The sequence below is a fragment of the Schistocerca gregaria genome, chromosome X (assembly GCF_023897955.1).
Source record: "Schistocerca gregaria isolate iqSchGreg1 chromosome X, iqSchGreg1.2, whole genome shotgun sequence".
NCBI lineage: Eukaryota > Metazoa > Arthropoda > Insecta > Orthoptera > Acrididae > Schistocerca > Schistocerca gregaria.
The window spans coordinates 843448355-844025070 of NC_064931.1; the positions used below are offsets into that span (position 1 = coordinate 843448355).

Sequence of the window (576716 nt, forward strand, 5' to 3'; positions counted from 1 at the left end):
TCTACATTTTATATCCTCTCTACTTCGACCATCATCAGTTATTTTACTTCCTAAATAGCAAAACTCCTTTACTACTTTAAGTGTCTCATTTCCTAATCTAATTCCCTCAGCATCACCCGATTTAATTTGACTACATTCCATTATCCTCGTTTTGCTTTTGTTAATGTTCATCTTATATCCTCCTTTCAAGACACTGTCCATTCCGTTCAACTGCTCTTCCAAGTCCTTTGCCGTCTCTGACAGAATTACAATGTCATCGGCGAACCTCAAAGTTTTTACTTCGTCTCCATGAATTTTAATACCTACTCCAAATTTTTCTTTTGTTTCCTTTACTGCTTGCTCAATATACAGATTGAATAACATTGGCGAGAGGCTACAACCCTGTCTCACTTCTTTCCCAACCACTGCTTCCCTTTCATGCCCCTCGACTCTTATGACTGCCATCTGGTTTCTGTACAAATTATAAATAGCCTTTCGCTCCCTGTATTTTACCCCTGCCACCTTTAGAATTTGAAAAAGAGTATTCCAGTCAACATTGTCAAAAGCTTTCTCTAAGTCTACAAATGCTAGAAACGTAGGTTTGCCTTTTCTTAATCTTTCTTCTAAGATAAGTCGTAAGGTCAGTATTGCCTCACGTGTTCCAACATTTCGACGGAATCCAAACTGATCCTCCCCGAGGTCTGCATCTACCAGTTTTTCCATTCGTCTGTAAAGAATTCGCGTTAGTATTTTGCAGCCGTGGCTTATTAAACTTATAGTTCGGTAATTTTCACATCTGTCAGCACCTGCTTTCTTTGGGATTGGAATTATTATATTCTTCTTGAAGTCTGAGGGTATTTCACCTGTCTCATACATCTTGCTCACCAGCTGGTAGAGTTTTCTTAGGACTGGTTGTCCCAAGGCCGTCAGTAGTTCTAATGGAATGTTGTCTACTCCGGGGGCCTTGTCTCGACTCAGGTCTTTCAGTGCTCTGTCAAACTCTTCACGCAGTATCGTATCTCCCATTTCGTCTTCATCTACATCCTCTTCCATTTCCATAATATTGTCCTCAAGTACATCGCCCTTGTATAAACCTTCTATATACTCCTTCCACCTTTCTGCCTTCCCTTCTTTGCTTAGAACTGGGCTGCCATCTGAGCTCTTGATATTCATACACTTGGTTCTCTTCTCTCCAAAGGTCTCTTTAATTTTCCTGTAGGCAGTATCTATCTTACCCCTAGTGAGATAAGCCTCTACATCCTTACATTTGTCCTCTAGCCATCCCTGTTTAGCCATTTTGCACTTCCTGTCGATCTCATTTTTGAGACGTTTGTATTCCTTTTTGCCTGCTTCATTTACTACATTTTTATATTTTCTCCTTTCATCAATTAAATTCAATATTTCTTCTGTTACCCAAGGATTTCTAGCAGCCCTCGTCTTTGTACCTACTTTATCCTCTGCTGCCTTCACTACTACATCACTCAGAGCTACCCATTCTTCTTCTACTGTATTTCTTTCGCCTATTCCTGTCAATTGTTCCCTTATGCTCTCCCTGAAACTCTGTACAACCTCTGGTTCTTTCAGTTTATCCAGGTCCCATCTCCTTAATTTCCCACATTTTTGCAGTTTCTTCAGTTTTAATCTACAGGTCATAACCAATAGATTGTGGTCAGAATCCACATCTGCCCCTGGAAATGTCTTACAACTTAAAACCTGGTTCCTAAATCTCTGTCTTACCATTACATAATCTATCTGATACCTTTTAGTATCTCCAGGGTTCTTCCACGTATACAACCTTCTTTCATGATTCTTAAACCAAGTGTTAGCTGTGATTAAGTTGTGCTCTGTGCAAAATTCTACTAGGCGGCTTCCTCTTTCATTTCTTAGCCCCAATCCATATTCACCTACTATGTTTCCTTCTCTCCCTTTTCCTACACTCGAATTCCAGTCACCCATTACTATTAAATTTTCGTCTCCCTTCACTATCTGAATAATTTCTTTTATTTCATCATACATTTCTTCAATTTCTTCATCATCTGCAGAGCTAGTTGGCATATAAACTTGTACTACTGTAGTAGGTGTGGGCTTCGTATCTATCTTGGCCACAATAATGCGTTCACTATGCTGTTGGTAGTAGCTTACCCGCATTCCTATTTTCCTATTCATTATTAAACCTACTCCTGCATTACCCATATTTGATTTTGTGTTTATAACCCTGTAGTCACCTGACCAGAAGTCTTGTTCCTCCTGCCACCGAACTTCACTAATTCCCACTATATCTAACTTTAACCTATCCATTTCCCTTTTTAAATTTTCTAACCTACCTGCCCGATTAAGGGATCTGACATTCCACGCTCCGATCCGTAGAACGCCAGTTTTCTTTCTCCTGATAACGACATCCTCCTGAGTAGTCCCCGCCCGGAGATCCGAATGGGGGACTATTTTACCTCCGGAATATTTTACCCAAGAGGATGGCATCATCATTTAATCATACAGTAAAGCTGCATGTCCTCGGGAAAAATTACGGCTGTAGTTTCCCCTTGCTTTCAGCCGTTCGCAGTACCAGCACAGCAAGGCCGTTTTGGTTAATGTTGCAAGGCCAGATCAGTCAATCATCCAGACTGTTGCCCCTGCAACTACTGAAAAGGCTGCTGCCCCTCTTCAGGAACCACACGTTTGTCTGGCCTCTCAACAGATACCCCTCCGTTGTGGTTGCACCTACGGTACGGCCATCTGTATCGCTGAGGCACGCAAGCCTCCCCACCAACGGCAAGGTCCATGGTTCATGGGGGGGTACACCAAGTTAGACAGTTTTATTAACAGATTCTCTTTAATATCAGAATACCAATATGGATTTAGAAAAGCTAAAACAATAAACACAGCAGTGTATGAATATCTCAACACAACCTTAAAATCTTTAGATAAAAAAGAAATTACTAGTGGTATTTTTTTTACATGTGTCTATAGTTTTTCATGTTACTGACCACACCATACTCCTTAGAACTTTAGCTAACAAAGATGTGAGAGGAATTACAAACCAATGGTTAGAATCATATATAAGAAACAGTGTACAAATAGTTGAAATGAAATTTGAAAAAAAAAATACTAATGTTCATCAGTGTACTGTGCACTCCTCTGAGAAAATGCCAGTTAAATATGGTGTTCCACCAGGCTCAATCCTGGGACCCATACTGTTCCTGTTACATATTGACGACATTAACACAAAGCATACTTCAGGGCATGCTACACTATTTGCAGATGACACAAGTATTCTGGTAACAGGTGCAGACAAAGCTAACCAAGGTCAAAACATTAAACCACTTATGTCATTACTGAGTGAATGGTTCAATGAGAACAATCGCATTACAATTGTGCAAAAAAACAATCTTTAGCTAACAGTGTAAATGAATCAGGTCTTGTGTAGTACTGTCATGCTGCTAGTAAAAATGTGCCTGTTGACACACACACACACACACACACACACACACACACACACACACACACACACACACACACACACACACACGACAGCTACACTGCACATCAAAATGACCACTAAATGTGCAGTCAGCTATTGGGAGAACAGAAATCAGACAAACCACCTACGTTCAATTGCCGCTGGCATGTCGGAACACACACAGTTTCATGCAACGTTGTGCACGTTCCCGAAAATGCCGGTAGTAACAGCACATGACCTACTGTACATCAGGTGATTGTACAGGTGAGTGGGACAGAGCCCTGCTGCTGGAGTGTCTCGTGTATTTTGGCCAGCTGTGATCTCCACGGATGCTGCAACATGCTACGAGCCAGCTAATCTGTTGCATCAGTTGATCAACCTTTGCCGTTAATGCATTGTACTCAGGTTGCGCTACTGTGGTGGCTGTACTTGTGCACTGCCTAGCTGCTAGCATAATAGGCACTGGTGAGACGACATCCAACACCTTGTTCATCAATTCTAACACAGCGACTAACAACATCTCCAACTGTTTCACAGTAATCACCTTGATAGATGGAGATAAGCGACTGCTCAAGATGGTATGCAGCAGATGACTGGGTATGATAACAGTGTCAATTTTACTTCTAACATGTGACGGTCTTCAGTCTCCAATATCTTCTTCATTAATGCCTGAGAGATGGGATCTTCTTGCGATGCAGATACATGGCAGATCAGTTCTATCTTCAGCTGCTCATATGCATTCCCTTCAGGTGGTGTGATGATGATATCTTGCATATCTGCTGCATATTGCTGCTCCAATTGGCTCACCACCAATACAAATTTAGATGCATCTGCAGTAACACCTGAGTAAAAGTAATTTGCCTCTACATCTGAAAACGATAGTGCTGGATTTTGTGGCAAGAATGGTGACATCTGCCAGGTGATTACCGACACTGACGATGAGTACACCGCACTATTGAAGGACTTTCCAGCATTAACAAATCTACCGGGCTTACTGGAGGATGTCAGGCACAACACTGTGCACTATATTAAGACAACTGAGGGATGCCAAACTCCTGCCGACCACAACGACTGGCGGAAGAGTCCTCGATACCTCTGCTCCGTGACTTCAACAACGCATTGAGCGCCACTTGCATGGATAGTGTACTAGATTGCACCAAGGCCTACACACAGATCTGGTGGCAGATGAAGATATACTGAATACTGCAATTATTCTGCTGTTTGGCTTATTTGAAAGCAAATTTGAGACTCTGAGTCTCCAAAATGCAGCTCAAACATGGCAAAAGTTCGTCGATTCAGTGTTGCGAGGCCGTAATTCTGTTTCACTTACCTCAACGACATTTTGCTTTTCTCAGCCTCACCAGAAGAACGTCACTTGCATCTCGTTGAGATTTTTCATTGACTAATTGAGTACGGAATTGTGTCGAATGTGGTGATGTGTATCTTTGGACGGTCACAAGTTGATTTCCTAGGCCACCCCATTACTCTTTCAGGCTCGCTACCACTGCTAGACAAAATAGAGGCTATCCGCCAGCTGCCCTGGCCGGACACACGTAAGGAGTTAAAACGCTACTTAGGCATGCTGAACTTTTATTGGCGGCATCTGCCGCGTGCAGCTGAAGTTAGAGAGCCACTGACAACCACGCTGGTGGACCTGAAGGCTAAAGGCAATATGACAATTACCTGGATGGATGACATGGTTGAGGATTTTGGAAAAACAAAACAAGTGGTAGTGGATGCACATCCTGAGCCGAATTCACTGTTGGCTGTGGTTGTAGATGAAAGGCAGACAGCAATAGGCGACATGCTTCAACAAACACATTCATGAGGCCTGGCAGCTGCTAACTTTCTTCTCAAAAAAGCTGACCACCTCACAAAAGAAATGGAGTGTGTACGACCACAAACTGCTGGCAATTTATGAGGCTGTCCAAATACTTTTATCCTCATGTCAAGGCCCCACAATATTTACAAACAACAAGCCACCAACGTTTGCCTTCCAGCAAAATAATCTGAACTGCTTGTCGAGGCAACACATTCAACTTCTATAAGTTGCCCAATTCACCAAAGACATTCAACACATTTCTGGGATCGAAAACATCATTATGGATTGTCTCTCTTGCATCGACAGTGTCTCTACACTGGACTGGATGATACTCACAGAAGCACAGAGGTCAGACCAAGAGCTTCAAGACCACAGGCTTCATTACGACTACAACCTGTAGACATTCCTGGTGCTGGCGTGCAACTCTATTGCGAGGTGTCTATACCTGCCTGTGAACTTCCAATAGCAAGCGTACGAATCCCTACACAGTGTGAGCAATCTAGATACATGATCTACACTCCGTCTGGTTCTAGATTGCTCCGTGTGATCAGGAGCAAAGAAGGATTGTAGAGAGAGGATGAAGTGTTGTCTCCAGTGCCAATGCAGTAAAGTCAGCAGACACGTACATGCACTAGTAGGTAATTTCCACGATGTCAGAGAGTGATTCACACATGTTCACATTGACATCATCAGACCACAGCCACCTTCAAATGCTGAATGCTACCTGCTCAGCATCATTAACAGATTCACTCGTTGGCTGGAAGCAGTACCAATTTGTCACATTGGATATCACAGTTTGGATGCCCACTCCATGTTACAACTGACAGAGGCAGACAATTCAAGTCAGAATTGTTCACATAACTGTCAATACTTTGCAGCGTGAACCATCTCTGGACAGCCAGCTACTACCTGGGAAACAGTGGAATGGTGAAACAATGGTAATGCACCCTAAAAGCAGCCTTGATGTGCTATGCGACTGGGTGGACTGAGGCTTTCTAATCGTCCTACTCAGACTCCAAAAACGCATACAGACCCAACCTGGGCGGTTCCTCAGCTGATCTAGTATATGGGGAAGCGCTGAGACTACCTTGTGATTTCATAGAAGCAGCACCAAGATGAGAAGAGGACCCTTCTATGTTTGTTAGGTGTGTCAGAGAGCTCATCCAGTAGATATGCACCCCAAAGCCATTCAGGCATGGCACTGGACAGTCTCCTGAATGGAAAACGTACCACTGTCACTTTTGACAGAGTCAAACCGGCCTATATTTTCCACGAGCTACTCCCAGCAAACAGACAACTGCTGCCTCACCCACTGAATGTTCCATCGCCAACCCAAGCAACAGAACAACAGAAATGACCCAGAGGCCCACACCAACTATGCCAGCATCTCCCACCTACATATTGTGTGTGTGTGTGTGTGTGTGTGTGTGTGTGAGTGTGTGTCCAACTGTGTCGCGATAATCAACTTGATAGATGGAGGTAAGTGACTGCTCCAATTTGTACGTAGCAGTTGATCAGGTACTGTACCAGAGTCAATTTTACTTCTAAGATGTGACAGATACTGTGACGGACTTTGGTCTATAATTTCTTCTTGAGTTAATAACCGATGGATGCACTCTTCTTGTGATGCAGATAGGTGGTGGATCAATTTTGTCTTCAACTATCCATATGCGTTACCTTCAGGCCCTGCAACCTCTCACACAAAATGCCCATCGGCTAGCAGGAGAATGGCAATCACATAAAGCGCCTATGTTCAATTGCCACTGGCATTTGGAAACATACATGGTTTGGTGCAGGATTGCGCACATCCCTCAAAATGCTGGGCTGCTGGTCGCTACAAACCTACATAGGTTTCAGCCTTTCATGTCAGAAATGAGAAGTCTCCAACTCGCTCCTGAACAAGGCAGAGCTCTCCAGTGCGAGCTCCATTACACTTCTTGGTATATAGCTTGAAGAAAATCTTAAATGGAACACACATGTCAACTACATCTCAAAGAAGCTGTCAGCTGTGTGTTATATTCTAAGAGTACTCAGCAAATCAGTCACCAAATTAGTCCTCACACAGGTATATTATTCTTACTTTCACTCCATACTACAGTATGGGATCATGTTCTGGAGGGAACTCACCTTGCAGCAGAGAAATCTTTAAAATTAAGAAAAAGGCGATATGTATAATATGCAATCTGAGATATAATAAGTCATGTTGACAACTTTACAAGAAACTTGCTATTTGACACTGCCATCTATTTACATTCACAGTATTATATCATCTGTTACAATCTACGTATTAACACTGACAGCCCATTACTATTAAATGAACACATTCATCGCTACAAAACAAGACAGCAGTCTGACCTACATATGTTTCAGTGCAGAACAACTTGATACCAAAAGTGTTTCCTATTTGTTGGGATATGGATGTATAATAATCAATCAGCTGAAATAAATAAATAAATAAATAAATAATAATAATAATAATAATAATAATAAAAACCAGAAATATCAAGAGTTTTCACATGTAAATTAAAAAAAATTCTTTTGGAGAAAAACTTTCCCACAGTAAATGATTTTTTAAAAAAAGGTGATAAATGTTAATAAATTCCTTAATAACTGATCACTTAGCTCATGTTTCCTTCCAGTATGAACAAGTAAAAGTACAATGTAATGTCTATTATTTTCTTGTAACATTAAAAAACTTTCATGAAACAATTAAAATTGCAAAAATATAATTGTAAAAACTACTTTTAAAAATGTAGGCTGACTTTTCCAAAATTATATGTGCAAATTGCACAATATTATGATTACTTGGATTAGTAAAATAAAATCAATACTGAAATCATTCTATAGGAAATATGCACTACTGATGATTTGCTACATATTGGGAAGAGAGAACTGATATTTTACTTGAAGTGCCCTGCCATAGAAAGGAAGAGCACTTATACTGACATGCTGTCTGTGGAAAGAAAATATGTATTTGGCTGCAAATGACCGGCATTTGGAAATACTGATAGCTTATGTCTGTGCTTTTAGGAAATGGGGACATACTTATGGTTGATCATCTGAGATTAGAGTACGCAGGGGGAAATGATAGCTGACTATGAAAACTTGTACAGAGAGATCTATAGTACTATCACTGTGTGTCATGTTTGAAGTGAAAGACTGAAATGTCAGTTGTGCTTGCCTGCTTCAAAAGGAAAGTTAGGATAAATGTTAGATTTATCTGCCTCATTCCAACACTACTGAAAATGAGTTATGTTGAAGAAAAAGACTGATTCTGTATTATATGAGGAAAAGTTGAAAAAGTTTCATTCTATACATAATATTACTGTTTCACATGACCAATATCTTCTGGAGGGTGTGTTGTGTGTGTAGTAATTAATGTCATATGTATGAATTCATAAGTTCTTGTGCTCTGTTAGCTGTTTTGTGGCTTGCCTGGAAAAGTTTTGTCCAAGCAGTGGTTGTAAAATATTTCTGGAGGGGGTTGGGGGAAGTGTTATCAAAATGTAACAGCTCATTTTTCATAGGATTTCAAAGATAATTTAGATTGCTTGTTTAACTGTTACATGGGCATGTAATGGATTTTGATCCAAAATATCGATTTTTCAAAACTATCATTTTTGTGATCTACACAGATATCTCCTCATTCCAACACTGCTGTAAATGAGTTATGTTAAAGAATAAGACAGATGAGGAGAAGTTGAAAAAGTTTCATTCTATACCTAACATTACTGTGTCACATGACCAATCACTTCCAGAGGAAGTGTTGTGTGTGTAGTAATTTTATCATGATAGCAGTTTTAGAAATACCTTTAAATTGTTGAACTGATTAACTCTGCACTGACAGCCTTTCCCACCTTTTCCGACATTTGGGAAACTGCTTGCTTCAGTGGAATTCTTTTCAGTGTGAAGGCCATTTTTTTTGTTGATACCTTTTGCTGACATCTATATCTGTGGCTGGCATCTATATCTTTGCCTGAAAACTTTCTTCCACATTGTTTATTTACGTTTTGGGAATACTAAATAATGTTAGTCAGTGGAAGGTTGGATTCACAAACCTTTATGTGGAAAAACTGTGTTTAGGAAACAGAAGTCTCATGGAAATTGGTTTACCAACAAAAAAGAGGAAGCAGCTCAAAACGAATGACATAAGCTCTCAGCTTCAGCATTGAATCTCAGGACAGGAGAATTGTACAGGTTCTTGAATAATGTTGATATGGATTCCACTGGATTCAGACTTATTGATTTAGAGCTTCTCTGCCAAGCTATAAATTTTCCATGTTCATGTGTTAGCTGTAAAAATTTATTTATTTATTTATTTAGCCATCGGTGGACATTTAAAAATGTATGGATGTTGTCAGTTGCATACATTCATATATTTATACAGTTTGTTGTTACATGTTGTTAAACATTGTGACATATAAGTTATTTACAGTCATTTTTGCTGCTTATCAAAATATTGTGAAACAAAAGCTATTTACAATCTTTTGTACTAAGGAATTCACTTATAGTGTAAAAGCAGTGTTCCTGTAAAAACAATTTAAGATTTTTCCTAAAGTGGTTCATGTTATCTGCTTCTTTTATTTTCTGTGGCAGTTTATTATACAGACTTACACTTTCATACAAGAAGCTATTTTGACTCTTAAGTTTATTCTTCCTGTCTGGGTGAAGAGAGTGACTTGTTCTTATACTATAGTTATGAAAACTGCAATTTGTGCTATATTTTTCTATATTATTTTTGATGTACACTATGGTTTGGAATATAAAGGGACAGATAGAATTTATAAAATTTTGAAAAGTTCTCTGCAGTGGGCCCGCTTACTGCTTTTTGTTATAATACTTACTGCTCTGTTTTGCATTTTAAATACTGTTTGTAAATTCTGAGCACTGTTTCCCCAGAAAATAATACCATAACTGATAACTGAATGAACATAACTAAAGTATACAGTTCTCAAACATTCACTACTGCATGCAGATACAAGTACTCTTAGTGCATAACATGTTGTGGATATCTTTTTCGAGAGTTTCATAGCATGTTCATTCCATTTCATTTGGCTGTCAATGTGCAACCCTAAGAATTTTGTTGTAGGTACATCATCTATGGATGTGTTATCTAGTTTTAAATGTAAGAGACTCTGTTTTCTGTTCATTTTAAAGCATATTGCATTTGTTTTCTTCATGTTGAGAGTTACTTTGTTTTCCTGAGACCATTTGTGGACATCCCTCAGCACTTCAGTAGAATTTTCCAAAATTTGTGCTGGTGTCTTACTGGTGATTACTATGTAGCTGTCATCCGCAAACAATATCTTCTCTCCATGGCTGATATGTTGCAGGAAATCATTTATATATGCCAGAAATAATACAGGGCCTAGTACACTTCCTTGAGAAACCCCAATATTGATATATTGTGGATCACATATATGTTTCTCAATGTACTTTGATCCACTGGAGACATGCGTGATCTCTACTAACTGTACTCTGTTTTCTAGATATGAACGAAACCATTTGAGAACCTCTCCTCTTACTCATAGTGCCTCTAATTTATGCAACAGCTTATGGTGGTCAACGGTATCAAATGCCTTAGACAGGTCTAGGAAAAAGCCAGTTACATAGCTGTTCTCATCTAGTGCTTCTAAAACTGTTTTTGTAAATTGTGCTATTGCAGATTCTGTACCTCTACCAGGCCTGAAACCATGCTGGTCATTGCAGAGGAGATTGAATGTACTTAGATAGCTCAAAAGCCTGTTTTTCATTATTGTTTCTATCACTTTGGAAAAGGATGAGAATAGGGCTATACAGAATGCATGATTGTTGTTGAAGAAAGAAAGAAGAGTGGGAATATCTTGCGATTCTAAATTAATTTGTAATTCGTGTGGCTATAAATTTTCATTTTCCTCCTCCAAAAAAATGTATTTTTTAAAGCAATTTTAGGTTAGCATATTCTCTGAGATGCCTTGGACAGGGCAGGGAAGAAGGTAATTTATTGTGTGGTTTTCTAAACATGCCTCCACTTTCTGCAAGGTTTGAAAAAATAAATAAAGAAATGTCTGATGCTGTATGCAATACTGCCAAAATTTCTCTAAAGAAAGCAATGGAGGAATTGTGGAAATAAACCAAAAAGAAACAGATCATGAGGCAGATATTCATGACAGCAAATCTCCTAAAATGTTACTGACCTGTGTGTGTCTGTAGATGGGACCTGGATGAAAAGGGGTCACACATCTCCATATGGAGTTGCATCTGTTATTGATATTGACTTAGGTAAAGTTTTAGATGTAGAAATTATGTCTAAATACTGCCACCAGTGTGCAACAAGGAAAATGTCCAACAATGAAGACAGTGAGAAGCAGTGACAAGAAAAGCATGCAGTAGCATAATCTAAAAATTGCAGTGGCTCAAATGGTGGCATGGGGGCTGCTGCAGTTATGATGATGTTCTCCAGATCTGAGGACCAGAATGGTGTTAGATATACTAAATACCTTGGTGATGGCAACTCCTCTTCATTCAAAGGTGTAACAAATAAAAATCCATACAATACAACAATAGAAAAGTTGGGATGTGCTGGCCACATCCAAAAGAGGCTTGTGGTAGGCTTTGTCACTTGCTGAAAGAGAACAAAGGTGAAGTACTTGAGGATGGAAAACCACTAGAAGGAAAAAGCTAGCTTACTCTGAAAGAGATTGATTCTCTTCAGTTATTGTAGGGGAGAGGTATCAGGAAAAACACACATAATTTCGAGGCAATGAGGCATGCTGTGTGGACAATTTTTTTTCCACAAACTATCCACTGACCAAACACTAATGCACAATCTGTGTCCAAAAGATTACCAGTGTAAATTCAACAACAGAAATGTGACGTATTCACACAAACACTCATTACCAGAAACTGTTATGAATGCAATTAAGCCCACATTCAGGTTTCTTGCCAACCCTGATTTACTGAGGAAGTGCCTTCACAGAAAGACACAAAATGCAAAAGAGAGCCTCAGTAATTTAATTGGGATTAGATGCTCAAAAAGGACATTCTGTGGACTTGAAGTACTCATAATAGGTGTCTATGATACAGTTTTATGTTACAATAACGGAAATAATAGCAAAATTGGAGTGCTGAAGAGAGTTGGTATAAATCATGATGGGTTTACAACAAAAGCATTTTACACCATCAATGAGAGCAGGATCAAGGAAGCTAACAAATCAGTTTCTTACTTGTAAATACAGGCCAGACAGATTCAAAGAGGAGAGAAGAGAAACTCTGTTAATGATACAATTTGTACCATAAATTAATAACTGTAGTTGAGTGATCTTATAACCTTCTCAGGACATTACAATAAAATTTTCAGGGTAATTGCATCATTATAATTTGAGTTATGGCTTTTTATAAAAAAAGTCAATTAAAAAATTGAAAATTAAATTTTCTTTGCAAAATGTTAATCCTGCATACTTTATTATATTTTTCTATTAAAACACAGCTCTTTTGCTTTACACATGCAAAATTTTAGATTTTTACATTAATAAAGATGGCTGTAATGATTTTTTAAATAAATGTTTATTTTTCCATTACATTCCCCCTTAAGTCGTTAGGCTGGACCTATATATGTGCACTGAGGTGCCAAAAGCCATGCGATACCTCCTAATATCATGTTGGACATCTTTTTGCATAGCACAGCGCAGCAACTTCGTATTGTATTGACTCAGCAAGTCACTGGAAGTCCCCTTCAGAAATACAGAGCTGTGCTGCCTCTATAGCCATCCATAATTGCAAACATTTTGCTGATGCATGGCCTCTTGACTATGTTCCATAAATGTTTGATGGGTTTCATATCGGGTGATGTGAGTGCCCAAATCATTCATTCAAATTATCCAGAATATTTTTCAAACCAGTCGCAAACAATTGTAGCCCAATGATATGGCATATTGTCGTCCCCAAAAATTACATCATTGAATGGCTGCAAATGGTCTCCAAGTAGCCAAACAAAGCCATTTCCAGTTAATTATCATCTCAGTAAGACGATAGAGCAACTCAGTTCCATCTACACACAGCCTACACCATTAAGGAGCCACCACCAGCTTTCGCAAGAGAAGTGTTGCAGACAGTGTCGTGCCATTAGCAAAGGTACACTTGTCGGTCATCTGCTGCCAGAACCCATTAATGCCAGATTTTGCTGCACTGTCATAATGGATACAGTCATCATACAGCCCACACTGATTTGTGCAATTATTTCACGTGGTGTTGCTTGTCTGTTAGCACTGGCAACTCTACGCAAATGCCACTGCTCTGTTATTAAGTGAAAGCCATTGGTCACTGCATTGTCCATGGTGAGAGGTAAAGAAATGTGGTACATTCAGCACACTCTTCACTTGGTAGATCTCAGAATATTGGTGATAATATAACCATCTCTATATGTGCACTCACTTCTGTGAAATTCCCCCTTTTGAACCCTGCAGTGTGATTTTCAATAACTTCATGAAAAAGTATTGGTTAATACTATGTCCATCCATTTGTAGGAACATGTATAGTCAATTTTTTGATTGCAATTTGGACCTTTCACCTACAAACAATTTGATAACAGAAGAAGCAACAAATGTGCTGTACTTTATAATTTTAGAAACCTGTAACAACACTGTTTGTCATACTGTCAACATTCTATACTGTTGTTTGCCATAACAGCACTCAATTATTTCATAATTACTGTAATTCACAATATGAAACTAACTGATAATGCAAAAAGTGTTATTTCGGCTACTGGATTCTGTATTGAAATTCTGTCTACACTAAAAAATAGTGCACTCATATTTGAAGCAGGAAACAAGGGAAGAATGCTTGGGCTAGTTCCGATTCAGCATTATTTATTTGAATCATTTCACTTATTTTTCCATGAAAATGACAAATATGTATTTGACTTTGTGTCCTATTTCATGTATTTCACTTGTAATCTTGGAACGATAGCCTTTTCTGTAATTTTGAACAACTTCTATGATTGTAATTAATAAAATTACTGTGTGAAATGATTTTCAAATAGTTTGTGAGAGCATATAAGACCCTTGAGAGATCACGTGGGAGAGTAAGTACAGTGTGAGATTTTGAGATGCACTGTGTGATGTGACGTCACATAAATCTGTGTACACCTGAATCTTCTGTTGACTTTTTACATTACTAGAAAACTGTGGTGTTGTCTGGACCATTATCATTTAAGAAATTTACATGAAGAGTCAACTGCAGCTGAGCAACAAAAAGGAGCTAAGTTTTCACCTACAATTTTTTTTAAACAATCCAAGTTTTCTGCGATTTTCAAGATTAACATACATAAAGAATTTTATTTTGATTTACTTTTATTTGACAGTTGTTATCACACTGCATTATAGTAAGCTCTTTAACCAACTGGGCATACTGACAACAATCTTTTAGTAGAGTTACTCCATATGATGCTTATTTTCAACAGCCAACCACAAGTTGGAAATAAAAGTTTCATTTGTAAATCTGGTACTAGGAGGAAAAAAGACATACGCTGTCTTTCACTCAGCCATAGCATGTAACAGGAACGAGTGATGTATTTAACAATAAGTCTCTTTGAACACTTCTAAGGGAAGTAAAAAAGTGTAATGGACAATAAAATTAAAAATTAGCTCCAAAAACAGACAGAAGTTATATCTGCTTTATCTTATACTTCATAGAAGAATTTTTGAATGTGCAGTGAAAATATTCTCTCTCTCTCTCTCTCTCTCTCTCTCTCTCTCTCTCTCTCTCTCTCTCTCTCTCTCTCTCTCTCTGTGTGTGTGTGTGTGTGTGTGTGTGTGTGTGTGTGTGTGTGTGTGTGTGTGTGTGCGCAAGAGAGAGAGAGAGAGAGAGAGAGAGAGAGAGAGATTGAACATAGCTAAGTATAAATGTAGCTCAAGAAATAGGTAGGATGTTTCAGAATTTCTCATTGAAAAAGTGGACTGTAGCTGTAAAGCTGAAAAATTACATATCCTAGCAATAGGTTGCAATTATGATCCAAGAAATAATTATGTAAACAGAAGATGAAGGGGAGAGGAGGGGTAGGGAAGAAAGGACAGGAAAGGGAAGGAACTACTGATGTCAGTTGCATCAGGACTTCTTGCAGAACTAGCAGTGACGAGTGAAATTGTGTGTTGGACCGGGATTCGAACCCAGGATCTCCTGCTTACTAGACAGTTGCATTAACCACTGCACCATTCTGCCACAGTATTTATTGCAATTGTGTGGACTATCTTGCTACTTCTCTTGGCAAACCCACATTCCCTCCTAGTGCCACCCATTCACAGTCCCCCTCCGTGTCTTCTACATTCAGTGCTTTGAGATTTTCGTGGGATTTCAAATGTAATTGTGCATCTGCACTGAAGATGGTGTATTCATTGTCCATCAAGGCGAATCAGTTGTATGAAAGCGTGGTGTCTGTTCTTCCTAGCATGTCTGAAAGAACAGACACCATATATTCATACAAGAATTAATTGCTAACTGAATTTAGTTATTAGTAAGAGCTGTTATAACATGTTTAATCTTTCTCTGTTTCATTTCCTTTACTGATATTTTCATCTCTCTGGATAACTATAAATCTTGTGTAAAATGTTTTTTGTGGGCACTGTCACTCCTTTCTCAGTCAGAAGTTATATTGCAATTCTTTCCAATGGACTGGTAACTTTCAGGGTTAATAAAATTAATATGCTTTAGTGATTAATCTGTAAAATCTCTGTTGAATGTTCCATTTGGAGTCTCCTTAATGAAGGATGTTGACTTTGAGATTTGACTCCATTGTCTTCATGAAGAGCAACAAGCAGTTCTGTGGTTAATGGCATTGCAAGGTTTTCTACAGAGTTACCATATTTACTTTTAAATAATTTATTCCTTAAATACAGTAAGGAAAGTTCTGGCAGAATTAAAATAATTAAGGATAAAGTCTCCCCCCACCTCCCCCCATGAACCACGGACCTTGCCATTGGTGAGGAGACTTGTGTGCCTCTGTGATACAGATGGCCGTACCGTAGGTGCAACGACAATGGAGGTGTATCTGTTGAGAGGCCAGACGAACATGTGGTTCCTGAAGAGGGGCAGCAGTCTTTTCAGTAGTTGCAGGGCCAACAGTCTGAATGATTGACTGATCTGTCCTTGTAACACTAACCAAAATGGTCTTGCTGTGCTGCTACTGCAAACGGCTGAAACCAAGCGGAAACTACAGCTGTAATTTTTCCCGAGGGCATGCAGCTTTACTGTATGATTAAATGATGATGGCGTCCTCTTGGGTAAAATATTCTGAAGGTAAAATAGTCCCCCATTTGTATCTCCGGGCAGGGACTACGCAAGAGGATGTCGTTATCAGGAGAAAGAAAACTGGCGTTCTACAGATCGGAGCGTGGAATGTCAGATCACTTAATCGGGCAGGTAGGTTAGAAAATTTAAAAAGGGAAATGGATAGGTTAAAGTTAGATATAGTGGGAATTAGTGAATCTCAGTGGCAGGAGGAACTACACTTCTGGTCAGGTCACTACAGGTTTATAAACACAAAATCAAAGAGGGGTAATGCAGGAGTAGGTTTAATAATGAATAGGAAAATAGGAATGTGGGTAAGCTAATACAAACAGCATAGTGAACGCATTATTGTGGCCAAGATAGATATGAAGCCCACACCTACTACAGTAGTACAAGTTTATATGACAACTAGCTCTGCAGATGACGAAGAAATTGAAGAAATGTATGATGAAACAAAAGAAATTATTCAGATAGTGAAGGGTGGCGAAAATAGGAATGTGGGTAAGCTAATACAAACAGCATAGTGAACGCATTATTGTGGCCAAGATAGATATGAAGCCCACACCTACTACAGTAGTACAAGTTTATATGACAACTAGCTCTGCAGATGACGAAGAAATTGAAGAAATGTATGATGAAACAAAAGAAATTATTCAGATAGTGAAGGGTGGCGAAAATTTAATAGTCATGGGTGACTGGAATTTGGTTGTAGGGAAAGGGAAAGAAGGAAACGTAGTAGGTGAATATGGACTGAGGCTGAGAAATGAAAGAGGAAGCCGCCTGGTAGAATTTTGCACAGAGCACAACTTAATCATAGCTAACACTTGGTTTAAGAATCATGAAAGAAGATTGTATACATGGAAGAACCCTGGAGATACTAAAAGGTATCAGATAGATTATATAATGAAAAGACAGAGATTTAGGAACCAGGTTTTAAATTGTAAGACATTTACAGGGGCAGATGTGGATTCTGACCACAATCTATTGGTTATGACCTGTAGATTAAAACTGAAGAAATGGCAAAAAGGTGGGAATTTAAGTAGATGGGACCTGGATAAATTGACTAAACCAGAGGTTGTACAGAGTTTCAGGGAGAGCAAAAGGGAACAATTGTCAGGAATGGGGGAAAGAAATACAGTAGAAGAAGAATGGGTAGCTTTGAGGGATGAAATAGTGAAGGCAGCAGAGGATCAAGTAGGTAAAAAGACGAGGGCTAGTAGAAATCCTTGGATAACAGAAGAAATATTGAATTTAATTGATGAAAGGAGAAAATATAAAAATGCAGTAAATGAAGCAGGCAAAAAGGAATACAAACGTCTCAAAAATGAGATCGACAGGAAGTGCAAAATGGCTAAGCAGGGATGGCTAGAGGACAAATGTAAGGATGTCGAGGCTTATCTCACGAGGGGTAAGATAGATACTGCCTACAGGAAAGTTAAAGAGACCTTTGGAGAAAAGAGAGCCACTTGTATGAATATCAATAACTCAGATGGAAACCCAGTTCTAAGCAAAGAAGGGAAAGCATAAAGGTGGAAGGAGTATATAGAGGGTCTATACAAGGGAGATGTACTTGAGGACAATATTATGGAAATGGAAGAGGATGTAGATGAAGATGAAATGGGAGATACAATAATGTGTGATGAGTTTGACAGAGCACTGAAAGACCTGAGTCGAAACAAGGCCCCAGGAGTAGACAACATACCAATTGGAACTACTGACAGCCTTGGGAGAGCCAGTCCTGACAGAACTCTACCATCTGGTGAGCAAGAAGAATATAATAATTCCAATCCCAAAGAAAGCTCATGTTGACAGACGTGAAAATTACCGAAATATCAGTTTAATAAGTCATGGATGCAAAATAATAATGCAACTTCTGTACAGACGAATGGAAAAACTAGTAGAAGCTGACCTCGGGGAAGATCAGTTTGGATTCCGTAGAAATATTGGAACACATTAGGCAATACTGACTTACAACTTATCTTAGAAGAAAGAGTAAGAAAGGTATACCTATGTTCCTAGCACTTGTAGACTTAGAGAAAGCTTTTGACAATGTTGACTGGAATACGCTCTTTCAAATTCTGAAGGTGGCAGGGGTAAAATACAGGGAGCAAAAGTCTATTTACAATTTTTACAAAAACCAGATGGCAGTTATTAGAGTTGAGGGACATGAAAGGGAAGCAGTGGTTGGGAAGGGAGTGAGACAGGGTTGTAGCCTCTCCTCAATGTTATTCAATATGTATATTGAGCAAGCAGTAAAGGAAACAAAAGAAAAATTTGGAGTAGGTATTAAAATCCATGGAGAACAAATAAAAACTTTGAGGTTCGCCGATGACATTGTAATTCTGTCAGAGACAGCAAAGGACTTGCAAGAGCAGTTGTTCAGAATGGACAGTGTCTTGAAAGGTGGATATAAGATGAACATCAACAAAAGCAAAACAAGGGTAATGGAATGTAGTCAAATTAAGTCGGGTGATACTGAGTGAATTAGATTAGGAAATGAGACACTTAAAGTAGTAAAGGAGTTTTGCTATTTGAGGACCAAATAACTGATGATGGTTGAAGTAGAGAGGATATAAAATGTAGACTGGCAATGGCAAGAAAAACGTTTCTGAAGAAGAGAAATTTGTTAACATTGAGTATAGATTTAAGTGTCAGGAAGTCATTTCTGAAAGTATTTGTATGGAGTGTAGCCATGTATGGAAGTGAAACGTGGACAATAAACAGTTTGGACAAGAAGAGAATACAAGCTTTCAAAACGTGGTGCTACAGAGGAATGCTGAACATTAGATGGGTAGATCACATAACTAATGAGGAAGTATTGAATAGAATTGAGGAGAAGAGGAGTTTGTGGCACAACTTGTCAAGAAGAATAGATCATTTGGTAGGACATGTTCTGAGGCATCAGGGGATCACAAATTTAGCATTGGAGGGCAGCGTGGAGGGTAAAAATCCTAGAGGGAGACCAAGAGATGAATACACTAAGCAGATTCAGAAGGATGTGTGTTGCAGTAAGTACTGGGAGATGAAGAAGCTTGCACAGGATAGAGTAGCATGGAGAGCTGGATCAAACCAGTCTCAGGACTGAAGACCACAACAACAACAACAACAACAACAACAAGGATAAAGGAGACAACTCACCAGATGCCAGAAGTGTTGAGTTGTTGACAGGTACATGAAAAAGAATAAATGCTTTGCTAGCTTTCAGATGAAATCCTTTGATGATGTAGAATACAAATATATTTCAACTAGCAAGTGTAAATGTATTCTGAATCTTGGACAAGGAGGCAAATTCTGTATGAAAATCATTTTATGTCTTCTATTACATTGAGCAAACTGCAGGTCATCTGAAACTGATTTTTATAATACAAAATCATGAAGACCCATATTCAAAAAACTGTCAGTTCTTCCTCTTCCTTGCATTTTTATCTACGAAACATCAGTTTTCATCAAACAATATATCGATAGACACCCAGATATTTTATTAAAAAATGAAGATATACATGCACACAACACAAGGTAAAAATCTGACCTTCATATGAAACAGGTGAGAACATCATTGTGACAAAAAGGCACACTACATACTGGGATAAAGATTTTCAATAATCTACCTAAACATATTAAATCAATAGGTAAACTCTGTAGTTTTAAGGCTGAAGTAAAGGCATATTTAATTGATCATTGCTTTTACAGTCTGACAGAATATATTAAAGCCAAACAACAAAAATAAAGATGCAGTATTAATATTCTACTTCGTATGTTGCCTGTAATGTTTGTTGTGTTTATGAATCTTTGCTAAATTACTTCAATATCTAGTCCATAGGATTGCAATACAAACTGTATTTTATCTTGTAAATACCTAACCATGTCCAATATCCTTGTACATATTCTATACATATAGGATTTGAAGGACTAAATAAATAAATATTACCAGACATAGGTACCATTAAGAATTGTAAGTGTTGGAAAGTCAGCGTTAGTATTCCAGTATCCTTTAAAAGACACCAATAAGTTTTGCAGTTGTCTACATTACACAATGTTCTTTCTGTCCACTCTTAATAAAAAAAAGAATTGACTTTCTTAGCTACAGTGCCTCAGAAGAAAATTTTATAAACACCAGGGAGTGAAAATATGCTAAATAAGACAGCTCCTTTGTCTTCAAATAAATGCAGAATAAGATAATTTCAAGTGTAAATGAGACTGGACCTAAATTATTTATGTGCTGAATTGGAGCTTCTTATCGAACTGCACAATAAGGAATTTTATGCAAAGTATTTTATTTAATATTCAGTATAGAGATTAAAATCTATTTCTGGTACCAGCAGTTTATGTTTCTTTGATTTCACTGCATGATATGATGCTTTGTGAGGTTAACATTTAAGTGGTGTGTAATAAATCAGTTTAAATTTGTTCAGTAATCATCTCAGCTGTGTGAGGTATGGTTGACCTCAGACCCCCACATTATTGTGTTCTGTTATCAGCAAATAATTACTTACCCTCCTTGCAAGGTCATTTATGTAGACTAAGAGCAGTAGTGGATGTGGTAACAAGTTTGTGGGACTTCGTGTATATCCATTTCCATTATGTGGTTAGATTTATGCATGTCATACAATCTGCCAATGTGTCTCTCTACTTTTTGTCACCATTATTTATCTTAAAACCAGATTGTTACTTTAGTATTGTGTTCATTATGTAAAGTACTGTTTTGTAACAGGGCATCATAACCAGCAAAATAAAGAGTTATTCTCTTTTTTCTAGTTCTCAGACTTTCTTTAATGCTTACTTTGTGTATTGAGAGAAAAACATGAGAGTCTTTGCAGCATCATTGACAGAAAATATATTTCCAACTATGAAGACAGATTCATAACTCCAGTTGATCTCTTCAGCATTTAAGTGCCTAGCGTAGCAGGCAATAAACATGACTGAAAGCATTGCTTACATTACCTGATGCAAATGACTAGGTAGAGAGTTCACATTACTCTCCTGAATATGACCACTTTAAGACTGCATTCCATTTGACGTTCTCAAAGGCTATTTAATGCAAAGAAGGTTCTTCGTAATAGATTTATTCATCCACAAATATACTGTTATAATCATTTATACAATCAGTATTGCTTATTTTATACTACAATGCCTGTGTTATAAGGTTCCCACAATTTTTTAAAAGTGATTCAAGTAATTAATTAGGAAACACATTTTTGAGGCTCTGTATTCTGCAATCATCACATTAGAAAGTTATTCTTGGTTTGGGGATGTGTAACATAAGTGTCAAACCGATATATTTAAATATATTGCATTTATTGTACTGTGTACATTATTGCAAGAATTTTTTCAAAATGACTTTAATATTTTAAATTGGATATTGCCTCCAACTAGTGTTCTTTAGCCCTTTTGGCTGTCTTTCGAATTCTGTTACTCAGCATCTATCATCTTCCTGAACATCATTACAATATTGCACAAGTCTGTTAATTGAATTATTTTCCACTGTAGATATGTATATACATTTTGTCTTATTTTCATAATTCTACTCCCATTTACTAAATTTTCCAATGTTCTCCTTGTATAATTTCTAATTTCTTTAAAATTTTATTGGTACTTTTCATGTGTCTCAAAAGTTTCTTTTCCTAAATGATTCATTTCTCCTTTTTTCCATGTTAATTTTTTCCCATGTTCTCCTTACTGAAACAAAACTGGTATTTTCTTTATTTAAATTATGTACTTTCAATAGGCCTTAAGGTGTTGAAAACTACTTGGTATACTGTACTGATATGTCCCCCACAACATGTGTTTAGTTCTTGTTTCCTTATCTGTTTGTTCTTCCAGCACCTTTCTTTTCATTTACTAGATTTTCTTTTTTGTGGCTTATGTCTTTGGTGATACTTCATAACATATGCTTCTTCTTTCCTGGATATTATGTCACATCATGAATTCTATTTTCTGTCCCCCTTCACCTTTCTCTGGCCTGTCAAAATCCTTCTCTCTTTTTCTAACTTTTCGGATCTGTTGCTTGCTACTTTCCACCCTTTGACATCATGGCACATTTACCTCCAACTAGATTCCTAGGTGATTAACCAAATCAGTCACTGATTTGTCTCTCTGTTTATTAGTGCTGACATCCGAAAAATGTCTGTTGTATTGCCTCAAATTAAGAATTGCTTTTGCATCCACAGATTTTATAGTATTTCCTAACACATTTTTAAAAAAACATGGTTTTGATGCTTTTATTGTTTTTCAGTGAATTTCTTACATTTCTCATGAATGGAAGTTTTATTCTCAATAAATTTTGGCTCCATGAACATACTTTTAAAGAGCCGTTACCTTTCTTATACTTCATGTCTTTTTTGTTCTTTACAGTCAGCTCTTGAACACATTTTGCTTGTGATATGAGTTTACTTTGGATCTTGAATGAGTTCAAACTGCTTGTCTTTGATTCCTGAAGATAAAACACACTGATATATACATTAACAGTTGCCATCACCTGGGATTTTGTGTTCTATCTCCTTCTGCTTCACTTGGATTGACAGGAATGAAATCACACATCTGTAAGAATTCTTGAAGTCAAGACCTTAATTCATTTTCCATTTCAACATCACATTATCTACTTTATTCTCTATCTTTGCCCTCACCAAATATTGCATTCTAATCTCCTAAGTTTACAATACTTTTCCTGTATACCATCTTTTGACATAAGGATAGAATCAACTGGTAAGCATATGTCATCCATCTGTTTTGTTCCATAATTGCGTAAACCTTGATAAAACAGTATGTCTTAGATCTGACGTAATTTTCAGGTGCTCTGTGGTACTTTTGAATCTTGAAACCCTTTGTAGCTTAGAAGAAACTTTTTCCAGTGTACATTCAAGTGTTCCTTTTGTCATGCCATACTTTGCCCTGACATACATAACTATTACAGAACAATTTTCCTTGTCTTTCAGTTTTCTCTGGATGTGAGTAATGAATGTATGCATGGAGAAGAAAAAAAGATTGTAATATTATTTTTCTGTTTTTATTTTTACTTACAATAAAGAAAATGCAAGGTAGAGCAAGATCTGTATATTTTGATATGAAACAGAGCAAAAGTCACCCTACTTGTTGACAGTAAGCAGCTTTGATGCACAGGCAATAAATGGTTCATGCAGTGATGGAATCTGAAACACTAAAAGCTAATGGTGAAATTTTTGAAATACTCACACAAATTAAAAGAATACCAAGAATTTAAATAAGTGACAACGTGTTATATGCTGATGTGCAATAGCTTTTGTCAGTTATTAAAAGAAGAGAATTGTAAAAAATATAAAACAAGTGACTCTGATGAGCTTGTTATGAAAAGTAATATTTAAAAGAAAAACATTGTAGATGAAGTAAAGGTATCATTGTACAGAAAAAAGAAAATAATGCATCTTAGCTATGTACAGAAAATCATATCATAACATAATTTAGCCATTTAATACTGGAGAATTTTAATAACAGTGTCAATTTCCATTTGATTATTGGTTTAAATACAAGTATTTATTCTCACCATAGTGGTAAGCAAACTGAAATCTAATCTTTTCTTCCCATTTATAGAATATCTAGCTTAGTGCACTAGTATAAAAATAAATGTTTGTTTCAGCACTCATTTATGGTGAGTTTATGTGGTTGTAGATGAATGTACAATATAAGTATGAGTGTTGCTGAACTGTGAACTTTGCATTGGTGTGGTGGCTTACGTGCCTCAGTGATACAGATAGCAATACCATTGGTACAACTACAATGGAGGGGTATCTGTTGAGAGGCCAGACAAACGTATGGTTGCTGAAGAAGGTTGGTAGCGTTTTCTGTAGTTGCAGGGGCAAAAATCTGGATAGCTGACTGATCTGCCCTTCTAACATCAGTCAACATGTCCTTGCTATGCTGGTACTGTACATAACTGAATTAAAGGGAAACTACAACCATAACATATCTTGAAGAGGTGCAGCTCTGTTGTATGGTTAAATGATGGTGGCATCATCTTGGACAAAATATTCAGGAGGTAAAATAGACCCCCATTTTGATCTCTGTGTGTGGACTAGTCAGGAGGATGTCGTCATCAGGAGCAACAAAACTGCATTCTACAGGTCAGAGCATGGAATGCTAGAGCCCTTAATCAGGCAGGTAGTTCAGGAAATATGAAAAGTGCAAACTGTTAGGCTGAAGTGAGATATAGTGGGTATTAGTGAAGTTTGGTGACAAGAGGAAGGGAACTTCTTGTCAAACGAGTACAGGATTATAAATGCAAAATCAAATACAGATAATGCAGGAGCATTTCTAATAATGAATAAGAAAATAGGAATGGAGATAAGCTACTATGAACAGCATAGTGAAAACAGTATTGTATCCAAGACAGACACAAAGCACACACACACCACAATAATGTAATTCAATGTGACAACTAGCTCAGCATTAGCTGAAGAAACTGACGAAACGTATGACAAGATAAAAGAAATTATTTAGATAGTTAAGGGTGATGAAAATTTAATTTTGTTGGTTAATGGAATTCAATAGTAGGAAAAGGTGGAGAACAAAAATAGTAAGTGGATACAGACTGGAGGAAGGGTATGAAAGAGGAAGCTGCCTGGTAGAATTTTACATGGAGCATAATTCAGTCATTGCTAACACTTTGTTTGAAAATCATGACAGAATTTTGTATACACAGAAGAGTCCTGGAGGCACTAGAAGGTTTCATATTGATTATATAGTTGTAATACTGAGATTCTGGAACCAGATTTTAAACTGTAGACATTTCCAGAGGTGAATGTGGATTCTGACCACAATTTATTGCTTATGAAACATAGATTAAAACTGAAGAAGTTGCAAAAATGTAGGAAATGAAGAAGATGGGACCTGGATAAATTGAAACAACAAGAGGTTGCTAAGAGTTTCAGAGGGCAAGTTAGGCAACAACTGACTAGAAGAGGGGAAAAGGATACAGTAAAAAATGAATGCGTAGCTTCAAGAGAAAAAATAGGGAAGGCAGCAGAGGATCAAATAGGTAAAAAGACAGGGCTTAGTAAAAATCTTTGGATAGCATTGGAGATATTTAACTTACCTGATGGAAGGAGAAAATATTAAAAGGCAGCAAATGAAACTGACAAAAGGGAATAAAAATGTCAAAAAAAGTGAGATTCACAGTAACCACAGAATAGCTAGAGGACAAATATAAAGATGTAGAAGCATATATCACTAGGGGGAAAGATAGATACTGCATACAAGAAAATTAAAAATTAAAGAGGCCTTTGGGAAAAAGAGAAGCTGCTGTTGAAATCAAGAGCTTGAATGGATAACCAGTACTAAGCAAAGAATGGAGATGTGAGAGGTGGAGGGAGTATGTAGAGGGGCTATAAAAAAACTTTGTGTTCTGCTTTACAGCAGATCTTGTCATGGGGGAAGCCTCATCAGAGAGGTCCACTGCCTGAGTGTCTAGGGAAGTGATTCCAGTGGTTGTTTCCCGTTGCCTTGCACTGATGATGATGAAATGACAATGAGGACAACACAACACCCAGTACCTGAGCAAAGAAAAGCTCCAATCCAACCGGGCATCGAACCCGGGCCCCTTGGCATGACAGAGCACTGCACTGACCTCTAAGCTATTGAGGCAGACAGAGGGGCTGTACAGGTGAGATGAATTTGATGGCAAAATTATAGTAAGGGAAGATTATATATAGAGAGATAAGATGGAAGATATGATGCTGTAAGAGGGATTTCACAGAGCACTGTAAAACATAAGTCAAAACCCGGCCCCCTGTGTAGACAACATTCTGTCAGAACTACTAACAGCCTTTGGAGAGTCATCCACGATAAAGCTATTCCATCTTGTGTGCAAAATGTACAAGAAAGGCAAAATACTCTTTGATTTCAAGAAGAATGTAATAATTTCAATTCCAAAGGATGTAGGTAGTGACAGATGTGAATATTAGTGATGTACCACAAGGACTTAAAAGCACTTACTTTAGTTCAAAAAGGGGTCCACTACTCAGGAACACTCATCTTCAATAATTTGCAAGCAAACATAAAAAAATTAGTTACAAATAAAGATGAGTTTAAAAGGAGCCTGAAAGACTTACTAGTGGCCAACTCCTTTTACTCCTTTGAGGAATTTTTTAATAGAAAAAAATGATGTATTGTATATATTCATATTAATAGTATTGTTGTGGTGTCACCACCAGACACCACACTTGCTAGGTGGTAGCCTTTAAATCGGCCGCAGTCCAGTAGTATACGTCGGACCCACGTGTCGCCACTATCAGTGATTGCAGACTGAGCGCCGCCACACGGCAGGTCTAGAGAGAGACTTCCTAGCACTCGCCCCAGTTGTACAGCCGACTTTGCTAGCGATGGTTCACTGACTTCTAAGCTCTCATTTGCCGAGACGACAGTTAGCATAGCCTTCAGCTACGTTATTTGCTACGACCTAACAAGGCGCCATTATCAGTTACGATTGATACTGTGAATCATGTAATGTCAAGAGCAACGTTCGTCATTAATGGATTAAAGTAAAGTATTCCACCAGCTACATCCGTTTTTCTCAATTGTAATTCCCTTGTCATGTTCCAGACCTCACGCCAGCCTGTGTGAGCCGAGACGCGTGCATTTCGGCCTCCTTTAGTAATACGGTGTTGGCTCTCCTGTCAACCATAACAATTGTTATTTCATCTTAAAAAAAAAAAAATTGACACGTTCTACATCCACGAGGATCTCCACAGCACAGATCTATGGAACGAAAAACTAATCTAATCTAAAGAGCATTTGAATTGAATGGACAGAGTGTTGAAAGGAGGACATAAGATTAGCATCAACAAAAGCAGAACAAGGACAATGGACTGTAGTTAAATTGAATCATGTGATGGCGAGGGATTTAGATTATGATATGACACACCAAAAATAGTAGATGAGTTTTGCTATTTCGTTGGCAAAAACACTGATGATAGCCAAAGTAGAGAGGATATAAAATGTAGACTGGCAAAGGCAAGAAAAAGGTTTCTCAAGAGGAGAAATTTGTTAACATCAAAAATGGATTTAAGTGTTAGGAAGCCTTATCTGAAGGTGTTTGTGTGGAGTGCAGCAATGTATGGAAGTGAAATGTGGAGGATAAACAGTTTAGGCAAGAAGAGAACAGAATTTTTTGTAATATGGTGCTACAGAAGATTGCTGAAGACACGATGGGGAGGTTGTATAACTAATGAGGAGGTACTGGATACAATTGGGGAAAAAAGAAATTTGAGTAAAAGAAGGAATTGGTTCATCATTCATTCATTTCCTTGTCTGGTCAGCATTTCCAGAAGATAGCAACTCCAATGGCCATGTTGTTTCCCTCGATCATGTCCCGTGTTGTGCAGGGTTGTTCAAGTAGAGGACAAATTAGCAGCTGGGCCGTGTCTTGTGTTGTTCCACACTCACTGGACGTATCTCCATCAGCTGGAAGAATGCCCTGTTTTCACATGTTGGTCTTGCAAAGAGGAACACCCACCCTAAGACGATTGAGCGAACTTCAAATAGGGTAGGGGAAGTCATTTCCTGGAGCTAGCTCTTCCTTTACAGGGATATCAGGTGGTAGCTTGCTCTTCCACCTGGTGATGTGGTTAGACTCTGGTGTTCCCTCTAGTGGTTGAGTTCTGGCAATGAAGCTCTTCCTCAATTTCAGTCAACAGACTACAGACTGATGATCATGTAGTGGATGTTGGGGATCATGAGTTTGCTTAGCCATCTCTACATCAGCAGCGACAGCCCTTCTAATAATGGGGGGAATTATTCCAACAATCGGGTAAATTTTATCTACTGGAATGACTTCATACATCCCGACAAGATTCAGATAGTCTCACTGATTGCAATACCAGCCTGTTTGGTGTGAGTGGATGCCCTCCTCACAGGTGAAGCATACTCTGCAGCAGACACACACAAAGCAAGAGCCAAAATTCTCAGGACGTGAGGACTTGCTCCCCAAACGGTGGATGTGAGCTTCCTCAAGATGTTAATCCGTGAACTAACTTTCAGCCTGGTGTTATGGCAATGTTTGTTGAAGGACAGAGTTCAGTCAAGGGTAACACCCAGATATACTGGTGTTGAACAATGCTCCAGTTGTTTGCCTTCTCATGGAACATCCAGTTCCCACTGAGATTCTCCATTCTTCAAACGAAATGTGCACACCTGGTTGATAGGACACATTCTTAAATACAAAGGGATCATCAATTTAGTATTGGATGGAACTGTTAGGGATAAAAGTTTTAGAAGGAGACTGATGGATGAGTACAGTAAACAGATTCAGAAGGCTGTAGGTTGCAGTAGTTACTCAAATTAGAAGAGGCTTCCACAGGATAGAGTAGCATGAAGAGCTGCATCAAACCATTCTTTGAACTGAAGATCACAACAACAATTTCTTTACAGAATCAGTACTGTCGGGCACAGTGTTGCATCACCGAATGGTATGTAGCTGTGAGAGGCAGACTGCTAAAAGTAGTTCAAGATAGTATGTAACCAAATTATATGTATCTGCTGGTCGGAGTGGCCGAGTGGTTCTAGGCGCTACAGTCTGGAACTGCGTGACCGTTATGGTCACAGGTTTGAATTCTGCCTTGGGCATGGATGTGTGTGATGTCCTTAGGTTAGTTAGGTTTAAGTAGTTCTAAGTTCTAGGGGACTGATGACCACAGCACAGTCCCATAGTGCTCAGAGCCATTTTTTGATATGTATCTGTGAGAGGCAGACTGCTAAAAGCAGTGGCAGGTGGTATGGACACTGTTTTTACCTTGTGATGAAGGTATGCCCCTCCCCCCATGAACCATGGACCTTGCCATTGGTGGGGAGGCTTGCGTGCCTCAGCGATACAGATAGCCGTACCATAGGTGCAACCATAACGGAGAGGTATCTGTTGAGAGGCCAGACAAACGTGTGGTTCCTCAAGAGGGGCAGCAGCCTTTTCAGTAGTTGCAAGGGCAACAGTCTGGATGATTGACTGATCTGGCCTTGTAACAATAACCAAAATGGCCTTGCTGTGCTGGTACTGCGAATGGCTGAAAGCAAGGGGAAACTACGGCTGTAATTTTTCCCGATGGCATGCAGCTTTACTGATGGCGTCCTCTTGGGTAAAATATTCCGAAGGTAAAATAGTCCCCCATTTGTATCTCCGGGCAGGGACTACTCAAGAGGATGGCCTTATTAGGAGAAAGAAAACTGGCGTTCTACGGATCGGAGCGTGGAATGTCAGATCACTTAATCGAGCAGGTAGGTTAGAAAATTTAAAAAGGGAAATGGATAGGTTAAAGTTAGATATAGAGGGAATTAGTGAATTTCAGTGGCAGGAGGAACTAGACTTCTGGTCAGGTCACTACAGGGTTATAAACACAAAATCAAATAGGGGTAATGCAGGAGTAGGTTTAATAATGAATAGGAAAATAGGAATGTGGGTAAGCTACTACAAACAGCATAGTAAACGCATTATTGTGGCCAAGATAGATACGAAGCCCACACCTACTGCAGTAGTAAAAGTTTATATGACAACTAGCTCTGCAGATGACGCAGAAATTGAAGAAATGTATGATGAAATAAAAGAAATTATTCAGATAGTGAAGGGTGGCGAAAATTTAATAGTCATGGGTGACTGGAATTTGGTAGTAGGAAAAGGGAAAGAAGGAAACATAGTAGGTGAATATGGATTGGGGCTAAGAAATGAAAGAGGAAGCCACCTGGTAGAATTTTCCCAGGGGCAGATGTGGACTCCGACCACAATCTATTGGTTATCAACTGTAGATTAAAACTGAAGAAACGACAAAAAGGTGGGAATTTAAGGAGATGGGACCTGGATAAACTGAAAGAACCAGAGGTTGTACAAAGTTTCAGGGAGAGCATAAGGGAACAATTCACAGGAATGGGGGAAAGAAATACAGTAGAAGAAGAATGGGCAGCTTTGAGGGATGAAATAGTGAAGGCAGCAGAGGATCAAGTAGGTAAAAAGATGAGGGCTAGTAGAAATCCTTGGGTAACAGAAGAAATATTGAATTTAATTGATGAAAGGAGAAAATATAAAAATGCAGCAAATGAAGCAGGCAAAAAGGAATACAAACGTCTCAAAAATGAGAACAACAGGAAGTGCAAAATGGCTAAGCAGGGATGGCTAGAGGACAAATGTAAGGATGTAGAGGCTTATCTCACGAGGGGTAAGATAGATACTGCCTATAGGAAAATTAAAGAGACCTTTGGAGATAAGAGAACCACTTGTATGAATATCAAGTGCTCAGATGGAAACCCAGTTCTAAGCAAAGAAGGGAAAGCATAAAGGTGGAAGGAGTATATAGAGGGTCTATACAAGGGTGATGTACATGAGGACAATATTATGGAAATGGAAGAGGATGTAGATGAAGATGAAATGGGAGATACAATAATGTGTGATGAGTTTGACAGAGCACTGAAAGACCTGAGTCGAAACAAGGCCCCAGGAGTAGACAGCATTCCATTGGAACTACAGACGGCCTTGGGAGAACCAGTCCTGACAAAACTCTACCATCTGGTGAGCAAGATATATGAAACAGGCGAAATACCCTCAGACTTCAAGAAGAATATAATAATTCCAATCCCAAAGAATGCAGGTGTTGACAGATGTGAAAATTACCAAACAATCAGTTTAATAAGACAACGCTGCAAAATACTAACACAAATTCTTTACAGACGAATGGAAAAACTAGTAGAAGCCAACCTCGGGGGAAGATCAGTTTGGATTCCGTAGAAATACTGGAACGCGTGAGGCAATACTGACCTTACGACTTATCTTAGATGAAAGAATAAGGAAAGAGAAATCTACGTTTATAGCATTTGTAGACTTAGAGAAAGCTTTTGACAATGTTGACTGGAATACGCTCTTTCAAATTCTAAAGGTGGCAGGGGTAAGAGACAGGGAGCGAAAGACTATTTACAATTTGTACAGAAACCAGATGGCAGTTATAAAGAGTCGAGGGACATGAAAGGGAAGCAGTGGATGGGAAGGGAGTAAGACAGGGTTGTAGCCTCTCCCCGATGTTATTCAATCTGTATATTGAGCAAGCACTAAAGGAAACAATAGAAAAATTCGGAGTAGGTATTAATATTCATGGAGAACAAATAAAAACTTTGAGGTTCGCCGATGACATTGTAATTCTGTCAGAGACAGCAAAGGACTTGGAAGAGCAGATGTTCGGAATGTACAGTGTCTTGAAAGGAGGATATAAGATGAACATCAACAAAAGCAAAACGAGGATAATGGAATGTAGTCGAATTAAGTCGGATGTTGCTGAGGGAATTAGATTAGGAAATGAGACACTTAAAGTAGTAAAGGAGTTTTGCTATTTGAGGACCAAATAACTGCTGATGGTTGAAGTAGAGAGGATATAAAATGTAGACTGGCAATGGCAAGAAAAACGTTTCTGAAGAAGAGAAATTTGTTAACATTGAGTATAGATTTAAGTGTCAGGAAGTCATTTCTGAAAGTATTTGTATGGAGTGTAGCCATGTATGGAAGTGAAACATGGACGATAAATAGTTTGGACAAGAAGAAAATAGAAGCTTTCAAAATGTGGTGTTACAGAAGAATGCTGAAGATTAGATGGGTAGATCACATAACTAATGAGGAAGTATTGATTAGGATTGGGGAGAAGAGAAGTTTGTGGCACAACTTGACCAGAAGAAGGGATCGGTTGGTAGGACATGTTCTGAGGCATCAAGGGATCACCAGTTTAGTATTGGAGGGCAGCGTGGAGGGTAAAAATCGTAGAGGGAGACCAAGAGATGAATACACTAAACAGATTCAGAAGGATGTAGGTTGCAGTAGGTACTGGGAGATGAAGAAGCTTGCTCAGGATAGAGTAGCATGGAGAGCTGGATCAAACCAGTCTCATGACTGAAGACCACAACAACAACAAAGGTATGCCAATTAATTAATTATGTTTTAATTAATTTAAAGTTTTTAATTATTTACCACATGAGTTGTGATACATACCATTTTCCTCTGGATGTAACATTCCCTGACCTATGGAAAATCAATGAAATTCTGCCAGTGTACAAAAATGGAATAAAAACTGACACAAAAAATTACAAGCCAATATCAGTAAAGCCACAACTCTGCAGATTTCCAGGTTAAGTAATCTTCATTTCATGAGCAGAAAATCCTGGACCCTAGTCTCCAAAACTCCCAGCTCGTAATCCATGCACCTTTCTTTATTTAGTTTAGAAAGTTTCTCCTGATGATCTGTCCATGTTTAGTTTTTATTTTACATATCATTTTTGTACTCTGCTTTCATAACTATTACATTTTCTGCATTGAGCTGACTACTAATGTAATCCGAATGTTCATTAAATACTCATATCACTGACCTCAATTTGCAGTAGGATTTTGGAGCATATACTGTATTTGAACATTATGAATCACCTTGAAGAATATGACTTATTGATACATAACCAACATGGATTCAGAAAATATCATTCTTATGCAATGCAGCTAGCTCTTTATTCCCATGAAGTAATGAGTGCTGTAGACAAGGTATCTCAGATCAGTTTCATATTCCATTTTGATACCATTCTTCACAAGTGACTATTAATCAAATTGCATGCATATTTAGTATCATCTCAGTTGTGTGGCTGGATTCATGATTTCCTCTCAGAGAGGCCACAGTTCGTAGCGATAGAAGGTAAATCATCGAGTAGAACAAAAGTGATATCTGGTGTTCTGCAAGGTAGTGTCATAGGTCTTCTGCTGTTCCTGATTTACATAAATGATCTAGGTGATAATCTGAGCAGCCCCCTCAGATTGTTTGCAGATGACGCTGTAATTTACTGTCTAGTAAAGTCATCAGATGATCATTTCCAATTACAAAATGATCTAGAGGGAATTTCTGTACAGTGCAAAAAGTGGCATTTGCACTAAACAAAGAAATGTGCAAGGTCATCCACATGGGTACTACAAGAAATCCGATAAATTTTGGGTATACAATAAATTGCAGAAATCTAAGGGCTGTCACTTTGACTAAATACCTAGGAATTACAATTACAAGGAACTTAAATTGGAAAGACCACATAGATAATATTGTGGGGACGGCGAAACAAAGACTGTGCTTTGTTGGTAGAACACTTAGAAGATGTGACAAACCCTCTAAAGACACAGCCTACATTACACTTGTCTGACCTCTGCTGGAATATTGCTCCATGGTGTGGGATCCTTACCAGGTAGGATTGACATAGGACATCGAAGAAGGGCAAAGAAGGGCAGCTTGTTTCCTTTTATTGCCAATATGGATTAGAGTGTCACTGATATGATACGCGAGTTGGGGTGGCAGTCATTGAAACAAAGGCGGTTTTCTTTGTGGTGAGATCTATTTACGAAATTTCAATCACCAACTTTCTCTTCCAAATACAAAAATATTTTTTTGACACCCACCTACTTAGGGGGAAATGATCATCATAATAAAATAAGAGATATCAGAGCTCAAACGGAAAGATTTAGGTGTGCCTTTTTCACACGTGCCATTCGATAGTGGAATGGTAGTGAAGTAGTATGAAAATGGTTTGATGAACCCCCTTCCAGGCGCTTAAGTGTGAATTGCAGAGTAATCATGTAGATGTAGATGTAAATTTATAGCTGGCCGGGGTGGCCAAGTGGTTCTAGGCACATCAGTCCAGAACAGTGCTGCTGCTACGGTCGCGGGTTTGAATCCTACCTCGGGCATGGCTGTGTGTGATGTCCTTAGGTTAGTTAGGTTTAAGTAATTCTAAGTCTAGGGGACTGATGACCTTAGATGTTAAATCCCATAGTGCTTAGAGCCATTTGAACCATTTTTTGTAAATTTATACATAATCTTTAACTGTTCATAACATCATATCACTTTGAGTGATGGAATATCCCATGTTTATTACAATGGTTTCTCATTGCCTTATGAATACTATGCCAGTGGGTCAGCTCATGGACCATCTACCTTCAGAAGTGACTTATCAATTCAATAGCAATCCCTTTCCCATTTGATGTGGACATAGGTCATTGGCACTTGGTATCCATAAATATTCTAATTAACATGAGTGTGTTAATTCACACGCGTGCGCGCACACACACACACACAAGAGGGAGAGAGAGAGAGAGAGAGAGAGAGAGAGAGAGAGAGAGAGAGAGAGAGAGAGAGAGAGAGAGAGAGAGAGAGTTGCCAGAAGAATTTCTGTGAGTTTTGCAAGGTCAGTGCAAAAATATTAATAAAACTGAGTTTGTAAAAAATGTTTATTACCCAGTTGTGGTGATGTGCAGGTGATAAATTATAGCCAAATACATTTTCTCTAAATATTGACAAAGTAAATGCTGTACAGTTACATTATGTACACAGAGCACCAATAAATACAAAAATTACATAATTAACAACTCATTTCATCTCTGTACAAGCTTTCAATATTAAAAAGAATCCAGCAGCAATATATTATTGTCAAAGTAGTACATTTTATACACAGTTCAATATCTATATGGCACATATGAAACAGTTTCCATTTAGTACGAAGTACTTTGAAACATCAATATTTGTTGTACTTGATATTCCTCTTAAACTTGAATATTTTACAGTTCATACAGTGAGTCCACAACAAAACTCAATGAAATTTTCTGTTTTGACAGAAAAGTCTTCTGTATGTATTTACAGTCACTCACATACAACATCTGAGTATCAAATAATTATTGAGTATCATGCTATATATCATGTCATATAACACAGTTTGTTTTCTCCCCTTTTCTCTTTTGCCTTGATTTTTCCCAAGCATTGACCTTGCCCAGAGGGTAAAGGATGATTGCTGAAGCCAGTATGAGTCCACCAGAGAGGTAAAATGAAGCATCATAGCTGCCTGTTGCTTCCATGAATGCACCTGTAGTGAATAAATTATGCATAAATCTAAATAGATGAAAAATTTCAATGTCCTTATTGTAGATAGGATGTATAACTAATTGCAGTTGTATCAGTGACTTATAACGCACCATACATGTGATACAGTTTCAACTAATATTTATTTGCTGTGCATAATGAATTCAAGGTCACTTACTCCATTATGTTTGAGAGAAATTATGTAAAGGAACTATTAATTGAGGTCATTGTATGCATTATTAGTTTGTGACAGAAATCGGAGAGATAATCTTATATTTGGCACAAAGAAGTGTTTCTACTCATGAGACTGTGTGTCAAATGATCACCAAAAAGTCATTAATATTTTCATTGTAATACAATAATTTTAAATCATGGTTAGAATAAAATATTTTATGTAAAGACAACTGTTTACCACACAGAGAAAGCACTAAGCAGTCACTAGAAAGACAAACGATAAATTGATATTTGTAGTTTATCTTTTGAATGGCGTTCTTTTCTGTGCGTACTACACATTACTCCAACTCCCCCTTTCCATGGATACAAATGGTTAAACTTACTGGTATTGTGACCTGGAATAAGTAGTTGGAAACTATCAAGTAATTTGAGTGAGCTTTATAGGGACAAGAGGTAGGGAGAGATGAAAGCTTAGGAGGTAATTCCCAGAAAATATTTCTGTCAGAAATAGTGACACTTTAAAGCATTGGCCTCCAAATTTATTGATTACTTAGTGACACTTTAAATCATTGGCCTCCAAAGTTATTGACTACTTCATCATAGTGGCTGCAAATACTGTAGCCAGTAATAAACATCCAAACGCATATGCATCAGATTTATATGTGCAGACACGGCAGGAACACTGATAGACATTAGTTTCAAAAATACAACCCATACGGATATTATGGAATTTGCCATGTGTCTAAAAAGTAATAATTCTGCTAGTTATGGTGGTGTTTATAACAGAATACTAAAATCTTGTGCTGACTTGCTACAATTACTCTTAAGACACCTGTGTAACCAGTGAATGACTCAGGGCCCATCTCCTGAAAGACTTAAATTTGCTGTAGTAACACCTGTCTACAGTACTGGAGATACGCAAACCACCTCTAATCACAGACCTACATCAGTCATTTCACTATTTTCAAAAGGGTTTGACAATGTGGACATTAACAGAATACTGACTCATTTAACCGAGCAAAGCTTGTTAACTGCTCCTCAGTTCAGTTTTTGTTAAGGATTCTTCAGACTGAAACCAACATGAGATCTCATAAATGAGGTGCTAGCAAAGCTGACCAAAAGTAATGGTCCTGTTGGTATTTCTGTGACATTACCAAAGTCTCTGAGATGAAAATAACCTCAGATTTGAGTAATACAACATGTGAACTGCCACAGAGTTTTGGTACTTGGCCCCTTTGTGTTTCTAATCTACATAAATGGTCTTCTGATTACTTTAAAGGGCACTTCACAAACTGTAGCTGTAATGTTTGCTAGAAACACAACTATGTTAATCAAGGGTCAAAGTGGTCCAGAGCTATAAGCTTAAGTGATAACCTCATGAAGACTCTTCTTATGCAGTTTCAAACAAGCAATAATGACTTTTTAGTGCTAGAAGTAGACATTAATGGTCATTAACTGAATAGAGCACAATGTGTACAATTCCATGGATTCAAGTTGGATAATAATTTGAAATGGAGTAGACATTTTGATAAGCAAGTCAAGATGGTCAGTTCAATATTTTATAATTTTAGAGGCATCTCTTAGTGTGTTAATGGAAAGACAAGAGGGCTGCCTTTTTTTTGTATATTTTCACTTCCCATTATCTTATGGAACTATCTTCTGAAATAATGCACATAGAGTAAATAAACTGTTTATTTGGTGAAAGTGAGCAGAAAGAATATTATGTAAAATAGGTAATCATACATCTTGCAGAAGGATCATGGAATCCTTATGCTCAGTTCCTCCTTAATGATTTTTCTTGTTGATGATAAAAATCAGTTTAAACTGAAATGTGATATACACACTGACAATTAAAGATGTAAAAATAATGTTCATGTACACTTTAACGTCTTGTCCAGGGGTCATAAAGGGGTTATACACTCAGGTGGTAAGATATTGCTACAATCTAACATAAAGCAAGACATAGAGAATCCCTTTCAATCCAAAAAGAAAATTAAAAACACACCTCCTAAACACCTCTTTCTAAAAATTATCAGGATATCTAGACTGAGGAATGCAAAATTTCTGTTAGTTACATGGTCAGTACCAGTATTTGTTATAAATCTACTAATTGACTGAAAATAGGACTCAGTACTTACAGATGTAAAAATATTTTGTTTGAAAAAAGCACTAACTTGAATTGTATCAAGCAGTATACTCATAGGTTACTGCTAAAACAGCACACACATTGAATTTCAGTGATATCCTTGTCTCATGTTCATGTATACTTTGACTTGTTCCATATCCCTTAAGGCTCTTCTTCTTGATGGGATCCAAAGATGAATGGATGAATGAATGAATGAATGTAGTAAGGGGACATGAATGCAGGCTCATATGGTGTTTGTCTAATGGAAGCAGACATAGTTACATGTAGTGTGTATAGATCCAAGGGGAGGTAACTGGAGACAGGGGCAGGATAGAGGGAGGTCACTATAGAAACTTCAAAAAAAGACCTATCAATATTATTACTAAAGTGAGGATCAAAAAGAAGTATGAGGCTGGTGGGATTCCTTGAGGAGGGGAGGGGGGGCATTGTAGTTAGGCTGATAATGGAATGAGAAGGCCACGGAGTAGTGAATACTGGGTTATGACTGCAGGAAGATTAAAGTCAAGAATGAGGTCATCATAGATGGAGCATTAGCTCAGTTTATGAAAGGATGCAGAAAGAAATCAGCCATATCCCTTACAAAGGAACCATCCTGACATTTGTCTGGAGTGATTTAGGAATGGATGATTTCAACCACTGTCTTTTGAAATGTGGGTCCATTGTGCTAACAACTGTGCCACCTTGAGTTCAGCATGCAGGAGAAATGTTAGTCCAAATTACTTAGCGGAGGAAATATTCACATATGTGCAATTCACAAAAACTGATTTTTGCGCACAGTATCTTGACTAGCTAATTGTGGGCATGATGTTTAGACAAATACAGTCAATTTGGTATCTTCTTCACAACCTGTTCAATTTGGATTTTTCTGTACCAACATCATATTCTCTAAATTGCAGAGACTGGACGAATCCTTTTTTGTGATTCTTTTGGGCTCAAGTTCTTCTATTCTCTGTTTTCCAGGGTATGTACTCCTCTTCTCACCCCATTTCCCACCCTCTGATCGTGGAGATGATATTTATCTACTTGCTCCTCACATTAGACATGTTTACACACTTACACACCTTTCTCTACGCTGTTTTCTCAACAGCCTATAACCCCCTGCCCCAAGCTCCTTCAATATTTCTCTATTAACAACCTACAGCTGCTGATGTCTCTCTGCACCAGGACATGCTTTTGCTGCTCTAATCCTTGCGCGTCCTTATCCTCCTCCTCTTCTGAATCAATGTCATCCTCAACAGCTAATAGTAGTGAACTAAATGCTGGGAAAATGTGGTTGAGCATGTGTATGTCAGTGGGGGTAAAGGTCTGAAGAGGAATAAAATTTTAAACATGGAATAAAATGATCAGTAGCTTTTTTATGTGCTTATTGACTACTTGACATTTCCTCTCCATAGTAAGTAGTTACCTCTACTCATCCACAGTTAGAATTTTCAACAAATTTAGACTACTACTTAAAAAATAATTGGACAGAAATATCAAAATGTTCCTCTTTCCATCTAATTTGAAACTTGTAGGTGGAAGTAGCAGAGTACGTAAAACTTTATGGACTGAGATGATACTACATAGGCAGGAACTTTGACTAGAAGCCACCATGTTCTGGAAATTTCAAAATATGGAATGCTTCCATCAATAAGAGTCATTACTTAACGGGAATAAAGAGCCAGTTGTGTTTCAGAAAAACAATCTTTTCTGAATCTGTGTTGATTGTGTGTTAATAGAGTGTGTCCTTTGAGGTAATTCATAATGTCTGAACACATCCTACCATATCTTACCACTAATAAATGTCAGCCATATAGGTCTATCATTCAATGGATTACTTAGGGCTCCTTTCTTGCATATTGGAGTGATCTGTGCAAGTATCTAGTCTTTAGGTATGGATCTTTCATCAACCAAGTGGTTTTACATGAGTGCTAAAAATAGAACTACTTCACCATTATACTCCAAAAGGGACCTAATTGGTACACAGCCTGGATTAGAAGACCAACCTCTAAGAGATTTAAGTTTCTTTAATTCACCTAGGCCATTTACTTCCAAATTATTCATGTTGGTAGCTGTTCTTAGTTCAAAGTTTGAAATATTTAGTCTATCTTACTTTATGTATTTAGTACAACTACTTTGGTATTGCATTATGGAAAGTATTAAAAGCATCTCACACTAAAGTGCATGCCAAGTTTTGAGGATCTTTAAGTCTTGTCCATCTTGTATATTTTATATTCTTTCAAAACTGGTGTGCATTTTTTCCTTTCTCTTTTCCCTTCAACAGTGTCCTGACCTGGTTTGTGTACCCTGAGGAAACTGTTTCATCTCTTGTTGATTTACTTGGTACAAAACTCGCAGTTTCCATCAACACTATTTCTTTGAATTTAAGCCACATTTTATCAATACTTACAGAGTTATATGGAATGAATAGAGACAGTCTTTTAAGAAGATGTCAAGCAAAATTTGTTATTACTATTTAAGGACAGCATTCAGTATACAGTGTTTTATGAAGGTTTATTTAGAGTCACCATTGTTTTATCGATAACATTGAGTGTTTTAAAAATCCTAGCGAGTGCTACATTTCTGAGTCCAAATGCTCTGTATACTGTAATTTCTGATCTAAGCAAGATAGATACATGTAAGTTGTTTGGGCAATTTTTTGGACCCAGTACACAATTAAGATGATAAAAAAGAAACTGATTCCAATATACATGAATTATGTTGTGGCCCAAAGTCCTTTTCATGCCATTTAATTCAGTTTCTATTCACATGTGAAGTTCTGTAGAAACAAATGAAGGAGCAAATTTCCAAGGTCATGGAAAGTGTCAGTATGTGAAATTACAACATAAAAGTAATAACAAGTAAAAATAAAATGTATATAAACCCAAAAAAGTCAAGCCATAAGTTTAAGTAAACACAATCAATGATACAACAAGAATCAGCTTAATTTTTCAAGGAACTCCTCGACAGAAAGAAGGTGTGACCCATGAGGAAACTCTTCAGTTTTGATTTGAAAGCAGGTGGAGTACTGCTAAGATTTTTGAATTCTAGTGGTAGCTTATTGCAAATGGATGCAGCAATATATTGCACACCTTTCTGCACAAGAGTTAAGGAAGTCTGATCCAGCTGCAGGTTTGATTTCTGCTGAGTATTAACTGAGTTAAAGCTGCTTAGTCTTAGGAATAAGTTAATACTGTTTTAACAAGAAATGACAGTAAGGAATATATACATTGAGAGGCCAATGTCAAAATACCCAGACTCGTGAACAGAGGTTGACAAGAAGTTTGTGAACTTACACCACTTATTGCCCAAAACACCCATTTATGAGCCAAAAATATCCTTTTAGAATGGGAAGAGTTACCTCAAAATATAACACCATATGACATAAGAGAATGGAAATAGGCAAAGTAGAGAAATTGTCATGTCGAATGATCACTCACTTCAGACACCATTCAAAAAGTAAAAATGGCAGCATTAAGTCTTTCATGTGGGCTTTCCACGACAGTTTACTATCAATCTGAACACCTAGAAATTTGAAGTATTCAGTTTTACTTATCATATGCCCATTCTGTGAAATTAAAATGTCAGGTTTTGTTGAATTGGGTGGTTTCTAACACCTGAGTCTTACTGTGATTTAGTGTTAGTTTATTTTCTACAAGCCATGAACTTATGTCATGAACTGCACTATTTGAACCCAAGACAATGTTGCACACAACATCCTTTACTACCAAGCTAGTGTCATCAGCAAACAGAAATATTTTAGAGTTACCCATAATACAAGAGAGGATATCATTATCATCATGGATAGTTACCAGCCTCTCGCCAGGTCTGTATGGAACATAGGCCTCTCCATCGCCTTCTCTCTTGCCACTATCTCTCTGTCTTCACCTTGGCCTAGTCTTCTCCTTTCTCCTGGATGCATTCCTCTACTCCTTTCAGCCATCTGTCTCTCGGTCTTCCTCTTGATCTCTTTCCTTCCAGTTTCATCTTGTGTATCCTCCTGGATATCCTCTTCTCCTCCATTCTCTTAGCATCTCCATACCATCTCAGCCTTGATTTCTCTATCTCTTCTGTAATGGTTTCACCTTCATTAACTCTATGATCCTGTCATTTCTTAACCTGTCTATATTTGTCAATCCAATACTGTTTCTCAAGAATTTCATCCCATTAGCTTCTACTTTTGTTTTCTCTCTTCCTTTCATAACACAGGTTTCTGATGCATATGTCAGGATTGGGACATAGTATGACTGGTATATAACCTTTTTACTGATTTGGGGGTACATCCTTGCTCCATATCAGGCTTCTGACACTCTTCCGAAATGCTTCTGCTATTCTCCCCTGCTCGTTTATTTCTCTGTCTTTTTTCCATCTTCCTGTATCAGGTTTCCTAGTTACTTTAAACTCTCCATTCTCCTCAATTGCTCCTCACCGGTTGTTATTCCAGTTGTTCCTCTCTCCTTCTTTCTTGTTGTGATAATCATCTCAATCTTACTTATACTAAATATCATCCCATATTCTTGTACTGTTTGTTCCCATATGTCCAACTGCTCTTGTACTTCCTCCTCCTTATTCCCCCAAATCATCAGATCATCTGCAAACACCATAGCTTTCATCTTCCTTTCACCAATTACTTGTGCTACTGTACTTACTGTATCATACATCACTAAAATGAAGAGTAATTGTGAAAGTGCACTTCCCTGCCTCAAGCCATTCTTCTGTTCAATCCAAGCTGATCTCTCTCCTCCTGCTTTCACACAGCTCACACTTCCATGGTACATTTCCCTTATCCTTCAAATAATCTGTTTTGCTACTCCTCTGTTCTACAGGGCTTTCCACACTTTGCCTCTATGTACACTATAATATGCTTTTTCAATGTCCAGGAAGGTCAATAGTAGATCTATTCCATATTCATAGTGCTGTTCCTGCAGTTGTCTTGCAGCAAAAATTAGATCCGCCATGGACCTTCCTGTTCTGAAGCCATGTTGCTCTTCTCTAATTCTTCCTTCTAATTTGTGCTTCCAAAATTTTCTCAAAAATCTTTGCACAATGACTCATCAATGTTATACCCCAATAGTTCTTGCACTCTCTCCTATTTCCCTTCTTAAAGATCAGGACAATTATTCTCTTCTTCCAGTCTCCTGGGATCATCTTATGTCTCCTCACAATTTTCATTACTTGATATAGCCATTGTATCCCCACCTCTCCTGCTGCTCCCACCATCTCTACACTTAGCTCATCCAGACCTTGTGACGTCCCTCCCTTCATCTTGCCCAGTGCCTCTTCCACTTCTCCCCATACCCATATCCTTATAAGTCTTTCCTGGGTTTCTGTCCCTTTAGTATCCTTAGTCCATCTCAGGTTCATTACCAGTAAATGGTGGTTACTATCCAAGGCCTCTGATGGTAATACCTTAATGTCAAGGATGTTCCTATTCATCTCGCTATTGTACAGGAAGTAGTCAACTATCAACTTCCTCTTTAAATCTTGACTGTACCAGATACTCTTGTGGCTCTCCTTTTTCTTGAACCAAGAGTTCCCAACCAGCACATCATTCCTTTGACAGAACTCCAATAGTCTTTCACCTTCCTCATTTCGGCAGCCCCAAACCTCTGCTCCAAGCACACTTTCGCAGCCTTGTCTTTCTCTTCCAACGTGTGTGTTTAAATCCCCCATTACTATCATATTCTTCCTTCCCATCTGCTTCTGCATTTCCTCTTCAAACTCTTGCTTCTCCTCAGAAGTGCAACCCACCTGCAGGGCATACACTTGTGTTACCTCTATGGTCATCCCCTTGAGTGATATTTTGGTGTGCACCATCCTATCACTTATTCTCTTCACTTCCTCTTTTAATCCCTATCTTACTACCATTCTGTCTTCAATTCTCCTTCTGTCCTCATTTCCACTCCAGTACAGTTAAAAAGTTTATATAAATAAGGAACAGGAGTGGCCTCAACACTGATCCTTGGGGGCACCCACTACTTGACCATACCCCACTCAGACCCCACATCACAGCCATTCTCAGCACTGTGAATAATGACCTTTTGCTGTCTGTTGCTAAAGTAAGAGGTGAACCAATTGTGGGCTACTCCCCGTATTCCGTAATGGTCCAACTTCTGGAGCAATATTTTGCGATCACCACAATCAAATGTTTTAGTTAAATAAAAAAATATGCCTATTGTTGGAAACATTTTGTTTAATCCTTCCACTACCTCACAGAGAAAAGATAATATAGCATTTTCAGTTGTTAAATGAGTTCTAAAGCTGAACTGTACATTTGATAGCAAATCGTGTGATATAAAATGATTAATTATCCTTACATACACAGCGTTTTCAGAAATAAGTCTACAACTGTCTACATTATGCCTTTCTCCCTTTTTATAAAGTGGCTTTACTACTGAGTACTTTAATCATTCAGAAAACTGACCATTCCTAAAGGAAAAATTACTTATATGTGTAAATACAGGGCTAACATATGCAGCACAGTACTTTAATATTCTGCTAGGCACTCCATCATATCTATGAGAGTCCTTAGTCTTCAGTGACTTAATTGTTGACACTGTCTCCCTCTTGTCTGTATCACAGAGGAGTATTACAGATATCAATCTTGGAAAGGCATTTGCCAAGAGAGCTGTATGATTCCTTGTAGAAACTAAATTTTTATTTAATTCACCAGCTATGCTCAGAAAATGATTGTTGAACACTGTACATATATCTGATTTATCAGTAAGAGAAATATTTTTACTACAAACTGCCTTTATATCGTTGACCTTGTGCTGCTGACCAGACACTTCCTTCACAACTGACGATATGGTTTTAATTTTATTCTGTGAATTAGCTATTCTATTTGCATACCACATATTCTTTGCCTTCCTAATAACATTTTAAGCACCTTACAGTACTGTTTGTAATGTGCTACTGTAGCTTGATTGTGACTACTTCTAACATTTTGATATAATTCCTGCTTTGTTCTACATGATATTTTTATCTCACTAGTCAGGCACCTGGGGTGCCTTTCACTGCTAGTACCCCATTTAGAATGTTCTGATGGAAAACAACTCTAAAAGAGCATGAGAAATGTGTTAAGGAAATCATTATATTTGTCATCTACGTTATCGGTACTATAAACATCTTGTCACTCTTGTTCCTTGATGAGGTTTAAAAAACTCTCTATTCTTGTTGGACTAACTTTCCTACATAGTTTGTAATTAAATGTGACATCTGTTTGAGTAAAAAAGCCTTTTAGTGTTAAAATTTGCACATCATGGTCTGGAAGGTCATTCACCCTTTTACTAACAGAATGCCCATCTAGTAACGAAGAATGAATAAAGATATTGTCTATGGCTCTGCTACTGTTCCCCTGCACCTTAGATGAAAAAAAAATACAGTCTGCATCAGATCATACAAATTTAGTTGATCTACCAACATCTTTTTTCTTGCTCCATCATATACAAAATTTATATTGAAGTCACCACATATAACTAATGTCTGGTACTTCCTACAAAATGAATCAAGAACCCTTTATAGCTTGAGCAGAAATGCTCTGAAGCCAGAGTTAGGGGACCTATAAATAACAATTAGAAGTTTAGTTTCACTAAATGCAACTGCCCTAGCACAACATTCAAATATCTGTTTAATGCAGTGCCGTGATATGTCTATGGACTCAAATGGAATACTGTTTTTTACGTACATGACCACTCCCCCACCCCACAAGGAACTCCTTGAAAAAGAGCCAGCTAATCTGTATCCTGGTAAAGGAAGCCTCTGAACTGTCAAATTATTTATGTGGTGCTCCAATACCAATAATTACAGATTCAACTTCTAAAAAGCAGTTCACTAACTTTATCTCTAATACTTCTTATATTCTGTTGAAATATGCTAATTCCTTCTCTTCTTGGAAACATGATGTCCTCTGAAGGTGAGCCCTTAGAGTGACTTCCTTTAAGTAGGTATGATTATCACATCTATCAAAAGGTGCAGCTCTAATACCAACTACTACAGGAATTTTTTATGAGTGATCCCACCACCACCCTCTACACTGTCACCTATAAGGTTTGCCAGGCACCCCTTCCCATACCTATTGAGGTGCAGGCCATGCCTAGTGAAACCCGATCTACTGATAGACTCAACTGGCAACACTGAAATGTGACTCATACTCTGTGCCATCAGATCCCTCTCCAGCCCCTTGTTAATGTGCTTAACAGCCGCATTAAGATGAGACCAATCATGATGCAGAAACAGTTGCATGAAATGCACATTAGTGCCACCAATTTGAGTAGCAATCTTTACCAGGTCACCACCTACATCATATTCCCCATTCTTATCAAGACTGTTCCCTGCTCCACCCACTATCACTACCTGATCCTCCTTCATAAAATTCCTCCATAACTCCCCTATGCTGTCAGTCACCTGAGCCAACCCTGCACTAGGCTTCACAATGCTGGTGACCTGGTACTCACTCCCCAACAGTTCCTGCAACTACTGGCCCACACCTCTTTATGTTTCTGTAAGACTTTTCAACTGACCTATGCCTCCTACCTGCTGAGGACTGTTGTATGTTCCCTTCACCTGCAGCTACAAGGGGCTTCTCTCCACTCAGCGCTGACCGTTGTTCAAATCTGTTGCATATACACGAAGTATAACTTCCTGAATATCTCCTCCTCCTAACTGCCTTCTTGCTAACTGCCAGTTCCCATTCCCAGCACACTTCACCCTCCTCAACCTATCTAGTTCCTCCTTTGTGTGTTGTAACTGCACATGAAGGGCACAGATCTTACGTTCCTGGTCCTCTGTCAACTTATTTCTACTACAGATTCTGCATTCCCAGGAGAGGATCTTGCTAGAATGCCCAATGGCTTGCCCACTGCATTCGCCCCTGATGAAAATACTTTGAACAAATTCCACACCGTAACCCACTACTCACAAACCTATGACAGAGACCACACTTCTCACCCATGGTGAAACTTTACAGTTACTGAAATTGACTATACGTCTATGTTCCTTAAGTTCAGTTACACTTGTAGAACTATTTATAGAACTAACAATAGCTGTCTCGAAATTCTCTCTCTACTAAGAAAGCAACTACTTGTATTAATACTACTAAACCACAACCAACACCAATACCAACAAAACTTCACAAAATTATTAGCTAAAACCAAAAATTCAAGTGGTCACTTCAACACTCAACAAAGTTAAAAGACTCAATGAAAATTTTACTGAAATATTTCACTAGAAACAGTAAGAAACATCAGCTGAAAACTAAAGCATGAAATTTACAAAATGACTTCAACACACAGCAAGTGAATGTTTCCAAAAGTTTATTAAATTGTTATAGTGCCACAAAGAGCATGAAACACCACTGAAAACTATTAAATTTAATAACTGTATAACAGTTCACAAATGACTTTGTCAGTACTTAGCTTTATAACCACTACAGTTGCAACTGCATGATGCAAAAAGTAAACACACTAGTTTGTTAATCTACCTATCTAATGTTCAGCATTTTTTTTGTAGCATTACGTTTCAAAATCTTCTGTTCCTTATTGTCTTCAATGTTATCATTCACATTCCACCACTGTACAAAGCTATACTTCCATTTAGTAAATAAATAAAATAAAATAAGTAGTAAAAAAGACTAGACAAACACTTTCAGAAGAGACTTCCTAACATTTGAATTTTTATTCAATATAACAGGTTTCTCTTTGTCAGAAATCCTTTTCATGGTACTACCAGTCTATAATTTATGTTGTCTCTACTTTACTTTAGTATCTTCAGTTACTTTGTTGCCCAAGTATCAAAATTCGCCAACTACTTCTGTTGCCCCATTTGTTAATATAATTCTCTCAGTGTCATCTGATTTAATTTGAATACATTCCATTGTCCTTGGTTCTCTTTTGTTCATATTCATCTTATAAATTCTTTTAAAGACACTATCTATTCTGTTCATCTTATCTTTCAGGTCCTTTGCCATTTCTGGCAGAATTACAATGACATCCGAAAATCAAAGTTTATTTCTTCTGCCTGATTTATAATTCATTTTCCTATTTTCTCCTTGGTATCCTTTACTGATTATTCAATATGTAACTTGAACAACATAGGGGATATGCTGCAGCATCATATCTCCCATTGCATCTTCATCTACTTGCTCTTCTCTTTTCATAACGTTACCTTTAATTTCATTTCCTTTGTATAGCCTTTGTATATACCTCTTTCACCTTTCACCTTTCACCTTTCCCTTCTTAGCTTAGTAATGTCTTCCCATTGAGCTTTTTGCTGTTCACTTCCTCTTTGCTCCAAACATTTCTGTTACTTTCATATAGGTGGCCTTTATCATTCCCCTGATCATGTGTGCTTTTAGTTTTCCATTCTTTCTTTGGCTTATCCTGTTTTAAAGTTTTTCAGAAATTATTATTATTATCTTTTACTGTCATAAAACATCTGTGCATATGACAGTCATGTTTGCATTTATTTTTTGGAGCACACAGACACAGATATAGTTAATATTAATGCATTTTGATTTTGGCATCAGAAAACAGTTTTTTACTCAGGACCTTACTCTCCATCATCAAACTATCTATAATTTTACATTTCTTATTTTGTTGGTGGACTTCTTCAGCACCTCCAAATACAACTTAAGCAGTGCATAACATGATGCAAAAATCAAAAGAAAATCAACATACCAGCAAGAGGCGATCCAATGGCAGCAGCAACACCTTGAAACATCAATGTTAATCCAAAAGCATTTGTCAAGCGTTCAAGTCCTAGTAGATCCACTATAATTAGGGAACGGAGTGAGGCAAAACATGCTGAAATAAAATATTTAAAGTAGTTAATACCCTGCTAATAGCTTATTGCAACACAGTAGAAGCTTAATAACACTTAAAATAAAAACACTTAAAATTAATTTCGTAAAAAAAATCATAAATTGCTTAATTTATGTATTTTTGCATCTTCTTTAATGAGATATTATTTACTAGTATATAAAATGTATTTATCTTGTTCAAATTTCATGAAAGTGTTTCATAGCTGAATTTAATATGTAGGTAATTTCATTAAATTTGTTGAGTATTGAACAGTTGATTAAAACTTCTTGTAAATTACTTAATTCTAATTAATCATGTATGAGGGACATTCAATAAGAAACACAACACTTTTTTAAAATAGTAGTTTCTTTTGTTCAGCATTCCAGTACACCATATTATTCCCCACCCTTTTGGGTAAATCACATTATTTTTCAACATAATCTCCATTCAGTGAGATGGCCCTACACCACATTACTGGGATGGCCTGTACACCCACATGGTACCCTCTTACTGGTTGACATCAGAGCATACAACTTGCTGCATCAATAACCTCTTCAGCATCCATGTACTGCTTACCACAAAGTGTACCTTTCATTGGACCAAACAGGACATCTGAATGTGCAAGATCCAGGCTGTAGGGTGGATGAGGGGGAACACTCCAGTGAAGTTTTGTGAGTACCTCTCAGATGTGCAGACTTATATGAGGGTTTGCATTGTCGTGGAGAAGGAGAAGTTCATTTGCATCCATTGATAAGCTTGAGTGAGACTGTCCACATGCTCCAATATTGCAGGAGGCACAGCTGTGTGCAGCCGGCCAGCACCCTGGAGATCGGACAAGGCTGCGCAACCATGTTGCAATGGTGATAGATGCCTTTCTAAACAACTCACCACGCTTTTGTTCATTGCATGGTATTTGCAGATATTGTGCAAATGTCTATGAATATCTGTCGTGCTCTGGTTTTCCACCAAAAGAAACCCCAATAACAGCACTCTACAGGTAACACACTTCTGTTGCAGATGCAATATTGAAGAAAATTAGAAGGAAGCTCAGCATTGGCTGTAATTTTGATAATTTATTAACAGCAAACATGATGATCATCTCCAATGCTGTAAGTTAAACATTTCACATAGCAATCAGTGAATAAGAAACAAAAGACCACAAATACACCTGAGTATAAACCAACTGTTGGCAAGGTCATACCTTTAGTGTACAAATTTAAGCTCGTAGCCACTGGTGTCTAGTTATTAGCAGTAATTGAAGCTATGAAATGATCACAATAACTGAAGCTGCTGTTTACATTCACCTATTCAGCAGACCTTGGTGTGACAGGGGCTTGGAACACCCTCTATGTGATGTGTCACTTAAAGACTTATTAATTTATTTGGCAAGAGATTACCACAAAATACCAAATGTGCACCTGCAAATCATTAATTGAATATTTCAAATTTCAAATTGTACATTAAAAATGCATGGCAAAAAGGAAAGGGGAAATGCACATCTTGACAACATACACTGGCATGTTATTTTCAAAACAAAAAAAAACTTAAAAAAAGAAGCATTCAAGAATAAAAATCAACATGTAAATTATAAGGTGTCAGGTTACAGGAGTAGTAGAAAAGAAAAATATGCAAACGTATTTCATAACTGCATCACAATATGTTTATTAAGTTAATATTGTTCTCACCTACTAGGTAATACGTGTGAATCAGATGGCTGAACTGGAGTTACCCACACTTTTCACTAGCCAACGTATTTTATTGTACAGCATTTTTTCAAGGTTCTTTATAGAGATTGGTAATTGGCTTGTACTTTTAGCATCGGTTTTGTAATAACATTTGTCAACTGGTGGTCAGGCTACATAACTCACAGTCATAATAGGCCTTTAACAAAATCAATGCACACTACACATTAAGTGTTTGGTTATGAAAATTTATATTTTTCCCAATAGATAAGAAATTTAAATCCTCACCACTTTCAAGTGATTATTTCATGTTGCTGTTTTGTCACTACATTTTAATTGCTTTACTAAGTAATTGCAGAAAAAAGTGCATAATCTGGTTCTAATTTGTCTACAGTACGATGTATATTTTGGGAATAATTTGTACTGTTAACTTTCCTAAGTTATGACTTTTCTAAATGTATGATGTATATTACTACTTATCCACACCTTGCATTTTAGATTAATTTTTATGGCCTACTTTGGATATGTGGGTATTTTCAAAATGAGCTTTTATGTTATAAGGGGTCCCACTGCTGCTATTAAGACATGTAATAAAATTATCTCCTTCATATGAGTATTCAAAACCGTTTGCTTGACAGTTTCGTGTATGTTGTATCAACTGTAAATGTATGTATGATGGGTTCTGACCCATTGCTTGTGCAAAAGTGTATAACCAGTGTGCACCGAGCGAGGTGGCGCAGTGGTTAGCACACTGGACTCGCATTCAGGAGGACGGCAGTTCAATCCCGCCTCCGGCCATCCTGATTTAGGTTTTCCGTGATTTCCCTAAATCGTTTCAGGCAAATGCCGGGATGGTTCCTTTGAAAGGGCACGGCTGATTTCCTTCCCAATCCTTCCCTAACCCGAGCTTACGCTCCGTCTCTAATGACCTCGTTGTCGACGGGACGTTAAACACTAACCAACACCACCTATAACCAGTGTGCGATGTATTTTTTGGGACAAAGTTTTTATACTCTAAAGAGAACACTGTTTCCTTATACCCAAGTTCTGTTTTGTATCATATAATAAAATGTTATAAGGGGTCCCACTGCTGCTATTAAGACATGTAATAAAGGGAAATAATAGGTGTGGTAGTGGAGGTTTCTACTAGGCTAGCATATTTTATACACTTGTGTCTCTAGCCAATGTATCACTAATTCTTTACAATCTGTAATAGTAGTTCTTACTGATGAGTGTACTAAACAGTCTCTGAAGCCACAATGTGCTTTTATGTCATTTTGCTTTTCATAATTATGATGATTTTTTGTAATTAAGCCTCAGAAACAGCTATAATGTGTTAACATGTCCAAATGGGAATAATCATAATTATGATGATTTTTTGTAATTAAGCCTCAGAAACAGCTATAATGTGTTAACATGTCCAAATGGGAATAATCAGATGTGTGAATCATCACATCGTTAAATACGATAAAAAATTGTTAGTCTGCACCCTAAAAAAATTATAAAGAACATTGTGTTTCATGACATTTTGACCTGTTAAATTGTGGCAGATATTGTACAATCACCACTATTTATGTATTTGACTTCTTGGCTTAATGTAATATTTTACATAAATTAAGAACTTTGCACCTCTGACTTCGCATGCCAGATAGCGGTAACTGTTGTATTTGATGTCATGTTGTTTGTATATTTTTCTTTTTTACTAGTCCTGTAATCTGACACCTTATAATTTACCTGTTGATTTTTATTCTTGTATGTTTCTTTTTTAAGTTGTTTCGTAACACACCAGTGTATGTTGGCAGGGTGTGCATTTCCCCCTTCCTTTTTGTTATGTGTTTTTAATATACAATTTCAAATGTGAAATATTCAATTGATGATTTGCAAGTGCACATTTGGTATTTTGTGGTAATCTCTTGCCAAATAAAGTCATGTTAAGTCTTCAGGTGACACATCACATAGAGGGTGTTGCAAGCTCCTGTCACAATGAGGTCTGCTGTATAGGTGAAAGTAAACAGTGGCTTCAGTTATTGTGATCATTTCATAGCTTCTGCTACTGCTAATAACTAGACACCAGTGCCTATGAGCTTTAATTTGTACTCTAAAGGTATGTCCTTACCAACAGTTGGTTTATACTCAGGTGTATTTGTGGTCTTTTCTTATTCACTGATCACCATGTGAAATGTTTAATTTCCAGCACTGAAGATGATCATTATGTGATCGAAAATCGATTTTGCTGTTAATAAATCATCTAACTTATGGCCAATGCTGACCTTCCTTCTAATTTTATCATATGGGCATTGTGCAACAGCACTCTATGGAGTCGCCAATCAATCAATATTGAAGGGTATGTATAGCACCACCACCTATCTGAACCCCATGAAACTATAACAGCTGAAGTGGGAATACTCCACAATGTCACACAACAAAATTTGCTTTTTTTCCACTGAAATTGGCCAAGAAAAAAGTGTTTAATTACTTACGGAGCAGCCCTCATATTTATTACTGAATATATTTCTGAAATACATGTCATCTGGGTCTCAATCTATAACTTTCTTGTGCTGAATGTAACAAGACAAATTTCCACATATTTTAGTGTCTTAATTTGAGTTGCGTTGCATTCTTACAGGTGCAAACGTAAAGGAACAAATCTTGAAAGAGGGCTGCAATCACAGAACACTTTCATGACAGAAGAACTGCCTATATCACATTTAAATTTTGACTTGGACAGTTCTCCCTTTGCATTCTGGCACATGTGTGACAAACTGCTAAGTTTATTAAAAACAAAGATTCCAAGACTTACCAAGCGGGAAAGCGCTGGCAGACAGGCACAATGAACAAAACACACAAACACACACACAGAATTACTAGCTTTTGCAACCGATGGTTGCTTCTTCAGGAAGGAGAGGGAAAGACGAAAGGATGTGGGTTTTAAGGGAGAGGGTAAGGAGTCATTCCAATCCCGGGAGCAGAAAGACTTCCCTTAGGGGGAAAAAAAGGACAGGTGTACACTCGCACACACACACACACACACACATATCCATCCGCACATACACAGACACAAGCAGACATATGTCTTTCCCTCTCCTTCCTGAAGAAGCAACCATCGGTTGCAAAAGCTAGTAATTCTGTGTGTGTGTTTGTGTGTTTTGTTCATTGTGCCTGTCTGCCGGCACTTTCCCGCTTGGTAAGTCTTGGAATCTTTGTTTTTAATATATTTTTCCCATGTGGAAGTTTCTTTCTATTTTATAAACTGCTAAGTTTCCTTCATATCTCTTTGTTAGCAATTCACTTTACAATATCAAAAGAGGGAAAGCAAATTGTCACATCTGTTTCTTATTTATTTTCATTGAAAATGTTCAAAAACTGAAAGATACATTTTTCAAGTTTATCACAACTCAAGATTTCAGTCTTGACAGCAAGTTCTGCTACTGATCCTCCAAGATGAATAAACATTGAGCTTAAACAGATAGATTAGAAAATGGTAAGTAAAAAGTTATCAATTTTAAAATTTTCTTGAAGAGAAGTTGTAGACTTCATAAGTCAATGAATTCAGAAAGAAAAATACAAAAACATCATATTTTACCTTAATAAGCAAATTTGTAACTACTTTTTCCCATGGACACCAACAATTTGTCCATGTTCAGAAGGTATTTCATACTGACCTGTTGCTAAACCAAATACAGCAGAATAGAAGAAAAGATATCCATCAGCTGTTGATATTCCACTTAGCAGTGTAGCAATTCCTCCAATTGATAGTGCTACATTGTTTATAAACAGCGGTTTTGAGCCAGGAAAGCTGCCAAGGACTCCACAACCTATCCTTCCAATTGTGTTTGCAATGCCAATTGTTGAAACCAACCACATTGCAAGAGACTGGTCCATACCATTTATTGTCGCCCTGTCTGCCATAAATTTAATGATTTTATATTACTTTCACAGGTATATATCTTAAGTATATTATTGTGTTACAAAAGTGTGCAGTCAGAACAGAATAGCTTATTCATGAGGTATGTAATACTGGCAGATGCTAAATGGAAGATAAATAATTGTATGAGGCTTTGGGGCAAATTGACTAGTAATTGATGTCTCTTATTAACCAAATCTCTTCTTTTAGTCAAATTGTGTCATAAATGTCTTATTCCCCCCAATTTGATTCCATATCTCATCACAAGTTAGTTGATCTCTCTATTTAATTTTCTGTATCATACTATAGCACAGCACTTTGAAAGTTCCTATTCCTTTTAGTATGAATTGCTTATTGTCCATTTTTCACTTCTGCACATTCCAGATAAATACCTTCAGAAAAATTCTAATTTTAACAACTTTCTTGTTTTCAGAAATGCTTTTCTTGCTTTTATCAGTGTGAATTTTATACCCCCCCCCCCCCCCCCCCAAACTTTGACTATCATTAGTTATTTTGCTGTTCAAATAGGGACATTCAACTGCTACTTTTAGTGTCTCATTTCCTAATCTAACTCTCTCAGCATTACCTGATGTAATTTGGCTACACTCCATTACCTTTGTTTTAGTTTTGTTTGTGTTCATCTCGTAATTTCTTTTCAAGGCATTATACACTCTCTTCAACTGCTCATCCATGACTTTTGCTGTCTCTGACAGAATTATGTCATCAGCAAAGCTCAAAACTTTTATGTCTTCTTCCTGAACATTAATTCTCTTTTCAAATTTATCCTTTATTTCCTTTACTGCAAACCCAATGTTCAAATTGAAAAACTAGAAGTGTAGACTACATCATCATTTCTCTCAGTTCTCAACCAGTTTCCCTCTCATGTCTTTGAACTTTTATAAGTGTAACTGCAGTCTGGATTCTATACATGTTGCAAATAACCTTCTCCTCCCTATATTTTATTTCTGCTAACTTCAAAGTTTCATAGTGCGTAGCCCATCCAACATCTTTCCTATGTTATAAACACAAGTTTGCCTTTCTTCAACCAATCTTTTAACAAGTAACCCATAGAGTGTGAGGTCGCAAGTTCAGTCGGTAGTAAGGCCCATTTGAAAGTATTGTGTCAATAATTATGACATGAAAAATATTAGGTGCTAATGACTCATCATGTGCACCATGAAGGTGACAGAGAATGAGTGTCCCATAGGTGCAAAGATGAACATTCTATAGGATGTATGTATAGCACTTCACAAAATAGACATTGTCGACATTGGCGCACCATGAACACCAAATGAAAAATGGCACACCAATGTCATCACAAAGGTTCACACCATCAAGATCAAAAGTGAACTCCTTGGGAGTTACAAACTGTGCAGAATGTTCAGCTAGGTACCCACTATTAAAGAATTCATATAGAGTTATATTGGTGTAACGGGGTGATGAGAACTGATGGTACGTGATGGCATGCAACTGAATGTGAAATAGTATGTCATGGAGCTTATCATGTAACTGGTTATCACTTAAGGCATAACTGCAGATAGTGCTATAATATGTCTTATAAGCACAAGAAAAGCAAACATCCAAAGGCTAAATTTATCCAGTGGTTCCAGGTGGTATGAACTGCAATATCACAAACATTTCAGGAGGGACAGGTTGCCCTAAATGAGTATGATTTTTTATATACAGACCAGGAAGCAATCAAAAGCAAGTTATTTTGGGCAGTCATTGGCTAAAAGCACCACTCATACAACATTTGTAGTTCTCTTATACCATTTTCCCACTTGAGTTTATTGTGACTTAAGCATTCCATACTGCCCTTGTAAGGTCATGCATTCAAGAAAGAATCATAGGGGCAGAGCAACTCCAACTTCTTGCAGTAAATTAGATAACTTTTCTGCTAATTTTCCATTGAGATTAACAGTTCGTATAATTATATACATCCGCATTAAGGCACTGACATTATTTGATCTTGATACAACTCTCTTGGCACGTCTACTCTCCTGGGTTCCTTTCATATGCATTTCCTATTCAAATCTGTCTGTTCATAGGATGGTGTTGCTGTTGGGAGCCCCTTATGTCCAGTTATAGCAAATTTCTCTGTGGAAAAATTTTAGAAGCAGGCATTGGAAACTGCAAGTAAGAAACTGAATATTTGGTTGTGGTATGTTTTGTGGCAGAATGGCAGGGAGGACCTGGGTAGTCTTCACAAACAGCTGAGTGGGATCAATCCAAAGATTCAGTTTACCATGGAGGAGGAGGCAGATGGGAGATGAAATTTTTTTTGTTTGTTGTTGTGGTATTCAGTCCAGAGACTGGTTTGATGCAGCTCTCCATGCTACACTATCCTATGCAAGCTTCCTCATCTCCCAGTACCTACTGCAACCTACATCCTTCTGAATCTGTTTAGTGTATTCATCTCTTGGCCTCCCTCTATGATTTTTACCCTCCACACTGCCCTCCAATACTAAATTGGTGATCCCTTTATACCTCAGAGTATGCCCTACCAACCAATCCCTTCTTCTAGTCAAGCTGTGCCACAAATTTCCCTTCTCTCCAATTCTGTTCAATACCTAATCATTAGTTATGTGACCTACCCATTTAATCTTCAGCATTCTTCTGTAGCACCACATTTTGAAAGCTTCTATTCTCTTCTTGTCTAAACTATTTATCGTCCATGTTTCACTTCCATACATGGCTACACCCCATACAAATACTTTTATAAATGCCTTCCTGACACTTAAATCTATACTCGATGTTAACAAATTTCTCTTCATCAGAAACGCTTTCCTTTCCATTGGCAGTCTACATTTTATATCCTCTCTACTTTGACCATCATCAGTTATTTTGCTCCCGAAGTAGCAAAACGCTTTTACTACTTTAAGCGTCTCATTTCTTAATCTAATTCCCGCAGCATCACTCGATTTAATTAGACTACATTCCATTATTATCATTTTGCTTTTATTGATGTTCATCTTATATCCTCCTTTCAAGACACTGTCCATTCTGTCCAGTTGCTCTTCCAGGTTCTTTGCTGTCTCTGAGAGAATTACAACGTCATCGCTGAACCTCAAAGTTTTAATTTCTTCTCCATGGATTTTAATTCCTACTCCAAATTTTTCTTTTGTTTCCTTTAATGCTTGCTCATTATATTTATGTGCTAGTTTTCTAAAAGGAAAATAGTAGCTTTAGCCACACAGTTGACCATAAATCAATGCACACACACCATCTCCTATACTGGAATTTGAACCATCACCCATAACAAAAGCAAGACATCAATAAAACACAGGCAGACAGAGCAAGGAAAATCTGCAAACTAGAGCTGCTTGACACAGAATTAAAACATCTCACAATACATTGCTCAAGAATGGTTATCCATTTGCTGAGATAAAAGGGCATTAAGACCACTGTGCAGAAATTATAGCAATATTTAAGCACTGGTGAAATAAAAAGTTTTCCTGCTTTTCATTAAGTATGTTACTGACCATGTAGGAAAAATCTTGAAAAAGCAGACCATTGCGGTACTCCACAAACCCACCCAGAAGATATAAGCTCACCTAAAATTGGCCAAGGGTGCTCACCAACCACTGCAAAAGAAGGAATTTAGAGGATTTCATGCAGTTGTGGGGAGGTGTATGTGGGCACTGCAAAAATAACATAAAAATGACTATAAGAGCACAAGGACAGTTTCAGAAGAGGGGAAACTGACAGAACAGCTTTTGCAGAACATGCTTTGCAGCCAGGAGACCACTGCATTCATTTTGATAGGACTCAAGTACTGGCAGCCACAAACAGTTACCATGAAAAACTATACAGAGAGGCCATAGAGATAGTAAAACTACCCAGCAATTCAGTAGGAATGAGAAGCGTGTGAAATTGAATGACATGTAGATTTCAGTGCTTATACCAAGAGTTGACAGCAACAGTGGACAACGGCAGTTGACAACTGGCAGTTGCACTCAGGTATTCAAAACACGTGATGCCATGCCACTGTGTGAAAGTACGTGGAAGCAGTATTTTGATGCAGTCATTAGTGAGCCAAGGTGTGAATCAGACTTTCAAAGAAGCTACGATCCCCCTTGAAAATGTCCTCCACAGATGGGGATGAAATGTTGGGTTTTAAGGAGAAATCCATTCAACCACAATATAATAGCCCAGAAAATTTTATTAATAGTAGACAGTATACGACACCACACATTCCACTGACTTCTCTTGCAGAAATGCTAATATTTCATCTACCACTTCTTTCTCATTCTGTGAAATTCCTTGGGTTGCTTTCTGATGAAATGTCAACTTCAGGTGGTTTGGTGTCATTCAAGCTGTTCAGCCCCTGCCTTCCTTTGGTACATTCTTCTTGATGTCTGAGGGTATTTTGCCCTACTCATAAATGTTGCACACAATGTGGAATAATGTAGCCATGGTTGGCTTTCTCAAGGTTCTCAATACTAAAGAAATGTCTACTCCAGGGGTCTTGTTTCAACTTACAGATTTAAGAACTCTATCAAAATCTTCTGACAGTATCATACCTTCCATTTCTTCTTCATTGATTTCCTCTCCTATTTTAATAATACTGTCTTCAAGTTCGTTTCCTTTCTGTGTATTCCTTCCATCTTTCAGCTTTCAGTTTTCCCTTCCTTGCCTAGAACTGGATTGCCATCTCTTGATATTCACACAGTTGTTTCTCCTTTCTCCAAAGATCATAGAAGTTCTCTCTTTTTCTTAGTTATGTATGCTTGTATATTCTTGCAATTTTTTATCTAGTTAATCCTGCTTTGTCACACTGCACTTCCACTCTGTCTCATTTCTTACATGTTTTCATTCCCCTTCACTTGCTTCCTTTGATGCAGTTTTATATTTTATCCTTTTTTCAGTCAAATCCAGTATCTCCTGTGTTATCCAAGGATTTTTTCTAGGCCTTATCTTTTTACAGATTTGATCATCTGCTGCCATCACTATTTCATTTCTCAAAGCTACCCATTCATCTTTCATTGTATTTCTTTTTCCCGTTTCAGTCAAACTTTGACTAATGCTCTCTCTGAATCTCTCAACCCCCTCTTGTTCCTTCAATTTATTCATGTCTCATCTCCTTAATTTGTAATGTTTTTGCAGTTTCTTCAGTTTTATTCTTCAGTTCACAACTGATAACTTATGGCAGTGTCTTACAGTTTAAAATTTGATTTTGAAATCTTTGTCTTAGCATTACATAATCAGTGTGAAACCTTCCAGTATCTCCAGGTCTCTTCAACATACAGACCACAGTTCACAGTCTAGTGGTTAACACTGCTATCTCTAGACCCTGGGGTCCTAGGTTTCATTCCCAGGTGAGTCTGAGATGTTCTTCACTCAGGACTGGGTGTCTGCGTTGTCCTCATCATTTCAACTCGTCTTCATTTACGTGCAAGTTGCCAAAGTAGTGTAAAATTGAAGGACTTGCACTATGCACCCAAACTACCTCTGCTAATAACATTATATGATCATTTCATTCCACATATACAGCCATCTTACATTATTCTTAAACCATGTGTTAGTGATGAACAAATTATGCAAATAACGCAAAATTCAACCAGGTGGTTTTATCTTTCATTATTTCACCCAGTTCATGTTCTCCTGCTATTTTTCCTTCTCTTCCTTTATCTGTTGTTGAGTTCCAATCCCCCATCACAGTTTTCATCTCCCTCAACTATTTGAAAAATTTGTTTTATCTCATCACATATTTTTTCAATCTGTATCTTATCTACATCCATACTCTGCAAGCCACCTGACAGTGTGTGGCAGAGGGTACCTTGAGTACCTCTATCGGTTCTCCCTTCTATTCCAGTCTCGTATTTTTTGTGGAAAGAAAGATTGTCGGTATGCCTCTGTGAGGGCTCTATAATCTCTCTGATTTTATCCTCATGGTCTCTTCATGAGATATGCGTAGGAAGGAGCAATATGCTGCTTGACTGCTTGGTGAAGTTATGTTCTCGAAACTTCAACAAAAGCCTGTACTGAGATACTGAGCATCTCTCTTACAGAGTCTTCCACTGGAGTTTATCTATCATCTCCGTAACGCTTTCGCGATAACTAAATGATTCTGTAACTAAGTGCGCTGCTCTCCATTGGATCTTCTCTATCTCTTCTATCAACCCTATCTGGTACAGATCCCATACTGGTGAGCAGTATTCAAGCAGTGGGCGAAAAAGTGTACTGTAACTTACTTCCTTTGTTTTCGAATTGCATTTCCTAAGGATTCTTCCGATGAATCTCAGTCTGGCATCTGCTTTACCAACAATTAATTTTATATGGTCATTTCATTTTAAATCACTCCTAATGCCTACTCCCAGATAATTTATGGAATTAATTGCTTCAGTTGCTGACCTGCTATTTGTAGCTAAATGATAATGGATCTTTCTTTTTAGGTATTCACAGCACATTACACTTGTCTACATTGAGATTCAATTGCCATTCCCTGCACCATGTGTCAATTCGTTGCAGATCCTCCTGCATTTCAGTGAAATTTGCCATTGTTACAACCTCTCGATATACTACAGTATCATCAGCAAAAAGCGTCAGTGAACTTCCGATGTTATCCACAAGGTCATTTATATACACTGTGAATAGCAACGGTCCTGCAACACTCCCCTGAGGCACATGTGAAATCACTCTTACTTCGGAAGACTTCTCTCCATTGAGAATGAGATGCTGCATTCTGTTATCTAGGAACTCTTCAATCCAATCACACAATTGGTCTGATAGTCCATATGCTCTTACTTTGTTCATTAAACAACTGTGGGGAACTGTATCAAACTCCTTGCAGAAGTCAATAAACATGGCATCTACCTGGGAACCCATGCATATGGTCCTCTGAGTCTCCTGGACGAATAGCTTGAGCTGGGTTTCACACGATCGTCTTTTTCGAAAACCGTGTCGGATCCTACAGAGTAGTCTCCAGAAAAGTCATTATACTTGAACATAATATGTGTTCCAAAATTCTACAACTGATCAACATTAGAGATATAGGTCTATAGTTCCACACATCTGTTTGATGTCCCTTCTTAAAAACGGGGATGACCTGTGCCCTTTTCCAATCTTTTGGAATGCTATGCTCTTCTAGAGACCTACGGTACACTGCTGCAAGAAGGGGGGCAAGTTCCTTCGCGTACTCTGTGTAAAATCAAATTGGCATCCCATCAGGTCCATTAGCCTTTACTCTTTTGAGTGATTTTAATTGTTTTTCTATCCCTCTGTCATCTATTTGGATATCTACCATTTTGTCACCTAGAAAAGGAACTATAGTGCAGTCTTCCTCTCTGATACAGCTTTGGAAAAAACATTTTGTATTTAGGCCTTTAGTCTGTCATCCTCTCTTTCAGTACCATTTTGATCACAGAGGGCCTGGACATTTTGTTTTGATCCACCTACCACTTTGACATAAGACCAAAATTTCTTAGGATCTTCTGCCAAGTCACTACATAGAACTTTACTTTCGAATTCATTGAACACCTCTAGCCTAGCCCTCCTCACACTACATTTAAGTTTGTGTAATTTTTGTTTGTCTGCAAGGCTTTGGCTATGTTTATGTTTGCTGTGAAGTTCCCTTTGCTTCTGTAGCAGTTTTCTAACTTGGTTGTTGTACCACGGTGGCTCTTTTCCATCTCTTATGATCTTGCTTCACACAAACTCATGTAATGCATATTGTATGATGGTTTTGAACTTTGTCCACTGATCCTCAACACTATCTGTAATTGAGATAAAACTTTTGTGTTGAACTGCCAAGTACTCTGAAATCTGCTTTTTGTCACTTTTGTCAAACAGAAAAATCTTCCTCCCTTTTTAAATATTTCTATTTATGGCTCAAATCATTGAGGCTGTAAATGCTTTACGATCGCTGATTCTCTGATCTGCGTAAAGTGTTTCAAATATTTCAAGTTTGTTTGTCACCAGAAGGTCTAATATGTTATCACCACGAGTCGGTTCTCTGTTCAACTGCTCAAGGTAGTTTTCAGATAATGCACTTATAAATATTTCACTGGATTCTTTGTCCCTGGCACCCGTTATAAATGTTTGAGTCTCCCAGTCTATATCTGATAAATTAAAATCTCCACCCAGAACTATAACATCGTCGGGAAATCTACTCAAAATATTTTCAAAATTCTCCTTCAGGTGTTCTGCCACAACAGCTGCTGAGCCAGGGGGCCTATAGAGATATCCAATTACCATGTGTGAGTCTGCTTTAACAATGATCTTCACCCAAATTATTTCACATATCGGATCTCCGTAAATTTCCTTCGATACTATTGCAGTTTTTATCACTATAAACATGTCTCCCACTTCACTGTCCAGCTTTTCTCTGTGGTATACATTCCAATCTGAGTTTAGAATTTCATTACTGTTTACATCTGGTTTAAGCCAGTGTACTATGTGGGAATTGTGACCGTTTATTAATGAGAGCAGTTCTGGGACCTTTCTATAGATGCTCCTGCAGTTTACTATTACCACACTAATGTTGTCATTCCATGTTGCGTCATCTGCTGAGCTAGTTGGCCTGTTATCTTGTACTACTGAGGTCAGTGTTGGCTTTGTGTCTACCCTGGCTAATCTAATGTGATAACTATGCTGTTCATAGTATCTTACCTGCACTCTTATTTTCTTATTCATGATTGGACCTACTTCTGTGTTACTCCTATTCAATTTCTTATATATAAACCTGTACTTACCTGACCAGAAATCCTTTTTCTTTCTGCCATTACACTTCTGTAATTCCCACTACATCTAACTTCAACTTATCCATTTTTGTTTTTAAATTTTCTAACCTACCTATTCAATTAAGGGTTCTAAAGTCCATGCTCTACCCTTTAGAATGTTACTTCAATTTTTCTGGCGGTGACATACTCCTGATTACTGTCTGCGCAGAGATCTAAATGGGGTGCTATTTTACTTCTAGATCTGAAAGGGATGCCATCATCATTAAGCCGTACAGTACAGTGCATGTCCTTTGGAGAAATAATGACTGTAGTTTCCTGTTACTTTCAGCTGTTTGCAGTACCAGCACAGCAAAGCCATATTGGCTAGTGTTAACAAGGCAGTTTAGTCAGTCATATAGACTGTTGCTCCTGCAACAACAGACAAGCCTGCTTCCTTCTTGAGAAACCACAAATTAGTTTGGCCTCTCAACAGATACTCCTCCATTGTGGTTGCACATACCACACAGTTGTCTGAAATGCTGAGGCTCACAAGCCACCCAATCTTGGCAAAGTCTATAGTTCATGTGCAGAATAATTTATAATTAGAATTTTACTTAAAACCGTTCACATAAATTTTCAGAATGAATCCATAATTCCACTGCCAAAATTTAACTAACTCAGTAACTTAACATACAAAGGATAATTCATTTCCAGACATTATACCCAAACCATCAATGTAAAGACACAGTGTTTCTGTCTATTTATTTATTTTTTTAATTCATTTATTCATTTCTTTATTGTTTTCCTACCATCCACTGCTCCATATACATAGTGAGTGACACTCAGCGTTCACCTAATTAATTATCGATATTCTAACCTAAAGCATGCTACTGCTTAAAACTCAGCCATATGGCACTATTAAAAGTATAATTGTGAACATTAGAAACCATTGTATCTGATAATAGTACTAATAAATATTATCCATAAGCATTTTAGGAAAATTTACAATGGAGATAAAATGGAAGGGTCATTTCATTACCACACACACACACACACACACACACACACACACAACAATATAGCACACTATTACTACATGAAATATTAACTGACAGCAAGAAAATATTAACAGCAGGTAGACTCAAATGCAGACAATTTCTTTTCCAGGGCAATTTTTTTTTTCTATTTGTTTCTCAGCCAACATCATTGAACAATTCACAGCTCCCATTCTAAATTATATTAGCATTCTCCTTCCGTTTTGCTACAATCGGCACCTCTTAAACTTGGAATATTTCAGAGAAACTGGTTTTTCCATACCTTCATGCAGGTACATAAATGGATTTAATTTATTTACTGTGGAGATGAGGATGGAAAGAAAGAGGAGAAGTTGGTCAGTCAATAAAGTATACTCATATGACTCAATTGAAAGAGCTCTGGCATCAAAAGGTACTAGTCTCAGTTACAACCTACATCAAGTTATAATATTAACTTGTCATCAATGTCCAAAAGAGTGAAAAGATATAATATTTCCATCCAAGAGTATATATTTTTCAAAGATTTAATATAAACCTACAGGTTATTCATAAGCAACATTCAAATTAGCTATGGTGGCATTTAAGACAGATATGAATAACCATGAATAAATCATGCAATATCTACAGGTTTATAAAATTATTTCTGAGCAATAAGAAAATTAATTTTAGGAAAGGAAAAAATTGAAGAGTATGGTTTAAAGTCTCACTGATAGTGAGGTTATTCCATATGAATCAAACAGAGTGAACATTACACTGGCCACGGTACAGAAGTTGAACAAAAATATGGAATCACTGCAATAAATGCATCCCTGAACATAAATTCATATGCTAGACAGGCCTGCAGGTTGTGCTTCTGTATTTTACTATTAATGGCATCTGTGCAACGTCCACATACAGGGAAAGGAGAAAAACATGTATGAAAGTGTGTGTTGAGTGTTGATGATGGGCAGTTGTTGAAGAGGACTGTGTCAAAAAATAAGGGGGCAATTGCTACAAAATTCACTGCAGAACTGAATGTCACTTGTGAACCCTGTCATCACCAAAATAACATAAAGTGAATTCCATAAGAAAGGAATTATAGGGTGAGCCAGAATTCTGAAACCATTCATCAGTGATGCAAATGCCCATATCAGGAAAACATAGTGCTGAAGCCATAAAATCTGGACTGTGTCCCCTGTGGAAGAATGTAATTTGATAACTCTTGTTTTTCACTGTTTCCCATTTCTGTCTGAGATTACATCTCAAGAGTGGAACACAGTGGGGGTCTGGTGGTGATTCGGACAGCTATATCGAGGTATTCCATGGAGCCCATGGTTACTTTGCGAGGTGACATTACTGTTGAGGATTGTATGGCCATTTTAGCTGATGAGATCCATCCTATGGTACATTGTTTGTTCCCTAATGGTGATGCTGTGTTCCAAGAGGACAGAAATCATGGTCATACACCTCGTATTGTACAGAACCATTTTGTGAGCAGGAAGATGAATTGTTGCAACTCCTCGGTCACTGGTCACCAGATCTCAGTATTATTGAGCTTTTGTGGTCTACTTTGTAAAGAAGTGTGTACAATTGCTATCCACCTCCATCATCATGCCACTATTTTGCTGGATGAACTGATGTTACTAAGTGTGCTTCTTTTGATCAATAAATAACAACAGGCATAGGAAGATTCCTAAACGTTTGTCATATCTACCAACATGCAGAAGAACTACTCAGTTGCTAGTGAAGCATCAGTTATTCTTGTAGTACTACCTATTCTTTGTGGTTTTGCACTGTTATTACATCTTTTACAGCAGAAAAAATCTAGCGACTGATTTTGCATGAGACAACATACCAAGGTGGTATAACAAGCCACAGTACAGGAACCATTTAGGTGTTTCTGCACAAGATGCTATATGTGGATTATGCTGACACTATGAAAGGCATTCTTGAAATGCTAAATTACTACATAGTCATGACTGTGAAATTATTGGCCCATTGGGAAACCAGGAGCAACAATGTAATGGTTGCCTAATGGTCATGCCTTGTGCCTCAGTCCTGTTGTGGCTTGAGGAAAGGAGCACTATCATTTCAGAAACAACAGCAGGCCAGGCATGCCTCTATACAGCCATTTTTAGCAAACTTCATGAGTCTTCACCAGTCTAAAAGTTGAAACTGTTCAACAACCTGTTGCCGGCAGACTCTGTCTACAACAAGCTTGCTGTCCTCGCTAAGCCTGAATGTTATTGATTTGGAGCCTTCCAATATGTGGTAAACCTGCTGGTTGACTTCTGGCTGCCAGTTCTGGTGATCTGCCTTGTGGCCAGCTCTTCCAGCTGCCCAAACATTGATGCCTGTGCAGGTAAATGCTGTCACTGATATCTGATCTGTGTGGCCAGATGCTGTCACTGTCTGCCATTGCCTGTGGAGGCACATGTAACTACTGTCCACACTGGGTTCCACAGTTTGATTTTGCATACCCAAGTATGTCTGCACAGAGTTACAAATTTCAACCAGTCACCAGGGCAGCCTAGCTGCATGTGCCTCCACCCTTCTATGGATCCTAAGCTAGCTCAACCACTGGACCATTGATCACACTACATTGCCAAGCTACCCTCCACTGCCCAGGGGGACATCACACAAGGTCATACCAAAAGGCCATTGCTGAGCTAAAAATACTTCAGTGACCAAGTACAACCTGCATGAGGGCAATGGCTGCAGTGTAGTACTTCCACAACTATTGTATTTTGGCAGGGAATAAAAAGAATATTTAATATTGCTGCTTTTATGATAGGATATCAGACAACAACCTGGTATCTACCCACCATACTATTGTAACCACACCTAGGCTGGTGAACTACAAGCCTTCCTGACCACTAGCAACCCAGCTCCACTGCCCATAGTTGAGGTCATCCACCTCAGCCTCTACAGTGTTTTTCGATTCCTGGTAACATGTACTGTTAAACCAAATATAGCGCTAGACTCTCCTCTGTTGACTGGCCACATAAAGGCCCTGTTTAAAAATTATGTTTTTGAGAAAGAGCAGAAACTTTCCATCAATCGTGGGTGTTGTATGAAACACATGATGAGTAGTGCTTGTTCAGGCAGATTCAGTTCATCCACTGCATAAATCAAATAACAAATATCTACTAAAGCACAAGAGAAGATGTATCTGAAAACGCTAAGGAGGGACATCCAGTATATAATTCCGAAAAGTTTACTGTAACATAAAAGCAAAATTTTATGAAATAGCCAATATTACAAGATAAACTTCAAATAAATCCCAGAATGACATTTAAAAGAATGCTTATTAACAACTATAGGTACATTAACATACACAGGGTAATTTTTTCCACTACATACAAACTCTATGGGTTGATTGATGAGATAATATGGAACAAAGAAGGTCTAATGAACTTAGGTCTGCAAATGCATTGTTTCCATTCTAGAGACCATTTATTCAATCATACATTGTCACAGAGACTGCAGTCTAATACACACTGTACCATGAAGCCACAGTTACAGTACGTGTTGAAAATGGTTTCCATGTGCCTCAATGCATGCATGTGCATCTCATAGCATGTTCTGTCTTGCACATTCACACAGCCATGCAGCATCTGAACAGTGTCAAAAGCAGCATAAATATCCTTCTGCAATGTCTCCACTTCTGGAATAGGCTCTGCATACACAATAGCCCCATAACCAGAAATGGCACAGGTTGAGATCCGGTAAATTAGCAGACCATGCAACTGGACCCCTCATCTGATCCATCAACCAGAGAATACATCACTGACATGTGTCCGGATGTTAACAGGAAAGTGGGCTGGAGTACTGTCATGTAGCATCCACATAATCCTATGAATCATCAATGGTACTTCTTCCAGCATGGGAGGCAAAGTCACCTGCATGAAATGTTGATAGTTCTTGTTAGGTGACGTGGAAGGAAGACTGGTCCCAAAATATGGTCAGCAATTATCCCAGCCCACACATTCTGGCTGCACCGATGTTGATGATTTGCTGTCACCATACCATGGGGGTTCTGCATGCTATGACTGTTATAAAAGTTGGTGGTCTCATGTGGGTAGGATGGATGACACAAATCCCAGAATCGTGGTTGACTGGTGAAGAAACAAATTGCAAAACTGCTCCTGATGTGTAAATTCTGCCCCTAGTAAGCCCTGCACACACTGTAAGTGAAAATGGTAACAACAGTAGTCATAGGGAATGTTCCACATAGTCATCTGGCTTACGCTGTACTGGCGGGCCATCTGCCTGGTACTGTCATGGCAGTTGCCTTCCATAGTGTTAATCACATTTTCCTCCAAGTCTGGTGTCCAAACATTTTGGGTATGTCCTTCACAATTTCCTGCTTCCTGAAATGACCATGCCTCAGACAAATGGCAAAACACTGTTGCAAACACTGAATGCTGTGGCTGCTGTTGGTGGGGACAAGTCTCCTGATACAACCTTGCTGCGTGCCGCCTGTTGCCATTTGCCTTTCCACATGTAAACTCCATGTCAGCAAGCTATCAATTCGAATACAGAACCATTGTGTACAATGCTGTATCACATCCACTACAAAGTGAGTCAGCAATAGAAGTGAATTGGACACTATATTATCAATTACTATGGCAGGAGATGGTATTGGGTCATGACATATGAGGAACAGTACCACCCTCTAGGAGGAAACCATGCATACTGTAAAAATGGCTGCATAGTACAGTGCATGTTGGACAGCAGTCTCCATAACAAAGTATGATTGAATAAATGGTCTCCAGCATGGAAACCATGCATTTCTGGACATAAGTTCATTAGAATTTTTTTCCATATCCTCTCACCGATCAATCCCTAGAGTGTGTACACAGTGGAAAAAATCACCCTGTATAATACATATGACAGAGGCCATTGGCTGATTTTATCCATTCATTGAACGCCATTATATATCTCATGTGATGGTAAGCCCTTGACATAAAAATGTTCATTGTATGTGAGTGAATATTGCACTATGTTGAGAATTTGAGTTGGAGACAGAAGGCAAGCTAGGGTAGCCTAACCTACATCTACATCTACAACTTGATAGTGTAGAAATACAGGCTTGAGACTGGGTTCTTGAAAAAATGCTTGGTTTTCCTTTTTCATATATAATTATGTATAACATTGTGACTGAAAAATTTGGAAAATGATATGCAAAAGGAAAGTGAATGGGAAAAAGAGTAGAGCCAAATAATAACATCAGTTAATGGGATGTAATGATGATATATAAGTGGAGGTAACTGTTTCTTATTTACCATACCTGGAGACAATTTCAGGATTACATTACAGAATGAAAATCATTCTATGTAAGCTCCACTTGAAAATTAATGAAAACGACCTACCCACACATGATTATTTATACATGAGTCCTGATTAATTAAAAATTTAAAAAATTGAATGCAAGTATATTTAGAGAAAAGTTTTACCTGTAATGTATATGAAGGGCACATAAAAACCCATCATTGTAAGGAAACCAGACACTGAAAGCAACATAAATGATGGGCTCTGAAGCAATGAAAGATCCAGCATAGAACCCAATGCTCTCTGCACAGCCTCTGGGCAAAGTTGACATTCTCTCTCTTCTTCAATATCTTGCTTTGTGGGTAAATGACTTACAGATACATGATAATCTATAGAATGGGCCTGAAATAAAATAAAGCAAGTATGAGAACACTGTAGCCATTGTTTTAAAACAGTCAAAGGTTAAACTGGATTCCTAATTATAGTTTCTGTTGAAAGAGAGGTTATAACTAAAAAGAAATTTTTGTAAATACTGTTAACAGTTCAGATAATACACTGGCTACAATATAATAACCACCATCTAATCACAGAAGTAAACCAGAAGTATAAACTGAATCCACAGTGAACAGACTCTATTAACTATCTTTTAATTGCAAAATACAGTAATTAATGCTCAAATAAGTATAAAAATCTGAACAATACCATACTGTAGTTTTGTTACAGTTTTAACAAAGTAACTGAAAAATGTAGAATAGTCCTTCCAAGGCAGTCTGAGGAAACCTAGGTTTTTGTCTACCAAAGAAGAAGGAATTTACATAACATTGATTTAATTTACTTTTGATTATTGTTCAATACTGTGTATGGTAATTCCTTCAGATATTTGATGAGAAACATTTTTATGAAGTTCCAGATTTTCTATTTTGAGTAATAATTATATTATAATCATAAATGTGTCACTGCCAAACAAATACATGAACTAACAGAAATAAATAATTAATAATTTCCCTATTCACTCTGCTGTTTCAGTGTTAGCTTCCTACATTCTCTTAGCTTTCTTTAGTCACATTTATTTCAGTGTGTAGTCATAAATTATGACTTCTGCAAATGTCACAAGATTAGTACATAACATATACATCTTACAATTCCTTCAGTGAATACAGACATTAATTTACAAGAAATCTTAATTTTGTTTTAAATGTCATCCCAGTAAGTCCTTATGGATTCTAGCAATTTGTTGTAACACATTGAGCCACTGATGTATGAACTGTTATCTGTTAGTTTTAATTTTGTTCTTTCTTCTTCTTTCGAATAACGCATTTGGAGGGTATGATGAATCAACTCTGGCAACTCTTCATTGTATTACATTTCCATAGTTTCCTAATTCCCTTCATCCTTTTAGAGTGTTGTTTCCTTTCTTCTTGAGTCCACTTTTATCTAGTTGTTTTTCTTTCTCTCCTGAAATTCTGCCTTTTGAACTGCCTTTCTGAAATGTGTTCTGTTTTCTATTGTGTCTATAATTTTTGTTCTTTATGTGTAACAACTGTGCTTATTTCTTGTATTGTGTGAAACTGATTCATTTATATACATACAAAGAGTATACAGTTAAATATTTATTTTGTTTAATAACACAATGGCAAGTCTCCCTGTATCGCAGATAGTGTATCAGCCTAATAGCTCTTTTGTAGCATCAGCACTCTGTTCAACGTTAACATGGTGGTATCACATTCAAGTTCAAACAAAAGACTTTACAGTCTCCATTGCCAGTACACAAAATTTTACAAATATTTCCTATATATTTGTGGTATAAGTTATCTGCTTTGAAGGTCAGTAATCATGATTTTGTAGTACTGAATTTTAGGCCTTGGTTACCAAAATATGTAGTCATTTCTAATGTCTCCTGTGTTGAAAAAGGAGTTATCTTCTTCTCATCATCATCACAAAACAGTAGAGGAGTGCTATCAGCATAAGTCATTAAATGGGAATTAGAAGGTTTTACACTGTTATTTATGTATATGAGAAATAGATATGGTCTCAGTGTTGACACCTATGGCACACTCACCACTGACCTCTGCTGCATGCCCAGCATTATTGTTACAGTCATAGACTGAATGCTGAGGTTTCTTACTTCATTTTGGCAGTTTATATTTGTGCATTACTTATGGTTTTCAGGTACAAACTTGGAGTTAAAAATCTGTGTGTATGATACTGCACACTCCCAGTTTTTGTAAGAACAATGCAAGGCTGGTCAGATCAAATGTCTTTGAGAAATCCAAAAATATGCTGACAGTATTATTTTCTTCATTTAGATAGCTACAGACTTTGTGAAAAAAGTCCGTGACAGTTGTTGTGGTGTTGTAATCTTCTTAAAATCCATTTTGGATTTCTCTTGGGAGAATTTTTTTTTAAGTGAAAAAGGAAATAAGCTGCACCAGCATCAATGTATGAAAAAGATCAATAAATTTGGGAATCAGTGATACTGGTCTGTAGTTTGATGCTTCCTCCTTTGTGCCTTTTTATATTTGTTGGTCTCACTGTGTTTCTTTTCAGTGCACTGTGAAACATGCCTTCTTTGATGCTACAGTTGATGAGAAATGTAACTGATAGAACTAAAATGTTTCAACATTTTTTTTAAAAATTACTGTGCTAGAAACACCATTCCAACCACTTGAGTGATTGTTTTTTTTTTTTTTTTTTTGGTCATAGAATTGTTATGATCTCTTGTTCTCATACTTCCTCTCATTCAAAACCATTATCCATTGTGTAGCAGTGTATTGAGTTGCTAAGTGTGTTTGTGTCCCAACTTATAGTGCCAGCTGTAGAGAGGAAATGCTTGTTAAGAAGTTTACAGACTTTTTTGGTTTTATATCTATTGACCTTCATGTCTAATATTTATTGCTTCCATTTTGTGTTAGTATGTGTTTTACATTATTCCTTAATGAGGTTCCATGTGACACCACTTGCTTTTGCTAAGCATGCTACTAACTGACTGTGGACTTGTTTCCTATGATTTTGGAGTTCTGGTCTGAAACTTTGTTTGGCACTGCTATATTCTTTTTTGAAAATGTACAGCCCAGATGACTTTTACAGTACTTAGAGGTCATGGATATTCAGCGTGAGCTTGACTAATCTTGCTGGTAGTTTTAACCTGATTCTTCTCCAACTGACTAGAAGTCAAGTACTGGTATGTTCTTATTGATTCGACAGCACATCAGAATGCCTCAACAGAATTGAATAGAATTCATCTAATTTATTAATCAATCCTTTTATCTGGTGGACACTGCCCCACTTCTCTTCAACTGGTCTATTTTTTAATATGATTGAGTAAGCAGTAGTTAGACTTTGTTTCTGCTGAATTATTGTTGCAATTTCTGGAGGAAGAACAGTGTAAGGTTGATCAGTTCAGATGCCTTTGTGGAATCCAAAAATATTCTAACAGTATTCTCTTCTTCATCTTGATGGCTACAGACTTGCAATCTTTTTGAAATCCATTTTGGGTTTCTGTTAGGAGTTTTATTTTATTTATTTATTTATTTTTTTTTAACATGAAAGAGGAACTATGGTGCTCCAGCATCACAGACTCACAAACAGAATATGTGTTGGAATCAGTGATATTGGTCCATAGTTTGATGCTTCCTCCTTTGTTCCTAATTCACTAGCAATAATGACTAGAGTAGTGGAATTCCAGGTTACTTAACTCATTACTATCTTTATCATATTTCCTAATTACTGTGTAGTCTATCCTATTGGAGGTTAACAATGTTATTCTGGTGTCTGAAGTTACTGTTTCCCAGATTATATGAATTCAACATATCAGATTAATGTTAAATTACCAGTAGTACATGAATATGCATCAATATTTAAATCACCCAGTACTGTGTGGTCATTGGGTCCAACTCAGCCTACTCTCCTATTGAGGCTGTTAACAGATTTATCCAACTCTTCATTTCATGGGTAATAGATATCCACCAATTTGTGCTTCTCATGTCGTTCATGACACTTTCATAATGTATCACAATGCTAGCTAATTCAAGTAACAGTACTCTGCAGTGTTGTTCAAGAAACAGAGCTTTCACACAATACTCAACTATGTGTCAGCTGTTGTGTGTCTACAAAACTGTCATTAACATAAATGCTTCATAATAGTGCATTTATTATGCAACTTACGAATACATTTGAAATGACAATAGTAAAGAGAGTTGCAGTTATTTTTCTTGCATAGAGACAATCCAAAACTAGTCTCTGCTTTGGTTTTTCATTGTTTGCTCCTATAAATTATTTCAGTAAGAACATCTATATCTACACTGACACAGTATTTTCAGTAATTTTCCACAGATTAAATAAAACTGTGTGAATATAAGGTACAATGTTAATTCATGTATATGCTTTTAACTTACTTCCAAAAACTTTTCATTTTATATAATAAAACATGTGCTGACTACAAATACAATAATTTTAAACAGATTTGTAAACATTTCAAGAATGCTATTTTAACCCAGCTAAGTTGCTGACTGAACAGAAAAATAAATTGACCCCTTTCCATTCTTGTACATCTGCTCTATGAACGTTTAAATAAAGGTGTGTTTCCATCTAAATTGAAATCCACAATACTAAAGCCATTTCTCAAAAATGGTAATATAAAAAAGTTTGAAAACTACTGACCAGTCAGTTTAATTCAAATTTTAAGTAAAGTATAAGAAAAAATTACTGCAGTGAGGTTAGAAAACTTTCTTATCAAAGAAAGAGTGTTAAGAGAAAACAGCATGTTTTTAGATAAATTTACTCAACTTCATCCTCCATATGAGGTTTAACACATACAGGATTACTGAAATTACATTCGTAAAGACTTGTTTGTTCCTACATAGACCATGTGCATTTGATACAGTTTCCCATGAGCAGCTGTTTAATAAATTGAAAAATAACGGTATCAGAGCAACAGCTGAAAGTCTCCTACAGTCATTGTTAAAGGGCAGATACCAGGTTACATAAACTGAACACACAAAAGCTACCATTATTAAGAAATAATGTGTGGTTTCCCCAAGAGTCATTTCTGGGACCCTCATTGTTCATACTATTTGTTAATGATCTACCTGCAGAGCATAGTAGCAAGATAATACCTATGCAGTTGACACACAACAGGTGATAGCTGGGGACAAAATGAAAATGATCTGGTGCTGAATTATTCTAGTGCCTTAGATGAGTTGAGGAATTATTTCAAAAGTAATCACTTAAGCACAAATCTCAGCAAAACAACTTTCAACTAAACCACCAGCTTGATGGCGTTTTATAGGATAGTGTCTCTGATGATGGTACAGACACAACTACCTCCCTTGATTTGGGAACATCACATTGATTGTTTGTGCCAAAATCTGAGAAAATTGATTTATTCAACAAGAACATTGTCACAGATTCTGAATTATGATCAGTTCTCATATTAGGGCATTCTTGTGTGATCATTACTTCTACTCAGTAGCAGAATTTTTAGAACATCTGAGATACAACAGACTTGAAACAAGACAGTGCAGTTACTGCAACTGGTGCAAGCTCTTTTGCATGTAAAGCTAAATTTTATGTAGCTACTGAAAAAATACTGTATTTTTACTGTTGTGTTGTGTTTGTTCTGTGTCTCACAAGCTAGAAAGTCTTTCTGGATGAATAAATAAATGAAATAGTGTATCCCTATTTCCTAACACATGGAAAAATATATCGAGTGGTGTGTCAGTCAAGCGCTGAAATTGATTATTCGTCCTTCAGAATTCTCAGTTGTAACATGTCATGTAAAAGTATGTTCAAAAATAAGAAATTACTTACACTGCCATCACTATAACTTCCTAAAATTGTGTAAACTATTGTACTGCCCTCGCTTCTGCTGACTGAAACACTATAGGACATTAAAATATATAATGGAATATGGCTTTTATAACTGCCTTAGCAAGCTGACACAATACATAGTCAAGTATGCACATGAGGTAGAGGAGGAATGAATCAGAACAATCTTTAGTTGAACATCAAGAACATGCTGTTCACTTTTGTAGACCTTTATCTAAATAAAGTAAAATAAATATTAGCACTACAAGGTACACTAGTAACATTACATTCAGCCTGAGGAAACACTGAACACAGATTCCATCAGGATTCATGCTGATATCATTTCTTTCTTAAGTTACATAAATTATAAGAATGAAGTAAGAACACCAATACCAGCATATAGTACAAGAAATGTCATAAAGGAACTTCATTCAACAGAATTAATCACAACTGAAACTTTTACAAAACAGATGTGCAAGGCATGCAAAATCAGCAAAATCAAAACTCTCCCAGTGCATATCATAAATATACCTGACACACAAGCAACTGAAATGAAAATGAATGAAACTCTTTGTATAAAAATCATTAGCACTAGATTATAAAACCAAGTTCTATGGAATATGTATAACGCATAACAAACAGGTGTTTCAAAAACTGAACTCTTTCAATTGTGATGTAAAACTGCAGGTCTACAAGCCATGTTTTGACTTGCTGTTGTCCCACACAAAATTTTTCTTGGAAAATAAAATAATAATAAAACAACAGAATAGTAACAACACTTGTGGAAGAAAGGGTATGTGGAGATATAGCTGAGCCAAAGCCTGCTGACTATTTCCTAAAAATTTTTCACTCTCCAGCAGATTAAAACTGCGAGCCGAACTGGGACTCTCACCCACGACGTTTGCCTTTCACAGGAAACTGCTTTACTGACTGTGCTACCTAAGCACAATTCATGACCCACTCTCACAGCATTACTTCCACCAGTACCTCATCTCCAATATTCCAAACTTCACTGAAGTTCTCCTGTGTAACTTTCAGGCCTTGATAGAGCACTTGGCTACAAAAAGCAAAGGCCCTGCATTCAAGTCCCAGTGTGACACACTGTTTTAACCTGCCAGGAAGTTTCATATCAGAGCATACTTCGCTGCAGAGTGAAAAATTCATTCTGGAGAATAGCAGTTGTCTACCTTAGTAATCAGCTCATGCAAATCAGAATGCTACATTTTTGTATATTTGGATATGAACTGTTGCACAGCAAGACAGGTTTTTACATTTTTTCTGTGTCTTATTTCATGCATAAATGTGGGATATTGAAAATAATGATAGTACAACACCCTCTCACTCTTGGCCAGAATTAAAAAGTTGAAAAGAAGTGGAAACTACCTATGCCCATCACCACCACTTTCCTCCAACATTTTTTATTTCATTTTAAAAATTAAAAACTTAATGTTGAAGAGACTGGTGCTAGATAGTCTCTTTCCCTCCCAGTGTGTAATTCTTGCTCAGAGGTGTAGTGCTTTACTGTCCACATTGTCAATTGTTTCTTGCATTTTTACATCTGAACCTCCATCTAGTTTGGCTCCCAGTAATCAGTCATATCCTGATAAAAAAGATGGTGCTACTCTTTTAAAGTTCACATTTACATTCAAATGTTTCATAGCTTGAATACCAGGTAAATTTCATTCAAAGATGTCACAACAGAAAACTCTGAGGTAACTGGACAAGAAAAATCTGTGATTTACTTCAAAATATCCCTTTATTTTACTCTGAATGCCTTATACTATACTGTAGATGTTAAGTTCCATAGTACTCAGAGCCTTATACTATAAGTAGAAACTTTCATACATGAGCATTCTTGTGTCCAGGGCTAAATATCAAACATGATTCTTTTCACATAACTACCTTGCTAATATTTTGATTTAGTAATATGCCATACAACTTGTTAAATATACATAGATATATGTGAACTGGAAGATGAAAATTCTACTTCTGATGATGTTAGCCACTTACTTGCCATCTTCCAAAGTATTCCAGTAAGCAAAGCAGAAGAAAGAGACTTTTTTCATTAAAATTTGTTGTAGATATAATTTAAAGTTAATTATTACTTACAAAATCAAACTTATTTGTGTAGCTTCATGCATGAAAGTAAAGTGCAATAATGATCAAGTCACATAAAGAAAGATGAACTGTACAGTATTTACATTTAGAATAAAGAATTTTGTGGTTTGGCCAATAGAAATAGAGAAACAATATATTAAGCTTAGATTTTGGGACTGCTGATTCATTCTTCAGAAGGAGAAGAAGTTGGTGATGGTAGGGAGAAAAGATGGATGAATACTCAGTATAAAGTAGCTCTTTATTCTCAGAAAATAATGAATGCTATGGGCAGGGGGATCTCTATTTGGTTCCACATTTATCGATTTCCTAAAGGATTGAGATAGCGTTTCACACAAGTGACTTCTAATGAAATTGCATGCCTATGGTGTATCATCCCACTTGTGTGACTGAATTCATGATTTAATGCTGGAAAGGTCACAGTTCATAGTAACTGATAGAAAGGAATCTAGTGAAACAGAAGTGACATCTAGCATCCCCCAAGGAAGTGTTACAGACCCTCCGATGGTCCTAGTCTAATGATTTAGGAGATAAGCTGAGCAGCCCTTTTAGCCAGATGATGCTGTCATTTACCAGATAGTAAAGGCATCAGAACCAATTTCAAAATGAATTAGACAAGATATCTGTAGGTGCAAAAAGTGACAAGTGACCCTAAATAGTGAAAACTGTCAGGTCATCCACATGAGTACTAAAAGGAATCCATTAAACTTCATTTACTTGATAAATCACATAAATATAAGGGTTGAAAATCTATCTAAATATCTAGAAATTACAATTATGAATAATGTAAAGTGGAATGAACACACAGAGTAATGTTGCGGGGAAGAAAAAGCAAAGAGTGCATTTTATTGGCAGAACACTTCGAAGACACAACAGGACTACTAAAGAGACTGGCCACACAATGCTCCTCTGTCCTCTGCTAGAATTGCTGTGTGATATGGGATCCTTATCAGATAGGACTGCCAGAGGACATCAAAAAAGTTTCACGTAGGGCAACTCATTTTGTATTGTTGCAAAATAGTGGAGATAGTGACCTGAGTATGATATCAAGTTTGGGTGGAAATCATTAAAATAAAGGCATTTTTCATTGCAGTGAAATCTTTTCATGAAATTCAGTGTCCAACATCCTCCTCTGAATCCAAAAATATTTTGTTGATTGCCACATACATATACAGAAATTATCATTGAAATAAAATAAGAGAAATCAGAACTCACACAGAAAGATTTAAGAGTTTGTTTTTTCCACATGCTTTTTGAGAATTTCATAGTAATAAAATAGAGTGAAAGTGATCCAGCAAATCCTCTGCTAGGCACTTAAGTGTGAATTGCAGAGTGTAAATTTAGGGAAGAGGAAGTTCATGGAGGAATGAAGATGAGCATGAAGGAAATGCTAGCCATTAACAAAATAATAAACACAAAATTATATTTTAACACACTTGGCATGACATTCACACGCAAAATGTTATCAGTTATTATTATTATTCTAATATTATAACAGCTTCCATATTAATGCAGTTTTGAAAGTTTTAAGCATGCTGGCTAATTAACATGCTATAGACCCATCAAGCAGAGTTCAGTGGCACCATAACAACTTGCAGAATCAGGTTTACATTCCAAAAAGATGCCAATGAATGAAGAAAATAAAATAATCATTTAGCACACAAAAGGCAACAGGTTCTGAAGGATGAAATTTTCATAGTAATGTTGATAATATGTGTGAAACATGTGTAAACATATGAATTAATAAGCATACAAAGGAGAAGATTTTTTTGGTCATATATGTTCTAAGATTTTGTTGAAATTCACAAATGGAGAAAGAAAAGATAAAATGAATATCAGCTTTGTGGCTAACATATAGTTTACTTTGATACTGTATTATTAACAGTTCCTCCAAAAGATTTGCTACTAAATGCCACATGTGTCATAAAAAGCACTTACAAGTTATTTTTTTATGATACTTTTGTCGCCAGTATTTGGTTTGCTGTGAGGTGGACCAAGCACCATTAATTAGTTCTGAATGATGAATCAAACCATTTTATAATTTTATCTGATGAACTGAATTCCTGTTTTAACTTGAGACTCAATTCTAAAATATCTCATCTGTGCATAGCATTTTATTTTAGTTACTGTCTAGTATAATAACATTGTCCATTTTCCGTAAAGTATAGTCTGCATAAAAAACTAGTATAGGCATGCATTTTTAAATACAGAGATATGTAAAGAGGTAAAATATGGCACTGTAGTCAGCAACACCTATATAAGACAACAAGTGTCTGGCGCAGTTGTTAGATCATTTATTTATGCTACAATGGCAGGTTATCAAGATTTAAGTGAGTGAACATGGTGTTACAGTCGGTGCATGAGCAATGGGACACAGCATCTCCAAGGTAATGATGAAATGGGGAATTTCCCATATGATCAGTTCACAAGTGTACCGTGAATATCAGGAATCTGGTAAAACAGCAGATCTCTGACATCTCTGTGGCTGGAAAGAGATCTTGCAAGAACGGGACCAACAATGGCTGAAGAGAATCATGCAATGTGACACAAGTGCAACAACCCTTCCACAAACTGCTGCAGATTTCAATGCTGGACCATCAACAAGTGTTAGCATGCGAACCATTCAATGAAACATCATCGATATGGGCTTTCAGAGCCCTTGATGACTGCTCAACAGAAGCTTTACATCTTGCCTAGGCCCATCAACACCAACATTGGGCTGTTGATGACTGGAAAAATGTTGCCTGGTAGGACTAGCCTCTGTAATGGTGTGGGGCATGTACAGTAGGAGTGATATGGGACCCCTGATACGTCTAGATAAGAGGTGACACATACATAAGCATCTTGTCTGATCACCTGCATCTCTTCATGTTCATTCTACATTCCAATGAACATGGGCAATACTAGCAGGACAATGTGACACCCCACACATCCAGAATTGCTACAGAGTTGCTCCAGGGACACTCTTCTGAGTTTAAACACTTCTGCTGGCCACCAAGCTTCTCAGACGTGAACATTATAGAGCATATGTGGGATGCCTTGCAACAAGCTGTTGAGAAGAGATCTCCACTCCCTCATACTCTTACACACTTATGGACAGGTCTGCAGGGTTCATGGTGTCAGTTCCCTCCAGCACTACTTCAGACATTACTCAAGTCTATGCCACATCGTGTTCTGCACTTCTGTGTGCTCATGGGTGCCCAAAGCGATATAAGGCAGGTGTACCATTTTCTTTGGCTCTTCAGTGTATTACACACTTAAGGAAAAAATTCTTAGGGGGCCTAATTACTGTCACATTTAGATTTCCTTCTAACATTATAAATTAGTCAACAAGTTGGTAGAAGGCCTTTGGAGAATTATCAAAGATTGCTCAAATTGTGAATTAAAAGAAATATTTTTCAGGCTGAAGACCTGCAGCGATTTTTAGACTTACATCTATACTGCCTACCAAGCACTTAAGTGTGAACTGTAAATTAATCATCTAGATGTACACTCCATAAACCTATGTGTTACGAATGGCAGAATTTCTATATCAAGCAATATTTCTGCAGTATCGTTCTTTCTTTTTATTTAATTGAGAATGGCATATGCTGCTGCTATCCATAAAAAAAGTACCAAAGTGCCTAATTTGCTCTTGCCATAAAATCTAAGTCTGCTGAGTTCTAACATGAAATTAAACTACCCAACTGTAAAGTGAATATGTAGGCACTGAATGAAGGAAGTTGTGGAGAAGTTTCATAATCATGGAATATACTAATTAAGCTGAAGATATTTTGAGCACACAATACAACAAAAATTCTAGAAGTGAATGGTTAAATGGTAGGTGTAAATAAATGCATCAAATTAATTACTACAAGAGTGGACCCTTCATTTAGGGTCTTTTGTTAGAGACTGTGATGTCATTGGGATAAGTAGTGATTTTTTAGGCAATACTGATCAGTGATTGGCTGTCTCCTTAGTTGGGCACTCAAGATCAGAGAACCACAGCCAGGAACAAATGTAGAGAAGGATAATGTCAACTCAGACCAACAGTATACAAACAAAACTAAAGGTTTTATGCTGTATATAACTTCCAAAAAAATTATTTCAGGATGCAGATGTGTATCTATCACATCTGGATTCAAACATGGATCACCACTTTTTGGCAGTATGCTACCAATTATACCATACAACCCCACCTCACAGACCAATTAAGAGTTTTAAATTGATATAGGTTCCTCCTTTCATCACATGTAAACAATGAAGCATATATTTTGTTAACGTAAGAGTAGTAACTGTCAGCAGTAAACCTGATATTACTGATAAAATATGCCAGAGCCCATATTGTCCCTGGCCTTGGAGTCCACATCCACACCTGGGCAGCCGGCTCACACAGCTTCAGTTATCTGGCCTCCAGTCATTGACCTTTTTCTGAATGTAGAGGGTCCTCTACTATACCCTGGCAGAAGCAGAAGAGCACATCCAGTGAGAAGGAGTCCTGGAATACTATTCATGAAGCTTCCTGAGGCAGATGAATCTTGCTTTCACATTCAAGCATGCTGGTAAAAAGATGCTGTTTGCTTTTCATCGCAGCTGCAGCTGCAAGTCAAGTCCCAACAGATGGCACTGTTTCTACCAGCACTGCCACCTGTTGACATGCCTAGGGAATCTCTTCCCACATACCTGGTCAACTCTGAGAGCCACAAATGAGAAGAGGTATGTCAGCCATGCCACTGCTGGTGCAGATGATGCACCACAATCTGGACTACATTTTCTTGCAGGCACGCACCCTGTTCGCAGCACTGTCATGCCTCATGCAGAACCTATGCTTGCTGGTGGCATGCGGCCTGCCAGACACCAGGAGAATTCTTTGTGGGGCTGTGGTGTACATAATATTTGATGTGAAAGTCCTGCAAAGGTTAATGTTACATCTGAAATCAGAGACTAAAGAACAAAAGTTGTATTTTTATGTCTTTGTTTTAAGCTGTTTGTTCCATCTTGTTCACGGCATCTGGCTTAAGCTCACAGGCATTGTTTGGTGTCTGGTACTGATGCTAATATAATGGTTTAATTTTGCTACAAAAGTATGTGAGTATTATTTGACCTACTTATCTGCACAGACTTTTTCACACCTGGGACTTGCACAAGCATATTAAATTATCGCTGTGTTGGTAATCCACAGTACTAACCTAAAAATGGACCATGTAACTGGACAAAGGTTTCTAGGACCTTTTGCCCAACCAAATATTGTTTTTAGTGGATTACAAGGTGTGATGAATGATACGGAGCAGATTATTTGCAGATTATTTTGCACATCTGGGTTAATGCCATTATTATATATGAGCCAAGAGTGACCCACAGCAGCGGTGGCCAAGAGGCACCTTGTAAAATGATCAGCAGTAGAAGTGAAATGAATGCATTTGGAGGAATGTGGCGTGGCCATTGGATGTGAAAAAAGAGCCATCTTCTAGGATTCCTTATGATCAGCTGTGTGCGGTGGACTGCCTCCTGCCAGGTATCAGTTAGGGTTCACACCATAGTCGGCAGACTGCTTGTTGGAGTTCATTCCATTCGTATGTAGGAGCAGGTGCTTGAAAGTGAATTACACATTTCTTGCACTGAAACACTGATCATGACCTCCAGTAAGCAATATGGTTCACCATAAGACAGCTGTTCTGATTCATATTTTGGGTTCCCTTCTACAACTCTGGGTAGCTAATGACACACCTATTAGGCTATATGGTACAACCAATTGTACAGTCTATTTAGGCCTGAACACCCCATTTATATGAACATTCACTGTGGCAGAGGTCAATGAACCACTGTTGGGCACTGATTTTCTATGTTACTGGCAGGTCATCTCTTCCTACACCTCAGAAATAAACAGATTCCTACGCCTCATCAACAATAGAGCTTCAGGTCTTGTATTGATTGCTCGAGAAACAGTTGGTTATGGCGGAACAGATGTACACAGATAACAAGATTGAACATTCAAAATTAGTTAATGAAAGCTTGTTTTTATGCAAAACTTTGAGGAACAAACACAGTGAGCTAGCTACGGTTAAGTACCAGCTGTCACAGCTAATGATTAGCTCGATTGCCAACACTAAATGGCCTCCATCTCCAAACTCTCCACTTAACATGATTTTACAAGATGTGAAGAAACTAAAGAGTATGACAACAAACTTAGTGGCTTTTCCAGGGAAAATAGATAATTTATTTACCTAGAAGAGAAACTAACTGAGATCTTGTTGGAATTGGATTCTGTGGACAAAGGGGTTACTGAGGATGTACAACAGTTATGTAAAGATGTGGTTCAACACATTCACAAACCTATTGGAATCGTTAGTAACTGTCCCTACTCACCACAACCAAGGACTTTGAGACATAACTATGTAGCAATTACATGGCAGTGACAGTGAAATTAGAGAATCACCTTTAACTCCCAGTGTTAAAAGCACTTTGCCCCATGTTTCCCATTTTCCTATGCAACATGTCACCAGGTGCAGTGCTGTCCACAGAATAAAAACTTCATCAAGACCCCTCATCTTTCGTAAAGCCCAACATCTAGCGCCAGCATATTTATATGTAACTACAGCAGCTATTGAAGGACCATTAAATTCTGGTACTGTGCACCCACCAGACAGTGCATGAACTTCCCCCATCCACTGGGTGCCTATCAGACAGCACATACAGAATGTGCAGTGACTACCTGGCACTGAACGTCGAACAGTGCCCGACAGATATCTGATCCCTCGTACTCAACAATTTCCCCACTTTTTGGTTGGTGTTTCCATATTTAATGTTGTTGAATGTGAAAAGGCATACGTACATACTCCAATAGCACAAGATGACATCCCCAAAACAGCAATCAGTACTCCTTTGAGACTGTATGAATTCCTGTAAATGTCATTTGCATTAAAAATGCTGCCGAAACTTGTCACTGTTCCATCGATAGAGCCCTCAGTCGTCTCCTGTTCTGCTTCAAATAATTAGACAATATAGTAATTTTTTCTCTTTGCCAGAACAGCATGAAGAGCACTTGTGCCAGATCTTCAATGGACTGGAGAAATTAGGAACATCAGTATACAAAGACAAATGCCAGTTACACAAGTAGGCAATTACATTCTTGGGCCACTAAGTGATGCGGGATGGAGTCAGACCAAGTCAAGAACATACCGAACTCATCAGACAGATACTCAGCCAACAATGTTCATCTAAATCTACATAAATTCTTTGCTAGCCACCATACGGTGCATGGCAGAGGGTACCACATACCACTACTAGTCATAACCTCCCTCATTCCATTGGCAAATATGACGAGGGTAAAACGATTGTCTAAAGCAGCCATAACAGACCAGATTTCTGTCATCTTGTCTTCACATTTCTAATCCGGGGTGTGTGTTGGTTGCAAAAGGATCAGTCTGCAGTCAGTCGTAAAAGCCAGTCCTCTAAACTTTCTTAACTGTGTTTCACAAAACGAATATCTTCTTCCTTCCAGGGATCCCTTTTGCCTTTGAGTCCATGGAGCATTTTTGTAATAACTGTTTGTTGACCATACCTACCGGTACGAAATTTAGCAGCATGTCTCTGAATTGCTTCGATATCTTTCTTTAATAGAATCTGGTGGGCATCATACTACAGTTTACTTTCATAATACTTGCGCAAAATGTTTGTTAGCGGCAGTAGAATTGATGTGCACTCAGACTCAAATGCTGGCTCGCTAAATTATTGCGATATTGCCTCAGAAAAAGTGTGTTGTCTTGTTTCGTGGGATTCCCTTTTCAGTTCACAAAGCATTTCCTCAATACTTGCATGCTGATCGAACCAACCGGTAACAAATATAGTAGTATGGCTCTGAAATCAGAGACTAAGGAAAAAGTGTCTTTTAACAGCATTGTTTTAATTTGTTTATTCAGTTCAGTTCATGGCTTACGTCCATGTGTATTTTTCATTGTCTGATATTTGTGCCAATAAAGTAATTTTATTACAAAAGCAGGTCTTAATCTCTGTGCCCCTCTCCTGTTTCATCGTTATCCCATTCTGAAGATAACCACTATGTTTATACTCATAGACAATACCGTATTTATCCTGTTTTATTGCAGTACATTATATATTTCTCATGAATTCTCTGTGTAGAGTCCACCGATTTCACTGATTTTATTTCATCGTTATCCAGTTCCGAAGATAACCACTATGTTTATACTCATAGACAATACCGTATTTATCCTGTTTTATTGCAGTACATTATATATTTCTCATGAATTCTCTGTGTAGAGTCCACCGATTTCACTGATTTTATTTTGAAAAAATGTGTACCTATCACAGTTATTGGAAAAATGACAGCCGCAACCGAAATAATCAGCCTGCTGTCTATTCAGGTTAAAAAACGTCACACTGAGCATAAAATTCTCAAAGCTAGTCAGCACATTTTCTTCAACAAACAGTGTCTTTCACAAAATCTCATTCCTAAATATGTGTTAACTTATATGAAAATTAAAAAAAAAAAGCACTCCTTCCGCCATTATGAGGAAATGTGTGTCTTAATGAATGATGAGATACGTGAAATATGAAGCAAAAAGAAATTCATAGCTTTAGAAAGTATCTTTTACATTTAGAAATTAGTAATTGGCTATTACTTACCACACAATTTTGACATTTTAAAATCAATTGATTAATTGTCGAACAGTAAATGATCATTCAGCAACACCCCAAAAAACTTTCAGTTCTCAAATGTGCTTAAATAACGTGTTGTTGTAAAAATAATCCTATTAATAATATCCCTTCTTTTTCTTTCTATAAGAAGGTCACGAACAACACTAATATATTGATATTCTTCACAGGTTTGCAGCCGGATCATCCTGACACAATATTTCGGTGGACCAGCTGGCCGCCATCTTCAGGAGAGTTAATGCTAGTGCACTGTCTCGCCGGAACTGAATTCCAGCCACAACGACAGAAACATTTATACATCATGAAAAGAGCACCGCACGTGCGTGAGATAATGGGCAGCACCTCCAGGATATATGGAACAACAAATATGCCGTGCTCTTTAGTTTGGTCCGTCACGCGAGCCAATAGAGGATACTTTTGAATCTGTTGCTTATTTACCCTTTGCAGGAAGTATATCATCCAAAATTTCAAGAATTTTAAGAAAACATAATATTAAAAGTGTTTTTACGCCGGTTGCCAAGACTGGAGCCCTTCTTGGCTCAGTTAAAGATAATTTGGGCTTGAGGAGGCCCGGGGTTTATGAAGTTCCGTCTCACTGTGGAAAGAAGTATATTGGTCAAACTATTCAAACTATTCAGGACCGGTGCGTGGAACATCATCGGCACACTCGGTTGTTCCAGCATGAGAAGTCGGCAGTGGCGGAACATTGCCTTAACGAAGCGCCGGCCACGGTGGCTGAGCGGTTCTAGGTGCTTCAGTCCGGAACCACGTGGCTGCTACGGTCGCAGGTTCGAATCCTGCCTGACGCATGAGTGTGTGATGTCTTTATGTCAGTTAGGTTTACGTAGTTCTACGTCTATGGGACTGATGACCTCTGATGTTAAGTCCCATAGTGCTGAGAGCCATTTGAACCATTTTGAACCTTAGCGAAGGATACAGGATGATGTATGACAAGACGCAATTGATCTCTCCTGCTTCTCGCTATTGCGAATGTATTCTTAAAGAATCCATTTAAATTAGATTATACAGTAATAATATTAACAGGGATAAAGGTTCTCCTCTAAGTAAGATATGGAATCTGATTCTGTCCGACATTAAACAACAACGGTCTTCTTTTCGATCATTGGATTCTTCCAACTAGTGCTGTTGCAATTTATTGTTTCTGCCGTCTTCTCCCACCGGCGCGCTGCTTGTCTACTTGCCGCCAGGAGATGCTGCCCATCATCTCACGCATGCGCGGTCTTCTGTTCATGGTGTATAAAGGCTTCCATTGTTGTGGCTGCAATTCCCACCATCTATGTCCACCCTAACGCCCCTCTTCCCTTCGACTTCCTCTCCCACATTGACCGTACCTCAACATCCATAGTTGTTCCACGGCCCAGTTATGGTGGTGGCAGCAGTTCCTCTCCTCCCTTCAAGGCGACCTCATCCCCATTCCCCAGTACACCCATCCCGAATCCAACTCCACTCCCAATGGTATCCTCTCCTCCCCTAACCTCCTTGGCTGCATAACGGTGGATGTCCCGGAGCCTATTGGTAGCGACCATCTCCCTGTCCTCCTCACTGTTTCAGACGGTCGTCGCCCCCGGCCCGACCCTCATAATGACCCTCCCCCAAAGTATGTCCATGACTATTCCCATGCCAACTGGAATGCCTACAGGGATACCCTCTCCACCCAGGTCGATAGCCACCCCTTCACCTACCACCACCCTGATGATGTAACCCATGCCACCTCCTTTCTCCAGCAGACCTTGTCTGAGGTCGTGGAGGCCCACGTCCCTACTGTCGCCATCCACCCCCACCGTCCTACCTTATCCCCACAGGCCGTCCTCCTCCTCCGTGAATCCCGCCGTCTCTACAGTGCCTTCCTCCACATGCGTGACCCGGACACACTACGATGCCACCGGCAACTCCAGCGACACATTCGAAATTTGCTTGTGGCTAATAAACACCAGAACTGGCGACAGACATGCACTCATTTAAATGCTGCCCTACCTATCAACTTGTCCAAGTTCTGGTCAGCCCTCCGTCGCCTTACCGGAACTAAACCCTCCCCCTACTATACTCTTCTCCATGATGATCACCCCTTTTCTGACACCCTTAGTAAGGCCAATCACTTTGCCTCCTACCTCTCCGATGTCTTTTCCCTCCCCAATGATCCCAAGTTCGATTACTCCCTCTTCCCGGATGTCCGCGATCGAACTGATACCTCTGTCCCTCCCCTCGCACCTGGTTTCCAGTACTTGGACAACATTGCACACACGGAACTCAATGCCCCTATCACTACACAGGATCTCATTGCTACACTCCGCACAAAACACAACACCACTCCTGGTCACGATTGTGTCACCTACCGGCACCTTCGTGAAGCTCCTCTTTCCTCTCCACCCTGGCCAGGATCTACAATGTATTCCTGTCCACCGGTTACTACCCCGACCTGTGGAGAACCTCCCATATCCTGATGTTCCTTAAACCTGGTAAACCGCCATCCGCCGTCTCCTCCTACTGTCCCATCAGCCTTACCTCGGTCTTCAGCAAGGTCCTGGAATCTATCCTCACCCGACGCATCCACCCGCATCTCTGCCAGCACCGCCTCCTTCCCGTTACCCAGTGTGGCTTTCGGCCGTCCTTCTCTTCCAACGACCTTCTCTTTCACCTCACACTTCTCCTTTCTGAACAGCTTAATTCCCGTCGCTCCACAATCTTCCTCTCCCTAGACCTCGAACGTGCTTATGACCGCGTATGGCATTCCGGTCTCCTCTTCAAGCTTCAAACCTTCACCCTTCCCATTAACTACGTCCGTCTGATTGGCTCCTTTCTCTCCCACCGTCCTTCCTACATCACCATCCATAACACGGATTCCTACACCTTCTTTCCCTACGCTGGTGTGCCCCAAGGCTCCGTCCTCTCCCCCCTCCTGTACCTTTTGCATACAGCAGACATGCCGCCGCCATCACCCCCCATCCACCTTCTCCAGTTTGCCGATGACACCGCCTTCCTTGCCCTTGCCCCCACCGTGCAGCGCTCCCAACACCTTCTCCATTCCCATCTTGACCGGTTCACCGCTTGGTGCAACCAGTGGTTGCTCAAGGTCAATCCCTCCAAAACCCAGGCGATCATTGTAGACAAAACCACCACTTCCTTCCGCCTCCTTAATTTCTATCTCACCATCTATGGCTGTCCTATCACCCTCACCCCCACCCTTAAGTACCTAGGCGTCACCCTCGACCGTCGCCTCTCCTGGACCCCCCATCTCCAGACAATCCAAGCCAAGGCACGCTCCTAACTCTGTCTCCTCAAGCTCCTTTCCGGCCGAACGTGGGGTCTGGACCCCTGCATCATCCTCCACACCTATAAATCCCTCATCCGCCCTATCCTTTGTTATGCCCATCCAGCCTGGATCTCCGCCCCCCCCCTGCTTTTATAAATCCCTTCAAATCCTTGAACGCAATGCTCTCCGCCTCGCCTATCGCATCCGTATCTCCTCCCCCACGCAGATCCTATACGATCTCACTCCGTTGCCTCACCTCCTCCTTTTCCTTGGAGGGATACGAATCCTGTACACCTCCCGCAAACTCGATCCTCCTCACCCGCTTGTGTCGCCCATCCTCTCCCACCCCCGCCCGCTGCCGCGCCTGTATTCCCATGTCCCACCCGGTCTCCATCTCTCCACCCTCCTTGCCCTCTCCCAAGGTGGCTTCCGCCAGCTCCCCCTCCCTGATGATGTCCTCCTCCCCTTCAGCTACCCCTCCTATCAACTTTGATCCTCCCCACCCCCCACTTCCTGTGTCCTTTCCTTTAGGCACCCTCCCTCCCTTCTCTTTCCTTTTCCCCCATCCCCCTTCCTCCACCCCTCTTCCCCGGGGCTTCCCCTCCCCCGTCCTCCCTTCCCCATATCTCCCCTGCCCATGGCATCTCTGCTCTCCCCTCTCCCTCTCCCACCCCCCTCCTCCTCTCTTGGCCGGTCCCCAGACTCGTACACGCACAGTGGACTTTCGCGCGCTGGATATCATCGCCATCAGTGTTTCGCGTGTGTGCCTTCGTTTTGTGTTTAGTGTTCTGTGAACGGCTTCATGTTTATTGTTTTTTCTATCTACATTTTTTGCCCGCCGTTTTTATTGTATTGTCTGTGCACCTATATGTCACATTATTGTACCACTCAAGGCTGAAGAGAAGCGTAATATGCTGCTGACAGCCCGCCTTGTATGAGGTAATTAAAATTACAATAAAGAAAAAAAATGGCTGGAATTCAGTTCCGGGGAGGCAGTGCACTAGCATTAACTCACCTGAAGATGGCGGCCAGTTGGTCCGCCGAAATATTGTGTCAGGACGACGACATGATCCGGCTGCAAACCCGTGAAGAATATCAGAAGTTATTACGCCGGGAAAGTCTACGAAATCAACACCAATATATTTTTTGATACAGTGGAACTTAAGATTTTAAATAAAGGTCTTCAGTACAACTTTGAAACTCCTCTAGACCAGATTATTGCTACTAAACTACAATCTGGTTCACAAAAAGTTGACGACTGTACTGGTGCTTTCAGAAGCAGACAAAATCGGCTCTAACTGAAAGATATTGATTTGTCTTCGAGTGCTGACAACTTTAACCTGTCACTAGGTGCTCAGTATCACTACGCACATTTGAAAGGATAATGGTGGCAGCACTGTGTGAAGCAGCTGGTTCTGCCTCCGCCCACTGCTCCTCTCTCCTCGGCAGGCCCACATCTCCTGCCCTTACAGACAACTACTGAGGGAATCGCCAACTTACCGTGGATAAGCTTTTTTTCAGTTGTTGATGTGAAACCTGCCATTAATACTACCAGGCTCAACAGATGTGATTTTTTTTATGTAAATAGACTGAAGCGGCGAGTGAAAATTTGTAGCAAGGCCAGGAATTGAACCCGAGTCTCCTGGAGGTTCAATTTCCAGTCTTTGTACACACTTTGATTCGCCGCTTCAATCTACATACGTAAAAATCATATCTGCATGAGACCAGTGACGACTCTGAAACTGTGTCATTTCATGTTTTTAAGATGTGAGAAAGCTGAGATATGTTGCAAAGTTAGTGAGCGCGTTACGAAATAAATTAATAACAGTAGTCATAGAAGGAAAATTCATTCTCTCAGTACAGTTGAGGGCATTGATAAGATTTTCAAAGAAGAAAACAGTCTAATTGTTAAAGCAGATAAAGGAAATTCTGCTGTCATCTCACACAAAGATGATTGTGCTAACAAACGATAAAATTAGTTTTTCATAACTGTCATACCTTAAGCAAGCACACCTTAGACACTACATTACAAAGCTTGGTGAAGCTCTGGATTCCTGCACATCTCTGTTTCGCACCCAACGGCCATGGTAGACCGTTAAGTATGAATCGCAGTATACCAACTTTGTGATAGAAAATAGATCCGTAAATACTGTTTGCCCATGCATCCAATCGTATAATGGTACTGGTAGGCCTTAGTATTTATTGTCCAAGAAGTTACTGTTAGTTCTCGTATGTCTGGATAAAATCTCCTCGGTTTTCAAGCAGAGATCGGCAGATGCAAACGTGGCGCCTACCCCTCACGCCACTTGTGTCTGTGTCCCGCGGCGGGCAGGAGCTGCTACGAGCTGCCCCATCTCACCTTCCGTGCAAGCATCGTTTCGGTTTTTTATGAATGGTGACAGAGACTGCAGTCGTGCCAATGTAAGCGGAAAACCGTGCCAGCCCCGGCAGTCAGGATTTTACTCCCGACGACGATGTTGGAGCTAACGATCGAAAACTCGAGAATTTTACTTGAATTAACATATTGTATCAATCGCACATTTTAACTTGCCCCTATGAGGTGAATGCAATGAGAGCTCGTGATCTGTTGGCTGCTGAGCCGAGCCACGCCTGTTCCTCGCAGAGCAGTCAGCGTATAGCTCATTAAACAAAATGGTTCAAATGGCTCTGAGCACCATGGGACTTAACATCTGTGGTCATCAGTCCCCTAGAACTTAGAACTACTTAAACCTAACTAACCTAAAGACATCACACACATCCATGTCCGAGGCAAGATCCGAACCTGCGACCGTAGTGGTCACGCGGTTCCAGACTGAAGCGCCTAGAACTGCGCGGCCACATCGGCCGGCGCTCATTAAACAAACGTACATGTATTGGACTACGGCGTCGTAGAAGTTGATGGCGAGTCATTATAAGAACCAGGTACAGCCTTTCCGCTCATTCTTGTAAATATTAATAACAATCATTGTGCACAACATCGCACATGAATCGACAGTATGTCCACAAATGGTTACTTATTGCTACGGCGCTACGTAGGCAAGGTTAGGAACGAGTGTAAACTTTCCAAAGCGGCACGAGGGCAGCCGACTTGCACCGATCAGAGAGGGGCCAAGTTAAAGTGTGTACATGTGTAGCATCTTTCTCTATGAAAATAGGGAAAAGTTTGTTAACCCTTTAAAAATAGTATCTTTCCTCCTAGCTGGATACTTGCATAGCTTGATATTACTAGACTTGACACTAACATTCCAATGATTCATGTCAGTGAAGCCGATCTCACTAAGCACATGACATTTATTTCAGATGAAGTTAAAGAAATTATAACACTCTTGCGAATTGTTACGAATTATTCTCTTAATGCGAATTTCATGATACCAGCTGCAATATATTAATCATTTATGACATGAAAATTTGTGTCACGATTGGGTAACACATCTGTACCCACTGCTGCTGATATAATGAAATTAGCACTCAGTGATTAATTTGGAGTAATATTTCATACACATGTCGATCGTCAGATCATACAAAAGTATTATCAGTCGAGCCAGGGCATTTTGTTGTTGTGCTCTTCAGTCCTGAGACTGGTTTGATGCAGCTCTCCATGCTACTCTATCCTGTACAAGCTTCTTCATCTCCCAGTATCTACTGCAGCCTTCATCCTTCTAAATCTGATTAGTGTATTCATCTCTTGGTCTCCCTCTACGATTTTTACCCTCCACGCTGCCCTCCAATACTAAATTGGTGATCCCTCGATGTCTCAGAACATGTCCTACCAACCGATCCCTTCTTCTAGTCAAGTTGTACCACAAGCTCCTCTTCTCCCCAGTTCTATTGAATACCTCCTCATTAGTTATGTGATCTACCCATCTAATCTTTAGCATTCTTTTGTAGCACCACATTTCGAAAGCTTCTATTCTCTTCTTGTCTAAACTATTTATCGTCCATATTTCACTTCCATACATGACTACACTCCATATAAGTACTTCCATAAACGACTTCCTGACATATAAATCTATACTCGATGTTAACAATTTTTTCTTCTTCAGAAACGCTTTCCTTGCCATTGCCAGCCTACATTTTATATCCTCTCTACTTCGACCATCAGCAGTTATTTTGCTCCCCAAACAGCAAAACTCCTTTGCTACTGTAACTGTCTCATTTCCGAATCTGATTCCCTCAGCATCACCCGACTTAATTCGACTACATTCCGTTATCCTCGTTTTGCTTTTGTTGATGTTCATCTTATACCCTCCTTTCAAGACACTGTCCATTCTATTCAACTGCTCTACCAAGTCCTTTGCTGTCTCTAACAGAATTACAATGTCATCGGCGAACCTCAAAGTTTTTATTTCTTCTCCATGGATTTTAATACCTACTCCGAACTTTTCTTTTGTTTCCTTTACTGCTTGCTCAATATACAGATTGAATAGCATCGAGGAGAGGCTACAACCCTGTCTCACTCCCTTCCCAACCACTGCTTCCCTTTCATGTCCCTCGACTCTTATAACTGCCACCTCATTTCTGTACAAATTGTAAATAGCCTTTCGCCCCCTGTATTTTACCCCTGCCACCTTCAGAATATGAAAAGGAGTATTCCAATCAACATTGTCAAAAGCTTTCTCTAAGTCTACAAATGCTAGAAACATAGGTTTGCCTTTCCTTAATCTTTCTTCTAAGATAAGTCGTAGGGCCAGTATTGCCTCCCGTGTTCCAACGTTTCTACGGAATCCACACTGATCTCTCCCGAGGTCGGCATACGAAGACAAAAAGGGTCTCGATTCCTTGTGGCAGTGTCATTCTCCCTGAGCGGGAATCAAGTAATGTTACGAGCTTAAAGGGAGGGGTTCATGATTACTACATAAAGAAATGGACAGTGAAACATGGAGGTTTGATTTCCGCCGGGGAGCGTGCACCGATAGCCGAATTGATAAGACGACTTCCCACGATATGGGGAAAGGTGAGGTTCGAGTCCCGGTACGGCACAAATTTTCATATGTCGCAGTTGGGTAACACACCTATACCTATTGAACTGATTTCATGAAATTAGCATTCAGCTAATAATTTGGAATTATATTTCATACAGCTACTGATCTTCAAATCATATGTACGAGGCTGTCAATTATTATCCGCAATTTCGTTATATTTTTGTTTAGTTTGGGAGTACTGTCGTTCTACGTCGGTGACGTATGTTTTTTTTCCTTGTTGTTATATCTTTACAATTTTCAAACTGCTAGATTAGTTTCGTTATCTCTGTCGCGCTGTTAATCATGGCTGCTCCGCTGTCTATTTGCACCAAAGGAGAGCAACATTCAGTGATCCATTTTTTGTGGTCGGAAGGCGTATCAGGGGCCTAAATCCATCAAAGACTTTCGGTATAGTACGGGAACAGTGTTCTGCCACAACGGTGTGTCTACAAATGAATTGAAAAATTCCGAAATGGTCGCACGAGGGTACGCACGATGAGGGAGCCGGACGACCGTTTACCGCCACAAATGAAGAAACCATTGAGCGCTCACGTGAAATGATTCTCTTAGGCAGACGATTAACTATTGACGAAGTGGCACATCGCCTGCAAATTAGTCACGGTTCTGCCTAAGAAATCATCCACAAAAGACTTGGTTTTCCTAAAGTTCGTGCAAGACGTGTCCTAAAACAACTCACACAGTTGCATAAATAAACGCGTCCGCTCCGATAGCTGAGTGGTCAGCGTGACGGATTGCCGTCCTATGGGACCGGGTTCGATTCCCGGCTGGGTGGCGGATGTTCTCCGCTCAGGGACTGGGTGTTGTGTTGTCTCTATCATCATTTCATCCCCATTCGGCGCGCAGGTCGCCCAATGTGGCGTCGAATGTAATAAGACCTGCACTAAGGCGGCCGGACCTGCCAAGCAAGGGGCCTTCTGGCCAATGACGCCAAACGCTCATTCCCATTACTATAAACAAACGCGCTTGGACATCTGCAAAAAAACATTTGGATCGCTATGGTAACGAAGGAGACAATTTCTTAGACAAGATCCTTACTGGTGACGAAACATGGATCCATCATTACGAGCTGGAGAGTAAACGGTTGAGTATGGAATGGAAACATCCAAATTCGCCGTGCAAGAAAAAGTTCAAGACCCAACCGTCCACAGAAAAACTGATGCTTACGGTGTTTTGGGGCGCACAAGGTCCAGTATGGAACATTATGGGGAGAGGGGCACAACAGTAAACAGTGTACGTAACAGTGAGATGCTTACTGTCAGGATAAAACCTGCAATTCGAAGCAAACGCCAAGGATTGCTGTCAAAAGGTGTTGTGTTGTTGCATGACAATGCCCGTCCGCATACTGCTGCCCACACTGCTGACACCCTACAGAAACTCAAATTTGAAGTACTGGATCATCCTCCATATAGTCCTGATCCTGCTCCTTCTCACTATCACTTGCTTGGTCCACTCAAACAGCCATTAAGGGGCCGTCGATTTGCCTCGGACGAAGCAGTGAAAGAAGCGGTGCACTCCTGCCTCGCAGCTCAAGCGAGGACCTTCTTTTATGAGGGCATCAGGAAGCTTGTACAACGATGGACCAAGTGAGTTGAAACGCAAGGAGACTCTGTCGAAAAATGATGTTCTTTGCTTTGCCGATAATAATTGACTTATCCTCGGACGTTCCATAAAGCGGGATAGGGCAAACGACGACAAAAATGGTCTAAATTGTAAACATGGGTGAAGCAGCAACTGTTAAAAATCTGCCAAACAGTTGCAGGATAATGATTTATTGAAATTCTTGACCACGGTTGCACAAAAACTTTTAGTCACTTACTAAAATCACATCCTGCAATGGAGATGCATAAAACAATCGTGCCAAAGGCGGCACCAGTAATTAAAATTAAAATATCACCTCATTCTCTGCAGAATAATTATGAAAAGATGGTCGATGCGAACGCAGCATCCTGTCAGTACTTAGCCTGTGAACTAGCGTGGAAGCACTAGAACAGACATTTTCACCGTGAGAGGGCAGTTGCGGTATGCGCGAGACACTCGCGCACATTAAAACCTGGGATACATACTCATGCGCATCAAAATTTTAAAGGTTGTGCTAATTCAAACCCTCTGTCTTAATAAATAAAACTTACCAGAACCATTTAAAACATCTGCATACAATAGAAAATACGAACACCAATTTGCCTGTGTCCTAGTGTCAAGCAGGTGAGGCTTGCGCTGAGGAACAAATCCAACGAGAGAGGGCACTAGAGTTATGCGCGAGAATCTCACGCAAAATTAAAGGCTAGGATACGAGCTAACGAAAACGAACAAAATGTAGAAAATCTAAACATGTCATCATAAATAAAAAATATAAAAAACATTTAAACCACACATACACATCGAAAACCGCGAACAACAATCATCAAAAGTACGTAATATCCCAACAAGACAGGAAAGAAGCATCTCACCAGCATCAACAGACAAGAAAACTAGCTTCTAGTCAGCCAAACTATATTACGTTAGAGCAAGAAGGGGTTTGAAACTATCCAAGAAATTTTTGTTTCTAAGCTGCACCTGTTCATTAAGAATAAAATCATCTTTTTGAGACAGATGTTTAAAAATTTCTAATTCCTCGAACAGGTCCAGTCTGTAACCCTCACTCTCTTCGTGTAGCAATTCTACATCATCCAGTTTACGTGTCGTATGTTGTAAGAGCAATAGATGTTCAGAAAACGTGGAATTATACACGTTTTCCCCACTTTTACCTAGCATGTGTTCTTTATATCTTACTTGAATGGGTCTACCTGTCTGTCCAAAGTAATAGTTGGGGCAGTCGTTACAAGTAATTTTGTACACTCCGGATTTAATGCCAGGTTCTTTCCGTGCCCCAGTAGTATGAATCACTCTTTGTTTTAAGCTATTGTTTGCGGAAAAGGCAACTCTGTAACCGTATTGCTTCAGTAGAAGTCTCCTTGTCTTGTATGATACGTTCCCCAAAAATGGAATAGAAATAAAGTTATTACCCTCACGCTTTATGGCCCTGTTATCTCATAAGGTTGAACATTTTACAGCAGCTTTTTTCCTAACAATATGGTCAATTAACGTTGGGTCGTATCCATTGTAAATAGCTATGGATTTTACTAAAGATATATTTTTTTTTTCTAAACAATCCTGTTCTAAAGGTGTGTCCACGGCCCGATGAACTGCCGTAAACACACCTTTAGAACAGGATTGTTTAGAAAAAGAAATATCTGCCATGTAAGCAGAAGATCCCCGTTGACGTATGCCAACGCCTGTAAGCAGCTAACGGTGTTCATTTCATTGTAATTTCATTCTAACGACCTGCATGGTCACCGATGGTATCTGTTCTTTCGGACATGTCCAAAAGAACAGATACCATCTTAGTATATATATATAGTCAAGGATCACCGGTCACTTGGCCATCTTCTTCTTCTGTGCGAATGCACAAAAGTGCCCGGACTCTTACGGGAATCGGCAACGCGCCGCGAGTAATGAGTAGAATGGGCGGGGGCACTACGAATGTAGTGCGGGACAATACGTTGAGAATGTGGGTTTCGCGGGAGGCGTGACGGGGATAAATCCCTGCAGTCGCGCTGTCATCCGTGTCCTCAGATGAAGCCAGCACGGTAGCTCAGCGTGTTCGGTCAGAGGGTTAGCTGCCTTCTATAATAAAGAAACTGAGTTACTCGATCAACAACGAACTTAAACGGATGTCATACGACGTCCGCCCCGAGCAGATCCAACGAACAAAACCGAACAAAATGAGATTAAAAAAAAAATGGATAGAGCGTCTGCCATGTAAGCCGGAGATCCCGGGTTCGAGTCCCGGTCGGAGCACACATTTTCATCTGTCCCCGTTGACGTATGTCAACGCCTGCAAGCAGCTACGGGTGTTCATTTCATTCAAATTTTTTAGTGTCATTCTCCCTGACCGCAAATCAGGTAAAGTTACGATCTTAATGGGAGACATATGGAGATATGGATAGGGGCGTGGAGCACCGTGCACGGATAGGCTTGTTAAGACGAGCTCTAGCGATAGGCAGAAGTCTGGGTGCGAGTCGCTGTCTGGGACAAATTTTCACATATCACAGATGAGTAGCATATCTATACCCTTTGCAGCTGACATAGTGAAATTCGCATTCGGCGAATAATTTGTTATAAAATTTTATACAGCTGCTGATCGTAAAATCATTTGTAACAATAATAAACCGCGACGGCGCATACGACGATAAAAATGATCTCGTTTCCTTGTGGTAGTGTCACTCTCTCTGAAAAAGAATCAAGTAATTTTCCGAGCTTAAAGCGAGACGTTCGTGACTGTGATATAAGGAAGTGAACAATGAAATATGGACGTTTGGATCGGGCCTGGGAGTGCGCTGGTCCGGCACAAATTTTCTTGTGTCACGATAGGGTAACACAATATACCCATTGCATCTAATGTCATGATATGTGTGAATAATTTGCAACTATATTTCACACAGCTGTTGATCATCACATCATATGTAAAAGAAACTTTTGAGACTCATTCTAATGTGCAATTATTTCAGTTTCAGTGGTCACCTCTATATCAATAAGATGAAGGCCTTGCTATGGGGAACTACTTCCCTGAATGTCTTAGACCTGCATTGATCAATTTGAGGTTAATTCTTTCGTATCTTCCTCACTCTGACTAATGGCAATTTCTTGCTATAGACTGCAGTTGGCGATACTATCATTGTGCTAACATATCTTAATGATCTCATAATTTTAATATTTTGCTCTCTCTCTCTCTCTCTCTCTCTCTATATATATATATATATATATATATATATATATATATATATATTACTTAGCGGCTCCCTGAATTGCTACCACCCTAAAATAAAATTTAAACTTGTAACAGAAAATCAGTGTAATGAACTTTCTTTCCTCGACCTGAAACTGCGTTTAATATACGTTAAAATTAACATTGACATTTACAGGAAGCCCACCACCACAAATAGCATCGTTCATGCTTCTTTTCACGCCTTTAACCACAAATCGGCGTTCTTTCATGCTGTGATCGACCATATTCTTGGGTTCCCTCTAACCCCCTGCATTATTGTTCAAATGGTTCAAATGGCTCTGAGCACTATGGGACTCAACTGCTGTGGTTATCAGTCCCCTAGAACTTAGAACTACTTAAACCTAACTAACCTAAGGATAACACACACATCCATGCCCGAGGCAGGATTCGAACCTGCGACCGTAGCAGTATTGTTACTGTACTCAATAATTTACGATAGGCCTATATGCAATGGGTACCAAGTGAGTTACAAATATTTTGTAAGGCTAAAACCAATAGAAACACTAATTTCTTCACTCTCAACATTAAGGCCTTCCTGTATAGATATACATTATAGTCCGTTATGCTTATGACTGAAAAATTTCTCAGATATGTGTTACATAAAATCCAATGTCACGGGGGTCCTAGGTTTTATGATAGGACAGACGGGGAGGTCATTTTATACCCCAGCCGGATGGCCAAGCGCATTAACGCGCCGATTCTGGAATTTGTGGAGGCGGGCCTACCACAAATGGAATACGCAACGCGGATTATTGGTTCAAATGGCTCTGACAAGGGAACCTCCCCATCGCACCTCCCTCAGATTTAGTAATAAGTTGGCACAGTGGATAGGCCTTGAAACTAAACACAGATCATTCGAGAAAACAGGAAGAAGTTGTGTGGAACTATGAAAAAAATAAGCAAAATATACAGACTGAGTAGTCCATGCGCAAGATAGGCAACATCAAGGATATTGTAAACTCAGGAGCGCCAGGGTCCCGTGGTTAGCGTGAGCAGCTGCTAAACGAGAGGTTCTTGGTTCAAGTCTTCCCTCTAGTGAAAAGTTTACTTTCTTCATTTTCAGATAATTATTATCTGTCCGTCCTGGACATATGCAGGATTTGACAGTCTACACACGGAAAAATTTGAAAACGTCAAAAACATATGTTTTGACAGAGCACAGGGAAAACTGTGCGACTGTGAAACTGTTGCATTCATTTGTTGCAGTTTATGTGACAAACTCTTATGTTTTCATCACTTTTTTGGGAGTGATTATCACATCCACAAAAAAACCTAAATCGGGCAAGGTAGAAGAATCTTTTTACCCATTCGCCAAGTGTACAAGTTAGGTGAGTCGACAACATTCCTGTCATGTGACGCACATGTTGTGTCGTATATAATACATCAGACGTGTTTTCCTGTGGAGGAATCGGTTGACCTATGACCTTGCGATCAAAAGTTTTCGGTTCTCATTGGAGAGGTACGTCCTTTCGTCTACTAATTGCACGGTTTTACGGTGCGGTCGCAAAACAGACACTAAACTTATTACAGTGAACAGAGCCATCAATGAACGAACGGACAGATCATAACTTTGCGAAAATAACGAAAGTAAACATTTTACTCGAGGGAAGACTTGAACCGAAGACCTCTCGTTCCTCAGCTGCTCAGGCTAACCACGCGACCACGGCGCTTTTTTTTTTTTCGTTATTGGTCGATGGTTTTGGTCGTTGCGGACGTCATACGACATCCGCTAAAGTTCGTTTGTTGATCCTTCTACTCAGTTTTTTATGACAGAGGCCAACCTGCTCTCTGACCGAACATGATGAGCTACCGTGCCGGCTCGCTTCTGAGCTCATACTATCCTTGATACTGCCTATCCTACGCATGGACTACTCAGTTTGTATATTTTGCTTATTTTTCTTTGTTTTCGTGGTTCCACACAACTTCTTCGTGTTTTCTCGATTGATCTGTGTTCAGTTTTTCAAAGCCTATCCACTGTGCCAACTTATAACTAAATCTGAGGGGGGTGCGATGGGGAGGTTCCCTTGTCAGAGCCATTTCAACCTAACTAACCTAAGGACATCACACACATCCATGCTCGAGGCAGGATTCGAACCTGCGCCCGTAGCGGTGGCGCGGTTCTAGACTGAAGCGCCTACAGCCGCTCGGCCACAGCTGCCGGCAGCGGATTAATGACGCCGGCAGTTCCGCTCCGGCCGCCGTAGCGGTCGGTGACGCGGTGTTTACTTGGGTGCCCTGCAGCCAGTGTTTACAAGCCACGTGCTATTGGTGCCGTCTCGCGCAGCGTCTATTACTCGACTGCGTTACGCGGAAAATGGTAGTCTTCACACTGTCCTAAGTGTGCCAAAAGTGTAAAATACAAACAGCAATGGAAACCTAGCCCCAGAAAGAATACCCTGAAACTGGAATTCGGGAAGGACAGCGAGCGGCCAACTGCTCTCAGAATAAGACATGGCTAACTACTTCCATGAAACTAACAAGCGCCGGTCGTTGTGGCCGATCGGTTCTAGGCGCTTCAGTCTGGAACCGCACGACCGCTACGGTCGCAGGTTCGAATCCTGCCTCGGGCATGGATATGTGTGATGTCCTTAGGTTAGTCAGGTTTGACTAGTTTTAAGTTCTAGGGGACTGATGACCTCAGATGTTAAGTCCCATAGTGCTCAGAACCATTTGAACCATTTTTTTAAAAATTAACAAGAGATCAAGTAGGCACCGCACAACTTATCAGTAACGAGTCAACCTAGTATTTAAAAATTGGTTCTAACGTAGTGTGCGAGCGCGTAACCCGTGTGTAGTGCTCAGTTTGAGTTAAGAAGCTAAGTTTATCGTTAGTCCAGCCGAAGGTAAACTGAAAAATGTGCGTGTCTTTAACAACCAAACGAAGTAATAAAACTCAAATTGCAGCCTTATGGAAACGTTCTTGCAGTTCGGAACGAGGCCTGGGCAGATTTTTATCTGTTCCCCGTCCCGGATTGAACAAGATCTATCAAAATGGAAGTTAAAAACCCCTATTCCGTGTGTACTGAGTCTCTGGGGCTATTAACCCATTACTGGCCATTGTCCCTTTTTTGGGACGCGTATATTTTACTTATTTCTACATAAGCAATGGAGCTTTTAGCCTTTATTGTTGCACCTGTAGGTTCAGTTAAATGCTATAATGCATGTAAATCTAAAATAAATAACTTTTTTCTAAGTACTTCACGTCAGGAAAATTATAAACTTGCCGATTTTTTGTTCTCGCACTTGGCAGCACTGTATGTCTGTTGGTAGTTCCTGGACGACAATGAGCTGTGATTTAGTTGTCTATGCGTGTTTGTTATGAACGTACGGATGTCCGTGTAAGATTAAGTATACTTCAGTTTTTTTCAAGTAAGTGCAATATCGATATATATTGTGTGTCCCAACAATGGGACAATGGCATGTTACACTATCATTTATTGTTGATGTGCCCTATTCTTGTATACACGTATTATACAGAGAAGAATTGCGTTTTACGTTCTTTGTATTTGCTTTTTTTCATATTCTATTCGAATTTTACGATTCCAATAGGATAAAAAAGTTCCGCGTGGACTTACACTTGAAGAAATACTAGCAGAACTAGAGAACCATCAAGAGAGTGACCATGGAGATGATGACGTAGAACTGGCGATTATTCCACCCGATGCAGATGTAATAACAGATGAAGAAGACATTGACGAAAATGTACCGAACAATGAGTTTGTTGTACAAGATGTAGCCAGTACTTTAGAGCTCATAAGCATCCGAGATGAAGCTAATGCTACAGTTGTACCTCCAGAAGCCAAAAAAGGAAAGCGTTAGGAGATGGAGCAGAAAGTGGTACGTTTGTTGGTGTACACGACAAGTGTTTTGCTTTATTTCATACTGCATAGACATTCAATAATATTAAAACATTCTTTATTTACTGTTTGTGTTGTTTCTTACAATATTATGCATGGAGAATAAGGTTGTGAATTTGGACAGTGCATTTGGCCAAAGTCCCAAAAGTGGGACGGTCTGTAAATTTTATTCTAATAAACTGAAAATTTTCAAAACAACGTTTTATTCAATTAATCACGCAATGTAACGTATTTATGTATAAAAGTTTGCAAAAAATGATCCGATAGAGTTTTGGCCAGTAATGGCTTAAGTACGCATTGCGTATATGGGGCAACTACCAGCATGCTTCAAATGTAATGAAAAAGATCACGTTAAACTGTCCTAGACGAAAATTCCATCTTGAACTCAACTTAACTAAGAGTAAACCTTTATTTTCTGACCTCTTAGCAGCAATAAGTAGTGAAATGGTTGCAATCAGAACGACATCAGCTGAAAGTAATTCAGTTGTTGTTAATTACCCCGAGACTGTAAACAATAAGCCTGAACATGGTAGCGATGTTCCAAATGAAAGTGTATCTCCGCCTTTTGTCTCACGTGGAAAGAGTCAGACCGATTTAGGAACCGTTAATACTGACCCATTACCTGACAGTCAGGCCCATGACGGTAGTCTAGCTGAAGATGATAGCATGGGTGATACTTTAGCAATGTCGAGGCAACATATGGTAAAAAATCAAACCCACCAAGAGACACTGCAATCGCGGTCGGACAGTTTACAACACCAACACAGAAATGTCAACGGTGATGGTTGTTCATCGTGATGCGATGGACAGTGCTCCGGAGCCAAGTCTTCACACTAAATAAATAAGGGTGCCGACTTATAAAAAAATACTTGGGGGAGGGGTCATACTGGGGGTTTGCCCCGGGAAGTTTTTTAAATTTTAGAAACGAAATGATCGTATGGCATTTATTGAGCGGGATATCCCCTTCGGGGTTCGACCGCCGTATTACAAGTCTTTTTAATTGACGCCACTTCGGGGTCTTGCATGTCAATGATAATGAAGGACACGCAACACCCAGTCCCCTGACGGGAATCGAACGCGGGCTCCCTCGCGTGGTAGTCGGTATCGCTACCGCTGCGCTACGGAGGCGGACTAAATTTTAGATGAAAAATAGTGAGTTTTAAAGATTTTTAAGCATTTTAGAGTCATTTCATCAACATTAGAACCCCGAAAACTGGACTCTCGATGACTCGACACTCCGGGAAACTCGACAAGCCTGACACATGTTTTGGCTTTGAAAAAAGAAACAAAACATAAACAGGCACGGTATTTTTGTAAAAAGCTAATTTAATTTACAGTAATAATTTTGCTTATAGACTATTACAGAGCAGTGAATACATAGCTCTGAAAAGACTGAAATTATATTTAAATAAATCCTAAACTATCACTAAAAAAATAAAACATAAAATATTGCTGTCGCACAGTAATAGCACGTTGATTAATAAGTGAAAGAGCTAATTTGCTCAGCGTTCATTAAATAAAAGCAATATCTCAAAGTCAATGCTTTAATACAGTTAATAAAGTTAATATAGTATATCTAATACTTTCAGTCAAAAAGTATGTAAATAGCGGGTGTTAATTGGGTCTTACACCCTAAAAATGTTTAAGTATTTGAAAATAACTAATAGAGTGCTATAGTAATACAGTACTAAACTAGTACTAATATTTCGAAACTGAAAATTTAACATTATGTATGTATTCACTTCTCTGTTTTATAAAGATTTTTCATATTGCTCCAAAAGTTATTATTAGGGGTAGAGTGTCTTTAGAAAGGTGCAAATGTCGACCGCCTGACTGGATTACTACATATGAAGTCGTTGATGACTGGTCGGATAGCCAATTCATCCAAAACATTTCGTTGGGCATGAAGAGCAGCCAATTTGTTCAGTCGCTTCTGTACCATTGTTGATCGGAGACATAGCTTCAGACATCTAAGGGCGCTAAATGACCGTTCTGCTGTTGCTGTCGTGATTGGAACTACTTGGAGAAGCTTAATGCCCTTCACTACTTCACATAACATTTCTCCAACTGCAGGCTCTTGTGTAATGTACTTTCTTACAGCTCGCATGTTTTTTTAAGACCAGTTGTTTTTAATTAGCGATATCAGCTAACATATTCAAGTTTAAGCGCAGTCTCTCAATACCTAGGACATTTTGCAAGATTGCGCCGTTTCACAAACTTCACTGTAAATAGCTTTGTAGTATTCCTTTGGGGTTTTGAAAGTGTGCGGTGACCTGGATTCGTTTTTTGCATACTTCTTTGGTATATTTCGATTCTGAGGAAGCGAAGGATCATCAAATTGTGAAGGTTTTTCCTTTAAACACAATTCCCAAAAGTGTTCAAAACTATCACGCCTTTCATTCAATATACGAATCAAGCCCCCATGTACGTTTTCCAGATCAGCAACACGTAGATGAGGGCATTGAATTTTTTCATTGACTTCTCTGCTGTGTTCACGGCATGGCAATAAAGACGTAAAATAAAGAAGTCTTGAAATGTAACATTAACTCAAGGTAGCCTGCACATTTGTAACCTGCCTGTTTTGTTTTCTACAGAAAATGTTTCATAAAAACTCTAGAAGTTCTTCAAAGTTTTTCAAGATTCTCAAGATACTAGAAGCTCGCATAGTCCATCGAGTTGAGCAAAGGGGTCGTAGACCAGCTTGGTCCTTGATGCTCTCAATGCGTATGCTTCTGAAAAGTCCCATTCTTTTGATGGATTCCCTTACGGTGTTTATTAAGTCCGTCATAGACGTAATATGGCGGAGACTGTCTAAAACTGCCAAGTCTAAACTGTGAGCAGTGCAGTGCACATAACGTGTTTTTGGTTGTACATCCAAAACTAACTTTTTTTAGTCCTTTGAACCTACTTCTCATATTCGAGACACCATCATAGCACTGTCCTCTTAAGTTATCCATTGACACATCAAGACGAGCAAAAACGTCTTTTAAAATACTAAACAGAGTTTGTGATTCAGTCTTGGGGTCTCGTATAAGCCAATAAAGTCTTCGTTGATGATTAAGGAATCATCAACAGTATGAATACAAAATGACACTTTTTCATGAATCAAAGAATTACTTATTTCGTCAACCATAACAGAAAAATGTTCAGTCTTCTTAATTGAAACCAATACCTTTCTCAACACAGACTTTCCTTGTAGGTCAATGATCTCGTTTTGAATATCGTGGGACATCCACTTAACCCCGAAAGCCCTAACCAATCTTTAACCTCAGGTCTACATCTGCATCTCCATTTATACTCCGCAAGCCACCCAACGGTGTGTGGCAGAGGGCACTTTACGTGCCACTGTCATTACCTCCCTTTCCTGTTCCATTCGCGTATGGTTCGTGGGAAGAACGATTGCGGGAAGAACTTCGTTAGAAGTTCCAACAACTGAAAAAAAATTGAGTTTACATCTTCGTGCCCTCTAATTGGTAGTCCTTGTTGGCAGGGAAATTGCACGGTAGTAAAAATTGTCTCAAGAGCTGTGTGGCAGAGGGCACTTTACGTGCCACTGTCATTACCTCCCTTTCCTGTTCCATTCGCGTATGGTTCGTGGGAAGAACGACTGCGGGAAGAACTTCGTTAGAAGTTCCAACAACTGAAAAAAATTGAGTTTACATCTTCGTACCCTCTAATTGGTAGTCCTTGTTGGCAGGGAAATTGCACGGTAGTAAAAATTGTCTCAAGAGCTAAACGGCCTTTCTTCATATCACTATCTAACTGCTCATTCCATTGGGAGGCCACACGTCGGTTAGTGCTATAATTTAGTTTCAGAACACGTTCTTTGTGCATAAATGTATTTTCAAGAAGACAGAATTTTTCCAAAGCCCTTTTCCAGTTAGAAAACCCTACGGAAGTAAATGCATCTTCTTTTTTTTGAAGAAATTTGTAATAGATTTTTAGCATCTGCCTCTTTGCAGGTTTTGCAGTAACCTTTTCCGGTAGATGCTTCATATTCTAGCCATGTAAATTTGATCAACCAAGTCTTCTGACATGATGTTCCCCTACCGGATTGTATAGATTTCAGCTGTGAACAGTTCTCGCCTGAAGACGACGAAGCAATTGACGACACAATAATTGTTGGAGGTTAACTTACAGTATCCTCAACTTCCAAGCGCGCCTTTTTGGTAACAGATTTATCGATTGCAAACTTAATTCACAATACACTAAGAGACTAAAGTAAACGAATAAAATAATAGTCATATAAAATAGGCCACTAGAGACTAAGTCGGGACACTAAACACGTCTTCAGCATGCACTGAATGAAACTATCCACGCTGAATGAGTGCGACAGCCGCGGCGTTGTAATGTCTCGAAGCGTCAAGGGGACGCGAGGCGGAGGGTTGCAGGTGCTTCTGTTCCAGTCCTTTGATGTCACCGCGGCCGCAGTGCTGGCCCGCCGGCGCCAGTCTTCACCCGAAGGTTCGCGCGCTGACACCAACTCTAAGTGTGCCCCCAGCACCGTAACAATATCATGATTTACACCACTCGTTTTCAGTTAACCTGCATACTACCGTATTAATTATTTGTTTTCACTCATTACTGAATGTATTTTAAAAGGTAACTATAGTCAAACAATAAAAATAAAAAAATTTCGACATAATTTTGTGATTTTACAAAATATAATATAACTAATAATTTTCTTAATTATTGGGGGATCTCCGCACTCACCTCCCTCCCCCTCCCCAAAAGAATTTTTGAGGGGGCTCGGGCCCCCTCAGGCCCCATGGAGTCGGCGCCTGTGTAAACAGATGATATAGCCAGCGGAAGCATCTAGGGATTTACCATCAGAAACAATAAATTTCTGCGATTAGTAACGAAGCAGGGCGAATCAATGTAAACAAAAAGTCCGCAAAAATTTCAGTTAGTGACCCGGGGGAAAGCGAGATTGAATCTATAACAATGTCTGACTCAGAAGAGACCCCCCATTCTGAACGTCAATAACTGTCTGCAGACAATCGTAATGGAGGAATTGTGGGGTAAAGTAGAACAAAGCGGAAATGTGGAAAAGAGAGGCAAAGCCTAGCCTCTCTTTCAGTCCAAACCAATTACAATACCAGGAACAACAGATATAAACACCGGAAACATTAATTCACATCCACAAAAGACATTTATGACCTCTCAGAATTATAAAAAGTGTACTTCAAATATCAACAGAATATCAAATAATTTCTAGCTGACCTGTACAACTGCTCTTATAGTCAGCTGAAATCGATATAGCATTGCTGCAGGAAGTCGAAACCAACAGTCTAGATGAAACTGCAGAATGAAGCGCAATTTTCAACAGATCCGAAAATGAGCGTGCTGAGATATTAACAAAAGGAGGCATTCAAGTAGCAGAAACTGGGAAGCTATTAAGCAGTAGAGGAATATCAGCACAAGTAGAAGACACCATCTTTCTAATTGTGTATGCTCCGCCTAGTCGTAGAGAGGCGAGGGCCGACTTTTTCAAACAGGATATTATGTTTGTTTTACCAGCGACCTGGAGTAGAGCAGAATTTCGTGGTGATTTTAATTGTTTTACTAGCAAAGAAGACCTAAAGTCAAATTTAAACAGATCCCTAGAACTCGAATACATGGTTAGAAACTGAAATATGATTGAATCGTGGGAGGTAACAAAAGCAGACTCAGTAATTCACACCTAAGTCACTATTCATTCGGCGAGCAGAACAGAACGGATTTACGTCGCACAAGTCTTAGTATATAACGTCACTACGTCAGAAATCTAGCATGTAAAATTTTCCGATCATTGTGCGTATATTACCAGAATCAATTTACGGAAACAAACAACTTCCTTTGAAAAATGACACTGAAAATGAAACGCTACGTTACTCAGAGACGAGGAATTAAGAATTGTGGTGCTAGAAAATACAGATACAGCACAATGACATTATGAGTTTTTCGTATCTGGTTGTCTACCTTCGTTATATAGTTTGAGAAAAGCATATTTTATGCCATCAGCTGTACAACTGTATGTTTATTCTCTACCTGTTTCGATTATAACGATCATCTTCCTGTGGAGATGATTGTAATAATCGAAACTGGTAGAGAATAAATATACAACTGTGCAGCTGATGGCACAAATATGCTTTTTTCCAAACAGTAACCGTACCTCTTTAAGAAGGTGGAATCGGATTAGCAGATGTGCAGCTGGCACAAATATGATTTTTTCAAACAGTAACCGTACCTCTTTAAGAAGATGGGATCGGATTAATAGACGTTGACGCGAAATGCAAAGCATTTTATTACACACCGCCCTTAAAATATCAAAATTCAGCCCTACCAGTGTGATAAGTATATTTCTAAAAGCAGGTCTGCCAGAAACCCAAGCAACACCCATCACTATTGTCAAACTACATTGAAAGCTCAACTTTCTGAGCATTGCCACAGCCAAGATCAGCTAGGTAATCCAGTAAGAAGAAATGTGCAACGCACAGAAATACTACTAACATACACTCCAGTCCCATTAATGTTATCACCGCCTATGTTGACGTCAACGTTCAATAATCACTTACAGATCGCAGGTAGGTCCAAAGAACCAAAAATATTACTCATCATTTAATTCACAATTAGGAAGAAACTTAATTTAAGTAAATAATACAAAAAGAAGAAGTTGCCACATGAAATGAAATAGGTAACCCATGATTACAAAACCCTCATAAAATTTACGATTACAGTTAGTAGCAATTCGCGGTTCCCGCCAATCTGGTATTGTTAGTATAGGTTTTAAAACAGGACATCTTGTACTTATTTTGTATGTGAGATACCTTGTAATTTACTAGTGCATAAACTTTAAATTATGGCTTCTTTTGAATAAAACACGAAGCAGTAAGATTTACGATGGTTTAGTAACAATGTAACATTTTCCCCCTTTACTGTTCTACCGCTAACTGCTTGCATTTTCTAGGAAAACTGTTACGTTTTCACAAACAATATAAAAGACACAGAAGCCAGGCGGAGGAGGTAACTAAAGGTAAGCAAATGCAAGGGTTATACAGAGAGCGAAGAAGGCAAAAAAGGGTTGGTGAACTGTCCAGTCTGGATGTGGTTTTCAGGTGGTCTTCCAAATCCAACTAGCGGGTTGATACACGTTAATTCTTACAAAGAAGAAGACATCAACCAGCCGCTATTAATACTGCTATTTATTTAGGTAAATAGCGCCGTTACCTTCATCATCAGAAGGCTGTTTACATGATTTTCAAGATACACTTTACATTATCGTCCGTGAACATCCTTCTGATGATAAACTTACCAATCCGAAACCGGTAACGGCGCTATTTACCTAAACAAATAGCAGTATTAATAGTGGCTGGTTGCTGTTTTCTTCTTTGTAAGAATTAACTTACATTAATTGTACACAGCCACGGTCTCACCATGTCAGTTTTGGACAAAATAGCATAGCAACGGGTTGATATCTACCGTCTGCTTCAGATATACTCTACTCAAATATTATGAAACGTCCTCACACTTGAACATGATAATTTTCTTTAGATGCTGACACGTGGGGGTAAACAGATTGGTGGCCGCTGTGGCCGATAGGTTCTAGGCGCTTCAGTCCTTAACCGCGCTGTTGCTACGGTCGCAGGTTCGAATCCTGCCTCGGGCATGGGTGTGTGTGATGTCCTTGTGTTAGTTAGGTTTAAGTAGTTCTAAGTCTAGGGGACTGATGACCTCAGATGTTAATTCCCATAGTGCTTAGAGCCATTTGAACTATTTTGTATACAGATTCTGTCCAAAGGAGAGTAGTGGCGTTAGGAAGTGCATCCGCTCACCAACTGTCGCTAACATTGTCAAAACCCGCTTAACAATGCCGGCCACATAGAGAAAAGGGAAAAGGTAACGAAGAAGGTGAAGACAGGGAGGGCATTTACAACCCTCTATCGTGAAAACTCGCTCAACAAAGACGGTGAAAATTAATGCAAGTTCACTTTCGCAGAGCGTCCCGAAGCCGAAAAAAACACAATTCCTCTGCCATCTTTGCTCAATATGGAAATTTTGCATGTTGTCGACAATGGCTGCGAAATAAGCCTCCAGGAAGAGCTTGCAGCGTAGGGAAGAGTTGCCTATGTTGAATCAGCTGCTAATTTAAATCACTACCGTAGAAGTCGTACATCTTGTACTGTTCAACATTTAGTGAGGCCAGGGTGAACTACGTGCTTTTTGGTGCCATATTCTCAGCTATGAGATCTGTGTGTTAAGTAAAACATCTCTTACAGACAGTGTTGATTTTCTTCTGATTTTCATCTAACATTTTGTATACGTGGCGGAAACAAGTACTGTTATAAAGTGAGCGGCATCATGATGTTTTATTTTTGGATGGATATCCGTGAAATAACCTTAGTTTTCATGCATTCATGAGTCTGCCCGCGCGGGATTAGCCGAGCGGTCTTAGGCGCTGCAGTCATGGACTGTGCGGCTGGTCCCGGCGGACGTTCGAGTCGTCCCTCGGGCATGGCTGTGTGTGTTTGTCCTTAGGATAACTTAGATAAGTAGTGTGTAAGTTTAGTGACTGATGATCTTAGCAGTTAAGTCCCATAAGATTTCACACACATTTATTTTTATTTATGAATTCGTACCCATTGTGGTTCGTTTGTAGGAAATTCACAAATTCGTCAGTACAGTTTAAGAAACTTGCTCATATAGGCTTGAAAAAATGTGTTAAGCGTTATTAGTGCAACAGAACGTTTCGAAATGATGTGGTGAATTTTCAAATGCGTTCTTTATCCAAAGTTTAATTGGTTCAAATGGTTCTGAGCACTATGGGACTCAACTGCTGTGGTCATTAGTCCCCTAGAACTTAGAACTACTTAAACCTAACTAACCTAAGGACATCACACACATCCATGCCCGAGGCAGGATTCGAACCTGCGACCGTAGCAGTCGCACGGTAAAGTTTAATTCAATAATTATTTTGTATTACGACATGGCAGCAAAAATGTGTAATGGAAAGTGGGGCACAGATGATTAGCATAAGCTGTAACAGTGTATCTAAATGGATATCATGAATAAAATGGATGTGAACGAGTATGCAATGTACATAAGCGCAAAACCAAGAGACATGCTGAAAATGAAAATATGCAAACGGGAATATGAAAATTTATGGCAGCATTAAGGAATTGAAAGTGCACATTCTTACATTTGAAGAGATGATGTTCGGTTTAAGCATGTCGATTTGAAGAGATAATGTCCACTTTCAGCATGTATGCAAGAACGCTTACGTTCGACACTGAAGGTCTAGCCAAGGAGCCTGTGAGCTGGAGCACCCACGGAAAAAAAAGCTAACAGAAGCAAAGGAGAGTAAGTCTAGATCAACAGCTCCACCTGTGAATAGAAAGTGTTTTGGAGACTCTACAGGGAGACCGCAAAAGAAACTCATTTGTAAAAGGGTGAATAGGGATTTCCAGCATGTTACGTTAATAACAGGACAGCAACTTGTGTTAACATGTTTAATGTAGAAAACAGCCAAACAACAGCTGTAGGTCTGTCCTGCCATTTGTCAATGAAAATCTTCACTTAGACACAAAGCAATCAAACACTCTGTCTTCAGGCCACAGGTGGCCCAGCGGGACCAACCGACCGCCGAGTCATCCTCAGCTGAGGATGTGGATAGGACCGTGGTGTGTTCAGCATACCGCTCTCCCGCTCGTTAGGATAGTTTTCTTTGACTGGGGCCGCTACTATTCCGTCGAGTAGCTCCTCAATTGGCATCACGAGGCTGAGTGCACCTAAAAAAAGGGCAACAGCGCATGGCGGTCCGGATGGTCACCTATCCAAGTGCCGGCCACGCCTGACAGCGCTTAACTTTGGTGATATGACGGCAAGGCCGTTGCTATACTTAGACACAAGGATGTAAAATATTAACATGGTTTGTGTGCTACCAAAGAATACACCACTTTTTCTGTTTGGATGATTTGAGACTGTGTTCTGATACCTGAACCCCATCATCAGTTAAAGAAAATGAACTGAATTTCGCCAACTTTCACTGTTTTCTGCATCAAACGCGGGAAAGGTATTGTCAGTTGTGCGGGAAAGGTCGAATAGATGAAATGTCGAGCAGCATCAAAGGCTGTTTAGGCTACAATGAGTGAAATCTCAAAAGGAGTACAATTTAGTCAGCCCCCCTCTATATTTTCATGTCTTATACAGTCATGAAAATTAGCCCATTTTAATATAGATACTGGTTTTAGCAACGGGTAATGCGGAACTGTGTGACACACTTTCCATATTCCACACATCAAAAAAGTTTTGCATCACCCCAGTTCCCAGAACTCCTGAAGACAGACATTGACTGTAGATATTGTATCACAGACACAGTCTCTTTGACTGTTCAGAGATGTCACTAAACCCGCACAAAGATGTAAAAACCCATGCAGGAGCAGGGCCTATTAGACGGAGGGCGTCCGACAACCGATCAGTTCCAGTCATTCCACCAGGAAGGAGGTACACGGCTCGTGTAGTTCAACCGTGCTTAGACGGTCATTACCGCAGTTCGATCGCGTCCACGCTGTCACTTTGTACCAGGAAGGGTTATCAACAAGGGAAGTGTCCGAACATCTAGGAGTGAAGCAAATCGATGATGTTCGGACATGGAGGAGATACAGAGAGACAGGAACTGTCGACGACATTCCTCGCTCAGGCAGCCCAAGGGCTACTACTGCACTGGATGACAGTTACCTACGGATTATGGCTCGGAGGAACCCTGACAATAACGCCACCATGTTGAATAATGCTTTTCGTGCAGCCACAGGACGTCGTGTTACGACTCAAACTGTGCGCAATAGGCTGCACGATGCGCAACTTCACTCCCGGCGTCCACGGCGAGGTCCATCTTTGTAACAATGACATCATGCAGCGCGGTACAGATGGGCCCAACAACTTGTCGAATAGACCGCTCAGGATTCGCATCATGTTCTCTTTGCCGATGAGTAGCGCATATGTCTTCAACCAGACAATGGAGACGTGTTTGGAGGCAACTCGGTGAGGCTGAACGCCTTAGACGCACATCTTGTGAACGACTTCCTTCAGGATAAGAACATTGCTCGACTAGAGGGGCCAGCATATTCTCCAGATATGAACCCTATCGAACATGCCTGGGATAAATTGAAAAGGGCTGTTTATGGACGACATGACCCACCAACCACTCTAAGGGATCTACGATGACTCGCCGTTGAGGAGTGGGACAATCTGGACTAACAGTGCCTTGATGAACTTGTGGATAGTATGCCACGACTAATACAGGCATGCATCAATGCAAGAGGACGTTCTACTGGGTATTAGAGGTACTGGTGCGTACAGCAATCTGGCCCACAACCTCTGAAGGTCTCGCTGTGTGATGGTACAACGTGCAATGTGTGGTTTTCATGAGCAATAAAAAGGGCGGAAATATGATGTTTATGTTGATCTCTATTGCAGTTTTCTGTACGGGTTCCGGAACTCTCTGAATCGAGGTGATGGAAAACTTTTTTTGATGTGTGTACATAAAAACTGGCCTGTGTCCCCATTTGTAAGTGGTTCCTTCCGAGTATACTTTAAATGCATCAATTCAATATGCACTAGTGTCTTTTACTGTATTAACGTATTTTACTCATACTCTACTTTGGTGTCAATTTATAGCCTTGTTCTAGAATAAACACGTTAGTTATAACGCCTTACCAGCTTACATGTATTTTTAAGTTAGGTTTTAATTATCGTTTTTATAAGCGGTGGTTCATGGTGTGGGTTTCTGTAGTAATGTCCTAGTTCATGAACCACGGGCAACGTGTGAGTGGCCAAGTAAGTGGTCCCGACAGTCGGGATACCAGTTACTTTGGAATAAGGCAGGGCATCTCGGACATATTCTGAGTCGTGGTCACCTTTGTGCTCATACGGCAAAGACTACCAAATCCACCAGTTAGTCCCTCAACCGTTAGGGGCAATACCCAATGGGACTCAGGGCAAGTAAGGCTAGCAACCTGCTTCCCTGGTACTTTAAATATGATGCTGGCAACAATCAGAGCAAAATGCCTCGGACCTTTGGAGGTGACGGAGTCCCACCTCTAACTGACAAACCAGGGACTACTAAGGTACGACTTGGCAAACAAATGGTAATGAGATGGGGAGCTATTAATATCAATGGGGGCTATTCTGGAAAGAAGGTAGAGCTGGCAGAGGCTGCAAGTAAGATGGGGCTGGACGTTTTAGCTGTTAGTGACACTCGGGTAAGGGGTGAGAAAGAAGAGGAAGTGGGAGAATACAAGGTCTATCTGTCAGGAGTCAAAGCAGGAATAGCACAATGGGGTGTAGGGCTTTACATCAGGAAAGACATGGAACCCAGCGTAGTTGCAATAAGGTATGTAAACGAACGACTGATGTGGATAGATTTGACAGTGTCTAGCAAGAAAATTAGGATTGTGTCAGTATATTCGCATTGTGAAAGGACAGATCAAGATAAGATGGATAGTTTTTATGAGGCACTCAGTGATGTAGTTGTTAGAGTAAAGGACAAGGACAGTGTTCTGCTCATGGGTGATTTTAACGCCAGGATTGGAAATCGAACAGAAGGGTATGAAAAAGTTATGGGTAAATTTGGAGAGGATATGAAGGCCAACAGGAACGGGAAACAACTCTTGGATTTCTGTGCCAGTATGGGCTTAGTAATCACAAACTCCTTTTTTAAACATAAGAACATTCACCGGTATGCTTGGGAAGGCAGGGGAACCAGATCTGTCATTGACTATATAATAACAGATCAGGAATTCAGGAAGGCTGTGAGGGACACACGGGTATTCAGGAGATTCTTTGATGACACTGATCATTATTTAATCTGCAGTGAAATTGGGATTGTGAGGCCGAAAGTGCAGGTGGTCAGGTCCATATGTAGGAGGATAAGAGTGGAGAAACTTCAGGATAAGGAAATCAGGCACGAGTACATAACAGCGATCTCAGAAAGGTACCAGGTAGTTGAATGTAGTCAATTACAGTCATTCGAAAAGGAATGGACAACGTACAGGGACACAGTACTAGACGTGGCTAAAGCATGTCTTGGAACAGTAGTGTGTAAAAGCAGGAAGAAGCAAACAGCTTGGTGGAATGGCACAGTCAAGGCAGCTTGTAAAAGGAAAAAGAAGGCGTATCAAAAATGGCTACATACTAGAACTCAGGTAGACAGAGAAAGTTATGTTGAAGAAAGAAACAAAGCCAAACAGATAATTGCAGCATCCAAGAAGAAATCTTGGGAAGACTTTGGAAACAGGTTGGAGATTATGGGTCAAGCTGCTGGTAAACCATTCTGGAGTGTAATTAGCAGTCTTCGAAAGGGAGGTAAGAAGGAAATGACAAGTATTTTGTACAGGTCAGGAAAACTGCTGGTGAATCCTGTGGATGCCTTGGGCAGATGGAGGGAATATTTTGAAGAGTTGCTCAATGTAGGTGAAAATACAATCAGTAATGTTGCAGATTTCGAGATAGAATGGGATAGGTATGATGACGGAAATAGGATCACATTTGAGGAAGAGGAGAAAATGATCAATAGATTGCAGTGCAATAAAGCAGCTGGGGTGGATGAAATTAAGTCGGAACTCATCAAATACGGTGGAATGTCAGGTCTTAAATGGCTACACAGGATAGTTGAAATGGCCTGGGAGTCGGGACAGGTTCCATCAGACTGGACAAAAGCAGTAATCACACCAATCTTTAAACATGGAAACAGAAGAGAGTGTAACACCTACAGAGGTATCTCTTTAATCAGCGTTGTGGGTAGAATCTTCTCAGGTATTGTTGAAAGGAAAGTGCGAGTATTAGTTGAGTACCAATTGGATGAAAATCAGTGCGGGTTTAGGCCTCTTAGAGGTTGTCAGGACCAGATATTTAGCTTACGGCAAATAATGGAGAAGTGTTATGAGTGGAACAGGGAATTGTATCTATGCTTTATAGATCTAGAAAAGGCATGTGACCGGTTTCCTAGGAGGAAGTTATTGTCTGTTCTACGAGATTATGGAATAGGAGGCACACTTTTGCAAGCAATTAAAGGTCTTTACATGGATAGTCAGGCAGTAGTTAGAGTTGACGGTAAATTGAGTTCATGGTTCAGATTAGTTTAAGGGGTAAGACAAGGCTGCAACTTGTCGCCACTGTTGTTCATATTATTTATGGATCATATGTTGAAAACGATAGACTGGCTGGGTGAGATTAAGATACGTGAACACAAAATAAGCAGTCTTGCATATGCGGATGACTTAGTTATGATGGCAGATTCGATTGAAAGTTTGCAAAGTAATATTTCAGAGCTAGATCAGAAATGTAAGGACTATGGTATGAAGATTAGCATCTCCAAAACGAAAGTAATGTCAGTGGGAAAGAAATATAAACGGATTGAGTGCCAAATAGGAGGAACAAAGTTAGAACAGGTGGGCGGTTTCAAGTACTTAGGATGCATATTCTCACAGGATGGCAACATAGTGAAAGAACTGGAAGCGAGGTGTAGCAAAGCTAATGCAGTGAGCGCTCAGCTACGATCTACTCTCTTCTGCAAGAAGGAAGTCAGTACCAAGACTAAGTTATCTGTGCACCGTTCAATCTTTCGACCAATTTTGTTGTATGGGAGCGAATGCTGGGTGAAATCAGGTTACCTTATCAACAAGGTTGAGGTTACGGATATGAAAGTAGCTAGGATGATTGCAGGTACTAGTAGATGGGAAAAATGGCAGGAGGGTGTCCACAATTAGAAAATCAAAGAAAAACTGGGAATGAACTCTATAGATGTAGCAGTCAGGGCGAACAGGCTTAGATGGTGGGGTCATGTTACACGCATGGGAGAAGCAAGGTTACCCAAGAGACTCATGGATTCAGCAGTAGAGGGTAGGAGGAGTCGGGGCAGACCAAGGAGAAGGTACCTGGATTCCGTTAAGAATGATTTTGAAGTAATAGGTTTAACATCAGAGGAGGCACCAATGTTAGCACTGAATAGGGCATCGTAGAGGAATTTTATAAGGGGGCTATGCTCCAGACTGAACGCTGAAAGGCATAATCAGTCTTAAATGATGATGATGATTTTATAAGCAATAGACATGTTCTCCATGTACGAAAACAACTCCTAAACCTGCACTGCGGCCCGTCATACACCTGCAAACTCGCTTCCAGCTGCCAGCCCCGTCTCCAGGATGCTGGAAAGTACAATGAACTGCCGCCACACCTGCGGCCATTGGACCACCACCAACTTTTAATAATTAAAGTTCTGTACCAGCCTTTTGTTAGCCCCCTTCGCTTAAAATTTATATTGACACTTGGTTTAGCGGTTTTGTATAACATACAACTTCCTTTTTACATGCATTAGCCATACTTTTTATATGCAAAATAATGTTCCTTGTTGATAGCGCACCTACTTGTCTCTCTATATAAATGAGATTCACTGTAGGTCGGTGGTTACACTTATCGCAAAAACTATGTAAGGTAAACTTGCATAATTCTGTAACTTGTTTAATTTCGTGATGGTCCTTCGTTTGACCAATATGGAGCTATGCGAGCTGCGAACGTGATTCTTTTTCTCCGTCATAGATGGCAGGAACTGTATTTTCTTATAGTGTAGTTATGATTACGATAACAGTGCCTCTTCCGTGACGTTTAGGAACTTTTAACAAGAACAGGTCCCAATCGGTTGCATCGACTTTTTGAAACCAAATACACGGTGATGTAGGTTAAGATCCCAGGTATCACACCCTGCACCCAGTCATTCTGGTGGGTTTTCGTTTGCGACTAATCGACGAAAAAACAATTCTGAATTTTGCGCGATTGAAAAAAATATGCTACATAGACTCGCTTCGTGATATAATGGATAGGGTAAGGGTGTCACATGTAAGAGAGTGTGGGTTCAAGTCTCCTTTGGTACATTAAATATACCTATTTTTAAATATTTGTCTAAATGATGTCGATCATTATTTTTCTGTTAATTGGCTTAAATGTAATTTTTTATTTCTTTTCTTCGGTCACATCATTTTAATCACCATATGAACTACTTCATTTTTTCATTATTTCTTTATATCACTCCTTTTCCACTTGGAATTCTTATGAATGTGAATTTAATTACACAAATCTATTTTAATAATCAGCTACTTGAAAATTAAGAAGACGAAATAATATATTTATATTGACTGTGCAGTGGCGTGAAAAATGTTTATTTCGTTACAAGACGTGCAGTTTTTTTGCACACTAATAGTCATAGAAACATTTAAAACGTAAATTCCTATTGCACTATGGAAAAAAATGAAGATTTAAACAAAAGAAGGGTTTATAAGTGAAATGAAATTCAAGGAAAATGAGGAATAGATTTACGACTGCAATAACCTGGACGAAAAAATAGGATTATAAAAAATAAAAGAAGTTACATCGAAATTAATACATAAAATTAATTAAAAACACATGAACGAAGATTTCAAGGGGAGAAAGAATGCTAGGAAGAAAAATAAGAGCAAACGATGTTCTGGTTAAAATGATGTGACAAACTATGGAAATCAAAAATTGCGTTTCGGCCAATTAATTGCATAAAAATGACGATCAAAGACAGTTGTATAAGGATTTCAAAATAAAAAAGTAATGCACTTCACAGGAATTGAACCTGTAGTCCCATGCATGTATAGCACCTATCTACGAAGTTTGTCTGAAATATTTTACAAATGGTTTGATTCTGATGAGAGTAACGTTTTGCCCTTAATGGACTGTATATCATTTAAAAAAATTGAATTTCAAAATATTTTGAAATGAATCGACTCACTTTGTGTTGTTGATTTCCTTAGTGTAGATATTGTGTATTATGAGGTTGCTACAGTTTCTGATTTGTTTTGGGGGAAAAGGGATGAGCATTTAAAAGCAAAATTAGCTACTATGACACTGTTATGTTTCTTTGTTTGTTTTTCATCTAGGATCAGGTCCTCCAATTTATCTAGCAACTATTGCACCTTATAACCAAAAAACAGATTATTTATCCAATGTTCTAACTCCATTTTTATTTTCTCCATCATAAGGTACACTTCAGAAATCGTCAGTTCATTATTTTCTAGGTTGAGTACATGTATATGGTATGGAGAAAGTTCAGTTTAACACTGCGTACACGAAATTTTGTATTAAATTTGTGCATTTTCCATCAGTTATTTAAATTAGAAACATCAGTCCTTACCACATTTCCGCGCTTTCAACATGGATAACTCCATTCACCCTAAAGCCGCCTGTTTCATGCCATCTATTGGCAAAAAAAAATACACATTAGAATGTAGTTCCATGTATAATACCACATGGTGACAAAATCTGAAAGTAGATCAGTGTCTTGTCCGTAGTTACCAGTAAGCTGGGTTGCATACTTAGAGGGGATTGTTTCCATTTTATATGCCTGGCGGATCTAAAGGTAACTACAGGACAAAATTTATTTTTTATTTATTTATTTATTGTTCTGTGGGACCAAATTAAGGAGAAATCTTCATGGTCATGGAACGAGTCAATACATGAAATTATAACATGATAGTAGAAACAGATAAAATGAAATATAAAAAAAATTCAGGCGACAAGTCCTAAGTTTAAATGAAGAAAATCAACAAAGTAACACTGGAATTTGTTTAATTTTTTAGCTCTTCCAGGAGCTCCTCGACAGAATAAGAGGAGTGAGCCATGAGGAAACTCTTCAGTTTAGACTTAAAAGACTTTGGGCTACTGCTAAGATTTTTGAGTTATTGTGGTAGCTTATTGAAAATGGATGCAGCAGAATACTGCACACCTTTGTGCACAAGAGTCAAGGAAGTGCATTCCACATACAGATTTGATTTCTACCTAGTATTAACTGAGTGAAAGCTGCAAACTCTTGGGAATAGGCTAATATTGCTAACAACAAACGACATTAAAGAAAATATAAACTGTGAGGGAAATGTCAGAATATTCCCCCATGGACATGAAAAATGCTATTTCTTGTGTTTTGGAGAAAGGATAGTCTGCATACAAGCCATCTAAAACTTACAGGACACTTCAAGATGGACTGAAGGTTACACTTTCTGTAGCAGAAATGCCACAAACAAAAAGGGAAGACCATTTATTCTTTTGGTGGAACAAGAGACTAAACTAGCAAGTTACACCATAAGAATGCAAGAGCCTGGTTTTGGGTTGACTGCCACAGACTTGCGAATTGTCATCCCAAATGTCAACCCTAAATGCTGATAAGCAGAGTTCTTTCAACTCAGGCAAGGGTATTACAGGAGGGATTGGTAGGTTGGCTACAAGGGAAGATACGGGCTTGTAATGCGGCAAACTAAAAACATGTCTATGAGTAGGGCTATTGCGTCCACAAGAGAAAATATGAATGGTTTTAACAACAATATTGAGCAAGGACTAGAGGAGACTGGATTACGAAACAACCCAGAAAGAATCTAAAATCTCGATGAAACTGGGTTCAGTTTTGTTCCAAAAGCCTCAAAAACGGTGAGTCCCAGAGGTGCAAGCAGGGTAATGCAACAGACGACTGCTGAAAGAAGCGAGACGACAACAGTTCTTCTCACTATAAATGCTGCTGAAGAAAGTGAAGAAAATCTGGTTTGTTTTTAAGGGGATGCGTTTTGCAGCTGATATCAGAAAATTCTCAACCTAAATGCATTGAAACACGAACATCTGCTAGCATGAGTTTCTTAGAAGTAGATACCTTAGGGGTTGCGAAGCAACTCAAATCGCTTGATACGGGTAAGTCTTCAGGTCCAGATTGTATACCGATTAGGTTCCTTTCAGATTACGCTGATACTATAGCTCCCTACTTAGCACTCATATACAACCGCTCGCTCACCGATAGATCTGTACCTACAGATTGGAAAATTGCGCAGGTCGCACCAGTGTTGAAGAAGGGTAGTAGGAGTAATCCATTTAACTACAGACCTATATCACTGACGTCGGTTTGCAGTAGGGTTTTGGAGCATATACTGTTTTCAAACATTATGAATCACCTCGAAGGGAACGATCTATTGACACGTAATCAGCATGGCTTCAGAAAACATCGCTCTTGTGCAACGCAGCTAGCTCTATATTCGCACGAAGTAATGGCCGCTATCGACAGGGGATCTCAAGTTGATTCCGTATTTCTAGATTTCCGGAAAGCTTTTGACACCGTTCCTCACAAGCGACTTCTAATCAAGCTGCGGAGCTATGGGGTATCGTCTCAGTTGTGCGACTGGATTCGTGATTTCCTGTCAGGAAGGTCGCAGTTCGTAGTAATAGACGGCAAATCATCGAGTAAAACTGAAGTGATATCAGGTGTTCCCCAGGGAAGCGTCCTGGGACCTCTACTGTTCCTGATCTATATAAATGACCTGGGTGACAATCTGAGCAGTTCTCTTAGACTGTTCGCAGATGATGCTGTAATTTACCGTCTAGTAAGGTCATCCGAAGACCAGTATCAGCTGCAAAGCGATTTAGAAAAGATTGCTGTATGGTGTGTCAGGTGGCAGTTGACGCTAAATAACGAAAAGTGTGAGATGATCCACATGAGTTCCAAAAGAAATCCGTTGGAATTCGATTACTCGATAAATAGTACAATTCTCAAAGCTGTCAATTCAACTAAGTACCTGGGTGTTAAAATTACGAACAACTTCAGTTGGAAGGACCACATAGATAATATTGTCGGGAAGGCGAGCCAAAGGTTGCGTTTCATTGGCAGGACACTTAGAAGATGCAACAAGCCCACTAAAGAGACAGCTTACACTACACTCGTTCGTCCTCTGTTAGAATATTGCTGCGCGGTGTGGGATCCTTACCAGGTGGGATTGACGGAGGACATCGAGAGGGTGCAAAAGAGGGCAGCTCGTTTTGTATTATCGCGTTATAGGGCAGAGAGTGTGGCAGATATGATACACGAGTTGGGATGGAAGTCATTACAGCATAGACGTTTTTCGTCGCGGCGAGACCTTTTTACGAAATTTCAGTCACCAACTTTCTCTTCCGAATGCGAAAATATTTTGTTGAGCCCAACCTACATAGGTAGGAATGATCATCAAAATAAAATAAGAGAAATCAGAGCTCGAACAGAAAGGTTTAGGTGTTCGTTTTTCCCGCTCGCTGTTCGGGAGTGGAATAGTAGAGAGATAGTATGATTGTGGTTCGATGAACCCTCTGCCAAGCACTTAAATGTGAATTGCAGAGTAGTCATGTAGATGTAGATGTAGAGTACTTCTGAGACCTTCATGAAGTTCCTTCAACATTTCCCGTCACTTGTTCCTTCCGCGAGACCCATGTTGTTGTTTATGGATTCTCACCATAGTCATCCGTGTGCTGAAGCACTTCAATTCAACGAGGAAAATGGAATTTGTTTTGTTATTTTCCCCACTCACACTACTCACTTGTTGTAACTTTGGACCACTGAAGTAATCATGGAGGTCAAAAGTTCAATGTCACCTCAAGACGAAGGGCTTTAAACCAATGCGAGAGGACTTTTTTTCTTTCCTCAAGGAAGTTCTAAACGAAACATTGTTTCCCTTGAAGATCACCTTCGCTTTCGCCAAGGCAGGTATTCATCCTTTGAACAGAAAGGCAATTCCAGACATTGCTTTCAAACTTAGGGACGTCCATGATGTAGCAGAAAGAGAACTTCCAGCCGTAGCTGCCAATGCAAGACTTCCCCCAACAGTGTCTGCTCCAGCGCCAGTTGCCAATTCTGAAATTCCTGCAAGATATTCAGCTACAAGTCCAGACGTAAACGCAAGAATTCTTACTCTATTTCACCCTTTCTGTCGCGTGAGGGAAAGAAGAATTGATGCACATACAACACGGCTGTTCTACAAAGAGAACCCCAGAGCTGCTCTTACTACTTTGCACCAGCTACAGAGGAACTCCCAAAGGAGACGACTGGAAAAAAAGTGACTACACACAGGCGTCCATTTCAGGGGCCGAACCAAAGCCCCAGAAGAGGAGACTAACGACTCATTTGCGCGTTTCTTGCTCTGAACAGTTTAAGGACGACGTTCGGGGAGAACACTGGATAAAATGCCTACAGTGTCACCAGTGGTTTCATTTCAAATGCCAGAACTTGGCAGAATATGAATGGGACCTCAAATGCTTAGGGTGTACCGCAGAGAGTGACTCAAACATCCATCCCTACTGTTTTCTGGTGCATCACGAAATTATACGAGTGGCATCACGAAACTATCCGAGTTCACACAGCATTCTAGGGAAAAAACATATTTTTATTCTCATCTTACTAGTTCTAAAATAATAATGTGTTTGAAACTCTTTATTTATTTCACGCCTTCCGTAGCTTTGATAGTGTACCTTACTTCTTTGGTATCGTTAAAGTCATCAGACCTAATTATCACGAAATTAGCCAAGCTTGCCTTACATTTAGGATATGTCATGATATTATGTTCCATTAACGAGGGTATGCTGTTTTTACGACTCTTAACTATGCACATCATAATTTTAAATAAATATTTTAATAATTTTAAATTTACCGTAGTAATATGTTTCGGACTTCTTAATTACCCGATCCTAATTTTACGTCTGTTTATCCATGGTGTAAGCCAATACTGAAAGAGTTTTCGATAACATTCATCTTATACCTTACCTAAATTTATATTCATGTTCCAATTATTTTTATTATTCTAAATTATATAGACTTCCGAAAATGACAGATGAATTTGCCAAAACCGATTAAGTGGAATAAAATATTTGAATTGTGCATCTGACAGTTGATTTTATTTTGGGAAAAATTCTTACTATACTCATTTCTTCGAAGTTGTTAGTCTCATAACACTGTGAAAGAGCATCCTCACAGCTTGGAAGTATGGGAGACATCTCAGATATCGTAGTGGTACTGCACATGTTGTACAAAGGCATGTTCCAGGTTAGAATCCCAACCTGACATACAATTTTAACTTATGACCTTCAGTCAATGCAGTACAGAAGCTACACAAACCCAAACAATTAATTTTCAGCCTTACAAATAAAGTCAAATGTTGCGTGCATTACTGGTGGGTGACCCTACGAGTTCAGCTGCGTAAATGAGAAATATTTCCTTCATTCCCATCCACTGAATACCCTTCCACTAAAAAAATTTTGAAAGTTTTGTCTTATGTCTATGATCTGTATTCATTCATGTAGATTGTAATGTTGTTGTTGTTGTTGTCTTGTATATCAAGTGAAAGAGAAAAAGTAATGTAAAACTCAGTGAAAATACGTGTCCTTCCCCTTACCAATAACGTCTAAGTGGCTACCAAGACTAATGTTATCATCTGGCTAATGAATTTTCCATCAACATCATTCTTATCACCTACCTCTTGATTGATCACATTGGTCCTAGCATTGATTAAAATCTATCCTACAGATACGAGAATCTGATATATTACGTGACTTAATTACTTCGTTAATTTGTTGAAACAGTTGTGGACTTTGAGTTTAGCACGCAGTTTACACAAGAAACATAAGGCAACTGAATGATACTGATCACATTAAGTTTGATTTTGCGCGCAATTAACCAATAATTGTATATATAGCTGTATAAATTAGTTGAGGGCAATATTAAAAATGTACTGATGCTCGTAAACTCAATTTGCTACATTCTTTCCTCACCTGGGATGTGTATTGAGAGAGACGTGCCAAACTTCCACCAAAAAAGGCATCTTCTTTGTAAAGTGGACGAAATGCTGTAGGAGTATGACTGCTACGAGCACTGCTTTCTGATGTTGTACGAACACGGTGAGGTTTTTCATCATCATGTGCCACTGAACTTGGTCGCTTGTGGGCTAAAGACCCAACAGACGCTCGCATGTTATTGTTACCTCCTATGCTGTTTGCCGATGTTGTCATGTCTCTAACCATCTTCATGCGAAGCAGAAGTGGCAGTTCTGCTGGTTCTTTTGTTGCTTCTGGCTCCACCTTTACTCTCACGGGTTTCAACGGTCTAAAAAGTGCTCCAAATATTGCACAGTTTAGCACAAGACCTGTTACAAGAGACAATACAATTCATTTATCTGTAGATATAGTAAGAAGCAGAGAAAACTGTTTGAATTTTAGTCACATATTTTATTGCAAATTTTAATAATTTGACCTCCATATTTATCACACATAATATCATTGCCACTCTACATAAATTAAATCCTAGGAAATTTTCTATTCTAACTCTTACAGTCCTTTCTGTTAGTTAATTGAAATACAGTGTTTTATTAATATATAAATAAAACCTCCTCACCCGCTTGTATAAGAAAGGTTCCTCTCCACCCAAAGGTATTTATGAGGGTCGACGATAATGGTGCGATCAGCATTGTTCCAATACCAGATCCACACACAGCTATTCCAGTAGCTAACGCTCGCCACCTTTCAAAATAAAAGCCAACAGCTATCACTGCAGGAACATAAACGAGTCCAAATCCAACACCTGTAACAGTAATAGTTGGGTTATTGAAAAGTGTAAACCACCTGTGAATACCAAAGAGTTACAAGCCTAAATAAAGAACGATATACTTAAACTGGAAAACTAGTCACAATTAAACTAGGAATAAGCATGCTCTTCATATTCAAATAATAATTCACACTTTAAAACAAACAAAAAAAATTTGGTATGTAGTGGTGTATATAATAGCAACCTTCTAGTGAAAGAAACAATATTTATGTTATAAATTAATAATCAGAAAAAATGTTATGACCACTGATACAGAATTAATTAAACAAGTTCGTACTATTCAATATAAAATCCAGTGGAAATGCATAAATCAGACTTTCAAAATGATGGAGCACCGCAATCAGTCGTCCTAAGCAAATTTAGATTCCTGCTTTGGCCTAGCCATTATCTATGGTAAAAAACACGAGAAACACATAGTCTATGCACTTATTATATTTTTTAGCATTGATAATGGCTAGGTACTAGCCGAAATCTGGATTTGCTTTAATAAAACCCGAAAGGGAAGGACAACTGATTGCTGTGCTCCATCATTATGAAAGTCATATCAAAGTCGTTGATGACATTCCACTTTCCTAATGGAAGGTAACTTGCATAAATCATATTAAATTACGCACAGAAAACACAGAAATTGTCACCCAATGATCTTGCCTGAGGAACAACTTGGTTTCACTATTCTGGCCACTCTGAGGACCTAACCTGTATAAACCTAGAAGCGATGTCATTGAATTAGTGAAATTATATTCAACATCCTCTCTAGTGTATGTATACTGGACCAGTAAACATTCTTGAAAATGTACAAGGAGCTTCTGATTGTTTCTTTCCACCACTATGATAAGTATTACATGTATATTGAAAAGAAGAAACACATTTGAAACAACAGGGCTAGTCAGCATTATCACCACATTTATGTATAAAAAATGTATCGCTGATAGAGCATACTGTCGAAAAAAATTGTCGAAAAACTATTACTCTGATGCGGTGACATGAGTCAGTTCTTAATAAATGAAAAAGAGGTGATGGTTTGGAGACGACGTGACAGAGTTTTTGTGTTAAACTTCTTGCTGACATTTACAAGGGATCATTTGTGAGGTAACGTAATTGTCTATTAGCACAATATAGACTTAATTTCTTGAAATCTGTTCAGAAGGTAGAGATTGAGAAATAAACGGATGATGGTATCTACAAAACGTATTCCACGATCATCATCGTCAACAGTAGGAGTACTGCACAGTTGCTGTATTGGTCACTAAATAAGGAGCCATTAGCTGGTTAACCAGTGACTTTATTTGGCGCATTCCGCGTAGAACCCATCACCAGATGAACTTCTTGGCAATCAAGTATATGACGACAGTATGCAACAAACAAGGCAGCTGCTTTTCGACATCACTGTTAACTTTTACTATTTTGTTTTGCGTTTGTTCTTGCACAATATATTAGTCTTAGGATAGATGACTTTCAGGCAAACTTTCATACTTGTCTATTACGTTACTCCATTTTTCGTTGAAATTCATCTCCACTAGGTACAATCAGTAAAATGTCATAAAGGTGGTTCATATATGTTCTGTTAACCCGCACTCCTACTTTGTTTCCCTAGCATAAGATCTGAAAACTCACTCTAGAACTTCTGAATATAGTTTTATGGTATGGAATCCCTTTCCTGTTTTTTCCTTCAATTCTGAATTCAATCATCCTCACGGTGTCTATGGGAGTTCTATGATTGACATACGTATTTTTTAAACGTGTGCTTGTCTCAGTGGCCCAGTGGTATGAATGGAAAGTTTTTGGGTTCGATACCTGGGCAGTCATAAAGTTGTTACCTGCCACTTATCATTTTTCGCCTTTGGAAATGACCGTAAGTGTGAAAAATGGCGAGGCGCACTGCTTGAAACTTTAGGCCCCTGGTAGGATAAGTCAGCTCAGAGGTAGGTGGAGAGCCACTGACTACAGTGTTATGAGTTTCGTGACAAAAGACAGCAATTTGCGTAACAATATGGCTTCTAGTTGTATTCGTGCTTCCCACTGGAGGGGAACACGAATGTAGCGCATTTGTAAAATCGTAGGCGTTTCCCACAAATAGATTGTTTACAAAACGTGTTTAATTGTACGAATTTTAAAGTGTTCGTAACTTAGAACAGTTTTCTTTCCAAGTGTATTCCATAAAGATGAGCAAGTAAGTGAAAAAAAAGAAAAAAAGGTTCTACAACGGATAGATTGTGAAATGATTTGTATGGACACTGTGCTGCATCATTGCCGCCGACACAGCCACAGGCGAGCGATTCTGCCTTCCAAGCGGAATCTGCTAAACAAGCTGACACAACGTATTATCTCCACAATTTGATTACAAAATAAGGATGTAAAGGACGATTGCCATTACGAACTGTTTGAGGAAGATTTAATATGACCACACCGTAATCGTCTGATGTTGTCGCATCCGTCTCGATGACCGTCAGGTACTGTGATGTAGGTGATGCTATGGGACACATCATAAAAACAGGTAGATCAGTGGGACTTTATACATCATGTACAGAATGCAAAAGAGTCTTTTGTACATTTACATTTTTCTGCCGTAAAATGTTTAAGAGAAGAGACGTTTTTAACGTTGCGGGAGGCTTTTTTCCGTAACCCGTAAGCCTCGAAGCAAACCATGCATATTTTATCATGTCAATGAATGCATATATCTTATTTTTGGGCAGACAACTCGCTTGTAACTTGCAATCACTTCACTGAATTTTTCATTTGCCGGAAGAAATGTGCGTGTTACGGTTGATGTAAATACAACGGCATGCATTCTGGTGCTGTGGTGATCTTACTTTATTAAATAACTACTTTACCAAACAAAATATTTACTTTATTAAATAAACTATACGTTTTTATGAAGTCTACTTGGAAAGAAGAAAGTTTCGAGCACTTTTAAACTTAACCAATCCAATTCATTTTGTAAACCGACCGTTGCCTACAGTTTTGCAAACACGTTACCTACATGGTCTCCTATGGGTACTTAGTTTACACTCTTGGAAAGCCGAGACATCAGTCTGAGACATGACCACTGCAGCTTTCCGGTGAATTCTCTAACAAGCATAGGTCCCAGGGACGCTCGTCTGAATGCTCCACACATCGTATTGCCACGTGTATGACCTGCATTCTGCGGCCATTCTCCTGGAAGGCAGCGTATGCTTCATATGGTGTCACATCAAGCGTGAGTCATCTGATTAGTCAACATGTTTCCATTGTTCCCCGATTTGAACGCGACATTCCCATGCTCTCTGCAGTAGTAACTGACGACGCTATTGCGTCAACAATGGCATATGTATGAGTGCTCAGCTGCGAGGACCAACTACATATTATAGTATGAGAACGTAATGGAATAAGGAATAAAAATACACTTAGGAGCAACTGAATTACGGACAGCTACTGTACAGATCCTCGGGCATGGGGCGGTGCCGAAACAAGGTGATCCTGCCCCCTTAGCAGAACTGCCCAAGCTGCCACAACTATCCTCACCCCTGCCTTGTAAAATTAGCTTTCTGCAAATTTTTTCTACATAGATTTAGGAAATTTTGGTATTTTGTAAGCAGGTTTAATAAGAATGAATAATTATTGAAAAATATTACTTAAACGAACTGGATTGATTAAACATATTGCATACAACAAATAATATATGTCATTATAGTTAATAAATTACAAATTATATTAACTGTGCAGTTGCGTAGACGCAAAACTAAGTCTATGCCTTATTGTTTATGGCAGATACTGTACATTTGTTTTGGTATAATTTATGATAAAGAGCAGAATTTGTATGCTCTTTATAAATTCTTAATACTGCATAAGTTATTAATTAGAAATAAAAGTAATAGGTCTATAACTGCGCAATGAGAAAATATAACTTTTCAGGAATTGTGTGTTTCTTAAAATTTTTTGCCATTTCCTTATTTTGAGCGAAATAAACTCATCAATTGTGTCATTGAAGTCATGTTTACCAGCTGTGTCGCAATCTATCGACTAGATAGCCAAGTTAGACAATTTGCTTTCAGCTGTACTCGAACTTAGGTAGTCTTTTGTCACTCTTAATTTTGTGAAACGGCGTTCACAAGATGTCGCAGTTACTGGCATTGGCGGTAATATCCTCTAAGTTATTTCGATGTTTGGATAAACATCTCTTAATCCGTTCTCCGGAAAAACTTCAAAATTTCGAAATGGGAAGCCATGTCAATAACTTCATTACCCCACTCACCTGGAACTTGAAAACAATTATTTAATTAACCAGCCCCAAAATGTATCAATAACTTTGCTATAATTGACACCAAAATTGCTGTACTTTTTTCAGTCAGTCCCCAGGGCTGGCAATTCCTTCGCCAGATCGTCCATCCAGCGCTACCTTGGTCGTCCTACGGAGCGTCGATAGGGAATTATAGTCAGATCAAACTGTGTGCTTTTCGCTCGCTTATTATTCCTCCTCAGTGCAGATGAAGTGTGCCTCGCATTCATCCATATATCCAGCCAACCTCTTCACCCCTGTCAACTTTGTAACAGCAAAACTGCTTTATTTCTGCTCCCCTTTTTCACGTGGTTGCTCAATAATGTTCTCCAAATTAGATAACAAGATCGATGGTAAATCAGGGGTACTTTTTCCCTCCCCCTGAGTCGCATCTCGCTACACTTCTCAGTAACCAGAACTTGGAAAAAATCAGAAGGCTTCGGTTAAATAGGATAATTGAGTCAGCACCCGCTCGCCGACCATTGAAAACCCAAAATAACGTAGCAAAGTAGCTCGAACCCCGTTGCTGAACTTAGCGAGCTGTATAGTGTATAGGCGGTAGCCGTAGGCCTATATGTTATTTATTTTTTTATACGTTATATGTTTTTTTATTAGCCGTTAAGGTTGTTTACCATTCAACTGGCTTCGCCAAAATACATTTTACATATACATGAAAGTATAGTTGTTACTAGCTTGTACATTATGCGCATATATATATATATATATATATATATATATATATATATATATATATATATATATATGCATATCTTGTCTACTGCACTACTGATCTGTTTGTGATCGTGTTTCCAAGTGACTGCTATGTTAGTGACACAGTCGTTTGACTCTAGCCCCAGCAATAGCTTGGAAATAAGTAAAATAAATACACTCCTGGAAATTGAAATAAGAACACCGTGAATTCATTGTCCCAGGAAGGGGAAACTTTATTGACACATTCCTGGGGTCAGATACATCACATGATCACACTGACAGAACCACAGGCACATAGACACAGGCAACAGAGCATGCACAATGTCGGCACTAGTACAGTGTATATCCACCTTTCGCAGCAATGCAGGCTGCTATTCTCCCATGGAGACGATCGTACTTGCCATGCCATTTCCATCTGGCGCCTCAGTTGGACCAGCGTTCGTGCTGGACGTGCACACCGCGTGAGACGACGCTTCATCCAGTCCCAAACATGCTCAATGGGGGACAGATCCGGAGATCTTGCTGGCCAGGGTAGTTGACTTACACCTTCTAGAGCACGTTGGGTGGCACGGGATACATGCGGACGTGCATTGTCCTGTTGGAACAGCAAGTTCCCTTGCCGGTCTAGGAATGGTAGAACGATGGGTTCGATGACGGTTTGGATGTACCGTGCACTATTCAGTGTCCCCTCGACGATCACCAGAGGTGTACGGCCAGTGTAGGAGATCGCTCTCCACACCATGATGCCGGGTTGTTGGCCCTGTGTGCCTCGGTCGTATGCAGTCCTGGTTGTGGCGCTCACCTGCACGGCGCCAAACACGCATACGACCATCATTGGCATCAAGGCAGAAGCGACTCTCATCGCTGAAGACGACACGTCTCCATGCGTCCCTCCATTCACGCCTGTCCTGACACCACTGGAGGCGGGCTGCACGATGTTGGGGCGTGAGCGGAAGACGGCCTAACGGTGTGCGGGACCGTAGCCCAGCTTCATGGAGACGGTTGCGAATGGTCCTCGCCGATACCCCAGGAGCAACAGTGTCCCTAATTTGCTGGGAAGTGGCGGTGCGGTCCCCTACGGCACTGCGTAGGATCCTACGGTCTTGGCGTGCATCCGTGCGTCGCTGCGGTCCGGTCTCAGGTCGACGGGCACGTGCACCTTCCGCCGACCACTGGCGACAACATCGATGTACTGTGGAGACCTCACGCCCCCCGTGTTGAGCAATTCGGCGGTGCTTCCACCCGGCCTCCCGCATGCCCACTATACGCCCTCGCTCAAAGTCCGTCAACTGCACATACGGTTCACGTCCACGCTGTCGCGGCATGCTACCAGTGTTAAAGACTGCGATGGAGCTCCGTATGCCACGGCAAACTGGCTGACACTGACGGCGGCGGTGCACAAATGCTGCGCAGCTAGCGCCATTCGACGGCCAACACCGCGGTTCCTGGTGTGTCCGCTGTGCCGTGCGTGTGATCATTGCTTGTACAGCCCTCTGGCAGTGTCCGGAGTAAGTATGGTGGGTCTGACACACCGGTGTCAATGTGTTCTTTTTTCCATTTCCAGGAGTGTAGTTTATATCATGATGTGTTCAATAATATTGTAACAGGTGTCAGTTTGTAATGTATTTCGTCAACCTTCATCTGTAATACGATAACAAGACGTGCAGAAGACAGGTATCTGACACCACATAGATCGACAAATCGATAGTCAAATTGAAACCAGCTGTATTTTGACCGCCATCTTGTCCACTGCACTACAGAACTGTTTGTGACCGTGTTTCCAAGTTACTGTTATGTTAGTGACAATTTGTGAACAATGACCAGGAAAGACACGGAAATTGAGACACTCCAGCGCATCACTACGAGACTGGCACACCAGAAGAAAAAAGTGTGACCGTTACAAAACATTTTCGTGCAAACATCAGTCCAGCATCCAAAGTGACATCACCCCTTACTAAGTTTTCTCTTCGTACACAGGATGACCACAGCATTCACGAAAAGACTATGTAACATCTGTATGGCCTTATTTTAAAGTTGTTTTTGTAATGCCATTTAGCCTGAAGATGAGGTTCACCTCGAAACATGTCGCAAAATAAGTTTGTGACTTTGGTAGCGGTAACATAAAAAAAAAAACCCTTACATATTTCTTGAGACAGTCACGGTCGACAAATAATCAAAATGGCTTAAAATTCATGAAATAAGATGATATTACACTCGTATATGTTGTACTATTATATACAGATTCTGGGAGTTTCTTGTTAATGTAATACAATTATATTTTGCATTATTTGAAGTTCTTTACATATAAGTGTTCTCTTTCAGGAATGAGTTTCTCCGATTTTATGACGTATGTATGATTAAAAAATGGATTATGAAGTTGCTATGGGTATAGCTTGGTTGTATGTTAGCGGAATTAGCAAATGTGGATACGATATCTTATTTGTGGTCTCATACTGATCTGTAGCGTACCCCGAAGCCTATGTTAAGCTGAAAGGTGATGGTTTGGCTGTGAGTTGGCAAAGTAGTATCGAAGACCTCAGTTAATTCGTTTATATTTTTAATGATGGGAAATAATAAATATGTGCCAAATATTTAAGTGTGCAATTAAAGTGTAATAGCATAAAGATAATTTTTATTATTATATGATCATGTATTGACCATATTTCATTCAGTCAGTTGTCAGATACTAAAATACGTTTGCCTAAACAAATACATCGTGATCATAATTATGCATTTTCCAAAAATGTATCCATAATCGGCTCTGAGCTCCAAGAAATCAGAGATAATGACAGTACATTCATCAATTTTCTGATTAAACTGATAACCTAGACAACAGTGTGTACTACAAACCGCTTGTCATTGGACTGATAATTAATAGTTATACTCATTGGCTTCAGACTATTACCTTCAAGTCAAATCTGTAACTATATTACAGATCGGCCTGTGACCACACTCGAGATTAATTACACTCGAACCACGTTTCTTAACAAATTTCAGTTACACATAGCCGAAGCTCCATGCAGCACAAGGTTGAATGAAAAGTAATGCCTCCACCTTCGTTAATTGCGTTTGGATGGGAATATTTTAATAAATCAAATGCAGAAATAATCCTTAGAATGTGATCTTTAATTACCAATATTCACTTTTCCTCATAACTACCAGCCAATTGGATACATTTCTGCGAACGATGAACAAGTTTTCTTGAAGCCGTCACGGAAGAATTCGACACTCTGTTTCCGCAACCACAGTCTCACGGTTCTCTTAACGTCTTCATCAGGAGCATAATGATGTCCCCGCAGATCATCTTTCATCATCTGGAACAGATGGAAGTCAGACGGTGCGAAATCTGGGCTGTATGGAGGGTGCCGTACGGTTGTGAGATTCAGTCTGTGAAGTTCTGCTGTGGTGGCATGTGAAGTGTGTGATCTGGCATTGTCATGCTGCAGGAAAACATTTCCCTTTTCCTTTCGGACACTTGTTAGCAGTCGTTTCAAAGTTCACATCGTTGTGATGTAACGCTCTGAATTTATTGTTGTTCCACGATCAAGGGAATCAACATGGATAACACCATCTGGATCCCAGAACCTTGTGCCCACGATTTTTCCATCTGAGGGCTGCGTCTTGAACTTCTTTTTTGGGACGAGTCTTTGTGTCGATGTTCCATACGTTTCGTCTCCGGGTCGTAATGGTGTACCCACGTTTCGTCTTCTGTCACAACTGAATGGAGGAAGGTATCACCTTCATTCTCGTAACGCGAGAGGAGTTCCGGGAAAATTTCAAGTCTGTGCGCTTTCGTTTCAAGATTCAGCATTCGGGATGCCCATCGTGCACAGATCTTCGAATGTCAAAGCAAACCAATAATGTGACCCATACGTTCTTGTGAAATGTCGATTGTGCTTGCAGTTTCTCTCTGAGTGATACGTCGATCGTCCTGAATCAATCTGTCAACATTTGGCTTGTGAAACTCGGTGGTTGCTGTCACAGGACGCCCAACTGTTTGTTCGTCACGCAGATCAGATGTTCCCGCCTCAACATCTTTAAACTTACTCGCTCAAGGACGCACAGTTCTCACATCAACACAATCACCATAAAATGCTTTCATTCTCTGATGAATCTCCTGTGGGGTGACACCTTCTGCTGTCAAGAATTCAATGACTGCACGTTCCTTAAATTGCATTGGCTGACCGTCTGCGCAGGGTACCATACCTTACACTGTAACAACACAACCGTTCAATGCTAGGGCTTCCCGCCAACAGGAGATGTAGAGAAGAGACTACGGAACAAGCCAGTACCTGCCATATACCAACGCTGCCAACTGTTGAAGAGTTACGAAGGTGGAGGCATTACTTTTCAGTCAACCCTCGTACAAAGCTTTCTCCAACAGGTGAGTGATATCACTTGCGTCAACAAACAAGTTATGGACGAATGTCATCAGATGGCGTTAGTTACAGACATGAACGTAGCCCAAACAGCGTCACATTTGGATGCACATCCTCGCAACGGCGAGACACAACTGTTGGCGGGGCCTGTGTCGTCACTTTGGCAGTATGGCCCTCGTCTGGGACAATGTCAGACACTGTACATGCGACAGTGGAGTGGACGAACAGGCATGTGCACCACATGAACACAATTGATCGCTGTCATATAGTGGATGCCCTAGGTGCGACAGACCTAATGCCTGAGGTATTTGTAAGCATTAGTATTATCACATGCCAACGTAATAGGGAGGAGAGATTAGGACTTTTACGGCATTTGCCTTAAACTGTTTTGGGGAATCCCGAAACACCTAAAAGTGGATGGCTGAATGGGGATTTGAACCGTATCAAGGGTGTACTGTGAGGGACTCGGTTCGGAGACAATAACTGCCAACAGAGTCAACTGAGATGCTGATGGCAGGTGTGGTCGACGACTATTTCGGGCAGTAAAGCAGATAGACGGTCACAGTACAGCAAATCACTCATTAGTTGACTATTAGACAATCGTAGGGTACAGCATGCACCAGCCTACATGTGCTCCTCTGCTCACAACACAAACCAGGGCACAAATGCAGGAACAGAGCCACTATATTCTAGGTCACCTGGATGATGTGTCGCGTTGTACTCCGATGTCACCGAAGGAATACGTCAATAGCCATACGCTATGCACTCCAGGGCAGAGGTTAAGTGTGTGCTAGAACTATTCTTGAAATGATGTATCTACATCCTGTCGAATCAAATGCATTGTTTGCTGGTGTCCTGCAACTGCAGCAAGACAATTCACGGCCTCACTTCTCTCAAAATGAAGGCGACTTTGTGGCTGCCCAGGTCAGATTAGTGTAAGATGTGAGCAACACCGTAAGTGGTGGACGGTAATTGGTTTAGGACGTGTGAAGTGCATGCCACGACGTATGGTGACAGATGTTGCTATAGGCTACTTGATTGATCTTTCCATTTCTGTTACATTTTGTTCTGTACCTAAGAAACTCCAGAAATTGCTATAAAGGAAGGCTTTCTAAACCAAATATCACAGTGGCCATACCAATGGTACTCAAAGCTGCAAAATGAACATAGGCATAGTCTTTAAAATATTGCTTCTCGTTACTTTGAACAATCAGAAAAAAGTGTACTGAAACACAAACACAAAATAACGTTTGGCAGAACGCCGAAAACAGGCACTTTCTGTCTTCGACTTTTTCACCTACCATTTAGAGTATAATTCCATTGTGATTCATTATCTGTTTCCTACTGCCACAAAAAAGTTCAGTAAATCTCACTTAATAATTAGTTACGTAAATGGTATGGTTAAAAAAATAAGCATCATCTTAAAAGCGTTTATATCACTAAAATCTGCTTAAGTAACATGCTACCGTAGTAGTATTGCTTACGCTATTATGAGTAGCGATTTTAAAATTCATACATTAACTAACGTTAATTCATTATTTCGGGGACATCGATCTTACCTCCGAGAAATCCATATCCTATACACAGGTAAATAACACTATTTGCGAAATAACACAAAGCGAATGAAATACATCCCAGAACACTTCCTAGTATTGCAACTACTCGGAAACCATATCGGTTGGCAAGAGCGGACACAAAAGGACCTGTAACAGAAATAATCAAATATGTACACCAGTCAATTTTAATAAATGAAATCTGAAATAAAAAATTATTAGTTTTCTTACAAACGCTATGCATCGAGCTCAACAAAAGTCAGAAATAAAAGCAATTTGTTGATAAAATAAATTTAACGTGCATAAGAAAGTACATGGTCTATTGTTTATGATCGTTTTATTTAAACTTCAGTCATAAAACACGCATTACATTCTGTACGTCTCTTAAAATAATAGAGAGTGTGAGACGAAATGTTCCATTACTGATCAAAGGAAGTTCAAAGTTGACAAATCTACACTTAATTATATACGACACCTTGGCTATGTTTGCAAGGGTTTGTGGATTAATTGCATTTATTTCACACTGTTATGCACATCATAGTTGAAACCTGCAGTATTTAACGTAGATGAAAAATAAAAGCGTTTGATTGGGGTTGTTACAAAATTAATTTAGAGACGATTTTTGAATTTCAAATGGAAAGTAGAAAAGGGAAGGAGATTAGCATTCAACGTCCTGTCGAACTGAAGTCATTAGAGATGGACCTTAGATCTGACTGGGGAAAGTCACGGACATGTTCTCTCCACAGGAACCATCCCGGCATTCACCTTCATAGATTTAGGGCAATCTAAATAAGGATGGCTGTACTGGACTTTGGATCCAGTTACTCCTAAATGCGAACTGAGGGCAATGAAGGAGAGAAAGCAGTCATTAAAGGCCCGAGCTCGGACTGAGTTTGAAAGAGTTAAAATATCAGAGTATTTAAGACATTAGACTCAGGATCGGTGTAGCGATCTACGTTCAGCCATCCGTGGTTTCCCTAAAACACTTCAAATGATTGTACGCCCGCATTCCTGTCCCATCTGTTTACATTCGAGCCAGCACTCCGACATCGACGGGAGATAGAACCGCGGTCTTTCCCGCTAAGACGTGGAGCGGTTTAGGCGCCTGACTCACCCGCCATGAGGTAGAAACCGGAGAGCAGAGAGCCCACGATGGCGACGCGCGGCTTGGACTCGCCGAGGTCCCGCGAGATGTCGGCGAGGAACATGCCGAACGACGAGATGATGCCGTCGACGATGAGGTTGCAGCAGAAGCCGGCGAGCATGACGACCCAGCCCCAGCCGCCGTCGGGCGGCACCACGGCGTACGCCGCCTCCGCCTCGTCGTCCGCCTCCTCCACTTCCTGCGCTGCCTTCTCGTCCTTCAGCAGCGGCTTCTCGTTGTTCGCCGTCCTGCACACCCAAAACACGTGCTCTGCCATCTCCTACCTGCAACCTTACAGCAGATCCTTAATCGCTAATAGTTTCTGGGAAACATTCTTTCGAAACTACGCAATTTCTTTATACATTTGGTCATTAGTTGTTTCGAGGTTGAGGCTTCATTGCGAAGCGTTAATGCTCGTTGAAGCCAGCCTCCTTTGTCGTCGTACTGTTTGGCATCCTCACGAAAAACGTTTTTTTAGCACTAAAATCCGAATAAAGCTACATTTTTGAAAGCGATTCTCAATTTTGTCGTAAGAATGAAAATGCTTACTGTCGCTACTGTATGTACTCATGGATTTATATATATATATATATATATATATATATATATATATATATATATATATATATATATATATAAGATTTTCCGTAGTAAATTTTCTATTCATATTTTATCTCTGGTCAGAGAATGCTCAACAATTACGTTGATATACACACAATTTAGACTCGTTGCCAAGTCTGTGATCCGGCTCTGAGCCTGTCATGACACTACAAGAAACTCTGACATTAGAACGTGTATTCTGTAACTGATGGTGAATTATTAAAATACAGTTACAGCGTTCTTCGAATAAGTTACCGAAATGTATGATTAGCTACGCAGCTCACTATTAGCCCGTAAACGCAATTGGCGATGACCAAAAAATCACAGACGAAGCTCGTTTTGGTCGCAGGGACGTTGCTCTGTACCTTGTCTTCGTTTGACGGAGCAGAAATGTTTTCTCGTGATGGAGGTGGAATAAAGAAGAATACAACTGTTTTGTTTGCGTTGGACAAACTTCTTATGTTTTTCGTCTGAAATGTGAACTATAGCACTGAACTTTTTTCCAAGCACCATTTTTCCTCTTATGAAGCACATTTGCAACTGCAAACCCTGCGTCACTTAATTTTTACCTTTCACCTCGCAAGTCTCACAAAACACAGCTTCAGTAGAGGCCATCTGAGACTGACAATCGGTCATCAACACCCTGTCAGTGTTGTTTTATAACAGCAAGATCGCACACTCAACGTCCGTACTAATCCACGAGTAGTCTTACACTCCTGCATGCTTCAGTATGAGGGAACGAGTCGTCGTGTCGGAAACAACTGCAGCGCCACCGTTCTCAGACTACTGTCTACCCGCACTCGCTTTCTGACACCAACGCAGAATCAAAACAAGTCCACGTATTGGCACCACTAAATTTCGCCAAAACCGGTAAAACTGCTTACTTTAATCGAAAACAGATGACCACTGTTTTCTCGGAAGTAAAGAACATTCTTTTGTTTGCTTTCACAGAACGTGGGTCAACAAGTACAGCTGACGTTTGCTGTGAAAAGCACACAAACTGAAATTTGCTTTTCAAAATGGACGGCGGGAGAAGCTGTCATCCTCCACGCTCCGCTGCCTGTCAGCGCGGCGGATTGCCAAGTGAAGGGGCCCGGGTTCGATTTCCGGCCGAGTCGGAAATTTCTCCGGTGTTGTCCTTACGTTCGTGTCGTCATAATTGCAATTCCACAGCTGAGCAGGCTGAATGGGTGCCAACCGAAAGCCAATAAACTGAAAAAGAAATACTTTTCGAGCAGAAGCACCGTGACAAAGATACATGAAAAGGCCGCGTTCTGGGGGAAGTGGGGTTTGGTGCTCGGTTCCTATTTGAGAGAGAAAAATGGGGTGAAAAGTTTTTGGTGTAGCCTGGACTCGCGACCATTTGTATAACCATTCGAACATTTGCCTTACTGCAGATATGTTACAGTACATTAAGAAAGGTTTGAGTGAAGAACCGGACCTGGCAAATTGTGCGGATCGATTAATTCCTTCTGCAAAAGATTTTAACTGGACTGAAATTAATGCACAGTTAATGGCACCACTTGTATGTGTACCGCTCGGATTTTACGTCACCCTTTAATAACTCCAGACTGGAGCGAGACTGATGGTTCAAGTGGTTCAAGTTTAGTCCACCGGTGTTTCAGACGTTGATCTAATAAAATCTTTAACCATTGGAAAATATCTTTCTTCGTTTGGATTCCACCTACAAAAAACACGTTTTTCTGGGAGGTTTTGAAGCGCGCCACTTCTATACTTTAAACCTGTACGAACCGTTTCAAAGTCTGCACGAAGATAGATAAATAGAAAAACTAGAAACGTTTTTTTATCTAGTAACCTTTATTCGTTGTCGAGATACGACAGTTTAAAGTCAAGCTAAATGCAGCACGTATAATTCGTTCTTCCCTGAATTCAGTGCGCGGAAAGTCACTCAAATGACGTCATCTGACTGAGGGTCGCTGTGCAGCATACTGGTGAGAGGCGTATCAGCAAACGACGATAACCCCGACATCTTCCTTAATGGTGCCGCGGGAGTAGTCTGCCATTTGCAAGTAATAACGTTTAGAAGTCCACAGCGCCCTTTTACTTGCTTCTCGGGTCCAATGGCGGTGCTCCGAGGCCATAATTTCTCTCTACTCTGGGGCATGATACACGTAGCTTCTGGCTCCATAGTGAAGAGGTAGTATAGCTGCTCATCATTTGTTTTTGACTCGCTCTGAACTGACAGTGATCTGCAGCACTTTTGCGCATCTGTCGACAGTTACAATCCGTGGTGGCCCATGGCGACTTAACCCGTTGCCAACGGGCAGCCACGATTTTCTCTGAATCGAGGCACTCGTGGTACACCCCTGACACCTGAGGAGCCCACGGCCTGTACGATCTCCCACTGACGTAGCATGTCTTATTCATCCTACAGCCGACAGTTACGCCGATGGCCAGTAGAACTTAGACATCCCTGTCGGTGAGCACCCTCAGCTAAAAGCGTAAGATCTGGGACGCTACTCACAGAATGAAATGAGTAAGTCGAAGCTGGTCCTTCCTTTCTCCTCCTCCTGCCTACCACCAGTGTCGGCTGCATTTTAACTTGGTTGCGTTACTTGCAATTGGAATACGTATAAATGTATTCAGAGTTATTTGCATTTGCAGAGAGAGAAAAGGAGGATGAACCGATTTAACACACACGATTTAAAAGAAATAGTTCAGGACGACCAGAGACGACAGAGGTCTGAAACGCGTTGTATGAAATAGCAAGGTACGAGGTGCAACGTCGCTGTTGACTAACCAGCTGGCAGGATTCTTTAATGAGTAGCCAGAAAGTTCCGCTTTATGAAACGACTCTGCGTACTTCTGGCGTAGCCTTTAATATAAGCGACAGCAAAACTCGTCTCCTCAGACCTCGAACATCAGACGGAATAATGTAAGGCACTGTGTGAGGCACTGGATACGAAGTTGGTACCTGCTAAATATAAAGCCCTATCTCGTGGTACGCCTACATCACTTGATGTAAACGCCCAAATGGTTCTATTAATAAGGCCTCGGCAAGTTTTATTCCCTATTCTGGCCTGTCTGGTCGTCTGCAATTATTTCATAGTCGACGTGACTTTAAACTTAGATTGTTAAAAACCATTGAACAGCCAAGATCACATCAAAAATTTCTTTAATTTAAGACGGCCGGTTTCAACAATCATTGCTATCATCTTCAGGCCTTGAACATTTTTTATGTTGTAAACCATGTTCATTTTACGCTGAAATTCACGCACTGGTTGTCATGTGGATAAAACTCAGCACATTATAAACGTTTGTCATTGTTGCTCAGTTTTATCCACTTGGCATCTTGTGCGTGAGGTTCAGCGCAAAATGAACATGGTTTACAACAAAAACATATTAAAGACTTGAAGATGACAGCAATGACTGCTGAAACCGGTCGTCTTAAGTAAAGAAACTTTTTATACGATCTTGGCTTTTGAATGGTTTTTAACAAATAAAACAGATCGCTTTCAGTATTCTGAAAATGATAAAATGCAGTTGAACTTTAACTTACCTCCATTTTTCCAGTGGTATAAGCAAACGTCACACAACAGAAAATATAAAAGTATGCTCCTGCTTAATATAACAACATTAAATAGGGCCGGCCGTGGTGGTCTCGCGGTTCTAGGCGCGCAGTCCGGAACCGTGCGACTGCTACGGTCGCAGGTTCGAATCCTGCCTCGGGCATGGATGTGTGTGATGTCCTTAGGTTAGTTAGGTTTAAGTAGTTCTGAGTTCTAGGGGACTGATGACCACAGCTGTTAAGTCCCATAGTGCTCAGAGCCATTTGAACCATTAAATAGGGAATTCCTAGAGCGAGTTTGTGATACTGGCTTTGCAGGTACACTGTACGAAATCTGTTAACAAACATCAATAATAATATTCAGAGGCGTCAGTGATACACTGTTTTTTGTGAAATTCGTCAATAGAACCCGTACTAAGCTGTAAATTATACGAATAGGAAAGAGGGAAGCTACCAGGTGTATTCGAATAAAATGAGGACGTTTGCTCATATTTAAATGTTGGCTGCTCAGAAAAAAAATTTCACGAAGTAAGCGACATCTACTAGTGTTTATGAAGCCACAGAAGTAACTGTTTCAATTCAGCAATCGTTTAGGTGTGGTTTAGAAAATTATTGCATCGGCCGTATCTGAAATGCGTGCTCTAATTTGATTTTTGTGCACACAAGGATCTACGGCTTCTCAAATTTATGAGGTGTTCGTTGTTTTTGTATCTACAATAATAGGCGATAAAACGATTAGATAATGCCACTGATATTTTAAAAGCGGCCAAACAAAAGTGTATGAAAGGAAGTGGAGTGGTAGGCACATTATCCAGACCGATGAAATCATGGACCAAAAATTGCAGTCTGACCGACGATTAACGATTGCTACCCTCGCTGATGAATTTCCTCATTCTGGATGCACCACTGTTTCTACGATTGTCATGGAAACACTCTGCATACTTTTGTTGACATAGAAAAACCTGTACCTTAAGCAAGATAATTCACAACAATACTTCCGAGTTGTGTCAGAATCGTTTGAAGAACCTTCCACGGACGCAAGAGTTCTTGTATGATTCAACACGTTTCCTGACTTAGTTCTGAGACGTCAACAAGCGAGCATTGCGCTCCGTGAGTGGGGAGCGGCGGTTGCTTCCTTAATGCTATGTCAATTCTCTCTCGCACATCTTCAGGTGTAGTTGGAACGCCTTTATAAACAATGTCTTTTACGAATCCCCGCAAGAAAAAGTCCAGAGGCGTCCAGTCTGGCGAACGAACCGACCATGGCATATCTGCTCCGCGTCCAATCCAACGATTTGGGAATTGACTCTGCAGATCATTTCTAGCCATCGGTGAAAAATGTGCCGGACACCCACCGTGTTGATACCAAATTCTGTTCCTTGTTCCTAAAGGCATTTCTTGCAATAACAGACGTAATGTTTCTTGCAGGAATGTGGTGTACTTCCTACCATTAAGATTTCCTTCGATGAAATAGGGGCCTATAATTCTGTGCTCCAGAATCCCACACCATACATTCACCGACCACGGTTTTTGGTGTGCAAATTGCCTCTGCCAACACGGATTTTCAGTTGCCCAATAATGCATGCTATGCAGATTAACATTTCCATGGTTTATAAATATAGCATCGTCAGTAAAACAATCAAATCAATAAATGACATCCCTCAGAATCTGAAGTCGCTTTGGCTCATGCCAGATTTCCTTGCGATTTGACGTGAGCCAACACAAGGATGTCGATCCATAGTGGTAAGAGTACCAATTTCCGTTTCCTCGTTAGTAACTTTCCTATGCCGGGTATGTTTCCGATGCGTTAACGATACAGTTGTTCTCAGTTTATTATGGACATATTTAAATGTACGACATGTAGGGTGAGTACGTCGAGGATATCTTTCAGCGTATAAGTCTCTAGCTCTCACTGAGTTTCGTTGGCATTCTCCGTAAAGGAGAAGCATACGACTTGTTCTTCGAAGGAATACATCATTCACATTCGTTTGATTCGACGATACTAGTCTTACCGTTGTATTGTGAAACCGTCGTATGGAGTTTACATGTCAATGGCACATTAGAGGGATACGCAGTATTCGGTGAATATTTACTATTTGCACGATATATGAGAGAGAATTGTTACAGCATGTGCTTCGATAAGTGTCGATGTGATAACGAATACCACTCAATCCATGATAAGAAGATTTCAGCACTGCATTGACACCAATGATCATCACTTCGCAAACCGTCTGTAAATGGACGTTCACGCCACCTTTGTGACATTCGTTCACCTCCAAAACCCTACTGTTACACATCACTGTATTCGTCTCGACAACCGCTATCGTAAAATAAATACCAAACTATAGTATCCCATTTAAAAATACAAGATTGACCTTCATATCTCTGACGCGACCCCACCTAGCAACAAAAAACCCCTCGTTATCCCATGCAACATTAGTCCCACAAACTTTTCAGCTACTATCGTACTTTCGGAGTTATTCTAGGTGGCAATAGTTAGTGACTCGCCCTGTAGGATGCTGAATGATTCTAAATACTTTCAGATCATTGTCCATAATATTCCTTTATGTATTACGTAAATAGTTTATAAAAGTAAATTCAGTCGAAGTTAGTCCCAATCTTTCGAACTGGGAGAAAAAAGGAAAATTATGGCGTCACGACAACGACGAATTAGCCACAGGCGGATCACAGGAAGGAAACTGAATGAGTCATTTCCAAAAGAGCCGTCGGTTATTCGCCTTGGTCGATTTACGGAAATGATGAGGAATCAAAATCTTGATGGCCGCACGTAGATTTGAATTCAGGTCTTCCAGAATACAACTGCAGTGCCTTAACCACTCGGCACGTCGAATTCATTATGAGGCGAAAGGACTGAGGTGGCTGCCACCACGTACTAGCACTGAGTAAGGATGACGGGTAACCAATATGCCGCTCTAAAGAGTTTTCCTGTATCTTTCTGTTTACAGGCGTTTAATCTTAATGAAAGGAATGCGTAACCAGAAGCCTTAGGGACCGTCCGAGTTTTTGTCGTTAATTATGCCAACGAGCGTCGCTCCGGCTGCTTCTCTTCCTAGAGTGGCTCTGTAATTACATAGCCGGTGCTCGCAGCTCGTCCCCGCCGTTTCAACAAACACATCGTGCAAACACTGTGGCACGTGTCGGCTCCACTCAACACGTGCTATCTGATATATTGCCTCTCGCCTTGACAGTTATTCGTCTATACAGGCTGATGTTTCCGAATAAAGGCATACATGCGAAATACACTCCTGGAAATGGAAAAAAGAACACATTGACACCGGTGTGTCAGACCCACCATACTTGCTCCGGACACTGCGAGAGGGCTGTACAAGCAATGATCACACGCACGGCACAGCGGACACACCAGGAACCGCGGTGTTGGCCGTCGAATGGCGCTAGCTGCGCAGCAATTGTGCACCGCCGCCGTCAGTGTCAGCCAGTTTGCCGTGGCATACGGAGCTCCATCGCAGTCTTTAACACTGGTAGCATGCCGCGACAGCGTGGACGTGAACCGTATGTGCAGTTGACGGACTTTGAGCGAGGGCGTATAGTGGCCATGCGGGAGGCCGGGTGGACGTACCGCCGAATTGCTCAACACGTGGGGCGTGAGGTCTCCACAGTACATCGATGTTGTCGCCAGTGGTCAGCGGAAGGTGCACGTGCCCGTCGACCTGGGACCGGACCGCAGCGACGCATGGATGCACGCCAAGACCGTAGGATCCTACGCAGTGCCGTAGGGGACCGCACCGCCACTTCCCAGCAAATTAGGGACACTGTTGCTCCTGGGGTATCGGCGAGGACCGATGAAATCATGGACCAAAAATTGCAGTCTGACCGACGATTAACGATTGCTACCCTCGCTGATGAATTTCCTCATTCTGGATGCACCACTGTTTCTACGATTGTCATGGAAACACTCTGCATACTTTTGTTGACATAGAAAAACCTGTACCTTAAGCAAGATAATTCACAACAATACTTCCGAGTTGTGTCAGAATCGTTTGAAGAACCTTCCACGGACGCAAGAGTTCTTGTATGATTCAACACGTTTCCTGACTTAGTTCTGAGACGTCAACAAGCGAGCATTGCGCTCCGTGAGTGGGGAGCGGCGGTTGCTTCCTTAATGCTATGTCAATTCTCTCTCGCACATCTTCAGGTGTAGTTGGAACGCCTTTATAAACAATGTCTTTTACGAATCCCCGCAAGAAAAAGTCCAGAGGCGTCCAGTCTGGCGAACGAACCGACCATGGCATATCTGCTCCGCGTCCAATCCAACGATTTGGGAATTGACTCTGCAGATCATTTCTAGCCATCGGTGAAAAATGTGCCGGACACCCACCGTGTTGATACCAAATTCTGTTCCTTGTTCCTAAAGGCATTTCTTGCAATAACAGACGTAATGTTTCTTGCAGGAATGTGGTGTACTTCCTACCATTAAGATTTCCTTCGATGAAATAGGGGCCTATAATTCTGTGCTCCAGAATCCCACACCATACATTCACCGACCACGGTTTTTGGTGTGCAAATTGCCTCTGCCAACACGGATTTTCAGTTGCCCAATAATGCATGCTATGCAGATTAACATTTCCATGGTTTATAAATATAGCATCGTCAGTAAAACAATCAAATCAATAAATGACATCCCTCAGAATCTGAAGTCGCTTTGGCTCATGCCAGATTTCCTTGCGATTTGACGTGAGCCAACACAAGGATGTCGATCCATAGTGGTAAGAGTACCAATTTCCGTTTCCTCGTTAGTAACTTTCCTATGCCGGGTATGTTTCCGATGCGTTAACGATACAGTTGTTCTCAGTTTATTATGGACATATTTAAATGTACGACATGTAGGGTGAGTACGTCGAGGATATCTTTCAGCGTATAAGTCTCTAGCTCTCACTGAGTTTCGTTGGCATTCTCCGTAAAGGAGAAGCATACGACTTGTTCTTCGAAGGAATACATCATTCACATTCGTTTGATTCGACGATACTAGTCTTACCGTTGTATTGTGAAACCGTCGTATGGAGTTTACATGTCAATGGCACATTAGAGGGATACGCAGTATTCGGTGAATATTTACTATTTGCACGATATATGAGAGAGAATTGTTACAGCATGTGCTTCGATAAGTGTCGATGTGATAACGAATACCACTCAATCCATGATAAGAAGATTTCAGCACTGCATTGACACCAATGATCATCACTTCGCAAACCGTCTGTAAATGGACGTTCACGCCACCTTTGTGACATTCGTTCACCTCCAAAACCCTACTGTTACACATCACTGTATTCGTCTCGACAACCGCTATCGTAAAATAAATACCAAACTATAGTATCCCATTTAAAAATACAAGATTGACCTTCATATCTCTGACGCGACCCCACCTAGCAACAAAAAACCCCTCGTTATCCCATGCAACATTAGTCCCACAAACTTTTCAGCTACTATCGTACTTTCGGAGTTATTCTAGGTGGCAATAGTTAGTGACTCGCCCTGTAGGATGCTGAATGATTCTAAATACTTTCAGATCATTGTCCATAATATTCCTTTATGTATTACGTAAATAGTTTATAAAAGTAAATTCAGTCGAAGTTAGTCCCAATCTTTCGAACTGGGAGAAAAAAGGAAAATTATGGCGTCACGACAACGACGAATTAGCCACAGGCGGATCACAGGAAGGAAACTGAATGAGTCATTTCCAAAAGAGCCGTCGGTTATTCGCCTTGGTCGATTTACGGAAATGATGAGGAATCAAAATCTTGATGGCCGCACGTAGATTTGAATTCAGGTCTTCCAGAATACAACTGCAGTGCCTTAACCACTCGGCACGTCGAATTCATTATGAGGCGAAAGGACTGAGGTGGCTGCCACCACGTACTAGCACTGAGTAAGGATGACGGGTAACCAATATGCCGCTCTAAAGAGTTTTCCTGTATCTTTCTGTTTACAGGCGTTTAATCTTAATGAAAGGAATGCGTAACCAGAAGCCTTAGGGACCGTCCGAGTTTTTGTCGTTAATTATGCCAACGAGCGTCGCTCCGGCTGCTTCTCTTCCTAGAGTGGCTCTGTAATTACATAGCCGGTGCTCGCAGCTCGTCCCCGCCGTTTCAACAAACACATCGTGCAAACACTGTGGCACGTGTCGGCTCCACTCAACACGTGCTATCTGATATATTGCCTCTCGCCTTGACAGTTATTCGTCTATACAGGCTGATGTTTCCGAATAAAGGCATACATGCGAAATACACTCCTGGAAATGGAAAAAAGAACACATTGACACCGGTGTGTCAGACCCACCATACTTGCTCCGGACACTGCGAGAGGGCTGTACAAGCAATGATCACACGCACGGCACAGCGGACACACCAGGAACCGCGGTGTTGGCCGTCGAATGGCGCTAGCTGCGCAGCAATTGTGCACCGCCGCCGTCAGTGTCAGCCAGTTTGCCGTGGCATACGGAGCTCCATCGCAGTCTTTAACACTGGTAGCATGCCGCGACAGCGTGGACGTGAACCGTATGTGCAGTTGACGGACTTTGAGCGAGGGCGTATAGTGGCCATGCGGGAGGCCGGGTGGACGTACCGCCGAATTGCTCAACACGTGGGGCGTGAGGTCTCCACAGTACATCGATGTTGTCGCCAGTGGTCAGCGGAAGGTGCACGTGCCCGTCGACCTGGGACCGGACCGCAGCGACGCATGGATGCACGCCAAGACCGTAGGATCCTACGCAGTGCCGTAGGGGACCGCACCGCCACTTCCTAGCAAATTAGGGACACTGTTGCTCCAGGGGTATCGGCGAGGACCATTCGCAACCGTCTCCATGAAGCTGGGCTACGGTCCCGCACACCGTTAGGCCGTCTTCCGCTCACGCCCCAACATCGTGCAGCCCGCCTCCAGTGGTGTCGCGACAGGCGTGAATGGAGGGACGAATGGAGACGTGTCGTCTTCAGCGATGAGAGTCGCTTCTGCCTTGGTGCCAATGATGGTCGTATGCGTGCTTGGCGCCGTGCAGGTGAGCGCCACAATCAGAACTGCATACGACCGAGGCACACAGGGCCAACACCCGGCATCATGTTGTGGGGAGCGATCTCCTACACTGGCCGTACACCTCTGGTGATCGTCGAGGGGACACTGAATAGTGCACGGTACATCCAAACCGTCATCGAACCCATCGTTCTACCATTCCTAGACCGGCAAGGGAACTTGCTGTTCCAACAGGACAATGCACGTCCGCATGTATCCCATGCCACCCAACGTGCTCTAGAAGGCGTAAGTCAACTACCCTGGCCAGCAAGATCTCCGGATCTGTCCCCCATTGAGCATGTTTGGGACTGGATGAAGCGTCGTCTCACGCGGTCTGCACGTCCAGCACGAACGCTGGTCCTACTGAGGCGCCAGGTGGAAATGGCATTGCAAGCCGTTCCACAGGACTACATCCAGCATCTCTACGATCGTCTCCATGGGAGAATAGCAGCCTGCATTGCTGCGAAAGGTGGATATACACTGTACTAGTGCCGACATTGTGCATGCTCTGTTGCCTGTGTCTATGTGCCTGTGGTTCTGTCAGTGTGATCATGTGATGTATCTGACCCCAGGAATGTGTCAATAAAGTTTCCCCTTCCTGAATTCACGGTGTTCTTATTTCAATTTCCAGGAGTGTAGAAGTTGCGTTGTTGCACTAGGGAAAGTCCCAACAACATATGAAAACTTAAAAGCGATTTGTTGAGGAATGATCTATATCTAATGTATCACTTTGGATGAGCTGTTTTACTAGAGTTTCATTAGCTATTTTTATCTGTTTCGAAGTTAGGGTCATTAAGACCTCACCGTCTATTAGTACCTAACGATATAATGTTGATAGTCTTTACTGAGACTTACAACGTAGTCAGCTTGTTATGGAAGATGTCCAGGGGGTGGACAAAAATATGGGAGCACTGAAAACACAACACAATACCACACTTAATACGGAGTGGAATACCGTTGGCATGCAAAACAGCTTACATACGTCTCAGAATGGGTAGATATAGGACATGTATGATTTTCAAGGGAATCTTGTACCATACCTCCTGTAAAATAATGGAAAGTTCAGAAAACGGCGATACATCTACATCCATACTCCGCAAGCCACCTGACGGGGTGTGGCGGATGGTACCTTGAGTACCTCTATCGGTTCTCCCTTCTATTCCAGTCTCGTATTATACGTGGAAAGAAAGATTGTCGGTATGCCTCTGTGTGGGCTCTAATCTCTCTGATTTTATCCTCATGGTCTCTTCGCGAGATATACGTAGAAGGGAGCAATATACTGCTTGACTCCTCGGTGAAGATGTGTTCTCGAAACTTCAGCAAAAGCCTGTACTGAGCTACAGAGCGTCCCTCTTGCAGAGTCTTCCACTGGAGTTTGTCTATCATCTCCGTAACGCTTTCGCGATTACTAAATGATGCTGTAACAAAGAGCGCTGCTCTCCGTTGGATCTTCTCTATCTCTTCTATCAACCCTATATGGTACGGATCCCACACTGGTGAGCAATATTCAAGCAGTGGGCGAACAAGTGTACTATAACCTACTTCCTTTGTTTACGAATTGCATTTCCTAAGGATTCTTCCGATGAATCTCAGTCTGGCATCTGCCTTACCGACGATCAGCTTTATATGATTATTCCATTTTAAATAACTCCTAATGCCTACTCCCAGATAATTTATGGAATTAACTGCTTCCAGCTGCTGACCTACTATGTCGTAGCTAAATGATAAAGGATCTTTCTTCTATGTATTCGCAGCACATTACAGTTGTCTGCATTGAGATTCAATTGCCATTCCCTGCATCATGCGTCAATTCGTTGCAGATCCTCCTGCATTTCAGTACAATTTCCCATTGCTATAACCTCTCGATATACTACAGCATGATCCGCAAAACGCCTCAGTGAACTTCCTATGTTATCCACAAGGTCAGTTATGTATACTGTGAATAGCAACGATCCTACGACACTCCCCTGCGGCACACCTGAAATCACTCTTACTCCGGAGGACTTCTCTCAATTGAGAATGACATGCTGCGTTCTGTTATCTAGGAACTCTTCAATCCAATCACACAATTAGTCAGATAGTCCATATGCTCTTACTTTGTTCATTAAACAACTATGGGGAACTGTATCGAACGCCTTGCGGAACCCGTGTCTATGGCCCTCTGAGTCACGTGGACGAATAGCGTGAGCTGGGTTTCACACTTTTTATAAACGCATGCTGATTCCAACAGAGTAGATTTCTTATCTCCAGAAAAGTCATTATACTCGAACAATAGAGGTGGATTGCGATCACGCACCCTTCTCTCCTAAGCAGAACGCAAAGGGTCAATAATATTGAGATCTGGTGACTGTTGTGGCCAGAGGAGGTACGACAATTCATCCTCGTACTCAGAAATATGCCCTGGACGATGTGAGCTGTGTGAACAGGGGCCCTGTCTTCTTGAAAGAGAGCATCATTACAGGGGAACAAACATTGTACCGTGGGATGGACATGGTCAGCCAAAATGGTCACATAATCTTTGACAGTAACGCTACCTTGCAGAGTAACCATGGGGTGCATGGAATACCACGATATGGCTGCCCAGATCATCACTGAACCCCCAAACTGACCACTCTTGGAGTGAAACTCCACCGTAACGTGAAAACAGCGAACAACAATAGAAGAACCCTTTCCCATTTTATTCAAGCATGTATCAATTTCGCAGTCCCCTCTCCGCCGCGAGATCAAGCAACAGGGGAGTGTGGAACAGGAGGGCTGAAAATGCATAAGCACCCTGTGCTGCTTCGATCACGTTCAAATTTCGTAGAATGGTATTTAATGGTCCCTAGTAATTCTGCCCTGAACACTACAGCAAAAATTGCGGTCGCGCCCCATTGCAAAGAGGTGTGATAACGTTCAGTGAGGATGCAACCTCACAATGTCCTTAGAGAAGACTCCTGGGGAGGGGTGATGTGTCAGCATTGTCGAACGTAGTCCTGCTGTTCATCGCACTGCAAACTGTCTTTTTCGACCGCGAAATGTGTGGGAATCAAGCCCTCAAGGGAAGGGGTGGTTTCACTGACACCCTTTATGCCACCCCCTGAGACCTTTCCGTGTCGATTCTGAGCGGCAGTCTGAAAAGCTTTCCTTGTTTACCCATGACAAAACAGCATGATTTCAACGCTAGGCGTTGCCTTTCTGACCTCCACCATCGCAGAGGCGTAAAGGCGTCAAAAGAATAGTTGGAATGTGGATAAGAGGGCTTTATCGACCTTCCCATCGTGTGACACGTTCGCGGTGGCTATGGGCAGAATTGAGATGAAATTTTGTGCAAATGTGACATTATTAACCGATCTTGCACAACACATGGACTTCTGAGGTCTAGCGTTGTTTTCGCATGTCTCAACACATTGCTGTTTCAAGTGTCGTCGAGCTCGATGGTGACGTCACACCGTGTAGTGCTTTTGCACCGTTACAGAGGGACTTTGAAGGCACTTTCAGCCGAATTTCAAGGTTATGCGTCCCAATGGGAAACAATTACGGGGTTTCTAACGAATGATCCTTTAATTATGTTGCACAGTGTAGAAAACTGTAACCAGTAACTTTTTTAAAATAATTGTTTATTCTATAAATCGGGTTTCCGAACCTTTTGAGGCTCACCTTCAGGTGGAGCACCAGAGAAGTTTACATGACTATATAATAGCGTAATTATGAGTACTGGTTCTGTGGCAAGAAGAAGGAACAGGTTTTAATCTATCGCCTTTAGTACTGTTCATACGGCGATTTGGATCCAAAAATGAATTCTGTACTTACTGTGACAGTACGGGCACCTTTGTTATTACTGTCCATGTGTTAGCTTCGATTGTGATCGACAGTTAGTAACACATCACACACTCTTTTGACAAAGTGACAAATACTACGGAAATATGCTTCAACAATAATAAATTAAAGCTGTTAAACAAATGCCTTAAACACAATATTGCCCCTACACTAAATAAAAACAATATTGACGATCTAACAGTGAGTACAAAGATATTATGCACAACTGCTAAATTAAAGCATAATGAACCAAATGCTATAGCCCATAAGACCAACAACATAGTTGTGAGAAATACAGACCAGAAAAAAGTGCAATAGATTGAATAATGAATATAGGACATCACGTGACATAAAAACTTTCAAGCAGAAACGTTCTCATTATCAGAACAGACAAGGACAACACAGATGTTTGTCGTACATGAATCAAATTATATTAAAATACTTATGAATTTTTCAGAAATAATAACGTACAGGAAATAGAATATAACCCGTCTTCCAAATCCCGAAACAAAATTAACAAGCTACTTAAAAACTACAATTTCCTCTTGACACCAATCGAAGCAAAGCGTTGTATAGTGATGAACCCAACAGCACCAAAATCGAGGTCACTACCTAAGATCCACAAACTATATTTTTCCATACATCCCACTGTTAACTCCATCAATAGTCCAAGCTATAAAATCACCAGGAAACTTAACGACTTCATCCACAAGGCATATGTGTTTGTAAATAAGTTTTCCGTTCAAAACAGATACGAGCTCACCAAGAGCATAAAACACATCCACATTCCAGCCACAACTAGATTTATATTTCTTGACAAAGTCACCTTATCTACCAGTATACCCGTCAAACAATTAGTATAATAAAAATAACATATTCAGACATGAAGCATTGGTTACAACTGACATCTACAAACTCTTAGAGATTCTGGAATTTATATTAACACACAACTACTTCGTATTCAACAAGTCTTACATTTAGGAAGACAGATTGGCATAGGGTAGTAGTCTTGCTGGCTTGTTGGCAGACATATATATTAACAATCCTGAAAACAACTTTTTTAGATCTCAAACAGTACTGAAAGATAAGCTCCTTTACTACAAACACCATGTTGATGACATTTATGTTATATGAAATAACAAAACAAAAAAATAGAAAATCTAGCCGAAGAACATAATAAATTATACCAAAAATGCAGTTCACTGTAGGGCATTAACTAATTCGACTTAAAAACCTCAAATAGAAATCAAAAACTCAACTTTCACATTTTCAGGAAGCCAACAACTTACAATGTTACCATTTATAAATCTTCTTGCCATCGAGACCAACATAAAAAAGCAGACTTCGCAACAATGGTTAAGTGCATGCTTAATATTCCAGTGGATACAAGTGACATATATATACGAGTACAAACAAAAATTATAAAATCATTGCCCCAACAATGGATACAGTCAGACAATAATAGATAAACTAATCTATACAACAAATTTAAACAAAACAATTGCTGAACAACCACCCAGAAACAGGAAGCCTACTTTTACAAGCCTACCTTTCCTAGAGAAAATCTAGCCGAAGAACATAATAAATTATACCAAAAAAGCAGTTCACTGTACGGCATTAACTAATTCGAAATCAAAAGCTCAACTTTCACATTTTCAGGAAGCCAAAAACTAGGCGCTTCAGTCTGGAACCGCGGGACCGCTACGGTCGCAGGTTCGAATCCTGCCTCGGGCATGGATGCGTGTGATGTCGTTAGGTTAGTTAGGTTTAAATAGTTCTAAGTTCTAGGAGACTGATGACCTCAGAAGTTAAGTCCCATAGTGCTCAGAGCCATTTGAACCATTTGAACCTAGAGAAGATTTCACATTAAATGGCCAATCTCTTCAAGACAATGAGATATAAATAAGCTTCTTCACCAGCAACAAAATACAGGATAAAATGATCCACAGTGCCAAAACCACTGTGCGTGATTATCAAGAGCCAAGTGTGTACAAAATCATTTGGAACTCATCTCCAAGCTTATACATTGGACAAACTAGTCGAAGTTTCACAATAAAATTTAAAGAGCACAGTGATGCACTCCGTCTTCACAACGTGAAAAAATCCAGATTCCCACACATATTGCCAAACACAGTCATCCTTCAAACAGCACAGAACAACAGAACCTCCAGTTACTTCTTCTTACCAACAAAAGCATGTAACTAGAACTTCCTGATGAAATTGAAATCTTCATCATCACAAATACAGCAGCTGACTACGTAATCATTGAAAAGACGGAATTGAGAAACAAAAAATTTTCCTTCGGAATTTTGAAGACATTAGCTGAAAACAGTCAGTCAACCAACATCCCCCAACCCCCCCCCCCCCCCCCCCCCCAATGCCCGCTCCATCCCTCTCTTTATATCCTTGCTACATTGATGTTAGTATCAATAAACTACCACGGAATAAACCCTTCGTTATATGTCTAAATATCCTAGCATTCTGCTGTTCAAATAAATTAATACTCAAAAATATATTACCTTTTACCTACAGGAAACGGAATGTGATTTTACTAATATTCCACATGACGTTAATGGAAGAACAGCAATAATACAGCAGTTTACATGAAGTTTTGTTCCTGTTGTGTTTAAATATAAAGTTCATGTACATATAATCAGATACAATTCTCTGAAAATGTTATAACTTAATTTTATTTTTGGGCTTTCATGTTAACACTAGTTTTGATTAAAGTATTGCCCACACGTTGGCTGTATTATTTGCAAACAAAAACAAGTAATGCCTCTGAGTAAAGTATGTTATATCTTCGTGTGAAGATCTTAATACAAGTGCCAGTTGTGCAGCATCCTTTGGAAAGTGAGTGATGTGTCACTAGCTCTCAACCACCATGGAAACTGATAGATGAATGGTAATACCAAAGGCGCTCATACTGTCGCAGCACGTACAGAATTCATTTTTGGATCCACATCTCCAAATAAACAATACTCACAGAGATAAATTAAAGCGTGTTCCACCCTCATGCCACAGAGTCAACTCCCAGCATTAGGCTATGAAACAATCATGTAACCTCCCGTTCACTTCCTGAAAATGAGCCTGAAAAAGTTCGAAAACCGTATTATGCAACAAATAAGTATTTCAAAAAGTGACTGTTTATATTGAATAAACAGTCACGGGTTCTTAAATATGCATAATGGATGAGCATTAACAAAAACACTGTGGGTTCAAGGACCACCTAGATAAAAAGAGAGCGACATACATGAAATGTATTGGGTGCTGCTAATATGGACAACCATCTGCTGTGTAATAGACTGACCACGGTGAAAATCTGTGTCGTACCGGGATACGAACCCTGGTTTCCCGCTTACCGCAAGCGGTTGCCTTTTCAGTAGGCTGTCAGCACGTTTCATGGCCAGACCCAAACTTCCATATGTCGTCAACCAGCACTCGTACATCCATTAAGTATTTTCCCGTGCCAGAGAGACATTTTAACTGAAAGTCGCTTGTCCGGAGTAAATGTGTAAATACGATTCTGTAGTAGCCTGTGTTGTTCAGACGTACGATGTATTCGTGTCCGGAGGAACAATGCATCGTTCTTCTTAAGAACACAGGTACTGTAATACCGCATTTATCCAGGCAGTGACTTTCAATTAACATTATTAACATGTCCTCCCATTTATTGGAATTGCATAACGTGAGTACGAGGACAGGTTGTAACGCAGGAACGACGACATATGGAAGTTTGGGAGTGGCCGTGACACGTGCTGGGATAGCCCAATGGTGCCGACACGGTAGCTCACCGTGTTCGGTAAGAGGGCTGCTTGCCCTCTGTAATAAAAAAAACTGACTAAGGAATCAACGATGAACTTGAACGGATGTTGTCTGACGTCCGCCCCGACCAAACGCAACGAACAGTACCGAACAAAATGAAAATGAACAAGACAAAAAAGGTAAGGCGATCGCTCACGATAAGCGGGAAATCCAGGTTCGAGTCCTAGTTTGGCATAGATTTTAGTTGTTGTCAATCCATTATACAGCTTGTCCATATTCGCAACTGTGAATGCATTTGTTGTGGGAGGGTTGGAACAAAAATAGTGGCACTATTTATGCACAACCGATACAAAAGAGTTACATGTTTGCACCTGTTACTGTCCTTCCAAGTAGTCACCAGCGTTTTGTAGAACCCGTGCCAGCGATGTGGAAGGCGTAGTATACCGTGAGCAGAGCCTTTTCTGTTGATGGTGCGAATGAAGCGGTCTACTGCCTGTCGAATCTCTGGAACAGTTCTGAAGCGAACGCCACGAAATGGGAAAATCCAAAGAAGAACAGCGCTTTTTATCACAGGTTCGTGTAGCGTCACGTAGCTGCTCATCCATTTCCAGTGGCAGACAATATAAGAGAGGTATATACGATATTTCAGTGTCTGTGTTGTTCCTTCGGATATGCATGCATGTCAGAAAGAACATGGCATAGCACATTTGAACAACACAGATACTGCAATTTCGCATTTATGCGCCGACACCGGGCAAGCGACTTTCAATTAAAATGTCCTCCCCGTACGAGAATATACATAATGGATGTACGAGTGCCAGTTGTAGACAAATGATTGATGACATATTGAAGTTTGGCTTTGGCCGTGAAGCATGCATAGGCAGTTTAATAGTAAGGCGACCGCACGCGATAAGAGGGAAATCCGGGTTCGAGTCCCGGGCCGGCACAGACTGTCATTGTCTTCATTCCATTATGCAGCTGAGGGTTGTCCATTTTTGCTGCTGCGAATACATTTCACGAACTACAGTAGATAATTGTGCATCACGGTGTGATTATTATTAAAATTTCGGGAGCGTACGCTCCTAGAAATATCTTGTTTCCTACTACATATGTATCATGAAAGGCCAATTAGAGTATCAGTGAAAACCAGTCTAACTTGGAGGTCCCCCAATAATAGTTCTTCCTGCGCATCATTCGTGACTCTGAAAGGAAAGCGCATATATAACAGTGGTGTTCAAAGTACACTTCACTACACACTACATGAATGGAAATGCAGCTGTAGGTATGCAGAAGGTCTTGTTGTTTTTTATCGTGGCTGTATATGCTTGAGATACAATTTTCTCTACAGTATTACACGCATCAAAAAAAAGTTTTCCATCGTTCCCGTTCCCAGAACGCCTGAAGACAGACGTTGACTGTGGATATTTTATCACTGACACAGTTCCTTTGACTGTTCAGAGATGTCACTAAAAACGCCCAAACATGTAAACAACCATGCACGAGTAGCGCCTATTAGACGAAGGGAGGCCGACAGCCGATAAAAAACCAGTTATTCCATCAGGAAGGCCCGCATCTCGTGGTCGTACGGTAGCGTTCTCGCTTCCCACGCCCGGGTCACCGGGTTCGATTCCCGGCGGGGTCAGGGATTTTCTCTGCCTCGTGATGGCTGGGTGTTGTGTGCTGTCCTTAGGTTAGTTAGGTTTAAGTAGTTCTAAGTTCTAGGGGACTGATGACCATAGATGATAAGTCCCATAGTGCTCAGAGCCATTTGAAACCATCAGGAAGGAGGTACACAGCTCGTGTTGTCTGTAGTTCAATCATGCCTAGAATGTCAATATCGCGGTTCGATCGCGTCCATATTGTTACTTTGTGCCAGGAAAGGCTCTCAACCAGGGAAGGGTCCAGGCGTCTCGGGATGAAGGAAAGCGACGTTGTTCTGACATGGAGGAGATACAGGGAGACAGGAACTGACGATGACATGCCTCGTTCAGGCCGCCCAAGGGCTACTACTGCAGTGGATGACCGCTACCTACGGATTATGGCTCGGAGGAACCCTGACAGCAACGCCACCATGTTGAATAATGCTTTTCGTGTAGCCATAGGACGTCGTGTTACGACTCAAACTGTGCGCATGATGCGAAACTTCACCCCTTCGTCTATGGCGAGGTCCATCTTTGCAACCAGGAGACCATGCAGAACGGTACAGATGGGCCCAACAACATGCCGAATGGACCGCTAAGGACTGTCTTCACATTCTCTTCAGCGATGAGTGCCGCATATGCCTTCAACCAGACAATCATCGGAGTCGTGTTTGGTGGCAACCCGGTCAGGCTGAACGCCTTAGACACACTGTCCAGTGAGTGCAGCAAGGTGGAAGTTCCGCCGGCCTGAGTGGCTGTGGGGTTCTAGGCGCTACAGTCTGGAGCCGTGCGACCGCTACGGTCGCAGGTTCGAATCCTGCCTCGGGCATGGATGTGAGTGATGTCCTTAAGTTAGTTAGGTTTAATTAGTTCTAAGTTCTAGGCGACTGATGAGCTCAGAAGTTTAGTCGCATAGTGCTCAGAGCCATTTGTGGAAGTTCCGTGATGTTTTGGGGTGGCACCATGAGGGGCCGACGTACGCTACTGATGGTCATGGAAGGCGCCATAACGGCTGTATGATACGTGAATGCCATCCTCCGACCGATAGTGCAACCATGTCGGCAGCATACTGGCGAGGCGTTCGTCTTCATGGTCGACAATTCGCGCACCCATCTGAACATCTTGTGAATGACTTTCTTCAGGATAACGACATCGCTCGACTAGAGTGGCCACCATGTTATCCAGATATGAACCATATCGAACATGCCTGGGATAGATTGAAAAGGGCTGTTTATGGACGACATGACCCACCAACCACTCTGAGGGGTCTACGCCGAATCGCCGTTGAGGAGTGGAACAATCTGGACCAACAGCGGCTTGATGACCTTGTGGATAGTATGCCACGACGAATACAGGCATGCATCAGTGCAAGGGGACGTGCTACCTGCGTATTAGAGGTGCCGGTGTGTACAGCAGTCTGGACCACAATCTCTGAAGGTCTCGCTGTGTGGTGGTACACCATGTATGTGTGGTTTTCATGAGCAATAAAAAGGGCGGAAATGATGTTTGCGTTTATCTCTAGCCCAAATTTCTGTACAGGTTCGGGAACACTGGGAACCGAAGTGTTCAATTGTGTGGGAAATCTTATGGGACTTAACTGCTAAGGTCATCAGTCTTTAAGCTTACACACTACTTAACCTAAATTATCCTAAGAACAAACACACGCATCCATGCCCGAGGGAGGACTCGAACCTTCGCCGGGACCAGCCGCACAGTCCATGTGTGCAGCGCCTGGGACCACTCGGCTAACCCTGCGCGGTGAACCGAAGTGATGCAAAACTTTTTTTGATGTGTGTATTTGTGTGACCTACCGATAAAGGGCTAGAGCTGACGTCGGGTAGCTTTTTCCACGTCGGTAGTAAGGAATGTTTAACCACATCCCGTGACACAACCTGCAGTTTCCATCCGCCATGGCCATGGTCTTCCGGGTCGGATTTGTTGTAGACTGGGCCGTTTGTCACTGCGGATGCGTCAGCAACAGACTACACGACGAGTTCTTGCTATGCTGTTCAGTCCCAAGACTGATTTTATTAATCGAACGTGCATACGAATAGGCACATATTTAAAATGATAGATATAATGGGTTTGGGGATAAACTGATTATTTCCCTGCATATTCCCGCTTAGACTCTTTGGAATGATGATCGTACTTAATAGGTCAGGACATGGAAATTCATTTGTGTAAGTTTTAGGCAGGCTTAGTTATTTGTTTCGCTTGTAGAATTTTCTCGCTTATTCAGTTACCACTTATCCAAGTTCAATATAGTACCTTTTTTACACCAGGTGACTGAAACTTTGGTCAATCAGGTAATACTTCCGATTTCTGGAGATTTTAACAAAAGAAAGAGAGAAGGTAACCCGTAGAGCGACTTAAATATGACAGCTCATTGCAACTGCTGACGAAAGTCCGGACAAGCAGCATGGAGTACTGTTTGTAATGGAACGCAGGTGAGAGACGGCGCAATGCAAAGCAGAGCAGGCGCCTGTTGCGCCATCGCCAGCTGCGGCACGGGGGCGAAAACAACGCCGACACGTAGGACGCGACGCTCCGCCTCCTGACTTTTGTACAGCGCCGTGACCAGCGCAACCTGACAGCGTCAGCAGCTGCCTTCAACGTCCCGTCGTCGACGACGAGGTTACTAGACACGGAGCACACGCTCCAGGCTGCAGTAAGATGAGAAAGCAAATCGGCGACGTCCTTTTCAAAAACGCTTTAAGCGATTTAGGGAAACCACAAAAATCTAAATCGTGATGGCCAGACGGGGATTTGAACGCTTCTCCTACCGAACACGAGTCTGCTATGTGACACACGCTCGGTCAGAGTCAGAAACAGGAGTGTTCGCTGGTGATTATTTTTTAAGATATAACTTGACTTTTTAGCTTCTTTTGCTGCTAAGCGATGTTAAAATTGAGTCCTTCTTCTTTTATTTATTGGCTTGGCATAACAATTGAAACAAAGTATTCCTTCTCTCTTTTATTTTTTCTGTCTTGTCATTAATTTTTCATTCTTTTCCGATGTTGTTCTCTTATTTCTTTTGCCTATATTGTGCCTTTCTTTTTCTTAGTTTCCTCCTGGAAGCCCATGAAACTTTTCATTTTTGCTCTCCAATTTTCTCTTTCTTCTCTTTCTTACTCCGTTATTTTCTTTTCTCTCAGGACTGATTTAACTTCTTTCATCCATATCATTGACATTTTCTGGTTTCTGTTAAACAAATTAGATATCTTTTGTTATTCTTATCCATGTATCCTTTTTATGTGTCCATAAAATACAACTCTTCACTTCCTCATTGTGTCTAATATCCGTTCTATTCGTTCATAACGTTCTTGATTACTTCTTAATTTCCATTTCCCGTTGTCATATGTTTTGGTCCCATGGTTTTCCTGATTATTTTCCTTTCCTTCATTTCTGCTTCATCTAATTGTCTAGCTGTACTTAACGAAAGGCATTCTGAAGCATGAAAGCATTTTGGTCTTATGATTGTGTTGTAGTGTCGGAGTATTGCATTTATGGAAGACTTTCTTGTTATATAGGTTTTTTATTAAACGAAAAGCCACTTCCATTTTCCTTGCCCTAGCTAAGTTAGTTTCTTTGTCCAAAGCATCTGGTTGTATTATTTCACCTAGACACTTAAATTTTGAAGCGTTTTTTAGTCTCCCTCAATCAGTGTCCATGTATTTCGGTGCCTCCTCCGAACATGTGAAAAACTCAGTCCTTTTTTTTTTAATGATACACAGAGGCGTACTTTTGAAGCTGTCTCTTGTAGGAAATTTATCTGAATTGTTGCATATTCTTTTTTATTTATAATATGTAGTAAAGCTGGTGCAGTGTTAATCTGATGGACGTACTAGAACAGAAGACGTTCGACCAAAGGATTTCGCGACGGCAACTGTTTTGAGATGTGTGCGGCCGAACAGTTCATGTGCTACGAAAAAAAAGTAATTATTTAATAATAAAGGTCAAGCATAAAATGTTGAAACATAAACATAATTGAAACATGATATGATGGAGAAACTGAAATCCGCAAACAATCCGAAGTGAAAATATACAGGACCATTCACTGACGATGTTACAAAGTTTCAGGAGATTAGTGTTTAACGTCCAGTCGACAATTAGATATTTTTGAGACGGAGCACAAGCTCGGATTAGGGAAGGATAGAAAAAGAAAGCGGCGAAGGAAGTATCCCAGCATTTGCCTTAAACCATTTAGGGAAATCACGGAAAACCTAAATCAGGATGGCCGGGGGCGGCGAACTTTCAGGGTTGGTGGAGAAGGTAACTATATCAGTTTGAGATAAGAGCTCGTTCGAAAAAGACCGGGTCGACATTTAGAAGCGAAATTCGTTTTGATACCTGTGACGATGGACATCTACTGAAAATTCGTTTGGGAGGAGCTAGCTGGTATTGACCAAAAGGAGAAAAAATGTCCAGTAAACATGGGCTCTAATGTGCATACCTTAAGAGCGATGACCACTTGTACATTTTTGCTACTGCGAGACACATCTCTTCTACTGAAGAAGTGCTAAGACCCTTAAAGTATGCATTTTAGAGTCCATGTTCAGCAGACAATTTTTTCTTGTTTTTGTCCATAGTATCTCCCCCCAAAATATCGAAAGCAAACAGCTTGCAACAGAAGGGGCACACTGTCAGAGGTATCAGAATGAGTTTCCTTTCTAACTTTCGATTCAGTCGTTTCCGAACGACGGGCCCTTACCTCAAAATGATACATATAGCGTTCTCCACCCTCCATGTAAGTTTGTAACATCGTTACGGTTTCACCCTGTATGTGAATGCAGCGAACGCGCTTGCTGAGAACATCCGACGTGAGTGAGCTGCATAGAGAATGTTTTGATAGGAAAACAGTAGTCCACGACGGCTGCATCGCAATTACTCTTCGATCAGCAGCCGCAACTCGGAGTGCACTCGTGCACTGTTTGAGATTGTACGTTCGTATTCGGGAGGAAAGAAATTGAAATTCCCTCCAGGTCATTCTGATTTTGGTTTCTCACGGCTTTTGTAAATAATGAGTGAAGGCATGATCTCTTAGGAAAATTCTTATTCTGGTATTATAATGAAAGACAAAACCATCCGGATTATTTTGATTTCCCTTTTCGATGTGAAGATGATCTGAGCACCAGATCGAAAACCAATAATGAAAATAACGAAACGTAGCAAGTGGTCCATACATTACTCCATACATGATGCCATGGTGGTGAGACCCGGCTCATTTTTTGGTTCAACTGACTCTGAGCACTATGGGAGTTAGCATCCGAGGTCATCAGTCCCCTAGAACTTATAACTACTTAAACCTAACTAACCTAAGGACATCATACACATCCATGCCCGAGGCAGGATTCGAACCTGCGACCGTAGCAGTCTCGCGATTCCGGACTGAAACGCGTAGAACCGCACGGTCACCGCGGCCGGCGGCTCATTTTTTGCTCAGTCTCAGCGTTTCCTCCGTTTCTATTGTATTCGTCGTAAATAACACATTAAACTTCAAAAGTAAATTCATATAATACGGCGCCTCAAGATTTTACAATTTCATTTTTTTTATTTAATGCTCTTAACATTTGTTAACGGCCGTTTGTTATCAATCTTCTTAACACAGCCTTCCGTTTGATGGTTTTCTCTTTTGTAATTTTTCACAAGTCACTAAATGATGTCAGTTCGTAATGGTACCTGCTACATTTGGGCGTTGAATGCTCACAATTCCTTGCAAGGGCTCAGAAAGGCAATCAGTCAAGACTTGTAGTTAGAGGTACTGTTGTCACTGCTTAGTTCCCTGGGCGTGATAGAGTACATTTTGTGTTACGTGACAGATCTTTTCTCTTCTCGTCCTCACTCTACATTGCAAGACACGTCACATGACACCACCGAAAATTTTCGCTTACTTGTTTTTTATAAGTAGTATGATAGTGTTATACGTCTAGTTTGTTCTACTTAAGGTCAAAATTCAAAAGAACTGTATAATACACCTTAGGCCGCTACGTGTCCAGAAAGGTTATGAGGAATGGGAAGCATCCGCCGTGGTCGGAGAGCGCCGTTAGAAAGTTGTTGCGAACGCAGAGAGAACTTCGAGAACTTCATCACAGATTTAAGTGAAGTCAGAGTTAAATGAATCCAGATAAGCTTCGGCAGAGCATTGTTCAATGGTTCGAAGGTGAAATTTTGTCAACCGCTACGACAACAAACTCTAGGAATGCATAAGCGCAAATCGCATCTATTCAACCGCCCAGTGAAGACACCGACATCGAAACTGAATATGACAGTCATTAGGCCGGAATACTGAATTCAACCTTTCGAAATTGTTTCATTGAAAAATATCATGGTACGGTTCCTCTTTTCAATCATCACACGAACATCTAAATGGCAGATACTACGATAAATTATCGCGGAAAATAAATTCAATTAAAATCACTCACACTGAAAAGGACTCTGCACCGGATAAGCTAGAGATTCTACATGGATTATGTGAAAGAACTTACTCCCCTGCTGGTAGCAGTTTGTCGCAGATCGCTGCAGCAACAAAAGCTGTCAAGCGACTGGAATAAAGCGCAGGTCATTCCCGTATTCAGGAATGGTCGTCGGACAGATGAATGTAATTATAGACCTATATCGCTCACGTCAATCTGTAACAGAGTTCTGGAACGAGTTGTATGTTTATGTATTGTGAAATCTTTGGAGAATGAAACTCTTTTCTATTAAACTCGACGCGAATTCTGCAGAGACCTTGCGAAACTCAGCGCGCTCTGTTCGTCTATGAGATCCAGAGTGCCGTAGGTAACAGTGCCCGGGTTAATACCGTGTTTCTTCACTTTCGAAAAATTCTACTTACAGATGATAGGATCAGATTTGTGACTGGATTCTTGACTTCCTAACTGATAGAACCGAATACATCGATCATAATGGGGCGAAATCGTCAGAGGTAAAAGTAAATTCAGGAGCGAGACCGATGTATTGTTATAGGGTCGTTAGTATTTACAATTCACAGAAATATCTGGTGGATAATTCCGAAGCTTCTTGACGCTGCTTGCGAATGATGCTGTTGTCTACAGGAAGGCTGTAACGCCAGAAAGCTGTATCGAAATGTAGGAACATTTGGGTCGATGATTGCTGGATCAGCAATTGACACTGAATGTTAACAAATATAGCGTATTATAAATTAACAGCAATAGCAGCCCTCGGTCGCAAGAAAGGAGTCTTTTGACCCAGGTTTCGGCACTGCTATGAGTGTCTCCATCAGAAACAAAATTCCCAGATTGGCCTATAACATAATTACAAAATTACAGGAAAGAAAAAAATTATGTGTGAGTACTAGCTAGTATCACAAAATTTTTTTAAGTGTAAGTACTAGCTAGTAGTACAAATTTTTAAAGTGCAAGTACAAATTTTTTTCTTTCCCGTAATTTTGTAATTATGTTATGGGCCAGTTTGAGAGTTTTATTTCTGATGAAGGCACTCACAACAATGCCGAAAGCTGGGTCAAAAGACTCTTTTTTTGGGACAGAGGGCTGCTATTGCTGTTAATTATACTTTGTAAATGGTCGCTGACCACGCAGCCATGTCTAAAACTTTAAGATTCCCCCTGCCCAGTCATCCAAGGCTGCATCTAAATACAAGGACTTAAAAAACTGCTATCGTTTGATTTTTAGTTTTAATATGTGACATGTAAGTACTGTTTCATTTTTGTTCTACTAGCTAGTACTTACACTATTTTTTTTTCTTTCCTGCAATTTTGTAATTATGCTATACGCCAATTTGAGAGTTTTATTTCTGATGAAGGCACCCATAGCAGTGCCGAAATCTGGGTCAAAATTGCTATTGCTGCAAATATTACTTTGTAAACGGTCACTGGCCAAGCAGCCATGTTCAAAACTTTAAAATAGCGTATTACGCAGATACAGGTAAATATCACTGATCAGTGGTAAGAGTAACTACCATAAAATACCTAGATCTAACCGTATGGGGCGACCTAAAGCGGAATGGCCACATAACAACGTGTAGGACAACCAAATACGAGGGTGAAATTTTATGGGGGAGAGGGAAGGGAAGTAATTCATCAACGAACGAAGTGGCTTATGAAACATATACACACATCAACAAAAAAATTTGCATCAACCGAGTTCCCAGCACTCCTGAAGATAGACGATGACTGTGCATATTGTATCACAGACACAGTCCCTTTGGCTGTTCAGAGATGTCACTAAATCCGCCCAATGATCTAAACAACCAGTCATAAGTAGCGCCTATTAGACGGAGGCGGTCCGACAGCCGATCATTTCCAGTGATTCCACCAGGAATGAGGTACACGGCTCGTGTTGTCTGTAGTTCAACCATGCCTAGACGATCAATAGCGCGGTTCGATCGCGTCCACATTGTTCTTTGTGCCAGGAAGGACTCTCTAAATCTGCATCTACATATATACTCTGCTAGCCACCAAGCGATACTCTGCTAGCCACCAAGCGATGTGTGGCGGCGGGCACTATTCGTGCCAAAGTCATATTTCCTCCCCTCTGTTCCACTCGCGGATAGCGCGAGGGAAAAACGACTGTCTGAACGCCTCAGTACGAGCTCTAATTTCCCTTATCTTTGAATGGTCATCATTCGGCGATTTGAAAGTTAGTGGTAATAATATACGCTCTACATCCTCGGCGAAGATCGGATTTCGGAATTTAGTGAGCAGCCCCATCCGGTTAACGGGTCGTCTATCTGCAAGTGTGTCCTACTTCAAACTTTCTATGAGATCTGTAACACCCTCGCGATGGCTAAATGTACCAGTCACGAATCTTGCCGCTCTTCATTCGACCTTCTCAGTCTCTTGAATCAGACCTAACGGGTAAAGGTCCCATACAGACGAACAATACTCCAAGACTGGTCAAACTAAAGTATTGTAAGCAATTTCGTTTGTCTGGGGACTGCACAGCTTCAGGATTCTACCAATAAACCGCAATCTAAAGTTCGCCTTACCCGTTACTTGTGTAATCTGATCGTTCCATTTGAGATCATTTCGAATAGTCACACCCAGTTACTTGACAAATGTTACCGCTTCCAAAGACTGGGCATTTATTTTGTACCCTTACATTAATGGGGATTTTCGCTTTGCTATACGCAGTAGGTTACACTTACTAATATTGAGAGATGACTGCCAATCATTACACCACGCATTTATTTTCTGCAAATCCTCATTGAATTGTTCACGACTTTCGTGTGATACTACTTTCCTGTAGACTACAGCATCATCGGCAAACAGTCTAATGCTGCTGCCAATACCGTCAACCAGATCGTTTACGTACATCGTAAAAAGCAGCGGACCCATCACGCTGCGTGGGGTACACCTGATGTTACGTCAGTTTCTGTTGAAGTCTCCCCATTCAGGACGACATACTGCTCTCTGTCTGTTAGAAAACTTTCTATCCAACCGCATATGTCATCCGATAGACCGTAAACGCGCACTTTTTGGAACAAGCGACAGTGCGAAACTGAGTCGAAAGTCTTTCGAAAGTCGAAGAATATGCCAACAACCTGGTAGCCGATATCTAGAGCCTCTTGTGTATCATGCACAAAGAGGGCCAGCTGTGTCTCACATGACCACTGTTTCCTAAAACCGCGCTGGTTTCTGCAGATGAGCTTCTCAGAGTCTAGAAAGGTCATGTCTAAATACAAAATATGTTCTATGATTCTACAAGAAATCGATGTCAGTGAAATTGACGGGTAATTATGTGTATCCGATTTTCTACCCTTTTTATAGATTGCTATGACCTGGGCCTTCTTCTAGTCCCGTGGAACTTTCCGCTGTTCCATTGATCTCTGATAGTTGATGGATAAGAAACTATTTATATTTGTAGCATAGTGAACATAAAATATTACGGGGATACCGACTGGGCCAGATGCCTTCTTGGCGTCTAAAGATCTTAACTCTACCGTAAACGAGATTTTGAAAGCTAGGTTTAGAATTTCGGCCTCCTGTATATCACCATCAAATACATTACCCGTACTGGAAGCAAGAGAAAGTATTGAATTATTTGTAGCGTTCATAGATGTTACATACGACCAAATTTTTTTGGAGTTATTTTTAGAATCTGCAGATAAAATACTACTTTCAAATTCGTTAAAAGAATCTCTCCTTGCCCTTTTGACAGCTGCTTTCATTTCGCATAATTTCTGTTTGTTGGCGGGGCAGTGACTACGTTTATAACGACGATGCAAAATTTTCTGCTTTCTCAAAAACATCCTAATATGTTTGTTGAACCAAGGTGGATCCTTTCCCTCCCCTATATTTATGCTAGGCTCATATTTCTCCAGCACGTGGTGGGCAATACCTTTAAATTCTAACCAAAGATGCTAAATATCTTTGTTTCCCGCGATGAATGCTTGGAGCTGATTATGAAGATATTCATTAATGACACTTTTATCTGCTTTCCCAAACAAAGATCCGGTGAACGTGCGGGCCATGGTATGGTGCTTCGACGACCAATCCACCTGTCATGAAATATGCTATTCAATACCGCTTCAATCGCACGCGAGCTATGTGCCGGACATCCATCATGTTGGAGGTACATCGCTATTCTATCATTCAGTGAAACATTTTGTAGTAACATCGGTAAAACATTACGTAGGAAATCAGCATACATTGCACCATTTAGATTGCCATCGATAAAATGGGGCCGGCCGCGGTGGTCTCGCGGTTCTAGGAGCGCAGTCCGGAACCGTGCGACTGCTACTGTCGCAGGTTCGAATCCTGCCTCGGTCATGGATGTGTGTGATGTCCTTAGGTTAGTTAGGTTTAAGTAGTTCTAAGTTCTAGGGGACTGACGACCACAGCAGTTGAGCCCCATAGTGCTCAGAGCCATTTGAACCATTTTTTTTGATAAAATGGGGGCCAATTATCCTTCTTCCCATAATGCTGCACCGTACATTAACCCGCCAAGGTCGCTGATGTTCCACTTGTCGCAGCCATCGTGGATTTTTCGTTGCCCAATAGTGCATATTATGCCGGTTTACGTTACCGCTGGTGGTGAATGACGCTTCGTCGCTAAATAGAACGCGTGCAAAAACTGTCATCGTCCCGTAATTTCTCTTGTGCCCAGTGGCAGAACTGTAAACGACGATCAAAGTCACCGCCATGCAATTTCTGATGCATAGACATATGGTACGGGTGCAATCGATGTTGATGTAGCATTCTCAACACCGACGTTTACGAGATTCCCGATTCTCGCGCAATTTGTCTGCTACTGATGTGCGGATTAGCCGCGAAAACAGCTAAAACACCTACTTGGGCATCATCATTTGTTGCAGGTCGTGGTTGACGTTTCGCATGTAGCTGAACAGTTCCTGTTTCCTTAAATCACGTAACTATCCGGCGAACGGTCCGGACACTTGGATGATGTTGTCCAGGGTACCGAGCAGCATACATAGTACACGGCCGTACATCAACACGATATCGATCTTTTCCGCAATTGGTAAGCGGCCCATTTTAACAAGGGTAAGTATCACGAAGCAAATACCGTCCGCATTGGCGGAATGTTACGTGATACCACGTACTTATACGTTTGTGACTATTACTGCGCCATTTATTACAAAGCGGAAATAGTGTTCCAACTAAAACATTCATATTTCCTTACGTAGTACATGAATATGTAATAAAAATGGGGCTTTCTATATATAAAAAAAAACGCAGTTGATATCCGTTTGACCTATGGCTGCGCCATCTAGCGGGCCAACCATAGCGCCGACTGGTTTCCCCCTTTAAGCTAGACGAGTTTCACCCAAGTACCTTCTTCTCGATTAACTTCCTCAAAAAGATCAGGTCTGTTTGTCATCAAGATATTTAATATGTTCCCATCTCGAGTTGGTTTTCTAACCAATTGCTCAAGGTTGTATGTTGAGAGCGCTCCTATAATAACTTCACACAAGTCTTTGCTTCTGCCCCCTGTGATAAACGTGTAATTTTCCCAGTCAATGGACGCCAGATTAAAGTCTCCACCTATAACTAATGGATAATTTTGATATTTATTCTCTATGTACTCAAGACTTTCCCTGAAACGTTCTGCGACGTTTGTCGCGGATGCTGGTGGTCTATAAAAACATCCAATACAATGGTCACTCCTTTTCTGTTTGACAGCTTTATCCAGACTATTTCACAGTCCGACCCAGTATCGATCTCAACTGCATTTCAACAGCTTTTAACTGTAGTGAACACACCACCTCCCATAGCATCAGTCCTTTCTTTCCTAAACGTGTTCCAATCCAAGTTCAAAATTTCACTGCTATTTATGTCTAGTTTCAACCAGCTCTCGGTACCTAATACAATATGGGCATTACTACTGTTTATTTCGGAGAGTAACTCGGGGATCTTGCTACAGACACTTCGACAATTTACTAACATGAGATATAGAATATTTAAATCCTTTGGAATGACCTGTTTAGGCGAACTAACAATTTTTACAGTTGGCACACTCACATCAGTGTCATGAATTGGTAATTTTCCAAGCCAACGGTTGGTTTCCTGTGGGGAGGAATCTAATCTAAAAAACAACCCATGTGCACGCCACAAGTACTGTGCTACCCATGTAGCTGCTTTCTGTGTGTAGTGCATCCCTAATCTATCGAGGGGCGTCGTACAACCTTCCACCCCATAGCGTAGGTCGAGGAATCTACAACCATTTTCGTCACAGAGTCGACGTAGCCTCTGGTTTAGATTCTCCACTCGACTCCAAACTAGAGGACCCCGGTACACCCTTGGTATGATGCTGCAAATCGTCAGCTTGGCTTCCACTCCGCGAGAGATGGAGGCCGCCTTCGACAATTTAGCCAGCCGTCGAAAGGACCCAAGAATTTCCTCTGAATCCCGACAACTGGCATCGTTGGTGCCGACATGAACAACAGTGTGCAGCTGGCTGCACCCCGCACGCTAGATAGCCACTGGAAGAGCGTCTTCCACATCCCGGACAAAGCCCCCCGCAAACACACTGAGTGGACGTTGGACTTCCTACCCACCCTAGTTGCTATGTTGCTGAGGGTCTCCATGACCCGTCTAACACTGCTAACACTGGACCTCCCAGTAACTAATAAACTCCTATCTCCACGTGCCTGTCCTGACCTTGCTGAAGGAGCGGCCACTATCCTGGCAGAAGGTGCATTCTGATCCGGCTCAGCCTCTCCCCCCCCCCCCCCCCCCCAAGCATCAGATAGCACACCGAATCTAGTAGCAAAGCGCATGGCATTTGGCAGGAGCCTGAGTCCCCAATTCAGCCTTCGCCTTGAGGTTCGAGACCTCGACACAGTCCGCGAACCACACTGAGGTGAGAGGGGGCCGGCCGGCTGAGTCGCATCTGAGATCGTCTCAGTGACAGAGAGCTGCGACACCTCCCCCCCCCCCCCCCCCCCTTCTCTACATCTAGTACAGCACAGGCTGCCCCAGAAACCCCACCCCACGGCACCTCAAGGTAGCACTCTTGAGCCTACTGACTGTGGCCAAGAAAGCTTCCAGCTGCGTTTGGACTGTGGCCAACTCCTCCTGCATCTGCACGTAACAGACAGTCCCTATCCATCTAGCTAATATGTGAATTACTATAAGAAACTTTAGGAAAACTACTACCGCACAAGGTTAACAGCTACACTCTAGTTGGCAGGAAGGATGCTCAACAATGAAAAACAATAAAAATGTATGGTAGACGCTAGATCTGGTGCTTATTTTCCTGCTAGGGGCTATCTAGTGAATACTAAAGAAAAAAACAATGACCTACTAAACTGCTAGAGGCTATCTAGGGAATATTATTAAAGTAACCTACGGTAAGCTACACCTACTGATTATCCCTCGTATATATAATGTAAACAAACGTTTAAATACACGCGAAAATGACCCAATAAAACTATAAAAACTGCTACCTTCAATTTATCGAGTCTAAATGACACTAATAAACGCAAATATTGAGTATTGTACACTGACAGATGTAGGTACAAAACAAACCTTTACCTAACAATAAGAGTTCAGTATGTAAAGCACAAATACGAACTCTACTATATAGGTATCGATGGGCTTACAGTACACGATGCCCAAAGCGCACAAGAAGCTAAGGAATTTAAGCAGACAGCGAGATGAGTTTTATCTTTCTGCTAACTAAACCGTATGTAAAAAGGGCAGAGATTCACTCAGATATTGTAGTCTAACACTAATTTACCACGTACTTTACGTTTGCTTAACTGTTAACGCTCGCAGGTTGCGCTAGTCAAACGTATACAAGTGAGGTTAGAATTCACTGTCAGTATCACTTTTCCTAATAAATCGTATAAATTTTTTTGTGGCGTCATGGGTCAAAGCAGACGGGCGGGATCGGACGCTTCCGTATTTCCAAAACTGCTACCTTCAATGTATCGAGTCTAAATGACACTAATAAACGTGAATACTGAGTATTGCACACTAACTTAATTTATTATCCCGCGTATTTAACTTCAGTTAAAAATGTAAACAAACGTTTGCGTATAGGCGAAACTATCCTAAACAGAAACTTCGCTTTTCCTATTCAAACGCAAATCAAAACTGAAACCTTCAATTTATCAAGTCTATCTGACATTAATTCACGTAAGTACTATAGAATATACAACAAACAGAATTAGTTACTAGCTAAATTACTTATCTCGTAACAGCCGGCCGCGGTGGCCGTGCGGTTCTAGGCGCTACAATGCGGAACCGCGAGACGGCTACGGTCGCAGGTTCGAATCCTGCCTCGGGCATGGATATGTGTGATGTCCTTAGGTTTAAGTAGTTCTAAGTTCTAGGGGACTGATGACCTAAGATGTTAAGTCCCATAGTGCTCAGAGCCATTTGAACCATTTATCTCGTAACACAGCAAGCAAATAGCGATCGTGGCCGGCGTCAGAGCTGCCAACTTACCAGGAGTCTCGGAGTGAACCAAAGCGATGTTGTTCGGACATGGAGGAGATATAGAGAGACAGGAACTGTCGATGACATGCCTCGCTTAGGCAGCCCATGGGGTAATACTGCAGTGCATAACCGCTATCTACGGATTATGGCTCGAAGAAAACCTGACAGCAACGCCACTATGTTAAATAATGCTTTTCGTTCAGTCACAAGACATCGTGTTCCAACTCAAACTGTGCGCAATAGGCTGCATGATGCGCAACTTCACTCCCGACGTCCATGGCGAGGTTCATCTTTGTCACCACGACACCCTGCAGCGCGGCACAGATAGGCCCAAAAACATGCCGATTAGACCGCTCAGGATTGACATCGTCCTTTTCACCAGTGAGTGTCGCATATGCCTTCAACCAGACAATGGAGACGTGTTTGGAGGCAACTCGGTCAGACTGAACGCTTTAGACACACTGTCCAGCGAGTGCAACAATGTGGAGGTTCCCTGATGTTTGATACGTGAATGCCAACCCTCCGACCATAGTGCAACAATATCGGTAGCATATTGGTAAGGCATTCGTCTTCATGGACAACAATTCGCGCCCTCATCGTGAACATCTTGTGAATGACTTCCTTCAGGATAACGACATCGCTTTGACTAGAGTGACCAGCATGTTCTCCAGACATGAACCCTATCGAGCAGGCCTGGGATAGATTGAAAATGGCTGTTTATGGACGACATGACCCACCAACCAACGAATCGCCGTTGAGGAGTGAAACTATCTGGGCCAACAGTGGCTTGATGACCTTGTGGATAGTATGCCACGGCGAATACAGGCATGCAAGGGAACGTGCTACTGCGTATTAGAGGTACCGGTGTGTACCGCAATCTGGACCACAACCTCTGAAGGTCTCGCTGTGTGGTGATACAAAATGTAATGTGTGGTTTTCATGAGCAATAAAAAGGGCGGAAATTATGTTCATGCTGATCTCTATTTCAATTTTCTGTACAGGTTCCGGAACTCTCGGAACCGAGGTGGTGCAAAACTTTTTTTGATGTGTGTATTTGACCGATTCTTGAGTGTTGCTCCTCAGTCTGAGACCCTGTCGGACAAAAAAAAAAAAAAAAAAAAAAAGAGAGAGAGAGAGAGAGAGGAAGAGAAAAGATACAACGAAGAGAGTCGAGTTTATCACCGTATAGTTTAGCACTTACTATAACGTGGCTTACAGTGTACAGATGTGATTTTACCTGTCTTGGGTAGTTGTACAACCACCTCATTACCTTGAATACCATCAGGGGATGGTCTATACTGAAAGCTTACTTCTTTTCCTTCTTCTAAACATGAGTGTACACTAGTTATAATCCGAGCGAGGTGGCGCAGTGGTTAGCACAGTGGACTCGCATTCGGGAGGACGACGGTTCAATCCCGCGTCCGGCCATCCTGATTTAGGTTTTCTGTGATTTCCCTAAATCGCTCCAGGCAAATGCCGGGATGGTTCCTTTGAAAGGGCACGGCGGACTTCCTTCCCAGTCCTTCCCCAATCCAATGAGACCGATGACCTAGCTGTTTGGTGTCCTCCCCCAAAGAACCCAACCCAACTAGTTATAATTTTAACGACAGCTGATATTAACGAATATCGGTATGAAGATATTGCTTGAACGGTTGATGATGAATCACTCAGTATCACTACTTCCTGAAACACGTTGTCCGAATCCAAAATTATTGCAATGCAACATTCATGTCCTAAACTTTAGCATCAAAGTTTATGTAGCACTTATTTGAGATTGTGGTAGTTTTCCTATTACAGAACTATCTGCATGAGCATAGAGCCAATCTTTTGATGAGAACCATGTGGCAATTGTATCTATAGAAGATCTCGTGGTGATGCTTGTCGATGATAAAAATGGTGAAAAGTAACATTCACTACAGCCACTTGTAATGCATTTATAGCAATCAGTATAATCGAAATAAAACCCAGACTTGTTCGACAGTATGAAAAATTCTGAATCCACACACAAACATATGTAGTTTCTCGCCAATTTATGACTTTTTGACCCTGTTGCAATTATTATTAACCAAAGTGTACCTCTGCACGTGTAGTGTTGGGGTGGTGGGAGAAGTTCCGGTGCCATGTCGTTGACCGCGAGATCAAACGTTATCTCCTCCCGTCGGCCTACTTGTGCGTAGGATCTTGCCACCTTCAATGGCGTCGATAAACACTTGACAACTAATCTCGGCCTATTTCCAGACTACTGTAGTGTTTGTACCGAAGGAAGGGGAATTTAAAGAAGCAACATCTAGCGTTCTTTTAGAAGAAGAAACCCAGCGTCAAGTTGTAGTGCACACCAGCCGAGTGCAGTAGCTGAACTTAGCACTGAAACAATCAATTAACTGCACATGTGTCCCTTGAACTGCCGCAAAGCCGAAACTTAAATGAATATTTTGCCCTTTGTGAGAGACGAATATGTTTTCGCAATGGCAGCTCTTAGCAGGGGACTAAGTATCATACTCCACTATTTACGATACTTGAAACACCGTGAAGGAAATGAAGTACATGTAGTCCACGTGTGACCTACGATTACACAAAAAACTGATTATATGTAAAAAGCGGTGAAAGTTCGTCCTATGTTCAGCAATGAATGTTGGCAGCAATATGAGAGACATACGTTGTGTACCTTGACATATTGACACGCCACTGCATGTCTAAAGGAAAGGTGTGTTCGGATTAGCGTGAGGCCCATCCTACGCAAAGCAGTGCGTGCATGTAGTGGGCCAGACAACAGCACACTTGTAACAAGGCTGCGACACTTCAAACGAAACACTCACGTCTCATTTTACGGTCCATCGCTGTGTTCAGGACTGTTCTCTTTTTCTTCGGTCCACGTTTAACCCACGTGTAACTGAGAGTTGAAATTGTACAATAAAGGACATTGCATTTACAGAGACAGACCTTTCATTCTCCCTGAAGCCATAAACTTGGCCGAAATTATCGTCACGGACAACGACAACAACGACAAACAGCGGCCAAGACGCTTCTGAGCCGTTTGTACAGGATGTTCCAGAAATAGTCTTACAATTCTGGAGTTGGATTACTCACACTGAAAAAGTAAAATAAGTTCATACAAACATATTTCCGAAATGTTTAAGCTGACAATGTACGAACATTTAGGAAATTACTTCAGTTATAAACTGATTAGACATGTTTAAATTGTCCCTCGCTTGCTTCTTCAAAGAACCACGCTGTTTGAAACACTCTCGATCAATGTGGAATGGTTTCACAGGCTTTCATGAGGAAGGGAGCCATATCATTAACCATGACACCATTTGCCCTAAGGGAATTAGGGGTACACGGCAAGCCTAAATCTGGATGGCCAGACGAAGATTTGAACTGCAGGCTACCCGGACACGTGTCCAGTGTCTTACAACTGCACACTGTTACTTTTTCTGTGAGAAATCCTCTCCTAAAGTTTTTTTAATTATTTTTGTTGTATCTTGTATCAATGAGAATCACCTGGAACTACCACCACAGATATTTCCCTAATGAGAAGACAAATTTTGCGCTGTTTTCACAGAATAGAGTTCCACACAGTGAATGACAAAATTAGCCTACGTAATATTTACAAAAATCGTGTAGAAATCGTTTACTGACAAAGCCCGAATATTTATTTTACTACGAAACTAATAATATAAGTGGATTGGTTCACAATAAAGCTTGTCGTAGACTTCTAGTAAGCATAGTGCTTCAAATCTCGTCATTAAAATCTTCGAACGTTCTTCGTCTCATTAAAACAAATACTAATATGGTATCTGTCGCTACCCTACGTTCGCCCCATGTTCCAAATGTTGGTAGTTAGCTGCAGTACTAGCCTACAGCACTCAAGAATCCCCACATATTACGTGAAAGTTTTCAGTTACACATCGTGGAAACAAATTAAGAGTGGAAATGTGAAACGTTCTAAGTGCCAAATCTCACATTTATCAGGAGAAAGCCAGCTTAAACAATGTATCTCTATTTGTACCTATCTTATTTTTATCCAAACATTTAAGGAAGTACTTTAACACAACAGAATTATGCTACTCACCTCATCACTGCAAACAATAGTGAGACAAATTAAATAATACGTCATTTATTATGAAAGATCTAAACGCCATACCAAGAAACTTACTGGATCTAAGTGTCAATAACAAAGTTTTTGTTTCGGGTGCCATTAATACCAGCGCTATGTGTTATTTGTGATAATACAAGTACAGTTTTAGCTAGTAGGATTGCAGAAAACAAAAATCCTATCTCGTTTACCTGTATTTTAAATTTTTTACAGGAGGACAACAAAATTAAATTAGAGAAAAAATCCCTCATTATTGACACATGTTTCTTAAACCACCCATGCCTGAGATCAGATGTCGCAAAGTTTACAGTGCGAGCTAACATCCCAAAGATGTTAGAGCTCACATGCGGTTCCTCTTCGTCGTAACGTCTTGGCTCAAACTCGTCTACCGGTTTAACCTCACGTGTCGCATTAGACGCACTAAATTAGACACTTACGACCATATGGTTAAATCGTCTGGCTGATGACAAGTTTGCGAAATACAAAGTTAATATAACAGTAATAATAATATCGGGAACTAAATTAACGACCCATAAATGATGCAGGCCACACAGTTGCGATTTTGTTAGAATAACGTTTATTCAGAAAGAAAACTAATAGCAAAAGTGGTCGTATTTAGAATTACTATTACAATCGAGTGCATATCCATTTGACAACAGTTTGACCATTCACAATCTAATCGCGAAACACAATACTCCACCTCGATATTCCCGGCGCGGCTGCTCACCGCTTAGAGACTAAGTCCCGTGATACCTCGCAGCGCGAAATTTTCTAGGTCGTTTGACTTTCTAGCTGCCTAAGGCCGACTGTCCACTTTCGCGTTTCAATCCGAGCTGTACCCTTTGGTGTCTCCTGCCAAACTGCCCTCTGCCCGTCTCCGACCGCGTTTCCAGCGCGCCGAACATGTTCGCTTAACTGACTAGCGCAGCTCCCTTTCCTGATGCCGTCGAGCTGATTGGCTACAGCTTATTCTACATTACTTTACATTTTAACATGTTTAGATAATAAAAGCTTGACCACTTTGGCGTTCTAAATAAACAATAATATCCATTACATAAAAAACGTTAAATTCTTTTACAGAGAACCAATACAATTTCCTTCTTAACTTTGAATCTCACGACCAGTAGCATTGCACCAATGTGCTTTCTGATAAATAAAGAACAAAAGTAATTATTATGCACTATACTTTACAACAAATATTCTATCACCTAATGATTCAATAAGGTGTCATGCTATCATCGTTCAATGTGTTTTGTGCGGAGGAAATGATGATCTGATGCTTAACTGAAAATACTGATAATTTCAATTTACTACATATTTTAAACAAATAAAATTACAGATGTGATATCTACAACGTTTGTCATTTTAATGATGTGCTTCTATATTAAATGGCGATCGTTAAAATCGACCAAAGCGTTCAGATTTTGGCATTTAGGTCTTTATTACAAAACTTGTTAATTTGACTTTAACAGTACATCCTAAACTATTATAGATATGATCAATATTCAAGTTTTACTGGGATCACCATGAAATTTTATGGAGAATGGCAGATTCTACATTTACATCTACATCTGCCAAGCACTTTAATATGAATTGCAAAGTAATCATGTAGATGTAGATTAAAATTACTGTGGCTTCATTTCCTGCATTACTACAGAATTAAATAGTTTCCATAAATGTTACCCTTTATGGCCGATCTTAGGTTCGCCATATTTAACACTGCTACGTCTCCTTGGCCACAAAGAGATTCTAATGGGTTTCCTTATGACGTAGGTTCTCATCTGCCTCACTCACACACTACAGCGCTTAGGCCTCAATAGACAATAGACGCCTGTGAATTTCCCCATCTCGTGGTGAATGTGCGCCCTTTGTGGCATGAGGTCCTGGACGACAGAGTTCGGTTCACAATTCCTGTAGGCTGACTCTTTCGGCCATATATTTCAATGGCCACGCAATGCTCGTCAACTCACAACTGTATAACTCTGTGTGGCAGCAGCGTTAACACGTCTTTGTGTTTTGCAACTAATGAACATTGCTGGTCTTTCAGATGAAGTATGCCACGATATACACCAGCCATGGACTTATAGTCTTGCCTCTTTTGAATCCACTGACATTTCTCGATTTTTCTGTTTCAGATTGGAATTTTTAATGGCTTTTTAAGATGAAAGAGTGTGACACATATTGATCATATTGCATTTGGAGATGTTACTCGCCTGCATTGACAACAATATTTTATCAGCATATTTGAAATCAAAGAAGTCGTTGTATGCATTACTTTTACGTGGAATTGGTTCATAGCTATAGGTGACTCAACAGTTTCTGTAAACCTTGCGGAGCAAAGGCCTTGCTTGCCTTTCTTCGTTCCTATATAACTGGAAAATCCTGTCGCAGGTCAAAGAGCTGTACCCATTCACCAAAATGATTTGTGTGTTATCTCCTCAAACCGTCACAGGCCAGATGGAGGAGACCTTGACCCATAGCACTTCGAACCGAAGAGGAAAGCACTGCTTGGCAGAAAGATCACAAGCCACCCAGTAACGAGTGTTTGAAAATTTTTCTCCATTATTTGACACTTGTTAAGTCTAGAGACATATGGCAGAGTACTGAGAACATAATGGCACTGAAAATCTTTTTTAAGAAAAAATGGCACACTGAAGTTTGACATTTCAACTCTGCAATTGTTCAAGACGAGCTGTAGAATGTTTTGTGTTATGAGCTATGCAGCTATCGTATGGTTCACCTCATTTATGAATGAATTGTCGGTAAGCTAACATACTTGGCTTTCGCTCACCTTTATAAGAGAACCGTTTTGAAAAACATTTCTTTGAGACAATCGGCCACTGTTCTGCGATGCATTTTTACATCTCAATTTTGCAAGCCCATTCGACTGTTTAGCTGTAAGTAGGCACAGATACAGCACTACTGATAGTTCGACTTTAATGCTGACATCTTGTTGAATTTTTGTACTACATCTCTTCAAGGTTCTTCAATGTGATTCATATCATCCCTACTGACAACATCGTAAAAGTAAATATTGTTTGCTTTACGAATTGCACACACGATGCTGATAACCATTTTTTAAGTTACTATACAATTTAATATTGTGAAATTCTAAGTGTGATTCCATTCTGTGAAAACATTACATTAATTGAACATCCCATTTCGGAAATATTTGCAACGGTACTTTTGCTTGTTCACCTTCTATAGAACTAACACTGTCGTTCAGAATTCGCCATTCAACCCACGGACACGTTCTGTAACTTTAATTAGTTGAATGCTTTCTGAGCGGAATGATTTGTACCTTTCAGCCGGCCAGAGTGGGCGAGCGGTTCTAGGCGCTACAGTCTGCAATCGCGCAACCGCTACGGTCGCAGGTTCGAATCCTGCTTCGGGCATGGATGTGTGTGATGTCCTTAGGTTAGTTAGGTTTACGTAGTTCTAAGTTCTAGGGGACTGATGACCTCAGAAGTTAAGTCCCATAGTGCTCAGAGCCATTTGAACCTTTTTTTTTTTGTACGTTTCACACTTCTTTCATAACATTGCGGTGTTTTCAATCAATGGCGAATGGACTGTTGAGAAGCGGAAATGAGAGCACCGATAGCCCACCGACTTATAGTACATAAACGATCAAAGAAATCTTGGGCATGGGGTAGAATGTGGCTGCATGGAGTACAGTTAGTGTGAAAAGAGACGCGGAGCATATGTTATATGGCATACAGAATCAGGTTGTTACCAATAACGCACGAGCCACGAGCATGGCAAGGCTACAAATGCAGTTAGTTGATCAGTGTTCACTGTCTTTGACTGGATATTGTCTTAATAGCCAGTGATAAAGAATTAATGTCAGTTTCATCAGTGTCTATTAGAGGAATGAGATGTTAAGCAATCTCCTTGGTTTCCAAAAGGCTCTATTATTTCCGTGGTTACTTAAACTAGTTCGAGTGCCTACTATGGACAAAAATACGCAAACATCAACTCCCACGAATAACTGAGAAATGAGTCTGCATGTAAACAGTGTTGATGGCGCAGATTTCTTATACTTAGTTGGCCTTGTGGGATTATGCAGGCTGTTGGCATGTTCCTGGATCCTACACACAACACTTCGACAGCCACTACAAGGGGGCGGGATCGTGCGATAGACACGTGGGATATCTCAGAAAGGGAAATAAGACTTATTACGTTCTAAAAATACGTAAATTGTTAAACAGACAGACTCACGAGCACTGTGAGATTTTTCGCTCATGCTGTTGTTCACTATAGGAAAAAATGTTTCAAATGGCTCTGAGCACTATGGGACTTAACATCTGAGGTCATCAGTCTCCTAGAACTTAGAACTAGTTAAACCTAACTAACCTAAGGACATCACACACATCCATACCCGAGGCAGGATTCTAACCTGCGACCGTAGCGGTTCCAGACTGAAACGCCTAGCACCGCTCAGCCACAGCGGTCGGCCCTAAAGGAGAGTAACGTTGCTGTTTTTTTTCCTTTATTGTATTTCGATCCCCCCCCCCCCCCCCCCCCCGAAGGGGGCGGGCTGGCAGCAGCTTATTACGCTGCTCTGCAGCCCACAGACTATTTAAAACGTAAGAAAGAAGATAAGAAACAATAAAAGCAGGCGATAAAACGTTGACTGAAATTGTAAAACGGCGGAAAATTGTGGAAAGTGTAACGTTGCCGGACGATGGTAAGGATACATTGAATGAATTAGTACTTCCACTTTGTATACTGAATTACCATTCTCGTTAAACACAGATAAATAAAGGGTGTACATAAAGTCCAGGACACTTTCAATTATTTATTGCACAAGAACCAAACATTGCACAGATATCATACATATGTCGTTTTGAAGAGAAGCACTGAAAGTTTTTTTTTTTCATGTATACTGCCACAGCATAGTTTCGTAATTTGCCGATAGTCAGCGCTAGTCGCAAACATGGCGATTTCAGGTGCCGAGCGAGCTTTCTGTGTGTTGGAGTTTGACAAAAACAGGTGTGCTACAGCTGTTCAACGGATGTTTAGAGCCAAGTAGGGTAAGAAGCCACCAACAAGGAAGGCCAATTACCATTGGCACAACAAATTCGTTACGACGGGTTGCTTTTGCCCGGCAAAGAGACGCGGACGTCCCAGTGTGAGTGACGTGAATGCGGAACGCGTACGGTAGACATTCATAAGGAGTCCAAGGAAATCAGTGCGTCGTGCATCCCGTGAACTCTAAATGGCTCCAGTGACAGTGTGGAAAGTCCTGCGACAGAAGCTGTCTATGAAACCATTCAAATTGGAGCTAGTGCAGGAGTTCAATGAAGGCAGGTATGGCTAGAATTCTATCACCGTATTGAGGGCTGCCGGGTCAGTCATGATTCGCATATCGAATGTTTGAAAAAAAAAAGTTCCAGAGTTTCTCTTCAAAATGTATGTATGTATGAGATCTGTACAATGTTTAGTTCTTGTGCAATAAATAATTGAAAGTGTTCCCGGATTTTATGTACACCCTGTACAGGACATAGCTCATTAACAAGGGAAATAACTCGAAACTATCAGACTATACGAGAATAACTGGGGTGAAAGGAATGGAAAGGAAACGGGATGAGAAAGAGATAGGAAGGAAGTAATGACTTCCAGCCGCACACGGGACTGCACACATCGCTATAGCCGGTAAGGAAGTCCAGGGAACTTAAATTAAAACCCTTGCCGGTTCAGTAAATTTACACAATTGGTGTTCGACGCACTCTGCGGAAAAAATGTACTGCCTCCAACTTCTATTTTACGTAGGGCTTATGAGAATGAGAAACAGGAGACCTGCATATAGCAGTCTTTCCCTCGATCTATAGGCAAATAGAATGATTAATATTAGTACAAAGTATCGTCCCCCATGCACTGTACAATGGCTTGCGGAGTATACAGTATCAGATGCAAAGTATCTAGAGGCCTGTTAGTAGACACTGATATGGGATGTGTCCACTCATCTCCTATATGGCGCCTTTAACTCTGCTGAGAACACTTCCGATGTAGTAATGTCTGTGGAGGATTGCCAGTCCATTCTTCCTCAATAGCCGAAACAAAAGATGGTACTGATGGTGGACGCTGGGGTCTCAAGCGAAGTCGACATTCTAACTCATCTCATAGGTGTTACATTCGGTTCAGTCTGGGACTGTGGGCAGATCAGTCCATTTCAGGAACGTTATTGTCCTCAAACGACTGCCTCACAGATGCTGCTTTATGGCAGGGTGCATTGTCATGCTGATACAGTCATCGTCTCCGAAATGTTCCTCTATTGTACGCATTACATAATGCTGTAAAATATGTTAATATCCTTCAGGATTTAGAGTTTTCTTAAGGACAACAGGAGGATCACATCCTAACCACAAAAATATCCAGGTATCTTAACATCGCATCTTCTGCAATTCACGTCTGGAACTACACATGATGACAAGTTACGTTCTCCATGCATTCGACAACTCCAAACCCTTCCATTGGTTTGCCACAGCGTGTTTCATCACTCTAAGTCACTCGTTTCCAGTCATCTGCGTTTCAGTAGCAATACTCTTTGTTTCATCTCAAGCGTCGCTTAGCACTGACCACATAAATTTGTGGCTTATGAGGAGCTTATTGAGCATTATATCCCAATTTTTTTAAACTCACTACGCACCGTCATTGTGCTAACTGAACTGGTTGTAGCAGTTTGGAACTCACGAGTGATTTCTTCCGCTGGTTTCGTGCGACTGTTTACAACCACCTTCCGTAATGATCGACGGTCCCTGAGGTCTGCTGGTCTAGGTTTAGCTGCAGTTATTTTTTTGCCTTCCCACTTCATAATAGTATCACCAATGGTCGTCTTGGGCAGCTTTAGAAGGGTTGAGATGTCCCACGTGGATTTATGACTCAAGTGACATCACTTAGGTCACTGTGCTCTCCTGGCCGACCCATACTCCCGTTACTGCTTCTCTTCTGACAGAACAATATCCCCCGCCGCCTTTCATATTGGCGGATTGGCCTTTCGTGACGTCTAGAGAGCAACACCGCATTACATAGGGGCGTGCGGATACTTTTCTTCAAAAATGGTTCAAATGGCTCTGAGCACTATGGGACTCAACCGCTGTGGTCATTAGTCCCCTAGAACTTAGAACTACTTAAACCTAACTAACCTAAGGACATCACACACATCCATGCCCGAGGCAGGATTCGAACCTGCGACCGTAGCAGTCGCACGGTTCCGGACTGCGCGCCTAGAACCGCGAGACCACAGCGGCCGGCACTTTTCTTCAGTTAGTGTACAGGAATATGTAGAGCTCCCACTGTCTATCCCATGTCAGTACCCACTATCATCTCAACATCATAGATACAATATCTCTTAACGTTTTCGGTTTTCTGAGGTAGGCTAACGACTTTTACAAATCGAGACCAAGAACTACCTCTTGTGCTGTGACGTTAACGAAAGCGTTTCGTGGCTTACATTTTTGATAATGTATTTCTTACAAACTGTCGATGACTGTGATGCTATCGGAACCCATTATTATGACTTTTCACACTCGCATTGCCATAAACAGTCTTACGTGTCGCCACTGGATTTGAAGAAACAAGCGGTAACGTCACCGTCACTGTTCTTTGACGCTTGTCTGAAACCTACAGAGTACTTTGCACCGACAGCTATACAAGTGTACGACGGTGCGGCTGGAAAGATAAGAAGGCGTCCTCCAAGCTGCGGCCTTTGGTGTGAGTAGCAGTCACGTCGAGGCGGCCGAATGACCGACATTATCTAGGAGGGAACTTTGTGCCAGTATCACAGACCCGCGACGGCTCGTGTCGATAGCAGCACAAGTAGTGCTGAACGTGATGGCGAGCACGGCGCCGTAAGCAGCGATACACGCTTATTCATCCTTCGTCTTCTGCGCCAAATACATACTTCCATTTTCCTTTCTGACCATCTGTTTTGCAACTAAGTTCATAAATCTTGGCTCTGGTAGCTTTTTTGGTCTTTGTGGTAAACCCTTTGCCCCCCGCCCCCAGGCTTTAATGAGATCTGCCGGCCGGTGTGGCCGAGCGGTTCTAGGCGCTTCAGTCTGGAACCACGCGACCGCTACGGTCGCAGGTTTGAATCCTGCCTCGGGCATGGATGTGTGTGATGTCCTTAGGTTAGTTAGGTTTAAGTAGTTCAAATTTCTAGGGGACTGATGACCTCAGCTGTTAAGTCCCATAGTGTTCAGAGCCATTTGAACCATTTTTAATGAGATCTCCCTTATAACTTTGACAAGGATATTGTAGGTTCTGTACCTGGTACTGCCACACTCTGAGCACTATAAAAGGATCGAATCCGCTTCGCTCACGATGAGTGAGGAAGTACTTGAGACGCAACAAGCAGATCCGGTTTTGATAGCCGATATTAACGGCCACGAGAGTGGTTTGCTCGTTGACGCATTATACAGAGGATGAAGAAAGATTAGGGTTTAACGTCAATTCGACGGCGTGTTCATTGGAGATAGTAAGTGGGGTTGTATGGCATGAATAGCGGGGAGACCCCGACGGGCATGTTTAGCCGAGTAATTGGAAAGGTTTTACACTATCCTTCGCGACCGCAGGTGCCTTCAGTCGCGAAGTACGAGCTGTGTGTGTGTGTGTATGTGTGTGTGTGTGTGTGTGTGTGTGTGTGTGTGTGTAGTGTAGTGTCGTATTCGTGTGAGAGATAATGAAAGAAGGGAGAAGCTGAAACCTGATGGCGGCTCAAAGCATGCGCATCGCGAATAGCAGCAAAGGCGCCGCCGAGCTTTATTTCCCCGTCCGACGGGCGGATCACGGTCAACAGTGTCACATACCATCACTTCATGAGACGCTGCGCAGAGATTTGGAATTTCATACAGGAAATTTCCATAAAGACTGGTGATCAAGAACCATCACTCCTCCACTTGCCGGCCACGTACTGGCAGTGAAAATTTCTTCCGCCACCAGGATTCGAACCGGCTTACCCTAAGGGACGGGTGCGGGCAAAGTGGGCAGGGGTAGCACCCCGAGGCCTAGAAATCCATGTCCCGTCCCCACCCTCCAGGAACCAATGAAAGCGTAGGGAACGTCGAGTAGGGGTATAATTAAGATGAATGGTTTATTTATGTATTTATTTCCCTTTTTTTAATTAAAATTAATAACACCGAGAATAGCAGGAAACATGCGTCGCGAGAAGGATGGCTCTGAGCACTATGGGACTTAACATCTGAGGTCACCAGTCCCCTAGAACTTAGAACTACTTAAACCTAACTAACCTAAGGACATCACACACATCCATGCCCGAGGCAGGATTCGAACCTGCGACCGTAGCGTTCGCGCGGTTCCCGACTGAAGCGCCTAGAACCGCTCGGCCACTCCGGCCGGTCGCGAGGAGGAGGGCGCATCAAGACGTCAGACTCATTGAGACTATCCAAGCATAGGTTTTCGGAGTAGGACATTCCTATGACCAGAGAATATATCGGTTCTAAGGGCAGAAGAGGAGGCGATCAACTCTTCATGGCAGGATCACCCAAGCTCCGGGGTGGGTCAAGGAAGACACTGCAAGGGAAATTGGAGAAAAATTGTCTGTATTTGGGATTGCAGACAACTGTATAATGGCGTTCATGAAGTGCATGCGTTAGTAATCTCGGGCACGAGGGCGAGTTTTATTGGGGATCAAGTACAGGCTCGAATTAGGGCAAGAAAATCAGGTGTGTCGTACAAATGAACCATCCTGTGATTCAGCTTAAGCGATTTAGGGAAATCACGGGAAACCTAAATCTGGATGTTAGGGAGAGAATTTGAACCGCCGCCCTCACGAATATGGTTTTAGTGTCGGTCACAGCGCCACCTCGTTCTGTCTTCCATTACACATTTTCTACTTATTTCCTTTCATCATTTCACAACAACCCAGCTAGTCTTCTTATTAATATAAAATTCTAAATCTAATTGATTTTTATAGGGAAGACCCTAATTTATATCTCAGGATTTACATTCCTCGCTTTTACTCAGCTTAGCATCTCAGTAAGTCTATACTGCATACATCTGTGCTATGTTATTGTAGGGCTGACGAAGGAGTACTCAGTTAAAAGACATCGAAACATGTTCTAAGCAATGGTGAAATCAGATAAAACAACGCTGTAACAAGTAACTGGACAGAGAGATCACCATAAAAGAACAACAAACAAACGTTGCTCTTAAGACGCATGCAGAGACATAATCACATATTTCCAAACAAATGTTCGTGACACTCGTGGAAAGAATGGAAAGAAATGACCCACAGATAAATCCATGGGGAGGCTGATGCAGCAGTTATCAAGAAAACAAAATGAAATTGAATGTGCGTATGATATTACTGTCTGGAAGACAACATTTTGCATTTTCGGGCCGGCAGGTGTGGACGAGCGGTTCTAGGCGCTTCAGTCTGGAACCGCGCGACAGCTATGTCGCAGGATCGTATCCTGCCTCGGGCATGGATGTGTGTGATGTCCTTAGGTTATTTAGGTTTAAGTAGTTCTAAGTTCTAGGGGACTGATGACCTCAGATGTTAAGTCCCATAGTGCTCAGAGGCATTTTCGCATTTTCGGGCGCCTGGTGTAAGTATTTCCACTTGACGCCCCAGTGGCGACTTTCGCGTCAATAATGATAATGAAATGATGATTAGGACAACACACTTCCCCAGCCCCGAGCGGAGAAAATCGCTGACCTGGCCCGAAACGAGCACAATGCCTAGAAATCGAAATTCAGCAACACTAGCCACAAGACCACAAGCTACTGACTATGAAAATGAAGATAAAAGAAGTTAATGGTGGCAGCTAAAAGTATAAAACGTCAGTAACTGACGGCGATGGAAAAAATGGAAATGATCGTTTGGCGTCATTGGCCGGGAGGCCCCTTCCGGGCCAGGTCCGGCCGCCTTGGTGGAGCTCTTATTACATTCGACGCCACATTGGGTGACCAGCGCGCCGGACGGGAATGAAAATCATGATGAAGACAGCACAACACCCAGTCCTTGAGCTGAGAAAACCCCCGACCCAGCCGGGAATCGAACCTGGGCCCGTAGCACGACAATCCGTCACGCTGACCACTTTTCTTTTTTTCGTTGTTGATCGTTGCGGGTGTCACATGACGTCCGTTGGAGTTCGTTTGTTGATCCTTCCACTCAGTTTTTTTTATTACAGAGGCCAGCCAGCTCTCTGACCGAACAGCTGAGCTACCGTGACCACTCAGCTAGTGGGGTGGACGCTGACGTCGACAATGGTGGTTGTTACACTGTAGCTGAAAATCTGAATAGTCTAATCGCAAAACAGTAGAATTTCTGTGAACGAAGATACGAAGTAGTAGCGCTGACTTTAGCAGAAAACCTATCTTGCAGGAAGCTGTTTGTGGTTTATAAACGTAAAAAGCGATAGCAGTGCAGTCAGGGAGGTAATAAAAACAGTGACTGGAAACAAGTAACCTTATCACGCGCTTGCGTCCTGTAACAGATAGTGGGAACAAAGAAGAGGAGTACACTGTGTTTAAAGTTTGCACAGTTCTCTTACTCGCCTTCCTGGTCGCTTGTCCTGGGGCTTAGGGCAGTGTCGCACTAGTTTGACACCGGTTACCCCATAATACAATTCCGCGGAATTCTTTCATATTGGAGCAGGCAGTGCAATGTTATCTGTGACCCTTACGGTAGTGGGCTAGCATAACATCCCGGCGTTTAGCGATGGACGATTCACAAAGGACGTCAACAGAATCTCACAGAACGGAGACAGAACGACAACATATCATCACATAGCTAGTACCTCTTCAAAAGTGAGGTTATGAGGGACCTTGTGTCTTATAAAAAATCGGAATATAATATCAGTATTAAAGAATTAGCAGTGATCGTAGAGTTTATTGATGACAAAACAAAATTCACGCTCCGGCCAGTGTGGCCGAGCGGTTCTAGGCGCTACAGTCTGGAACCGCGCGACCGCTACGGTCGCAGATTCGAATCCTGCCTTGGGCATGGATGTGTGTGATGTCCTTAGGTTAGTTAGGTTTAAGTAGTTCTAAGTTCTAGGGGACTGATGACCTCAGCAGTTAAGTCCCGTAGTGCTCAGAGCCATTTGAACCATTTGAACAAAATTCACAACTGATGTTGCTGACAAACATGTCTGGTAAATTTTCCAAACAACTGAGTCCTGAAAGAATAGGAAAAGTATCGACCAAACATTTCAGAACATCAGCATTTATTTGGCCGAGAAAATATGTAAAGTCATACACATCAATCAATATTTATGAGACAGAACTTGGCGCCTTTTTCTTATCTTTTGTGTCTTATTTTCTTTCTAAATGGCAAATAATGTCAGAAATTGTACTTATTTACTTTAGTAGAGCTGAATTTTTCACTGTTGAAACAATTTTAATTAAAAAATCTTTTTTTCTATTTATATTGTTAATTGTGCACATTCTAGCCTTTTTGTTTATGTAGGTGCTGTAAAACATAATTCAACTTTTCTTCCAGATATTTGGGTGCTGTTGTGGTAGAGCTCTCGTAGAACAAATATCAAGTCCTTATGAAACCTCCGAAATGTGTCAGTAACACAAAACAAACAATAAAATATAGATTACGAAGACACAAAGCATGAAATCCAACTCTGCAATACGGGTGAGTGCAGTGAGGACTGGGTAACATCCGATGTTAGTGCACGGCGGCACCCCTCCCCGTTTCTGTGCAAGCGCAATATTTAGCTTTCTCAGGATTCTAGAACTGTACAATCGGCACTATCAGTCTATCATTGACGTCATCCACGCACTCGCGACGTGGTTGCGGCAGTTTTACACGCCCGCCTGTGATACGCAGTCACCACAAGCAGTCGATGTGGCAACTATTTGTTTACAGCTCGTACAAAATAGATACGTGTTTCAAAGTTTTACTGACTTTCAAAGTAGTCACCAGCATTGTGTATACCCGCTGCCTGCGATGTGGAAGTCTCGCAGGATACTCTTAGCAGTGCCAGTTGTGTTGACAGTTTGAACGGCGCGGTCTATTTCCAGACGAATTTGTAGCAGTTCTGAAGCGAATGCCATGAAGTGTTTCCTTCAGTTTAGAAATCGAGTTGAACTAACGAGGGCTTAAGTCAGGGGAGAGCAGTAGGTGGTATAGCACTTAGCAGCCCCATCAGTCAAACAAATCAGTAAGAGCTTGCACTGTACGTGCTTGAGCATCGTCCCTCAAAATGACGGTAAGGTCCTGCAGAAAGTGTCATCACTTCTGTCTTTAAGCTGGTCGTAGGTTGTGTTCCAAAAATAAACAGTGTAGAAACAGAAGTGATGACACTTTCTGCAGGACCTGAGTATCATTTTGCAGGACGATGCTCAAGCACGTACAGTGCAAACTGTTACTGATTTGTTTGATTGATGGGGCTGCTAAGTACCATACCACCTACTGCACTCCTTTGAATTAAGCCCTCGTGATTTTAACTCGATTTCTAAACTGAAGGAAACACTCCACAGCATTCGCTTCAGAATTGCTACAAATTCGTCGGGAAATAGACCGCGCCGCTCGAACTGTCAACACAACTGGCACTGCTAAGAGTATCCTACGACCTCATCGCTGGCCACGGGTTATACACAATGCTGGTGACTACTTTAAAGCCGGTAGGAGTGGCCGAGCGGTTTTGGCGCTTTAGTCTGGAACCGCGCGACCGCTACGGTCGCAGGTTCGAATCCTGCCTCGGGCATGGATGTGTTTGATGTCCTTACGTTAGTTAGGTTTAAGTAGTTCTAAGTTCTAGGGGACTGATGACCTCAGCTGTTAAGTCCCATCGTGCTCAGAGCCATTTGAACTATTTGAACTGCTTTGAAGGTCAGTAAAGCTTTGAAACACGTGTCTATTTTGTATGAGCTGTAAGTAAATAGTTGCCATTATTAAAGTTCCAACCCCCGAATCCAAGGAAGCCCGTCGCGTAAAGTAGGTCTTTTTACATGGCTTTTACGTGGCGTTCTGCTCTGGTTTGGGAGAATGAAGAATTGATTTTCAGATTCCACTTCAGACGCATGGATATGAAGTAATTTGGGTGACGAGAAGTATGAAAGGTAATCAGATGCTTATATAGACCGCATGCCTCAGGAGCTTGTAGTGGCAGATCATTTTAGAGAAAATTTGGAGAAAGTTGTGCCTAAACATTTTAGCAGAGAACTAATTCAAAGGTTTACATCTTGTTGGATTTCCTGGTTACGAACAGCCCCGAAATTTTCGGACTCAGTGTAGAGCAGAGAATCATGATTGTAAGGTTGTTATAACATAATTGACTACGGATGTCAGTGGGAATGTGAAGATAGGTAGGATGATATTTCTGCGGAGTAAGTGCGGGAAGAAACAGCCTTTAGAATACCTTATCAGCCAACATCAAACATTCATCTTTGAAGCTGAAAATGAGGAGTATAAATTGTCAGAAATCAAGAATATTATACACACCTTAGACAGGCAAGCACCGAGAAAAACTGTGATGGATTGGAAAGGCTTTTCGTGCTTCGACAGCGACGTTAGATAGTTGCTCCGGAAGTAAAGAGAGTTTCACTGCACATCTAAAAGTAGCCAAAATCTCAGAGATAATCAAAAACCGCACGAAGCCAAAATTTCATACAGATGGCGTTCAAGGAATTCGAAAGTAAAGTTCTGTCTGCCGATTTAACAGCAAACGAATCAAAGCAATCTGTCCAGACGCTCGGTAACTACCGAAACGATGGATGACAGGGTGAAAACCGAGATACTAAATTTCTTTTTTGTGAAATTGTTTCATCGGGGAAGATCATCGCTCGGATGTCAAAATGATAGATATCAAAGTAAGTGTCCGCGGGACTGAAACGCAGCTGTATCACTCATAGATCAGATGGGACACATACACGAGTCTACATACAGTATGCAAAAGAACTTGTCACCCCTGTAGTAGCAGTTAACCCTAAGTCGGTGTAGGAGCGAAACATTCCTAGTGATTTCTATTGACTGGAAGAAAACACAGCTCATTCCAGTTTTCATGAACGGTACCGAGCGAGGTGGCGCAGTGGTTAGCTCAATGGACTCGAGTTCTGGAGGACGACGGTTCAAACCCACGTTCGGCCATCCTGATTTAGGTTTTCATCCTGAGGAACAACGGTTTAAATGTATTTTTGCTCTGATAAGTGTTTTACTAAAACTGTAGACATATTTGAGGTATGAGTTATCTTTACTCTTTGTACCCTATCTGCTAGGCATGATGGTAGCCATTCATTGGTTACCCCTCTTATTCCTAAAGCTTCTAGCTTATTTAGTTGAATCTTATGATCAACAGAACAGCCTTGGACAGAGCTAAAAATATGCCCATGAAATACTCATCTTTATCAAGAGCATCAAGTACCACTTTTGTTAATTCTACTATATCTGATTCTGTATTTTTATCACTTCGGAAACCAGACTAATTCACTTAAAATGTTGTATTTATTCAAGTAACTCGTTAATTTGTCTTTCATAATTGATTCTATAATTTTTGAAAATGGTGCACGTAGACCTTTCTGTTTGCTACAATGTTTCCAGGTCTGCGCTCTCATTTTAGAAATATGAATACATATTTGGAAAGAAGAAGACAAAATGTGAACGTCTCAAATTTATTATTCGTGAAAGATGCACACAGAAAGAAGACGTGATTCTTATTTTGAGACATTCGTGTTCTGTCAGCAGTAGATAGACTTTAATTGGACCCATAAACTGGGAATACAGTAGTGCATAATCAGAACTCATGGAGGTGAAGTCACAAAACTGAGAATAATACAACACGGTGCTGACACCGCCTGATACGGAACCTGAAGGAAGTATGGACTCTTAGCCAAAGTCCAGCAGCAGCAAACAGACAGTCCCGATAGTCAGAGTCTATAGCCGACGTCCAAGAATACGAAGGGAGTTGAGGCACCTGGCAGATACAGCACACCGGCAACGCTGCCTTGTTGGTGGTGCCCATATTTCACTCCGTTCACAACTACAGTCCAGATCTTTCCATTGGAATTTGTTTAATCTAAGTTGTTTATTTAAATAATTCGGTAATAAATACTAAAATTCTTTTCAGTTATGCACTACAAGACTCTTTCTCTGTCGCATTGGTATAATTTTTTATGAAAGTGTATTGCCGTAACAGTGGCACAGCTGCACTTAATATTATATGTGTGTGTGTTCCAGCATAGCTCTGGAATACCTAGATTAATTACTTTGTACCAGGATACATTTACCATGAGAGCAGGGCATCTATAACTCATTTGTTTATGGGGCTGGGTGTGACAAAATGGTGATGTATACAGCTGCCGATTGTAATCATGTTACTAGCTACCTGAAAAAATTACTGTTGGGGCATTAGTGACGGCGTGAGGGTATGATGGGAATAATATGTAGAAATAATAGAAAACGAATCGTATTAGAGTCGAATCCATTGTTTTTGTGCTCGCTAGGAGTATTTATGGCAGTCCTGAAGAGATTTAAACCGTAGTGGTGGGTGTAGGGATTCCAGTAAGAAAGTGTGACACTTAAAGCAAAATTCCAGAACGCTTTGAGAAAGTCCAACTCAACGTGATACACATATGTCTTCTTGCTGTTGTGGCCTTCTGTCCGAAGATTGGTTCCATGCAACTCTCCACACTAATCTATCCTGTGCAATTCTTTTCAGCTGTGATTAACTATTACATTTACTTGAACCTGCCTGTTGTATTCATCCCTTGGGGTCCTTATTAGTTAGGTCATCTACCATATACTTCTTGACATTCTTTCACAGCACTGTATTTGAAAAGCTTCCATACTCTTCTTGTCAGAACTTTTTATTGTCCATGTTTCACTTTCACACGTGGCTACACAAGAAAAAGAAATCTTCAGAAAATGCTTCCTAACACTTAAATTTATATTCAACGAACCGAGTACCTGGCGTTGCCTGGGTGTTATTTGTTCCAATGTTGTATTAGTCCATTTCCTCCTTCCCTCACACTCTGTCTACCTCCTGCCCCCTCTCTGTGCAGCTCCTCTGTTGTCCCCTCTCTCTGTCCATATCCTCCATCCCCTCTCTCTGACCATCTGCTCCACCCCCTCCCTCTGTCCATCTGCTCCTCCTCTCTCTATCCATTTGCTTCTTTCCCCTATGTCTATCTCGTCCTTCACCCTCTGCCTATTTCCTCCTCCAACTCTGTCCATTTGCTCCTACCATCTCCTTCTCTGCTCTCTCTTTGTCCATCTGCTCCTGCCCCTCTCACTGTTTATCTCATCCTTCCTCCTCTGTCTGTCCACCATCACTTCTTTCCTTTCTCTGTTCATCTCCTCCTCTCTCCTCTCCCCTCTTTCTGCATACCTCCTCTTCCCTCTCTGTGTACATTTCCTCCCCTCCACCCATTCTCTGCAGATCACTTCTTCCACTTGCCTCTGCCCATCTCCGCTTCTTTCCTGTCCCTGTCCATCTCATCCTCTCCTCTCTCTCTCTGTCCATTTCCCCTTCCCCTCTCTGTCCATTCCCTCTACCACCCAATCTGTATCCATCTCCTCTTTCCATCTCTGACTCTCTATCTCCTCCTCCCCCTTTCTCTCTCCATGTTATCACCACCACCCCAAATTTGGGCTAGTGGTTCCCCCATAGAATTTCTTTCCAGATCGTAACTAATACGTGTACTAAATTTGAGTGAAATCGAGCCAGGAGTTTAGGATGAACTTTTTATCCGTGTCTTTGCCCACATTCACAAGTCTCAAATATACACTGACAGAAAAAAATCGCAACACCTAACAATAATTGGGAAAATGAAATTTCGGGTATACATTTGTCTAGGTAACATATTTAAGTGATTAAGACTTCAACATCACAGGTTAATGTAAGCGTGAGAAAAGCCATTGCAAATGTGAAATGCTGTCACATTAATGATCGGTGTAACCGCCAGTGTGTTGAATACAAGCATGCAAACGTGCGTGCGTTGTGTTGTACAGGTGCCGGACATTAGTTTGAGGAATGGGGTTCCATGCATGTTGTACTTGGTCAGTCGATGCAGAGATGGTTAATGCTGCTTGTGGATGACGCTGGAGTTGTCGTCCGATGATGTCCCATATGTGGTCGACAGGAGACAGATCTGGTGATCCAGCAGGCCAAGGCGACATGTCAACACACTGCAGAGCATGTTGGTTTACAACAGTGGTATGTGTGCGAGCGTTATCCTGTCGGAAAACACCCCCTGGAATACTGTCTATGAATGGCAGCACAACAGGTCGAATCACCAGACTGGAAGACAAATTTGCACTCAGGGTACGCGGGATAATCATGATAGTGCTCCTGCTGTCATACGAAATTGTGGCCCCAAAACCGTAACTCCAGGTGCGTACGTCCAGTGTGTCTTGCACGCAGGAAGCTTTCATCAGAACACACAGCAGACCTCCGCCCTTTCCTCAAATGAGCTCTCGCTTGACACCACGGAAGTCGCAAATGGCGGTGTTTAGGGGTCAGTGGAGTTCACGCTACAGGGCATGTGGCTCGGCGCTGTCCTTGAAGCAAGTGATTTGTAACAGTTCATTGTGTGACTGTCGTACCAACTGCTCCTCAGATTGCTGATGCAGATGCAGTAAAATGCGCCGGATCCATACACCGAACACGATGGTCATCCCTGTCGGTGGTGCCACGTGGCCGTCCGGAGCTCGGTGTTCTAGCGACCGTACATTCTCGTGACCACCGCAGGCAGAAGTCATGTACAGTGGCTACGTTCTTGCCAAGTCCTTCTGCGATACTACAGAAGGAGCTTCCAGCTTTCGTAGCCCTATTACACAAGCCAATTCAAACTCAGTGACGCGGTTATAATGGCGTTTTTGTCGTCTTAAAGCCATTCTTGACTAACATCAACTCATCACGTGCAACCTCAATGGCAACTAACGCTGACGGCCGTTACAGCCTAGAAACGACGGAGACGCTCCGTCCCCGCGGCAGCCGCAGTGGTGCCCAACCCCACGACGACTACCGCAGTCCACTTACCCCTCCGCCGCCCCACGCCGAACCCAGGGTTATTGTGCGGTTCGGCCCCCGGTGGACTTCCCCTGGGAACGTCTCACACTAGACGAGTGTAACCCCTATGTTTGCGTGGTAGAGTAATGGTGTACGTGTACGCGTACGTGGAGAACTTGTTTGCGCAGCAATCGCGACGTAGCGTAACTGAGGCGGAATAAGGGGAACCAGCCCGCATTCGCCGTGGCAGATGGAAAAGCGCCTAAAAACAATCCACGGACTAGCCGGCTCACCGGACCTCGACACAAGTCCGCCGGGCGGATTCGTGCCGGGGACCAGGCGCTCCTTCCTGCCCGGAAAGCCGTGCGTTAGACCGCACGGCCAACCGGGCGGGCTTGCACCCTCATAGTGGGGCACTAGAGCCACTTTAATATCACTGACGTGAAAATATACGTTATCCTTCAGGTGTAGAAAAACGCCTACAAACTTTCGTGTATGTCGTACAACTCCTTCGTGTTTCCTTCAGTGTGTTTCACATATCTTTACAATATTTCACACGCATTTGTAGACATATTTCCCCTGTATCTCTAGCAACTTTCACCCTGCAGTTTCATTTTCGCATAGTTCAATGTTTATGACATCGTATCTCCAGAACTATGTGCCATACAGTGATATAGGTTTGCAGGTACTTCCGGTGGTGTATGTGTCTACTATCTGCAAAATGTGTTGAGAATAGAGTTAGAAGTAAAGAAGTAATAAATTAAAGCATCATGATGTTGCAGCAGTTTTTCACATATCTCAGTATTTGACATCATCTCTCCTGAACTACGAGTCGCACAATAATAAACTTTTGTAGGTACATTCAGTGGTGTATATGAATAGTGTCTGCAATATATATCACAAATGTAGTTGGTACTAAAGAAGTAATGAATTAAGCGTCATACTTCATGCAGCAATTTTACTGCCTGAATAACGAAAATTTTGTAGGCGATAAACTTTTTTCCTTTCATCATTTCTTTTCGTGTCTGCTATATAGATAGGAGTAAATAAACAAACGGGCAAAGCCAGGTGATCAGCTGGTCTTCAGCAAAATAGTTCTGTTAGCATGTCAAGTTGAATTCAAACAAAATGAGAAGAAATAGATATGTAACCTCATGTACACCATCTGAAGATGGACCGGAAAAGGTTCGAAAAGTGGTTGATGGAATAAATAACTATTGCAAAATAATAGCTGGCTCCAGTTTTACGTATTTATATTGAATAAAGATTCACGTGTTTATTGCTTCTGAACTAACCAATTACGCCTACTCATTACTTTTCGGAATATTTCTAACGATTTTTCACCACTTTGTGTTATATTAAATGTTTAAAAAAGGTCGCGCTACCGAATACAATTTCTTGATGGAGTTTAAAATATTGTTACAATTTTTGAGAATTTTGTGTAAAAGTTTTAAAACCCCTTATCGTCTAATATTTTTATGCACGTCAATTGTTATAAGTGTTTCAATATAAAATGTCATTATAATCTAAAATTTGTAATAACCATAACTTATAGCGCCACTTTGGCGTCAGTTTGTGTACACACAATGCTTTCTATGAAACACCTGCTTTCGTTCTCAGTACACCATGTTAATAAGTAATGTTTCATTCACATAAATATCTCTAATGAATTCTATTTTCTGGGAGCGAGTTGGTGAAGTGGTAAAATACTGAACCCCTATTCAAGAGAACAGAGCTTCGATTTCCGTGTAAACATTCACATTTAGGTTTTCCTTAAATCGTTTAAACCTAAGGCAGGACTGTTCCTTTGGAAAAGACATGGGCAACTTCATTTCCAAATCCGAGCTTGTGCTCCGTCTCTAACTGACGTAAAATCTTAATCTCCCTCTGTTTTCTATTTGAATTTTCAATTTAGTAGCTATATAGCATCCACTTAATTGCAACTTTAAGATACTAAGTGACAGTGTACTATTCAAAAAACATATAAACACACAAACATGAGAGAAGAGGTCCTTGTAATCTAACATCAGAGACGGAATACAAAATCGGAATTGATAAGAATGGTCTAGAAAATCGGCTGTGCACTTGTTTAAATATTTCTCTCGACATTCGCTTCAAGTAATTCAGAGAAATCATCGGAAACATAAATTTAGATGGTTGGTCGTCGATGTCAACGCCTTTCCTTCCAAATATGAAGGTAGTATCCTAATCACTGGCTCACTTTATTCACTAGACCAAAAAGCAAGTTCAGCCAGGAACTCACTCGACATAACCAATAGTGATGAGGCAACTAGCGAAGAACCATACGAGTCACAATGGAAGACATTAAATATGGATCATCAAAAGGAAACAGAAATGCATATAATAATTCAAAATAAAATTTGAAAAATAAATTATAACCCATATATCTCAACGGCATTGGCAGTCATAAAAATTCAATATAAAGAGAAATTCTTGGAAGAATAAAGAAGAAATTAATACGGATTCCGTAATTAAAGTAACAAAAATTGCTAAAATCAGCTCTCTACAAAGTTGAAATTGGTAAATTTGTAATTCCATATGGATGCGATATATGTCAAATTATACTGAAATAATAGATGCACTATTAATATTCGTTGCTTGAGAACCAACCTGCTAGCTTTCGAAATCAAGAGCTGTAGATGAAGGTGGGAAACGAATGGCGAATGCAGGCGTGGCCGAAACAGGTACCGTATTCAACTCTGGTAAGATCACACTAGAAATTTCATACAGAAACAATTTTCTGAGAATCTGTTAGAGAGAACAGAGAATTAAGCATCCAGTTTTGGAGGTAATTATTTTTCAGTATAATGGTGCAATACCGTTCGTTGATACCTTCGTCAAATTGTGTTAAGTAAGTAATGCTCTAGTAATATCCTTTTGTTGCAAAAGTGACGCAAACTGTCAGCTACGTTCCATAATTATGGCACATTGTGTAATGTAAAAACACGGGCGGCTGCTGGAAAGTTGCAGCAGCTGTCTGCCTCTCGAATACACGCCGCCCGCTGATAGGGCCTGTTGACACTCGACTTTATCTGCTGGGCCAAAATGTTGACATCCGCGGCTTGTATTTGTGCAGCCGACACGGGGACACACTGTTTCCCTTCTTTCTGTAAATGTGATGCAAAATCTGTTCGTGTTAAATTCGTCAGTTAACGCGCAAGGACGACACGTTTCATCAAAACCTCGAATCTGATCAATTTAAGGTGATAAAAAACCACAGAATAGGAAGAAATGTGGCGTCGTTACCTTGTAGAAGCTGCAAGAAAGACAGACGCGGACTTGCAAATATTACTAAAATTTGGTCCCTCATGAAAATCCATTCGTGACTATAGCTGCACTTCAACGATTGAACTGAAGTTTGTACAGGACGAGTTTCACAATTAACTGCGACAATTAATCTTGTGGAATGTGTATTGGTCTCTTGTGCACCATGCTGATCAATCTCTACATAGAGAGAAATCCATAGAGAGAATCCATAGAGAGAAATCCACGCAAGTATCGAAGTCTACACAATCTCCTCCATATTGGATGATAATAGTTCTATAACTGCAGGCAGGACGTTCTTCGAAGCTGTATTGGGTAGAAAATAATGCCTTAACAGATGAATATTTTCAAGAAACTCGGGCAGAGAAAATGACGTATCTGACGGATTTTTGCCAAATAAAAAAGGATCTGTTGACATATATTCATTAAAATGAAAGAAGTGGGGATGACATCTTTTCTATACAATGGCATGGAACAGTATCACGATTTAATTCTATGCGTTCGGAAGGGGAAGCCACGATGTCTCCCCCACTCTTATCTGTTCTTCTGGTGGTACTGTTCCCGAAGGCAGACCATCTGACTATTTGTTATGAAAAAATGGAACGAAAACGTGTCATTGTATGTGTGGGTCGGTCCTAGAGCTGGAGGAATTTGGGGCAGTGTGGAAAAGTACCTGTAATTAAATTTCGTAATTCCGGATAGGTGCAACATTGTATGAAATAATAACGAACGTGAACACCAAAGGTGAATGATTAAATGAAATAAAATGAAGCCTGTACAATTTATACCAAATTTTTCAATTCACAGGCATAGCAGAACCTAGATTTGTATGTAAAGAGCAAATGCAGATTTGGAAACGAGTCCAAAAACATTTTCATGACGACAAGCTCAAGCGAAACGTAAATGAATGTTGGAGAGGTCCTATCCGTTTATTAGACATGGAACTAAGTGCAAAAAACAATAATTTCAAGTGATTGTTGGAACACAGTTATAATTACTAAATTACTGCACTTCCTGAACTTTATCCTGGTGCTAGATTTGAAATATTGCGAAAGGAGAACTCGCCTAAATTATCAGCAAAAAGGTGTAAAATAATTTATTTTCATTCGAAACTAGCAAACAAGAGTAAAACTGTTATTTTAGTGGCAGAATAACTTTCATTTATTCTTCATATCTTAGTGAAACATGGACGATAACTAGTTTGGACAAGAAGAGAATAGAAGCTTTCGAAATGTGGTGCTACAGAAGAATACTGAAGATAAGGTGGATAGATCACGTAACTAATGAGGAGGTATTGAATAGGATTGGGGAGAAGAGAAGTTTGTGGCACAACTTGACTAGAAGAAGGGATCGGTTGGTAGGACATGTTTTGAGGCATCAAGGGATCACAAATTTAGCATTGGAGGGCAGCGTGGAGGGTAAAAATCGTAGAGGGAGACCGAGAGATGAGTACACTAAGCAGATTCAGAAGGATGTAGGTTGCAGTAGGTACTGTGAGATGAATCAGCTTGCACAGGATAGAGTAGCATGGAGAGCTGCATCAAACCAGTCTCAGGACTGAAGACAACAACAACAACATCTTAGTATTAAAAAAGTTTTTCCTTACTTTTTCATTTATAGATGAGACGTAATGCAGGAGGAGCCAAGCCAAGAAGCAATCTTTAGCGAGGGAAACAGTGAGTGTATAGTGGAATAAAGGAAACATTTCAAAAAATAATGATTAGTTAACGCAGAAGGTCACTGACTCCGAGCTCGAAACACCGTCTGACTCAAATTTTTACTTCTCATAACATTAACTAAACTGCAAGTTGGAACTACAGGGAAAATTCCGCGGATGTCATTTCATTTATTCAGAATTTACATATTTCAGACACATTGATGCCGTTAATTTCATGTTAGCTAGTTGAAACCTGTTGTGGCATATCACTATGGCAGGCAATGCCATGGTCCTCCTTCAAATAAGTTCTGCCAGTGGTGCTATTGCTACATACCCCGTGCGAAAATGTCTGTTTGAAGTGTTCGACAGTAATAGGAGGGAATTATCAGTGACAAAGGCCTCACGGCGCATTCCAATGGCCTAAACGATTAAGGCGACAGATTGCGGAAAGCTGCAGATCTGCGCTCGCATCCCAGTAGGCATATTCACAGCAAATATCAGCTTACCTCCTCTGTCAAACATAAAGCTTAGTATAAAAGCGTTCCTCACAGGCTATATTGTCGCTATATTCATATTACGACAGTAGGATGGTGTGACAGTTTCATGTGAAGACGATAGTTGATGGTGTTAGGACAGCAACCAGCCACAAATTTAATTTCAGTTCCTTTATTCAAAGGCTACCGTTACCGGTTTCGAATCCTTGTGATTCATCCTCAGACGGTTTACATGCTTTCTTTATGACATGTGGTGTGTTTTTACTGATTAATTGTCGCGAAACGTCGGTTTCGAGTGTTTGTTTTCATAAAATTCGTCCAGCAGTGGGAATGCATTTACATGTGCTGGACGAATTATCACTGCAGCAATGCCGTTGGCAAGAAATTACAAAACTGAAGGAGGAAATCGAATAGAATTAAGAAAAAATGCCTAGCTTTTGTCGACGATTTTGCAATACTTCCAGAAAATCTGACGGATACAATAATTTAAATAAAGTTCCTGGAAACTAGAAGCACTAGAACAGGGCTCAGAATTTCAGCTAAAAAAACAAAATTCATGAAAAATATCAAAATGCACTGAAATACATAGAAACACAAATAGGTAAAATAAAACGAGTTAGTAAATTGAAGTACCTTGATGAAACCATACACCAGAATTGGCTACAAAGATTTGCAGTAGATGTAAAGATTATTAAAATGGAAAGATCATGTGGTTTAACTAAGATCATCAAAAATAAGTACTGCATCTCTGGAAATACAAACGCAAAACACTGCACCACATAGTTAGGACCGGAATGTTCATATCTATGTGAATGCTTAACGATGAATTAGACGCCGCACGGAGCACAAATATTTGGAAGATGAATTATTAATAAACTGGTGGTTCCGATACAAACGAGAGAGGTCTGTAAAATGAGAAGTAATAAATAAAAAAAAAAGAATTAATGGCGAAGCGTATGTTAAACTTCTCTGACACCTGTACCGAATAAGTGATAACAGGATAACAAAACAGGCTTGCATTTTGGAAAAAGAAGTCAACGGTAGCATGGATTACAAAAATATAAAAAAAAATGAGAGAAAGAGAGAAAGAGACAATACCAAAGAATCGGAAAAAACAGAAAGAAACCATATTAAGGATAAAATACTAACTTTAGAAGGTTTATGATACAGAAATTAAGAAATCAGGAACAAGATGGACGGACGGAAAGAAAGAACAGTATGGAGAGAAGACGAAGGATCACTGCGATGATAGGAAGCATCATAGGCAGAAGAGGAATTGAAGCTGCTACTTGATCTCAGTTGGTCATTGCGAAAATAAAAATAGATAATAACAACCTCAACGCACTACATCGATGACTGCTCAGTGCGTTCCTAACATTTTATAAATGGTCCGTGAGTAAGCTGTCGTCATCTATTAATGCGACACTTACAATTGGTGCTACTCACTCCCCGTAGTTCAGTTCCAGTCTAACAAGGGATTTTTTTTAAACAAAAAGATGAATTTAAAAGCCAGTTATAATGCAGAGCATGTCTATAAGGGTTTTGTTTGGTAACTAGCTATTACAGAGGGAAAAGTAAAGGGAAACGTAGAAAAGAGAAAACTAATTTAAATGATGTTCGTTCTGATGGGCCCACAGCGCGTATTAGGTCGAAGAATGACAGATAAGATATTTTCTTCAAACTTTTTGCTGCAGTTGACACTTTATGAAGTCACATTTACATCACGACGAGCTCATTTCGTCAGTTTTTGCCGCTTTCAAGTCCTCCTGCAATGATGGTATAATTTTTTTTTGTAACATTGTACGATAAAAGTATATTGCTTACTTCTATGTTAGAAGTTGTTTGTTCTACAACGTATGCCACAATAAGTTACGCTACACGAATAATAGCTTCTGTCTGTGTTAATGGTTGTTTAGTCTATGTAGAAGCATATGCCTTACGTATATGTTTGCTAGTAGTTGCTTGCTTTACGTCTCAGATATTACAGTATTGCTCTTTGATTATCTCTCAGTTTATTCTGCTATTGCAATTTTGCATGTAATCAAGTTTGTACTAACACCTATATCTATTGGTGATCACGTTTATAATAGCGTTTATATACCTTTGACAACTTTCTCCAATGATGTCTGTTTACAAGGAATTTGATTCGGAAAAAATGAGCAATAATAAGTGCATTACGAAGATTGTACGACTATAATTTTTGTTTCTCATATATATATATATATATATATATATATATATATATATATATATATATATATATATATATATATATATATGTGTGTGTGTGTGTATGTGTGTTTAGTATTCAATTGGCTTTTTTGTCATGAATTCATCCTTTTTCTTTTAAGATATCAATAAAAATTTCTAGATTGTTTTACGTTTTAGTTCTGTTGGTTCATTAAGAATTTCGTCTGGGTACGCGTCTTAGTGGATGTAAATTTCCAGTTCATCCAGAATATTCATAGTGTGTCCTGTTTTTTCTGCCTTGTGTTTTTGGTTTCATAGGTGAATGTAAAATGTTGATTGATTGCTCTGACAGTCCCGAGCACGTTCTTCGAACGTTATTTTGAAATTTCTCAATGATGCAGAATTTGCTTCAATTGTCACAAGAGATTTAAAAAATTCATGGATTTCAAGAAATAGTTATTTTGGCTTTTCCTGATTGAATGCTTAGTTTTAGATTAATTTTGTTACGGAATGCTAGTTTTACTTTTGTCTCTTAAAATAGATTTTTCAGTTTTATTGAAATTTGGCGAATTTATAATGCTGCGGCGTAGGTAGGTTTATTTGTAGTTCCTTCCTGTCGTTTTAGCTTTATTTCTCTACTTATGTCGTGTGTTTTTGGCTGTGTATACTGTTCGTAAAGTATGAGCACCGTTATGGGGTTTAAAGCATTATGCTGTGCGATGTATTGCAATGTTTGTATCTCCTTTTGTATTGCGTCGGTTTCAAATGGTACGTTTGTGATCATTGATCTGAAGAATGTATTTCGTGCGAATCCAGATGGTAGAGAACTTATTTATGGCCATGTCTCTTGTAGTAGGTTTCACACATATTTCAAATATGTGGTAATTAAAATGAATAAGTTATTCTTAGTGGAGTGCTTACGTACTAAACTGTGATTACTCTGACATTTAGCCTAGGGGCATGTGAAGTTCGTAATGCGTCATAGTATAATCTCGATTCTAATCGTAATGTGGGAATCCTGAAGAAGTTGCAAAAAGAGCTCTAATTATTTAATGTAGGATTGTTTCCTTGGCAGCGCTGGTATTACAGTTTACTCAACAAATTCCAAAGCAAGACTCTAGAATAAAGGTCTCATTCATTAGCTTCAGAGCTACTTTGAAAATTCCGAGGACTGTGATATACACAAACGTTCTTTTCTCAAAAAATGGCTCTAAGCACTATGGGACATAACATCTGGGATCATCAGTCCCCTAGACGTAGAACTACTTAAACCTAACTAACCTAAGGACATCACACACATCCATGCCCAAGGCAGGATTCGAACCTGCGACCGTAGCAGCAGCGCGGTTCCGGACTGAAGCGCCTACAACCACTCGGCCACAGCGGCCGGCTCGTGCTTTTCTCTCGAATGGCATAGTGAGGTGTGTAAGTAACATTATTACCAGATACTCCTATTCTTTCTCAGTACAATAAGCTGGCTAATTGTGGCTGTAGATGCATAACGTTTCTTCCTCGAAAAGATAGCAGTTCATGAGCATTCGGGTCGACGCTACGCGAATGTGTACTCCGTGCTCAGACTTCACTGCCACAAATTGTTCAGTCTTAGAAATATTCTGTTCGTAAACTACTTCTGGAGAACAGCAGCGCGTTCCACGTTCGATATCTATGTACACACCAGTTAGTTGTGCGTTAGAGATGTTGACATCTCACAAGGCGACAAAGTGTTTTATATTGTTGCGGTGGAAATCACAGTGCACCATTCACTACCAGATTTACTTCAAGCTGCGTTTATCATTCTACAATTGCATTATTAATATTCTCAGTCTTTCTTCTTGATGATAAATTGATTTAAAGTAAAAAGAACTACCGATTGTGTGAGTTAACATTATTCTTAAAGTTTGATTTTTAGGATTCGATGGTTATCTTATTTTCGTGTTCCGTTTTCCACCACAGGCAATTATTAACTGGCTAATGGGGATCCCCTAGAGTGAACTAATTCTTGAATCTCATTCGGTTTAGCACCCTAACCGAGATCCATTAAAGAAAAAGTTAAAGGAGATCCACAGAGGAGCTGCGATATATTTATTTAGCGCCAAAGAATCAATTAACATCTCAAGAAACTCCAGTCAGACCCTACTCACACTGTTCCCAGACCTTATCTTTCTAAACAAATCCAACCAGCGAGACCCTTACTCTTAAAGTTCTTATAGCCTTTGTCCCAAAACAAATCAAACAATAAATTGTTTTCTCGAACAATGCCCACGTCGGTGTAATCATGGAATAGAGAAGCTGCAATGTTAAGGTCAGGCGCATATTTTCGAAGCGAAACATGATCGTTTCATTAAGATTGTTCTGCACAGTTATCAGTAGGATCTTGAAATATTACGTTTCGAGAGTTAAAATTCCCATTTCTCTTAAGTCTATGTTATTCTACACAGTTCCCCTTGTGAAGGACTCCCGTTCATCATTTCTGTGTGTTTCACCTACAGTGCAGTGTTTCTTACTCTTTCGTCGTTCAGTCAAGAATGGTTCCTGTCACGAAACAGCACCTATAGCACAAGAAAAGGAACCAACTTCACGCAAATGATCGGAGGTATTTCCGTAATTTTCATAAATTAGTTAAGAGTGAATGAGAATAGCTATACGTTTTTATACTTTTTATCTGGTCGGTATGACTGAAAACAAGTTTAAGTGTAATTGCACGACAAATAGGACGTTGATTAATTTTACGAAATGGTTTCGGATTTTGCGAATCCGAATTGACGTCGCTGTTCGTGACACGGATTTCCCACGAATCGCGAGTTGTCGCCTTAACTACTTCGGAAATCCGAGAACGCCTCCGGGACTGACCTATACTTCCATATGTCACGGACTCCACAGGCCTTACGTTCTTATGTTTCGTAATTCTTGCACAAGGAGGAACAATTACTTTGTCGTCAGCGTAGCTCTGAGGCACGGATACGTCATTGATGGATGCAATGTCTGTGTTTAAACAGTGTCTGTATCGTCACATTAAAATATCCGTCAGTCATGCAAGCATGTTTAAAGGAACGGACACTTTTCTGATCAATACACATGTGGTACACATTACGAAATGGATTTGCATTTTACGAATCTGGATAGACTTCAGATGTTTGTGACATATGAATCTTTGTGTCAGATGCCGTGGGGAACCTGAATTTTCTGCCTATCGCGAACGGTCGCCTTAACCACTGCGGCTGTATCCATGGATCCATCCCTCGACGAGCTAAAATGACGATAAAATATTTGTTTCTCTCTGTGCAGGAATCACGAAATATCCGAGCGAAAGGGTTGTGAACTCTGTAGGATACGGAAGCATGGTTCGGCTCTGGAGGCGAGCTCGGATAGCCGAAGTTTTTGAGGCTACCGCTCGCGATAAGCAGGAAATCGAGTCCCGTGTCGGCAGAAATTTTCCATTGTCACTAGCAGCTGACGTCAATCTGAATTCAAAAAATGTGGCTTCATTTTTTTTGACATATGTCAACTTCAGTTGATGAACAGAAGTTATGAATGTAGGCCACAAGCATATATTAGCTGTAAAATATGGCATACTTCATGCTAATGGTTTCTCATAGAGCACAATGTCAGCCAAATTATGTGTCTTTGATATGTACTCGTATCCTGTAGTGAGACAATTTGTCTATAAGACCAGAAATATGATTTTTGATGATAACATGTCACAGACAAGTCAGAAATATTTTAAGATTTCAACAAGCACTTGACAATGACTACAAAGTCGAAATCATGTAAAAAAAATGAACAATTAACAATCAAATGGCGGAAATTTCTTTCAAAAAATTCTACGAGTATATGACCGGTCCACCACGAAGGAAAGGTGATCATTTCGTAATATGTAGCACAGATGTAATCGTCGGTAACGTGACTGTTCCTCAAGTGAAGATACAGGCGCTGTAACCATCAGTGATGTTCATTAATGTTAGTTTTTGGCCAGTATACTATTTAGGATCTTACGAATGGCCTACTGAAACTAATGATGTAAGCTGACTCGTTACACCTCATTTTGATAAAAATCGTCCAAATGTTCTATGGAACATGTAAATAAATACGCAACTGACTACAGATGGAGTGTCGCTTAAAACACTGCCGAGCGTGGTGGAGCAGTCGCTAAAGCATTCGAGAAGAGTGAGGTTCAAAAACCCCATCGTTCCCTGAATTACTCCAGGCCAATATCAGGATGATTCTTTAGCAAATGCCATAGTCGATTTCCTGGTCATCGTTATCTAATCCGAGCTTATGCTCCGCTTCAGCTCACATTTGCTAATATACAACGAAAAGTAGATAGTAATGGCAGTGTACCCAAACGAATTTGCATTTTATATACAGCCGGCTAAGTACTATAGAATTACAGTTGGCTAGTAGTATTATACGACTAAGGGGTTTATAGATCATTCAAAGAACTAAGGAACTGATTACGTGAAGATATGGTTTTATCCTTAGTAACAACTACACGAATATTAAACTGTCCTTTCAAAGTAAGCATTCACATATTGTAGAAAGTAAAGCAAATATTTGGTTAAAAATGTAACTTGGTCCGATGCAAGTAGTTTTTTCATCGTAGTACATGATATTTTGGATGTATACAATAAACAGTAGTTACTGATTGGTAAGGCGCTATCGACTATGTGTAAGATCATGCTTACTTTTCGGAAACTGCCCGCATCTCGTGATCGTGCGGTAGCATTCTCGCTTCCCACGCCGGGGTTCCCGGGTTCGATTCCCGGCGGTGTCAGGGATTTTCTGTGCCTCGTGAGGGCTGAGTGTTGTGTGATGTCCTTATTTTAGTTAGGTTTAAGTAGTTCTAAGTTCTAGGGGACTGATGACCATAGATGTTAAGTCCCATAGTGCTCAGAGCCATTTGAACCATTTCAGAATCTAACCAGTCAGTGTATAGCAATCTCAAATATTAAAATACACTCATCAATTGCCCAAGAGAAAGAACCGCTTATGGAATTCATCCAAACAACGTTATCTATCGTAACTGTTTTTCAATCCACCTTTCGCCCCTCGTCCCAACCTCACCTCTCCACCCCCAAAATAAAAATGCTCATATCGTCTTTAAAATATAAAATCGTCTGTAAAACTAAATATGTTCCGAGTTCGCACAATTGCTTCACTATATTCTAACATATCGTCCTGTACATTTTTTTTCGGAAACTGGTAGTCGATGCTGTGACAGACAACAAATAAAAATTGGTTCTTGACAGAGATAATGACAACGTGTCAAAGTAGTGAACCAGATACGACATTACTGTAGACATATATCTAAAACTCTATTAAATAAATTACCTTGCTGAGGCAACGTCTAGCACAATGAGAGCGATAAAACGAAACAGTAACTTCTCTCTTCAACAGAAACTATGAGAGGATTCTCTCATTTAGATTCAGCATATAACTACATAGATCATAAAATTTTTGCATCACCCCGGTTCCCAGAACTCCTGAAGATAGGTGTTGGTTATGGATATTGTATCACAGACACAGTCCCTTTGACTATTCATAGATGTCACTAAACCCGCCCAAAGATGTAAACAACCATGGATGAGCAGCACCTATTAGACGGAGGGAGGCCGACAGCTGATCAGTTCCAGTCATTCCACCAGGAAGGAGGTAAAACAATGGTTCAAATGGCTCTGAGCACTATGGGACTCAACATCTGTAGTCATCAGTCCCCTAGAAGTTAGAACTACTTAAACCTAACTAACCTAAGGACCTTACACACATCCATGCCCGAGGCAGGATTCGAACCTGCGACCGTAGCAGTCACGCGGTTCCGGACTGAAGTGCCTAGAACCGCACGGCCACCGCGGCCGGCGAAGGAGGTACACGGCTCGTGTTGTCTGTAGTTCAGCCATGCCTAGACGGTCAATACCGCCTGTATGTATTTTTTTACTAGGAAAAGGAGAAGGGGTGCATGAAAAAAATGTACTCTACCTTTAAGACTTAATATCTTTGGAACAAAACGAAATGAGGTTACACCTCTTGCACAGTAGCGTAATGTAACGTCTTGTCATCCAATGTTGGTCGATGGCATTCAGATTATAACTGAACGCTCAGTCCAGCACTGGCAGCTGGAATCTGCACAGATCGTGCTGTCGTAGGTCTTTGCTTATACACAGGGACAGTGGCGTCGGCTCCGCGTTATCCAGAATACAGTAAATTATTCGATATGTTGTTGGCTGGATTCCAAACGTATTCAGCCTACTGAATCTCATGAATAGAGTGAACTGAGTTTCACACGATCAGTGATTGTGGTGACCACGTTGATTCCTCCATAGCAGTTGTTTCATTTTCAGAACAGTAATCATACTCGAGAGCAGTAACAAATTGGCACCAATGAGGTAAGTCTATAATTGTGCGTATCGTTCTTGCAAATCCTCTGTGGCTTTTTCCAGTCACGGGGCGAGGTTCATTGTCCCACTATAGAATGTAAAGATCCTGTGGCCTTTCCTCTGTCGACGGATTCGAGCTTTTTTTCAACTCAGCACATATGTATTTCTATATCTGTCATCTACACCTTTGTATGATTGTCAAACGCAGGTACAACGTTGTGATCTTCTTCGGCGAAGCAGTTTTAGAAAACAGAAGTCGGTATTTCGGCCTTTATTTCATCATCTTCCATTTTAGTGCTATCACGATCATCGCCCACTTAGAAGTACGACTTTGTTCCATGGACATAGATGACGTAGAATTTTAAGACCAAATGACAGTAAAAGTAATGGTATGGGAGAGTCCCGTGTTCTTACAACCTTCGATTAAAAAAAGGGGCAGTTTTTAAAACGAATAATATCACTTACCCACTCGTTAACCACAACATTTGGGGAAAACAGTAAGATGGGTGACGATATAACGGCATCTGCAACCGTTTGTGCTTTCTCGAAATGTAATGGAAAGAGAGAATCCAGATACTCTTTTTAATATGAAGTTCTTTCTATAACAATTTAAATTTCTCACGGGAAATCACAAACCACAACCCATTCTACTGGAGAACTTCATGACGAATATGATTCATAACACATTCTTTTTCAGTCTTATCCCGACGACATAGGAAGTCTGTGCGCCAAAGCGCTAACTCGGAAACTATTAATTGTACTACCAAGTTAATAAAAATTTGTTTTTAGTCTGAACAGAATGTCCTTAGGCGAACACGCTCAGTATTCGAAACATTTAGACAGCCTACACTACTCGATCTTTCGATACGAGAGAGCAGTTTTCCTCCTAATGATCAGACATTCGCTAAAAGAAATATATCAGGCAGTTGTAATTCTTATGAGAAACGATGTGTGACCTCTTGTGGGTCACTAGATTAGGAACTGAGGCGTAACGTTATGAAAGAGTGGGAATTTTCCACATAGCCGTTCAGCACTTCGGCCATTGCAGTACTTTTGACAAATTGATTTTCAGCTACTGAGTGAATTGTGTTTGCTTTTATTGCATAAACACATCCCTCACCAAGTTCTGGCTATGTTCCAGTAAAGAAGAAATGTAACCGATTGTCTGTGGTGAACAGCGTAAATTCGGATTTGCTTCGAAGAGAAGTAGGACAGATCTGAAAAACTGCATTGTGGATATCAGGTCTTCGCTTTTGTAATTAACGCCAACAGATGTAATCCATCAGTGTATGTGTGTCTATGAGATAGTGTTTGTCTGCAGATAAAGGACGATTCCTAATATGCGGGACTTATTGCAACACAGACCAAAACGAACAGAACCGTCTACACCGGTGCAAGTGCCATTTTGATTCAGTACCGTATTATAATTAATGTCTGCTTGTGAACAAGATTTTGAAACTTACTTTCTAAATTCTATGCAGAGTTAGGATTTATTATTACGAAAACAGGCGCTGTCTGACTTCTTTCGGCACATTTTAACTACGCACTATTGGTCATTACACACTAGGCACAACCTGAGTTGTCGACTAGGTAGTATGTGTGCCGTAGCATTCTAATTTCTACTTTTAACTGGATCAGTTGGCGGTGCGGTACGCACCAGCTGTGGAAAGAGAAATTATTTAAACTAAACAACGGCACATTTACGATTAACACAAGTGTTCGAAACACTTGTATAGCTAGCTAAGAACTCGAGGACAGTAGTCACCTTGTTTGATACAACAATATCAATAAAAATAACAATAAAAACACTCAACACTCAACATCTCTTCAAAATACACTAAAAGTTATAACAATTATAAAGCCAAGAATGATGAGATGTTTCCAAAAGCCGCACAGCTGTAGGAAAGTTTTTTATTTGAAATTACCGGTTTCACGTCAGTATAGACGAAACTTCAGGTTTATAATAGTCACATTTTCATAATGTAGTTGGACAATCACGGAGCCCCAGCATTCCGGAAGTTCTCCACGTTAAGAGTCAAACCACGCTGGTCGATTGCCATAATCAAATTGGGTATAGCCAAAAGAAGCTCGTCAAAATGTGTAAAACATGACTGCTGTATGAAAACATTCCGAATTCAGGGACTCCGTAATTGCCCATCTACACTACTAAAATACAATCGTTAAAAACTGAAGATACGTCTGAACTGAAACTAAACCGCTAGTTTCGAACGAAACTCCTTCATACAGCTATTTTGGAAACGCCTCATCATTCTTGACTTTTTAATTGTTATAATTTTTATGATAATTTGAATGGTTGTTAAGTGTTTTTATTGTTAATTCGTAACGTCTCTGAGCAATGGTTGCCCTCCCAGAAAGTGTTTGATTCAATAAATACACTTGATTGTGTGGATAATTGCTGAATAAACAATGGTTAATTTCATGTAAAACTAGAAGGAACCATAAAGTTGTTAGGATAGGGCTGCCAGCTTGCGAACTGTTTTTAAGCTCCTCAGGATATTAACTCTGTGGTCATGTCTACATACTCCCTCATCGGATTTTTAGTTAATACTACGAACTCATTGGAAAGGAACTACAGTATTCCATCATTTAACACTATAAAAAATTACGTCTTGTACCTCGATAAGGCTTCTTTAACCACCGTACGGGACATTGTGCACGGTTCTGCAGATTCCTTCAGTAACAAAAGATCTAGACGCAAGAATAAAACGCAATGCTATAAGCTCAATTAAAGGACAGACAACAAATTACATACTGGCAGAAAGAAATAAAAGCCAGGAAAACGTCTGGCAGTATATGACAACACAGCACGACAATTTAACGAAAACCAAGAAATACAAGGCAAAGTTCGCTAACGTTTGTGACTAACAGAATACGACTAAAAGAAAGGAAAATTTCAGTTAACATTTATTGTAACAAATTTCAACAGTTTTCCACACAATCAAAGAAATATTATTTATTGTCATTTTGTCTAATGGAAAATGACAGTTAAACTGGAATGCCAGGCTACCACTGATTTTTTATTTTTATTTTGGACAGTTTATTGTCAACGCATATTCACTCAAAGCTGATAACCATGTATAAGCACTCCTCTCCTTCATCCTCAAATGGTAACATGTGAGTTGCTGAATTCACATGTGGTCGACCTGGGAGACGAAGGATTCCTCGCAATGCGACTGCAGGTGGAACCACCCAGTGCACAGTAACGTACTGGACTAATGAGACTAATGCTGTATGAGATATCTGTCAATCTCAGTGCCACAGCCGAAAGGAAACGGTACAAACAGGTGCTACAAAGGAACCTCGTTTACAGACCGCGAATTGGAAAAAAAGTAGAAAGACTGCTCCAACCATTTTCCATACTTAAGACTGAAGTGTGCGTGTCTTACAATGTGCACAAAAATTCTTAAGTTGATGTTGTTTTCTGTTATTGTGAAGTGTTTGTGCAGTGGTAAATTTGTTCAATAGAAAAATCACAAAAAAGTGGCAAAACGCGTGCATGGAAGTCGAGAGTTAGGGAGATCGAATCCTTGTCGGGTCACGGAAATTTTTAGTTTGCCGTTAATCTACTTTCACCTCGCAGGGATGTGAGGTGTCGCCAGGAATTACACATGGCTCAGATTACACGTTGAACTGCTGAAATAATATTTTTTTTTAAGATACGGCCGAAAAGCTTGCACTAAAAGCAGCAGCAGGTGATGTCTCACAAATCATAAACGAAGACGTGAAAAATTCCTTCAGAAATAACAATTTTAACCATGCCAGATTGCACGGGTAACTAAGAAGGACAATCTTCTTCTAGAGGCAAACACTTAAACCTCGTTTTTACTAATGCCTGTCACAGATACCAATGTTATAATCAGCGTATTATATACACTCGAAACACGATTCCTCAGTGATGTAGGATTCAGTTTGATTTATCAGAAGCACAATAACTGAGCGTCAGTATGTAGTTATTCCACTGGTTCTCACACGTGCATAACATCTCATTAAATTAGGAAAAAACCCTAAGGGCAGAGAAGTCGTGATTTCTCACAAATCCCTTGATTTGTGAGCTCTTCTTCGGATGTATCTGAGGAATTTCAGAGTGAACTACGTCAATATGCAAACACGTCTTTTTCATTGCATACATACAGACCATATAGAGGTGTGCACCCTAACAGTGTCTCTGTCAGTAATCAAGTGGTGCAGGTCCGTCCCTGTATTTGTATCGGAACTGCTTCACTTGTCCAAATATAAGACACTTTTAGCATAAGGTGAAACTTTCAAAGAATGATTAATAGCGTTCACCGTCTACCAAATTACAATGTGAAATATGGATGTGCCCAAACACAACAATGTAACTGAGTTTTGCTGGAAGACGAATGCCATTACTCATATTTTATGCAAACACGAGCACAGACACTGGTCTGTTGCAAGTATTGCCTGCTAGCGGCTTTCGTGAAAACTTCTCAACATATTTCAGAAGAAGAAATCACATTATCATCTATGCACGATACCTGAATAATGAAACCGAGCAAATGTGGCTGTGGTTGAGACGAAGAACTCGCAACCGGCAGGACGGGTGTTCAAATGCAGATTTAGGTTTTCCATGATTTCCCTAAAACACGCAAGGCAAATTTTGAGATGATTCCTTTGAAAAAGACAAGGCCTATTCCTTGCTTGTGATCTGTCTCTAACGATCTCGTCAACAACTAGACGTAAGCTCGTAATATTACTTTTTCCATTCATCAACACTTTGATCCGATTCTTCCACACTTCATTATTCACCTATTGTTCTAAAGAAGACACGGGTTTAACATTCAATCGAGTACGAGATCGCCGGCCGCGGTGGTCTCGCGGTTCTAGGCGCGCAGTCCGGAACCGTGCGACTGCTACGGTCTCAGGTTCGAATCCTACCTCGGGCATGGATGTGTGTGATGTCCTTAGGTTAGTTAGGTTTAAGTAGTTCTAAGTTCTAGGGGACTGATGACCACAGCAGTTTAGTCCCATAGTACTGAGAGCCATTTGAACCATTTTGAGTACCATTTTGAGCACAAGTTCGGATTTTTGAAGGCTGACCTTAATCGATTTAGTAAAATCACGGACTACCTAAATCTGGATGGCCGGAAGGGCATTTGAACCATCATCTTCCAAATTACCCGTTGGTTGTCTTGCCGCTGCCTTAGTGCCTCGCTCGGAACCTACGGTCCTGTAATTATAGAAACACTGTACTTTAATATTGTGTTGAAAGCATAACACGATTAACGGAGACTAGCCTAACAAGAGAATCTCGAGGTTCCTTCGTGCACCATTAGAGTGGTGCTTGAATTGGTCGTGTGGAAAAGTGAGTGTAGCAGCTATCCAGCTGTTACGTTCGTCTTGTTTCTGTCGCGCAGTGAGATTAGGGCGGCAGAGCTGCATTACGTCCGCCTGGCGACCAGCGCAGCCGGGAAGACCACAGTGTTCGCTTTAATTATAGAACGCCGTCTAGACGTTAATTGTCGTCAGAGGCGATGAAGCCATGCACTGGTTCCCATTGAGCTTCCGAGATGCCCTCCAAGTGGCCACTGCGGCTTTACCACTTAGCCTACACTGCTACAAAACGCTCGTTAATTGGCCAAGCGCCTATTAGGTACGAGACAAGTCTTTCCTTTGAATGTGTTGGTTCAGACTTACCAGAAATGAAAGCACGTCTAAAAACAAACATATAAAAAAATATTGACAAGGGAAAAAAAAATGGTTCAAATGGCTCTGAGCACTATGGGACTCAACTGCTGTGGTCATCAGTCCCCTAGAAGTTAGAACTAATTAAACCTAACTAACCTAAGGACATCACACACATCCATGCCCGAGGCAGGATTCGAACCTGCGACCGCAGCAGTCTCACGGTTCCGGACTGCGCGCCTAGAACCGCGAGACCACCGCGGCCGGCGACAAGGGAAAATTTTTAGCAGAATCATCATACACTACAGAAGATACTCAGCAGAATGCTTCACAGTTCCTACTTCTGGCTTCTAGGGGTTGTAGAGGGAACTCAGTAGATACAGTTTTGAAAGGAAACCCACGTCTAGAAATGTACAGTCTGGATGCAAACTAACTTTGAAGATCAGATCACTTCAAATCTCATCCTTCACGGTACATACACAGAAGAGATGATGAGCTCAGACCTGCATGCTGTACGGGAACCTACGACGTGGACAGTGTTCCAAATACTCGTCGTCGGGTCTCTTCTACGTGACGAAGGACGTCCTCTTCAAAATCGAGAGTGCGGCGGGCCCGTTGAGCACAAGTCAACCCTCCTAGTAGTGAGCGTATCAATGTCATGCAGCTGTTGAAACGAAACTGGCATGTGAAATCAAATATTATAATAAATCATAATTACAACGGCGACTGTCGACGGTGTCGTCTTCTCAGTTTGTGTGTGAACCGTGAAGGGGGATTAGAAAGTGATCCGATCTTAAAACTTGTTTTGAGTAAAAACGATACATTTCCGGTCACGGGTTCCCTGTCAAAACATTTATCTACGGACTCCTCGCTACAACTCCTACAAGCCTGTAACAGTAACTGTCAAACAGTCGTTATAGTCTAGACTGAGGTGACAAATGTCTTGGGATACCTCCTAATATCGTGTCGGATCTGCTTTTGCCCGGCGTAGCACAGCAGGTCGACGTGGCATGGATTCCACAAGTCGTTCGGAATCTCCTACAGAGACACTGAGCCACGCTGCCGTCCATAATTGCGAAAGTGTTGCCGATGCAGGACTTTGTGCATGAACTCTCCTCTCGATTAAGTGCCATAAACGTTAGATGGGATTCATGTCGGGCGACCTGTATGGCCAACTCATTCTCTCGTGTGGTCCAGAATGTTCTCAAAACCAGTCGCGAACAACTTTGGCCCGGTAAAAGACGCAGTGTCAACCATAAAAAAATCATCGTTGTTTGGGAACATGAAGTCCATGAATGGCTGCAAATGGTCTCCAAGTAGCCGAACATAACCATTTCCAATCAATGATCGATTCAGCTGGACCAGGACAGCCAAAGCATTCCATGTAAACACAGCCCATGCCATTATGGAGCCACCATCAGCTTGCACAGTACCACGGCTTCGAGAGGTCTCCGCTACCCTCGAACCCCACCACCAGGTCTTGCCAACGGAAATCGAGACTCATCTGAACAAGCCACAATTTTCCAGTCGTCTAGGGTCCAACGGATACAGTCACGAACCCAGCGGAGGCGCTGCACCTGTGAACGAGGTAACCTACAAAACCCTCATTACACCGATTTTTGAATACTTTTCATCAACCTGAGACAGTAACAAAAAGACCGTACGAACTCCCCGCCCCAGTTTTGTTTCATATTGACAGGATGTGTGGGGCACGACAAGGACGTCGACATATGTAAATAGGAAGACACAGCTCTCAACCGTATTCCAGAATATCGAGTTTGAATATTTTAGGTGTGCTTCCCTACTTTGTATGGTTAATGGTACTAAAACGATTACGTAGCCGTGCCAGTAAGCGATAAGTCGTCGGCACACGGACCGTGCATACAAACGTTGAGCGTTTAGCGTCCCGAGTTTCCGCCATCATAGCTTGGAAAAAGCATGTTGGGAAATCTTTCCGAACGTGCAGAGCAATGTCTAGCACGACGGATATTCTGAACGCGTGCCTCTGAACGTTGAGTAATGAGATGGAAGAACGCCACCTACGTCACATGCACGCCATTTCTATTCAGTACAGACTCGCAAAACGTCATATTTGTTTTGCGTTGAAGCCTGTATTTACAAATGCCGTTTCTAAGCATCAGAAAATTGAGATCTCCCCAAAAACCGTTGTTAATTGTACGATTTGTTGTAGTAAACTGACAAGAAACGTCATATTGATGGTTACAGAATTATTGTAACATGCGTATTAGAAAAGTATGCTGTTTCAAGGCAATGACACACTGAGGATCAATAAGAAATGCTATGTTCTTGGTGCAATTTGTCATAGTTAAATGTCAGTTAATAACATACCAACGATTAATGCTTTCAGGAGACGGTAAGATACAAAGTATGATTATATAACACTTACAGTCGATATAACGCAATGAGAAGATTTGCAGCACTGCAATATATTGGTTGATATGTTACAGCTTCGCGTCTGCCTGGTGGCACCAATTTTCTTCTAGCCTTCACGTTTTCTATAGGCTCTCGTATTTTCTTATTAAATTAGTAAAGGTATATTCTGTAATAATCGATGTTATGTAAATACAAATGCGTTGTTTCTGCGGAGTCAATTTGTTTGAGTGGCTGAATCTACAGACAGCTTGCACAACTTGCAGTAACATATTTTGTACTTTCTTGTTTTAACGTTTAGTATTTCACGTTTTAACCATTGTGCTGCTGAATAAGAACAGTGATCAAGTAAGAATGACCTCAGGATTTTACTCGAAAATGAGAACGATGAAATAGACAAGGGAGGACGTTTTAATTAAGCTAACATAGGAATTTTTCACATATCCATTTCGTGAACAGTGTGCTGTGGGAATCACATACAGCCCACAACTACGACCGGAGCGCGCTGCGTTGAGGACACGTACCGTTTGCACAGGTCGCATCGTATCTGAGTCCAGAAGCACGTTGAACTCGGAACGCTCAACGTTCACGTTCGAAAGCACATTCTGTGTGCCGACGACTTTAGTTTTATAAGCGCGAGGTTTGTGGATCGAATCTCACTTACGGTACTCTTCTTCCATCCCCACGTAATTCTAACGAAAGAGATGCGTAGTACGCCACGAAACTGTGTGATGATTGGGGACCGTTTGTGAATGTCTGTTTTGCAATAGGCACATTGAAAAAAATTCCGCGTTCATTACATGTGCTGTTTTTAGCAATAATTACTGTTTTCCATGTTTCTCCAATCAATATCTACTCATTCGTGAAGCGATCCATAGGTTACAAATTATACTTGTCAAGAATGAAGATACAGTAACATAGATATGATGATGAAAATAATAAACGAATATTTTCATAATTTGAACTGTCATAATAAATCTTTTGTCAGGATTATGTGGGAAGGAAGAAAACGTGCTAGCAACGAGATTAGATTCAGTGACCCCACCATTAAGACACTAAGCGCTTACACGCTCGGCTGAGGACTCCGTGAATACTAGCAACTATGTAAAGTATATAAGCAGACTTAAAAATTTCAAACTCTATTTTCTCCGAAACGATTGAGAGTTACGTCTTCCTGTTCAGATATGGTGCGGTCCTAGTTGTCCGACTCGGTATTTGTGCGGTCAGAGCAGCGGACTGTTAAGAGAAGGGGCCCGGGTTTGATTCCCGACTGGGTCAGAGATTTTCCCTGCTTAGAAAGTGGGTGTTGCGTTGTCCTTACGTTCACATCGACATAACTGACATCCCACTTTTGAGATGGTTGCATTGGCAAGTCCCGAAAACCAATAAATTGAAAATAAAGAAAGTCCCGGTCTTGCCCTACACACGCTGCCAATATGACTCAAAACGGCGAGGGAAAGTTCGTACGGTCCTAATGCAACTAGGATACGCACAGGAAAAGCTGATGAAGGAGAGCAGCACGTTCCGTAAGCTGTACGTATAACAAGCTCTTCCACCTCGAATGGCAAACGATGCAATAACGGCAGCGTGCATCATGGAGATATTTGCTATTAATATTCTGAGAGTGCACGTTCCAGTAATATCAGGCAAGCCGGCCGTTGTGGCCGAACGGTTCTAGGCGCTTCAGTCCGGAACGGCGCTGCTGCTACGGTCGCAGGTTCGAATCCTGCCTCGGGCATGGATGTGTGTGATGTCTTTAGGTTAGTTAGGTTTAAGTCGTTCTAAGTCTAGGGAACTGATGACCTCAGATGTTAAGTCCCATAGTGCTTAGAGCCATTTGAACCGTTTGATCAGGCAACATATTACGTCCTCCGACATATATATCGCAAAATTATTGTGACAATAAAGATCAGAGAATTTCGAGTTCATACTGTCGCTTAGGACAGCAGCTCGTCGTTTCACGGTAGCGTTCTCGCTTCCCGAGCACGGGGTCCCGGGTTCGATTCCCAGCGGGGTCAGGGATTTTCTCCTGCCTAGAGATGACTGGGTGTTGTTGTGTCGTCTTCATCATAATTCAACCCCATGACGGTCGGACGAAGGCAATGGCAAACCACCTCCACTAGGACCTTGCCTAGTAAAGCGGTGCGGATCTCCCGCATCTTTCCCCTAAGCTCTGTCAAGAAGCATGGGACTTCATTTCCATTATACTCTTGCTTAGTGTTAATTGTTCTTCGCGCATCGTTCAAAAATGGGAGATGAAAAGGATAAATGATAACGGTACCCGTTACCACACACTATGAAGTGGCTTACGGGTTATAGACTAGGAATAAAAAATAATATCTCTTTAAGGAGTAAACCATCGAAAGTGGTTGGTACGAATAAGAAAATACAAAAACTCTACGTAACAGAGGTTCTTTGTTCATTATAAAATGCGTTTAAGCAAAACCTAATTATACATAAGTTGAAGACATTTTTTCGAAACTAATCAGTAGAAACTGCAGAAAACAGAAACTAGACTATAGGGTTTCGCATATTCTTACGGATAATCTCAAACAACGTGAGTTGTGTTCTATTAGTAACTGAAAAGTAAGATGCAAATAAACGCTACGTTAATCTTATCCACATTTTGAACTGAACCTCTTGTGTAAATAGTACATAGCAGAAAACAGCAAACAGAGATAAATGAAATGAAATGGAGGTTCAGCATTCGTAATTCAACTAACATACACACAGAAATTGTAAGAAAGATCACATGAGTCTGAGGGTTTCCATCACAGATTCACTTCAAAGAAACATTCCAGATGTCAAGCGTACGGGTAATTCTTCCACCTGGTATTGCAGGCCCGGCGCATGTGAAACAAAAGCGTTTGTATTATGAGACCATAAAGCATCCTTCCGTGATATCTGAGATTTGCGTTATAACATTGTAAAGCATCTTCTTGTGATACATGATATTTAACTCAGAAAAGAAATTTCGGGGTGTCTCGGTAGAGCCCAGGCAACAAACCCAGTATCATCGCTCTCAACATCTCACGAATACCAATCAGACCCTCGTCGAAATATACAGGATATTCCGGGGGGAACGATCAGTATTCAGGGATACGACAGGAACGATCATTCAAAGCAAGAACGTCTAGTAAACATGGGCTCTAAATGCATACTTAGGGAGCTGTGAGTACGTAATCTTCGACACTGAAAAAACCTATTCTGCTGCAAGCTATTTGCTTTTCATATTTCGGGAGGTGGTAGGTCGGCACAGAAAGAAAAAAGAATGACTATTAAACATAGGCTCTAACGTGCAAACCTTAAGAGCCGTGAGCACTTGTTCATCTTCGCTAGTGTGTATTTTAATGCCAATGTTTACTAGAATATACACTCCTGGAAATGGAAAAAAGAACACATTGACACCGGTGTGTCAGACCCACCATACTTGCTCCGGACACTGCGAGAGGGCTGTACAAACAATGATCACACGCACGGCACAGCGAACACACCAGGAACCGCGGTGTTGGCCGTCGAATGGCGCTAGTTGCGCAGCATTTGTGCATCGCCGCCGTCAGTGTCAGCCAGTTTGCCGTGGCATACGGAGCTCCATCGCAGTCTTTAACACTGGTAGCATGCCGCGACAGCGTGGACGTGAACCGTATGTGCAGTTGACGGACTTTGAGCGAGGGCGTATAGTGGGCATGCGGGAGGCCGGGTGGACGTACCGCCGAATTGCTCAACACGTGGGGCGTGAGGTCTCCACAGTACATCGATGTTGTCGCCAGTGGTCGGCGGAAGGTGCACGTGCCTGTAGACCTGGGATCGGACCTCAGCGACGCACAGATGCACGCCAAGACCGTAGGATCCTACGCAGTGCCGTAGGGGACCGCACCGCCACTTCCCAGCAAATTAGGGACACTGTTGCTCCTGGGGTATCGGCGAGGACCATTCGCAACCGTCTCCATGAAGCTGGGCTACGGTCCCGCACACCGTTAGGCCGTCTTTCGCTCACGCCCCAACATCGTGCAGCCCGCCTCCAGTGGTGTCGCGACAGGCGTGAATGGAGGGACGAATGGAGACGTGTCGTCTTCAGCGATGAGAGTCGCTTCTGCCTTGGTGCCAATGATAGTCGTATGCGTGTTTGGCGCCGTGCAGGTGAGCGCCACAATCAGGACTGCATACGACCGAGGCACACAGGGCCAACACCCGGCATCATGGTGTGGGGAGCGATCTCCTACACTGGCCGTACACCTCTGGTGATCGTCGAGGGGACACTGAATAGTGCACGTTACATCCAAACCGTCATCGAACCCATCGTTCTACCATTCCTAGACCGACAAGGGAACTTGCTGTTCCAACAGGACAATGCACGTCCGCATGTATCCCGTGCCACCCAACGTGCTCTAGAAGGTGTAAGTCAACTACCCTGGCCAGCAAGACCTCCAGATCTGTCCCCCATTGAGCATGTTTGGGACTGGATGAAGCGTCGTCTCACGCGGTCTGCACGTCCAGCACGAACGCTGGTCCAACTGAGGCGCCAGGCGGAAATGGCATGGAAAGCCGTTCCACAGGACTACATCCAGCATCTCTACGATCGTCTCCCTGGGAGAATAGCAGCCTGCATTGCTGCGAAAGGTGGATATACACTGTACTAGTGCCGACATTGTGCATGCTCTGTAGCCTGTGTCTATGTGCCTGTGGTTCTGTCAGTGTGATCATGTGATGTATCTGACCCCAGGAATGTGTCAATAAAGTTTCCCCTTCCTGGGACAATGAATTCACGGTGTTCTTATTTCAATTTCCAGGAGTGTATTTTTCTTGTTTTGGTCCGTACTACTTCTTCCCAAAGTATGAAAAGCAAACAGCTTGTAGTAGAAGACATTTGTTTCACAGTATCGAAGACGAAGAAGTGCTCATTGTTCTTAAGTTATGCCTTTGACAGCCCATGTTTACTAGATGTTTTTGTTTCGAATGATCGTTCCTGTGATGTCCCCGAATACTGCCCATTCCTCCTGGGATACTCTATAATGGAAAATATTAACCGTCTACCTATTTGACCATCTTTCAAATATCGTTTTGGTTGAGGTAAACTGAAATTCCAAACTCTTACTTAACAGATTTCTTGTATTCAAATGTGACTGATTAACTCTTTAGAAGACATCTATAAGTTTAGAAATATTTCGACTAATGTGCGTTGGTCTTGCCCGTACGGTTTTCTTTTTATCATGAATTGAGGCAAGGAAACTTTCCTGGATGAGTTGAACGACCAGCCTGATCATGTAGCAATTGGGCTACTTCACCCTCCTGCCAGTGTGACCTTGAGCAATTCGTGCTCCGAACGTATATTACCGAACAATATAACTTTCATTAATGATAAATTATATCTTCACCTGTCCGCAAAACATGCTGACAAGGACACGTTGCTCGTTGTTATATTTTTTCCCAAGTCCAGGCTGCATTTATCGAGAGTTTGAAGGCATGCGGAGCGATAAATCATTTGAAGTGTTTTTCCGCTGACAGAAACAGGTGATCAGACACGTACCAACGTTAAATCACGGACGGTCTTGGACTACGTTGTCAGAGATAAACTCCAGGTTGCAGATGTTGCTATGCGGTAGCCTACATTCTGAAGAAATTAGAGCATCTCTGCGTCTCTTGGCTCACTTCGAAGATGGACGCAAGATACGTAGCCAAAATAGCAGTCAAAAAACTGAAATTTCCGATTACCCGAAACTTTAAGGTTTTTGTTTCTGGGTTGATTCGTTTCCTCTTTCCCGTAAGCAGAAACTTACCCGAATACACTTTCGAAGGTGAGTCACGATATTAGTCTCGATGATATTGAAAAAGGTAGTGATTCATTTAATTAACAATTTTTTGGAGCAGGAAACAGTCTCAGTGGTACTCAGTGGGTGAAGTTAGTAATTTTTTATAAAATATTTGGAGCTGTTTGGGAATGCAGGATTTTTCGGTGAATTTCGATGATGAAGTCTTTTCAGGAGAGTCTACCCACCGAGTGCTAGTGACAGAGTCTGAGGGAAATCTTTCTCAAGAACAACTATTAGGACACAGAAAGAACTCGCTCTCCAGCGAGCAAGGAGAAGGAAGAAGACGTAAAGCGTCTGGCGTTTATCTGCGTGCTGGGCGGCCTACGGCAAAGATTGCCAGGAAGAACAACATTAAAATCATTTTCGGTTCGTTGACTAAACTGAAAAATATGCTTGGCTCAGTGAAAGACAAAATTGGACTATGGACACCTGGCGTCCAAAGCGTCAGTTGCGCTTGTGGTACGCAATGTATCTGCCAGACGCAAAGTGTATTTCACAGAGCCTCTCAGAACACGCGAGAAGCGTTCACCTTGACCAATCGGACAAATATGCAGCAGCATAGCACAGCCTCAACGTAGGTCATATGGTTGATTTTGAACAGACAGAGGTGTTGAGCCGGACGAATCGGTTCTGTGAGTCGATCATCAAAGACGCAGTGGATATACGGGTCTATGATCATCTTGTCAACGGGGCTATCGGTTTCCAACTGAGCTCTGCATGAGATGTAGCACTAGCAAGAATACGTCAAGAGCGCTAAGGTGTCTAGGCGGCTATGGCAACAGGTGTAACAGAAAGGTAGCACGACGACGCCGACGCCGACGCCAGCACCCTTAACACGCCAGGATTTCCCACCCACCCACCACCGCCCGCGATTCTGCTCCACCACCATCCGCGACACCCCTTCTGGAGGCACGCTATTGGTCCAGCCCCCCCCCCCCCCCCCCCCCCCCCCCCCCCACGTGCTCACACACACACACACAGACTAGTCCACTTCATTCAAACAGCGGCGTGCAAAGAAGGACTGCAAGGATAAGAACTCCTCCAAGAGCAAGAAAAGGTCCACCACATCTACACCAACCACTCCCTCACTCTCTGAGGAGACCGTGTCCCCGACAGCACCTGTTGTCGCCCTGGGAGGGAATCAGGAAACCATCGCTCTGGAAGGGAACTGCGCAACTGGGCAGGATTCGGATTGTTTCGTGCTGACGAGGAAAACTTTTCGCCGGCCGAATCTTCCGGCGGCCTGGGGAGTGGAACCCACCCCGAACAGATTTCAGGCAGTGGCTGATGAACCACAGGCAACACGAAAAACACAACAGAAACATAAACACAGAAAACGTTGCCCACCATCTCTCTCCGATTTTTGCGGAGTTTCCTCGAAATTACGAGGAATTCTTTGAACTGTTGAAAACGGAAATCGGTGGAGACAGTTTTAAGGCAAAACCTGCTGGTGGTGACAAAATAAAAATTACCCTACACATATTGGAAGACTACAACACAGTTAAAACAATTTTCACCAACAAGACTATACCCCACTACACGTTCCCTACAACAAAAACACGAAACAAACATATTGTCATCAGAGACCTCCCAAGATGACTGTCCTCTCAGGCTATTAAAACAGTCCTGACTGCTCAGGGATTCGTCGTCAAGGTTGTTCAACAGATGGGCAAAGTCGATAGCAAATGGTCTTTATTCCAGGAGACACAGCCAGATATTCCCCAAAACAAAAGGGAGATAAAAATGCTTCTGGCTGTGCCTGTCACCACCAGGCCACTGTGCCACAAAAACAACACGGTGCAGTGCTTCAGGTGTCAGGGTCTGAACCATATCACCGCACACTGCACCATGGCAGTAAGATGCAGGAAGCGCGTCGAGGCCCATGACACGAGGTCCTGTACACTTAAACCCATGGACCCACAAACAAGGTGCGTGCTGTGTGGCAAAAGCCACACAGTGGGCTACCAAGGTTGTGAGGTCCATAAAAGACACACACAGCAGGCAAAAGGCGCATAAGGCCGCCCTCCAGACACAAGAACAAAACACCACTGCCACCCCCAGACACACAAAGAAATCAAACACATCAACACATGCAGACAAGACTTGGGTTAAACCAAGACCCAACACTCCAAGGGCAACATATGCCCAAGTGGTTTCACCACAAAGAAGCCATGAAAGCGTAGCCCTGTCACCACAACATAAACCAAAAACAACAACGACCAGGTCCCCAACAGAGAAAGCTCTAGGGAACCTGTAACACAAACCACAATGGAGAGTGCAAACATCTCCGCAGTAGTTCCCCAACCCCCTCCCCCCCCCCCCCCCCCGCTCTGATCAGCTGTTAGGCACGATGGCCCAATGGCCCAGACCATGAACCTCGTCATGGAAATGATGAAGGAGTTCGCTGAGGTCCAGAAGCAAAACACACATATCCTCGTTGCCCTTCAGCAGTCCAGCAGTCGCTCCCCTCTGCGACTTCACCAGTAGCAGCAAAACCCCATCTTGGGTAGACGACCAAATATCCAAGGCCTGACAATGTGCGTCTTTAACGCAGACGGCATTGTTAATGAAGTGGTCGAATTCAGAGAAATAATGAAGGAATTCTCAATCGACATATGTGTGGTTGCGGAAACCCACCTCAAGCTGGGAATCAAAGTGACATTTCCCAATTACAATAGTTACCATGTAGACAGACCAACCCAAGGCGGAGGAGTGGCCATATACACGAAAAGTATACACCAGGTATACATACTAGCTACCAATAAAATCGAAGCAGTGGCGAAAGAACTAACCACTGCCAATGGAGCCCTAACAGTAGCTACAATCTACTGATCCCCAAATGACGAGATCGATGAGGGAGATATAGAGCTTTAGGCCAAACTGAGGGCAAACTCCTAATCGGGGGCGACTTCAGTGCCAAGCACCGAGACTGGAACTCTAGAATAACCTCGAGAGCAGGCGCCAAACTGCAACAGCTAGCGCGCAACCACCACTTGAAATATGGGGTCCAGTCGAGCCCTCTCACTTTCCTAAAATGGAGGCAGGCCCGACGTATTAGACATAGCTCTGACTAGGAGGATCACAGGGTTTGTGGCTTGCGAGGACAGTCAACAGAATGTCTTCCCACCACAAACCCTGTGATCTTCGAGGTCGATGTGGGAGAATGGGTAGCACTCCCGCGGTACCAGTCATCCCACAAATGCACAGACTGGGAGCGACACCGAGAAACTGCCACCTTGGATATCGCTCGTGCTCCACCCCCTGCTGCCGAAACTGTAGAACAAGCGCTACAAGACCTAACAGGCACCATTCTTCAGGCAGCAGAAGAGGCCAGCCCTCCACAAAAGGACGGGCCGCCCCCGCAAATACAGTTCGCGGAACATTTGATAGCTCAAATACGACACAAGAAGAGAGTGGCAAAAGAGTGGAAGATCACCAAAATCAGGCCACCAGGAGGCTGCTCAATCGTCTTCAGAGAGAGCTGAAGGTAGCGCTCAGTGAGTGCACAAACCAGCAATGGCAAAACCGCCTCACAGCTCTCAAAGTAGAAGGTCACACACTATGGCAAGTTTCACTGTAGGTTCCCTCAAACGCCTCCATTTTACTGCATTTATTTATTTCTGTTTATCTTATTGATATTGCTTAAGTTCATTCTGTAGTTACATTCATAGTTGTCTCTTCTTTTTATTGGTTTGTGTATCACTTTCCATGTTTCATACCTCTTGATGTAGCCTTGTCTAGTACTAATTTTATTTTATTTTATTTTATTAGTTCAAATGGCTCTGAGCACTATCGGACTTAACTTCTGAGGTCATTAGTCCCCTAGAACTTAGAACTACTTAAACCTAACTAACCCAAGGACATCACACACATCCATGCCCGAGGCAGGATTCGAACCTCCGACCGTAGCGGTCGCGCCGTTCCAGACTGTAGCGCCTAGAACCGCTCGGTCACCCCGGCCGGCATTTTATTAGTTTTGTTTATTAACAGAAACTGTTATATAGGCATGCTATTCCTATTTTGTGTTAAAGGTTTTCCTGTCTACTCCATTGTTATTTATGTACTGTTCAAATTTCACTTTTTCATTGCATTACCACCACACTGTCGAAGATGTTACTTACTATATGTTTCTACTTCAGTCTAGACGTGTTACTTCTCTTCCAATGTTGTTTGCAAACATTGTAACTTCTTTGGTAATAATACTCAGTAAATGTCTGAAGATGGCCTAGTAATCCTAAAACCGGTTAACAATATTAGTAATATTGTAGAAAAAAAGCAAACTGGTGCTTTTCATTTACTAGCAACAAAACAATTCACAAAAAGACGTGCTAGGATGCCGCCATTACACGCCGAGCGGGGTCTGGCCTAAAGCTATGCTAAAAGGCCAACACCCTCGCCGACTTCTTCGAGAAGCAGTTTCAAGCGACAGAACCCCAGGATGAGGAACATGAAGAGGTAGTCCGTCAACTGGCTGTCTTCCTCAATGCTGAGGAGGACCCAGAAGATGGACCCCTACTTTTCGTCCCCGAAGACGTGGCAAAAATAGTTAGGTCCCTCCCCACAAAAAAGGAGCCAGGACACGACAGTGTCACCAATCAGTTAGTTAAAAACCTCCCACCCTCGGTGATCACACACCTCGCGAACGTCTTCAACGAGATTACTCGTTCCCGCGAGTTCCCAGCGTGCTAGAAACACGCGGAAGTGATCGCGATACGCAAACCAGGGAAAGATCCTCTATTCCCGCAGGACTACAGGCCGATTAGCTTCTTGCTAACTCTCAGCAAGATCTATGAGCACCTCCAACTAATACCCATACAGGAACATACTACCAGAGAGCAACTTCTGTCGGATTTCCAATTCGGATTCCGGAAGAACCACTCTGCCCCACAACAGATCATGAGAGTGGTTGAAGCAGCCACAGAGGGCTTCAACCACAGAGGCTACTGCGGGATAGTGCTACTAGACGTAGCCAAAGCCATCGACTTAGTATGGCATTGTGGGCTACTCTACAAGTTGTACACACAAGGGTTACCAGGGAGTATAGTTAAGTAGATTAAAAGGTATCTCACGGATAGAACATTCTATGTTAAAGTAAAAAACCCTACCTCCTCCAAAAGGAGTATTCGTGATGGGGTGCCACAGGGATCGGTCCTGGGGCCCGTTTTGTACAGTCTGTACACTGCGGACATACCAACGGCCTGACTGGTCCACACCGCACAATATGCAGATGACATAGCCACTTCTCTTTAACCAAGACCACTGCTACGCACTGAGTAAGATATCTGTCCTAATATCGTACCGAAGACGGGAAAAATAAAGAAGAGAAACAGAATTTAAATAGAGGACGAAGTAAAGAGGAAGAAAAGAAGCACAATGGAGGACGTAAGGAAGAAGAAAAGACAACTAAAAGGGGAAGGAAAAAATCAAGAAGAAAGGAGAAAGGAAGAAGAGAATGATAGAAGAGGAAATAAATAAGGAAGAGGTGGAGGAAGAAAATGATCTCAATTAAAGGAGAAAATAGGAAGAAGAGAAGGAGCAAAAAAAACCCAAAGAAAAAAAGAGAGCAAGAATTAAAGAATAAAGTAAGGAGAAACGAGGAAGAAAAGAGGATGACAAGAGGAAAAGAGAAAAACGGACACCAGTATTGATTTCATTTCCTTTATTAGATGAATACATCTAGTCTCTCAGCAGGGTTCCATTGTTTTCATAGCAGGGGCTGCTGCAACGGCTCGGGAAATTTCTGCCCTTGAGCAACCACGTATAAAACACAAAATAATCATGTAAAAATCTTGTCTCCGTCAAATAAGAATTTCAGACGAGAAGAATTCGTCCGTCGACGTAACTCTAGATCTAGGTTTCGTGAGTTGTTTTCTGCACTCCAAGTTCTTTTCCACTTACACGTCGAGGCTACCTCCCACTATTCATTTGCTAGTGTAATTCATTTTTAACCACACTGCTCATCACAGGTTATCTAAGCTTTCCTTAAAAGGGAATAATTGTAGATATGGACGCTGGTACTTCATACAAAGGCCATAGACAGCGCGAGAACAGATAAACTGTAGCCGATGAGTGCCCTGAAAACATCCTTTCGCAAACTGATAAGCTTGTCGTTTGTGCAAAGAGGCTGCGCGAATTGCCGCTGATAAAGCACCGTAATCTGCTGCTGCGGTTCGCTGTGGTTGCCACTGACACCACAGCAGAAAGGATTTAAGATTATATCCCAGACATGGTCTCCGAGTAGCGTCGCTGGCGAATGCAAGGGAGTTGCTGCCAGGTTGTATGTGGGTTTTAGTATGTGGAAATGCCCATACGCGTGTATGTCAATATATAACATGAATCTCTATAATGTACAAGAGAGATGTGACAGATTTGTGAAAATTGTAAAACCACGTGACTGAAATTAAGTACACGACTGAGCACAAAGTTATTAGGATTACGGAACGGTACATCGTCTCTGAGTTTGAGAAGTTAGTATTTTGCAATCAAAGCCTCTAAATCTCGTCGCATGGTGCAAAGGAGAACTGAATCTATTGCTGGGACATCTCCATCCATGTGGTTTTATGGGGTCCCAAAACACGTGATCTGTCGTTGCGATACGAACAAGTGCCCACCAACGTTACCCCAGACATGTCTGATGGGAAAACGTGTAAGCCACGAAAGCGATGCTGATCGTAGGATTTGTAACAGCCTTCCACGTCATTCTCCTGCTGGAACATATTGTGTACAATTACACGAAGGAGGGCAGCATTGCGGCGTATACGATACCTGCGATGTACAGGTGACTGAACCAATTGCCTCAACTCGTAGCAGTGACTGGCATTTTATATCCAATGGCTCTCCAAACCCTCACACTCTATGTTTGTCTGGTACACCGCTACCAAGCTGCGGCATCATGTAACACGTGTCTGTAGAACAGTTTGAAGCGAAACTTCCAACAGACCAGCATGTACATTGCCATCTGAGGCGTTTGTCGTTTGGCGGCTGATAGAAGGGCTCGCGTCCACACCGAACCGCCGACATCGTCCGCCTCGGTAGCTCCGAGGTCAGCGCGTCGGTTTGCTAAGTCAAGGGCCCGGTTTCAATTCCCAGCAAGGAGGGAATTTTCTCCAGTCGGGCATTGGGTGTTGTGTTATCCTTACGTTCGTATCGTCGTAACTGACATTCCAATATTGAAGATTGCTAATGAAGTGGAAAAAAAACCGTCGATGTAAACAGGCCTACATTCATGGCGGCACACTAACGTCAGCGTTGTGCCAACACTGTGAACCAAACTGAACATTATGGCAGTCATACAGTGCTGTGACCACGCTGTGCGAACCACTGCCCGCTGCAGACAGTCCTCTTCTATCCACTGGTCCTCTGTCCCAGCGGTATGCATTTCACTCAACGTTCACAGAATGGCTAGAAAAAGTCTGGAAAGCTTGTAAGGGTGTTGCAGGATAGACTGTGCTGATTCATAACTGTTCCGAAGAAATTAGTTTCCGGGTTAATTAGCAATGAAGTCAGCCAATCAGGCCGTTGCACTCAAATTCAAGCGGCCCGACAGAGACTGTGCCGTCAAACGTGTCCTTCGATTGGTTTCCTAAAAGTGAACAAGAGAGCGATATGAAAATCGGTCATGGGACGGTAGTAAGGGTCGAACCCGAACCAAAGGTTGCGCAGTGTCATGCGCTGTCATATACTCTATGAGAATTGACAGTAACTGTATCCGGCGGGCTGCTTGAATTCGGACGCGCAGCGGTCTGACTGACTAACTTCAATACCAATTAACGCTAAAACGGCCCAAAGTCTCAAATTTTTTCTTAACAATTATTTCTCAGCACGACCTACCCTGCATCACACTTACAAGCTTTTCAGGCTGTTTCTGACCACCACAACCCTGTATACATGATCTAATGGATAACGTGGGAAGCTCCGCGGGGCTGTTCGTGGATGATGCTGTTGTGTACAGGAAAGGTGGTGGAAGATCTGCAGATTAGTGCGGGGGCCTCCCATTACCACGGAACGTAAATAAATATAGCGTAATGCGCATAAATAAGAGAAGATGTCGTTTATTGTTCTGTTACACTATTGGGGATAAATTACTAGAAATATAACAGCTTTAAAATATCTGGTAGTAAACGTAAACTAATGGTGGACTTAAACTAGTTGTAGGCAATACAGAAGCGAAGCTGAGATTGGTTGGAAGATAAGAAATATAATGTATCACCACATAAGTGGCTTACAGAATACTCTCACGACCGATGTTTGAATACTGCTCGTTAGTCTGGGACCCTTAAAAAGCGTGTATAATAGAAGAGATACAGAAAAATCTTCAAAGAACCGTGAGGCCTTCCGTCACGATTCGCTTAGCAATCGAATGTTATGGAGATGCAAAACCTGTAAACGGAGGTGCACAATCAGAAACATCCCCACCCCACAACGTCATGTTACTTGCAGCGTATATGTGGATGTACGAGCGAAATATTGTGGTTTGACAAACTTATTTCCGGGGGGGGGGGGCTACTTCTGGAGCTCATTAGCATGCTGATATTGCTACAGTTTACGCTGGTAAGACATATCGGTACTTGCTTTCGCATTGCCACTCCGTCAAAAGATTTTTCTGTGACTCGTATACTCGCATCACCGATTTGAAAAGTCTCTCCAGAAAGGGCACTGTTAGACCTATCCCGTCTCTTCGGAATCTTAATCACTTATGGGTGATACGCTATTCTACAGATATATCGCGTTCAGATTGATTCGCGCTATTGTTTCCAAGTGAGTCCATTTTACGAAACGTTGGTGTCGTGTATCTGAGTCCAGTGTAGTATCGGTCTGATATGAAACATACAGGAGTCTTGTTACTCTCCAAGTCCATTCAGAATATGTCATACTGAATACTCAACAACTGTTATTTACTGCCACTGTACACCAGTCAACATGTAACCTTGTCTTCCTTCGTTTATGGGAAGAGTATTTGTAAATATGTTATTACAAACTTCTGAAACGTTTTGCCACAGTTTATTTTATAAAGTTAGATTGTCGGGACCGAGTGAAAAGGATTGGAGGAAGGTGTTCGCATATGCATGTCCGTCCATTCTCGTTCATATTTCCTTTGGTTTCAAAATCACTACTGGTCCGTCCTTTGTTCATTCATTCGCGGCTAAGTCAACTCTTTGCCGCTATCTTTCTGGACGCCATTGATTATTTTCCCTTCATTCCTATATTCTGCGTACTAAGACTTTCTCAGTTTACTAGTATCAATCCAATGTGAAACACAGTACTGCGAACTTTTTGTGGAACGACAGATGTTGCGACGAAAATTTGTGTTCGTACGCACAGAAGAATAACGGTAACATTTTTACACGGAAGCACATACAGAAAGTAAATAAGAACGAGATTCGTGCTGGACAACAGAAGTTCCCTTAAATAATGTTTATCAATCACAGATCTCAATGCAGTTCGTAAGTTATCTGTTTTAGTGACACTTATGGACCACAACATTATGACCACCGACCTACTATCGATATAAACCCATGCAGGAGATAGTAGCGTCAGCTGGCGACGAATGACTGCTAGTCAGACACAAGCACAGTGCATATAATATCAACGGCCGTGTTGTCCGTGTAGAATGGGGAAGGGGCGCGGTCTATTTGAGTTTGACCAAGGGTAGGTCGTAACAGCCTGGAGGCTCGGCACGAGCATTTCGGAAGCTGCACGACTTCTCGGGTGTTCGAGGAGTACTTTTTTGAGTGTCTTCAACACGTGGCGAAACCAAAATTAAACCACGTCCAGACGTATAGGGGTTGGGCGGCCACTACTCATTACAGAAGTCGGACGTCGTAGGCTGGGCAGGCTGGTAAAACATAACAGGCTGCGAACTGTGTGGGAAATAACAAAAGATTTTAATGCTGGGCAGAATACAACTGTTTTTGAATACACAGTGTACCGAACACTTCTAACGACGGGCCTGCGCAGCCCACGAGCCATGCATGTGCCAATGTTAACACCACGACATCGGCAACTACCACTGAAATGGCACGTAACGATCGGCACAGGACGTTGGCCCAGTGGCAGAACGTTGCATGGTCTGATGGCGCGAATCTGTCGTCTTCTAGGGGAATGGCTCCTTGACATATGTACTGCGCGACGGAGACAAGCTGGCGGCGGCTCCATTATGCTCTGGATAATATTCACGTGAGCATCCATGTGTCCAGTGGTGCTCGTAAAAAGGCACCATGACAGCCAAGGAGTATCGCACACTGGTTGCAGACCACGTACACCCCTTCATGACGATCATGTATCCCGACAGCAGTGGCATTTTTCAACAGGATAATGCGCCATGTTATAAGGTCAGGGGTGAGATGGAGTGGTTCGAGGATCACAGTAGCAAGTTCCAGTTGATGTGGTGCCCCCCCCCCCCCCCCCAACTCACTAGATCTGATCCCAATCGAACGCCTCTAGGATGTGACTGAATGTGACGTCAGAGCTCACCGCCTCCCCTCTCAGGAATTTACGGAAATTAGGAGATATGTATGTGTAGATACCTACCAGGGCCTAACTGCTTCCATACCACGACCTGTCGTCGCTGTTATCCGTGCCAACGGAGTACATACCGGCTAATAGGTAGGTGCTCATTATGTTCTGGCTGATCAGTGTATATTATGTTTCATCTCATAAGGGTGTTTCAAAATACAAAGAACAGTCGAACAGGCATCTTTGTTTCCATAACCCGAGCGCGCCATCGTAAAACTCTTGAGGCTGGTCATTTATCACTTTTTGAGACATGTAAGTAATTTTGATACTGTTTTCCAAGTACATAAGTTTTCAACCGACCAAACAAATAAAAGTTAGCAGGCTACAAGTCCGAACTGTCCATCCCAGTCGGTCAGTCTTCTGAAGAGTCAAGTGTAGAGTATGCAGTCTTTCATTATTGTGATGGCCCCAGCGTGTAACTATGGACACACTGTTCGTCTGAAACGCTAAAGCCTCTAAAGGTATATCTTCTAGAGCAGATCCAGTTATTTTGCAGGAGCTCATCAACGACTGATACGTTTTCGTCTTTTATGACCGTTGAAGATTTACCTGAAAGTAGCTGCTGCTGAAAGCTGACGAAGATACCCAAGCCATTTAAACGTATTGTTTGAATTCTTTTTGTTGGCTCCGTGGACTTGAACAGGTTACTGTGAATCGATGTTGCTGAGTCATTTGCGGATATGTAGAGGAATCCGATCGCTGCACGTGTCACGTTGACCAGCCATGGTAGCTTACCTGAAACAACAACAGAGGAATAAATTAGGTGGTGAAGGACAGCTGCTTGTATCTACAATGTTTCTTTGTTTAATTATTTAGTATTTCCGAGCTGTAGTGGGAGTGTGTCACTTTTCGGCTGAACTTTTTGTTCTTCTAACAGTCTGGCTTTGATTACGATAACCAGTTCTCAGCTGAAGATGGATTTTTAAGACGAAGGCTTGGAAAGATGGTCGCAACTAAGGCCTCTTGTGCGAATGCTGTGGCCAACTGCAGGTGCACGTTGTGTAGACATCTTTGCAAACCATGTGCATCTCTTTCCGTCAATATAATAAGCTGACGGAGATGCCGTATTTCGATAGGACAATGCGCCATATAACCGCTTTTTGGTCGCACGCAGGTGGCTTGATGAACACTCCAGTGAATTCACGACCATTACTTGGCTCCCTTTATGAGATGCTGTCGACACGCGTGTACCCCCAACGAAACCATCGCCAGCTACCAAAGAGCAGTTGTGGATGCCTCTGAAATATGCGTGGATTAATATCACTTGATCACCTCGTGTTGTGAGTGCTCGCAAAGGAAAGACACGCTACATACATCGCAATCGGAGCTTCCTATAGCTATTAATCTCTCAGTTTAGTTGTACCGTTATGTCAACCGTAATGTATTAGATCTTGTAATCTCAAAAGTATGTTAGCCATAGAGTAGTAAATAGCATAGTCTTGTAGCAGTATATGTATCGTAGATACAGTAGACAGCACTGACGTACATAGATATTAAAGAATCGGTTACTTAACCAGCGCCGCATAAACATAGCGGAAGTATTTTCTGTTTCTCCAAATTTTATACTGCTCTTTTAATGTATAAATTCTTCAAGTTAATGTACAACATCACTTACTTTAAGTTATTTTTGCTGTGAAGTATTTTAATTTGTGTAGGGTATTCTTTGTTTCCTTCAAATATCACTCTTTACTTTTTATTTCTTTAGTATTTCTCCTTTATTTTTTGTCAGACAGTTTCAAATTGTTCCAAAAACTTCGTACTTTTACAGCAATATGATATATGTTCCAAACAAACGTTGTAGAACCTGACAATCTGCTATTGTAACAAAGACGACTGATCACAACGTTATACGGCAAATAATTTTTTTACTTTTTTCACCTTTTATCAGGCGTGTTTCTCTTCAAGATATCAATTACCGTTGCTAAGGTACCTTCAGGCAATGAAGAAGAAGGACAGCTTCCTAGAAGTCTAGCAGTCCGCGCTGCGATAACACGGCGATTGACTTGTAGAACAATCATTTTTACATAAAGGACAATTTTACCTAATGAAATGGCCATGTGTTTTTTTAGAGTGAAAACCCTCAGCACAGGATTCCAGAACAAGCGCTCCATTTGTGCCGGTAGAGTCCACGCTCTCGCTCTATTGAAGTATACTGTGTAACAAAATAAAAAATGACTGTTCTCTTACGCAATGAATAGTGTTTACTTAGAAATTTCCAAGCGAAATAACTCACTGCACTCATTTATATGAACGGGAAGAATCTTCACTCGTTTCACTACAAATTTTCACTCGTTCTTTTCATTGTAATATTTTTTGTGTGGGAAACAGTTTAAACAGTGAATTAATTTAAGTATCAACAATTGAAAACAAAATGTTTCCGACCTATAAATGTCTCGAGACGTATACTGAATAGCGAGCAATTTTTGATGTGGTGTCATTCTAATTTTCTGTGCATTTGCTAAAATATTACTGTTACACATAGTTTGTGCATGTCGTGTGAATATTTAGCTCACGCTCTACAGCTGAAGGTCGTTCCCAAGATAACATGTAATTAAGATTACATGCACCTCATTATGCAACAATTATAAAGTCACACACTTTTAAGGGCTCATTCCTCTTTTGAAAGTCAGAAACAGAGCTAATAAATATTTTTGATCGACAACCATTCTTTCCACGCGCCATTCGCGAATGGAACAGGGAAGGTGTGGAGGTATCCTCCTCCACCGACATTAAGGTAGCTTGTAAAGTATAAATGTAGATACAAATGTAGAATAGTTTCTTGCAAATTAGAATGCACGAAGAAGATGCAACGAAAAGAGGAAGAAACAACCATCACAAAGCCTAACTTCACTATAAGGACGAAATATAATAACAAACTGTAGCAGAAGAGTGTAGTTCCATTATGTAGAAAATTAAATTGTCAATCACGTAAAATAAATATTCAGTATAAATGACAAACTTCATCAGTTTATATCTTCACAACAGAGAACTTCATCGGTAGAAAATTATACCAGAACCACTCAATAGCACAGCCCTCAAATTTACCTGAGACCTTTATCTACGTAGTTCTGCTCGTGAGCGGAACAGTGCATAAGACGTTTTTGTGGTTTATATTCTTCGGTAGTTCAGTGAATTTTTACGAGGGGACTTCAAAAACTAACTAATTGCTTCTGCAGGCCAAGTTACTTTTATCGATTACTGCACTATACTTAAAGGACGCAGATACATGACACTATTATTCAGCATAGTCACCAAATCTCTGTCAACAACGGTCGGAGCGTTCTAGCACTTGTTCAATTCGTCGACTATACAAATCCGCTCCTTGGTCATGGAGCCGTTAGAGAACCGCTGTGTTCAGAATGAGATTTCCACTCTGCAGCGGAGTGTGTGCTGATATGAAACTTTCTGGCAGATTAAAACTGTGTGCTGGACCGAGACTCGGACTCGGGACCTTTGCCATTCGCGGGCAAGTGCTCTACCAGCTGAGCTACCCAAGCACGACTCACGCCCCGTCCTCACAGCTTTACATCTGCCAGTACCTAGTCTCCTACCTTCCAAACTTTACAGAAGCTCACCTGCGAACGTTGCAGAACTAGCACTCCTGAAAGAAAGGATATTGCGGAGACATGGTTTAGCCACAGCTTAACCACTTGCTCTCGAATGGCAAAGGTCCCGAGTTCGAGTCTCGGTCTGCAAGGTTCGCAGGAGAGCTTCTGTAAAGTTTGGAAGGTAGGAGACGAGGTACTGGCAGAAGTAAAGCTGTGAGGACGAGGCGTGAGTCGTGCTTGGGTAGCTCAGCTGGTAGAGCATTTGCCCGCGAAAGGCAAAGGTCCCGAGTTCGAGTCTCGGTCCGGCACACAGTTTTAATCTGCCAGTAAGTTTCGACCACTGTGTTGTGAACGTCCTCATCCCTGAAAAATTGCCCCCCCTCCCCCCATATGTTCTGCTTCGGTTGCCTGAACATTGTCCTCTGTGGTCGACGTCAATGACGTTCCTTTTCGACCATCATTGTGCGGCATTGGTCAAATTGTTGGCACCATTTCATTACTGCTGGACACGACACTGCATTTGGTCCAGAATGTCGCGGTGGATCTATGCGCAATTTAGAAGTTTTGCCCACAAGAATTGTGTTGTTACATGTACTTCAAATTAGAGATACCTTTCCAGTTGCAGCGCCATTTCACTCCCACACTGTAATGCACTCAGCAGGAAACCCGGAACATTTACCCTCTTCTGAAATTTGCCACTATTGTTGCGCAATGGTCGTAGAGTAGGACGACTTGTCTAACTCACTTTTTGAAGTCGCTACGTATAATATGAGTGAGTAAATAATAAATGCGTTAATTTTACGCCTGCTTGATGTTCTAGAACTACATGAGTATAGGTGGCTGCTGACAGAATATACCAGTTGGCTACCGAGCCGTTTATCAAGTGCATGGCTGCTGAGACCAGGTGGCACTGTCTGTGGGAATATCTTTAAATTTTATCAGTGATTTAGCAAACGTGTTTCTGCAAATGTGCTGAATAACGTAGACTAGTGTAAGAGACAGGTTATCTATATAATGAATGTCTTTAGGGTTATTTTCAATTTCAGGAACAGGACTGTGATATTATTATAGTAATAAAATACGGCTTGTTCTTTTGATTACGCGTTGCTGTACACAGAGCAAGTGTTCGCTATCATTTGCACCTCTGCATTTATATATAATCATGCTGTAATAGTTCTGCCTGTTCGGAATAAACAAAAATATAAGTTCTTCAGTATTTAAGCACTCTTACTCATTACGCTGTCATTTCGAATAAAAATAACTAGTCATTTGTAACTTATTGTAGTTGAATTTGCAATCAAAACGAAAGTACTCACTTTATCCGCTTCTTCGCCTCTAGCACTTCAAAGCCATCAGTTATCTCCACACACGTTGATAATGTAATTACTAAGTCGTGGTCATCTAGAAACTGCCACACTGAGCACCCCGTTGCTAGCCGCACAGGTAAATTCGTATTCCGTGAGCCCTTCAGCAGTCATACTCTTTTCTAAAAGTAGACAACTCATATCTTCTGAACTCAGTTCTCGGATCAAGCACCCGGTTCACAAACACAGAGAACATTATAATCACCATGAGAAGTTCATGTTGGTTCCGAAGGAGTGACACCACTATTCACTTTCAGCTCTTGCAGTAGGCATGGTTCTGTGGCTAAGTGGGTTGTAGCAGACAATCCAAAAATTCGGGTGACAATACTCAATATACCCTAAGATTCTGTTTTCTGCTACTGGTCGCTCCCTTCGCCTCTGACGATGATTTATACACGTGGAACCTGCCAAATTTTGCGTGTTTCCGAGTCTATGTGAATCACTAGGTTCCCCCTAGTATCTCCCCTGGGGTAAGTCAAGGTCGGAGTAAGAACAAAGTATTCCACCTCTACTAGCACAGTGCCCAGTAAAGCATCTCATCTAAATCTACATCTGCATTTTCTCTATCAATGTTCAGCAAACCATTGGGAGAGAGTACTTCCCACTGTAGCACAGGCTGGGGTTACATTCCGTTCGAATCGCGTAGGCCTAAGCTGTGCGGGATGAATGATTCCTTAAATGCCTCTGTGAGCTTTGTAATTAATCTAAACTTGTCTTCGCGCTCCCTACAGGAACCCTATGCGAGGAGTTCGGGGTTTAAACTAACCTTCGGGTTGAGATTACCACAATGCAAGGAGACAAAACCTCATCGCGCGTTCCGAACAAGCTGGCGCAGTTTTAAGACATAGGACGCGTATTCGCTAGGACAGTGGTTCAAATCTCCATCCGGCCATCTACATTAAAGCTGTGAGGACGGAGCGTGAGTCGTGCTTGGGTAGCTCAGATGGTAGAGCACTTGCCCGAGAAAGGCAAAGGTCCCGAGTTCGAGTCTCGGTCCGGCACACAGTTTTAATCTGACAGGAAATTTCATATCCGCGCACACTCCGCTGCAGAGTGAAAATCTAATTCTGGCATTTACATTAAAGTTTCCTGTGATTCTTCTAAATCGCTTAAGGCAGTTACCAGGATGGTTCCTCTGAAAGGACTTGGCCGATTTCCTGCCCCAGTCCGATCTTGAGTTCCCACTATAATGACGGGTAGTTATATTCAAATCACCTTGATCATACATGCTACGTATTTATCTAGCCAAGCGCATACAACACAAAAACGAATAAATCGTTTGCAGTTATGATGAGTCCGAAGGACGTGTTGATTAGAGTCTTCCCAGTTGCGTATGAAGGCTCTTTATGGAAATGATCGTAGTGATCCAAGGCCCGTTTCATTTACTTTGTGAACCTACCAGAGATACAGGACGTAAACCGAGTACTTGGTACTCCAGCGCCAATCGGACATGTGGATATTGTCAGCGATGGCCTTCCCAGAGCAGTGTGCCTCGGGTTGTCGCACCGGCGCTCTTTCTTCCAGCTTCAGCAGCTTTCACCGCTCACAAGTTGACCGGTTATTGACCTCTAGCGCACAGCCTCACATCGTCCATGTGTGCGCCCTCCACCAAAGTTGTCTCTGTTAATAACAGACTGCGTAAGTCTGTGTTCAGCTTCAGCTTACGTACTGGAAGAAATAAGGCTGCAAAGCTTTCCTTTTTCATGAAGACCAGATGCTCTTATTTTCAGATGGTAAATTAGTTCATCCATACTTCACACAGCTGCATTTTGACTGTGTCTGTGTGGATGGTGGGGGCAGGGGGGAGGGGGGGGGGGAGAGGGACTGGAAAAAGAAAGAGAGGTATTAAAACACTTGTGGAGAGGAGAGGCGTGTTCTGAATGCTTACACCTTATTACCATCACAATAGAATACAGCAGTTTCACAAGAATGAAACAAGTTTATGTGCGAGACATCGGGGCTGACAATCGAGCTACGACTATTGCCAGCAATCTATGGAAGTATCATAAGCGGAAAATTTATTTCACCTGCAATACTACAGAAGATCAATATTATGGCTGCGGATGCACACCTTTTTGCATAAACAAGGGAGAGAACTCGTTTGGAACGGCTCTGCTTGAATGTGGCTTATTAGAAACAGACAAATCCAGCGAACTGAATTAGCCATGGTAGCGAATTTCACCGTATTGAACCGTAAAATAAGAGTTCTGGTTTGGCTGTGATCTTCTAGCAGTTGTGATAGAAACGCTACCCCGTACGTAGATATCTTTGGACACATAACGGTCTATTGCAACAAAAAATTTGTAGCTTTTTATCTATCCAAACATATTACGCCTGCCCACGTGATGCTTCTTCAGCTGCTTGTGCAATGTTCAGAGAGGGGAGTTTTACATTATACTTGTTATTGTTACGTTTGTAATGTTCATAAGCATTAAACAAGTTAGGCTCACTAGCCTAGTAAGAGTTTTAAAAGAACCATAATTTTGAGTGAGCGTTTGCTGCTTTTTACTTTATGAGTTAACGAATGTTGTTAACAGTCCGCAATCTTTTCTATGGAATAATGTTACTACACTCCACTGTATACACCCAATAGGCTGTAACAAATGTTTGCGGGATCTGTGCTGTAACGTCTCAGCAACTTTTTGTGCAATAGTGTGGTGAAGGGCTTCTACGTAAGGAATCATAACTAAGATAATAAAACGACGAAATTAAAGTAAGTAGTCCTGGACAGAGAACTTACTTCTCTTTCAGGAGCTGTTAAAACCAATATTCGAAGAGAAACATTTGTTGAGACTTGATAATTTTTATTTTGTCTGTAGCCACAGTCATGGTAAATTTTTGAATGATGCTACCGCCATTTGACTGAATAATTTTTATTTTATTGTTATATGATGCAGGCTTAGGCATTAGGCCATTTTCAAGTACAAAATCTTATTTGTATGCCAAAAGACATCAGACTAGTATGAAATACAAGCGTTTGTGAAAAAACCATATCTGGTCATATGGGTCACACCTGTCATTAGTAAAAGTGAGAATATCTTTAAAATGCCTAAATATATTGAACACTTTCGTTTATGGACCCTACAGCACAACTTTTAAATTAAACTGCAAACCAACAAATTGGTTGAAAGTCTCGTATGACAACGTCACATCACCGACATCTTGGGTCTTCATGTGTTTCTCTCATGCAACAATACCGGGGTGCCACTTTTCAAAGTAGCAGTGCTCGTCCACTCGTGGCACGTGTTTCTATGAACTGCCCGCTTGATGCTGAGATACCGCCCTGGCCACATCCCCAGATCCTTCCCCGATAGAATTTGTGTGGGGTCAGCTCGGACGTCAATTCTGTCCCAGTGCCCGCATCCCTGATATCGAGGACCAGTTACAACAGTTGTTGCTCATCTTGCCTCAGGAGAGGATAAAAGGGCTCTTTGACACCCTTTTCAACCGCATCAGTGCTTGCATCCATTCCAGAGGAGTAAGTGCGCTAATACTGCTAAATTATTTGTACATTTGACTCTATTTTGTAATCACCGAAATAACATCGCATACCCTCTCAACTCTTGAAGTTTCGAGGTGGCGCAGTGGTTAGCACACTGGACTCGCATTCGGGAGGACGACGGTTCAATCCCGGTTCCAGCCATCCTGATTTAGGTTTTCCGTGATTTCCCTAAATCGTTTCACGCAAATGCCGGGATGGTTCCTCTGAAAGGGCACAACCGATTTCCTTCTCAATCCTTCCCTAACCCGAGCCTGCGCTCCGTCTCTAATGACCTCGTTGTCGACGGGACGTTAAACACTAACCACTACCACCACCATCTTGAAGTTTCATTTCGTTTCCTCCACTGCTTGACTTTGTCAGGCAGTGTAGATAAAGCAAGTAACCAATCATTGTACAGTCTTCTTCATTCTGACTGCAGTACATCTTTCATTTTATCTCACTGCAAGCTGAAGGCCCTAGTTAATTCTCGATTCACTTCAATAGTGTACATAAGTTCGACATACTCTTCTGAAATGTCAAATTTTATCATGCCAACGGGCTATAAAACTGCAAAGCACAGTAATTTGTGGCTGTATGAAATGTTTGTGAGTTTTTAATCTGTATCAAATGCTTAACAAGTAGAGAGCAAAAAGAATGCTGGATATCCTTGAAACAGAGAACAATTAAGTCATCATCCTCGGTGGAGAAAAAATGGGAATACAAGAATGCAGATTAACTAGAAAGAAAGAAGTGGAGGAGAACTAATAAATAGAAAGAAGATGTACGCCCATCATTATACATGTTTAAGGGCAAAAATTGTATCTGTATTGTTTCCTATTAAGGTCTTTGATGATTTATGTAACGCTCGAGGGGTAACTAAACAAATCAGTGCTGAATCGTAAGTTCTTCTAGAAATCTTCCATGCATGTGACTTGATACGGGTTCCAGACGAACGAACAACACTCATATTGTGTCAAACATTTCTAGAAGTCAACCAACCTGAGCTCTGCTGTCTTTAACTTTATCGATCCCCTGAAAAAAATAAAATAAAAAAAGCTCGCTAAGTGGTACGTCATATCTGGTTCTGATGTTTAAAGACATTCAACCAACCAATTATGGATCGGTTCAAAGAAATTGGTCGTTCTCACAAATAATAAGCATTGTCGGAGACCAAGTTCACGACGAGTGTCACAAAAATACTTCATGAAGAGCCGAAGATGGAATACCAACTTTTATTTCCGATTTTTTCCCACCTTCCCTCCCTCCCCCCTCGTAATTATAACAGACTATGGCTGAAAATATTAATCACATTGCACACAGACCGGAGAACGAAACAACTGCAGAGCCCACCCTTGTTCTAGTTCTTCTGGTTTGATCTAGGTGCTCTGTAGAAGCAAAGAAGAAGAATTAGGATTCAGCATCACTTCGATTGCGAGGTCATTAATAACGGAGCACAGGCACGGATAGCAAAGGAAATGGGCTGCAAGGAACCATCTCGCTATTCACTTTAAACGATCATTGAAAAACTAACTCTGGATGGCTGGAAAGAGATTTGAAGCCCGGGTCTCTCGAATGTAAACACTGCCCCATTCCGCTCGAATATTCCGTACAGTCTCAATATACCTCAGGACTTTTAGCATTAAAAAGTTGGAATAAACTTCTTCTCATATTTTGTTGGACATCACAATCTAATTACTGTTATCATGAAATTATTTCTTCGTATCTTCGGGCGTTAACTGTAATTTCTTCTCGTACACTGGCAAGCATTTTTATCAATGTGGCAACAGTGTACCTATATCATTATAAAGTGGAATCTTGGAATTCGCTCTGGACTCGCATTCGGGAGGCAACGGTTCAATCCCGCATCCACCCATCCTGATTTAGGTTTCCCGTGATTTCCCTAAATCGCTTCAGGTAAATGCTGGAATGGTTCCTTTGATAGGGCACGGCCGACTTCCCTTCCCGTCCTTCCCGAATCCGATGAGACCGATGACCTCGCTGTTTGGTCTCCTCCCCCAAACAAACCAACCCCAACTTCAAACTCTATTTAGCAGCAGTAGCAGCAGCAGTTGGAATTCTTTGTAAACAAATGATTGAACGGTCAATTCAGAGTGTCTAGTATCACAGGAATCACTATGACTGGTTCCTAACAGTGGTCAAATAAAACATTATTTTCGTTACGACTGAACATAAAAAACATTGTACCCTTAAAAACACGATTGGCAATGTATGACTTGCAGCATTGTTTTGTACTTAGTCTCATCACGCTGACTTAGGAACTTTGAAGCCATTTCAAGCCATATTATATAAGCGTGATGCTACTTCCTTGGTAAGCATCGCATCCGGCCAATTCGCAGTTGGAGGAATCCAACATCCAGTGAAACAGAAATTTGAGCGTACAGCCTTGGTTTGGAATGACGCGCAGGTTTACAGTATTACAGGTGGCGAAGCAATATTGCATCAGCTCGGAGAGTCGCTTACTGTTTGGTTTTGCTAAAGATAAGGTGGCAACGCTTCTAAATCTATAGCCTCGGGTTTTAAGGGCAGTGTCATTTCTATTTAGCTTACGCTTCCGTGCAAGCTTGTGTGTAAAAAGTAATTTTAATGAGTCAGTGGCATAAAATGCAACCTAAGTGTCTACATTTAGGTAGATACGACCTCGAGCTTCCCAATGTGCAATTAAGAATTCGTTCTTGACACCGGAAATATTAAGGTAAATTTTTAAATAATAAAAATATTGACTATAGTTTCGTCTCTTAAATATTAATAGGGTCAATGATGAATGTAAAGTCTGCGAATGTCAACAGATGAAGGATGGATGCACAGCCGGATATCTACCGTTGTTGAAACTATGTACGCGATGAAACTAACAGAAATACTTAAAATTAGTGGCTAAATTAATAGAATTTGATATGACCATTCATTCTTGTTTGTTGCGTCATAATATGTTGCGGTCTTCTAATAAGGCACGTGCGTATAGAGTTTCAAATAGAGTCGATTCATTGTGTCCTTTTGCAGATAGTGTATCAGTTAAAAGTACATAAAATACTTATATTTCAGGGGCTCCGCAATCACTTACGCTTGTTTTTTTAATATAATTAATTATTTCTGAGACTAGTTCTGAGATCATTTAACTCATGATTACTCACTAGCTGGAATTATTTAACATAAAATAACAAGATTGCCGCAATATTCAGGCGAAAATTGAATTTACAGTTGATTTAGTGTCGGGCTGACTGTTCAGTACATTCTTGGTCTCCGATAGTATAGCATAATTTACTTAAAATAGACGCTAAAACTAAGATTCTTTCGTATTACGCTAAAGTTCTTCAGCAGCTAAACTTAGATGCGTTACAAATTCCACTTCGAGACCCGAAGGTGCGAAACATCATAAATTAAAAAGCAACAGAGCTTCCACGTCAGTGACTAAACCGTCAATAATATTCATTTATATTACATTAGGATGATTTTTTGTATTTAATTGTTTGATACAAGAAAGTGCACAAATAATTGGGAAATGGAGCGAATACCACGATAATTGTAAATGTTTTCTTTACAAATTAGGTTGGCTGTAAAAGATGATGTAGTGGATTATGTATGAACATCCGCATATATGTGAATGATCTAAAGTTGCATATGCAGTTTTTGAGAATATTACGGCAAGAGAAACTGCGCTAGTGGTACCGATTTCCTTCTAAGAAATAGTGTCATAGGTATTCAAGGTAGTTAAAGCATCTACGCATAAACAGCATTTTGAAAGGATAGCAAAGTACTTGTTATAAACCATCAGTTCAAATCTTACAGCTTATTCAACTGTACCGCCACAGACGAATGTGCATCCTTCTGTTCACTTACTGAGGCAATACATGAATAATTCAGCAGCAGGTAGTCGTGAAAATGTATGCTGATCTAGGATCACTTATTTGAAAACGTCAGTTTGATGGTGTAGTGCTTCTGACAAACAAAATTTAACTTATCAGTCAATTGTGCTGTGGTGGTATTCAGTTTGCTTCAAGTCCTGAAGATCTACGAAAACGTACTTTTTGGAATCATAAAAATACCACGAAAATTGACACTTGACTGGAATTTGTTTGTCTCCAGTCCATGTCGGGTGACTGGCCAGGCTGTGATTCGAGATCCTATCGCAGCACTTATAGTCGCATTAGTTGTAACCTTATTTCCAGACGATGGAGCACCTCCAGGCCCACACCAAAGTGGTCACAATCTCAATAGATCTACTGTCACCTCTGTTTTATTCGAGGAATTCCGAGAGCCTGTTACCTTGCTTTATGGTTTCTACCGTTCCCGCAAATCGCAGTAATGTAGTATTAAAAGTGGCTTCCTGGTTTTTTTCGATTGTTCAAACACAAAGACTGTAATATATAACATTGGAATTAGAGAAATTACAGCAATTGGTCATAAGTTAGTATTGAAATTAGATTTATGTTTTTGCTTGAACGATTGTATATTCCTTCCTACAGCGCTCCCAAATCTATAATGATAGTGTTCAAATAGTAAAATCGACCCATTTTGTCGTGTGTCATCGCTATGCCACAAGTTTTTTGTCCTTATTTAATTTTGTTAATACTCCTGTTGTGAAGAGAGCGAAGTACGCTACATGTGGTGGCAGACTAGAAGCGCAAGTTACACTCCCGTAATCACACACCTATCAGTGATTATACCCACTATAATTCACCAACAAAGAAATACCAGAAGACGCGGGAAAGCGATAGCAGTCAGTTGGCTTTGCTACGTGCAACCTACCATTGTGCTACTCTGGCGAATGCGAAAGGCACAGGAAAATAAAGTGAATTTTAAAGTTTGATAGTAACCAGTTGCTGAAATTTCTGTCATCAGTCTTCCAAAAATTCTTCGTCATCTTAGAAATTCTTCGGCCTCTGATGACTGATAGGCAGCCTGCAAGTTGAATTCATAACAAAAAGTTCAAGAAAAACGTTTAATCTACTCAACCGTAAAAACGGAAATCTGGATACTAATCTCTTTTGACGTGCAGTAAATACTTGTAATAAGTCGCTACATAAGGACCCACATGTTCCAAAAGCAGAATATCCTTTGAAAATGAATAGACTTGAGAGAGGAAAGACTTATGTAAAAACTGTGTTTGAACCTGTAGCCCTCCTTGTCAAGGGAGGAATCACGAAATTATTTCCTAAATGAGTTATGAAACTAAGTACCTGGAACGGAGGCACTCTAAGTTTAAACTATTCTTTCCGTTTATTCTGCTCTCCCATACCTGTTTCGTTAATCTGGATCAAATACACTATCTGTGGCTATATTCTCTTCTGGGTCAAGCTGCTCATTACGCAGACAGAATGACACAGTAAGGTTTCTTGAAATGCACGATTATGTTAGCATTACTGATGCGTAATCAGTTATCAGTGTTCTTATAGGAACATGTTTTGCCTAAACTCTATGGAGAACACACTGAAAAATAATGTATATGTAACTGTTAATATTGTATTTCAGATCGTATCTGTGAACCTGATTATGGATCTGACAGCGTATTCTTTCTGTCGAGCAACTTAGGTTACAACGGTTGCAGCCTTGCAGAAATAATTAAAGTAGTAGTCTTCATAACTCATTTAAGGAAATATAATTCTATAACGATTACTTTAAGTTTAATCTATTGTCTTCGACCATTACATTTCTGTTTTCATCCAGGCCATGAACAGCCCTAGAAGCAATAAATGAAAAACCCTAGTTTGCTTTTATTATACAGTATTACTTTTATTATGTTAACGTTTTCGGCTTACAAGGCCGTCTTCAGATATTTACCGACTATTGTCGCCAAAGAAGTTACAAAGTTCGTATGTCGCCCAAGCGAAAATATTATACGAGCTCCCACTTCACTATAGCTCACATTTCACAATCCTGTCTCCTGACCCAGATCTTTCATGTGTTCACTTCATTTGAGTTCTCGCGTGTATTGAACAAACCAGTCATAAAATGACTGACTCATGTTCGCTCGATTTGCTCCGAGACAACTTCTCTCTCTCTCTCTCTCTCTCTCTCTCTCTCTCTCTCTCTCTCTCTCCCCTCTCTCTATCTCTTTCTGCATCTCTCTAATTCACTTTCAACAGGTGCGCCACATGTTATTTCCATTTACACAACAGGAGAGATAAAAATACTGTGCAAGTACCTCCACGCCACAGACAACGTGGATACATAAGCCTGAAGTACGTTCAAAGAGCAATGAGATCAAGAGGAGACACTCCATTAGCTGTGTGAGATAAACAAGCAGCATCCGACAGTTCTTAATGAACGGGCGTCCCTGGACAATCAAACAGGTTTACAGGTCTCGTCAGCAGCCAATTTCAAATATGTAAATGTGGGAGAAGGTTCAATGCAGGCTCTTTGGTTGATGCAATGATGCAAATAATGTGTGCTTTTTTTGCGAATCTTGTCTGCAGTGAACTGTATACAGTTCGCTAGTAAACCAAACACGAGCTTGTGGTTCATTGGGGTAACTGTGTGGTTACATTGCCGACGCGTGCACACACACAAATATCTTCTCGCAATAGAGTGATGTGGCGTAGTGGACACGCATTCAGCCGGGCGGTGTGGCCGAGCGGTTCTAGGCGCTTCAGTCTGGAACCGCGCGACCGCTACGGTCGCAGGTTCGAATCCTGCCTCCGGTATAGATGTGTGTGATGTCCTTAGGTTAGTTAGGTTTAAGTAGTTCTAAGTTCTAGGGGACTGATGACCTCAGATGTTAAGTCCCACAGTGTTCTGAGCCATTTGAGCCATTTTTTTGAACACGCATTCAGAAGGACTCTTGTTCAAATCCAACTATCCATACACTAGCGAAACTGTTCCTTTATTTAAAAAGAACAAGAGCAGTTTGCTTCCTATATTCGTAGCTGTGCTCCCCTACATTGATCTCACCACCGACAGGAAGTTAAATGCCAATCTTCCGTACATCCTTATCGCCACCAAAAACCTATATTTCTATGGTGTAAATTTATTAACATCGAGTATAGATTTAAGTGTCAGGAAGTCGTTTCTGAAAGTGTTTGTATGGAGTGTAGCCATGTATGGAAGTGAAACATGGACGATAAATAGTTTAGACAAGAAGAGAATAGAAGCTTTCGAAATGTGGTGCTACAGAAGAATGCTGAAGATTAGATGGGTAGATCACATAACTAATGATGAGGTATTGAATAGGATTGGGGAGAAGAGAAGTTTGTGGCACAACATGACTAGGAGAAGGAATCAATTGGTAGGACATGTTCTGAGGCATCAAGGGATCACCAGTTTAGTGTTTGAGGGCAGTGTGGCGAGTAAAAATCGTAGAGGGAGACCAAGCGATGAATACACCAAGCAGATTCAGAAGGATGTAGGTTGCAGTAGGGGAGATGAAGAAGCTTGCACAGGATAGAGTAGCATGGAGAGCTGCATCAGACCAGTCTCAGGACTGAAGACCACAACAACAACAACAACAAGATTAACAACTCAGCGATGTAATTCCTTTAATTTTGGCAGAGCAAATGCTACGTTGACATCCGATAAAACTATGTGCGGAACTGGAATTCGAAGCAGGCCTTACTTTTCTACAAAACGTACTCCTTGAATAGATCCATTCGAGCGGGTTATAAACAGTGAGTAGTTAAATATGTACGTTAGACACAATTCCATTCCACGGTGCTATCTACTGCACGATTTGTTCGCTTTCCAAAGAGCAACGGCGTGGCGACTGACAGGAATCGCTGTTTCAATGTAAGACGAATGGCCTCAGTCGGTACCGACAGCTCTTTCGGAACAGTCGACCTAGCCAGTCATAGTTATCAGACGACAGTGGGTTCAGAGCGTCTCCCTACTCATAAAAAAAAGTAAACGTAACAGTCGGAGTTCAATATCACAGAAATGCTGGATGTGGTTAAACTTGAAATGGTTTAAATTTGATGATATGGTCTATGAAGCTACTCTTTGCTACATAATCCGTAGCAGTTACTGCACAAATTCACCAGGATTAATATTACTAAATTTCATGATTGCTTTTTTTGGCTGGCCATGCTTTTCCAGTGTAGGAAGCAATTCGCTTTCTAGACTGAACAAGCGGTTGTAGCAGTGTATTCTGCTGTTTTTCAGTGTCGCAGCATTTTATAACATTTAGTATAATTTTGCGAAATCGACTGTAAATCACTGCTCTTTTCACAAACAGGAGTGGAAGGAGTTGATGATATCAACCTTGATGAAGAAGCATCAAATTCGTCACTCGTTTCAAAATAAAACAAATCGCAATTCGCATCACGTCACAACTCAGAACTGTGAAGTTAACCAGAAAGCAATTTGTCTAGCCGGCCGCGGTAGCCGAGCGCTTCTAGGCGCTTCAGTCCGGAACCACGCGGCTGCTGCGGTCGCAGGTTCCAATCCTGCCTCGGGCATGGATGTGTGTGATGTCCTTAGGTTAGTTAGGTTTAAGTAGTACTTAATCTAGGGGACTGATAACCTCAGATTTTAAGTCCCATAATGCTTAGAGCCATTTGAACCATTAAGCAATATGTCTACAATAATATTGGCATACTAGGGCACATGATTGGAAGCTGAATTTTATAGCGACCGGAAACAAGTAAATATTGTTCCCAAATCGTACAGTCTTTCTACTTTTACAGAAACAACGACTCCTAACCATCACCGCGTCTTAGCTCTTAGAAAGTGAACAAGTAGTGTCTGTTTAGCCACCTAAATCATTGTTGCACTTGCACGAAAAAAATCTGTTTGATTTTCCCGAAAGACTAGACACACCTTTCACAACCATGATATTCATAAATACAAATTCCTCTCTATGCTTTGGCTTATCCTTTAGCTTCCCGTTATCATCTGCCTAACCCTCGCCGTCTGGCCGCAAGGCTTGATCAGTTTCGTTCGCCAAACGTATCCCTTTCCACAAAGTCGCCTAGCCTACTCCCTCTGAGCACAAGAACAAGAACTGACGTCTTACTGCAGCCAGTAGCTCTGTCATCAGACAGAAACGTACCAATCTTAGCAAAATAGTATAGAAAAACTAATTAAACAGATATGAACAGCAATGTTCCATGTTACACAGGGACCGTTAACTTACTAGGTGTACAGACTTGCGTATAAAAATAAAGAGTGAGTGCAACAACGTGTGTGATTAATATAGGTATTTCTTCTTGGCCCACGGCACAAAGAATGCACCATCTATAAATATACAAGTAAGAAATGTGGTGTCTTATTACACGAATTGCGCGGTTCCCCCCGTCGGAGGTTCGAGTCCTCCCTCGGGCATGGGAGTGTGTATCGTCGATAGCGTAAGTTAGTTTAAGTTAGATTAAATAGTGTGTCAGCTTAGGGACCAATGACCTCAGCAGTTTGGTTCCATAAGACCTTACCACAAATTTCCAAATATTACACGAATTGCACACCTAAAAAAAAAAAAACATTCATGTGATGACGCCAGAGTGACGAAAAAACTATGGGTAGAAATATCTGGTCAGTGGAGGAGCCAGGTGTCCTCTATTGATTTGTTTAAATGTTGTGATGCGGTCGTGTGCCCACAGAGTTCGATTAGAATCACACTTTAGGCGAATTTTACGTGATACTTCGCTAATCTTTTCCTTCCGCAGAAAACATGAGACTAATCTAGGAAGAGACCACAGTTCATACACAGATGTTCCGCGACTTTAAAAGGTCACCGGTTGTTGTATTCTCAGTACTTGACATTTAACCAAAGTATTTCGATTTCAGTGACCATCAGCGTCCTACGAGAAAGATGCTTTATGTCGTCTGAAATAAATCTTTCATTTTCTGTCAAAGTCTCGCGGACTGCTAATACGATAGTTCGAATGCACTCTCAGGTTTTTGACATACACTGAGATGACAAAAGTCGTGAGATAGCGATAGTCACACATACAGGTGGCAGTAGTTTCGCGTAAAGAAGGTGTAAAAGAACAGTGCAGGGGCAGAACTGTCATTTCTCTCATGTGGAAATGTTTCCGACGTGATTATGGCCGCGCGACCGAAGTTAATAAACTTAGGACGCAGAGTGGTAGTTGGAGCTGGATGCATGGGACATTACATTTCGGAAATCGTTAAGAAATTCAATATTCCAAGATCCACAGTGTCAAGAGTGTGCGAGAATACCATGTTTCAGACATCACCTTTCACCATGGACAACACAGTGGCCGACGGCACTCACTTAACGGCGGAGAGCAGCGGCGTTTACGTTGAGCTGTCAGCGCTAACAGACAAGCAACACTGCCTGAAATAAACGCAGAAATTAATGTGGGACGTACGACGAACGGATCCATTACGATAGTGAGGCGAAATTTGGTGTTAATGGGCTATGGCAGCAGATGACCCAAGCGAGTACCTTAGCTAATAGCACGACATCTCCAGCGGAGTCTTCCTGGGTTCTTGACCATATCGGTTGGACTTTAGAGGACTGGAAAGCTGTGACTTGCTCAAATGAGTCCCGATTTCAATGGGTAAGAGCTGATGGTAGGGTTCGAGTGTAGCGTAGACCCCACAAAGTCATGGACCCAAATTGTCAACAAGACACTGTACAAGCTGGCGGTGGCTGCATGATGGTATGACCTGTTTGCATGGAATGAGCTGGGTCCTCTAGATGTTCGACTACTTGGAGACCATTTTCAGCCACTCAAGGACGTCATGATCCCAAACAACAACGGAATGTTTAGGGATAATTATGCGCCACGTCACAATGCCACAATTGTTCGTGATTGATTTGAAGAACACTATGAACAGTTCGAACGAATAGTTTGGCCATCCAGGTCTCCCGACATGAATATTATCGAACATTTATGGGACAGTACCAAGAGGTCAGTTTGTGCACAGAATCCTGCACAAGTAACACTTTCGCTATTATGTACGGCTTAGGGGCATCATAGTTCAGTATTTCTGCATAGACTTCCGATTAGTTGAGTCCATGCCACTTCGAGCTGACGCACTATGCCGGGAAAAAGGAGGTCTGACATCATATTAGGAGGTATCCCATGACTTGGGTCACCTCAGTATAAAGGTGCACTCAGTTTCCTCGTATCCTTCCATAGACTTAAGACGTAGGCGAGCTCTGAGATATTAGGCAGCCATTCGAGAAGAGTGCATGTTGGAGGGTAGCGTGCGGGATATAGGTATCTGCTTTTGGGTACAGTTGCCACAGTCATAGCACCAAAGCACTCTCCATTAAACAAATACGTGGGACAGCTTCAGGCCTGCATTCTATTCTGTGAAGCAACCATGGTCCACAGGAAAACATCCTCCTCCAAATTGCTACATCTACTCGCTCACGCTAAGTTGGACCACTAATATATTTACGTTGAAATTGACATTTTACTGTCGAAATACACAAAGGGACCATTTTTCGCCGAGGGGAAAACAGATTTGTAGGGAAATACTACGTACTGCAAGTTACAGTTAACATTTGTCTTGGCAAACGCTAGTTGCTACAGTTGATGTTCTCGTACCTGACGGCCGGCCGGTGTAGCCGAGCGGTTCTAGCCGCTGCAGTCTGGAACCGAGCGACCGCTACGGTCGCAGGTTCGAATCCTGCCTCGGGCATGGGTGTGTGTGATGTCCTTAGGTTAGTTAGGTTTAAGTAGTTCTAAGTTATAGGGTACTGATGACCTCAGCAGTTAAGTCCTATAGTGCTCAGAGCTATTTGAACCTTTTTTTCCGTACCTGACGGCTACACGTTTGCTACGTACTCCAGCCTTCGAACCCGGCATCGAGTCGCCGGAGAGTGGCGGTCGTGTATTTCAATTGTACCGATCCTGAAAACACATTTTCCCGCTCTGTTATTGTCAGTTGATTATCCTGAGCAGGTGTCGTAGTACACCAGACTCCAGTTTCCTCATTTCTGCTGTAATTCAAAGTTTCTGACACAGTTCTATCCAGCATCTCACGTGTCCTCAGGTACACAATGGCATTTCCAGATCTCCGACGTGATGAAATTCTCTTCCTCCACAATCCCAACGATACAATTATACAGTCCACAATGGGACTGGACTGAACTTGAGGCAGCACTGGTATTTGACAATGAATTGTGCACCATCACTGCCTATCGCCTCACTAACAACGCCCTTACAGACATACACTAAGTTGACAAAAGTCGTGGGATACAGCCTAATATTGTATCGGCTTTCCTTTTGCCCGGCGATATAGTGCAGCAACTCAACTAGGTATGGACTCAAAAAGTCGTTGCAAGTCCGCTGCGGCAATATTGAGCCCAAAATGGAATATCCCATGCGTCTAGCTCCAACTACCATTCCGTGTTCGAAGTCTGTTAATTCCCGTCAGGCAGCCATAAACCTTTTCACATGAATCACCTGAGCACAAATGACAGCTCTTTCAGCTGAATGCTATAGTAGCGCCATATGTATATGAGCATGTCAGTATGCTACGACTTTTGTCACCACAGTGTAAATCACCACCAGAATGCGGCAGAGCGTACGCAGTTGATCTAGAATGTTCACAGAACCGTTTTCGCGCAGTTTTATAGATCTGCTAATATTATCGCTTCCGATTGTCCGAAATATAAGTCGAAAATAGATACGCTGCATTTTATTACTGTTAGTGTTGCACAGTACTTAACTTTACAAGTGATTTTCTCCCAGAAAGTGTACCTACTGCTAACTCTATTGAATAGCCACAGTTGTAAGTTTTCCACAAAATCTATGCTATACAGGAAGGTATACCAGACACAGGATCATCTGATATTTGATTAAAAATGTGAACTGTTTCTCCTTGCGTAAATTTAACAACACTTGAGAATAAAGAACAGAGTGGCCTCAGTTAAGGGGACGAAAGAAAAATGTGACGTAGCAGACGAGGCGTTTTATAATATTATCACTATTTAGAAGAAGAAAGGAACTATACGAAATTGAGGTATTATTTGAACGAAACTGAGGCACATAAATCAGTATGAAGTATCAATCACTGTTTAGTTACGATTACAGTATTCACAACAAATCACTTGTTTTGTTGTTGTTGTACTTAAATATAGTTGTAACTAGTTCTAGTGGATAATCACACATTTTCAAATGGATGCAGTTTTATAGCGGTGTGTCCCGCACCGTGGGTTATTAGCTGTCCCAGTGATGTTATTTTGGGTAATTATGCAGACAGGCGATGGTAATGCAAGTATTAAGTCCTTTTCGCCAAGAAAAACTTCACTAATATCGAGAAAAACACACTGAAATACATTTTCTCTGCTATACATTAAGCGGACACTTGTATAAGTGCACTAAATATGAATTTCGAATTCATAGACTGCAGTCCAAATTCATAACGAATATACGAGCACGTGCATAAAAGTAATGTCTTCGAATTTTTTTATGCTGTTCTCAAAATCGGTTGAGGTACTGCATGTCATGCATATTACTCGGGCGGCTTTCCCACTTTTCTGACGCAAGTTGCAACCATCTGTTGCTAGAGAGCTCCGAATCGTAGCGTGTAACCGTAGTAAACGTGTCTCGAATTGAAATCCACAGAAGAATGAAAACTGTGTACTGTGATGATTGTATCGACATCAGTAATGTGCGACGTTGGATTGTTCGTATTCGTAATGAAGGAAATGGCGTTGACCCCGAAAACAAGAGAGCATCAGTAGAGTTCCACCACAAAGAATCGCCGATGCCATCAGCAGGAAAAGCCATGCTCATAGCGTTCTGAGTCGTTCAAGATGCGGTACATTTGGAATTCATGCCTAAAGACACCGTCATAAACTCTTCATGGGACTGCGAGACCCTCAGAAAACTGGAAGCACGAATTCGAAGCTTTCGTCCACACATGGAGCATCCTCTGTTTCAGCATGACAATGCCGGACCACACACGAGAGCTGAGACATCTGCAACGATCCGACGCCTTGGATTCACTGTCATCAATCATCTTCCTTTCAGTCCCGACTTGGCCCCATCCGATATTCATTCGTTTCCAAAACTTAAAGGACTCGTTTGAGGACTTCAGTTTGATAGTGGTGAAGTGGAGCTGAGGCTGGATTAACCGACCACAATATTATTGCACCTGGGAGTGACGGCGCTTCGGTCGACTCCTGTTTTTCCCTGTGCGCTTCAAGCCGATCAAGATGTTCTCTACTGTTCTAACGCCCAGACAACTTGGTCTTGAAGCTATTCGGACTTCTACCGTGTATACGACACTCGAAAAAAATGGTGTGGTTTTTGTTTACTGTAATGTCACCGCGGGAAGCCAAGTGCAATAACATTGTGGTAGGGTAGTAGCTCCGTCAACAAAGTCAAACATTCTACAGTGACAGTATCAACAAACTGGTCTCTCGTTGGAACAAATGTGATCGTCGCCAGGGTGACTATGTTGACAAATAAATAGGTAGACATGAAGAATAAAGATGTAGAATGTTAATAAAGGCCGGCCGGAGTGGCCGTGCTGTTCTAGGCGCTACAGTCTGGAGCCTAGCGACCGCTACGGTCGCAGGTTCGAATCCTGCCTCCGGCATGGATGTGTTTGATGTCCTTAGGTTGGTTAAGTTTAATTAGTTCTACGTTTTAGGCGACTGATGACCTCAGACGTTAGGTCGCACAGTGCTCAGAGCCATTTGAACCATTTTGTTAATAAAGTTTGCTTTAGTACAAAGTTTCAAGAGATTTCACGTAAAAAATTCAGAGGCATAACTTTTCAGCACGATCTAGTAGTTAATGTATCAGTTAATACTCCGTTTCTGAATTAGTAATCTGATAAACACTTCTCTCCAGGGTTTTTACCCCACTCTCAGTCCAATTTGACATCACATATCCAGAAATTCTTGAAATATATTTCTGTATTCTCCACAATATAGAACTCAATTGCTTTCATTTGACTCCGCAACGGATTGCACGCCATTTTGAAACATCCTTATAAATTAAAATTTTATGTGTGGCCAGACTTGACCCACGAACTTGCCTTTCCACGGACAAACCTTTTACCCATTGAGCTATCCAGGCACGAGACTCAGCTTCACTTCAGCCACGATCTCTCTCCTACTTTCCAAACTTCGCAGAAGTTCTAATGTGTACCTTGTCTGACTACCACTTCTGGGAGAAAAAATATCGCAGAGAAATAGCTTAGCTACAGCCTAGGGTTTGTTTGCGTAATTAAACTTCCACTGTGTTGCTGAATGTATGTAGGGTTTGGAACTGTAGGGCTCAGTTCCGAATTTAAGACCTGGTCAAGCACACAATTTTAACTAATCAAGAAGGTTTCACAGCTCCCTTATCTCTAAAAACTTTACAAAATCTTAATTATTTAGATGTCGACAGGGCGTTAAATTCCTCTCCTCTACCCAACCCCTTCAACTTCCAGATGATGTGCGTGAGCTAAAATTGGAAAACTATAAAAATTTATAGGATCAAAATGGGTTTTCCAATACTGTAATTACGACCCGTTTATAAAGGCGCGTCAATTGCCTCGTGTGTGCAGCTCGGAGTTCGGCTGTAACGGACATTATGGTTCGTTATAATGAAATCACTTATCATTATTTGCACAGCTGTGAACACTTTGAAGCAGATTTATTTGTCTCAAAGAATAACTGATAACAGACAATCAGGCAACATGATATCAGCTAAGAATGTGTTCACACTCTTGAAAAATGAATTGAATTATTCAAACTTGAAATAGCGTCAGTTTTGACGATACGGTAGTCTTCTGGTGTTTTCACCTAACCGAAATCAGACTGAATTTCAGTCTATCCTCTACTCAAGAATATTTTCTAATTGACTTTAATGTCCTTTTACCGTCTTCTTCCTGACAATAATTCGATAGTTAATGGCATTTACAAGCTCTTCAATAATTCTTTTGCGATTATACATAACGCAGATTGCTGTCGTGGAACTTTTCTTACTCGGTTGACTACAGAATTTGGAGATAATTTCTTAAGCGAAATTAACTGGTGTTCGCTGAAATCGAAGACTTGAAGTTAAGTTTATTTTCACAATATGAAATTTGAAATCTATGGGCGTAAATAGACTCACAGCTTCTAAAACTGTTCATGATTGATATTCGTTTCATACTGTTTCGCTTTTAGTGTACTGAAGAAAACATATTCTCTTGCCTGATATTGCATCATAAATCGGACAAAAATCTCGATGTGTATCTCATTACTTTATTCTGAACGTGGTCACATAGTTACGGGTAAAAAAAGATTCACAGCTTCTAAAACTGTTCGTGTTTGGAGTCTGGTTTATATTGTCTCACATTTAATGTACTAGAGAATACATTCTGTCACCTGATACAGAATCACAAATGGGACAAAATCACGGATATGTGTAAGAAGCATACAGTATCAATTTATACTGGGGGGGTCAACTTTGTACGTCACTAGATCACAACAATTTATGGTCTCAGATTGGGAGTGTTGCATAATGTTATGCTGCTCAACAGTGCTGTAGTTTCCCCGGTAACGTGCAACAAAATATTTAAAAATTATTTAAACTAGTAACTTGCTGCATTTCCGATGTTAAAAGTATCCTAAATTAACAAAAGCATCAAATTCTGTCTGAATACCGTAAAGGTAGTCTAAGTTACTGTTAAAGTAGGCCAACGTCTATTTAGCGAATTTAATAAAATACATCAGTTTAAAAATATCAAGTCGTCGTTACGTAACGAATTGCTGTTCACTCTGAACTTGCTTAAAGTAAAAATTGCCGAATGTATTGAGACGCAACGATACTTCCCGACATACACACAACTTACCGCTGCGCGATTTTTGTGCTAGCCTTCTTTAGAGACCTACACTGATGAAACGAGATAAAATGATTCCCCGCCACGGGAAGATCGTGCGCCGACGCAACATTAGGTGACTTGTGTGTCGATGATGAAATGATGATGAAGACAACACAACACCCAGTCCCCGAGCGGATAAAATCTTCGGCCCAGCCCAGAATCGATTTTTTGCTGATCTCATTATGTTCGTTATTGTTCGTTGCATTTGTTCGTGTCGGACGTCCCATGACACCTGTTCAAGTTCATCTTTGATCGGTTCACTAAGTTTTTTTTTTTTTTTGTATTACAGAGGGCAGCTAACCCTCTGACCGAACAACCACTCAGCTAATGGGGCGGAAACTTACACACCTTACTTGCCGCAATGCATTTCTGTATCATCTGTCCATTTTGAGCCTTTCCAGTTCTCAGACTCTAAATAATTTCACACGCACAGGTGTTTGGATGCACTGATCTGTCGTAATCATGGACCACGGACCACTGTTAGGAAAACTGTGAAAATTACTTGTACCGGGAGGTTTGGGATCATTTCCTTTCATATCGACAGCTAAGTGAAATTTTGTCTTTTGAAGGCTCTTAGTAGATCTATAAAATTTTGTACGAACAGTTTTGAATGATGCATAGCTATGTTTCTGCTGTAGCCTTGGAGCAAAGAAGAATATTGTTATAAACCAATTAACTATTTGTTACGCTATCACCATCATTTAGTTCCTGGTGAATAAATCTTATCATATGCGTAAGTGACTTAATTGGCGTAATTTGCCACAGCTACGACATTGTTACGTGACTGTAAAGCGATCACTCTACGATGTAGGTGGAAACACGTTTCTTTCCTTGTGTGGCAGCTACCGTCTTTCTTCAAGTACTTCCTGTGTCTGTACATGTGCTGCACGTAACACATCCGCCGGCAGCACGAGAAACTTCATTCCTCATAGCAAAATGCCTCATTCTGCCGATTACTTATACTACAGTATACAGAGGCACTAAAGGCTTCAAAAGAATTTGACTATTGGAAGGTTACGATATTCTTTGAAAATAATTAAAAAGACCAAAAAATCTATGTCTTTAATTTACGTCTGGGGTCCCTTCACTCGCGATGTGTTATAAGTCACAGATAAAGGTAATCATATGGATTAATCCTTTCTAGACTTTTGTGAAGCTTTAGATTCAGTGGCAAACCAATCCTTAGTAGTCAAAGTCCTTTCGCACATGACATGTGGCCAGGTTTCCAGTGTTCCCTAAAGAAGTAGAACAGCATAAACAATGCTTTCTAAATCTTATGGGGCTCTCTCATTCGAGTGGCTGCGTTGGAATTCCTCTGCATTTCAGTGAGTGTCACTCTTCATCTGGCGAAGTGTCGAGGTCGCGGTATTTCACATATACAAACCTGAGCGACGACCGTCTGTCCCCATCTCCCCATCCCTTCCCCAGGCGTGGGTTTCGGCGACTTGTGATGATGGACGGGGGGGGGGGGGGGGGGGGGGGGGGGGGGCGCCGATCACCGTTAGACTCTGGGTAAATTCAGCCTGGCCCAGACTCGCGAAGCGTCAACATTCATTGCACTGATATCTCAGCTTAAATTAACCTTACTCCCTGAAACTTATCCCACTACGTATTCTATAAGTAACTGCCATTTGGTGACTCAACATTTAGCTAGAAGTTGTGAAAACAATACATAAGTACAGACGAAACGACGAAACCCTTCCGGTTTCAAAAATCCGACTTGCTGGAAGAAATAACTCTTTTGATCTTCCAGACATGGTGATACACTAGTGAAGGAAACCGACGCCTCTTTTCACTACGTCTCTCTATCATTATTTCTACATCTGCATCCATACTCCGCAAGCCACCTGACGGTGTGGGGCGGAGGGTACCTTGAGTACCTCTATCGGTTCTCCCTTCTATTCCAGTCTCGTATTGTTCGTGGAAAGAAGGATTGTCGGTATGCCTATGTGTTGGCTCTAATCTCTCTGATTTTATCCTCATGGTCTCTCCGCGAGATATACATAGGAGGGAGTAATATACTTCTTGACTCCTCGGTGAAGGTATGTTCTCGAAACTTCAACAAAAGCCCATACCGAGCTACTGAGCGTCTCTCCTGCAGAGTCTTCCACTGGAGTTTATCTATCACCTCCGTAACGCTTTCGCCATTACTAAATGATCCTGTAACGAAGCGCGCCGCTCTCCGTTGGATCTTCTCTATCTCTTCTATCAACCCTATATGGTACGGATCCCACACTGGTGAGCAATATTCAAGCAGTGGGCGAAAAAGTGTACTGTAACCTACTTCCTTTCTTTTCGAATTGCATTTCCTAAGGATTCTTCCGATGAATCTCAGTCTGGCATCTGCTTTACCGACGATCAACTTTATATGATCATTCCATTTTAAATCACTCCTAATGGGTACTCCCAGATAATTTATGGAATTAACTGCTTCCAGTTGCTGACCTGCTATTTTGTAACTAAATGATAAGTTGTCTATCTTTCTATGTATTCGCAGCACATTACATTTGTCTACATTGAGATTCAATTGCCACTCCCTACACCATGCGTCAATTCGTTGCAGATCCTCCTGCATTTCAGTACAAGTTTCCATTGTTACAACCTCTCGATATACCACATCATCAACCGCAAAAAGCGTCAGTGAAATTCCGATGTCATCCACAAGGTCATTTATGTATATTGTGAATAGCAACGGTCATCTGACACTCCCCTGCGGCACACCTGAAATCAATCTTACTTCGGAAGACTTCTCTCCATTGAGAATGACATGCTGCGCTCTGTTATCTAGGAACTCTTCAATCCAGTCACACAATTGGTCTGATAGTCCATATGCTCTTACTTTGTTCATTAAACGACTGTCGCTTTGCGGAAGTCAAGAAACACGGCATCTACCTGGGCACCCGTGTCTATGGTTCTCTGAGTCTCGTGGACGAATAGCGCGAGCTGGGTTTCACACGATCGTCTTTTTCGCAACCCATGCTGATTCCTACAGAGTAGATTTCTAGTCTCCAGAAAAGTCTTTATACGTGTTCCAAAAGTCCACAACCGATAGACGTTAGAGATATAGGTATATAGCTCTGCACATCTGTTCGACGTCCCTTCTTGAAAACGGGGATGACCTGTGCCCTTTTCCAATCCTTTGGAACGCTTCGCTCTTCTAGAGACCTACGGTACACCGTTGCAAGAAGGGGGCAAGTTCCTTCGCGTATACTGTGTAAAATCGAACTGGTATCCCATCAGGTGCAGCGGCGTTTCCTCTTTTGAGGGATTTTAATTGTTTCTCTATCCCTCTGTCGTCTATTTGGATATCTACCATTCTGTCATCTGTGCGACAATCTAGAGAAGGAACTACAGTGCAGTCTTCCTCTGTGAAACAGCTTTGGAAAAAGACATTTAGTATTTCGGCCTTTAGTCTGTCATCCTCTGTTTCAGTACCATTTTGGTCACAGAGTGTCTGGACATTTTGTTTCGATCCACCTACCGCTTTGACATAAGACCAAAATTCCTTAGGATTTTCTGCCAAGTCAGTACATAGAACTTTACTTTTGAATTCATTGAACGCCTCTCGCATAGCCCTCCTCACATTATGTTTCGCTTCGCGTAATTTTTGTTTGTCTGCAAGGCTTCGGCTATTTTTATGTTTGCTGTTAAGTTCCCTTTGCTTCCGCAGCAGTTTTCTAACTCGGTTGTTGTACCACGGTGGCTCTTTTCCATCTCTTACGATCTTGCTTGGCACATACTCAGCTAACACATATTGTACGATGGTTTTGAACTTTGTCCACTGATCCTCAACACAAATATCAATAAGGAAATCATTTCAACATTTGACTCCGCAATCACTTTTTACAATGTATTACTGGGCACAATAAAGCTGTGCTAACACTCTGGACTCGCATTCAGAGTGTAGCGACGGTCGTTTGGTTTACTTCTCTGTCCGTCATCAAGTTAAACAAAAAAATGTTCAGATGTGTGTGAAATCTTATGGGACTTAACTGCTAAGGTCATCAGTCCCTAAGCTTACACACTACTTAACCTAAATTATCCTGAGGACAAACACACACACCCATGCCTGAGGGAGGACTCGAACCTCCGCCGGGACCAGCCGTACAGTCCCTGACTGCAGCGCCTAAGACCGCTCGGCTAATCCCTCGCGGCTTAAGTTAAACAATGATCCTCACTGCGATTCTTCAGTTTCTCCCTGCGTATTTCTTGCTCGAACAGTCCACGGGTGTACTACCGGTCCATAGTGTCTAAACGGGCACAGTATTTCGGCGATCAGACATGTCGCCATCGTCAGGCGCGCTGACGAACTGAGTTCGTGAGGGCGGGCGGCCGTCTTGAATCCCCTCCCCCTGCGAGGCGTTGTCTCCGTAGTCAAGGGGGGGGGGGGAGGGGGGGCGTCGGCGGTCGCTGACGAGGCAATTACACCGACGCCACTATAGACGCCAGCGTTTCAGCGACCGCCGGGAGAACGCCTTGCAGGGGGAGGGGATTTAAGACGGCCGCCCGCCCTCAAGAACTCAGTTCGTCAACGCACCTGACGATGGCGACATGTCTGTGCCCGTTGGACACTATGGACCGGCAGTACACCTGTGCACTGTTCGAGCAATGACCTTCATTCTTTCTGTACAGTTTACGCCAAACTATGTAAATCCCGCAACTTTTACTTAATTCCAGTTACATAACACGATTCGGCATACTGTCAATAGCTTATACACTACATAAAGCGAGGAAAATAAAACGAGAAAAAAAATTGAACCAATAACTCTGGGAAGGAAAACAAATGGAATTAAGGTAAACTGCTTGGCTTTTGCGGATGATTTCGCAATACTTTCTGAAAACCTGACAGAAGCAGTTACTCAAATAAACAGTCTGGAAAAATTAGCAAACAGAACTGGTCTCAAAATTTCAGCTGAAAAAACGAAATTCATGTCAAATATAAAAAATGCACCAAAATACATAGAAACACAAATAGGTCAAATAGAGCGAGTAAATAAATTTAAATATCTTGGAGAAAAAATACAACAGAATGGACTAGAAAAATCTGCAATAGATGTAAGAATTATCAAAATGGAAAGAGCATATGGTTTGACCAAAAATATTTACAACAATAAATGTATATCTAGAAAAACAAAACTAAAACACTACACCACAGTTGTACGACCAGAATGTTTATATGGATCTGAATGCCTAACGATGAACTATAAGATGGACAAACTAGAGGTACTGGGAACAAGGATTATTAGAAAAATAATGGGTGCAATGAAAACTGCAGTTGGTTGGAAAATAAGAAGTAATGAGGAGATCTACAAAAATATAGAGAAAATGTCTGAAGTAATGACCAAACGAAGATTAACCTTTTTTGGACATCTCTATCGAATGGATGGAAATAGACTAACAAAACAAATACTCCTATATTTCTGGAAGAAGAAATCGAAAATAGCATGGATTACAGAAGCAAGAAAAGATCTTGGAAGTAACAACATCAAAGAATCAGAAATAGCAGAAAGAAAGCGTTTTAAAAACAAAATACTAAATTTGGAACGCTTTCAAAGCAGAAGAAATAAAAAATCGGGGACAACATGGACAGAAGAAAGGAAGAGACTTCATGGGGAGAAAATGAGGGACTACTGGAAAAATAGGAAACAACAACAAAGGAAGAAGAGGAACTGAAGTTGTTAACGTGATCCTAGTTGGTCAATACGATTGTAAAAAAGTACCGTTACAATGTAATCCAAGCGGGTCATACCAGTCTGACGACACTGTTCAATACATATTCTCCGGTCAAAACTACCATTGGTGTAAGAAACGAGAGGTAACTGTCTGGTTTACCAGTCGACAGTAACAACTTCAGTTAGGCGGCGATTGTCTATTGGCTACATGTCCACCCCATCACCCCATATATATACGTATATTCTTTTGTTGTGTCAAACCTGAAACCTTAGGAGAGCTCACGTATAAAATGTAAGAAACTGCGTAGTTTTAAAAACTTTGAACAACTACACGTATACATTTCTACACACTGTAAGAACACAAGCGGGAGTGGCGAAGTGCTTATGTCGCATTCGGGAAATGCCAGGATGGCTCCTTTGACGAGGACATGTTCGATTTGCAGGTTGATTGTAATTAAACTTTCGGTACATGAGAGGGCCCCGTGAAAAACGAGTAATCGTAGGACAGGGAACTTTGTGGAAACATTTGCAACTACAAGCGGAATAGAAATAACGAATAAATCCTTGAAGGACACACATTTTAATTTCCACATGAGAGTGTAACATTCGTTAATTGCGTACCATGTTTTAGTGCCAAGTTACAAAAGTTGCTCAGTATGACGACCACCTGCATCCAGGACAACCTGTAACCGCAGCAGAGATACCATTTCAAAATTACTTGCAGCACATTTCGCACAATGAGTCCAGCATTCTCAGCTACGGCAATAGTAACTTCTTCAACAATTCGTGGCACAACTGGTCGTTGGCGCCTCCCAGGAGCAATTCCCAAACCACCAGTTAATTCAGAGTTCCAAATATGTTCCTGAATCCGTGCACGGAAAAAGACCTCTGTATTCTTTTAATGCCTCGATTCTCGCGAAGAGTAGCAGCACTATTGTTGCTGTTTTGATAAAACAGGTTTATGACTAAAGTCATCTTCGGTTCATTGGTAGAATTTTGTTAAGATGTGGTTCATCTGTAAAAGAGGCCACTTATAAAACACTAATACGACCTATTCTTGAGTACTGCTCGAGCGTTTGGGATCCCTATCAGGTGGGACTGAGGGAGGACATAGAAGCAATTCAGAGGCGGGCTGCTAGATTTGCTACTGGTAGGTTTGATCATCACGCGAGTGTTTTGGAAATGCATCAGGAACTCGGGTGGGACTCTCTGGAGGAAAGGAGGCGTTCTTTTCATGAATCGCCACTGTTGAAATTTAGAGAGCCAGCATTTGAGGCTGACTGCAGTACAATTTTACTGCCGCCAACTTATATTTCGCGGAAAGACCACAAAGATAAGATAAGAGAGATTATCGCTCGTACAGAGGCATATAGGCAGTCATATTTCCCTCGTTCTGTTAGGGAGTGGAACAGGGAGAGAAAATGCTAGTTGTGGTACGAGATACCCTCCGGCACGACCCGTACGGTGGATTGGGGAGTATGTATGTAGATGCAGATGTAGATTGTCCAGACGCATATTGACTGTCTGCAGCTGTAATCCACACTGATACTTGTGTTTCAACCCTACGTCGCCATAACAGTACCGGCTCCTAACGGCAAACCATGACACTAACACTACTAACAACGCTAATCCTGGTTCAAGTAGTGAAAGTTTAATTATAACCAATCCGAGCTTATGTTCCGTCTCTAATGATCTCGTCGTTGACAGGACGCCAAACCACAATATTTCTTCCTTTTTATTCGTGCTGATATGGGGACAACAATTATACTGCATTATGATAAATAAAAGATTCAAAAATATAACTTTTACATACGATTTCCTTATAATACGCATTCGGGAGGGCGACGGTTCAATCCCGTCTCCGGCCATCCTGGTTTAGGTTTTCCGTGATTTCCCTAAATCGCTTCAGGCAAATGCCGGGATGGTTGCTTTGAAAGGGCACGGCCGATTTCCTTCCCCATCCTTCCATCACCCGAGCTTGTGCTCCGTCTCTAATGACCTCGTTGTCGACGGGACGTTAAACACGAAGATCATCCTCCTCCTTATAATATTTTTAGCATTACACGAAAAAGTGGACCCTTCGTAGCAGATAGACTAAGCGGACCGAGCTGGCCTTCCAGGGAGAGGGCGTGTCGCGAGGCACTTTTCTTTTTCGCTGCCTTTCACTGGGTGTGACTGCGTATGTTGCCTAACTGCTGCAGCAACGTCAGCTTTCGTAGCGGCGGAAGGGCCGGCATAGCATTCTGGTTTCCGCGCTGCCCGGCGAACTCATAATGAGAGGCATGGCTGCGGCCAAAACCGATCATACAGAGCGGCCTCGTTACCAAGTGGCACACTTGCCAGTCGTCTCCACGGCGAGAGGCGCGGCCGACTGTGCAACACCTCTCATTCGCAGTGTCCAACAAGGTGAATACTTTGCGCACGTATCTGTCAGCCAGGTTACAACGAAAGTAAACATTTAGAGCAACGAGTACTCAGTAGTGCAACGACCAGGGGCGTTCCTTAAATAATGTTAAAACACTTGCGGCACCCGAAAACATGCAGTTCCAAAACTCTCCCCAAGATCTGAAGACAAACCAGTGGCTTTCGAGCCGAAACTGAACTCCTTTCTCCCGGCCAACTCCTATCCCTTGCAGCAATAATGTGGGTCCACTTACTCCTATCTTTTATGAGTATTTGTTTTTGTTGAATACGAGACAATGGCGGAAATTGCATTCGTACGACTGCGACTAAAATGAGGCTGCTCGCGTTACTAATGAACTCGTGGTTTTTTGAAAACACGACTGGTTTTGATATCGAACTGTCTCCTCTATGGCAAAGTGGACGGCCAGGTTACGATATATATTCTTGTGTTCCACAGGAAGCTCCTGTACTCTTATTTGAGGTAGAACACAAGGGTGGGGAACGGAATCAGCCGTTACTTTTTCGAAAATCCATCGAGACATTCGCTTCGAGTGATTTCGGTAAGCAATAGAAAAAGTAAATCTGAACTGCTTGACATAGGTCTGAATGCCGCCACTCCCAAATACTTAGTAAACGAGCCAGTAGTTTTGGTACTACGTCTCGACACTTACAGAGGCTTGTTCATCGATCTGGCAACCCAACACGTTCTACAGATGTCTGCGGCTTCAAATACATGCATCTATTAAAAGGGAATATGTAATGTCTTCAGAAAACATATCTACTATTCTATTTTAGTATGTATATACCGTGCCATCCAAGGTGATTATTATGACCAGAGTAATTACTTAATTTAAAACAGAATGACATGTATCCGCTTGAGATGGCATCGTCAAATTCAGAAAGGAAGTTAGGATGTGATGTTTCCTGGGAAACGGCGTCATTAGAGATGGACCATAAGTAAGAGAAGAATGAAGAAATAAACGAACTGTGAGTACAGAGGATATGCAGTTACTGGCACAGCCTGTACTGTTGCCAAATTTCCTGTGACCTGTCCCCCCTCCCCCCCCCCCCCCCCCCATGGCATCATGCAGCATTGTGAGATTCCCCTTTCCACTCCCCCCAACCTCCAATCCTATCCCTGATGTCGCAATCCTAGATTGTGGACCTAGCGCACTTGTGTTAATTTAGAATGGTGAAGATTAAATGGACATTCACAGCTTTATTTGAACAGCTGAAGTGACAGCTAGCGTGGAGACCGTCTACAATTTGGAGCTGTGTGCCCTATTTCAAGTAATGTAGGGCTTTCATTTAAAACAGTTCATAACACACTTTTGGGAATGTGGTCCGTCTATGCAGCTTAATGAAAGGATACTCTTGTTGTGCCACATGTGTTTTGCTTCTTTTTATTTGTGAAGCATCTTCATGGACCTGTAAATCTTGGTTATTTTGTGTCTGTAATAATTGAATAACATAATAATTACTGATATGTTGCTATATTACAGTATATTAAAGCAAGCAGTAAGAATAACATGTGCTCTTCATTCATGGACATCACGTAGGACCTCTTCAAGGAGCTAGGAATTTCGACTGCGAGGTCACAATATATATATTCGCTACTGAAATCCGTCACAAGGGAATGACGACAATGAAAATTTACGCAGCTAGCGGTTGTCCATATTCGCAACTGCGAATACATTTAATGTGATACATAACGGCTGTAGTTGCCTAAGCGCATTTGCATCGTAATCAGAATAACACAGGCACTGCAGTATCGTATTTTGTTAGCAGTACACCCTGAGGAAGGCATCTTGCAATGACAATGTTCCGTGCAGCATGAGTTCGGGCGTCGTTATGATGAAACACTCCTTTGGCAGCTTCCTGCGTAATTTTGTCTTCACAGCCTCTCGTAACCTCGTGAGATTTCGGTAGTATCCTTCTTTCACGGTTTGCACGTACGAATTTTCTCTGTTAGCACCACACAACAGCGATGCCAAGAAATACTCTGCGTCATTTTATTTTACGATGGTCGAGGCTTTGCCTTATAAGTAGGTGGTTGTTTCACATGTCTCCATTGTTTGCTTTGCTACTTTGTTTAGGAGTCATAGTGAAGTAACCATGGTGATTAGAACAGCTGCGACATTTACGCTGCTGCCTCGGTTCGGCGGGCTTTTTGAATGGATGTCAGCAGTCGGGGTGTCGACCATTCTCATGTACAAAATGTCGTGCAAGATGTCGAAAACTCATCCGTGAGTAATTTTTATTTTTCGCACAATCGCCTCCATTGCAAGAGGCCGGTGTTCGAGCACCATGGCTTGCTCATCTCTTGCAATGATCTATTGTTAACAAAGAGATGGTATGCCACATCGTTTTTCGTCATCCACACTTGTTTGATGGCGCCATAAATGTCTGCGCCACCTAACCACTGTGTTATATGATACTGAATTGTTTTCATACATGTCCACCAACTTAGCATCTATTGTTGTTGCGCTGTTCCCCTTTAAATGTAGAAAACGAATCACCTCACGGTACTGCATTTTGTCAATAGGCTTCACTATTTCGTTTTGGATCCTCTAGTGGCGTGGTACCTGCTGTGGCACGAGGTTTTTCGTGTGTGCCAGGACTAAACAAATTTACCCGATAACATATAAAACTAATTATATAAATTTATTTTGTTGGAGGTATTAAATAAAACTTAATGACTGCTTCTCATAAATCCAAGCGTCCAAGCGGGAATTCCACGCTAAATATGGTGGTTCATCGAAAAGACAGAAAGAGTACATGGAAGGAAGGCTAGAATTAAGTGTCTTGTCAGTGCCGCGGTTATTGGCGATGAGCCACTGGGTTAGTTTGACAAGAATCGAAGAATGAATCTTCTGTGGCCCTACTGTAGTTACGGAATGACCACAACGTTCGGATGTAGAAATCTTAGGAAACAATAGAACACTTAAACCATGAAAATCACGCGGAGGCGAGAACTTCGTCCTCCTGTGTCTTCATCTGTGAGCTGCTTCACACGGTGGGCGTTTCCACAATATGTACTGAGTTCTGTAAGGGGCATACACGTGTAATACAAAACGTTAAGTGCTTAAAAATCAATACTTTACCAACGCCATCATTCCACTCCATATCACCGCGTATTTTTACTCCCAGCTGTTTCAGTTACAAGATTAACTCCAATTGTAGTTGATTAGTTGTGTTGTTAAAGACTGCTACTATTTTGTGAAGTGCACTTCTCTTAATTAAATTCTTCATTTGTGTAGCCTTATTGTCCGTAGTTGCTTTACAGTTTCTGAGGGTATTTTGTTCTGCCGTTACAACTACAAGAAAAAACTTGTTTTTCGAAGCAGACGCGTTTCGCTTTATTCAAGTAAAGGGTCATCAGTGGTCTGTAGTTAAAGATATTTACAATTTGATTTGTTTTCTAGAACGAAAAACATTTCGCTTTCAAATTGTTAGGGTTTGCTTATGGTGATTTCTGCTTGGTTTTTCTCCTACATTAGGAAATTCCGTCTGCTATCATATTTTTGGTTCCTTTCTTCGTCATGCATTGATAATATTGGTCTAATTTTACGCTACATTCCATAACTATGAATTTTTACGTTTATCATAGGACAGTTTTGTACGCCATTGTTCACTGTTTATTTGTGTACTTCTAAATGTGTGTCGTGTTTTGTAGTGTTACTAACATTGCCTTTCGTTTTTCTTTGATTTGCGTCTTTTTCCTTCTCTGTATTTATATGGGAGTTATTCTGTTTAATTATGTTACTGTGTGTTTATAAACTGTGTACGAGAAATGCAGGAGGAGTGATGGAGTTTAAATTTTGTGTGGTGTGTGTGAAGGGAGGGGAGGATGGGGGGGGGGGGGAGCAAAGCTGAGTGCACATTAAGTGCATGGTAGTGTGATGGAGAGTGACTTCGAGGAAAAAGGTGAGGGAACGCCTCTCAGTTTCTACCTATAGATCCCAATACTCGACCAAGAATTAAATCTTGTTAACATCTTGCAGTTTCACATAAAATATCTCATCAAGTAAGGTGTTTTTTCGCTAACTGCGCTGCATTGCCAGAGTCATTAATGTACACCACCAATAATACAGACACTAACACATTTTATTGTGTGACTGACTAAACGGTTTCAGTGTCTATTGGTGACTCTCCATCCAAGATATCTTAGTGTATTCTGCCTGTCAAAAGCTCATCATCTAGTCGAATATCTGGTTATATGTGGAAAGAAAACGTACAAACGGTAGTGCAGTATTGAATGAGAAGATATTCCAAAGGCTAGAAACAACGAATCTAACTCGTGCTGTTCATTATCCATGACGGTTAGGATATGAATTGTGAACTGAATCGCAGCGTACTTAGTTCGTATATCGTATCATCGACGAGCAGCATTGCACGCCGTGAAGCAGACGTCCTATCCACCGATCCAAAGCTAACAAAGTAAAGAGTAGCACGTTGGTTGCAGTTGAGGTTGCGTACACGCGGCTTCCGATAAGCTCCTTCCGGCCGCGGAAGAAATGGAGCGTGGCACCCGCGTTTAGCTGCGACTACAAGCGCCTGCCAGGATAGTGTTCTTGTCTGTATTAATATAGTTTGATTCAAGAAACTGAATCAGTCGTCTCGTGAGACATGCAACTGTAGATGTCTAACCGAATAGAGGAGAAACAAAACATAACACAGTAAACGGTATAGTGGTGAAAACTATAAACTTGCTTCCGAAAAATGGCTGCCTGTAAGCGCTGAAAGAGACATTTCGTTCGTTCAGGTATTCTTTGTCTAAAATTCATCTTCTTTTTTTAATGTAGGGTACAACAGTAAGCTATAAGCAGGTTACAAGTTCACGTGCGTGTGTATTTATGAAAACTTCTACTTTCGGTCCAACTTCTTTTGTCATAAGAGTAATTGCTGACTTCACAGACATAGATATCCGAAGTTTTGGCTTATTTTTATTCGTCGATGTTCTACGGAATAATATTTTGGGGTAACTCTTCGGTTAAGAAAGGGATTAATTGTGGAAAAGAAAATAGCTAGAATTTTTATTTAACATACGCACATCTCGTAGACATCAGTTTACTCAGTTTGCTAGTAATAGAAAAATTAAAAAATATGGTAATAGAATAAATCATAATCTTCACTACCCTCTAGCGCATCTAACTTTGGGGCAGATAAAATCGAAAAGCAAAGTTATAAAGCTCTTTTATGAGAACGTGTCTGCCAGACAGCAGTAGTGTTTTCAAATGCTGATTAAACCTATTTTTCATTAACTTCTACGTCAAACAGAAATCCGTGAATAGATATAAACAGTGAACTACCGGCTTGAAATGGCCACCAAATCTTATGTGAAACGAATGTGTGCAGCTTAGGACACATACCACTTCATAACGAGTTCTGTGAACATCATCTACGGAACACATAACTACTATTGCCTGATGTCTTCGTTGTTTTAGTTCTTTATACAACTTCTTCGCACCAGTACTTTAAAGAGTTTCAGATTTGGTCTTTCATATGAATATTGAAATTGAGTTAACGATCGTGTAGTTGAAAGCGGTTGGTTTCCTGCTTGTCGCCTGAGATGGAAATATTTTATAGTCGTACCTTGTAGCTACAAACAGGCTTGACCTTATCGAAAGAGTCAATATAAAGCGAGGGATTAGTGATCATGACGTCATCACAGCGACGATGGTTGCAAAACTTAATACATCTATCAAGTAGGCTAGGAGAGTTTTTATGCTAGAAACAACAGATAAGCTGTTGTCAGCATCATATTTAGACACACAATGGTCACTATTTAGTTCTTACATGATGACTGTCGAGAAATTGTGGGCAAAGTTTTAACTGATTTTAAACAACGCTCTGGAGAAGTATGAGTCGAATAAGTGGATTAAGGACGAAAATGACCCACCGTATTTTAATAATCGAATTCGGAAGCGCTAAGGAAACAGATTGTTGCACTCGCCGTTCAAAAATGGACGCGGAAATGTCGACAGGCAAAAGTTTATAAAAATTTTGTGTCTATATAAAGTTCGATGCGCGAAGTATACAACCTCTCGTCCAAAGTAAGGTCACTATGTGGATCGAAACCTTCTACGCCGTCGCTCGTCGACACCGAGCGAGGTGGCCCGATTGTTAGCTCACTGGACTCCCATCTGGGAGGATGATGATTCGGATTCGCCTCAGGTTGTCCTGATGAAAATTTTCCGAGATTTCCCAAATTCACTCCAAGCAAATGCCGGGATATTTTCTATGAAAGGGTACCATCGATTTCCTTCCTCGTCATTCAAACAATCCGAGCTTGTGCTCTGTCTCTCATGACCTCGAAGTCAACGAGATGTTAAATCCTAAACTTCCTCCCACCTTTCCTTCCTTCCAGTATGGGGTGGCAACACATGACAGCAAAAGGAAAGCTGTGGTTTCAAATTTCGTGTTTGAAGGATAGTACAGGTATACCACAGTTTCACCATCGGATTCCGTAATGGACGGTATAGAAATAAACGTCGCTGGCGTTGGAAAACAGCTGAAAGACTTAAAAACAAATAAATCACCAGGTCCGATTGGAACCCCAGTTCGGTTTTACAGTGCTCTTCGGCACTGGTCCCTTAATTATCATGGCATGCATTTATCGCGAATCTCTCGTCCGGCGCGAAGTTCCAAGCCACCGAAAAAATGCGCTGATGGCTCCTATACATAACAAGAGTAAAATAAGGGACCATCAAAATAACATACCACTATCTTTAACATCGGTTTGTTGTAGAATTCTTGAACATACTCAAAGTTCGAAAATAATAATTTCCGTGAGGCAGAAAAGCGTCTGTCTACAAATCAACACGGATTTAGAAATTATCGCTCGTGAGAAACTCAGCTAGGCCTTTTCTCGCACGATATACTGCGAACCACGAATGAAAGTCAACAAGCGGATTCGATATTCCTACATTTTCAGTATGCGTTTGACAAAGAGCATCACTGCAGACCGTTAACGAAGCTCCGAAGTTCTCACATATGTGAATGGCTCGAAGTTTCTATGTAACGGAACTCAGTACGTTGCACTGGACAGCGACTGGTCCATCAGAAAAAAACAGTATCGTCAGGAGTGCGCCGGGGAACTGTGAGAGGACGGTTCTTGTTCTCTATACACGGTGATCCAAGAGGATCGTCCAGTGTGCAGGGATATCACAGGAACGATCATTCGAACCAAACAATTCTTTTAAATACGGGCTGTAAAAAGCGTAGCTGAATAGCTAAGAGCATTCCTTCATCTTCGATGTTGTGAAACATATCTCTTGTGCTTTTCATATTTAGGGAGGAGGTAGTATGGACCAAAATAAGGAAAAATTTGTCTCTAAAATGCATACCTTAAGAGCTGTCAGCACTTGTTCAGTAGGAAAGATGTGTCTCTCCGTAGCGAAGATGAACAAGTACTCGTAATTCTTCAGGTATGCACTTTAGAGCTAGTGTTTACTAGACTTTTTTTTCTTATTTTGGTCCATACTAACACCCCTCAAAGTATGGAAGACAAAGAGCTTGCAGCAAAAGGTTCAAATGTGTGTGAATTCCTAAGGGACCAAACTGCTGAGGTCATCGGTCCCTAGCCTTACACGCTACTTAAAGTAACTTACGTTAAGAACAACACACACACCCATGCCCGAGGGAGGACTCGAACCTCCGGCGGGAGTTCATGACAGCCGCCTCAAACCGCGCGGCCAATCTGTACCGTCAGCTTGCAGCAGAAGACGTTCGTTTCACGGTGGCCAAGTTAATTAGTTAATTTATAAGTTTCATGTTCAATGTACCATTTTGTCGGTTAATCGTAATGATGTGCAACGAGTCATTTTCCAGTCACATCGCAAATTAATTTGTAAATATCGGTGCATGCTGAACATTTATAATTCTTTATTTTATGTATTTTTATTATTTTGGAATATACAAATGTGCATTAGTAATTCCTACCCAACACCTCTTACACGTTGCAATAATAGAAATCCTATTTTACTTTACTGTCTGTCAGACATTTTATTTCACTGGGTAAGCAATCAAAAATTCTAGTTTGCGGCATTGTGTACCCATTTTTGTACTAAAGATAACCTTAATGTGGAGTAACGAGTGTTATTTTTCCTTCTGGTTCAAATGGGTCTGAGCACTATGGGACTTAACATCTGAGGTCATCAGTCCCTCAGAACATAGAACTACTTAAACCTGACTAACCTAAGGACATCACACACATCCACGCTCGAGGCAGGATTTGAACCTGCAATCGTAGTGGTCGCGCGGTTCCAGACTGAATCGCCTAGAACCGCCCGGCCACACCTTTCCTTCTGGTACCGTAACTATTTATATCACTGTTCCTTTGAGCTGTAGTGGATTATTTTGGAAACAAACTTCACGAGCAACAGTCAGAATGCCCAACTCCTTAAACGGATATCTAAAGATGATTGTGGATGAGCACCACATATTATTGCTACAGTGTAGTTTTGAATAATGAAGACTTTCTTTCTTAAAGATGAGTTACACCAGTACATTATTACATACGACATTATTGAATAAACATACGAAAAATATGTCAACTTACGTATTTGTCACTTCCCAGGATAAGGAATATAAAAGCAAATGCGCCTGAACTAAGTTGTTTTAGGAGTTCCAAAATCTGCATTTTCCAGTTTAAATTCTCATCAATATGGATACCTCAGAATTTTGAAGTTTTCACCATATTTATTGTATCTTTTTAAACTTGAGGAAGTAATGAAGTAGTACTTATAGCCCTTAAGGAATGCATTTTAGATCCCACGTTTACTACACCTTTTTGCTTCGAATGATCGTTCTTGTTATATCCCTGAATATATTCCATCCCTCTTGGGAAACCGTGTGTACATAAGCGCGCTGACGGATAGGGTGAGCAGCAATCTGCGTCTATTTGCTGATGACAGTGTAGTGTACAAGAAAGTTCCGTCGATGAGTGGCTGTATAGGATGACTTAGAATTTCTCTTTGGTGTGATGAATGACAGCTTGTTCTAAATGCAGATAAATGTAAGTTAATGCAGATGAGTAGGAAAAACAATCCTGTAATTTTCGAATGCCATGTGCTTCTTGACAGTCACTTCGGTATAGGAGGCTGCTTATAGCACACTAGAGCGACATGTTCGAAAGTACCGATCGAGTGTTTTGGATTCCCACTAGTTCAGATTAAACGAAGACATCGAAGTAATTGAGAGACGTGTTGCTAGATTCGTTGCTGGTAGGTTCAATCAATATGCGAGTATAACGGAAGTGCTCCGCGTACTGAAATGGGAATCCCTGAAGGGAAGACGATGATCTTTTCTCGAAATATTAATGAGACAATTCAGAACGATTCTGCTGCTACCAATGTAAACTTCGCCTACGGTGTGCGAAGAGAAAATAAGACACATTAGAAGTAGTATGGAGGCACATAGAGTGGAACAGGAAAGGAATGACTAGAAGTGGTACAACGTACCCTCCGTCATGCATCGTCTGTTGGCTTGTGGAGTATGTATGTACATGTAGATGTAGATATCCAGAAATATATGGTTTCACTAAGGTGTTCCCATTATAGAGTTTAAAGCTGCGTGGCAAGTGCTTCGTTCCATCTGGCTAATTTATATTTTCCCTATTAGTTGTTTGAATCCTCTTCAACATGTTAGCGTTCCGTAAGTAATGTAATGGTCTTTCCTCGTTAATATATGCTGCGATTTTCACTGATAACCTGAAATGATGAGAGACAGACGGCTGATATGCTTTTTGTTTGTTTGTTCGATCATCTGAAGGCACATCATTAGAGTTTTGAAATGTGTCGCAATTAAAGAAGTACAAAAATCTTTGTAGCAGAGCAGTTATATTCAAAACTGTCTCAAAAATCAGTAATTTTTGTATTTCTTTCAGTAAGTTCAAATGATTCAAATGGCTCTGAGAACTATGGGACACCGGAGGTCATCAGTCCCTAAACCTAGAACTACTTAAACCTAACTAACCTAAGGACATCGCACTCATCCATGCGGCAGGATTCGAACCTGCGACCGTAGCAGCAGCGCGGTTCCGGACTGAAGCGCCTAGAACTGCTCGACCACAACGGCCAACCTTTCAGTAAGTAAATCTACTTGCAAATCAAGCAATTTGTTTAGTAAATGCGATGTACACATCGTTTCCATAAAACGATTTAATTTCTCAATAGATCTCAAAACTGTCAAGTGGCATATGTTTTTCTTTTAAGTTTAGCCCTGCAAGGCACTGCCTCACTGATGAACAGAATAATCCATCCACCTGGTAATTAAATGTGTAATATACGTCTTGCCAGTTGTTCTTCAGGATGAGCTTCCCGTAAATGAACACCTTATAGTCCTTTGAAAAATAGAACTTACTGAAGTCACGAGCCATCTGGTAGCTAGTTCAGATTTCCTGTTCCTACTTTTACTTCTTGTGTACGATTTTAGATGTACAAATATCATCCAAAAAAGCTAACTACGAAATCCACTGTACTTTGGTAACGGTTAGAGAGAAGGAAACTGAATTTTTTTAGGGGGAATCACTGGAACGTCTGTAGCTACCATCCATTTCATTCAGCACACTGCAGCACGCTGTGCCCCTATGGTACGACCAATGTATATCACTACTCAGCCTTTTCAAACACGTAATGAGCTTGTTCGATCCCGTAGCTGTTCCCAAATTAAATACCTCTTCAATAGTCCAAACAGAGGGTCATAACTTGAACGGTATCGTGATACCACTGTTCTCCAAAATAGACAATTTTTTACAATAGCAACAGCTTACCGTACATCGATGTTGCTGAACCATCTCCAGATTTATAAAGAAATTAGTTAGATCTCTGGATGTTTGCTTAGCACAATGTCGGGTTGATCATGGCGACTTACCTGAAACAACAGAAAAAATGAATTAGAAATATTTGTTGTGTTAACGAACAAACAAGTCCAGGTGCAAAATTTTACTTCCCTAGCACTTATTATTAACAATCTGTAATGGATTGGATGTTGCCGATTGATCAGCCTTCGTATTTAGTTAATAGTGGCTGTTTTCAAAATAATTAACTGGGCTGTCAATAAAGATAAACATTTTGCTACTCGTTGAGTCAGTTATGTTTACAAGCAATGCATGATCCGTGTTAAGAAACGATTCCTGTTTCCAGGTGTTGTATGCTGTACTTTTACGACGGCGATGTGTACATTCAGTGGCACACGGTTATTTGTTATATAGCAGTGAATTCACAATTTCGCTTACGTGAATGCTGACAGTTCAGTTTCCTGGCTGTACTACATAACACTTTTCAACAGGAATCATTCTCCGAAAAACGTAGTGCATTGCACGGGAAATAAAAAGAAAGTGAGTGACAACAGTAAAAACGTAATACTCACGTCCTGGTGTTTCAAATAAAAGACCATTAGTGCAAGTCGGCGCACACTATTGTCTTATCGCCATATCTATTTGTAAACGCCCGTCGTATCGACATGTCAGATTCCGTAAAGCATTGGACTGAAGTAATTTAACAGAACGTTTTAAGCAAAGAAAAAAAAACATGACATGTTAGTAATAGAAGAGGTCGCGGAAGGAGATTTGTAAATTTCCTTAAGAGATTGAAAAAAAAAAAACAGCTGTTTTACACAACATGAAAAACCGTAAAAAAAAAATCACGTTCTCACAGTCATGTAGATCACATGCAAAAGTTCCTGACGTGTATTTCAATCACAACCATACTGTTTGCTCATTTCGTTGATTAAGTCAAGAAATTATTAGATTTATTTTTATGGAGATGCGTTAATTTTATACAGAGTGATTTTTGCCACCGTGTAAAAATGCTATGGATTGATAGACGAGAGGTTACGGAACAGCTAGAGTATGTGCTGAAAATGGTTTTCACGTGCCTCAGCACATGCATGTTCTGTCTCAGGCACTCACATCGGCCACGCTGCATCCGAGCAGTGTCAAAGGCAGCATGAATACGCTGCTCCGGTGTCTCCACATCTCTGCTTACAGGATACTTTTCAGATGGCCTGGTAACCAGAAATCGCACAGGTTGAGACCTGGTGAACGAGCAAGGCACGCAACTGGACATCCACGTCCGATCCATCGGCCAGGGAAGGCACGATTGTGATGCACCCGGACGTTAGAGGTGGTGGTGGTGGTTAGTGTTTATCGTCTCGTCGACAACGAGGTCATTAGAGACGGAGCGCAAGCTCAGGTGAGGGAAGGATTGGGAAGGAAATCGGCCGTGCCCTTTCAAAGGAACCATCCTGGCATTTGCCTGAAACGATTTAGGGAAATCACGGAAAACCTAAATCAGGATGGCCGGAGACGGGATTGAACCGTCGTCCTCCCGAATGCCGGACGTTAAAGGCGAAGTGGGCTGGAACACCATCATGTAGCAGCCACGTAACCGTTCTAATCATCAATAGCACCTCTTCGAGCGGGGGAGGCAAAGTCACCCGCAAGAAACGACGATTGTTCCGGCTCGTTAGGCGGCGTGGAAGGATTACTGGTCCAAAAATACAGTCGACAATTATCCCGTCCCACACATTCCGTCTGCACCGATGCTGATGATTCGCTCTCACCATACCGTGGAGTTTCTGCATACTATCCCACAGATGACTGTTATGAAAGTTGAACATACCACTCGGCGTAATGATGGTGTCATCTGTGAGTAGGATGGATGACACAGATCCCGGAATCGTGGTTGCCTGGTGAAGAAACCAGTGACAAAACTGCTCCCGATGTGGAAAGTAAGTCGTTAGTAAGCCCTGCACATGCTGTAACTGATAAGGGTAGTAACAATTGTCACGGAGAATGTTCCACGCGGTCGTCTGGCTTATCCTGTACTGGTGGGCCAACTGCCTGGTACTGACACGGCGGTCGCCTTACACAGTGTTAACCACATTTTCCTCCAAGTCTGGTGTCCGAACATTTCTGGTACGTCCTTCATGATTTCCTGCTTCCTGAAACGACCCTGTCTCAGACAAACGGAGAAACAGCGTTGCAAGCTATTTTCTCGGATAGCTAGACAACAATTGAAGCAAATCATATTAATGGAGTTTATTATAGTAAATCAAACTGATAATACATAACTTGGCGTATTCACAAAGATGGGTCTCAAGCAAATGGCAACATGCAAACGATCAATGTCCTTCGGTATGTACAATTTCGCGTGCTACTGGCTGACGTCGTCTCGCAACCTTGTCTGCTCTTCCGTTCTTCACCGTCGACCCGATGCTTGTCGCTACGCCGGAACAGTTTTAATGACCTCAATGGTCGCATAATATCCATGACACTCTCTACCCTATTTTGCGATAATACGGAAAGAGCTGCCCTTCTTTGAACTTTTTCTGTGTCCTACGGCATTCCTTTCGGTAAGGAACCCATAACGTGGAGCAGTATTCCAGTAGTGTGGGCAGTCTCTTTAGTAGACGTGTCGTATTTTCTAAGTGTTCTGCCAATGAAACGCAGTATTAGTTTCGCCTTCGCAGCGACATTTTCTATGTGATGGTTCCATTCTAAGTAATTGTAAATCCTAGGTAGGGCCTACTTACTTGAATCAAGTACCTTTAAATTTGTGTGGTTTATTGTGAAGCAAAAAATTAACTGATCCCTTTTATTACTCAAGTGGAAGACGTCACACTTTTTATTGTTTAGGGAAAACTACCACTTTTCGCACCATACAGATATCTTGTCTGAATCATTCTGCAAATATTTTTGATCCGCTTATAACTTTTACTAGACGCTAAATGAGAGCATTATGTGCAAACAATCTAAGAGTGCTGCTCAGATTGTTTCCTAAATCGTTTATGTGGATTAAGGAACAGCAGTGGGCTTAATACATTTCCTTGCGAGACCCTAATTACCACTCTGCTTCACTAGACGACATTTTCTTTAGTTTCAGCATTTTGTTGACAGGGAACCAGCAACACTTTTAAATTCCTTAAAGTCTTTATTAATGATTTTGTCTACAGTTGAAATGTTTATATTAGGCGACTAGTTTCAAACTTTACGTGTTCATTTTCGAACCTGGCCTACTGAGGCTGCACTGACTTTGCCTGATCTTACTAATACACATCAAAGTGGCAACACAGCCTTTATAAATGTTTGCAGGATAAATTCCACAATCCACAAATGATTCTTACGAAATCAAAATCAGACTTGGTAAAAGGCATGTGAGGACTGTGACGTTCATTCACCAAACATTTGTGAAGCATGTATTGCCACTTTTATGTTTATTAGTAAGATGAGGCACTGTCAGTGCAGCCCCAGTAGATCAGGCCTGAAAATGAACCTGTAAGGTTCGAAACTAAGCGCCTAATATAAATCCTACAATTATTGACAGAATCGTTAATAAACGCTTTAAGATGACTCTTTGTCAGCTGCTACGAACTGTGACCTTTCTGACACGAAATTACGAATCCAGTTGCACAACTGCGACGGTCCTCCACAGACATGCAATTTGATTAGAAGCCTCTTGTGAGGAACGGTGTCAAAGTCCACCTGGATATCTAAAAATATGAAATCAATTTGAGAGCCCATGTCGCTAGCACACATTACTTTGTGTGAGTAAAGAGCCACTTGTTCTCCACAAGAACGATATTTTCTGAATCCGTGGTGACTAAGTGCCAATAGATCGTTTCCTTCGAAGTAATTCATAATGTTCGAACGCACCATGTGTTCCAAAATCCTACTGCAAATTAATATTAGTGATATAGGTCAGTATTTCAACGTGTTAGTTCTGTTTCTGGGACGTGTGAAACTTTCCAGTACTTTTTGCGTCTTCTGTGTTGTCTGCAGTGCTAGTGTCGGCCCCAATTCTTCATATCACTTTCTTAGACAGCAAGAGGAAGGTACACATGTTTGAACTCAGAATGGTGCCCTCTCCTACAAGCGCGTCAATTAAGCGACCCAGCGGTGCGTCAATATGTCAGCCTAATCCCGAGCTAAGGATTCCGGCCGCTTATCACAACCCCAATTAGCGTCATTGACCTTTCTGACGGCGCATAACTGCCTGGGCCAATATTTGAGAGGACTCATATTTACTTTCTCATCTGGTCACTCACTCATTCCTACCTGTTATAAATTATTCCCTGTCAATGTCAGGGTTCTTTTGCACAAATTCTGCAGTAGTTTCCTCAAGATAAATTCTGGACTTGGATCTACTACGTGTCAATTCAGATGGAATGATTCAAACGAATCCTTAATCAGTCTAATATATAATTCTCAAGCCATCTTCACATGTTCCACCTTTATTAATTATACTACCTAGATATTTCTTTCTTTCACAATTATCAACTGTTGCAATGTCTGTTATTTCAAGATCTACCGATTGCGTCTCGTTTTTAAGTATTCTGTGTCTTCGACGTTCAACTTCAGTCGCCATTTGCTAAACTTTTCTATTAATTTTCTCGCCATATTGGAGATATCTTATTCCTCGGTTGCAACTACCACCTGGTCATCTGCGAATAAGGGGATACACGCACACTGGTCTTCTAACTGAATTCGCATTCTACTGAATTTATTTTTCCGGTTCTGCAAGGAGATTTGGTAATATATTTTGAATAGCGTAGGAGATAGGCAACAGCCTCGTTTCGAATCTTTATTTGTTTTAAACGATTTACACTCCTGGAAATTGAAATAAGAACACCGTGAATTCATTGTCCCAGGAAGGGGAAACTTTATTGACACATTCCTGGGGTCAGATACATCACATGATCACACTGACAGAACCACAGGCACATAGACACAGGCAACAGAGCATGCACAATGTCGGCACTAGTACAGTGTATATCCACCTTTCGCAGCAATGCATCCTGCTATTCTCCCATGGAGACGATCGTAGAGATGCTGGACGTAGTCCTGTGGAACGGCTTGCCATGCCATTTCCACCTGGCGCCTCAGTTGGACCAGCGTTCGTGCTGGACGTGCAGACAGCGTGAGACGACGCTTCATCCAGTCCCAAACATGCTCAATGGGGGACAGATCCGGAGATCTTGCTGGCCAGGGTAGTTGACTTCCACCTTCTAGAGCACGTTGGGAGGCACGGGATACATGCGGACGTGCATTGTCCTGTTGGAACAGCAGGTTCCCTTGCCGGTCTAGGAATGGTAGAACGATGGGTTCGATGACGGTTTGGATGTACTGTGCACTATTCAGTGTCCCCTCGACGATCACCAGAGGTGTACGGCCAGTGTAGGAGATCGCTCCCCACACCATGATGCCGGGTGTTGGCCCTGTGTGCCTCGGTCATATGCAGTCCTGATTGTGGCGCTCACCTGCACGGCGCCAAACACGCATACGACCATCATTGGCACCAAGGCAGAAGCGACTCTCATCGCTGAAGACGACACGTCTCCATTTGTCCCTCCATTCACGCCTGTCGCGACACCACTGGAGGCGGGCTACACGATGTTGGGGCGTGAGCGGAAGACGGCCTAACGGTGTGCGGGACCGTAGCCCAGCTTCATGGAGACGGTTGCGAATGGTCCTCGCCGATACCCCAGGAGCAACAGTGTCCCTAATTTGCTGGGAACTGGCGGTGCGGTCCCCTACGGCACTGCGTAGGATCCTACGGTCTTGGCGTGCATCCGTGCGTCGCTGCGGTCCGGTCCCAGGTCGACGGGCACGTGTACCTTCCGCCGACCACTGGCGACAACATCGATGTACTGTGGAGACCTCACGCCCCACGTGTTGAGCAATTCGGCGGTACGTCCACCCGGCCTCCCGCATGCCCACTATACGCCCTCGCTCAAAGTCCGTCAGCTGCACATTCGGTTCACGTCCACGCTGTCGCGGCATGCTACCAGTGTTAAAGACTGCGATGGAGCTCCGTATGCCACGGCAAACTGGCTGACACTGACGGCGGCGGTGCACAAATGCTGCGCAGCTAGCGCCATTCGACGGCCAACACCGCGGTTCCTGGTGTGTCCGCTGTGCCGTGCGTGTGATCATTGCTTGTACAGCCCTCTCGCAGTGTCCAGAGCAAGTATGGTGGGTCTGACACACAGGTGTCAATGTGTTCTTTTTTCCATTTCCAGGAGTGTAGAATGGTAGACCCTACCCTTACTCTTCTGCGAACATCATTATATATATTATGTATACTTTTTATATATAGCGGTTCATTGCCATGTGACTACCTGTGAAAAGCCCGAATGAAAACTTTTTGGCAGCGAGGACCGCATCCAGAAGTGCAGGCAGAGAGTCAGTACCGACAGAGATGTGAAGCCATGCCGTGGCGAAGTGCGCCAAGTTTCTCTGTTAAGGACCCATGGCGCGAACGGCCCGATCCATGTGGTCCCATAGATTCTCGATTGGGTCTAAATTCGGGGTTAGTTTGATGGACAAGGTGATATGATAAATTCATCCTGGTGCTCTTCGAACCAAGCACGTACACTACGAGCAGTGTGATGCGTTACATTGTACTGTTGATATCCGCCCCGGTAGCCGAATGTTGCCAGGACTGTAGCTCACCGTGTTCGGTCAGAGCGTTAGCTACCCTCTGTAATAAAAACCTGAGTGAAAGGGTGTCATCGGACGTCCGCCCCGAACAAATTCAACGAACAATAGAGAACAAAATGAGATAAAAAAAAGTGGTCAGCACGACGGACTGTCAGCACGGGTGCGTGAAATAGGTGTCAGCTGCGGAGGCCCAGACGCAGCAACGTTCGCTGAACGATCGTTCAGGAGCCTCTTGGTTTATTTGGATAGCCAGTTTCTCGACAGTTGCACGTTTATTAGTCTGTACACATCTCCGCAGCCGTCGTTCAGTCCTGTTATCTAAGGCCCGTTGTGCGCCACAGTTACCTTTGCGCCAGTTTTGATACCGCCATATTGCCACGCGCGGTATATTTCGACCACAGCGGCCGCGAACCATTTACAAACTTATCCTTTTCGGAAATTCTTGCACCCTGGACCTCAAAAACCAATGATCATGTCCTTTTGGACGTCAGATAATTCTCTCCGTTTCTGCACGATTTTCCGCGCCCCCCTGACACGCTCTATATACCCTCCACTCCTGGTGCTGCACATTGACCTTAAACAAAGGCCGTGATCAGATGAATGTGTCTGGGTCGTGAAGCTCCAGTACTTGAAACAGCTTCGTTAGTACGACGTTTTCTATGCTTTTTCGAGATCAACGAACACTAAATGTGTTTCCAAATTCCGATATTTTTCTGTCAACTTAGATACGAAGAATATATTATTAGTTTAAAATCTGGCTGCTCTAAATTCACTCTGTTCTTCAATGTGTGCAATTTATGATTCGATTCTGTTTCTCAGAGTCCGACTATCCAACCTTCCTATCGAGTTGGTTACACTGATGCCTCTGTAAATATTAATGTCATGTCTATTTCCTTTTTTTTAATTGAACTTATTACAGAAATATTAAAATCCTCTGGTAGCCCTTCACCAGTAAACATCAGTTTCTTAAAGAAACATGCCAATATTTCCCATAAATACTCCGTCCATCCTTCACTAACTGGATAGGAGTGTCTTCTGGTCCAGCGGATTTATTGTACCTCATCCATTTGACAGTCTTTTCTACTTTATTCTGCGTTAGTGGTTCCACATTCAAATAATCTGCGTCTTTTGGGCTGATGTACTACCTGTTTTTACTCATTTCTGTTCTCGCTAAATAGTTTTTTTTAATAATCCTTCCACTACTATACACTAATTATTGGGACATTAGCTTTTTCTACTCTGTCTCCTCTAAGACGTTTTACTGTTTTCCAGGCATCTCTTATTTTGGTACCACCATAAACCTATTGATCTCCATACACTTTTTGTCTCACATCACCTGTTTTGATTTTGAAATTTCTTTTTTAACCTCTCTATTGCATCTTGCATGACACTTCCTATCCTCGCTGTCATTTGTATTTAGCCACTTATCATATATGCTTATATGGATATAGTGTACGGTGTCTGCTTTTTCGGACGTGTCCGAAAGAACAGACACCATTGATGACCTGAAGCCGTCTAGAACGAAATTAGAATTATTTATTAATACCTTCAGCTGCTGACAGGCGTTGATACATATCAACGGGGACAGGTGAAAATGGTTTCCCCCACAGGGACTCGAACTCGGGATCTCCTGCTTACGTGGCAGACGCTCCATTCATCTGAGCAACAGAGGACACGGAGGAGAGTGCGACTGCAGGGACTATCTCGCGCACGCCTCCCGCGAGACCTTACATGTCCACACACTGCACTCATAGTGTCCGTACCCAACACACTCATTACTCGTGGAAGACATTCTTACCAAGTCGGACATGTCCGAAAGAACAGACACCATATCCATATAAGCATATAGTTCTGGCTATAACGGCCATGACCTTCCTCTTCTGTGCGGATGCACACATATTACCCGATCTCTTACGGGCTTGGTAAGAATGTCTTCCACGAGTTTTGGTAAGAATGTCTTCCACGAGTAATGAGTGTCTTAGGTAGAGACACTACGAATGTAGTGTGTGGACATATAAGGTGAGAATATGGGTCTCGCGGGAGGCGTGTGCGAGACAGTCCCTGCAGTCGCACTATCCTCTGCGTCTGCCATGTAAGCAGGAGATCCCGGGTTCAAGTCCCGGTCGGGGCACACATTTTTACCTGTCCCCGTTGATATATATCAACGCCCGTCAGCAGCTGAAGGTATTGATATACTTCTATCTTCTCTTTCAATAATTCTTCAGTACGCTTTGTCAACCATCCCCGATTCATCTTCTTAGAACTATCCCTTATTCCTAACTACTTTCATGCTGCGCTATAAACGCCCTCTTTCATCTCGTCATCCAATATTGCTGCTGTGGATTCACTGATCTCCCTATTAGTACTTGATTTGGCGGCCAACATCCTTTCTGCACAAGAATTTCACAGAACCTTGTTGTAAACTTTCCAGATTACAGTATTATGGATACTAAAGTCTTTGCAAGTTTTGCCCAGGTGTACTTATCTATTTCTTTATGAGAAAAGTAGCTGGTTTGTGTTGTTAACGAATGAGCTTCACAAAACTCAATCAAAATTTTCGTAGCTGTTAAATATTCACAATCCGAAATTTTGAGGGCCATCTTTATGGCTTTAGGAATCTGTATGGGGCCAGGAGAAATTATTTTATAGTTTTCAGTCCAATTAAAAAACGTGGCACATAAAAAATTTAATTTTTAGAAATAGTCTTGTGTGAGGGAAATTTTTCAATGGATTTTTAACACACTGATGATATAATAAGAGAGATAAGAGACATATGTTAAATTTCAGGTTTATGTCAGTATATTTTCACCTAATGATACCTGAAATGGCGTAGCATTATACCTACCTACTAACAATATATCAAGACGGCTAATTGTTATTTCTCTAAAAAATAAAGTAAATATGCAAGCAATATTAATTTTGTATGATTTTTTCTAAGATTGTTATTTCATCTAGCTTTACACCTGCAGCTTCACCCTTGTATGCATATATCACATATATTGCATACATGCCCTCCATCCCCCTCCCTCTGTCGATCTTCTCCTCCATTCTCTCTGTGTCCATCTGTATCTCCTCCACTCTCTCTCGCCATCTCTCCCTCCTGCCTTCTCTGCTGATCCCCTCCTCTCCCTCTCTCTGTACATCTCCTCCTCCCACATCTCTCTTTTTGTCTTTTCTTACGCCCTCTCACTGTCTGTCTCCTCATCCCCCTTCCTCTGTCCATTTCTTCCTCCCCTTCTCTGTACATCGCCTTCTCCACCCCCTATCTGTGTGTCTCTCTCTCTGCTCAGCCATGCCTATTCACATGTATACAGCCTGAAACACATTATGTTGCTAACAACGCAACACAACAGTTGTGAAGTGCAGCCTAGATGTCAGGTGCTACCAATGTTTTTTCACCCATACCCCCACATCTACCGAACATACCGAAAAGTAAATGAGTTCTGAGCTATGTTTAAAATTTCAAGTCTCTAGCGCATTGGAAATTTAGTTTACAATCGGTTTCCAAGTTTTACTGAAGAGACAGACAACTAAGAAAAATAAGAACATGGTAAAATACATTTCACATGAAATTAAACTTCAAACATGATACCAAGAACATAATTCGTTTCCTCATTGTATTGGAATTTCTGAGGATTCAAAATGAACTGAAAGCTGTCGATCATTTAGTAGACACACATTTCTGCGATAAATTAGATAATTATATTTGCCGCGTTTGATGCAGAATAGCGTACGATTATTGAGGGCAGACAAACACAACACACAGAAATTAATTTCATACGCATTTTTACCACTTACACCAGTAACACATGCCGTTCGCAGCTGCAAAATGACACCTGCTGTACGTAAACAACTGCCTCGCCAGTGGAGTTCACTGTCTTGGCTATGGTAAAACAACAGTAACGACTTCTTCTGTTTAAAATTGCAGCTGTCATAAACCCAACTGGTAACATAGGGCTGGCATATGCTGTATTATTTTGTTAGAATCTTGGCCAGCTCTTTGTACCTTGTTTCGTGTATCTTTGCAGTGATGGAGGTTAGGTTAGGTTAGTGCCTCCAACTAGAATAACGCCTGTTCCGAAACGGTTTTCTTAAGACTATTTGAGCTGTCCAGTGATTGTATCATTCTGCACAAGAGATGAAATACAAATCTGCGAATTCCTTTAGGAGTAATATTCTATTTTAGATAACCAGTCATGAACTGACAACTGTTAAACCCCACCGTGGGCACTTCACAGACGAATATGTATGATTTTTCAACATAGCGCCATCAGCGATGATGCGAAAGCAATTTATGGAACATCTTGACTAAAAGAAGAGATAAATTGATTGGATGCATCCTGGGGCATCGAGGAGTAGTTAAATTGGTAGTAAAGGGAAATGTGGAGAGAAAAATTGTAGAGAGACCTAAGCCCGAGTAAAGTCAGCAAGTTCAACTGTATCTAGGTTTAGCTGAACAGAAATGAAAATTGTTGTACAGGGTAGACTAATGTAGGTACTCAAATCAGTCTTCGGACTGAAAGCCGAAACAACAGTAAGAACAACAAAAGTGTCTCAAAATCTCAGTTTGGGATCCTCTATCGTATACGCAATTTTGACTCTACAGGTATAGGATGAAAATAACAGTAGTGTTAATGGTCATACTAGGCATGTTTGATTATGAGAAAAAGTGTTACCGAAGCTGCAAAATGTGAACTGGCAGTCGTCTGAAGAACGACGACACGATCTTCAAGCAGGACTCTACAAAAGTTCCTCAGTCCTCCATAAACCACTCCCTCAGACACTTAAAAAATAAAGTTGGACTAATAACAGCTGACGCGCTGACTCACAAGCTATCCTTCTTTCCGTGCTCCCTCCGCTGACGGAACGGGAAGACGTGTGAAGGCGCGCTACAGCAGGAAGTAGCCTGTGGACCTGCTTGTGCCGCCGCCGCCGAGGAATGTGACCAAGTGTTCCCGCGGCGAGTCTATCGGTCAATGAAGGGAAACCGCGAGGCGGGGTAGGGGTGGGGCCGGCTGGAGCTAGGGCTAGGGCAGGGGGATGTGCCCCCCGCATTCCTGCCCCCCCCCCCCCCCCCTCGCCACCCCGCCTCATTCAGCCGGCGCGGCGCCACGGCTGAGCTCGCAACCTGCCGCTTCGTGGCCCGTGGTCGCCCGCACTCAATTAGCCACGACCAACGGTCAGGCTGCTGTTTGCAAAGCAATAGTCGCAGTCGTCATTAAGGACGCCGCTGTACGTCAAGGGATGGATCGGGGAAACCGTTAAATATGGTAAGCAAACAATATGAGCACTAACAATCATTATGGTGGGTACTTAGCTCCCTGTCTGGATTTCGTGAGAAGTGGACACAACTGTACTGGTAAAGATTCGCCTTTGTAAGATACATGTTTTCTGCTTTTGGAAACGTAATTTACAAACTCCGTCTTCTCTCATACAACACTTTTTTTAATTACATAGTAAACAAATCAAAGCAAAGGAATCTCTTCGAGGTATCATCTGACTTCATTGGCATGTCTACATGATGGTAAGGTGCATCTGCAGGAGGTTATTGTGAATGTAATGGAGGTGTTCTTGTGTTATTTGAAGAAATACAGAAACCGTTTACTTTTTATCTCACTTCATTTAGGCAGAATATTGTTTTCACCCATCTCCATTTAGCGTCAGACAATTATGTCGTCACCATTGTTAAGTTTATGTTGAGTATTTTTTGACCGCTGCAGCTGGCTGTGATTCTGTATTCTGTAATGCCTGTATACGCATCAGAGATACACTTCTGAACTCACGGCTGTGCCAATAAAGGTATAAGTGAAGTTCGGTGAAAACCTGAAACGTGCCTTGGCATATATGAAGTTACATAAAAGTGGCAGCTTGTTGTGTGTCTTCTAGAAATTTAATCCACAGCACAGAGCTCAACCGACAGTGTCATAGATAACAAAGTCACGGTGCACGATGTCAAATTTCTATTGTAGCTTTTGAGCAACCAACGCAATACGTACATGAACATTGAGTTGTTCTGGAAAGTAGGCGGAAGGCAGAACTGAAGCCGTGACCGCACTTTTTTTTTATCGTTCCTTGACATTTCAGTCGGTAAGAACAGAGCAAGAAGCAAGTGTACATCTACAGCTATTCTGCGTCAATCACATCCACTCACGGTTGGAGTGTGGGAAGCATGACTTCTTCCCTCCTAAGGAGTACTTCAGTGCTAAATTAATGTGTATCGTTAAATAAAAGAATCTAACTTTTGTAGTTAGTTGTTTATCACGGTTAAACATATAAAGGACTATTGGAAATGTTACTCGAATCTATGTCCTTCGCTATGTGGGAGATACGGAAAACACTAGAATCAGTCGTATCCATATTGAAATAGGCTTTCCGAGAGAACTAATTTGGAAACGTAGTGGCCACTCTAACTAGAAACAGTTACTGCATGTTTAAGTTTCTGTGCTGCGGTAAATACGATTGAAAGGTTGTTATAGTATGAGAGGTGGCAGGTTTGTCTCCGATATTGGCCACGGTAAACACCTTTCCCGATTATGTGTATAAAGGTGGTTCTCTGAATTCCAAAGTTTATACTGTTGTCAAGGATTCAGTCTGAGAGAGAGAGAGAGAGAGAGAGAGAGAGAGAGACAGAGACAGAGATAGAGAGCGAGAGAGAGAGAGAGAGAGGATGGATGGGAAGGCGAGTGGGTGGGAGGGAGGGAGGGAGGGAGGGAGGGAGGGAGGGAGAGAGAGAGAGAGAGAGAGAGAGAGATGGAGACTTGGTTGTAGAGGAGGTTGGAAGCTGTTACTCTAATGTGGAAGATGTTAAAAAGGTCATCTGCAGCGTGCGCTGGTTTTGCAGATAGGGTAATGTCGCATTAGGAACATTTTCAGATTTTATTTGTAAATTTTCGGAACTCGCACTGCTTGGCTATTACGGTGCTGTTGTTTCATTATTTCGTAAATGAATGAAGTCGAGAAAGGAACATTTCGCTCTTTACCCCTTTTCATTTTTAAATACTGAATTTAAATTTACTTTAACGAATTAATTTTCGTGAAAGTTTTGTCGAAGAGCTAACTTGGGAAATTTACTGCTTATTTCCAAACTATAACATTTGCTAATAACAATGTCCAATGATGTAGGTATGTTTGTTCAAGTTATCTAATTTGGTTACCGAATATAAAAGTGATGTTCAGTTACTTCATAGATTATTCGACATTAAGACTCCACATCCCACTTGCTATCAGGAAGGTTTAAAAGAAAAGTATTTCGAATTAACATTGCAGTTTGTAAGATCTTTAGCAAGCGCAAGATCTTGCGTAGCAAATGGCATGATTAACTAGATAACATCAATCAGCGTGATTTATTACAGGTAAGCAGCTGCAAGACAACGCAGCTTGTCCATTTGCGCACAGATAAGCTTAAGTCAGTATTAGGGCCCGTTGTCCATTCAAGTTACATATATATTGTGTATGTGAATGGCCTCCCTTCTTATTTGAAAGAAGAAACTAAACTGTTACAAGCATCATTATTAATCCAGTAAAAGAAACTCCAACAGAAAATGATACATATAATATTTTTGGAAAAGCTATTAATTGGTTTTCTGAGAATAGACTTGTTCTGAACTTTGAAAAAGAAAAGAAAAAAACAAAGTACATCCAATCCTCTGCTGCAACGAGTACAGTTCCTTCAATAAATATAACACATCAACGGAAGTCAGTAGTCAGGGTAGAGCATACTAAGTTTCTGAGTGTACCTATAGATGACAATCTTAATAGGAAATTCATATTTTGGATCTTCTAAAGCGACTAGGTTCAGCAACTTTTGCAGTCAGAATAATTGCAAATTTTGAGGACATACTTTCACTTTCTGATGTCATACGAAATAATATTTTGGGTTAATTCAGCACTTAGACAAAACGTACTCACTGCTCAAAAGAAAGTGGTTATAATAATGAGTGGGGCTCATAGTTCGCAAATCTTGTAGGCCTCTGCTTAAAAGGTTAGCAGTTCCTACAACAGCTTCACAGTACATTTACTCAGTAATGAAATTTGTTCTCAACAACATGGACCAGTTTAAAACAATAGTGACATTTATGATTATAATACCAGAAGAAAGAAAGACTTACACTGTCCTCTACATAACCTGTCTTTGACACAGAAAACATGCTGCTGTCAGACTTTTCGATAAATTACCAGATGAAATAAAATGTCTGACAGACAGCAGTAATAGCTTTAAAAATAAATTGAAATCATATCTCCTTAGAACTTTCATTTGCAGTACCAGAAATGGTTGCATACCGCCGCTAGTGAGTAGAAAGCTTTATTACGCACACAGTCAAATTAAAGTCTAAAAGTTCAGTTGAGATAAAAGAGTTAAAATTCTCTTTGAGAAAGTCATATATATTGATAGAAAGCATAAAACTTACGCTGAATATTAGTCTCTTCAGAAAACTTACTGAAAAGTTGCTCCTGAATAAAAGCACAGAAAACTTTCACGATGATCAAAAGAATACACTATGTGATCAAAAGTATTCGAACACCCCAAAAAACATATGTTTCTCATATTAGTTGCATTGTGCTGCCAACTACTGTCAGGTACCCCATATCAGCGACCTCAGTAGTCATTAGACATCGTGAGAGATCAGAATGGAGTTCTCCGCGGAACTCACGGACTTCGAACGTGGTCAGGTGATTGGGTGTCACTTGTGTCATACGTCTGTACGCAACGTTTCCATACTCCTAAACATCCCTAGGTCCACGTGAAGGGACACGTACAGCACAAAAACCTACACGTCGACCTCGTCTGTTGACTGACAGAGACCGTCGGTAGTTGAAGAGGGCTGTAATGTGTAATAGGCAGACACCTATACAGTCCATCGCATAAGAGTTCCAAAATGCATCAGGATCCACTGCAAGTACTATGACAGTTAAGCGGGAGGTGAGACAATTTGCATTTCATGGTCGAGCGGCTGCTCATAAGCCACACATAACGCCTGTAAATGCCAAACGACGTCTCTCTTGGTGTAAGGAGCGTAAACATTGGATGATTGAACAGTGGAAAAACGTTGTGTGGAGTGAAGAATAACGGTACACAATGTGGCGATATGATGGCAGGGTGTGGGTATGGCGAATGCCCGGTGAACGTTATCTGCCAGCGTGTGTAGTGCCAACAGTAAAATTCGAAGGCGGTGGTGTTATGGTGTGGTCGTGTTTTTCATGGTTTTGGGTTGCGCTATCACAGCGTAGGCCTACACTGATGTTTTAAGCACCTTCTTGCTTCCCACTGTTGAACAGCAATTTGGGGATAGCAATAGCATGTTTCAACACGATCGAGCACCTGTTCATAATGGACGGCCTGTGGCGTAGTGGTTACACGACAGTAACATCCCTGTAATGGACTGGCCTGCACAGAGTCATGACCTGAATTCTATAGGACATGTTTGGGATGTTATGGAACGCCCACTTCGTGCCATGCCTCACCGACCGCCATTGATACCTCTCCTCAGTCCAGCACTCCGTGAGGAATGGGCTCTCATTCCCCAAGAAACGTTCCAGCACCTGGTTGACCGTATGCCTGTCATCAAGGCTAAGGGTAGGCCAACAGCATATTGAATTAAAGCATTGCCGATGGAGGGCGCCACGAACTTGTAAGTCATTTTCAGCGAGGTGTCCGGGTACTTTTGATCACATAGTGTTCGAGTATCCTCTTGTTAAAATATACTTTTAAAAAAAAAATCAGTAGCTGTCAGTCACGTAAATTGTGTTGTTTGCATTATTTCATAGCGATCTCTGGGAGCTTACCTTAAGACACTGGATCGACATCTACATAGATACTCTGAAAGCCACCATACGGTAGGTGGCTGAGGTTATCCTGTACCACTACTGTACTAGTCATTTCCTTTCCTGTTGCACTTCAAAAAAGGGATGGAAAAACGACTATCTATATGCCTCTGTATGAGCCCTAATTTCTCGTATCTTATCTTTGTGGTCTTTGTGTGCAATGTATGTTGGTGGCAACAGAATGATGTGGCTATCAGCTTCAGATGCCGATTCTCTAAATTTTCTCTATACTGTTTCTCGAAAAGAACGTCGCCTTCTCTCCATGGATTCCCGTTTGAGTTCCCGAAGCATCTCCGTAATACTGACATGTTGTTCGAACCTACTGGTAACAAATTTAGCATGAAGTAAACCTCTCCAGTAATATTATATCAATCAGTTCGAGAAAAGGTTTGTGGTGACAGGAAGGGTATCCGACCATCCCTTAAATTAACCACACCAAATCAGTTAACAGCCATGCCGACCCTGAGCAGATGTAGGACAAAGGCAAAGAAACAGATTTCGAGATTACGCATGCGTGGAGCTGAATAAATGGTATTTATATTACGCCATACGCATTTCGTCAAAACTGATTAAAATGGATTTTCAGTAATCTGAAAAAGAAACACATTTACATGGAGTATTTTCCACTTACAGGTTATTATATGGGAAGCACGGCACGTAAGTTTCAATTTCAAGCCACCTAAGACGCTTCTTAATTTTTACTGAGTTGCACAGAGACCTAACCTCCTAACTATTAATGTAATGTTACTAGCAGCTGAAGCTCGACAGATCAAAATATTAAAGATGTTAACTTCAGTAACTAAGCAGTGCAGTCCTATTAATATAACATTGCTAATGGTTAGAGATAGATCTGAGTGCTACCAGCGCAAATAACTTTGTTCAGTTTCTGTCGATTGTGGTCGTTATAAAATGGTTCAAATGGCTCTGAGCACTACGGGACTTAACATCCGAGGTCATCAATCCTCTAGAACTTAGAATTACTTAAACCTAACTAACCTAAGGACATTACACACATCCATGCCCGAGGCAGGATTCGAACCTGCGACCGTAGCGGTCGCGCGGTTCCAGATTGAAGCGCCTAGAACCGCTCGGCCACATCGGCCGGCCGTGGTAGTTATATATTAGTACATTTATTACTTCTTCAGTACATTCATAGGAAAAGAATCGAGGCTAAGTAATGTCCGACAGCAAAGCAGCTGGTAGTTAGTGGACAGTGTTAAATGTGTTGTGTGCCTGGCTACAATTTATAACAGGAAGAAACATATATAAATCTACTACCGACACTATTGTACAATACAGGTTAACCATAATTGGTTTGTTTACTACGCACGGTGCCGGAGTTCGAGCTTCCAGGATTCTAAACGAATCGTTGATAAGAAAGGTAAACAAGATAAATTTTGAGACTGGTATCTGCTAAAAATGCGACCATAAAAAAAGAAAAAAACGCGACAAACCACATATCAGATGTGTTACTTTTCATAAATATAAATGTTATATGCCCTGATAATCCGCGTCTCATCTAAAAATAATCAATATCACAATGACAGAACCCATAAAACAAACTGCATTTTATCCCGATGCTCATTTCAGTTGCGCATCACGAAGTACGGTCGCAGGTACGGAGGGCTGTGGCGCACGTTGACCGTCACGGCAGTGGCAGAGCGCGGGGGTGCCTGGAACTGGAAGGTGGCAGGAATGCAGCCTTAAGGCAAGCACGCAGTCGGCAGTCGGCAGCAGGTAACAGGTGGCCGCCATTCACGCCGGCGGCGCCTCAATGGCGCTCGTACACACGCTCCCGTCCGCGACTCCACTCACACTGATAGCAACTCACGGCCTCGATTCTACGACAGGCAAACTAGTGAGAAACACATTCAAACCACAGAGACACTGACATACGGCGTGTAGGTACATACCGATACTTAGCAAGCTCCCCTTCAGTGTGTGCTACATGGTACGTCGTACCCGTATCAGCCACAAATGTCCGATTCCATACGCGTATGGAACGAGGGAAAAATTACTCTCTGCAGCGCCCTGTTCTCTCTTTCTTATTCCCACGATACCTAAAAGAGATGTACGATGCAAGCAGCAGAACTATTGTACAGGCTACTGCCATTACAATTGTCTGAATTTCTTACGGGAACAACGTTGCCTTTCTTTTAAAGATGTCCACTTACGTTCCTTGAGCATCTCCATTACATTTTCAAATAGACATTACTGACGTCTTAAGATCCTGCCAGCTCGTCCACGAAAACCACAATGTATGCTCTAATGCCTGTTTGCTTAATATTACAGACACTGGTGCAGTAGGGCGTACTCTGGTACTGGTGTCACGTCTTTTATATGGATCTGGTATTTTGAATCTATATGCATTTATTAATCGCTCTTCCTGATTGTTGATTCGGTGGCTGTAGGTTATGCTGTTTTAAGAAATACAGCATCCAGCAAATTTTTAATGTATTTTTACTTATGCCATTCGCGTTTCGGGCTTTCGTCCATCTTCTGTTGGCGTAATACATATTCAATCTTCAATTAAGTTATCGTTGGATGCTGCAGCTGATCTGTACTATTTGCACTTTTCATGTTAGTTTTCACACAATGTTTACTGTTTATTACAACGACCACAGGAAACTCAGCTTCGCATAAATAGAATGTTACATTTGAAATTAATAGTGGCTGAGCTTTACCACCGAGCAGTCGATGTTCATCTTTTACAAATGCCAAAATTCGTGAAGTTCCATGTTGGGAAATTGTGTTTTCAAAATGCTCTCCCAGGACGACTGAACAAGAGTATCTTCTTCTGAGGGTGAATATTCAGACAGAGCTTCGGCTCTTAATGGGTCTTCAATCTATGTGAATTTATCGATATTACCTACTTGAAAGTATTTTACGAAAGGTGATATTCAAAAACAGATTTTATATATTTTTTTTAAATCAGCTTCATTGGAGACTTCAAACTGGTACTAGGCAAAGCAATTGTCGATATCAGTTACGTATTTTTTTCTTTCTCGTAGTTGTGACTTTTTCTAAAATCTAAAATTTTCTCTGTTAACTTTAAAATGATCATCTTGTGCCCTTGGAGGGGTAAGTTGAACTTATTGAGTTGTATCACGCCAGTACGCTTAAGATAAAATTTTCTACGGATTTTTTATTGGTCCCCTGCTCTTGTATGAGGTGTCAGATGTTGGAATATTTTCGCCGAGCTCAGGTTCGGAATCTTTGTAGCACACCAATAGGTAGCACTAATTTCTTACTATCAACAAACAACTAGACTTCCATGCGAACAATCCTCGTCCTATCTAATAAAAACTTCATGAATACAGAGAACATTAGCAATTCTGTTACGCTTCCTTGAGGTAAATGAGGTGTTATTTCCGTTTCTATTCACCACCCGTCGTCCAGAATAACGAACTGGGTTCTATCAGCTACAAACCGTTCTAGACGACCACATATTCGTGAAGATTCTCGGTTATCTACTCAATAGGGAGGTGCAGTGAAGAACGCCTTTCGGAAATCTAGGGAGACGGAATCTACTTTTTTCCTATCTATACTATCTGTGCAATATCGTATGCGAATAAAAGCGAAGTGTATTCCACACGAGCCTTTTTTTTTCAGTAACCCGTACTACTCCTTTGAAGAGAGATTCACTTATTCCAAAAGTGTCATACTGTTCGAACATCAAATGTCATTTCAGACGCCAAGAACCAGGAATGACTGAGTGAATTGTTTTGGGCTGAGCAGAAGCCATCTACTAAACTCAGAAGAGTAAAGGCACAAACAGTTCTGGTTGACCTAACTGAGAGAGTAGTCTATTGTTTCGAAAATCGGAACTGCGTTATTAAGTATTATTCACACGTCAGTAAGGCGTCGCCGAACACAATACGTACAGTTGACTGTATTACAGCCATCTAGCGATGTGGATGAGGCAGTGATAAGACACTAGATTCTTATTTGGGAAAGCAGAGGTTCAGATCTGCGTCCAAAGCAATCTATATTTAGATTTTCTAAATCGCTTACGGTTAATGCCAGGATGGTTGCTCTGAAAAGGACTCGACTGATTTTCTTCGACAATCTCAATTACAGCTGTGCTCTGTCTCTAATGACCTGGTCGTCGACGGAAGTTTATACCCTACTTTTCCTTCCTTACTTCTTCCGAATTTCGACCAGGTTTCATGGAGGGTCTCCAGTAGTTTAGATGGTCCTTCTGAGGAACTGACGAAGTTTTGGTCTTCCAAGAAAGGAGCACATGTAAAGCGTCACGGTTCCTGGCGAGAGCGCTATATTGATCTGGCATAGATCGTCGTAAAGGCCATGTTGAGTGATCGCCGACCACAGCGCCAATTCATAGTGTCAGGGCTCTTTTATTGGAATTCGGGCTGCAGGTAAGAGTGCTCTACCTCTCTTCACAACAGTGCAGCCTTCCGTTAGGAAATCATAAGAAGCAACTGCAACTAGAGTGGTGGATGGTGCGTAGTTGCGATTAATGATGAGAACAAATGACTGTCGGAGTGTACCAGGCAGCGACATATCAGACCAACTCCTGATTAGAGTGATTACGATATTACTCACATGAGTAAGTATTGTTACCTAAGATTTCAATACCTAAGATATCTGTATCGATACCAAGTACTCGGTAACTCTACAGCATCGCAACAAGTCTCACAGTGTACGGCACGGAAGTATGGGATGGAGTATGGGAAAATAACGCAATGTCAAACCAGTATACTGGAAAAATAATTGTTGGAGTAAGAACTTCATAACATGCACAGTTTATAATGAACATAGCAGTTTTCAGCAGCATATTCTAGTAATGTTAATTATGTACACGCTGTCTTCAAAAAGTGGTTTCAGTATTCAAATGTACGTGAACCAAATGCCGGTAAAGGAAAGCTTTTATAACTTAGTAGAACTGTACGTTTCATGACTCTTTTCCTGTAGTGAATTATTAATGAACTGGAAATCTAGGAAACCCGTTTCTATGGGGAGCAGCTATACGTCCTCCCTTCCTCACTGGGGGCCTCACGGCAGCTCAAGAGCCCCATCATTCCACAATTCTCCCAAGCTTACGATTCGGAACGAAGGTTGGGCTGGACAGAAGTCAAGTCGGTTTTGATCAGATGTTTGAATGGAGTGATAACGACTCCCCAGAAACTATGCCTCTCGATTTTTTTCCGAATTTTCAAATGAAGAGTGGGAAACGGACAAATAGGGAATCCAATTTACCAGAATGAGGTCTACATTTGCAAAAGAATATTTAATTGCATGAAAGTAAGCAGAGTAATTAAGAATCCTAAAATTTTAAAGAGTATTAGAGCATATTTGTCTAGTGGCTTATGTAGAACGTGCAGTCTCAGTTGATGTACAAGGTTTCGAGCATAATTCAAATGTGCGTCAAATGTTTCTGTAACCCATTTTTTCTTATTTTAAAAAAATAGATATTTTTTAATTGATCAATGCGTCTGAGTAGTGTATGGGATACCTGACGTTTGTTTCTTAAGTCTGTATTCGTGTTGGTTCATAGAAACATAGCATAATATCCACGTGTACTCTAAATGAGGATTTTTTCTTGAAAGAAAGCTTGTATAATGCTTTATAGTAATCGCACGTATATGAAGCGTAAAATTTATTGCGAATAAATTTCACATATTTTTATTTGTGATTCGAATACTTGTCTTTTACTGTTTACATTAGCATCTGATTTTATACTCAAGCTGATCCGTGCGAAATAGATTGATTTCCATAGTTCTTTTTGTGTTCAATACCTTGCCATACCGTCAGTATCTATACTTTTATTCCGATTTTATAGAGTATAGGTACCATTTTAAGTAATACTGTCGATATCAAGTTTACCGATAGCAAGTCGCTACTCATGTCATAAAGGAGTGGAAAACCATAGCACGCAATCACTACACACTTCTGATGTTTGTTGAGGTCACACTGAGCACGCAGAAAATGGACCCGCCCATTCTGTTTTCATTCCCACAGCGTCAGCGAGATGCGCTTTTCTATCGGTGCAATGCCAGAACGCACATATCTCGCATTCTCCATGGAACGAAGGATGGCTGCGAGTTAACATCTCGTGGACGACGAGTTCGTTAGAGATGATGCATAAGCTCAGTTTAGGGAAAGAAACCAGCGGCGTCTTTTTCGATGGGACCATCCCGGTACTTACCTAAAGGAATGTATATGAGGATGGTATGACGGGGATTGGAACCGCCGTCCTCCAATGTGTTAGCACTGTCAGCCAGCTAACTGGGTGCTATAACCAAGATGCTCGTCAGCTCCGTTGGCAGCACGGTTCCCATTGAGAATAAATAAAGCATTATGAGGCTAAATCTCATCCGGTCTACATTATCGGTAACATCTAAAACTATCCCCGACGTTCGGTGGAGTTTAAGTGAAACATTATATCCGAGATAGCATCGAATACCTCTCATATAGTCTGTGTACAGGATTGCGATACAATTAGACAGAGCTCCACGAGATACTGAAATTGTATGTAGGATTGTTGCTCTACGAAATTGATCACACTCAACGCCCAGCTTATACGAGAAGACTATTATGGCAAACCCAGTAATTAATATTGAATACTGCACTACGCTCCAAACTGACACAGGTACATGCCACTGTTTTTCTACATAATTAACACGTCTCTGTAAACAAAGGGCGTGACTATGAGTCGTTCAATTTCTCGATGATAGAAATCCGCTTCTTGGTCACAAAGCCGTCCGAGGACCGCCGTGTGAACGTATTTTTCGTTGGAAAATATCCCACGTGTTATTTCAGTTTATCGAAAAAAAGGAAATCGCATGATGCAAGATCTGGGCTGTATGATGGAGCAGAATCACCAAAGTTCCGCGGTATTGGTGAAAGTATTAGCACCATTTCGCCACTGCTAAATGCGACCTTGTATTTGGTCCATATGCCGCTAGAAATTCACGGTGAATCTGTGTGCAATTTAGACATTTTCCCCCCTAAGAATCTGCTGTTCCGCACACTTCAGCGTTGGAATGTGTTGCTACTGTTACCCTTTCCGCAACAGAAATGTGTCAACAGGAAACACACATACGGGCATCTTGCGAAACTCAGCTCGTTCTGTTCCTCCATCAAATACATAGCGCTGTAGACAACCGCACTGAGGTAAATGTAGTGTTCATTGACTTCAGGAAGGTAGTTGATATCTTCCCAAAATGCCATTTAGTGAAAAAAATTCGAGCTTACCGAGTATCGGACCAGATTTGAGACTCAGTTGAAGACTTCCTTACAGATAGAACTAAACACGTCGCTTTTAACGGAGCAAAATCAACAGATGTAAAGGTAATTTCCGAGTCACTGCAAGGAAGTGTGATAGGACCGATACAGTTTAAAGTGTACATAAATGACCTGGTAGAAAGCGTCGGAAGCTTTTTAAGACTGTTGCCAGCTTATGCGCTTGTCTATAAGAAAGTAACAACGCAAGAAGATAGTATAGATATGCAGAATGACTGCAGAGAACTGATGAATAATGCAAGGCTCTGGCAGTAAACCCTGAACGTAAATAAATGTAACATATTGTTTATGTATAGGAAATGAAATCCACTACTATACAACTACACTATTGATGATAAATTTCTGGAAACAGTATCTACCGTAAAATATCTGGGAATACCTATCCAGAGTGACCTAAAGTGGGATGATCACATAAAACAAATACTAGGAAAAGCAGGTGCCAGACTGAGATTCAAGGAAGAATCTTAGGAAATGTTACCCATCCACGAGTGAAGTGACTTACAAGACGTATGTTTGACTAATTCTTGGATACTATTCGTGAGTCTGGGACCCATTCCTGGTAAGACCGATAGAAAATATAGAAAATATCCGACGAAGAGCGGCACATTTCGTCACGGGTTCGTTTAGTCGGAGCAAGAGCGATGTAGAGATGATCAAGAATCTCCAGTGCCAGATGTTGCAAGAAAGCTGTTGTGCATCACAGAGGTTTCGAGGGAGCACCTTCAGGTAAGAGTAGGACAACATATTACTTCCTCCCACATACGCCTCACGAAATTACCACGCCGATAAAATTCGATAAATTAAAGCTAATACATTGGCTTACCGACAGTCATTCTTCCTGCGCCCCCATTCACGAATGGAACAAGGAAGAGGGGATCAGTTAGTACCAGAAGTACCCTCCGCTACACGCCGTTAGGCGGCTTGTGGAGTATGATGTAGATGCACTCTCTTCTGACAATGCGTCACTGTTGTTGCGTGTTGGCCTTAGTGTGTAATTGACTTTCTTAAGTCCTTGCGTATAATATGTGGATAAAGCTTGATCACGTTTGGCACTTTCTTCTGGGCGTTCATTTTTCATTTTCCATTGGTATATGAAAAATCATTACAGGCAGCTAATGGAGGAAATAAACAGAAGGATAAATGAGAGACCAACAAGTTAACGAGAAGCGACAGGAAGGTGAATGACTGAAAACGAGAATGACGGGTGTCTGATTAAGTGGATAAGAAACCGTCTGATGGACGACACAATACTAAAATACTTCCCTGAACTCCTTGTGATAAGAAATGTTCTCGACAACGATCTGATGGAAGAAGGGTAGACGCAGACATAGGAAACAGGAAGTACATACATGGATGTGTGGCTATAATAACACTATTTTTTATCGCAGTATTTTGATTGAATTTATTACATTTTACGCGTTTCGACGTTTTTGAAGTATCTACAATAAAACAGGTATGAATTAGAAACATGTGATAACATCATAAATAGTAAATACGACGTGACAAGCGAACGTAACTTAACACCTATCCAAAACTATGGCGCGATGTTTTATGAATAACAAACTGCCAGTAGAGATAAACAGTATCTCGTCACCTTAATGTAATGACATGTAAGTGCAAACTTATTAGACTGCACTCTCCAAAGCCCTAAGAAGAGAAGACCGCCAGATGGTACTTCAGACACCACGGTTATGGCACATCATATTTTGAGATTAAAAATGTAATTTCCAGTTTGTGAATATCATACAGTAGTGACTAACCATTGCTTTGGTATCAGCGTTTTCGTAGTATAAATCAAAACACTTTCTTAAAGCTAACTGTAAGAAGTTTGGTTCACATATTCCAACCTAGATGGTGCTGGTGTATAACGAAGTCTACACTGTTAGCGAGTAGAATTATCACTCACCTTCGTAGTAACGGGACACTTAGCCAATCACAGTTTGGATTTCAAAACGGCCACTTTACTGAGTCAACTATTTATGAATTTGGGAAGCACATAATACAAACTTTAAAGGATAAAATTCCACCAGCTGGGATCTTCTGCGACTTATCAAAGACATTTGGTTGATACAATAATAATCTACAAAAAAAAGTTATTACAGAATGCATAGTTCAGAATGGTTTTTATTTAAGAAAGAGGATGCAGAGAGCTACCCTAGGCTGTTAGAACAATAGAAAGAAGGATGACACATCATCTGCATGGGAAGAAATTACATTAAGCGTCCCACGGATTTCGATAATTGGCCCACTATTGTTCTCTCATTTGTTTAATGATCTACCATTTTATTTGAAGGAAGAGGCATAATTAATCGTGTTTTCATATGATACAGGCACTTGAATGAAACGAAGTAAAGAAGCATTGCGTAGAAAATACAAACTGGTTTTGCACAAATGGTCTAAACCTCATCTTTGAAAAAAGAAAAAAGGGAAAGATCAGTGCTTCCAGTTCTGTACTGTCATCACCTACTAAACTGATGTCCCGACAAGAATTAAACAACACAGTAAACATTTCTTAGTTGTTAGATGTGCATATAATATGAGACCTTTAAGAGGAAAACTATGAAGTAGATCTACTAAACTGTTTAGGGCTTTGGGGATACAGAAGTAAGTAAGTTAAAATATTTCGCATGATTCCATCCACTTACGTCGTATGAGTTAATATTCTGGGGTATCTCCTCACTTAGATAAAAATTTCACGAACATGCATCCTGCAGGCATATATTTAAGCAGCTGGGAATATTGACCACAGTCTCACACAACATTTATTCAGTTATGAAATTTGTTATCAATAATCGACTAAAAGGGAAAATGGTCTGCATTAACCTATAATGAATCTAATTTTGGCAAAGAAGATATTTCTCGTTAACAACTCCTTCTATGCCACAAATGAATTATTAAATAGTGATGATTAGACATGTTTACAGAAAAATCTGTAAATTGTCAGCATATAGATATATAAATATTTTTTCATCTTTCTAGAGATGGTTATATGCGATCTATGTTTGTTCTGTTGACACGTTCACATCATGACATGGAACCAGTAACTAACTAAGTACTAAATGAGCTGTCTAGGAGCCCCGTTGTGGTTTTCGACCTGAGGACTGCTTTCATGCAGCTTTCGACACCACTGTTCCCTGTCTCTTTATCTCTGCATAGTTTTTGCAACCTACATCCATTTTAAAATACTTGCTGCATTTGAACCTTGGTCTTCCACTAGAATTTTTACTCCTCACATATCCTTGCATTGACAAACTAACGATTCCAAGATGCCTCAAGATGAGTTCTATCAACAGGTCCCTTCTTTTAGTCAAGTTGTGCTACAAATATCTTTTTTCCCCACTTAACAATCTCTTCATTAGTTATTCTATCTGCTCATTTAATTTTCAGCGTTCTTCTGCAGTACTAAATTTCTACCGCTTCTATTCACTTCTTGTCTAAACAACTTTTCGTCCAACTTTCACTTACGTAGAAGGTTACACACCAGACAAATTTCTTCAGAGACCGACTTCCAAACACTTCAGTTTATGTTAAATGTTAACAAATTTCTCTTTTTCAGGAACATTTTCCTTGCGCTTGCTATTCTACATTTTCTATCCTCTCCAGTAAAGCCATCGTCAGTTATTTTGCTGCCCATATAGACTACTTTTAGTTTTTTCTAGTCAAATTATGTCATCACCGCCAGACCACATTCCATTACCGTCGCTTTAATTTTGTTGAAATTCATCAAACAATCTGACGGCTACGGTCACAGGTTCGAATCCTGCCTCGGGCATGGATGTGTTTGATGTCCTTAGGTTAGTTAGGTTTAATTAGTTCTAAGTTCTACGCGACTGATGACCTCAGAAGTTAAGTCGCGTAGTGCTCAGAGACACTTGAACCATTCATCAAACAACCTCTTTTTAAGGCATAACCCATCCGTCCAACCACACTTCCAAATCCTTTGCAATCCCAGATAGAATTAAAATGTCATTGGCAAACTGCAAAGTTTTTATTTCTTCTCTGTGAACCTTAATCTCTTTCCTAAATTTTTCGTTTGCTTCCTCCACTGCTTGCTCGGTGTTCTGTTTATCATAAAGGAGAGGCCAACAACCTGTCTCACTGTTTTTTCTACTACTGCTTCCGTTTCATGCCATTCGCTCCCTAGAAGATCCATAAAATATAAAAACGAAGTTCTCAGACATTAACAAAATATGTTGTGACTCACCATCTGTGTATAAAGACGCGAAAGCTCAACTACAACAGCCATAATATACAGGACGATATGTTAGAATATAGTGAAGCAATTGTGCGAACTCGGAACATATTTATTTCTACAGACGATTTTATATTTTACAGACGATATTTGCATTTTTATTTTGGGGGTGGAGAGGTGAGGTTGGGACGAGGGGTGAAAGGTGGATTGAAAAACACTCACGATAGATAACGTTGTTTAGTTAAATTCCATAAGCGGTTCTTTCTCTTGGGCAATTGATGAGTATATTTTAATATTTGAGATTGCTATACACTGACTGGTTCAAATGGCTCTAAGCACTATGGGACTTAATATCTGAGATCATCAGTCCCCTAGACTTAGAACTACTTAAAACTAACTAACCTAAGGACATCACACACATCCATGCCCGAGGCAGGATTCGAACCTGCGACCGTAGCAGCAGCGGGGTTCCGGACTGAAGCGCCTAGAACCGCACGACCACAGCGGCCGGCGGTAAGATTCTGAAAGCATATCAGTTTAATATACCATTCTTGAAATGTAAATTAAAAGCCTATTCCATCTCTTATTCAGTGAGTTCCACATTGCTGAATAATTATGATGACGAGTCACACACAGCGATCTTGAGACCGAAATCTGCTGGTAGATTAAAACTGTGTGCCGGGCCGCACACACTGCGTTGCAGACTTAAAACCCGCTCTGGAAATAGTCCCTCAGACTGTGCTAAGCCGTGTCACCGCAATTTCTGTTCTTCCAGGAGCGCTAGCCTCACAAGATATGCAGGAGAAATTCTGTGAAGATTCGAAGGTAGGCGTTGAGGCAATGGCGGAAGTAAAGCTGTGAGGGCGGTCGCGAGTTGCTTGGCTGGGCCAGTCGGAGAACTGCTTGCTCGAAAAAGACAAGGGTCTCAGATTCGAATCCCGTTTCGGCACTATTTTAATCAGTTGACACTCCGTCGCAGAGTGAAAATTCTTTCTGGAATCTTCAGACCGATTATGGCGCATCACAGGCGGCCATCGTGAATCATATTCGTCAACATTTACATCAACATACGTACTCCGCAAGCCACCATACGGTACACGTCGGGCGTACCTTATACCACTACAAGTCATTTTATTTCATGTTCGATTCGCATCTGGAGCAAAAGAAAAACGATGATCTATATGCTTCCGTGTGAGCCCAAATTACTCATATCTCGTCTTCGTGCTACTTACGCGAAATGTGCTTTCTCCACAGCAGAATCGTTCTACTGTTAGTCGTAAATGCTGGTTCTATAAATTTATTTAATAATGTTTCACGGAAAGAACGTCGTCTTCTTCCTGCAGATTCCTACTTGAGTGCGCGGAGCATTTCTGCAATACTTGCGTATTCGTCGAAGCTACCACTAACAAATCTAACAGCACGCTCCTGAACTACTTCGACTTCTTCCTTTAATCCGAAACTGCAAACATTCGAGCAGTATTCAAGAATGGATCGCACTAGTGTTCTATACTCAGTCTCCTTTGCAGACGAGCTACACTTTCATAGAAATCTCCTAATAAACCAAAGTCTGCCACTCGTCTTTCTTACTAAAGGGGTGGCAACAGGAAGGGCATCTACCACTTAAGTTATGAGTTAACCATGTCAAATCCGTTAATAACCATGCCGACCTGGCTCCTATGTGGGAAAAAGGCCCAACAAGAAGAACTCTTTCAGCTACTTCTAAACGCCAGAAATGCCTGTTTCTATGTCCTCTATACACGCAACGGTCAAACGACGGTAGTCTGCACGATTCTCCTGTGTGAATGATTTTTTGAGCGCGAAATTTAAAACTTCAGTCTGTGTTTTGCTGCCGTACCAAGCTCGTCGACGAGTGACTGAAGAAACGCCTTTGAACCGCTAAGTAATTTTACGTCGTACCGCAATTCCCTAAGACCGCATTAGGTTAGGCGAGGGTCTTCTCTCATTCTCTGCCTTCCCCCTGCCCCCCCCCCCCCCTCCGCCCGCTCTCACGCCCCTAGATATCCACAAAATACGTAAGACAGTACTATTCACGGGCAAAGTCATATGTTTGAGCAGTTGGTTCGTAGATACAGCAGTTGAAACGAACTGGAACGTAAACTAGATACGCGCGTTATTTGTTCATATGCGAAGGTAGTGTAGCGATAAAATTGACGTCATCATATAACAATTCAGTTTAAGAATGTGTGACCGATAGTACATCGGTTCTCAATACACTTTTTTCGGGAGAAGTTTGTACCCCGCGTTTGGGCTCTCCCATATCCTCGGCTGTGTCACAGCTGTGTTCGTCTCTTATCAGCACGCTTGTCGTACATGCAGAGCAATATAATCTCTCATTACGAAACACTCTATTTCGCAAAGCAAAAAATTCCTCATTCACGACATTTAGTAGGCTTCTAAGAGAACGTTTACTTATTTTTATTTTTACTTAACATAATGGCAAACTCGGAAAATGTTGTACAGTAGCTATTTCAGGAACCTTTAGGAACCTCTTCAGCATTCGCCTAAGAGGTTTACAGGAAACAGCAGACAATAAACAGTGTCGACGGACTAGTATTTGAAACGGCCTCTCGAATGCTTCTGTCCGGTCGTTCAAGAAAGGATCAATAATAAGTCAAAATTTACTTTTACTCGCTCTCTTTTACTCACTCTCTGGCGCCCATGCTCACATGGTGTCTTACGAAGTAAGCCATTTTCAACTTGTTCGAAGTTGCTCAAAACTGAGTGCCAATCCTGGAAGGTGTAGTGAAAAATGTCTTCTGGTAATACCTTTGAAATTATCTCTGCCTTTCTTTATAAAACATAATGATTACTCAAAATATTTGCGACGAAGCTCTAAATTCAGGAGTGATAAAATATGGGTTAATACTACTTTACTCGGTAAATAAGAAAATCACCATTATCTTCTCAGCAAATGTACTTTCCTGCTTTCTTTGTTGGTAACTAACAGTTTTTTTAATGATCACCTTCTGCTTTTGCCACCGCGGTCGTAATAATTAAGTAAACTTCCATCACAAGTGCATAAAGAATTGAGACAGATGTTGCCCTGTTGCACTATGTGTCGTCAGAGCTGCTGTTAATTACCCATTTGCATGTTGTTCTGATTAGGGGTAAGAATCTCGCGTACAGTGGTAACTCATGCACAAGGGTGATGCTTCTAGTGTAACAAATCGATACTCACGTATATCTAATTACTAATAATTACGATGTACGATATTTAGTATATTATTTGACACAGTGTGTCCCTTTTATGTGATCTTATTCCCTTCGTAGTTATTACTCTTTATCTAATACGATTTGGGGTAATTAAAGGACATGAAAATGACAAGTTAGTTATGCTGTCTCATTTACAGAATTACGACAGTTTAGAATTTCATGTAGGTACGTTTCTATTTTGTTGAAACAATAATTTTTATCCAAGAAGATGATGGTTCAGTCGTGTGATACAGTTCTGTGAAACCAATGAACAGAAAGTTTTATAAATCACAGATGTCGAGACTAAATATTGAAACAGTAAACAGTTCAGTAGTAATAATCTTTAACTTGTTTGATAAAATAGTTGGGCGTACCATAATGTAAATTTGACATTATAGCCTCTAAAACGATAATAATAAAAATAATTAAGCAGTTTAGCACCTATTTGTGTATTGTAATATTAGTTGTCGAAGAGGCTCATAATGTGATATGCCACAGTCGAAGATTCTTTATGTTACGAAACAGTTTGCTTAAAATATCTCTTTATAGTCTGGTGACCTCGATGTACCACATGTATAATTGATGTATTAATATTTTTTCGCTGTACTTAACATATAATACCTATGACTGTTTCCCCTGACATAATACTACTGAAGCGACCGCAGCTGCAACAGCATCAGTTTCAGTCAAAATTTTGCTCCGTTCGTGACAGTTATGTATCAACATTTGTTAATGAAATTTATGAAGTTACAAATAAATCACGAATGTTGAGAAAGAATACTGGTTTTGGTAATTTCATTTGTTAATTCGTAAGAATGCACCACAACTCTAAGAGATTCCTCCCTGTACTTTCTGCGGGAAACGAACAGAATGTGTTAAATATATTATCAATCACGGAAAGCTCCAACTGGGAGCGTTAAGTACAATTTTTTCAACGAAATATTTCGTGCTCTACAAGACTTCATCCAACTGCTTGCAATTAGGCGTATTCAGTGTTGAATATAATGCAAAATACAAAATCTGAATAGCGTTCTATTTTAGAGAAGGATAACGTTTCAAGCTACAACCGTGGGGAATCTCCAAATTCTCACCAGGATATTTATGGATGGCAAGCGGGCCATCCCATTTTCAAATCAAATACAGTTGTATTTTAACTGCTTGAGTTAGTTCGTTTATTAATGCCATCTTCTTCATATCTACTGACCCATTCCTTTAGCTATCATTGCGGATTTCCCCCGAAAGATGCAAACTATTGAAATCCCATATTGCTAATTGCACCATGCAGTTTCGATAAGATGCCATCATAATTTACTGAGCACTTCCACCACAGTGTCGGATGTAAGTTCGTATTATTTTACTTGTGAACAGAATAACGAATGGTTTATTGCTGCATTATAGAACTACCTCCTAGCGAGAAAAAAATAATTTATAGTTTAAGGGCAAAAGGCAAAGCGATTTGCTGCGTGGTTCACGACTAGAATGTTCACGACATTGAAAGTGCACTTTACCCAGATTTTGTAGGAGTTGCAGACAGGGAACAGAGCTTACAATTCTTTTTTCTAACATCGACCTGAAATGTCCAGACAGAAGTACAACTGACCACACAAAGGACGCATAGTTTCGTTCAAGATGGTATATGCACGACACTAATCAGTCAGCAAAATAAGTAGTAGCTTTGGTTCACATATGCGAATGTCTTTCTCACAGTTTTCAAAAGGTTGAGGACATGGCGCACTAAAATCGTTTACAGCTATTCCTGAATTTGTTAGCCAAGTTGCTCGACTACTAGAGATAAAAAATGAAATTCAAGTAATTTTTGTGTCAATACACGGTTCTTCTTTTGCGACTTCGCTAATATTTATAAACGTGTCCAATGTGTGACCTTAATGTGAGTGGGCGTCCCCATATTTTCGTATAAAAGCTGCTGCTACACCTCCATCACGAGCTTTATGTTATAGTGGTTACGGGACTTTATTTAATGAACACACTGAGTGGAGGGAGGCAGTACCCTTTTATCAGCACTGGCTTTTGACACGAGGGCAAGAGTAGCGGGGTCACTCGACCCTTAAACCCCTAGGCACACATATCTAATCTCCTAGCGCACATTTGGGCATCGAGCTGTGTTGATTACCGAACTGCCTATAGGAATTTGAGGCCGCAAAACATTCCTTGCCTCGAGTGGGCATGGAACCGAACTCGTGCTCTTACAGCCATTCACTACCCTGCTGGCCAAAAATGAAAGTGAATTTGCGCGCTTTAGTGTTTTAGTACACGATGAAGGCTTATGAGCTCAACGTCAGCGGAGAGCGACGTCCTGCTATTCTTCTTTCCGATCATTATTAGATAATTAAATTCATGTCCATAAATCATTTGTACGAGTAACCGTAATTTCGTAAGTCGGATTCTTTTAGATTCACATTACATATTAATATGTAAATAGGACTACATGTTACCCACTCATGCCGATTTTTAAAAAAAAAAACGAGTGTTAATTAGTGATTCCTATCCTATTCCTGGAGTTTTCAATGAGAAACTTTTCTTCGTTTGTTTTTAAATTTAACTTTGCTATCTGTCAGACATTTTAGTAAGAGATCAAAAATTTTGGTGACAGCATTGTGCACGTCTCTTTAAAGACAACTTTAATGTGGAAAAATGAATGTAACAATTTCTTCTGGCACTGTAACTCTGTACATCATAGTTCCTTTGCAAACATAGTGGGTTGTTTACTTCAAACGTCACGAGGAAATGAATGTACAATGAAATAGGAGGTAAACTACCTACCTTCTTAAACAGATTTCTACTGGATGATCATTGGTGAGCGCCACACAGTATTCTTAGAGCACATTTTTGAGCAATGTAGATTTTCTTTCTCAGAGATGAATTACCCCAGTATATTATTCTGTATGACATTATTGAACGGAAATATGCAAAATACGTTAACATATACATTTTCCTTTCGCCTATATTTTCTGCTACGTTAAAAAATGATTATTAAACAAATCTGTGACAGATCATTTATAGCCCTTCCATTTAAATCGATACCGATTTTATTCCGTTCTGGGGCCTTTTGCCCGTCTCTCGATTCAGTACATTCCATACCCGGTTTAATAGAGGCTCTTCTTAGAATTTCTGGTTTCTGATATAATGTACACGTTCCTTGGTTTTTAATAACATTTCTTACTAGTTTTTCAGTAGTTTTTGTATTTTGTAACTACTGCAAGATCTTTACTTGTTCTTGCCAACATTTACATTTGCCGCTCCCTTTTCCTTTCACAAGATACTTTAATCCCTCTAGTGAGCCACGGCTTTTCACATGGCTGTTTAATGTCCTTTCTGATTAGTTTATGAGGCAAGCTATTTTAAAATAATATGAATTTATCATAGAATAGATTACACACGATTGCCTGAACGAGAACATATATCAATCAATACTACCCACAAAATTTAGCTCTCAGCTTAAATTTAAACTGAAAAATTGTCTTATTTTTAAAATGACCATAGATAAATAATTTTTTGCTACCGTTCGAATAACTGAAACTCACTTGAGTTTTTTTCTTGATATTGAACCAAGAAATAACAAGCAAGTTACGCTGCTGACGGTATTTATTACTATCCATCTTTTCTACATTCAATTCGATGCCACCTAATGCTGATCGCTAGGGCTATTGCAAATTCATTTGTTCTGCACATATGTTTTCAGTGTTAGCACACTCGAAAATCTAGTTCCACAAACATGCGAATAGAACTGATAGTTTTAAGACTTTTTCCGATAGAAATGAATAATCGCCATCAACATTCGCCATAATGTTGCAACTTATAATTTGACCAAATCTGTTTTCTGTATGTCGCTGTCGCGATGTCTAATAAGAAAAGAATTGTCTTAGAACCAGGGCATTTACCTGTCTATATTCCAAATCAGGAAAATAGTTGACAGTAGGTGTTACTAACGATGACAAGTACTGACTATTATAACTGGATGGAATGCAAACGCAATAACAGAGCAGTGAAACTGGCCTTACGTGCTTTTGGTAAAGTAAACAGAGTTTTAAAGTTCAAGCGTTTGATGAGGGTGAAAAGGGAAGCTTAAAATGACTGTGTTTCAGTTTTTACTTAAAGCAGTTAGACATGGATTTTGAAAGGGAAAAAAATTAAAAACAGGGGGCAAGCAATGGAGGAATAGACTATGGAAATTATGAAGGAGGGTCTGGAAAATGGAGGAAATGGATCAGGAAACTGTACTGAGTAGACGACGAAACTATGCAAATAAAATGGCAGTGGGCGGGAAATCTAGCCTAACGAATGGATGGCGGAAGAGCCGAAGAGTAATTTTCTGGATTCCCAGAAGCAGCAGACATGGTAACTAGATGGCAGGATGTGTATCGTTAATGACCACAATGCACGGATAAGTCTATGGAATGTGATGTCAAGTAGCTTGTGAAAATTTCACTGTGTGAGACTCCACACAATGTATCACTCATACCATAAATTTTCGTTAGTATATTACTAAGACTTAACATTCCCGTAATCGTTTTGTGATTTCTCTTTTTTCTCCTTTGATAGAGTATTTAGTGCAGACATAAATCTGAGGTTACTTGAGGAGTAACAGCAAGTGTAGACGGTCATCAATTGACTGCAGTTGAAATGAAAATAGCTGCCCATTAAAGATTTTATCTTTAACTAAATAAATATCTGAAAATTTTTGAAAACTTCCGACGTCACCTACTTGTGAAAATTAACAAGATTTGAGCAAAGCCTCGCTCTCTATTTCAGTTAGGAGTAATCACTATATCATATCGCTAGACGTTTCAGTAATACAGTGCACAATAATTGCCACACATCAAAACTTAATCTTACAAATATAAGTGGTGCTGTTATTTTCTTTCACCATTAGGTCAGTCAGTTTGTGTTGATCTCTCTCTGGACCGAATATTAGACAGCAAGAAATAATAAAAACGAGTGCAGAGGAATGAAGCCAATGTGACAACTGAAGCTATATAGCACTCTTTCCGGGAACAAGAGGTCATCTATTAGTGTTGGCTCAATCTATTTTCGTCTGTTCCCTGAGGCGCGTTCCAGGCGCCCTTCTTGCAGCAACGTGGTGAGAGCGGGGCCAGCCCGTCCTCCAGCATTTAGAGTCGGCACAACGAGTGGCCGGATGTGTTTCGCTAATGAGTTGAACCGACCCCAATGACCAGCTCCAGGGAGCGCAGTCCGCTTCTCTTCTTACGTTCCTCGTCATTCCCACGAGCCGCTGCATAACGACTCCTCAATATTTGTGTGCGACATGATTCGGAGGAGCCACGCCGTATTTCCATTCATTAAGTCATGAGACAGAAGCACCTTCGTAAATATTCAGTCCTAAAATATTGACAATTGCATACGTAATAGCAGCAGTGTGTGTTTGCTGTACGCTCAAAATCATTTGGTTAGCTTCTTCACACAGCACTGCATCTGAATCGACACAGTTTTGTACATCACGGACCAACATAAACCTTGGTTAGAGACGACCATCCCCCGCCCAACCCCCACAATCCATTCCGCCCTTACACACACAGTTCTCTATCTGTTCCTCTCCACCCTCCCTCTTAACCGACCCCTTTGTTCCTCTCATAAGGCCACTAGTGTTATTCTGTACAGTTTTCTGTGTGTTTCTCCTTTGCGAATAAAGCTTCCTGCTCTGTATACCAGGCAATTCTCTCCTTCTCTCCTTGTCTCTCCTCACAGACACCTCGTTCACGCCGCACAGTATCCTTCACCCATCCTAATGAAGGGACCTGCCGCTCAAGACTTTGTTGTTTTTCTGTCCTTTGTGTGGGTGTTTCTATCTTGCCCTGCAGTGTCTCCACCACTGGGCCACCTCCGTCGGCCCTTCACGTATGTTAAAGACTACGTTGATGCGACTGTACATATACGAAATAAAAGTGAATACAGGGGAACGTGGCGGCCATACGTAACTTTTGACGCGTAAATATTTGAGTAAGGTCACAATGCCAAATGTAATGAACAAATGAGGATTAACCTTTCGTAGTGTCATGGAAGAGTATCCTTCAGTCTAATGAAACGCATATCTAAAGACATTTAAACTTATGGACCATTCAACATCTGATAACCTCTGTTGGGTAGTTTATGCGGAGATACGATTATTGTTTCCAAAACGGGAAGTCCGTGCAGAAGACTGAATTATTGTAATTTACTGAGCGTTTTCTTGTTAAATTCCAGGACTCGCGGGCGAGGGAAAGCAACAACCGGATAAAATTTTTCTGATCTCACTTGAGAAGAAATCTTCTTTATAAAGAAGTTGGCTCACTGAATCAGACTGCAGTAAAATGTTTCACATAACTCTGTTCGTTGATGGTGTCGTTAACTAATCATTCACATATTGGAGACCAAGTCTCGCTGATGAGAGCGTACAGGCACAGAACAATTCTAAGAAAAAGGAAGATTCCCCTTTACACACTTGCAGCATTGTGCTGATATCGCTACAGACATCAAAAACGCTCACCAACTTTCACACAACTTACCCAGCGATAGTCGTAAGAGAGATGCTGTCTGTTTGGCACAGATTTATTATCAACACATTTTGTAAATGGTGAAATAGAAGCTAGATGAGGAAAATAATTTTTTTCTTAATGTCCGAAGCTATATGGTGCCTAACTGTATGAAGTTCTCACAGTTGCCCGTATTCTCCTATATACGAGAATCGCATCTAGATGTAATTGTTTCTGAAATTCTTAGGGAAATCGTCAAGAAATACAAGAAATTTGATGCTTGCAAAGCGCTGTGTGGTGGAAAACAATTCACGCTTTAAACGAAAGTACTAAATAGCTATACGATGTTGCTACCAAAATCAACTGGTGCCTCCTGTGAGAATCCTTCTTGACATGAAATTGTCACAAATATACTGGTTGATACTATAGGCGCTGAAAAATATTCTCTATCTTTCCGAAAGAGAGAGAAAATGTTTTTCAAGTTAGCCAACGAGATACTCTGCAAATTATCTCTGACGAGGATAGGTTCAAATGGTTCAAATGGGTCTGAGCACTATGGGACTTAACTTCTGAGGTCATCAGTCCCCTAGAACTTAGAAATACTTAAACCTAACCAACCGAAGGATATCACATACATCCATGCCCGAGGCAGGATTCGAACCTGCGACCGTAGCAGTAGCGCGTTTCCGGACTGAAGCGCCTAGAACCGCTCGGTCACTGAGGAGGATAGGAAAAAATCAGTTTCAAAACTCTTATAGGGATATAACTGAGCAATGACTGTAGTTGATATACTACCTGTGAAGACAGTCTCTTCTTGGGCTAAGACGTAATATCGTCCTCTTTACTAATTCTCTTAAGTCACATTTTCGTTATATTTAATCAGATCACGCAAGAACATCGGTTTGCATCGCGAAAGATCAACAGTCCCTACTTGGAAAGTTACCGCGTAGGATGTTTGTAATCGTCTACATCTTTCGTGCCATTTTTGTCGCTGAACTAATAGCTATGCTACTGTTGCGTGTAGTTTTAGGATGCTTATCGGTGAGGTATCTGTTACTACCCTACTATTACTGTTACATGGATTCTACTGTATCATTACTGACTAAATGTTGCCAAACTGCAATTAAAATAAAAGTAAATATAGACCACGTGCTTTCGCGTCTGTCGACAGATTTCCACCAGTTTCGAATCGCTAACATTATATGTAGCACAATGTCAGATATTTATGAAATGAAGCCACAAAGAACGTAGTACCACTGCAGTTCAATGCATATACACCAGAGATGAAGGATGAGTCAAATACAACTAGTTCGAGGAAGAAATGAAAAGGTGTCTCATGGCCCTGTTGATGAAATGCCCTTAAAAGGTTGTGTTCTGGCGTAAATAGACCAGTTATAGGCTGTATTCTCGTTTTCACCTCAGCGTAATGTAGTCACGGGCTCTTATCCACAGTGCTAGCACACACCTAAGTTACGTTAAAGGATAAGCCTACCGGATCAGTACTGAGATAGGAGATGAGGCTAGGTGAAAAACATTGCTCAAAAGATTTTCTAGTAAAGCGTAACTGTTTCACCGCTGATTTGCTGAATTACTCAACAGCATGAGGCAAGGGAAAAAGATGTGCACGTCCGCAGTATTCGAACAGAAACCTCCGAGTCAGATATACGAATATGTAGGCTATATCAGTTGATCGGAGGCGAAACAGTTGAACTGGACAAGGACGGAGCTTGTAATTGTCTCTGGTCGTGTCGAAGCACCTGAAGTAATGTACGGGAATAGAGCAAAACCGACGTCAAAATGTCCGAACAAAGATATTAAGCCATTTTCTTCTTTGTGTTGTTCTTCAGAGTTTGGTGTGCGTAAATTTACCCACAGTTTGATGAAAAGAGGAAGATCGCATTCTGGTTTTCATATTACACAGACCTTTTTAGTTAAATATGATTCCAATCGATATAGTATTTTATTTCGCCCAAAATGTACGCGAGTGGATTCGCAAATCTGCTCTCGGGCATTCAGATTAAGATTTTCTTGATTTCCCAAAATCTACTGTGGCGGATACCAGGAAAGTTCCTTTTTCTGGGCTCGGCTTTATTTGCTTCCCTATCTTCGTTCTACCATAGATTGTGATCCATCTCTGATGATATCGTCGTCGATGGGACGTAAAAACCTAGCACTGCATTTCCTTCCAGTCCGCTTTGTCGTTAATATTCCTGATGCTGAATATTACATTTTATTATTAAGATAAGTGATACCGTTATGATGCGTACGTCGGTACCGACATCTGGAAGACGTTTTCTTTTTACTTCCCCCGCTTTTCAGGCACGCCGGGAGGCAACTACTGCATGGAGGCAAAAACGCCAACTTCCGACCTCTCACAAATATGCGCCTGAATCTCCTTCACGCGACAGTCACTCACCGAGTTCTCACTCACGTTGCAGCTCCTGATGAAGATGCCTTGACAGAACTTTGACATTTTCATTAATCGCTTCACAAAGAATACTTCGCATGGAACTGGTTACCGCATCTATAACAAATGTGCTAGCGTACGAGATATTTTGAATAATTTCTGGAGAGTATGGAAAGTAGCATGCGACAGACAACGACGTTTAAATTTTCCTGAGTTCTCAACATTTTTCGATCTACTCCTTAGCGCAAGTAAATGCAAAGCTGGAAAGATTAGTTACACTGATAATGACCGCCCAGTTCATGGCGGGTTGGAAACGCTAGCTGAATATGAGCACCGTGACCGTGTTAACTTTTAATGATGCCACTTGTTACTGTTGCAGTGCAGAATGAAATTCAAAGAAAATCACTTCGAAAGTTTGAAGCAATGCAGCTTGTGTTTTGTCCTGCTATTGCAGCTTTATCTTGTTACCAAATTATGCGGTGACTGTTGGACGACATGCTTACACAGACGAAATTAAAAAAACTCTAAAATTAGACGGCACATGTCCAGACGAGTAGTCATCATACGACTTGCAACCGAATCGGCAGAAGACAGTTCTACACTTTCAGCTGACGACTATCGTGCAACAGCCGAAGAAATTAACGACACAAATATTACCAGTGAAATGTCGCTAGCAACAAAGAAAAAGTAAGTCACGATTATTTTCTTTTAATAAGTTGGTATCCTCTTCATTAGTAGTTAACAATGCAGGAGCGTAACTGGTTCCTATCTGAATCTCCCGTTCTCAAACGAAGACGATGGTACTGGCGCTGTGGCCATGGCTGCAGTTTGCTTGTCGCATAGTCAGCCCAGGAAGAAGCGTTTCAGGACACACGTATACACTACCTTATTTAGGTTTAAGGAATCCAACATCAAATTCTGGTAATTTCTGTTAGCTAATAAACATCGATAGTAGTCCTTCTCATACCGGGCACCAATTTCTTCATTTAACTGAGCGACGTGGAGCAGTTGTTACAATACTGAACCCCATTCGGGAGGACAGTGGTAGAAAGCCCCGTCCAGTCACCAAAATTTAGGTTTCTGTGATTTTTCTAAATTGCTCGCAGCTGATTCAGGTATGGTTTCTCTGAAAAGGATACGGCTGGTTCTCTGTTCCAATCCGAACTTGTGTTCCATCTCTAAGGACCTTGTCGTCGTCGTCCATTAAACCCTTACCTTCTACTATGTTACGTTTTTCGTTCAAGTGATTATCGTCTATTTCGTTGTTCGGCAAACAAGTTCCTAATACCTCGCTTTACGTCTATATCGATTATGTCTATAAATGCAATACACTGAAATGAGATCACACGTCACAGAACTGCTTGGGTTGGAGCACATTAGTGATTAAGTACAGTGTTTGCAAGGAAAGATACTTTTTATATACAATTAAACAAGGAGAAGGGTCTCGTTATATAAATTGGTGCCGAATTTAATCGTCAAAAGCCGATTAGATATGAAGACAAGAAAAGTTATTTGCAATTCAGAAAGCAAGAAAACGACGACGAACTATTTGGCAACCGTCCATACGTAAAACGAATTCCTTATTCTGACAGAGTCTGTTTGTAGTTTCAATTCTGTGATTTGAAGAAAACTTCCATTATCTTTACAAGGAATAAACTTTATTTTATTTCCGGAAAGTAGGCTGGAGCCTATACTAGAAATATTGATTTAAGGCTTCAAAACAACTGAGAACGCTTTGAATACGAAAAGCAACGTTCAAGCATCAACTTGTTAATTATATCTGATCTTGCAGTTTTTTTGCGTTAAATTTCGTATCATCAGCGCTGTCTCCCATGACTCGTACAGGTGTGGTCTGGTGGCTTAGGATTTTGAATGGAAAGATGTGTAGGCTCTGTCGCAGTATTGTCAGTGTGCTGAAACGTTTCAAGACAGCAAGTCTCTGCTGCAGTTTCCTTGGATTTTGCTGATCATTGCAGAAAACCTGACAACATTTTCAGGAGTAACTTACAGTTTGCCTGGGTCCAATATTCTATGCTAGATCGTCAACCACGCTGCCTGTCCGTTGGAATTTGGCGAAGAGCTTGCGAATGGTTTTCGCATCGGGTCCTTTGTAACATTAAACTGTACCGTAGGACTGTGTTGTAGCCTATGGTATTTCAGTACCAGAAAATTACATTATTCATTGAGATATATAATTTTAACCGCTTCTTTCGCTATTCTAACCTCACGTCTCAAAGGTAGATGTGATCATTCAGAGCTGCGGTGCACTATTTGTAGGAACTACGTACTGCGATAACATCACGATCTGTTAAAAGGTTTTCGAACTATTTCAAAACTTATGTATAGAATTATAAAATTTTTGCGGCTTTCACGATAAACATCCCTTCTGTTGCACTCATTTGTAGATCTTAGTTTTCGTGATCTTTAATTTTGAAATCAGTGACTCCTTCGCTAATCACGCTCCTTCGGCGGTTGGGCTGCTCCTCTGGTTTCATGAGCTGTAATCTTCTAATCTTACAAATGTGTCAACATACCTTCCTCGTTGTCTCCTGTCTCCTTCGAGAAATAAACTTCAGACATCGAAGAACACTACGTGTAAATACGCGTCCTCTACGAGGAACTCAATCACAGAAAGTTACTTCAGTAAGTGCGGCTTTTTTTTTTTTTTTTTTAATGATGGCTCAAGCTTACTGTCTGCAAATTTTCCCAGCTCACCTCAGGCAAATGACAGCAGCGTCATATCAAGAATGCCATGGCTGATTTTGTCCCAGAAATTCTTGATATTAGAACTTGACAATAGATTCAGTAGAGACAAGTATTCCACAGAACTATCGTCTTACGTTACCAATCCTTATTTTGAAGTGTCAAAGTTTTAAAAAAGAAGCGTCTTTGCTTTGCTTACTATCATGTCATACATTCGTACGCTATCATATGTCGGGTTAAGTTCTCAAGGCGAACTAACGGTTTTCGTGTCCAAAAGCATATAATAAGAATTATTTTTTTTGTGAATTCAGGAACATCCTACAGAAGCACGGAAAGAGAATTAAATGCTATAGCTTCTCAGTATATTTCTTGCTTAATTAAGTTTGTCGTAAATAGCGCATCCTTTTTTTCCGTCAACAGTCCAGTTCTTAGAATTAATACGATGAAAAAAATCTACATTAAAATTTAATAGCACTTACTTTGGCCCGAAAAGAAATTCATTATTCAGCGGCAAACAATTTCAATAAGTTTCGAGCTACAATGGAGACTTCATCTTCTAACAAAGTGTATTTGAAGAGAAACCTAAGGGATTTACTCGAACCCATTTCCATCTACTGTGAATTTCTTAGCAGAACTAATTTATTTATTCATTACTTTATTTATTACTAACAATATAAAACTTTATGTGTTCCATCTACTTTTCGAAATCTATTCCGTGCTTGATGTGATCAGTCTATTAAACGTAACTGTTTTCAATTGACGACGGTTTGCTACAATAGTCTACAAATTATTTTGTGCATTTTTGTACAGAATATTTACATGTTTATAACAATTTTCGTATTAATTTGCAATATGAAATAAGGTTTAACTGGAGGTCACTTCACTCAGAGTCTGTGGAATGAACCTTAAATCCAAACAAATAAACTCTTCTATAAAATTTACATTTTGTTTGCACGGCGTGTGCCACATTCAAACAGATCTCCTCATTATGTATCTGAATGTATCCAACCCATTCTACTGACTTCTCTATTAGCTACATGTTTAACAATAAAACAAAAGACCTAAGATGCTGCTACATTGATGAAGTGAGTGTAAAGTGTAAAATGTAGAAAATCGCGAATAAAGGAGAGGCTTTATTACGCTGCTGTGCAAAATTTAAGGACCAAATAGATAAAGTAGCATAACATATTAACTACTAGGTGGAAATGAAGGAAAGTGTGGGAGCAAGGACTCCCAGTCGTGCACAGAATATTGCACGTCACATGGGGCGAGGTCAGAGCGACTACAGCGCCAAATGGAGCTGGCCCCAACACGGGACAGTTGAAGGAACGGGAAAAGATAGTGTGTGTCCACCTGCGAGAAGTTACAGTGCACTGTGCTGGTGTTCTTCATAACAGCATGGGCCGGAGACAACTTTTGGATGCCTTCACACGTAAGGTCGAAGAGTGACGAGAATAGCCCAGAAATTTGAATGCTGTGTAAAGGAGAGAACGTGGTCGTCCACGATCAACTACAGCAGCAGGTGACCGATACATTGTGCAAAGGTTGCGAACGCTAGGTGTTTTCTTTAATTAGAGAAGGCTTTTGACTGTGTTGACCACAAAATATTACTACCGAAGTTGGACCATTATGGAGTAAGGGTAGTACCTTACAATTGGTTCGCAGAAGGTAATTCTCCGCAATACTGAGAGTGGTAGTGATGTTCAGTCCCAATGGGGCACTGTTACGTGGAGCGTTCCCCAAGGGTAGGTGCTGGGACCACTGCTGTTTCTTATTTATATAAATGATATGCCTTCTAGTATTACAGGTGATTCAAAAATATTTCTGTTTGCTTATGACACCAGCTTGGTAGTGAAGGATCTTGTGTGTAATATTGAAACATTATCAAACAATGTAGTTCATGAAATAAGTTCGTGGCTTTTGGAAAATAATTTGATGCTAAATCACAGTAAGACTCAGTTTTTACAGTTTGTAACTCACAATTCAACAAGAGCTGATATTTTGGTCAGACAGAATGGGCATATTATAAGCGAGACGGAACAGTTCAAGTTCCTAGATGTTCGGATAGATGGTAAGTTGTTGTTGAAAGCCCATGTTCAGGATCTTGTTCAGAAACTAAATGCTGCTTTATTTACCATTAGAACAGTATCTGAAATAAGTGACAGTTCAACACGAAAACTAGTCTAACTTCGCATATTTTCATACGCTTAGGTTATATGATATTATTTTTTAGGGTAATTCTTGTGATTCAAAATGAGTATTTTTTGCTCTAAAACGGGCTGTTCGACCTATATGTGGTGTAAGTTCGAGAACCTCTTGTCGACACATATTCAATAGTCTCGTAATTCTGACATTGACCTCACAGTATATAGTTTCTTTAATGTCGTTTGTTGTTAGCAACATTAGCTTATTCCCAAGAGTTAGCAGCTTTCACTCAGTTAATACTAGGCAGAAATCAGATCTGCATGTGGAATGCACTTCCTTGACTCTTGTGCAGAAAGGAGTGCACTATTCTGCTGCATCCATTTTCAATAAGCTACCACAAGAACTCAAAAATCTTAGCAGTGGCTCAAAAGCGTTTAAGTCTAAACTGAAGAGTTTCCTCATGGCTCACTCCTTCTATTCTGTCGAGGAGCTTCTGGAAGAGCTGAAAACTTAAGCAAATTCCAGTGTTACATTGTTGATTTTCTTAATTTAAACTTACGAATTGTCACCTGAATACGTTTCTTGTATTTCATTTTATCTATTTCTACTGTCGTGTTATAATTTTATGTATTGACTCGTTCCATGACCATGGAGACTTCTCCTTAATTTGGTCCCACGCAACAATAAATAAATAAATAAACAGTCAAGAAGTGTCCCACGTAAAACAGAAGGTGCAACTGCAACAGCCACATTTAAGAGGACTAAATGGCACACATCTCGAGCTCCACATTGGCATTGCGACTGCATGGGGGCAGTCTTTTTGCCCGAAGACCTGCACATTGGCGGCACCGTTTGCGAAGACGCCAAGGGCATATGGATTGGACTAACGAAGAGGGAGAGGGGGCGGGGGGGGGGGGGGGGTCACATGCTTTTCTCGGATGAGAACTGATTCAGTCTGAGTACTTATACTGGATGTACTCTCATACGGGGAGAGTTGGAAACACGTAATGCATTGCCGAACGTGATCGTTTTGGTGGTCCAGGTCTTATGGTGAAGGGAGGCATAATGTTGCATGAGGGTTCTGGCCTCCATATCTTTGAAGGTAGTACCCTCACTGGCGAAAGTTACTTGACACAGTATTCAACGACCATCCAGCAATTGTCAACCGCGCTGGTGGAGGAATGGAACGCCCTACCACAACAACTCCTCACCGACAGTGTATTCAGCATGGGAGCACATTGTAGAGCATGCAGTGCCGTCCGTAGTAGGCACACACCGTCTTAAGAGCCATGCCCTTCTTTGTGTAATGTCCGAGGGACCAATATAATTGACGGCGATTCCAGTGTAATTATTGTCTTTGAATAAAAGTGTCTGTTCGTCTCGTTGGGTATTTCTTTCAGTTACCTTCTGTACTATAGTGTAGTAGTTCTTTCTGTGTGTGGTCCAAGTTTTATCGAGCTATGTTACTTGTCGGTGACGCATCATAAAAAAGTTACTTTCGTTCCTATGTTTTACACATCGATGTAGCTTTCTGCTGTTTCAGAAAGGTGTGCGGACATTTGCCACGCCGGACATTTGCCACGATTTTACCTGCTCCGAATGGTTGGGTCCTCCTTTTCCTCCTCCTCCCAATCGCTTACTGAGCCTTTCCGCAGGTTTACTTAACATAGAACCAGAATCTCTTTGGATTTTCCGCCACATGTCTAGAGAGAGTTTCGTTGTGGAAACTATTAAGTGCATTTCGAATTGAAATCTGAACCAAATTTCGAGCCTCAGCAAAACTTCGCCAATCTTGGAAAGTTTGCGTTCGTCTAAATCACACTTGCCTTTTTCGATGCTCCTGCAGCAGCTTTCTGTCGTGTTTTGCGTACCATGGGGGATCAGTTCCGTCTCTCGTTAATTTATTTAGTATGAATCTCTCGAGTGCTGTTAATACTATCTGTTTGAAGTTAAGCCACATATGGTCTTCACTTACATAGTTTGGAAGGATTGGAGACTGTCTCTTAGAAAGACGTCAACCGAACTTCCAGTTGCTTTTATAAATAGATATATTTCGCGTTTAGTTTTGGTGAATTTCTTTGTTACGGAATTGAGCCTCGCTACGACTGTGTATCCGTCGTGATGCTCAGGGCTATTTGTGGCTAAGAGGTCAAGTGTGTTTTCGTAACCATTTACAATTTGAATGGCCTCGTGAACTAATTCTTCAAAATAATTAAAAAAAACATTTGGAACAATTACGGAAGTTGTTTTCTATCTACAATAGGGTCTGAAAATGTATTTTTGTCAACACACGGAAGGTAGATTGAAGTCACTGACAACTGTAATTGTATGAGTAGGGTACCTATTTGTGATGAGACCTCTGCCCATACTAAATCAAAGGAACTATCTGCATCAATGTCACTTGTGAGCTGGAACACAGATTACATTATTTTTCCTTAAGTTGTGCTTCTTGTTTCTGTTGTAGTGCAGATCACAACTACGGTTGCTCCCTCCAAAACCTAGGATGCTTTCTCTGTGACCCTGCAAATACCAGAGCTAAACAATGTAGAACAACAACGTACGTTACAAGCATAGCATTCTGTATTACTTCATTTCCTTATTTCTAACATTTTAAAATTGTAAGTCAACTTTAGATGACATGTCAATCATATATGTTCTTATCTCCATTTAGTGAACGTATTTTCAGTCATGTTTTGAACATAGTCTCGCTACACTTTATTAACTTAGTTTCGCCACAAGGGATATCACATTTTAGAGAGTAAATTAATAGCGAGTAAGTCGTTCTTCCTTTCAAACATTCACATATTCATTTCTTCTTTCCTCATTGTCTTTTAGGCAAGCGGTTGTAGTAATTAAAGTAGACACAAATGCAGTGATCAAAAAGAAATGATTAGCGTACATTCGCATTCTCTTTACATCGTTCCTTTCTTGTTGCTCCCATGACGATGGACTGTTTCTATCGCAATCCATAAGCGTGAAAGAAAGCTACCACACAGACATAGGAATCTATATTTATACTTGGCAGAACTAATTACATACTGACATAATCGTCGGTATTGCTTTCGTTTCCCAAAAGTTATAAATATTTCGATTTCGGAAAAGAAGCTCTGTATTTGGCCAAGACGTCGAAGAAGAAGGTCCCTTACGTACTGGTTGTATCGAGTAAGATGTGGAGATGGCGGTTTGAAAGCGGACAGAAGAAGTACGAGAAAGGGCGTCCCTTACCTGAGGGATCGCTACCTGGCGAAGGGGCAAGTGTGGCAAATGTCCGGCGTGGCAAATGTCCGGCATTCTTCAGAAAAACTTCCTGCTCCTCCCGTGTTTCGCTCTCGAGCTGATTCAGATCATGATTGATAAGAGATAAACCTGCGAGACTTCTGGCGAAGGCAGCTGCGATTCTGGTATTTCGGGACGGATGATAATGCGTTTGTTAAATTACGGTACTTCCTGTTTAGACGATAGCAGTTTTATCACACTAGTGCCACGTTTCTTGGAAACGCTTGAAGACTGCCACAGCAGGGTTCCTCCGAAACCCATCAAGCGTATCTCGAAAATTCCACATTCACTACGCGACTACGATCCACTATATCAGCAAAATTGTTGTTAATTTTTTCATGCAGGTGGAGTATTCGCTGCGTTGGTCATTTGATAATGAATATGTCGCATTAGCAGCCCACATTCCTAGGTTACGTTTAAAGTGCTTCACGTAATGTCTCGCTGTCACGCTGAATCTGACTGGCAAAGATGTCGAAAACTGAAAGTCACACGTGCAGCAGAAGATGATGCATCTGCGCACACCAATCCTAAGAGGCAAATCACTGCAATCCATTCTCCAATTTCGAAAAAGTGCAGTCCTATGATTGCTTACGATGAAATTAAACATCATGCAGTCATTCTGCAGTTGTATAAAGGACGTTTACCAATTGCATTAAAATTTCTTTTTGTTTTTTTGGCCACCTGCGAAGACCTCTTACTTACAGCGTCACTTTATTGATAACAAATAATATAACGCAATCAAAGAAACAGTTCACAACTTGTTACCGATTTCACACAACCTCGGATGCACCTCAGTGGTAGCTTTATGTTACGGGTGGATTACGAAGATTACGAAAAACATGTTTAAGAGTTTGTAAACCTTGTAATTATTCTTCGATAATAATGACGTTATTGAAATCTTCTGAGCAAGTCATGGTTTTATTGCAGTTCTTACATGGTGTGTAGTTTCTGTGGAAGAAAGCACTCAGAAATCGAACGTTCTCATGGGACAACATGAGCGTAGCTACTTGCTTAGAAACTGAACGCTGTACATTCCGTAAGACTAATCTCGATACTGTGTTGTAATAAAGCGATCAGGTGGTCCAATTTCTACATTACACGTGTTTATAAAATGTTCTGAGGATACGTGACTTCATGTCTACTGTTGTTTCGCGGAAGGTACAGTACATGGTGCATCCCAACTATCTCTGCTCCAATCGCGTATGATACGTAGGGGAAAAGAATTTAGTAACTGTATAATTTGTAATTTCTCTAATTCTACCATTGCAGTCAATGAGTGAGAAGTATGTTGTTTGTGTACTGGTTTTGGAACCTCAGGCTGCATTTTTTTGAAACCAGTCCCATTACTAAACGAACCCTTGATGAAGCACGTAGCTCCCCCTCTTGCAGTCTTCTCTTCCCCTTCGTCCAAAGATATCGGATCTTTTCATCTAGTTAAGCATGTTACATTACATTTATTTCTACCGAGGAGTAGCTGTGAGTTTTTGTATGAAATGCTGATCATCTGAAAGTCTCTCTGAATTTCGTACTATGCTCCAAAAACATTGGAATTCCCGCAACGTAAGTTCCGATGTATGGCTGTCTCTGTGAAAGATATCTGTGGCGAAAACATAGTGTTGCGTTTCTCTTTCCACTGCTCTATAAGTGACAAAAGGAAACGGGATCTTTAATTTATAGTTTATGTTCCGTGTGCTGCAAAATAATACCTCAACACGACTGCTACGATGCACCTTTACGTAACCTATTGTAAGATTTTCATTTACTGCTACAGGTATATAGCTCTTTTTTTTTCAGCACTGTGCTGTGTAATGAAGAAACAAGGCCATGTCTCAACAGGCGGACCCACCAGCGTTAAAGGGGGCGGGAGTATTATATTTTCAGTAGAGAAGCTGTAATAGCAAAATGGGTCGGCCAGAGAGTTCAGTGACTTTGAACGTTGCCTATAACTGGCAGGATGTTGCAGTGTTTCCCAACCAATTCGCTTAAGCGTAGCCTTCGGCCGATTGGTAGTGTGTGGGCGGGCTTATCGTGCAATAGAATGACCGTCCTACAGCATTCCGATAGCACGAGGGCAAGCGGTAAAGCCAGCAGTGGAAACATCCCGCATCTTCCCCCCACAGAAATCGAAAGCTGTTCACCCAAGTCCCGGTAATGTCATGATGTCCCACTTCTTCGACTGCAGGGGCCCCTTGCTCGTCGAGTTCCTCGGGCGTGGAACGTCAACCAATGCGCAGCGCTATGAAGGTACTTTGCAGAAACTGCGACGCGCCATTAATTACAAACGCCGAGTAAAGTTGTCGGACGGAATCATCTATACTCCTGGAAATTGAAATAAGAACACCGTGAATTCATTGTCCCAGGAAGGGGAAACTTTATGGACACATTCCTGGGGTCAGATACATCACATGATCACACTGACAGAACCACAGGCACATAGACACAGGCAACAGAGCATGCTCAATGTCGGCACTAGTACAGTGTATATCCACCTTTCGCAGCAATGCAGGCTGCTATTCTCCCATGGAGACGATCGTAGAGATGCTGGATGTAGTCCTGTGGAACGGCTTGCCATGCCATTTCCACCTGGCGCCTCAGTTGGACCAGCGTTCGTGCTGGACGTGCAGACCGCGTGAGACGACGCTTCATCCAGTCCCAAATATGCTACATGGGGGAAGGATCCGGAGATCTTGCTGGCCAGCGTAGTTGACTTACATCTTCTAGAGCACGTTGTGTGGCACGGGATACATGCGGACGTGCATTGTCCTGTTGGAACAGCAAGTTCCCTTGCCGGTCTAGGAATGGTAGAACGATGGGTTCGATGACGGTTTGGATGTACCGTGCACTATTCAGTGTCCCCTAGACGATCACCAGAGGTGTACGGCCAGTGTAGGAGATCGCTCCCCACACCATGATGCCGGGTGTTGGCCCTGTGTGCCTCGGTCGTATGCAGTCCTGATTGTGGCGCTCACCTGCACGGCGCCAAAAACGCATACGACCATCATTGGCACCAAGGCAGAAGCGACTCTCATCGCTGAAGACGACACGTCTCCATTCGTCCCTCCATTCACGCCTGTCGCGACACCACTGGAGGCGGGCTGCACGATGTTGGGGCGTGAGCGGAAGACGGCCTAACGGTGTGCGGGACCGTAGCCCAGCTTCATGGAGACGGTTGCGAATAGTTCTCGCCGATACCCCAGGAGCAACAGTATCCCTAATTTTCTGGGAAGTGGCGGTGCGGTCCCCAACGGCACTGCGTAGGATCCTACGGTCTTGGCGTGCATCCGTGCGTTGCTGCGGTCCGGTCCCAGGTCGACGGGCATGTGCACCTTCCGCCGACCACTGGCGACAACATCAATGTACTGTGGAGACCTCACGCCCCACGTGTTGAGCAATTCGGCGGTACGTCCACCCGGCCTCTCGCATGCCCACTATACGCCCTCGCTCAAAGTCCGTCAACTGCACATACGGTTCACGTCCACGCTGTCGCGGCATGCTACCAGTGTTAAAGACAGCGATGGAGCTCCGTATGGCACGGCAAACTGGCTGACACTGACGGCGGCGGTGCACAAATGCTGCGCCGCTAGCGCCATTCGATGGTCAACACGGCGGTTCCTGGTGTGTCCGCTGTGCCGTGCGTGTGATCATTGCTTGTACAGCCCTCTCGCAGTGTCCGGAGCAAAAATAGTGGGTCTGACACACCGGTGTCAATGTGTTCTTTTTTCCATTTCCAGGAGTGTAGTTGTACGGTAGCACTTGCCCCCACACTACCATTCGGACGGAGGCTACACTTCACCGATTTTCTCGGATCTTTCGCTGTGTGATTTTCACATTTTTGGCGACCTGAAGAAAGACATGCGTGGGCATCGGTTTCCGACGGACGAGGAAGTGCAAGAGTGGATGTGGTTGTGGATCCGTCAGCGGCCGACCGCGTTCTACGAAAAATGGATTGATCGTCTCGTCTCCCAGTCGGATAAATGTCTTAACGTGTGAAACTATTCCATGGTACCGTTGTGATGGGTGTTCAGTTTTCGTTTGACTGCACTTCATAGCGATTGGATGTCACTTGAGTAATAAATCCATTACAGAGATTTCAACCCTTTCAAAGCTGCCCAAGTCGACAGTTGGTGATGTGTTTGTGAAGTGGATACGCGAAGGAATAACTACAGCTAAACGAAGACCAGGCTGATCTCAATTATTGACGGACAAGTACAGTCGAGGGTGGCCGATAAAATCGCATGAAATCAGTAGAAGGAATCACTCGTGAGTTCCGAAGTGCTACCTGCTGTCGGGCTAACACAGAGAATGTGCATAGGGAGTTAAAAAAGAAAGAGGTATAATGGTCTAGCAGCTCCTTCTAAATCACACATTTCTCTAGTCTTGCATCCGGGAGGACGAAGGTTCAAACCCGCGTCCGGCCATCCAGATTTGGGTTTCCCATGATTTCCCTAAATCGCCCCAGGCAAATGCCAGGATGGTTCCTTCGAAATGGCACGGCCGATTTACTTCCCCATCCTTGACACAGTCCGAGCTTGTACTCCATCTTTAATGACTCCGATGTCGACGGGACGTTCAACCCAATGTTCCTTCCTTCCTTCCTAGTTCTGTAGTATGTATTAAGCGACGTTTGAGACGGAGTAAAGAGCGATGCCACTGGAAATGAGTGATTTAGAATGACGAATCACGCTATATCCAATGGCAATTCGGTGGAAGTGTACGTGTTTGGCGAATGCCTGAAGGAGATTACCTGTCATTATGTTTAGTGCCAGTAGTGAAGTACCGTGGGTGCGGGATGTTCTTTTTTGTCCCAATATTGATCTTAAGAATATGGTAAATGCTGAAGGAAAAGAACACGTTTTACAACAGTGTGTACTGCGTACAGTGGAGGAACAGTTCGTAGACGATGATTGCTTATACCCATTCAAGGTTGCCTTCATAATTGTCAGAGACAAGCATTTTTAATTTACATTTGCAATGATAGTACACCCTGGCATCGCCGCCCGGCTAGCCGCGCGGTGTAACGCGCTGCTTCCCGAGCGGAAAGGCGTGCCGGTCCCTGGTACGACTGCGCCCTGCTGATAAATGTCGCGGTCCGGTGTGCCGGCCAGCCTGTGGATCATTTTTATGGCGGTTTTCCATCTACCTCGGCGAATGCGGGCTGGTTCCCGTTATTCCGCCTCAGTTACACTATATCGGCGATTGCTGTGCAAACACTGTCTCCACGTATGCGTACACCATCATTACTCTACCACGCAAACATTTGGAGTTACACTTGTCTGGCATGAGACCTTCCTGGGGGGTAAGGATCCACTGGGGGCCGAAACCGCACAATAACCCGCACAAATGAATTACAAGTTATCATCGTGAAGTTACGAAACAAGTCTCTTTTAATAACACAAAGTGTCACGGATTGGCAGGGTAATACGCACTTCCAGCTTCAATGCAGTCTATGTCTACGTTCAGTCCATATTCCTACTGAAGTAACGTTACGAGAAAGACTACCGTGAAAGTATGCATATGCAGCAATAGGGGTAGATACATAACGAAATCCAGTGAATAAATCATCCAATGCCACAATTACATCAATACAGTTGACAGAAACGGAAGAGAAGTAGATAAATATTGACCGGCTATGCATCGATGCAGCTCCACAACGCTGTTGCTGTCTTACGGAGTCAATGGCACGAGGCACAATCAGGGTAGAATCGCTAGGTGTAAAAAACAGAAAAGCCGGACTTGACGTTAGATTTAGTTGGACATTTTCCCTTAAAAGCTGAAATAAAAAAAAACCCGCGATCATGCCCTGTAGATCACACGATTGTCGATCGGTCACAGTGTCACCTTCAGGCATTCATCATCATAGGCAGTATGGAGGAGCATGGGGTCAGCACACGACATTCCCGACCACAGTTTAGACGTTAGAGCCGCTACCTGTGAATCATGCAGCTCCTCATTTGGGTTATTGCACTCTGGTCCGGTCCTCTCACCAGGGAAAAATCCCGGGCAGTACCGGGAATAGAACACGCATCTATCGCGTAGACCACTCGACTACGGAGGCGAACTAAAAACCGGCCACTCGTTTAAAACAGAAAAAGAGCCAATTGAGTATTGTCAATCGTCTATAAATAATCATTTACAGTAAGTTTTTTTTTGGAAGATCAAGCTTCAAACTGCTTAAAGTAAAACAAAAACAATCAGTACATGGGTCTATACTTTGGTAGTCGTTAAGCAGTCGGTCTTCTTAATTGTTGAGTCTTCTTCCTAAGACAATCTTATGTAAAAGAAACTAAAAGTTCTTCATTAAACAAAATAAACGATAAGGTCTTCCGCTCATTAATAAAACAAATGCTGTCACGTGCGAAGGCAAGCACGACACGCTTTTCTAGCGAAGACGCAACGCAAACTTGAGTTCGCTCTTGTGTGTCTGAAGACGGGTAGGAGCGACGCGGGAGAGCGGCGGGACGGGGTGAGTGGTCATCGGCTGACTCGAGCCTGCCTGCTCGCAGGCTGGTTGTGAACAGCGCTTGTCACGCTCGTCAGGCCAACGAATAAGAAAATACAGGACAGGCGTAACAATAGCGTTATACACTCCTGGAAATTAAAATAAGAACACCGTGAATTCATTGTCCCAGGAAAGGGAAACTTTATTGACACATTCCTGGGGTCAGATACATCACATGATCACACTGACAGAACCACAGGCAAATAGACACAGGCAACAGAGCATGCACAATGTCGGCACTAGTACAGTGTATATCCACCTTTCGCAGCAATGCAGGCTGCTATTCTCCCATGGAGACGATCGTAGAGATGCTGGATGTAATCCTGTGGAACAATTTGCCATGCCATTTCCACCTGGCGCCTCAGATGGACCAGCGTTCGTGCTGGACGTGCAGACCGCGTGAGACGACGCTTCATCCAGTCCCAAACATGCTACATGGGGGAAGGATCCGGAGATCTTGCTGGCCAGGGTAGTTGACTTACACCTTCTAGAGCACGTTGGGTGGCACGGGATACATGCGGACGTGCATTGTCCTGTTGGAACAGCAAGTTCCCTTGCCGGTCTAGGAATGGTAGAACGATGGGTTAGATGACGGTTTGGATGTACCGTGTACTATTCAGTGTCCCCTCGACCATCACCAGAGGTGTACGGCCAGTGTAGGAGATCGCTCCCCACACCATGATGCCGGGTGTTGGCCCTGTGTGCCTCGGTCGTATGCAGTCCTGATTGTGGCGCTCACCTGCACGGCGCCAAACACGCATACGACCATCATTGGCACCAAGGCAGAAGCGACTTTCATCGCTGAAGACGACACGTCTCCATTCGTCCCTCCATTCACGCCTGTCGCGACACCACTGGAGGCGGGCTGCACGATGTTGGGGCGTGAGCGGAAGACGGCCTAACGGTGAGCCGGACCGTAGCCCAGCTTCATGGGGACGGTTGCGAATGGTCCTCGCCGATACCCCAGGAGCAACAGTGTCCCTAATTTTCTGGGAAGTGACGGTGTGGTCCCCTACGGCACTGCGTAGGACCCTAGGGTCTTGGCGTGCATCCGTGCGTCGCTGCGGTCCGGTCCCAGGTCGACGGGCACGTGCACCTTCCGCCGACCACTGGCGACAAAATCGATGTACTGTGGAGACCTCACGCCCCACGTGTTGAGCAATTCGGCGGTACGTCCACCCGGCCTCCCGCATGCCCACTATACGCCCTCACTCAAAGTCCGACAACTGCACATACTGTTCACGTCCACGCTGTCGCGGCATGCTACCAGTGTTAAAGACTGCGATGGAGCTCCGTATGCCACGGCAAACTGGCTGACACTGACGGTGGCGGTGCACAAATGCTGCGCCGCTAGCGCCATTCGACGGCCAACACCACGATTCCTGGTGTGTCCGCTGTGCCGTGCGTGTGATCATTGCTTGTACAGCCCTTTCGCAGTGTCCGGAGCAAGTATGGTGGGTCTGACACACCGGTGTCAATGTGTTCTTTTTTCCATTTCCAGGAGTGTATACAGCATGGTATATCTCTTTACATCTTCTTGTACTTATTCCTCGCTTTTGCATAATTAACGTTGATAACGGGCTTGAGGTGTGTTTTCTCTACTTCATCGCTAATATTTTAATTTGACGTCTGTAGAATTTTTCCGTGTGTTAAAATGGTTTTCGTTTCCGCGGTTGACTAGTTGACGAAAAATTTCAAGTAACGTAGATTTAAGTTACAAAGAAAAACCTGTACTCATATTCCAAATCAAATGACTGGACGAGTGCTGGCCTTGATTCCCATGCAAGACCATCTCGACCTTCGTCTGGCTGGAGGTAAGGCAAGTCGGTGTGGCTGGCAGCCAACTGCCGCACACGCGAGTAGCTTAGTATCTGCCCGCTGCGCTCACCGTTACTGTAAAAAGCCGTCTCATTACTCACGATGAAGCACAAAATGCGAGCGGTGTACTACAGATGGAAATTCGTGTTCGGTAGGGGATCCTTTATTGTATGATTATATGATAGCGGAACAAACACTGGTAGCAGTTACTTCTGTAAAATATCTGGGAGTACGCGTGCGGAACGATTTGAAGTGGAATGATCATATAAAATTAATTGTTGGTAAGGCGGGTACCAGGTTGAGATTCATTGGGAGAGTTCTTAGAAAATGTAGTCCATCAACAAAGGAGGTGGCTTGCAAAACACTCGTTCGACCTATACTTGAGTATTGCTCATCAGTGTGGGATCCGTACCAGATCGGGTTGACGGAGGAGATAGAGAAGATCCAAATAAGAGCGGCGCGTTTCGTCACAGGGTTATTTGGTAACCGTGATAGCGTTAAGGAGATGTTTAGTAAACTCAAGTGGCAGACTCTGCAAGAGAGGTTCTCTGCATCGCGGTGTAGCTTGCTCGCCAGGTTTCGAGAGGGGACGTTTCTGGATGAGGTATCGAATATATTGCTTCCCCCTACTTATACCTACCGAGGAGATCACGAATGTAAAATTAGAGAGATTCGAGCGCGCACGGAGGCTTTCAGACAGTCGTTCTTCCCGCGAACCATACGCGACTGGAACAGAAAAGGGAGGTAATGACAGTGACACGTAAAGTGCCCGCCGCCACACACTGTTGGGTGGCTTGCGGAGTATAAATGTAGATGTAGATCCTTAATACCATTTGGGCCATGAAGCCCACATTTGAACATTTTATCATTTACTTTAACGTTCCATCTTACGTTATTGTGTAAAAATTTACCCCAGGTCCCAAAAGTAGTGTTACTGATAATGTTTTCACTCCGAAGAGTGGTTTCATACGCTCGACACGTCTGTTTAACTTGTGCAGCTTACGACTAATGGACCTAACGCTCCACGCTCCGACCCCTAGAAAGCCACACTTTTATTTTTTTTCTCATGACAACATCCCACTGCCCGCAGATCCGTATGGAGAGAGTATTTACCTCCGGAATATTTTACGCAGGATGATGCCATCTCCTTTAAACCATAGTTCGTAGTGTCCTTGGCGAATACAATGGCTGTATTTTCCCGTTGCTTTCAGCCGTCTGGAGTACCAACGTAACGAGGCCATGATGGCTAATTTTACAAGGCCTTATTAGTCAATAATCCAGAGTGTTGCAACTACCGAAAAGGTGACTTACCCTCTTTAGGATCCGTATGTTACTTTGGCCTCTTCGATGTGGTAGCATCTACGTTGAGGCTATCTGTACCACTAGCCAACACGGAGGCAAGGTCCATGGTTTGATGGGGTAATAAACTTTCATACTAATCATTTGGAGCTCTTTTTGTACATTATTCAATGAAAAAATGTTAATAGGATATTTGCTGATGTTGCAGCTTCCCGGTCAGTCATGTACTTCACACAAACGTTAGGTGCTCTCAGCGTACCTCAGTTCAAGCGAGATGCAGGTGTTCGTAGACAGTTCTCTTTCTAGGGAAAGTTAGTAGGGTACCTTTGCTAAAGTGCTATTCACCCGTGAAGAATTTGCTACTCCACTGTACGTTGTGGAAAAGTCACATTCTTACCTTAGCTCCTATCTTTATTTCAAGAAATAGAGCTCGTCGTTTTAGATGACCTCCAGAAGGTGAAATGACGCAGGCTTGCCGGAAAATAAAATTTTTATTTGACAAATGATATTCTTGAAAACGACACCTTTAAGTTGCATCCAGATTATTTCTTATCGGACCGGTGTTTGTGACTAGCCTGTCATCGGTAATCTGTCAGAACATGTAACAAACAAAATTAGACTTAAAAAAGGAAATTACTACAATTTACAACAGCACTAATCACATCCATGCAGGTCTCATATATACTGCCTAGCCAAGAGTTAATTTTGTCAGGGGGAAATTGGAACAATGTACCTTGACAGGAAGTTGAATAAAATTCAAAAAATGGCTCTGAGCACTATGGGACTTAACATCTGAGGTCATCAGACCTCTAGAACTTAGAACTACTTAAACCTAACTAACCTAAGGACTTCACACACATCCATGCCCGGAGCAGGATTCGAACCTGCGACCGTAGCGGTCGCGCGGTTCCAGACTGAAGCGCCTAGAACCGCTCAGCCACAGCGGTCGGCTTTAATAAAATTGTTACAGTAGTTAATTGCCTGGCACTCGTAGTAAGAAAACTATAACCATGCAAAGACATAGTATATTTTTAAAGTCAACTAGCCAATAGGTCTTGCTAGCTGCAGCAGAAGACCAACTGCAGTGATTCGAGCGTTCTGTAGATCCACAGTAAGTTTTGCTAGCTGCACAGTTCCCGGGGAACATGTGGCTATTCCCAGAACCAGTGGACGGCGGAGGCAAAATGTTTCACAGTCCCGTATATAACATCGATATTACTAAATCCCGTTATAATCATAGCTACACAGCGAAGTGTATAGCGCTATTATACGTATGCAAGGAAACCAGCAAACGGCGGAGGTATAGTATCACAGTACCGAGTACAACAAAATTTTGCTTAAGTGCACAATGTGTCTGACAACTGTACGAAGTTGGAATCGCAGCTGCATAGTACTATAGGGTTGTTAATAATTGAAGTACGCTTCTTTCATTACTCTTCATTTACCGGTAAAGTGCCAGACTAGTGATCGAAATATGCGAGATACGATCCCTGGTTAGTCATATTACAAACTCTACCTCTGTAATGCTTTTTGATGCGAAAAACGTCAAGTTGCGCCGTGGTGTGGAATACACATGAAACTGTAGGTCCCCCTGTAGATGGCCGAGCACGTCAGTCCACAGATCGTAGAAAAGCAACGGCATACCATCTCCAATAGGCCCATGCCTAGAAGTGTGCTGTGGTGTTGAAATCAGTCGTCAAATTATTGGCAGCTTTACTATTATTTTTTCACATGTAGTTATCTCACTTAATATCCAGCATATATATGCCCTTGTAACTTTTGAGTTGCAATGATTCAGGTAGAGTCAGGAATACAATGCAATAAATGATAAATGGGCTATATTAAAACCTAAACGCAGAAAATCATCGTGACCAAGTCGCCTCGTACCACGCGTGTCAGGCACTTCTCAATGGTTTTAGTTTTATTGACATTATATATTCTTCCAGCTTCCCACTGACTAAACTACCGCTGGCAGTTGCTAGGCGGAATAAATGATGCCAGTCTGACTTGATTATACCAGAGTAAAGCCGCCGGCACAACCGGAGAAGCAGCTAACATTGACGTGAACCCAGACGCGATATCCCACGGCACGAGATACAGCGCCGCACCAGCTGGTTGACGTGATTTTGCGCTCTCAGTGCACTCCAACGACGGTAGTCGGATTTATTTGGCTCGCGAACCATACAGTTTGTTCACAAAAATGGACGCACGTAGAATTTCTACGTTAGCTCTGTTAACATAAAATTTCCTTTCCTGACTGTATATTAGTCATGTTGTTCTCTCTGTGTTCTGCATAAATAAAAACTGTAATATCCGTGAACGTGTAACAACGCAAAAATGGAAGGTACATTTCCATTCAGGAAAGGCATCAGCTTATAAAAAGTCCACGGAATTAAACACACTCGCTCCTGACAGAGAGCGCACTTATATTTACATAGACTCAAATACCACAGAAATTATTTCTTTTAATTTCATATCAAACTCCCACAATCCTCTAGAAAACGCGAAGGCGAAAAAAAGATTTGGTTATATCGGGATGCGAACCCTCATCCGATTATTGTGCGGGTTCTCAACCAACTACGGTACTGACGACCCTCATTTCCCTTCTTTTAGTTTCTGAAATGTCTTTGAAATTTAATTATATAATAAATCATAGTAAGAACGACATGGTTCATGAATTTTAAGTAGGTCGTTGCTTCAAAACGGCTTACTCTCATTACATGCGAGCTATGACGCGAAAATAAACTAAATACGAAAATTCTTTAACCACGAATATGACGTTTCCCGTCATTTTATTATGATAATTCGTACCAGTAACGATTCGTTCTCGAGACGTTCAGCGTGCTGGTGCTTAGAAACAGCATATATTCGTTAACATCTTGCTTTCTGCTAGTGATGTAGGTTGGTTGGTTGGTTTAAAAGAGGGGCAAAGGGACCAAACGACGAGGTCATCGGACCCTGAGACGTAGGGACCGTTCTTGTCTCCTACTGGTTCCATTTACGTGACATGTTGCCGAAATATTGTAGTACTTACTTTGTGTTTCACGTTACGAAATGGCTTCTGAACGAGAAATAGCGGGACGTAACGCCACAAAACTCTTACAGCGACACGTAAACATTAGCTAACTCGATCCGTGTGGCGACAGCTTAAGGTTCAAATGGTTCAAATGGCTCTGAGCACTATGCGACTTAACTTCTGAGGTCATCAGTCGCCTAGAACTCAGAACTAATTAAACCTAACTAACCTAAGGACATCACACACATCCATGATTCGAACCTGCGACCGTAGCGCTCGCTCGGCTCCAGACTGTGGCGCCTAGAACCGCACGGACACTCCGGTCGGCGACTGCTTAAGGTATACGCAGCTTATACGATCCGCTTATCAAGTTCACGGAAGCTGCGGAGCGCCATGCATCCGGAATGTTGAAATAATTCGAAGTCTCCATGTGTCCCAAAACGTTTCCCTAACTAGAATCTAAAACACACGGTACAGACCTGAATGGAGTGCAAACAGTGTGGAAGTCTACGTTCATCGCCCATAGCAACTAACAACAGCTATTAAGGTAGTCAGTGAAAATTGGAATCGTTAATTCACCTGGAACCCAGAAATATTCCATAAATAATGCTAGGAATCCCTCGAAAATATTCTTCGCAGGAGGCAATACCTTTATTTGAAGTTAGCGGTTTTGAACTAGGCCCCGGGGTACTCGTAAATACTCCAAGCGGATGCCAAAGAGCAGCCACGGCCGCTCCTTTCGCTCACACTTACCGAGTTTGATGTAGTGCTTGAGTTATAATGGCTTCAACATTAATGAAACGTTCAATTGCAATCTTGCCTCCATTGCTTACATCCTATAGCTAATATAACTGCAGCACAAGCTTGTTTTTTAGGTTTTTGAGATCCTAACTCTCTAAAACCGCGTTGGTAACTGTCAATTTTTGTCAATATTATTGATAGTGCCAGGTTGCCTCGATATACTGAAGGTCTGACAAACTAGTATTGTCAGTAAATACTGAACGTGTGCCGGCCCTTTAAGAGAGCTTCTAAGTGTGTTATTTTAGCGGAATTTCTGTGACATTCGGGAAGAGTGTCCTTTTGGCAAATATTTTGCCGAGTGCGAGCTGAATAAAGCTGGCAGAAAGTCAGGCATTTGTAAAGCTGCCACCCCAGTGCCTGGCGCCCCATTGTGGAGACACAAAGACTATGCTAAGCTGACCTACCCTGTTCCATTCTTGGGTGAACTCAGCGCCCAGTGACCGACCGAGCGGCACAAACACACTTTCGAAGACACAGCACTAGAACACGCAAATGCTTCCATACAGATAGGACGCAAACGTAATTTTTTCGTCTGATACATGAAACATTTTCTAATCTTTGACTGGAGTTTCTAACAGTAAAATGATTAAGCCGGTACAGGAAAATAGAAGATGATAAACTAAATACAGAATCCATCATACATACTGCTTGGCAACAAATATTGCTGTCTACACTGCGTATGTTCAGCCGCTTCGCATGTTAACACCATTTTCTTTCTTCAATGGACCACGTGCTGTAACATCCTCATGACTTTGTGTTCTTTTTTCATGTTCGATCTTTGAAATGTTTCTGCATTTTTCACTATGTTCTTTTCTACCTTCATCTGTCCATACAGTGATGCGCTTCCTGACCTTTTCCTCGAAACCCCGAACTTTCTAATCTTGTTGGCCTGTCTAGAATTTCTGTGTTAATTTCTGCTAAGTCCTTTTTCACTTTCGTGAACCAACTGATACACGTTTTGGGGATTTTTGTCAAAATGGTGAAATATTTTTTTAGTCAATCTTTCCGGGTTCTTTAGAACCAAGTGACCCTAAAAAGATATTTTCTTCTTCCTGAGAGCATCATATAGTTTTACAATTTGGGTGCAGATTTCTTCATTACTCCCCTCATCCATGTACTCTCTACTTTTCTTGGACGGAGTATTTTTTGTAGTACCTTCCTTTAAACTATCTCCGGCTCTTCAATTTATCCCTTGTTTGCGTGATCTAAATACTCCGCTGCATAAAGGCACCCCCGTTTCCTGCGTGTTGTAATGTTGGAGTTTTGTTTTTACTGAGAGTGATTTTTTAACGTAAATGCCCTTCGTTAATTAATTATTCATTTCCATTTTCTGGGCTCAATTTTTGTTTTCTTCTTTCCTAGACCGCGTAAGTAAACTATTTCCCCTAAGTACGTACATTTATTGTGTCTGTTGATTCTACCATATCTTGTGATTAGGAATTTAAGCATTTTTAATGTTCGTTATTAATCTTGTCTTCTCGAAAGAAATTTGTAATACAGCGTTTACCGCCGTCTTTTTCAACAAGTTGGCTTCCTCAGTTCATACATCGATCTCTTCGTTAAAAAAATCATTTGCAAAGGATAGACACTTGATTTTGACTTTCGAGTTTTTATCCCAATCTGATTTCTTGGACTGCTTTTTCTTGAAGTCTACGAGTAGTTTCCCATATTAATTTCTCCAAAATTCAGTTGAGGAGCATTGGGAAGAGGCTATTATATTGCCTTGTATCAACTTTGATTTCAAATCGTTCCGAAATTTCCCCACGGAATTTTATTTCGGTTTTTGTTTCTGTCAATATTTATTTAATTATTGACAAAGGTGGTGCAAAGTGCTTCTAGTGTATTGAAGAGTATTTCTCTGTCTACGGAGTCAAAGGTTTTCTTAAACTCGACAAAGGTTACGACAAGACAATATTTTCTTATGATCAGTTTCGAATTCATAATCTATTCTACCAGGACCCGCCCTTTCTAAACTCCCCATCATATTCGCCGAGCTGATGGTCTGATTGATCTTCCACATGATGTTTAAGGGCCTCGAATAGAATTTTGAACGTATTGTCCACTAAAGAGGTTTCTATAAGTCGTTAACATCTGCCGTATTTCCTTTTTTTGTGTGTAACGGATGTGTGAGAGCTCATTTCCATTCCTGAATTTTCATGTTTCCCAAATTTCCTCTCCTCAAAACCTTTTTGAAGTTTTCAGTCAATGTGAGCTCTGGCGTTTTTCCACATACATGTGAAAGTTGAATTTTATCCAGCAGCCTTGTTATTTTTGAGTTCTTTAGTTATATTCTGAAAGTAATTTTTATGTGTGAGCTTTTGAAGTTGTAAGACCATTTTCAAGTTCTACTTTGTCAAAAGATATTGTTTGTTTCTCACAACTGAGGAGATTCTTAAAGTACTCTGACAGTATTTCACAGTTTTCTTTATCATTAGTCGTTAGTTCGCGTTTTCTCTTTTAATACATAGACTTGGTAATTGATACTTTGTTTATTTAGTTTCCAAACATTTATAAAAATTTCTTATGTTGTTTTTCTAGAAGTCTCTTTAAATATCATGCAGAAGAGTCTTCTGAAAATATCTGTTACCAGGTCTCAAATTTTTTGCCATTCGCTTTCTTTGGTTTGCGAATTTCAAGTAACGAACTTCTTTCTTTGTTGAATACTATCTTTTATTCGCTCTCAATCCTCCCTATAATATGTATTTTCATACAAAAGTTTTATACATCTCATGTAAAATAGCAGTCACAGAAAACTGTAATCGCCTTGAACAGGCCTACGAATGGAAAAGCTGCGGCTCTACATCCATAAAATTTGTATCTTAACTGACTCCGAACACGAAAAACTACACTAGCTCTTATTTTCTTTGAGATCCTGATATAATTTAAATTTAATGAATAGGAAAATTAAGTAAAGGTATAACGAGAAGGAATATTTGTTCTTTTTCCTTTTTTTTATGCAACATATACATCGAAAAACCTGCGTATAAATACCTTAGATTACATTTCGCTCACGCTAAACAAAAACTGGTCCTTATATCACAGACGCGAAACTTGCTGAAAAACTGGAAACAAAACCTAGCAGAAATACAGTCGTACCTTTACCGTTCTATTGTTCAAGCTAAGAGGAACGAAAGAAGCCATAAACAAGAAGGTCATTTTTATTATATAAACATATACTGAACTAGCGAAAGGTCATACTTGTTAATCAAGTAAATTGCTACAAGAGGGATCATTTAAGTAGAGAACAACAAACCTGTCGAAGGTCTGGTCATGGACTGAAGGTCGTCTGAATGTCGGAATGGGGACCATCGACTTCTGCCATTGACTCACGGTTTCCTGTCTCAGGGGTGCCTAACACTTACTGAGTCCAAATACTATGTAATTTCCAGCCTCAGTATTGCGACTCAAATTCTCAGACACGTTTTACACCCTCTTTCATTTCTCGTTTTATTCCTGCTCTTTTTTTTCGCTTTGTAATTTTTATTTGTTTTTATAGCTCTAATACCCTGTCGGAAATGGGAAGTGTTACGCCACGAACACCTTGACAGGACGTTAGCAAACTGACAGTACTCCAGTATTTCTATACCAATGGTACCCGTGAGATATGTTGATTAAAATTTCATTCTTATGTGAACTTATTTTCGGCAGAGATAAAAGCCATTCCTGCACATCAAGAATGCTGTGAGTAAATATGATTTTTGGGTATGTCTACAGTTCTAGAGGGAGATTGCAACACAGCATGCCGAGATGATGGACAAGTGCAGCTTAACACAATATTATGAACCGTCATACCAACATACTGCACGAACAGTTAGCTACAGTGCAGTGACTGTAGAACGAGTGATGATGAGATGGATTCAGGACAGCAGTGTGGCAAGAAGAGAGGACTCAGGTCCTTCCAGAAGGAATACATACGAGAAGATCGTAGGAGGGTTAGACTGGCTCTGAAGATTAGGTAGTACAGGCAGAGTGTCACTACGAACTGTCGGGAACAGATTTTTTAAATCTTTGTTGAGATCTTGGATTACTATGCATCATTTACGGCTGACACTACACCACAGAAATTTGCGTGGTGTAGAGCCAGAGTCAGCTGGTACAATAAGTGGCGTTCTGAGACGTTCAGAAATTAGTCTCGCTCCTGTTTGCGGCAGTCAGATAGACACCAACAAGTCCATAGACGACGTGGTCAAAGATCGCAGGAAGGAGCGATTCTGCGACCTACTCCTATCCAACTCCTGGAATCACCGTGTGGGGAGCTATTGGTTATAACAACAGGACTGATTTGGTAGTTGTTGAAAGGAAGCTGAACACCTGCAGTATATGACAAGAGTGGTAAGCCCCCTTGTCACACCATTAATGACCAGAGCACCTAATGGCGTTTTCCATCAGGATAATGTACTACACTTCATACCAAAAATGTGTTGTGGGATGTGCTGATACTTGACTGGCTTGCCGTTCCCTGATTTGTCACCGATAGAAGCATGTCTGGTATGCGATGAGAAGATGTATAGTTTCACAAAAGCCGAAAATCTTCATGAGCTGACAAAACATTGGTTTCAGGAGTGGCGCCGGCCACTGTGGCCCAGAGGTTCTAGGCGCTTCAGTCCGGAACGGCGCTGCTCCTACGGTCTAAAGTCTAGGGGACTGATGACCCCAGATGTTATGTCCCATAAAGCTTGGAGCCATTTGAACCTTTTTTTTTTTTCTTTTCAGGCGCTGCAAGAAATTCCCCAGGATGACATTCGGAAACTGTTTGCTTCCATGCCACAACTAATGCAAAAGCATATTGCCTGCCCTGTGGATTATACTTGATGCTGATGTTGATAATGGACGTCTACGTGAAGGCCATCTCCAGAAAGTTTGATCAATATTGGATTGGTGCTTCACAGTAAAACAGTTCCCATTTTCGTCAGTTTAATATAAGTACGACAGTTATAATATAACCTGTTTATACACGCTCATGTAGTGTTCTGAGTGCATTGTATGATGTAAAAGACACAGCTAAAGCTTCATCGGGATAATGAAACATTCAGAGCTGAAAGAGGAGTCTCGCAAGATTACGTATTACCAAAACTATTCCCATTAGTGTCAGGGGAAGTTTCCAGATCACTAAACTGAAAAGAAAGAAGAAGAAATTCATGTGTAGGAATCTACCTGAACCACCTGATGGCATTATACTGTTTCCTTCTAGTATAGATAAACTGCAAGAACGAATGAGTGAACTTACGTTTTAAAGTAGACGCAAAATCTATTATAAGACTAAAATGGTGTATAACCTATAAATCCAGAAGAAAATAGTACAGATTAACAACTAAGCCATGGGTAGAATCCATGAATTTGTGTATTTAGCGCAGATGTAGACACTGACTGGACGGGCAGCAAAAGAAATAAATATAAAATGTGTTTTGTGTTTTGGTAGCGAAGCAAGGACTATCAATGCGAAAATCATTCAGAACCGAAGGTTGTTAAGGAAACATTGGAGAGGTGCGGGTCTGGAAATGCTAAGAGAGACAAGAAAGAGAAAAAAGGAATCACGGAAGAAACTGGAGTGGAAGAGGTGACTGAAATGAAATGAATCCAATAGGTGATGAAAGACCGAGACAACGATCTAGTGAAAGGTAGAAAACGTGCATCAACAACACGGCTGAGGACTGTAATGCGTGCAAAAATCAATGTTTCTGATGATGGTTATCTTTAAGTATCACATGAAAATATCTATATCTTTTCTGTAAACTGTAAGTATGGTATCTGGTTGAATGTAAAAGAGAGCCTCAAACTTTAAGCCAGATGAGGTAAACAAGTGTATAAACAAACAGTACTTTTAACAAAACGTCCTTTATTGTAACAAAGGCTATAAGGTTATGGACTCTTATTCAGGAGGTGTGAGTTTCAATTACTTTTGCGGGCACAGTAATTTAAGCCTCGTACTGTTTTCCTAAATAACTTCACGCCACTAACAGGATGATACGTTGAGAAATCTGCTTTGGATTCCGTAGCACATCTTGTTCCACATAAGCCCATTCCCTAATGAAGTCCACGAGAAGTAAGCTATGCACTCCCTCTCCTTCGCCGTAGAAATCGATGGAAGGAAAGAAAGACTATGGTTTAGCGTCCCGTCGACGACAAGGCCAATGGAAATGGAGAACAAGCTCGTATTGAGGACGGATGGAGAAGAAAATCGACAATGTCCTTTCCAGTGAATCATTCTGGCATTCGACTTGAGCGATTTAGGGAAATCGTTGGAAACCTAAATCTGGATGGTCGGACGGAGATTTGAACTGCACACCTGCCGAATACTAGCGCGATCTGTTCCCACTGCGATGTCACCTGGTGCCACAGACAACGCTGGGTTGCTCTGTACCATTACAAAAACGAACAACACGTTGGAAGTTTGCGTGTTGCTACTGTCGTAACACATTTCAGGGAGAAACAACTGATCCTGGATGCCAAAGCTCTCTACATAATAACGAAAACTCTTTTCGAAACCTTAAGTGGATCCCATGTTTGACTGCTGGGAGAAGAGAGGGAGTGGCCCAGTCAAAACGATTACCTATGGCGTTTCCTACCGCTGAGTCTGTGTATTCGTTCAGTGTACACAACTGTCTTTACTTATAAAAGCAATGTTAGATTTAAGTTGCGTTGTAAAAGTAATCTAAGACGATAGAAGAGAGTTAAACATAGTGTCAGGCAATAATCCATTTTATATAACTTAAACTACATCTGTAAGCGACTTCTAATCAAGTTGCGGGCCTATGGGGTATCGTCTCAGTTGTGCGACTGGATTCGTGATTTACTGTCAGGAAGGTCGCAGTTCGTACTAATAGACGGCAAATCATCGAGTAAACCTGAAGTGATATCAGCTGTTCCCCAGGAAGCGTCCTGGGACCTCTGCTGTTCCTAATCTATATGACCTGGGTGACAATCTGAGCAGTTCTCTTAGGTTGTTCGCAGATGATGCTGTGATTTACCGTCTAGTAAGGTCCTCCGAAGACCAGTATGAGTTGCAAAGCTATTTAGAAAAGATTTCTGTATGGTGTGGCAGGTGGCAGTTGACGCTAAATAACGAAAAGTGTTAGGTGATACACATGAGTTCCAAAAGAAATCCGTTGGAATTAGATTACTCGTAAATAGTATAATTCTCAAGGCTGTCAATTCAGCTAAGTACCTGGGTGTTAAAATTACGAACAACTTCAGTTGGAAGGACCACATAGATAATATTGTGGGGAAGGCGAGCCAAAGGTTGCGTTTCATTGGCAGGACACTTAGAAGATGCAACAAGTCCACTAAAGAGACAGCTTGCACTACACTCGTTCGTCCTGTTAGAATATTGCTGCGCGGTGTGGGATCCTTACCAGGTAGGATTGACGGAGGACATCGAAAGGGTGCAAAAAAGGGCAGCTCGTTTTGTATCATCACGTAATAGGGGAGAGAGTGTGGCAGATATGATACGCGAGTTGGGATGGAAGTCATTAAAGCAAAGACGTTTTTCGTCGCGGCGAGATCTATTTACGAAATTTCAGTCACCAACTTTCTCTTCCGAATGCGAAAATATTTTGTTGAGCCCAACCTACATAGGTAGGAATGATCATCAAAATAAAATAAGAGAAATCAGAGCTCGAACAGAAATGTTTAGGTGTTCGTTTTTCCTGCGCGCTGTTCGGGAGTGGAATGGTAGAGAGATAGTATGATTGTGGTTCGATGAACCCTCTGCCAAGCCCTTAAATGTGAATTGCAGAGTAATCATGTAGATGTAGATGTAAACCGTAAACCACCATACGTTGTGCAAAGGAGGGTACTACCGTCGCCGTTATCGTTTCCTCCTTTCTTGTGCCTTTCGTGCATAGTGCGTGCGAAGAACGACTGTCGAAAAACTTCTCTATGTGTACGAATGTCTCTGATTCGCCTACCATGGCCATTTCGCGGAGTAAATACGGGATCATTCGATATATTTCTTCATATTGTCTAGAACGTACGACTTCGTAATTTTAGCGATAACTCCGTCCGTAATGCATGCGCATCTCTTGCAGCGCATGCCATCGGAATTAAACGAGAGTCTCTGTGATGCTTTTTCCTTTTTCCACTGGTATGGATGACTTCGTAGATCCAGTGGTTTACGGTGAAATGCTGCCAGAAAGAGAGCAATTTCTTTCGCACAATCCATATAGGATAGTAGAAGTAATACATCAGATATAGCCGACCGCGGTGGCCACGCGGTTCTAGGCCCTGCACTCCGGAACCGCGCGACTGCTACGGTCGCAGGTTCGAATCCTGCGTCGGGCATGGATGCGTGTGATGTCCTTATGTTGGTTAGATTTAAGTAGTTCTAAGTTCTAGGGGACTGATGACCTCAGATGTTAAGTCCCATAGTGCTCAGAGCCATTTGAACCATTTGAACATCAGTCGCGTATTCTTCGCTTACCAATTTTAGTTTGAGTTCTGTTCGTCAATAGCGCAGCTCTGTATCTGTCGTTTTGGCATGGTTATGCGATTGAAAGGAGCAACAGTGGAATGACCTTCACCCGTGAAATAATTTCTGAAAATGAAATTAAGTATTTCTGGCACTTCTGGGTCAGCGAACGTGGTAGCGCAGTAATAAGAAACTGGGGACGGCGCTCCAAGTCCCCGTCTGACAACACAGATTTAGACTCCTTAAATCGCTTAAGAAAAATACCGGGAATGGTTCCTTTGAAGGGACACGGCAGAGTTACTTCCCCATCCTTTCCAAATCCGAACCTGTGCTTCATTTCTGGTTACCACGTCGTCAGCGGACCGTTGAACCGTTTTCAACGTTTCTCTTCTGTGTCATCCGCCTTTTTGTGCCAATACCGCTCAGTGAGTGACTGAGACATGAAATGTACGAAGCCCACAGGGACGACCATCGACAGCCGGACGAATCACCATCAAGGCAATAATAGATTACGTCCCTCCTCCATGTGATGCTAAAGAGGGTTCAGGGAAATAAAGCAGACAAGCTGAACGCCGACGCGACTCCGTTTCTTGCCGTCCAAATTCCAGCAAAGAAAATTTGATCTATTTGAGGACTCGGCATTAATAACCTTCTCGTCTGAACGTCACTATGGTTGCGCGACTTACGAACAGATGTTACGGGGTGGTGAAACATGGACATCAGTGTTAGCTATTCTTTGGGTGCATCCTATAAAGCGAATACTTCACAATATTTGCTGCTCTCTTAGCGAGGCGTATAGAGAGTTTGACTGTATTGGCGCAACTTTTTACAATATCTCAATAGCTCTAGAGTAAAAGAAAAACTTTCAATAATTCGACGTAAGAGTGACCTATAACATGATTCGACATTACCTCGTACACATCATAGGCGACAAATACATCCACAGAAATGGATCCATTTTCGTATTTCTTGTTAGAAACGAACTGCAGTAAATTCTTTCGATGACTGTTCTTCTTAAATAAACGCTTTTAGATTCGAGTCTCATCGTTGACACGGGCAAGCAAGTGATTTTTCATCACGGAACGTCCTTTCGTGCTTCGAACTGAAGATCGAGAATAAACACCTAAGGATCTTGGCAACTGCGACGTAAACAACACGTCGCTGGTGCAGACTGAGTCACCGTGTTTTCGTTTCCCAGTGGAACAGGGGACTCATATTTTAACTGCCACTACTTTCATGACGTCATATCTTGCCCGTACGCCACTACAATCCACAGCTGCTCAACGCGTTCAGTCTTGGTTAGTGGACGACCAAGTGTTTAGTCTTACAAATTTCCCTTCCGTAATTGATGTGTCTGCAACCATTTTCTGTTGCCTAAAAACGCAATGACGCCGTAAGATGTCTTGCGGAGTATAGGTGCAGATTTGTTCCCTCTAATATACATCTCACGTAATGGTCACGGCAGAGAACTTATGGAAATTCCGGCATATGCAAATGTGATACCAATAAACTTTCTTACTATACATCATTCGTGAATAGAATAGGAAAAGGGGGGGAGGGGGGGATTCTGGTGCAATCTGCATCTCCGACTCGCGCTTTATGATAGATTGCGCAGCACAAGTGTAGATTAGTTCACTCAACGAATATCTGCGTTGTATGCCTTTACTGAACTGACAATGACAGTGACCTCACCCGACCACCTACAACTAAACTAAACCAAACTTAACTCCGTCCGAACAGGCCGTGAAGGCTCAACGTACCGATCGGCCGCCAGTCATCCATAGTCTACAGGCGCCACGGGATACGGATAAGGAGAGGCATGTGGCCACCACATCGTACTCCGGGCCATATGACAGTTCACGAGACCGATATCTAAGACACTGTAATTTTAATTTTAAATGAATCTCATATATTTATATGACTTATGTTAATGGGTACACAGTCACATGAACGGCCAGGTAAACCACAAAATAACAGATTCCAATCATCTGAACGTTGATTTATCGTCGGCGGTACTTTTATTTTAATGCTAGTGTTTTTAACTGGGTTACTGCAGCATTTCTCAGCGCACTCGTTGAACAGAGCTGTGCTGACAACAATGTTTGTCATAAAATGGATAAGAAAATGCGGGAAGGAGTAGGGTCGTAAATTTCGCCAGCTAGCTACAAGCGGCGCGACGGGTCACCGTCCTGCAGAACGCAGTTCTCATGTGGCAGCAACCAGTTGCTCTATAGAGGGAGCAGTGAAGCAAGCTTCAGCTCACTGAACTGCGATAGGGCCGCAAGAGCAGAGATAAAGTGAACTCCGCGGGGGGCCGGGCCTTGCGGCATAGCTTCTGGCCACACAAGGACGTCGAGAGATGGCGCTTGTCCTTCAGCTACACGGACGTGTAAATGTGAATACACTCCAAAAGTCCTCCGTTCTCGATGACGCATAACGATCTTCCGTTATTGACAATGTTTGCCTTCTCGCGATATTGTAACTGATATTTGTTTTTACCAGAATATGTTTCTACGAAGTGGGCATTTATTTGTCTCTCCTTGGATAACATGTGTTTCTTGTGACCTGTGCATTAAATAACTTCACAAAGTCTAATCCAAGAAGAAATTTAATAAGTGATGCCTACAAGGGACACTCAGTTACTCATTATTATCACCAAACACGGAAACCAAGCTTAAAATTCAATATGCCTTTGCCAGAATACAATATATACTTATTTTTCGTTTCCGTTTCGTAGGGAACTATTTGAGGGTGAACGTATTGCTCTTTGCAGCCTTGTGGTTTTTGCGCTTTAAATTGGTTCTGTTTGTTTCAGTTTATTACAAAACCATTCTAATTTACAGAAGGAAAATAAAGAAGAAAGTGAAGCAAGTGATATGTCTACTACGGCAGCGCTGGATAAGGAGTATGTATTAGGCGCACAATATAACTGGTCGCGGAAGGTGAAACGTGAGCCCGTGATCGCCGCCCAGCACATTGGTTGCTGCGGGGGGAACAAGCCCCGCCTCCGCCCCCGCCTCCTTCTCGCAGGTGGGCACCACAGTGAAATCAAAATTACATTCGCGATGCCTATCACTATGGTCACTATTACGGCGCATTGCATTGTTTCCTAGATAACTCTGGCGCCACGCACAAACTATCCGTACTGGCCCGAATTCATCCAAGTTTCACCGATTCCTCTCGCATCAGAAGTGCCTAGATATTAAGCCTATATGAAACAAAGTTACACGAATATAGAATAAAACAAAGAAAGTGACATATAAAAGCTAAGGGATACAATTAATGACATGGTAAAATGTAGTTACAGAGTTAGCTTGCATTGTGGGATGAAGGTGTGTTTTAATAAGTTGTGTGTGTGTGTGTGTGTTTCGTGAATAGTACAGACAGGTTGATCGAAGGTGTTTGCATTAGGGTTCCTGTGGCATGATAAATATTGCACTTTCCCATGCTGAACTTGCATTTACACCTCTGTCATTCAACAATTTGTATCATATGTGCATGTTTTCTGTTTGTCCGGATGAGATACAGGTTTCTGAATTTTTGTTGAAGGATTCCCACTTTGATATCTATTTTGGAAATGTGTCTGCTCGAGGTTTCGTGTGGCTTCTTAATTTTGATCCTGTCGTGAGAGTCTGGTGTTATTTGTTCCTGAAGTTATTTAATCTGGGTTTGTGTTTCGGTGTCTTGTTTAAGGACAGAACTGAGACGTTACTTGATCGCCGCTGTCATGGACTACAGTGTTTTGCACGCAATGCGTTACGTACGTATATGCAGGTGTGTGAATAGTACAGACAGGTTGATCGAAGGTGTTTGCATTAGGGTTCCTGTGGCATGATAAATATTGCACGTTCCCATGCTGAACTTGCATTTACACCTCTGTGATTCAACAATTTGAATCATATGTGCATATTTTCTGTTTGTCCGGATGAGATACAGGCCTCTGAATTTTTGTTGAAGGATTCCCACTTTGATATGTATTTTGGAAATGTGTCTGCTCGAGGTTTCGTGTGGCTTCTTAATTTTGATCCTGTCGTGAGTGTCTGGTGTTATTTGTTCCTGAAGTTATTTAATCTGGGTTTGTGTTTTGGTGTCTTGTTTAAGGACAGAACTGAGACGTTACTTGATCGCCGCTGCCATGGACTACAGTGTTTTGCACGCAATGCGTTACGTACGTATATGCAGGTGTGTGAATAGTACAGACAGGTTGATCGAAGGTGTTTGCATTAGGGTTCCTGTGGCATGATAAATATTGCACTTTCCCATGCTCAACTTGCATTTACACCTCTGTGATTCAACAATTTGAATCATATGTGCATGTTTTCTGTTTGTTGCTTCGTGTTGTGTTATTGCAATCAGTGCCTTTTCTTCATCGCGAGTGTAGACTGATGAGACTTAACACTATAGTAACTTGTTTAATAGTGTATTAGTACACATTCAGAACGCAATACAACTGTGATTTTGAGTGATACAGATTCTGCAAGTTTCCTTATGTATGTGGCACCAGATGTCTACCTGTAATTGCCATAAATTACGGACCGGTGGTTTGGGGCACGGAGCCCGATAGCGTCCCAAATGCTTTCCATCGAGCTTCTGTCAGGAGTATATAGTCGTCAAACCACTGTAGCACATGTATGGTTTTGCGACGCCGACAGTTGCCGTACTGGAAGATGCCATCGCCGTCAGGGAAGACATCAAGCGTGATGGGATGCAGGCGGTCCGCGATAATGCTCACGTAGTTCACTGCTGTCACTGTGTCTTCTATTAAAACCATAGGTCCCAGAGAGGGCCCGGTGAATGTCGCCCACACTACAATACTGCCACCATCGGCCTTTGTACGTGGCACGGTGCAAGTTTCCAGCACAAGTTCGTCTGAATGGCCGCCTTTCCCGAAACGACCATCGACCTAATGTAACAAGAAAAATCATTTTTTTCTGGTCACGTGACATGTTTCTATTGATCTACGTTCTAATCTCGGTGATCTCGTAAGCACTGCAATCACAGTTGATGGTCTCATTGGGTCAACATGGGAACCCGTACGGGACGTCTGCTGCGGAGTACCGAGTTCAGTGGTATGATCTGTAATGTATGATCCGAAACACTTTCGCCTGCTTCAGCATTGTACTCTGCTTTCTGTCTTGGCACATATCTCGCCAATTCTACTTTAGAAAGATAGCAAGCCACCGACCTCCACATATGTAATATGGAGTATGCAATGGGTTTGTTTATAAATATCTTTTATGCTACCAGTCACGGTTTTGTTCTACTCGTATTTTACACGACGCGTTTCGAGAAATGGTTTAGATTTTCAAGCGTGTTTCACTTTGTAGTATGCCATTTTTACATAATGTTTTCGTTGTGTGAAGTTCTGATTTGTTTTGTTGACTTTACTGAAATACATCGAAAGGCGCAATTTTTAGTTTAGTTAGTTGTAGATTTATGTATGTAGTTAGTGGCGAAGTTTGGGAGAACTTGTACCTACAGTTCGGTCCAATTGTGCAGAGTCCTATAAATGTTAAACATCACACAAATTACATAAACAGTTAAAAAGGTGTTTTTAGATGTAGCTGAAAGAGATAATGTTACTGGTCTTCCACAGAGTATGATGTGCTTTTGTACAGAAGGCATTTATCTTAACAATATGGACTATAATTTGCTTACGTATGGGCTTACCTTGGTGCTTAATTCTAGGAGTTACTATTTTTCTTCAAGCAATTGTCAAGGCATCTGGAAGATGTGGAGATATATTCACATTACAGAAAATGTGAAGACAAAAAGTTAAATGAAATGCGGTAGCGTTCTCGCTTCCCGCGCCCGGGTTCCCGGGTTCGATTCCCGACGGGGTCAGGGATTTTCTCTGCCTCGTGATGAATGGGTGTTGTGTGATGTCTTTAGGTTACTTAGGTTTAAGTAGTTCTAAGTTCTAGGGGAATGATGACTATAGATGTTAAGTCCCATAGTGCTTAGAGCCATTTGAACCATTTGTTAAACCAAAAGCTGGAAAGTGGATCAGTGAATTTCTTCAGATGCTTCGACAGTATATGTAAAATAGTTGTAAGAAAATTATAAACCATATTGTTAAGATAAACACCTTCTGCACAAATTCGTATTATACTCTGTGGAAAGAGAAAACACACTTGAAAATGGGAACCATTTCCCGAAACACATCGTGTAACATACGAATAAAAGAAAATTGCTGCTGGTTGCAGAAAAGTTATTTGTAAGCAAACCAACTGTTTTCACAGTCGCAGGCTTTCAAAAAACTATTTATAAGGGACAAAATCAGAAAAGGTGTAGGCATCCAACATCTTGTCGCGTATTCTTGATCTCACAGTTCTTCGGCCACTTTCTGTGGATGGTCACGGCAATAACACACGAACAGTCGACCATCTTAGCCGTCTGCGAGTCACGGGCCATAACAATGTGCCCTTTTCGGAAGTCGAGTGTGTCAGTGCATTTCCACATTTGCAGCGCCTGTCGTCGCTAGAATGATTACCCATTCGCCTCCTCTTCGCTTACTTTTTTTTTTGTTTTACCACTTCATGTGGCCGTAACGCCACCAGGCTGTAGTTGGTGGGCAGTGATCATAATATTTAGGTCCATCAGAGTATGCGTTTCGTGTTCTGTGCGATCGTCTATGAGGAGGACAATGTATTTGTGTATGGAGTGTCTCCGTTCTGGTTCTGTCTTTCTTACAACGTGTTCTTTGTTTCCTCAATTTGGAATAGATGCCGTTCATATCTCGTTCTGATTTTAGTCACTGGCGTTTGTAGTATTCCGACGCTAGCGGTTTGATAAACATCGTCTCTGCTTGTAGGCGGATGTAGACACACGAAGGTGTCAACGAGATGGCATTCTGCTGCACATGTTCTTTCAGCATATTATGTTTTCCATCTGCCGCTCAGTGGGACATTTTCATACTCGAAAATCTGGCGTATGAATGAATTGTATGTGCGTATAGCTGTCCTAGTTGATCACCCGTGGAGACGACTCTGCACTTGTCTTACGTTTTGCAACATTCGGGCATTTTTGAGGATGTGGTATAGGTGGACGCACCTTTTAAAATATTTGTCTGGGTGCACCAGAGGGTACATATCTGTGCCTTGCAGCACTAGGGAAGTACCCCGGAATCTTAACAGTATATCTCTTTCTTCCTCTTTCTTCCTGTAGGCTCTATTTGGTGAGGTTTCTATGCCGGAAGAGGACTGTATAGATTTTGCCCGGGATGGGACAAATTCGCCACATGGAAATTTAGTTTTGTAACTTTCACAGGTATCTCTCTGCTTATTGTTGCAGTATGGATCTTCTTAAATATGTACGCTAATAAGCATTCCAACTGCAAATAACTATACTTTGCTTGTTGTGGGCTGGGGTTTGTCGTCTATGTATGGCGGATATAGTAGCTCGAAAACCATCCACCAGCCCACTCATGATGGAAATATATTACATCAAATTGCAACTAATAAAATTGACATCTCTGATGATGCCAACGTAGAAATCGGCATTATAGTCCTCGAGGTGATTGTACCAATATTGATTACCAGGGTTTTAAGAGCAACTAAACCAAACAGAAACGTTCACAAAGTCAGCAAACTAGATGACGATTCCTCAGTGAAGAACCTGAAATATTCAGCTCTGGGCAGTAGCATGTAGAGGGGCAGTAGCTGGAGTTGAAAAGAATAAGTGACCCTACATGGATGCATGAATGCCTTGTAGAATAAACGACAGAAGAGCTGGGAAAGTGCGCTTTGTGTGCAGAGGAAATCGTTTGTGAAATAGTCGTGCGACCAAACCTAGAGTACTGTTCTGGAGGACCCAACCACATTCGACTAGCGGCGGATGTCGGACGAATGCAGAGATGGGAAAAACGGATGGAAACACATTTATTAGATCCACGGGAGAGCACCACGTGGATACAAGAGAACCTGAACTGCAGACGCTTCAAAATAGACGTCAGCTACCCTGCTAAAGGGTACTTGCGAAGTTTCGAGAGCCAGCTGTAAATGGGAATCTACCAATCTACTGCAACCCCATGCATCTCTCTACCGCCGTTACCGTGCAGAGAATATTAGATCCATTACAGCACGCACAGAGCATTTAAGCAACCTTTCTTCCCATGTACGTGGTACCATTGGAAGCATTCTCTGCGATAGCGTATTGATATGGATGGTGATGAACCCAACTTGTAAATTATCCAAAAAGTACCTCTGAACTATCGCTTCACAACGAAATGAAACTCTCTTCAACTTCGTCAGCTTCAGGAATGTTCAGTTATCTCGACATCGCTCAGCCGTAGAGTTTACGATTTACTTGCGACATTTTTGTAGCTTGACGTTGTTGATTTCTTTACAATAATGACAAAACTGCGAATGTGACTGATTGTACAAGTCTCGTCAGTTACTTACAAGCGTGCAGTGTTCGCTGAAGTTCAGAAGTTCCACAAGGAAACTTAGTAATCGCACTTATCTGTCTGATTCGCAAGTCCAACCGAAAAGCTTAGTCTGAGCTTTGTTTACTGTATGCGTAGATTATCAAGCCTGACCTACGTCTGCATTCTCTTCGAGGTCGGTAAATGGATGGTGTCTGCATCCTTCTAGCTGTGAAGAAGCGTCTACTAAAGATAAGCCAGTTACAGAGGTCTCTAATGCTATGATCTTATCATGTAGAGTTAATGTCCGATTATTTTGTTTGCTTTTTTGTGGTTCTTCAGAGCTGAGCCACTAATTCACCGAGTTAGCTAACTTGGCTTTTATTGTCATTTTCCTTTTTCTGAGTTACTGTTTACAGTGCTATTTACGTTTAACTGTCCGCGATGAGTATCAACACTCCAATGTCAGAAGTCAGAAATGGAACTTCTATGAATTTCAGCTATGTGAATTGCAAATTTGAGTTATTCTTGATCGTCAACTTACTCTCTGTCGGCGCTGTACTATTGTTACACTTGCTCATATCTAACCAACTGTCCAGAAGGAAATCGACGTTGCCGCTACGTAAGTCCATCAAAGATCGCTTTAGGAATCATTTTACATACGAGGGAAGTATTTCACACTTGTACCACCAACCCCGACACATTTACTGTTTTTTCTCTTACTGCCACTAGTAAGTGCTTCTATAAGAATGAGACTTACTGAATAGTTCGTCACGGTGCTTTTAATGAAATGTCTCGAAACTTTTTTTTACTCAAAGTGTTTCGTGAAACAATGGGTTCTATACCTTAGAAAAAGATATGAAATGGGAGTATCACTTAAACTCAAGATAAACAAGGTGAACGGTAGACTTAATTTTGTTTAAAGGTATTTGGGAAAATTCTATCATTTGTAAAGTAAATCTCTTACAAGACGCTACTTCTATCAATTCTATAATATAGTTCCGATGTTGGTGTCCTCGTCAAGTAGGCATGACATCAGACATAAAACAAATTCAGAGATGCGCTGTTAGTATCGTAGGTGGCCAGTATAGCCCAAATGAAAGTATAACAGAAACGATTGTGGAGCCGAAATGGGAATACTTGGCAAAAAGGGGACGTTCTCGTGGAACAATAGCCAATATGAAAGTTATTGATTTTTGATAACATTTTTGGAATACAGCGGTCTAAATTCAATTATAATGAAAAAATTTGTTTTAATGGCAAGATAGAAGATAATTTATTAGTGGTGATCCGTTTCAATCTATACATATCATCTTCAGATCACAACACATCTCCTTTAGCGAACCGCGGGCGAGCTGAGCCCATCCGAACCGTATTGCAAAAGGCACATACGCCAACTAGAAGTTCGGGGAGCTTTAATGGGAATCCTCGGTAAAAGGCGGCGTTGTTGTCTCGAGATCCTGCTACTTTCGAAGAAGACTGTGCAACTATTATGCTGCTACAAACGAGTATCTCACATGGTGATCATGAGAATAAGATAAGAAAGATTAGGGCGCTTATAGAGAGATGTAGACAGCCCCTTTCCAGCGCTCAATACGGGACTGAAGGGAAATGAAAATCTATAATACCGCTTCGACGTACCCTCCGCCATGTACTGTACAGGTGGCTACTGAGTATATATGTAGATGTAAATGTAGAACCGTCGACTGAAACAAGTCTCACAGTTATAAGTGTACATCATGGAATACAAATACCACAAATCACGAAGATTGATGGAATCGATGAACTGAATCAGTTATTACAATAGCAACGATAAGGTAAAAATTTGAAACAGCTCCATGAGTTTCATGCATTCAACATATCTAGATCCTGTTTCAAAGAACAAACCTCTTTACTTTCTTTGACCTTTTATTATCTCCTCCTGAACTTCGCCGAGCGAAAGCTGCAAAGGTGACACCAAAGTTCAATTACATTGCCATCTTCAGTCTCCGCAGTCTTCAAACAAACTGTTTAACAGAAAATAGTTCCGAGATATCAAGTCCCTGGACGTCTCAAATAGCAACAAGAAGGCGGCCGAGAACTGGCTATGTCAGGGTTGAACCCCTTAGACTGTGCAGTGGAGATCGTTCACAATATCGAATACGAAGGGAGGGGGGGGGGGGGGGGGAGGGTTGAAATAATCAACGGAACTCTACAAAATTCGACAAACTTGAGTCTATTACTTGCAGTATTAACAGAGCCCACACTGTACGGCATGTACAGTTCGTAATGCAGAGCAATGTTTGCATATTGAGCCGATATCTAAAGTATCTGTACCGTTCCGTTGAGATAATGATATCCACTAAGTTATTACAGTCAAATGTCAGTGTAATTTCAGTGGTTTTTTTTCAGATGATGTAAAAATCAAAGTAAAAAACGCTCTCTTTGATGACAACATATCTAAAAAGATAGACAATATTAGCTTTGCTGCAACAGTTAATGTCCGATGAAAGATGGAAGTGAACGTAGCAGTGTGCTCGCTACTCAAGGATTCGACGCGGGTCCAGGCTGTATGTTGAATGTACGTAACGGCACGCTGCATACACTTGAAATGCTGGGCGAGCGAGATCGGACACTGAATGACCCTGAGCAGTCGTGGGCTCCCAAATTCCTCTGTCAATGGAGCAAGTTAATGCTTAGCCACAGCTGCAGCTGACTCTTTTCAGAAGGCTATCCAGAATCAATTCAAACTGTTACGTTTTTCTTGACCATGCAGTAGAATAGATGGTAGAAGACGCGTTTATATACATGATGTTTACTCGTAGAGCATCATCTAGCCTTAACAGTCAAACTGGTACGGAAATATAGCTCGTCTTCTTTGATTGATTTCACGTTCATGTCACAATAACAGACGTGAGTATCGATTCTTCTCTGGCGACATAGGTTTCCGCAAATGTTCTGCAGTATAATACCTAAGAATACAACTCCGTACCTGAGGCATCAGTGTACTGAGTGTCACCTGAAGGACCTGCGTTCGATTCGCGGTATAGCCAATAATTTTTGGGATGGTGGGAAGATTGGAATCCGCTCTTTCTGCGTCAAGTGGGCAAGTTGGCAATCCGGTTCGAAAGCTGCCATTAACAAACGAGAGAGGGACGTGTTAGACAAATGGCCCTCCATGTTGACATTGAGTTGCGTTGTCGATAGAGGATGGTACAGTGGTCAGTAGCTACACCTGGTCTCTTGGCCTGATTGTAGAGTGTCTCCTTTCCTTAGTAATGTGTGAAGTATGAGTTCGTTACAGCTTCAGACCTTACAGCATAAATTAAGTAGTCCGGGCAACGTTCTTACGTAACGTGTAATAGTTGTAGAATATATTTAAGAGGTAGATACGAAATCATACTGTTGGAGGACGGCAGTAATAAACCACATACACTAATTATAAGTAGTGTGTCTCGTGTCACGCCCTGAAGCCTCTTGGACAGCTTCCGCACAAATTCCGTTGGTTATTTAAGCAAATAATTGCTCAATGTGCCTCACTAGGTTGTGTATACAGCGATTTAGCTCTTCACGCTGTAAAGAATCACTAGGTATGTTTGTTAACTCATATTACCTGGGATTTTGACTCGAAAGACTTTTTGCCGTCTCAACATCTGGCTCTTTCCCTATGCTGATGTGAAATGACGTTCGGCAGTACCTATTATATGGGCAACTGCAGGACGTACTTTTGGCAAGTATTCTGGCTAATTTATGTTTTACATGCCTATGGCCAATTCACTCCTCATCGAAAAACTTTGAACAACCATAGGCCACACACTGAGAATCACGTTTTGTTGAGGAACATATCCTTCGTAACGTATCGTTAATGAATGTAGCACATGAGACATGTGCGGCGTCCTGGTATTTAATAACGCTTATACGAAAATGACATATCATTATTGAAGGCATTTCTGGTAACAAAACGAGCCTCAGTGCATGTATGACACCTTAAACTACTACTGCCCAACTCGGTCTAGCACTGCTGTATACCATTTGATGTATTGAAACATATGATTGATTTGGGTAGTCTGCTCACCTCTGGTGACAGATGGAAGCCGGTATAATATAAACACCACCAGCCAGAAAGGAGAAAGGTAAAAGAAATATCCCTATACTTGCGAACAGGACTAGGGCACCGACGGTTTCGATGGTTCATCCACCACGGGAATCGAGAATTTCGACGATTTTTGCCTGTTATTGACACTGGTACTGGCAAGAGATCAAAATATGTGACATAAATGGTCGTATCTTTTGATTACGTTGATTTAGAAGCTTAAATTACACACATCACTAAGGGGCGGTAGATCTTAGTATGCGAGTTAACTTCAACTTAATACGTCTACCTGTTCCTGAGAGAAAGGATTCTTAACAGCCGGACGAACAGACAGACAGACAGACGAAACAACAAGGTTGTGATCCTATAAGGATTCCGTTTTTATCTATTGGGGCCGGAACTCTAGAAATCAAGAGGTGCTGAATCATGTGAATCCGTTAGTCATGCAACAGGTCTTCCGCGATCTTGGCGATGGTCCCCAAAGTAGTCAGCTAGTTGGGCCCGCGCGTCTGCAACGAAATGTCCCGCGACTCTATGACGCTGTTGTTGAGATCTACCAGTAATCCAATATGGAATCTCATAGTCCCAGTATTTGTTTGTGTATACCAACATATACCTGTCAATGAAATAACTGGTAAGTACAGAGCTGGTCTCAAATGTAAATAACACGTGCCTGTGGAAGGCACTATCATTAACATTTAAGAGAAGAAACTACAGCAGGAATGTCGTGTGACCTTAGTGAGTGCATCTTCTTAGGGCGGTGCAAATGTAGCCACTAACCGTGCAATATTCTCCAAACTGTTACGTAACCTGTATCATTCTAGTTGAAGGGGCATCTCAAAATCTGGCGTTTCACATGACATCTTCTACCGCCATCAGTGTAGGTGACGATTAAGAGCAGCAAAGACAATTTGTAAATGTGCTTGTTAGAAAATCCGTGACGTAGGTATGAGAACCGGCTCCCATATGGTACATCTCTTCTCCGTGAAACGTAATCAAGACACTCAGCTCAAAAATTCCATATATTCTGCTTTATTCTGAACCTCATATGCAAGCAACAACTTGCAAGCCACTCAGAACGCTTAGAACAATGAGTTAGCAACCATGTGTTGTACATCATTACCGATGTGCCTCGTATGCACTCGAAGTCAGAAACGACTGATTACAAATGACATCAAACAGTGAAAATTTGTCTGGGAGGTCATGAGACAACCTAATATAAAAACTAAGTCCACCGCCCGTTATATTCGTTGTTTGTTAGATTTTCACATTTGGTATGTTCATCGTTTTCTTTTTACAATGTGAAGTGACCACTTTTTTATATTGTTATTTTTTAATGAAGACACATACACTGGCCGGTCGCTATGGCAGAGCGATTCTAAGCGCTTCAGTCTGGAACCTCGCTGCTGCTACGGCCGCAGGTTCGAATCCTGCCTCGCGCGTGGATGTGTTGGATGTCCTTAGGTTAGTTAGGTGTAAGTAGTTCTTAGTCTAGAGGAGTAATTTACCTCTGATGTTAAGTTCTACAGTGCTTAGAGCCATTTGTACCATTTGAACATATAAATTCTAAGCTATTCTCCAAAAAAGACCCTCGTCATTGCTTAAAAAATCACATTGCTGATTGGTGTGTACGCATTAGGGTGCTGAAACAGTATCAAGTAAGAATTACAGCGGTTGTGGTTTGGATCAGGTCGTTGTTGGCAAATAGTTACTAAAGTACGTATACTGCGGTTCACCAGCAGCATACTAATATTAGCGTTATTGAATTTTCTGACTTAGTTTCGGTTGCAGTACTAGTCAATTCAAAACGACTTGAAGATTAAAACCTAACTCATACTGCCCCAAATCCTATAGAAATATTTCAATGTAACTTGTACGACTAGCATTCATAGAAGAGAGGGTATGGTGCCTGCGGGTTCATTCCGGACTGGTTCCGGCAGCTAACTGAAATTGACAATATTGAGAAATTTCACTACTGCGTGCACTCCGGTATCGAATGGAAATTTAACTATGTTTATTGTTATTATTTCTATCGGCCTCCGTAGCTGAATGACCAACTCGCTTGACTGCCGTGTGGGGAAGCTGGCTTCGATTCCTGCTACTGCTGGGGTGGGAGGATTCTGGGTTCGATTCCTGGTACTGCTGGGTTTGGAATTGGAACGGTGTCTACTCATCCTCGTGATGCCATTTGCGGAACTGCTGGACTGGGGAGTAGCGCCTCCATGGTCTAGAAAGCCAATAACAGCTGAAAGAGCCGTGTGCCGCTCCCTTTGACCCTCCATACCGCTGTCGAATGACGGCATAGGCAGACAATGACACAGCGGCCGGCGACATGGCACGGTCCTCTGACCCTGATCACGAAGTGTAATTTTAGTTTTTATTATTATTGGCACCTTATTATCACAGACAATAGGGCCAGTTTACTTTATTTCATACTAATTTATCATGTGTTACATGGTAGTTTTCTGGAGGTTTCATTTGGAAGTGCAGCGACTGCGTTCGACTGTCTCTAAACTACGTTCGCACCTCGAGTGCTGGCTTTCAGCATCTCATTAGAAGCTGATGTGTACACATGACACACGAGAAAGATAAATAAGTGCGCTTACTTCCCAAGCACAGCCACTACAGTAAAATGCCTTAGCTAAATAAACGCGTGACTACTATTTTATTTATTCGTTATTGCGAACTCGCATACGCCAGGGCAATATGTGGTTGCTGTGCAATTTAGCTACACGGAGATCCGCTCTAGATAGGCCTACGAGTAAAATGTTCGTATCTGTAACACAATGGTATACTGGAAAATACATGAATGAGAAACAAATTACAGAGGCTTTCTACCTCTTCTCTCGGAAAGCTATCGTCATAATCATAATGATCATCACCAGCAGCAGCTACAGTTTCCCGGGTGCTGGTGGCGAGCCTGTTCCAACCATTGCTATTCTTGTACAGGTACAGGTCTTCCTCATGGTTCCTATCCCAAAAGAAATCACTTTTGGCCACGTCTTTAAATATGTCGATTTATGTTCTCCTTAGCCGTCCAACATAAATTGAGGTGAAAAAAAAGTCATAGGACAGCGATGCACATATAAAGATTGCGATACACATACACAAGGTACAAACATGCAATGCGTTGGCGGAGCAATCATTTGTACTCAGGTGATTCATGGGCAAAGGTTTCCGAAATGATTATGGCCTCAGGACGGGACTGAAGCAGACTTTGAACGCGGACTGGTAGTTGGAGCTAGACGCATGGGACATTCCGTTTCCGAAATCGTTAGGGAATTCAATATTCCAAGATCTACAGTATCGAGAGTATGGCGAGAATACCACATTTCAAGCATTACTTTTCACCATTGACAACGCAGTGGCCGACGATCTTCACTTAACGCCCGAGAGCAGCGGCGTTTGCGTGGAGTTGTCACTGCTAGTATACAAGCAACAGTGCATGAAATAATAGCAGAAATGAATGTGGGAAGTATGACGAGCGTATCTGTTAGGACAGTGGGAGGAAATCTGGCGTTAATGAGCCATGGCAGCAGACGACGGACGGCTGCAGCGCCTCTCCTGGGCTCGAAACCATGTCGGTTGGAACCTAGGCGACTGAAAAACCTTGTCCTGGTCAAATGAATCCCGATTTCAGTCGGTGAAAACTGATGATATGTGTGTAGCGCGGACCCAACGAAGCCATCTACCTGAGTTCCCAACAAGGCTGCACCGAACGTTGACTGTAAATGATTATGTTTGGCTATTTGGAGAGCATTTGCCGCCATTCGTGGACTTCATGCTCCCAAACAACGGCGGAAGTTTTATAGATGACAATGCACCATGTCACCGGGCCACAATGGTTCCCGACTGGTTTGAAGAACATTCTGGACAATTCGAGTGAATTATTTGGCACCCAGATCGCACGACATGAAACCCACCTAACATTTATGGGACATAATCTAGAGGTCAGTTCGTGCTCAAAATCCTGCAAGAGCAACATTTTCGCAAATTATGGACGGCTATGGATTCTGCAGTGGACTTCCGACGACTAGTTGAGGCCATACCACATCGAGTTGCTGCACTACGATGGGCGAAAGGAGGTCCGACACGATATTAGGAGGAGTTCCACGGTTTTTGTAACCTTAGTGTATAATTTCACATTTACCGGGTGATTAACAAGGCAGCATAAATTTGAAAACTTAATAAACCACGAAATAATGTAGATAGAGAGGTAAAAATTCACACACATGCTTGGAATGACATGGGGTTTCAGTGGAACCAAACATCTACCGTTATCGGGCCTTTATTCTCCGAGGAAATGCGTGATTCTGGTTTTGTAACTGCTACTGTGACGGGTGAAAGGTACACCGATATGTTACAGAATCGCATCATCCCCGGCCTGGCTGATAAACACCTGCTGGAACGTACGATGTTTATGCAGGATGGCGCTCCACCCCACATTGCTAGACGTGTGAAAGATCTCTTGCGGTTGATGATGATCGTGTGCTCAGCCGCTACTTTCGTCATGCTTGGCCTCCCAAGTCCCCAGACCTCAGTCCATGCGATTATTGGCTTTCGGGTTACCTGCAGTCGCAAGTGTATCGTGATCGACCGACATCTCTAGGGATACTGAAAGACAACATCCGACTCCAATGCCTCACCATAACTCCGGACATGCTTTACAGTGCTGCTTACAACATTATTCCTCGACTACAGCTATTATTGAGGAGTGATGGTGGACATATTGAGCATTTCCTGTAAAGAACATCATCTTTGCTTTGTCTTACCTTGTTATGCTAATTATTACTATTCTGATCAGATGAAGCGCAATCTGTCGGACATTTTTTGAACTTTTGTATTTTTTTAGTTCTAATAAAACCCCATGCCATTCCAAGCATGTGCGTCAATTTGTACCAATCTATCTACATTATTCCGTGATTTATTCAGTTTTCAAATTTATACTGACTTTTTGATCTCGCGGTATATTCATTTCAGGATATTCCTTTCTCCCGGTTCCTTCCAACCGTTTCACAAGACCATGATACTCTTGGAAGTTTGCCAGTACACTATTTTGCATCTGCATTCATTTTATTCCTGTCCTTCCTTATCTTATCTTATCCTTTTTCGATCGCCTCAGCATAAATGTAACGAACTTCATTTTAACAGCTTGGATTTTCTTCTTCTTCTTCTTCTTCTCTCTCTCTCTCTCTCTCTCTCTCTCTCTCTCTCTCTCTGTTAGAATACAGATCTTCAGTGTATAGGACAAAATGGAAAAATAGAAGGAACTGAAAGTGATTTATTTTGCCTCGTGTGGTATCTGGTTGCCCCAAAGCAGGCACTATTCTCGACTGTTAAACTGGGTAACTTCATGTGTAAGGCTTAGAACTTCACTTAGATGTAAGTTTTTACAATGTATGACAGTGCCCAAGTTTGTGTAATGTTGCACATTTTCCATGGGTTTCCCATTCATCTTTAACTGGAGCCGTCCTCCTTACCTGCATCTCTTCATGGCTACAGTCTTTGCTTATCTTACTTCTCAAAGTGATTGTTCCATATATTCAGTTTTTTGTACTTCATTTGTATTTCTCACATCATAAAATCATCGCGATCAACATTGCTTTCGAGAAGCTATTATAGTAAGTAGGGGGAGGGGCGGAACTTCGGCACATAATGGTAATACTGATAGTACTTAATGAGCAACGTGAAATTGCTGCATGCATATAAATTCAGTTTCTCGAAAAAGAAAGCTTTTTGTTGACACATATTTGATCATTATAGGAAACTGTAAAAAGTATAAAGGCATTTTTCCTTTCTTATTTATCAGTTACTTACATTCCCCCTACTAATTTTGGACTGACAGCGGTCTAACTGCTTCACTTCAGGCACTGTAAAAGGCAATTCACGTACATATAAAAACTTATAGGTGGTGAAAGAGTGATGTTGAGACGCGTGACATTATGATGATTTTCGTGGTTCTGTAATTTATGTGGATGATAGTGATGAGAGGTCTTGTTAAGTGTCCTGGTGGGAGAATGTGGGACATGTGTATCAAAAAGAGATTATCATTCTATTAAGGCAAGAGGGAAATGGGTTAGTGCCTTAATGTGTGGAGGGAAGGGTGAGGTATGTTACTGTTAGTAAAATAGGAGATTTCTGAGATAACCTCACGACCTGGCAGGTTAACTAGAGTTAAATTACTTGGAGAAAAGACGCAAGGAAGTGGAACATGGAGTGTTTGGAGAGAGAGAGATAGAGAAGGTTGGATATTCTGGTATAAGCGTTGCACCAGGCCAATGTTATCAAAGGTGGTGACGCAGTGGTGTGTTTGGATTCTAGTTTATGGGATGTTTGGTACAGGCGAAAGTGTTCCAGATATTTGGGGAAATGTAGGAACTTTGTTAGTTCGTATAATATACAGGTGCGAACCGTCAGTCGAATAGTTTCTCCTATCAAACTAACACAACTTAATCAGAAACGTAAATTCACAAGGATTAACAAAGGAAAGAGTATGATTCAATGGTACGAGAAGCTGAACTTTAAACATCACGACTGTTTAATAAAATAGCGTCTAAGAAGAATTCGGACCGTTCTTTAATTATACATCTATCAAGCGTCCAGTAACAGTAACTAAGCAACTTCAGTATCCCGCAAGACATCGAAATGGAGGCGCAAGTGTAGACAGGTGAGCAGGTGCCACCTGGTGTCGTGGGGAGACTCTCTGGTCAGCTGGTGCCGCCGATGTTGCGTTTCCGTTTTAACTAGGCTTAAGATGAAGGCCTCGTCACTCGGTCCACTACGACTACAGCTACAAATTTCATACTTGTTCGAGAATAAGAAAGAAAGAGTAAGGTAGCATCGTCGGCTAGGAGACTCTGAGGGATAGATTCAGCCGCCTGACCGGAAAAGGTTTGCTTCCTCAGCACACAATGGCCCCTTTCCTGACGATGTGTAAGACTTGTATCTTAACGGTACTGTTAAGTGTAGACGACTGTAATGGGTGTGTGTACAGTTTGGTGTCACGTTTGTGTTGTGCGATGATGAGAGGAGGGAGAGGGGAAACCCGGTGTCTGCACATAACCTATTACTCTAGAGTAGAACCGAGTGGAGCGTCAGGCTTTAACGTCCTTATCTGACTGACGGACCGCCAGCAACACTGTCACACGCCGTCACTGGATTAGAGAGGTTTGGAAGTCAATCTATGACACTGGGACTAAGTGTGCTAATCAGGAACTTTAGGCTACCACCTTCCGTCTCCTCGCCAGCGAAATACTGGCAGTGAGATTTCTTTCTTGAACTGCCTACCTACGTGTCGATCGCCACCGCACAGGCGTGCGATGGCGACCTCGACTACGGAGGCGCGCCGTTTGGCAGTGTTTACGAATAGCTAAGCAACCATCGTTGGCAATGGATGCGGACCATCTATTTTCCTCAGCGGCACGACAGTGTGTTAGTAAACAAAGATTGTCATAATGGTAAATTAACATGCGTTGATATAAATACCATAATAGCAGTTCAGAAAGCTTACTAAACTAAAAGCAAGCACATATCAATTAGATTTGCATTTTTACACTACCGAAAATGGGAGACGCGCAGTACGAGACGAGGAGCATTCAATGAAAGTGGAACTACGCAATGGGAACAAGCACGTGACGAGATCGGCGGCGCCATCCCTCCGGCACAAATTAAACGGCAGACTGTTAACCTCAGGAGAACCTGTCTGCGAGGCCTTTTAATGGCGAGAGCCAACAGTCCCGCGACGCGCGTAACGGGCCGCGGCCTTGTGCGGCCGGCGGCGCGGAGCAGGACGCCAAACCTGACCGCGGTCCACCTCCTTCCAGGAAACTTATCTCTAAATAGCCCACAGGCAACTCCTGATCTCACGCCTCCAGCGAAGGTGCTATCTGGGTTTTGCTCTAAGATGTTCACCATTTTTCCTCTCATTTCACTTTCGGTAATCTACACTCCTGGATTGGGAAAAAAGAACACATTGACACCGGTGTGTCAGACCCACCATACTTGCTCCGGACACTGCGAGAGGGCTATGCAAGCAATGATCACACGCACGGCACAGCGGACACACCAGGAACCGCGGTGTTGGCCGTCGAATGGCGCTAGCTGCGCAGCATTTGTGCACCGCCGCCGTCAGTGTCAGCCAGTTTGCCGTGGCATACGGAGCTCCATCGCAATCTTTAACACTGGTAGCATGCCGCGACAGCGTGGACGTGAACCGTATGCGCAGTTGACGGACTTTGAGCGAGGGCGTATAGTGGGCATGCGGGAGGCCGGGTGGACGTACTGCCGAATTTGCTCAACACGTGGGGCGTGAGGTCTCCACAGTACATCGATGTTGTCGCCAGTGGTCGGCGGAAGGTGCACGTGCCCGTCGACCTGGGACCGGACCGCAGCGACGCACGGATGCACGCCAAGACCGTAGGATCCTACGCAGTGCCGTAGGGGACCGCACCGCCACTTCCCAGCAAATTAGGGACACTGTTGCTCCTGGGGTATCGGCGAGGACCATTCGCAACCGTCTCCATGAAGCTGGGCTACGGTCCCGCACACCGTTAGGCCGTCTTCCGCTCACGCCCCAACATCGTGCAGCCCGCCTCCAGTGGTGTCGCGACAGGCGTGAATGGAGGGACGAATGGAGACGTGTCTTCTTCAGCGATGAGAGTCGCTTCTGCCTTGGTGCCAATGATGGTCGTATGCGTGTTTGGCGCCGTGCAGGTGAGCGCCACAATCAGGACTGCATACGACCGAGGCACACGGGGCCAACACCCGGCATCATGGTGTGGGGAGCGATCTCCTACACTGGCCGTACACCTCTGGTGATCGTCGAGGGGACACTGAATAGTGCACGGTACATCCAAACCGTCATCGAACCCATCGTTCTACCATTCCTACACCGGCAAGGGAACTTGCTGTTCCAACAGGACAATGCACGTCCGCATGTATCCCGTGCCACCCAACGTGCTCTAGAAGGTGTACGTCAACTACCCTGGCCAGCAAGATCTCCGGATCTGTCCCCCATTGAGCATGTTTGGGACTGGATGAAGCGTCGTCTCAGGCGGTCTGCACGTCCAGCACGAACGCTGGTCCAACTGAGGCGCCAGGTGGAAATGGCATGGCAAGCCGTTCCACAGGACTACATCCAGCATCTCTACGATCGTCTCCATGGGAGAATAGCAGCCTGCATTGCTGCGAAAGGTGGATATACACTGTACTAGTGCCGACATTGTGCATGCTCTGTTGCCTGTGTCTATGTGCCTGTGGTTCTGTCAGTGTGATCATGTGATGTATCTGACCCCAGGAATGTGTCAATAAAGTTTCCCCTTCCTGGGACAATGAATTCACGGTGTTCTTATTTCAATTTCCAGGAGTGTATTTTATATACCGGGTGATCAAAACGCCAGTATAAATTTGAAAGCTGAATAAATGACGGAATAATGTAGATAGAGAGGTACAAACTGACACACATGCTTGGAATGACATGGGGTTTTATTAGAACCATAAAAACACAAATGTTCAAAAAATGTCCGACAGAGCTGGCCGGAGTGGTCGAGCGGTTCTAGGCGATTCAGTCTGGAACCACGCGACCGCTACGGTCACAGGTTCGAATCCTGCCTCGGGCATCGACGTGTGTGATGTCCTTAGGTCAGTTAGGTTTAAGTAGCTCTAAGTTCTAGGGGACTGATGACCTCAGAACTTAAGTCCCATAGTGCTCAGAGCCATTTTGTCCGACAGATGGCGCTCCATCTGATCAGAATAGCAATAATTAGCACAACAAAGTAAGACAAAGCAAAGATGATGTTCTTTACAGGAAATTCTCGAGGAATAATGTTTTGAACACCACTGTAAAGCATGCCCGGAGTTATGGTGAGGCATTGGCGTCGGATGTTGTCTTTCAGCATCCCTAGAGATGTCGGTCGATCACGCTACACTTGTGACTTCAGGTAACCCCAAAACCAATAATCGCTCGGACTGAGTTCTGGGGACTTGGGAGACGAAAGTGGCGACTGAGCACACGATCATCACCAAACGACGTGCGCAAGACATCTTTCACGCGTCTAACAATACTTTTTTTGTTCTAATAAAACTTCATGTCATTCCAAGCATGTGTGTCAATTTTTACCTCTCTATCTACATTATTTCGTGGTTTATTAAGTTTTCAAATTTATACTGACTTTTTGATCACCCTGTACTTCCCATGTTGTTCATTCATTTTCTGGAGCAATTATTTTAGCTGGACGTCTCTTCGGCAGCGTGTGTATCAGATGCCTAAGTCTGTAACTGCCACGAGTGTAGATGTGCATATGTGTTGTTGAAGACGGAGAAGCGAGAGGTTGAGATACGTATCCTACTAGTAGCATCAAGAAATCTGACGAGCTTTGTCCGACGGACGGATCACCATCGAAGGAACTCAACGTCCGTACTCCACGATACACTGTGGGCAAATCTGGAATTCCACAGAGAACACTGGAACATACTCGAGCGATCAGGAAACTCTGACTACCACCGCTCTGCAACCGAACCACACTGAGCAACACTATAAAGTTTTTCATCGGTAACGTTGGCAAGTTGTTCTTTATAGATGAAACCTTTCCTTGTGTAACAGACACTCGTGTCGGAATTACGGCAACGGCATACCACCTCGAACAGGACTGTGGCTGTTAACATCACTCTGATGTTAAAATCAGAGCCATTGGCTTCATTAATGATTTTTTTAGACTACAAATCTGGACTAGTTGTTTCTGAATTATTGCAGTTCTTTGCAGAACTAAGCAGAAAACGAAGAAACAAAAGCTTATCAGTCGGTCTGCATGAAATAAGGGAGTGAGGTGACTGGGTAGGCTCGAATATCAAATTGAGTACTTATATCGAAAATCGAAAAAATAAAAAAAGGTAGAGATAAAGGCTCCGTGAACCTGAAAATAATTTGAGGTTGAACGCTGATGTGGCTGGAGAAGATTCGGTGAGGAAACTAACAGTTGCCTTCTTAAAGAACTGCCCCGAAAGCCGAATGCAAAGAAAGGAACGAGGATCAGAGAAGATTTCCTTTCCAAACAGATGAAGGACAAGCTCAGTTTGATTAGGAAGGTGCAACAGGAAACCTGTCTGAAGGAACCACGTGACTGTTCGTTAGAACTGAAATGAGGAAACCCCAGAAAGCCCAAATGAGAATGGCTGGACATGGACTTGAACTACCTTCTTCCGAATACGAGACCGCCGTCCTCGTATATTCAGAATGAGGTAATCGTACAAATTAGTTGTGGGTATAGGTAAGATTTCTCAACGTCAGTGTCTCTAAAGCAGATTTAGCGGGAACGTAATGGTTATAGTGCTGTCGGCAAATATCGAAAGTGGCGAGCCGCTTTCCAGGCTTCCAAGGCCTGCAGCATTCCCCAAGCCTGGCACGTGGCCACGCGGCCAAAACCGCTGCCCGCGCGACATGGGACGGCTGTAACCGCATTCCAGTGCAGTCACTAACATTCATCTCCTATGGGAAAAACTGTACCACAGTCACTCGCTTCATGGTTGAGTTGTCGTACTGCATCTTTCTCTGACTCACGGGATTCTAACGGATGCTGCCCGCAATTTCGACCTGTGCGTAGCGTGCTGGCACGTGGGACATGCAGGTCAGCCACACGCTGGTCGTATACGTGGGAGTCGTACACTGACCAGCCAGTGCGGGGTTTCCACGTTTGTCTAGGAAACCATGGCCGTCTCCGTGGTCTCCTGGGTGAAGCTGCAACGGAGGTCTCGGATTCTCGGATTCGACGCAGAGTACGTAAAATTCATCTGCGAGGGAATGGTCTCGTAAGTTGGAATCAGGAGCTTCTTAAGTAAGTAAATAAGTAGCGGAATTCAGGCTAACGCCGCCAATGTGGCGTCAAATCGAAGGGTTTGCAACGGGCTAGAAGTCACATGATATTTATTTATTTATTGATTGTAGGAATGCATCGGACTGGATCCTAAACCATCAGCTCACAAACACGATATAATCAATTAAAATACGGACGTACATAGAGTAGGCTTACACGATTCTTATGTATACGGCATATCCGACTTTCCACTCTTAGGGCAGCGGACCGGTAATTGCCGAGCGGTTCTAGGCGCTACAGTCTGGAACCGCGCGACCGCTACGGTCGCAGGTTCCAATCCTGCCTCGGGCATGGATGTGTGTGATGTCCTTAGGTTAGTTAGGTTTAAGTAGTTTTAAGTTCTAGGGGACTGATGACCTCAGAAGTTAAGTCCTATAGTGCTCAGAGCCATTTGAACCATTTTGAACTCTTAGGGCGACTTCGACGTGAACTTTACGAAAATGTTGACTTTCCGCGTGTTATGACGCAGCCATCGGCCAACAAACATCTATGAGCTGCTGAAAACGGCTTATCGATTGAAACACGTTTAGCCATTAAGGAATTCGCCGGAGTATTCGGCTGCGATAAACTTTATGGCGAAACGTAATGTGATTGCTGCTGTTCTCTCCTTTATACGAACTAATAGCGATATGAGAGCACCCAATCATAGAACAACTGTCAAAGTAGTGATGTGAGATTGCCCATCTTCAACGAACGCTGTCACAGGAGAGAGAAAATCCCCCATCAGACATATAAGAGCGACGTACACAGTCGAGTCACTTCACAGCAACTGTAAACTAACACACTTTCTCATCAGCAGTATCCGGACACCTGTCAGTCGTCATTAATATGTGATGTGACCACCCTTCGCCTTTCTGGCAGCTTGAACTTTGCTGGGAATGCTTTGAGTGGGGTGTCTGAATGTCTGTGGGGGAATGGCAGCCCATTATTCCTCAAGAGATGAAACCAGAGTAGGTAATGACGTTGAACGCTGGTACGGAAGGGAATCGACGTTCTAACTTACCTCAGAGATTTTCCACTGCTTCATGTCAGGTCGGGACTCTGGAAAGTTCAGTCTACTTCAGCAATGTAATTGTCCACAAACCATAGCCTCACAGATGCTGCTATATGGCAGAGTGCATTGTTCTGCCGACACAGTCAACGTCTCCGTACTGTTCCTCTACTGTACCCATACACAATGCTGTACAAGTGTTCATATTCTTCCGCGTTTAGCGTTTGTTACGTGCAATGAGGGGACCACATCCTAACCCCGAAACTGACTCCCATACCGGAACGTCACCTCGTACTTCAGTGTTGGAAGTAAACATGATGGCAGGTAGCGTTACCAAGCATCAGCCAAACCCAAACCCTTTTATCGGATTACCATAAGGTACAGCGTGATTCATCACTGTAATTCAATTCTGTCCAACGATGTCGCTCATTCGCTATTTACACCACCTCAAACGTCGTTTAGCATTGGCTACAGAAATATTTAATGATAATTAAATCAATACCTTAAGCTGTCGACAGGCGTTGATGTACAACAACGGGGACAGTTGAAAATGTGTGCCCCCACCGGGACTCGAACCCGGGATCTCCTGCTTACATGGCAGACGCTCTATCCATCTGAGTAGCCGAGGACACAGAGGATAGTGCGACTGCAGGGATTTATCCCTTGCACTCTCGCCGTGAGACCCACATTCCCAACTTAATGTCCATACACTACATTCGTAGTGCCTCTGCTCACTACACTCATTACTCGCGGCACACAATCTTACCGAGTCCCGTAAAAGCTCGGGCAATGCGTGTGCGTCCGCACAGAAGAAGGAGGTCAATGGCCGATTAGCCTTAACTATATGAAGATGGTATCTGTTCTTTCGGACATGTCCATGTAGAAAGGCTACCCAGCTGGTGGAAAGTCGGTTGACTGTATGTTCCTGTCAAATCGCTGTTACTACCAGCTCATCATCGGTATTGATGCATGAGTGCCACGTAGATTGCTATGGGATATCAGTCTAAAAATCTGATTCTTGCAATGTTCATAGCGGGTTCCGTGAAATATAAAACATCTTTATTCAGGATTCCGTCAGTACATAACTTTACGATTTGGGTTACACTCCTCCGTGAGGCGAAGTCATATGTAACAATTGGGACACTCATTTATCTGTGTACTCGATGTCTCGATTTGTCAGAGACATAAAGGCTACTCCAGGACAAGCCACACAAGGGTGTTTGCAAGCAATCTATTTCGTAGACAAAACTATGGTTTACGAATGAATCTAAGCATGTCCTTTGCTTTACCCATGAAGCAGCCTACGTACTCGTTCCATTTCCTGTCTCTATACAGTGTTAGTTCCTCCATATTTTATGACATGATCTCACTCTAATCGTGGTTCAAAAATCGTTCAATATTACAAAGATTCTTGCTTCGAATGGCTGGCGACTGAATCAAGGAAGTCTTGACAAGCATTATGTAGAGTGGATGGACAGTCAGCCTTATACAGAGAATAAATTTCACATGTGCCCAGGAAGAATGATACACCCGCTGCCGTTAATGAAACGCGTTGATCACTTAGTGAATTCAGATCATTACAGTCCATGACTTTTTTAAAGCTATCAGTCTTTTACATGGGATAAAAAGTCTAACAGGACCTCTTACCTTGTCCATGGGATGCGCAATAACACCGTACAATACGCATGTAGGTGTGTACGTTCTTGATTTATTTCACAGATACCACATTGTTTTCAACGAGAGGAAAAACTAGCCTGCGAAATTTAAGGTTATTCTGTTTGTTATAATAACTGTCTCGTTTTCTTTAGACAAATCGGAGGACATTAGCTCTTCTTCTGAGCAAAATGTAAAGTCCATTAGTGCTGTAGAAATATACAGGAAATCTTATGCGAGCATTTTCAGAGTTCGGTAGTCTGACATTGTATCTTGAAGAGATTTAGCATACAAGTAATCGGGGTTCGTTACTGAGTCCAGCCACCTGAAAACTTTTTGCCATGGGTCCCGAACAAAGCCTACAGCATTTCACGATTTATTAGCGTACAAGATGAAAGAAACGTTTCGGCACGTTTTGCTAGATCGCATGTTTTATTACTTGACTTCGTCAGATAAACATCATTTTTCGTTTGTGCTTCATGGCTGGATTACGAAAAGAAGTTTTGAACATTAAAAATGGAGATTCCTGGTGGCTGTTTGCCTTTTCAATTCTGACTTAATAACATTTTTATGGTTGTATATTCCCTTCAGATGAGACTTTGAGCACTTACAATAACTGGTTTGAGATCTGTGTGAAGTACGTGTCACGTGCATCTAGATCAACACTGCGTGATTTACTGTTTGTGCTACAAATTACAGTTGCACGATATGTAAGCTGCACATACGCCTTCATCTTTGGAATACCCACAGACGTGTTAGTTACGGTAACTGATAATGAACCTCACCAGTGCTCACTGTTAGTGAAGTAAATAACGCAACACATAATAGTGCCTGCAACGCAGACTAACAGCGACATACTTATAATGACAATTCTTATTCGAAACGAATGATTTTCTTTTTTTATACAGATTTTTGTAGCTGTGTTGAACTTCCGGAGAAGGTATATGAGTGCTTACCATTTTCCTATAGTCCCAGAACTCTTATGTCTCCTACTTCACTAATTGTGCCACCCTTAGAATAAAACTGAATGTCTGAGCAAACAGAATTACGTATAATGGATATATCGCGTACTATTGCACTTGAAAGTCAGCTTATTACCTGTGAGTTATGAACTGAATCTTTCCAGACCATTACTTGCTATGATATTCAGATCCTGCTCCGAATCTAGAACAGCCACACTTGTATTCCATGCAAACGAAACAACTTCGCGTAAACTGACGTAGTCATTGAAGTACACTAAGCGAAGAAGCGATCCTGGTGTGGGACCTTGAAGGTCACCCGATCCAGCAACACCAGACCCGGATGCTCGCTCGTTTCCTGTTATGCCAATGTGTTTACGAGATCTGAGGGGAAACAGCTGTTTTCAATGAAAGTCACTCAGTTCAGAACTGAAAGACCGCGGGTGCATTTAAGAGCCACGGAATTGACAATAGCACACGCACTGCTCAGATTCTGACAGCGGTAACAGCACCTCACAGCGAAACGAAAACTGGCACCAGACCAACTCCCACAAGGAATCTGGACAGCTGACTTCCGTACTGTAGGGTTGATTGGTTGCATTAAAAGAGGGCGAAAGTGACCAAACTACGAGGTCATCAAGTGTAGTATAGGATTATATCCTGCGTGTTACGCCACTTATTTGCTAAGCACAGACTCGTTAGTATGTTATCGAATGTGCTACTTTACACTGAAGGATTAAGATTGTCTGAGTTGGTTAAAATATAGCGTGAGGGGCACTATAAACTATTTCCATCAGGACTAACACTTCCGCGACACCCAGAACGCCCCAACGATGAGTCTCGATGACACGAAATCACTATATGGAAACATATAATGGATGGGCGGAAAACATGTTATCGTTTTTGAGTTTCCCATAATCATTCCATTAGGATGTCGACCTGTTTCCCGAGCACGATCTCACAGTACTGTAGTTGAAACCACTTCTTAGCAGGCACCTACCTCTAACGAGGATGTGTGCATAAAAAAGTATACATTCCGATATAGTCAACGAGAATTCAATTGGTGTTACGCTCCGTGATACTTCCGTTATAAAGTACTCTACATATATTTGCTATGGAAATAATTACGGAGGTCCTAGACGCGATACAAATAAGTTTTACCACAAATTAAGCTTCCTTCAATCCGAGTGGTGAGCTGTGGTTCAGCAATAACGATATTTGCCTACTCTGTTACTTTATTTGGTAATACCTTGGACGGACAGAGTTGTGTGCCGTATAAGGCCGGTAGCCAGAAGTTGCGAACTTCTGTCAAATTACAAATGCTTGCTCTTCAAACAGTCGTACATCACCATTACTATTGCCTTCCGTGAAGTTTCTGAGATTAAAACATAAAATCTTAGCTTCTTCTGCACAGAATCTGTGTCAGAAAAAAGTTAAAAATCATAAAAGCCGAAAAGAGAAAAGGCGTCGCCAGGTCATCGATTCCCTTTACGATAAAGTGAAGAGGGTTCTTCTTTAAGCATATTCCTACTCTACGTGAATTTGAAGGAGACACACATCACACTTGAATAAGAAAAAATATTTTCCAGGGTTAGTGTTCATGGACGAAAAAAGGAATGCCTCTTCCTGACTTCGTGTTTCATTGCACAACTCTAGAAATTACTAGACGCGAATCTCCCATCCCCTTATTAATTTATATAGCATTGTGCCACATTAGACTGTTGTTAAATGACTTGTTCCTAAGTCACAGTAAAAAAAGAAGAAGATAAAAATTATGGAATTTCTTGAAAAAGGAAAAGATAACTGCTTTTACACTTCCGTCACTCTCGATTACAAACACTGTAAGTTGTTAAAATTTCCCCAACACACTTGTTTCGTAGAATTGCGGCCAAAAAAGTGTAGTGATTCAGTTAGCTTCTAGGTCGTCGAAGACGGCTGCGTCGCCTTGGCTATTCATCGGTGCAGACATTCACACGGCCGCCGCCAAAGCTCACAGTGGCCCTTATAAATATTTAAAGATAGCTTAGAAGCGTCATGAGTGTGAACGCTATTTGATGCTTATCAATGTGTTGAAGAGAAAGAAAAACTGATGAATGTCTCACCCTCTGTCAGTGACCAGGGTGATTACGTTCCTGGTCAGTATTCGAGTACTTGTAGTGATATTTAAGGTGTCTTTCAGCAGTTTAGCCTGACATATGTCACTCAGCCCGCCTAGCAACAATGAATAGCCGATCAATAAATGTGATATATTCAACAAGTATTGAGTTCCTAATGACCAAGCCTGATATCGTTCCACTTGTCTCGGGGGTCGTTACCTATCACATTGCTGGAAGACATGTATGTTAACTGACTAGATTCTCGGAAGAAAATAAATGCAGTGCGGAGCAGATAGGCAGCGGTAAACCCTTTGACCTGAAATCTACTTTTTCCCCGCGGTCGTGACTACGTCATTCCTCCAGCCACTCTCACAGTCTTCTCCATTTCGAGCTATTTTCTCGATTCTTTCTCTCTTTCTCTCTCTCTCTCTCTCTCTCTCTCTCTCTCTCTCTCTCTCTCTCTCTCTCTTTCTCTCTCTTTGCATATCGTTTCCTCTCACAAAAAGAATACGAAACCCTCCTGGAAACGTATGTAGAGAAATTGTTCGTTTTTGAGTTAATATCGAATGAGCATTGCACAATGACATAGTATCAGTTTACAATAGAAGGTTCATAAAAACTGGTCACAAAGCCATAAGTTCAAGGAACACATAGAAAATTACCAAAATACCATAATCTAAATTTTTCAACCCTAACAAATTAAACATTAGAAGTCAATGTCTTGGAACGCCAGTCACAAGCTACACTCCCATGGCACATGAAACCAGCGTGCGTATACCATGAACGAGCCAGCTACTGCAAGGCCCGTAAATGAGGATGACACTGGATACGCAGTGACGTTGTAGCTGGCAGAGAAAGACGCAAATTTGGAGGCAAATACGCATGAGTGACGTGCAAGGCCAGAGTACCACGCCGTTATCGGTGGGATGCTTCCCCTCGCACGCCCAGCAAGTTAATGTGAGGAGAAAGGCTTGTCCTGAACAGAAATGTAAATAGGTGGAGCAAGCTGATAATGAGCGTCAGGTAAAAGGATTATTTGAAATAAAATGTTAAAAGATGAGAAAAAAACAGAATTTCGTCACGTGAATCCCTAAACGATGGCAACAGATATTTACGAACTTTAAACTCAAAGATAAATACGGTGTGGTAATATCAGTAACTAAAGTGCAGAGTCGAGTGTGGGCCGTAATTATCATATGTCAGCGAAACTTGGTAACTATACTAATGCTTTAAAGCGGAAGCGATATACGCTGAAAAAAAAGTAGTTCAATTTTGGCCACGAGGTACAGATCTGGCGCTATGAATGTAAGTAAGACGCATAGAAATCCTTCCACGTGTAATGGATTCGGAACGGGATGTGGGTATAAAAGTTAAAACATGTGAGAAATGTTTGTTTTTATTATTAACCGCCACTTACACAACTTACGAGCACCGGAGACATAGAAGAGATGCTGCATTCGTAAAACTATGTGCTCAACAGTCGCTCGCGGCAGTTCTGGTAAAATCCGAGCGAAGTGTTCTTGTACAGGGGCCTTCACATCAGGTAGAGATGAAATGTATCTCTGGTAAATCTGGTAAACGCATCCATTTAGGTATACCCGGAGCTAAAAGTCCCATCGACGTAAGATCAGGTGATGCTGGAAGCGATGCATCTGGAAAACCTCTAGACATAACACTTTCGTGGAAGGTTACATTAAGCAGATCTTTCACTGGACGAGCTACATGAGGTGTTGCCTCATCTTGCATGAAAATAGTGGTTCCGACACATTTACGCTCTTCCAAACCAGGAATCACATGCTATACTAGGAGGTCTCGATAACGTACAAACGTCATGGTACACCTGACAGGCCCTCTGGGTGTATTCTCTTCAAAGACGAACGGACCGAAGAAAGCGGTGCTTGTGAATCCACAAAACACACTCACATACAGCGAGTACAGTGGCTCCTCGTGCACAACATGCGATTTAGTAGTATCGCAAATCTGGTAGTTCTACGTATTCACTGCACTCTGTAGTATAAAATGTGCCTCGTCTCTGCATAGAATATTGCCCGGCCACATGTCACTAACTTCGATCCATGCCAGAAACTGAAGAGCATCTTCATAACGTTCCTGCAGATCGTGAGATTTCAGTTGCTGTAAAGTCTTGATTTTGTACGAAACTAGCGTAATAGAGACCGCACAACTTTCCGTTCAGTTGATCATGGGATAAGCAATTCTCCTGACACTGCACGAACACCACCATTACCCAGGGAACGTTCCACATGGTCAGTTACAGCAACAGAAACTTCATCCATAACTTTCACCGGGATCGGACGTTTTCCTCTTCCAAATGCCACACGAAGCTCATCTGTGTTTTCGATTTTCATTATCATTATGTTTAAAACATTTAATGACATCGAGCCTCTCCTCAGATCTTTCAATTGGCAATAATCTGTCAATGCATCACTGCAATTATTGCCGTTCACATAAAACAGTTACACTAGTAGCGTACGATCTCTCTTCTCGACAGCCATACTCTTCAGTCACATAATGGCTTATCAAATGACAGCATGGATGTCACGCCGTCATACAAACGGTGTACAACGCCAGATTGGCGCCTAGTGGCCAGAATCTGAACTAATTTGATTGACAGCGTAAATCGGTTCCGCATTAATCATTGGCATATCTACCAAATTTCGCTACCATAGTATAATTACGGCCCACACTGGACTGCCGTGATGAGTTGCACTTTAATTACAACCACCCTGTATACAGTCGCATGCCAGCGCTATCTGGGAGATCACACAGGGTTATTCGGTCGCCTGATTGGAAAGAGTTAATTTTTTCATCTTTGCTTAGGTAAATGTCTGTGCTATTTCGATAGTGCACGTTTTTTGCGTTCAAATCTGCCATGAGTGGGTGAAGCGTGTAGTACTGTGTTTGTGGTGACAGTACAGAAGGGAAAAGGTGAATTCGTTTCTGCTATATAACCTATCCCATTCGAAAACAGCATACATATAAAGTTGCTACTCGCTCCATGCGTCCAAGAACATTGCTCAAGTGTGTGGGACTCATATTAAACAGAACATGGAACGTATAGAAAGAAGGGTAGCGCGAATTGTCATAGATTTGTTTGACTGGTGAAAGAGCGTGACGGATTTGTTGAAAAACCTGAAGTATCAGACATCTGAAAATAGTCTGGTATCTCGTAATGAATTAGAAAAGAACGACCCATCGACGAAGACATCACTGGAGACGGAGCACAAAGGAAAGCACAAAGGAAACAGTCAGACATTTGCAGCAAATCATCGAGTAAAACTGAAGTGATATCAGGTGTTCCCCAGGGAAGCGTCCTGGGACCTCTGCTGTTCCTGACCTATATAAATGACCTGGGTGACAATCTGAGCAGTTTTCTTAGATTGTTCGCAGATGATGCTGTAATTTACCGTCTAGTAAGGTCATCCGAAGACCAGTATCAGTTGCAAAGCGATTTAGAAAAGATTGCTGTATGGTGTGGCAGGTGGCAGTTGACGCTAAATATCGAAACGTGTGAGATGATCCACATGAGTTCCAAAAGAAATCCGTGGGAATTCGATTACTCGATAAATAGTACTATTCTCAAGGCTGTCAATTGAACTAAGTACCTGGGTGTTAAAATTACGAACAACTTCAGTTGGAAGGACCACATAGATAATATTGTGGGGAAGGCGAGCCAAAGGTTGCGTTTCATTGGCAGGACACTTAGAAGATGCAACAAGTCCACTAAAGAGACAGCTTACACTACACTCGTTCGTCCTCTGTTAGAATATTGCTGCGCGGTGTGGGATCCTTACCAGGTGGGATTGACGGAGGACATCGAAAGGGTGCAAAAAAGGGCAGCTCGTTTTGTATTATCACGTAATAGGGGAGAGAGAGTGGCAGATATGATACACGAGTTGGGATGGAAGTCATTACAGCAAAGACGTTTTTCGTCGCGGCGAGAGCTTTTTACGAAATTTCAGTCACCAACTTTCTCTTCCGAATGCGAAAATATTTTGTTGAGCCCAACCTACATAGGTAGGAATGATCATCAAAATAAAATAAGAGAAATCAGAGCTCGAACAGAAAGGTTTAGGTGTTCGTTTTTCCCGCGCGCTGTTCGGGAGTGGAATAGTAGAGAGACAGTATGATTGTGGTTCGATGAACCCTCTGCCAAGCACTTAAATGTGAATTCCAGAGTAGTCATGTAGATGTAGATGTAGACTACGGATTTTAAGCACCGCAATCACGAGTAATTATCGCGTGAAAGCTACTTACAAAGTATGAATGTGCTACAGCGTTGTTCACAGCGCTTCGGTATGCGCCTGTAAGACAAAATTAAGCTAACTGCTTCTGGTACATAGGCAACTAAGAAGTAATTCTTCCGGCTCCCATACGCAAATGAAATGGGAGGATATTGTAGTTTGTGTTATAATGGGAAGTACCCTCTAGCAGGCACACCACTAAGGACACAGTTTTAGCATCAGAAACTATACACAATAATTTCGCTTGTACATCTTCCCTTCCCCCCCCCCCCCCCCCCCTTGGGTAAAATTGTGGTGATGAAAATTTCGTTCATTGCCACGATTCGAACAGGTGTCCTCTGGTTGACCGCCACGCACTAACGAGCCTTACCAACGTCGCCTACAGACCTTTATTCCATGATGTATAACATTATTTAGATGACTGTTGTGACAGTTTGACGTAGTATTTAAACATATGGTATAAAAAATTTTCCTCGAAACAATTATTTTTGGTTGTGTATTTGATGGGATTGGTATTCCACCTTAAGTCAGTTTATCGTAAACGTGTCGACTGTATGCGACTTTCCTTCCCAAATTTGTTCCCTTTAATTATTTTCCCACATAGCCTTACTAAATAAGGAGTATTTATTCTGCATTTTCATGACTATCTACTTGATATGAGAAATATAAATAACATCAAAATTGCTGAATCGACCCTGATGTACCTGGAGAAGCGCCATTGTGCGAGATAATGACTTCATTGTTCTGTCTGTTGCAGATTTAATAATTGTGGGCAAGCGCCACAGATTGTTGTCTCGTTCGAAATCCGTACGGTTATCTGAGCAGATGAGTTACGTTCACGGTGTTCACAGTCTGGCGTGATACGCTGAACTGATGTTAGAGGTAGGTGCAGGTAGTTTTCTATCTGGCCGTACTGTTAGCACTCTGTATGTGTAAACGCTTTTGCTCTTGTATCTGAGATACGGTGATGGAGACATTGAGAAAAGCGTTACTAATTATTTAACCCTCCATATCAAATGGCCACTGACTTCTTAATTGATTTTATGTCACAAATGATCATATTAATGACGACTTCAACTGATATGGCTCGAATGTGATCAATAATTATTACATCGACGCAAGACAACTGGTACATAAGAATGTGATATATATAGAAACGATTAACAGGTTTGAACTGAATAACGATGGATAATACAAGATACCAGAACTATGTGGCCAAAGCATCTCCTTGGATTTCACAGTAACTAACACAAACCATCACTTTTGTCAATAAATAGCAAATGCGTGTTCTTTTTCAACATCCAATTTTGACGAGAAGAAAACGACATAAAGAATGGTCATTCTACAGTTTACATTTTTATTACTACAATAGTAACAAAATTTATTATAATTTTCTGATACCTTCCTTTTCCAGTTATGCGCCACACATGTTACCACTATAAAGAGGTTTCATCTTCTCCGGCTGAAATTTAATTAATGTTGGGCTTTTTGTGACAGTGTTGGAAGAAATAATAAACGGTATAAAACAATTAATGTGTGCCTGTCAGGCTACAAAATGAGAAAAACAAATATTACTCACTAGTAATTAACTGGTGTCAATTACTAAACTAGTTCCAATTAGAGAAAGATGTCACTAAATTCAACGAATATTGTTATTTATACAAGATTATGTAGGTTTGCACGTGTTGTCTTTTTTGCCATTATTTAATTTAGCGATTTTCAATATCGTGATGTACCTTTTATTCATCACTACAAATTTAGTAATACAGAAATCGTATGTATGCGTCCTATATGTCATCGTAGAAATACTGATATGAACACGTATTTTTTCTTCTGCAGTTTGTCTGATATTTCCTACATTATTTACGGCAGTTCTAAAAGATTAACGATTGAATTGTGGTGACAGAGCCTCATTATTCGCTGTCGATATTCTAGGTTTGAGAATTCGCTTGTGATGGCAAAGTGGCTGAAACATGAAACGGAATGATGTCGAAAGCGAGGGGGACGCTTCTGTGTGGGCATCAGAAAAGAAGCAGGGTGCTTCTAAATGTGACCGGCGAGGCTTCGGACGAATGTTTTCCCCATTATTTATGGGACTTGGTGTAGGCACTGCCGAGTCCCCCTGACGTTTCTCCAGGCGCGAGGGAAGACGGTTCTGCATCCAAACTTTTGGTGTTAAGCTATCACTTTGAGCGTCGAGGACGTCTTTATTCGAGTTTAATTCAAACACTGACGAATTTATAGTTAGGCTGCCTATCTTTACCGAGTATCGTGTCATAAATGCCTATCTACAGAACTGTAGCCAGAAGCTAGATATACGGCCTCATATTTACTGCTCTATCTGTTTTCAAACGATCGATTTTGACGATTTCCACAAAAATATCTCCAACCAGGATGTATTTATAAGTTGTAAATAAACTTATACTGGGCACATTTATTAATATAAACAAACAGGATGACAGGAGATGAATCCATATCAGTGCTGGATGTATGATGAAATTACTGTATGTAGTCCTGTTTTGCACAGAGTGCAGGAAGTGTTAAGAACGACTCATAACATTATCAAAATTATCAGCCATGTCTTGATAGAGGCCTCCTCCAAACTCCATGGCCTAGCTGCACACATCCTTGTTGATCTTACGTGTTTCTAGTGTCATCTAACAAACTTCCATTAAATACCAGAAAGGGTATTTTCTTATTTCATCGGATCCAGCATAGAAATACCATCTGCTGTAACGTTCAAGCAGTTACATGCCAGGTCCGGTCACATTCCATTTTAGTTGCAGTCATAATTAGGTTTCCCATTCCAGTTTGTCCCCTGACGCATTTGTTTGTATTTCGGTTTTCCTAGTAATTCCCGCCATGTATCGTTCCATTACTCGGAGATCAATTCTATTTTTAAACGTTTTTCGGATTAAAAACGCATGTCTCGTTGCCGTAAATTGAAACTGGAAATGTAAGCTGGTTGCAAACTTTCCTTTTCAGACAAATCTGAAGACTAGTTTTAAAAACTGCTTAATTTCTTCATTTTGAGTCTTTTGTATTTCTCTTGCACTCCATCCAATTGTCTTCAACACGCCGCTAAACCCTAAACGTATCAACTAGTTTATGAATATTTGTTATTAATTTGCACTATTTTCTTTCTGTTGAGTTTCTTTTATTTTATTTTGAGGCCTACTTTCGAAATTGCTCGAGTAAGTTTTTCCATTTGTTATTGAAGTTTATCAATTATACCTTTCTCAAAAGCAAATCCAAAAGTTAATAAATAAGGGGCAGTGAAACGAAAACAAGACAAATGGGGAGAAGGTAAGTAAATTGTTTACCATTTCAAAACTAAGCACCGTAACTATTAATACATTTATCGGACTGTAAGACAAGATACGTGAGGGCCCACATTTTGGTAAGTTTATTTCGACTACGCGGGAGAAGTTTCATTAGAAAGTCGTTACACATCCTCTATAGAGTCCTGATTACTCTCCATGCGATTTCCATATTTTTGGAGCCCTGTTTACTTGGGACGAAGAGGTGCAAGCCTGGGTACAAAGATGGTTTCATAAACAACCGCAGACATTTTGCCATGAAGGTGTTGACCGTATTGTTCGCAGTGGGATAAATATATTAACAGTTATTGAAATAATAAACAGTTTACTTACTTTTTTTCAATTTGTTTTGTTTCCATTTTATCTGTCGCCGAAGGAGAACAGTGTCACTTCTAAAGGCGAATGAGCTCCATCAGTATCTTGCATTGTTTGAATTGGTATTTGTTTGCTGTCGTTCTCGGAACCCGTCCCAACCTCAAATGATAAAATCTTACACTGAAAATATAAGACGTTCAAATCCCCATTCTGACTTACTGATAGAGTTTCCTCTGCTACCCTCCCTTCCCTTCACCAAGAGGTTCAAGTGTACTTCTTTTGCTGTAGTGATCAAAATTGCTCGTTATTGTTTCAGCACAGGCTAATCATCTATTGATAAGCGCTGGGTGCGGTAAGAATTTCTCATTTCTGCCAATAAGAGCACTTTGTGACTTCTGCTCACCTTTTAAATAGAATGTTTTCGAGGGATAACGAAAAACAGTGATTTGATCAGATACGGATCCGTAACAATTAGTTATAACTTGCTGTCACGCCTACATTTAACGTGCTAAAAATGCCTACGCTTTAATTAATAATAACAATAGAAAATATCAAATGTTTTAATATCATCCCAGAGATAATTAGTTTGCATCAGCGTTTAATAAACCGCCTTAGCATAACTACAAGATATACGGCTTTTGAAAAGCATTAGGACGAAACTTCGAGTAGAACATGTTTGCTGCAATTCATTTAATATCTAAAGGGTGTTTTGTAATTCAGGTTGCATACTTATAAAGGTTGTAGAGGGGTAGATCAAGTTTTACATAATAACCAATGTCCGGAAACGTCATTCACCGACACTGCAGAGCGCTGCAGAGCGCCGACGCCTGTAAATGTATGTATATATAGGGTGATTCCGTGATGATGTTACAAACTTTCTAGGGGGATGAAGAAGGATAAATGTATCAACTTGAGGTAAGGATCATTGTACGGGAAGGGGAGAAGTCGAAAGTCATAGGCGAAAATCGTTCTGATACATCTGACATTCGAAGATATGTACTAGTCCTGTTGTTGCTAAGACTGTAGCGTAAACAACTTTCAAAAGTGGTAGTATGGACCTAAACAAGGAAAATATGTCCAGTAAACGTGGGCTCTAAAATACATACCTGAATAACTATGAGCGCTTATTCATCTTCGCTACTGTGAAACAAGGTGTGCGTTGTACTTCCCATGTTTACTAGCCTTTTTTTTCTTGTTTTAGTCCATACTACCACCTCTGAAAGTTGCCTACCCTACAGTCTTAGCAACAACAGTACCAGTACATCTAATCCATTGTCAAATATATCAGAACGGTTTTCGCTTATAACATTCGACTCGTTCGTTTTCCGTTACATGGGACCTTACCTCAAAGTGGTACAATTATCCTTTTCCGTCATCCTAGAAAGTTTGTAACATCATCATGGAATCAGCCGGTATATACATAAATTTACAGGCGCCGGTGTCTATAACTGATTTTCTGTAGCGCCATTGGATGATGTTTCCGGACGTGGGTTGATCCATTTAGTCTTCTCTACAACCTCTATAAGTGTGTGAAACACCTTGTACAACAGCAACAAATTCGAACAACTCTGACAAAGGTAAAATTCAAACAATATCAAATGGTAGTGGTCACCAAATCAGTGTTTGACTTAGCATACTGACTGTGAACGCAGGTCTGCAAGGCATGACTATGCTAACGTAAAATTAGGAGAACGTTGTTTCTTTGTCATTTCCACCTATATTTAGGAAAGCAGTTTTTCGAATAATTTTTTCTGGTGGTGCATCTTTCCTTTTATGTCTTATTCAGCTATCTATGGACTGCGGTTTTTGCCTGTGCACTCACGAACATTGCTGGATTTGTTGTTGATTGGAGGTAGATTCAGCCCGAGAATGGACGCCTTTTCTTGGCCGGAATGTTCTCTGCAACCGACCAGACCACAGTTCCGGTCACGTTGGCTGGCCCTCTGGTAAGGAACTGAAAAGCATCGTGTGTTACGCATAACTTGTATTTCCTAGAATGCTTTATCATTTCCGAGACAGTTTTCATGCTACTTCGTTCTCCGAAAGTTAGCTGAGAAATATGCAAATTTATATGTGTAACAATATAAACGTTTCTACTTAAGTTTGTTTGGCGGTCGTGACCTCCATGGCAAACACCCCTGCACCTAACTGGATCCGCGCTTGAAAATAACGATCACATATTTCACAAACTTAGATTTTTCTCATTTTGATGGTAAACTGCGGTGAGGTATTTATTAGCAAGTGCTGAAACAAAGTGACATCTCCTCGTACAGGATATAACTTAAAGGAAGGAGATCTGGTTACCCATTGCTGACACCCTCCAGTCCCTGCCTGAAACCATGCTGATACCTGAGTGCTATCGCTATATACGACAATTCTTGGCATTCGCCCCTAGGCAAACTGATTACAGAATTTGTGTGCCCAACTACACGACCGAAGATGAGGTCGAAAAAGACGAATGATACGGTGTTGTGCGTGTAAGCGACACCTGTGCAAACTTTAATCTGCCTGATGCCGTTGTCCTGCCTCCGTCGGCGAGCTGTGCTAGCGTGAAACCACTGCTGAGCTTGGAAGCTCACTGCACCGCATAAAGCGATCAAACTGTCGCTTTCAGGTTGCGAACAGCAGCTCACCGTAGGAATGTCAAACTGGACTAGGATTTCCATCGATTCGTTCTTGCAATTTTCGATATTTATTAGCTTCGAGACGACGCTTTCAGTGGGCTGTTAAGCCGAGGTTTCATCAGTATAACAAGTTTCATGCTCAGAAAAAAACTGAACACGTTGGACATGTTGCTAGTAATGTTACCCATTCCGTTTAACTGATCTTGCGACTCTGACAGAATTACAATGTCATCCACAAACCTCAAAGTTTTAATTTCTTACTCTACAGCTTCAATTCCCTTTCCAATTTTATCTTCGGTTTCCATTACTGCTTGTTATAGGTACAGGTTGAGTAACATCGGGATAAGCTACAGATCTGTCTCATTCTGTTCTAAATTATTGCCTTCCTTTAACGTCCTTTGACTCTTATAACTGCAATCTAGCTTCCGTGCAAGTCGTAAAGAACATTTTTCGTCTTCTATTGTATCCGCGAAAACTTTCGAATTTGAACGGGTATATTCCCGTGAACGCTGTTGGAAGCTTTTGCTAAATCCTCAAGTACTATAACTTTGGGTTTCCCGACATTCAGTAGGGCTGCTCACGTAAGTCTTTAAGCCAGTATTGATTTGCGTGTTCCTTAAGTTCTCTCGAACCCAAACTGATCTCCTGCAAATTCGGTTTCCCTCAGTCTTCAGCTCGTGGTCTTATGGTTGGTGTTGCTGGTTCTCGATTACTGGGTTCCGGGTTCGGTTCCAGGCTGTGTTTAGGAATTGTCTTCGCTTGGGACTGAGTCTGTGTGTTGTCTTTATTCTCATTTCATCATCATCGATGCGCTAGTGGCTGAAGTGGCGTCAAAGAAAAAGACTTACACCAGGCAGTCTAACATCACAGATGAGACTCCCAGCCACTAATGCCATAGGCACATTTCTTCTGTAGATAACTCGTGTCAGTTCTTAGCAACTATGACGACTTACTAAAATTGCAATTCGGTAATATTTCTTTCCGGTTGGTCTGCAGCTTGCATGAGGTCGAAGAACGACGTATTTTATTTTAAGGTTTTTTGCAGCCAAAAAGTCTTCAAAAATAAATTTACAAGGTCACGCAAATAAATAACCTGATCATATCATAACAGAAAGATAACCGACCTTTACGCTCCAAGATGCCCTATGAACCACGTCATATCAACTAAGTCTTAAGCGTAAAGTGCCGTATGCAGGCACAGACTAACATAGACGTAAGGAACAGTATTATATCTATTATACCATCTTCACAGGTACACCTCAATACTACAAAATGTCGAAAATAGCTCGCCGTGTAACTTGTATCACTACGAGTAGATAAATAAATAGTACAGCAAAAAACGTGTACATAAAATATGTCGTTCTCCGGTAATATTCACACCTGTCAACACCTGCTCCTTTACTATAGTGATTATTACTTTCTTCTTCGAAGTATGACTATATATCGCCTGGGAGAACCGGAGCATGCCATTCATTTTAAGGTTTTCTGCGGTTTCGCCAGATAGTGTAAGGTGAATGCCAGAACGGTCGCTTTCGAAAGGCTTCAGCATATTTCCTGCCTCATCCTTGTCTGTTCCGAGGTTGTGCTTCGCCTCTAATGACCTCATCGACGACGAAACATCGAACACAAGTATACCTTTTTTTCGATGGACTGGAAGAAAAAGGCCGCGTGGCACATTGATAGATATGTGAGGTCCCGAAGCGCTGGCGCGTGCTATTAGGTACTGAGTGACTGTTCAGATTTACACAAGCAAGAACGGAAATAGAAGAGCGAGACAAACAGGGGCAGGGCAGAGCCGCCCGCCCAGCTTTCTACACACATCAAATTTAATGAGCTTCTCGAACCGCGGCGCAGCGTTTCCCCCGTAGAGATCCAGTTAGGTAGCGCCGCTGAGGCGTTTTATGTAACGCACACGCCAGATCGCTTTCGTTCGCCGCATTTGGACACCCAGTTGCGCCGACTGGCGTGTGGAAGTCTCGTGATCGAACTCCTGTTACGTTAATACGATTTTTTCAGTTGGTGCGTACTGATATGGCATGGACGTAATGCACTCCTCGTCTTACGTACTCCGAGGGCTGACTCAGCCGATTTTATAGAAATTTTCATGTTTTTCATATGGAATTGCGGCTGAACATAAGAATGGCACCGTATCAGGTAATCGACATTCCAGCTCTTCTTTCAACGTATCTTGCTTTCTTTCCAAGTCGGCCGGAGTAGCCGAGCGGTTCTAGGCGCTACAGTCTGGAAATGCGCGACTGCCACGGTCGCAGGTTCGAATCCTGCCTCGGGCATGGATGTGTGTGATGTCCTTAGGTTAGTTAGGTTTAAGTAGTTCTCCAAAATGCGCCTCTCACTGTGCTGTTAAACATTCACTGTCTCTAAGTTACTAGTAATACGTAACCTTTACCTCGATATTGAGAAAGACGACGAAATGATTAAGGCAATCGGCCAGCATTCAGGTTCAAAAATGGCTCTCAGCACTATGGGGCTTAACTTCTGAGGTCATCAGTCCCTTAGAACTTAGAACTACTTAAACCTAACTAGCCTAAGGACATCATACACATCCATGTCCGAGGCAGGATTTGAACCTGCGACCGTAGCCGTCGCGCGGTTACGGACTGAAGCGCCTAGAACCGCTCGTCCACCGCGGCCGGCTAGCATTCAAGCGGAGCGATGTTCAAAGCTGGGTCCTGGCATGCAGACTCAGGTTATTCGTGGTTCCTTTAAATCGAATAGGGTTAACGAATGGTTCCTTTCAAAAAGTCCTATGGCCCCGCTGCCGACGGGGCCTTCAACTCGACTTTTTCTTTCTTTTTCTTTCCTACTGCCGTTTCGACTATTCATCATTTACCTTCCCTGTTCCTACAACGTGTGAGCCAGAACTTACTTCAGAATGTGTTAGTACAGCAACAAATATGCGAATCTCTGACACTAGTAGCGCTTCCATTTGCTGAAACAGAAATTATCAGTGTAATCGTGGTCGCAGAAATAAGGCTGGCAGCTGCACGCTGAGGACTTTTCTCTTCAAATTATAAAATTTTACTACTCCATTCAGAGTCTATTATTTAATGGTTCGCTCAGCATTTTATTTCATCATATCTAACACCAGTGATGATCGTTTCATCATCAGGGCGTCTTCCCACCCAAAAGAAAAGGAGCAACTCTTAACCTCTCTAGCCAGTCCTTCTAATTAGTTAATCGTACGCCAACTAGGGGCAATTAATCGACAGAATATCCTCCGGCAGCTTCATCTGCAGCAACATATAATATGAGGAACCTGCCTCTTAGCCTTTATGTGACCCTTGCACTCTTTTGCCTTTCTCTTACCAAGTCGGTATGAGCGTGTGAATATAAATATAAATGATACCTCTAAAACATTAGGTAGAGACTGCGCTAAAACCAAGAATGTTCGTGAACTCACTGAGACGCTATATATTTGCATCTAATTTGTGGCTCAGAGGAAATCACTTCTCGAGTTCCTGGGTTTGTGGGCAATTTTCACACCGTAGATCACAATGAACTGCTAAATAGGTTAAAACATTGTGGAATTAAAGGTAAGGCAATCAATTGGTTTTCGTCTGATCTGAGCAGTTGGATGCGGTCCACACTTCTTTTCATATATATGCTTAAGTATTATTGTTACAGATACTGGCCAGGAAATCGCGTTATGGAGGAACAACACTCCATTCACAGCTAACAGAGTGACCCTTGCAACAAAAGAAAGTGCATCCAGTTTATTACACAAAATGTTATTCACACTGACTTTTAGCTTTCTTAAAATGGCGGCACCATTAGTGAAGCACAAGACATAAAACTTCTGGGAATGCGGATAGGCAGAATGTCGTCATGCACAGTACCTATTTACTCCATCCAACAGAAGCTGAATGCAGCAACATTTGCGATTACAACATAGCCAGTTCCGGTGATAGACTGAAATATGTTTACTTAGCATGCTTTCATTCCTTGAAGTTATGTGGGATAATATTTTTGGGATACTCAGCACATGCAGCAATACCTACTCTACAGAGGCTACCTCCCATTGTATTACATGTTAGGATTTCTTCCCATTCCATTCTCGTATAGAGCGCTGGAGGCATGACTGCTTGAATGCCCCTGTGCATGCTGTAATTACTGTAATCTTGTCTTCGGCGTTCAAACGCGAGCGATATGCTCGAGGCTGTAGTGTATTTCTAGTTTTCTCGCGTAATATTATTGCTTGAAACTTTCTTAGGCTTTCGAGGGATAATTGACATATATCGTCAAACATCTGCCATTTCAAGTTTCTTGGCGTATCCGCGATTCTCTGCCGTGGGTCAAACAAATCTGTGACCGTTCTTGCTGTCCTTATATGTATACGTACAATTTCGCCTACTAATCCTACTGAGTGTTGTTGACACACACTTCAACAATAGTCTAAGACGGGCAGCGTATCTGTCCAACATGACATGCTGCGTCCTTCCATCCAAAAAATCTTCATTCCTGTCTCAAAGCCGGCCGGGGTGGCCGAGCGGTTCTAGGCGCTACAGTCTGGAAACGCGCGACTGCTGGGTCGCAGGTTCGAATCCTGCCTCGGGCATGGATGTGTGTGATGTCCTTAGGTTAGCTAGGTTTAAGTAGTTATAAGTTCTAGGGGATTGATGTCCTCAGAAGTTAAGTACCATAGTGCTCAGAGCCATTTTGAACTTGTCACAAATTTCCTTTAATACTGCATGTGATCGTACTTTCGTTAATAAGAGTCGGTGTAATACCGCGTGAAATGATTTTGCAAATAAAAAATTACTTCGTCTACTACACTGTCTTGATCCGTGCCTTTCAGAATATCATGTAAGAAAGAGCGAGTTTGATGTAGTTACCGATGTTTACGGAATCCATAGTGGGTGGCACGGAGAAGTCATTATGTTCCAGATACTTCATTACGATCGAGCTCAGAATATGTGCTAAGATTCTAAAAAGATGAATGTCAGTTATATTGGTCGGAAGGTTTGTGGATCACTTTTTCTGCTCTTCTTGTGGACTGGTATGACCTAAAGCTTTCTTCCAACTACTGGGCAATTTTTTGTTCGAGAGATCTGCGGAGTATTATGATTAAGAAAGGAGGTAATTCAGAATGAAAGGAAAAGTCTAAATCGTTTTCATCTACAGCCTATCTCCTTTTGGATACCAACGAGCCCATAGTGAACTTAAATCAAGGAGGAATTTCCTGAATAAAACAGAATATCTCATTAATAAACTGTAAAAAGCAGAGTACAAATATGACACGAAAAAAAGTCCACCTCCGGGTGGCATTCAAAGGAGTGGAACATATGGAGATCTTTGAGCAGACTGCGTTCCAGAGTTGCAAGAACCAGAAGCAACGTGAATAAACAGGGATTATCAGACGAACCGTGGTGTTTTCGACGAGAGCAGACTACAAACCACCTCAGGGATTACGCTTATGATACGATTAAATAATACAGACACTGACAGAGATTCCATCAACCCAGGGGGTCTTATTCAATTTTAGTGATTTTATTCAAAGCCATTGACACTGACATCTATATTACTAATTTTACGTGGTACGAAACTTAAACTGAGACAGTATGCCTTGACTTTTCTTTGTAACGGAACATTTGAGAACGAAGTTGAGTAATTCTGCTTTTGGTTTGCTACTTTTAATTTTGGCTCCCCAGACTCTAACTTTGCTACCAGTGACAGTTTTTATTTATGAGTCGAATTTCTTCGGATTTCTTGAGAGTTCTTTCGGTACGGGTCTGCTACGGTTGTCGCTGACGGTTTCACCCAGTGCTCTTTTGAGAGCCAACCGCGTTTCATTTAGCATCTCCCTGTCTATAACCCTATGATTTGTTTTATACCTATTGCGTACTGACTGTTTCTTCCAAAGTTTCTTTCCGGTGACTGCATACTATGGAGAGTCTTTTCTCTATCATGAACTGTTCCACTATGTACCTGTCTATCAAAACCTTGGTAATCTATTCTTCTAAAAACATTAACCTCCTACTTACTTACGAAAGGTAGGCTATCCTGAATCAGTTCCTATCAAAGTATCGGAGAAACGAATAGACCTGCGTGGCACCTGACATGACCTGAATTTTACGCTGTTTTCCACAACAGTGCATATCACAGATTACGTGAAAAACATGTCATTGTCATTTCAAGCTACGAAGTTTACTGACTCTTATTCTATCTCATATCGTGAATCACTTTGAGAATAGTCATAGCAAACTACCACAGAATGTATGTGTGCCTATATCTACATTATAACAGAAAATCCGACGTCCGCCTGCTAGTAGCCACTGCTGCTACACCGTGGCGAACTGCCTACAGCAAGAGGCAATACTAAATATGTAGAAAGATTATCAACAGCTCCAGATCAACAACATGTTAACAATATTCTATGACTGACACGATGGAGAGAAACAAGGCCCGGTGACTATCTCAGAGTATTTGCTGAAAGGACGCCAGTTGTAAGGCAGAAGGAATCTGTAGTCCTTAACGACCTCGCTTTGAGCACACTATCTTTCTTTTTTCGAGGAAAGGGAATAAACTGGTAGACAGTATCACAACTGACGCGAACCGAATCGTGATAATGTTTATCAAATTCTGCCATTACCAAAGTAGTTAGTATTAATAGCAAATCGACCACGAAAGCTTTTAGTAGCTGTAAGGAGCTTCAGAAAGCCTCGGAATTCAACGAGGATTATCTCTGGTATCATCAGTCTTGTTATAGAAAGTTAGTTATGTCCTTATACAACGCAGACAGAGTTGGTCGTATTCTTCCATACGATTTTAGTCTGGTCCGTTATCCTCACGACAGATAAAGCTCCAGAACGAGAAAGTGAGAGACAGACAGAACTCTCTGTGGCGATATGAAACTTTTATTTCCATTTCTATCCTCTTATATGCAGAAAAAACTGTGAGATATACCACATTAATGACAGCTGCCGCTGCCTTACAGATGGCAGTGACGACATTCGTTTCTTATTGGATTACCATTATCATATCGTTGAATGATTTACTCAGTGATTTCGGCTAAAGGCTTTAAATTCAACTAAATGTGTAGGAATTACAATTACAAACAACTTAAATTGGAAAGAACACATAGAAAATGTTGTGGGGCAGGCAAACCAAAGACTGCGTTTTATTGTTAGAAAACGTAGCAGGCGCAAGAGACTGCTTACACTACGCTTGTCCGTCCTCTTTTGTAGTACTGTGCAGTGTGGGATGCTCGCCAGATAGGATTAACGGAGTACATCAAGGAGGGCAGCGTGTTTTGTGTCATGGAGAAATAGGGGAGAGAGTTTCACGGACATGCTACAGGATTTGGGATGGTAATCAGAAAAACAAAGGCGTTATTCGTTACGGCTCTTACGAAATTTTGATCTTCAGCTTTCTCCTCAGAATGCGAAAATACTTTGTCGACGCCGACTTACATAGGGAGAAACTATTATCATAATAAAATATGGGAAATCAGAATTCACACGGGAAGATATAGGTGTTTTTTGTGCGCCGTTCGAATGTGGAATAATACAGAATTAGTGTGAAGGTGGTTCGATGAACCCTCTGCCAGGCACTTAATAGTGATTTGCAAAGTAGCCATGTAGACGTACATGTAGATGTAATGTATAGATGTTGATGGGCACAGAGATGGATGTGGAACGTGAAGTCAGTTCTCAGTTCTCTATTAGTGACACAATGATACAGAAAACACATAACTAGGCATAATAATGTAATACGTGGTTACAAAAAGCCAGTCTGAAAGTAACATTGAAATGAAGTAATTATTGTATTAAGAAAATATTATTTAAAAACTTCATTTTGTAGTAAGTCGTTAACAATGAGTGAAGGTGTCTGCAATGGTCTAAGAGTAGTAGTAACCATTACCAGAATTCATCTAGAATTATTTCGGAAAACCTCCGAAAACTCAAGAAGGGGATCAGGCAAACAATCCTTGTACCTTCTTTGTAGAACAACTCTCATACTTCCCAGCGTATTTTAGTAACTCAGAATTCTAATAACTCAATGAGACCATTATGTAACATTTATAGATTTGTGTCACGTTAGCACAACTGAGTGAACCTAAAGTGCTCCTGCAGCAAACATACGGGATACCTCAAGAGGAAAGCCTTCTGCTTGGATCTGAAAACCTCGGTTTACCTCAGCTACTGTATAAGAAATCGGAACCTGTATCTTGCAAACTCCTCCTTACTTTTTTATACGCTAATTAAGGATGAGTTTGCAGCATAGAGATCATTTCTCTATCTTGTGCTCAGTGAATGGATGCGACTACTCTTTGTGAACAAGTTTGTGCTGTCAACAATAAATCTCACTCGCGACTACACTGGTGTCCAAAATTAAAGCAAAACCGCTGTTTCTCTGTCCTGTGTCTAATTCACGATATAATCAAACAGAGTGTCAACCAGATCCGTACGATCGTATTTTGCATGGAAGATGGCATTCCGGTCAACGGAAAACCATGCCAACGATGACGTCAGGACGCCTATGAACCGAGGTAGTGTTTGCCGGGTAGTCCCACGCTCACAATCTCTGTGTACACAGTCACAGACGATGCAGAATGGCACAGAGAAGATGCCTACGAGACTCTCTGCGTTGGAGGGCCATAGAAAGGAAGTAGGACAGTCACAAACTGATGTGGCCCGATCGCCTGATGTGAATCGTTCTGTTGTTTCTCGGCTGTAGCGACAGTTTATAAAGACCGAATCTGTAACCCGAAGACCAGGGCAGGGCCGACCACGTTTGACTTCAGAAGAGAGGACCGTTATTTGGCGGTAGGGGCAAGACAGTACTGCCTTAGCAATCCTTGGCAATTGACATGTGAACTCGCAGCGTCCACTGTACAAGTTGTACCGAGGTAAGCGGTGTGCACAAGGCTTCGGCAAAGTGGCCTTTACTGTCAGAGATCTGCTGTTTGTCTGTCTCTGATGCGTCTTCACAGAAGGGAACGTCTAGAGTGGAGTCATCAACATGCCACCTGAACGGTCGAACAGTGGGACAATGTTGTTTTCACTGATGATACCCGACTCAGTTTGCAGAGTGATGCTCGATGGATTCGTATCTGGAGGGAACGTGGAACACGATTTCGGGCCTCAAACATTGTAGAAAGAGACCGACATCGAGGACGATCCCTAATGGTGTAGGCATGGATTATGCTTACCACTCGAACCTCCACTTCATGAAACTGTACGGGTGAATAAGCAAGGTTTAACTGCTGTCAGGTATAGTGACGAGATCTTGAGACCTCATTCGCGGCTGTTGCGAGGTGCTGTGGGGACAGGATTCGTATAGATGTTTTCTTGGAAACGAAAACATTGCACGGATGGCATGGCCTACTCGCTCTCCCGATTTGAATCCTATAGAGCATGTCTGGGTTGCACTAGAGAGACGGCTTGTATCACATCAGCATCCACCAATCACTCTCCAAGCAGGAGGAGGAGGAGGATCTTCGTGTTTAACGTCCCGTCGACAACGAGGTCATTAGAGACGGAGCGCAAGCTCGGGTGAGGGAAGGATGGGGAAGGAAATCGGCCGTACCCTTTCAAAGGAACCATCCCGGCATTCGCCTGAAGCGATTTAGGGAAATCACGGAAAACCTAAATCAGGATGGCCGGAGACGGGATTGAACCGTCGTCCTCCCGAATGCGAGTCCAGTGTGCTAACCACTGCGCCACCTCGCTCGGTCACTCTCCAAGATTGCGAGCAACTCTGCAGGAAAAATGGGTGTTATTACCTCAATATGAGACTGATGACATCATTCACAGCATGCCCCGTCGTTGTCGGACCTGTATTGTTGCCAGAGGTGGTCACACCCCATACTGAGCACATTAACCAGTTGTATGTGTAAATCCGTTAAGTTTTAAAAAAGCGAAGAACATTTTTTTTCTACCGTTATGCATGTTGCAGTTGTTTACGTACTGAATTCTTGACATTGTTTCTACTTTACTATTGCCTGTTTGTACGGTTTTGTGGCAAAGTAAAAACAACCTTTCCAAATTTCCGTTTGTTGCTTTAATTTTGGGCACCAGTGTACATGCATGCATGTAGATGTAGAACATCCGTCTGGTGGAAGTGATTTGTGGGAACCTAACATTGCCTTTCTTGAGAGGTAAAAAGCCAGAGTAACTCCGAAGATACTAATTTCTGTCATTTAGATCAGACTATACGGAGAAGGGAAAGAATATTAAGGTTTAACGTACTGTTGACGAGTCAGTAGATATGGAGCACGAGCTCGAATTGGAGAAGGAAGTCCGCCATGCGCTTTCGCAGGTAGCATCCCGATATTCACCTTTCATGATTTAGGGGGATCACGGAAGGCCTTAATCTGGATGGTCGGACGGGGATTTGAAACACTATCCTCCCGAGTACGAGTCCAGATCCTTCCCACTACACCATCTCACTCGGTATTAGGAGAAGCAAAAGAGTCAACTCGTCTGGCAATTAAGAGAGCTGATGCACAGTGATTCTCTTTATCGACTGTTTTTTTAATCCATTTTCGATCGGAATTCATTTTTTCACCGATTACAAACGTATGATTTAGAACGTAAATTTTATTACTCGTGTTCGCGAATAGCACATGTAGATTAGTTTATCGGGGCAGTCTCAGCATTTTTAGGGAAATGTCACCTGGTCGGCGTGCGTTTACAGTGTGCTGGAAATAGTTCACTCTGAACGACTCTCAGGAACGCAAACTGTTCAACTAAACGCTTAATTGATAAGACCTCCTGAGGCTGTTGCCTTCGAGTCCGGCAGGATAGAAATGATTCAGCTACCCGCTGGAGAATCATACAGCAGTTAATTTCCGAGAGTATAACTGGAAGATTCGCGCAGAGCTACAAGTGCCCAAGTGTTGCAGTTCGGAAGAAAGAGTTGTTGCTCGCGGGGGCAGTGGCGGGAACGCCCTGGCCGTCGGCACAACACAAGGCTGGCTGTGGAGCCATTTCCAGGAGAAAGGACCCCTGAATTGACCTGCGCCGCTACCTGGCCTGCTGGTTAACCTCGGCGCGGGAGCACGATAATACCGGTAGTCACCTGCGAGTGCTGTGCGGAAGGTCACGGGCTCCTCGCCTCACAGGTGCCACAATATTTCGGTCCACAAAATCCAGTGAAACATGCTAATGGTGGGCGAAGCGCTGAAACCGACAGCGTGTCAATTGTCATCCGTTGCGTTTACCACACTGTCGTTCGATGTTCTGTTGCTAAGACAAGAAGCTCAGAATAACCAGAACTGATAGTAAACTTGTCCAGAAAACTGTCAAAATAACTTATCTCCCCTTATCCAAACGAGCTTGTGAGCGGAGGAAGCAATACGGTACCGCCGTTACATGCGCTGCTTGCGTTCCACAGACTTCAACATCGACTGGCGTGGTATGTGCGTTTCGTATTCAATAAATTTCTTTTACAGCTCTCCAAAGGACCACAGTAGAAGTTTGTGAACAAAAGTTGCGGCTGCCTGACTGGCCGAATATTTCTGAGGATATCATTCTGTTGCTTTCTTAATCATACAGTATCAGGCACCTTACAATTTTAATGCTAACCGTGTCTCGCGGAAAATGAGCTACTGCTCTGACACGTGTCGTCTATCTTCCTGGTTTTAGCGAAATGGCGTCAGGCATATGGCACAATGTTGGCGACGCTATCAGTTCCTCCTCCAAACCCATGTAAGTCCTAGCGGGGCTATAGCCAATGCGGTGGAGCAGTAATAAAAAAAATGCTTCAAATGGCTCTAAGCACTACGGGACTTAACTTCTAAGGTCATCAGTCCCCTAGAACTTAGAACTAATTAAACCTAACTAACCTAAGGGCATCACACACATCCATGCCCGAGGCAGGATTCGAACCTGCGACCGTAGCGGTCACGCGGTTCTAGACTGTAGCGCCTAGAACCGCACGGCCACACCGGCCGGCTGAGCAGATATCATGGCTTTTACTTGTGACCTGAGAAGGAGCCAAATGTCTGCCTACAGTTCTGTTTAACAGGACATCCAGGAAAAGTGCTCGTATTCGAAGTGTTACGGAAGCCATCATAATTGTTTTAACAAAAAAACATGTTCAAATGGCACTGAGCACTATGGGACTTAACATCTGAGGTCATCAGTCCCCTAGATCTTAGAACTACTTAAACCTAAGTAACGTAAAGACATTACATACATCCATGCCCGACGCAGGATTCGAACCTGCTACCGTAGCGGTCGCGCGGTTCCAGACTGAAGCGCCAGAACCGCTCGGCCACACTGGCCGGCAATTGTTTTTACACAACCAAGGCATGAAAGCGTGTATGACTTAACACGTAATTTTAATCGGTTCTTAATTTCTATGTTTTGGGTACAGTTTGCTATTTATAATCACCTAACTCCACTTAACAAGTGTAATGAAGATGAAAGTTATATATTGGTGACAATGATTCCCTCTGTTGGCAGTATTAGAGGCCGCGCACGAAAACATGTGGAAAACACATGAGGCATGGCATGTGCGTTCAAGCAAGGAAACTGTCGGAATAAACAGGCGAAAAAAAGGGTGTTTGCGTGTTTTCTTAGGCGTATGGAAATATAGTAAACTATTTCGAGAAGCCTCTACACAGAAAAGTATTCCAAAAAATTCACGCTTTCTGTGAAAAGTGTCGAGGAAAACATTATCGAATACAGCAGGAATGAACAGATACTTCGCTCGATAAGCGTTCTATTTTGTTTTTATGAACATGCCTCAAAATAAGGTACCTATAATTTTATCAGTCCGCTAATGATTTGCCTCTATTTTCATTGTAGTGGTGGAATTCTCTTTTCGGGTGGAAAAGAAAATCTAGATAAACTCGTAAATTCACAACTAACAATAACAGCGGCAGTTCCACTTTCTATTCATCATTATTGAAGACAAAAGTAATCCCTTACATCAAGAAATTTTCGAAACTCAGAAGATATATATTCTTATTATTTTTGACGAACGTTTTAGTAGGTACAATGCTGTGGCGGAAACAGAACATTAACACTGTCTTCATGTGTCGTTTGATCCCATGAAAGGCGTTCGGTATCGGTTACGTACCGACAGAAGTGGTCACAGTGATTCGTCGACAAATTCGTGCGACTAGAATAGACAGCTGTGTGTGTGTCTCTGCAGACTTAAATGCGGTCCTTTCCCAGACGAATGGTAGAGTCATGAGATTTTTCCTCCAAATTCACAGACTGAATTGAACATACACTAACATATAATCATAATTGCTTATATAGTTAGTTCTACATTATCATACACCCGGATTTTCAGTTTCATGTTCACGGGGTAAATGAGCGGAAAGAGAACAGACGCCAGAAGTAACAAAATAGAATGGTTGTCCCGGCTGTCTACACTCCCAGAATAATAATCGGCAGTTGTTTGTGAGTCAGAGATTAGGAGCCGAATGTCAGACGGGCCATTAGCATACGTATGTGTGTGGCGCTGGGGGGCGGCGCGCCGCAGCCCCCACGGCCCACGTGCTGGCGCCGCCTGCCGCCCGCCGCCTACCGCCGGCTTTCCCGCCGAAACACAGGCGAGCACGTGGCACGGCAGGCTTTCACGTACCTGTGGGCAGCGGCCGCTGCGTCCGCGTCGTTACTCGCCATGGCGTGGGGCGTGGGGGCGCAGCTCGTCAGGTGGGGATCGTCCGCCGACAAACGCACATTGACACTCGGGCTACGCACTCTCGCCGCGTGTGTAGCGCGCTCGATATGAATATGCAACTGCGCGCCGCACCCGCAGACGGCCACTTTTAAAGGACGTGCGCCGGGCGGCGGGTGGAGGGGCGCGCCGCCGGCCAATCGCAGCTCGCCTCTGTGCCGCTCGGGCGCGCAATATTTGCTCGAGCCGTCCGTGCCGCACTATCGCCTCCACTATCGGCTGTGCCTTTACTGTGTCACACTGACACTACGCACCTCAGATCGTAACTAACGCCGCGAAACAAGTCCGTAACCGTCTCAGATGTGCGAGGAGCACCGTATTGTAAAACGCGCTCACTACTGCACAGTGACGGAATACAATTTTACGAAAAAGGACAGTGGCAGCAGTAGCCTGCTGCGAGATCGGATTACTCTTGCATTTTTCGGAGTGGTTACAAATTAGTGGATGATTTCGCTACAGTTTCACGAACACTGAATATAAATACTTGGTGGTATCACATGGAAGTCAGAAGTCATACCTGATATGATACGAGCCCTATGTGTAATACGACTGACGTCCAGGCAGTAGTTCCGTTCCCGCCAAGTCATTTTCAATGACTGCGGTAACGCGCATTCTTAATTTGTAAATGGAGGAATATACCTTTCCATCTTGATGAAACCCGGCGAGAAGACCAGTATGAGTTGCAAAGCGATTTAGAAAAGATTGCTGTATGGTGTGGCAGGTGGCAGTTGGCGCTAAATAACGAAAAGTGTGAGGTAATCCACATGAGTTCCAAAAGAAATCCGTTGGAATTAGATTACTCGATAAATAGTACAATTCTCAAGGCTGTCAAATCAACTAGGTACCTGGGAAAGACCACATAGATAATATTGTGGGGAAGGCGAGCCAAAGGTTGCGTTTCATTGGCAGGGCACTTAGAAGACGCAACAAGTCCACTAAAGAGACAGCTTGCACTACACTCGTTCGTCCTCTGTTAGAATATTGCTGCGCGGTGTGGGATCCTTACCAGGTAGGATTGACGGAGGACATCGAAAGGGTGCAAAAAAGGGCAGCTCGTTTTGTATTATCACGTAATAGGGAAGAGAGTGTGGCAGATATGATACGCGAGTTGGGATGGAAGTCATTAAAGGAAAGATGTTTTTCGTCGCGGCGAGATCTATTTACGAAATCTCAGTCACCAACTTTCTCTTCCGAATGCGAAAATATTTTGTTGAGTCCAACCTACATAGGTAGGGGTGATCCTCAAAATAAAATAAGAGAAATCAGAGCTCGAACAGAAAGATTTAGGTGTTCGTTTCTCCCGCGCGTTGTTCGGGAGTAGAATGGTAGAGAGAAAGCATGATTGTGGTTCGATGAACCCTCTGCCAAGAACTTAAAAGTGAATTGCAGAGTAATCATGTAGATGTAGATGTAGAAGGTATCGTACTCTGAGGGATGGGCGAGTGGGTTGGCCGTTTGCAAGTATGGCCCTCAATCTGTGTATACAGTGAAAACCGTTTCCGTGCTTCTCAGTGCTCGCGTTCAAGCGAGAAGCCTTTGTGGCATCTCATCATAGGGTGTTGCAACTTAGCAGTCTATTTTACAATACTACAATTTCAGGAGCACTGGACATCAATACATTACCTTACCTCATCTCAAAGTCGACGCTTCAAATGCCGACTTTGACATTACCTGGAACACATCAAGCAGAGAGAAACATGAACTTTTTTTAAAAAAAATTCTTTGGATGACAATGTGGGCGATTTGCTCCTGCTGCATCTCTCTGTGGTTAAAACAGCCAAATGTGAGAGAAGACAAAAGAAACGAAGGCAGATTAAGATTTAACGTCCCGTCGACAAGATGTTCGTTAGAAACGCAGTAAACGCTCGGTGTGGGGAAGGAAATTGGCTGTGTGCTTTCGGAGGAACTATTCCGGTATTTGCCTTATGTGATTTAGAAAAATTATGGAAAACATAAACTGCGTGGATGGGATTTGAACTTCTGTCCTCCAAATACGAACCCAATGACTTCACATCGCGTCACCTCGTTCAGTGAGGGAAGACGAAGTGCTTAAAAGTTTGCTACAGAGCTCGCAGAAATGAATGCAGAGAGTCAATCAACAATTGCAGCTTCCAACATTAATTGAAGAAAGCTACCTGAAAATCTGCTGCAGCGTACTTCGTACAGTTTAAAGCTGTCACACCTTGATCATCTTAGGACCATATCTGTACTGCAGGGTGGTTTGCCGAAAGGAGCCATTATGACTCACAAGGCGACGTTCGCTCATCTTGAAAACTCAAAAGCCGTAATAACAAGGTATGAGATTTCTACAAACAGTTAGAAGCTGACAGTAAGAGCAAATGGGTGAACCGTAAAGTGTATGGGGTCCGAAGTATGTCAATGTCTTCAACGCAACTAAAAGATCTACTGTGTTGAGTGAATCTGGGACCCCGAAATCCACGTGTATACCGCATGCCGAAATGTGGTGTAAGCGGTATGCCCGACTGAGGCTGTCGTCTCGCCTGCTAGTATGAAATGAAATACAAAGATACTAGTTTTGCGGGTCAGAGGCCGATTTTCTGGAACTGTGTACGAATAATAAAGGAGGCAGTCGAGTGACGGATACTTTAATTAACAGGGACAAAGGTTCAGCTTAAAGTCAGGTGCTCAATTTCCCTAAGTCACGTTAAAAAACATATCAACGCTCTCTCTCTCTCTCTCTCTCTCTCTCTCTGTGCGTGTGTGTGTGTGTGTGTGTGTGTGTGTGTGTGTGTGTGTGTGTGTGTGTGTGTGCGTCGCTCTTCCTCTCTACGTGTAAATAACTGCCTTTTTTGACGTTTTTATATGAATGGTATTGGCACAGGAAATTTTCCTTAGTTATTAGTTTTTACAGTTTGGCATAGAAGTTTCGTTGGTCTTCAGTTTGACAACTGGGTGGAGTCCAAAGAGGGAGCGACGATATCTTCGCTCGATTCTTGGTGAAGCCAAGGAGTTGTATGAATATCGTGCTAGGAAAATGACATGCCTACAAACCCAGAAACCAAAACTCACTTGTATTTTTGTGCCTTTTTGAACTACGCATATTTATCCACTTTTCACTTACGAGAGAATTATCACAGGAACTATCTTGGAATAGGAAATGTTCGTTCATTGTTGATTACGAATCACAGAGGAGGAAGAGGAGTAGCTTACGTTTTCTAACACTGAAGTAAGAATATTCAGAAGGAAGGAGGAATGTGGATTAATGTGCCATTTCCGAGAGTGGCATTAGAATCGCAGCCATAATTTGGAACATGGGAAATTAATTAGTGTGTCGTTTTCGAAGGAACCATCCCAACATTTGTATTAATCGCTTTAGGAGAACTTTTCCAAATAGAAATATGTGTGGCCGAACATGGATTTGATCTCCATTGCTTCATAGTTACAAGGTAGGAGGCTACTGTATTCATCAATCGATCGTTTGTATACATCTGGAATTCTAACAACCGTATCAGTTGCTATGTTTGTGGGGAGTGCAGTGCTCATTGGGAACTTAGTCCCATTCTCAGGAGCTTTGCAACCTATGTCTGCTATAAAAGCATCTTCCTGTGTGTGTTCCTCTTTGACATTGTTCATATTTATAACGTAACCAGAAAAACCGCGGATTTGTTTTCGTGTCGCAACATTTTCTTTATAATGTGCAAGATATAAGAATTTACTCTTTCATCGCTTCTGTTTGGTGGTGCTCATATAAGAAAATGGTAACTCTTATACCATATTAAATAAACAGAGAAATAAGTGACAAGAAAGGACGCAAACATACAGAATGAATTTTCACTCTAACACAATGGAACCCACCAGATATGCAGGGGAACTCTTGCGAATTTTAGAGAATGGGAGATGATGTAGTGACCAAAGTAAAGAAGGTCGTGAGTCGTGCTCAGAAAGTTTAGTTGGAAGAGTATTTGCCCGCGGAAGACGAAGATCCCAGGGACGAGTCCAGTCAAGAACACAGTTTTAATCTGCCAGAAGTTTCAAATCGGAGCGTAATCCGCTGTAAAATGAAAATTCATTCTGGAGAACATCCACTAGGCTCAGGCTAAGCTATGTACCTTTTCGTCCAGAAGTGCCAGTCTCACAAGATACGCAGAAGACTTCTGTGAAGTTTGGAAGGTAGAAGATGACGTACTGGCAGAAGTAATGGTTGAAGGCGGGTCCTAAGTCATGCATGGATAGCTCAGTCTATAGAGCAATAGTCTGAGAAAGGCAATTGTCCCACGTTCAAGTCCCAGTCTGGCACACAACTTTAATCTGCCAGGGCGTTACAGAATACAAATACATTGAACTGTATTCAACTTTGTTTTGTTCAACATGCAACGTGCAAGTTCACTGAGGGAGTAAATGTCAATTCAGAACCTCTTTCAGTATTTTACGAGACAAAATACACGCAGCGACAGAATGCCAGTTCACGTCAGTATAAATGTCTCACGGATGCCACATATCCAAAACGTGTGATTCTACTCGTATGACATTAGAGCGTGAGGTTACCGCACAAATGCACACTGTACGTGAAATTCTGAGAGCACTTCTGAACTTCTGATTCCATTATGTAATTCAGTGCACAGGGTAATGCTCTTGTTGGGGATCTTAACTAAATGAGAAACGCAGGTAAATTACCGCGTCCGAACCGTTCTCAAACTTTTTTCCCCCCATCTCACTAGGACTCACACAGCCATCATCATACATATAAGATTTAATATATTGTAGAGCAACGTACCCATAAGATTTAATAATTTTACCTCACCATCAACAAAAAATACAGTGAAATCACATTAAAAAGTGACCTGCTCTAAAGAGTAATGTAAAATGTGACGTATTCCCAAGCCCTTCAAACATAGAAGTTCGATTACATGCGTTAGCGAACAGCAGCCAGTGATGACCAGATGCTGTTGCAGATTATAACACTGTACCAGTTCGGGTTAAAGAAAAAAAAGTCGTTGACATGCTCTCCTTCACTATAGTCGCACAATGGGAATACGAATGCGACCAGACCAACATGATGTAAACGTTTTCTGTAACAACTGTCGTTAAAGGTTAGACGTCTTATAGTATCCTTGAGTGTTCTAGAGCATCGGAGTTTTGCGAGACAAATGTTATTAATCAGCACCTGGTTCTCTTTTGCATAATTTCTGCCCTGTACTTGGAGGGCTCCTGCTATTTTGTGATCCCCAACTCTCTGATATTAATTTGATAAAGTTTAAAAGGTTTGTAAGTGGTGGTGGTGCTTTTTCCATTCCATGGTAAGTTATTGATTCCTAGTTATGATCCATAACATCTTATTCATGATGACATATACCATTTGATGGCTGGATCGTCCGCTGCGTCGATTTCTTAGTAGTTCTAGCGCTGATCTGGAATCAGAAGAGATAACAAACTTACAACTTGGCGTATTGAAGGGCTCGTTGTATAGCCAAAATCTCAGCTGTCATAACCGTTAGCTCCTTAAGTAGCTTGAATTTGATACCAATCAGACGGCTGCTACTACAGTAATCTTTGTGGGTGGACCAGAATTCATGTATGCGACAACAAAAAGAGAAAGGCATTTGTTGAGCCAGTTTCTGGACCTGTAGCACAACCCTGCTACAATATAGATGTCTTGTAGGCCTAATATCTAGTCTTGTGCGAACTGCGGCCATTTTAGTAAAAAAATTTTAGTTTGGGCATCTGTGACATAGACGTAGAGAGCCTAATTTCCTAAAAGAGCATTAGCCACTGTAGGCTTCATTAGCCCAGAATTAGGGATGGTAAGGAAGCTAAAGGATATCCTCCATCGTTGCCAGATTTCCCCCTGATCTACATTTACAGGGTTTTCCTATCTCTCCCATTTCCACACCTCAATCCAAGAGGGATGACTCTAGCAGAGTCCAGGGTAATTACTACTCCTCCCCCACACAGCTGTGCCACAATCCAAGATGGCGTAAGTGGAATACTTCTGTAAGTTAAAACAGTGGGAAATTAAAAAGACACAAGCGAACAATTTTTAAAAAAATCCAAGGTAGCACACTTGTGCGAACTTAGTCATGGGAAATAAAAAAAAATGGAAGAACCCAGTTGTCCTAAGTTAAAAGGCGTTGGCGCCAGAACGTTATGGCACTACGTTTAAAATTCATCACAATAACATGTAAACAACTGCTGCAGAACCACCATCCCAAATACCACCGATGTCACAATCACTGCCATTACGCATGTGTGCAACATTATCAGGACTAGGAGGAGTGTTTTTTTAAATTTAAAATATTAGAGATGTTTTCTTCAGTATTTACACGATTATGATGCAGCAGGAGTAGCAGTAAGGAAGTTACATTATGACAATAAATCAGGGACGTTTTCATTTAAACAACTTCATGTTTTATTATCAACAATTACGCTATCGTGATTTGGCCTCACCATCCACACTGCTTTGCATCAAGCGTCCAAATTCCACTCCATCACACCAGCAGGAAACTGAGGGCCTGCCGGCAAGATCCCAAATCACACTTCAGGTGGTCCACTCCTTTGCACACTGTGAAAGCCCACCTGCCTGACTGCACTGGTTTCTTCAGCAATCTATGATATATTTATGATCCTACACCTAAAGTCACTCAATCTCAATGCACCTTCACCTGTCTCAGCATGCAGCTGCACTATTTATTCAGAAATAAATTTTTCCCCAAAGTGCTGTGGGTTGCGAAGTTCTAACATATATTCTTTAAAAACGAATGTGGTGAGAGTTTGAAGTATATAAAAATGTATGGTTGCTATAGCTCAAGCAGTAAGGTTTTGAGCAGAAAAGTAAATTTAAAGGTAATTGGTTCTTACTGAGAAAAATAGGTTATACAAAATACTCCAACTGACTGATCTATAACGACTACACATTTTGCCTTCTCTGATAAGGAAGTAGAAGAGACGTAATACATTAAATTGCTATACTTTATTTCATCTGAAAGTCCCATCTTACAGATTTACAGTTCAGTTTAATAAGTGGAGGACCATCAACCTGTCATTGGGCATTGACATTATGCTTATAGCAGTCTTGATACTTAGAAATAAACACATCAGTTGGAAACATGAGGTAATATGTGAAAGCTTCTTGAAACAGATTTTTCGTAATAATGCAGATGTTCACGAATCTATCATTTTTCAGTGAGTATTGTAGCGTATGGCTACTTTCCATTATTGTTTACAGTAAATCCTAACAGTTTTGTATTTCCCATGTGTTTCCAGATTTTTATTGAAAGTAATTTGTAATCCTAGTGCACAAATTATTTCGTGAATTATTACTTCTTTTCTTTACTCCATTTCCAGTTTTCTTCTTATGTACGCTTCATACATTAATTGCACTTAAAGGAGTCATTTCTTTAATAGGAAATGGTTAATGTCAGTTCTATACATTGTTTCTTCGTCCTTCACATGTGGGGAATAACATTCTTTGTGGGAAACCAATCCTAATTTGGCATCTTCGCCTAGCTTTAATATAACAATTCTGCATAATACTTATGTCAGATTCTGTCTTAAGGATTTCTGCATAGCTTACAGGCAAATAACTAAAATTATGGGCAGAGAGAACATAGTTTGCATTCTTTTCTTAGTCTCAGTAGTCTGGGAGGTATACTTGTCAACTTACATATATTTTCAGGATATCAGTGGACACAATTATTGTTAAATACAGTTATTCTATTGGTTTTCAATTCTACAGATGACGTTCTACATCTACATCCATACTCCGCAAGCCACCTGACGGTGTGTGGCGGAGGGTACCCTGAGTACCTCTATCGGTTCTCCCTTCTGTTCCAGTCTCGTATTGTACGTGGAAAGAAGGATTGTCGGTATGCTTCTGTGTGGGCTCTAATCTCTCTGATTTTATCCTCATGGTCTCTTCGCGAGATATACGTAGGAGGGAGCAATATACTGCTTGACTCTTCGGTGAAGGTATGTTCTCGAAACTTTAACAAAAGCCCGTACCGAGCTACTGAGCGCCTCTCCTGCAGAGTCTTCCACTGGAGTTTATCTATCATCTCCGTAACGCTTTCGCGATTACTAAATGATCCTGTAACGAAGCGCGCTGCTCTCCGTTGGATCTTCTCTATCTCTTCTATCAACCCTATCTGGTGCGGATCCCACACTGCTGAGCAGTATTCAAGCAGTGGGCGAACAAGCGTACTGTAACCTACTTCCTTTGTTGTCGGATTGCATTTCCTTAGGATTCTTCCAATGAATCTCAGTCTGGCATCTGCTTTACCGACGATCAACTTTATATGATCATTCCATTTTAAATCACTCCTAATGCGTACTCCCAGATAATTTATGGAATTAACTGCTTCCAGTTGCTGACCTGCTATTTTGTAGCTAAATGATAAGGGACCTATCTTTCTATGTATTCGCATCACATTACGCGTTTCTATTGTTAGGTGCACAATGTCCAATCCGTAACATTTAGATACAATGTAAAATTCCTTTTTAAAGCAGTCCCTAACGGGAATGGGGATTTATAAACAGTTTTTTTGTAATACAGTAAATGCTCTTTAATTTATCATTTTTTTTTAAATTCCAGAATATGGCTTGTTTCCATTGAAATTTACAGTGAATGTTGATATTTATTGTGCTCCCCGGTTGTATCTAGATTTTTGTTTAAGGTAATTTATGATCTTACCTACACATCTTCAATATCTTGATCTTCTTGCTATGCCGACTTATCGCCTTCTTATGTGGCAGTTGTTTTCGTGAAATATTAAAATCTTGGTTTTTCTGACTTCAGTTTCCAGTTTTATTTTTCGCGCATGTTATATTAACTGCATTGCACTGGATACAATTGTTATTTTCTTCTTAAAACCCGTGTAAAAGCATTCTTCATGTGAAAAAATCCCAATTCAGCATTTTCGCTGGCATTAGTATAACATTTATGTATAATCCTTCCTTTGGGGTCTGTGTTGCAGATTTCCACTTAGTTTATAGACAAATAATTAAAATTGCAGACAGATAGAATTGACATAACTTTCTGGAAGGTTTACTTGAGAACTTTAGCGTATTTTTATGATACCAGTGGACTCCTTGCATAACAATGTTAAACGCAACACACCAACTCTTCTCCTCCACATTATTCTTAAAACGTTACGTCTAACATGTGTTGCCCGCTGGTTGATGCTGCAGTCTTTTGTGTCTAATCGGCGATAGTATAATTGTTTATAATAAAAAGCCAAATTATTTAAATACAAACGTCCACGCTTCAGTGTTATAATGTAACATACCTATGCCTACAGTTGTTTCAGTGTAATTGTTTAATAGCTAAATAAAACATTGCTAATTGTTTAAGTAAATAAAACAACCCTCCTAGTCCTGATAATGTTACACACATTTCTGACGGTGGTTGTGGCGGTGCTGGTCGGAGTGGTGTTAATTATTTGCGGTAGGCCAACTGTGCTGCAATCGCTTAGACATTAAATGTATCAAGGCTTGTGATGAATTTCAAACATAGTGCCAGAACATTCCAGCTGCAATGCCATTTTACTTAAGGTCAAGTGGACTTTTACTTCAGCCAAGTGCCATTTTGCATTTTGAACGTTCCGAAATTTTTGCTTAGCCCAGGTGAGCTATTTCGTCTATCTTAGACTGTAATGTCAGAGATGTGAGGGTTGGACTGAGGATGACTGTGGACAGTTCGAGAGCCAGTGGTGGGGATGGGGAATGGGTGGGGAAAACCCAGTGAAAGTAGGTCAGGGTAAATCTGCAGCAATAAAGACTGTCTTTGAAATCCCTCCCTCCCTCCCAGGTGTAGTGGCATCTTAGACGTTTGCCTGGAGCTGACCCAAATCAAAGACAAATGTAATCAATCCATGGACATACTGAGGCACAATACAGTCTTAGTCCACTGTCCATATTCGCACCGAGCAGAATAGGGCAGTGATTAGCACACTGGCTTCGCATTTGGGAGAACAATGGCTCGAACGTGCGAGTGCCATCCTGATATATATTTTCCGTGATTTCCCTAAATCGCTTAAGGCAAATGCTGGGATGGTTCTTTCGAAAGGACACGGCCACTTTCCTTCTCTATCTCTCCCCAATAGGAGCTTGTGCTCCTTCTCTAGTGACCTCGTTGTCGACGGGACGTTAAACACTAATCTTCTCCACTTCTTTCACCATATTCGCTCCCCAGTTGGCACCCTTGTTAGCGCGCCGTATATTGGAGGACTTCAAGCAATCCAAGAGTGCTTCTGTAGTAAGTGTCTTTCACCAAACTATGTAGGCGATGTTGAGTCCAAAATAAAGACCACTATTTTGAATTATAGCTCATAAGACTCAGCTTAATCCATCTTCTGCAGGTCGCCATAAAAGTTACCTCCTCGTTCAATAAATTTACCAGTTCTCGATGTACTATAAACTCTTAAATCTTGTGACAAATTGTCGTATACGTATAATGTAAATATAGTTAAAAGCAGGAGAGATAAGAAAGATCCCTGAGATAACGTTATATTTCTCGCCCTCGGTCACTCATAACCGTTTCCAACTTTTGCTGCCGGTGATCTATGAGAAATTAAGTGAATAAGTTTTGCTCACGAAGCTAATGGGAATATTCTGTTTCCATATATAAAAGCCAGTGGTAAAGACAGCAATGACGTAGTCATTGCGGTTGAAACTCATCAGAATGTAGGTTACTATTTTTTTTGTTTTTCTTTTGTGTCATGTGAATAGGCTATGGTGCTAATATCACCACTCAAGCACATGTTTCATCATACTTTTCAACACTTTTTGTACACAGCTCAAGAGTGTTATTGATCTGTTCAAGATTCCTTCATTAGGTTACTTATAATGTTTCCCTGTTGGCACTATTCATGATGTCTTCCATTCGGGGATATGAGTTCTTTTGTTCCAAATACACTCTAAGAAAAAAAGAAAAAGACAACGCACCACGAAGGAACCGATCGATCTGGCACACTGGTCTCGCATTCTGGAGGACGACGGTTTAAAACCGTGTCCGGGTATCCTGATTTTGTTTTTCCGTGATTTTCCTATATCGCTTCTGGCCAATTCCGGGATAGTTCCTTTAACAGGGGAAAGCGGACTTGTTTCCCCATCCTTCCCTAATCCGATGGGACTGATGACCTCTCTGTTTTGTCCCCTCCCCCAAAACAACCAACCAACCACGAAGGAGTTATCTGAATAGGACGGAAATCGGTAGATGTGATGTACATGTACATACAAACATACGATTACAATTTCAGAAAAATTGGATTAGCTATTCAAGAGAAAAAGTTTAGCAAACTGAGCAAGTCAGTAATACGTTGGTCCACCTCTGGACCTTCTGCAAGCGCTTACTCGGCTTGGGATTGGTTGATAGCGTTTTTGGGTGTTCTACTGAGTGTTATAGTGTCAACCTTTGTCCAACCTGCACGTTATATCGTCAAAATCCTGAGGTGGTTGGAGCGCCCTGCTCATGATGCTCCAAACGTTTTCAATTGGTAAGAGATTCGGCGACCTTGGTCTGGACTGACATTTCTTTTCACAGCAGGACCCCTTTGGATGTCAACCGCTGCACCCTTACAGCACAACAGTTCGTCGACGATAATCTACGTCTTGTTTTGTTGCCCTTCATGACAAACCATCCTGGGGTTATATTTCAGCAAAGATAACGGCCGCCCACACACGGCAATAATTTCTACTGCTTGTGTTAGTGCTTGCCAAACCCTACTTTGGAAAGCAAGGTAGCCAGAGCCCTCCCAAATTGAGAACGTTTGGAGCATTATGGGCAGGACCCTCCAACCATCTCGGGATTTTGACGATATAAAGCGCCAGTTGGATATAATTTGGCACGATATTGCTCGGGAGAACATCCAGCAACTCTATCACTCATTACCAAGCTGAATAACTGCTCGCATAATGGCCGGAGGTAGACCAGCACGTTACTGACTTGCTCAATTTGTAAAGCTCTTTCTCGTGAATGAATCATCGAATTTTTTCTGAAATTATAATCATTTGTTTTTCTGTGCATGTACATCACATCTACCGATTTCCGTCCCATTCGGATAATTCCTTCGTGGTACGTCTTATTTTTTTATCTTAGAGTGTGTTATTAAAAACACTGCAGAGATAGCTTCTCCTTTTCTGCGTTTTGAAGACAGCATGCAATCGTATATGTTGTCATTCTCTGTGGTACTGCCTGTCCCGAACGATAGGACCCTGCTGAGTTCTGAAACAGGATGTCACTCTTTCAGGAAATGATCTCCTTCTTTACATTTCTCATCAACTGAGACTGGTGCCAGCCGTATCACAAAGTCATCGACTAATTTGTTCAGTACCAGTGTTACACTACTCAGTTCGTTGGCTGGGCTGAGTAACTCTTTGTTGAGGTTGTTACGGAAGTTTATCCACGAGGATTTCTCCTTATTTCTGAATAGTGGTTTCGCTTTCGCCGCATGCGTGCGCGCTTTTGTGTGTGTGTAAAACATCATTACCGTATTTTTTTAATTTTACTTCCTTTATTCTTTTTGTCATTATTTTTTGATTGGTATTTTTTATGATAAGTGTGTTTTAGTGAAAATATTGTCCTTCTGTTGTTCCTTTTTTCATTTGGCATGCTTTCAATTGTATTTATGCCCTTTGAATGAAATACTTTCCTGGGGAGTGACCATTGCCTTACTTTTGTAACATAATCGTGTCTATTTTTATCCAAGTTGACTAGCGGTTTTCTTTTACTAAGTGATCTGCTCACGTGGAGTGGGTACATTGAGTTTTAAAAGCCCTCATATGTTCTCTGCACCTGAGATACTTTCTTGCTGTTATCCGAAACTACATTGCCTGACAAAAACGTGAATTGTGCACGAGATGTGATTAGATGTCAAGGTGATTTTGTACACGTACATGCCATCGGCTGGTATGTACATAATTAGAGTTGCAATTCTCTGTGACAGATAGAATGGCCAACCGTAGGCATTAATGTGGTTCGTATTCAATATTGTTACCACGCCTCGTAGGATATATAAGTGGTGTTAACGCCATCAGATATTGAGTGATCACTGTGAAGGACATGGAGATGCGCATTCTATTATGATACAGCGTTATCAGCAGCTGACAGACTTTGAAAAGGATATTCATTGTGGTCTCCATTTGGCCGGCAGGTCGAATAGTGAAATATCCAGATTTGTAGGGAATTTCGGAAATGACAGTGGTCTAATGTGGGAATGCATGGGAACGTGAGGGTAGGCGCCCTCGTCAAGGTTCCAGTCGACCACGTGTGGCCACCATAAAGAAGGGCTGCCGTACTGTACACAAAACACATCGTAACCCCTTTACATCCGCGCCTGCCACCCTAGAACAACCAATCTACTTCTTGCAATAGTGAGTCTTTCCGCAATATTGATTGGAGACTAGCCACAGCCAGAGTATGGAATTACCATCCCACGCATGGACTGCCATTAACACCATTGAAAAAACGATTGCGTATGGAGTGGTATCGTAACCGGGTAGTACAAACTGCCGATGAATGACGTTGTACTGTGTTTAGCGACGTATCGCGGTTCTGCACTCTGCAGTACCTCAGATTACCACCGTTGGCAAGTATGGCAATGACCTGTGGAGAGGTCCCATTCTTGTAATGTTTTGGAGGCTCCCAGCGATGTTGCTGCTGGAGTCAAAATGTGGGTGACATCGATTATGACTTCAGGTGGTGGCTAGTAATGATCGAGGGAGTCATAATGGCACAATGGTACGTCATGGACATTCTGCGTCCTCACGTGTTGCCTCTCATGTGGGAGTATTGTATTCAACTTGTAATTCTCTTCCACACACGGCACGTGTATTTGTGAACTGTCAGAATGATGAAACTTCCTGGCAGATTAAAACTGTGTGCCGGACCGAGGCTCGAACTCGGGACCTTTGCCTTTCGCGGGCAAGTGCTCTACCATCTGAGCTACTCAAGCATGACTCATGACCCGTCTTCACAGCTTTAATTCCGCCAGTACTTCGTCTCCTGTTGGGCCAGCTTAGTGTCCGTGTCACAATCCCGGATACAAAGGGCCAGTTACGATAGTTGTGGGACAGCTTGCCTCAGGAGGGAATACAACGGCTTTGTGAAACTCTTTTCTACCGAATCAGTGAATGCATCCAGGCCAGAGAGGTTGCAACGTCACACTTATAAGTGGGCTCATACGGCCAAGTTCTTCGTAAATTTCACTCAATTTTGTATTCACCTGAATAACGTTACATTCCCTCTCAACTCATGAAGTTTCATTACGTTCCTCTTCCCCTTCTGGGTGCTTCACTTTTATATTCAGAGCTGCTGCTATCGCATTTTAATTCTTATATTCCTGAACTATTGTGAGCTATTGTACTTATCTTCGTTCTATCATAATTTCCAATTTCTTTCATATTGTGTTATTTGCCTTGAAAAATATATTTATTCCATGTTCTTTTAAAATGTTACTGACTTTGCGTAGGACATGGTAGTGATACAGTCAGTTCCGTAAGAAAGTGTACGTCGTTATCTTTATGAAATCAAAGACACTATTATAAATATATATTTACATGAAAATAAATTACTAGTGGCACAATTACCTAATAGTTAATCCAATCGCCTCAATTATCGATTATAGCTTGGCACTTTAGCCCTCTGTCCAGTAAATCGTCCACGTTTCCAGCATCTAAATATCGTTTGACCAACTTCGCAACGAATTTCTTTGACTTTCTGAGAATTTTATCAGCAGTTGTATATGAAATCTTTGGTCGCTGTGGGCGATTTGCAAGGAACACTGACTCGTGAGGTTTCAGCTATTCTGCTCTCATTATAAACCGCAACCGAAAAATTTAAATTGCAACCGACAAAACAAAACATTCAACTCTCACACTGTTTATCTGTACACTGTGCAAAAGCGCATTGATTACAGATTCGAGACCACCACCAGAAATGTCGCTGGGGACGTTACATTTAAAATTATGGCTTAGACTTTCTTGTGGAACTGACTGTATGTTATGATGTGCCATTTTGTGTGTGATAGAGGGTGTGAGTTTCCCAGTGTGTGTAATGTATGTTACATTTATGTGTTGGTATGTCTGCATTTTTCATTTTTTTATTTTTGCTGTCTTCTGTTTGTATTTTCATTTTGATGGTATTGTGTAGATTGTGAACTGTCTTGCTGTTTTATCCATTGTTTTGGGCTATGTTGATGATAATGTTTAGGTCTGCTTGACAGTTAATTTTGATTATAGGTGTTCCGCATAGTTTGTATACCACATGGCTGACGGCCGTCAGTTTTTGAGAAACATACGTACTTGATGTCTTGTATCTTATCACGTCTGTAGCCGTTTCTGTTCTGAAAATATTCAAGCTGTGCCTGTTGTTGAATTTTATGAATTTTAGGCGATTATTCAGTTTGAATTGATTGTTGTCGTCGAAGTTACTCAACTGACTTTTTAAACCGTTTCCATGGTTTTGTAGTTTGTATATGAAGCATATGATTTCGTATATAGATCTGTGAAAGTATCAGACTCGAGAGAACTGACCAAGGACACAGAACAGAAAGCTCACACACGCAAAAGGACCACTTCCCCATCACACACAGAGACACAAATAATGAACAGAAGTCGTCGTAATTCGCGGTACAATTTTTCATAGCCTTTCTCGCCACATGCGATACACCTCTCGCGACACACGCTGACAGCATGATGGCGTAATATTGTGGATCAGAAACAAAGTGCGAAAGTCTTGTTTTTCTGTGTATAAAAGCAGCCACGTACCATCCAACGAACGTGAGTACACGAATAGCTAAGTAACACACCAAATAACTGGTTTCCACAACACTACCACAACCCCAAGTATATATTGCTGACATACGAAGTTCACCTTTTAGTATTTTGTTTACTAACAGCCACTCACATTGTTGCAGGTGGCATGATGTTCCCTAAGTAAAAAACGGCAACAGAAGAAAGAGCACATAAAAAAAATCGCAGACAGCGCCAATAATTGCTTAAAACATGCTGTAACATACAATAAATAAGGTAGTATGAAAGTATACGTAGAAAACTATATTTCAAAAGACGAATAGTAAAAGTGTAATAAAGTTTTACTGTGTTTGTATAATAATGGTATTTTCTGCATGTTTTAGATTATAAAAACCCACTGATGATGGTGATATTTGTCGCAGAAATTAGTTTGGGATAATAAAGAAATAAACGAATAACAAGGTGTTTTGCATCAAGGCTGACTCAGTTTCTGGTATTACTGTTTTTCTATGCAAACAGGGACGAAATGGAAGTGTCCTAGATAAAAATCATTATCAGACTTGATATTTTCTTGTTTCCATTGTTCTAACATAATTATGTTTTCAGTTAAATTCATTAAGATACTTGCTTGTGTGTATGAGATTGGACTTCCCATTGGAGGCTTTCCGTTGTAAATAGAATGAATTGTAAAAATTGAAAGTGATTTTGCTTAGTGATTACTTTGATGATTTGTTTCAGTTTGTACGTGATCAAACACAACCATATACGTATAAATAGTTAGATAATTTACATTTCCTGCCAGGAAACACTACAGATCGCCAAACAAAATATGTATAATTAAATAAATAGTCTTCTTTGTATTACAGGCCAAAAATGATGCCTATAATATATAGGAAAAACATAGTTGATTAGCTATCGAATGAAGATTCAGTCGAAAAACGAAAAATTTTTCTAATCTAATTAAAGGGTTTCTTTTCTGGAATATATATCGTTACAGCTTTCTTAGTATAAGCAATAAAATTCGCGTAGTATGTTCTTGTTTCTTCACAGTCTGAAAATTTCAGTATCTTCCCTAAAAGAAGAGATGTGTACTACTTATTTTCTGCTTTCTGAATGTTCTACTTGTAGCTGGGCCATATGATATCATCACATCTGAGAACAGTGGGCAGACGACCAGATCCACAGGGTTCTGGTACTACCTCCTACATGAAGTCTAGTATTAAGCTATGTAACGCTAAAAAAATATGTGCGTGCTCACTCGTTCGACTGGAACATTTTTCTTCGTCGGGGAATCGGCATTTAAAACGTTAGGTTATCTTTGTCGAGAATTTCTGCTATTATTTTGCCGACGCTATTTTCTCGGTCTGAACCCAAGCAGGATGACGAATATTAAAATCACCTAATATTATCTAATGTGAATCGTCGATACAACTGTCTCATGAATGGGTACTGAGAATGTTACACACCAGTAGTTAAATCTGTGATATTTTCACCACAACATGTTTCGGGACTGCGTTATCCCATTTTTGTGTAAAATAGTGTCCATTGTCTAAAGTTTAATTTGCAATGTTAAAAACATGTTTATTGCACAACATAAATGAACAGGTTCTCAGCCAGTGTCAGGATCTCACAAACTTTAACATTATAGCCATTTAATCTGTAATATTGTGTAGTTCAATGATTCATTGTGCTCAATATTGTCCATAGAGTAAAGTGTAATTTCAACTTTGAGAAACAAGTTTAATGCACATCACGACACACAAGTGGATTGTATCTTTGCTTATAATTTTTGATTACCTAAGAACTAGTGTCCCTTTTCAGGCGCTAGTCGGCTGTTTACTGAAGATGGCCGAATAAGCCGAAAACCAGTTTGAAATAAATAAAAATCATAAGAACGAAAACAGTGTACTTGTTATCCAATGTCACAACTATAAAATGTTTATACCGTCCTGTAGTAGAACATGCATCAAAACTTCTATGCCATAATGCACCGTCAAAAGTGAATGGTTATCAGTATGTGCAGTATTGCAGTGTTTCTGATTTTTTTGCTTGTTTTGTAGCACTTGATAATGGGGTAACGTAACCCCGAAACATGTTGTGGTGGAAATATCACACTTCTGACGACTGATGCGTAACGTTCTCAGCACCTGACATCATATTCGTGTGCAATTATTCAAAATGACAGTCACAATCGCATTATTTATTTTGCAGCCAACCGGTTTCAACCCGCGATAGGGTCATCTTCAGGGCAATTTACACGATTTGGTCGCTCGCTGGAGCCGTCACCCTACCTGTGCACGGTTGGTGACGACTCCAGCTAGCGACCAAATGGTGTATGGGTTGGGTTGGGTTGTTTGGGGGGAAAAGATCAAACAGCGAGGTCATCGGTCTCATCGGATTAGGAAAGGAAGTCGGCCGTGCCCTTTCAAAGGAACCATCCCGGCATTTGCCAGGAGCGATTTAGGGAAACCACGGAAAACCTAAATCAGGACGGCCGGACGCGGGATTGAACCGTCGTCCTCCCGATTGCGAGTTCAAATGGTGTAAATTGCCCTTAAGATAACCGCATCGCGGGTTGAAACCGGTTGGCGGCAAAATAAATAATGCGATTGTGAATGTCATTTTGAATAATTGATTATAAGTAAATTAATCGCTGTTTATCTCCATACAACTATGCTGTCTAAAAAAAATATTCGTGTGCGGTGCTGAATGAACCAACAGTCACAGATATTGTTATCAGACTTTGTCGGCCCACAGAGTCCAAACCATGAACTTACAGACATCTGTTCCCGCTTTCAAAAAAAAAATCTGTTTACCGTCTCACTTAACTGTGGGTGTTGGAAAACTGCGGTGACCCGCCGGCCTGATTCACATACTAGTGGGCTGCCTCGTCACAGTACTCGTAGCGCATGAAGTTAAAACTATAGCATCCGCGATGCTAATGTTTATGGGGAGACGCACCGATATGAATAGCACCCCTTTCCCGACACGCCACACGAACAAATTGTACCTCGAAAAGTGCGTTTGTGGGCGTCCATTCATTTTATGTTCACCCCATCTTCAAATGTTTACATTTATTTCCGCTTCGTGAATATTGTGTCTTTACTTACGGCGTTTTACAGTAACTGCCCTAAAAACTTTCGTTGCAAAATTCTGTAGCACCCTTAGCAAAGAAACAATGTTAACGCACGTAAATTAACGTAAAGATCTAAAGATGTGTTGCTAGGCGTCTTTAAACGTCTCAATGCAAAAATAAACCCCTATAAAAGCAACTGCTTGCAGCAAGTTCGCTATAAATTATTGTCAATTTCAACAGGTATGCAGTTCTGATAGTCCATAACGGACACGAATTCATTACTAATAAGAGAAAGAATACAAAAAACTACGGCGTTGAGCTAGACAATCCCAGTAGACAAAAAATTAGGAGTAATTTTGTGAATTTCCTCCGCGAGCCGGAGTGAAACCAATCGCAGGCCAGAACTGATCTGCTGCCCGCCGGGTGCTCACCCATGCTCTAAAGAGTCTCAGGATTACGTAGGCGTAGTCCATGCGCCAATCTTTCACTGGTGGCTAGAGGATTATATAACTAACTATAATACCAAATACAACTTCAAGAAATTTTTAAAGCAGTCAGTATTCCAGACAGGGATTTTCTCTTGACAAACATAATTTTCTGCAGGCCAGATTGGCCGAGCGGTTCTAGGCGCTACAGTCTGGAACCGAGCGACTGCTACGGTCGCAGGTTCGAATCCTGCCTCGGGCATGGATGTGTCTGATGTCCTTAGGTTTAGGTAATTTTAAGTACTAGGGGACCGATGACCTCAGAAGTTAAGTCCCATAGTGCTCAGAGCCATTTGAACCACAATTTTCTCCTGTCTGTTCAATATAATAAGCACTACCGATTTTTGTATTGAGAGAAAAGCCATAGTTAGTCACACGATATTAGTGCCTGCAACCGTCCAAGGATGAAACATTGGTGAACACAATGAAATTAGTCACACACGGCGCTTAAAAAGACTATCACTTTTTCGAAACCACGTAATCGTCTCTCGTTACTACGCATACGTTTGACATTTGACTCAAAGGTGAATACAGCGTTTCTCTACAGGGTGTTACAAAAAGGTACGGCCAAACTTTCAGCAAACATTAGTCACACACAAAGAAAGAAAATATGTTACGTGGACATGTGTCCGGAAACGCTTACTTTCCATGTTAGAGCTCATTTTATTATTTCTCTTCAAATCACATTAATCATGGAATGGAAACACACAGCAACAGAACGTACCAGCGTGACTTAAAACACTTTGTTACAGGAAATGTTCAAAATGTCCTCCGTTAGCGAGGATACATGCATCCACCCTCTGTCGCATGGAATCTCCGGTGCGCTGATGCAGCCCTGGAGAATGACGTATTTTATCACAGCCGTCCACAATACGAGCACGAAGAGTCTCTACATTTGGTAGCGGGGTTGCGTAGACAAGGGCTTTCAAATGCCCCCATAAATGAAAGTCAAGAGGGTTGAGGTCAGAACAGCGTGGACGCCATGGAATTGGTCCGCCTCTACGAATCCATCCGTCACCGAATCTGTTGTTGAGAAGCGTACGAACATTTCGACTGAAATGTGCAGGAGCTCCATCGTGCATGAACCACATGTTGTGTCGTACTTGTAAAGACATTTTCTAGCAGCACAGGTAGAGTATCCCGTATGAAATCATGATAACGTGCTCCAATGATAACGAAACTAAAATGAGCTCTACCATGGAAATTAAACGCTTCCGGACACATGTCCACATAACATCTTTTCTTTATTTGTGTGTGAGGAATGTTTCCTGAAAGTTGGCCGTACCTTTTTGTAGCACCCTGTATAAAGACACAAAAGCGGGCGTCCTGAGACGCCACCCTCGGGATCGGTGACGCCACAAACAATAAGGAGTCGACACATGCGAAAAGAAAAGCCCACAACAAATTTCACCACTGTTATGTACCACCCACAGAAAGTTGGTGAACATGTTAAAAATGTACCTTTCATAGACTTTTTGACTCCCAATCAGCTGAGTGTTCCCTCGTGGTTGCTTTAGCGCCTGAGCTCAGGCAACTCCACCGAAAAGGTGTCGAAGGGGTTCCCTGCCCTCAGGCGCTAAAGCAGCCATACGGTATCACTCAAATGAACGGGTGTCGACGTTTCTGACAGGTACATTTTTATCATGCTCAACAAATAAATGTGCGTGGATGGCGCGGAGGATGTTGCAGAAAAGGAGGATTTTACAGGGAGCCTTTGCTATTTAATCCACACGCACATCAATGTAGCACCCCCACCCCCCTCTCCGAGATCACACAACAAGAGGACAGCAACAGGAAGGCTGCTGAAAAAGCATAAATACCGATTGCTACTTCGATGACATTCACGTTTCCTCGGATAGTTTTGAACAGTCTCTAGTAGTTCCACCATGTACATCAGAAAAAATTGTGATTTGCACAACACTCCAAAGGGTCAGATCACATTCAATGGAGATGCAGCCCCACAATTCCTTAGAGTAGGGTTGAATCGTCGGAGGGGGTATCAGCAGTGTCAAATGTTGACAATAACGTTGTCCTGTTGCTTGTCGCCCTGCAGACTGTTGTTTTCTATCTCGAAATGTGTGAAAATTAAGGACCCAGAGCAAGGGGTGGTTCCACTGAAGCTCTTTATGTTATGTAATGAGGGCTTTTCGTGTCGATCCTGAAATGTTTTCCTCGGCTACTCATAAGAAAGCCGTTCGATTTCAATTCGGTGTCTCGGTTCTAACCTCCATCGCAGAAGTATGTAAAGGAGGGGTCACATGTGGGCAACAGGGAGTCTGAAGGCCTTCCCAATGTATGACACGTCCACTTTAACATCTGGCAGAATTGTGGTGAAATTCGGTGCCAATGTGACATCATTAACCCACCTAACACTTTACATGAATTTCTGAGCTGTTGGTTTTTTCTCGCACGTGTCGAAACCTTGAGGTCTGAGCCCGAGGGTGACGTCGCAGGGCGCCACCCTTGTGCACTAATACAGTGGAGCCTTGGGGCAAGGTTCAGACTTAGTGCGGGCAATGGGAGACAATTATTGAGCTTCGAAAAAGTGATATTTTTTTGCACAGTGTATTTCTCAGGAATAAATGCACAGTAATACACGAGCAGCTATTGGAATAATGACACGTCATATTCTTTATGATAAGCCTACACGGATATACCATCAGTCCACAACACTGCTCTCTAGGAACCAAAATAGATGTTTCTGGCGTACTGGGCCAGGTATATGATTTATGGACTGAGAAAGCCTTGAAAAACGAATTCAGAGCGTCGTTTTCAATGGTAAGTCATAGACATTCAGTTAGTGCATTGGACGTACCTAAAGCCAGTGTGATCCCCACTTATTTTTCAGGAGCCACTGTACATCTTGAAGTATTGCAGTGGGGACAATGTAGGTACAATTTTAAATAACAACTTATGTCTACTAATGCACCATTTCCATACTACAAACATAGCAGCGAAAGTATTCCACTGTTGTTTCCCCTTCTGGCTGACTGAGCGGTAGTAATTAACTAAGACTAACAGTTATTAATTTCTGCAAATAACTTCCAATACAAGTACCTATTGTAGTACTAGGGAACAAGTTGACTTAGCAGTAGAAGGTGAGGCAACGAACACGCAAAATGGCTTTTGAGCGCTGTGCGTTTGGTTTGTTCTTCAGCCTTTAACATTATTTAGCATGTTGGTTGGTTATAAATGTAACCACGGCAAATTACTATATCTCTTCCACTCCGAAGACTCTTCATAATGCGATACATTACTTTACATTCCAGAGTAACCATGTAATGCGAATGTAGAAGCTCGTGTTGCACGAAAGCTGTTTGTTACACAACAGGATATTCGAAATATCTACTCGGTCCCCACTACGAGCCCTCAAATTCTATAGTTGGAAAATAACAAAGTCTGATATAAATTATTTGAAACAAAACTGCGCTATCTCTGTAGAGCCGTGCTTAAAGACACTCTTGGACAAAACGAGGTGGCTCGCTGAAGTAAGTGCATGATATGTAAGATCTGCAGATGTACAACGCTTCACGGCTGGGGCCTGAACCTCAACATAACCAAAGGTAATGTAATATGAGTAAAATGTTTGGTTACAACAACAACGATCAGTCGCAACAGTGAAATTTCGATGGTGATTTAATGTGGAGCAATCACATAAATGTAATTGTAGGGAAGGCAAATGACAGACTAAGCTTCGTTGGAAGTAACTTAAGGTACGGAAGTATCATTCATTCACGAAGAAGATCACTGATGAACTGCGCGTCTGTCTGATTTTTAAACATTGTTCGTAAGTGTGGGACACTTATTAAGTTAAAAGAAAGGGAGAAATAGAGATAGAAGAGCTGCGAGATTGCCACTGTATTGGATCATAGAAATGCCACACAACGTCCGCAGGAAGCCGTTACAGGAATAATGATGAGCATCTTGAAAACGTTTGGTCCTAAATTTTTTGCACGGATTTCCCAAAACGAGTCAAAGAACACATGACTTCCCCCACAAACGAATCTCGTAACTGACACTGTCTTATAAGCAGAGGAGTTAGGATTTATACGAAGACGCAGAGACCAGTATTCCTACCCACTATCCACGAACGGAACTGCAATAGGGGAAGTGAAGTGTTCGGCACACTGTATTGTAACTTAGAGTATGGAAATATCGACACGCCACAAGGAAGCAATGAGACAAAAAATATAGTACCACGAAAGTAAAGAAAGACAAAACAGGTATTAAATTCGATGTAAATTCGCTCGCGCCTGAGAGACGTTTCATGAAAATTGAAGTCCACCTGCCTATTCGCAAAATAGAGTACTTTCTTCCTTTACAGGCATCACAGTTCTAATTCGTGGTGAATTACTGACAGGCACATACAGAAACTGCTTCCTAATATTCTTTTGCCACTTTTCCCCTCTTAAGAATATGCTTAACTTTTCCACATTTGCATATTGACTTGTTAGCGCTAATATCTGTCGCGAGATGATGATTTTATAATTTGGTATGAATGAGACACTGGGACATTACTGCATATGATCCGAAAGTAGAGGAACTTTAAATTAACTGAAAGGGCGTACGGTTAACACACCACAGGACCCTCCGCCTCCACCATGTAAGCTTAGAGAGTCTACTAACATGTGAGACCTATGTGATGTCTTTCGCTGACAGTGTTATTGAACACAGAGAAGTTGATGTGATGTGATTTGTGTTTTAGGCGCTAAACGACGATGGCATTAGCGCTCTTGCATTACATAAATAGAGACGAGGGGGGTGAATATCCACAAACATTAAAAAAATTTAAAACGATGCTGCATCAACAAACAAGATCTTAAAATACAATAATGGCATGGAAAGTTTCGTAAAAGACAGTCAATATAAAGCAGATAAAACAGCAGAATCAGTAGATCAGGTCAAGTTTAAACCACCAGTACAGATACATTTATAAGGAGTGGTCAAAAATTTTCCGTTTGAGGACATTGCTGCAGCGTATATACAACATGAAAGATAATCCGCATTCTATACAGACCACGATACTGCTGCTGTCGAATTCCGCTCAGTGTTGGTATATACACACACATAAAAAAAAAGGTTTTGCATCACCCCAGTTCCCAGAACTCCTGAAGACAGACATTTATTGTGCATATTGTATCACAGACACAGTCCCTTTGACTGTTCAAAGATGTCACTAAACCCGTCCAAAGATGTAGACGGAGGGGGTCCGACGGCCCATCTGTTCCAGTCATTCCACCAGGAAGAAGGTACACAGCTCTTATTGTCTGTATTCAACCATGCCTAGACGGTCAATACCGCGGTTCAATCGCGTCCGCATTGATACTTTGTGCCAGGAAAGGCTCTCAGCAAGGGAAGTGTTCAGGCGTCTCGGAGTGAACCAAAGCGATGTTGTTCAGACATGAAAGAGATGCAGAGAGACAGGAACTGTCAATGACATGCCTCGTTTAGGCCGCCCAAGGGCTACTACTGCAGTGGATGACCGCTACCTATGGATTATGGCTCGGAGGAACCATGACAGCAACGCCATCATGTTGAATAATGTTTTTCGTACAGCCACAGGACGTTGTGTTACGACTCATACTGTGCGCAATAGGCTGCTTGATGCACAACTTCACTCCTGATGTCCACGGCGAGGTTCATCTTTGCAACCACGACACTATGCAGCTCGGTACAGATGGGCCCAACAACATGCCGAATGGACCCCTCAGGTTTGGCATCACGTTCTCTTCACCCATGGGTGTCGCATATGCCTTCAACAAGACAATCGTCGGAGACGTGTGTGGAGGCAACCAGGTCAGGCTCAAAGCCTTAGACACACTGTCCAACGAGTGCAGCGAGGTAGAGGTTCCCGGCTGTTTTGGGGTGGTATTACGTGGGGCCGACATACTTCGTTGGTGGTCATGGAAGGCACCGTAACGGCTGTACGATACGTAAATGCCATCCCCCGACCGATAGTGCAACCATATCGGCAGCCTATTGGCAAGGCATTCGTCTTCATGGATAATTCGCGCCCCCATCGTGCACATCCTGTGAATGATTTCCTTCAGGATAACGACACCGCTCGATAGGGTGGCCAGCATGTTCTCCAGGCATGAAGCCTATCTAACATGCGTGGGATATGGACGACGTGACCCACGAACCACTCTGAGGAATCTACGCCGAATCGCCGTTGGGGAGTGATACAATCTGGACCAACAGTGCCTTGATGAACTTGTGGATAGTATGCCACGACGAATACAGGTATGCATCAATGGAAGAGAACATTCTACTGGATATTAGAGGTACTGGTGTGTACAGCAATCTGGACCACCACCTCTGAAGGTCTCGCTTTATGGTGGTACAACATGCCCTTTTAGGCGGAAATAATGTTTATGTTGATCATGTTGATCTCTATTCCAATATTCTGTTTAGGTTCTGGAACTCTCGGATCCGAAGTGATCCAAAACTTTTTTGGTGTGCGTATAAGCACCGTCATTTAGGCCAGGGATTAGTGTGCCATGCATTTCTTTCGGACGTGCTTGCGGTAAGTGCGAAAACGTTAACTATGGCGACAGTATTGCCAAATGCGTCCAAACAAGACCAATGCAATGTTATTCTTTTCTTGGCTACCGAAGGAGAAACACCAGTCGAAATTAATCGGAGAATGAAGAGTGTGTAGGGATAGCACGTTCCGTCCCAAGACGTTCTAGTCAAACCATCTGCTGGGAAGGTGATTCTCACTCTGTTCTTTGGTTAGTGGGGTCCATTGCCTATTGATTTAAAGGAACCTGGTGTCTCCATCACTGAGTAATGGTAGTGCGCAACACTGGAGAAATTACAGTGTGCAGTCAAGGCGGAAAAAACTGTAACAAATGGTGCCGCTGCGTCATGATTAAGTACGTCCGAATATCGCAAATGTTATAACGCAAGAGTTACGCAAAGGGAAGTGGGAGACACTCAAACACCCATCCTGTAGTCCTGACCTTTCTCCATACAATTATCACACCTTCGGTCCCTTAAAAAAGACTTTGAAGGGTTGACGAGTCCTGTCGGGCCCTGATGTGCAGCAGTCTGTTACGGACTTCTTCATGCAGCAGGACACACGTTTTACCAAACGGATATCTTCAACCTGTGCGTCGGTGGGATCATTGCCTCAGTGCTCACGACGACTTTGCCTGATTGTCATACGAATTTTTGGCTGTACGAAAACTTTTTGGGCGACCCTTATTAAACGGGCCAGATTAATGTGGCTAGGTGACTACTTAGAAATAATGGGTGAACAAGTCATTCCGCGACACACTAAAATCGCACACCTTATATTTTCGGTTGGGGTCGTGACACCATAAGAAACCATAAAACACGAACCACAGTCGCCTTAGTATCACATTCTACGATTTTTTCTCTGTATTTTATTGACAATGGTAATTAAGTTTCAGCAATTTATTTCCAAGGAAGCTATCTGACATAAATGTATATAATCTTGTACAGTAACATTTGTAACTTGTTAATGATTGTAAACTATGTGGTTGATTTATTATGAAGTTCATTATTCGTTCTCTAAGGTTCTGAAAGTTAATTTTCCGCTAAACGCTGTTGAATTGTAATTCATGTTCTTCCACTGGATTTGGAGGAAAGGAGAAATGTGAAATAAAGATTGTCTAAATTGAATGCAAGTGCAGTTAGTTTTGATTGAAAAATTTATCTGATGTCTGACATCGTTTTATTTTCGGTGCTGCACATTCATAGCTGGAATAGCGCCTAAGATTAATGATAAATCGAACGTTCTAGCAACCGACTCCAATTGCCGCCATTGGTGGCAAGAACATTGCTACATTTCCCTCTTATTAACATCCGCGTGGTGAAGAACGAATTGTTATATCAAGTTTATTAGATGTAAAAAGCTGCCTTGTAGAAATTTTGGTGTACCTGACGTAAAAAAGGGTGTAATATAAATTTTTCTTTGAGAAAAGAAGTAATTAATAAACAAAGTACAGCGCGGTGACCAGATAATATGGCATCTCTGCCATATATAATGTGGCAGTGTGCGGCGTGAAAGATACAAAAGCATAATAGATTATGGATTGGAGAAAAATTAGTGACAGAGGACATTGAAATAAGGACTAAGGTAAAACAATAAGAATTTGTTACATACTCTTCAACATACTTGTGTTACGTATGCAGAAAGTATGGACCCTGCGGTGTTAGGGAGTCTAAAATTTCCTAAACCCGAATTGTTATCGCACAATACAGACTATTCCCACGGCATAGCGGTCAATAATACTGAAGAGGGGCCAGAGTCTGTATTAGATAGCAGTGGTCCAATGCAAATTAAAGTAGAGACAATGGTGAATATGATGAAGCAGACGCTGGCAACGCGAATATACCCAACAACGACGTAAGATTTCAAGCAGGCTTGCAAGTTATGAACCAAATGTTTTCTGGCATTACGCAATATTCGGGCCAAATGTTTGTTAGCTTTAAACAAGAGTTTTCGAGCATTAAGCAAGAGTTTTCTAGCTTCAACCAAAACTTAGACCCGAAGTTTACTAGCATTAACCAAGATTCGGTCCTGAAGTTTACATATCATAAGAGTGACATTGGTCATAAAATATCGTCGATGATAGACGAACACAAATAAAATTGTTATTCCTTGGAGTGATAAGATAGAGCATGATGTAGGAAAGCTGTCTCCCCCATACCTTGGCTTCACAGCAATGACTCTCATAACGGCGCATCCATAAGCAACAATTTATTAAGAAGAGGAGAAAATAAGTTTAACACCACTCATAAGGAGGAAACTGGCGACGATTCTGGTTCGCCAGCTCACAGAAATAAATTCTTATCAGACTCATCGTACACTTGCATCCATACAAACACACATATGCAGTCGACTAAATAATTATAATTAAATGAATATAGATGACCATCTCTGTCCGACCGCTTCGTGGAAGATGTTTAATGAGTCACAGTAAAAGAAAACAAGGAGCATTAAGATCAACAAAGCCAATTTCAAATCTAACCCGACAGACCGCCTGTCTCTCAGAGTTTGCTTGTACAACCACATTGTAGAAAACTGTCCTTTTCACTCCCACCTGTAATGCCAGTTTTATTACTTAACAGCGCTTTTCCACTTTTTTCAGTCCATACCGAAATCATAGTCATTCCGTTTATTCACCTTTCAATTGCCGTCGCTACCATATTCGTTTCATTCTCATAGCTAGACAACTCTCACTGTAAAATAGACCTGAGAACGACCCCTTTCTGGTCAAGAGTATTTTGAAAAAACCTTAGAGCACGCTGGAACGGCCAAATTCTATCTGCAATAGAGAAGCCACATATAATGGCAACACAAGTCAACATGAGAACTTTTAACGTTGCAGCGCGTCAGCAATCGTGAATAATTTAATGATTATAAAGAATCCGCCTCGATTGCAAATAGAAACAGGATTTTGACCAACGTTTCGGCGAAGAAGGCGTGGTTATCCGCTCCGAAACCTAGCACAACATCCGCTTTCTATTTGCAATCGAGGCGGATTCTTTATAATCAGAGATCCACATTTCGGTATCTCACTTCACACTGTATAATTCCTTATCACACCTTCCATTCCAATCAGACGAGTTATCGCTTAACAAGTCAAATCGTGCAACGTATATATTTTCAAACATTTCACATCTTCAGTCCAAATCCATGTAAGTTAAATTCTCGTTTACAGGTTAAATCGAATATGTAACAAAATTCAACTGCGAGCCAACGCGCTGCTGCAGGACATCTTTAAAACATTTTATTCAAATTCTCAGAGCCAGTTTTCAAACCTAATATGCAGCTCTTAATCATCTCTCTACTACTAGTACTTTACATGCAGTAACAACATGGAAACCGCTTTATAAGTGCTGCTACTACATAAACAAGACTCATGACATAATCCTTCTCACTTAGATCACAGCACAAGATTCAGTATCAGCGTTTCATTAGGTAATTAATGTTCTGAAACGCAGGATCGATTAATTGAATTAGAGTAAAGATAACGTATGCTAGACGAAGTTCCTAAAAGAAAGCGCCACCTGAACGGTGAAAGCCAAATCGTTTCGCTTACCCTATTTACGATGTTCCATTACCTGCCTTCCATAACACATATTAAATGTCACTAACACTACAGTCCTCATTTTGCTTTTCAAAGCGCTTGTTCTACAACGATATGTCGCTTGGAGCTCCATTTCTGCTGTGTCATTTCAACCTATTTCTACGTCCAACCCACGCAGTATATATAGTCTCATGAATCAAAGCAACAAAAGCTATGACTCTTAACAGTGATATCTCAAGCACTAAAATCGTTCACCATGCATCAATAAATCCTTAAACTAAATATCGTTTCCAGGAGCCGTCTCCATGGCCTCCAGGATACCGAAATTGTCAACTTACTCCTTCCTTTTACTGTGGAAGAAACCAAACATCTTTAGACTCCATACCCTTTAGCATCGTTAAAAGAAAACAATCCCCTTGCTTTGCCTCTTATCCAATAGTAAATTCTCGTCCTTAACATTCTTCACGCAGTGCTTTTTCACGGTGTAGATCTCGTACCGAACTGACCATTACTTATCAACAACTTTCTATTCTGTGAGACAAAAGTAGAACTAATATATGGGTAGCATCATTCTATAGCCTAACAGAAATTAGCACTCTGTTAATATCTCAAATAAAAAAGACATGTGAAATAAGGCCAATCACAAAGTGGTACACTTACAACCAGTAGGAACCTATCAAAACAACTCGACAGTCTTAGGCTTACAATCACCATATGGTGAGCAAATGAATTGTAGCTCTGACCTACTAAAGTATTCACACCTTGATCATGCTTACTTCTGCCTCTGCAATATCTGACGCAAGATACAGCTTCACTTTCACATACTTGTAATGCTTTCGTCTCCAGCCTATTAGCAAATTTCACTTTCATGACAAACACATTAAGTCACATCCAGTTGTCACCATAACTTACATCCTTTTGTCTCATAATAATGCACATACACTAGCCCACTAGGTAGTAAAAGAATTGAAAACCCCCACCCGCCACCCACTCACACTCACACACACAAATCATAAAAAGGGCAGTAAAAGAAAAAGGTCTGTAGATCAGGAAAAGGAAGGAAACTCGCAGCCAGCTCGAGAATCCCATAATCGTTAAGTATGTATCTGCTGTAGAGTGACACATTCTACAGGAATTCTATATATCTCTCTCTAAACAAGAATTCACTTCTATTATGTCTTAGCCAAAGATCTTTCCGTTCTGGGGTATGTCAACCTATAGGCACTGTCATGTGGTTTACCTTCCATCTCAAACAGATCCTGTTAAATCATCCATAATTTCTTTATTTCAGCATTTATTCCAATGGAGTTCTCTTTTTTATTTATAAAAACTATGTCTCCTACATCAAAGCTTGAGTTTTTCAATATGTTTTCGTTTCCTGCCACTAGGTTTCCTTTCCAACGTTTCCATAGCGAACTTTGTTTCCCCAAGGTCAGTTCCGTGATTATTGAAAATTCTGCTTCTTCCATATCAAAATTATCTGGTTTTTCATTTAACATGAATTCACATGGGGCAAATCCTCTGACTTTGTGACACAAGTTGTTAATAGTTTTCTCAGAGACACGAGTATGACTGGCCCAAGTTGAATGCTTTTTGGGACAATGACTATAGCACAAGACGTTTAAGTTCTTCGTTGTTCTTCCACTAATGTTTCTCAGCAGAAAGTAAACAGAAATCTGAACAGGTTTTGTTTTACCTCTATCTTAGCACTTCTGAAATATCACAGGAACAAATTGTGATCAGTTGCAGGCCATCAATGCTGCTGGACTCTCTAGGGTTTGAATATGACTAAGTATAGACTGATGGCATCCTTTTAACCAATACTTCAAGCTTCAAACTCCTTAACCGTTTGAAATGCCTTTGTAGCTACTAACTACCTACCTCCATGTAAAAGTCTCGTCACTCTGTTGACTCTTGATAAACGATATCTTATCTGCTTCATTCCAATAACTAGGTAAAGCATCCCTAAAAATTTACAGGATGAACCGATCCCAGTGAAGCAACTTGCAGAATTTTTACACCTTAGCAGAACACTTTCCACAGCCACGCTCTTACAGTTATATGATCCAGAAGCCAATACACTGACACGTTGCTCTCTATTTCTGCCCTTAGTATACTTGGCTTCTAAACGTTCATGGTCTGCTGTACATCTAGCCAGCAGCTGAATTAACTGGACTTACTGAGATGATTTAGCTTCTGTGCACTGCTCCTTTAATTTGTGCTTGGTTCTACAATCATCGCCAACCTTTCTCATGTGTCCAGTACAATGAATTTCCAGTATTTGAGCCGCGCGGGGTAGCCGCACTATCTAGAGCGCCTTGCCAATGTTCACTCGGCTCCCACGTCGGGGTTTCGAGTCCTCTCTCGGGAATGGGTGTGTGTGTGTTGTGCTTAGCGGAAGTTAGTTTAAGTTAGATTAAGTATTGTGTAAGCCTAGGGACCGATGACCTCAGCACTTTGGTCCCATAGGAACTTCCCACAAATTTCCAAATTTTTCCATTATTTGAACCCTAACGTTACAATCGTATAACTAAATAGGTTTTCGTAGCGATGTTGGTGTTCTTTAGGTGGTTGGTGCAAAAATGCAGCAGGCACTCTAATTTCTCTGATTGTTAGGAAAGGTAAGTTTAAGAAATTAATGCAGATAGTTGTTTGGTTTCTTACGTAATCCATTCGCTGATTATGTTGCGGGATGAAGCTGGCTACCTGTGGTGTGCCACAATTTGTTCGCCTCCAGTTAAGAAAAGAACCAATTGCGTCAAAGTCACCAACCACCTCCAGCAGATTAAACAACGAATGGGAATACTTTCAGTATCTCATGAACAGAACTGTTAATTATTTCTTCAAGTAATCCGACTGTGAAGGCAATAACATCTGTCGATCCTTATACCACCACAGAAGTCATTGGGGATGGTAAAAGTACTAAGGCTGGCCACCTTTAGGCGTTATGCCACATTCTACAGTGAATTAGCAGTTTTTTCTTTTATTTTATTAATAATGAGACTTAAGTTTCAGTAACTTATTTCCGACGAAACCACCTGATATCAATGTTATGTGTCTTGAGTCATTAATTGTTGCAAACTCTGTGGTTGATTTATTGTGAAATTCAGTAATCAGTCTCTAATTTTCTGGCAGTTAATTTTTCGCTGAAAGCTATTGAATTGTGCTCCATGTACTTCTATTGTATCTGGGTAAAAAGGGAAATATGAAATATAGATTGTCTAAATGGAATGTGAGTGCAGTTAGCTTCGACTAAGAAAACTACCTGAAGTTGTTGTTGTTGTGGTCTTCAGTCCTGAGACTGTTTTGATGCAGCTCTCCATGATACTGTATCCTGTGCAAGCTTCTTCATCTCCCAGTACCTACTGCAGCCTACATCCTTCTGAATCTGTTTAGTGTATTCATCTCTTGGTCTCCCTCTACGATTTTTACCCTCCACGCTGCCCTCCACTACTAAATTGGTGATCCCTTGATACCTCAGAACATGTCCTACCAACCGATCCCTTCTTCTGGTCAAGTTGTGCCACAAACTCCCCTTCTCCCCAATTCTATTCAATACCTCCTCATAAGTTATGTGATGTACCCATCTAATCTTCAGCATTCTTCTGTAGCACAACATTTAGAAAGCTTCTATTCTCTTCTTGTCTAAACTATTCAAATGGTTCAAATGGCTCTGAGCACTATGGGACTCAACTGCTGTGGTCATTAGTCCCCTAGAACTTAGAACTACTTAAACATAACTAACCTAAGGACATCACACACATCCATGCCCGAGGCAGGATTCGAACCTGCGACCGTAGCAGTCGAACGATTCCGGAATGCGCGCCTAGAACCGCGAGACCACCGCGGCCGGCTAAACTATTCATCGTCCATCCTTCACTTCCTTACGTGGCTACACACTCCATACAAACATTTTCAGAAACAACTTCCTGACACTTAAATCTATACTCGATGTTAACAAGTATCTCTTCTTCAGAAACGCTTTCCTTGCCATTGCCAGTCTACATTTTATATCCTATCTACTTCGACCATCATCAGTTATTTTACTCCCCAAATAGCAAAACTCCTTTACTACTTTAAGTGTCTCAGTTCCTAATCTAATTCCCTCAGCATCACCCGATTTAATTCGACTACATTCCATTATCCTTGTTTTGCTTTTCTTGATGTGCATCTTATACCCTGCTTTCAAGACACTGTCCGTTCCGTTAAACTGCTCTTCCAAGTCCTTTTGCTGTCACTGACAGAATTACAATGTCATCGGCGAACGTCAAAGTTTTTATTTCTTCTCCATGGATTTTAATACCTACTCCGAACTTTTCTTTTGTTTCCTTTACTGCTTCCTCACTATACATATTGAACAGCATCGGGGAGAGGCTACAAACAACCCTATGTCACTCCCTTCCCAACCACTGCTTCCCTTTCATGTCCCTCAACTCTTATAACTGCCATCTGCTTTCGGTAAAAATTGTAAATAGCCTTTCGCTCCCTGTATTTTACCCCTGCAACCTTCTGAATTTGAAAGAGAGTATTCCAGTCAACATTGTGAAAAGCTTTCTCTAAGCATACAAATGCTAGAAATTTAGGTTTGCCTTTGAAACTTACTGACAGATTAAAACCGTGTGCTCGACCGAGACTCGAACTCGGGACCTTTGCCTTTCGCGGGCAAGTGCTCTACCATCTGAGCTACCGAAGCACGACTCACGCCCAGTCCTCTCAGCTTTACTTCTGCCAGTATCTCGTCTCCTACCTTCCAAACTTTACAGAAGCTCTCCTGCGAACCTTGCAAAACTAGCACTCCTGAAAGAAGGGATACTGCGGAGACATGCCTTAGCCACAGCCTGGAGGATGTTTCCACAATGAGATTCTAGGTTTGCCTTCCCTTAATCTTTCTTCTACGATTAGTCGTAGGGTCAGTATTGCCTCACGTGTTCCAACATTTCTACGGAATCCAAACTGATCTTCCCCGAGGTCGGCTTCTATCGGTTTTTCCATTAGTCTGTAAAGAATTCGCGTTAGTATTTTGCAGCTGTGACTTATTAAACTGATAGTTCGGTAATTTTCACATCTGTTAACACCTGCTTTCTTTGGGATTGGAATTATTATATTCTTCTGTATCATACATCTTGCTCAATAGATGGTAGAGTATTGTCAGGACTGGCTCTCCAAAGGCTGTCAGTAGTTTTAATGGAATGTTGTCTACTCCCGGGGCCTTGTTTCGACTTAGGTCTTACAGTGCTCTGTCAAACTCTTCACGCAGTATCGTATATCCCATTTCATCTTCATCTACCTCCTCTTCCATTTCCATAATATTGTCCTCAAGAACATCACCTCTGTATAGACCATCTATATACTCCTTCCACCTTTCTGCTTTCTCCTCTTTGCTTAGAACTGGGTTTCCATCTGAGCTCTTGATATTCATGCAAGTGGTTCTCTTTTCTCCAAAGGTCTCTTTAATTTTCCTGAAGGCAGTATCTATCTTACCCCTAGTGAGATAAGCCTCTACATCCTTACATTTGTCCTCTAGCCAGCCCTGCTTAGCCATTTTGCGCTTCCTGTCGATCTCATTTTTGAGATGTTTGTATTCCTTTTTGCCTACTTCACTTACTGAATTTTTGTATTTTCTCCTTTCATCAATTTAATTCAGTATCTCTTCTGTTACCCAAGGATTTCTGCTAGCCCTCGTCTTTTTACCTACTTCATCCTCTGCTACCTTTACTGTTTCATTCCTCAAAGCTACCCATTCTTCTTCTACTGTATTTCTTTCCCCCATTCCTGTCAGTAGTTCCCTTATGCTCTCCTTGAAACTCTGTACAACCTCTGGTTCTTTCAGTTTATCCAGGTCCCATCTCCTTAAATTCCCACCTTTTTGCAGTGTCTTCAGTTTTAATCTACAGTTCATAGCCAATAGATTGTGGTCAGAGCCCACACCTGCCCCTGGAAATGTCTTACAATTTAAAATCTGGTTCCTAAATCTCTGTCTTACCATTATATAATCTATCTGAAACCTTCTAGTATCTCCAGGCTTCTTCCATGTATACAACCATCTTTCATGATTCTTGAACCTGAAGTGTGAACTCGTTTTATATTTGTTGCTGCAAATTCACAGCTGTAATGGCAACTTAGATTTACGATTACTCGAGCATTCTGCAAACCGATTACAAATGTAGACATTGGCGGTAAGCATTATTGTTACATTCCATAGTCAATATGCTGAGCGAGTTCTGGCGAAAAGTGCATTATTGCCAGACTTTCAATTACGTCATCGACGAAATGATGCATTGTTGCCAGATTTCTCCTACTAGGCCAATTTCCCTACATATAAAATGGGTGGAAATTTAGAAGTAGGCGGGAAATCCAAAATTTGCTGGGAAATTCAAAAATAGCTCATTTGTGCTATAGTTGTTTCCCCCACCTCCTATGCCATCATTGTGGAAGTACAGCTGTTGTCCTGAGTATAAATTGGCAGGGAATTCAAACCCAAGACGGCACATTTTCATACTGAAACTCAAGATGACTGACCAGTAATACTGACCCGGCCTGCACTGTTGCCTGGTATTTCCCTTCACATGACTCACCTGACAAAGAGGATGTTTCTTTCCCAAGCCTGCCTGTTAGACAAAAGATAACAGCCTAAGCTTGTGACCCAGGAAGGAACGCCGTTGTCACTCCTCTTCCTCCTGTACTAGTTCTGGATAAAGGTTGTTTGTTTCCCCTGTAGGTCCAAGATTGTCTGTTAGACAAAGGATACCAGTCTGAGCTTGTGGATATGTAAACATATTCTTCATCCTATAAGTCGTAAGCACGGTGCTGACCTACTTTTTGTGACACGATTAACCACTTAACATGTTTTCCGAAGCTATCATTCGCTCAGACCTGCAGGGCTATTTTTACAATAGTCAGCTCATTTACAGAATTAAGGATGGCCCCTGAGGTCACATACACATACTGCTTGTAATTTAAAGTCTAATTTCCTTAAGACTGGATATGCAAACTTGCACTATGCTCGAAAAGAATAGGTCTTTATTTTTAAACAAACACCACACTGCATCTGCCATCTACGAGCCTCAATGCCACACATCCTGAGACCGGAATAATTCGGCTTCAGGAATCATCACTCCACAACACAACAACTCTTACGGGTCGTTGAACATATAACACATGGCTTCAACACAGACAAAGCAATAGGGGCAGTGTTCCTGGACATCGAAAAGGCTTTCGACCGTCTATGGCACAACGGCCTCATCCGCAAACTCAGCGTCGCGGGATTTCCCGACGGGCTGGTGCGTCTAATACATTCATACCTCATAGACAGGAGTTTCAACACTGATGTGCAGGGAAAACAATCAACACGACACGGTATACACGCGGAAGTACCCCAGGGAAGCATCCTAGGGCCCCTACTGTTTAACCTCTACATAAACGATCTCCCAACCACACACAACACAACGATGGCAATCTACGCGGATGACAACCATCCTCGCGAAAGATTGGAAACGATCAAACATTTCGTCACGCTTACAGACTGTGCTCAGAGTGGCTGAGCCATGGTTGGAGAAATGGCGTGTTAGAGTAAACGTCCACAAGTACGAAACTGTTCTGTTCACTAGAAGACCGAAGCAACTGCGCAAACACCGATACTGAGACCAATAACTCTAGATGCACGCCCAATACGTTTCCGTCAGAAAGTCAAATACCTCGGTGTCTGGCTGGACCGGAAAATACTCTGGGGGGACCACATACAACACATGACCAACCGAGCAAGCGCGACGCTCAAACAGCTCTACCCTATGCTCAACAGGCGAAGCACACTGAACAGAAGGGTGTCGAGGTCCATGTACATGACACTTATCAGACCCCTGATGACGTACGCAGCTCCTGTCTAGGGATACGCTGCGCCTACACGCCACGCCGTCTGCAGCTCATACAAAACAAAGTACTCAAAATAATAAGGAATGCTCCACGATACACACGCATCGTGGACCTTCACCGAGAATACCGACTTGAGACTCTCACGGACGTAATCCACAATCTCACCACAAGACTATACAGAAACTCCAGACATTCGCAGCACCCGTTTATTCTGAATCTGGGGAACTACGACCACAACCATAGATGGAAACATAAAAGACCAAAAGACATACTTGTAAGCACCTAATATCTATGGCCAAGCACACGGAAACACAACGGTACAGGTGAGCCCCTGTTAATCAGACGCCATTACTGGATATCCAGGTAGAATAAACTGCCGAATAACTGGCACCATGCAGGGAAGTCGTACCGTACACTACATGCAGACAAGCTCCACCCCCCCCCCCCCCCCACACACACAGTGAGATGATCTATGGCCGATCTCCCACTACTCTATAACGATCTTGATTGTTCCAGGGATGTAGCGGCTCCAGCAACTGGGATACATCGCCATCGCTTGCCACGATAATGATGCATGATACCCATACTAACAAATCCAACCTTGCATGAACTATCGCAGCTAGTAAGTCACTACTGCTCTTACTACCCATCCCACTGTCGCAGAGTTTTTTTTTCCCACGGCACGAGCCTTGGCACTTTTTTTCCCTCTGCTCTTCAAATCGCTACCCTCACTCGCGTTTCTTCCATTATCAATCACCTGATGGACCGTGGTAATGCGTAGTCTTACCCAGACGCACGGATAACATCACAGCCCAGTTTTCTGCGATCCACTTACTAGATAACTAACATGTTGACGGAGGTGACAGTAGAACTGTTGGTTTCGTCACCACGTTGGTGCGGGCGTGGAAGGGCCACATCTCTATTAAACTCCATCCCACTCCACACCACCCACCCATGTGTTAAAACGCGCTGGGCCATTCGTGGCTACAGTAACAGACCACGTCCACAGGCACTGTCAGACAACACTGGACTGGTGCCTCCACGGCTCCTGGCCACACTAGCTCAGGGAGCAACTTCTCCAACGCTGTTGGTATAGGTGCAGAGCTAGCACTCTTTCCAATTCTCTGTCTGATGTTTAGGTGTAAATGTTCGTATTTCAACAAAATTTTGATGAACTGTAAATGGATCCGTCCTTATAGAAACAGTGTGTGCAACAGGGATGCCTCTGCATACTGTAAAAATTGATCGTTTTATATAGTTGTGTGTGTCTGCCTACAGCAAAAAAAAGGTGAAATGTAAAAGCGCGCTATCTTACAGAAAAGGCAAGTGGAATACAGAATAAATTGCATGTTGGAAAAAGTTATATGTATTTAAATATCAGGGTTGACTGAAAAAAAAAACAAATGACTGGAGTTTAACAAATTATATTTATTTTTTCATCAAGATTGAATTCGTTTTTTTTTTCTTACCAAAAAGGAGTATCCCACATGTTGGATTACATATTCACACAATACTCGTATAAAGAAGTTTACACACAGGAAAAACAATATGCCTCACATGTTGAATTTTTACACAGTAAATTTGCTCAAATGGCTCTAAGCACTATAGGACTTAACATCGGAGGTCATCAGTCCCCTAGACTTAGAACTACTTAAACCTAAGGACATCACACACATCCATGCCCGAGGCAGGATTCGAACCTGCTACGGTAGCAGCAGCGTGTTTCCGGACTACAAAATCGTTCGGCCACAGAGCCCGGCTAGTAAATTTGTTACCAAGAAACAAGGTGCATACTCTGTATTTATACAATATTTTCAAAAAATTCTTACAATAAATGTCTCACAAGTTACATTCCAACACATTGGCATTATTTACACTACAGTTTACGAACAGTTGTTGCACTTCTACGTTTATCTTCCAACAGGTTACAATAGACATAGCACAGTTCAGAAGTGGCTGATGGACTTATACGTTCTATCCATCTTAACCACACTTGGCATGGAATGTTTATTTACACTTCCCCCATGAGGCATAAGAATAAAACAAACATGATCACTTTTGATATGACCAGCAGCAGTGAATGATAACCTAAAGTACAGACAAGACACACACAATGTTCAAAACAGTATTAACTGCACACATGGTGTGCTCTCACACATGGTGTGATAAAAACAATATAGCTCACATGCAGTATGCAGAATACAAACTCATTCAAGTACACAGCATGCAATCACACAGATATATACACCTATACTACACTGTGACAAGTGGGTCGTACTTTTCCCATTCACACACACACACACACACACACACACACACACACACACACACACACACACACACACACACACATGCACACCCACATGCTATAGCCCAGGTAAATAGAGTGTGTATGGTAGGGTTTTGATTTACAAAGAATTCTTTAACATATATATAGGGTGAGTCACCTAACATTACCGCTGGTTATACTTCGTAAACCACATCAAATACTGACGAATCGATTCCACAGACCGAACGTGAGGAGAGGGGCTAGTGTAATTGGTTAATACAAACCATAAAAAAATGCACGGAAGTATGTTTTTTAACACAAACCTACGTTTTTTAAAAAGGAATCCCGTTAGTTTTGTCAGCACATCTGAACATATAAACAACTACGTAATCAGTGCCGTTTGTTGCATTGTAAAATGTTAATTACATCTGGAGATATTGTAACCTAAAGTTGACGCTTGAGTACCACTCCTTCGCTGTTCGATCGTGTGTATCGGAGAGCACCGAATTACGTAGGAATCTAAAGGGAACGGTGATGGACCTTAGGTACTGAAGAGATTGTAACAGCACATTACGTCCACATGCTAACACCTTTTTATTGGTCTTTTTCACTGACGCACATGTACATTACCACGAGGGGAGAGGTACACGTACACACGTGGTTTGCGTTTTCAATTACGGAGCGGAATAGTGTGTGTCCCGACATGTCAGGCCAATAGATGTTCAATGTGGTGGCCATCATTTGCTGCACACAATTGCAACCTCTGGCGTAATGAATGTCGTACACGCCGCAGTACATCTGGTGTAATGTCGCCGCAGGCTGCCACAATACGTTGTTTCACATCCTCTGGGGTTGTAGGCACATCACGGTACACATTCACCCTTAACGTACCCCACAGGAAGAAGTCCAGAGATTTAAGATCAGGAGAACGCGCTGGCCAATTTATGCGTCCTCCACGTCCTATGAAACGCCCGTTGAACATCCTGTCAAGGGTCAGCCTAGTGTTAATTGCGGAATGTGCAGGTGCACCATCATGCTGATACCACATACGTCGACGCGTTTCCAATGGGACATTTTCTAGCAACGTTGGCAGATCATTCTGTAGAAACGCGATGTATGTTGCAGCTGTTTGGACTCCTGCAATGAAGTGAGGACCAATGAGGTGGTCGCCAATGATTCCGCACCATACATTTACAGTCCACGGTCGCTGTCGCTCTACCTGTCTGAGCCAGCGAGGATTGTCCACGGACCAGTAATGCATGTTCCGTAGATTCACTGCCCCATGGTTTATGAAACCCGCTTCATCGGTAAACAGGTAGAACTGCAATGCATTCTCTGTTAATGCCCATTGACAGAATTGCACTCGATGATTAAAATCATCACCATGTAATTGCTGATGTAGCGACACATGAAACGGGTGAAAGCGGTGACGATGCAGTATGCGCATGACACTACTTTGACTCAGTCCACCGGCTCTCGCATTGTCCCGTGTACTCATGTGTGGGTTCATGGCAACAGCAGCTAACATACCAACTGCAGCCGCTTCTCCTGTGAGGGGCCTGTTTTGGACCTGTTTGCGTCCTACGACCATACCTGTTGCATACAGTTGACGGTAGATGTTTTGCAATGTGCGGCACGTTGGATGCTCTCTGTCCGGGTACCGTTCTGCATACACCCTGTAGGCTTCAGCTGCATTTCGTCGACACTCGCCATAGTTGTGTATCATCTCCGCCTTTTCAGAGTTCGAACACACCATGGTCACAGTTCCTACAACACTACACTATCACAGACGTCTGGTAAGATGGTGTACTACAGTTGGTCTGCATGCGGAGACGAATGCAGTATAATAATAGCAGCAAGCGCTACATACGGACACTGCGACAGCTAGACCAAACCACAACAGTGCACTACAGCCACACTCGTAAACACGGTCGTCATCGTAAACATGTCCCTGCAGATTCTGCTCGCCGACAGTGGCCCGTGTTTGTTACAACACGCAACTGAACGTCGGAGGTTCCAAGTGTCAACTTTAGGTTACAATATCTCCGGATGTAATTAACATTTTGCAATGCAACAAACGGCACTGATTACGTATTTGTTTATATGTTCAGATGTGCTAACAAAACTAACGTGGTTCCATTTAAAAAACGTAGGTTTGTGTTAAAAAAACATTCTTCCGTGCATTTTTGTATGGTTTGTATTAAACAATTACACTAGCCCCTCTCCTCACGTTCGGTCTGTGGAATCGATTCGTCAGTATTTGATGTGTTTTACGAAATACATCCAGCGGTAACGTTAGGTGACTCACCCTTGTATACAAGATTGACAGTCAGAATCCCGTGACACGTGAAGGACGACCTGTGCGAAATTCACGATGTGTTATCGCAAGCCGTTCTGGTCGTTCATTGTTGGGCTAAGTACATCAATCCAGCTAACTTCAGTGTTAGAAACAGTTTGACTTTAGCGATTATTATTAAATCAACTTGCATTTAATAGTATCTCACTGACTGTTTTTTTATCACTACACCAATCATAAACTCTCACTTGTTATCATTCTATTATCTTACAATTATAAATTCTCACTTTTACCGGAGTTCCGTGGCTGAAAGAACATATACTGTGCTCATTGTAGGAAGCAACATTCTGTGACTTACAAAAAAGAAAATAGTGTCGTCTGCAAATAGAAACAAGTTAATACCACATCGCCGATTTGTATCAAAAATAACAGTAAGCGAAGAAGAGAACAACACATGTACTGTAATCTCCTGTTCAGACAGTGGACGTGGAGGGAGCAGAATACTGAAGGTCTATGTGCTCTATGGTTCTGTGGACTCTAATGAGGTGAGGCCTCGTCACACACTTTTCGCAGAGGAACTTTGTGCCGGAGATACTCGAAAGTGATGAAAACTAATAACTTTATAAGCTAAACGAGTTTCATGTTACCTGTCGTTGGATTCCTTCTAGATACTCCGCTAACGATCAGTTTGGTTTCTTATATGTGCTGTCCACTTGTGTTCAGTGAATTAGCGTTTACACAGCAGCTTCCGCTTTATGACTTTGATTAACAGTATCACCTTCAGCGCACTCTAAAAGACACCAGATCTTGTTCTTGTTTTCTTGTTTGTATCACTGTGTGTATCACGGCTTTAGTACTCTAAGCATAGTTTCTAGAAAAAAGTTACTGTTGATACATCCATTTTCAGAAAAGAAATTTATTTCTGTTTCAAGAACTTGCAGATCTTGCGATCTTAGTCTATAGTGACAACTCTGCAGACCAAATTTTAGTGTTTGTTTTTTTCCTCGTTTATATTTTGCGCACATTCCAACCTCAATAGTGTCACAAACGGATAATTTTCTCTTTTGCGGGAGTCCTTTTGTGTTTTCTCAGTTACTTCTGACTGCTTTGTTTGCATTTCTTCAGATATTATTCAGTTTTTTACACAGTACGATATGGGTAAGAACTGTGCTCGTTTAGAATAAACACAAGGAGAACTGACTGCAGTCTGTAAACAGCTGGTAGCTGCGATGGCCATGGTCAACAGGTTTTTGACTACTGCTCAAAGCTGCGGCGACATTGGGTTGCCAGTGTCTAAATCCGTAACAACTTTGGTGCCGTTGGAATCCGCTGGTAACCTGGTTGTCGGTGCGTCTTTCGATACACAATATCTGAGAGGGCCGTCTTCACTCAAGAGTGAGTGGTGTACAGTGATGGGTTCGAGTGTCACTGGGCAGAAGGCCAAAGAGTGAATGGGCTACACGGCTGGCAAAAAAAAAAAAAAAAAAAAAAAAATGGCTCTGAGCACTACGGGACTCAACATCGTAGGTCATAAGTCCCCTAGAACTTAGAACTACTTAAACCTAACTAACCTAAGCACATCACACACACCCATGCCCGAGGCAGGATTCGAACCTGCGACCGTAGCAGCCCCGCGGTTCCAGACTGCAGCGCCAGAACCGCACGGCCACCGCGGCCGGCTACACTGCTGGCACCTTACTCATTAGCAACAGCTAAGAGGTGTTACCCAGTACTGATAATACTTCTGAGACAGGACGGGATACCTCTCCTGTTGGGCCAATTGGAAATTTTCCTGCGCAGTCTGGACAGATGCAGAAGGCAGGTATTCTAGCCATTCGGAGCTCCAATATTAGGCGGATAACGGAACTCGCCAGGAGGTCTCGTCCAAGTCGTGGAGAGGACTCTCCGGCTGCTATGGAGAGTACTGGTTGCAACCAGCTGCAAATAGTGGTACATCTTGGCACGAATGATGCCTGGGTTCTGAGGTCATCCTCTGTTCCTTTCTGCAGGTGTTTGATTTGGTGAAGGCAACTAGAACTGCACACGAGGTGCAATCTAAGCTCAGTATTTGTAGCATCGTACCCAGGGTCGATCAAGGTTCTCTGGTTTGGGCTACGATCGTAGGTTCGAATCCTGCCTCGGGCATGGATGTGTGTGATGTCCTTAGGTTAGTTAGGTTTAAGTAGTTCTGAGTTCTAGGGGACTGATGACCTTAGAAGTTAAGTCCCATAGTGCTCAGAGCCATTTGAACCATTTGAATCTCTGGTTTGGAGAGAGTGGAACGTTCACAGAAGCTGTTTATGTGGGTATGTGCATAGTAGACTTATCTAAACTACACATGTACCAGTTCTATTATGAGATCGCTAAAATTCGTTTTGCAGATCAAAAGTTACTATATATAGATATAGAGAGCTTCATCTGTTGGGTGAAATTTTGCAATCCATATGAAGTAACCATGTGACTCTCCAAAGCACTTGACATGCTCAGACATGCGATTGATAATCCTTATGGCATAAATCCAGTTAGCAACAAAGACGAATGGATTGCCAACTGTGGAGTTTGTAGGTATCTGCTCGAATGGGTCACCAACTGAGGAGTTTGTAGGTATCTGCTCGAAGATGGCATAGATGCAACTCTTAGTTGGGCTAAGTGTGAGTAGTGTGTGGCATCAATGGCTCCCAAGGTTGAAGACTACTTGAAGTTCTGCACAGTGTTGTTGGTGTTGCTCCATCTCTCAATCTGAATATAGTGCCGCAGTTAAGTATTTAACCATGATGTCATGAGGTGCACACTGTGTCACTACAGAGAATTGGCTTGTCGTTACATTACATCAGGCAGGTCACCTGTGCTGATGGGATCAAACCCCTACCATACCTCTTTACTTGGGCTATAGTGTGTGTGTGTGTGTGTGTGTGTGTGTGTGGTGAAAATCTGTGAATGGGAAGAGTATGACCCACTTATCACAGTGTATGTGTACAGGTGTATATAACTGTGTGATTGCATACTGTGTACGTGAATGAGTTTCTATTCTGCATACTGCATGTGAGCTATATTGTTTTTAGCACACCATGTGTGCAGATAATACTGTTTTGAACATTATGTGTGCCTTCTCCATACTTAAGGTTAAGATTCACTGCTGCTGGTCATATTATAAGTGATCACATTTGTTTTATTGTTATGCCTGACAGGGGAAGTGTAAATAAATATTCCGTCTCAAGTGTGGTTAAGGTGAATAGAATGTATAAGTCCATCAGCTGCTTGTGAACTGTGCTATGTCTATTCTAATCTGTTAGAAGAGAGAAGTAGAAGTGCTACAACTGTTTGTAAACTGTACTGTAAATAATTCCAACGAATGGATTACCAACTGTGGAGTTTGTAGGTATCTGCTCGAATGGGTCACCAACTGAGGAGTTTGTAGGTATCTGCTCGAAGATGGCATAGATGCAACTCTTAGTTGGGCTAAGTGTTGGAAGCATAACATAACTTGTGATATATATACAATATATGCTCCCTTATTGGATGGTTAATACAGCTGCGTCAATAAAACCCAAATCAAATTTGGCCAATGAATACTAGATAGAGAAGCAGCTTCAGTTCTGATCACATTTTCTTAATAATTTTACAGAAATACTTAACACTATCCTGACGGCTTTCATCAATAATGAAACCCCAAGTATTTACTTCACACACACGCGAAACAACCACTGCGACAGCTACACAACAGCCACAGACAACACCTGAAAACCAACAAGCATCAGTTCCAACACCTATGGCCCCAAAAAACACGACCCCACTCCCGGAAGTCACGTGCTGCGAAGAAACGCACGCTATACAGGAAAACACACCCACACAAGAACCCCCAGAACCCCAAGCCCAGAGGAGGAATAGACGTACACGTAAACACAGGGTGGGGAACACCAAATTACCACAACAGGTCACCCAGCAACAACAGACCAGTAACACACAGGAAAACAGTCGACAAGACATCGAGACTGTAAGCCACACTACCATCCCCCTCACCACAGAAGTAACACAGGCGCCACAACCTTTGTCACAAAACATAAACACAAATGCCACTCCTAACAACACACCAATACCCGCACAAGCGGCAGCCAACTCTACAACAGCGCCCCAGGCTCCCACACCCAACACCGACACATCACCTGGGGGAATACTGGAAACACTATTCCCTAAACACACGACCGTTCAAATCCTTACCAAGGTGCTGACGGCCGTCACTACACTCATCACCCAGCACATGAGCGCCGAAGTCGGGCAATACTGGGCTATCATACACACAGCCATCACAACACTCTTTCGCACTCTTACATGAATAACATACCACACCCGGCCCGTAACGCAAACCCACACACACTATCACAGATCCTGTTCTGGAATGCAGACTCGATCCACAACAAAAGGGCAGAATTTGCCGCGTTCATGGAGCGCAAGGGAATCCTTGTCGCGCTACTGAGCGAGACTAAGCTTAAACCGCACAAAGAATTAAACTTTCCTGGCTACTGCGTCTATCGCACCGACCGACCGGGCGACGCCGTGGCAGGTGGAACTGCAATCTTCATACACAAAGACATTGAGCACACAAACATAGAGCTCCCTGAACTGGAAAAAATCGAGGCTAGCTCAACAGAGCCTACACCACACTGATATCGGTATACAACAGCCCTGTAGGCATTTAAACACGCAATATCAGCACACTACTCAACATCTCATCGCGAGTAATAGTCGCCGGAGATCTGAACGTAAAACACCCAGAATGGAATTCACACATACGAAATCCGAACGGCTAAAAACTGTATGAACATTCACTAGGCAGAAACTACATTATACTAGCGCCGACTGAACCGTTGCACATTCCCTGTCAGAGTGGGCACAGGCCAGACGTGTTAGACATGGCACTCATCATGGGCATCACATCGGCACTCAATGTTGCCATTGAAAACGATCTGCCCTCAAACCACCAACCTGTAATAATATACATTGAGGAAACACTGCAGCACATGGAACAACGCAAGTTGTTGGGCTTCGGGCGTGCGAATTGGACATTGTTCAAGGAAACGCTTGATAGCCACATCCCTCCTATACACGAAATTAACGAAACAGCATAAATTGACGAGGCAGTAGAAGCTCTCACTAGCACTGTCCAAGACGCAATGGCGGGCACCATACCTGATCGCACCTCACAACAACACAGTGCGGCCCTGTCCCAGGAAATACTGGGCCTAATCTCAATGCAGAATCGCCTCAGGAGACAATGGCAGCGCATCAGGCGTCAGTACTTCAAACGGCACATTAACAGGCTACAGGGCATCATACACGATAAAATACAAAGACAGAGAACACAACAGTGGAACCAAAAACTCGAAGGGTTGGACACCGCGTACCTGGCGTGTGGCAACTAGCCCGACACTTCACCCGGGAGAAAATACACTCCTGGAAATTGAAATAAGAACACCGTGAATTCATTGTACCAGGAAGGGGAAACTTTATTGACACATTCCTGGGGTCAGATACATCACATGATCACACTGACAGAACCACAGGCACATAGACACAGGCAACAGAGCATGCACAATGTCGGCACTAGTACAGTGTATATCCACCTTTCGCAGCAATGCAGGCTGCTATTCTCCCATGGAGACGATCGTAGAGATGCTGGATGTAGTCCTGTAGAACGGCTTGCCATGCCATTTCCACCTGGCGCCTCAGTTGGACCAGCGTTCGTGCTGGACGTGCAGACCGCGTGAGACGACGCTTCATCCAGTCCCAAACATGCTCAATGAGGGACAGATCCGGAGATCTTGCTGGCCAGGGTAGTTGACTTACACCTTCTAGAGCACGTTGGGTGGCACGGGATACATGCGGACGTGCATTGTCCTGTTGGAACAGCAAGTTCCCTTGCCGGTCTAGGAATTGTAGAACGATGGGTTCGATAACGGTTTGGATGTACCGTGCACTATTCATTGCCTCCTCGACGATCACCAGAGGTGTACGGCCAGTGTTGATGGCTGCGGCAGCCGTCTTCAGGCTGCTGCCTCGGAGTGTAGCGGCAGTGGGGAGTCTGGTGCGTCGCATGGTGCACCCCAGGTGTTAGATGCTTCACCCACTGTCCCTGCTGTCGAGACATCTTCGCGGGTACCGGGCGCGGTTGGGCCACCCTCTCCCCAAGGGGAGTGGCGGGTTCAGCGGCGTTCGCGGCGCACGAGGCGGAGGGTCAATGTGGAGGCTGGCCGTGTGGCATCGCCCGCTCTGCCTGTGAGTGGACATGTGGCTGCTCCTTCAGCAAGGTCCGAGCAGGCACACGGGGGGAGGGGTTTATTAGTTATTGGGAGCTCCAACGTTAGGCGGGTGATGGAGCCCCTTAGGAAAATAGCGGAAAGGTCGGGGAAGAAGGCCAGTGTTCACTCTGTCTGCTTGCCGGGGGGTCTCATCCGAGATGTGGAGGAGGCCCTACCGGCGGCGATAGAGAGCACTGGGTGCACCCGACTGCAAATTGTTGCTCATGTCGGCACCAATGACTCTTGCCGTCTGGGTTCAGAGGTCATCCTCAGTTCGTACAGGCGGTTGGCGGAGTTGGTGAAGGTGGAAAGCCTCGCTCGCGGGGTGGAATCAGAGCTAACTATTTGTAGTATCGTTCCGAGAACCGATCGCGGTCCTCTGGTTTGGAGCCGAGTGGAAGGCTTAAACCAGAGGCTCAGACGATTCTGCGGAGAGCTGGGGTGCAAATTTCTCGACCTCCGCTATCGGGTGGAGAAATGTAGGGTCCCCCTGAATAGGTCAGGCGTGCACTACACGCCGGAAGCGGCTACGAGGGTAGCGGAGTACGTGTGGAGTGCACATGGGGTTTTTTTAGGTTAGAGAATTCCCTCCCTAGGCCCGACAAGACGCCTCCTGAGACGCGGCAAGGCAGGAGTAGGCAAAATGCAACAAGGAATAACAATATTAATGTGCTAATAGTAAACTGCAGAAGCGTCTATAGAAAGGTCCCAGAACTGCTCTCATTAATAAACGGTCACAACGCCCATATAGTACTAGGAACAGAAAGTTGGCTGAAACCAGACGTAAACAGTAATGAAATCCTAAACTCTGATTGGAATGTATACCGCAGAGATAGGCTGGACAGTGAAGGGGGAGGCGTGTTTATAGCGATAAGAAGTGCAATAGTATCGAAGGAAATTGACGGAGATTCGAATTGTGAAATGATTTGGGTGAAGGTCACGGTTAAAGCAGGCTCAGACATGGTAATTGGATGTCTCTATAGGCCCCCGGGCTCAGCAGCTGTTGTGGCTCAGCACCTGAAGAATAATTTGGAAAATATTTCGAGTAGATTTCCCCACCATGTTATAGTTCTGGGTGGAGATTTTAATTTGCCGGATATAGACTGGGAGACTCAAACGTTCATAACGGGTGGCAGGGACAAAGAATCCAGTGAAATGTTTTTAAGTGCTTTATCTGAAAACTACCTTGAGCAGTTAAACAGAAAACCGACTCGTGGCGATAATATATTAGACCTTCTGGTGACAAACAGACCCGAACTATTTGAATCAGTTAATGCAGAACAGGGAATCAGCGATCATAAAGCGGTTACTGCGTCGATGATTTCAGCCGTAAATAGAAATATTAAAAAAGGTAGGAAGATTTTTCTGTTTAGCAAAAGTGACAAAAAGCAGATTACAGAGTACCTGACGGCTCAACACAAAAGTTTTGTCTCAAGTGCAGATAGTGTTGAGGATCAGTGGACAAAGTTCAAAACCATGGTACAATATGCGTTAGATGAGTATGTGCCAAGCAAGATCGTAAGAGATGGAAAAGAGCCACCGTGGTACAACAACCGAGTTAGAAAACTGCTGCGGAAGCAAAGGGAACTTCACAGCAAACATAAACATAGCCAAAGCCTTGCAGACAAACAAAAATTACGCGAAGCGAAATGTAGTGTGAGGAGGGCTATGCGAGAGGCTTTCAATGAATTCGAAAGTAACGTTCTATGTACTGACTTGGCAGAAAATCCTAAGAAATTTTGGTCCTATGTCAAAGCGGTAGGTGGATCAAAACAAAATGTCCAGACACTCTGTGACCAAAATGGTACTGAAACAGAGGATGACAGACTAAAGGCCGAAATACTAAATGTCTTCTTCCAAAGCTGTTTCACAGAGGAAGACTGCACTGTGCTTCCTTCTCTAGATTGTCGCACAGTTGACAAAATGGTAGATATCGAAGTAGACGACAGAGGGATAGAGAAACAATTAAAATCGCTCAAAAGAGGAAAGGCCGCTGGTCCTGATGGGATACCAGTTCGATTTTACACAGAGTACGCGAAGGAACTTGCCCCCCTTCTTGCAGCGGTGTACCGTAGGTCTCTAGAAGAGCGAAGCGTTCCAAAGGATTGGAAAAGGGCACAGGTCATCCCCGTTCTCAAGAAGGGACGTCGAACAGATGTGCAGAACTATAGACCTATATCTCTAACGTCGATCAGTTGTAGAATTTTGGAACACGTATTATGTTCGAGTATAATGTCTTTTCTGGAGACTAGAAATCTACTCTGTAGGAATCAGCATGGGTTTCGAAAAAGACGATCGTGTGAAACCCAGCTCGCGCTATTCGTCCACGAGACTCAGAGGGCCTTAGACACGGGTTCACAGGTAGATGCCGTGTTTCTTGACTTCCGCAAGGCGTTTGACACAGTTCCCCATAGTCGTTTAATGAACAAAGTAAGAGCATACGGACTATCAGATCAATTGTGTGATTGGATTGAGGAGTTCCTAGATAACAGAACGCAGCACGTCATTCTCAATGGAGAGAAGTCTTCCGAAGTAAGAGTGATTTCAGGTGTGCCGCAGGGGAGTGTCATGGGACCGTTGCTATTCACAATATACATAAATGACCTGGTGGATGACATCGGAAGTTCACTGAGGCTTTTTGCAGATGATGCTGTGGTGTATCGAGAGGTTGCAACAATGGAAAATTGTACTGAAATGCAGGAGGATCTGCAGCGAATTGACGCATGGTGCACGGAATGGCAATTGAATCTCAATGTAGCGAAGTGTAATGTGATGCGAATACATAGAAAGATAGGTCCCTTATCATTTAGCTACAAAATAGCAGGTCAGCAACTGGAAGCAGTTAATTCCATAAATTATCTGGGAGTACGCATTAGGAGTGATTTAAAATGGAATGATCATATAAAGTTGATCGTCGGTAAAGCAGATGCCAGACTGAGATTCATTGGAAGAATCCTAAGGAAATGCAATCCGACAACAAAGGAAGTAGGTTACAGTACGCTTGTTCGCCCAATGCTTGAATACTGCTCAGCAGTGTGGGATCCGCACCAGGTGGGGTTGATAGAGGAGATAGAGAGGATCCAACGGAGAGCAGCGCGCTTCGTTACGGGATCGTTTGGTGATTGCGAAAGCGTTACGGAGATGATAGATAAACTCCAGTGGAAGACTCTGCAGGAGAGACGCTCAGTAGCTCGGTACGGGCTTTTGTTTAAGTTTCGAGAACATGCCTTCACCGAGGAGTCGAGCAGTATATTGCTCCCTCCCACGTATATCTCGCGAAGAGACCATGAGGATAAAATCAGAGAGATTAGAGCCCACACAGAAGCATACCGACAGTCCTTCTTTCCACGTACAATACGAGACTGGAATAGAAGGGAGAACCGATAGAGGTACTCAGGGTACCCTCCGCCACACACCGTCAGGTGGCTTGCGGAGTACGGATGTAGATGTAGATGTAGATGTAGATGATGCCGGGTGTTGGCCCTGTGTGCCTCGGTCGTATGCAGTCCTAATTGTGGCGCTCACCTGCACGGCGCCAAACACGCATACGACCATCATTGGCACCAAGGCAGAAGCGACTCTCATCGCTGAAGACGACACGTCTCCATTCGTCCCTCCATTCACGCCTGTCGCGACACCACTGGAGGCGGGCTGCACGATGTTGGGTCGTGAGCGGAAGACGGCCTAACGGTGTGCGGGACCGTAGCCCAGCTTTATGGAGACGGTTGCGAATGGTCCTCGCCGATACCCCGGGAGCAACAGTGTCCCTAATTTGCTGGGAAGTGGCGGTGCGGTCCCCTACGGCACTGCGTAGGATCCTACGGTCTTGGCGTGCATCCGTGCGTCGCTGCGGTCCGGTCCCAAGTCGACGGGCACGTGCACCTTCCGCCGACCACTGGCGACAACATCGATGTACTGTGGAGACCTCACGCCCCACGTGTTGACCAATTCGGCGGTACGTCCACCCGGCCTCCCGCATGCCCACTATACGCCCTCGCTCAAAGTCCGTCAACTGCACATACGGTTCACGTCCACGCTGTCGCGGCATGCTACCAGTGTTAAATACTGCGATGGAGCTCCGTACGCCACGGCAAACTGGCTGACACTGACGGCGGTGGTGCGCAAATGCTGCGCAGCTAGCGCCATTCGACGGCCAACACCGCGGTTCCTGGTGTGTCCGCTGTGCCGTGCGTGTGATCATTGCTTGTACAGCCCTCTCGCAGTGTCCGGAGCAAGTATGGTAGATCTGACACACCGGTGTCAATGTGTTCTTTTTTTCATTTCCAGGAGTGTATATACCCCAACGCTTTCAGGGCCTGACGGACCTGCATATTCAGCGGAAGAGAAAGCAGAACTAATGGCCCGCACACTCGCAGCGTCATTCACACCGAACCTGGTACCATCAGAGCCAGTGTTCCCACTTGCTACTGACCAGGAGGTTACATGCATTCTAGACCAACCATCGCGCGACGACATTACACATGCTAGCACAGCCGAAGTCTCCTGGGCTATAATGCATTCCGCTGCTAGGAAAGCCCCTGGTCATGATGGCATTCAAACCCGTGTCCTCCAGTTCACGGATAAAGCTACTGAGTACCTAACACACATAACGAATGCCATACTAAAACACCAACACGTCCCCGCCTTTTGTAACACGGCCAAGGTTCTGATGTTCAGGAAGCTGAGGAAAGACAACAGCCACCCACAAAATTACTGACCCATCAGCCTTCTGAGCTCGCTCAGTAAGATTGTTGAGAAGGTGATTCACAAACGCATCAGTACGCACTGCATAACAAATGACATCCTGAGACCGGAGCGATTCGGCTTCAGGAATCATCATTCCACAACACAACTCTTACGGGTCGCTGAACATATAACACATGGCTTCAACATAAACAAAGCTAAAGCGGCGGTGTTCCTGGACATCGAAAAGGCTTTCGACCGTCTATGGCACAACGGCCTCATTCGCAAACTCAGCGTCGCGGGATTTCCCGACGGCCTGGGGCGTCTAATACATTCATACCTCATAGACAGGAGTTTCAACACTGACGTGCAGGGAAAACAATCAACACGACACGCTATACACGCGGGAGTACCCCAGGGAAGCATCCTAGGGCCCCTACTGTTTAACCCCTACATAAACGATATCCCAACCACACACAACACAACGATGGCAATCTACGCGGATGACACAACCATCCTCGCGAAAGATTGGAAACGATCAAACATTTCGTCACGCTTACAGACTGTGCTCAGAGTGGCTGAGCCATGGTTGGAGAAATGGCGTGTTAGAGTAAACGTCCACAAGTGCGAAACCGTTCTGTTCACTAGAAGACCGAAGCAACTGCGCAAACACCGATACTGCAGACCAGTAACTCTAGATGCACGCCCAATACGTTTCCGTCAGAAAGTCAAATACCTCGGTGTCAGGCTGGACCGGAAAATACTCTGGGGGGACCACATACAACACATGACCAACCGAGCAAGCGCGACGCTCAAACAGCTCTACACTATGCTCAACAGGCGAAGCACACTGAACAGAAGGGTGTCGAGGTCCATGTACATGACACTTATCAGACCCCTGATGACGTACGCAGCTCCTGTCTACGGATACGCTGCGCCTACACGCCACACCGTCTGCAGCTCATACAAAACAAAGTACTCAAAATAATAAGGAATGCTCCACGATACACACGCATCGTGGACCTTCACCGAGAATACCGACTTGAGACTCTCACGGACGTAATCCACAATCTCACCACAAGACTATACAGAAACTCCAGACATTCGCAGAACCCTTTTATTCTGAATATGGGGAACTACGACCACAACCATTTATGGAAACATAAAAGACCAAAAGACATACTTGTAAGGACCTAACATCTATGGACAAGTACACGCAAACACAACGGTACAGGTGAGCCCCTGTTAATCAGACGCCATTACTGGATATCCAGGTAGAATAAACTGCCGAATAACTGGCACCATGCAGGGAAGTCGTACCGTACACTACATGCAGACAAGCTCCACCCCCCCCCCCCCCCCCCCACACACACACACAGTGAGATGCTCAATGGCCGAACGCACAGATAACATCACAGCCAGTATCCTGTGATCCACTAACTAGATAACTAACATGTTGACGGAGGTGACAGTAGAACTTTTGGTTTGGTCACCACGTTGGTGCGGGCGTGGAGGGGCCCCACCTCTTTAAAAAAAAAAAAAAAAAAAAAAAACATTGCGCGCTCTGAAAAATTTCGGTTGCGCGTTTACTTTCAGTTCCAAATGTGCTTTATAGTTCTTAGCGCAACCGAGGCCCGGTGCAAAAAGGTCTGCAAATTCTTCACATAGACGAGAAACACTGTCTGAAGGCACAGTCTGGTTCACTGATAGGACCTGATTTACTATAGACAAGTTAAACAACTGAAATAAATCGAAACCAAACAAGTTCACTGCAGAAGAAGAACGAAGGGCGTAAAATGACACAAGTTTTGTTTGTCCTTTGTAAGTTACAAGAAGGCTGCACTGTTATAACACAGGGATACGTTGCCCTGAATAACTTGTGAAGTGAACATTTGCGGCGCGCAACGGAGGTATGCCCAGCAGTTTGTAAGTGTCTTGATTGATCAGTGAAACTGCAGCTCCGGTATCGAGCTGGAATGGTATCACTTTGCCGTTAATGTCCAAGTCTACAAGAAGTTTATTGTCCTGGTGACGACAAGAGCGACTGTCTCGTGCAAAGTGAACTGACACTGGTACAGAATCACTTGCGACTTGACGGGAGTTCCGGCGATGTCGACGCACACTATTTTTGGGACGAACACAGTCACTGTGAGAAAGAGTGGCACTGGGCGGAGTGGAATGAACTACATGAATTTCCACGGGCGAAGTTTCGCGAGCCGGAGTATCCTTGGTTCGATTCCGATTCCGGCGCGAAGCAAAGGACCTGGAACGGTTTAGAGCTTCCGATCTGAGCTTTTTCTGGCAAACACTCTGAACATGTCCTTTTTTATTACAATAAAAGCAAATAGCTTGGCGTGACGGGCAATTTTCACGCCAATGTTTAGTAGTACGCCGCGGGCATGATTTGATCACTGTATTTGCTTGCCGGCGCGGTACACGTGGGAGAGAGCCTGGCGGCAGCGGCGCGGCCAGGCGCGAGGACTGTTTACTGTTCCGTGCAGCTCGCCCGGCAGGCCGGTTAACCTGACACACTGCTGGCGAAGTTTCAAATGATTCCTGAGCAAAGTCAAGCGTGTCCTGCCGATCCAATATGTCCATCACTTGTTGAATGGAGGGATTTACTAGTTTCAAAATCTGTTCCCTTATACGAACATCAGAAACGTTCTGTGCAATTGCATCACGTACCATAGTATTTGAATAAGGGAGTCCACATTGACACTCAAAAGCACAATCCCTAGTAAGGCCTTGCAAGGTTGCAACCCACTCCCGATTAGTCTGACCTGCCGTACGTTTTGTACGAAAGAAGGTATACCGTTTGGCAACTACATTGACTGATTCTTTGAAATATGCATCTAATGCAGACAAAATTTCTTCGTAGGACAGAGTGGCTACTTCGCGTCGGGAAAATAATTTGACTATCACACGGTACGTAGTCACACCTACTGAAGAAAGGAGAAACGGCTGCCGCTCGTTACCTTGAATTCTGTAGGCGGCGAGATGGAATCCAAGTTGGAGTGACCACTCCGTCCAGCTTTCCAGTGCAGCATCAAAAGGTCGAAAAGTGGGTGCAACTGCGTGTTGTGGCTGCGTTAGCGGTGAAGCGGCTTCCGCCGCATCGTTTTGCATCGCACGTTTACCTCTACATCTACATCTACATCCGTACTCCGCAAGCCACCTGACGGTGTGTGGCGGAGGGTACCCTGAGTACCTTGGACGAGCTGTCCAAGGGCTTCCAGTAAGACCTGCGTCTGTTGGTTCTGTAAGCGATAAAATTCGGACAGTACATCTGGAGATTGTGGCGAAGCCATTACACAAGTAAATCAGGGCAATATCGATAAGAACGCCGTTTTGCCTCGTCGCCAATGTTGTGGTTGGCCGAAATGCACGCGTTTTAGCTCACGCAGGCTGGCGTGAGGTCTGGAACATGACAAAGGAATTAGAATTGAGAAAAAACGGACGTAGCTGGTGGAATACTTAACTTTAATCCATTAATGGAGAACGTCGCTCTTTATGGTACATGTTGTTGTTGTTGTTGTTGTCTTCAGTCCTGAGACTGGTTTGATGCAGCTCTGATTCACAATATCAATAGTACGGACACTGGCGCCTTGCTAGGTCGTACCAAATAACGGAGCTGAAGGCTATGCTAGCTATCGTCTCGGCAAATGAGAGCGTAGAAGTCAGTGAACCATCGCTAGCAAAGTCGGCTGTACAACTGGGGCGAGTGCTAGGAAGCCTCTCTAGACCTGCCGTGTGGCGGCGCTCGGTCTGCAATCATTGATAGTGGCGACAAGCGGGTCCGACGTATACTACCGGACCGCGGCCGATTTAAAGGCTACCACCTAGCAAGTGTGGTGTCTGGCGGTGACACCACAGAAGTGATTCAGTATTAGTCTCTTTGTGGTCATGTAAGGAACAATGCAGCAATTCCTGTGAGATAAACGAATTCGTCTACTTCCTTTCTCTGTCCTTGTGTACCGTCTAACAGAGACATAGAAGTCATAGTCTGTCAAGTATTTTATCTCTTAGAATCCAGTTTGTGTGTATCACTGAGTCACTAAAGGAGAAAACGCTATGATATGATCCTGTCTCTGAAAGACAAATGCTATATTGTGATCCAACTTGAAACGAAAAACAGTGTGAAGCAACATCTACTCCCAACAGTAATTTTTTACACAGTGCTCATGCACTGTATAAAATTTGTACTGACGCCTTATGATGAACGTCTCAGGTTTGAATGTGGAAAGCAAGTTGTCTTTTTTAATAAATAGAGGTGACAGTAACTGCAGATGGCTATATGAACTCGTGTAAGAAATTTTATGCAACAAATATGGATTTGAGTTCTGAAGATTTTGTAGTCACAGTACGCTAACTGAGATACTACAGAATAATTAAATTCTGTACGGACACCAAGTACTTTTCTAGGACCGTATAAGTGCTTCTAACTTCAATAGACTACTTCGCTTTGAGCATAACATGTGCGAAGAAAGAGCACGTTTATTTTGTAAGCTATAGTACTTTTCTATTTAGACTCCGACAAGCGAATGATTTGCTGCAGCACACCTTCATGTGGCTACATGACTTAGCGCAACAGGAAATCTTCACTACATCTCGTAGGTGAGTTACAGTCTCCGTTCTGTTGGAACAGTATTTAGTGCGACGTAACGTGGTTACGTTGCTGGGAATAGGAATTACGAGGTATTACAATGTGCATACACTCGGTAGTCTTCGGTCTTTTGCCGTAAGCCTTTTTATATCCCTTTGCACACTGATTCTGCCGTTGCGAGGTCTTAGGGTCTTCTCGTATGTTTGCTATAACAAAACAGTAAGACTATTTCCTCGCAGATCTTCACATCAAGGTCCGCTACGTCACACTCTTGACGTAATCTCTTCACTGACGTTATCTCTGACGTAGCAATGAAAATAAACTGCAAGTGCATTCTGATGTGTCACGAAGCACTCGGGACTTTCGCCTACTATTTCTAAATAACGCATAATAATCTGTAAAATTACGCCAGATTTCCCAAACTATAGATTAAATTTTGACCAATTTTAGATCTAAAGACTGAAAGTTGCCTGTTTATTCAGCGATTTAATTTTTACTCACTATATTATGCACTTAACAGATCGTAACAATTATCTTCGCAATATTGTACGTACCTATGCTGTACTCAGCTAATGTTGTTCAAAATGAGCTCTCTGAGCAACCTTTATGCTTTTCCAATGTGACACTTTTGCATTTTTGGAAGGTCTGTTTGTCTATTAGCGATAGGGCAGCTTTCTCGGTTTGGAAGTCACGAATTGTTCCTTTTGTGAACGTACTTCCACCATTCTGTATCATTCTACTCTGCATTATGTTCTGGTACTGGTGAGAATCCAGCATTGGGATGAAGACTGGCTTTGTCTGATGTCGATCTGAGTTGGTTTGGAAATTCTTCACAATGATGAAATGTGGTGCGATCATTTCAATTACTTGCAGTGGAGAAGCTTAGACGAACTGGTTATGTTATTTCCGAACTGTCTGCTAAATTTCTGCACAGTTTAATACCGATTACTTCGCTTTCAGAATTGCGGAAATATTCTTCGACATGGTGAAATGGCAAGTGGTGGATAGCTCAATTTTGACTAAATACAAGCAGATTAAAGTAACAAATGTTGTCTTTTCAGACTGTCCTACTGCATATTTTAGGTTATCGTCCTCTCCTAAATCATAAAAGAATTTTGCTATCTTAGTAAAAGTTATGTACTGAGGACCTAGTATTCGATTGTTTATTATGAAATTAGTGCACTTTGCATTGCCTTTGAGGACCCATGTAAGCTTGTAAACCAAATGGGCGGCCAGAGTGGCCGAGCGGTTCTAGGCGCTACAGTATGGAACCGCGCGACCGCTACGGTCGCAGGTTCGAATCCTGCCTCGGGCATGGACATTTATGAAGTCCTTAGGTTAGTTAGGTTTAAGTAGTTCTAAGTTCTAGGGGACTGATGACCTCAGAAGTTAAGTCCCATAGTGTTCAGAGCCATTTGAACCATTTGTAAATCAAATGTTTTCTTTCGGGAACAATATATTGATTTATTAAAATCTTTCTGAATTATTTCTTCTGAAATCAAGTCATTTCTTGTTTAATTGTCCCTGATACAGTGCTATACTGCTACGCCAATGTAGATGAGACTGGGGAAATATCGACACGTAGCAAGATTTTTCGTTTTGCCTCGTGCACCTGGATAATACGGACATTCTTACAGGGCAACACCAGCAGTATAAAATACAGGCAGAATAAACGTCCTGTTCTCAGAAAGTAACACACTTTGTTAACTCAACATATATCAAAATATGTATACAGCATGTTTTCCGAAGATCTGTCGGAACGTCGTAATTGTCTCCCATTAAGACGCACAAGTTTGAAATTTGGCCGAAAGATGCCTACAACCTCCCTCTGAAATGGTGCAAAAGTGTGGTTCCTGCGACGTCAACCTCTGCCTCGGCGACGTTTCAAACAGTAAGGTGTCGACACATGTAAAATAATTAATGAATGAAAATCAAAAATAAAGAAGGCCACAGTTTAGAAGTACATGTGAGCTGTGTGGAGGGGTAATGATGTCACATTGGCACCAAATTTCACCAAACGTCTTCCCACCGCCATCACGGTGACACACGATGGAAAGATCGTCACACACCGCCCCATCTAACCCACATTTGACCCCTTACTTTGATGCTTCTACGATGGAGGTCAGAACCGCAACATCCAGCTTTGAAATCAGTCGGTTTTCTTATGGGAATCGACACGAAAATTCCTGAAGGGCTGGCATAAAGGACGTCAATGAAACGAACACTTCCCTTGGGGCATTGATCTCCACACAATTCACAGTAGCAAACGATAGTTCGCAGTGCGATGAGCAACAGGACGACGTTCTTGATAGCGTTCGACACTGTTGAAAAACCCTAGCCGTTTCAGCCCTACCTTAAGGATGAAATCTGGACGTGATTTGAAGCATGTGAAGGCATTGCTAATTACACACATAATTTTTTTTGTGACTTTCTTTAGATTTCTATTCTTTTTCTTTAGTTCATATGGGCATTTCTAATTGTGATTATGTAACATTATACTGTGGTTTTTAAATGTAAAGATGTAATTGTGGTTATTTTGTTTGGCAATGGATGAATATGTTTCTTGCTTTGTACCTGTGGTAAAGTTTGTAAAGTTCTCTTTTGGAATATTATGAATTGTGAAAAATGCAATCAATAACATTTATAAAGATTTATGTAATTTACGATAGCGATAAACATCTATAGACAGGGGACAGCGATAGTGATATCGATAATCGAAAGGTTGTTGTGTAGTAGAGGGGATGGTGGATGGTGTGTCTGTGAAGCGTGAGCGGAAAAATAGTACTGTGTTTTATCAAAAAGCATGCGTAATTGTATGGAGAGTGATACCGAACTATCAGATTGTTAACTCTCTTTACCACTGCGGTATGTAATGCCATCGCCAGCGAACTTTAAGAGCAAATAAACCGTACTGTGAAAGTGCCGCTAGCAATACTTTGTTGTGACCGACACGAACAGTGCTTTAATGCGAATGAACTTTGCTGGTATTGGTTTTGGGTGGTGGAACTATTGTCTATCAAGCCGTGAAAGTGAAGACTTTAATTAACTGTGCACTATAAATGACTTTCAGTGACGTTGTCGAAGTTTGAAATGCGAGAACAGAGTGGACATTGTTTACTGTGTGCTTCACACACAAGAACAATTCTATGAACTGTGTATTTGTGGCTAAGACTAATTGAAAGTGACGAACTCAGTAATTATGGACGATAGCGTCACGGACAGTGCATAAAGTGTAAAAACGAGCGATGTCTACGTAATGTACTTTGAAAGAGAGGACAGTTCAAGAACGGTCGTATACTGGCGTCTTGTGGTTTGTCAATCACCACGGGGTTAATGATACAGCTGTACCGGAACTTTATTTGCGTTTCGCCGGCGAAGATTAACCAGCGGAACTGCCTGTATCCTGCTCTCGTCATCGTAACCCGCCGACATCGAGCTGCCCAACGCAACGTTTCGTATGCAACAAAAAGTTAAGGGATTTCGCCGAACACTATCCCCTGACCTAGAAACTTTCTTTCTCTATTAAAAGTATAAGAATTACAGACTCTGTTCAAATAAATTCTTTGTTTAGTTTATGTTTGCTTTCCGCTAACGAAAATAAAATTACAATCAGCAAATTAAAAGTTGCCTGGTAGTCATTGTTGAAACACCAGTAAATATAAACTTCTTCCTCTCATTAGAACTAATTCTCCTTGCATGTCAAAATTATTGTAGTTATTTTATGTAGTTTTATGTGTTGTTATGAGACTAGATATATGACAGTGACTAATAAGAGTATTTTGTCGCGAAATATGGCGTCGCGCGAAAATTACGGCGACCGCCATAATTGCTTGCGTTCTGACCAATAACGGAAAAGCTGCTAGTCCCATATTGGTGCATTTCCTGACGTGAGCGTGAATTATAAAAGTCAGCTGTCAAATCACGTAGGGACTGTTTACCCAGTAATAAAAGTTTTTGATATTGTATTGCTACGAATCATAGTATTAACAAACACTGGTTATCCTCAAAAGTGGGTAGATGTATGGTGAACCCCCAGTGTTCATGCAATTATTAACGGTATTGTGTGTGATTCACGAAATTTTGTCACTTTTTCTAATTCCTTTCAGAAATTGTCGTAAATATCTTTGAAGTTTCAGAGAATATATACACAATTTTGTCGGTTCAGGTTAATTTCAGAGCAGTTTCTCGTGAATATTAGAGTTTTCAGTTCATAAACAAAGTAGGATCGTGACCAATTGAGAATTATAACAAAGAGTGCGATTTTCCAACTAGAATTTTGCATGACTTCTCAGTTCAGGTTTTGATAATAATTTTTCCTGTGGGTTGAGGTCATCACAAGCAAAAATACGTTTCCATACATTTTCATCCTTCTTTCGCTCCTTCCTGTGGCGCGATCATGGGGAAGAGGGGTGGGGGGTGGAGTAGGGGGTTGCAACGCTCAGATGCGTGTGAATAAAATGTTGACGGGTCTCTCTAAAAGTCCACCCCACTCTCCCACCCCCACCAATTTGGCAACACCTTCGGTGCCACGAATGCACCTTAGTTGAGCACGTTACATACGTACCTGTCAGAAACGTCTACACACATTCTGCCTTGAGGTTGATCTTGAGCCTGAAGGCAGGCAAACATCGGCTAAGAGGTGACGAAGGGGTTGCCTAACGCAAACTACATTCTGATGGGGTCAGATCACGTTCAAGGGGGGGGGGGGAGCCCCACGACGTCACCAGAGTAGAGCTGAAACGACCGCAGGGTAGCGGAAGTGTCGAAAGTTGTCAAGAACGTCGTCCTGTTGCTTATGGCACTGGGCACTGTCGTTTTCGGCCGCGAAATATGTGGGAATCAACGGGCGATTATGTCACACGCTGAGGCATCTTCGTGTCGATTCTAAGCGGCTGTGTGTCTGAAATGTTATCCTCGGCCACCCAGAAGAAAACTGTGCGGTTTCAAAGTTGAGTGTCGCGGTTCTGACCTCCATCGCAGATTCGTTAAAAGAAGGGGACAAATGTGGGCAAGAGACGGTGTAGCAACACGTCCCGTCGTACGACACGCCACGGGGCCGTTGGGCAGAACTGAGGTGAAATTTGGTGCCAATGTGACATCATTAATCCAAGTTACAGCTCACACGAAGTTCTGAGCTGTGCTTGCTTTATATTTTATTTATATTTATTTATTTTTCTTGCATGTCTCAACACACTGCTGTCTGAGAATGACATCGCAGGGCGCATTGCTTTTGCACCATTACAGAGGAAGATTATAGCAATCTTTAAGCCAAATTTCAATCTTACGCATCGGAACTGGGGACAGTCACGGGATTTCGAAAAAGTGATCCTGTAATTTTCTTAAGCTGTGTAGAAACCCAAACTTCTCCAGTTATTTCGATAATTTACTGAAATAAGGCCTATTCCCTCCTAAATGGTTCAAATCGCTCTGAGCATTATGGGACACAACTGCTGTGGTCATTAGTCCCCTAGAACTTAGAACTACTTAAACCTAACTATCCTAAGGACACCACACACAACCATGCCCTAGGCAGGATTCGAACCTGCGACCGTCCCTCCTAAATGTTGTACGCAATTACTTGCTACTCAACCAGTGTGTAATTCTTGGCGTGTTCAGCTTCTTTGATATGCAGTTCAGTGATCACCCTGACTTCACTAAAATTCATGTATTTTTTAAATTTCTGGTTTTATTTTTTCAGCCTCGACATCTGAAATTAGACATAATACCTAACTTAAGTGTAATATTTTTTTCTGAAGTTTAGAGCCAGGGGAAATATCGTGCCGCTGTAGATATTGCCTCATATTCGTCTGTCGATATTGCCCCACTCAGACATCACGGCAGAAACCAGACTATAATGACTTTGCTAATGTCCGAAAATTTACAAAACGCATGCTAAAAGATGCACAAGAAAACTTTCTGTCTACCTACATTAGCCGGCCGGTGTGGCCGTGCGGTTCTAGGCGCTTCAGTCTGGAGCCGCGTGACCACTACGGTCCATGGTTCGAATCCTGCCTCGGGCATGGATGTGTGTGATGTCAAAAAAAAAAAAAATATTTTCAAATGGCTCTGAGCACTATGGGACTTAACATCTCAGGTCATCAGTCCCCTAGAACTTAGAACTACTTAAACCTTACTAACCTAAGGACATCACACACATCCATGTCCGAGGCAGGATTCGAACCTGCGACCGTAGCGGTCGCGCGGTTCCAGACGGAAGCGCCTAGAACCGGTCTGCCACACCGGCCAGCGCACAGTGAAGTTATTAATTGTGTCTCGCCACTGGTGTACCTTATATACGATCGAATTCTCTTTGAGCTTTCTGCCAGATTTCGAGACAGTTTCGTTGTTGAAACTATTAAAAACATCTCACATTGAAGTTCGCGCTAAACTTCGAGCTTCTGCAAAACTTCGTCAATCTTGGAGATTTCGCGTTCTTTGAAATTTAGCATGTTTTTTCGTTGCTTCTGCAATACTGGTCTGACCTGCTTTGTGTACTACGGGTGATCATTACCGTCTATTAATGTTTTATTTATTATGTATTCAGGATGTGGTCCTTTGGTATTAGTGCCTTCTCTTACATTCGCAGATACCTCGGCTGGACTAGCTACACGGGGATCTCTTTGGGGTTTTTGATGTTAATACTGTCCAACTGATCACCCGAACCGCTAGAAGTAAAAGAAAGTGATTTAGGCTTCATTGAAGTTCCACGAGCAGTTAGGAAAGTAAGCGTCCATCCAGACGCAGCTGTACTTGCTCGAGCAAGAAAGCCTCATACAACTGAGGTGCGGCAGGTCCCCCAGATGTTACTCTATACCACGATCGTGCGACCATTAGCCCCAAATAGGATATTACAGGAGAAAGCACTCGAAGTAATATGGGTGTCACATGTACAGCAAATACGGAGTCTAAATGGTACATGAATAACGTGATAGAGAGAAAGGAAGCTGATCAGTTCGGCACAGAGGAATCGTTACATTCATATCTGTATTATACTGGATTGCGTGAATGTATCTGCTATACAGTTCCATCCAACATGGATAAAATACATCTTACAAGCCGTGTAATGTGGTAAGAATGAACTGCTCCGAAGAGTAGTTGGTAGAAATGCTCAGAAGTTTCCAGCTATGCATTAATTATGAAGCTAGAAAAACCCCTCTACCCAACAATACAAAAATGCTATTAATTTCAGTAATTAATGTTCAGAAAATTTGCTCAAGAATTAAGTGCACTGTTTTAGCTTAAAAAGCACTAGCATTTGTGAAACAAATGTCCAAAAGTAGAAGGATTGCTCAAGTAAAATACATTATTGGTACTCATCTGGTTGTTTGGTTCTCGTCAAAAAAAAGTGCTCATTGAATTGGCGGTCAAAAATGGTTCAAATGGCTCTGAGCACTATGGGACTTAACTTCGGAGGTCATCAGTACCCTAGAACGTAGAACTACTTAAACCTAACTAACCTAAGCACATCACACACACTCATGCCCGAGGCAGGATTCGAACCTGCGACCGTAGCGGTCGCGTGGTTCCAGTCTGTAGGGCCTAAAACCGCTCGATCACTCAGGCCGGCGAATTGACGGTCATTAGTCTAAGTAGTATGACCCTGTTTTTAATTTGATGAATGAATACCTTTTGAAACACATGCTTCCAGAAATTTATTTCCTTGACCCCACACTGTCAAATAATGTAACATTTTCACAGTCTTCCATATTATATACCAGACAAAACAAATGTAACATTACGATGGTGAATAAACTGAGTTGCATTTTTCACGCAACCATACGATCAGTTCGAAAATTTGAAGATATAAATTTTTTGTACAACATATTGTAGCAATGAGTGAATGTATCAGACCGACTTAAACTACCGCTACTACTCTACATAAAGCTAAACAAGCATTGCTACTGTATGAAGTTAAGACAAAAACAGCTGAAGTATCTTTTTCTAGTATTGCTAATGCGCATGATTTTTAGCGCAGTCTCATAACCAAAGACAGTATACAAAATCGACGAATTACAACTGTTCAATAAAAATAGAATTTCATGGGTCATTACGTAACATAATTTGTGTTAACTTTCTAAATTATGCGTAGAAAGATCCGTACCCAAAGACTTGAAAGTTGCACAATTCAATCCAATACTCAAGAACGAAAATATGAGTAATCCGTTGAATTACAGTCACATGGTACTGACGTCGGTTTGCATCAGTAATCTGAAAGATATGCTGTGCTCGGACATTGTGAATCACCTTGAAGAAAATGGTTTATTGACAAACTGCCAACACGGATTCAGAAAATATCGTTCTTGTGAAACACTCCTAAACTCCTCCTGTCAGGCCATGAAGGCCCAGCGGTACTGATCGCCCGACGTATCATCTTCACCTCATAGGCATCACTGGATGCGGATATGGAGGGGCATGTGGTCAGCACACCGTTTCCCGGTGTCAGGTTCCGAGACCGGAGCCGCTACTTCTCAATCAAGTAGCTCCTCAGTTTGCCTCACAAGGGCTGAGTGCAGCCCGCTTGCCAACAGCGCTAGGCAGACCGGATGGTCACCCATCCAAGTGCTAGCCCAGCCCGACAGCGCTTAACATCGGTGATTTGACAGGAACCCGTGTTACCACTGCGGCAAGGCCATTGGCTTCTCGTGAAACACATCTAGCTCTTTATTCTCATGAAATAATGAGTGCTATCGACAGGAGGGTCAAATTGATTCCATAACTTTAGATTTCGAGAAGGCCTTTGACACCGTTCCTCGCTAGCGATTTCTAATTAAATTGCGTGCCTATTGATTATCGTCGCACTTGTGTGACTGGATTTGTGATCTCCTGTCAAAAAGGCCACAGGTCGTAATAACTGACAGAAAGTCATCGAGTAAAACAGAAGTAATATCTGGCGTTCGTCAAAGAAGCACTATGGACCCTCTGATACTACTGATCTACACAGACAATTTATTAGACAACCTGAGCAGTCTTCTTACATAGTTTGCAGAAGCTGCTGTCATTAACTGTCATGGTCATCAGATGATCTAAGCGAATATCTAAATGATTTAGACAAGGTATCTGCATTGGGCAAAAAGTGGCAATTGACTCTACATCATGAAAAGTGGGAAGTCATCCACATGAGCACTAAAAAGGATCCGCTAAGTTTCAGTCACCCAATAAATCACACAAAATCTTAAGGTTGTAAACTCAACTAAATACTTTGGGATTACAATTACGAATAATTCAAATTGGAACGATCACATAGATGAGGTTGTAGGGAAAGCAAACCAAAGACCGCTATTTATCGGCAGAACACTTAGAAAATGTAACGGTCTATTAAAGAGACTGCTCAGACTTCGCTCGCCCGCCATCTTCTGGAGTAATGCTGTGCGGTGTCGGATCCGCACCAGACAGGATTGACGGAGGATATCGAAAAAGTTCTAAGATGGACAGGTCGATTTGTATTATCGGGAAAGAGGGGAGAATGTGACACGGATATGATATACGAACTGGGACGGCAGTCATTAAAAGAAAGGTGTCTTTCACTGCGACAGGACATTCTCATGAAACTTCAATCACCAATTTTCTCCTCAGAGTGTGCAAATATTTTGTTGGTGTCCACCTACGTTGGAGGAAATGACCATCGCAATAAAATAAGACAAAGCAGAGCTCGCAAGTATTGATCTAGCTGTTCGTTTTCCCTGCTCGGTGTTCGAGAGAGGAATGGCAGATAAGCAGCTTAAAGGTGGTTCGATAAAACATCCAACAGGCTCTTAACTGTAAACTGCAGAGTAATCATGTAAATGTAGATGCATATGTAGATAATATATTTATTGTTGATAAACATGTTGAAAAATTGTCGCGATTATACGTCTACAAAGTTCCAGAGGGGCTCGCAGAACAAATTACACCTATCGAGAGGCTGCGCAGTGGTACACTTCTGTTCAAATGGCTCTGAGCACTATGGGACTTAACATCTGAGGTCATCAGTCCCCTAGACTTAGAACTACTTAAATCTAACTAACCTAAGGACATCACACACGTCCATGCCCGAGGCACGATTCGAACCTGCGACCGTAGCAGCACCGTGCTTTCGGACTGAAGCGCCTAGAACGTCTCGGCCACAAAGGCCGGCAGTAAACTTCTGTGAACAAGTTGCTACTTGGAGAATAAGCTATCAACAGTGAGCTGCAAACTGTGCTAAGTTTTTGTAAAGAAATTGTGACGTGCCGAGACGTTATGGATGTAGATGCCGAACAACTCCAAGAGGAATAGGAAGGTAGACGTATCACTGAGGAACAAAATTTCATGAAGAGGATTGACGGTGACCTTCAGAAGTCAGCGTCTTTTATCGTGACATTCAATCTACCGAAGTTGTCTGAGTATATTGTGCCAGGCCTTCTGCGACTTAAAGTTAGGCCTTATGACCGTAATAAAATATGTCAACACTTCAATCAAAGCACCATGGGTCGTAAAGGTCAGGTTACGTGTGGAAGAGGTGGCTGCGCTGCTTAAGGAAGAGGTATTCAGTGTACTGCCCTCATATATATGTGTGAATTGCTCCCAAGCCCCTGCAGCTTGAAGCAAGGAGTGTCCTGTCTTTGCAGAAGATGCGGAGAAGGTCACACAGCCAATATTATGACGGCGTTTTCCTCAGCATTGAAGCAGCCTGTACAGAAAACTAATGCTTGCACCTAGACTTTGGCAGCTGAGTGGACCTCATCAGCCTGCACCTGTAAATGCAATTCAAGGCTTGCTACTCCAGCAACCAAGCCTTCCTACCACTGAAATGCTGGTGGTTGTCGGACCTAATGTCGGAAAGGATAGTAGACTCTGACAACAGAGAGTGGAAGGTATCGAACAATACGTTTCTGTTAAGACGGCAGCTACGCTCAGACGAATGTGTATCTGTCCTTAAGAGACTCATTTTAAATTTTCTGGTGCCTCTGGGCTTCGTGAAAACATTCTCCAGAGAAAGAACGACATTATTGGAGAGACGACTAGAGGAGAATTGGCTATTTTCTTTCTCACGAGCAGTCTACAGTACAGGCGGCAAAAAATAACTTAACTTGATTAAATAATCGGTTGTCAGGTGTTCACAGTTAGCGAAACAACTGGTTGTCAGTTTCACACAGTTATTTCAACATTTGCCAATACAGTGTGCCATTTGTCGGCCAATGTACGTACGTCGTACTCACAACTTCCCCCTGGCCTTGTAGGTGACACAAGTTTAAGTGAATTGTAAGCTTGACAGGCGTTGCAAAAAGTAGGGTGCCCTTCAAAATAATGACTGTTGAACCTTATGACTACAAAATGCGACACAGATCACCTTACTGCGATAAAATTATTGACAAAGCAAATGACAAACAGTGGTTACATGAATATAGCAAGGCCTTGGCATATCTGTTTTTGTTTTGAACGGCCAGTGTCGGTTGGTCTGAGCTCCCTGCCGCCGTTGCATAAGCAGCAGCCAACAGCAAGTCGTACTCAGAACTCACTTATTTGTTTCATAGTTTAATTCTTAATTTCTTTGAGTGTTTTTGGGTACTTGCATAGTTTAATTCACACGTTTCGGGCGTATTGCAGTATTTGAGAGTTGTAGCAAAGCGTGTTAGTACCCGTGTAGTGTAAATTGGCGTAGTCATCAGTCATCTGTTTGTTTTGAACGGCTTGTGAGATAAAAGAGAGGAAAAAAATTGTTAGCGATGGATAGGGTCTGCGCCTGTTGTGTACGGATTCAGGGGGAGTTGGCCACCGTCCGTAAACAGCTGGAAGCTGTGTTGGCCGTGGTCGACAGGCTCCAGGCTGTTGCCCTGAGCCGCGGTGACAATGGGACACCCGAGGCGAGCGCTTTGGCGCCTCTGGCACCTGTAGCATCGCCTGGGATCTCTGATGCCACTGCGCCCTCGGATTCGGACGTCCCTGCCGGTCGACTCTTGCCTGACGATGATGGCGAACCGTGGCGGGGTCGCGAATCCCTGGGCGGAAGGCGAAAGTACCAGAGCTTCACGCGCTGATAGAAAACACTGAAGCTGAAATCGTTATAGGAACAGAAAGCCGGCTAAAGCCAGAGATAAATTCTGCCGAAATTCTTACAGAGGCGCAAACCGTGTTCAGAAAGGATAAGTTAAATAAAGTAGGTGGTGGTGTGTTTGTGTCTGTTGGTAGTAGTTTATCTTGTAGTGAATTTGAAATAGATAGTTCCTGCGAATTACTATGGGTAGAGGCTATACTCAACAGCCGTACCAAAATAATTATTGGCTCCTTCTACCGGCCCCCTGACTGTGGTGATATAATAGCTGAACGCTTCAAAGAAAACTTGAATCTCATTACAAATAAGTACCCCACTCATACAGCTATAATTGGTGGAGATTTTAATCTACCCTGGATTTGTTGCCGAAAATACATGTTCAAAGCCGGTGGTAGACAGAAAACATGACGGATACACGGATTAGTGAAAACCAGATCATTGTAGAGAGGTTCAAAACCATATCAACCACAACTACTAAAAATAAACTAAAAAAAATCTATTTAAAAAACAGATAAAAATTCGCTTGATGCTTTCCTAAGAGAGAGTCTCCATTCCTTCCAAGCGAATTATGTAAGAGTAGGCCAAACATGGCTCAAATTCAAAGATACAGTATCGACAGCAATAGATAGATTGATACCGCATTAGTTAATAAGAGACGGAACTGATCCATAACGGTGCACAAAACACGTCAGAACAATGTTGCAGAAGCAAAGGAAAAAGCATGCCAAATTCAGAAGAACGCAAAATCCCCAAGACTGGCTAAGTTTCATGGAATCTCGAAATTTAGTGTGGACGTCAATGTGAGATGCTTTTAATAGTTTCCGCAATGAAATATTGTTTCAAAATATGGTAGAAAACCCGAACAGATTCTGGTCGTATGTAAAGTACACCAGTGGCAAAAACAGCCAATACCGTCACTGTGCGATTGCGATGGAAATGTTACCGATGAAGGTGCCACTAAAGCGGAGTTACTAAATACAGTTTTCCGTAATTTCTTCACCAAAGAAGACGAAGTAAATATTCCAGAATTCGAAACCGGGAACAGCTTTTAGCATGAGTGACACATTTGTAGACATCTTAGGTGTTGTGAAACAACTGAAATCACTTAAGAAAGGCAAGTCTTCCGGTCCAGATGGTATACCAGTCAGGTTCCTCTCAGAGTATGCAGACACAGTAGCGCCTTTCTTAGCAATCTTATACAACCGCTCACTTGATGAAAGGTCTGTTCCTAAAGACTGGAAAGTAGCACATGTCACACCAATATTCAAGAAAGGTAACAGGAGAAACCCATTGAATTATAGACCCATATCTCTGACCCCAATTTGCAGTACGATTTTGGAGCATATACTGTATTCGAACATTATGAATCACCTAGAAGAAAATGATTTTGATGCATAACCAAGACGGATTTAGAAAATATCGTTCTTGTGCAACACAGCTAGCTCTTGATTCCCATGAAGTCATGACTACTGTCGACAAGGGATCTCAGATCGCTTCCATATTCGTAGATTTCCAGAAGGCTTTTGATACAGTTCCTCACAAGAGACTATTAATCAAATTGCGCGCATATGGAGTAGCGTCTCAGTTGTGTGACTGGATTCGTGATTTCCTCTCAGAGGGGTCACAGTTCGTAGTGATAGACGGTAAATCGTTTAGTAGAACAGAAGTGATATCTGGCGTTCCGCAAGGTAGTGTCATAGGCCCTCTGCTGTTCCTGATTTATATAAGTGATCTCGGTGATAATCTGAGTAGCCCCCTTAGATTGTTTGCAGATGACGCTGTAATTTACTGTCTAGTAAAATCATCAGGCGATCAGTTCCTATTACAAAACGATCTAGAGAGAATTTCTGTATGGTGCGAAAAGTGGAAATTAGCACTAAACAAAGGAAAAAAAAATGGTTCGAATGGCTCTGAGCACTATGTGACTTAACTGCTGAGGTCATCAGTCCCCTAGAACTTAGAACTACGTAAACCTAACTAACCTAACGACATCATACACGTCCATGCCCGAGGCAGGATTTGAACCTGCGACCGTTGCGGTCGCGTGGTTCCAGACTGTAGCGCCTAGAACCGCTCGGCCACACCGGCCGGCAAACAAAGAAAATTCCGACGTCATCCACATGGGTACTAAAAGAAATCCGACAAATTTTGGGTATACGATAAATCGCATAAATCTAAGGGCTGTCAGTTCGACTAAATACCTAGGAATTACAATTACGAGCAATTTGAATAGGAAAGACCCCACAGTTAATATTGTAGGGAAGGTGAAACAAAGACTGCACTTCGTTGGCAGAACACTTAGAAGATGCGACAAACCCACTAAAGCGACAGCCTACATTACACTTGTCCGTCCTCTGCTGGAATATTGCTGCGTGGTATGGGATCCTTACCAGGTAGGATTGACGGAGGACATCGAAAAGTGCAAAGAAGGGTAGCTCGTTTCGTGTTATCGCGCAATAGGGGTGAGAGTGTCACTGATATGATACGCTAGTTGGGGTGGCAGTCACTGAAACAAAGTCGGTTTTCTTTGCGCTGAGATCTATTTATGAAATTTAAATCGCCAACTTTCTCTTCCGAATGCGTAAATATTTTGTTGACACCCACCTACGTAGAGAGAAATGATCATCATAATAAAATAAGAGAAATCAGAGTACGAACGGAAATATTTAGGTGTTCCTTTTTCCCACGCGCCATTCGAGAGTGGAATGGTAGAGAAGTAGTATGAAAATGGTTCGATGAAACCTCTGCCAGGCACTTAAGAGTCAATTGCAGCGTAACCATGTAGATGTAGATGTAACATAGGGTCAAGAGGAGAGATACTAATTATCACACAAGTGAATTAATTGCAACTGCAAAGTGCCAGTGATTGTCGTGATGTTAATTGAAAACAGATAACACTACACATCACACCTGTAGTTGGAGCTGAATGCGGACTAATCATTGATTCGAAATACAAGTCTTTAAAGTAAAACTTCAAGTGATCCAAATGTCGTAAAATGCTGGGTTGTTTTGAAAATCAGTCTTATGCAAACTCAGTTAATTTATATTTACATTTACCCAGACTAGTTTCGACACCAATGTGTCATTTTCTGTAGCTCAAATTTTTTAACTGTGAAAAGTACAATATCACATTTATAATAATTTAACTGATGTAGGCCTAAGAATTACAATATGTACAATTTTCTTTGTTTTGGTTAGACACTCACCTTCAAATTACATCGCTAACTGAACTGTATTATTATACACCGGTTTTAGTACTCGTTTTCGTCGCTTTTTTGACAGCGTGTCATCTGCAAAATGGCCATGAAGAAAATTGTTGCCTATTTGCAAAGAACTGTTTCGAGGGTAGACGCTATGTACATTTCTGTAAACTACTTACATTTTTTCGTCCTATTTTGTGTCTCTGGTTGGTGTCTCGATCAACTGCTATTTAGTGCATTGTTTTCACTCAGTTTTTCACAAATTTCCGCTCACTACTTCACCTCACATGCACTTTCACAAAATGTGACGAAATGTGATCTCAGCAGGCATACAACAGACTCAGTGAGAGGTGTTATGTTATTGTCGCTGCTCACTTGTTCATCGTTAGTCTTGTGTTTGTTGTGGTGCTAATTTTGAATGTTCCGTCAGAACTGGTGTGGTGTGGCTGCCGGGAGAGGACAGAATACATACATACATTATTATTATCGTTAATTCCCCATTAAGGAGAGCGTTAAAACACAGTCAATATTCACAATGACAATATGGTACATAAATTGCTACATTTCAAATTCATGGCATTTTTTTCTGTCTCTTTCTTTTCTCTTCCCAAAAACCTCTCATAAATTCTCTGTGTTTCTTCTTCCTCTCTTCTGTCCACTTCTTTCCTGATTTCTTCTCTTTTGGTGTTTCTTCGAATTTCTGTTTGTTGATTTTTTCTCTGTATTTTCCTCTGTTTGATATTTTTTCTGTGGAGATGTTTAGATTTTTGAGGTCTCCATGGTTTCCTTTACCCAGTTAGTTTTCACCTTATTCGTCACCACTATGTTAAAAATCTTCTTGGTCAGTCTATTTTCATTCATCCTATGAATCCTATGAATAGAATTTTGCCCTTCTTTTTCTGATATTGTCTGCAACTGTCTGTGCCTGTTTGTACAATTCCTTTGTTGGTCTGTTTATCCAGATCCCCTGTCTCTGAACTGGCCCATAGAGCTTTCGCAGAATTTTCCTTGATTTTAGTTCTTTCTCTGATTACTGTTGTTTCTGAGACATACAAGGCCTCAGGTAAGACTATTGTTTTGTAATGTCTTAATTTGGCATTGACGGAAATACTTCTTTTATTGTAATGGTTCCATGTAAGTCTGTATGCTTCTTCTAGTTTTGTAACCCTTTCTTCATTGGCCGTTGAATTCAGTCCTCTTTTCTGTATAATCTCTCCCAGGTATTTGAAAATTTCTACTTGTGTTATCTTTCCGTACTTTGTTATCAATGGGCTTCTGTCAGTAGCTTTTGTGTCCACGTACTGGCTTTTTTCATATGATATTTGGAGTCCTGTTCTGGCTGCGATTTCATGCAATATCTCTAGGGCTTCTCTGGCTTCTTTTCTGTCATTTGTAATGATGGCTATATCGTCGGCAAAGACCAGACATTTTATGTTGACGGTTCTATTTTTCTCTCTCCCCACCTTTACCTCACTGACTCCTTTGTCCCACGTCCTGATTATTTTCTCTAAAACAGCGTTAAATGAAATGGGTGACGGGCCATCTCCCTGTCTCACTCCTGTCTTGATTTCGAAACATTCTGAGATCTTGCCCATGAACTTCACTTTTGACTTTGTATTTGTTAATGTCGCCTGAATTAGTTTTCTGGTCTTATTGTCTACCTTCATTTCTTCTAGTGTATTAAAAAGTGTTTCTCTGTCTATGGAATCGTAAGCCTTCTTGAAATCAACAAATGTTACTGTGGTGTTTCTGGACTTTCTCGTTGTTAATAATGTTCTCAGACACCAGATCTGCTCAGTGCATGATCTTCCCTTCCTGAACCCTCCTTGGTATTCTCCGATCTGTGGATCTATCTGAGGTTCTAGGAGATTTAACAGAGCTTTAGATAGAATTTTGTATGCCACCGGCAGTAAAGAAATTCCTCTATAGTTATTAGGGTCTGTTTTGTCTCCTTTCTTGTGGAGGGGGTGTATTAGGGCTGACTTCCATTCTTCTGGTATTTTTCTGTTTCCCAGATGTTTTTGATTATACTATGAATTTTGGGTGTAATGTTTTCATGGTCTAATTTCCAGATTTCTGCAATCAGTCCATCTTCACCTGGTGCTCTGTTATTATTCAATGATTTTATCATTTTCATGATTTCTTCATATGTTGGGGGTTCGGAGTCCCGGTTGGGTTCTGGTTTTGTAAACTGTAATCTCTGTTTTGGTTTATCACAGTTAAGTAACGTGTCAAAGTATCTGGCTAATATTTCACAGTTTTTCTTCGGATTTGTCTCCAGTGTTCCATCTTGTCTTTGGAAGCATAAGCTTGGTTGCTGATATCCTGTCATATTTTCACGGAATACTCTGTAAAGTGTGTTGTTTCTGGTGAAGTCTTCTTCTATCTCCTTCAACCTGCTGTTTTCGTAAACTCTTTTTTATCTTCGGATTATCTTTGAAGTGTTTCTCTGTATCCTGTTGAATTCCTCCCATTTTTCTTGTGTTTTATGGCTGTTAAATTTTTTCCAGGCTTTCTTTCTGTCTTCTATGGCCCTGTCGCGTGTCATGTTCCACCATCGGTGTTTCCTTTTTCTCGGTGGCTGCCCAAATTTTATCAGTTCTTTTATTTTTCTGACAGTTCGGTCCAGTTGTTGCTATTGATTTTCGTAATTTCTTCTATTATTTCGTTCTTGTTTATTTTTAGGTACTCTGGATCTGTTCTGAAAGGTCTGTTGGTTCTCTTGATTTGTCTATTGGGAATAAATTATACTTTTATTTGGAGAAGATGATGATCAGATTCGAAAACTCCTTTCCTTCTTCTCACGTTCATTATTTCTCTGGTGTTTTTTGTGGATATGGCTACGAGGTCTATCTGAAATTCTCCTACAGCATGGTTTGGGGATTTCCAAGTTACAAGTTTTCTGTGTGGTTTCTGGAATTGCGTTGACATGATTTTCAGACCAAAATTTCTGCAGAAGTTTATCAAGTTCTCTCCATTTTTGTTTGTTCTCATATGGGCCATGTGTTTCCCTGTCGTGTCTCGGAATTTTCTTTCCTTGTCTAACTGGGTATTGAAGTCTCCTAGCAACACATTTATGTGATTCTTGGGGATTTTGCTGGTAGTTTCTTCCAGATCTTCCCAGAATTCCTCTATCATCTCTGGATTCTTCTTCTTATAATTGTTTGTGGGGGCATGTCCATTGATTAATGTATAGATCTTATCGTGAGTGTCGACATTTTCTCTGATTTTGAGGTGAAATCTATTACGGAGTCCAGTATCGATTTATGTACTACAAAACCAGTTCCGAAGAGTTTGAGATTTCTTCCCGGGATGGTTATGCCTGGTTTCCCCTTATATATTCTGTAATTTTCAGAATCAAAGTGGTTCTCATCTGCAAATCGTGTTTCCTGTATTGCCATAACTTTGATGTTGCATTTATCCATGGCGTTTGTTAATTGTTTCAGTTTACCTGGCCTCAGTAGTGTGTTGGTGTTGAGTGTTCCCATGTAAAATACTTTCTTCATCTTGAGGGTTTTTGAGAGGCTCCAATTCTTCCCTTCATGACATGCCTGATCCCCTGGAATCTGATGATCAGGTATATATATATATATATATATATATATATATATATATATATATATATATGTGTGTGTGTGTGTGTGTGTGTGTGTGTGTGTGAGAGAGAGAGAGAGAGAGAGAGAGAGAGAGAGAGAGAGAGAGAGAAGGGTGAGAAGGAAACCAAGAAAACAGAAGTATTTTTTGGTATATTACTATTTTAATTTTTTTAGTCTGTTTGACTGTCATTTTTTCTGTAGGGAGACGCCTTTGTATAGTTCATTGAGTGTTTAAAACAGTGTTTTGTTGCACAGTGTTCTATTTTCATTCAGGACTCTCTTTCCTTGCATTATTGATATTTGTTTGTGGTAATTCTCCTCTATTGTGAGCTTTTGATAGAGACTGTTGCTTTCTCTGAGCATCTTAAGATAAGTTTCCATGTTTTTTGGGTGGTGGTTTTCTTGTTTTAGATGGTCTGCAAAAGTGGTGTGTGCACTATCACGTCTTAGGGCGCTGAGGTGTTCGGAGTACCTCGTTTTGAAATTTCTGCATGTTTGGCCTGTGTAGACCGACTAGCATGAACTACAGGTTAACTGATATATTCCAGCTTTGGAGAATTTGTCTGCAGAGGTATTCTTAGAACTTAGATACTTCTGTACTGTATTATTTGTGCGGAATGATATTTGTAGACCTTGTTTCTTCAGTATGTTTCCCACCTTGTGGACGTTTTTGTTACTGTATGTCAGTATGTTCCATGCTGTGCTCTTTGTAGGGTGTTCCTGGTACCCTGAGTTTGTCTGGAGTTTGTGTTCTTGGTTCTCTGTCGTTTTGGTGATTTGTTGATGGTTTGTCCTCTTGTAACTTGTTTTCTTTCTTTTTTAATTTTGTTGTTCAGCTTGTTTATCGTTTGTGTGTTGTACCCATTCTCTCTAGCTATTTGGTGTATTGTATTTACTTCCTGTGTGTAGCTGAGTGTGTCAAGTGGACTTCTGTTGAGCCTTTGTAGCATGTGTCTGAAACTTGAGATTTTGAGTGCTTGGGGGTGCTTTCAGTTGATGTGAATGGTTTTTCTTGTGGCTGTAGGTTTCCTGAAAATTCCAAAATTATGCTTGCTGATGATTCTCTGTATGGTAATGTCTAAGAAAATAAGTTTCATTTCCTCTTCTGTCTCAATGCTGAATTTTATTTTTGGATGAACTGTATTTATGCCACTGTGTAATTGTTTTATTCGGCTATCTGTTTTATCAATTTTGGAAATGATGTCGTCCACATATCGGTACCAGTATATAATCTTTTACTGTTTTAGAGGTATGATTTCATTGACTATTTTTTTCAGTGTGGTTTAGAAATATATGTGCAAGTAGACCACTGATGGGTGAGCCCATTGGTAGGCCATCTTTCTGCATGTAGAACTCTTTCTTGAAAGTGAAGTAGTTCTGTTCTGTTATAATCTTTAAAGTGGTTTCTATTTCATCTGTGTTTGTACTTACTATGTCCCCTTGATACTGCAGCTGGTTTTTAACAATGCTGATTGTTTCTTCTTCTGGCACATTTGTGTACATGGATATGATGTCAAAAGATACCAGGGTTGCTGTTGATGGTATGTTCGTATATTTTATCTTTTCTATTAGTTCACTGGTACTTTTTAGGTCTCTGTTGTTTGGTGGTAAGATGATGCATTTTTGAAATTAATTGCGGGGCTGATTGGGCAGTTATTTTTATGTATATTCAGTAAAATATTGAGGCTGGGTGCTTGGGGGATTCTTTTGAGTCATGTATTTGGCTAGAGTTTCCGTGACGGTGACTTTGAGGGTTTTAAGAGTTCTTGTATGTTTTTAAAGGCATATTTTAGCCATAGCATGTAAATTTATTTTTTTAAATCAGAGAACCCTGTTTAATAAAGCATGAAAGCCAATGCAAATTATCTTGTGCGCGGTCGCAATATGAGATAGCTGGTGAGACATGGAAAGGATGTCTAGTCTTTTGTTAATTACTTCTTCTGTTGTCTGTTCTGGAATGGAGTCAACGGAGAGCCTCAAGCGTTAGACTGGCCGCTCCAATTTAAACTCTTTAATTTTATGAAAAGTCACTGCATACTGCAGGGCGCATTCTCGCGCATACTAGTAATTATATAAGGAAATTTCCACTTCGCACTGACGAGATACCGACGTGCGGATAATCAACATATCACTAGTGATTAATATTGTATTCCCAATGTAAGGAGCATAGTGCACTTCAGTAATTATAGTTATGATTAACGCTATTGTGATTTCATTATTTGTTTAATCCATGATCCTAAAATTTCAACATTATATGTAAACTGTATTTTCAGTTTCCAGAATGAGATTTTCACTCTGCAGCGGAGTGTGCGCTGATATGAAACTTCCTGGCAGATTAAAACTGTGTGCCCGACCGAGACTCGAACTCGGGACCTTTGCCTTTCGCGGGCAAGTGCTCTATTTTGTATTTTCAGTATTTATCTCATTTTAGCTCAGAAATAACGTGGCCCCCGAACCTCCTTCTTACGGCGACGAAATTCTCAAAGTATATGTCCGATGCCACCTTATCATGGTTTAAATATATTCACTGATTTTTAAATATTTCCATCCACTCACTTCAGTTCAACAAAAATTAAAATAATATAAATAATCATATTTACATACATATGCATATATTTTTTTTATTTAATTATTCACAGTTTCTTTGGTACCTCATGGTAGGATCACTGATTAACTTGAAGAATGAGATTTTCACCCTGCAGCGGAGTGTGGTCTGATATGAAACTTCTTGGCAGATTAAAACTGTGTGACGGACAGAGACTCAAACTCGGAACCGGTCCGGCACACAGTTTTAAACTTTCAGGAAGTTTCATTGATTAACTTGATGATGTTGGTTCTATAGATTCTTCTGTTTTCTTGATGTACTCTGCTTCATTTATCAGTAAAAGTGTATTTCCCTTCTCTGCTCTGGTGATGATAAAATTGTGTTTTTGGAGTTTTTTGTTTCATTTTATATACATATTTTGCTCTGTTGTTTTTGTTTTTGAGATGATGTGGGTCTTTTTCTCCTTGTTTATGTGTTTTATCTCTTCTGCTACAAGTTCCTTTGTCACGTTGGCATTGAAATTTGCGTTCTCCAACTTTTCTTCTTGATTTGTTATGTATTCTGTTTCTGTGATCTGTTTTCTATGATTTTGTGTAACAGGTTTGTGTTTATGTTGTGTTTGGGCCTTTTCTCAAGTAGTTCTCGTTCTTCTTTTGTTAACTCTGTGTCATTAAATTGACAAATCTGTTATGGAACTGATGATGGGTCCCTACGCTGTGTTCGTTATCTATTGTTGTGGCAGATTTCAAGTAAAATGACTTTAGCTCCCTACACCCCGTCTCACGGTTGTGGCTCTAACTCACCATAGTGTTGTAGGTGGCGGCGAAAGTGGCTGCAAAATTAGTCACAGACGGAACCACCGACTCTCGCCAATGGCAACGTGCAGACCAGTTGAATATTCTCTATGACCCTCGATACACCAGTTCTGGTACGGCACTCGCCGTCAACCAAGTCAAAGATGGAGGCTCAAATGAAGTTGCCGTTGAAGTCCAAGATGAAGCCCAAGATGAACTGATTTCTGCTCGAATGTTTACTACAGGGGAACCTCACATTGGTGCTTTTTGTGTTTCTTTCTGAATTCAGACTGGCTGGGTCCCGGATCTTCTGAGCGCCGACCAGTGAAAATACTCCTTAGAATAGTACACAGTAAAAATCCGCTTCACTCGATCTCTATCTCTCTCTGTGACGAAAGAGGTGATCCACGGCGCCACAGCCGAATTTCTCTGTCTAATCTGTATTGCAAGTCAATCCTGCGATTCTAATGTCATGAAAGCATTTGTTTTTTGCGGAGTCAACATGTCCAACAGTGTCTTAAGTTTTCAAAGGCCCAAAACTGTAGGTCCCCTTCCTTTTGGATCTAAGGGTGGCGACCGATTCTCACTCTCCCTACATTGTCCAGAATGCTTTCAGCGTTCTCTCACGTCTATGATGCATGAAAATCCGAATCAAGAGTAAGTGAATTGTAAGGCTATCTGTCAGTTATCAACTATCTCTTGTACTGCTGTTAAGCTCATTCCTCGGTATCAATTAAATACTCCGATCAAAAGGGTCGTTGATTATGAATTAGCATACTTTGTGTGACTGTTTGCGAAAAAACGGTCGTGTAACGTCACCCTGTCCAGTTCGTTTTTAAATTTGTACTACTGCAGTTGTGCTCAAAACTTGTTTCAGCACAACTGCATCAAAGAAATTTTGGTCCTACGTGACACTGTGATTACGTTCTCAATTGAGACACAGTTGAGGATATGGGTAGTGCCGAGGTAACATATTTCATTTTTCGTTACTTCATTCCTACGTAATGTATCAACCCATCCCTCATTCATCAATCAACCTTGGTGATGAACTGAACTTGTACTTATTATTGTGCCTGCTTATACTCATTCGTGCTTCTTCAAAATTTGCTTTCAATTGTGTCCTCGGAGTCTCTAGCGGCGGCATGTCTCAATAAAATCTTCTCGGTTTTCAAGAAGTGTCGATTCGAATAAAATTCTCCAGCTTTTGATGGCTCTCTCTCTCATCGTAGTCAGAAGTAAAACCACTGACTGCCAGGGCTGGGACGTTGTAAACACAATGATGTAAACTTTCAGACATTTGTGAAACTCAAGAAAATGGAAATAGGCCGAAACGACATAATAGTTAGTCTGGATATTGTGTCACTTTTTACGAGGGTGCCAGTACAAGACACACTGAATCTTTTGACCAAACAGTGTCCTCCTAGAGTCGTCAAGTTGTTCCGTCATGTTCTAACGACAACCTACTTCTTGTACCGCTACGAATATTATGAAACGACGGATGGCACAGCGATGGGATCTCCACTGTCTCCAGTAGTCGCGAATTTCTCCATGGAGCACTTTGAGGAGTAGGCTCTGAATTCTGTGGAGTTGCGTCCTTTTTGCTTCCTAAGGTACATTGACTACACTTACCTGATACAGCCTCACGGTGCAAATGCGCTGCAGCAGTTCATCGATCACGTGAACGGTGTTCATCCCAACATGAAATCTGCCGTAGAGATGGAGAAGGATAGCAAGCTACTGTTCTTGGATGTTTTAGTTGAGCGGAGGGTTGGAGGCTGGCTTGATCATTCAGTTTCAGTGGTCCCACGGAAGACCGGAGCTATCGTGAGCTGTCCAACTCACCTTCCGCGCACACGTCTTTCGACCCTCTCCGCTTGGTGCCAGAGGCTGAAATCGTGGCTATATAAGCAGAAAACCGTGTCAGCCTCGGCAAACTACTAACATGCTGAACTTGGGGATTACACCCCTCCACTATTTTCCACACCTGCAAAATGTGCTGTGCAAATGTTGCATGGATATCCGCCCCACCAGGAGTTCTATAAGGTCCTCCGTCTCACTTTCTGCATTCGTGTACCTTCTACCAAATTCCCACCCCTTCTCACCCACATCGGACACCTCCACATCTCTAATACCATCCGCAAGCTAGATTCCAATAACCCCATTGTCTCCCCTCTGCTCATCAACCTTGGTATCCTGCCGCACTTATACAAACACATCCCTTCTCCGCTACACCTACATACTCTCCATATCCTCCCTCGATGCAAATTAAATCAAGTCTCTCCCAGACAATGAGATACGTCCGGATATTTATCTCTCCCCACCTAGCCAACTCCACATCACGGCTCCTCTCTTCTTTTTTCGTCTCCATCCACCTGTAACGCTTTCTTCTTGTACCACTACCCTCCCCCAAACCATTACTCCCCCCCCCCCCCACCCTCCCTCCTTCCCACCGTCTCTGTTTCCATAATCCATTTCATCTCCTACCTCATCTCCATGGGTTCCCCACTTAACAGATCCCTATCTCTTTACCCACACCCCTAAACCTCTGTGGAAAATATTTTCTCCTCCCACACTACTTCTCACCCAGTGCAGGTCCTTCAAATGTTAAGTGAAAGTGCATTACTCCATCCCTTTTTTCAGAGAAGAATATCACGTCATTACAATTGTGTTTTTTTGAACTGTATATATTTTTCTACCTTTTAATGGTGCGTCATTAATCTTTTTAATTAAAAAAGTTAACAGTCCTCATATTTAGGACTTCATAAGCCATACGACATCATGTCCTCTACTCATTCACACACTGATGGTTTGAAACACACACTCTCCCATTCTTATCTTTTTAAGGAATGATTAGTTTTCATTCACAGTCTAAATAATTTGATATTCACTTCATCCATACTTTATCAAAATATATAATATCTAATACCATCACAAACTTCAGAATTTTACTACATGGCATAAGAAAATCTTAGCTCATCGCAAGATAAAATAAACATACAAAATATACAGGTGTTCAAGCATAAATCACCATACAACAAATCACAGTATTAAACAGGCGTATAAGATAATATTGGCGCACAGTAAAATCTTTATAGATTAACAAACTCATGAAAAGTAATGTTCTTTCAAGCATAAAATCAAAGCATAGCTCTATATGCAAAACACACTTGTGTCCCTTGGATTGAATCAACGTACAAGTCCATAAATATGATTTCAGCTAGTATGTTTATCTTTCAGTTGCGATTTGGAGGAGTGTGGAACATCCAAATGTCAGTGCTCCAAATCGTAACTATACTATTTAAAGTATTACACGATTGATACTACATTCATTTACGGGACCTACAGCTCAGTTCATTCCAATAAAGTTCTATATCAAATACGCTTAGTAAGAGCATCATCCCTGAGAAATCATCGTACAGAAAGGAAAAGCTAACTTCAGTTCGAGGCACAGTTATTTCCTCACACAAGGAATAGAGAGTGACAGTTTGGGTACTAGAGTTACACGGTTAAGGTCAGTGATCACTGTTCATCGTAAGTCTGTTCATATTGTAGTAGCAAGCAGGTCTTAATTTGACATAAGGCAACCTGGATGCGGCACATGACAGTCCACAGTGTTGTGTTTTTCCTTAATTCGTTGCGCACACACATATACTAATCGTAACTCAACTGCTTACACCGTTGATCACTTTAATCTGGTTATGTAAGTTCAAGCCGACGATCAGATAACAGTTAGGTACATTGGAATTAACAGTTACAGGCCTTGCATGAGACAAATAATATCTTTTATTATTGAATAGTTGATGTCCTGCACTTAACGTTACGGGCTGCGACCATTTTTCTTGCAAGGAAAGTGGCCAGACATCTGCATTCACACAGCAACAGTTTATACGTTCATTAGTGTGACACTAGAGAGGCATATTGTTCTTTTAGCATGAAATATGATCTCACATGGTCTGGATAACATTCAGTAAATATTCAACAGGCTATCTGAAATGTCTGATAGCGCTGCAAACAATCCGTCTGCGAGTGATACTGCCATCACCAACTCGTTTGTGTGGTGGCGTAGCGACAAGACTCTCTGCAGCGACAACAGCAGGTCGCGGAAGCCCGGCGACTCATGTGAGACTGGCTGTCGGCATTCCGAGCGTTCTTGTCCATTGCAGTCGGCGGAAATGGGCTCTCACACGTTCAATAATATTGTCAAACTGTCAATATCTTGACCATCTGAGGGCGTGTATTGACGTACTGTCAATCCAAGAAATACTGATGAGCAGTATTGATGGACCTCAAAATATTCTCAGTATTGCCAATACGTACTGAATGTGTGAGGACAAATATTTAATGTTTAACAATATTCTCTATTCAGACGTTGCCAGAGCTTCACGAACCAGCCACACGGAGTTAGTGTGCGCTGTTTATTTTTTGAATTCGCCGTTGTGTGTAACATACCTTGCACCACCGAAAGTGCAGGTTGCGTGGCACCTGCTACCGATATATAATTTTTTCTGAGTTGTATGTATATACACTCCTGGAAATTGAAATAAGAACACCGTGAATTCATTGTCCCAGGAAGGGGAAACTTTATTGACACATTTCTGGGGTCAGATACATCACAAGATCACACTGATAGAACCACAGGCACATAGACACAGACAACAGAGCATGCACAATGTCGGCACTAGTACAGTGTAGATCCACCTTTCGCAGCAATGCAGGCTGCTATTCTCCCATGGAGACGATCGTAGAGATGCTGGATGTAGTCCTGTGGAACGGCTTGCCATGCCATTTCCACCTGGCGCCTCAGTTGGACCAGCGTTCGTGCTGGACGTGCAGACCATGTGAGACGACGCTTCATCCAGTCCCAAACATGCTCAATGGGGGACAGATCCGGAGATCTTACTGGCTAGGGTAGTTGACTTACACCTTCTAGAGCACGTTGGGTGGCACGGGATACATGCGGACGTGCATTGTCCTGTTGGAACAGCAAGTTCCCTTGCCGGTCTAGGAATGGTAGAACGATGGGTTCGATGACGGTTTGGATGTACCGTGCACTATTCAGTGTCCCCTCGACGATCACCAGAGGTATACGGCCAGTGTAGGAGATCGCTCCCCACACCATGATGCCGGGTGTTGGCCCTGTGTGCCTCGGTCGTTTGCAGTCCTGATTGTGGCGCTCACCTGCACGGCGCCAAACACGCATACGACCATCATTGGCACCAAGGCAGAAGCGACTCTCATCGCTGAAGACGACACGTCTCCATTCGTCCCTCCATTCACGCCTGTCGCGACACCACTGGAGGCGGGCTGCACGATGTTGGGGCGTGAGCGGAAGACGGCCTAACGGTGTGCGGGACCGTTGCCCAGCTTCATGGAGACGGTTGCGAATGGTCCTCGCCGATACCCCAGGAGCAACAGTGTCCCTAATTTGCTGGGAAGTGGCGGTGCGGTCCCCTACGGCACTGCGTAGGATCCTACGGTGTTGGCGTGCATCCGTGCGTCGCTGCGGTCCGGTCCCAGGTCGACGGGCACGTGCACCTTCCGCCGACCACTGGCGACAACATCGATGTACTGTGGAGACCTCACGCCCCACGTGTTGAGCAATTCGGCGGTACGTCCACCCGGCCTCCCGCATGCGCACAATACGCCCTCGCTCAAAGTCCGTCAATTGCACATACGGTTCACGTCCACGCTGTCGCAGCAAGCTACCAGCGTTAAAGACTGCGATGGAGTTCCGTATGCCACGGCAAACTGGCTGACACTGACGGCGGCGGTGCACAAATGCTGCGCAGCTAGCGCCATTCGACGGCCAACACCGCCGTTCCTGGTGTGTCCGCTGTGCCGTGCGTGTGATTATTGCTTGTACAGCCCTCTCGCAGTGTCCGGAGCAAGTATGGTGGGTCTGACACACCGGTGTCAATGTGTTCTTTTTTCCATTTCCAGGAGTGTACTTGTGATTTAAATGCTTTCTTTCATTAAGTAAGGATATTCCTTCACTGTATGTGTAAATTTAGGTAGAAGTCTGTTGACGTTTCATTTTATTTACCTGTGTCTTATTGTGAAACATATAATCTTTGGGGAAAAGCCAAAGGAATTGTTATTTGTATCGACTAGCTACGACAGTAGCAGTGCTTGTGGGTTGTAAAATCTTTGGGTAGGGAGTTGTTGCTTGGAGCGCGCGGAGAGAGAGGAGATGGGTTCCAGCGCTTGTAGTGTGCGGAGGCGTGGTGTCAACGCTCTCACAGTAGAGCAGGCTCATCCAAGAATTGCGCCCTGCGGGCGCACCCGCGCCCCGAGGGCACCAGGCAGTGTAGCTGAGCGCCCCGTCCGCGACCCTGTGTCGCTAGTGTCGCCATAGCACAGAGAGGGAGGGAGAGAGAGAGAGAGAGAGAGAGAGAGAGAGAGAGAGAGAGCTGCGAGTGAGACGGCACAGCACTGCTCTGCGCTGGACTGTCCCGCAGTCAGATCCAACGCAAACAAAATAACAGAGGAAAGCGCACCTCTGTAAAAGAGACCGATGAGCGGCAAAACAAGCAAACCATTTACCGTTTAGGTAACAACTAGTGTTCGTGTGGCAGAATTACTACGTAAAGCTTTAGACAACAATATCCAAAACAAGAAACGAAGAACATCTTAGTTGTTTTCTGACCCACAGGTTCATTCTGTTAGTAGTCCACATGCACACTCGTAATATGTACAATAGGCGTCTTCTGAAAAATATATCAGTTTCTTAAATGAACTAGAGTCATAAATATTCTATTTTAGAAATAATTTTATAGAAGGAATATAAGTCTCATTCTTAGTGTTAGCTGTTACAAGTAAATATTTTTTGTTATACTTCAGGCTACATCTTTTTGTATCCCTTTTCAGAGTTCAGAAATCGGATCCTAGTTTGCTGTTTTGTACGTAATAATTTTAAGCTACCAAGTTTGCAAACTTATAAAAAAATATAATTAAGGTTATAAAGCTCTTTAATTCTTAGAGTCAACATTGTTAAAGAAGACAATTAACGGTTTTGTCTACGTTTGGTACAATATTCCCTGAGACTGATAACCTCAAAGAATTAGTCAATTTTTTATCGCCAAGCAATGAACGGTTCTTAGTTTTAGCAAGCTTTAAAAAAGAGAAAAAGCGCTCACAGATATACGTGGAACCAAACATTGAGAGAAGTTCGGCCGCGTGCAAAAGAGGATATTTCTCTCGTGGAAGACAGCTGTAAAAGTCATCTAAAGTTTTACACATGAGAAAGCGGTCCTTCAGGCGGGTATCGCACTGCAGGTCAATCAGCTTTAGTTGACGCAATTGTGAGACGTCCTGTGCCGAAGGGAAAACGGGTGAACAAATATATCTAAGGCCGATTGAAGCTCACTTATCTCCAAAAATCTGTTTTCAAACCGTTCTTGTAATTCGCAAATTATTTCGACATAATCTGAAAAATCCGCATCTTCTTTAACGCTGTCTAATGCAGGAAAGTGTCCACAAGTCTTCTTGCGCAATTGTTTTTCCCACAAAATAAGTTTTTTTTAATGCTTGAATCGTCTGCACTAAATCAACAACACAATGATTTTCGCATTGGAGTGAAATGTTCCAAGTGTTTAAATGACCACTAAGGTCACTCAAAAAAGCCAATTTCACCACCCACTTAGGATCACAAAGTAATTCTTCTGGACGTACTTTCATTTCCAAAAAGGTATTTATTTCGCCTCTCAAGGAGAAAAACCGATGAAGCACCTCTCCTCTGCTCAGCCATCTTACGTCGGCGTGGTAGGGGATGTCCGGCTATTCCGCTTCGATAACAGCCAGATTTTTTTTTTTAAATTGGTGATGTATGAGTCCATGTGAGTGAAGATAATTAACCGTTCGAAGAACTGTGTCCATAACATTTTTTTATGTTGACAATCTTCGCACAAAGTGCCTCCTGGTGTATCAGACAATGGACTGCAGCGAATAACGACCACCCAACTGTCGTAACCCAGGAATCCAGAGTGTATCCCTCGTAGCGCAGGGGCTCCATCCGTTGTTACACTGCTCAGGCGTTTCCATTTTTAAGCCCATTGACTCTAACACGTTTTCCACGGCTAGAAAAATATCCAAGCCCGTGGCTGTGTCTTTTAATGGTATAAGATCGAGAAATTCTTCGGTGACACGAAGATTGTCGTCGACACCTCTAATGAATGTGATATGTCCGCAACGTCCGCGGACTCGTCAAGAGCGATAGAAAGTGAAATGAAGTTTGCCGCTCTCTCCATTAATTGCGGCTCCATATGTGAGACCAAATCTTCGACTCTGTGAGCACGAAGCGCGCGTACAGCCGCATGGCGAGGCTCGGCGGGGGGTCCACACGGCGGCGACACGGGCGATCGTGGGAGCTAGCGCCCCAGGGGCACAGTTTAGACCAGCCTGCAGTAGTGAGTGCCATTTTTGGCGGCATCATGTACGCGCGCCGGCTAGATGTCTAGTAGCAGGAGTACGATGAGTGGACGGACGAGAGATACTGTATTAATTACGATTGCCTTTTTCTGTAATTAGCGGCGGCTCCACATGATGCTACTGTCTTCAACAACGTCAGCAGTTGCAGCAACACAGTGGCTACGAGTTTCGTCGTATGCACAACACTGAAGTAAGACTGTTCACTGGCAGCACAACTGAATGTGATATGATTGATAAAATTTATTTAAATAATAATCAGTTAAACTCATGGCGATTGTGTCCTCATTGCCCCCAGACATTGTTACCAAGCACGATCCTTGTTCCCTTTTTTCACCTTATATGCTGAGTGTCATAAGAAACAAACTGAATAGTTACAGCCAGTTCAATAATGAATAATTTCACTTTTAAGAATTTTAGCCTCTGTCTACTTTCAATTAACTGTTGTACAACAGAGGTTTCAGTATATGACTAAAGTAGAGCTATTTCATTTTTCAAGTTTGAGAATCAATCACTGGAAAAAATCCAAATTTAAAGAAATGCACAAATTTAGAGGCCGGAAGTTTTATTTATTTTACATATAGCTTGGAGCACATGGCTGTTTGGTTTGGTAGCTATTCTAATGTTTAATTCTGTTCAAGTCAGTAAAAAAGGCTCAGTTGTTCAGACAATAATATGAAATCCAATTTGCAAAATAAGTAACAGCAAAGTATGATGTGCTTGCTTTTTTTCTAAATTTCTTTGATGACGTTATGTTGAGGTCACTGAAAGTCATTGTTCATGTAACGAAGTTCGATACTAACATACATTTTAATTACATATTCTCAAATCATTACTCGATTGCCTTTTTCAAAATTTAATGCCGAACATAACGTAAGAGTGACTTCTGAGTTTTCTTCGTCATTACATAGTCACTTAAATCAGTGTCAAAAAACCGTGACAACCTTCAGTTGCTGCGTCAGTGTTTAATAATACATGTTTTCCTTCCCCATCATCTTGTACTGAATTTTGGATGTAAATTGCCCTAGTGGGCTGGCGACCTTTAAATATTTCCTTTTCATTCATTAGTGTAACTTTTGGATTCATGATCAATAGTACCCGTTTTCTGTCCAGTGTTTTTCGTGAGTGAATGCACAAAATAACTTTAATTTTCCAAATTATAGCCCTATTCGGTTTACTTACTTTCTATTTTTAGTAGACTTTCGATGAGAAGGGTCGTTGTACACTTTCCTCCTACTTATCGGTATCACTTCTTCGGGAAAGATAGCCTTATCCAATTAGAAAAAAATCCACTAGGCATACACGCGATCCACAGTTGTATTTTATATCGCAAGTAGGATTGGCCGATTAGTAAAAGGGAGGTTACACGTGGTGATGCAGGTGACAGGACAATACCAGTTTTGTATTGTTCTGGGCACCAATTTGCATTGTGCAATTTTGTAGCAAATAATAACTTGTTGCTACATCAAAGTCGCTCACATACAATAACAGTAAGTGGCAGAAATAAGCCACACATTTAAGTTTCACAGTAATCAGCAAACTGAGCAACATGAATAAATTATGCGAAACGAGTAATTTGATTGTACCAAATGCGGAACAATCGGTCGAACAATGTACGACCCAGGAAGCGGGACCCATTTTTCAGCGTTCGGCAGCTACCATCACAGACGCTGCTGCTGAAAATCGAACAATGGCAGAAAAGCAATTCCAGGCACTTGCAAATGCTACGAAATACGGAATAAAAAGTAAAACAGAACCTACTGATGACGGATACGAGGAATCTATTAAGACAGAACCGGTGTTGCAACCTGTGATTTCCGGAAATATAAAAGATTTGTTCAGTTTGTTAAGCAGTATAACGGATGCCCAATCAGCAAAAATGGATTACCAGAATGAAGCAATTAAAACTGTTAACGGTGATATTGGAATTGTTAACAGAAAGGTAGATAAAACTGGAGCAGAAGTAGTAGCACAGAGTACCGAAATCGGCAATCTGAAGCGTGACACGGAGGAAGCCCAAACAAACGTAGGAGCCATAAATAGTCGTTTCGAAACTGAAGTAGGGAGGATCGAACAGAAACTGGTAGAGACTGTTGGTCCCACAACAGAGAGTAAGGTAGCTAAAAAAGTGAAAGTAGCTCGAGAAGAAGATGTAGGGAAAATAACGAGTTTACAGGCTTTAGTATCCGACGTAGGTGCTAAAGTAAATAGACAATCGGTTGTGTGTAATGAAAACAAGAAGGAGGTGGAAAAGTTATCAGTTACCACTTGCCAAGTAGTTAGAATGATAAATGAGATAGAGAAACGATTAGGAGGAAATCAGCACTATGTGTCATACCAAGCACATAGCTCTCAATTGTTAGCGAAGGAGGAGCGTTTCGATTCCCTCAAAAAACAGGATGGACCGTACGCTACCGACTTCATTAAAATTTGTAAAAGGGTATTGCCGGAATCATGAGACAAGAGAAAAGTAACTGCAGTAATCGACGTTTTAGCTGACGAGGCTAACCGATGGAACTTAAACCTCGATATAACAAACATGACGTTTCAAGAGTTCAAAAATGCATCCTTGAAAGAGTATTGGTCAGCGCAGAAACAAAGAGCGTGTATGGCGCGGTTTCGTAGTGTCGAGGCCCTACGATGTAAACACGCGCGGCTCCATGAAAGAATTTTGTGAAAACTGGATCGGCAAATTGGAATATTTTCGTGATTGGAAAATAGGATCGGAGACTGTCTGTGAGCTGTGTCAGAAGCTTCCAGATGACTCCAAGAGATACATAGTCAGTAGTTCGAGAACGATTGCTGCGTTTTTAGAGAAAGTAGACGACGAAGACAATTGGTGGAACAACAGCGAAAATGTTAAAAGCTGTGGGAGTGCTAACAATTACCATCATAGTCACAACTAGAACAATAACAATAACTATGGGGATAATGGTAGCAACCAGCATGCCGCGCGGGATTAGCCGAGCGGTCTAGGGCGCTGCAGTCATGGACTGTGCGGCTGATACCGGGAGTGGTTCGAGTCCTCCCTCGGGAATGGGTGTGTGTGTATGTTCTTAGAATAATTTAGGTTAAGTAGTGTGTAAGCTTACGGACTGATAACCTTAGCAGTTAAGTCCCATAAGATTTCACACACATTTGAACATTTTTAGCAACCGCCATGGTAATAACAATCCACAGCACTATAACAATAATGGTCATAGTAACAATACCCATAACTGTAGAAACAATAGAGGCCAGTATCAAGTAAATATGGTACGTAGTCCTTAGAGGAATGGTAGTAGACAGGAACGGAATGATACATCACGGCAGTCTGGTAGCAACAGGTCTGTTGGAATTAATTAGGGAAACAACTAGCCGGGCCAGTTAGGGGCCCACCGGGCGAGGGGAGACTTTGGCGGCCCAAAGAAAAACCTAGACAATACCGCTATGATAAATCCGAAAGGATGACTCAGCGATGGGAGAATGTGCGAGGCAGTAAAGAGAGCGACGCACCTAGAGTAATGACAACTGAGCTGGAAACGGCAGTCGACGCTGCTCGTAAAAGTAATGATGATATTAGTGTATCGGTAGGGGAGAACGAAGCGGCCGCTGTTAAAGCAACAACGGTTACGCAAGTTCCAGTAGAGTATGAGTCGCCAGCGGAACTAATAGAGCCGATCTCGAATAAAGTTTCCGTTATCGAGCAGGGAAATGCTGAACGCGAGAAGGTGTGGTTAGGTCAGTTCGGTCGGATGTACGGCGAACTGAAACGTTGTAGAGGATTGTATGGGAGGTGTGCTAATGGGGAGAGCGGACAGAAATTGACGCTTCTCAGCCCGCAAGAAATTAGCGTTTTTGAAACGGAAAGCTCTGTACTTGAACGGCAGGCCTGTCCAAATGAAGTTTTTGAAATAGCCCACCCCAGCGGCGCTAGTTCTATTGAAAACCGAGGCGGATGTTGAGAGAAGGGGCGAGATGAATTTGGCAGTAATGACCAGGTACATCTAATTGAAACCCACGTAGATAACAATATCTGCGAGGTCAAACCTGACGTTATACAGTCAGACGAGAGTGATGAGGGTTACGTGAGCTCGAGAGGTGAGATAGGAGCGAAAACAGAGCACTTCTCTCCAAAAATCTCGGAAGATGACAGCCATCTTTCCGACAAATATCTACCTGACGTTACAATTAGTGAACTATTGGTTAAGCAAAGTTCATTAATCGATGAAATTGATAGTAAGATTACGGATTTGAGATCAAAACAAGTTCAAAAAAATGGCTCTGAGCAAAATATGGTTCAAATGGCTCTGAGCACTACGGCACTTAACATCTTAGGTCATCAGTCCCCTAGAACTTAGAACTACTTAAACCTAACTAACCTAAGAACAGCACACACATCCATGCCCGAGGCAGGATTCGAACCTGCGACCGCAGCAGTCCCGCGGTTCCGTCCTGCAGCGCCTAGAACCGCACGGCCAGCGTGGCCGGCAAAACAAGTTCAACTACCGCAAGACAGACAAACAGAGATCAAAAACGTTCAAACACAAATAACTAGAAAACCACCGGATAAACCGCTGTCAGCATCGGAACCGGACGGATTTTTCTGGACCGTCCTGGAGATAGATGAGGATTTGTTGTGGGAAGACCAAACCATTGATAATGACAGGTGCAGACAGATTGTAGTGCCCGTTAATATCTACGGCCTACAAATGCAAATTTTAATTGATAAAGGGGCAGAGCTAAGGCCACTTATTAACTGCAATAATAAGACAATCAAGTGCATTTCCAAAGACAAGACCGAAGTAGATGTGCGTTCTGATGAAACGAGTGACAACGTGACTAGTGAATACAAACCTATTCATCTTGTTACTTGTCCTAATGAGACTGGTTTAGGCAGAAAAATGGAATACTACGGTATTCGCAATGTGAACATCGACAAATGTTTGGAAGACGAATTAGAGAGCATTGTAGATAGATTGCCAAACACCCCGCCTGAACAAAATCGAGACCTATATGACGTAATAATGAGAAACAAGAACGTGTTTTCAAATAAACCGGGGCTTGTTGCTGGGTATCCAACAAGAGATAGATCGGATGTTAGAATGGAATGTTATAGAGAGGAGTACCAGCCCCTATAAAAATCCTTTAATAATAGTAGGAAAAAGAGATGGTAGTATCAGGATTGCGATAGACGCACGCACGTTGAACAAGGTCGTTCAACGTGAGACAGATAGACTAGAAAGTATGGAGAAGATACTGCAAAGATTTCGCAATGTACAGTTTATGACTAACCTTGCCCTCACAGCTGGGTACCGGCAAATAGCCTTCGAAGAAGAGTGTAGGAAATATGCGCCGTTTTTATATGGAGGCTGATGTTACCAGTACAAGGTAGAGCCATGTGATTATAAAGGCAATGGAGCAGATGAAGCGTTTTCAGGGCAAACGGTTTTTCATCTGTTCTGATTCTCTTCTTGCCATCCAACCTCTGCAGCATTTGTACCCAGCATAGAAAATGCTGTAACTAATACATGACAAACTTTACCTCTTTCAACAGTGGGGAAAGCTAGTAGCGTTCTGTTAGGTACTGGGACATGTGGGTAAGTGGGAAATGAACGAGCAGACTAAGCTGCCAAGGACGCATGCAGGGAACATAACGTGACATGATGTACCATTCCCCTACAGGCTGCCGTTTTGGTGGTGAGTCGGAGATACATGTTGTTGTGGGAGGAGTAGTGGCTGGCAGTGAGGGACAATAAGCTGTGACTGGTGAATCCAACTATCCGGCTGCGTTGTTCCTCATGTTCGTCATTCCAGTGGGCTGTAGTGGTACTAACCCACCCCGAGTTGGGTATTGTACTTCCCTCTGAGCACCCTTTTCACTTTGTTTCTCGTGGCGTGTAAATCCCTGTATTCTTCCTTTTACCTGAGTGCATTTTGAGATAAGCTGACAGAAAAAAACTGAGGTAAGGATATGTCCTCTATTTTGGCTGATGACGAGACGAGTGTGGCCAAGGTTTCAAAATTTTGTGATGTGTCGAACTCTCATTCTACTCCAGCGGTTAGCCAGATGCAGCTGCATGCTGTCTTCTTTCAATTCTTCACACTGCTTTTCCCTCTTTACTGTGTGTTAGATCTGACTGAGTGACTTATATTGGCCAGAAGGCCAGTGAGCGAGGGGGCGAAGGGGCGAGGGGGCGAGGGGGGAGGGGCTGAAGGGGGCCGAGGAGGACGAGGGGGCTAGGAGCCGTGGGGTGCCGAGAGGGGTCGAGTGGGGCCGAGGGGGCGAGGGAGCGAGGGGGTGAGGGGGCTAGGAGTCGAGGGGGCGAGGGGCTGAGGGGCGCTGGGGGGGCTGAGGGGGGCTGAGGGGGGCCAGGGGACCAAGGGGGCAGAGGGGGCGAGGGGCCATGGAGTGCCGAGGGGGTCGAGGGGGGCTGGCGGAGCGAAGGGGTGAGGGGGCGAGGGGTGGCGAGGGGGAAGGGGGACGAGGGGGCGAGGGGGCGACGAGCCGAGGGGCAGGGGGGACCACGGGGGGCGAAGGGGGCGAGGGGACCAAGGGGGCTGAGGGGGCGACAGCCATAGGGTGGCAAGGGGGGTCGAGGGGGCCGACAGGGCGAGAGGGCGGGGGGCCGTGGGGTGCTGAGGGGTGTCGAGGGGGCCGAGGGGGCAAGGTGTCGAGGGACTGAGGGGGGGCCGAGGTGGGCTGAATGGGGCCGAGGGGGGCCGAGAGCGGCCAAGGGGTGCCGAGGGGGCGACAGGCCGTGGGTTGCTGAGGGGGGTCGAGGGGGCCAAGGGGGCGCGAGGGGGGCGAGGAGGCCAAGGGGGGGCGAGGGGACTGAGAGGGGGCGAGGGTGCTAATGGGGGCCGAGGGGGTGGGGGCCGTGGGGGGCCAGGGGGAGGGGGGCGGAGGAGTTGTGGGGGTGAGAGGGTGAGGAGGTGAAGGGAGCTAGGAGGTGTGGGGGCCGAGGGGGGCTGAGGGGGGCTGAGGGTGGCTGAGGGGCCGAGGGGGGCGAGGGGGCGCCCGGGGGTGAGGGGGGGCGTCGGGGGCGGGCGCCGAGGGGGCTGAGGGGGGCTGAGGGTGGCGAGGGTGGCGAGGGGGGCGAGGGGGGCGAAGGGGCGAGGGGGCGTACGTGTTGTGTTATACACTTTTTCAGAATTTCAAATTCTAAACTAAAGCTAAATGAAAAATAGAGGAGTAGATTTTCTTACCTGTATGATGATGAACTGTAATAAAACAGTTGGAATTTAGTAACAGGGAGAACAGTAGGGAAGCTGTATGGGTATTCTATAAGTGCAGCTAGCTTACCTTTGGCCATGTCTCATGCGGAATTTTTATTTCAACAAAGAACACATTAAGTTTAATGTATGTTTCCTGCAAGCACTGTAGTCGTCTCTTTTCAGGAGTTTTTATTCCTTTATATGTGTCGAACATGTTAATATTCTACTGCACAGTTACTATGTTCATCATATATATAATTACTAATATTATCATATGTCATTACAGAACATACACATATACATGCAAAGTGAATTTACAGATTAATACTTATAATTTGGATACCAGGTGTCAGTATTCGGTTTCACTTTGTGCACATCTCTCAGACTTCCTTCAAAAGCGTGGAGTGGGCAGTTCGCCGCAACATGTTATTTTATTCCTTCGTACCACATTCACACGTAGCACTGTCACAATAGCCGCACTCCTTCAAGATTCTCCCGTTCTAGTGCGGTTGAGTCTCGATGATTTGCAACGGGGAAGATTGAATTCTGCATCCTTCGTTGGTGGGTTTTCAAAAATGGTTCAAATGGCTCTGAGCACTATGGGGCTCAACTGCTTAGGGCATCAGTCCCCTAGAACTTAGAACTACTTAAACCTAACCAACCTAAGGACATCACACACATTCATGCCCGAGGCAGGATTGGAACCTGCGACCGTAGCAGTCGCATGGTTCCGGACTGCGCGCCTAGAACCGCGAGACCACCGCGGCCAGCGGTGGGTTCTCAGTTAGGTAGGTGTTCTCGTTTAGATATTCATTCCAGCGTTTTTTCTAAATGGCTTCGAAAAAATCTGTAATCCGAAGGCCGATCCAACGTGCTTTGTGTGATATCAGGTACGTAGCTGGTGTATTCTGCATAGCGCTGCTTAGAATGGAGTTCTTATGCAATTGAGTGTTCTTAAGAATTCGCCCCCAGGCAGCTTCCCTTCTCAGATCCGGAGGGGCAATATTTGACAAAACAGGCAACCTGTAAATGAGAGTAAATCTGACAGTGCCAGTAGTGGTTTTCGTGGCCTTATTTTGATGTACACGGTCTTAGGTGTTTGCGCTGTACCATGCAGGGGTACTGTATTCATCAGCTGACTACACAAATGATATTTCAGGTGTATAGTATTTGCAGTTGCCTCCTAATCGTTTCCGGCTATTTTGTGGTCCGGCTATTTTGTGGAGCAGATTTACTCTTGAACCAAGATTCTTTGATTAGGTCGTGCAGTGCTGTTTAAATTATTGTAGCCGATCGAGGGTGACACCTAGATTTAACAAACTCCAGATCGCAATAAATTATAATTTTTTAAATTCCAGTAACCATTTTCTGACTATATGACTAATTTCATACCAGAGGCTCTGAAATGTGTAACCTAATGGGACATCTATGACAAAACGTATTCACCTTAATACCTAACAAGAAAGCAACATAGTTAAAAATAAAATGACGTGTTACCAGATGCCGTGAGGAGCCAGTAGAAAGATCTGCTGTTAATAGTAAAGGCTAGAAATTATTAAGGGGAAGCTGCGCCCACCGTTCTCCACGTGAACCACAGTAAAAGCTATTAAAAGTCACAAATAGCATGTGTTCAAGTAGAAAAACAGAATAAAGTACACGCTAAGATAAAACAAAATTACTTAAAATTCACAAATGCGTATTGTCGAAGTGCCTATCACAGATGTCCCATTTAGCCAAGCAAATATTACGCTGAACAGACTTCAATGGTCGCTATGGAGACGCAAGTCCGCTTCTACTTCCATTGACGTAGTTCCCTCTCCCGCTGGTGTGCCATGTAGCGATCTTTTCGCCGTAACACTCATCGTTATTCAGCGTCCAGTCACAACCATATAATTGCATACATAGATTGTCTCCTTATTAAAATTAACATGAACAATTTAAAAATACGAGTATTCTGCAATAAAATATAATAATGGTTCTAACGAAATGTTGCCGTCTGCCACCTAGTTCAAACAAGTATTAGGTTGCGTTTAGGTCGTCATGGTTGACTGGCACGAAACATCCGTGTCTGTTAATCAGCAAATATTTTATGTAGGACCCAAACAGTTACCAGAGGGGACACAAAAATGTTCTCCTAGTTGTCATACTACGAACTTCTCTCATTAGTAGCTTCAGCATTTACACTCCACAAAAAGCACAAAATGAAAAAAGAGAAGAGTAGTATGTCAAAACTGCAAAAATTTAGGAAATAATTAATAGAAATATTTTTCATTTATGTCAGTCTGCTCATTTAGCAAATTTTGAGGCCAACTCTTGTGGTGGCTATATTTTTCTACTTCTTCTAATGGACCTCAAACAAACTTAACGGTGCATTATGCAATATTTTTAAACTGTCGTTCAATGTGCCTGTTGAATGTTCTCTGTTTAGAAGATGCCAACCAAATATATGTTAGCTACATGCTGTGCCTGTAGTGTATTCTTTGAATTTGATAAATAAATTGCGGGCTGTGTGTCCTTTATATTGTTCACCACAGTAGTTACATTTAATGTTGTAAATACCAGGCTGATAGAATTTATTCTGACAGTTGTCTACAAAGCATTTCAGTTACATCTGTAGAGAGTTCCTGGTGAGGTAACTTATATTAATACTTTTATTACGAAATAGCAGATTTATCTTGTCCAAAATATGGTCCATATATATCATACTGACGAAACTGGTGATTCTATTGTTGACATATTTACCAGTCACCGTTTTACCTTCTTTACAATAGTATCCACTTCTCCAGTACTATGATGAGCTCTCGCAGTTTATTACAATACCATATCTCTGTCAATTTTAGTGGGATTCAAAGGTAACTTTAACATTTTATGTCGTAAAGAATGTCGTATTATATCTATAGAGATGACAGAAAAACACCCAACGTTTCTCCATTAGCGTCAGTAGTTACTATAAAAGGTTACTCGAAATCTAGGTAGTTCAGTGTGATAGGATTTACTTCTCTCTCTCTCAGTTCCTCAAATGCTGCTTGTTGCTGATCTCCCCATTTATATGGAACTTTGATTTTCAGCGAGTTATATGACTGATTCGCAGTTTACTTAACTTTGGAATAAACTGAAAGTAGAAGAGAGCATGCCCCAAATACACTTTAAACTCCTTCATGGATTTCGGAACAGGAAAGTTATTCACTTGTTCCACATCACACTCGTCTGGCTATACACTTTTATACATTACTTTTTGCGCTAAAAATATTATCTCCTTTATCAGTAATTTTACTTATCCAGGTGTAACTTTAACTCAAGTGTCCTTCATCTAACCATGATTTCTGAGGCCTACAATAGATAAATTATTATAAATTTGAATTTTATTTTACAGAAATAAAATAATTGACCCACAGAAGATGACACAATGGTGTCGAAAAAATATAAAAATAAATTGTTCTTGTATATGGCTGATTTTCGAAACAATCCAATTTTTAAATGTCAAGCACGGGAAACTATCAAGAGGAGCTTCAAACCTCAGTAAAATGAGTTTTCTCATTATGTTCCTTTAATGAACTTCCGTTGCAAATTCCGTGATAAAAATCCAGTAATCAATTGGTCTCCTTAAATCCTGCCAGCGAAACATTCGTTAGATAACGAAATTACGGAAATGAATATCCTCTTTCCATCTACTGTACTATAAATTTTTCCTTATTTTGTTACCTGAAGATATGACATTTCGGTGTCTTTATATATTGTAATTGTTTTATGCATTTATGTCGATCTATAATTCGTTTGTTTTGTAAACATTATTTGTATTTTTACGCTGGGGCTTGCCTAGAGAAAACTATGCTATCGAACGATTACATCGATAGATTGTGTGGAGAACCAAAGTGTTTAGGATCTTGGGTAGTGTTAACTCTGCCGCGTGGAGAGCGGGCAGAGCAGAGTCTGGCTGGAGTAGGTGGTGGAGCAGGTGTGTTGAGTGACGCTCCCACGAGTTGCCGCGCTTTCGGGGTTTGGCAGCATGTAATTGCGCTCGACTTGCTATGATAGTTTCTGACACGGTGTCGCGGACGCGAACCATTAGCTGGCGCACATCAAGAGCCTTTTTCGCCCGGTGACCGTGTCGAGAAGAAGGCGCGCCAACATCCAGCTTCTGCAACAGCGACGGCCGACAATAAGTGATCGTCGCCACCTCCTCGATCGACGACTTCAAACCTTCAATCAACCAACAAGGAAGACTGAAAGCACGTAAAGTTTTAGAACTGTATGGCAGACCTCAGTTTTTCAAACGGTTCCATTTGCATCACTAAAATACAGCAACTTAGCATGAACCCTTGTTGCTCATTGTCCCAATTGCATTACCAAGAAGGGTCCCTTCCTTATCCGAAATGAACCAGTGTGTCGTTGATATTTAAACTCCAGCATTAAAGTAATATCATTCCATTCCACTGCTTTAATTTCAAAATTCAGTTAAAGTATTCATAGGTGGCTACAATATTTAGGTTACTCAAGCACAAATTAAGGGTGCGAGTTTTGTTACCATATTTTAGCTTACCTGTGACTGCAGCTCAGCTTGGTACGTACTAAATTTTGCTATTGTTAATTGTTCAAAATCATTTAATTCAAATTCAAAGTTAAATCTCATAGTTCCAAATTGCGTAGATTCAAGTTGCTTTTGAGATGATTGTTGAGGTAGTCCAAGACTAACCATATTTTATTTTATTTCGTAGTGCTTCAAAAACGAAGTTCACTATTAATTTCAGTCACTAAATTAACTTTCAGTTTTCCGGTTTTATTAATTCTTTCGCTAAATTAAGTCAGAGTGTAGCGAAATTTATTACTTCTGACAAACATTCAGTTTTCATACAACACGTGTCAACCTTCAGTTGCCACGCTTTTAGTGCTAATTATATGTGCATTAACCTTTCTTTTTCAGTTATTATAGTGGTTGGCGACCGTAATTTTCCCCAAATCTCTAATATCTAATTAACGCCAGTTAATTATTAACGTAACGACCGCAGATTTACTTTCTTTATTAACTTTACCCTTTTTCAAAATTAAGTTCCACCAATTTCATTTGCGTTTTTCCTTACATTTGGATGTTACCCTTACTCCCTCTTGACCGACAGGTGACAATTGCTTTTCCCAAATTTCCATTAGGTACACGCGGTTTAATTTTTCACCGTCATTAAGGTCGATAAGTGGGGGCCAGGTTACACGTGGCGACCTGGTGACAGGACAATCTTCGTATGTGACTTTGTTCTGGACACGAATTTTGCATTGTGCAAATCTCGCCCGCATCTCGTGGTCGTGCGGTAGTGTTCTCGCTTCTCGCGCCCGGGTTCCCGGGTTCGATTCCCGGCGGATTCAGGGATTTTCTCTGCCTCGTGATGGCTGGGTGTTGTGTGTTGTCCTTAGGTTAGTTAGGTTTAAGTAGTTCCAAGTTCTAGGGGACTGATGACCATCAATGTTAAGTCCCATAGTGCTCAGAGCCATTTGAAACATTTTTTTTTTTTTTTTTTTTTTTTTGCAAATCTCGTAAGAAAGTACTGGTTACGAACAGGTCGTTAAGTCAACGAGAATAAGTAGTGGGAGGAATCCTAATTGGATTTGAGATTTGGCATTTATATTGAAAATTAGTAAAATGAGTGAAGGCAACAATTACCAAAATTTGGTAGACTTGGATACGGAACAATCGGTCGAACAGTGGGAAACGCGCACCGCGGAACCCATTGTTCAGGGGCAGGCCGCTAGCATGAAAGACGCGACTGCCGAAACGCTAAAAAGAGCAGAAATGGAATCCCAACTTTAGAAAATGTTTCGGAATCGGAAGTGAAAATCAAATTTGAAGTACTTGATGACAAATACTGGGGGACAATTAAAGAGGAACCTGCTACAGAAGTAAAACCGGTACTTTCCGGAAATTTAACTGATTTATTGAATGTTTTGACTAACGAAATCAAGACTCAATCGGCAGAAATTAAAGCTCAGTCTGAAAAAATTTACAGGAAGCTAGACAATCAGAACAAAGCGATTAATGTTGTTAACACCAATGTTGGAGTTGTTAACACAAAAGTTAATAAAATCAAAGAAGCCGGCCGGTGTGGCCGAGCGGTTCTAGGCGTTACAGTCTAGAACCGCGCAACTGCTACGGTCGCAGGTTCGAATCCTGCCTCGGGCATGGATGTGTGTGATGTCCATAGGTTAGTTAGGTTTGAGTAGTTCTAAGTTCTAGGAGAATGATGACCTCAGAAGTTAAGTCCCATAGTGCTCAGAGCCAAAATCAAAGAATATATTGTTGTGATTAATACCAAAATCGGTAATCTTAAACAGGAAATGATGGTAGTTCAGGCGGACACTGGGAGCATAAATACTCGTTTTGACTCCGAAAGTAGCAGGATCGAGAAAAGCGTAGGAGAAGCAGTTGTTCCGATCATCGAGAATAAGGTGACGGAACAAATTCAATTAGTGAAAAAAGTGGATCAACAGAAGGTGGAAACTTTAAATGCTTTAGTCTCCGAAGTAGATACTAAAGTGAGGGAGCAGGCCAATACCTGCGAAAAGAAAAAGAGGGAAGTGGGAACGCTTGCGATAACCAGTTGCCAAGTAATTACGAGAATTAGAAAAGATTCTTGACGAAAAACAGGGCTATGTGCCAATCTGTGCACATAGTTCGGATTTGTTGAGGAAAGAGGAGCGTTTCGACCCCCTGAAAAAAGGCGGTATACACGTGACCGATTTCATTAAAAATTGTGAAAGAGTTTTACCCAAATCATGGACTAATGAAGAAAAAAAAATGCGGTTATTGACGTTTTGGCTGGTGATGCCAAGCGTTGGGACTTAAACCTCAACATCACCAACCTGACTTTCGACGAGTTTAAAAATTTGTTTCTGGCTGAACTCTGGTCAGAGCAAAAACAAAAAAGTGTCTGGTGCGAATTTGTCGTATCGAGGCCTTTCGATGCGAATACGCGCGGCTAGATGAAAGAGTTTTGTGAGAGCTGGATCCGCCAAGTTGGAATATTTGCGTGATCGCCGCACGGAATACGAAATAGTCTGGGAACTCTACAAAAAGCTTCCAGATGATACAAAACGCTACGTAGGAAGCTATTACAGGACAATCAATGATTTCCTGGAAACCACACCCTTCATTCTACATATATCTTCCCTGCTAGTTTCTCCTCCTCTCTGAGCTTCTCTTCCTGTGTAAGGCTTATATCTGCCCCAGTATGTATTAATACCCGCAAGTTCCTTCCTAATTCTCAGCTATATGCTGTCAATTTCCTTTTTTGTTTAACTGTTTATGACTGTAACTTTTGGCCATTTTGTTGTTGTAACACATGTCTGCTTTATGTTCCACACTCTTAATTTCCCATTTTACTTGTGAATGTAGTCCGTAATTTCTCATTGCATTAGGGTCTAATGTGCCCGTATTGGTAGCACCTGAAACCCCTTGGTATTTTAAATCCAGTGCTTTATACACACGCCTTTTGCAGTTGTCACAAAAAGATTATTCGTTCACATTCGGTATCAATGTGCCCTTATTTAATGAAGTGATTAGAAAAATTCTGGAATCTCTTTACTTCTTTCTTTGTGGGTGTCATTACTTGCCATATCCTTGAGTTCCGATTTTGCTTCCCACAGTCTCTAGTCATGTGCCCCTCTGCCCATAATTACAACAACTTCCACCTCCATTACTTCGAGTTTCAGCTTCCTCGCAAGCCACTTTCGTGAACAGATCCTGTTCTTTCATGAACAATAGCTCCCTTTTCTCTTAAAGTGCTATCTCCACCTAGCGAGATGGCGCAGTGGTTAGCACACTGGATTCGGGAGAACGACGGTTCAATCCCGCCTCTGGCCATCCTGATTTAGGTTTTCCGTTATTTCCCTAAATCTCTCCAGGAAAATGCCAGGATGGTTCCTTTCAAAGGGCACTGTCAACTTCCTTCCCTAATCTGATGAGACCGATGATCTCGCTGTTTGGTCTCCGACCCCAAAAAACCCAACTACATCACCTCAGTTAATTTCTTCAACCTTATTTTCGTACAATTATCTGAATCTGTCACTTGATAGGCCTTGTAAAAAGCAAGCCTATCTGAGCATGAATACTAGATCTAATGCACCCTGTAGTTGTACTGCCACTGTCACTCTGATGACCACCTTTCTGAATTAATTTGATAATTCATCTATTCGATTTGACCATGATGTAATCATTCCTCTGTATGTTGTTTAGCCTGAAACATCCTACAGGCGTAGTAGTCTATAGTGTGCTTATCTGAATTATTTTCTTCCAAGATTACCTTAACTTGATCCCTATTTTTAACTGTGTCCTGGATAGTTAATTTCGCCCTAGCTTATCCTATAATTTTAGACTTGATGCCTTGAAACAGCAGTGGTTTATCAGCCTTTCAGACTACTTTGAATGACGTATTCACAATCTCAGTGAGCTCCCTAAGTTCGGACTTAACTCCACTAAATAGCTTATTTACTAATACAAAATCATCATTCACGCTGACGCTTCTGACATCCGAACTGCTATCTGAAATTGTCTTACATTACTATTATACAAAGTTACACACAGGGTGTTAAAACTATTGCTGTCATCACTTGTTAAACTCTTTATGTTGCTGATGTTGTAGTTCTGCCGGTTTCCCTTGTAGTTCTGCAATTTGTCTGGTTTGCAGAATTTCACTTAAGTTTCTGCTGCACTCTCAGGATGGTTTCTGCTTGTTTTTACCTGTTACACTGGCCTGGTCCTCGAGCTGTACACAGTTCGAGGGATTGATTACGATAGTTTTCTTGCTTCTCCATCGATATTCTATCACCTGATTCCCTACTTAGGAATGTCTCTACACGACACACCTTACACGCATAACATCAGAAATTTTATTTTGCCTTCCTGTGCAGGTCTTACGACCAGTTTTGGAGAAAAATGTGAGAAGTATGGTGTAATTAGGATGTTGACGTCAGTGTGCCCTGGGGCCTATTATGTTAATTTTAATGGAATTAGAGGGTAAAAAACTCCTAGGACTCTTAGCATTGGTGATTTTCGAATGATGACAAGGGGTTATTGACTTTACAGAAAATGAATCAATTTTCAAACACTTAAGCATTCAATTTAAGAACAATTTACTTCTAATAGTTTAAAGCGAGTGAGGTGGCTTTGTGGTTAGCACACTGGACTCTCGGGAGGACAACAGTCCAAGCCCTCATCTGGCCATTCTGATTTAGGTTCTCGATGATTTCCCTAAACCGCTCCAAGCAAATGACAGGAGGGTTCCTTTGAAAGGGCACAGCCGATTACCTTCCCCATCCTTGACACCATCCAAGCTTGCGTTCCATCTCTAACGACCTCGATATCGACGGGACGTAAAACCCTATCTTCCTTCCTTCGTTCCAAAAGTTTAACCGTAATCGGAGAAGTGGCCTACAGTTGCTTTGTATCTTTGCAAATCAATGGTTACATCCTACCCCTTATATGATACGCTTTTCCGGCAAGTCCCAAGTCCTAAGCTTTACCATTTGGTCAGAGACAAGCACTCTTCTTGCAACTCATTCCAACAGTATGCAATCAAATACTTTAACCACAACTGGAGGCAAGTGCGGACAACGTTTGTCCCTCTTTATATTGTGACACACAGACTATATCAACTATTACCCATTGCTACTACTAGAGGTAAACTCTACACAGTCTGTTATTTACTAACAGACAGAAAACGCTAGGTATTAACAATGTCTGGATACTTATCAGAACTTAAGCTGTCCTCCCTCGAATGTATACAGACTTCTTGTAGTTTTTACTGCACCAGCGTCAAAGCGTCAATCTATAGTGACTGCTCCCGATGACTCAGCCGTTGTATTGCTTCTACCTGCTTTCTGATAATCAGTTCTTGGCCTCCTGTACTGGCTGTTTACACACTCATTTTTAGGCACTTTAGTGCCATTTTCTCCCATTGAGATGTTTTCCCTGACTCCTCCAAAGTTTCTTCCAGAACTTACCAGAAGTTTCTAGAACATTCTGGCTGTATTCCAGCGTTACCTTAGCGCCTGGGGGTGTTGATTTTATCCAGTCATTGCAGCATCGCCACTTCCTCGGCAGGTTGTCAGTAACTCTGACTTCGTATGGAGCGGTTGTCCACTTTCCGATGTCCACCTGACACCACACCTAGTACATTGTCGTAAATATTAGTCAGCTGGCCTGTGTGGCCGAGCGGTTCTAGGCGCTACAGTCTGGAACCGCGCGACCTATACGGTCGCAGGTTCGAATCCTGCCTCCGGCATGGATGTGTGTGACGTCCTTATGTTAGTTAGGTTTAAGTAGTTCTAAGTTCTAGGGGACTGATGACCTCAGATATTAAGTCCCATAGTGCTCAGAGCCATTTGAACCATTTTGAAATATTAGTCTTCTTTCCGGGCAGCCATAACACTACTTACATTAATAAAACTCGATAGCGAATACAATGGGCCTCCTGCACTGCTATTATATCTAAACTATTCTCCAGCGTCAGACGTGAGAGATAATTCCTTTTTGGTGTGAGAACGACTGAATCTTTAAGAGAGACATTCGTAAGCTGTAACCATTGCTAAACGACACGTATGATGCATCTGATCCTGAAAAGGGCTACCTGCATCTGTGTTTCGCTGCATACTCTCTGTTGCCTTGCAGCACTATCTACACTCCTGGAAATGGAAAAAAGAACACATTGACACCGGTATGTCAGACCCACCATACTTGCTCCTGACACTGCTAGAGGGCTGTACAAGCAATGATCACACGCACGGCACAGCGGACACACCAGGAACCGCGGTGTTGGCCGTCGAATGGCGCTAGCTGCGCAGCATTTGTGCACCGCCGCCGTCAGTGTCAGCCAGTTTGCCGTGGCATACGGAGCTCCATCGCAGTCTTTAACACTGGTAGCATGCCGCGACAGCGTGCACGTGAACCGTATGTGCAGTTGACGGACTTTGAGCGAGGGCGTATAGTGGGCATGCGGGAGGCCGGGTGGACGTACCGCCGAATTGCTCAACACGTGGGGCGTGAGGTCTCCACAGTACATCGATTTTGTCGCCAGTGGTCGGCGGAAGGTGCACGTGCCCGTCGACCTGGGATCGGACCGCAGCGACGCACGGATGCACGCCAAGACCCTAGGATCCTACGCAGTGCCGTAGGGGACCACACCGTCACTTCCCAGAAAATTAGGGACACTGTTGCTCCTGGGGTACCGGCGAGGACCATTCGCAACCGTCCCCATGAAGCTGGGCTACGGTCCCGCACACCGTTAGGCCGTCTTCCGCTCACGCCCCAACATCGTGCAGCCCGCCTCCAGTGGTGTCGCGACAGGCGTGAATGGAGGGACGAATGGAGACGTGTCGTCTTCAGCGATGAGAGTCGCTTCTGCCTTGGTGCCAATGATGGTCGTATGCGTGTTTGGCGCCGTGCAGGTGAGCGCCACAATCAGGACTGCATACGACCGAGGCACACAGGGCCAACACCCGGCATCATGGTGTGGGGAGCGATCTCCTTCACTGGCCGTACACCTCTGGTGATCGTCGAGGGGACACTGAATAGTGCACGGTACATCCAAACCGTCATCGAACCCATCGTTCTACCATTCCTAGACCGGCAAGGGAACTTGCTGTTCCAACAGGACAATGCACGGTCGCATGTATCCCGTGCCACCCAACGTGCTCTAGAAGGTGTAAGTCAACTACCCTGGCCAGCAAGATCTCCGGATCTTTTCCCCATTGAGTATGTTTGGGACTGGATAAAGCGTCGTCTCACGCGCTCTGCACGCCCAGCACGAACGCTGGTCCAACTGAGGCGCAAGGTGGAAATGGCATGGCAAGCCGTTCCCCAGGACTACATCCAGCATCTCTACGATCGTCTCCATGGGAGAATAGCAGCCTGCATTGCTGCGAAAGGTGGATATACACTGTACTAGTGCCGACATTATGCATGCTCTGTTGCCTGTGTCTATGTGCCTGTGGTTCTGTCAGTGTGATCATGTGATGTATCTGACCCTAGGAATAAGTTTCCCCTTCCTGGGACAATGAATTCACGGTGTTCTTATTTCAATTTCCAGGAGTGTATTTGAAAGAGTTTTCTGATATTATATCGTGGCTCAAGAGAAGCCCAATTGTTGTTTCCACAATGTTTGGAAAGGCCCCTTCCATGGCCACAATGGAAACCATCTTAGCTTTCCTCTATTCTCTCTATTTAGTTGGATCGTATCACTTAGTATCTTGACTTTAACAATTTGATCACAGTCTCATGTTCTGGCTCCAACAGAAAAGGAAACTGGGCTGTAGCATATAATTAATTTGATTTTAAGCTACTCAGGAGCAATTACTTATTTAACATCACAAGACTTTGATATTGTCTATCTGCCAGATTCTGTTTCATAATAAATAACTACTCTCCAACGATGAAAATATGAAGTCTTTTCTATGTTTATTGGCCTTTATACAGAATTACTAAAACTTTATATTAAAATTTCATGCATTTTGAAGGAGAACACCAGTCTGATACTCTTATTACTGAACAAATTTGCAACTAGACAGATGCGTAAGGTGCGTACATGACCTGAACTTAGATACTTACATCAAATGGCTTTGTGTGTGTAAATGTAATGGAATTTGCAAAGACAAGAAAAGTCATTGTGGATAAGGAAGTAAACATCAGGAGTGGGAAAAGCTCAAACAGAAACGAGTTCGTCCCGGGAACAATTATCTAACAAAGGACTGTCTTGACACGTAGCTTCATCCCCGATTACATCATACATTTCTTTGTGATAGGGTTTACAGATAAGACAAGAGAGCCTTGCTGGCTGCATTAAGACCCAGGACAATTTCAACGAGTGACATGATGACTTGGGAAAAGTGTGTCTGGAAACAATGATCTACAGTAGTCAGGTTTTAAAGTCTTGATACAATTTTTTAAAAATTAGAAAGTCTACCTGCGTTCACGCAGTTGCTCACCTTTTTAGGAGTCAATCAATACTTAAAATTCTTTGGAATATTTGATTTATAATCTGAGGGCCTCTCAAGTGGAGATTTAGAAATTCTGTACAGTGAAAAACACTTAAAGAAAACCATTTACCTACTCCGTGGCATCATACGCGTCATTTGTGGTCTGTAAATGTCCACCGGTATATTCTACACACAGTAGATGGCAGTGCTACTAAATGTTCGAACACAGGTTTCATTGAGAATAAATAACATGCTAGTCTTTATTCTCACCTTGTTTCGGTTCACATCGGATGCAGATTAAGTGCTGTACCAGATCTCATAACGAGAAATGGCAGAATGCTAAGTCAGTGAACGATGGAGCCATCGTAATTGTTCGGAGTAGCACTTGGAAAGTGCGATAGAAATTCTTAAGGAGTTACGAAAATAATGGCGTGGTACACCGTCTACCTTTAAATACTTCAGCTAATTGATCTTTTTTTTAAAATTATTGACTTGTGGTATATATGAACTGCAATCCTGAGACTATTGCCAGACGTTGTTATTCAAGTAAAAATAACTCTTCTAGTAAAGAAATTTCGAAACGTAAAATCTATTATACTCTACAGCTGTTTAGTTGAAAGAAAATTCAACCTTCAATCATGTATCACTCTGCAGGTAAAAGAGGCAAATAAAAAAACTTAAATTAAAGAAGCATCACTGCATGGATTACAAATATTGCTAACTACAGCGTCCCTACGTATATTATGCTCCCTCCAGCTGCTATTTTACATACACGGATGAGCCTAAACGTCGTCACTGCCAACCGCGAGACTGGATGCTGCCGAGTGGCGTTGCGGGCAAATTGTGCGCTAACGACAGTGCATAACCGGGGCAGTGACGAATGAGCAATGGAGTCACTCATTGGCGTTTGCGATGGGGAAGCGTGCGGAGGCTAGAGCAAACGTGGAGTCGGCAGTTTGCCGGCCTGCGAGGCTTGCTCCAACTACGACGAACCAAGCTGTGACAACGAACACTGCATTGGATTAAGATGTCACAGTTCTCAGATACAGAAGATGAAAAACCCATTAGTCTTCCACCAACTGATGCTACCTTGAGAAACGAAAGAAGAACTTCGGTTGTATCCAGAGATTATGGAAGGTGAAAAAAAAAAAAAACGAGGAAGACGCCATTACCCGACGCCGTTGGCTTGATACCTGCAAGAAGAATTACTCGACGAGTAAAATCATGAACTACTCCCCCAGCATAAACTGCTAATGGATTGTCAAACATCTAATCCACCATCTCCACCTTTACTTAACGTGAATTCGTATTCAACGTGAATATTTTCAGCACAGATCATTGCAAGATTACAAGGTATCACTCCTGGAAACGTGCTCAAGGTAGTACTCCGTCATCTGCCCTTCCTCACCCCACAGAAGATATGCCACTACTTCTGCTTATTGTAACTGACAATCCAAAAATGGGGGGTTTCAGTTTACTCGCTTCACCAGTCTCACAGTGCGACCAGAAAATGTAAGAGGCCCACCGAGATTCCGAGGCGTCAGTCACCTTGCACGGCACACTCCAGCGACAAGTGTGTCAAGTGTGCTGGCAACAACACAAGTCGTGACTGTCCTCTCTAACGTGGTTCGACACCGGTATGCGCAGTTTGCGGTGAGGAAGGATGTAGGGATCGCTACAGTGGTTTCACCGCATGGAGGCGCGCTACAGCTCGCAAACGTGAGGAAACTACTGGCCTACAAGCAAAGAACGAGGCCAGGATACGCCCTGATCTAATCTACGCTGTAGCTGACTCGTAGACGGCTTCAGTCAATCGAGAAGCATCTGTTCAGAAATGGCCAGGCACGTCACAGAAAGAAAACAGCACCGGAACCACGCAGAAGACTAAGCCGCAGCCACATGAAGATGCTGCCATCCCTTCCCAACAACCACACGAAGCAATGCAGGAGTTTTTACTTTCGACACCACACCAATGCAGATAATTGCTGCGTCTCGACGTAACACAGGCTGAAATAAGGATGAAGAGCAGAATCACTGTCCAACCGAAGTTTGCCAACCACGAGCACCGGCACTGAAGCAGCCGAGGGAACTGGAATCTGCACCAAATACATCAATACAGCTGCTCCAAACAACAGTCTCAGTAGCTTAATTGTGCAAGTCACAGAATGATCAACTGCATAAGAAAGCTGATAGAGTTCCTTGCGCTTCAGTCCGGAACCGCGCGACTGCTACGGTTGCAGGTTCGAATCCTGCCTCGGGGATGGATGTGTGTGATGTCCTTAGGTTAGTTAGGTTTAAGTAGTTCTAAGTTCTAGGGGACTGCTGACCACAGATGTTAAGTCCCATAGTGCTCAGAGCCATTTGAAGCCATTTGAAGTTCCTTGAGCAGCAAATTAAAGCTTCAGTGATGTCAGCCATGTAGGCATCCACCGAATGTAAACCATAAAGGCCGTATCATAACCAACATTAATTAACTGGCAATAGCCGCTTGCAACGGGGAAGGTGTGCATTCTCAAGCCTTTGAACTGCGCCAATTTATCCGACATGAAGTTATTGACATTTGCATGGTGTTTGAGACACGTCTAAAGCCCGGAGTAAATGTTCGTGCGCCGACGGAGGCTGGAAGTACAGCAGCATACCTGCGGAACAGCGTCCTCCACTACCGACTTCAGCTCTTCCGCTGGCAACGCTCAAGGTCACTGGCCTCGTCGTCCACACATGAAAGTGATGCATCAGGTTAATCGCAGCATACGAACCGCCGTCTCCTCCTCTGGATATCAATGATTTCGAAGCCTTGCTGAACTTACGTGGCAAGATTTCCATTGCAGGCGACCTAAGCGACAAGCATGTCGCATAGCACTCAAGACTTACTAATGACAGCAGACGTCGTGTGCTGCGTGTCACAGAACGGAACGAGGCGTGAGTGATGAAGCCATATTCCCTTAACACAGGGCAACTAGACGTCATCACTGTCGCCATTACAAAGGACATACCACATCAAATTTACGCCTAAAGACGCAACGAGTTATCATCAGGCCATCTCCCAGTCTATTTTGGAAGTGATGTTGACATCTCGTTACTGTCCCGACGTGAAATATCACTGACAGGCATCAACTGAGATCACTACTGTGCCAAAATGGCCGAAAACCTTGCAATAGTCTCTCCACCTGCGGAAACCAGAGTCGATGAGGGGCTACATCAATTCAGGAAAGCAGCATTAGAAAGTGCTACGGAAACTACACCAAATACAGAATGTACTATAATACCCATAACTACTCGAAGGACCTGAACTGCATTTCTCCTGATTTGTATGGAACTCACATAACTGTCTTGCAGGTCCTCTGATCTATTTCGGTATAGTCGTTCGACTATATAAAATTGTTACTTCATGAGGCCACAGGAGATAATTTTTTCCGTATGGCATTCCAGATGCTAATTACACTACTGGCCATTAAAATTGCTACACCAAGAAGAAATGCAGATGATAAATGGGTATTCATTGGACTAATGTATTATCTAGAACTGACATGTGATTGCAACTTCACGCAATTTGGGTGCATAGATCTTGAGAAATCAGTACCCAGAACAACCACATCTGGCCGTAATAACGGCCTTGATACGCGTGTGCATTGAGTCAAACAGAGCTTGGATGGCGTGTACATGTACAGCTGCCCATGCAGCTTCAACACAATACCATAGTTCATCAAGAGCTGTGACTGGCGTATTGTGGTGAGCCAGTTGCTCGGCCACCATTGACCAGACGTTTTCAATTGGTGAGAGATCTGGAGAATGTGCTGGCCAGGGCAGCAGTCGCTCCCGTCTGTGATGCAGCGACAAGGATAACCGCAGCCATGGTCTCCGAGCTGATAGTCCATGCTGCTGCAAACATCGTCGAACAGTTCGTGCAGATGGTTGTTGTCTTGCAAACGTCCCCGTCTGTTGACTCAGGGATAGAGACGTGGCTGCACGATCCGTTACAGCCATGCGCATAAGATGTCTGTCATCTCGACTGCTAGTGATACGAGGCCGTTGGGACCCAGCACGGCGTTCCGTATTACCCTCCTGAACCCACCGATTCCATATTCTGCTAACAGTCATTGGATCTCGACCAACGCGAGCAGCAATGTCGCGATACGATAAACCGCAGTCGCGATAGGCTATAATCCGACCTTTAACAAAGTCGGAAACATGATGGTACGGAATTCTACACCTTACACGAGGCATCACAACAACGTTACACCAGGCAACGCCGGTCAACTGCTGTATGTGTAAAAGAAATCGATTGGGAACTTTCCTCATGTCAGCACGTTGTAGGTGTCGGCACCGGCGCCAACCTTGTGTGAATGCTCTGAAAAGCTAATCATTTGCATATCACAGTATCTTCTTCCTGTTGGTTAAGTTTCGCATCTGTAGCACGTTATCTTCGTGGTGTAGCAATTTTAAAGGCCAGTAGTGTAATATCACAATATTGCAAACATCACAAGACACATTATTTTAAAGAGGAAACAATCATTACACTTGTAAACTCCTATTTATTACAATCAACAATATTTCAAATCCAAGTTTCTACTTGAAATTACTTTACGACAATTTTTGTACTGGACTGGAACTCGGCATTGCAACCCAATGACTATTGTTCCTGTTAACTAACCACGGAATATAGTAAACACGATTTCAATCACAAGTATGAAAGTGTGCACGGTTTAAACTTGATATCACAGCGCCTCATGGCTTGTTAACTAATCACAATCAAACGTTATAAATTGTAATTTTTCACCAATAGTGAGCTAAGTGAAACTGAAATGACTAGATGAAGAAGTTTGGGCTTAGTGAGATCCAAACCCAGCGCTTATCGTCGTGAATTTCTAGTCCCGACTAGACATTAAAGATCGGTTTATTTCAGCATAAGCGAGATATGCAGAAGTATGAACTAGAAATACCATGACATAAAGTTCTATGCTGGCTGCACATATCATCGTGGTTGACTACAACCGAAGAGACATTGACTATCGAATTCATTTTCATCAGCCAGTAAGAGTGTCATGTTTGAAGCTGAAATGATACGGAGAAAAGTTCTTAACTGTGGGTCGAAAGTGGTACCAATCGTTACTGTTGGAAACACATGGTAAGGTGTTAAAAATCATAACCATTTGTCACCTGTAGTTTGATTTGTGAATGATACAACTTGAAATGACACGATAGAAACTTTTGTTCCAGACCGGGATTCGAACCGAGACACTCGCTTTTCGTCGAGACCTTGAGGAGTTCGGAGTCTTGAGGAAAGAATGGAACGATCGAACTTCATCGTTTCAAAGGCGTCAAATCCATCGAAAGAGAGATCTGAGTTTGAATCCCAATACAGCAACAATATTTTCAATATCTGAAGTTCAGAGATGATAAGAAATAAGCCCATTGAGCTTACATGACGATTCGCTAGTTAATAACAACACAAAACTTCTCGTGAAAGAAAGAAAATTCATGACAGAATTTGTAACTAGCGGCCTCCCGCATCTCTCATGGCTCAACCTACATCGAGTCTCCTAAAATAGGAAGCGAACGGATCGCATGTTGTTCAGCTTGCGTTACCAGAGGTGAAGGGGGTCTGTTTGTACTTGTTGAAAATGGGTGCTTAGTGTTTGAATCGAACATAGACCTTGAGCATACGTAGCTAGAATCCTTCCAACAGACCACCAACCTACACAGAGGACTGGTCCCTGATTGTATCGTGCTCCACATGGAAAGAGAATTCTCATTCTATGGAGGTTGACTACATCCTGTTCGATACATTCATTTCCTTGTTCGCCCATATCGATATTAACTAGTTGTCTATCTAATGCATGCTTTCGACTCGATTTTTTAATCACTGAAATAAAATCACATAGCAGCCAGCTAGAAATGGCAACACAGTAGAACGCGGAAACTTTTGCTTGAAGAATTGCTTTCTACTTGTGATTCTGTGCTAATCTATGTATTTATAGTTTACTCATAAATAGGACGTAGTGTGAACACAGAGACCAGATATCGAACACAGTCTCGTCTTCACGTTTTTAACTCGCATTTCGTCTGATATAATTACGTTGGTAAGGGCGTAGTAAAATGGTTCAAATGGCTCCGAGCGCTATGGGACTTAGTATCTGAGGGCATCTGTCCCCTAGAACTTAAACCTAACTAACCTAAGAGCATCACACACATCCACGCCCGAGGCAGGATTCGAACCTGCGACCGTAGCAGCAGCGTGGTTCTGGACTGAAGCGCGTAGAACCGCTCGGCCACAATTGCCGGCTTTCTCCTGCTTCTGCTGAGATATTTTTTCACTTTTATGAAAACAATTTTAGTGACTTATTTGGGGCACTGAATAGTTTGTTAACTGGATTTCGTTAAGTGACTGCATTCAGTTTCACATTTCCATACATTCGTGATAGTTCTGTAACGCTACGCCAGTATGACTGTGGACTGTACATAGTCACAATCGATTTTTATTCCAAAAGCGCGTAATACCTTGTAGATTGCAGACAAGTTTGTGACGTCTGTGTTATGGAGGTCCATTGATTGTTATTGATTGTTATGGAGGTCAATTGATAGTGACCGGTCCAAATATCTCACGAAATAAGCGTCTAACGAAAAAACAACAAAGAACGAAAGTCGCCTAGCTGGAAGGGGAAAACCAGATGGCACTATAGTTGGCCCGCTAAATGGCGCTGCCATAGGTCAAACGGATATCAGCTGCGTTTTTTAAAATAGGAACCCCTATTTTTATTACATATGCGTGTAGTACGTAAAGAAATATGAATGTTTTAGTTGGACCACTTTTTTCGCTTTGTGATAGATGGTGCTGTAATAGTCACAAACGTATAAGTACGTGGTATCACGTAACATTCCGCCAGTGCGGACGGTATTTGCTTCGTTATACATTACCCGTGTTAAAATGGACCGTTTACCAATTGCGTAAAAGGTCGATATCGTGTTGATGTACGGCTATTATTATCAAAATGCCCAACGAGCGTGTGCTCGGTATCCTGGACGACATCATCCAAGTGTCCGGACCGTTCGCAGGATAGTTACGTTATTTAAGGACACAGGAAGTGTTCAGCCACTTATCTCCCGTCAACTACGACCTGCAACAAATGATGATGCCCAAGTAGGTGTTTTAAATGCTGTCGCGGCTAATCCGCACATCAGAGGCAGACAAACTGCGCGAGAATCGGAAATCTCAAAAACGTCGGTGTTGAGAATGCTACATCAACATCGATTGCACCCGAACCATATTTCTATGCACCAGGAATTGAATGGTGATGACTTTGAACGTCGTGTACAATTCTTCCACAGGACACAAGAGAAATTACGGGACGATGACAGATTTCTTATACTCATTCTGTTTAGCGACGAAGCGTCATTCACCAATAGCGGTAACGTAAACCGGCATAGTATGCATATATGCATTATTCGGCAACGCAAAATCCACGATGGCTGCGACAAGTGGAACATAAGCGACCTTGGCGGGTTAATGCATGGTGAGGCATTATGGGAGGAAGGATAACTGGCCCCCATTTTATCGATGGTAATCTAAATGGCGCAATTTATGCTGATTTCCTACGTAATGTTCTACCGATGTTACTACAAGATGTCTTCCTGCATGACAGAATGGCGATGTACTTCCAACATGATGGATGTCCGGCACATAGCTCGCGTGCGGTTGTAGCGGTACTGAATAGCATATTTCATGACAGGTGGATTGGTCGTCGAAGCACCATACCATGGCCAGCACGTTTACCGGATCTGTCGTCCCCGGATTTCTTTCTGTGGGGAAAGTTGAAGGACATTTGCTATCGTGATCCACCTACAACGCCTGACAACATATGTCAGCGCATTGTCAGTGCATGTGCGAACATACGGAAGGCGAACTACTCGCTGTTGAGAGGAATGTCGTTGCAAATATTGCCAAATGCATTGAGGTTGACGGACATAATTTTGAGCATTTATTGCATTAATGTGGTATTTACAGATAATCACGCTGTAACAGCATGCGTTCTCAGGAATCATAAGTTCACAAAGGTACATGTATCACATTGGAACAACCGAAATAAAATGTTCAAACGTACCTACGTTCTGTATTTTAATTTAAAAAACCTACCTGTTACCAACTGTACGTTTAAAATTGTGAGCCATACGTTTGTGATCATTACAGCGCCATCTATCACAAAGCGAAAAATGTGGTCCAACTAAAACATTCATATTTCTTTAAGTACGACACGAATATGTAATAAAAAATGGGGGTTCCTATTGAAAAAAACGCAGTTGATATCCGTTTGACCTATGGCAGCGCCATCTAGCGGGCCAACCATAGCGCCATCTGGTTTCCCCCTTCAAGCTAGAGAAGTTTCGTTCTATGTAGTTTTTTCGTTTCACGCTTCTTTCGTGAGATATTTGGCCCGGTCACGATCAATTGACCACCCTGTATATGGAGGTCTTATTTCAATAGTGGTAGATGTCTGTTTTTGTTCGTTTTGAGATACAGAGGCCTAAAGTTAAATGAGCACTGAAAAATCTGCAATTAAGGTACCAGAAATATTTAAGCATATGGCTTCTTGCAAGATATTGCCGTCCTATCGTCCTCACCCCCACCCGTAAGTACCTTGGCGTCACCCTTAACCGCTGCCCCTCCTGGACCTTCCATCTCCAGACAATCAAAGTCAAGGCACGCTCCTGCCTCTGTCTCCTCAAGCTCCTTTCTGGCCGTACATGGGGTCTAGACCCCTCCACCATCCTCCACACCTACAAATCCCTCATCCGCCCTATCCTCTGCTTCGCCCACCCTGCCTGGATCTCCGCCCCTCCAACCTTTTACAAATCCCTTCAAATCCTCGAACGCCATGCTCTTCGCCTCGCCTATCGTATCCGTCTCCCCTCCCCCACGTGGATCCTGTACGACCTTATCCCATTCCCCCAACTCCTCGTCTTACTCAAATGGATACAGATCCTCTACACCTCCCGTAAACTAGATCCCCCTCACCCGCTCGTCTCTCACATCCTCTCCCACCCTCGTCCGCTGCCCCTCCCTGATGATGCCCTCTTCCCCTCCATTTACCCCTCCTATCAACTTTGTTGCTCCCCCCCCTACTTACTGTGTTTTTTCCTATGGGCACCCTCTCTCCCTTTCTCCCCCCTCCTCTCCCGGGCTTCCCCTACCCCCATACCTTCATTCCTCCCACCATCTTCTCTGGCACTGGCATCTCTCCTCTCCCCTCTCCCTCCACCTCCACCCTCTTCCCCTCCTGGCAGGTCCACCGACTCGCACACGTTAAGTGGACATTCGTGCCCTGGAGATCATCGCCATCAGTTTTTCGTGTGTGTGCCTTCGTGTTTGTGATTTAGTGTTTTTCACTGCCACGCTCCTTCGTTCACATGTACCGTCTAAATCTTCAGTGTTTGTGCGCACTGCCTACAGTTTTTCTTGTTTTTTCGTCGAGTGTGAACGGCTTCGTGTTTCTAATTATTGTATCTGCTGTTTTTTAACTACCAGTCTGTTACTTTTCTGTCTTCATTTTCTCTTTTATTGTAATGCTTGTGGCTAAGAGTGGAGTAAAGTTTTCCGCTGCCACCCCACCTTTGTTTGAGGTGCAAAATAACAATAAAGGGAAAAAAATTGGTAGAGATGAACCTTTCTTTCGGCGAGCTTCCCAACTGCCAGCCAGCTCAGCACATTGACTGAGCGAAAGAATTCTTCGTGTTGCTAGTCTAATGGAGAATTGGCAACATTTTAGAATGCGTTTGGCAACTACGTGATCGTCGATGTACTTCACGTTGTGGTTCAGAGTTGTCCTTCTGAATTCATTTGATATTCCATTGTCATTTCCAATAAGTAATCTGAATGAGTCTCACTTAAGGTATAACACTGGAGTGTCATTTATTATTTGATTCCAGGAAGGTCATTCTACACACAGTCTGTAACTAATGTCACATGTAATATTACTAATTATCTCAGTTAATTAACAATACTAACAGTGTGAGCCAGTATGAGCATACTTTTGGCGTGGCCGGCTCGCTAGATAAGTGGTAATGTGGTAGCTTATTTTTTTTTGCTTTCACCGTCAAACATTTAGTTTTTAGTGAACAAACAATTCAACTGAGTGTGTGTGGCATTGAATAATTTTTAACTGGGTTTCTTTTTTCGTTTACTCTCATTCCGAGGTTTACATAGTTTCGTAGTAATCCCAAAATGCTTCTTTCTCAAAAGAGCGTAATACACTCTGGTGACAAGTCAGGGGTTAGCGCTATGCACATGTACAGGTGGCATTAATCTCGCGTACACAAGGTATAAAAGGGCAGTGGATTGGCGGATCTGTCATTTGTTCTCAGGTTATTCACCTGAAAAGTTTTCTGATGTAATTATGGCTGCACGACGGAACTAACAGACTCTGAACGCGGAATGGTAGCTGCAGCTAGGCGCATGGGATGTTAAATTCCGGAAATAGTTAGGAAATTCAATATTCTACAACCCTCAGTATCCAGAGTGTGCCGAGAATACCAAATTTCAGACATTATCCCTCACCACTTACAACACAGCGGCCGACGGCCTTCACCAACGACCGGGAGGAGTGGCGTTTGCACAGAGTTTTCAGAAAAGCAACACTGCGTAAAATAAACTGCAGAGATCAATGTGGGTCGTACGACGAACGTATCCCTTAAGATAGTGTGACGAGATGTGTTGTTAATGAGCTATGGCAGCAGACGACCTACGCAAGCGCCTTTGCTGACAGCACGACACTGCCTGCAAGGCTTCTGGGCTCATGACTGGAAAACCGTGGACTGGTCAGATGAGTCTCGATTTCAGTTGGAAAAAGCTGATGGTAGGGTTCGAGTGTGCTGCACGTTCCATGGGTCCATGGACCCAAGTTGTCAATAAGGCACTGAGCAGTCTGGTGGTGGCTCCATAATGGTGTGGGCTGTTTTTTCATGAAATGGACTGCGTCCTATGATCCAAATGAGCCGATCATTGACTGGAATCAGTTACGCTTGGCAAATTGGAGACCATTTGCTGCCATTCACAGACTTCATTTCTATGGATGATAATGCGCCATATCACCAGCCCACAACTGTTTGCGGTTGGTTTGGAGAACATTATGGACATTAAGAACGAATGGCTCGGCCACCCAGAACGCCCGACATGAATTCCATCTAACATTTATAAAACATAATCGAGAGGACAGTTCGTGTACAAAATCCTGTACCGGAGACGCTTTCACAATTATGGAGGCAGCATGGCTCAGTATTTCATCAGCGTACTTCCTATGCCTTGTTGAGTCCAGGCCAAGTCGGGGTGCTGCACTACGGCAGTCAAAAGGCGGTCCGACACGAAATTAGCAGGTATCCCATGACTTTTGTCACATCATTGTATCTTGCTAATGCATGACTGACTGGGTAAGCTTGTGTTACAGATGGAATTTTTTATCCAAACGGACTTTTGTCGTAAGGATATCGTAGTAAACTGTAATTCATTGCGATTAGAACAGAGTCTATTTTAATAGCATTTCTCGTCGATATATCGAATTTGACAGAAAAACATAAGATGGAAACTAATCATCAACAATATCTATCTCCCTCCCCTCCCCCCCCCCCACCATTAACTAAAACAGTCTGACGATAGTCAGGGAATTTTTGGATTCCACGTAAGTAGAAAACTACTGGTTTGGACATAAAGATGTCGTCAATCCAAGTTTAAAGTGAATTCTTGGTACTTATTCGATAAGGAAGCTCCTGGATAGATTCTTTTGCAAAATCAGCAAATTGTAGGTGAGTGTTTTCGTACATTAGTAACACTAGTTATAGTTTTCTAGGGCGCTTTTCGTATGTGGCAAGCGCAAGGGCCCTCTGTTGTTGAAACAAATGCCAAATGCAATGGACACACTTCTGGGATGCAGTTCTTCACACAAAACACTTCTCTGTGCTACCGGATGCATAAAGGTTTTTTTCTGACTCACACTGTACTATGATTCTATTTTTCTTTTTGTTTTTTAAAAAAAGAACCAACTATTATTTTCTTTTTACGAAGTTAATAAGCAGTGGTTCACAACTCGTCGTAAATCCAAAGTTAAGTATTGTCAATCTTCTTTATTGTAATAAAAACTATTAATGTGATTTGCTTGAATTGTTGTATAGCTATCCGAGAAGACAGCATCCCTTAGGCACCCTATAAGAGACTAGTGCACAGAACCCAACACACTGCATGCTGCATGAGAAACGATCACTACGCCCTTACCTACAAATATATATCAGACGAAATGGGGTTCAAAAACTTAAAGATGAGAGTGTGCTCGATATCTGGCCTTTGCGTTTACACTACGGCATGTTTATGAGTAAACGCTAAATACATAGATCACAAGTCGAAAGCAATGTTTCAAGCAAAACTTCCTCGTTCTACCGTGTTGCCAGTTCTAGCTGGCTGCTATGTGATTTTATTTCAGTGATTAAAAAATCGAGTAGAAAGCATGCATTAGGTAGACAGCTAGTTAATATCGATATGGGAGAACAAGGAAATGAATGTATCGAGCAGGATGTAGTCAACCTCCAGAGAATGAGAATTTTCTTTCCATGTGGAGCACGACAGAATCAGTAACCAGTCCCTTGTGAAGGTTGGTGGTCTGTGGGCTACGTATGCTTAAGGTCTGTGTTAGATTCAAGCACTAAGCAGCACTAACAGACCTTCTTCACGTCTGGCAACGTAAGCTGAACAACATGCTGTCCCTTCGCTACCTATTTATGAGAGTCGATGTAGGTTGAGCAATGACAGAGGTGGAAGGCCACCAGGTACAAATTATGCCATGAATTTTCTTTCTTTCACGAGAAGTTCTGTGTTTTTATTAACGAGCAAATCGTAATGTAAGGTCAATGGGCATTTATTTATTATTATCTCTGAACTTCAGATGTTGAAAATATGGTTGCTGTATTGGGATTCGAACTCAGATCTCTCTTTCGCTGGATTTGACGCCTTTGAAACGATGTAGTTCGATCGTTTCATTCTTTCCTCAGAAATCTGAACTCTTCAAAGTCTCTACGAAGAGCGCGAATCCTGGTCTGGAACAAACGTATTCATCATGTCATTTCAAGTTGTGGCATTCATACATGAAACTACAGGTGACAAATGGTTAAGATTTTTAACACCTTATCGTGCGTTTTCAACAATCTTCCAGTCAAGAACGTTTCGCCACTTCATTTCAGGTTCAGACATGGCACTCTTATTTACTGGTGAAAATGAATTCCACAGTCAACATCTCTTCGTGTATAGTCAACGACGATTACTCGTGCAGAGTTCGGCTCCCAGTCAGCACAGAACTTTACGTCATGTTATTTTCAGTTGAGAATTGTGCACATCTCGCTACTGGTGAAACAAATTGATTTTTATCGTCTATTCGTGACAAGCAGTCAACGACGACAGGTGCTGGATTTGAATCCCAGTAAGTCAAAACATTTTCGTCCTATCATTTGAGTTTCAATCATCTCGGTGTAGGTGAGAAATCTAACATATGATTGTGCTTAACTAAGTATCAATTCGGTGCTGGGTCCGTCCAACGCAAAGCTTTATGCCATGTCACTTCAGGTTTAAACCTGCAGACACTTTGTTACCTGTGATCGAAATCATATATACTACATTTCGTGGTTAGTTAACAGGAACAACAGAAATCTCAAACAGTGCCTCTCTCTGGGAATGAAAATCACAAAAATGCACAGAGTCTTAAAATTTAAGCAATCTCATTGGCTAAAGAAATACATAGATCTGAATAAACAGATGAGGACCAAGGCTACAAACGACTTCAAGACAGACTTTTACAAGCTGATGAATAACTCGGTCTTTGGCAAGACGATGGAAAACATGAGAAACCGAGTAGACATAAAATTAGTATCAGATAGAGAAAATGTGATAAAGTTATAGCAAAGCCAAAGTATAAAGGAAGAACTATATTTAATGGAAATCTTGTTGCCATCCATATGAATAAGACAAAAATCACTTTCAATAAGCCTTCCTATGTTAAAATGAGCATACTCGATTTGTCTAAAGTTTTAAAAATATCGTCAGTGCGTTCAGTTTTAGAGAAAGGCAGTTTTCTCCAGAGTCTTCTGCCAATTCTTTTTTCTTGAATTATTTGCTTTGTTATAAAATTAATTAACTTTGACTTTCTCAGCCTACTATATCCTTTCCAACCTTTGCTCCTACAAAAGGAGCAAAGACTGGCGACGGTGAATTGCTGAAATTGGTTACTCATTTATTGAGGATAAATTTTGAAAAGTTTTACGAAATTGGAGATCAGTGGTGAAGATTGTTTGAATTGGCTACTGATTTATCAAGGATGGATTTTTATTAGTGTTACCAAATTGGAGATCAACAGCAAAGATTGTTGGAGTTGGCTACTCATTTAGTAAGGATATATTTTTATTAGTTTTACGAAATTGGAGATTGTTGGATAAATTTCGATGCTTGTTCGAAGCAAGATGCTTTCTAAAACTGCACTTATTGACTTCAGTTCCACATACACACAACACTTTACTTTTTCTGTCTTCAAGCACACAAGATATACATGTGCCTGCATGTTCACTCCTTATAGATGGATTTGCATAGAAACAATCGATTTTTTTAATTTCTTGACATCTGTTGCACTTTTTTGATGTTCCATCAGTTTTCATTGATGACAGTAATCCTTTGTTGACGAGATACCTATTGATTCTTTGCATATATTATGATGTTCATCTTTTTTAATCATTGGCAAATGATATTCGCTAAGTGGCTTCTCGTCTCCACACTGCATGCATTTCTTTACAGTCTCATGCATTTATAAAGGATAAAATTTTAATAGTCTTTTGTAAAAGGCTAATTAAGTAGTTAGAATGGAAAATGTCTGTTCAAAAAAAATTTGCGCGCTCGGAACTTTCTGGTGGTGGGGAGCCATCTCTTCATAATGGAATGTTAGAAGAGCAAAAAATTTGATAAATTGTGGCGTGCGATGGGGAGCCTCTTTTTTTTGTGCTAAAAACGATTATGAGCTAAATTTATATATAAATTCTGAGGTGCACCAGAAACCCCGTTCCCCTCCTAGTAACATGCTACAACTTAGTGTTGTAAAATGGGTTTCAACAGCTCACGTTCCCTGACAATGACTATAAACCGAAATTTCACTAGAAATAAATAAAAACTTTTAACAGCCAAATATGGAATGTCTACATTCAATGATTTCAAGTGTGTTTCATTTCTTATCCTGTCCCTTACAATCTGACTTTTCTTTCTTTGCCATACTATTGAGGCATTTGTTATACATGTTTCTGATGCTGAGCTGCATTCCTTTTGGTTGTTTCGAGCCTATTCAGGCTTTGCCTTATCTATGAATTAAACTACGATATCTTTACTAAATTCACCTACTTTCTGTCTCTCAGGAATGTTTAGTAGCAAAATCTGCAGCAGCTTCCATCTCGTACTCCATCAGAGTGGTAGTACAAGAACTACAGTAGTTGTCTAGTACTCGAATTGGGAGCAGTGATTGTAGAAGGCTGACAAAGTGTAACCTCCCCCTCACTTATCGACCTTAATGACAGTGAAAAATCAAACCGCGTGTACCTAATGGAAATTTGGGAAAAGCAATCGTCACTTAAGTTGAGATTTCTGTTGTTCCTGTTAACTAACCACGAAATGTAGTAAATATGATTTCGATCACAAGTAACAAAGTGTGTGCAGGTAAAGAGGGAGGAACGGGTTACATGTAAATGAAAGGAAAAATGTAAATGAAATTGGTGGAACTTAATTTTGAAAAAAGAGTAAAGTTAATAAAGAAAGTAAATGTGCGGTCTTTACGTTATCAATTAACGGGCTTTAATTAGATATTTGAGATATGGGGAAAATTTCGGACGCCAGTCCTATTGACAACCACTATAATGACTGAAAAAGAAAGGTTAAAGCACAAATAATTAGCACTAAAAGTGTGGCAACTGAAGGTTGACACGTGTTGTGTGAAAATTGAATGTTTGTCAGAAGTAATAAATTTCGCTACACTCTGACTTAATCTGGCAAAAGAATTAATAAAACCGGAAAATTGAAAGTTAGTTTAGTAACTGAAATTAATAGTGAACTTTGTTTCTAAAGCACTACGAAATCAGATAAAATAAGGTTAGTCTTGGGCTACCTCAACAATCATCTCAAAAGCTACTAGAATCTACGCAATTTAGAAATAAGAGATTTAACTTTGAACTTGACTTAAATGATTCTGAACAATTAACAATAGTAAAATTTAGTACGTACCAAGCTGAGCTACAGTCACAGGTAAGCTAAAACATGGTAACAAAACTCGCACTCTTAATTTGTACTTGTGTAATCTAAATATTGTAGCCAGCTATGAATACCTTAACTGAACGTTGAAATTAAAGCAGTGAAATCGAATGATATTACTTTAGTGCTGACGTTTGAATTTCAACGACACTCAAGCTCATTTCGGAAAAGAAAGGGACCCTGCATGAAAATTCAATTGGGACAATGAGCAACAAAGGTTCATGCTAAGTTGCTGTATTTTAGCGGTGCTAATGGAATAGTTTGAAAAGCTGAGGTCTGCCATACAATTCTAAAACTTTACGTGCTTTCAGTCTTCCTTGTTGGCTGATTGAAGGTTTGAAGTCGTCGATCGAGGAGGTGGCGACAATCACTCATTGTCGGCCGTAGCTGTTGAGAAGCTGGATGTTGGCGCGCCTTCTTCTCGACACGGTCACCGGGCGAAAAAGGCTCTTGATGTGCGCCAGCTAGTGCTTCCCGTCCGCGACACCGTCTGAGAAACTATCATAGCAAGCCAAGATCAATTACATGCTGCCAAACCCCGAAAGCGCAGCAACTCGCTGGAACGTCACACAACACACCTCCTCCACTGCCCAACTCGAGCCAGACTCTGCTCTGCCCGCTCTCCACGCGGCAGAGTTAACACTACTAAAGATCGTAAACACTTTTGTTCTCCACAGGACCTGTCGATGTAATCGTTCGATAGCATAGTTTTCCCTAAGCCAGACTCAGCGTAGAAATACAAATAATATACAAATAATATTTACAAAACAAACCAATTATACATCGACATAAATGCGCATATATATATATATATATATATATATATATATATATATATATATACCGAAATGTCATATCTTCAGGTAATAAAATAAGGGAAAAAATTATAGTACAATAGACGTAAATAGGAGGATATGCATTTCCGGCGTTACAAAAGACGATTGACAAAAAAATATCGCTGTAGGCTGAACATTATGAACATTATCGTCGACTTCGAGACTAATCTAATAATACTATAGTATACTATACTACAGTATACATTTCGAAGACATCGCCTTGGACACGGCTCCTACAAAGCCGAGCTGTTTTTATCGCTACGTCGACGATACCTTCGTCATTTGGCCACATGGACAAGAAAAGTTAGAAGATTTCCTGGAGCACCTCAACAGCATCCACAACCACCTCAGCTTCACGATGGAAGTAGAGAAGGAGGGTTCCCTGCCATTCTTGGACGTGCTTATCTGTCGTAAACCCAATGGGTCTCTAGGTCATAGCACTTACAACAAGCCCACCCACACGGATCGGTATCTGCATGTCACTAGATTCCATCACCCAGCACAGAAAAATTGGACCTTAGTACATCGACCTGAAACCATCTCAGATGCTGAATACTTGCTGAGAGAATTGAGCCACTTACACAAAGTTTTTAAGGAACATGGTTACAACAACAAAAAGATCTCACAAGTAGTGTCATCCAAGCCTCAAAGGAAGAAGATCTCCAAACAAGACATCAAGCAGGTTCCACTTTTACCGTTTTGTGGTTCGACAACAGGGAAGATTAGTCGGCTCCTGCAGAGGCATAAAACAGACACAATGTTCAGACCTCCAACAAAGATCCAGAAACTAATGAAATCTGTGAAAGACGATGTAAGCCTCAGAACACCAGGAATTTACAAGATACAGTGTGGTTGTGGACAGTTCTATGTCGGCCCAACTGTTCACACTATTGAACAGCGCTGCATAGAAATGAAAGGTGTTACCGTCTGCGCTACCCCAGAAAGTCACCTATAGCATAACATGCTCTGGAAAACGGACATCGGATTGCATCCGATGAGACGTCTATTATTAAACAGACAATTGGCTTCTGGGATAGTGTGATAAATGAGGCCATAGAGATTAGAATTTCTGACAACACTTTCAATAGAGACGGTTGATTGCAGCTGAGTACAGCGTGGAATTCGGTGCTGAGGGAGTTGAAGTGAAGCCTGCTGTTGCGCAACCAAAACATTACCATATATGGTGCGGGATCGAGCATCAGTGACGTCACGAGCAACGTCACGAGCGACGGTGCGGCTATATAAGCATGGTAATGAGAACCACACGACAGTCCGCTGCCGCGCCTGTATTTCCACGTCCCACCTGCTCTCCATCTCTCCACTCTCCGTACCCTCTCCCAAGGTGGCTTCCACCAGCTCCCCCTCCCTGATGATGCCCTCCTCCCCTCCATCTACCCTTCCTATCAACTTTGATCCTCCTCTTTCACTTCCTGTGCTTTTTTCCTTAGGGCACCCTCTCTCCCTTCTCTCCCTCCTCTCCCCACTCCTCCCTCGGGCTTTCCCTACTCGCTATACCTTCTTTCCCCCCGCTTCTCCTCTGCCCCTGGCATCTCCGCTCTCCCTCTCCCTCCTCCCCCACCTTTTTCCCCTTTTGGCAGGTCCCCGGACTCGCACACGTTAAGTGGATGTTAGCGCGACGGAGTTCATCGCCATCTGTTTTGTGTGTGTGCCATTGTGTTTGTGATTCAGTGTTTTTCGCCGCCCACGCTCCTTCGTTCACGTGTGTCGTCTAAATCATCAGTGTTTGTGTACAGTGCTGACAGTTTTCTTGTTTCCTTTCGTGTGAACGGCTTAATGTTTTTTTTTTTAAATTACTGTGTCCACTGTTTTGTAAGCACCGTTATGTTATTTTTGTGTCTTCATTGGTTTTTTCTCTTATTGTACTTGTGCCTGAAGAGCGGAGTAAAGATGCCGCTGCCAGCCCACCTTGTAATGAGGTGTAAAATGACAATAAATAATAAAAAAAAACACACAACAGTCATCCACTTCGCAACGGCAGAGGAGATCTCTGCCGAAAGCTTGTGGGCAGTAAATCACTTGACGCGGCTTGAAATCCGAGCATGTTTTATTAACGTATACTCACTATTTCTTTAATCGTGGTACACACCGAGATCATAAATGTAGCACTGTCCAAACACTGACATTTACCACCGGCCACGAACACAATGTGTAGCAGTACACGCTTCTCGTTCCCAACTATGTATTTGTTGATGCATTCTCTGTCTTTATTGATGCCTTCTCTGTAGACTTCTCGATTTGACTCTACATCGCACATATGTCTCGCTTCACATAACGCTTTCAAAAATTCTGATTACATTGATTTACAATTTTATACAAAATCACTATTTCATATCACTCTGTCCACAGAAAAGTAACTCGAATAACATGTTAACAAATAAGAAAGTATACAACATCAGAATAATAGAAAATGGCAATCACATTCATTATTACATTATTATACCAAGAATTAAATTTACAAAACTCATTCTGAAATAACCTTTTCAATGTGCAAAGAAAATAAAGCAAGGAAGAAGTATAAGAAAACATATTACAAACGAAAAAAAAATTGTATATCAGGCTTTAGTGTTACCTTAACAAAAGTTATGCTAGCTAATAGAGTTGTTCAAGGAGCCTAGATGTTTCTTGGATGCCTGTTACTATATTTTTTGAGAACAGAGTTCGTGTAACTAACTAATCTTTAAAATCAGTTTTATGCTGGTCTGCACGTTTCTCTTGCCCAAGTCAGATGAAGAAAAATAAATGTACCTCAATACAACGAATCCGAATTTAATGCTACCCAAAATTAATGATCACTGTTACTCGACATATGTTGTTAATAAGCTGTCAAAGAAACTGGAGACTTTTCATACTGGAGAATACAGTGCTTTTGGTTACCAACTTTTGGCTAGTTTTCAAGGCTACACACGTATGATGAAGAGGAAGGGGTGAGAAGTAGAAAGCATATATGTGACCTTGAAAATTAGGTAGCTGAAAGAAATGTCGGACCCGCTTCTTACCTGTAGGAAAACGGTGTTGTAGGCCTACTGGCAGTAGCCTTTTGACGAAATGTGTTCGCAAACTGCGAATACAGCTATACACCATATGTACAAATGTTTAGTAACATATGGGAAATTTTTGCTGGGCCGGGACTCGAAACCAGAATTCCCACTAAACGTGAGCGATCGCCTGAACTGCTCTTGATATCCGTGCTCGCATCCCGGGACTAGCCAAACTTCCATAGGGTACAGTGTCCACGTCCCATGCTCGCACATATTCCTGTAATTCCCGCACAGGGAAGGTCAATATTATTCTCGTCGTTCTGGATTTCTGTGGGATAAAATATAGGTTGGAAATGTCTGTATTGTTCAGTGTCTGTACAGACTAATGCATGAGAGTCTGAAGGAACACACAATGCCGACAATGTAAGGCCACATTAAATGAAGGAAACATGTTCGCAAATAGCGAATACGATTTTATACCAGCTGTACAATAGCACAAATGCTTAATGTCGGTTGTTCTCACAGCACACACGATAGCACACACGAGACTGCTCAGCCTGTGGCTCGAGTTCCATCCTCACTACCATACAACGTCCAATTTTTGTATAGTTCTCTTGTTCGGTTTTAGATATCCAAACGAGAAACACGTTTGGCGACACCGTATCTGACGGGCCGCTTTAACATGCACGCACAACGACTTGATTGGCTAACTTGAATGCTAATTAACTCCGAAAAAGCGCAACTTATCGAATCTCTTTCTAAACAATCATTTGTCAGCACAATCTACGCGTCAACACTATTGCAAGCTTTTCGGCCGACCCCGTATAGCTGAAGAAGAAATAAAAAGGTTTCTTCTGCACCAAAATAAAATTTTGCCACTTCTTTAGCCATTTTTCGTTAAATTCATCAGTTGAAACAATTTTTTTTAAAAAAAACCTATTGAAATATCTTTCCTTCAAAACTTATCTTCTCTAATTATTTGAAGAACAATCATATCTTCTTGTGATGAAAGTATGGGTAAATTGAAGGTTAATCAATTTTAGGTATTTAAACGACAGGAAGAAGTTTTAAATAAAGTCATATCATGAAAACGGAAACTAAAAATTTCTTCTTCATTATTTACATATGTATAGCTGTTGACTCCTCAATCTGAAGTCGTTCCTGAGTATTGTTTACATTTCGAAATACCTTAGTTTCAGTATCCGTTTGTGTGAGGAATGCCACTCAGGCCTCCACGGCTGCGGTGGAAATCCCCATTGTACTTCGCTCCCAGCATGTATCCCTTACGTCTATATTATTTCTCAATAAAAATTATGGAGTAACGTGTCTTATACTGCATCTGTCTTTTGGAAAAATATGTTTAGCATATTACCAGACTGTGCTTCATGATCTTTTAATGAACAGACTGTACAGTATTCTTCTTCTATATACGTTTTAGATTCTTCCAAACTATTATCTCCTTGGCGATGTAGTTGACGTAATTCCCATAAAGCCACACACTGATGTTATTTCTTACGTATGGATACACTACTTGATGTAGAATCAACAATTTGGAGAGTCCTAAATATTTATTGTCAGGCCCTTTAATATAAAACTATTTTTCTTTGGCTCCCCATTCAGATAAATACATGGCCACCAACCTGTGTAACAGCATGTCTATGAGGAAATATTTTTGATAAAAGTTAGTGCTCCATGAATTAATTAAATGAAGTCTGTCACTCGTGTTTAGAATGATGTTTACCACACTGTAATAGGATTTGTTTATATCGCTTGAGAAGATGTTAGTGTCGAGATTTCTCCACACATCCTTCCAGTTTTTCTCTGGATATACACATTCTATTTTATTTCTTTGCATAGCTGCTCATCCCGTCCAGGCTCTAACGACTGTTTGTATCTCATTGGTTTCTCCTCATGGTTCTAATGTAACAGACTGCGACTTACAATTGCTGAACATTTTTTAATTTGGGATTAATCGGTGCAGTGTTAGTCGGAGTGTAGAGGCTCATAGATTCTAATACATTTAGTAAGGTTGTTGTGAAACCGTCTGGTTATTTTTCGATGCACTCTAAATATCGCTTTATACACAAGGCTGTTGTTTTTTTCTGAATATCTCTCAGAAGTAGGTCACTGTCTGCTTTCTTTAACGTTAAAGTACTAGATGCGACATGGAATATGTGCCCTAGCCATATACAAATGCATACTTCGGTCATGATTGACTTCGCTATTCCTTTGCGGATTGACAAGTTTTGCACTAAATAAAGGGCTTTTCTCAAAATGTTAATACGTTGATCACCCGGCATCTGTTTCCTTGCTACAGTTCGAATATTAATGAGCATTGTTTTCAAATTGATGGCATTCATTTTGACCTGACACCTACTGAAGACAACGCCTAGCGATTTATGTTAGTTCACATTTTTGGCCCAGTCCAATTTCACCTGTCCGAACCCTCTTAACGTTAACAAAGAACTTTTGGTCGCGGTGACCACTGTCTCTGAGACCTTACAGTACTGATGCGTTGCAGTTAGCAATCAATGCTCGCAAATCTTCTCGACTTCTGACGGTCACACGTATTATGTCAGCAAAGGCGTTTGTAACTTTGTTAATAGCAATTACGGTAATTCCTTTTAAGTCACTGTTTAACATTCTTACTAGGGGTCTATCGCTATGACAAATAGCAAGATCGATAGTGGCCTTCCTTGTGGATCACCACATCGATTTGTTCTGTGCACTGACCGTTATCAACTACTTTCAATTTCATCCCTCTCACCATGTTTTGGACTGATTGCTGGAATCAATGCGAAAAGCCCCTTTTAAGCATTGTTTTGATCGGATGATTCTGACTAATACGACTGAATGCTTTGGCGAAATCGATAAATGCGAGATTTTCTTTTAAGCTGAACATAGAAAAAATGGCACTTGTACTCACAGTTGCGACGATACTATGATCTGGTAGGTAGGCTTGGTCTCTACTTATTATGGATTTCAGTATAGTTGTGACACGTGCTTTGATCGCACGTGCTAAGAGTTTGTAGTCTGTGTTCAGTAGGCAGATTGGGCGAATTTTGTTGATATCTTCTGTACTGAAACACTGCGCGTATTTAGACAAATTATTCGACTGCCTAGAATTGGTTCGAGGTGCACTGAATTTTTTTGTGCAGCTGAACGCTAGCCGGTGGCCCCAGCACCGACGGAGCACTGCGACCCGACCAGTCTGGCAAAGCGACCGGTACGACCACACCGTGGTACGAAGGCGGTCAGCGTGGCCGGAAAAGGGAAACCTCACTGCCAAGAATTTGAGCGGCTCTTGCTCACTTAGCTGAAAAACGATGCAGCTGAAATGGTGGAGCGTCAAATGGTTCAAATGGCTCTGAGAACTATGGGACTCTACATCTGTGGGCATCAGTCCCCTAGAACTTAGAACTACTTAAACCTAACTAACCTAAAGACATCACAGACATCCATGCCCGAGTCAGGATTCGAACCTGCTACCGTAGCGGTCACGCGGTTCCAGACTGAAGCGCCTAGAACAGCACGGCCACACAGGCCAGCGTAGAGCGTCAGGAAGTCTGAAATATGGCTACTTCAACTCTTACAAATTCTGTAATAAATCACAGTTACATAATAAAGCAAATATGAATACATCAGTGATCTCAAAAAAAAAGTTAGGCACATCTAGTGAAACAACAATATTTTAAATATCTTAAAAATCACAGAATTCATCATTTAAAGTATCTAAATATTGTAAAATTGGATCTTAGAATAAACAACTTTTAAAGGCTTCATGCAATTCCACGAAACAATATCTCAGGTGATAGCGCTGTACTGTATCTATCATCCCTGGAAGTCACTTATCTGTAACTATTTTATTTTTGCTTTATTACACTTTTATATCCTTTTCATTATGTATATGTTTCTCAGGACATTGTTTCCTCAACAATAAGATAGCAACTGAATGCAGCATGGATGCCTCATATCTTGTCATACTTGCATAGTTATTTAAGTAATATGTTACTATTTTCCCAATAACTTTATTTAAATATAATTACAGTGGATAATACAAAACCATGGTAATTTAAGAAGTGTTCAATCACATGTGTTAACTGACACCACTATTGAAAAGAGTGCCAAAAGACGCTTCTACCAAGCAAACATAAATAACTGTTTAAACAATATTTAACGACAGTCTGTTGTCATTTAATGTGAGCGCACTTGTGCAAGAATACTGACTTATTTATGAATAAACAAACTGTTATTGATATTTATTGTAAATGGTCTGAGTGTGATTGAATACTTATAACGTTACTTTGCTTATATATTGTTGTAATAGATCACTCTAGTGTGAGAAGTGGTCCAGTTCAGTCGAATTCGTGTCCGCATAACATAAGAACGATGTGTTTTTGGTGATGCTGGCCTTCAGGCAGGCAATAGCGGAACACTGCTAGAATCAAGTGTCAACAGACACTTTTTGAGTGGCTCGCTGAAGGAAGCGATTATAGACACTCTTAAGTGAGTTATTGAAGGAAGTAGACGTGTTTGTGGTATAGTGCGATATTCGACCATGTAGGTGATTGATTCTGGGCGGTGAAGGGCCGCTACAGGACTTTAACTCTAGGACACTTTACGTCGAGCTCTTGAAGAAGACACTTTTACGTTTGACTAGGAAGAAGGCACATATGCCTGTGGTAACGTGTGTTATTTAGTAGTGTCGGTGTTAGATTCTGGGTGATATAAAGCCTCTACAACACTTAAACTTTTGAAAGGACACAAACTTTTGCGAGGGTTGGATGTGCTATGGTGCTGAACTCTAACTTAGCCGCTTGCGTTAAGGAATCGAGCATCAACAGAGTATGAGTTTCTACACGTTATCTCTCATATGTTACTGTGTAAATTGTCATACTTCACTCTGAATTATTTTGAGGTGACGAATATTTCATGTACTGTGATTACGAAGTGGACTTAGTTTGTCGTGAGCCTGTGACGACATTATAGTTTGTGGATTATGCTACCATTCTTGTAATGCTCTCAACGCAGCTTTACTGCAGCTACTAAGGTTATCATTCTATCTATATTATAAATGATTGTAGTAGGACCACTTTCCGTTTATTTGAGATGATCGTATGGCATTGTTGGCCGGGAGGCCTCATGCGGGGATGTTCGGCCGCCGTATTGCAAGTCCTTTTTAGTTGACGCCACTTCGGCGACTTGCGAGTCAATGATGATGAAATGATGATGAAGGACACACAACATACTTTCATGAATAAACATTATTCAACAGAAATCTCTGGTGTCGTCTGTAAGTTTCAGACGTTATAACTGAACCCTTTCTGTAAAGTATTCATTTTAATATTTTTGTTTACTTTTTTGAATCGAAATTCTAGCCAACGCGTAGACTATTTGACACCAGGATCACAACTATAGATTATTATTTGCTGCAAGTTAGCTGCTGGGCATGAAAGCAGACGTGTGCGGCTAGACCCTATGACACTATGGAGCTAATCTTTTTAAACGGAGCCGTGCATAGCTCAATTACCTAGTTTCTGAGTGTGGAATCCCGGTTAGAGAAGCTAGAGAAGCAGAATACCCATTAGATAAAGTCGCAGTACCCATCCCTTTACGAATGAGGATTATGACTTTTACTTTTACTTTTCTGGAAATCGGGTAGTCATTTTGTATTTCGTTAATAATATTTGTTAATTTACGACTCGTAACGTGCCAGAGGTTTTCATAAAATTCAAGAGATAGACAGTCAGAATCAGGTATTTTCTTCAACTCGGACTCAATTACTACTTCTAGCATACCTTCTCCTCCGAAGCCTGCCACGAGATCTGTGTTTTCTTCACTTAATACACTCGTATTGATCCCATTAAGCATTTCTTCAACTGAGTGCTCATCGGAAGTATTTTCATTGTACAGGTCGGAGAAGAACTGGTGCGCTCCATTGATTATGTCCTTCAGTTCCTCCAGTAGCGCATTGTTTCTACATGTCATTTTATCGATGAATGTTTTCCTCTTGTTTCAGGTGAGCCGCAGGAAATGACATGGTAAGGCATTCTCTTCATGTGTTCTTCACGTGTAAGACCATATTCTCAACCTTCGAGCTGCCTTCTTTTTTAAAAAAAATCTAACGATTTCACTTTGATCATTTCGATTTCCATGTAGCGCTCAGTAGAAACAAGAGGTTAATTGTAGAGTTCCCTGAGATACGTGTAATAAAATTCTATATTATTGTTTGGTAGTTTGTTCTCTCTTTCTAACAATGCATCACTCTAGTGCGTGTTTCCGTTTTGGCTTACAATGCATGCCAGTCGATATCAGATTAATACATAGGACGCGCTCCAAGACATGTTCTCCAAGTAATCTGAAAGCTTTCTTCTAACTCCTTGTCGTCTAGTACGCTTACATTCAACTTCCAGTGACCACGCGAACAATAAGTTTTCTTGTTGGTCAGCTTAACACAACGTTTCACTGCGTAGTGATCTATCTATCAAACTAACCACGATTTCTTCAGAAGAAGTTAGATTTTTCTCTAAATTACGTGACATGTATATTCTGTGCAAATGGCTCTGAGCACTATGGGACGTAACATCTGAGGTCATCAGTCCCATAGAACTTAGAACTAATTATAACCTAACTAATCTAAGGACATCACACACATCCATTCCCGAGGCAGGATTCGAACGTGCGACCGTAGCGGTCGGGCGGTTCCAGACTGAAGCGCCTAGAACCGCACGGCCACCCCGGCCGGCTGTATATTCTGTGTAGACGGCTTCAAAACGCTCTACTAAGAAAGGTAAAATCGACAGTGATTGGACATGATATTTCCCAAATATCTTTCAGTTGCTGATTTTTAACTAAATCAAAGAGTTCGAGCGAAAAATTGAAATGGTGTGCCAGATCCTCAGTACTAAGTACACAGTTGCAATCTTTACCGATTATCAGGTATTCGGGGTCAGCTTTCACGAGGTGTAAAATATCTTATTTAAAAACTACAGCCCTTTTCTGTTTAGAAGTATTCAAATGGCTTGGCTCTGAGAACTATCGGACTCAACTTTTGAGGTCACTAGTCCCCTAGAACTTAGAACTAGTTAAACCTAACTAACCTACGGACCTCACACACATCCATGCCCGAGGCAGGATTCGAACCTGCGACCGTAGCCGGCTCGCGGTTCCAGAATGCAGCGCCTAGAACCGCACGGCCAGTTCGGCCGGCTTAGAAGTATTCCCTGATGGAGCATAAACATGAATAAAGTCAAGATAAAAACCTTACAGCTAGTCCTTCTTCGTGACTCTAGATATGTTATATTTTCCACATATATGCCTTTTACAACTAATCTCTCTTCCTGACTCTAGATATTTTACATTTTCTACATGTATGCCTTCTCTAACTATAGAACCTGTCCGTCATGAGTTGTCGGTTTCCATATTTCTGATCTGTTGATACCCGGGAATGTCGGGATGTTTAAGAGTGCCTTCTTGTAAAATCACCACATCTGTACCTGGATCTTGTATGAATTCCTTTAACGCACTTACTTTCACTGTAGATTGCATTCTGTTGATGTTTAATGTTATTATACTGTACGTCACCTCCAGCACTGAAAAGGGTTAACGATTTAACGAATGTCTGTAACCATTTGAATATCAATTTCTCAGTCTGTAACGGATGCTTTAAGGTAATTATTAGAGGGTGAACACAAAACTGACATTCGTACCACGGGGTCAATCACACAGAGCTCAACTCTTTTCTGAAGTAACTTCTGACGCTACATCTCCTCTTGCACCGACGTCTACTAGCATCGTTGTACTCGCCGAGGCCTACATCGCATGTTCGCATCTTTCAACGTCATTTGCCCAGTCCATGATAAGGTCAACCACTCGACTTTTAGTTTTCTTCGTCGCCCGTTTTGATAGGATCAAGACTTTTGAGACTGCCAACTTCGTTTTTTCTTCCTCCTGCTATAGCTGCACCACAAGGAGCTGTGTCACTGGCTGTGCTCGTACTTTGTTTTGTAGCGTTGCTCATGCCGCTGTCTTTTTTGTTCGCACACTTTTCAGTCTCTTCTCTTCGAATCTGTGAGAGTTTCTCTTGCTTTGAGAGCCAACTTCTCTGTCACGAGATGAACTATTCGTCGCTTCCTCTTACGTTGTAACTTCGGTTCCGAATCGTCAGACAACCCAGATTTATTTTCTGCACTTGTTGCTGCCTGCTTGAGAAGTTTCTGCAAATTTTTGTCACTAGAATTGACAGTTGCTGCGTCATAGACAACATCAGTACCCTTCGATAAACGTGCCACCACAAATGGGACATCCTGAGTTACTTTCAGCGGTGGGAGCTGATTTTCGGCTCTCACACCGGTCACAGGTGTCTCTGCTTGTATGGAGTGGTCAACTAGTGTGGCAGACTGAGGTGTATCTGTGAGCCGCGTCGCCGGCGGGCGGCAGCTGGGCCACGTGGGGGCGCGGGCAAACGACACGGACGTGCTCTGTGGAGTCAGAGACAGGACGATGATGATTGACTTGTGGGGCGCCCAACTGCGCGGTTATCAGCGCCCGTACAAATTCCCAACCTTTGCTCAGTCCAATCTCTCCATTTACATGAATGATGACAATAAAAACAGCCACTCATCTCGGGGCAGGTGAAAATCCCTGACCCCGCCGGGAATCGAACCCGGGACCCCGTGCTCGGGAAGCGAGAACGCGACTGCGAGACCACGAGCTGCGGACGAATCATAGACAGCGCACATTGTTGACTGGCTGTCATAGATAACAAGTGCTTTATCACACAGTGATGAATGATGGGAATATGTTTGATCACTTTCACCTTGTGAACGCCATTAAGCACAGCCAGTGCCAAACAGCTACCCACTTATCATCAAAAATTGAGAATACACGTCCATATGCACTACGCTCAAGGCTAGTATGGTCAGGAGGAATCCAGAGAGACAGATTACTCGCACAATATAAAAACCAGTTCTTGAATGTGACACTTTCACTTCGCTAACGTTCACATCTATGTGAGCGAACTTTCGATTGGAGAATTCGATTACATAGTTTGATTACACAATTCTTTTCCTTTTAATTTTATGTAAACTACAGCAGAAATCAGCGACACTAAAAATACAATGCTACGAAGGATGTTCAAAAAATAGGGACGAAACAACATTGTGTGTATAATTGATGTCTTCATTAAAAATTAATCACGAGAGGCCTGAGCACCATTGTCCCAATGCTTAAGGAACGAAAGATTCCTTGTTCCAAGAATTCCTGTGGCAGTGGTCGGAGCCAGTCCTCTACTGTGTCCCCTGGTTCGTTTTCCGAAATGAAGTGCTTCCCTCTGAGATGTTTGGAACTAGCAGGGCGACATGTCTGGGCTGCAGGCAGATGCTCAAGTTGTTCCCTCTTGGCGCGCGGTTAGAGGCGCCATGTCACTGATTGCGTGGCCTCTCCCGCTGGACGTTCGAGTCCTCCGTCGGGGATGGCCCGTTGGCATGTGACGTAACGGGCGAGTTGTGGCGCCCTGAAAATATTGTAAGTTCGGAATTGGCGTGGCCGTGCTGGGGCCTCTTGGCGGGCCGCGACTCGTCGGCGGCCACGTGGTGCCGAACGTTAGCTGCGGTCCAAGTAGACCATGTGGTTGGAAATTCCTTGGTGACGGTGCGTCGATCGAAGAGACTTGTATGCCAAGAGTGCCAAAGATGGCGGACTTTCTGAAACCTTAATGGCTGACATTTCACAGTTCGTATAGAAATTAATAGCAAGCACATAAATCATGATACCTCGAAACGAAACATGTACATTACCATTATTTGCATAACGATTCTGATGGTGTAATCAGACTTTCAATATCTTTATTAGTTTAAAGTTTAGTATCTGATGATAAATTATACAAGTAACAATCAGCAAAGGATTTCCAAATTCTAAACGATTCACCCGAATTTGTCGATCGACGTGTCTTTAGAAAGCTATTAGTGTGAACCTAAATTGTTATAAATTACAGGCATGTAACTTGAATAGTACATGAGATATTGGAGGTCAAAGTGGCCGATTACTATCGATCGCGTCAGGCCATAAGTACTCCACAGTTACACGAGAAAACGGTAGCAGCATGTCTTTTTTTATATCCGAGATATACTATTCATGAAGAAATAGGTTAAATATTCACTGTGTTTTAGAAAGCATAGAGACATTGAATACTGGCCTACCTTTTGTTTCTATTCCTTTGATATTTGTTTATTTAATTTGTTTATGTATTTAATACTGTGTGTTAGAGCGTGTTTATAGTCCAGCCGCAGGAATATTTATTTCATTTCAAGTTATTAAAAAAAAAGGCTCTGAGCACTATGGGACTTATCATCTATGGTCATCAGTCCCCTAGAACTTAGAACTACTTAAACCTAACTAACCTAAGGACAACACACAACACCCAGCCATCACGAGGCAGAGAAAATCCCTAACCCCGCCGGGAATCGAACCCACCCGGACGCGGGAAGCGAGAACGCTACCGCACGACCACGAGATGCGGGCTATTTAAATGTAAATCAAGTATTTCGAATGTGTTTCATTATGTTTGTTAGTGTGCGTTGGCTTGGAGTCAGGACAGGAGCTCTCTAGCCAATCACAACGATCATTCCAAAAAGGACACATGGAGAGACTGTGTGTGTGGGGGGGGGGGGGGGGGGAGGACTATTGTTTCGAGAGAAGACAGAGGGAGTTCTGAACAGTGCGGCACTAAGGACATTAGGGGAGAGGGTCCTGGGTAGTACGGCGTGACGGACGCATGGTCGCGGGAAATACTTACAGAGTGGAGCAGTTGGTGAGTGGTGGCGGGAGATACAAATATTTCGTAGGGTCGACTTCTGCACTTGTGAGATTTCCAAGGCTGCAGTGAAGATGTAGTATGCGTTCAGAAGTGAATATATCATGAGCTATGTTGTTGCCCATAACTAATTACGTGAAGAAGAAATCTATTGTTTCCGTATTATTTAACTTATATTTTATGTAATTGGTCGACGATCAACACCAATAAGTGTTTAGTTTCTTGAGTTTCTGCGTGTAAATTTAATATCTCATAGCCACAGTTCTCGAGTTTTTGTTTTCGTCGGCAGGTAAACCGATATTACAAGTTCCTAATCAGGGGACAATTATTTAGTTTCACCTGACTGCTTCGGTAGTTAGGTTTTTGAATATCTGCGTATTATTAGACACAATTTGTGCGTTTTCGCCAGGGTCTACAGTAGAGCTGCGCAAGTTCGAATCCTGCCTCGAGCATGAATGTGTGTGATGTCCTTAGGTTAGTTAGGTTTAAGTAGTTCTATGTTCCAGGGGACTGATGACCTCAGATGTGAAGTCCCATAGTGCTCAGAGCCATTTGAACCATTTTTTGGTTTAGAATATCCTCGATCCCACTCTAGAAGATCACGATGACTCGCGATGTCCCATCTGTATGTCGGGTGGTGTGCAGTCAGATGATCCTGGCCGCACTGGATAGGTAGGCCCTTGGCACCCAGAAGTGTCTGCAGTGTTGATCAGGAATACAGGCATCGGACAGCCCTCTCACCCAGCAGCTACGACGACGTTAGTGCGAAAAACACTGCGAGATGTACTGGGGATGGAAGACCTTCAGTCTCCCCATCAACGACGTGGTAGGTAAATACGTCGTGTGACTAGGGCCTTCCGTCGGGTAGACCGTTCGCCGGGTGCAAGTCTTTCCAATTGACGCCACTTCTGCTACTTGTGCGTCGCTGGGGATGAAATGATGATGATTAGGACAACACAACACCCCGTCCCTGAGAGGAGAAAATCTCCGACTCAGCCGGGAATCAAACCTGTGCCGTTAGGATTGAAATTCTGTCGCGCTGACCACTCAACTACCGGGGCGGACGATGTTGTATGTCCCTGGTACGAAGTGTCATGAGTGGCAGATCGTGGTTACTTGGACGAGGTCATCTCTAGAACAGTGAGCAGCGTGTTCACGCGAAGTGCCGGAACATCTAATACATGGATGTTACTACACCTTAATAATCATTGTACCGAGTGTTTCAGTACGAATACCATCTGTCCTAACGACCATATCAAACAAATGTGGCTCGCGTCTTTTCTAGTTCTCAGCAGCCCTTGTTCTCATGTGTTTGCTTAACAATTTGTTACAGGCTCTTAGCTGTACTGTCACGTCTTTGGTAGGTGTTTCTGCGTCCTACGTATTGCTTGTTGCTTAAAGTAGCAAGAGGTAAGGAACATATTTCTGTCTCACTCTCATGGTGGACTTTGTGCCTGGCAGTTGCTACCGATGTAGCAGCCTGCGCTCGTTTGCGTGACCAGCTTACAATGTTGATTGTTTCTTTCTGCTGCTTAGCTGTCACCACCCACTGCTGGTGTCTCGCGTTACTGTGCTAATGTGTAAACTTAAGAATTTTTTTTAATTTCTCCCCCTTTTCTGCTTTGGTATAACAATAGTCTACTGAAGCCTGCTGACTTACGTTTTAGCTGTTGTACAGTTTTTTTTTTTTTTTTTACTTTGTGCTCTGTGGTTGGTAGTAACATAATTGTACTCAGTGGACAATTACTTGCTGGGGTGTATTTGTTTTCGGAAATTTATGTTTTAATTTCTACTAATAGTTGGAAAATGGTTATTCATATAGATTGCTAATTGGTGTTGATCATTTATTGGTTCACCCACTTCCTTCTTACCAGTTGCTATACATTTATTTCCCTCTTCCTTTCTCCTGTTTAATGAAATTCCTGATTGATTGATTTTTATTCCTCGTGCTGTATGTTATTTTGTCATTAAAATACTTTTTTGGCAACAATCAGCATCGTCTTATGAATAGTTTTGTACTTGTGTCAGTAATTTAAGAACTACCTTTCAATACCACCCGTTTCCTGGAACTATTATATTTAAGTACTTTCTAATACCTGTTCCTATCAATTTGTTTTTGTGAGACATTGGAAATGATTTGAATACTTTTGGAAATGTCACTTCAAAGTTAAATTTAAATAATCTTAAGAACTTGGAAAATTTCGAATTTACATTAGTTCTCTAAAATCTTCATCATCACTTTGTTTTGCTTGGTCTGAGGTATCAACTTATGAAGTTAAATTTATAAACCCAACATGAAAAGAAATTTTATGTATTTAAATAAATAATTTATCCATGTTTCTCAGTTCACTATGCTCAGCTGAACACTTAAATACCATTAATTCACTGAATAGTAATAACTTAGCTGATATCAGTGATATCCCAGATTATACTACAAAAATATCAGCAAGACACCTTCGCTCCTTTGTTACATATCTACAATTTAACATTATCAAGTGGTGTTTTCCCTAAGAAGCTAAAATCAGCAAAATTAATATTCCTATATAAAAGAGGTGATCAGCATCGTATGGGTGACTATTGGCAAGTGTCACTGCTGTAAATGTTTTCCAAACTTATTGAAAAATTGTGACTGATTATATTCTTTGACAAAAATTATATTATTTCTGTATTTGAACATGGCTTCAGGACACGGCACTCAACTGAAACAGCTACGTTCCATTTTATAAGCTGTGCCTTAAATCTCATGGTTATTCTTAGACTTAACAAAAAATTTGATGTAATTCTGTGCTTCTCAGAGTGCGTGAGCGATAAGGTGTGAGAGGCTTGCCAAATGACTTTATTACATGATATCTGGGATATTGCTCTTACAAAGCAGGAATCAAGTACATGGAATGAAATGAACTCTTATTTTTCTTATTGCATCTGGAAAAGATGTCATGAAAGAAGTCTCTGAATAGTTTACCAGAAATAGTAAATCCCAAAAAACAATTTGTTGTGGTTGGCAGGAGAGCCAACCGTATGGTTAAAGGAGGCCGAAATGCACGCGTTTTAGCTCACGCAGGCTGGCGTGAGGTCTGGAACATGACAAGGGAATTAGAATTGATAAAAACGGACGTAGCTGGTGGAATACTTAACTTTAATCCATTAATGGAGAACGTCGCTCTTTATGGTACATGATTCACAATATCAATAGTACGGATACTGGGGCCTTGCTAGGTCGTAGCAAATAACGTAGCTGAAGGCTATGCTAACTATCGTCTCGGCAAATGAGAGCGTAGAAGTTAGTGAACCATCGCTAGCAAAGTCGGCTGTACAACTGGGGCGAGTGCTAGGAAGTCTCTCTAGACCTGCCGTGTGGCGGCGCTCGGTCTGCAATCACTGATAGTGGCGACACGCGGGTCCGACGTATACTACTGGACCGCGGCCGATTCAAAGGCTACTACCTAGCAAGTGTGGTGTCTGGCGGTGACACCACAGAATTCCTACCGTTTTATATACAAATAAAAATAAAAATGCTGCACAACTAAGAATATATGCGGTTAGCCAAAATATTATTGTTGTTACTGAAACTACATTTCTTGGGACTTATATCAAAGTAAATCTTAAATGGAGTTAACATATCACATCCATAAATTCAAAACTAGCGAAAATTAACTACATAGTAAGAATCCTTAGCGACAACAGTGGTTGGTTGATTGGGGGATTTGGGGAGAGGGGACCAAACAGGGTGGTCATCCGTCCTATTGGTTTAGGGAAGGATTGGTAAGGAAATAGGCCGTGCTCTTTCAAAGGAAGCATCCCGCTATTTGCCTGAAGCGATATAGAGATATCACGGAAAACCTATATCAGGATGGCCAGAAGCGAGTTTGAACCGGTCAGCAGTAGTGTTGAAACACTGGCGGTCATATACTTTGCTCGTGTACACTTATTACTTACCTACAGTGTCATTTTCTGAAGAAATGTACACCATACCAAAACACTTTCCAGTAAACAAAAGGCTATTATAAGAATAATGAACCACTCAAGGAGCAGAAAACCATTCAAACCTTTTTTTAAAAAAAAAAAGTTCTAAACGTTATTTCCTTTCACCACTTTCATATACTGGAAGTCGTTATGCACATCAGAAAGAGTAAACTGAGGAAATGCCATAGATTACTCACACACAGAAAATCTGTGACACCCTACCACTGCAAAACTGCTTTTATCCAATCTCTTAGTATCTCATACATGGAAACTTGAAACTGATACTTTTCAAGTAGAAATATGTCTACACTATATATGTATACTCAAATTTGTAACTGTTCATCTCATGGATCCAATTTTTATAAAAAAATAAGATGAATGTATTTGCAACTCGTAAAATCAAAACGTAAAAAGATGTTCTGTCAAAAATGATGTGTACGATATATACAATATGTGATCAAAAGTATCCGGACACCCACAAAAACACACGTTTTTCATATTAGGTGCGTTGTGCTGCCACCTACTGCCAGTTGCTCCATATCAGCGACCTCAGTAGTCATTAGACATCATGAAAGAGCAAAATGGGATGCTCCGCGAAACTCACGGACTTCTAACGTGGTCAGGTGACTGGGTGTCACTTGTGTGATACGTCTGTACGCGAGATTTGCACACTTCTAAACGTCCCTAGGTCCACTGTTTCCGATGTGATAGTGAAGTGGAAACGTGAAGAGGCACGTACAGCACAAAAGCGTACAGGCCTACATCGTCTGTTGACTGAAAGAGACTGCCGACTGTTGAAGAGCATTGTAAAGTGTAATAGGCAGACAGCCATCCAGACCATCACACAGGAATTCCAGACTGCATTAGGATCCACTGCAAGTACTATGACAATTAGGTGGGAGGTGAGAAAGCTTAGATTTTGTGGTCGATCAGCTGCTCATAAGCCACACATCACACCGGTAAATGCCAAACGATGCCTCGATTGGTGTAAGGAGCGTAAACATTGGACGATTGAACAGTGGAAAAACGTTGTTTGGAGTGACGAATCACGGTACATAATGTGGCGATCCGATGGCAGGGTGTGGGTATGTCGAATGCCCGGTGAACGTCATCTGCCAGCGTGTATAGTGCCAACAGTAAAATTCGGAGCCGGTGGTGTTATGGTGTGGTAGCGAATTTCATGGAGGGGGCTTGCTCCCCTTGTTGTTTTGCGTGGCACTATCACAGCACCGGCCAACATTGGTGTTTCAAGCACCTTCTTGCTTCCCACTGTTGAAGAGCAATTCGGGGATGGCGATTGCATCTTTCCACACAATCCAGCACCTGTTCATATAGCATGGCCTGTAGCGGAGTGGTTACACGACAATAACATCCCTGTAATAGACTGGCCTGCACAGAGTCCTGACCTGAATCCTATAGAACTCCTCTGGGATGTTTTGGAAATTCCGACTTAGTGCTAGGCCTCACCGACTGACATCGATACCTCGCCTCAGTGCAGCACTCCGTGAAGAATAGGTTGCCATTCCCCAAGAAACCTTCCAGCACCTGACTGAACATATGTCTTCGAGAGTGGAAGCTGTCATAAAGGCTAAGGGTGGGTCAACACCGTATTGAATACCAGTATTACAGGTGGAGGGCGCCACGAACTTGTAAGTCATTTTCAGTCAGGTGTCCAGATACTTTTGATCACATAGTGTATACTGTAAAACTGATTTGCATGGACAAATCAAGAAATGAAAATAACTTTAAAAACAATAAAGCTTTTGCAGAAGTCTCTATTACAGCGAACCTATTACATCTCTTCTATCAAAAATAAAAAATGAGCTAGTATTAATCTTCAAAGAACTGCGAAAAACAAAACAAACAAAAATTCCACGGAGGTGGAAGTATGCCTTAATACTTGCACTACATAAATACGGAATCAACAACTACAGAGGAATTCTTTGCAGCCAATCCTTATAAAATAGTTTCCAATATTCTGCTGTACAGATTCCAAAGATGGACGTGCACCGCATGTCTTCTTTAATTATCTAGAACTCATAAAAGGAATAAACTCTCATTGAGGCTAACTAGTTGAAACAAGGAAGATTGTATTGTTATGTGCAGGAGCATGACTAAACGAGTAAAGGAAAAACTGTGAATATTTGAAAAAAGAGTAATGAGAATGAGATGGGGACTGATATAAGATAAAGGAGAATGGAGAAGGAGGATGAACGCAGAAGTCTATCTCTTTATACGAAACAGTCAACGATCCGACAGAAGCTGGAAAGCAAAAGGATCCAGTGGGCGGGCCATGGAGTAGAAAGACTGGTGAAGAAGGCACTTGTGGGAATACAGAACACCAAACATCCCATAGGACGACCAATGCAGCGCTGGACTGACGACCTGGCGAAGGACCGGGCAGCCCTGGAGATTGAAGACACCTGTGGGAACCAAGTGCGAAACAGAAAGGAATGGAGGCAGTCTGTGGAAGCACTGCATAGTTTGCAGAGCCTTCGCGCGCTGGATATGTATCTATGTATGTCTCGTAGGCGAAGGACCGGGCAGCCCTGGAGATTGAAGACACCTGTGGGAACCAAGTGCGAAACAGAAAGGAATGGAGGCAGTCTGTGGAAGCATTGCATAGTTTGCAGAGCCTTCGCGCGCTGGATATGTATCTATGTATGTCTCGTAGGCGAAGGACCGGGCAGCCCTGGAGATTGAAGACACCTGTGGGAACCAAGTGCGAAACAGAAGGGAATGGAGGCAGTCTGTGGACGCATTGTATAGTTTGCAGAACCTTCGAGCGCTGGATATGTATCTATGTATGTCCCGTAGCAACGAAGTACTCACGAGATGACATTCCTGCGCACTGTAGAAGCGGCGACATGAAATACGACCATAAGTAGACCAATTGTTCTGTCACACGGGCAGATCTCCATAAACGCATTCGCCGTATATTTACGCCAGCCTTTTCGGAATATGACTGATGATAGCATTGTGGTTAGTGTTGTTAATAGTCTTTCTAGACCAGCGATAACAAATGGCGCCACGACACGTCATTAAGTACGCGGAGCTCAAAACATACAAACAAAAGCTCCACTGATTAAATTAACAGGCAGAATCTATTTAACTACTTTAATTCAGTTTATGAACTGCAAATAACATCTGTATTTATCATTAAATCTGGGACTTATTTGAAATTCCTTAGAGCATAACAGCTGAAAAACGGTATACATGGTACACATCAGTTTTATCGCAAGTTCTTTACGGCAGGGTTGTAAGCGAGCAGTGGGTTCTTCAAACTTCCTTGTTGATTACACTATCTACTTCGAGCTGTACCAGTATGAATTTTCATGTGATGCAAATGTCGCCGGCCGCGATGGCCGAGCGGTTCTAGGCGCTTCAGTCCGGAACCGCGCGACTGCTACGGTCGCAGGTTAGAATCCTGCCTGCGGCATGGATGTGTGTGATGTCCTTAGGTTAGTTAGGTTTAAGTAGTTCTAAGTTCTAGGGGACTGATGACCTCAGATGTTAACTCCCATAGTGCTCAGAGCCATTTGATCCATTTTTTTACAAATGTACTTGATACCTACTTGCGTTCTAAATCTAAACGTTACTGATATAAAGTTCGTGAGTTTCCAATCATGTGGCTTGTCTTCAAACACTGAATCTAGAAGTCTATTTGATATGTTTGTCTGTTTAAGCCATCTAAAATCACTTTGAGGGTATACTCAACAAAATAAACAGTTACAATCAGATTTGAAATGGCGCTATGGTATTCTTTGAGCCAGAATAACAAATCTGTTTGAGACAAATCAAGTGGAGACTGTTCTATAGAAATGACGAGAAATTACGGAGAAGAAATTCGTTGAACATGTGTTTGGTGCTGTTGTTGTGGTCTTTAGAATGACTTGGGTACACCCAAATGTGTACTGCACACTCCATTGTCTTTCTAGAGTGACGTAAACATTACGTATCATTTCCTCGAAGTCGGTAGTTTCCCTATAGAGTGACAACAACTTACGGGTAGAGTGCCATCCAACGGTAGCAACAACACCATAAAAATCCTACTGTTCAGTGCTTTCTCCCACTAATTTGTTATTAATGAATTTGTCTGCGCTAGCTCTGTTCTGCTGGCACAAAAAGATACCGCAAACTATTTTAAAAACACTAAGAACTTCAAATGTTTTGGAATATGCCATCCGAAAGACTTTCGGTTGTGTAAGAAGACAGAGCTTTTGGAACCATTTTCTTGAATTAACATAATTTTGGCAGACATCAGAGTTAGTTGCAGGCCTATATGGGGTAGATACCTGTGAAAACGCTAAAACGCTCTGTGGGGTATAAAACTGTGCATATTTCAAGGGGGAAGTCTTTATACTGGAAATTCATATTTTCGGCTCTGTGGAGAGTCAAAAAATGAGAACTTTGGCGTGAATATATCTTGGGATTGCCTGTAGTAGCCACTCTACCAACACCGTAAGGCGGATTTCCGACAGCTACTAACATGTGCAGCATGTTCCCATTCTTCTTTGTTCTCGTCGTAATTCTGTAGTTGTGTCGTGTGTGAGTGTAGTAAAGTAGTTGATAGTGCACAAGTAATGAAATAAATGTACCTGTTTTAGACTATATTGTTCATCACAATGACAGAATTTCTCCTGGACCTTAACCAGAAAGTTTAATATCCCGTCACTAACGATGTAGAGACAGATTCGGGAGTTCGGAGAGTGTCAGGGACATTATTTATAGTTTCGCCTCCAGGGATCGTATCAAACTTTTCGCAGAGGGATGGCTTTAGTCCTCTACAGGAAATACGTAAATACCCATCGGATTGGCAGCTTGTATCTTGTCACTGAAGCCTTCGAGTCACAAATACTGGAATGAAACTGTTACTCTGATTTGGAATTGAATGTTTGTTGTTGCACAAGATGATTCTGACGTTGTCCGTCGGTACTGACATGGCTTAGGCTAGTACCAGTTGTAACATTCGTTCTCTGTGGCATTTTCGGTCATCGACTTGGCACTGATGCCGGTTACTACGCATTTTCTAATTACCTGCATAGTTAGTGCCATGGTACGTCCGATAACACAGTTCTTCTATCACAAATACTGCACATTATGGGCCATTCGGGGCAACTGAGAGGGTACTATGAGAGGCTAGAAAGTTGCCAATATGTATCGTACACTCTACCTGGGGTATTTCAAAACCTTAGAGTATACATACTGCAAAGTGTGTATTCTGTGGTTGCTACTTTGTCCTCCGGGTACTCCATGTATCATTTATCCTAAGTTTCTGTCTCGTATAAGTTTTAAAAATTGGATTTTTTATTACTACTTATAGGTGGGCTACATATTAGTTTGCTACCCAGAAACAAACTGACTACAAATAACTTCTTACTGTATGTAATAACGGTTACTCTGTAATTTCATTTGGTAATTATTTGAAATAGGCATCTGACAGTTTTCAGCTAACTGATTAACTACTAATTACCAACTAAATTTATTATCACACTAATTACTTACTTACAATTGAATAAGAACACTTCTAGAATCTCGAAGGTCATGATCAAGCTGAATCATTCAAAACGTGTAACTCTTGCAGTTCTTCAAAAGTTTCCACTGATACGTTTTCCACTTTGTGCCGCTAACAGCTCCGTAGTTGCTGAGGTTGCCTCTATGATGCAAGTAATGGTATAGGCTGCAACAACGGCAAGCGTCCGGTAGAGGTCAGAAGTGAGCTCTGTACACTTACCTTAAACCTGCCGGCGAGTCCTATGAAGTCATCTCGGAACGCGCCACCTCCATGTGCACGGACAGTCGACTCGCCAGTGTAATGAAATTTGTCACTTGAGGGTGGTGTCGGGTATAAGTGGACTCAACCCCCATAGACAGGAGGGCCAGTACGCGAGTTCGCAAGTATAACCACGGACTCGCTCCATTGCCGTTACATACGCAGCCGCTAGTATACAAGGTATTACAGAATGATGTTTTAAACTTTAGGAGATTGCAGAGGACGAAATTTTAAACTTTTTAATATCAGGAATCAGTAGCTGGAAATCTGCAATAAAGTGTCTGCATCACTATGCATCTTCTATGCATTCGCTACGCTAAATTAAACGCTAGAACACTGTAATTTGGAGAAGTGTATTGACAGTAAAGTACAATCAAATACTGTAAACCTAATCTGTGGCTTCACTATAGGAAAGTAAAAATTCATTGTGACAACCATCAACTGCGTTGCATTATGTACAATGGCGAACCATGTTTCATCTGATTCTCTGTAAGATTACGTGCTCCACTTTGATGGTATCAAACGCGGAAAAGATGCACTCAGTCAGCTCAGGTACGGTTCCTACTGGTGTTGAGTACACAAGGGACATTACATAAGCCCAGAGGAAAAACACAAGAGGCGTGAGTTCTGTGGATCACATGGGCCAAGGGACTGGGCATCCGCTGCCAGATACACTCTGCCTGAGGTTGCCTGTGAGATAATATCTGCCCCCATGATCAAAGTACACTGGAGCTCCATCTTTCGGAAATCGCAAAATAGTACACAGTTCCAAAGGAACGTTCAGCATTGTGCAGAAAGTTCAAATATCTTGCACCTTTGAAATGATCTGGTGAGATGTGTGGTCTAGTGAGATGATCTCCAAGAATTCTATCCCAAATGTTCGCTGAGAATCTCAATTGGTAACAGGTAGTGTGTGGTTTTCAACAGCCCAGTGGTGGCTGCAGAAACTTATTTGAGACATGTCCAAATGAACAGATACTACACAGGATCCGCATAAGTGATGCATATTGTGTAAATTGAAGGAGGAGGGGTGAGGGAGGGGACAGAGTGAAAGGGAAGGAAGAAGAAGAAGAAGAAGAAGAAGAAGAAGAAGAAGCTAATATCATCTGGATCGGGACTTGGTGTGAACGAGTGAAAATGTGTGCCGCACCGTGACTCGAACGTGGGATCTCCTGCTTAGTAGGCAATTGCCTTAACCACTGAAGCACATGGACGCAGTGTTTATTGCAAACGTGCGGACTATCTCGGCATGAAGCCTCGATGGGTTATGAATCGACAACCATCAGTGCAGATTCACATTTACGTTCAACCTCCGGCTAGAAGCTGAAATTAGCAAGCATGGAGGCACGGGTTGGAATTGCGGATAGGCGGCGCCAGGTGGAAATGGGGGTCGGCCGGGAGGCGTGCCAAGACAGTCTGCACATTTGTGATAAACGCAGTGTCTGGGTTAATGCAACTGCCTAGTAAGCAGAAGATCCCAAGTTCGAGTCCCAGTCCGGTACACATTTACATATGTCGCCACTGATTCCGCACAAAACCCCGTTGCAGTTGATATTATTAGTTCCTTTCCTTTTCCTGCCGCCTCAGTCAATTTACATAATATGTATCACAGCTGCAGATCCCATGTGGTATTTGTTGCTTCATACATGTCAAAAAGAACAGACACCATGCATTCATATAACTGATTCGCCTCGATGGGCAATGATTCCAGAACCTCCAGAGCGGATGCACATTTATGTTCGACTTCCAGCAGGATTCTAATATTAGCAGGCATGGAGGATATGGATAGGGAATGCGGATAGGAGGCGCTAGGAGGGAATAGGAGTCGGCGGGGGCGTACTGAGGCAGTCTGTACACTTGCGACAGACACTGTGTCAGGGTGAGCACGGTTAACGCAACTGCCAAGTAAGCAGGAGATCCTGGCTTTGAATCCCGATTCCGACACACATTTTCACTGGTCGCTGCTGATTCCACACAACGTCCTGATGCAGACGATATCATTAGTTCCTTCTCTTCCTTTCGTTTCTCCCCTATTCCCCTTCAATTTACATAATAATAGTTTCTTTATAACAAAACATTCAAATTTACATCCTCTACAAACTCTCCAATTTTTAAAACGTCTATTTGTAGCACTCTGTATGCATACAAGGTGTCCCACGAGGAATGTTCAATATTCAGGGATAGGATGGGAACCATTATTTGAAACAAAAAACTCCATGGACGCACACAGAATTTTTTCTGAGATGGGCGTTCAATAAGTAACGCAACATACTTTTTTCTCGTCCACTTTCGGTTGAAAAAATACGAAATTTATTGTGGGACATCGTAAAGTATTCTCGCTTCACCCTCGATTGTTTCATGACGTTCCGATAGATGGGGGTGCTATATGTAGAGTTCAAAATGGCGACTTTAACGGAGATCCGTTCCAAGCCCAGAAATGTCACTGAGTTTCTTTTGGCGGAAAACCAGAGCATCGCAGATATTGATAGGTGCTTGCAGAATGTCTACGGAGACCTGACAGTGAACAAAAGCACGGTAAATCGTTGGGTGAGGCATCTGCCATCGTCGCACCAAGTTCGAGCAAACGTGTCCGATCTCCCGCGTGCCGGCCGGCCGCACACATCTATGACTCATGCAATATTGGAACGTACGGACACTCTCATTAGAGTTGATTGACTGATACCTCGGTGCACAACTGGACGTCTCTGTTGGTAATGCTGGTACACTCGCCCAATAGTCCAGGACCTCAAAGGTGTGTGCATGGTGGGTCCCTCGCCGCCTAACGGAAGACCATAGAGAGCAACGAAGGACCATCTGTGCGGAATTGTTTGTGCGTTACAAGGCTCATCGTGATAATTCCTTGTCAAACAAAGAAAAGGGGATTAAACATGCGTTCATCACTTCAAGCAGAAAACAAAACATCAATTGACGGAGTGACGGCACACCACCTCTCCTCCGAAAAAAGGTTTCAAAACCGCATCGTCAGCCGATAAAGTCATGGAGACGGTCGCCTGGGACTCTGAAGGGGTTACTGTTTGATTTCCTCCCTCAAGGTTCAACGATGAGCTATGTAGTGTATTGTGCTACTCTCAGAAAATTGGATAAACGACTTCGGCGTGTTCCTCACCAAAAAAAAGCCAACGAACTGCTCCTTCTCCGTGACAACGCAAAACCTCACACAAGTCTGCACACTGGAGAAAAGCTCATAAAACTTCATCCGGCTGTTTTTCCTCATCCACCCCATAGCCCCGATTTTGTACCTTGCGAATTCCATCTGTTTGGCTCAATCACGAATGCACTCCGAGGAAAGCAGTACGTGGATGATGAGGAGTCTATTGATGCGGCAAGATGTTGGCTCCGACATCGGCCAGTGGAGTTGTACCATGCGGGCATACAGCCCCTGCCGGTTAGGTGGACTATGTTGAAAAATAGGTTTTTGTCTCCAAAAGAGCGGGGAATAATACGGTGTATTAGAATTCTGAATAAAACATATTTAATAAACATTGTTATTCATATTCCGTATTATTCGATACAGAAAAATGATTATTAGCGAGGATTCTTACGTACCCATACGGTAGAGTGGTTCCAGATTAGTGTTGTGCTATGTATGATTTATCTGTATGTGTTAATGTGGACAATAAAAACACCAAGAACAACCAATACTCTAGCAGTGACAGCACTGTCCTGGCCCACGCTGTCACCGCTGTGCAACAGCTGACTGTTCTTCGTGTTTTACTGTCGCTGCTAATACATATGCATAAACAACTTCGAATTTCACCAATTTGGACCGCTGTATCGAATGGACACGTAAAATTTCACTTGCAAAAATCATGTTTCTGTATCGAATAGCACAGAAAATAAATAACAGTGTACAGTCAGTGACAAACTTACCGAGACCACTCGTCTTATGATTAGGCTCAACTGCATAGATTTACTGCCTCTTACACAGCATAACATGTAAGGAGACGAATTACTAACAACATACTGTCTACAGGCGTGAAGCCGAAAAACTATCCGAGCATTTTCAAACTGTTTTGCAAAATGTGCGACACTATCTTACTGTTGATCAATTAATCTCTTATGTTGATATGTTGTGTTCGATAAATATCCCAGATCGTCATAAATTAGCAGTCTGTGTCTACATTCAGTCAACCGTCATAGAGCAGAAGCATTACAGGAAGCACTACCACGATAGTACGAACATTTACCATTAGGGGTAGATTCGTAAGGATATGTAGTTAATAAAGTATTCAGTGCCACAAGGGAGTCAATGTAGTCGACAGGCTCAGAACAATGAGGCCTTAAGAAGCGTGCAATTCTGAAAGGTTTTCATCTGTACACCTTGAGGATCCGGCTACAAAGATAGCGGAAAAATTATGGAGGAAAAGTTCTCTTAAGATATCTTTCCTGACTGTTGATCTGCTTTCTAGTGTCACGTTGACAAAAGAGGTAAAAATTTTGCCTCCCGTGAGAATAGAATCGGAAACTAACACAGGCTTAGCTTAACAGGCGAACACAGTATCACAACGGTAGCATTCATATGTAGACACTTATTCCTTGTTGTGCCATTGTTGGCTACGAGAGAGAATTAGCTATGGGAATGGTGACGTAAGCTGCCTATTCTATTGGAATGAGCTTCCTGGACTCAAAAACATAAATTTGATACCTCTGTGTCATCCCGTAGGTGATAATCCATCTGAATATTTAATCTAAGTGACGTGAAAGTATCTAGTGAACTTACCAAGATAGTTCTGAAACACACCAGGAAGTAAATCGATAGTTACATGGTTGCCAAGCGTATTCTGAAGTGTTTCTAATTCTCCATTAGAGTTGCGACAAGCAGAATACTTTTGCACAGCTGATGTGTTTGTTGAGCTGGCTAGAACTGGGATGACGAGACGCGCCCACTACCAGCACGTTGATTGGGAGCAGAAATACCTAATAAAGACCGATGAGTTTTATTCGCATTTCTGTAACTGTGATTTGGGTGGTTACGAATAATATCCAGATACACAGACTCAAACTCAAACATGATGAATACAGAGCATAGGAAATTATTCTGGTGGCTCTCCTTTTCAGTAGTTGTCATAGCTATTTTTTTCTCCGTCATAAGCAAATGCAAAATAAAAAAATCATTCAACGGAAGCGACTCAGTTTTATGAATCACCAGGCGCTACTAACATTATCAGTAAATAACATTCATTTTAATATTATATATTTTAAAACGTTTTTCCTTACGAATGCTTTCATTGGCGCTACCTCCAATAAAGAATAACGCAAATGAAAAGCGAGAAGGTACTACTTAACCACAATATTACTGCAAGTGGCCTTTATCTAATACACGCGGGGACGTTACAGTACACAAGTTCACTGGTGACTAAGGAAGACACATCGCACTGTTAGTGCTTTCAGGTGAACTGTGCATATACTCTCAACCCCAGTGACACGTTGACTCACAATAAGCGGACTGAATCACCCTCATCGCCAGGTCCAGTATCATTGTGCTCGACTAATACATCCATGCATTGGTGACCAGAAACCTAAAACCATACGCGGCAGGGCGCACTCAGCACTCATTCTCTCTTGACAAAAGACAGGCGCGGACGATCTGGGGCGAGTGTTTTGCAGGTAAGGAGGCGTGGAGGCCGAGCCTGGCGGAGATACCTAGCTACTTGAGTATCATAGTGTCGTCAATAGATGGCGGCACCCTCTGAGCCTCAGTGATTCCATTGGCGTGAAACATGGCGAAGTAACCGCCGTGGCAGCACTGAATGTCCAGAAGCAATATCAAATAAGATCAAATCCGACAAAACCTGAACACACCTAATTACAGAGGAGCCAATAACATGGCTATGAAGACAAAATTAAGACGGGTGCTTGGTTGAAAACTAGCCCCTCGACCCGAAGAGTAGTTTTTAAGGTGTTTCATGTTAAATGTTTCATGTAAAAAATTAACGTTGAAAATTAATATCTCGACAACACCTTAAGCGATTTTCAAAAACGGAATGTCTACGGAAGGGTCTCATCGAGCAGATTATTTTTATCAAACGTTACCTGTTTTGAATTCTTAGCCAGACATTTCATTCTACATGTAAAAACCGTAATCTGCACATAAATAATAGTTTAAACATAATAAGTAGAGGCAGCATTATTACATAGACATAGATATGGAAGTATGAAGATACTTATATTTAATATATATATATATATATATATATATATATATATATATATATATTAGTAACGATACATAATAAACTAGTGGTTACCTGAACCCAATCATTATCTGTGAACAAATTATTCCACCTGGAGGAAAACGAAGCACAGATAAGGGCAGCTAAGGAAAATTACGTAGTAACTGATATATGACACATTTATACAAAATTAAATATATAGTTTTTAAGTACGTTGAAGAAGTTGGAAGTATTTTCCCTGATTTCTGTGACCCTCAGCTTTTTAGCTAAGCAACAGCCGATGAGAAATTGTAACAGGAGGTAAGCTGATGCACGCGAGATCTATCTTCAAAGCGTTATGACGCCTTTCCATTAGCCTCTAAAATGAATTCATTGCCGTAATATTTGGCATAACACTCTATTTTAACAATTACACTTCGATATTTCTCATGTGAATGTTGTGATTCCCTAGAGGCATCGTTAGTGTGAAGCAACCGGAAAATAAACTACGAGCAAAATGATCAGCTGTGAGGTACAGCAGAGTAATGTTCGAAAACTGAAAAGCTTGTTCATCAGGCGCTTTCCACTTTTATTGACAAAACATCAGTATTGCGAGGAAAGACACTTTTAGACCCTTTGGATTTTGCAGAGTGAAAGAAAATTTTACTTAAGACTGACATATTCGAGGCAGCACTGTTTTCACTTTTTGTTCCTTGTATCATATTCTCATCACAATTGCTTCTTCTTTCATGTTATCAGAAACTCAAATCGCACTGCAATCACTCACTTGTTTAATTTTCTGTGCTGATTTTGAGTCCTATTTTTCAGTCATTACGAAATATTTTCATGCACGGTTTGCTTGTCTGGTTGGAAACTACATGTTATTCACAGCTTATGAAACTTCTTTGTTGATCTCAGCGTTTTGAAATGAGTATTATGTTGTCTTTTCATTTGTATTATTATGTGTTAGAGGAGATGCCATTGAAAGACATTCATAAAAAAATGTATTCATGTACATATAGTTTTAAAAGGAATGTTATTTACTCATAATGTTACTAGGGTGTGATGCTAAAAAAGTGAATGGTTTCAGATGAATGAGCTTCTTAATTTGCAGCTTGCTCAAGACAGAAAAACAAAAATAACTACTGAAGAAGAGAGCCACCCAAATAGACTGTCGAAAAAAAAATCACAACACCAAAGAGTTGTGGGGCATGAACGAAAGTTGATAGGCTTGTTTTTACGTCTAACTGATGATGTATATTCAGATTTAGCGCCAGTCGCATAAGAGTGGCGCCAGTAGCACTACTATGAAAATGCAGATGAGGTTTGCTTCAAACACACGGTGTAACGGTAGTTGTGTGTGAATGTGTATGATTTTCTGCTGAAGTCATCGGTCCCTAGACTCACACACTACTTAAATTACCTTATGTATTATACGACCATGCCCGAGGGAGGACTCGAACCTCCGGTGGGAGGGGTCGCGCAATCCGTTTCATGGTGCTTCGAACTGCGCGGCCACTCTACGCGGCGTAACGGTAGTGAGCGTTGGTTACCTTAGACAATGGACGCGGTGAGTTGAAATTAGTCAAGAATCCTTTAAGGAGACAAGAGGCCATTATCGACACCTCACTGAGCTTGTACGAGGTCGTGTAATAGGGCTATAAGAAGCTGGATGTTCCTCCTGCAATATTGCAGAAAGACTTGGCAGAAATGTAGTCACTGTACGTGAATGCTGGCAGCGGCGGCCACGAGAATGTATGTTCGCAAGATGACCAGGGTCTGGGCGACCATGTAGGACTACCGTGAGGAAAGACGATCGTCATCGGCTTATGACTCTGGCGCATCATACTGCATCCGCAGCAGCAATTTGAGCAGCAGTTGGCATCACAGTTACTCAACGAACTGTTACAAGTCAGTTACTTCAAGGACAGCACCAAGTCAGACAACTTGTAGCCTGCATTCCACTGACGCCAAACCACCGCCATTTGCGACTTCAGTAGCGTCAAGTGAGAGCTCATTGGATAGAAGACTAAAGAGACAGTTTACACTACACTCGTTCGTCCTCTGTTAGAATATTGCTGCGCGGTGTGGGATCCTTACCAGGTGGGATTGACGGAGGACATCGAAAGGGTGCAAAAAAGGGTAGCTCGTTTTGTATTATCACGTTATAGGGGAGGGAGTGTGGCAGATATGATACACGAGTTGGGATGGAAGTCATTACAGCAAAGACGTTTTTCGTCGCGGCGAGATCTTTTTACGAAATTTCAGTCTCCCACTTTCTCTTCCGAATGCGAAAATATTTTGTTGAGCCCAACCTACATAGGTAGGAATGATCATCAAAATAAAATAAGAGAAATCAGAGCTCGAACAGAAAGGTTTAGGTGTTCGTTTTTCCCGCTCGCTGTTTGGGAGTGGAATAGTAGAGAGATAGTATGATTGTGGTTCGATGAACCCTCTGCCAAGCACTTAAATGTGAATTGCAGAGTAGTCATGTAGATGTAGAATGTTGGAGGTCTGTTGTGTTATCTGATGAAAGTTGGTTCTGCCTCGGTGTCAGTGACGGCCGTGTGTTGGTTAGGAGGTACAGTAAACAACCTGTCTGCGTGCTAGACAGACTGGATCTACACATGGAATTATGGTCTGGAGAGTAATTTCATATGACAGCAGGCCCACTCTCGTGGATATTCCACGCACGCGAACTGCAAATATATATGCCAATCTGGTGATTCGGCATGTTGTGTTACCATTCATGAACAGCATTCCAGAGGGTGTTTACCAACAGAATAATGCTCGTCCGCATATCGCTGATGTAACCCAACACGCTCTGAGGAGTATCGACGTATTGCCTTGGCCCACTCGATCACCAGATCATGAGATCCACTTGTATTCAACATTAACAATGGCTTATCTCACACATACATTAATAACGTTAAAGTTGCAATGTTAATCGCTTAAATATGTTACCTAAACAAATGTATTCCCAAAATTTTATTACTCTAATTATTTTCTGCTGTTGCGATTTTTTTCCTTCGGTGCAATTTCACTTGTTCTTTCTTTATGATGTTGGAGTTGCAGTCTGTGCAACTCGATATTATTCGAGCTACACTTTACACCCAAAACATAGTTACTGATGTGCGAATGAAACTCTTTGCTCTCTTCTCGGTATTTCTGCTGCCAGTCAACATGGTGGCAGCCATAACCGCATCGTTTTCAATGTAAGAACTTCTCCAGTTGTATCCAGTTCACGAAACACATTGGCTGAGCAAACGTTTTCTGTCTTTTGCAAGTCTAATGGAGAACTGACAACACTGGAGACTACATTTGGCATCTATGTGAGTATCGACCACCCTTGTAAATTGAGTAGATATTTTCTTGTCGTTCATATTAAATATTCTGAGTGATTATCACGTACAGGATGACATAGAGATATCAAATTTATGTTTTTGGGTCCAGAAGTCTCATTTCAATAAAAACTGCAACTTACATCGCCATTTCCGTTGCTAATGCTCCATCTTAGCCATCAGTGGCACAACAAGAGAGAGATTTGTGTGCTACAGATACATGCTACCTGAGTGGTAGAGCGTTCGCTTGTCAAGGGAAGATCGTTAGTTTCTTGTTATAATCTCTCTGGAGACAATGTTTTTATGTATTTTGTTAAAGAGTCACTGGCGTGCATATCAACCATTAGTTAAGAAATCTTAAGGGAACTTCCCCCCCCCCCCCCCAGTAAGTTTTGTCGCTGGCTTTGTAGCTAGATCGTCTAGATCTAAAGATTGTAACATTACGCGTATGCACGGGAGCGATTTGGCCACCTGGAGGCGCGCCGTATCAGGTCCGACTAGGCGACCGGTACGAGAGAGTCCAGGTAGAGAAACGAGCAGAGTCGCCAGAAATGAGTAAATCCCAACGCTGGAAATTTTGATGACTGTAGCTCGCATAGACTTTGTGAAGGCGATGCACGAAAAATGGCCAAGTGCCAGAAAAGCTGAAAGATGGCTTCTTACATTTCTTTGAGAATATATAACCCTTCTAATACCGTGGAGTCTGTAGTGACTCAGAGCCTAATTTTCTCTAAAATAAACCTTATTTTGTATTCCTCAAAATTATGAAGAAACCTGAGTCTTACTGAAATAAGTCATAGTTTCATAACGCATTAATAAAACTTTTTAAAGGTATTTAGTTCTGCAGAAAATCATAATAGGTCCACTGTAGATCACTGGGGTCATATCCGCCCCCACTTCTCTTTGGGTTTTATGATACATTAATGTTGTTTGACAATCAACAATTGTTGCTGCATTTGCTTTGTTACATTCTTGGAAATATTGTTGGAAAGTGAACTTGTTGACAGGACTTCATATACCGTCAGTTATTTGTTGTATGGGCAACGGCCTTGCCGCAGTGGATATACCGCTTCCGGTGAGATCACCGAAGCTATGCGCTTTCGGGCCTGGTCGGCACTTGGATGGGTGACCATCCAGCCGCCATGCGCTGTTGCCATTTTTCGGGGTGCACTCAGCCTCGTGATGCCAATTGAGGAGCTACTCGACCGAACAGTAGCGGCTCCGGGCAAAGAAAACCATCATAACGACCGGGAAAGCGGTGTGCTGACCACATGCCCCTCCTATCAGTATCCTCAACTGAGGATGATACGGCGGTCGGATGGTCCCGATGGGCCACTTGTGGCCTGAAGACGGAGTTCTTTATTTGTTGTATGCCTGTGGTGCGTTACCTCTAAAAACATGGTAAGGTAATGATTCCCAAGCCATGTTTTAAAAGAAGCTCTGTAATCCTGGGATTGAACACGAAAGAGATCAAACTCATGACTGGACTGATGACCGGCCATGGGAACTTCAAAAAATAACTACACACAATGGGTATGATGGAAGAGGACTCTAAAAGTACGATCTGTGATGAGGGTGAAGTAACTGCATCACACCTAATCTTTGACTGCATGGCATTGGAGAGTAAAAGATACAGAATTTTCGGGACAACTAGACCTGAAGAAATTGTGTCTAACAAAAAACTGGTAGAGGGACTCCTTTCACTGTTTAAGGGCACTGTTTGGCTTTACTAGGTATACAAGGAGCGATACCGCACAATAAACGTAGGTTCGGTGCGAGCAATGGCGGGTTAGACCTAAGCTGTTTTAGCTCTCCTGTTAAAATCAGTCAATCAATCAATCGATGCCTGGGGTGACTAGTGCCGTGTCAGCTGCATTCAGTTGAAAATAGCTCGTCACCTTTCCGAAAAGGAATTCCTGGAAATATTACTGCAAGGTCTCTCGGGCGAATTAAATAGCGATACAGATTCTGATGTCTCATGTACTGATGGAGTAATAGACATCTTAGAAGAGAATATTCCTGAAGCAGAAGGAAGTTGGGAAGAAGAATTGGGTACATCAGACGCCTGTAAAGGGACTGACACATATTTCCGAGTTTTTTTAAAGGTAAGTACTTATTACATTTTAAATTACTATATACGTGTCGTTGCGTCAAGTTTCATGATATATAGTTTCTATGTCTTTGATCTGACTCAAAAAACAAAGAAGTAGTGTGGCACTACCACGAGTTGAGAAGCACTTGTGGAAGAGACGAAAGATGCAACATAATGCGAGTAAGGACAGGCCCAATAAAATTCACAGCGAAAAATTTGGATACTGTAGGATCAGCATTCAGCTGTTTCTTAGGAAGAACATAGTTGACGAAATACCAAAGTGGACTACAAATAGAGAAGTCTTGTTTGCGGTAGTAGATGGACACCAATAGATGCCGCTGAGCTGAAAAGCTCTATCGGTATCTTGCTCCCAAGATGTGCTTGCAAGGCCCATAATGAAGCGATTATACATCTGTGGAATAAAGAGAATGGTTGACTCATTTCAGTGAAACAATGACTAGTAAACGTTTATCCATATTTCAAGATGCATCCGATTTGACGACGCAGGTGCGACATCGCAATCGTGCACTTGACAAACTGGAGCCCATCAGAGAAACGTACGAAATGTGGGTAAAGACATTTCAAGACACTTATGTTTCTCACAGGAACGTACGTGTTGACGAAAAATTTCTGACATTTCATGGTATATGTCATTTTGGGCTATACATTCCTTGAAAACAGGAAAATGTGGCATGTAGTTATGGACTGTATGTAATAATGCAAAATTTTACGTTCTCATTCTGCAGGTTTTCGCTTATCGATAAGAAAATGAGTCACGTGAAGTTGGTTACGGCAAGAGAATTGCTTTAGATGTAATGAAAGGCTTAGAAAACAGCAGCAGAAATGTAAAGCTGATAGTTTTTTCACAAGCCTTAGTTTGGCGAGAGCACTTTCAAAAATCGATCTCACAGTTTTAGGAACAGATAGAAGAAATAAAGAAGAACTGCCAGAATCTTTGAATCAGACCAAAGGCCGAGTAAAAGATTCATCCATTTTTGAATTCTAAGTGCACGTAAAACCTGGTTTGTAGTGCCCAAAAGAGGGCAAAGTTGTAACTTTGCTCAGTACAATGCATTCAAGGAAGGACATGGAAGATCGTGAAGTATTCAAACCAATAACGATACTAGACTATATCAAAACAAAAGTCAGGAGTGAATATAATGGACAAGCTGGTCAAAACGTACACTAAATAGAGGATGAGCAGAACGTGACCACTGGCATTATTTTATAACATGTCTGATATTACTACACTGAATCCATTTATAGTATGGCTGCATCTTACACCAGGGTGGACAGAAACGAGTAACTACAAGAGGTGGGCATTCCTCATAGAACTAGGAAAGCAGCTCATTGGCAGAAAGCTAAACAGTATTAGTTTCCCAGTACTTTCACCAACGCCAGAGACGAGAAAACGAGGACGGTATCCATTTTGTGAAAAATCTGTGGATATAAAATACAGTGATAAATGTTCAAAATGTGGATGTTCTGTAAAACCAACTCGCCGATTTCTTGCCTTAAATACAACGCCTCATAATTGTCACTTTGGATTTTGATCAAAAATATTTTTAGTTCAATCACAGTCGTTTGAACATTTTATTGAAATAAATGACTCAAAATACTTTTGGATTTTCGTGTATGTTAGTTCCACCAGCATCAACTTTTAGAACGTGAAAAGAATATAAGCAAAGTGATAATAATCATAAGTTACTGAAATTATCCTTTATATAAAAATAGATGCCAGCGAGGTCACTAGAGATCCTAGTGGCACTCAGTGTAACAAAAAAAAAAAAAATATTCGGTATTAAGGGGGATACTAACTTTTAGATGAGTATTCCTGTCTGTATTATACACGATTATCGTAGGACAACTTTCCGTTTATTTGAGATTCCTTTCTCAAATAAACGTTATTCATCATAATTCTCCATCATCTGCATCAATTACAGATCTTAGAATAGAAGCCTTGTTATTAAATCATTTTCTTTATTTTGCGTTTGTGTGTATTTTATTAATTCGCAATTGTAGCCATTGCATAGACTGTTTGAGTGCAGGATCACAGCTACAGGTTATTATTTGCGGAGAACCAGCTGCGGGGCTTGAAAGCAGACGGCCGGCCGGAGTGGCCATGCGGTTCTAGGCGCTACAGTCTGGAGCTGAGCGACCGCTACGGTCGCAGGTTCGAATCTTGCCTCGGGCATGGAAGTGTGTGATGTCCTTAGGTTAGTTAGGTTTAAGTAGTTCTAAGTTCTAGAGGAATGATGACCTCAGAAGTTAAGTCACATAGTGCCCAGAGCCATTTGAACCATTTTTTAAAGCAGACGAGCGCGCCTCGACCCTATACTACATCTAGATATCTTTTTTTCAACATAGCTGTGCATAGCCCAACTACCTAAAGTATAAGTGACCGCAAGTAGAGACCCAACTGGTCTGCTCATATGGGAAGCTGTTTAAAAGAAGAGCAGCCATACTAGCAGTAACCGTTAGGTACCGCCGCAAGATAATGAAAATGGTTCAAATGGTTCTGAGCACTATGCGACTTAACATCTGAGGTCATCAGTCCCATAGAACCTAGAACTACTTAAACCTTACTAACCTAAGGAGATCACTCACATCCATGCCCGAGACCAGATTCGAACCTGTGACCGTAGCAGTCGCACGGGTCCCGACTGAAGCGCCTAGAACCGCTCGGCATCCATGGCCAGCGCAAGATGATGAACTTACAGAATGGTACAATTGTTAACGACTGCTTTTTCTGACTCTGTCAATTGTGTTGACTTCCTTGCAGCACTGAATAATCTGTTAACTGGATTTCGTTATGAATCTACCCCTAGTGCTACATTTTCAGACTCGTGGTACTCCCTCCTGTAATGCTACTTCAGAATGACTGTTGACTGAATATTATAAACAAAGAGTGTTCGAAGCTGTCCTGCTAACGTGTGACGATTTCGGATACTTTGTTTTATTAAAAAGAACATTTTTTGTAATGTTATCATGATAAGTTGTAATTCATTTGTATTAGTAAGATACTTACTAAATAGCGTTATTTCGTTGGCTTATTGAACACAACGTAAGAGATAAATTAATCTGCAACAGTATTGTGCGTACATTGTGTGAAACAATTTGACCATGTTCGGTCAGTTTCTTGACTTCACGGCTGTAGACAATTTGTTGATAGTGTAGGGAAGCAGCACACTCACGCCTTATAAAATTCACATCAGTCTTTCCATTGTGGGCCAGCCTAGTCCGCTGTAACTAGCTCTGACGTCATAAATGTTGTGCAATACTTTAAAAATCAAGTAAATAACCTGAAACGTTTCTAGCATGTCAGGAGTAATACTAAATCAATATGTGTTGAATATTAGTTCAATAACTTTAACTATTTTCGAAATTTGGACGTTTTTCTGTAAAAAATTATTGGCGCAACAGAAAAGAGCTAGAAACTTAAAAATTTATATTTAAATTCGTTTTTCATAATAATTTAGTAGAAACAGTATTCTGGATCTCACAAATTAAAATTTCAGTAGAAATTCATGATTTTCTGGTTTTTGTCTTAGAAATTAAGGAAGCAAGATAGATTAAGTAGGCGAATAAATAAAGCTTTGATGTTTAAATTTAAGTAGAAGGGAGATCCGCTATAACCATAAAGATGTGAGAAGTTTCAACTGAATAACTATAAAAATATAGCGATAGCGTATCTCCAAAGGGCAAGTTCAGAGCTCGTCTACTGTGTGTAGTGTAATTAAATTAATTCCCTCGCCCAAAATATTTGACTTAGCCACGTCAGACTTTTATTATGATTACTTACCTGTGTGCTGATTGCACATTTAAATTGAGAGCTTCATCGGCCATCAGCAAAGGAAGCAATGATTTATTCGATAACTTAAAGTGGTGCATTACTAGCCCAGCGGGTAGTCGGGAGAGCGGATTTGATCAGGCGTTCCCTTAAGGTACTATTTCGCTGCGACTGTCCGCCGTAGCAGCGGGCAGTAACTGCCAGCCGTAACTGCCGACCGTCACTGCCTGTGTATTTCGTTGAGACTACTGACCGCAGCGGCCACGCTGCTCAGTGAGTTACCTCTGTGAAAGGAACACGCACACGAGTTTGTGACGTGGATGCTAATGCCATTCTAGGTTTTTGGTGGACGAGGAAGAAGAAGAGGAAATTATAGCAATGCTTACAAGATCTTGTCCACACAGCATTTTCCACACACGGAAAAGTGAAGGAATTTATGCTAACTTAGTAACAGGTCACTTGCGAAACGATGAAGAGGGGTTCAGAAATTTCTTTAGACTTAACCCATATCAGTTCGATTTTGTTTTAAGTCTGGTGAGAGAAGATATAGCCGGAATAGCTACCAGTGCAGTGCAAACTCCAATAGAAGCCGACGAAAAAATGGCAATGGCTTTACGGTAAGTAGCTGTATAAAAGCATACGTATTCATCAACAATGGTTTAAAATGGATAATTTTGTATCTCTATGAAATAACATAAATTTCTATTAAAATAATAAGTTTATTTGGAAATGACTCAGGGCCTGTACAGTTTGTTGTTTATGTTTACATTATCTTTACAAGGCGCTTACATTATGACTTGTAATTATTTTCAAAAGTAGTATCACCTGCTTGAGGTTCGACATTTGTTAATGGGGTGGAAGTGTACGTACCGTCTCCAACCGATGAAGTTCGTTCGAATGGGGATGAAAGGGAAGACGAGCCGGAAGGACTGATGATGACAAGTAGTAGCACAAGAGATGATTCTGAAGAGCTGTCAAGTCCCGTAACATAGCTTAAAATGTCAATTTTCGCTTTATTAATGACGTGACGTGGTAGTGTCCTAACGGACGCTGCGATGCTTCTCATGAACAACTCCACATCATCTTCCAGGTCCCGATTATTAGGCAAGCGCTGCAGCAATTCCAATCGTTGTTGACCCCTTTGGTTGATTGAATCCCAGTGTGTTTTCCTCGATCTGCGAGCTGAGATGGAAGAGTTGGCAGCAAGTGCGTCACCAGAGAACAAGGAAGCAATGGCTTGTGAAGTGTCAGGCCCTGCTTCATTGGCATTTTGTCCGTCTTCATCAGATAGCAGTCCTTCAACACTTGTTGGCTCCTTTAGCGGAACATTGCAAAAAGACGACCGTTCCCTTTCTACAGCTCTCAAAAAGCCTAGTCTGTTGAACAACGCCCATTTTGTTGTTGAACTTGGAGCTGTAGAACCCGTTTGCAGTTGTTCTTTTCGAACTCTTTTCCAATAGTTATCTCTGATGTCTTTCCATCTCTTCTTAGACTGGTTACCTAAAACGGAACGATATTTGTTTAGCTGTGTGACTAGGACAAGACATTTATGTTTCATGTATTAATAATAATTATGGTTTGTGTTACAGGTTTCTAGCTACAGGGGAGAGTATTGTGTCCCTTGGATATGGTTTCCGGATATCGCCAAGCTACGTGAGCATCATAGTTCGTGAAACAGTAGAAGCTGTGTGCCAACACTTGCCACCTGTCTTCCTGCCTCCTCCATCTCGACAATCTTTGAGGAAAGGTGCGAAAGAATTCTACACTCTTTGGGGTTTCCCTAACTGCTGTGCTGTGATTGATGGGAAACATATAAGGATACGATGTCCTAGAAAAAGTGGTTCCCTTTTTTGGAATTACAAAGGGTACTTCTCCATATTACTTTGGGCATTGGTTGATGCGAACTGTAAATTCGTTGCTATAGACGTAGCTTCATATGGTAAGGAAGGAAACAGTGGCATATTTAATTATTCGGCAATGGGAAAATGATCATGAAAGGAGAGATGTTTCCAGCAGATGAAGAGCTTCCATTAACTGACATCAAGATGCCATTTGTTATAGTAGGAGACGAGGCATTCCGCTTGCGAAAGCATATTCTCAAGCCCAACACTCGCTCGTCTGCCCAGCAAGACAAATAAAAAGCGACCTTCAGCTATAAATTGTCACGAACGCGCCGAGTTTCTGAAAACGCTTTTGGACTTTTGTGTCAGGTATTTCGAGTGTCCTACACAAATCTGAATCTGCAGCCTAACACATGTGATAAACTCGTTACAGCTTGTTGCTGTAAACACAATCTCATCAGGGACGCCTATTTAGAAAAAGGAGGACGAACTTTTTATCAACTTGACCATGACGTGAGTTTACAGAACATTATTCCCCTGCCCCGAACAGGGGGATTCTAACAAGCTGAAGGGTTTGAGGTATGAGATACATTTAAGACTTACTTCTGTGCACCTACAAATCAATGATTACAACCTGGAAAAGAACTAAGGCTCAAATAAAGGAAATAAATTATTGTTACTACTCGTAACGACTATTGTAATCGTTTGGTGACAGCCTTCATATTGTATAGTTTGTCACAGTAGGAAAAAACATAAATAAATGAATGAGTATAAGCAAAACACCATCTTTTTTCATTGCTTCTTCTATCTTCGTCCACAACTTATTCTTTGCCATCACATTTCTGAAATCTGTATGCGTATTAACATACAGTATAGAGTATCTACTCACATACTCCACTAACTGTTCGTCGTCGTCATCGTGAAAACCTTTCTTCGTTGATTTCTGCAGTCGTCACACACCTGGCAGTCGCGGTCCAACTGCTTGACTGCTTCTGCAGCGGCCGAGACGCGGCAGTCGCGATGACATCACGACCGCTGACTGCCGAGCAGTTACAACGACATATGTTCCGTTGCTTTGCCTAAGAGCAGTAGTCAACTGCCCGCAGTCACTGCCGCTACGGCCGGCAGTTGCAGCGAAATAGTACCTTTAGCAGTCCGCACCGCGGCTTTATATGTAAGAACGCTGCGCGAGAAAGAAGGGCCCCAGTTATCTCCAGACGCTGATTAGCGCACCACCTGTGCCGGGAGTCGCGTCGCGTCGGTATCATTGCTATAAACAGCCTCGGATGCCGTAATAAGTTACTCGGGACACGTGTAACCATGAAATCGTTTTCGAGTGAAGTGTTAATTCTGGGACGACTTTAATGATCTATCTTCAGTTTGCGTATATCGTATTTTCACGTGCCGTCGCGGGACAGACATTCTACCATTATTTAGCGTGGTGTTTGATGAACATTATCATCAAATTATGACGAGCATTCACTTAAACATTTAATTTGAACTGTTATAGTTGCATCAGCGCATTAGACTCTGAACTGCTCTGGTAGTTGGATTGTGTGGATTCATTTTGGTCTGTGACTTTCAGAATATAGTGAACATTTTAGAGACAATGATTTTTGATTATGAATCCCAGACAGTCTCCTAATTCCTCAGAGCTATAAGCTGTAGCTATAAATGTATTTCTCAGATGGTGTGGGCACTGTTGTTGTTGTTGTGGTCTTCAGTCCTGAGACTGGTTTGATGCAGCTCTCCATACTACTCTATCCTGTGCAAGCTTCTTCATCTCCCATTACCTACTGCAACCTACATCCCTCTGAAGCTGATTGGTGTATTCATCTCTTGGTCTCCATCTACGATTTTTACCCTCCACACTGCCCTCCAATACTAAATTGGTGATCCCTTGATGCCTCAGAACATGTCGTACCAACCGATCCCTTCTTCTGGTCAAGTTGTGCCACAAACTTCTCTTCTCCCCAATCCTATTCAATACTTCCTCATTAGTTATGAGATCTACCCATCTAATCTTCAGCATTCTTCTGTAGCACCACATTTCGAAAGCTTCTATTCTCTTTTTGTCCAAACTATTTATCGTCCATGTTTCACTTCCATACATGGCTACACTCCATACAAATACTTTAAGAAAAGACTTCCTGACACTTAAATCTATACTCGATGTTAACAAATTTCTCTTCTTCGGAAACGCTTTCCTTGCCATTGCCCGTCTACATTTTATATCCTCTCTACTTCGACCATCATCAGTTATTTTGCTCCCCAAATAGCAAAACGCCAGTGTTGAGAACAGCAAACAACAGCATTAATAACAACTATTCCACCCGTCGCCCCACATATGGTGCATCGGCCGGGAAAGAAACTGAGTAAAAGTGAAAGTGATTCATAAATATTCGGATTCGTGAGTGAAAGGCGACACGCAGCTGAGTAATAGAACAGTGATAGTGTTTCATGTGTATGTGGACGACGCAATTCGATTAACAACGCATCTGGATTGACGGCGCTGGCACTGAGTCTAGCGGCGCTGCCGGCATCGCGAGAAGCCAGTTTCGCCTCACCGCAGTCGTCCGCCGGAGCAACAGGAGCAGCGCCTGCAGTTGCGGGCCACACAAACACACAGCAGCCGTCGAAGTGCCGTCTGCATTTCAACGCGCCGCGTCGCATCAGTATGGCAACGCCATACGTCGTGCAGAAGGAACTAAGTTATGTGAAAAGCTGTTAAAAATTTTACTAACCTGCACTAAAAGAATGTCGGCGATGGAACTGCCAGAAGAAACTGAGGTTAAACTTAAATCAGAACCTATGTCTATTGAGGGAACTCTAAATCCAGACAACGGTTCAAGTGTATATATGCATGAAAATAGTAATGTTAAAGTGAAATATGAAGTATTGTCTCCTGACAGTAGTGTAATAAGGGGCAATGATTCAATAATAGAAACCCCTGCAGTAAATCAGAAATCCGAAATTGTTAATTTATTGGATGATAGTTCATCTGATGAGTTAAAAACGAAACATTCATCAGCGGTGGTAGAGTTTAAAAAGGAGAAGTTAGATATGACTGATCAATCAGAAGTTTTATTTAGTTTTGATGATTCTGGTGTTGGAGCTAGTTTTTCGTCACCTGAGTGTGATAAAAACCAGCTAGTGAGCAATCCAAAGATACTGGGGCTATTGATTTAAATGTAATATTACAAGCAATAGCTGCCAGTAATGCTAGAATGACAGCTGAGTTAACATCTGATATAACTGAGGTAAATAACAGGATTGTGGCCAGCCAAACCGATTTTAATAAACGGTTTGAGGTAATGGACAATAAATTAGAATCCAATAAAGCTGAATTAAAGTCTTAAATAACTGAGGTCAAAAGCAGTAATGCTGAATTAAAATATGAGATTGTGACCAGCCAAACTAATTTTAATAAACGATTGGAGGTAATGGACAATACCTTCAAGGCTGATTGCAATACGTTGAAAGAGGATTTGGATTGAATTATAAAATTGATTACAATCATGAGGATATTAAGGAAAAGGTTGCTCAACAATTTTCTGAAATGTATAAAAGAGTTACATTCGGAGTTGCTGAGGTTCACAGAGATTTCCAAATGGAAGATGCGAAGCTGGAGCACAAGTTAACAGAAAAGATCGAGGCGGAATCTGAACTGTGGTCAGATAGGTTTAAATATGTTAATATAAAAGTAAACATATGTCAAGCAGAAGTAGATGCAATCAAAACTGATACTACTCATATTGTGCAAAGAGTAGATAATGTTGAAATGAGAGTAGAAAATATTAGTACTAACTTTGATGACATTGAGAGTAAAGTAGCTTCAGTAACTTCTGGTAATGGTAGTATACAACAAGTTGTAGCTGCAAACGCCGCTTTTATCGGGTGTCGGCAGTTATTGCGGTTCGATCCAGATAAAAATATCCACCCGCTAGATTTCTGGAACGATTTTGAAGATGTGATTCAACCAACTTGGTCTGAACAAGAGAAAATCTCATTTATTGGAAGCCATTTAGCAGGTGACGCCATGCGTTGGTCAGCTAATGTTATGTTGAAGTGTAAAACATTAGCGTAATTTAAAACAGCTTTCATTAATGAGTATTGGTCTAGTAATAAGCAAAATGAAGTGTTGATAGAATTTTGGAGTGGAAAACGCTTCAATATAGGCAAGGAATCTATTAAAGAGTTTGCAAGGTCATGGATCTTACGTTTGTCACATTTGGCCGAAAAGTTAAAACCTGAAATGATAATACTCGGTCTTGAAGCCAAACTGCCATGGTATTGGCAAACTAGAATTATATGTGCCCCTAGAGACAATCTGGATCGTATCATTGAATATTTGGAACGTGTAGAGCGTGTTGCTGCCAATGAGGAGCAAGCACGTAATAACAGAAATGCTAATAACACTAGTAGTAAATTTAAGAACGAGCAGAATAGCAATGTAAACATCAGAACAGTAGATGTTCGCCATCCTAAGAGAGTTAGGAATTGGAGAAATAATTATCAGAACCAACAATGGCATCCAAATGATAGTAATTTTGTTCCGAATAAAATTATGCAGGTAAAACAACACTATAATGGAAATAAAGGAAACAGTAGTAGGCCGAGGAAGGAAAACTAGTTCCCGTCTATGAGGACCCTCGCGCTCACCAGGCGGTTACTTTTCCTAAGCCAGTAATTACAGTAATTGGCAAGACAGATCAGAATACTCAGACTGAACATGTGGATGAGGGGTCGTTAGCATCTAAGGATACAGCAACAATATTAGATCACTCACAGTATTTGATAGATGCCGTTTTAGAGACGTTTACTAAGTGGGAAGAGAAAGAGAAGGCGCAGCAGTGTAACGCTGGGGAAGAGCTACAAAATACTGAATTGTCAGGTGAAGAACCAGAAGAAATTCATGCTTATATTTACGATGAGAATGATGTGCTCTAATCTAAAGTGCCTGTGCAGGATGTTGATACTGTACTAATAGATTTAGGACAGGAGGTAAGTGAGAATATAGAGGATAGCCTGTTGGGGGTCGATGAACCCAGTAGCTGTGACCAGTTGTCACTTGAGAAGGAACCCGACGATAATAGTGAAAGTGGTTTAGCTGTAACTAGTGTTATGCCCGGTCTGGAGGCGCAGAACCGCTCAGACTGCCGACTTTCATTATGAATCCCAGACAATCTCCTAATTCCTCAGAGCTATAAGCTGTAGCTATAAATGTATTTCTCAGATGAAGTGGGCACTAGGAATTCTAATTACAGGCTTCACGTTTTGCTAATCACTTTTTGGATGTCAGTATTGTAGTTAGAGTGCCAGTGTTGAGAACGGCAAACAACAGCATTAAATAAATAATAGGAACATTAATAACAACTATTCCATCCGCCGCCCCACAATAGTACTTCGTTTTCCTTGTGTGTTATGGTGTGCAAGAGATAGTAAAACTGTGCAGTTGAGGATAACGATAAGGAGAAGCTTCTCGCAAATTATATAACCGATTATACATTGTCTATTTCGGTAATGATTAAGAATAATGCATATCTCCAAATGAAGATTTTTGCTTGAAATGGTCGTTTCTGTCATACGAAATGTACATGCGTATGAACAAGATGTTTTTTAAAAATTTCGGCGAATTGTCTCAGAAAATGAAGGAAACACGAGTTACAAACAAAATACCTTTACTGGCCTTCAAAATAATCTCTATTTGCTACAACACACGTCTGACATCTGTGTAAAACCTAAGCTAACCTGACCTAATCTAACCAAATGCCTTTTGTGGAATCGCTCAAAGCACCTCGTCAAAAGTTGTTGGATATCCACAACGTCTGTGTCCTTAATTTATTCACTCAACGCTATGTGTTATTCCACACCATCCCTATTCTCCGGATTCGGCGCCGGCATATTTCTGTTTGTTTTCCTGCCTTAAATCAGTAATGAAACGCTAGACGTTAGTAGACGTTGCGTGTGACCACGGCGCTTTGAGTGATTCCACAAGAATCAGTTGCTAACAGCTTCCATCAGTATTACAGTCGATGTCACAAGCGTTTTATAGCAAATGGTGAGTACATTGAACGCCAGTACAGGAATTTTATTTGTAAGTGTTGTTTCCTTTATTTTACCATCAAACTTTTCAGACGCACCTTTTATACATATTTATGATAATTGTACCGCAGGAAACACGAATAATAGACAAAGACAAACTGTATTAGGGAAACTATCAAGTTTTCAAGAGCAAGACAGATAATCGAGTCGACAGAAGTGGTCCACTTCTGCGCAGGGCCTCATGGTGCACAAGAAGGTAATTAATTCAGTCAGAGAAGTTTCTCCTATTAACATCAGGCCAACGACAATGTGCAAACAAGAAATGCACCTTGGTCGTCATACGCGCCCCCACGAATGGAGATAACACAAAAGAACCCAAATGAATAGAGAAATTCTGGGCAACATTAGAGGCTGTGATGGAGCAGATCCCCGAAGACGACATTAAAGATCAATAAGCGATTTCAACGCACAAATCAGCAGAGAAGAAATCAAGAAAGAACTGTGGGAAAGTTTCTCGCGCACAAATGTAGAAACAAAAATGATCTGAGGCTCATTGAACCATGCCAGTAGACTAAACTGAAGATCGCTTAGGAAATCCCTACGTAAACAGAAAACGTTGAAGTCACTTATACAACAGATGAGAGGACTCCAGATAGACCTTGCAGCGATTTCCTACCCTATCTTCTATTATTCAAACTAGTTGTACATAAAGTAATAAGGTAATAGGATAAAGAACTTAAAACACAGGCACACTGGAAACCAATACAACTAGGACGCTCCGGTGACAAGACATAAATCTCAAACTCAGCTTTCGTAGACGACCGGGCCATTTTCTCGGATAACGAAGCACGGCAACCAAACAAATCTAAATACTTAAAGAATGTACAGAAAAAGTTGTCCTACAAATCTCTTTCCAGAAGACTCATTTCTTCTGCTCAATGTCAAACATTCAAAAATAAGACAAGAATATGGAAAGATTAAATAGAGTTACCCATTCAAATATCTAGGTGAAATGCTCGAACCTACGGGAGGAAAAAACATCACACAGAAGCCTTGTCTAGGAAAAATGAAGAGAGCTTGCGGCGAAACACAAGACATAATAAAGAATGCATGTCCATTGAGACAAATATCAGAGACAACGACATAGTAATCAAGCCTGAAATACGGTATGCAAATGAGACACTAACGCGCCATACGAAAATCGACATGGAAAGCATACTGAAGGAAGAATGCAAAACCATGTGAAAAATTCTAGGCCAAAAGTTGACACAAGATGGATAGAGATTATACTCTATGAAAACCACAGAGAAGTGTCAAACCTAGCAGTAGATGTCAGAAAGTGAAGGCTAAAGCTCTACAGGCACATCAGCAGGCTGCCGCCAACAAGACTCATCAACAGAATCTGACATATACACAAGGGCCAAGTCAACAATAGTATCGACCACACAAACCCCACTTTACTTAGAAAAGCACAAATCGAGGTAATAGAAACTACGTTACCAATCGTGCACAGGCAGAGTGATAACTCCAGCGAGCGACCAAATGTTGTAAATTGCCCTAAAGATGACCCCATCGCGGGATGAAAACGGTTGGCGACAAAATAAATAACGCGATTGTGACTGTCATTTTGACTGATTGATCTAGGGACTTATATCACAGTACGTTTCAAAGAGAGTTAGCATATTAATGTCTCACACATACATCTCAAGAAATGAAAATGATGGTAAAATCATATAAATTCGAGCTCATGCAGGGAAAGCTCTGTGCTAAATTCTTGTGAAAGGGAAAGGAAACATCTCTAATCACCCCGTCGTCAACAGGACGTTAAATCATAATCTTCCTTTA

General features: G+C 41.7%; 1 protein-coding gene across 1 annotated transcript; it reads right to left on the bottom strand.

The window, feature by feature from the left end:
- Positions 1 to 34740: 34740 nt before the first annotated feature.
- LOC126297451 (monocarboxylate transporter 3-like) lies at positions 34741 to 402975 on the bottom strand. Its single transcript, XM_049988307.1, has 9 exons — positions 402738 to 402975; positions 137962 to 138239; positions 136854 to 136997; positions 125740 to 125925; positions 125121 to 125491; positions 69200 to 69416; positions 53826 to 54065; positions 48359 to 48484; positions 34741 to 35387 (listed from the first exon to the last, which is right to left on the bottom strand). The coding sequence occupies exons 1-9, from the start codon at positions 402776 to 402778 to the stop codon at positions 35227 to 35229; spliced, it is 1764 nt and encodes a 587-aa protein (XP_049844264.1). The 5' UTR covers positions 402779 to 402975; the 3' UTR covers positions 34741 to 35226.
- Between the last annotated feature and the right edge of the window lie 173741 nt (positions 402976 to 576716).

Bases quoted from the DNA above. Each gene is read 5' to 3' on its own strand.
- LOC126297451 (XM_049988307.1), bottom strand. From the start codon at position 402,778: ATGGCGAGTAACGACGCGGACGCAGCGGCCGCTGCCCACAG. The intron at 138,240-402,737 runs GTACGTGAAAGC...TTGGGTGTGCAG, and splicing joins GCAGCGGCCGCTGCCCACAG to GACGGCGAACAACGAGAAGC. The intron at 136,998-137,961 runs GTGAGTCAGGCG...TTTCTGTTACAG, and splicing joins CGGTTTCTACCTCATGGCGG to GTCCTTTTGTGTCCGCTCTT.